At 45.3% G+C, this 553,042-nt stretch overlaps 12 protein-coding genes, 4 non-coding genes and 3 pseudogenes across 33 annotated transcripts; 13 read left to right on the plus strand and 6 right to left on the minus strand.

Annotated features, from left to right (window-relative positions):
• Positions 1-16,718: 16,718 nt before the first annotated feature.
• Enho (energy homeostasis associated) lies at positions 16,719-18,752 on the plus strand. Its single transcript, XM_021159680.2, has 2 exons — positions 16,719-17,022; positions 17,950-18,752. Exon 2 carries the CDS (start codon positions 18,109-18,111, stop codon positions 18,337-18,339), a length of 231 nt encoding a protein of 76 aa, XP_021015339.1. The 5' UTR covers positions 16,719-17,022; positions 17,950-18,108; the 3' UTR covers positions 18,340-18,752.
• A 37-nt stretch (positions 18,753-18,789) lies between these two features.
• Positions 18,790-85,461, minus strand: Dnai1 (dynein axonemal intermediate chain 1). Of its 2 annotated transcripts, XM_021159679.3 has the most exons (21): positions 85,373-85,392; positions 85,247-85,275; positions 61,280-61,312; positions 59,705-59,803; positions 59,454-59,534; positions 54,438-54,564; positions 54,089-54,225; positions 53,747-53,866; positions 52,744-52,803; positions 51,184-51,318; positions 46,739-46,823; positions 42,870-42,987; positions 42,526-42,569; positions 31,748-31,995; positions 27,186-27,275; positions 26,983-27,070; positions 26,361-26,440; positions 24,692-24,840; positions 24,492-24,591; positions 21,812-21,997; positions 18,790-19,087 (listed from the first exon to the last, which is right to left on the minus strand). In XM_021159679.3, exons 2-21 carry the CDS (start codon positions 85,271-85,273, stop codon positions 18,989-18,991), a joined length of 2,106 nt encoding a protein of 701 aa, XP_021015338.1. In that variant the 5' UTR covers positions 85,274-85,275; positions 85,373-85,392; the 3' UTR covers positions 18,790-18,988. The 2 variants fall into 2 exon arrangements, with proteins under 2 accessions (XP_021015338.1, XP_021015337.1); XM_021159678.2 differs by having other exon boundaries at positions 85,247-85,461.
• Positions 85,462-85,623: 162 nt separating this feature from the next.
• On the plus strand, positions 85,624-138,694 carry Fam219a (family with sequence similarity 219 member A). 6 transcript variants are annotated; one of them, XM_021160083.3, is made up of 6 exons: positions 85,624-86,098; positions 131,995-132,094; positions 134,440-134,542; positions 134,722-134,802; positions 135,444-135,498; positions 135,966-138,694. In XM_021160083.3, the coding sequence occupies exons 1-6, from the start codon at positions 86,039-86,041 to the stop codon at positions 136,119-136,121; spliced, it is 555 nt and encodes a 184-aa protein (XP_021015742.1). In that variant the 5' UTR covers positions 85,624-86,038; the 3' UTR covers positions 136,122-138,694. The 6 variants fall into 6 exon arrangements, with proteins under 6 accessions (XP_021015742.1, XP_021015744.1, XP_029332253.1 ...); XM_021160085.3 differs by having other exon boundaries at positions 85,629-86,098; positions 131,995-132,043; XM_029476393.2 differs by having other exon boundaries at positions 85,632-86,065; positions 135,963-138,694.
• Positions 138,695-139,045: 351 nt separating this feature from the next.
• On the plus strand, positions 139,046-151,438 carry Spmip6 (sperm microtubule inner protein 6). 3 transcript variants are annotated; one of them, XM_021160463.3, is made up of 7 exons: positions 139,046-139,356; positions 144,878-145,022; positions 147,826-147,938; positions 148,843-148,918; positions 149,111-149,345; positions 150,800-150,886; positions 151,289-151,438. In XM_021160463.3, the coding sequence occupies exons 1-7, from the start codon at positions 139,222-139,224 to the stop codon at positions 151,389-151,391; spliced, it is 894 nt and encodes a 297-aa protein (XP_021016122.1). In that variant the 5' UTR covers positions 139,046-139,221; the 3' UTR covers positions 151,392-151,438. The 3 variants fall into 3 exon arrangements, with proteins under 3 accessions (XP_021016122.1, XP_021016123.1, XP_021016124.1); XM_021160464.3 differs by having other exon boundaries at positions 149,111-149,340; positions 151,289-151,430; XM_021160465.3 differs by lacking the exon at positions 149,111-149,345 and having other exon boundaries at positions 151,289-151,434.
• Positions 151,439-153,165: 1,727 nt separating this feature from the next.
• Myorg (myogenesis regulating glycosidase) lies at positions 153,166-160,618 on the plus strand. 4 transcript variants are annotated; one of them, XM_021161291.2, is made up of 4 exons: positions 153,166-153,263; positions 153,970-154,043; positions 156,342-156,386; positions 156,522-160,618. In XM_021161291.2, exon 4 carries the CDS (start codon positions 156,584-156,586, stop codon positions 158,732-158,734), a length of 2,151 nt encoding a protein of 716 aa, XP_021016950.1. In that variant the 5' UTR covers positions 153,166-153,263; positions 153,970-154,043; positions 156,342-156,386; positions 156,522-156,583; the 3' UTR covers positions 158,735-160,618. The 4 variants fall into 4 exon arrangements, with proteins under 4 accessions (XP_021016950.1, XP_021016949.1, XP_021016952.1 ...); XM_021161290.2 differs by lacking the exon at positions 156,342-156,386; XM_085839415.1 differs by lacking the exons at positions 153,166-153,263; positions 153,970-154,043 and adding an exon at positions 155,978-156,043.
• A 14,005-nt stretch (positions 160,619-174,623) lies between these two features.
• On the minus strand, positions 174,624-190,874 carry Nudt2 (nudix hydrolase 2). The gene is made up of 3 exons (XM_021161107.3): positions 190,766-190,874; positions 177,906-178,039; positions 174,624-175,291 (listed from the first exon to the last, which is right to left on the minus strand). Exons 2-3 carry the CDS (start codon positions 178,030-178,032, stop codon positions 174,975-174,977), a joined length of 444 nt encoding a protein of 147 aa, XP_021016766.1. The 5' UTR covers positions 178,033-178,039; positions 190,766-190,874; the 3' UTR covers positions 174,624-174,974.
• A 190-nt stretch (positions 190,875-191,064) lies between these two features.
• Positions 191,065-262,450, plus strand: Kif24 (kinesin family member 24). Of its 2 annotated transcripts, none has more exons than XM_085839416.1 (13): positions 191,065-191,230; positions 225,294-225,931; positions 230,945-231,128; positions 239,347-239,456; positions 240,284-240,499; positions 244,728-244,815; positions 249,230-249,351; positions 250,130-250,235; positions 253,662-253,733; positions 256,507-256,616; positions 258,404-260,629; positions 261,101-261,194; positions 261,820-262,450. In XM_085839416.1, exons 2-13 carry the CDS (start codon positions 225,318-225,320, stop codon positions 261,958-261,960), a joined length of 4,083 nt encoding a protein of 1,360 aa, XP_085695542.1. In that variant the 5' UTR covers positions 191,065-191,230; positions 225,294-225,317; the 3' UTR covers positions 261,961-262,450. The 2 variants fall into 2 exon arrangements, with proteins under 2 accessions (XP_085695542.1, XP_021016024.1); XM_021160365.3 differs by having other exon boundaries at positions 239,359-239,456.
• A 1,851-nt stretch (positions 262,451-264,301) lies between these two features.
• Positions 264,302-306,509, minus strand: Ubap1 (ubiquitin associated protein 1). 3 transcript variants are annotated; one of them, XM_021160991.2, is made up of 7 exons: positions 306,294-306,509; positions 287,314-287,353; positions 281,968-282,092; positions 274,233-275,156; positions 266,783-266,965; positions 265,793-265,894; positions 264,302-265,299 (listed from the first exon to the last, which is right to left on the minus strand). In XM_021160991.2, the coding sequence occupies exons 2-7, from the start codon at positions 287,345-287,347 to the stop codon at positions 265,159-265,161; spliced, it is 1,509 nt and encodes a 502-aa protein (XP_021016650.1). In that variant the 5' UTR covers positions 287,348-287,353; positions 306,294-306,509; the 3' UTR covers positions 264,302-265,158. The 3 variants fall into 3 exon arrangements, with proteins under 3 accessions (XP_021016650.1, XP_029332151.1, XP_085695543.1); XM_029476291.2 differs by lacking the exon at positions 274,233-275,156; XM_085839417.1 differs by lacking the exons at positions 287,314-287,353; positions 306,294-306,509 and adding an exon at positions 282,510-282,578.
• A 3-nt stretch (positions 306,510-306,512) lies between these two features.
• LOC110292503 (large ribosomal subunit protein eL15 pseudogene) lies at positions 306,513-333,575 on the minus strand (annotated as a pseudogene).
• Positions 333,576-344,183: 10,608 nt separating this feature from the next.
• Positions 344,184-367,174, plus strand: Dcaf12 (DDB1 and CUL4 associated factor 12). Of its 2 annotated transcripts, none has more exons than XM_021159618.3 (9): positions 344,184-344,553; positions 345,591-345,845; positions 356,307-356,513; positions 357,719-357,779; positions 359,515-359,708; positions 360,775-360,840; positions 362,914-363,076; positions 364,364-364,542; positions 365,269-367,174. In XM_021159618.3, exons 1-9 carry the CDS (start codon positions 344,476-344,478, stop codon positions 365,425-365,427), a joined length of 1,362 nt encoding a protein of 453 aa, XP_021015277.1. In that variant the 5' UTR covers positions 344,184-344,475; the 3' UTR covers positions 365,428-367,174. The 2 variants fall into 2 exon arrangements, with proteins under 2 accessions (XP_021015277.1, XP_021015278.1); XM_021159619.3 differs by lacking the exon at positions 344,184-344,553 and adding an exon at positions 344,698-345,251.
• LOC115030924 (U6 spliceosomal RNA) lies at positions 346,993-347,100 on the plus strand. The gene has a single exon (XR_003836524.1). It is a non-coding gene; the product is annotated as a U6 spliceosomal RNA (small nuclear RNA).
• A 14,747-nt stretch (positions 367,175-381,921) lies between the features above and the next one.
• Ubap2 (ubiquitin associated protein 2) lies at positions 381,922-464,361 on the plus strand. 3 transcript variants are annotated; one of them, XM_029476251.2, is made up of 30 exons: positions 381,922-382,022; positions 404,207-404,343; positions 410,469-410,505; positions 421,800-421,877; positions 424,581-424,691; positions 428,819-428,972; positions 431,710-431,787; positions 432,671-432,725; positions 435,516-435,619; positions 437,343-437,408; positions 440,913-440,965; positions 442,700-442,767; positions 447,439-447,628; positions 449,778-449,994; positions 452,481-452,752; positions 453,275-453,447; positions 454,158-454,371; positions 456,356-456,392; positions 457,471-457,654; positions 458,392-458,461; positions 458,920-459,079; positions 459,210-459,301; positions 459,505-459,552; positions 461,876-461,954; positions 462,150-462,355; positions 462,652-462,751; positions 462,842-462,949; positions 463,023-463,087; positions 463,170-463,361; positions 463,448-464,361. In XM_029476251.2, exons 2-30 carry the CDS (start codon positions 404,264-404,266, stop codon positions 463,541-463,543), a joined length of 3,387 nt encoding a protein of 1,128 aa, XP_029332111.1. In that variant the 5' UTR covers positions 381,922-382,022; positions 404,207-404,263; the 3' UTR covers positions 463,544-464,361. The 3 variants fall into 3 exon arrangements, with proteins under 3 accessions (XP_029332111.1, XP_021015652.1, XP_021015653.1); XM_021159993.3 differs by lacking the exon at positions 410,469-410,505; XM_021159994.3 differs by lacking the exon at positions 410,469-410,505 and having other exon boundaries at positions 457,489-457,654.
• On the minus strand, positions 402,530-402,969 carry LOC110292501 (large ribosomal subunit protein eL43 pseudogene; annotated as a pseudogene).
• On the plus strand, positions 445,490-445,567 carry LOC115031046 (small nucleolar RNA SNORD121A). Its single transcript, XR_003836623.1, has one exon. It is a non-coding gene; the product is annotated as a small nucleolar RNA SNORD121A (small nucleolar RNA).
• On the plus strand, positions 447,756-447,836 carry LOC115031045 (small nucleolar RNA SNORD121A). The gene has a single exon (XR_003836622.1). It is a non-coding gene; the product is annotated as a small nucleolar RNA SNORD121A (small nucleolar RNA).
• On the plus strand, positions 456,793-456,869 carry LOC115031047 (small nucleolar RNA SNORD121A). Its single transcript, XR_003836624.1, has one exon. It is a non-coding gene; the product is annotated as a small nucleolar RNA SNORD121A (small nucleolar RNA).
• Positions 464,362-467,081: 2,720 nt separating the features above from the next.
• Positions 467,082-523,898, minus strand: Ube2r2 (ubiquitin conjugating enzyme E2 R2). The gene is made up of 5 exons (XM_021160361.3): positions 523,151-523,898; positions 485,450-485,536; positions 474,734-474,831; positions 469,353-469,487; positions 467,082-468,092 (listed from the first exon to the last, which is right to left on the minus strand). The coding sequence occupies exons 1-5, from the start codon at positions 523,325-523,327 to the stop codon at positions 467,873-467,875; spliced, it is 717 nt and encodes a 238-aa protein (XP_021016020.1). The 5' UTR covers positions 523,328-523,898; the 3' UTR covers positions 467,082-467,872.
• On the plus strand, positions 487,082-487,182 carry LOC147004387 (U6 spliceosomal RNA; annotated as a pseudogene).
• A 13,255-nt stretch (positions 523,899-537,153) lies between the features above and the next one.
• Positions 537,154-547,126, plus strand: Nol6 (nucleolar protein 6). Its single transcript, XM_021160723.3, has 26 exons — positions 537,154-537,301; positions 537,743-537,943; positions 538,027-538,143; positions 539,094-539,273; positions 539,453-539,621; positions 539,829-539,963; positions 540,050-540,204; positions 540,288-540,408; positions 540,632-540,690; positions 540,775-540,876; positions 541,025-541,140; positions 541,230-541,407; positions 541,557-541,679; positions 541,862-542,010; positions 542,111-542,186; positions 542,401-542,541; positions 542,661-542,778; positions 542,855-543,009; positions 543,163-543,326; positions 543,612-543,764; positions 543,942-544,039; positions 544,789-544,913; positions 545,046-545,135; positions 545,440-545,634; positions 545,744-545,845; positions 546,021-547,126. The coding sequence occupies exons 1-26, from the start codon at positions 537,248-537,250 to the stop codon at positions 546,168-546,170; spliced, it is 3,426 nt and encodes a 1,141-aa protein (XP_021016382.1). The 5' UTR covers positions 537,154-537,247; the 3' UTR covers positions 546,171-547,126.
• Positions 547,127-553,042: the final 5,916 nt, after the last annotated feature.

Consider the following 553,042-nt stretch of genomic DNA (forward strand, 5'->3'; position numbering starts at 1 on the left):
GTCCCTAAACTGGGGTCTAAGTTCTGACTTCTGGCTGCCCCGTACCTGTTCAGGATCCAATCGTAACCAGATGTGGTGGCACTTGCATTAATCCCAGTACCTGGGAGGCAGAGGCAGGAAGATCTGTGTGAGTTTGAGGCCAGCCTGGTCTCATAGTGAGTTCCAGGACAGCCAGGACTATGTAGAGAGACCCAGGTTTAAGGTCCAGTTTCTCTCACAGAAGTCACTGTAATAAAGCTCCTTTACTGAAAATGTCCAGAGCTGGAGTCAGGTCAACAGACTTCTGGTGTATAATGGGAAGAGGCCAGAGCCCTAACCTGGGTGGCATGCTTCAAGTGAGGTGTGGTCAAAGTCACACACACCAGTGTCTAGGCCACTCGCCCCATAGCAGGTGCTGGATGCCACCAAGAATCCCCCTGATGTCACCACAATGCCACCCTTCTCAGACCAGGTACTTTTCAGTAGCCTTGGCAGGCCCGCATGGAACTGTGTCCCAGGAGGGAGATCACAGCACCGGGAGCACATGCTAACATCTGCTAGGCATGACACAGACTAAGTCCCCAGCAAGGGTCTGAGGAGCGGAGATTGCCTGTTGTCCCTCAGGCTGGAGGAGAGACAATGTTCAATGTTGGACAGAAAAGGCCTGACACAGAGCAACCTGTAACCTGTTTGTTTGTTTGTTTGTTTGTTTGTTTTCAAGATAGGGCCTCACTATGCATCTCTGGCTACCCTGGAACTCACTGTGTAGCTCAGGGTGGCCTCAAACTCCCAGAGATTCGCTTATCTCTGCCTCCTAAGTGCCAGGATTAAAGGCATGTGCCACTGTGCCTGCCTAACCTGTGGCTTTTCAAACGATGGGAACCTGTGGCTCCTTGGACACAGAAAGAGACTCCCAGAATGGACATTCCCGAGAAGTAGCTGTGGACCTGCACCTGCACTCTAAACACCCCTTCCCTGCCCCCATGTTCTGCCTGTTGCTTTAGGGCCAATGAGGTGTGGCTCAGGCTAGGTCCAGCAAGGTTATAGAAAGATCAGGGGTTACCAACTCTCTTGCCAAGAATATTATATCCCTGCAATAGAACCTTACCCCTTGTCTATCTTAAAGGTGGGTGGGCCGAAGTTAGAGGGTGTCTAGCCTGTGTTGCCTTTCTGACTTGAGAGCCTTGGTCAGTCCTGACCCACCCACCGCCCACCCAAGGCTTGGGCATCAGCAATCTGGCCTCCATTAGCAACATGGGAAAGCAATTATGTTGGGCCTGGGAAGGAGGGGGGCAGAAAGAGGAAGGGGGGCCTGCTCAAGCCTGGGAGGCTGATGGAGGGAAGAACTGGGGTATCTCCCTGCCCCCAACTTCAAGGGATCACCCTTGTCCTAAGCCCTTCTGGTCAGTGTCATTGACTCTGAGAGTGGTTGTCCCTCTTTGCAAGTCCTCTCCCCTTAACCTCATAGACTATTCACTTCCGAGGGTTTTGACTACCGGCAGCCACTGCCTCCTGTGAGTACCGTCTCTCTGCAACCCTTTGCAAGGTGGTTCTGGGAAGCCTGAGATGAGTATAAGCTTCATTTCGTGGAGCTAAAACAGAACTCAGAGAATCAGAGCGCTTCTGAGGGGCCCGGGTCCTCGGCCTATGTAGCAGCGGCCCAGCCTTTCAGACATTAGTTCTATTTGCTCCCCAAGGTGCCCTGGGAATGGGACACCGCTCTATGTCTGGATCAGTCTATACTTGGCTACAGGACCTCTCCTCCCATGGTGGCTCTGTTGTATGCTTAGAACTCTAAACTCCTGCACCCCTCTCCTCTCTGACCCTATTCCTGTCTCTATATTTGTCTCTTTCCTATTCCTGTCTCTAAATAAGTACTCTTTGTCCTGGTCCCAGTTTCCCTTTTTTTCAAACTTATTTTGTTTTAATGCACACACACACACACACACACACACACACACACAGGGCTGTCTGTGGAGTCAGAACCCTTGGAACTGGAGTTGTGAGCTGCCTGATGTGGGTTCTGGGATTTGAACTCAGGTCCTCTGAAAGAGCAGTGCATACTCTTAACCACTGAGCCATCTCTCAGCCTCTGGTTCCAGTCTTGGCATCTCTGTATGTCTGTCTCATCTCTACCTCTCTCCTCCTCTACCTTTTGTCTCTTCTTGGTGTTCTTTTCCCTCTTTGTCTCTTGCCCTCTAACTCCTTCCCTTTCCTAGCATTTACCCCCCCCTTTCTCTCCTTCCCTCCCTCCCCCCCTTTCTCCTTAACTCCCTCTGTATTTCCATCTGCCTCTGTCTCTAAGTATTTCGTCCCTGTCTCTGTGTCTATGTGCCTTTCTCCCTGTCCAGCACAGCCTTGGTCCCTCTTCCCAGACTCAACCCCTCCTCTTTTGCCCCACTCTGAGTTCCTACCCCCACATTCAGACCCAGTCTGTGGCCTTTGCTCCTCTCCGGCCCAAGCCAGGGTCTGTCTGTTCTAGATTCTGCTGCCCCCTCTCGGCCACGTGCCTGCGCTTCATTTCTTTTCTGAGGCCAATGGCTATCAACATAAGAATCCTGTCTCTGCATCCCAGCAGCTAGGCTGGGCCTAGGTAACTATTTGGCAACATTCCTGGGCAGCCCCCAACCTGAGAGCTTCCAACAGTAGAGTGTTTACTATCTGTGTAGGATAAGATTCGAGATTCACTGGGATAGAACAGTGAATCCTGGTGCTGCCCTGAAGCCCTGTATATCCTTAGGCCTGCATGCCCACATATTCACAGCCAAGGGCGTCTAACCCTTAGAAGGCTCCACCTCTCTGACAGGGCTAGAGCCCTGTAGAAAGGAAGGATTGGGGTATAACTCCCTCCACTTTCACCTCTCCTGCGAGATGGAATAAGAGGTCTGAGCAGAGCAGCAGGAGAGACCTTATCTGGTAATGACACTGAGCGGGAGGGGGAACTGCCGCTGAACAGTGTGGCATGCTTGAGTAACGGGATCTGTTTGAAGGGAGGCTGGTCTGCACATGCCTTCCAGAAGGCGGCTTGGTGATTCCTGACTGAGGAGACCGATCTGAAGACATCCTGTATCGGAGGAATGAGATCTACAATTGGGCCTAGTTTGCCTGGGACTTTCCCAGTTTAGTACTAAATATTTCAAACCTTGGAAAATCCATTCCAGGCAAAATTAGCCACTCTATCTGCAACAGTTTAGCTGCCCACAACAGTCTTAGTGGATAAAATGGTCTGGGGGATATCTTAAGGGTCCTAACCTGATAAATTACTTTGAAAGAGATGCTGTTTTAGGCCAGAATCTTTGACTGAATAACAGGCCAAGGAGGGAGACAGAACACTTCCAGGACAGCGGCTTGGGGGAGTGGCCACCAGGGGGCAGAGCAGGTTCTCAGGAGACTCAGGCAATGGCCCCAGAGAGAAGGTGGGCTGTTTGGGACTGTGTGCAAAGGGCATAGGCACAGCAGCAAATGCTACTGTGGCACTGTGTGCAGCCACACAGTGTTCAGTGTGAGGTGATGGTGTACGGCGTACATTTGTGTGGTCTGTTTGTAGCTTGCCTCGTGTGGCCATAGATGAGGCCTTTGCTGTAGCCATAGAAAGACAACAGGAACACCAAAGGAATCTAGAGGAATCTCTTAAATAACAACAATTCCCTTCCCAAAAGTAGCACAAGATTTGAGTTTCCTCTCACAAAAGCAGCACTCAGAAACAATGAACTGACGAACGAGAATCCATACTAACGGTCCCTTGCTGTTAAGTGCATAGGCACAGAGAAGGTCAGAGCATGGCGGTCAGGGGACGGTTTAGAAGCCCCATGTCCCTCTTTGACACTTTAACAGAGGCTAGAAGAACATGGTATATCTTCCATGGTGTGGACCGCCATTTCAGGAGCTTAAACTAAAGCCATAAGATGTCAGCATGCTCTCCCTTCAGTTGGAGCAGATGTCTAATAGGATCCTGGAAGGACAAGTACCCAAGCATTAGCAAGGTTAACTGGAAGCCTCGGCCAGGCCACCCTGAGGTGGTATGGCAGACCAGGTGCCAACAGCTGTTTTCCAGGAGAGGATAAATTGGCTGGGGCAAGAGGAGAAAGCACAGGCCTGTTAAGCAGAAGCCATGGCAGGTAGCCGTAAAGAGAAAAAGAAACGTACATACAGCCTTTGGGCACAAAGACCACAGGCAGGAAGGAAAGAGAGAGCCAAAAGCTTGAGGGAGGGAGGGGAGAAAGGGAGCCTGGAACAGAACCTGCACACGCTCATACCAACCTAGGAGGAGATAGAACCAAAGGAAAAAACACAGATTCCCCACAAGTTCTTCCTGTCTTAGGTCTTATTAATAGTTTAAAATGGATAGGACAAAGGACCCAAGGACAAGATGCTAAAACACAATGAGGTGAGCAGGGAGAGAACAGAGAGTATACAGGACCAAAACAATAAGGTCACAGATGTAGCAAATAAGCCAGAAACAGCAGCACGCACAAAGCACATGGCGCAAAAGTGATGTGGAGGTAAGGCTGGGGGTGTGAGAGTCAGCTGGCAGGAAGAGGTGAGGCCAGAAAAGCACCAAGCAGGTAAGAGACTGGAAACCCCAGGAGCAAAGTGGCGAGCTTGCAAAGGTATGGCAGGCTTGCAACGGTGGTAAGTGGTGTCTCGGAGGCCTCGGGGTGACCACAAAGGATGGGTTACTCGAAAGTCTGGAGGGTGGGGTTGAGAACTCGTGGACCTTTCTAGAAAAATAAAAACCCTGAAAACTCAGGGCCAGGGATGTGGCTCAGTTGGTGAAGTGTTTGCCAAGCATGGGTGAGGCCCAAGGTTCAGTCCCCAGCATTGCTTAAACCAAGCCTGCAGTCCCAGCCCTCAGGAGGGTCTGGAGGTCAAGACCGTCCTTGGCTATACAGCGAGTCCGAGGCCAGTCTGGGATACATGAAACCTTGTGGGTTTTGTTTTTGTTTTTTAAAGACAAAATCCAGTCAGCCAAGAAATTAATCAGAACCACAACTGAGGGAAGGAAGAGCTATAGGAAAGGGCTGGCGGCGACGTTAATTCCATTTAGGTTAAGATTAAACTGTGGGAATTTTAGTTGCAGAACAAAATGTAAATATTATAAATCTTGATAAAATAAAAACAACATTGGCACTGTAATCTGGAGCAGAGAGGAGGGTGGAGGGACAAGGACACTAATCACATTTTCTTTCATAGTGCAGAGTCAATTAATAGTGTATAAAACTGAAACATGACGGCAAAATTCCTACTCCAGCTTCTTAATCGAAAGCATTTTTCTAAATTCAAGAGAGGTCTTTTAAGAATGACTGCTTTTGGAAGTGAAGAAATAATTCAACCTGAGTTCATTTATTGCATTTTTTTTTTTTTACTTATTTCTTTTCCTGGCTAAATCCAAGTAAAAGTACAGTTTCTACTTTTGGTTTAAAAAAATGTCTGACATAGCATGTGCAGTTAGTTACAACTATATAGACCAGCTCCAGCAGCTCCGCACGGTCCTGTGTCCCCGGTGCTTCTGTTTGTGGATATGCTGCCAAAGGCGACACCAACCACTTCTGGGTGCTGCTCACACTGCCTTGCAATTTTGAAATAAAATCACCTACAATTTTAATAACAACATTTTTGTTTGGTTTGGTTTGGTTTGGTTTGGTTTTTTTGAGACAGGGTTTCTCTGTGTAGCCCTGGCTGTCCTGGAACTCACTCTGTAGATCAGGCTGGCCTCGAACTCAGAAATCCGCCTGCCTCTGCCTCCCAAGTGCTGGGATTAAAGGTGTGCACCACCACTGCCCAGCATAACATTATTTTTTGATATATTTAAAAGTATCTACCTAAGGCCAGAAATGGTGGTATATGCCTTGATTTACTTTAGATTGATTGACTGATTTATTGATTGATTTATTATGTATATGGTATTCTACTTGCATGTATGCCTGCAAGGGGAGAAGAGGGTAACAGAACACATTACAGATGGTTGTGAGCCACCATGTGGTTGCTGGGAATTGAACTCAGGACCTCTGGAAGAGCAGTCAGTGCTCTTAACCTCTGAGCCATCTCTGCAGCTTGGGATATCCTTTTAATCCTAGAAATCAGGAAGCAGAGGCAGATGGATTTCTGTGAATTCAAGGCTAGACTGATCTACAACACCAGATTCAAGCCATCTAGTGCTACATAGTAAACCCTATCACAGCAAGAGAGAGAGAGAGAGAGAGAGAGAGAGAGAGAGAAGATAACTTCAGAGTCCCAGGCTTAAATGCTCATTAGAGGGCATCTTGAAGATTGTGGAATCATATGCCACCTCCTGTGGTAGGCTGAACAATGGTAAGTGTCCATGTCTGATGTCTCAGAACTGTGAACATCGTCTAGGGTATGTAAAGAACTTTGGAGGATTAAGACAAGGATTTTGAGGTGGGAAGACCGTTCTGATTATCCAGATGGGCCTGAGAATCCCAAGGGGTCTGAATGAAAGGAGCAAGGGGGAGGAGCTTGGAGAAGGTGCTGGGATGATGGAAGCCAACCAAGGCTGGAGGGGCAGACTCTGGACTCCCGGGTGTCAGGCCTGGAAGCAAGTGCCTTTACCCTCTGAGCCATCTCAGAGCCTCATAGACTTGGTTTTCATAAAACGGAAAAACTTGATTTTGCACACCTGAGCACACACAACATTAAGCTCAGTGTTAGTGGAAAAACACTAGTGGGACAAACATTGAGACGATGAAAAGGTAGAAGGCATCCCCTGCCTGCGAAGGGCATGGCATGAGGACAGACGGACAGAAGACAGTCCTCCGTGCTGCATGCCGGACCGGGTTGGAGTTGGGGCTGCAGAAGATGGAGGCCACGTGCCTTACGCTTTGAAAGTCAACCTGAGGGTCTGAACCTTTGGCTGAGAGTTTCAGGGTCTCGGGGCTGGAGACAGGTTGGCACTGAGCATAAGAACACAGGGAAGGAGAACAAGGTGGCCATCACGTGGCTGGGAACGATGAGAAATCCTGGGAGAAGCTGGCCTGTAAAGTCACGTGCAGTTTTGGACTGGGGGCATAGCTCAGTGGGTGGAAGGCTTGCCTAGCATGCACAGAGCCCTGGGGCTGGCAGAATATGCCTTTAATCCCAGCACTTGGGAGGCACAGGCAGGCAGATTTCTGAGTTCAAGGTCAGCCTGGTCTACAGAGTGAGTTCCAGGACAGCCAGGGCTATACAGAGAAACCCTGTCTCTAAAAACCAAAAAATAAAAAAATAAAAAATTGCCGTCATGAGAAGACAGGATTGGGCAAGCTGATAATAGCTACAGTTTGGACATGCTGTCACTTGCTATGGTCACCCAACTGGTGTAGGACAGACAGGTTGAAATTTAGGCATTTCAAATATGAGGTGCTAAAGGTACCTCCTGAAGAGTCTAATCAGCAGGTAAGACAATGACTAAGTCAAGTGTGGTGCTATACGCTTGTAATCCCAGAACTAGGGAGTCTGAGGCAGGAGGATGGTGAGTTCAAGGCCAACCAGAGCTACCTAACCAAGACTGTGTTTCAAACAAACAATGGCTTTAAAGTCAGAATATCAGCTTCTGCTGACCTGGAGGCAAGTGTATTAACCTCTCTAATACTAAGTCTCCTTAGAAAAACAGTGTAACAAACAATATCATATCGTCTGTTGTGAGGGTTTAATAAGGTAATACATAACGAATTTGGCACCACATCTACCGTACGGAAACATTGTAAATCTCAGGTCTTAGTAACAATAGTAACAACAGCAGCAACAGTGAGCAGCATCTGGGACTTAGGGAGTGAGAGCTGGGTTAGTGGTAAAGCACTGTCAAAACAAAACAAACAAACAAGCAAAACAAAAAAATGCAAAAAAAAATGGGCACTGAAGCTATGCAGAAAAGCTTGCCACAGACAGGAGAAGGGGTGGGGGGGGGAGGGAATGGGAAAATGAGGGTAGGGACAGAGAGCAGTGTCCATGAAGGAGAGGAGCTAAGGATGAGGGCCAGAAAGGTGGCGAGGCCAGCCAAGCTAGAGTCAGGGCAAAGCAGTAGATTTAGGTTCTTTATAAAGACCCTATCACTTGTTGCTATGGGGTCTTGGGAAAACTCCTTAGTTGCCTGGAGCCTTGGTTTCCTTATCTGTTCCTTCCACCTGTCTCGCACTGAGGAGAATATCTCCAAGGGATGGAAACTGCCAACAGAATACAGGTGCCTCATAAACACCCTGTTTTAGTAGGAAGGATAAATGTTCTCAGAGAAGGCGCCTGCCTGGAAGACAGGAACGGACAGTTTCAAAAAAGGTATATTCAGCTTCGATGCTGCCAAATAGTCAACAAGATAAGAATTGAAAATGATCACTGGAAATGACACAGAGATGACAGTGACTTTGCTGAGCCAGCCTCAGGGGGATGGTGAGAGGAGAAGGCTGAGGTGGGATTGGGGGCTGGCCCTGGCGAGCGCTGGGCATGGGAAAGCAGGTGACAGCATCACAGAGAGGGCCAGTGAGCTGGGCAGGGCTGAAGAGCAGGGCAGTAATAGGGTTTGGAGGAGGGAAGCCAGAGCACATAGCAAACTTGCCTGTTTCAGAATGAAGTGGCTCCATCCTACCCTGCCCCTACAAGGGAAGGACTGGCTCTGGCCTTGGGACTCTTTGTTCTCCACACAAAGATCCTCTGTCTGGGTACAATCCCAGGCCCTAGGTGCTCTCAGGGCAGCAACTTGGGTCATTCAACCGAGGCCAGGCACCTCCTCTCTCTGCCCTACTTTCTATTGTGACTTGGGAAAAATGGAAATGGCTGCTGTCTTCTGCCCCAGCTTCAACTTCTGACCTTGATCCTGCATGCCTGGATCTGCACAACCCGAGATAGGTGAATGATAGTATAAACGGCTACTGAGTATTTCCTTTCTCTTGGCTCCTTCCAGCCAGTGTTTAGCCACATAAGAAAAAAAATTAAAATATCACTTAAGAGTTATACGTATTGATAGACTGGTTGATTGTGGGTTAACAGCTTATCAGGACAAATCAAGTTGCTAATGAGGGACTGACTGAGCTGGTGGACAGAGGGACAGTGGGTATCTCCTAATCCCAGCTGGAAACAGGCCAGTGAGAGGGTTGAGTGGGTTAAGACACTTGCCCTCAAGTCTGATGATCTAAGTTTGATGCCCAGAACCTCAGGCTGAAGGAGAGAACCAACTCCCCCAAGTTATACATGTGTGTACGCTCTCTCTCTCCCTCCCTCCCTCCCTCTCTCTCTCTCTCTCTCTCTCTCTCTCTCTCTCTCTCACACACACACACACACTAAAAACATACATATGTACAAACATTCGTGCATAGTACGTACATACATACACATATACGTACATAAAAACACAGTGCTCCAGTGTGAGGATCTGGGAGTCTTTTTTTAGGTGCTAGCAATGCAGTCACTTAAGTACAGTCTGTTGTCTCATCTCAGACCTTGGGCCAGATATTAGCTGAAGCATTTGAAGATACGATGATAAAAAGGGTCCAGCATGGGTGGTCTGCAAGTGGCTAAGGGGGACGTAGATACTTTGAATTTGGAGAAGGCCGTTTGTTGTAGTCTTGACCTCAGATTGCTAGGAGTTAGACAATTATGTTTCCTTGCTGAGCTGCAGATGCTGTTATTTGCTTGTCTCTAATTACGACACTGCGTTACCAGCAATCAGGCCTGGGATACGCTGAGCCACCGGAGCACTGCGAACCCTTACTTGATGTCCCTAGACTGATGGCCAAATGGCATGGCACCTCTTTGTAAAGCCGTTGGTTAGAATGGGATAAAGCGAGTACATTATTCCGGGACACTATAAAAAGAACCATTGTTTACTTTTCCTGTAAGCCCAAAGACATGGAGAGGGTTTGAGAGAAACCACTTAGAAGCCTGAGACTTCTTGGGTCTTCTTGGGTCTTCTTGGTAGTTCAGGGCATGTGGCACCACGTATTTCTTGTGTTTCTGTAGAGTTCAGGAGTAGAGATACGTTGTGTTAATGACTGTCTTCCTTTAGACAGCTTTTCTATCTGGAAAAAATTTTAAATCCTACCTTTAGAAATAAAAATTAAGCTGGGCATGGTGGCGCACGCCTTTAATCCTAGCACTTGGGAGGTGGATTTCTGAGTTCGAGGCCAGCATGGTCTACAAAGTGAGTTCCAGGGCAGCCAGGGCTATACAGAGAAACCCTGTCTCGAAAAACCAAAAAAAAAAAAAAAAAAAAAAAAAAAAGAAGAAGAAGAAGAAAGAAAGAAAGAAAGGAAGGAAGGAAGGGAGGGAGGGAGGGAGGGAGAGAGAGAGAGAGAGAGAGAGAGAGAGAGAGAGAGAGAGAGAGAGAGAGAAAGAAAGAGAGAGAAATCAAAATTAGTTGTGCCCTGCCCCTCCATCCTCAAAATCTTGTCAGGCATGTGGATAAACTCTGGACAGGCAGATCTCTGGAGATCTCAGTCTGGGCCTCTTACCAGGTCCCAGGCCTGTCAAGACTGCATACTGATAGCCTGTTTAAAAAAAAAAAAAGAAAAAGAAAAAGGAAACGAAATCCTCCCTCCATGTGGGGGCGGGGAGAGATCAGAAATGGCATGTGTTTCCAGCATCTCTAGAAGCTGGTCTGCAAGCAGGCGTCTTCACCCATAAGAGACTTCCATGTCAAGGGGAACAACAGAAATAAATTGAAAATGACGAAAGTTGACTAATATTTCTGGTTCCCTTTCCTTCAGAGCAGCACCAGGAAGATTGATTTCCTGTGTTCTTTGATGTCAGGTTGGGCTATGAGATTTGATCAATACAATGACAGAGAACGGTGGCATATGCTTGCTTCTGTTGTTTGTTTGAGACAATGTCTCAGGTAGCCCAGGCTGGCCTTACACTTGATATGTAGCTGAAGCTGGCTTTGGAATCCAAATGCTCCTGCCTTTGCCTCCTGAAGCGCTGGGATTGAAGGCTCGGAGGGTGCTTTGCCTTGTTTGTCTAGGAGCAGCCAACCCACCCTGTTAGGAAGGTGATGCATATGGAGGTGGAATCTCTTACCCGTAATCCTAGCTCCTGGGAGGCTGAGACTGGGGGACTTCTGCAAGTTGTGACCACAGTAAAGGGGACTTCTCCATCCAAGCCTGGCCCTTGCTGGAGCTATAGTAGGAGGAAGAAATGTCTGTGTTGTTTGAAGTCAATGAAATAAGAGAGCTGTCTGTAACTGTTCTGCCTCCTCCCTAGTCTTGATTGAGAGAGGTAGGAAGCAGGCTGACATAGATAGGGCTTCACTTTCTGAGGTGGTTGGTAGAAACACAAGTGTCCAGCTTTGAGGCTGGTTGTGGCAACGGCCATGATTTCCCAGCGGTTGCAATAATGAGTTCCTACCACAGGAGTGCCATGGAGCTGTTAAGATTGGCAGGGAATTGAGCTCAGAGCAACAGTGGCTGAGGTCTCCTCCCTGGGCTGTGCGTTCAGTACGGCTTGGGTCTTGTTCCTAGAAGCTTAGACTCAAGACCATTTCCATGTCCCCCCGTAATTCTTAGCTAAATAATCTCTTTTAACAAGTCCCTTCTCTGCTCTAACTATCCAGTGTAGATTCTACTGTTTGTGAAAAGGAACTCTGAATGACAAAATTACTATGTATTTTTTTTAAAGTTCAAATCCCATCAATTACAAAAGGCAAGTTACCTTGTGAATTCCTACAGGGAAAAAAGGACTAAAAAGTTACTACATGCTGTTACCTGAGAAGTGCTTCCTGATTCCAAAGTGGTTTAACCTGGGGAGAGGGGCGCCAAAAAGCACCTGAGAATCAATGAAATACTTTAACAAATGGGATTCTCCCGATGAAATTGCTAAGTTGTTTATTGTTTAATTTATTGAGCTTTTACATTTATATAGTGGTGGTGATGGTGGTGGTGGTGGTGGTGGTGATGGTGGTGGTGGTGATGGTGGTGGTGGTGGTGGTGGTGGTGGTGGTGGTGGTGATGGTGGTGGTGGTGGTGGTGGTGGTGGTGGTTGTGATGACAGTGATGGTGTGTGTGTGTGCATGAGCATTCCAGAGCATGTGGAGATGAGAGGACGATCTGAAGGACTTGTGTTCTATCCTTCCATTTTGTGGGTCCCAGGGATCTAGTTCAGGTCATCAGACTTTTCAAATGCCTTTACATCACACACACACACACACACACACACATGCACACACAAACAGAGGGAGGGGGAGAGAGAGAGAGAGAGAGAGCGAGAGAGAGAGCGCACTGTATCTGTGTCTTGTATCATCTGGAAAAGGAGATCCACACCTAACCCTCATAAATGCAGAAATCTGTGCTTGCTCAATCCCAGAACAATCCTCTAAACGTCAGAAGAGCAGTGTCCATCGCAACAGGGAACTCCTCTACCGCAGTCCTCTCCGAACACTAAAGAAGAGATTTCTCCGTTGTGAACTAAAGCTAGACAGGCTCTAAATATTAGGACTCTTATTGCGTGGGGGGGGGGGGGGGCGGAGATTGGTTTAAAGGTAGCCAAAAGGTACTGAGCTTATTAGAAGTCATATTCACATTTCACGGGGTCCTAGTTAGATCATGAAGGGGTAATACCCAGAGAATCTATATCTGAACATAAAAATAAAATAAAATATAAAAATAAAGGTCCTATAAAAATAAAATATCTGAACATAAAAATAAGAGGTCCTATAAAATAACCTCTGGAGGTAGTAGCTGAGTTGCCCCTCATTGGAAAGAAGGTGAATTAATTGTCATATGTATGACAATATAATCTCAATTGTCAATTTGGTGAGACCTAAATCACCTGGGCGTGGCTGTGGGAATGACTTCGATTAGGTTAACTGAGGCCAGAAGACTTGCCCACTGTGGGTGGCACCATTCCCTAGGCTAATATTCTGGACTTTATAAAAAGAAGAGAGTAAGCAAGCTGAACACAACCATTCATTACTCACTGCTTCTTGACTGTGATACAATATGGTTAGCTGCCTGGAGTCCTTGCTGCTGTGACTTCTCCATTGTGATGGATTATAACCTCAAACTGAGAGCCACTCAAACTGAGAGCCAAAATAAACTCTTCTTTAATTTACTTTTCTCTGGTGATGTGCATACTTTTAGTCCCAGTGCTCAGGAGGCAGAGGCAAGCCCATCTCTGTGAGCTTGAGGCCAGCCTAGTCTACAGAGCAAGTTCCAGGGTAGTCAGGGCTACACAAAGAGAAACTCTGTCTTTTTTGGGTGGGGGTGGGTTCGAGACAGGGTTTCTCTGTATAGCCCTGGCTGTCCTGGAACTCACTCTGTAGACCAGGCTGGCCTCGAACTCAGAAATCTGCCTGCCTCTGCCTCTGCCTCTGCCTCCCGAGTGCTGGGTTTAAAGGCGTGTGCCAAACTCTGTCTTGAAAGACAACAACAAACAAAAGATTCCAGCGTTGAGTCGCCTTTGCCAGGGTACTTTATCATCCCAACAGGAAGTAACTAAGAAGGTGAGCTTTCTGTTGCTGTAACACTTGAGATAGTTAACATTTATTTGTTTATCTATTTTCTTAATTGTCTCTTGAGACAGGGTCTCATTATGTATCTTTGGCTGTCTTGGAATTCACTCTGTAGACCAGGCTGGCCTTGAACTCATAGAGATCTGCCTGCCTCTGCCTCTGCCTCTGCCTCCCAAGTGCTAGGTTTAAAACCCTGAGCCCCATGCCCTGCCAATACCCAACTTTTAAATAGGAGAGGGAAAAGGGGACTGGCAAGATGGCTCAGTGGGTAAATGTTTTTGCTACCATGCCTGATGATCTGACTTCCATCTCGAGCACCCAGCTATGGACCATGAGAACCAACTCCTGAAAGTTGTCTTCTAACCTCAACACCTGCACATGTGAATACATACATAGATACATACATACATCATACATACATTCATAAGTGTAATAAAAACTTTTAAAGTAAAAAGGTTTATCTGAGCTCACAGCTTTTTTGGTTGTCATGACTTCCTGACTTGTGGCAAGGTAGTGCTTCAAGACAGGAAGAGAGGAAAGCCAGCTTGCTTCTGCCAGACAAGAAAAAACAGAAGAAGAGATTTAAGCCCTCCAGCCCCCTCCAGCAGCACCCCCCACAGTGGCCCAACACTCCCCACTGGGCCCTGCCTCTTGAAGTTCCTACCACCTCTCAACAACGCCAAACTGGGGACCCAGCCCTTTGAGACACATTCTAGATCTAAACTCTAGCAGTTTGTGAGGATTTGTCTGGCAGACAACGGGCAGATAATTTTGACTACTCGCCATTCTGCTGCTCCTGCGCTGGACTTCTGGAAGTCCTGCATCCCACTCCATGGTGTTATCGTGTGGGTCCTGCTAACCGTTTGGTTCCCATGGCTTGAGCACTTGTTGAGTCGTCCAAAGTTAAACACATCTGAGTACTTTCTGAGGAATCTCCGACTGTATCCTAAAAGAAGTGGCAGCGACAGCAGGGGCCGCTCCACCAGTCTGTCCATGACCACCTGGAGTCTAGGTCCTAGACAATAAGATTTTAATGTCTGGAATTTGTTCGAAGTCTTCTTTTCACCATGTGGACCGGGCGAAGATTGTGGACCATATAAGAGTGAGGCGACCAGGGGATGTGGCAGCTCTAATGGGGGCAGTTTCAGCCAGTTCTGACTCCTTAAGTGAACTCACTTTTCTGACTTAACTCTCACCCTGTTGCAAAATCTCATCGAACCCGGACCTCATTCCTGAACCTTGGAGCTGCTTATCCGTGTCTGCTGAACAGCTCCACTAAAGCATTCTACCTCAAATTTGACATCTCCAAACATTACGGCCTTAGTGCTTTGCTGAAACTTATGTTTAAATTATATTTATCTAGTGGGGACAGCTGTGTGCTACAGGGTGTAGCGTGGAGGACAGGGAACAGTTTGGTGGAGTCGCTTCTCCCCTTCCTTCCACCATCATGATTCCAGGGATTGAACTCAGGTCATCAGGCATGGTGACAAGTGGTTCTCACGGTTGAAGCATCTCAGCTTCCCCTCTTCTGGGTTCTTTATCATGGGGCATTGCCTCACAGTGCTGCAGCTGGTAACCAGTTACCCCAGAATGTCCTCTTCTTACGCACTCTGCCTTCCTAGTTCTGCCTACTGATGTACCTCAATACCCCAGTGTGTTTCTGCTCTGTCAAGGACTTTTTTTTTACTCCCTCATCAATGTGAAAGATAGGAGTATCTTTCACTCTCAAATGCTTTTAAAACTCCTTTCCACCCAATGGCCCAAATCATCCTTCTAATTTCTGGCTATGATCACATCACTCCGATGATGCTCAAAATTCTTCAGTGACTCCCCACTGTTTCCAGGATGAAATCTGAACCCCTGCGGCTAGGTCACAAATTCACTGGCATTATACTCAGATGTGCAACCATATGTCTCTCTCTTTCCTATAACTGATCTGATCCTTCTCACAATACCCCCACCCTGCTGGCTAACAGGGGGGAACTAAAATTAATCCATCCTGACAAACTCCACGGGGTCCGTAGTTTATTTTAGACAGCCTCTAACACAGCAGTCTCAGATGATTCAGCCCTTGAGATGGCTTTACACTCCCCTTTCTCCTTTTCTTGGAAGGAGGAGCCCTGCCCCTTAGCCACCTGGTCTTGGCTTGTCGGCTGACATTTGCTGAGATGTGGTTGGTATGGTATAAATGAATTAGTGAGAACCTAAGAAGTAGCTATTACTATGACAGTTTTATGGACAAGAAAGCTTCGTTTAAGAGAGTTAGAAAGTGGAACCAGGAACCAACACCACTGTGACTCCAGTATGCATTTTGCTGTGAGTATAGTATTCTGGGGGAAGTTAAGGCTGTATGTGGGGCCATGGGTCTCTGACTGTCCATGGACAATATGTGATAGAAGCCACACGCAAGAACACTAAAGAATCAATGGAGGGCCAGCGTGTGAGAGCCCAATGCCCTAGGTCACATCACTGGCACTGCCACTTAAGGGTCTGGGAGGGGAAGGCCTGCTTGACTGCTCCTGTCCAAGCTACTTCGGTCTCTGAACTGTTAGGATGGAGAGTCAGGCCATCCATGACGACTGGATCTAGTTCAGCCAGAGCTGGGCCATTCTTCAGGTGTCTCAAGTTCCCTCCAGCAAGCCATGCACAAGCCTGTGACCGACACTGGGTGAGAAATCAGTAAAACGCAACAAAGGTCATGAATTCCCAGAGATCACACTGTTATTAGGACTAGGGGCAATCTACAGGCGCTGTAAAGTGGACACGTGGTACTCTACACTCTGCTGGGAGAGGGATATGTGGAAAGATGAGAGGTGAGGAGGGTCAGGTGTGGAGACACATGGACTTTCTCAGATAATAGAAACAGACTTCTCCCAGATATGGAGGGGTGGACGCTGCACATGTGGGGGTGGAAGGTGTGGAAGGTGCAAGAAATCCCTGCAAAAAGGTGGGCTGGCCCTTCACTTTCTCAAGGGATGGATCAAAACAAAGTGGCCCCTATATACCCCTCCTCTAACCCTTCCCAAGCCCCTCCCTCCTCTCCTGCACCAGGATGGTCATGTCCCACCCCAAAGCACAACCAATGGCGCGGGAACTTGGCCCGGACAGCCAATTGAACGGCGGCAGCGGCACAGAGATGGCTCCGCCCCCAAAGGGCCGCAGGCCGCTGGCCACTCACGAGGCGGGGCTCTCCGCTGTTTTTTGCAGCCCGCCGAGCTCAGCCGAGCTCAGCCGACTCCCTCCCGCCGTAGCCGAGCCCAGCCGAACGCAGCCGAGCCCAGCCGAACTCCTCGACGCTCCTGCCGCCGCCGCCCGAGTGCCGCCGAGCGAGAGAGCGAGCGAGCGAGCTAGCGGCCCCGGCCGCGGAGGAGGCGCCGCCCCAGGGGGAGGAGGTGCCCGCTCTCCGCAGACCGCCCGCGGCAGAGGCCGGCCCGGTCGCGCCCCGGCGGGAGCGGCCGGCAGAGGCTGCGTGGCCCAGGGGGAGGGCCCGGGGAGTGGACGTCTCCCCTGCCCGCCTCCCGCCGCCCCCCGCCCGCAGGCTCTGGAGCCTCAGTCGGCGCTGAGCATCCCGTTGTCCCGGACCCTCCCGCGGGCGCGCACCGGGCTCAACTCAGGTAAGGGGGGCTCCCCTACGGGCAGAGGGTCGAAAAACAGAGATCTTGAACGAGTATAAAGAGACAGTGACCCACACAGAGACTGAGAGACACACAGCTTGGAGGAGAGATAGACACAAAGGCAGAGACACATGCAAGACGCACAGAACCACCGATACCGACCCCATGGAGACCTGTCCCCGAGGGCAAAGGGACATGCAGTCGTGAAAAGAGACAGCAATACACAGAGAGACTGGTAGAGAAATGAGACACATAAATAAAACACTCAAGACACTCAGAGATAGGGACACAGAGAGACAGGCAGCCACACACCTTCAAAGAGGTGTGTTTGCAGAGGCAAGGATGCAGATCCAGCGAGGGAAAGAGGGACAGGAAGATGTTCGTTCAGACACACACCTGACCCAGAGAGGCAAAGTCCCAGGGAAAGGTACACCTAGGCACACAGCCTTGGGTATGCAGAACCCACACGTTCCTGCTAGAGCCTCCACAAAGTTCCCTCTGTGTGAGCTGGCACCTCTGCAGGTCTCCTGGACTGGCTAACTGCAGCCCTCAGAAGGGAGAGGATGCCCTAGCCACTACAATCATGGTCATAATCTTCCTCCTGGGCCTTAAGCCACCTCAGTCCCGCCCACCAACAGCACGTCTGAAGGGCTAGAAGCATGGTGGGCAGGGCTAGGCTGTACCCACCAGTTCCGAGGAGAACGAGAAAGAGGCTGCCTGCCTACTATAGCTTCCCCATTCTGGCTGCACCACAGCACCCAGGGGCTCAGAGCCAGGCCTGAGGGTGGAGGTGCTGGCTTTGTGGGGTACCTGAGCCTGCTGGGACTCACTGCTCTCTGCCTGAGGCCAAAGATGGAAGCTGTCCCACTAGGCTTCAGCCCACTTCTTCCTCCTCACCTCCGTCTACTTTCCTCTGTACTTCCTCAGGCCCAGGACTGCAGGTGGGCATCTTCCCTGCCCAGAAGTCGCTGTGTGTGGACAGGACAGCCACCTTGGATGATCGGCCACCCCAGAGTTGCGCCTCGGCATGGGCCTTGCCGCTGAGGCAGCTCCACTGTCTGCGCTGGCCTGAGGGTGCTGTCTGTCATGGGGGCAGCCATCTCCCAAGGGGCTCTCATCGCCATCGTCTGCAATGGCCTCGTAGGCTTCTTGCTGCTACTGCTCTGGGTCATTCTCTGCTGGGCCTGCCATTCTCGCTCTGCTGACGTCGATTCTCTCTCAGAATCCAGTCCCAACTCCAGCCCTGGCCCCTGTCCTGAGAAGGCGCCACCACCCCAGAAGCCCAGCCATGAAGGCAGCTACCTGCTGCAGCCCTGAAGGGCCCTGGCCTAGCCTGGAGTCCTGGACCTGAGTATACCTGAGTCAGAGTGTGGAATCGAATCCAAGAAGTCAGTCGGCCTGGGGTCCAGAATTTATAGAGTCCAGTTGATTTGACGCTGGATCCAGCAGCCTAGATTGTAGCCAGCCTGGCTCCAAGAGAGGCCTGAGTGGCCCTAGAGAGAAAGGCCTGGAGGGGGGTTAGGAGTTGGTGCTAGGGCCAGGGCCATCTGGACTCTGCTCCATCCCAAGGGCCAAGGGCTGAGTTCACGCCTTCCCTAGGCTCAGCACATCTGGGCTCCCTAGGTTGGGGAGCAAACGGGAACCCCATGGCAATAATGGGAGGGTGTCCAGGCTGGGCCCCTTCTCTGGTCCTCCCACTGTTTGTTGGATAATAAATGGAACTATGGCTTGCCCCGAGATTTCTTTTCTTAGGGGCTGTGTGGTAGAACAGAAAACAAAGGTAGGAGGTGAGCATCCAGCTGGCCTTTATTTGTGCAAAGAGGGTATAATGGAGGCTGAGGGTCACGGAGAAAGGTGGCGTGCCCTTAAGAGCCAGAATGAGAAAAGCAAATACTGGAATTGGTCAGGGTGAGGCACGTCCTTGCTTGTATTGGGTTCAGAACACGGAGCAGGGTCTGGGCCAGACTCAGGTTTTGGTTTTTACTTCCCTCACGAGGTTTAGCAGTTTGTCCAATTTTGCGATCTCCACAGCTGGCCCCTTCTGCACTTCCTGCCCCTTCTTCTCCTGAAAAGAGGGGGAACACCAGTGGGAACAGGTACAGACTACTGCTGCTTTGGGGGAGCTGCCACAGGCTCTCCTTCCCAACCTGCTGTTCCTGACCGTCCCCTGCCCAGTAAATATCAGAGCCCTACTGGGGGTTAGGTGACTCAGGCCCAGGTGAGGGTCTGTGAGGGGGCTCCAACTCCATCTCTGCAGCCTAGCAAGAATCAAGCACTACGTGCAGGAAGGAGTGGGGAAAGGCGTTTATCCCCAGTCCCTCAGAGGTCGCCGTCAGAACTAAAGGCTCTGGGGAGAGGCGGGAGCTGCACGTTAGGGTCACTCAGGATGGGTCTGGTGGGAGGGGATAGATGTGTGCTACTGGGAGAGAGAGAGTAGTGTGGACGAGGCCACAGGTGTCCTCACACCTTCAGGTTAGGGTTCGGGAGGGGTGCCAGACTTGATGTGTCATGTAACCAGAACAAACGGGGGAAGTGCACGGGATTGTCTATGTGACGCCATGTGCTGGGGACTGTCTTAGACCCTTGCTCCCACCTGCAAAGCATTCTAGTGTTTCCATTGGTAAGTTGGGCCCTGAGAAAATGGAATTTTGGACACAGGTACGTTTGGCCCACAGGCCTTACAATTCGGAGGCAGGCCACATCAGTCAAAGTCTAGCTACTGTCCAGCCAGTGAGATGTGGGCTGTGCTGAGACAGGCTGAGCAGCTGCCATCTGCTCCCTTTCCCCTGTTCTCTGCCACCTGTGCCCACTGCTTTCTGGCACCTGCCCCAGCTACACCTGCTGGGGTATAAGGTAAGGGGAGGGTGCAGAGCCAGTGGGCCCAGTCTAGCTGCTGCTACTCAGTGGAGCTCCAGTTTCCTCTGGCCTTGACACCTCCCCCTGCTCCCAGGTCTGCTCCACTCCTGCAGCCTTTGCCTCTACCCAGCTTACAGCTCCAGTCGGAGAGAGGCACAGGAGAGTCATCGTTTCCTCTCTTCCCATTTTCTCTCCATAATTAAGCCATTTCTCAGCTTTACCCTGTCCCTCGGAACTTAAAGAAACCTGATTTTTACTTCCACTGCTGTCATTAGCTTCCCATAAGGCTGGACAAGTCCCTTGGCTTTCTGAGCCTCATTTCCCCATCTGTACAGGAGGAAGGGAAAGATGGTTTTTGACTTCTGACGGTATCGGTATCGGGGGAAGTTCACTGGGAGAGAGGTCTGGGCGTCTGAGGTAAGTCCTCTTGGGAAGGGCAGGAAATCTGCAGCTCCCGGAGGGAGGACCGTAGGGATGCCCAGAGGACTTCCTTTGGTATGAATCACTTGACTGCTGACAGGGTCAGAGGCAGTCTCACAGGAACTTCTAATCCTCCCAAGAACTAGCCCCAAACTGTCCTTGCTCAGATCCTTGGCGATTTAGGTTTCCAGATTCCCAGAGTTCCACAGCTGACCCTTGCTGTGTGAGGAGATGGAACTGTGATAAATCTTGCCTCCCAGCATCGCGCTGCGTAGGACGTTCATATCTACCACGCTCATGGAGTCAGGGCTATGCCTCCCTCCCAAGAGTGGTCATCACCCTCCCAGGGGGGCTGTCCACTCTGCCATCTTAAGCCTGCCCCTCATTAAATTAAGAACAGATTTTATCTGTTCTACAAAATTTGCTGCTGCCTTTCTTCCTCCTGAGGCCAAGGAGCTGGGCTCAGCAAAGAGATTTAGACCATGCTTGACTCCCCCCAACCCCCAAAGCCCACCACAGCCTGTGGGCCACAGCTGCAGGCGCTTAGCAGCCTTCTGAGTATTTATAGCCAAGTCCACCCCCTCCCCCAGCTGGCTACAATTACAGGGCCATCCACACTTCTAGCCTGTGCCTCCCTGGCCATGGTGGAGAATAGTCTATGCCAGTGTCCCTGGCTGGGTAGGGACACTTGGGGAAAAGGAATGTAGCTGGACAAGACAAGCCCCAGGCCCTACCCCCAACTGCTGTATATCCTCAAATTGTATCCTGGAGGCTCAATGGTGAGGGTGACTTGGTTCACCCTGACCCTGGCCCAAAGCTGGCTAGAGAGCAAAGAGCCATTCCCACTTCATATACAGTTGGGTTCTGTATCTGGGAATTGAGTTCTGAGGCTCTGGATCCTAAGGCCTGTGCTGTGACGCTTGAGTCTGAAATCTGAATTTGGGCTCAGGTATAGATTCAAGGTCATTGATCTTGGCTTTGTGTCATACATTTGGGGTCCTTGGACTCTGGGCAGGGTCTTCTCACTATTAGAGACCCAAGAAACCGAAACCAGAACTCAGAAGGTGGTCTGCATAACTGCTGACCTAGTTACCCGGCTCATTTCCTCCCTCCCTGGGTCGACCCACGACTCCCAGTTGAGGAACCATTGGAGCTGAAACTCTGTATGCCCAGCAGCGATGCTCCAGCCGAGCTTTGAGTCCCTCTCCTGGTAGCCTGTCACACCTACAGCATCCTGCACTCCAGGACATCAATGATGCTTGCCTCCTCCATGTTCCAAGCCCCCTTACTCCTGAGAAATCACCCTCGGGACCCTACAGAGAACTCGGACGCAGTACCACAAAACTCATCTGTTACTTCACAGCCTGTTTTTCCCAGCCTCCCCATTCAGGCAGCGACACCATCCTTACCTTGAATCCTTCATGCCAGAAACTTGGCGTGGCCCCTGGCTCCTCCCTCTCATCCCCCCCCGCCCCCATCTCTTGATGGCAGCCTGGACTCCCAGAGCCCATACCTTTGGCATCTTTCGCAAGTTGGGAGAGAGCTTGAGACAGATGATGTGGCCACGGTCGTCGCCCACGATTATGATGGGGTGGATGGGATTGAACTGCACGTGGGTGATCTTGTTCTTCTTCTTGGCTACCACAGGCTGGTTGCAGATAGCTTCATACTTGTTGACCGCTAAGTCAAACACATGGGCCTACAGAGAGGTTCTTGTCACAGTCGGGTAAACCAGGCCCTGGTCTCCCATCTTGGGCTTTCTGAGAACCCGACAGAAGGCTAACAGCACAATAAAGCTGAAGGCCACAGAAGGGATTTCATGAGGGAGTGAGGTTAAAGAGGATTAAGGATCTTAAGTATATCCAGAAGCAATGGTAACAGCAGCTATGGGATGTATATGACAAAGAGGGGAGACTTAGAGGGACAAAGGGGACCGGTAACGGGATCAGAGGGAGGGCGATAGGGAAGGATGAGGGTGATCAGAATGAACTCTAATGATGCATGTATGAAAATACCGCAAAGAAACCCAACACTGGCAGCCACCATTTATCTAGTCTAATAGGTTTACTATGTTCCAGGCTCTGGGCAGGAGTGTTACAAGATTGGATCGTCTAATTATACCCTCACAACCACTCCACACTGTGGTTCTATTACTATCCCTATTTTATAAATGAGGACTTGGAAGCTAACTTGCTTGTAAGTGGCAGAGTCAGGGGTCTATCCCAGCTAATACATACAAAATGATCTCCGAGTTTGATGCCTAAGTGCCTAATAAATGTTGGACAGTATCCTTGCCTCACTCAGAGTCCAAATCACTATCGGCTGCCACTGCCACAGCTACCTAGTCTCCCTGCTTTTACTACCCAGACTTGCCTTAAACAGTTCGCCCAGTCTCTTTGGAGCCAGATTCCACGTGCTTGCCCGTGTCTTCATCCCATCCTAAGCCCTCCCCCTTGCTCACTATGCCGCAGGCATGCTGCCTCTGCCCCTAAGGCTGATGAGCTCATCCCATGTCAGAACACTGGTGTCCTATTGCCTCGGTGTGGACAGCTTCCCCACCGCATCCTCACAATGAGTCCTTCAAGGCTAGCAAAGGGCGCACACCTTTGATTCCAGCACGCAGGAGGCAGAGGCAGATGGATCTCTGTGAGATGGAGGCTAGCTTGTAAGAGAACAGGTACAGAGCTGTTGTAAGAGCTACATAATAGAGAGACTCTGTGTCCCCACCCCCCAAGAAAAAACAAGGCAAACAAAAAAGTCAAAGGTCAGTGCTTGTCATTCAGCTCTCAGTCTTTCTCGATTCTTCAAAGAAGCCTTTCCCAAGAAACACCAACACCCCCACCACCCACCCCACCCCACCCCACCCTCAGGTCTCCATATACAGTGCAATCAGGCCTGCCTGCACTTGCTATGTAATCCAGACTCCCTTCAAACGTTTAGTCCTCTGGTCTCGGCCTTCTGAATGCTGGGGTTATATAGGTAGGCCGAGGCATTTACCATCAAGCCCGGCCTTTTCTGTTTGCTATAACAGCTTTATGGAGATATAATTCACATGCTATAAGGTGCATCCATCTAGCAGGCTGCAAGTAGACACTTCTTGGTTTTAAGCATATTCACTTATCAGACCATTATTATCACAGCAAATTTAAGGTGTTTCCTTCACCCACAGGACAAGCTCTGCACTCGTTAACAGTCACTCCCATGTGTTTTTCTCACCCGTTCTGCGGCAGACACAGATCTACTCTGCACCTCTGAGGACTTGTCTCTGCACACGAAGCGCGCTGCTCAGATCTGTCTTGGACTTACCATACATTTGTTCTTTTGTGGCTGGACTGTTTTATTTAGCATACGCTCTCCATGTCATCTACGGTTGTCATATGTTCCTTGGCTACTGACTCTGTTCCTTCAGCATATACACTGCCTTCTATTTGCTGTTCATGATGTGATAGACACTGGCCTCCTTGTTGTTCCACCCTGACACTACCCGCTTCCTGTCCTCTGCTCTGATATGGTGGGAATTTGATGCCTGGGGCTTGTTATTGGTGTTGGTTTGGTTTTTTTTTTTTTTTTAAATATTCTTTCCCACTCTAATGTGAGCTCCATAACCAGCAGATTCTAGCCTGGAGCTGAGCACCGTGGTTGACCCTTAGCAATGTGTTCAGGAAACCGGTGGCTGGCAGGCATGACTGAATCGCTGCATTATTTTCTTGGGGCTGCAAGAGCTTTTCAAGTTATATCAGATTCCATGAAAAAAACAAGGCTGCACCTAAGAACATTCCCATTAAAAGGTGGCTTTGGGGCCTCTGTCTATCTCTACCCAAGCTCCTAGAACTAGCATGGACACTGCTGGAGGTGACAGCCTCACTACCTACTGACCAGTGACTGGCCCACAGGCTAGGCACCCTCTAATGCCCCGCCCCAGGAAGGTGTCAAGGAAGACACCTTCTGGGTGACACCTCATTTCCCCAGAGGGCCTGTTCCTCAAGGTGAACACTCCTGTCCCTTCCTTGAGGCCCCTGTGATGAAGGATTCCTCCACATTTCCCTGCAGAGCCTGGCCCTGCAGTACATAACCCCGCGGCCCATCATCCCCTACTGACCTGGGTGGCATGTGGTGGGCTCTCTAGGACAGAGACGCTGAGATTCCCCTTTGTCTCTGTGGGGGCTCAGCAGGGTGAGAACAAGACAACTCACCTTCCCGTCCGTAGTGACTGCTGCAAACACAGTGGAAGAGTACGGTGCCCAGGCCACGTCACCCACCGCTGAGTTCAGATCATAAATGAACATAGGGGTCCTGCAGTAGCAGAAGGGACAAGCCCATAACACAAAGGGAGTCACAGTGTCAGAGCTGAGGGGAGGGTGCGGGGCAGGCAGGGCCCAGACAGGCCCCTCACTTGATGGTGTGGTCCCAGATCTTCACTGTCCAGTCAGAGCTGCAGGACATGAAGACCTTGGTGTGGTATGGGTTCCATAGCACAGCGTCTACTGCCATGTTGTGAGCATCATAGGTGTCCAAGAACTGGCTGGAGTAGGATTTGGAGCACTGTGGCAGGGATAAAGAATGGCCGATTAAGGAGGGTCGGACTCGGCAGAGAAAAGCCAGCAGCAACCTTTTCCCTAGGGGCCCTGGAGGCTGTCCATCTGTTCCCCACCTCTGGAAGGGAGAGAAAGCACTTTAAGACTAGAGTCCAGGCTGGGCATGGAGCCCTCTTGGGGAGGTGAAGGGAAGGTGAGTTAGAAAGTGACTTCTCTCTCCAAGGCAGAGTGGGTCTCAAGCCCTGGGCAAAGATTCGGTACAGCCTACTTTGTCCACGCCAAAGCCTGTGGGTAGACAGTGCCAAGGGTTCGCTGCAGCTTGGATATCATCCACACTACAGTAAGTAGCAACCCACCTTGAACAGGTAAGGACAGATGCAGAGCCAGGAGCTGTCTCAGATCTCCAGATTTCCCATGCAGTATCTGCCCCGGCCAGCAAGCCTCTCTCCCTCCCTCCCTCCCTTCCGGGAGACAAAATGACCAGCCTTTTCTTCCCCCTGCCTCTCTCCTGCTGCCACCGGGAGGGGTGGAGAGGGGGTGGGGACCTCTTTTGCATTCAGACCAACTCTGGCTGGGCCTCTGGGGCTCCCGCGAGGCTGTCTGTAATTAACATTCTGATTCTCTGAGCCTAAGAAAAGCTCACAGCAAAGCTATTTCTGGACGATGGAGGTTCAGAGGGATATTCACCTACTAACACCGAGCCAGGCCCGAGAACTGGCTGTGCAGGCTGTGTCCTGCCGGCAGCCATGCACCTCGTATCCAGAGATCAAGCTGCTTGATAGCTGGCCTTCAGAGCCCAGTTCAAGTTCAGATCTCCTCCAGGAAGTCTGCCCAGAATGTTCCTAGCTCCCCCAACCCCCTAGCCCCATGCCTGCCTCTTAGGAAAGGGGAAAGAGACTGGTTGAAGTCACTCTAGATCCTCCATCACCTTTTCTGTTTGTTGTCTTTTCCTGACAGCCGAGCAGACCAAGATGTGAATTCCTGGGCTGGTGCCTGTCGCTAAGCCTGACGAGGAATTTAACTTGGAAAAGGCCTACAAGCTGTACCTGCTCATCTACATGCATGTGTTGTGGCATGGATGTACCACACACACACCATCATTTAATAAATAGATGTTTAAAAAAATGAATCAGGGAAGCCTCTCTGCACTTGTAGGATGGCACAGTGGCTAAAGGTGCTTGTCACCAAGCCTGAAGACCTGAGTTAGAGCCCCAGACCTCCCCATATACAGTGTGACATGAGTGTGCCCATACATCTAATACACACAACACACACACACACATACACACACACACCACACCACACCACAATTTTAAAACTTTTAAAAAATGCATTCTTCCTCTGCCCACCCCCCCCCAGAGGTGTCCAGAACAGCAAACACTAGATGATGACGTCAGAGTAGGGTGTGTTGAGGTGAGATGATGACGTCAGAGTGGGATGTGTTGAGGATGGCTGGTGAAGACCCTAGTAGGTGCTTAGGTCCAATGGCCCCATGAGGAGCTGACAGAGCGGGCAGTGCCACCTCACCTTGTAGATTTTTCCCTCTTCTGTGCCCACCAGGAACATGTAGTCGATCTCTTTGTGGAAGTCAAAGGCAGTGCCACAGCCTTGGAAGAAGAGGGGACAGACTTAGACTGGTTCTCAGAGGGAGCCTCCCACCCAGCTCACTGTTGGACAAATAGCTGCTCTGAGGGCTGGGCTCTGGCCAGAAAAACAGAAACTGGACCTCGGGCTTGCTTGCCCTAGGCTGTATGGACTCGGCAGACAGGAATGGAGGCCTGGGTAAACAAGGCAGGAATTGAGTTAAACAGGGTCAGGGTCATGGTAAACAGGGATGGGGGTCTGCAAACAGGGACATGGTCTGTGCAAACAGGGATAGAGTCTGCATAAACAGCGTAGGGATTGAGTAAACACGGACAGGATCTGGGTAAACAGGGCTTAGATCTGCATAAACAGGGATGGATCTGCATAGCAGCACCTGATTAGCATAAACTAGAGCAGGGTCTGCCTGGATCCCGTGTGCCAGTGGTCAAGGGCTCAGCCCATAGAGCTAGGCTTTCCAGCCTCCTGAATTGTCACAGCCACTGATCCTGGGTGCTGGGACTGGACGGTCTTGCCGGGCTAGGGGTGTGAAGGCTGGGGCTCCTACCTACAGTGTGCAACTGCAGCCCCTCGGGGATTTCTGTAGTGCTGCCTTCAGTCTTCAGCTTGATAACGTCGATGTGAACCAGCTCGCTCTGCAGGCAGAGGGATGGAGAGACGAAGGACTAGATTAGTTCGGTAGCTTTTTGCCATTTAGCTCCTCCCACTTCCCCACTCACCCCTCCATGACCCTTTCTGGGAAGCAGGCACCTTGACGAGGGTCCATGACACTATCCTGCCATCGGACGACACAGAAAAGAAGTTGAGGTTGTGGTCCATGTCATCCTTCTGCCACTTAACCTGAAACACCCCAAGCCACAGTTTTGGAACTCTGTTAGGGTGCGGAGTTACAGCTGTAGGTGGGGCTCACCAGGCACTCACCCGTGGCTCAGGTGCAAGTTCTAGGAGCCCATTTCCCAGAACTCCATGATGAGACCTTCTGATCTCATTTCACCCAACCTGGGACCACCATAGCAGTCTGAGCACTGCCTTAAGGTGCGGTTTTGGCAGGAGGTACTCAATTTCTCCCTGGGTCGGGTTCTAGCGGTCTAGTTGTGGGAAGAAGTTCTTGTTGTGGGTTTAATCTCCCCACACAGCCATGACCTGGAAAGGTCAGAGCCCCACAACTCGCCCTTTCACTTATAAAATGGAAGCCATGATAACGATAACATAGGCATACAGTGAGAAGTAAATGCTATGCCATATATAAACTGCACATTGTTAAGTGTTACAATAATAATCGCTAATGGGGGCCAGGCATGGTGGCAAATACTTCTGCTTGATGGCATCTGTGAGAAGTGACTTCGAGCTTTCAGAGGACAGGCAGGAGGATCATGAGTTCTAGAGCAGCTGGGCTACACAGCAAGCTCCTGTCTCAAAAAACGAGCAAACACTCTAGCTAGCTGACAGCCGCACTAGTAACATCATCCTAGGAAGGTGGGCTGCAAGCGGCTGTGGGGAGATATGTGGGGGAAGGAGGCCATCCCCTCTTCTAGGCTTGGCCTTTAACTTGAAAGTCTCCTTTGCTCCCACCTTCAAACCGGCACTAGCTCCTGCTCCCAGAATCTTGCTCCCAAATCCCAGATTTGAGCTGCGTTTCTCCATCTGCAAATCCGGGTTAATTACCCTGCCCCACCCGTCTTCTCGAGGCTGGAAGCAAACATATGGGAAAGTGTTTTGGAGACAGAGCTGTTGTCTTATGAAGATGACACGCTTGAGGCTCAAGTTTCTGTTGCCAGATGTGGAGGCTTGGCCAAGCCAAGTCCCCAAAAGCTGGGGTGGGGCTGGGTGCCCAGAGCTTTCCATCCTCTGACTCCCTCCAGACCCCCCATGCTGGGACCCCTGTCCAGTCTCCTCCCTCTGTCACAAGCTGAGGTTCAGAGAGGGAGGCCAAGAACCTAGGCCTGTTGCCTGTAACTGCTGTTGCCTGTAACCACAGCTGTCACCATGGCTGTTGGAAAGGAGGGTGGCTGGGGGGTGGGGGAAGAGAAGGGGTTGTCTCTCTCCATCCAGCCCCTAGGCCTGGTGAATCCGATTGGAGCCGCTGCGGGAGGCCAGGCTGAGTCCTGCCTGGGCTTGTCTGGGTAGCGGGTTCTTTTGTGCTTTCACTGGGAGGCCAGAATTTTGCAGAGGCTGTAAGGCACAATAAGGATGCATCTGGAGACTACTTCCCCTTCTGTGCAAACATGGTCCCTTTAAAGGGGGGAGGGGACAAAGGTGTCAAAGGCCAGGCTGTAAGAGGCGCAGGGGAGCTGCAAAGGGAAGTGTTTAATGAGCAGACGCCAGCACTCATGGAAATTGTATTTCACACCCCACTTAGCAGCCTCATGCCCGGGGTGTGTGTGTTTGTGTGTGTGTGTGTGTGTGTGATCCTAGACAGTGGAGGTGAGAGGGTAAGAATAAAGCCGAGAGGATCCAGAGAGCCAGTGAGGACCCGGGGAGCAGCAGGGGGCACTGCACCAATTCTTCCTCTTTTGCCGCATCTGATTAGGATCGAGCACCCAGTCTCTGCTTATACTTTCTTCCTGTTGCCTTTCTAGAATTGTGCTGTCACAGATTGCTGCTGGCTAAGGTTTCACAGGAGGGTCTGATCAGTGCTTAGGCACCCTTGTGGGCAACCTGGGGAAGGAGCCTGTGCTCTATGGGACATGAGCCATTTTAAAACCCTGGCACCACAGCCTTCCATAGTTAATGGCCAACACAACAGACTCTGCCCCAGCCTGGCGTCTGAAGTCCTGATACACAGGGCACAGTTCCTTTAAGGAGGGCTGAGGTTCTTGGGTCTTGGACATCTCATTCAACTAGCTTGTCTTGTCTTAAAGCTCCAGGCTCCTAAGAGCACACTGCTGGGCTACCCCTCTGCTTTCCCTATTAACCTCTGGCCAAACATGTTCCTCTCTGTCATTCCCCACATCTACGGATGCCCTACAGGGCACCCCAAACCCACGATGCTTCTCTTTCCCCATGTCTATTTGATGTTCCTGTCCCAACAACTCTCCATCCTGTGTCCACATGTCCATCTCCCCTGCCTCTGCCCTTCCTTAGCCTTCAACAATTCTCCTGCTGTAGCAGAGAATCTTTCCAAAACACTATAGTGACTGTTGCACCTCGCCCAAATCCTCACATGATTGGGCTGTGACTTTCAAACTGTGCTCATAGGATGTTTTAGGAACCCTGACAAGGTACCACAGGAGGCAGCAGAAGTGACAACAGGTGACCCTTTAGTAAGCAAGGCCCTAGTTTTACAGGAACAGCTCTGCTCTCATCTCTTTTGATATATTTACTTTTGTGTTAATCTCTGACGTGCAGTGGCCATGCTAAGCATACTCCCCATGAGTGCCTATCTTCTCCTCAGGTCTTCCCCCTCCCCCTTTCACACATGCTCTGAATGATGCATGGCTCCTCAGTGGGCCACTCTGCTTGAAGCCCTTTATTATTGCACAGTAACTCCTTTGGTCACAGTGACATCCTGTAAAATCCAGACCAGGAGCCAGGCACTGGTGGCACACACCAGGACTCAGGAGGCAGAGGCAGGCACGTCTCTGAATTTGAGGCCAGCCTGGTCTGCAGAGCAAACCCAGGGCATCCAGGGCTGTTCAGAGAGACCTTGTCTCAAAAATTAAAATGAAATGAAATCTAGGTCAGAGGTTACTTCCTCTGGACAGCAGTTCTCAGTCCTCCTAATGTAGTGGCCCTTATGTTGTGATCTCCCCAACCATAAAATTATTTTTCTTGTCACTTTATAACTGTAATTTTGCTACTGTTATGAATGGTAATGCCGATATTTTTGGAGATAGAGGTTTGTTAAAGGGATCTCGACCCACAGGTTGAGAAACACTGCTCTAGCAAGCCCTGGCTTTCTGCCTTTAGTCCCCACCCAGGCTAATGTTTCCCTTTATGCACACATACTTTACATACTTTAGCACTTAGCAGTGTGCCCTGCCATGGTCAGCCTGTGGCTGTGGGTGCCTTGCACCAAGAACTCCAGAGGTGAGGCCTTAACCCTGAACAGCAACCACATGAGCAGACAGAAGTTAATGAATGGATGTGTAATGGAGGCACTGAGGGGAAAAAGAGGAAACTGGAAGTGAGTGGATGAGCGGCAGATGGTTCCTTCCTAGGTTGTGTGCCTGACTGGACAGAGGACAACAGGTAAACTGCAGTACTCTGGCTCTCCACCCTGCCTGCCATTCATTCAGTACCACTCATAACAGTAGCAAAATTACAGTTAGAGAGCATGGCAGAGTAGGAAGAGGGCGCTTGCTCTGAACCTCTTCCACAACCCTGGGTCAACGAGGGGCATCTCTCTCACGGTTGGCCTTGGGCTGTTCAGGCTGGCGAAGCAGAGTCGGGCCTCTAAAGACAATGGTGACATTGCCTGTATATCTATTGAGTTCCATGTGCCTGAACGTAATGCGTTAGGAGGCAGACTCTTGGATGGACAGACGCTCTGGGACCATGTTGGAGAGAGTGAGATAGGAGGGCATGTAACCCAGCTGACACCATCTGCTCCAGGCTCTGGAGAAGAGCTGAGCCCGAGAGGTCACCATGTCCCCTGTGCCTGGGAAATCTACTCTCTGCTCAGTCTTCTCTGGAGCTCATATCCAGTGCATGGAGCAAAAGATTCAAGGCCAGAAGAGGTGGGCTCAAAAACTGCCTGAAGATTGTCAGGGCATGAGGACAGAGGACAAGAAAGCCTTAGGAGTTGCCTGATGAACCCAGAGCTTTGGGGCAATTTGGGGCAGAAATCCAACTTTAGATTCTCTTAGACCTGCCCGTGAGAGTAGCCCAGCTTACAGAGGCAGGGCATCTTTGGGACACAGAGGGGTGGTCTGAAGCCTGTCTAGAAAAGATGATGCTACAAGAGGCTCAAGGACAGACGGCCTCCCGGACTCTCCAGCCACATCCAGAGGGTATCTGGGAACAATCTTTCTCAGGTGACAGGGGAGGGTCCCTGTGGGATCCAGGAACCTTGTAGATAAGGATCTTCACCAAAGGTCCAGGAGGTGCCCAGCTAGGGCCACTGAAGTACTGGTGGCACTGGTGAGTCTTGGCAGACAGCTAAGGTCTCCCTGATAGAGCTTATGGGCAGCAGACTCCAGCTCGGAAAGAAAACTGTCGCCTCCTAAGTCTCCCTTTGCTCTTCTCATATCCAGCCCCTGGGCCTCTTATGTGCCTGCCACTTGCTTTCCCCAGCCCCTTGTGTGTCCTTGTCCTAGCCCTCCTCCATGGATCCTGAGCCCACGTGCCCTCCCCCCAGGTCCCGGGCTCACCTGCCATACAGGGTCCGTGTGCTTGCCAGACTTGGAGGTGCTGCGGAAGCAGGGCTGCGAGTGGGGCTTCTTGAGGTTGTAGATGGCCACGTTGCCATCATAGTAGCCCACGACCACCAGGTACGGGTGGTCCACATGCATGTCCAGACACATGATGCCACTCTCACTGCTGAACATGTACTCGGGAAAGCTAGGGTTCTTCATGCTGTAGAGTAGCAGCATGCCCCGGCTCTGTTTCATGAAGTCATCTACCCAGGAAAGACAGGAGGGCTATAGCTGAAGGTCTACCTGTCCTGCCAGGGGAGCCCCCTTGCTTGGGCCCCAGCAGATGGGTAGGGTCTCCTCCTCTGTAAGGTTCCTGGGCCCTACGGGGACCCTTGTCTGTCACCTGCCCAGGCCTGTGAGAGAGCATGGGATGCCTGACTGGCCCTTCATCCTCTGACTATGAAATGGAAATGTTTGAAGTTGACCCTCTCTTCTGATGGCCAGATCCAACATCTGGTAAAGGTGACTAGGCCAGTCTGAGCTGCAGTCACTCTCTGTTCTCTCTGGGGCACAGAACAAGGGGATGTAAGCTCAGACAGTTGTTATTTTAAGAATGTGAGTGGATTTGGGGAGGTGTAGTATCCTCCGAGGGGATTTGGATACGCAGGGTAGAGGCAGGCTGCTGTGCAGTGCACACCCAGATGCCTATGTTCCTCGCAAAATCCTCAGGCAAGCACAGGAACCAAGCTTGAATTAGTGAGCTATTGTCTAACCAGACATGGTGATGTAGGCCTGTAATCCCAACCTCTCAAGGGCTGAGACCGGAGGACTGCAGGTTCAAGACCAGTCTGGGAAGTTTAATTTAGACCCTGTCTCAAAATTTAAAGAAGAAAAAAGAAAGGGGAAGGAAGAGTAAAGAAGGAGAAAGAGGAGGGGCAAAGGAAGAGAGAGAAGGGAGGGAGGAAGAGAAGGAAGAAAGAGGATAAAAGGATGGGAGAAAGAGGGGATAGGAGAAAGGAAAAAAAGGAAGAGGAGGAGGAGGGGGAGGAAGAGAAATAGAGGGGAAGAGGGGGGAAGAGGAAGAGGAGGAGGGAGAGGAAAAGGAAGAGGGGGAGGAGGAGGAGAAGGAAGAGGGGGCGGGTAGGACACAAAGCCCAGGTTTCAGCCTCCAGCACAGCAAGCAAGACAAAACAACAAAGGCATGCTGTTGTCTGTGGTCAGCCCATGGCAGTCATCTGGAAGCATGTCCTCATAATTTTACCCCACAGTTCCCCCAAGCAGCTATGCCTGGGCTCTCAGCAGACCTCCGATGTCTGCAGGTCTCTAGCTAAACAGCCCCACACAGCCCACTCAGCCCAAATGCAGATCTCGGTGGTCAACAATGGAGTGCTCGGTACAGGTCCTCTTCCCTCCCGCCCCATGCCATTCCCTACATTCGTAGTGACTATCCAGATACACAACCATTGAGCAGCACATAGACCTGCCCCTCACATCCACACCTCTTGCTGCCAGTCCAGACCTCTCAGTCTTCTCAATCTAACATCTTGGAGCCAGAGCTGGAAATGCAGCAGGCAGTCCAGCGCATCTTGTGCATCCTCTCCCATCCCAGGGAAGTCTTTGCCCTTTCCACTCCCCCTGTTCCGGGGGTTCCTCCTCTAGCAGAATGGCTGCAGCCCCTGCTGTGTTCACAAAGCAGCCAGTTCTGAGATGTGCGGTGGTGTGGGGACAGCAAGGCCATCGTGACTAGTGTGGCTGAGCCACTTCTCCCTCTTAGTTCTGAGGTCTCCCATGTGGTCCCTGGACTCATGGCATGACCTCAGCTATTACCATGCACACCCCAGTTATTGCCACCCTATAGATTCTGTAAAGACCAGGCCTAGGGAAAGCCCACCTTCCTTTCCTGTGACTAGTCTTCACGAGCTCTGAGGCTCTGCTCAGGAACCCTCTCTGGGTCCCCTGCATGTACTGATGGTGGAAATGTCTAGGGTCCATCCTGAGCCATGAAGGAGGGTACTGTTGCTTGGTTGTTGTTTTGCTTTGCTTTTGTTTGTTTGTTTGTTTGTTTGTTTGTTTTTTCCAAGACAGGATTTCTCTGTGTAGCCCTGGTTTATCTGGAACTTGCCCTGTAGACTGGGATGGGCTTAAATTCAGAGATCCGCCTGTCTCTGCCTCCTGAGTACTGGGATTAAAAGTGTGCGCTGAGCTGGAGAGATGACTCAGTGGTTAAGAGCACTGACTGCTCTCTTGAAGGCCCTGAATTCAAATCCCAGCAACCACATGGTGGCTCACAACCATCCTCAATGAGATCTGATGCCCTCTTATGGTGTGTTTGAAGACAGCTACAGTGTACTTAGATATAATAATAAATAAATCTTAAAAAGAAAATGTGCACCACTACTGCCCAGCGGCACTTTGGTTTAGGAAAAAAAAGTGTTTCTGTCCAAAGATCCCCTTGTAACAGGGCCCCAGACCTTGGCACACCTGACTCCATGATGGAAGTGTCTTTCAGGTCATAAAGCACAGAGACAACTAAGTCAGCACAGAGACAGCACCACCAGCCAAAACGAAAGCAAAGGCCTAATCCATCAAAATCCACAGTTCTGGGAAAGTCTCTAATGTGCTTCTGCTTCTGGCTAACTGTTCTTGTTAACTGAAGTATGTCAGCCTAGAATATGGTTCTTGGGCTTAAAAATTCACCGCGAGAAAGGCTACACTGGGGTAATGAGCACCAGTACAGTCACGGGCTGGCTAAGAAAGTTTTTCTATTGGCTTAAACCCAAGTCTGAGCAGTCTTCTCTGGTAAATATCCCACAACACCCCGAGGTCAAAGCCACAGTAGGGGGTCTGCCTTAGAGTAGGTGGGGAGGGGCTGGCAGTACCTCCATTAGAGCTCCTAGGTGAGCCCCACGGGCTAATTCTCCTGGGGAAGAGATCTAGAGCTGGCCAAGGCTGTTGCTCTTCTCGAAGGGCAGGGACTGTTCACTCCATCTCCCTCTGTTCATCAAGCAGACCCCGAGACCCTACCTGCCTCTCCACCTCCCATCCTTTCACTCCTCGTTTATCCTGCAAGGTCAGAGACAGCCATCGCTGGGCCCTCCAGATGGCTACCGGCCAGAGTGAGCCACCGGGGCTTCTGATTCCAATCTGTCCTCTGCACTAGCCAAGACTGACAAAGGGTATGAGGAAGAATGAGAGACTGAAGCGATGGTTGGTGATGCTCAGTGCTATGCGTTGGGCTGTGCCCCATGATGGGCAGTGCTGATGACCGACTTTCTCTACGCAACCCCCCTGGCTCCTGTAGACATGCTCAGTACTCATGACAAGTGAAGTCAGGAAGGGAGGGTAGGGAGGTCTAGGCTGCTCAGTAACTGAATGGAGGACATTTCTGCTCTAATTGCTGAACCACTGGTACTAGAAGCCTGAATTGTGGCTCCAAAGTTTATAGATGGAGAAAGTGAGTCTCAGAGGGGAAACAGTCTATTTGCATGCATAATACACGTCACACAGTGTCCTTTCAATAGCTGAAATTCTCTTTCTCTGCTAATCTGGTCTCTTAAATTATTTTCATTTGTTTGTGCATGTGCATGTGCATGTGCGTGTGTGCGTGCATGCGTGTGTGTGTGTGTGTGTGTGTGTGTGGGTGGGTGGGTGTGTGTGTGTGTGTGCACTCACATGCATGTCATGCATTTGGCAGTCAGAGGACAATTTGTAGATGTCATTTCACTCCTTCTACTCTGGGCTCCAGGGATTAAGCTTAGTTTGTCAGGCTTAGCAGCAAGCACCTTTACCTGTTAAGCCATCTCTCCAGCCCCAGTAATTCGGTCTTTACATGGAAGTGGACAGAGGAAGGGATAGAGACACCCCTAACAGTATGGTGGTTACTGGCAAAGCCAATCCAAGCTTCCAGGCTCTAGACTGGACAGTGTGGAAGGCACAGGGCAGTCAAGCATGATAAAGGGAATGGCCGTGCAGAGAGAAGCAGGGGTCACAAATAAGGCTCACACAAGGCACACAACTATGATGGTCACATGCATGCTGGACTTCAGTCACACTTCATCCACTGGCTTTAGTGGTCTTTGTTACTTGCAAGGTAAGGAGTCTTCTGTAATATAGGGCATAGCTCCTAGTCCTGGTTAGAGTATGTTTGTGAATATGTGTTTCAATGCTCCCTTTGTCAAAATACACCAGGAGAGCAAAGAAAAATGTCATCGGACTGCGGTTTCCGCTTGACCTTTGTCTGTGAACTCCTCATTCCTGATCTTGGGGGCCCACGAAGATCTCATGATTCCACTTTAAAGGGATACCCAGTGTGACATCACAGCCTCAATCCCCAACACCACATGACATCAACATCTTATTTTCTACCCTTAAATGACAATATTATTAATCAAACCACCAATGGTCCTCTTGTGACATCATCTGTTAGTGTCATACTGCCTAACCATCCAAAAATCCTAGCATGAGATCACCAGCCAGAAGCCTGATGATGTCACTGCTCAGCCACCCAACATTCCCAGTACACCACTAACTGGGTCACCAGTAATCTCATATGACTTTAGGATCATAAAGTGCCTCTGTTACCATGGATCTTAGTCCCTGAGATACTTTGTTCTTAATGCCACGAGATTTCATAGTTCCGATGACCCAGACGGGAGCCCCCAGCTTTACCTCTGTATAAGAAGACTCTAGTTTGGGGCCAGTAAAGAGATTCTAGAGTCTTCCAGACTATAGGATTTCAGGAATTACATGTGGTTGAGTACAACAGAAAGAGAAACAGGGAGGGGGAAGGCCCAGGAGGAGTAAAGTCTACTGAGGTGATAACCTCTGGGAATCCTTCAGACCATTCAGCTACGAGTGCTCCATCTTCTGAGGAAGTGCTGCTCCCCACCATCAGCATAAAGATTGGGAAAAGAGTAAGGTCAGATGTGGGGCACACCTCAGCTTGTTCTTTCTGGTGATGGAGTTTGGTTCCTTCGAAGTCTGCTCTACTGCATAATCACTACGGCCTTCCTGACTCTCCCCTCAATCAGCCACAAGGTTTCAGGCAGGATAATCAGTTCCTCTTGACAGAGCCTTATGTGGTAGCTGTCCTAAAACCACCGTCTCAGGGAATGGGACAGTGGGAGGAAAGAAGGGAGGGACTGAGGGAAGGAGGGAGGGACTGAGGGAAGGAGGAAAGAATAGAAAGGGGGAGGGAGAGAGAGAGGGAGGGAAGGAGGGAGGGAGAGGGAAAAGGGGAGGGAGAGGAAGAGGAAGAGAGACTGACTCTTATTGGGAACTGAATCTAGGTAATTACTATACCATTGAATCTATCCTTCCTATTTTTTATTTTGAAGCAGGAATCTCACTAAATTGCCCTGGCTGGCCTTGAACTTATTCTGTAGCCCAGGCAAGCCATGCACCTGCAATCCTACTTCAGTCTCCTGAAGCGAGGTATGGCTTCATGTACGTCTTAATTCTACCATAGACCAAAGCTCTGACTGTCTTCAGCTTCTGCTAGGACAGACTGAATACTATCCAATGAGCAAGACAGATCAATGTCTTCTTAACTGGAATTTGTCACTGGGGGCCTCAGGGCCATAACTGCCAGCTCTGCCTGGTTCCGTTCTTGGTTATGAGGGGTGGGCACTGTAGGGCATTCTGGCTGCCCCAGGACTACTCAGGACTCAAGGAGAGCAAGGCAGTGGAGGGCATGTTGGGGCACAAGGCTAAAGCCAGGTCAGCGGTCAGTAGGAATAGATGCCAACTGAAGAGACAAAGATACCATGCCAGCCTTGGCTGGCAGGCTTCTCTGTACTGTGGCATCCTAAACGAGGCCAGCCTAGGCCTGGTTCCAAGGCAGCAGCTGTCTGATGACTCCCTTATTAAGTCATGCAAGAGGCACTTGGAGGGGGGTGTGGAGTAGGCAGACTAATGCCCCCCCACAAATGTCCACATCCTAATCCCTGGAGCCTATAAATATGTCACTTTGTATGGCAAAAGGGACTTTGCAGATGTGATTAAGTTAAAGACCTTGAGATGGGGAGATTATCTTGGATTACCCGGGTGGATTTGATGTAATCGTAAGAGTTCTTATAAGGGAAAGAAGGAGGCAAGCAAGTCAGAGACTCAGATGTGACGGCAGAAGCCAATGTCAGGATGATGCAGTTGCTGGCTGGAAGAGGGCCACAAGCCATGGGATGCAGGCAGCCACTAGGAGCTGGAAACAGAAAAAGAAACAGGTGCTCCCTGGGAGGCGTCCAGAGGGAACACAGCCCTGCTGATACCTGATTTTAACTCCGTGTAATCCATCTTGAGATTCTGGCCTCCAGAACTCAGAAGAAATGTGTTATTTAAGCCATTGTGTTTGTGGTCGCTTGCTGCTCCAGCAACAGGAAGCAAATGCCAGAGACATTCAGGGAACGGAGGCCCAAACTCTAATTTTAGGACTCAGAACGGTGGAGCTTTTTCTCCTGGGGTGATGCAGATGCAGCTCTGGAGTCAAGGGAATAGCCACACTAGCACAACAGAGAAACCCTCTCTCTCTTTCCTACCCCTGGCTCTGCCACCTTGGACTCCAGGAACAGAAATGCCCCCTTGTGTTGGGATTTCCACAGTTTCCATAGGCAGGGGACCAGCCCAAGGCTGGCTTGGAAAAGAGTCTTGATTCTGGAGGTTCCAAACCTCAGGCATGGTCAGAGACATCAGCGCCAGGCTGGCTCAGGCTCTCAGCGTGGTTTTCTTCGGCACCCCTGTCATGTTGGGAGCTGTATTTAAATAGTGTGGGAAGTAAGAGCGAGCGAGGCCTTGGAGACAGAACACATCAAGTAGGACATTTAATTTGATTTAGGGAAAATGAGGCAAACATTTGAGAACCTAAATAACTAACCAGTAATTAAACTAACAACGGAATGCCCTTGCATGCCACCCGGCAAGCAGAGTGGCCTTTATGGACTGTATTTACAAAGAGACTTGACAACATAATTAGTCCTGTAAATTTTACGCAGCCCGCAGCTACGGAGTGATGGATTTTGTGTGTGGAGGATGAACAGGGAGAAATGAGGTGGATGAATTTCCATTTTCAGTAAATGAAATTAACACTGCTTAATTAGTGAAGCCAACAAGTAAATGATGGGGAAAGATTTAAACTCTTACTAGTGCATCTCTGGCCTGGGCAAGTTCAAGGGACAGCGCAGAAATGAGTTTAGTGCGCAGAGGAGGGCTGCTGTTGGCCTAGCTTGAGGTGCTGCCCCAGAGAAAAGCAGGGCTGAAGGACAGCTGGCTCCCTTGCCCTTCCAACATGGGGCCTGCTAGGAAGCTTCCTGCCCCGTCTCCTGTGGGATAGCCTCTCGGAAGCACACAGGCTTTCTAGAGCCTGCTCTGCCATCCCTGCCTGACAGACCGTGAGAAGTCTCCATTTCTCTGCTCTGCGCTGGCTAATGAGCTGGAGCGGAGCCCTTCGTTATCACAGGCTGCCACGGTCACATCCCAGATGTTTCAAGACCATCTCTTCCTGAACGGAATCCTTTTGTCTCCCAATATCCCTCCACCTTCGTTCACCTGCACAGCCTCTTCCGCTCACGTCCTGGGAATATGTAGTCCAACCTATGGGGCACCCACGTCTCTGTGCTTTAAGCAGCTCGGACTGGAAGCGGTAGCGGGAAGGCAGGTCTAGATTTGTTGGTTATCCTTCCTTTTCGCTTCTTTTTTGGGGGGAGGGGAAGGAAGAATTGAGACTGGGTTTCTCTGTCTAGCCCTGGCTATCCTGGAACTCTTTCTCTGTAGACTAGGCTGGCCTTAAACTCACAGAGATCTGCCTGCTTCTGTCCCCCAAGTTCTGGCATTAAAGGTGTGCACCACCACCAGCTTCCTTTTCTGTTTTTGCTCTGTATCTAAAGCCAGGAAACTGTGTCTGAAGGATGTGACATGTCTCAAATATATATCCCTATCCTTCCTGTGCTGGATAGTTTTATGTCAATGTGACATAAGCTAAAGTCATCTGAGAGGAGAGAATCTCAATTTAGAAAATGTCTCCATATGATCAGGCTGTAGGCAGACCTGTAGGGTGTTTCCTTAATTAGTGATTGATGTGGGAGGGCTCAGCCCATTGTAGTGGTGTCATCCCTGGGCTGGTGGTCCTGGATTCCATAAGAAAGCAGGCTGAGCAAGCCATGATGAGAAAACCAGTAAGCAGCGCCCCTCCATGTCCTCTGCATCAGCTCCTGCCTCTGGGTTCCTGCCCTGCTTGAGTTCCTGTCCTGACTTCCTTCAGTGATGAACAGTGGTGTGGAAGCACAAGCCAGACAAACCCTTCCCTCCCCAAGCTGCTTTGGTTCTGGCTTCCGACAGCAATAGTAACCTAACTGAGACACTGCCTAATTTTTCTGTGCCTGAGTCTCAGAATAAAAATCTAAGAACTTCAGGGGAAAGGAAGCTGAAGAGGCCTGGCCTGTGCCTGCTGGGATCAAACTCAGCAGTGAAGCTGAGTTCTCATTCAGTGTTTCAAGTCAGGCAATTTTGTTTCTCCCTGTGGGTTTCTATTTGGGAATGTCCAGAGACTGTGATGGATGGAGGCTGGCGAGACCGGCTGTTCCCCCACCCCACCCCCCCGTGACCCTGTCTACAGCCAGGGTGCTGCTCCAGCTTGCACTTCTCCTTCCATGGAGCACTCGTCTAAGAACATAGGACATCCCAGGTGACCTCAGGAGCCAATGCCTCGGCTGGCCCTGCTTAGGCCTGAAGGAGGTACTGTAATCAATGGTCACCTGAAAGCTGGCTGAACTCCTGCGCTGGTGACACCAGCATAGAACCCTGCCCCAGCCACTGGCTTCTGTGGAGATTCTCCCCCCCCACCCCCCCCACCCCCCCCACCCCCGCTCTGCTCAGGCTTTCTGAGGGACCTGCAGGGAAGTTAGGAGACAGGACAAGAAGGTGGCAATGACTGGCCTGAGTGTGTAAACGCTCCTGCAGCACACAGGGCTCTTCTCATGCAGGCCTCCTGAGATGGAGGCCTGGCTGGCTGGGTGTCAGTCTTGCCATGTCACTAAGGAGGAGACAAGGGCACAGAGAAGTGATCCTCCAGAGGGAGCTCTCTAGCTGCCTGTGGGTACCACTGGCGCTGTGCCTCCAAAGACCAAGGAGGGACAAAGAAACCTTTCCTGGATGAGTGTTTGCCCAGAGGAGGCCGGGAACCTGCCAAGTTGAGGCATTCCCTCATGGAAGATATTACCTTTTTCTGACTAAGGATACTTCCCATGGATCGCCTCCAGAGGACGTTGCTTCTAACCCCTCCTAGAAGATGGGCTGCGATGTACCAGAGTGTCTCCTCCCGCCTGCAGAGGCTCCCACACTCTCACCTCAGCCTAAAACGGAGAGCCTGGGCCACACATGGGGGTCCACACCCACTCCTGGGAAGGCCTACCCAATTTTCAGGCTCTGTTCCAGGCCCAGTAGCTGCAGTGCGCGTTGGGGGTGGGGTGGGGGGTGTTTTAATTCCCTGCCAGAGGGGGAGGGTGCTCCCATTTGGCAGCAGCCCACCTTCAGGAGTAGGGACACAAAGCAGGCATTTAGGGCATCCTCAAAGGCGGCTCAGACCACAGAACTGGGAGCAGCTCCAAGGGTTCCTCCCTGAGAGGAATGACAAACACCAACTCCTCCAGACCCCCTCCCCCTGGAGCCCTACCCTGGTCAAAGAACTGATGGGCCATCTAAGAGGCAGTGACCAGGAGCTTGCGAGCCTGCCAGCCAGCAGCAGCTTGAAGAACGGAAGGGTTTTCCTGTTCACAGACATGAATCCTCCCAGCCAGAGAACAAGCTGTTAGCATTAGGGAGCTGTGCTTGGCTCGCTGTGTAGGGCCCTTCCCATTAGGAACAGAAACAGTCCAGCACAGTGGTGGGTGCTCCTGCTTGGCCCAAATAGCAGGAAGGAACAGTAAGTTGCATGCACAGTCAACAGCCGGCGCTGCCTCCTACCTCCAACATACCCCAGCAGGGCCAGAAACACAGGTAACTGTGGTCTCCAGTGGCTCAGCGACAGAAGGATAAACTTCAAACACTCACCTTTCCTCACCCCTACCCTGCCTCAGACCTGGTCAGGAAGGCCAGGTGAGGAAGCAGAGAGAGGGCCTCCATCCCACTCTCCATCTTTCCTTAGCACACCTGCACCAGGTCCCCCAGCCTCTAGCCTCAGGCCTGCAATCCCTTCCTGTATGAGACACGTCCCTGCCCTTCCAGAATTCCTTCAGTTGTTTCCTTCTTGAAATGACTTACCATGTCCTCTGAGGGATGACCCAGCCATATCATTCCTGCCTACAGGCTTGGCCTATGCTGGCCCCTCTGCTGCAAAGCTTGCCCCTTCGTTCTTTGAAGTTCAGTTAGCATATTCAGTTGTATTCTTTTAACCGACATTAATTCCCCATATGAAAGTGGGGGCTTCCCATTAGACCAGTGGTTCTCAACCTGTGGGTCGTGACCCCTTCTGAGTGTCCAATGACCCTTTTACAGGGGTCACCTAAGAGCATTGGTAAATACAACATTTATATTACAATTTGTAACAGTAGCAAAATTACAGTTATAACTTAGCAACAGAAATAATTTTATGGCTGGTGGTCACCACACATGAGGACCCGTAATAAGGCATCGTAGCATCAGGAAGGTTGGAAGCACAGCATTAGACTGGGGGCGGGCTCCAAGGGCCAGTGACTACATCGTGCTCCTCCTCGGATTTCTCACACCTGGCTGAAAGCTCCGACCAGACTAGGAACCTAGTGTCTGATATCTGCATGAGCAAACAAATGAACGGGAAGATCACTTACAGGAGCCATGTCCCACTGCAAAAAGATCCTTGTACTTCGGATTCCTGCAAAAGAAATGTGAACTCGTCAACACTGGAAACAGACATGGCCTTCCCATGGTCATGAGTTTTCCCATGGGCACTGGTGACTAACTGCTCTGCAGACATCCACTGTCTAGCTTAGACTCCTACCATGGTAGAAATTAGATGATCCTGCAACCCAAAAAAGGATCCAGGTCCTATTTCCCCCTACTGTGTCCCATGTCACACTCAAGATGTAAAGTGGAAGAAGAGTCTTATGGCTCAAGATCTGGCACGCAGCGGGTGCTCTGGGGGCACTAGTTTTGCTGCAATATCTGTACTCACCAGCAGAGGGCGGTGACTGCCAGGCGCTTGGCTTTGTCATTTTGAAACTTCCAGAGAGGCAGCAGCGTACCCTCCTGGTCCCTGTATTCATCAGCAGCATCCTCATAGTACTTAAAATCTTCAATGCAAATAGACACAGTCAGCCAGGGACTGCCACTTTGTAGCAAATCGATACCTCTTTGGGAAATACAATGAACCTCTTTGTGTTTGGGGCTGGGGATAACAGCAGTACCTATCTCAGAGGACCACTGTGAGACTACAGGTTGAGTTTAATACATGCAAAGTATCTAGAAAAATGCCAAACACATAATTCTCTCTGTATATTAGTTGTTGGGGCAGGGCCTACAGTAAAGCATCCCTATGTGCGTGCACAGAATCCCAGGCTGCATCCCTCATCCTTGTGAGCTTCCTCAGTGCCTCAGAAGCTCAGATCAGAACAACCAGATTTCAAGGGTTCAGCTGCCAGAGGCTGATTAATAGTTCTATTCATTCTGCATCCTAGATCCCTAAAGTACAGTCCGAGTTTATACTCACTGTCAGGCCTCACTGCAATGGATACCTGGACACACCTCCATGGGTTCCCAAAGCTCAGCTTCATCTGTGAAGCTGTGTCTGCCTTCCATCACTGCTAGGCTAGCCAGAAGCGTCTCCTTCCCATTCACCTAAGCTGTGGAGCTGGGGAATCCTTGGCTGACCTCTTTCTACCTTGTCTTATATTTTCCTCCTGTCTTTTAAAATCTTTTTTAAAAAAACCCATAGCTACTACCTACCTAGGTCAAGATCCCCAACTCCATCACCTGGCTATCATATTCTTCAACTGGTCTCCCTTCATCCTCCCAGAACTCTCTGTCAGTCCACACTTCAGGGAAAGGGGGAGGGGGAGGGGGAGAGATGAATTTGTGCCCGGTAGCCAGAGGGCCTGTAACCTAACATCACTATATCACCCATACTGGACTGGAACATCTGGGCTCAAGTGATCCTCCAGCCTCAGCCTTCTAAGTACGTACCTAGTGCTACAGGTATGTGCTAGTACACTTTTGTTTCTTTACTACATAGCTCAGGCTGGCCTGGAGCTCATGGCAATCCTCCTGTCTCAGCCACCTGAATATGGCTTTTTTGAGAAGACTTAATTTTTTTGTCTCTTCCAAGTCCTCCCTCTCCTCCACTGAGACACGTCATTCCTTTGCCACACGTGTCCTAGAGAGCAGGGCATACGTCATATCCGTCCCTCTGTCTCCAATGCATGGGACAGGAACAGCCACAGAGCAGAGACAAAGTTCTTTCCAAGAATTCAAGGAAATAAAGCAGCATTCAGGAAATGGTTCTGTCTTCTTTCAGGTAGGATGGCCAACTAGAAGAGACTCTCTAATTCTACACAGTCTGGGACACGCCCAATCATTGCCTGGTCCCTCCCACAGTGCCCCATACCTTGATGTAAAATCAAACCTCAAAACTGTTTTGGAACCAAAAATAAGTAAATAAATAAATAAATAAAAACAATTTAAAAATGAGTGGTCAGGAAGGTGTGAGCCTTGATCACATCAAGATTCCTAAGCTCGAGGGAACTTTGAAAATCCCTCATTTCAGTGTGGGGATTAATTGGTAACACTTCTCTATTTTTATTTCTTTTTTCATGATTACACTTTCCCAAAGGGAAAACACGGTGCAATTAAAAGAATCAAAGTTCAATGCATTTTTATGTGACTGTGTTCTTATGAATGAAAGTGGTTCACAAGGCCAATTTCTCCATGGATATTAATCAGGTTTGCAGCCCTGTGGTGGGCCACTTGCAGAGGCTGGGTCTCAGGGAGGGGAGTCGTGTGAGTGACAGATCCTTTCATGGCCGCTGTGCACTTTGACAGCTTTGAAAAGCACTCAAGGTCGTTCTCCAGCCTGAATGATAACGAGGGGGCTTGTTTAGGCTGCTGGTCTTGGCAGCCTTAGTTTTTGTGTCCCAGGAGTGTGCAATGAGCATCAAGTCACCAAGAAGGGCCTGAGGCTGTCAGCAAAGGAGCCCAGCCAGCAACATGGCATTGCCAACTCCTGGGAGGCAGCTGCTCACATAAATGCACAACCTCTTAGGGAAATACAAGCCACTTGGGAATCGGCTGCTCACACCATGGGAAGGGCGCCGTTTCCTTGGCACCGTCAGAGACACCAGAATTCCCAGGCCCCCAGCATTGAAGCATTGCTGAATCCGTCTCTATCTTCACCTCCTTGCTACCTAGTCGCTAGGGCAAATCTACTGTGTGTGTTCCTTTGAGAGGCCTCCTCCAGCCCAGCGGCTCTGTAGGCTCGAGGCGAAGTGCTTATCAACAGATCTGCCAAGGAGCCTGAGTTCCAGGCCCCACCCCTCGTACCTACCACTGGCTGTGATTTTGTTCAAGTAGCAATATAATTAGATTGGGTTTCTCATCTGTAAAATGGGGATGATAATGTTATTCATGTCAGAGTAGAGCTGTGTGGAAAACAGAGAATGCTATATCTAAATGTACAGCACAGAGCCTGGCACACAGGCCCTTCCCAGTGAGCTGTGGTGCCTGGTTTTCCACTATTACATCTCTCCCTTTGTTCTGTCCCTTGTGCAACTGTCTGCCCAGCACAGAGAAGCCTGTCCCACCCCATACCTTTACCTCTGTTCCTCAACTTTGCCCCACTCTACTCTCACTGGGCATTGCTCTACGTAGCGCCTAGCTTGTGTCAATGCCTCTCAACTGCCTATAGAGAAGGCCCCAGCTGCCTCTTTAGCTTGAATTCCCACTATTTCCCAACAGCTCCTGTTCACATCCTTGAGCCTCTGCTTCTTTCTCTGAAGAGTCAATTCCTACTCATTCTTGCCACCAAGTCACTGCTCCTGTCACCGTCTGCTCAGAAGACCCTTCCTCTGCACCCTCCTACAGATCCTGCTTATCCCCTGCTACCTAGTCCAGTACTCCCTAAGCCCTCCAAGGCCTCCCCCACACGTCCCATATTTATCCTCTTATCCTCCTCTAACTCCTCCTCTTATTCCTCCTTCTTCTCTTCCTCCTGCTTCTTTTTCTTGAGACAGGATTCTTTGTGTCACCCTCACTGTCCTGGAACTAGCTTTGTAAACCAGGCTGGCCTCAAACTCAGAGATCCATCTGCCTCTGCCTCCCAAGTGCTGGGACTGAAGGTATAGGCCACCAAGGCCTTGCTATTTTTCTCTTCTTCTGGGGGCCCCTGAGCAGTTCCTCTCCTGTGAATTCTAGTGTCAGCATCTCCAAGCCAATTGGATGGGGACTCGGGCACCAGCTAATTCTGGCTTCTCTTTGCTTCTCACTGGTCAGGCAGCTTTGGCCTCTGCTGCTCATATGTGAAGTCAGAGCAATTGTTTCTGCTCTGCTGCTCCCCAGGACTGCTGGGAAGGTGGCATCGGATTACTATTCTGCGGCTCATTCTGGCCACATGTCAGATCGGATCACTGCACCGGCTGTTTACACACCGCCATTCACTGTGAACTGGCAGAGGTCTTCAGTGACAGTCAGAGCAGGAAGGAAGGTGCTGGCTTTTGTTTTGTTTTTATTTCCCCTTTACTATAGGACTGATTATAGTGGAACACTCAAGCATTAGTCTTTGGTGAAGAATTTTAACTACTAGTTCCCAGACTGGCATGTTGGCTCAGCAGTTAAGAGCAGTTGCAAAGGATGTGGGTTTGGTTCCCAGTACCCCTAAGGCAGCTCACAGGTGTCTGCAGCTCCAGTCCCAGGAGATCTGTGCCCTCTTCTGGCCTGAGTGGGCATGGCACATATGCATGGGAGATTCAGACAAAAAGGTGTGCATGCGCTCGCGCGCGCACACACACACACACACCTAAAAATAATGAAAACTGCTATCCCCTCAAATCTTACCTTGAGCAACATCATCATACGTATTTTGGTTGACCATTCGCTCCACGATTTTAGCAGCTTGGGTCACTTTGGTGATATCATCACTCTATGGAATATAGAAGCCCTCGTTAGTGCCTGGTAAGGTCTGGCCCTGAGCCAGAACCCAGATTTGCAACTGGCTCAGCAATAGAACCATGTGGTTACCTATCCCAGATGGCTCAGAAATGGCTCACAGCTAAATCTACCAGGCACCAAACACACCACATAGGAGGAGCCCTTTCCTCAAAGGTGCACAAGGGTCAAAGCAGACATATCTGGTCCCTGGATAAAGTTGCCTCTTACTCTTTCATCTAGAGGTTGGGAAAAAGCATCTCTCTGAGCTCAAGAAAAGGCATTGAACAGAATCCAGGAATCTGGGGGTGGGGGTGGGGGACGGGGCAGAACACTCAAGGACTTGTTAGCGGCTTTTCAGTGGGAACGGGAGGGGGAATTAGGGAATGACAGATTCCCACATAAGGCCTCGGGGATCTTCCAGTCCCAACTCCTCTACTCTCCGGCTCACAGATGCCCAGATGGGGAGAGACGAGCTGTACCTGGAACTTAAGACAGAATTGAGCCTGCTAACCCAGGGCCCTTCTTAGACCACAGACAAAGCAGCAAGTTCTGCCCTGGAAAATGACCCCTGAGTTAAGAAGCAGCCTCCATAAATACGTAAAGCAGACCACTTGGCAGGTTCTCAGAGAAGCAAGAACTTTGGGGCTGGCAAGAAAAGCAGAGAGAGAGGCTGGAGAGATGGGTCCGAGGTTAAGAAAATTGACTGCTTCTGCAGAGGACTGGCGTTCCAACCCCAGAACACATTCTGGGTGGCTGACAACAGCCTCTAACTCCAGCTCCAGAGAAACCTGTGACCTCAGGACTCCAAGGGCAACACTCATGTGCACATAACCCTCTCCTCCCACCCCACAGACACATAACTAAAAATAATCAAAATAAACCTTTAAAAAGAAAAGTACGAAGAGTTTGGGGTGAGTGGTTGGAGAGAACAAGCTGAGTGGGCACCCAGAGGGTGATCAGGGGTTGGACATACGGCACCTGAAGATTCAAACTCCTGGGGGAGGCCATACTGGGCTGTGGTTAATAGTCTAGGTTCTAGAGCTGGCGAGGTTGCTCAGGGGGTAGAGCCCAAAGACCTGAGTTCATCCCTTGGACTCACATGGTGGAAGGAGAGAAACGAATCCCACAGATTGTCTTCTGACTTCCACACATGCTGTGGCTCAGGTGAGACATTCCTCCCACAAATTAAATAAATAAAATCCAATGTAAAAACATAAAAAGAGACCAGGTTCTAGACCACACAGACGTGTCGTCTGCATTTCTTTCCTAGTGCCCTGCACAGGAAGGAGCTGCCTTGACTCTGAGCCATTGCCACCGCCCTTGTGACAGAGTGAGCACGGATGGACAGCATCCCCTGAGAGGCCACTCTGGGGAGTGAGCATCAATGCACTGCTGTTCAACCCCGTTCCTGGGGGCAATGCAGTCAGAAGAAACACAGCAGAGTGGTGGAGGCTCACACGTTGGCATCTGGGAAATAGCTCTTTGAGAGCCCTTCAACACATTCCAGACTGACTCAATTTATCCTAAAAATCTGGGCAAGGGCAGACATTGGAGTTGTAATGCAGTGCTCAGATCCACCTGTTCCCAGATGCTTCCCCCACTTGTTGGCCCAAAGCACAATCCCCCATTTTGTGGGTCCCAGGAAAGCCCTATGTGAGGCAAGGCTTGCCGTGGACAGATAGCCAGTTAACTGACTCCACTTCCCTGGCAGTCTACCTACATTCTGACCTCTTTCCTCTGGCCTCAGGAACTACATACCTGAAGAAAGCCCCTCTGATGCACCTCATTTTGCCCACATCAATGTTTCCTTCTCTTCCAAGCTCCACCAGCTTTGGTGTGGCATATCACACCAAATGTGTACGCATTATTGTGGGTTTGTTCAACAACCTTGCAAAGTATGTCATTAAGGTGGCTTGGGGAGTGGAGGGCTTCAGTAAGCTGCAGCCCATATTATCAAAGCCAGGCTCAGTCTGACTACAGTGTCTTTCTCCTGTCTGCACAGGACCCTTGATGTGCTCAGAGGAGAGAGTATAGTGGGCTGTTGCCTCCATTATACTAGAAGCTGTGCTACTGATTCTGACTGAACTGTGGCTTCTGGTCCCATTTCCTCATACATGCCAAACCTTTAGACTACACAAGCTAGCATTCATCTTTGTGTATTCAGCCAAATCAGCAAGGAGCCTGAGACCCAGATCCATTCTTGGAGACCTTCTCGGAAGGTTCTGTGAACTCACTTCTTTTCTCCCTGCCTTCACCTGAGATTTTTATCAACCTGAATAGACAGGTCTTTGAGGAAACGACGCTTCTCTGCTCAGGTTCTAGGCTTGGGCAGAGGGGAAGGGCACTGCTGCTGCTCTCCTTCTGTTCTACAGACAGCCCAGCTCAGTACTGGGAATTCCCAGCTAGAACTGACCTCCGCTGGGGAGAGCGTTCTTACCAGGTGCTCACTGGGAAAGAGGGTCAGAACCTGCCTGTATCCCTGTTTTCTGTGTCAGCAAAACTGGAAGATACTGTGACAGGAGATGTTGTACATCAACTTTAGGGCCCAGATCACCTTTTGGTCTCAGCCACATAGTGCTTTCCTGGTTTCTGGGTTTTTTTGTTTGTTTTTTGTTTGTTTGTTTTGTTTTGTTTTGTTTTTTTCGAGACAGGGTTTCTCTGTGTAGCCCTGGCTGTCCTGGAACTCACTCTGTAGTCCAAGCTGGCCTCAAACTCAGAAATCCACCTGCCTCTGCCTCCCGAGTGCTGAGATTAAAGACGTGCGCCACCACATCCAGTAGTTTCTGGGCTTTAATGATTCTAGTTGGAGTTTCTGCCAAGAGCCCAAACCCTGACAGATTTTCTCATTGACCCTAGCCTAGGCCAGCGCCTCCTCTGAAGTCCCCATCATCTGAGGGTGTAAGGGACCCAAGGATCCTCGTATAGGCCTCAAGGCAGGGGCTCTATCCCACCCTGGGACTGAGGTTCTCACCACGGTCACTCAGTACTTGGTTAGTGATTCAAAACAAAGCAAACCAACTAAGAAACCTTGACTATTAAGCCAAAGCAAGTGACCCTCAGGCCTCCCCTCAAATGTGGCATCAGAACCATCGAACAGAACTAAAGGGAAGTGGGCATACCTAAGATAAAGAAAATAGAAGTTCTTTAACTGAGCTAGATTTCAGTAAGGTTGGAGAGGAGCAGAGCCACTTCCTGAGAGGCGCCCTGGGCGCTCTCCAAAGTGCTGAAACCATTCTCTAGTTTCTTGTGACCCTCTTCCAAGGCAGGCCACACCCACAAGCTCTCCACTTTGGGGCTCCATCTCCTGACCCAGATTTCTCTCTGCTGCTAGAACAGATGAGTTTCTCCAGCGTGGCGATCTCCCCCATGCCATCATCCTGTGGCTGTATCACTTTACTCCATGCTGACCCCCACACTCCTGCTGGCTGCACTGCTCTGTCCCTATCCATGGCCTTTCTAAAACTCCTACTTGGCTTCTTATGATCAGTACAACTCAAGGTGGCTGCATCCATTAGCCTGATGATGACGGTATCTAGGATCCGTCTTGGACTGGCTCGTGGCCCTGAAGACTCACTGACCTGGTTTCACTTCTGTTGCTGTGATAAAAATACCCTGACAAAAGAATTTATGGGGATAATGGTTTATTTTAGTGCAAAATTCCAGGTTATAATACATCACAGCAGGCAATTCAAGGCAGCAGGAACTTGAGGCAACTAGTCACATCAGTCAGGGGAGAGAGAATGCATGTGTTCTCCACTCTTATGCAACCTAGTACTCAAGCCCAGGGAATAGCGCCACCCACAGAGGGCTGGGTCTTCTATAATCAATTAATGCAATCAAGACAATCCCCCACAGACATGCCCAAAGGCCAATAAGATCTGCATAATCCCTCATTGAGACTTCTTCCTAGGTGGTTCTAGATTCGGTCAAGTTGATAACTAAAACTAACCATCACACTTGCTTTAACAGCCAGACACAATTAAACAGAGGACTGAAGGCACAAGAGATTATCATCTTCACCCTGAACCCAAGGGGGAGCACCTTATCCTTAGACTCCACCCCTACTGTGAGCAGATCCCTTAACTCTCCTGCAATTCAGATAACCAGTACTTTTTAAAAAGAAAACAGTCTGTCCTAGTGATGACCCTCAAAATGGCAACTAGAGGGAAGATGTAGACTCCCCGGTACAATTCCAGCTGCCGTCACTTCTTCTCCCAAGGAGTCACCCACACCTCAATATCAGCTTTCTCTTTTGAGTATCTGCAAAGCCCTTCTAAATCCCCAAGCTACTATTTACCTACATCCAGGACCCCACTCAGATTCTGTGACAAAGCTGAAGACACCTTACCAACCTGGGACTCCATGGATGTCAGTTTCCTCATGGCCATCTTCTCTGTTTTCTTAGCCACTGGGGTCTTTGCCTTCTCCTTCTCTTTGGTCTTTTCTTGTTTCTCGAGCTCATCTACATAGGCATCATAGATTTCCCACTAGTCAGGAGCAAGACGAGAGTCACCACAGGGCACAGCTTTCATGGGTCAGCTTGTCAGCATGCAGGAGTTGGTCATGTTAACCCGACAAGTGTTTCCATAACACCCTCTAGTTGGCTCATTATAATTACATATTAGAGTCTGTCTTCCCTGCTAATCACTCACTCTAGAACAGGAAGGAAGGGGTTTTCAGGGTTCCTCTGAGATAGGCTCATCCACCCTGAAGCACAGGGTCTGAATCGTAAGCCAGAGATCAATCAATATTTTTCTAAGGTTCAACCCTCACCCAGCAGAGAAAATGTTCAACCACAAGGACTAACTAACAATTCACTAGAGGCTTTAAAACTGAATTAAGAAATGTTTAAAAACATCTTTCTCAGGCTGGTGAGATAGCTCAGAGATAAAGGCCTTTTCCACCGAGCCTGATGACCTGAGTTTAATCCCTGGGACCCATATGGTGGGAAAAAAACACCTGACTCCTGCAAGCTGTCCTTTGACCTCCATTGCATGGCAAATGAGCACACACTCACGCGTGCACATTTTTAAAAAGTTAGTAGAAAAGCAGTCTGCCTCCATGGAAACAGGGTAAATATATTGGCTCAAGCTGGCTGTCTACTTCACTGCCCACTAAAAGGAAATAAATAGGTATTTTGCCAACTGGACCTGAAGGAAAGAAAGCCCAGGGGCTGTAGCAGAAGCAGCAGCAAGGATCCGGGGCTGGGCAAAGGCAGCAGATCACTGTGTGCTCCCCAGACTGGGCAGTCACTGCCACCTGGAGGCCAGACAGGCACACCTTCCATTTAGAGATTCACCCCCAGGCCAGAATGCCTCTCGGCCATGTACCTCAGCATTCGCTATCTCATTCAGAGCCCTCCAACACCTCTGAGAAATGCCTTATCATCCTTTATTGACAAAGGAAGAAGCTGAATGAAGTTATTAAAAAATAAGTGAAGCTACTGTGCCCAGGATCTCACAGTAGGAAGAGCAGAGCCTGCTAGCACCAGATCCTGTCCAAGTCAGCACAGCCAGGCAGGAGGGCTTAATGGGGAAGGAGGAGGGTCTGCAAGAATGCCAAAGGCTGCTGTGAAGGCAGTCGGAATTCTGGCACTTTAAAGACAATCACAGGATGCCACAGGCTTCCTAGAGCCCCTGGGAACAAGCACTCTCCCATGTTCTGGGGAGCTCCAGTCTTGCCCTGGGGAGCATGTGGCTGGCTCATGAACTCACTGGTGAGGACCTATATTGCCAGGTGCCCAGGGTTCAGAGACTGACTGCTCAGGAAAGTGTGCAGGAGATGGGTGGATAATCAAGGCAGACTGGCAGAGGAGTTCATAGCCAGGCCAGTCACCTCTGCTGCCAGATGTTTTAGGATGCACCAGAGTACAGATGGTGACAGCTCTCGGGCTCACCCAGGCAGGACCTTACCTGATTGGCTGTGGCTGAAAAGTTCGTCCTCGGTGGAGGTTCCATCTGACACTCTCGATCCTAGAGAACAATAACAATAGGAAACCCACAGATGCCCCCTCCCCCACATAACCCAACAGTGCATCTATCTATAGGAGCCTTTGGTTAGCACTGAGGAAGGGGCGTGACTGAGCTGGGGGAGCAAAGGAGATCTTGGTGAGAGTTTGAATGATTCAAATCCCACATTTGTTTTTCCATCCTGGCCTCCTTCCATAGCCTATGCTGGAGAGCAAGGACTGCAAAGATCAATTATGCCAGTTTTCAGTAAAGATCCAGGTAGAGGATGGACAGATTGCAAGAAACCAGCCTGTCACCAGCCTCCAGACACAGGGCAGAGAGGCCTGCTTCCCACAAGCACTGGGGCTAATGTTCCTTAAAGAGAAGGCTTCTCCCTAATAACAGGGTTTCTGCATCCAGCACTGTAAGTTGCTTCGTCCCTGTTATGCACCACCCCGATTATACAGCATAAGCCTGTGACCACACAAGGGGCTGAGGTGCTTCCCTCCATCACAGATACACTACCGTAGAAGACTCACATGAGCACACCTCACCTAAAATTGTGCCAGGCTCTCTCAGCCTGGTTCTCAGGGTCCTTTGTAGTCAGGAAATGTTCTAGCTTTTCCAAGTCAATCTACCACAGAGACCATGGACTTTGGTTGTATTGTTCCAATACTCCCCATGCCCCTGGCACACTTCAGTCCTGAGTTCTACTCCCTCTTCCAAGTCTAGCCAACTTACAGCTTCTCGGTGGAGTATGAGGGCTCTAGCCACCCTCTGGCTGCCTGGATGACTTACAGGGACTCCAGTTCACGTATGGCTACACATATTTCAGTTCTCGTTGGAGAGAGAAACTGTCGTCTGCTCTGTCACCCCTGCCAGGCTCAGGCCAGCAAGAACTGATCTCAGGCCCATGTCTACCTTCCCACTGTATAACACAGAGTTTCACAGTAAAAGTGGGAGTTACCCGGAGGGGGTTGTTGAAGGTCTGGGATGCTCTCTCACTGAAGTTAAACTGGTTCGTGAGTTTCCGTTCCTTGGGCTGCACAGGAGCCATCAGCTCTTCTTCAATCACCTTTTCAGTTGTCTGGAAAGAAAGTCAGGAGGGCCAAGGGCTTAACTGCGGAAGGGAGACAGTGTGCAGTCGGGACTGAGGGAGAGGAAGCCCTGACCTGGTGAAATGGGTAGGGTGTGAGGATGCTGCCAGAAGCAGGGCTGCTACTTCCCTTTGTCTTTCCCCAGTCTCATCTAAAGCCTCCACCCACAGCTTATCTGAATGGCGGGGGGGGGGGGGGCACACCATGTGCACCTCAGCTGCAGCAGGGATGTCCGTTTGGCTCCCGGCTTCTGCTTCTGCTTCCGCTTCTCCTTCTCCTTCTTTGGGTTCTTCCTCTTCTTCAAGGGTTTCTGCTTCTGGAGTCACCACCTTGATAGACTCCTGTGAACCTTGACAGGATATTGTTGATGAGTTCAGGGTCCAAGCCAGCTCAGTCACTGTCTTTCAGACTCTGTCCCTTGGGCTCTCCCTGACCTGGGTTAGCTCCCAGGCCTGTCCAGGACAGCAGCTCACTGTTGGACTCTGCAAAGCTCTGGAGGGACCGGCTCCTCCTCAGAGAGCCAGGCTTGGGCTGCAGCCTTAGACTGGCCCTCAGTCCTACCTGCCACCATCTCATCACGGTAGTGCTGGCGACGGCCTTCATCTGAGTCTTTGGGTATCAGGTTCCCCACCTGGCTGAAGTGAACCGCCATTTGGTTCACAAAACCAATAAGTTTATATGTGCCCTCCTGAAAAGAGAGTGCCTAAATCAGACCTGTGATCCCATCAAGGGCTGGTGTCAGAATGCTGCCTCCCTTAGTCCTCCAAAGCAGTGACCCCAACCTTCCTAGTGCTGCAACCTTTACTACAGTTAGTTCCTCATGTTGTGGGGAGCCTCAAAACATAAAGTTATTTTTGTTGCTACTTCTTAACTGTAACTATGCTACTGTTAGGAATCATAATGTAAATAGCTGTGTTGTTCAATGGTCTCAGACAATTCTATGGAAGGATCAATTGACCCCCAAAGGGGTCAAGACCCACAGGTTGAGAACTGTTGCTCTAAAGCCTCCAGTTCACCTTTTATTAAAGGAACTATAACTCCTAATCCTCGGTTAACAAGATTTTTTTCATTGCATTTTTGCTTTAAAAAGAAAAGACAAAAAAAATTAAGTTTTTTAAAAAGCTCTCATCAAAGACTTTTTAAAAAAATTAAAAAAAATTTTTTTTGAGAGCGAGTCTCACTACATAGCCCACACTGACCTGGAATGCCCTATGTGGGCCAAGCTGGCCTCAAACCCAGAGAGCTGCCTGGCTCTGCCTCTCAAGCACTGAGGTTAAAGGTCTGAACTACTATGCCTGGCCTCGAAGACTCGTTTTTAAATATCCTCGGCTTCCAGCCTGAAGCAGCCCACACTACAGATCGCCGCCAGTTTAGGTGCCGTGTCTCCTACATCCATGCCAAGGAATTCCAGTTCACCTGCCTCACCACAGACCTTGGGCAGGTCAGACATAATCATCCAACACACCTGGCATGACCTCGCCACCATGTCACTCTAGTGGATGTCAGGGGGAACAGAACATCAGAGACAACCAAATCTCTAATGCCCTGACCTCCGTCCGGGAGGCCCACAGAGGTGCCCCAACTTCCATCCGGGAGGCCCACAGAGGTCCAGACATGTTTAGGTTTGGCACTTGTCCAGGCCACGGAGCAGATGAGAAGCAGGGCTGGGCTTCAAGCCCAGGAAACCGTATTTGATCATTTAACAAATAATTTTTGAGCAGGTACCACGAGCCCACTATTTTCCAGGTGCCCAGGATATAAAGCTGAAGATGAACAGACAGTTCCTGCTTTTACGGAGCCTATGGTCTGGAGTTCCTGTGGACATCTCCTTGTTGATTAGCCTCCTAGCAACCATGAAAATGGTGTTGGAGTCTAGAGGCCCCCTCCCTTCTTTTAAAACAGTTCTGTTCAACCATTTTTGCATGTGGAAGATAATTATATCTGTATAGCATCCTAAGATTTAAAAAAATAAAAGTCATACCAGAGGAGACCAGCACAGGCTCTTTCTATAGCAGCCCCTCAGGGGATGGGAGGGCTGTGGAAGTTCACTGTCTCAATCCACAATCAGGGTTGGAAGGCCCTGCCTTAGAAGTCATTCTTCTTAGTTACTCAGATGGATGGGGGATGGGAAAGAGTGGTGGTCAGAGCGTGGTGTTTGGTGAGAGCAGAACTGGGCTCAGCTCCTTATTATTGTCATGACCTTATCATAACCCTCTGAGCTCTAGTTTCTTCTTCTATCAAATAAAATAATGGTATCCAAATGAAAGCAGCCCACTAACGTAACGCCTAACACGTCGTAATCAGTACTAACACTCAATAAGACTTCAATTTGGTGATGGAATTCAGATTCTTTAGCACATCGGTAAAAGCAGCAGCTTTTGGAACCTAAAACTGGACCTTCCAGGACCAACAAGATAGAGACAGGCTGTGTGGGAGAGTGCGACAGGCCAAAGAGACACTGGAAGCATAAGCGAGGTGAGGTTTCCCGGGAGGCAGCTGGCAGCTCACTCGAGAGCAAGAGGAGGACATGGAAACAGAGGGAACACCTGGCCTGCAGTGCTCCTGCCACAGCCTGCCCACTGAGTCCCAGAGAGCCCCTCTTCCTAATGCCAAGACAGGAAGTTGTGCCACGGTCCATCATGACCTCAAGGAGTGAAAGGCAGCTTTCCGCCAACCTTGGAAAGCTGCCCAAGGGAAGCCATTAGAAAGACTCTTGATTAGTATCTTTTGAGAAACACATCAGGGTTTGCTGCAGCATCTTTGTGAAGGGCTGACTACACAATCTGAATACAAAGCAGTATGGTCGTCAGATAGTTTCACAAAGACACACACAGATGTTCATGGCAGCATTATTGAGAATTGCCCAAAGAACAAACAATTCAAATGTTCATCAATTGATAGACAGATCAAGGAAATGCTCCATATTCATAGCATGAAGCATTATTTGGCAGTAAGAAGACATGGGGTATTGACATTTGCTATAACATGGGAGAATTGAAAATGTCATGGAGAATGAGAGAAGCCAGTCACACAAGACTGCAAAGTTAGGATCCATCACAAGACATGATCTGAATAGGCAAATCTAGATTAAAAAAAAATAAGGGTAAGAGCACCCGACTGCTCTTCCAAAGATCCAGAGTTCAAATCCCAGCAACCACATGGTGGCTCACAACCATCCGTAACGAGATCTGGCGCCCTCTTCTGGAGTGTGTGAAGACAGCTACAGTGTACTTACATATAATAAATAAATCTTTAAAAAAAAATCATATTGGTAATTCTTGCCGGGCGTGGTGGTGCACGCCTTTAATCCCAGCACTTGGGAGGCAGAGGCAGGCGGATTTCTGAGTTCGAGGCCAGCCTGGTCTACAGAGTAAGTTCCAGGACAGCTGGGCTACACAGAGAAACCCTGTCTCGAAAAACCAAAAATAAATAAATAAATAAATAAAATAAAAAATAACAGTGCTCCCAGGGCTGGAGGAGATGGAGGGTTGAGAGATAACAGTGTGAGGAATGGAGCTTCCTGTAGGGAAAATCAAGTGTCCTGAGCCTGGCATGGTGGTCCACACCTATAATCCTGGCACTCAGGAGCAAAGGCAGGAGGATTACAAGTTCAAGGCCATACTCAACTACACAGTAAAGTCAGGTCAGCTCAAGTTACAATGAGATTTTTCTCTATGAAGCCATGAGGCAGAGAGCCTGGAAATGAATTGTGTTGAGAGCTGAATCATCTGTGGATAGCTAAGAGCCATCGTTGTCAGTTTTAAATGGGTGATTTGGGGGTATGTACCCCCGACAAACCCATCTCTAAACAAAGGAGTCAAACATTGCAGGCATTGGCAACACACATGGGTAAGCCCAGAACACTCCGAGGATCATGGATTCAAGGTTAGCTTGGGTTGTATGGGGAGACCTTGTCTCAAAAACAAATAAAAACAAATAAAAAGCTATGTGTCCTCTCCCTGGGAAAAGGACAAAGGAGAGAGGAAGGTTACTCTCCACCATTTTTGAATATTTTGAAATGTGTACTATGTCTCTCTATTATATCTTCAAAACCCTCCCACTCCCCCCCCCCCGCTGTGTGTGTGTGTGTGTGTGTGTGTGTGTGTGTGTGTGTATGTAAATGTTGTTTTGTTTGTTTGTGGAGACGGGGTCTGCCGTGTGGATGTATCCTAGGTTAGCCTCAGGCTCTCAGTCATCTGCCTGCTTCTGTCTCCTATCCAGTGCTGTGATCGCAGGTGTGAGCCACTACGCCTGGCAGAAATTGTCTAAAGAAGCAATATGTCCTTGCTTAGGCATTAGACAAACTAGTTCAAATCTAGTTCTAACAGAGGTTGTGGGACATTTGCTGTTCATTTTATGTAATTTAATATCAGAATCTAACAAAGAATAGTTTCTTTTCAAATAGTTTCTATATCAAAGAAACATGAGGGTTGTCTATGATATTCTATGTAAAAATACCTCATATAGGATCTGACACCAGCACACAGTAGGAATGGAACCAAACAAAAGCCCCAAAGCAAAACAGGAAACAGAGACATGACTTCCACTTTAGCTCCCCGGTACTCTGGAATTCCTTTGGTCCTTACAGGAGCCAACCCTGCTGTGGCATGAGACAGTGTTATCTCTGATAGATTTGCTGCGGATGTGTCGACTAAGAACTTGCTCACATCGTGGTTACTAAAGGATGGCCCTGGGAGTCAACTCCCTGCCTGCCTGCCTGCCTGCCTATCATATCAAGAGACTCTTTGCCTAGAGCCTGCCGGAATTCCTCTCAGATGGGAAGATTCTGTGTGGGTGTGAGGCCGACGTCTCTTCTAGAGAGGATTCTGTACTCTGCCCACATGTTTGGCTGGAGAAAGCTAAGCTTCCGAAGACCTAACTGCTTGTGTTGGTGGAAATGTGCTCTATATATTGGAAAGGCATTTTTCCAATATATTCCCTCAAATGATTCAATATTATTGAAAACAAAAATATACTGGGAATGTGAAACAACAGAAGTTGGGGGTGTAGCTCAAGGTAGGGTGCTTGATCAGTGTGTGCAAAGCTCTAGGTTTAATGGATTCAGTCCCTAGCACTACAAGACAAGACTCCTCGTCAGGGTACTGAAGGCTTTGCAATCAGCAAGCTGTCTAGGGAGATTCACAAGGAAGTTTCAGAAGGGCTTGGGAGAGGGTTTGGGGGACAGGTGAGGGGGCACTTCAAGACTGACGACCTCAGCTTGGTCCCCTGGCTCGACAGGGTGGGAAGAGAGACAACTCTGCAAAGCTGTCCTCTGACCGCTGGCTTCCAGGCACCGCCTCCTCCTTGCCATCTTCTCCCTTTTTCATACAAGTGAGCCCCCCTCTCTCTCTCTACACACACACACACACATACACACACACACACCAAATAAAAGGTCCTAAAATTTTAAAAAGCCTCAAACATCTCTGGAACCCTCCTCGTAAAACCCCAGATTTCTGGCCAAGGATCTCAGTTTACAAGTGATCTCTTGTAAAGCGGCCAGGAGCTTTTACAATATGCTCAGTCAGTGTTGCTTCAAACAGATATCCAGGCCCTGCCCAGGAGGTGATGACTTACTTTGAAGCTGTACCTGACAATATTCTGGGGCGCATGTGGGTTGTTGGCTGTCAGGATCCGAGTGAACTCCTCCTTTAACTCCTGAGGGAGAGAAACACCACCAACATCATACGTAAAGGCTGCCCTCCCTCCCATCATCTGAGACTTAGGCCCAGGCACCTGTGAGCTCTGTGTAGGTTTCTAATTGGCACTAGGGAAGACCCCTCTGTGAATCAGGAGGAGACAAGAAGGGCAGGAGGCTGCTCACTCACCGCATCAGTCAGCTCCAGCTGGTCAGGGGGTCGCACGGTGGCTTTGGATTGGGACCATTCATCAGTTCCTTCTCCCACATCAGTCCCTGAATCTTCATCCTGAACAAAAACCACAATGGGGTCAGGAGTGCTAATCTGCTTGGACAAGCCCCTGATGCTGCAGCAATCCCTTCTTCACAAGTCTTTCATGAAATCAAGTTCTGTCTTTTGTGCACAGAATACAAAATGTCCAACAGACAGACCACTTATGGAAGGCTCTGAAGGACCTGTTGATGTCAGGGCTCTCAGTGCCTGGAAGATCATAGCCACCTCTATCCTTAAATACTGTGGTGGACCTTTGTCTGAAGCAAGGCATCACAAGGACCAGCTCCCTCCTATTGCCTATTTGCCTACTGAACAAAGCCTAGATGCTGAAGTCCATGATTAGCCGCCAAGGGCTTTATGCAAAGTGCTTAGACAGCCAGAGGCCAAGCTGTTCACCAACCACTGCTCTCCAAATTTGTATTTGGCCCCATCAAGATTAGCTTTTTAAAAAATGACTTGTGGGGCTGGTGAGATGGCTCAGTGGGTAAGAGCACCCGACTGCTCTTCCGAAGGTCCAGAGTTCAAATCCCAGCAACCACATGGTGGCTCACAACCATCCGTAACAAGATCTGGCGTCCTCTTCTGGAGTGTCTGAAGACAGCTACAGTGTACTTACGTATAATAAATAAATAAATCTTTAAAAAAAATGACTTGTAAAACAAATACTGTCATGTACTTTGCTCCTTTAAGCCAAAAAAAAGGTCAACGACTGAAGTTCTGCCTTGCTTGACAGTTAAATACCTTGCCAAAGTGGCCATGGGGTGTGTGATGGATTTATCTTTACTAACAAAGACATTCAGAACAAAGCAATACTGTTCTCTTCCACAATAAAACTAGAACACAACAAGACAGCTACAACTAAGCCTAGAACAACACGAACAGTGAGGAAGGTAGGCTTCCAGGAATGAGCATAGCCTTTCTAAAGAGTAACGTGGGGATATCTACCCAAGCCTAATAACTGTTTATATTCTTGGACTCAACTTTTATATGCAGAAATTTACAAGAAGAAAGTAACCAAAGACATGCCCAGAGAGGTACAGACATGTGACGGCCTGCCAGAAGGTTTGTCACAGTAGGGAAAAGAGCGAATGTCCACGTGTTTCCTCTGAAGGGAGGCCTGGTGGAGCACATTATGGTACAGCCTTAAGGGACATATGGTTAAATATTATGCAATAATTTCAAATGATATAATAAAGTGTATTTGCAATGAAAGCTACTCTAAATATTTATGTGAAAAACAGGTCATAAAATAAAACTGTTTTATTACATTTAAAAATAAATATATACTTTTGTATATATATATATATATATATATATATATGGGAAGATAAAACATTGTATGTTAAATGGAAGGCCATCCTGGGGTAGTAGCTTAAGTGTACGTTTAAGGTGCTTTTGTTCAAATCTTCTAAAAAATGCATATGTAATATTTTCTGTAGAAAAAAAATGCCATTAGCGTCTGGTGAGGTGACTGGAGGTCTCAGCACTTACTCGTCTCCTGGCTCCTCTGGTTACACTGACGCTCTAAAGGGAAAACAAAAGCAGAAGGTGAGTCACAGGAGAAACAATGAGGAACAGCATGAATTATGTCATCAGGAAGCGCCACCCAAGGACTTTGCAGCACAGGGGTTTGAGCTCTCCCAACTCTCAGAAACCATTGTGAGGCCACCACAACTAATCCATGAAGAGTCACCCAGGAAACTTAGCAGTGGGGATTTCTTCCTTGTAACTAGTTCAACAAGTATTTCAGAGTGGATGCTAAGACCTGGGGATGTAGCTTTGTTGGTCAGTGTTGAATGCTACGTAAGAAACCCTGATTCGCCTCCTATACCACATCAGTCCAGGACTGGTGGGCTGGAGTGATGGCTCAGTGGGTAATGGCACTTGTTTATAAGCCTTGTGACATGAGTTTAACCCCTGGAACCCACAAGATAGAAGGAGAGAAGAGTCTCCTGAAACTTGTGTTCTGACTCCCGTATAAGTGCTGTGGCATGAGTGTGTGTGTGTGTGTGTGTGTGTGTGTGTGTGTGTGTGCAAATGCATATGAACAGAGCATAGTAGAACCTTTGATCCCAGCATTCAAGAGGCAGAAAAAAAGGGGATTTTTGTGGCCTTGGTGTACACAGTGAGTTCCAGGCTAGCCAGGGCTACATAGTGAGATGTCAAAAAGAAAAAAAAAAAATCAAACAAACCAACAAATGCAAAACCAACAGGCATGGTGGTATACACTGTATGCTTAGCACCAGGGAGATAGAGGCAGGAAAAGGGTACATACGAAGTGCTCAGCACTGAGCTGCGTAATACGGTAATTTCAAAGCCACCTTATATTCATAAACACTTGTTTGGGGTAAATAAAAACCCCTACGAGCACATGTTTATTTGGTTGGAATGTTACTATATCCCCAGTACCTGGACTGCTCAAACACTGAATTTGAAAAGTTGAAGCAGACGATTTACAGAATCGATTAAGGATTGTCATCAGCGTCACTGGTGAGGACGACCCGGGGAAAACATTTTCCTCTCTAGGTTTCAGTCTCCTTGTTGAAGGTACAGAATGGAGCATGATAGCCTCCAATTCTAAATGCTAGCACGCTTGGGTGCTGGAGTGGCGGAGTGGAGAGATGAACACTGGTTAAGAGCACTGCTGCTCTTCTGGAGAACCTGAGTTTGATCCCCAGCACCCACCGTGGAGACTTACAGCCATCTGAAACTCTAGTTCCAAGGGGCCCAGCACCTCTTCTCACCTCCGAGGGCACCAGGCTCACACATGGTGCATAGATATGCATGCAGGCAAAATACCCATAGACAACTAAGTTAAAACAATGAAAGGTCCTATTCCCGAGAGCATATGTTTGGATGTCTTCCCAGAGTTCACATGTTACATGTTACAGTACCCAGGCTAGGTACTGGAGAGCAACAGGGTCTTTAAGAGATGGGTCCTAGTGGGAAGCCCTTGGGACACTGAGGACACGCCTTAGAAGGCACTAAAGTAGTGCTGTGACCTGGAACTTGGTAGTTCTCAGAGAGAATGCTTATAAAAGGGGCAAGTCCAGCACCTCCTTCTCCCTTTGCCTCTGACTCCTGATGTTTCTCTTTCCTCCTGTGCTAGCCCTGCCATGTGGTCCTCACATCAGCAGATCTGATGCAGGAGCAATGTTCCAAGTCTCTCCAGAACTGTGAGCTGAAATAAACCTCTTCTCTAGCCAGCCAGTGGTAGGGCATGCCTTTAACCACCTGGGAGGCAGAAGAGGCAGGCAGATCTCTGAGTAGAGGCCAGCCTGGTCTACACAGTGAGTTTCAGGACAGCCAGGGCTACACAGAGAAACCCTGTCTCGAAACAAAGCAAAACACCACCACCAACAACAACAACCACAACCACAACCATCACAACACCAACACCAGCACTATCTCTTTTCTTCAAATACTGCCTCCAGTATTTGTTACAGGACAGAAACTGTCTAATATAAGCAACATGCCCAACTCAACTTGAATAACATTTATGGAGCATTTATTTATTCACTGTGCGCTACCTTAAACAGTGGGACAATGACAAAAAAAATGATCTAACATGTAGGACAGAGGAGGTAGAGAGAGCAGCTGTCAGCTCTTTCCATGTCAGGGTCCTTGGGAAAAGCATGCATGGTGAGGAGAGAGGGGAAGGGGCTGTAGGGAAAACAGCACTTCTCAGCCTGGGCTCAGATTCAGGCTGGGAGGGAAGGCAGCAGGATTCAAACCCATCTCTGAAGCTAGGCCCTATGAGCCTTCCTTTGAAGAGCCTCGGATCTCTAAGGTAACGGGATGGAAGAACCACAAAAGAGCACTGAAGGGCCAGTCCCCATCCAAGCCACCAGCCTTAACTAGAAACAAGACCCAGGCACTGCCACCCTGTAGATGTGTCTAGTTACCACTGCCCTGTGGATGTGTCAGTCACCACTGCCCTGTGGATGTGTAGTTACCACTGCCCTGTGGATCTGTCTAGTTACCACTGCCTTGTGGATGTGTCTAGTTACCACTGCCCTGAAAGTGTCTGTAAAACATTTATCTGGCAATGAAAGAACTGACAAGGCACTTTGAGTGTGATTGCTTTTGGCAGTTGGAAATATTTCAATTAACACACTATAAAAGCCACACTATAATAAATGCAAAACAGGCCAATGAAATCAGCTACAGCCCTGACTTCCCAACCATGGCAAAGGAGATTGAATGTCAAGCTGCCACTCTGGGCCCTTGGTCTTTCAGAAGGAGACGCCTGAGACAGACAAGCCTGAATTCCTGAGAAGCTTTTGATGGTTGCTTCCAGAAGCCATCAAACCACAGAAGAAGAAAGTCCAGGCTCCTTCCCTGGGCCCTCAGCACTCCATCAGTCTGCCCCCACGTCTCCATCACAGCCTCCCCCATCTCCTACAGCAGGACTTTGAGGTGCAATGTCTCAAGGCTACTCCTAGCTGCCAGCCTGGCCAGGGCCTTCCTGCCTCTCCATGTTTGCTTTTACTGTTCCTTCTGCCAGGACCATCAGCTCCTCTTTCCTACCTGCTCTGATAGCTCTGCCTCATCCAAACCCACTCACCTAGCCTCTGTTCCAGCTAACTCCTCCTACTTTCCTCCTACCTCCCTCTACTCTTCACTCCTTCTCTCTGACCAGGCTCTCTTCTGCTTTCTATTACCACACAAGCACTGGCTGTTGCGAGATTAAGGACCCAATTAGGCTTTAATTAGACCCTCTATCCTCTATTGTTTCTTTTGGTTTACAAAAGGAGACAGCTCTATGAGAAGAATCATAGTACTGCAGTACATATGGGAGGTGGCTTAGAAAGTTCAGCACAAGAGGCCTACTATTCTTCCACTATTGATCAAAGGCCCCTCTTCCCGAGGGCAGGCTACCCTGTATGGTCAACTGAAGCTCTACAGAGTGAGACAGGAAGAAGCCTACCCAGCCTACTGTGGCAAGCAACAGAACTCTGGTGTTAGTGCTAATTCAGAGGTCCCAGCCCGAGGGTCTCCACAGTTGAACATTCTCCTATTCTTACTAACTACATTTGTTTTCCCTGTCTCCAGTTTCTCAATAACACCATATATTATTTCACATAACTCCAGTATGTATCATTAACACCATCTTAAGCTAATGGACATTTGCTTTGGGAATAGCCATTCACTAACCGACTTGTGTAGGTTACCGCATTTAATATTTATAATCAGCCTTTGGGGTCATTATCCCTCCTTTACAGATGAGGAAATGACGATTTAGAGAGACGGAGCAGCTGATCCCAAATGAACACAATCTGAGGCCATACTTGTAGTCACCATAGTCTTCCCAACATGTAAACCTGATCATGTCACTCTCTCAACTTAAAGTCTCCAAGAATTCCCCACAGTTTAGAAAATGCAGCTCAAGCCATCTGCCATGACCTTGTTCCCTTCCTTCCCATAGTCACACTCAGTCACTTAGAGGACTCTCAGGTGTAAGCAGAGAGAGCCACTTAAACAGGGATTCTGGACCTGTTTGTCTGATGGTCAGACACACTAAACCTTTGTGTCTGGAGTTTAGGTGTGTCCCCTGCAGCCTTCCCTAGGAGCCTTCTACATAAAATGACTTCTGGAGGTCCAGTGTCCTACAGGAGACTCTCCTGTAAAAAGGAAGGTGTTCCTTGCACTGAGGACAATGGTGACCCATGATTACATTCCTATCTAAACATCTTTTGTCATCAAAAAAGACAATGAAGTGTTGTCTTACATTTAATAATTAATTTCTGTAAAAAGTGTCTGGAGAGATGGCTCAGCAGTTAGGAACACTGACTGTTCTTCCAGAGGTCCTAAGTTCAATTCCCAGCAACCATATGGTGGCTCACAACCATCTGTAAAGTAATCAGATGACCTCTTCTGGGGTGTCTGAATATAGCTACAATGTACTTAGATACATAAAATAAATAAATAATTCTTTTTCTTTTCTTTTTTTTTTTTTTCCGAGACAGGGTTTCTCTGTGTAGCCCTGGCTGTCCTGGAACTCACTCTGTAGACCAGGCTGGCCTCAAACTCAGAAATCTGCCTGCCTCTGCTTCCCAAGTGCTGGGATTAAAGGCGTGCACCACCACTGCCCTGTACAATAATTCTTTTTTTTAAAAAAGGTCTTCTCTCCATGTTATGTGGCCCATTTCCTGAGTCACCTGACTTTTCCATTCTACACCAAACATTTTGCTCATTTACCTCAGCAGCACCAACCATGAAAGCTGGCCACAACTAACCCCCTTCTCTCGGGCCAGCCTCCCTGGTTAAGATGCTCCTTTCAGCAGGCAGGGTGGCCCATGCCTTTGATCTCAGCTCTTGGGAGGCAGAGGGAAGTGATTTTTGTGAGTTCAAGGCCAATCTGGTCTACACAGTGAGCTCCAGAATAGCCTAGTCTATGTAGAGACTCTGTCTCAAAACAAAGATGTTGTCTCTCCCTGTACACCACCAGCTTTCTCCTCAGGCACAATACTGGATCTCCTGAGCCAAAGGCTCAGCACGCATTTGCATGCTCTTTAGTTTAAGATCGTTCTAAGACAGGTCTACCTGCATCAGCATTAGGTAATTTACAAGTGTCTGAAACTCCAGATCCAGAGGTGTGCAATGCCTCCAGCCCCGTGTGTACCTTCATCCACATGCAAGTACACATATACATATAATTATTAATGATAAACCTTTAAAAATCTATTTCTTGGCTTCATCTAGCTTCCAGTACCGCGGCCTTCCAGTTCAGCCTTCAGTGTAGCCCCAGTGTGCCCTAGGATACTTGAGGAAGCCAGAGAAAGGAGAACAGTTTCCAGAGCTGTGGACAGGAGCTGGGAAAGAACAAGACAGCTAATGAGACCTCCTCATTATAGCAGCAATGAACCAGAAGATCTGTTCACTTGGCACAATGCACACATGGGAGAGGAGTGGGGAAGAGCAGGTGGAAGGCCACTGACCACATCCTCCTCCTTAGCTGGTTCTGAGAACGCACGGGGCAGCACTCTGCAAAACGCCAGGCTGTCACTGCATTGCTCCTCAGGGGCTCCGTACAAGGTGTGTAAAATGACTCATCTTTTTTTTTTTTTTTTAAAGATTTATTTATTGATTATATGTAAGTACACTGTAGCTGTCTTCAGACACTCCAGAAGAGGGCGCCAGATCTCGTTACGGATGGTTGTGAGCCACCATGTGGTTGCTGGGATTTGAACTCTGGACCTTCGGAAGAGCAGTCAGGTGCTCTTACCCACTGAGCCATCTCACCAGCCCCAAAACGACTCATCTTAAAGACAAGGCTCTTGCGAACAGTTCACATAAACGATGTTCACGACGCAAGGATACATTGAAAACAAACGTCCTAGTCGTTGTAAGTGATGATCATTATTAGCACCTACTGTGCGCTTATCAGCACTTAGAATTAACTTGTCTTCTGACCGTTTTGATACAGTATTAATACCCTAGGTGTCCCTGTGCATAATTTGGGGTAAAGAAGTTAATTTGTGGTAGTAGAGGACTGCATTCGCGCTCTCCCTAATAAAAGGGGAAAAAAGAAGTTAATTTAAAATGTTGCTGTTGTTGCTGTTTCACTTTTTGAGACAGGGTTCATCTGTATAGCCCTGGATGTCCTGGAACTGCTCTATAGACCAGGCTGGCCTCGAACTCAGAGGTTTGCCAGCTCCTGCCTCTCAAATGCTGGAATTAAAGGAGTGAGCCACCACTGCACACCCAGAACTTTAAAAATTCTTAAGTCTTCAGAAGCGAAAAATAAGTTAAAAATAAAGTAAAAATAAAGTAAAACAAAAATTAAAAGTAAAAAAGGAATAAAAGCACATGACCTTAATCTTCACACTCAGGAGACAGTGGCAGCCAGATCTCTCTCTCTCTCTCTGAGGCCCAGGCCAACTGGTCTATATGGTGAGTTCCAGGCTAGCCAGGGCTAGTAGAATCCTGACTCAAAAGAAGAAAAGAAAAAGGAGCAGAAGGAGGGGAAGGGGAAGGGAGGGAGAAGGAGATGACAAATATGAAGAAGAAGAAGAAGAAGAAGAAGAAGAAGAAGAAGAAGAAGAAGAAGAAGAAGAAGAAGAAGAAGAGGAGGAGGAGGAGGAGGAGGAGGAGGAGGAGGAGGAGGAGGAGGAGGAGGAGGAGGAGGAGGAGGAGAGGAGAGGAGGAGGAAAGGAGGAGGAGGAAGGGAGAGGAAGGAGGAGGAGGAGGAGGAGGAGGAGGAGAAGAAGAAGAAGAAGAAGAAGAAGAAGAAGAAGAAGAAGAAGAAGAAGAAGAAGAAGAAGAAAAAGAAAAAGAGGGGGAGGAGGAGGAGAGGAGGAGGAGGAAGGGAGAGGAAGGGGGAGGAAGGGAGAGGAAGGAGGAGGAGAAGGAGAAGGAGAAGGAGAAGGAGAAGGAGAAGGAGAAGGAGAAGGAGAAGGAGAAGAAAGCTATTCCTTATCATTTTTAAAATGGGGGTGCAATTAGATGGAGCCATGGAGACAAAGTGTGGGCTTTGAAGTCAGCCTTAGCTTGAGTGTCCACTGTGTTGCAGGCTAATTCCATGACTCTGATTCTAGGAAAAATATTTGTCTTCTCCAAACCTCAGGGTCTTTGTCTTTAAAACATGTCTCATAGCAATTCCCTTTCAGGCAATCAGGTTTGTGGTGAGGATTCAGTGAACGGATGCACAGACTGTGGAGCCTGTCTGATACGATGGCTGGCAGCAACACACTCCTGTGTGTGGAACCTGCTCTGCCTGGGGCCATGCCCGGTTGGGTCTGGATGGGCCTTTGCCTACTAGGAAGCACCCACTCTGGGAATGGCAAGCTTCAACAGCTCATGTGTCACTGCAGAAGTCAATGCTGCAACATGATTGTTCTTAGGAAGAGGGGCTCTTCATAGCATGCAAACCCCAGATACTGTTTCCTAGGGCCCAAGGAACTGTGTTTACCATTCCAGTTGTCTTGGTCCTTATTTTAAAACTCACTAACAGGTTTCCATTAAGCTAAATTGAAACTAAATACCTCACCAGCTTGCAGCTTCAGTTTCTAAAAAAGTAGAAGCTCTCAGTCCCAAAGGAATGGCAATTCACCAACACATCCTAATCCAGCTACAATGAGTGCATTTTAAATCCCAGAGCTGAGTGTGCACAGAAGGCACACAGTAAGTGTTTAATGAGAGGCCTTGAGTTTGGGAACAGTGCTATGCAGGGTAATGAGCACCATCACACACTGTTCTGAGCAAATGAATTGATGCCAATGTTCTGAGGGCAATTTGGTATCATACCCAAATGTAAAACTGCATCTATCCCAGGGCTGGAAAGACGGCTGAGAGCAGAAGAGCACGGCTGCTCTTCCAGAGGATTGGTGCTCAGTTCCCAGCACCCACATGATGCTCAAATCTGTCTGTAAACTCCATCTCAAGGTGGGGTCTATGCCCTCTTCTGGCCTCCACAGGCACCAGGCATGCAAGTATTGCATGTAAACAAAACCTCCATACACATAAAATTAAATTTAAAATGTTTAGAATTCATATACCTCTCAGTTCAGTAATCTCATGTGAGTCTTTCTCATAGAAACTTTACACATACATCTTATGCCTCCTACTTCCTGAGAACTGGGTACTTTGCAAGTCAAATGCACATGCAGCATTATTACAATACTGCTAAATATTCATCAAGAAGCACCCAGTGAAATATAATGAAGCAAGTTGGGGCTGGGGCTATAGTTCAACCCATAAAGTGTTTGGTGTGCAAAACTGTGGATTCAATTCAATCCCCAGAATGCACATTAAAAAACAGGGCACGGTAGTGCATGACTGTGGTCTTTTACTAGAGTGGAAGAGACAGCAGTGAGCCCTGGGTCCTAATGAGAGATTCTGAGAGATTATATATATATATATATATATATATATATATATATATAAAAACAAATATATATAATATATATAAATATATATGTATAAAATCTCTCAGATATATATAAATATATATAATATATATATGTATATATGTGTATATATATATATATATATATATATATATATATATATATATATATATATATAAAATCAGGGCAAGAAAGATGGCTCAGCCATTAAAGGCTGGATGCATAACCAAACAGAGGGGTTCAGTTCCTACTACCCACAGCTATCTCTCATGTCTGCAGTCAGGAGGCAAGGGAAGGCAGATCTCTTGTGTTCAAGGCCAGCCTGTTCTACAAAGAGAGTTTCAGAGCAGCCAGGGCTACACAGAGAGACTTTACTTCAAATTACAACTACAACAACAACAAACAAACAAAAACCAAAAACAGGTTGCCCCAAGAGCAACACCTAAGGTAGGCCACTAGCTTCCACTTGCATGCACACACCTACAAAACATACATACAGCAAAGTTTAGCAATTCAGTGGGATAGTGTGTATATATTAAGAAAGAATTATCATTTCAGAGCATGGTGAGGGTAGTTCACAAGGCACTGTTTTTTTTTTTTAACAATGTATTTCTTTGTATTTCTTACTTTTTTCATACATTTATGAGTTCTTTGGACATGCACTCGTGTGTGTATGTGTGTGTACTCTGTGCTTGTTGCTTGTGGAGGCCAGAACTGGAGTTATAGATGGTGGTAAAGTGTCACATGGTTGCTGGGAGCAGAGCCCAGGTCCTCTGCAAGAGTAGCCAGTGTTAACTCCAGCTCCAGCAATGTACTGCATTTAAGTGTTTGTCTTTTCTTATTTATTTTTTATTTTTTGGTGGTAAGAGGGAAGGTGTAGCCGGGCATGGTGGCACGCACCTTTAATCCCAGCACTCGGGAGGCAGAGGCAGGCAGATTTCTAAGTTCGAGGCCAGCCTGGTCTACAGAGTGAGTTCTAGGACAGTCAGAGCTATACAGAGAAACCCTGTCTCGGAAAACAAAACAAAACAAAACAGAATGGATGTAGACTATGAAACTAGATTGGACGTCAAGGGGAACAAGACATAAAAGGAGGCAGTCCTTGAAAGCTCATATGGGACTTGGAAGCAGAAGGGAGTGAAGGCAGGGGGGCAGGGAGGTATGGGAAGAAGGGGTAGGGGTGAGGGCACCAGAGAGGGCAAGAAGATGAGGAAAAAGAAGAGGAAGAGATACAACCAAGACAATTTTTGTTCGAAAAAATACTATAATAAAACCTAATTATTTGTACACTAATAAAATATAAAAATAAAATGAAACATTTAATTCTTAAGCAAACAAACAAAAAGCTACAGGGCTAAGTGTGAAGCTTAACAGGAGAAAGAAAGAGAGAATAGGTAAGAAAGAAAAAAAAGGATTGAAAGAGAGAAGGAAAAGGAAATAATAAAGAAAAAAGCGTTACAGGAGTGGAGGCATATCTTTTTAACTCAAGTGTTTGTGTCTGTGGGGCCAGTGAGATAGCTCAGAGGATAAAGGACTGCTGCCAGAACCCAGAGTGTAAGAGAGAGGGATAAAAACTCAGCCCAAGCCACCCTGGGAACCCCCAAGGGCAAAAGCCAACTCTACGTGCCTCTTCCCAGGTATGGGTGCAGAAAGCAAAGCAGTATCTAGTTTGAACAGTAAGAGCTCAAGGCTGAGCTGACGACTCAGTAGACAAAGACATTTGAGGACAAGCCGAAGACTCTGGGATCTCCATGATGGGAGGTAAAAAGTGATTTCCCAGAGTTACCCTCGGACGTCTTCGTGGACACTCACATGTATACACAATAAATAACGAATGAATGAGTGACTGACTGAATGAATGTGAATGACTGAGTGAGTGATGGAATGAATGAGTGAATGAATAAATGGAGAAAAGCAGACAGCTCTCCAGAGCGAACCATGCTGCCTTCCTGACTCTCTGCACACTGTATGCGGCCACTGGACATGATCCTGTCTAGTCCTCAGTCCCTTGTTTGTAGAGTGGAGATTAGTGCCTTCCTCATAGGACTGACGTAAGAACAAGACAGCACGGGTAGGATACCCATTCAGGGCCCAGCACCGGGAAGCCCTCGGCTATCAGCAGAGATGTAGCTTTACAGCTGCTATTATTACAGCACAGTGTGCTGTGCAAGGCACCAGGCTCCCTCTGAGGGCTCCTCGTGAATAAGTGAAGAGTGGGTTGTGCTGGCCCGGAAGCATCTGTCAGAAAATAGCCTGCAAATCTCAGGGTGTCACAGGGAGGAAAATGATTTGTATTACATAGCATCTTTCAATTTGCCACACATTTTTGAGTGCACATTCCAATTTGACCCTTATAACAATCTACAGTGGATGGATGCTGTATTTGTCAACATTTTTTCTGAACCTAGAGATGCCACCATATGAATTTTCTCCTTTATTCTGTTAATGTCAAGAAAGACTTTGATTTTTTTTTAACGTTGAGCTGGATTGAGTTCTTGAACATTCCGGAGACAAACCACACTTGGTCTAATATGCTATTCTTTTGATATATTGCTGGAACAGATCTAGTAATATTTTGTCAATTTTTTTGCACTGATGTTTCTGAAGGATCACTTTGTAATATTCTTCTTGTATAATAGCTTGGTTTTGCTACCAGGCTCATGCTACACCATATTCTGTTTTAAAAAGGATGCCATGTAAGACCAGGGTTTTGTCATGTTTTCTTAGTACTATTTTGTTCAGGACAGGATTGTACTACAGATTAGTACTACATTGTCCACGCTGGACCTGACCTTCGGTCCCCCTCCTCAGCTCTCTGGGTGGCTGGAGTTCATGTGCCAAGCCCAGAAAGCCTCGAGTTCTTTGTTTCTAAGCATTTACATCTCAAATTTCTTTAGGGGGAGGTTTTAAACTGTGAATTCAGTTTCTTTAATATATAGGGGTATTTTCCATTTCTCCTTATGTCAGTTGAGGTGAATTGTATTTTTCAAGATGTTTGTATATATATAAATATATATATTGATAAATTGATTGCATAAATTTGTTAATAATATCTCCTGCTCTCCATTTAATATCTATAGGACCTGATAATGGCTACTCTATCTTTTAAAAACCTTGATAAGTCTTGATAGTTTTTGTTTAAAAGATCAATGTTGTAGAGCCCAGTCACAATAGGTAGATACATCTACAAAACAACTTCTATAGCTAAGGCTCAGGTGACATTGTGGAATAGGGGAACAGAAAGATCCAGAAAATGAGGGAGTCCATTGTAGTTTCACAGTAACATGAGAAGCTCACAGTAACATAGGAACTACATACCTGAAGTCTCATTGACACGACTGTAAACGTGAGCTGAGCAAGGACACCAACAGACAAGCCAAAGACAGCAGTGGAAAAACCTCCAGGCCTCAGCTCCATACAAAGAACAGGCAACTAAGGAACGCTGAGCGTAGGAGAGAGAGTTTTCCCAGAGAAGAGCACGCCAGATGGTTATCCAACACCAAATCGTGTTGCATATACACAAGCAACATTATACAGACCGAGTAGGCTGCACTTAGGGACATATACGTATATGTGTATATGCGTGTAACAACAATAAATGAAAAAGCAGGTCATGAACTTGAAAGAAATCAAGGGGGTTACATGGGTGGGTTTAAGGCAGAGAATAGGGAAAGGGAAAATAATATAATTGGTTTTTTTTAAGATTTATTTATTTATTATATGTAAGTACACTGTAGCTATCTTCAGACACTCCAGAAGAGGGAGTCAGATCTTGTTACAGATGGTTGTGAGCCACCATGTGGTTGCTGGGATTTGAACTCCAAACCTTTGGAAGAGCAGTCGGGTGCTCTTACCCACTGAGCCATCTCACCAGCCCATATAATTGTATTATAATGTCAAAAATAAAAGCAATATTAAAAATCAACTTTATTACTCTTTTCAAAGAACCAACTTCTGACTTGACTAAACTCTTTTCTTTCTGAGTTTCTCTGAAACGGTAAAATAAATTAATTTGTCATAGAAACATGGGATGTCATATAAATACTGATCCAGCTACTTTAGGTTTGCTTTGCTTATCTTCTTCCTGTGTTCTTTAATACTGTTATATTTAACCTGTATTTACGGTCACAGCACACGTGGAGGTCAGGAGATGCCTCGTGGGTTCCAGGCATTGAACTCAGATCACCAGGCTTGACAAGTGCTTTAACCCACTGAGCTGTCTCCCTGGTCTCTTCCTTTTCTTAAAAATTAATTTTATTTTTATTTATGTGTCATGTGTGTTGTTGCATGAATTTAATTCCCCAGAGGTGGAGTTAGAAGCGGGGATATGAGCCGAGTGCTGATATGAACTGAGTGCAGTTGGTCCTTTGGATGGGCGGCCAGCAGGTACTCTGCAGTCCTGTGCATCATCTCTCCAGCCCGCCACGGCCCTCCTCTATGTTCTTAAGGTGGACACTTAGAAAACTGATCTTAAACCTTTCTCCCTTTCTAATAAAGCATTTTAAAAGCTATACATTTCTGGTTAGCCCCACTCCACAGCACCCCACAACTTTACATATTTTTATGCCTTCTGTTAAGGTAATTTCTCTTGTGGATTTTGTTTTTGTTTTCGTTCCATGGATCATTTAGAAGTATGTTCTTTAACGTTTAGAAATTCTGAACATATTGTTTAACTCGTTTTAAATGTATTGTTTAACTCTATTTTGCCTAACCTATGCTGAAATGTTTTGTCCTCGGTGGATATATTAAATTTCAATAGAATCTGTAGGAGCTCAATCTTTCAGAACATATTAAGGCTTATTTTCAATCTCAGCGTACAGTTGATCTCTGGGAACACTCTGCAGTTCTTAAGTGTAATGTTCTATAAATGTTAATTAGGTCAAGTTAGTTGACAGTGCTCTTCAGACTTTCTGTATCTCTCAGTCAGAGAAGAATGCTAAAAATCTCTGTCTCTGTACTTATTTCTCTAGATATCTTTATGACTGCCAACTGTTTTTTTCCTTTCTTTCTTCTTCTTTTAGATTTGTTTATTTATGTACATAAGTGCTCTGCCTTCATGAACACCAGAAGAAGGCATCAGATCCCATTACAGAAGGTTGTGAGTCATCATGTTGGTGCTGGGAATTGAACTCAGGACCTCTGCAAGAGCAGCTAATGCTCTTAATCCCTCAGTCATCTCTTCAGCCCCATGATTTGTCAATTCTTTTTTGGTTGTTTGGTTGGTTGGTTGGTTTTCGAGACAGGGTTTCTCTGTATAGCCCTGGCTGTCCTGAAACTCACTCTGTAGACCAGGCTGGCCTCGAACTCAGAAATCCGCCTACCTCTGCCTCCCAAGTGCTGGGATTAAAGGTGTGCTCCACCACCGCCTGGCTTTTTCCCCCTAGTCTGATAAACTCTACTTCTTGGATGAAGGTACTGATTGGCCTTTACTCTGTCCTCCTGTGTTGGGTGGGGAGGTGTTGGGGGGAGGGGAGGGGGGAAGGGGAGGTATGTTTGGGGATGGGGAGGTGTATGGTGGAGGGGGAGGTGGGATGCTCTTTTGTTTTATCTCCATTTGATTTTTATTGGTTCTTTCCTTTTGTGTGGTGTGTTAACTGAAAGTTTTCTTTAGTATTCTGTTTCAGGTTCTTAGTTGGTTTTCTCATCTGTGCTGCTTTGTAGTGTGTATATGCCTGTATTTGTTGGAAGGTCTACAACACACATCAACTGCCAAGAATAACACACTAAACCAGGTGTGGCAGTAGACTCCTGTAATCTCAGCCCATGAGATAGAGAGAATAGAGGATTAAGAGTTCAAGCCTGGCCTTGAGTACAGAACAATTTCTGGCCAGCCTTGGCTATATGAGATGGTCTCAACACAAAATAACAGGAAAGAACATCAGACCACTTTGCACTCTCCAGTGCGATAACTGTTCTACTAAGAAATAAATAGCATACCATTTCACAGTGCAACAATATTGAATTTTGCTTTGTTTTGTAGACAGAGTCTCAAGGCCTTCAACTTCCACCACCAATACAGGAATATATCACTGAACCCACTTCCAATAACTTTACGTTATAATCCTATCTATCACCACTGCCTTCCCCTATATTGTCACACATTTCATTTCCACATACATTGGGGGTACCACCTGACAACAATAATAGTAATTACTTTTGCATTAAACAGTCACATACCATTTAAAAATTAATAGAAGGGTTGGGGAAGCTATATTTTGCCTTTACCAATATGCGTCCTATTACCAGTGCACCTTGGTCTTGATGTGTAATGATAATAAATCCTCTCAGCTTTGAAAATGTATTTCATACTTTCTATGAGGGACCCTTTATTATCATTTTTGTTTATCAGTGTGTGTGTGTGTGTGTGTGTGTGTGTGTGTGTGTGTGTGTGAGTGCACACATATGGAGGCCATGGGATAATTCTTGGGAGTCAGTTCCCTGATTCCACTGTGGGCTCTGGGAACTGAACTCTGGTTATCAGCTCTGCATAGTGAGAGTTTTTCATGCTCAGCTGTCTCACTGGTCCTATTATTTTTTTTCTTGAGAGGTGCTGGATAGAGAGTTCTGGGTTAATAGTAATTTCTTTCAGTGCTTTAAATATATAATTGCATTGAGTCTGGAATCCATTGAGAAGTAATACATAATTTATATCACTGTTCTCTCTAAGCAATATGTCTTCCTCTCTCCCCACTCCCACATCTCAGAGTCTCTCTCTCTCTCTCTCTCTCTCTCTCTCTCTCTCTCTCCTAATAGGGATTTGAACCAGATATGCAAAAAACTACAAGACTGCTAGGATGAACATGAGTTGCACAGATTAAAAATGGCTTCCTGGGAGGTGTCAAATGTGTGGATTGAGGCAAAAGGGAAGGGTGCAGGGTGCCAAGGCCAAGAGCCAGCTCTTCACTCTATTCCCTCTGTGCTTTGGGCACGGGGCAGAGCAGGGTCCGGTTACCTTCAGAAGATTCTTGGGAACTAGCTCTCCTGACCCAGGAAGTGCTTCCAACTCAAGGCAACTAGAGGTGTAATACTCTACAGCAGCACAGGACCCCAAGGTGCTTGCCAGGCCCCTCTGAGGACAGTCCTCAGGGAACTGCTGAGCACAGTCCAGACTATGAATGCATTCATTTTCATCTTTGGTCTTCAAAGCCATGAGTATTAGGGAGCTAGACCTGACTCTACTGTACGTAACCTGCTTGGGCTCACTCAGTTCCCCATCAACCCAAAGGTTTCCCATCATTTGGGGAAACTTTGAAACTATCTCTTCAGATTTTTTTCTTCCTCTTTTATTTTTCCTTCTGGTATCCCAACAGCATACAAATTCCAATTATACACATGACATATTCCCACAGGTTACTACTATAGCTTCTTTTTTAAAAAATCTTGTTTCTTTCTGGTTCTGCAAATTGGATCATTTCCATTCATCCATGTACCCAGAATGCACCTCTATAGGCCTAGCAAACTGGAAGGTATGTTTGTATACAGATGTTCCTCTACTTCTACCAGGGTTACATCAGATAAACACATTGTGAGTCAAAACGCTTTTGATGCGCCTAAGATACCAAATGCATTGCTTAGCAACACAGTCCACTGTGATAGCTGTCAGGCCATCAAATGAAATTTTCATATCTGGTAGTGCATTTCCCTGTTGTTTCTATGCTTCTGCTAAGAGTTCCTGTCTGTCCATCCATTAAGACAGCGGCGTCTTTAATTCTGTGAATATGCTTACAAGCCTGCCTGAAAGCCTCTGCCTGCTCTCACCAATCGCCACAGCTTCTCCCTCACATGCTCGCGCTCTCCTCAAGCATCTGTCTTCTGCTCCACACAACCCATGCCATGATCAAGAAAGTATCAGGAGGGGGGAGTCAGGAATTAACTGCCTCATGGTAGGAAGAATGCAAGTTTCCTACAGTAACATCTTTACAAGTTACATAGAAAGTATATGGTATCTTAAAATTCACTACAGATATGTGCTATTTTTTTTAGGTTCTATAGTAAAGGCTTTTGCAAAGGACTTAACCGTTGTAATGTAAATATCAGCCCTGAATGAAGGCACTGGACTAGAAGAAATCTGAGGCTCCTTTGTGCACAATTCATGAGAAAGAAGAGATTTACCAGAAATAATGAAAAAGTTATTTTAGTGTAAACCAAGTTATATTTTACATTGAAAGAAAGAAAGAAACAAACAAAAAAATGACTAACTCTTTCTAGAGGAAACTGCCTGCTTCCAGCCTGGACTCCTCACAGAGCCTGATGCAGACTCCATGGATGAAAGTGACTAGGCTAAGGTCAGTCAGACCTCTTCCCTAAGAGTCTGAGCTGGTGCCACAGAGAGACTGAGATACTGATGGCATGCTCATGCGACAGAGGAAGCCAGAGCAGGCGTCATGAACTAGAAATACTAAGTTATGAGGGAGCAGAGACCATAGAAACACTGGCTGATTGGGAAAAAAAAGAGCAGTTACTAAAAGAAGTAGCGAGGCTCTGAGAGAAGGACAAAGCCACGGGCCTCTACATCTGCTGCAGAATGGTTTCCAGCTCCAGGCTGGGCCAGCTATACGCTTATGAGACCATACACGGCCCTACACATAAACACTCTGTGCATTTTCCTGCCTGTCTTATTTTGAGCCAACTTGGGAGATGCTCTGTTCTTTACAACTCAAAGAACTTGCCTACACTATGGACAGCCTCTGACTTATGATGCTCTGACTTGTCTTTGCAACCTAGGATGATGAAAGTGATATGCATTCAGCACAGGCAATACTTGAAAGTTTGTTCCCTTCCTATGCCAGTGCTATGTGGTATACTTTCTTGAAATGGTAGGCAGCAACCGTGAGACAAAGCTCCCTGTCAGCTAAGCGACCTTAAGGGTGAATAGCTCACACTCTACAATGGACTGTGTTGCTAAACTATGATGCTTGGTAAGCGATGTGTAGTAAATGCATTTGGCTTACAATATTTTCAGTTGACAGTGGGTTTATATGGCTGTAAACCTATTGGGAGAAAAAAAGCCACCTATACACATTCCTAAGAATTTACTAAGCCTATAATGGCAAAAGAAATGGCTTGGGGAGTCTGGGGAGAGAGGATAAAATCATTATTATGAAGGCAAGAGGTATACACATAAGTGTCTGTCTATTCAAGGACCCACAGATTACTTGGTCCATTTATATTCCAGGGATGGATCTTAATGCATGATACATGGAAAGAACAAGTAAATAAGAAAATGCATATAAGGTAAGTACTCATGGGAGGAGAGCCCAAGCTAAACACCCGAGTCAGGGTTCCTTCTGGTGCTCAGGATTGGCCTGCTTCTGTGAGGATAAGGGTGGCAGGAACAGCTTCTGTGGGCAGAAAGAACTTGTGTTCAGAGAATTGCCACACATACCTTTCCACCGTCTGCTAGCCACTCATGTCCTGATTCACTCGGCCACTAACCATTTCACCCAGTCTCCAGGATTCAGGGCCTTGGATGACAGCTAAGGGGACAAAGCTGAGCTGGTTCCTATTCCCAAGGGCTCGCAAAGCAGGGAGGCAAGAAAAATGAAGGACATTAAACCCCAGCAAATCCAAAGCACGGTGACAACTCAAAGGAGTGGAACTAAAGTTTGATCAACAGCTACATTCTTTGCTTCTCCCACACCACCCTGTCAGTGCTCGAGAACTGGGAAGATTGAGCACGCTATCCACATTCCTAACCAGCGGAAACAAGTTCATGCGGCTTGCTCACAGCTGGAGCCAAGGAGCCAACATTACTCTTCATCATCGGCTTGCAGGCTGCAAAGCCCAATGATAAGCCCGAGAGCCCCATGCCATTATTATTCAAGTACCTGGCATGTCCCAAATACTAACAATGTGCTCGGCTCCACAGCGAATGGGGGGTGGGGGGGGAGGGGACTGAGTTCTGGCCTCAAACACTCACAGCTGTTTTGTAATCTGATAATTGCGCATGACAAACCTCAGACCATAACTCTGAAAATAGCATGACTGTAATCATAACAAAATGGAACAGCCATTGGCAAAATTTGTTTTCTAGTTATCACTTCCAGAAGGAATTCCGTAACACTATTAGGGGAAGAGAAGAGAAAACCCTCTCAACTTCCTGCCACGAAACCTCAAAATTATCATCATTGGCATGCGCCCTTTTTTCTCCCTTGTTTCAAAGCATCCCTCCTTCTGTCTGTGCTGATCCCATCCCACCTTCTCGGAGTCTTGGATCAAGTCATAATTCAATTTTTCTCTCCTTTATCTTCAACTTCTCTCCATCCGGATCCTTTGCCACAGGGCTTAATATATTCAAGTTTTACTTTCATCTTTTTAAAAAAATATATCCTTGCCCATATGGTCTTCACTGCCTTCTAGTTCACAGTCTCGCTTTTACCTCTGAAGTTGTTCTCTGCAAAGTCCTTAATGAATTCCTAATCACTGCATCTGAAGGCCATGTCTCAGTGCTTTCACCACTGACTGTAGCAGCAGGCCACATGGCTGACAGCAGCTGATGAACTACCCTGACTTCACCATCCTCTCACTTCTTTGGTTATTTCTTATTCTCCATTTTGGATTCGTATGTGTCTGTTCATACCTTAAACGCTCACATTTTTCTCAGGTTTTGCTTTTTCCCCCAGAGTTGCTGTGAGGAAACATGGTAAGGTACCTACCTGCCCCCCCCCCCCACACACACACCATATTCCATCATTCTTTCAACACTCAGTCATTCATACAAAGTTTCTGACCTGATAGTCACTGTTAGGAGCTGAGAAACCCGCTGTAAACAAACAAACAAACAAACAAACAAACAAAAACACCCACAAGCCCTGCTCTAACAAGCATACTATGTCAGGAGAGACATACAACAATACACAAACAGGTGACTAATTACAAACCATGATGCATGATGCGTAGTGTGGAAGAAAGGAGCGCAGAGCACCGAGATAGATAGATAGATAGATAGATAGATAGATAGATAGATAGATAGATGATAGATAGATAGATAATGTGTGTATGTATGTATATGTTTACATACATACGTACACACATACACACATACAGATGAAGAAGGTGAACTTTAGCTCTGTCTTCTCCAACAACAGGGAAGGAGACAGCAGAATGGTATGTGGGGACTGTGCTCTGAGTTATAAATCCTAGGGAGCCACTGAAGACTTCTGATGGGGGACAGCCTCATTAGACTGGCAGTTTGAAAAGATTTGGGTTTTTTGTTTCAAATTACATTTATTTATTCATGTACTTGTGTGTGTGTTCTCGTCCAAGTATAAGTGTGTGTGTGTGTGTGTGTGTGTGTGTGTGTGCATCATGCACTCATGTTTATGGCACTATATGCTCATGGAGGTCAGAGGACAACCTCTGGAAATTGGTTTTCTCCTACCATGTGGGTTCTCATAGTAGAATTCAAGTCTTCGGACTTGATAGCAAGCTCCTTTCTCACATCTCATTGGCCCAGATTTTTGTTTTTTAAAGCAAGGTTTTGCTGTGTGCTAATGCTTGGTGAGGGGAAAAATGGTTTTTCGATTTTTGTGGTTTTTTGTTTTGTTTTGTTTTGTTTTGTTTTTTGATGCTCTGTAGAGAATGACTTTGCAAGGGCGTGAGCAGGTGGGGATGAGTTTTGCAGCATATTGGGTAGAGTAGCTTCACAGACTGGGCTTGGGAGTGGGAGTGGTTTAATTGAGAGATTTACAGGGATGAGGTGAAAAGCCTAAGAAGAGGATTCTTGGTTTCCTAATGCTCTCTTCTTGCCCTCCCCCTGCCTGGTCACCTTTCATCTAGATAACTATCTCTGAGAGTGTCACCCCAGGAGGGTTTCTTGTAAGGGCACAAAGTTGAAGTCCCTTTTCTTGGGCTTTTATAAGCAAATGGTGCAAACCCCAGACTTTTTTCCCTCCCTTTTAATGATAACCAACTGAGTTATAAAGGGTACTAAAATTTGTTAGTCATAAACTAAAATTAGCTCTTAACTGGAGTTCACAGAAGACTCTAATTTGGTTTTTCTACTAAGAAGTCTGGCTGCCAGGCAATGTTTGGCATCGCTGCAAAGCCCCTGCACATAACACACAGTTAGCTGGCATGCTCACCATTTTTAGGAAGGACGCTTTGTTACTGGGGCACTTACCAGTGATGTTTGGAGCTGGTCATGGTTTATGGTGCCTGGCAGTCATGCATTTTAATTACAAATTATGATTCATGGAGTTTTCATCATGACTGATTTAATATGGTGTGAGTTATTTGATTAACTCTGGGGGGGGGGTAAAGGCAAGACAGGCCAGAGGCACCTCCCCGACCTTATTGCCTACTACTTGTCTCCCTTCCTTGCCAATCCAGAACACAAGGAGTGGGCCCCAGCCTCTGGAGTTTACACTTGCTATGCCATCCTTCTGGAGGATTTCCCACCCTCCTCCCTCCTCCCTCCTCCCCCCATCCCAGCCAACCTCCTGCCTTTCCTGAAATCCCTTGCTCTGTTCTCACCTCTGTCAGGCTCTTTCTGAGTTCCTTATTTAATTTATAATCACCTGGCCCCCTAAATGCCCAACGACATCACCCTGGTTTGTCTTTCCTCTGGCACCTACCATCACCTAATGCACCATGCATTTTACTTACTTATTCCTCTCTTGACAAGTTACCTTCACGTGGAAGATAAGGTCCATGAGAGCAAGGATTTAATTTGTGTCACTTCTTTCTGTGTCACCAGTACCTAGGGCAGCACCTGGCACAGAGTAGACAGACCATCTGCAGTTATTGCATAAGCTGCAGTGGCTACCTCAGAAGGATCTAAGCCACAGATGCACATAGCCCTGCAGTGAGAGCAGCCACACACAGAGAAACCCAGAAGAACATGTTACACACACATCTCCTCTTTGCCAGGCCCCACTTAAGCTCCCTGCGATGACTCCCATTCCAGGCACACCCTCCTGCCTACCCATCAAACACACTCAGATGAAAACTCCCAAAGATGAGCTCATGCATTCAGATTAATATTCAACCAACTCCTTTTCATAATTAAATATATGCAAGGTTTTATCCAAGTTACAGAGATCAACAATGAGCAAGAATCCAGATTTGATCATTGCTACAACAAAGTTTGCGCAGTGGCAGGCATGTCACCCTGTTCTGTTTTCAGAAAGTGGGCTTAGTCTTTTATAGGAAAATATGAATGCTATGTTTAAACTCAACAGGCACACAAGAAAGAAAAAGGAAATTTAGGCAGGGCAAGGTGAAGCAGATGTGGGTAGACAGGAAAGGCCACGGAGCAGGAGCATTTTCAGGGCCTAGAGCAGAAAGCAGTTGTGGATATCACTCTAGAGGGAGAGAGCATGTCAGAGTGCTGGTCGGAGAGTTTTCACAAAGTTAATGGTAAGGTCTGAAGTAGACTGGGTAGTGATAACAGGACCATTCAGGGACATCTGGGCCCTATGAACCCAGTTAGACTTTTGAGACTTTGAGGGCACAAGAAAATATTACATAGCATACATAGCAGATCTGGGGAGGTGATTTGGCCATTAAGAGCACACACTGCTCTTGCAGGAGACCCGAGTTTGATCCCCAGGGTCTACTTTGGGTGGCTAACTACCATCTATAATTCTAGCTCCAGAAGTATCTGATGCCTCTGGCCTCAGCAGCCACCTCCTCTCTCTCTCTCTCTCTCTCTCTCTCTCTCTCTCTCTCTCTCTCTCTCTCACACACACACACACACACACACACACACACACACACACACACAAAGACAGAGAGAGACAGAGAGAGGAGAGAGAACTTCAAAAGCACTAAAAGACCCTGTTCATCGGTGTGACAGGAACAAATAGTTTAAGCTTCTCTCCATCCTGTCCCAATCCTGACCTTTCCTTTCCTTTCCTAACCAGGATGAGCTTCTAAGTCCTACTGTCCTCCTTCCTCCCTGACGCCTCTCTACTGCCCCCACCTGCATGCCTTTCTGCCCTTCAGCCCCAGGAGTAAGGCCTTCACACTTCTGCTCTCTGTTATAAAGGAAGACAGAGACAATGTCACAAGCATGCCCCGCTTATCCCACACTTTAGTGCTTAGTATTGATCTAAATTGAATCTCAGTGAGACAAGACCATGATAAGCACAACCTAGCCTTTCCTTACAACACACTAGTATTTATATTGTACTAAAATACCCCTTCCCTCCAGCAGACATGCAGGGCCCATTGGTCTAGGTTTTCTCGCCTCTCTCTGCTTTCAATGTAGCTAGCCACTGCTGTTTCACCTGAGGAGGCTGGAGAAACTCATTCTGTCTAAACTATAACAGGAAAACAAATCATCTGTGGTGAGAGAAAGCAGACCAGTGCTGAGGGGGCAGAAAGCAGACCAGTGCTGAGGGGGCAGAAAGCAGACCACTGCTGAGGGGGCAGGAGGGAGGGGAACTCAACTGGACTAAGGCACAGGGGATTTCTTGTAATTGAGGACATATTCTATGTTTTCATTGTATTCGTATAACAATTCTATCAAAACCTGAAGCATACAAAAGGGTCTGTTTTATTACATCTAACTAGCTTGACCTTGGTAATGTCAACTTAAAACAAACTGCCTATAAATTAAGGGTCGGCTCCCTTGAGCACAGAACAAGAGTTTCAAATCACAATTCCGCCTCAACATAAAACCAGGGCATGACCAATACAAGGAGAGACAGCCTCTCAATGCCTACAGAGCTCTAAGACTGATCGGTTCTTCAGCTGTAGATGACGCATGTCAAAGAAGCAGAAGGCTCAAGGTTGTTATACAAGAATCTCTACCAAAATATGTGAAGTCTTAGATATCATGGGCACAGATTTGCTCTCCAAGCCTCAATATACCTAGGCTTAAGTATAGAAAAGCATTTTTGTTTTTTGTTTGTTTTTTAAGTAGAAGCTCTGCTAGACATTAGAAAATAAAAGCAATTTCTGTAGGACAGAGTCATTCTTTTATATCGCAGAATGCTCCTTGAGAACCTGAGACTAGCTTATCATGCATGGTGATTCGGAGAGTAATTCAACTCTCCTGTGAGAAGGGATGACATCTTGCCAGGTGAGAGAAACATAACGTTCACAAGGCTAAGTGGATGAGGGTCTTATAAGGAGGAGACTTGTGTTGGAGGGCAGGGAACATGGTTAGAAAAAGGGTCTTTTTTTTTCTTCCTCTCTGACTTCTTGCTCCAAATTCCTGCACACGATCTGTTCTATTCCGTGTCTCCTGTGCAGTTCTCATGCCCCCCTCTCTGAGTTCCCACATGGCAAATGTCCCCGCTTACTTAGCTCTGCACTGACCATGCAGCAGTGTTGAATAAAAAAATCCATTGGGACAAGAATGAGAGGGGAATGAGGAAGGGACTCAGTGGAGTGTTAGGAGACTAGAGGCGAAGACAAGACAAGATGGGTCTGTGAAGAGATGGTAGTAATAAGAAAAAACCAGGTTCGGTTAAAAGTAAAATGACTGTGGGTTCAGGAAAATTGGGGAGAGGAGCGCAGGATTTGTGAGAGAACAGGAGAAATCATGTCAGTGGGAACACAAACCAGGAGTCACAAGAGAGGTTGGAGGTCAACAGGAAATAACTGGCGGTTAAGGTCAGAGGTCTTCAGAAGACAGCAGGCCACAGTAAGACATTACCTGCTTACGAATCTGTTTCGAGGGCATTGCTGAAAAAAAAAAAAAAAAAAAAAAGCACCTCACACCCTGAAAAACCTACAAAACGCTTCCTCTCCTGGGAGCAGTTTCTCCTTCTTGACCACACACAGGAAGTGCAGACTCTCTTCCACTTCAATTCCCAGTCACCAGGGTTCTTCGGGGACAGCTGACGTTGTGGGTCCTCGCGCCCTTGTAGAACAGCATCATCTCCTCCCTGACGCGGTTACCCAGCAACCGACAGGCACCGGGCGCGCAGGCGCACCTAGCGCCCCCTCCGGACACGGGGAGGAGGCGGAGCTTGGGCGCGCAGGGATCCTCTGGCTCCGCTAAGCCCCGCCTCCGCAGAGAAAGATAAGTCCGCCCTCCGCGCAAGGAGCTCCCGCAAGTGGGAAGGGCTGGGGGCGCCCAGACACCGCCTTCTCATGAATAATGCAGGATCCGGGAGGTGTCCCGGACCCGGAAGTGGAGTTGCAGAGTCACCGCAGTGGCTGAGCTGCTGACAGGAGGCGGCGGCGGAGGAGGAGGCGAGGCAAGACCTGCGGCTCCGCGGGGCTACTGCCGCGGTAGCTCTAGGCAACCCCACGGAGCTACGCCGGTCTCAGTCATCCCGCGAGCCTCTCACCGCCTATCCATCCTTCCATCCGCTTATCCGCCCGACCGGTCCAGGGCGGCCTAGTCTGCATAATCTGCCGGGCTTCTGGGGCCGCCGCCCCGCGCGGTCCCATCGGCGTCCCTGGCCGCGCCCGGCCCCTGGCCCGCTCGCCCGCCGGCACCATGATGGAGGAGATCGACCGGTTCCAGGTGCCCACCGCGCACTCGGAGATGCAGCCGCTGGTGAGGGGGCGGGCGGCGGAGAGGCCAGGGCCGGGAGGGGCGCCGCTGGAAGGGAGGGAAGGAACTAGGCCGTGGGGATTGTGCGAGGAGGCGCCATCTGATAAGGTAGAGGGAGTCCTGAAAACGCTTTGCCGGGGGAGGGAGATTTGCAGAGCGAGAAAACCGTGGGAGATTACCAGCGGTGCGAGCGAAGGACCTGAAAGGGCGGAGGGCACGGTCAGCAGATGCAGAACGCCGTCGGATAGGACCAAGGGAGGCACTCTAGTGCACACCTCTAGTGGAGGGCAATTTAGGAGGATGTCACAGAGCATCTTTGGCAGCAGGCCCAGGGGTCGGATGAGAAAGGCGTTTAGCTCCCCGAGGCCTGTGATGCTCAGGGCGAGGGAGGAGGCCAGCAGATCAGTCTAAGGAGGAAAGGAAATAGGCCTTTAGAAAAGGAGAGGCCTGCCCGCCGGTCCTTTAGATAAATATAGCAAAGCTGAGCAGGAATCAGGCCTTGATGGGGGCAGAGGTTCATTGCAGAACCTGGGAATTCCCTTCCTCTCGAGAGAGGAGCCCCATTTCGATCTGGGGGCATCGGGAAGGGGAAGAGTGTGCGGTGGCGAGATGGAGACTCAAGGATGTCCATGGGAAGGTATCTCCAGGATAAGAGGTGGAGCTGTGCTGAAGTGGGCCGTGCCGACCGGTTCGGAATTCGGAAGAGCCCTTATCATCTTAGGCCTACGTGTTTGGAGTCTTTGCTGGGCGGGGATCCTGCCTCCGGTCCGTGGTCCTGGAGTCAGGCAGGAATGATGTCATCGATGCCGGCGCCGAGGGGATGGAAGGGGGAGGGTGATGCCAGTTTATGGAGGCATGGCCTAAAGAAGAAGGTGCCTGCTGGCCATTGCCCTGAGGCTACCTGACTGTCACTGCTGTCAGCATATGGGTAGGAAAGTCAGAGGCCTAGCCAGCTGGCCTAGAGAAGAGAGAGGAAAGAATGTAGAGGCCATGTTCATTGCTTAACCCACCTTGGGGCCTGTGCTAGTAAGATCTAAAACGAGGCGTGATAGGCCAGGAACCAATAGGTAATGGATGCCTTGCTCTCTGCTGGAGCCGACCTGTGCTCTCCAACTCCTGAAGCTTGAGGGCTCCCCATGTCTCTTCCCTCTGTGTTAGTCAGGGTGGCCCAGAATAGCTTCTTCCCTTGGGCCTTCAGCTCCCAAACTGACAGGTAGGCTTTGTAGTTTCCTAGATAAGGAACCCGCCTGTCACAGTAGCCAAGGTGAACCACAGTGGCAAGGTGGGAAGTATGACAATCTCCGTTTGCTGGATAATCAATTGCCGTGCTGCTGGAGACAAGTGTCTTCTACGGTGTGTGACGCTGAAACAGATGGGCTTTGTACAGCGTTAAACTGAGAGATGCTGCAGGACTTTTCCCTACCTTGATGTCACTACCGAATTCTTTGGGAACCAGAAAATCTCCAGGGAAAAGTTGGTTCTGTGAATGTAAAAGAAGGACCTTGGGCTGAGTTAGAATTTAGTAGGTTCCCTGTTCCAGCTAACCTTGTTTTCAAACGAGGATGCCCTTCCAGTTCTAAGCTGATCATGTGTGGGTGGGTGGATGAAAGGGGTGGAGTCCTAGTAAGTCTAGGAGAGGAGGTAGTTCTTGTTTCTTATCTGAGGATTCCAAGATAATAGCTATCCAAGGGAAGAGAAGAAAGAATCAAGCCATCAGGATTGTGCAGTTGTTTTTGGTGGTTCTGTTATTTCCTGGTATTCTTTCTTAACCCTGGTTAGAAGACTCTTGGTCTGTTTAGAGACGTTTGTGGTGAGAAGATGCTCATTAGAATAGCTGTAACTGCCTGTGTCCCTTTCTGAAGGCTAAAGCAATCTACAAGAGAATGCTGTGCCAAGGCTGAGGGAATCTTAAAGAAATAACAATATAGTCTCTCACACTTAGGGGGTCAAAGACAGTACCCTGTTTCTTGACTCTGTTCCCATATTGGAGTTTAGAGACACGCCCACTCCCCAACCCCAAACTCCTTAAGTGTTATTTATTCTGTTGAGAACAGCAGAATCCAGTGTAGCATTTCCCCAAGGACATTCATGCGTGTCATAAGGAATCAAGATGCACACCACAGAGGTAGAAGGCAGAATGGCTCTGTAGGAGTGTTTGGGGAAAGACCATCAAAACTAGGGACCCAGACTCAGATTCACCTGCGATCTCTTCCACTTCTTGCTATTATTTATGGAGACCTCTAGGAAGTCTCTATTCATTCACTGTTTAAACAATAGTTCCTAGTTCTCCCTTCCAAAGAATAGCATGAAGCCTGATATATTGACTCAGAACATTGACTTACCAAATACTTACCATCTACTCTGTCCCAGATACTACACAAGATACCAGGGGCACAGCTGTTAGCAACGTAAGTTCAGATGGGGCCCTGACCTGCTGGAGCACAGGGTTCAGTCAAAGTTTACTTCTCTTGCTTACTCTATGAGTACGCAGCCCGAGAGCAGAGGGGGCAGCCTCCTTAGACCTCAAGAAAGGATAAGGCAGCTCTTGTATAGGCCCCAACGCTCCTTTCAGGACCTGGGTGTATGGACAGAGACCTGTGTCTTGGGCCCCATCATCAAAAGCCCTCCTCACCCACAGTAGTAAGAGACCGCAGAGGCTATTCCTCTCTTGGGAGAAGAGCTGTAGGAGAAGCATCGTTTTCTTTATTTTTACTTGAAAGAGAAACTCATCTTGAAAAGGAGGCTTGGGGGAGTGGCAGCCGCAGGGAGAGAGAAGGTGCAGCCAGTAGATCTGGGTGTTTCCAAGGTGCTAATTTAAGCATTAGCTCTCAGCTTGTGGGAGGCAGAGGAAGAAATCCCTGCCCTATTGTTGCTGCTGCTGCTGTTAGCACAGCTGCCTGGAGCCTCCTGTCTGGGGTGGGAGTTTGCCTGAAAGGCGTGGCTTGCCTTCTTTCCTCATCATAGCAATTATTTAATTGGCCTGGCTATATCTCAGCAGCTGAACCAGACCTCAGCCTGTCTCTGAGCTCCCCAGGGTCTCTTCTTGTCTCCTTAGGAAAGAAACGGGAGCTCCTCTTGGTGACCTAGTCCCTGGGCTCTGCTCCTGCTCTATCTGTCTTCCAGAAACACTGGAATGGCCCATTTCCTGTGCCAGCTGTGCCACACACCTCATGGGTCCAGGGGAGCTCCTCGATGCCCAGGGCTCTGCTGAGCAATTGAGTAACATTTGGGCTGTTGTTGGTTGGGCTGTTGTTGTTGTTGGGCTGTTGTCAGTATGAGTGGCAGGCACAGGCCCTCTGGCCTGTGGTCGGTTCAGCTGGTTGGTGCGGCCACACCATCTATGTCTTGGAAGAGATTTGTTGCAAGAAAAACAAATAGAGCTTTTGAGTATTTAACTTCATCAAGCAACACTCTGCCTCCTGTTCAGACAGAGCCATAAGATACTTTCAGAATGGCATATGGCAACAGACGTGGTTGCTGTACGCTTGAGAGAATGCTAGTCTAGCCTCACTGAAACCAGATTATCCATTAACTAATGTGCTTAGTTCATGAGTTAGTACACATCTGCTCCATTCCTGGTACTATAAGGATGCAGAGACAAGTAAGGGCTCGGCTTGTGGCTCTCCGGAAGGATGAACTGGAATGATAACAAGAAGATATTATATATGCCATATCTCCCTAAAATATGGCATAGATATATGTCAGAATGAACAGTGAGCATGGTGATCCTGAGAGCGTGAGGGGAGGCTCTCATCCTCACCTCTGACTGGACCTGGAAGAGGACTTTAAGACTTCCGTTGTCTGTTGACTCTAAGGGATTGCCAGGGTGTTAACTCAATGACTGGGCCACAGGAGCTCCTGAAAGAAGAAGAGAGCATTACAAAGATAGTCAGTCACAACTGTGGACAACACACACACACACACACACACACACACACACACACACACGCTCTGGTCTAAGTGCCTTTACTTTAAGATGTTCCTTGAGGTCAGCTGGTGCTTCAGTTTAAGGGTAGATCCTAGGGAGAAGTCATCTCTCATCTCTCTCTATCTTCCTCTGGTTCAGTTTGCCAGGGCCTTAGTCTTTACATTCACAGCTTCTTCTTTAAAAACCACCAAGAAAGAACTTAGATGCTGTGTTGGGATCAACAACAGAGACTCTCACTCACTGCAGGAGTACGCCCAGAGCAGGGTTGTCTGAGGCACCTCGGGCAGGATAATGAGTACCATGGGAGAACCAGGAAGGGCCCAGTGCCTTTGAAGATGGGCTCTGGTCCAGCGGTAAGGGAGGGCTTACCTGTCAGAGTCAACACTTCTCACCAGCTCTTAGAAGAGGAGTGGGAGCATCCGTCTGACAGTGGTGCAGGAAAGGCCAGGATTCCAGGCAGTGGGCGTGGAGAAAGAAACAAGAGGACATTTGGGATGAATTCAAGGCTGTAATTGTAGAAAACACATTTGGGCCTAGGTTTCCACTCTAGTGGTGATTGAGGTTGGAGAAGGTGAGGTGGGTGGCTGAGAAGGCAGTAGAGAGGTGTCCGAGTGACATGACATCTGAGCTAAAGCAAATATGGGGGGGGGCAGAATCTAGAGCTTCTTCAGAGGTGCTGTGGAGAGCAGGAAATCAGATGACCCCAAGGTTTCTGATATGGATTTGGACAGAGGAAGAGACTATCACCAACCATCTCAGGAAATGTGGAAGCTGCACCCTTGCTTTCGAGACATCTTATAACAGAAAAGGTGTCTCCCTTTTTGTTGTTGTTGTTGTTGGGTTTTTTTTTTTTTGCTTTGTTTTTTTGTTTGTTTGGGTTTTTGTTTTTGTTTTTGGTTTTTGAGACAGGGTTTCTCTGTATAGCTCTGGCTGTCCTGGAACTCACTTTGTAGACCAGACTGGCCTCAAACTCAGAAATCCGCCTGCCTCTACCTCCCGAGTGAGAAAAGGTGTCTCTTTACCTTTGCACCACTCCTGGGATTATGGGAGACTCGGGGGTTCTGAAAAACCATGCATGAGAATGGCAGTGACCCCTCAGCCTCAAGCAGTCACTGAGATAGGTGCTTCTCTGAATTTTCTCCCTTGCAGCCTGGTTCACTGACTGAAGAGAATTGGTAGCCTCAAGAAACCAGAGTGGGTTGGGTTTTATTTATTTATTTATTATTTTCTAGACAAAGTCTCGTGTAAGCTAGACTGGCCTCAAATGCAGTAAGTAGCTAAAGATGACCTTGAACTCCTGATCCTCCCACCTCTGCTTCTGTATGTGGGGAAGGCTTTAAGTCGCAGTATAAGCAAAGGTGACTTTGAACTTTGCATCTTGCCCCCTCCACCTTCCAAGTGCTGGGCTTCCAGTGCGATCTGCAGTCCTATGGCCTGTGATCTGCAGTCCTATGGCTTGTATGGTTGTATTTCTAGACCCTTTCACTGGTTTATTCTACAATGGGTATGTGCATGCTACAGCATTTTCTGCAAGAGCCACAACCAGGAAAGGACAACACCCCTTCTTCCTCTGAGAGCACTTCACATGCTCTGCAGGCTGTACTTGGAGTTGAAGCCTGGTGCTACTTCACTGCAGGCAAGAGTGCCAAAGAAACAGATTTCTCTTACAGGTGGCTTGGCTTCTCAGATGCCCCCAGTGTGGCTCTGCAGGCCAGTGATCCCATGATAGCTGATGTTCAGGCAGAGTCATTCATAGGCCCCAAGCAACCCACTGCCTTTAACTGCTGGGAGCCCAGACTGAACAGGAATTGAAAGTAGAGGCCTCTTTACTTGAACTTGATTAGCTTCTGGGCCCCACTCCCTTCTAGGAAAGAGCAAGTGGAGGGCTAGGGATGTACCTCAGTCTACAGAGAGCTTGAGCAGGGACCTTCCTTCCATTCCATCCTCACCACTGCACAGAGTGGATGTGGGAACGCTCACGCGTGATCCCAGCACTTGGAAAAGGGAGGTGGGAGGATCCGAAATCCAAGGTCATCCTTGGCTGCATAGTGAGTTCATGGACTACATGAGGTTCTGTCTCAAAGAGCAAAGAGAGGTGGGCTAGAAAGATAGCTCTGTGCCTGTGTGTTTGCAGCTCTTCACAGGATCCATATTTGCTTCTCATCACCCATGTTATGTAGTTCACAGCCACCTGTAACTCCAGGTCCAGAGCATCTCACATGTTCTGGCTTCCACAAGTATCCACATGCATTCACACATACACATACACATACACACACACACACACACACACACACACACACACACACACACACACAGAGACAGACAGACAGACAGACAGACAGACAGAGACAAGGGAGAGAGAGACAGAGAGAGAGAGCAGGTGGAGCCTTGTCCTGTTTTGTTGTTTGCTTGCTTGTTTTATCAGATGGACACAAGCTAGAGATATCAGAGAGTAGGGAACCACATTTAAGAAAATTCCTCCATAAGACTGGCCTGTAAGCAAGCCTGTGGAATATTTTCCTAACTAATGATCAATTGTGAGTGGTACATCCCCAGGACAGAAGGTTTAGGGGTGTATAAGAAAGTGGGTCGAACAAGCCATGAATAGCAGGCCAGTAAGCAGTACTCCTACATGACCTCTGCTTCAGTGCCTCTCTCAAGGTTCCTGCCTTGACTGCTCTCAGGGATGGAGAATGACCTGAGAACTGTAAGCTGAGATAGGCCTTTTTTTCTCTAAGTTGCATTTTGGTCATGGCGCTTTATCACAGCAATACAACCCTAAGACAAACCTTGTGCCTGGGAAGGGACATACAAACTACTTCTTGGGTTTGGCTGTACCGTGCCTTTTAGCTGACTGAGGAAACTGCACAAGGAACCTCAAGAGAGGTGGGAATCAGGTTAAGGTAGTTACCCCAAAGTTCTGGTTGAAGGAAGCAGAGGTGTGGCTCAGTAAATCTGGTGTCATTGTTTCCTAGGAAGACTGGTCAAGTGGGTCTGTGGTCCCAGCACTGGGGAGATAGACTGGTGGGTCCCTAGAGTTGAATGCCCGGCCAGCCTAGGCAGTCTGTGAACTCCAGGTTCAGTGAAAGAGCCTGTCTCAAAAAGTAAAGTGGAAGTGATAAGAGACGAGCCCAACATTGCTCTCTGACCCCAGATGTGCTCACACAAATGTGTATGCATACAAATGTGTATACACAGTGGCGTGCGCATGTGCATAGTCCACACGTACGTATGCCCACGGGGTTGGAGAGGTGGCTCACTGGTTAAGAGTGCTGGTTCTTCAACGGAACCCAAGTTCAGTTCCCAAAATTTACATCAGCTAGCTTAAAATTGTCTAGAACTCCAGATCCAGGGGGTCCAATACCCTCTTCTAGCCACTGTGGGCATCTTCACACACAGCGCACACACACACACACACACAAATAGATGGATAGATAAATTGTTAAAAAACAATAAATGAATCCTTAGAGTTTTCATTTAAAAAATTTACTGAGTTGCTGACAGTGAGCTATACACCTGTAATCCCAATAGCAGGGAGGTTGAGGCAGGATGCCCTTGAGTTTGAGTCCAGCTTGATATACACAGCCAACTCCAGCCCAGCATGGACTACATACTGACATTCTGTGGAAAAAGAAAAAAACCAAAAAACTGAGTAGCGGGAGCTGTGTATCTCACTATGTGGTTGATTTTAGTATAATTATGGTCAGGCTTTAAGTTATTTATGGTTCCATATTAATTGTATTCCTATAAAAGAATTAGCGAGTCATCAGCCAAAAATGACTCAGAGCCGCATCTCCTATAGTATGTTGTTAAGAATATTGATCCTTTGGGATGCTTATGATAAAAAGGGCTTCCTCCCAGTTCCTTGGGAAGACACTGGCTGCTCCTCCTGCTGCAGAGCTGACTGGCATTTAAAGGCTCTAGCAAGTTCTGTGGTAAAGCAGCAGCTTGGACTGTTGTTAAACTCCTGCTAAGCACAGTTCCCCCCAAGCTTTCTTCTAGAATAGGTTTTTGTTTCGTTTTGTTTGAAACAAGATCATACTATGTAGCCTTAGCCTGAAAAAAAAAAAAAAAAAAAAAAAAACAATTTGCCTACCTCTGCTCTCAAATGTTGGACTAAACAGGTACACCACACACCCAGCCCAGAATGTTATTTTTTAATGTTACACTACTGACATCTTATAGAGCCAGCATGTTTTATGGAATAGTCTCTAGCCTATGGCCTGGAAGAGTCTGTGTTCTGGTCCACTCTAGATATATATTCTTCTCTGTTTTTTAAAGATCTGATTATCGTATGTATATAAGTGTCTAGCTTGGGTACCATGTCTGTGCCTGTAGTCTTCAGGGAGCAGAAGAGGGCATCAAATCCCCTGGAACTGAAGTTGCAGGTGGTTGTGAGACATGATGTGTACTCTGGGACCAAACCCAGGTCCTCTACAAGTACCAGTGCTTTTACCCACTGAGCCATCTCTCCAACCTCTTTCAGAATCCAGACCATCTCACCCAGTGTTCGGCCTAGTGGGGATTTACTGACTTGAGTCAGGGGCTGCTGACAATCCCAAGTTCTTCACGATCTTTGACAGAGAAGCACACACACAGGCTTGTTTTTCTCATGTTTTGAGAAAAATAATTACCTTTATTGTGTTCAGTTTTTTTATTTTTATAAATTTATTGAGATATAATTCATATTCTGTATGGTTTAGCCATTTTAAAATTACCCTTTAGTTCAGGTTCAGCTGCCTGTGCTGTAGTTCTTTTTCTCTTTTGGCCTGTGGGCTATGCTTTGACTTTTATGTTTGGCCAGGCAGTATGGAAAATAAAGATTATAGTCCAAATATCTTGTCAGGAAGAATGCCATTAGGATTCAAAGCAAGAAATAGATTCCCAGTGTAGGAGATGTGCCAGACCTCATCTGAAGCCTCATTAAATGTCCCAGCTACTTGTGAGAGCTCAAAGGATGTTCCTGCATAACTACTGTACACACTCTTGGGTGTAAGTGACACAAAGTATGGATGATAAGTAAGAGTTGACCCTTGGGGCTGGAGAGATGGCTCAGTGGTTAAGAGCACTGACTTCCTGTTCCTCCAGAGGGCCTGGGTTCAATTCCCAGCACCCACATGACAGCTCACAACTGTCTATAATTTCAAGATCTGACACCCTCACACAGATATACGTGCAGACAAAACACCAATGCACATAAAAATAAGTACCAATGGCACACTGAACTGTAGTGGCTATCTGCGGCATTGTGTTGAGGTAGCTTCTGAGAAAGAATGCTGGTACTATGAGGAAAGTGACATAATTGTCCTTCCGTGTCTGCCTCTGTCTTCAGCTCAAGGATTGGCCCTTTGGTGCTCTGCCCTAGCATCCTGGCTTCCCTTAATCATCATTATCCTGAGCAGACAACACAGGGAAGGGAGACTCCATCTCACTGAGGGCTGCAGTCTTGTGGCAGCTACTGAAGAGCTGGAAAGTGATCATTCCCATCTAAGGCTTCCTGAGCAGATACTCAGCCCTGGGCCCTTGGGAAATGAACAAAGCTAATTGGTGCACTAGGTGAGAAGGTGGAACCTTCACTCTGCTGAACAGATAAAAAGGGGGAGTGAGGCAGAGCTCTTTTGACCATCACACAGTGATTGGCCATGCTTAAAATGAAAGCAAGGCCCTTCTTGCCTCAGCATCCTCTTCGCTCTACCCCAGGCTACAGGGACCCTGTTTTTCCTGCTAAGAAGTTTCTGAAGTATTCCCCCACCCCTGGCTGTCCTAGCCATGTAAATAGATAGTTTCAAGTTTTTCTCTACACAGACCTGTCCTGAGCAGCCCATATTACTGTGACTGCCACTATGTTTCATGATCATATTTGGTAGCTCTGCCATTTGTTCTGTTGAACTTGGGGCATATTTGAAATATGTAGCCCTTTTGTTAGCAGTGTAAAAATCAAGAGGCAAAGCTGGAACTGCATTGTAAGCCAGGCTGACTAGCAGTCAGGTAAGGAGCCACAGGGGCTGTGAAATGGGTAGCTTCACATTAACCAAGAACATCATGTGTATATGATGTAAATCTTTCTATTGTTACTTTGTTCTTTTGAGACAGGTTCTCACTGTGTAGCCTACAATGACCTGGAACTCATTATATAGCCCAGACTGACCTCAAACCCATAATTCACCTGCCTCAGCCTCCTAAGTGTTAGCTTATGGGCATGTGCCAACTCTTATTCTTAGAAAGACAGTTGTCTGAATTAATCAAGATACAATTTAAATAGAAATCTAGGTGAGGCTGTGAGCTAAGGTAGGTGAGGTAGACCTAGAGAGAGCTACTGCCTCAGTGGACAGAAGTTTAATAGGCCGGCAATATGAGCCAGCCACTAGGAAAGCTAATTTATTATTGGGTTCCACTGATAGAAGAATGGAGTTCAGATCTAAGGAGGTGATGATCCTTGTCCATCCCATTCTGCACTGGTCAGCATCGTCTGAAACCCTGCCTTTGTGTCATCATTCAAGAGAGTGACAAAAAGAATCGAAGTCATGTCATGTGAGAACATTTGGGGAAACTGCAGCTGTTCAGCCTGTGGACATTCTCAGAGAGCAGAGCTCATGGCTAAGGCTTCTGAGTCCTAAAGGGTTAGGGAAGGAGGGGAGGAAAGACTCCAAGCTTCGGCTTCACAGGGAAGAAGAAGAACAATTGGATGGGAGCATGAAGGGTGCCTACCCCTCTACTCCATGACGTAGCAGCTCTAAAGCTGTCCAGAGGCCCAGATACCTGGAGACACACTGCTCTTTGGAAAATGCCATGCTCTTTTTACAACAGGGCCCAGGAATTATGCTGAAGTGAAAATGCGGCTGAGTGAGGCAGTCAGGTCCCCACTATGAGCAGCACTTGCTTTCTGTGATGAGATTTTGCTAATCTCTATATTTTTAGGCTGGTCCTCCAGACACCATCTGTTACTGGCCTTGCCTTCTTTCTTTCAACAAGATGTAAGCATGCCATCTTTTGCTCCTGTGTATGACTTTTGTGTAAACTGTGAAGTGTGTAAAGTCTTAGGCCTATCTAGATTCCTTTTGAAGGGAGAAGGAATAGATTTCCCAAGCACTTGACCCACCTTGGGAAGTAGGTTGGGAGAGTTCTTGTTGCTCACTTGTATATCTGTATGCAGGGTCTGAAGACAGAGAGTGGCTTGGCTGTCACCTAGGGGCATTAGCATTAGCCAGGGCAGAACTAATGTCCTGGTCTCAGGCCCAGGGTATTCCCTTTACAACCTGAGACCTAGTTGAGTTTTCTACATCAAGCTTCATAGGCCTTCGAGGCCTCTAAGCCAGCTTCATCCCTCAGAGAGAGCTCTCCATTTGTACCATTCGGGCCAGCTTTCATGCAGGACCAGCCAATCCTTTCCTCCCTCTCTCCTGCTGGTGCCTGGAGATTATTCCCCTCTGAAGAATTCTTTGCCATCTCTGAGCACTCACTGAACGCATTCTTACCCATTCTTTATAAGCAGGACAACTCTGCTTTTCTGAGAAGCCTTCCCTGGCCATTCCTACGAGCCGCCGGCCAGTCTCACGACTCTAACCTCCGTCTAGTCTGCTATCTAACTTGGTATGTAACATTCTTGATCAGGGTGTCCACTTCAGTAAGCTGCCCTGAGCATCCACTTACCCAGGGCTTGACAGTCCAGGAAAGAAGAAACGCGGTCTTACGAAATGCAATTAAACAAGACAGCTGGCTCACTTGATGATGAGTAAGAGTAGACAGGAGTTGGGGGATTCTGAGGAACGAGTAGGTGGGAGCCAGGGAGCAGAAACATACATATTGAAGAATTGTGGGAGTTTCAGGGGGATACATGGATTGAAGAATTCATTCATTATTCAAAGAAACATTTTGAACATCTGCTGTATGCAAGACACTACACCAGAAGTAGGGAATAGAATAATCAAGAAAGCAAACATGGCAAGCCAGTGGGAGAAACAGATCCTAAACAAATGAAGCACACAACCAAAGTCACAGCGATAGGAACCCAGAAAATGCTGGTGTGGATGAGAGCGTAAGGTGGGGTGTCAGGGAGGGTGCCTGTGAGAAACCAGGGGATGAGAAGCCCTGGGGTGCTCTGACAGCCAGTAACTGCTTCTTGCTCCCCACTGAGTCCCTTCCAAACTAGCCCTTCTCCATTTCCCCCTTCACAGCACCCTGTAAGTTTTCAGAAGTCAGCACACAGGAGAGCCAGTGTAGCCCTGCTCCCGTTGGTAGCAAAACCTTTAACCACGCTGGCAGCTCTGTTGTGGGACTGCCTGCCAGAGCTATTAATAGTATAGTGATATTTAATATTTAATAAGCAAAGACAGACTCTGTGGATGAGTCCCCCAGCACTGTGTCCTCCTAGGGGTGGGGAGAGTCCCCAAGGTCTCGGAGGGAGGAGGGAAGGAAGAGTACCATCCTTTAAGCATGCCAGGTTCATGTTCTTAGCACAGAAGCTAAGTGTGACAGGGACTCTGTCTGGGGCAGCCTGCCTCCCGGTGGGAAAGGCAGCAGCTGCTGGCATGCAAATCGCAGAGTTGGTGAGGGGAGCCTCCACTGAAGAAGGACCCCCAGACCAGTCCCCTGAGGATACAAGCTTCCAGAAAACCTTCTCTGCTCTCGGCTGCCTTTCTGCTCCCAGGCTTGGCTTAGTTTCAGAAAGGCTAAGCAGGGGTCATGGCGTGTGGCTAGTGGTTTAGGGAGGAGGAGGAGGAGGAAGAGGAGGAGGAGGAGGAGGAGCAATAATTATGTGATGGCAGGGTGATGCGTGAGAGTCAGAAACATGAGTACAAGATTGGGCCTCTTACCAACCTTCCATCAACTTCAGATGGGATCAGGCAGATTGGAGAGTCTGAGATACAACAAAGGCAGCCGCAGGACCCTCTCTTGGGAGAAACTGGTTTGAGTATCTCTAATTATGGAGAGACCCTAAGGAGCTAGTGAGGAGTACTAGCCTTGGAGCAGGAGAAATGCCCAATAAAGCCAGGAAGTTGAATGGGTGGATCCTAGCTCTGTCTTCACTATGACCTCTGGCCTCTTTCAGGCTACTTGTAAAATGAATGAGATTGTGCACATGCAGATGAACTGTAAATCACTACCATTTCTGGCCCAGGATTAGTGATGACGAAGGAGTGGGTGATTTCCTTTTCCTATCAATGGTTCCTAGGGGACCTTTTGTAGGAGAGAGTCGAGAGATGTCTCTTCTTCTCTTCATCAAATGAGAAGGGCCTCCACCTCGTTGATGGGGCTGTGGCAAGGCCAGTAAGAGACAAAAGAGCTCTTCTCAGGGTGATCCCTTGAGAGGGCAGGTACAAGGAGAGCTATGAAGGGTCGCTGAGACCCTGTCCCTTCCCCTAGCCCATGTCTGTGATTCCTGTTGTCATAATGGGACCTTCTTGGAGAGCTCGCTGTTTAGAGAGGACAGGGCTTGTCTTGCTGCTAGTTCAGTTTACAAAGGTCAGTAGTCAAAGAACATTTAAAAAGACCCTCCCCAGTACACTAGAAAAGGAGGTGACCTAGCCTGCTGGCTTTGAGTTCTTTTCAGCATGTCGGTCGTCACAGTAACTTGTCGCATGTGTACACTAGAAAGTAAAGAGATCACTCAGGCACTCATCACACAACTTCGATACTTATTGACACAAGATCAATGTTTCATCCATGCCCCTCGCACTAGGTAACTCTAAATAGTATTTTATTTATTTATATGAGTACACTGTAGCTGTCTTCAGACACACCTGAAGAGGGCATCAGATCTCATTATAGATGTTTATGAGCCACCATGTAGTTGCTGGGATTTGAACTCAGGACCTTTGGAAGAGCAGTCAGTGCTCTTACTCTTACCCACTGAGCCATCTCTCCAGCTCCTTGACCTTTCTTTTTTAAATTTTATTTGGGGTGTGTGTGTGTGTGTGTGTGTGTGTGTTCAACATGGAGATCAGAAAATAACTTTGTAGGGTCAATTCTGTTCCTCCAGCTTTCCTTAGTTCCAGGGTCAGAACCAGGCTGTGAGGCTTGAGCAGCTTCTATGGGGTCCTGGCTGGCAAGTCTTTAACCTGTCGTCCCTCCCACCTTTTCTTTTCTTGCACTTACCTGCTTGACAGTCTTTTGTTATGTTTCCCACATTCTGGCTTTTGTGAGTCTCATCCCTGGGCTGTTGTTACCCCCATTCTTCTCTCCCACAGCTCTGTAAACCAGTAGTTAGATTTCCAGGTTCGATCAGAGGCAGAGTCGGCTTGTGAAGACCGCTTAGCGGATGTGCTGTGTAGGAACCCACTCCCCTCTGAGGTGCGACTGAATACATCACCCTCACCATCCAGTTGGCCTACTTCTTGTGGTGTTCAGACTGATTGATGGGATAGTTAGCCTGATTACAGCCCATTACAGAGGCTCCTCAACATTTGCCTACTGTTCTCAGCAGTCCCCGATGGTCATTACCTCGGTCCATTATCTCATTAGGAGTTTCCTGGTCCCTTTCAGTCCCTCTGGTGGCAGGCCCTCTCTCCTTGGCATCTATTTCCCCACACCATCCTTATGACAGGATGGTGTCATTTCCTCTGCATCAACCCACGAGGGCTCTAACAGGCCTTCAGACCTCGTGGACCCCATTCTGCTTCCTGGGTGACCTGGGCTTCTCTGAAGGGAGTCTCGTGACTTGGTTCTCTTCTCTCTGAGGCATCTCTGTGAAGCCTGCTCGGGCCATGCCTGACCCACAGGCCATGCTGAGGTGTGCAAGCAGCTAGAGCTCTGAGAAAGTTCTTCCCCTGCCCAGGGATTTCTCAGGAGCCACTTCTGTTCTGAGGATAGTCTTCCACACTTGTTTCCTCCGCTTCCTGCGGAGCCCAGGGTCTGGCGGGTGCCCAAGCCTGGCTTCCTGTTTACTGGCTGTGAGAGGTTGAGAGGGGGCATGGGAAGGGCAACTCGAGCAGGCGTGTCCTTTTCTCTCTCCTACCAAGTTTAACTGCCCTGGGGAGCAGATGGTACCATCCTCTGGATCTTTGGCATTCCTGCGCCGCCCCTGATCACCACTTCTGTGTGGTTCTTCTGTTCAGAGGAGAGACTGTGGATCTTGTGCTCTGTGTACTGTGCCCCAGACAAATAAAATGCACACCTCATTTTCTCTGTGGGCCAAGTGACCAGGAAGCCCAGAGTTGGAGCTGCTGCTTACAGACTAGAATCCACCCAGACCCCAACCCTGCCTATGTAAGTCCTGCACCTCTACCACCCAGCTTAGTCTTCTGGTCACAGTGGGGCTTTGGAGGTCGCAGGAAGCCTGAGAGGTGCAGGTTGGCTAGGGACTAGCTATAAGAAGCAGGAAACAGCAGGGACTATGTGTTGGTGTCCATTGCTCAGAACAATGGCTTCCCAACAACTGTGGGTAACTGGCTGTAGGACCAATGGCCCCATCCTCTGCCAACACCAAAACCCATGATTATTGAAGCTCCTTACTTATTTGATAGCCAAGCATGGTGGCACGTGCCTGGAGTCTCCACAATCTGGAGGCTGAGGCAAGAGGATTGCTTGAGTACATGGGTTCTGTGCTGGCCTGGAGGACATAAGCAGACCCTATCTCAAAGAAAAAGAAAACGGAAAGAAACTCAGAGTGGCATACAGGGCACACATACTTCTTTGCACTTGAAATCCTTGCCACGATGAATGTAGTGTACATACCATGTAAACAGTTATTTTGTTTGGTTGTCTTGATTTGGCTTGATTTTGAGATAATATCTTACTGTGTAAACCTGCTAACCTGAAACTCATAGAGATCTGCCTGCTTCTGCCTAAGTGATGGGATTAAAGGCATGTGCCACCATGCTGGGTATTTATGGTTATCATACTATCCTGCTTAAGGAATAATGAGAAAAAGTCCATACATGTTTAGTCCAGACATTTTCTGTCTAATATTTTCAACAGAAGTTTGGTTGAACCAGCATACACAGAAATCACAAATTCACAGGGTCAACTCTGCAGGGTTTCTGATGAGAGGAAACGAGGTTGCCCACCCTGGCTCCTCCTTAGGTCTGACTCTCCCTTGAACAGTGAGAACCTGAAGGGCCACATTCTGCTCCAAGAAAGGAGCTGCCACAAAGTACTGTCTTGCTCCCCTCTCCTGGATGGCCTCAGCAAGAATTATGTGAAAGCCAATCTCTGTCATCCCGTGAAGAGAGATTATCAGTGCTGTATGGTAATACACACATCTGTGATCCCAACACTTGGGAGGCTGAAGTAGGACTGTGAATTTGAGACCAGCCTAATCCATGCAGTGAGACCTTCTGTCACAAAATAATAAAACAGTCAACAGAAACCAGATGTGGCCGTGCACACTTGTAATCCCCACTACTCATGAGGCTGCAGCACGCATCAGCCCAGGTTACACAATGAGAGGTTCAAGGTGAACCTGGACACATAGCAAAACCCTATCTAAACTTCCCAAACTCCCTGAAAAGTAGAGACATAGAGGAAATCGTGTTGCTAGGTAACGGGAGTCCCTTATCCCTTACACTCCAACAACTACTCCTGCCTGTAAAGATGCAATCCTGAACAGGGTATGGAAGAAAGCACCTGTAATCCCAGCACTTGGAGAGAGAGGGAGGGGGAGCCAGATGTCAAGAGCATCTGCAGATGCATAGTAAATAAGTCTAAGGGCGGCCTGGGATGCATGAAATCCTGTCTGAAGAGAAAGAAAAAGAAAAACACTCAAATCCTTCTGCCAACCTGCAAGGCCTCAGATAGTCCGCCTGCAGCCTTCCCATCCAGCTCACCCCAAGCCCCGTTGCTTCCGCCTCTGGCCGCATGCCGCCTTGCCCGGCTTCCCCCAGGTTCTGCTTCCCTTGGCTTCAGGGCTTTTGCACATCCTTTTCTCTTGGAATGCTTTGTTCTGTACCTTCTGCCTTGTTTGGGTTAACTCCAACTCGTCTTGTAAGCTTGCTCAGGGATCTTCTCTTCTTGTGCTTCTCACACACATGATTGAGAAATGTATGGGTAATTGTTCTATTGCCATAAGGCCTTGTGAAGTCTAAGTTCCATGAAGACAGAGACCATAAGTACCTGTCATATAGTAGACTTTGACTGACTATCCATTGAATGAATGGATGCATGCATGAATGAATGAATACAAAATTCAATTCCTTATCTCCTTTACTTAGAAACCCATGTCATTCTGTCATAGTTAACATGCGCCCTGCTGCTAGGGAATATTTCCCAGATGTGCAGCATTCCACTTAACCTTTGCGACTCTGTGAAGGGGGTATCTGCTTAATCTAAAGAGAGGGTGGAGAGACCTCAGGTCACCCAGCCAAGTGCCAGAGCCATATCAAACCCAGGTGTGTGGCCTTAGAACCCGATCTCTTAACTGCAGTACCACACTGCCCCCTCTTGGCATGTCCCAGAGTTGCCACCGGCTTCTGGTTAATTTCAGCTGTGTAAATGAGTACTTGGCAGAGCCGGCTGTGGAGCCCAGCTGTGGAAGGACATGGGCGATGGATTTCAACCTGGGCTGCTGCTGTTCTAGGGTCATGCATTTTCAGGGCCTGCTGCCCCATATGTTTTCCACGGACCCTTTGCCACCTCCAGGCTGTAATAGAGCATCTTGTTTAGAGACAAGAAGGACCAGCTGTTTGAATGGCCTGTTCTGCAGTGTCCCGGGGAGTCAGCATGTGCTGACTAAGATCCTAATAAAGATAACTGAGAGGGAGAACAGGGTGTTTGTCTCTGTGATTTACTCACTAAAAACTGCACTCGGGAATTAGCTTTAAGGCATTGCTGGGAAGCACAGACCTAGTGAGGGGGGCAATACCTCTTGCTCTTGATTCCAGTAAAGCTCAGGTTATCCAACATGCTATGGCTTCTCTGGTGGCAGGGAAACCGGGGCTGACAAATACTTTAGACTAGAGGGGAGTGTGCAAATGGGAACTGAGTGGTGTAAAGATAACCCCAGCTTCTATTCGTTGACCATGGTGTAAAATATTTTACATGCATTACTCCCTCTCATTCTAACAGCAGCCTTGCACCCATAAAAGGAATGAAGCATTAGGAAAATAACTTCAAAAGTTTTAGGACAGCTGCTCTTCCTGACTTCAAAACCAGAGCACCCCTGAAGCCAAGTTGGTGATGACAGACAGCTGACAGTGGAGCACTGGTCCTGTTGTTAGAAATTTGATTAAACTAGAAAAATAGGCAAACTTATGCTTTTATTAATCATTAGGATCACAAGTTCAAGGCCAGAGTGGAATATGTGGTGATATACTGCCTTAAAAATGAACACAAATATGTATATAATTGTATAATGTATCATTAAAGTAGTTGCAATAAACATTACAATAGCTGCAATATTATCATAGTGAAAAAAAATTTAAAAGCAAAGAAGCTAAGCATGATGGTATATGCCTTTAATCCTAGCACTCAGGATACAGAGACAGGAGAATTTCTGTGACTTTGAGGCCAGTCTGGTCTACATATTGAGTTCCAGGGCTGCCAAGAATACACAGAGAAACTGTTTCAAGCCCCATTACCACCACCACTACAAAAACAAAACAAAACAAAACCAAAATAAAGAACAAAAAAACCAAAAAAACGAAGGGCCTAAGCCTTCAGTAGTGGAGACTGATTAAGTAAATCATGGAACATTCTTCCCACAGCATATATAGGAAGTCTTTTATAAGGAGAAGGTGAGGTATACTTGGTAGCTCATACCTATAGTTCCAGCATTTGGGAGGCCAAAGCAGGAAGATCAGGAGTTTGGGGCCAGCCTTAGCTACATAATGAATTCAATACTAGCCTGGGATCCATGGGACTCTGTTGGTTTTGGTTTTCGTTTTTTAAATCAGCCAGCTAGATGAGCTGACTCAACAGGTAAAGGCATGTGCTTCTGAGTGGTGTAATACATGAAGGCATGTATGTGAAGGCATGTGCTTCAGGATCCTGGTGATTGTAGTTTGATCCCCACAACGAAGATGAAAGGGAAGGACCAGTGCTTCAGAGTCATCCTCTGGCCGCCACACATGTTCTGGGTCATGTGTGTCCACACACATCACACATACTAATAATAAATGGTTTTTAGATGAAAAGATGCTTATAATCTATTTTCCCTGCCATAAAGAGCACGTAACATAAAAGTTGCCATCATAAGGTGCATATGAAGTGTGCATCGTCTGAGTTTGAAGCTATATCTGTAAGCATACATTGTAAAGTCTGGCAGTAGAAAGCAGCAGCAGTTCTAATCACATGAGAACCTGCACTTTCTTCATTTTTCACCTTTGCCTGAAATCTGTTACGATAAATCAATTTACCTTATATTTTATTATCCCTTTTTCTTTTTTTTAGTCAGTTCTTTTTTTTTTAAAGATTTTATTATTATACACAAGTAAACTGTAGCTGTTTTCAGATGCACCTGAAGAGGATATCAGATCTCATTATGAGTGGTTGTGAGCCACCATGTGGTTGCTGGGATTTGAACTCAGCACCTTTGGAAGAGCTGTCCGGGCTCTTACCCGCTGAGCCATCTCACCAGCCCTTATTCCTTTTTCTAATTGTGTAACAAATGCAAAAAATATATATATACTCTTTCCTTTTGCATATACCTACACAGGCAATATGGGTTTTGTTTCCTCACCCACATGTTTGGAATCAGGTATTGTGTGGACACGTTGGCTAGATGCATGGAGGATGGAAATGTCACCTCACATCTCCCTTCCTTCTCTAATTCTGCAGCGCTCTCTGGCTGTGAGGAGACCAGGCATTTCTTTGGAAATAAAAGGCTCATCATTGAACAGAAATATCCCTGCCTCTTAAGTCCCTGTTGGCAGGGCTCCCGAAGCCTCACCTTCACCAGCAAAGAGAAGTGAGGAGGAGATTCTGTTGTCACCCACCCCCAGCTTGTCACACCCATGGACACATGTGTTTGGGTGTTCTCCCTCCTGTTCGTGGTCTCAGAACAGCCTTTTCATGTGGCAAAGTAGGAAAGGGCCCAGGAAACTTGTTAACTAGTCTTGGCTCGTAGCCTACATGGGAGCTTCTCAGCCTTATTTTTTCTCTGCAAAATTGGAATAAATAATAGATGCTACTTCTGTGTCTTATGATTGTCAGAGATTAAATGAGAAAATAAGGGAAAAGCTTTGAAAACATAAGTTGCAATACAAACATAAGTGTGTATATTTTTTCTGAGTGTAATCTTTTCAGACTTGTATTATGCGCTTATGTCAACACACATACTTCTCATCTGCTTACTGTGGGATAACAGTTTAATAGGAAAATAAGGGAGATTGGAAATCTTGAAAGGCCACTTCTTAAAAACAACCTAAAGAGGGTTTGGAGAGATGGCTGACTCAACAGTTAAGAACCGACTGCTCTTCCAGAGGACCCAGGTTCAATTCCTAGCACTCACGTGGCAACTCACAACTGGCTGTCACTCCAGTTCCAGGGGTCCTACAACCTCTTTTGGTCTCTGAGGGCAGGCAGGCATGTATGCTGTGCCCAGAAATACACTCAGTCAAAACATCTATCCACAGAAAATAAAAGTGTAAGGGCCTGGGGAGGAAGGGTGGCTGTCTGCTTCATCTCCTGTGTCGTTTGTTTCCCCAGGGAGCATGTGTCACTTTTTTAAGTTAAGGAAGCCAATACACATTTTCTAATGGCTTAAAATAATTTAGTCAAACTAGAAATAGTCATCGGAAGTCACCCACACAGAGGGGTGACAGCTGGGGCAGAGAGAACAAAGGATTTAGAAAGATAAGCAATTGGGGAAACAGCTTGATGGGCAAATTGGCACCTCGTTGTTCAACTTTTGAATGTCAGGTCAGTGCATTTGTACATGGTGAAAGCCACCGAAGGGTCCTGGGAAAAGGGGTACTGTAATGAGTAATTTGATTCTCAGAACATTTTTAAGAGTAATGAATGTGGATGAGAAAGTTCAAGCCTTGCAAGCCTGGAGACTTGATTTCAATCCTGTGACTCCAAGTAAAGATGGAACCAACTCCATGGGGCTCCCCTCTGACTTCCAGAGGTGTGCTGTGACACACGTGCTCACACACACACACACACACACACACTCACACACACACACACACACACACACTCACACACACACACACACTCACACACATACACACACTCACACACACACACACTTTGTCTTATTTTAGTTTTAGCTTTATCCATTTTACACATACTTAAAAGAAAAAGAATAATACACAAGATGACTTGAAAGAAGAAAGACGAAAAATGTATATGTAGTCAGGCATGGTAGTGACCTCGGGAAGCAAAGGCAGGAAAAGTTTGAGTTCAAGGTCAGCCTGGGCTATACAGGAAGTGCTATGTTCCATTTCCAGTTGGTTTCCCAGAGGTCTAAAGGCAAAGAGGATGGGTCAGGCAGGATGACCCATAGTCAAGTCAAAGGGAGACACGCGCAACCTGTTAAGAAAATAGTGATGGTATTGGGTTATACCCCAAATAAAAATGCCAATCCATACTAATGTAGATAAATGTTAAAGAAAAAAGGAGAAGGGTCCAGTATTCCTTTCAGAAGATTTACAATTATACATATATATTTTATTAAAGTTTTAAATTTGTAGAAAAATGAGGAAAATAAAAATTATAGTAACAATAGCTGCTGTCAAGATTCAGTGATCACTAAATCTAGACGGTGACTCTTCAAGGGGAATCAAGACATTTGAATGGTTTACGAGACACTTTTACGTATTAATTACTGTGGTAGCTTTAAACGAGTATCCACACTTTCTTTGATATTATTCTCTCTGGGAAATGGAATTTAATTGTTCTCCCTTGAAGATGGACTGGACTGAGTGACTTGTTTCTGATGACTAGAAAACAATATGACAAAAATTGTCATTTTATGAAAAAAAGAGAGCTGGCAGACACCACCCTAAGTGACTAAGATTAGTCTCACTGGTAAGAGACATGAGCTTTCTGGTGTGCCATGAGGACATACTGCCTCCATTGTATGTTCTTCCAGAACTCTGTAACCTGAACTGGTTACAAGAAATAGCAGGCTGGGGCTGGGAGGGCTCAGCAGTTAAGAGCACTGGCTGCTCTACCAGAAGACCCAGGTTCAATTCCCAGCACCCACATGGCAGCTCACAACCATCCATAACTTCAGTTGAAGGGGATCTGACGCCCTCCTCTGGCCTCTTCAGGCACTGCATGAATGTTATGCACATACATACACTCAGACACAAATACTTTTTTAAAATCATATTTTTAAAAAGAAACATTAGGTAAATAAAAAAGACTTTCTATGAAATGCCTAACCCAGCATTTTCTTGACTTCTGTCCTCTGCAGGTACACTGTAATACACTCCCTATGCTCATAATAAATAAATATAATAAGAAACTTTCAAAATCATTTCCAAACAAAAAGGGCTAAAAATATCCCCACCAGCATTGTTTTAGTGTATTTGGCTGAAAAGGAAGCTTGCCATTAACAAGGTAATGATAGCTGAAAGGAAAAACGGCTGTATGCAGCAGGCTCTAGGCCAAACTGGGCTAGACTAATGCACACACATGCCTATAACAGAAAACTAAAACAGAAAAACTTAAAGATTAGAGAAGATGAGAAAGGTGGAGGTGGTGGGTCCTGGAGTCAAGGTGCCAGGACTCACAGGTGAGGAAGCTGGTTTGCCCAGACTTGGCAAATACAAGAACCTCCTAGGAAGTCAGCCATGGTAGCATGTTGCAGCACTCAGCAGGCAGAGGCAGGTGGACCCCTGTGGGCTTGAGGCCAGCCAGTGAGGCTACATAATGAGTTGTAGGACAGCCAAGGCTGTATGGAGAGCATTATCTCAGAAAAAAAGGAGGAATGTAAACCCCTAAACAGAGAGGCAAAGACTGTCACTATGCAAGTGAGCTGAAGGGCTGGGCGCCAAAGCTCAAGAAGAGGAGATGACCTTGACCAAAAGGACACCTCTGCCACCTCCTGGCTGTGGCCAAACTCAGGCCAAAAGCTACAGGCCTTGGATTAGGGACTGCTTTTTTCATTCCTCAGCTGGGAAACTCACCCATTACCCAAGTTCCAGGTCCCCCTGTGCACTGCAAAGTCAGACGCATCAGAAAATGAAATAAGCTCCATTTATCCATTCTGTGTGGCTTGTATTTGAGAGGCAGTGTAATCTGTTTTTGAAATGAGCCTTAAACAGCATTAGAGTATCGCCCCCACCTCTGTGTGTGTGTGTGTGTTTGTGTGTGTGTGTGTAAGAGAGAGAGAGAGAGATAAATACACACCTGCCGCACACATGCCCTGTTGACTGCTTACCATGTGGCAGAGACTGTGGTAAACTCGTTATGATGTCATCTCACTTAATCCTCCCACAGCCTTCTGAGACAGGTGCTATGACATCCCTCATGTTAAAGGTGAAAATGGCAAGCACAGAGGTTAGGGACTTGGTGAAACTCACATAGTAGAACTTGGGCGGCTGCATCTCAGTGTCAGAGAGCCTGCCTGGCATGGGCCAGGCCCTGGCTTCAGCTTTACCTGTGGAGGAGACCACACAGAGAAATAAATGGCAGAAATAGGACTTAATTCAAAATCATACCATTTGTTTTAAGCATTGCAGTACTGCCTGCTCCTGATGTGCATGAATGTGGGAACACACACACACACAGAATTATCTCCCTTTCTTATGACTTCCTTGTCCTCAAGTTTGTTTGGCCCTGAACTTCCAGATTGACTGAGGGACATTTCTTTTTCACATACATATCAAGATTCTGAATCTCACCCCTTATTGAAAATCTGGCCAGAGAGCCAAGCTTCTGGCGTGAAGCCCAGGCTGCAGCCATGAGTGATTGGAATCATACTGAAGCTACGTCAGGCATACAGGCCATGGACCCAAACAGGCAGCTGCTGTCAGCCACGGCAAAGATGAACTGGCATCATTTAAGGTCACCACTAACCAGCAGGCAGGCCGTGGTCAGATCCGCCCTCCCACGTGTTCAGGGGAGGTGGTTCAGGACGCTGGATAGCTCCCAAAGGCGCCCTGCCTGTCCTGGCTAAGTCTGCAGACCCTGGAGACCCACACTGTTCAGGCTTGAATAGCCTTCCTCAACACATCACTCACTGCAAAGGGCCTCTTCTCTTTCCAAGACTATCCCTGTGGGCGCAAAGTTTCTCTCTACCTCAGCACCTTTCCTACCTCCCTGAAACACTTATTAGCCTGACTGAACTCTCTTGAGGTCACCATCATTCTCAAACTAAAGTCTTGGAGATAATCAGGCCATCTCCTGAGCTGTCTGTGGCCGGAATCTGATACCCAAATACCTCAAGGCTGCAGGACTCTGTGGAGATGGGGAAACAAAGGTCCTTTGTCTCCTCTTTATTCAGAGCATGAGGAAGGAACCCAAAGAGAGGAGACACTGAGCACATTTCAGAGTCTGAAAAAAGAGCCATCCATGGCTACTCCCATAACCTCAGACTGGTGATGAGAACACATTTCTTTGAGTCTGTGCTTTTAGGGGACAGGCACTGACATAAAGGAGAGGAGCTTGTCTAGTAGAAGCAGAAAGCACTGGTGAGTCTGGAAGCAGCTCTACTGCCACCCCACCCTAGCCATGTGTGTGGCCCCGAGCCCATGGCTGGGACTTTGGTTGAGCACTGGCAGGGGAAAGGATCCCCGCTCATTCTTCCCGTGATACTGGGGGAAGTAGAGGGTGTGAAAGGGTAGAAGAGTCCAACCATTTACAGGGGTTGAATTTTCTAGTAGAAAGCTCCTCTTCTGCCTCCAGGTCTCCCCCATGGCTAGCAAATGAGGTAAGAACATAAACTACCTGGATTGAAGCCAAGCAGAAATGCTCAGGGGCCATTCCTCTGACTTTGTGCAGTGATCCTCCTCCTGAGATCTTGTTTTCTTTGACAGTCTCAGGTTCCTGGATCCTTTACTGAGGGATCTGTCATACCCCATGGTCACTGCCTGCCTTATACCTCAACGAATGTACCAGTCAAAGAAATTGCCCTAGTTATTGAAATAGTATACTCCACCCAACAGCCAAACATACATAGGCTGGTTCACTATTTTAGCACCAACCAGACACAGTGAGGCAGGAAGGGTAGGGAAAGAACATTTGTCATCTACTGAGACATGAGTGGACCTGATGAGTCTGGGCTGCAATAACTAAGGTTGCTGCCACCCAGTTTGAAGTGTTGTTAGGTAGCACTCCTGAAGATGGAGCTACTGGCAATGTAGTAACTGACTAATTGAAAAAAGAAGAAGAAAGAAGGAGGAGGAGGAGGAAGAGGAAGAAGAAAAGTTGTTGAAGTTCAATGACCCTGGACCTGGGCTGTCAGCCTAGCCCATCTTGCTTTTGGAAACAGCACATTCCATTTTCCAAGACGCTCTTACCTTGAGACTAAGCACGGGCTCTTTCAACAAGCATTTATAGAGAAGAAACAAGAGCAGCTGTGGACTTTGCCTGATCCCAAGAGATTTGTTTGTATTGGGTTTTGTTCAAGTAGAACAATTCTATCCTCAGCCGCAGCTCGCTCTCAGTCTGTTTGGGGGCAAAGGTGCCCCTGTGTTTTCCTTCCTCCTGGTGGATGCTCTGTACCCATTGTTTTATTTAGGAGCTGTGATTATGTGACCACAAGCCTTACTAAATTGAATACAACCCTGAGCATTTAGAAAGCACAGCGTAGGACTCAACGGAGGGAGCAGCTGGCTGGAAAGAAAAGCCAGTGAAGTTTAATCCCAAGGCTGCCATCTGACTCTGACCTGGGACAACTCATTTGCTCTCTGCCCTGGGGCCTCTGCAAAGCAGGTGTGGGCACGCAAAGGGTAAAGACACCTGTCTGGACCCTCAGTTGGTGCTGCTCACAGGACGACTGGAATCTACAGCCAAAGGATGTTTAATGTTTTTGGAAGTTTCTTGAATTTTTTTACATAGCCTCCCTGTCCTAATGATGAACTCCCAAGGGGGTCCCCTGCCTGAGTGAGTTCATTGCCTAACTGATAAGTATAATTGTAATCCTGGGTTGTCCAAAATCACCTTGAACAGACAGATCAAAGTAGCCCACCTGTTTGTCTCCAAGGGTTTTCGGTGGCTTTGATTTCAAGCTGGCTGTCCACTCCTCTAAAATTCAACAAGAACTGAGAATTAAGCCAGGTATGGCAGCATAATCTGTAATCTTAGCACTTGGAAGGTAGAGGCAGGAGGATTAGGAGGCTAGCCTGGGCTACATGAAAACCTGTCTCAAGCAAACAAGCAAAAAAGAGCCATAAGTGTTAGATTTTGAAAGTAAAACATTGTAAAGAAATAGCTGAGCCTGGACCTTAAGCACAGAGAAGTCTCTGTCTGTTCAGTTGGTGGCTGGTCACCATGAGAAGCAGACCTGAGGTGAATGGCTGCCTTGGCCATAGACCTTAGAAGGGTTTTTAATTTTATGAGTATGAATGTGTGTCTGCATGTATATCTGTACACCGAGGAAGCTAGAAAAGAGCATCAGACCCCAGGTTCTGGGGTAGCAGACGGTTGTGAGCTGCCATGTGGGTGCTGGGAATTGAACCCAGGTCTTAACTACTAAGCCATCTCTTCAGCCCCTCCTGAGAAGTGTTTAACTGTGCCAAACCTCCAGATTGAGCCAGTGTTTGGGGACTCCTGCTGTGACTGTTTTCCAACTTAAATCCCTGAAAGGCAGTTCTTCAGCTCTTAGCTAAAAGAAAGGCCCTGAAAGGATACACAGTTGCAACATGAGTCTAGGACACCACTAGTCAAGGCACAGTGTGGTAGGCCGCCAGTCTTTCCCACCTCTCTCTCAAATAGACCCTCGCCCTACCCTGCATTGTTTGTGTGCCCTCAGATTATAGCCCATAATTCTCAGTTTTAGAAACTGGGACAACTCCGTGGAGAAAGACACTGTCCTCACCTTCAAGAACATCTATCAAACAAACAATTATACAAATAATCACTTAATAAAATTTGTTAAGTACATGATAAAACTGAGGAGGAAGGGAATTGCGAATGTGTATTAGAGAAATGTCTAACCTAGCCTGGCTTTCATGGGAAACTTCTCCTTAGAGGTAATCTATCGGTGGAGGCCTGAGGATGAGAAAGATGTAACCAGAAGAGGGATGTGTGGTAGGAGCAGCCATGGTGCCTCTCTGAGGATAAGGCTAGTGACACAAAGCCAGAGAAGGGTGGGACAGGATGAAGCTGGGAGCCAGAAAGGAAAGTGAGCATTGCTCTGTAGTCCTCAGCCCTGTCTGAGCGATTCCCTCACTAAGAGAGGTGAGTTGAGACCCACTCAGACCGCCATGGTGATCCTGGGGCAGCTGAGTGCCTGTTCTGTTGGTAGCTAGCACAGCAGACGGTGGCAGAGCACCCTATCCTTCACTTGGGAAGCCGGCAAGTGGAGTGGGCCTCCAGAGCAGCACAGCTCTGAGGGAGGAAGGAGAGAAGGAAGGAAGACATGCACTTACTTTCCCAGCAAATCCTCTCTGCATGTGTTTCCATCCTTTGAACTGTTTATTAATACACAACAGAAGCCATTTTGCAATTTAGATGGCTCCTCTGGGAACTCCATGCCACGCCCACCCCCTCCTGAGGAGGATTGAAAAAACCATCAGCTTTCAAGATTTTATACTTGCATTTCAGAAACTAAATTACATTACTGCATACGGTGAGACGGCGCCGCCGTGGCCTGTTCCTATCTGTGTGCTCCAGGCACCGAGAGGCTGATAGCATCAGTGTGTCAGAGCAGCTCAATCCACACAATTTGCAGCTGGCTGGAACTGGGCCAGATAGGGATGAGGATGCAAAGCTCTCAGAATCAGGAGCACTCCCAGTCTACTGTAGGCAGGAACAGGATCAGGATCAGGGGCTCCTCCCCATCAATTATCATTTCTTCTGTCTGTAAAGAAAGAAGCTATCTTTTTTTTTTAAGATTTATTTATTATTATATCTAAGTACACTGTAGCTGTCTTCAGACACTCCAGAAGAGGGCATCAGATCTCATTATGGATGGTTGTGAGCCACCATGTAGTTGCTGGGATTTGAACTCAGGACCTTCAGAAGAACAGTCAGTGCTCTTAACCACTGAGCCATCTCTCCAGCCCCTGAAAGAAGTTAACACACCTAAATGGAACAAGAAGCTGAGAACTGCTCTCCAAAACACTGAATCACACAAAAGCCCAGTAACTGTGCTCAAAAGGGTTTGCTGGGGTTCAGATGGAGAGGGTACGGAAAGAGTAGACACCATAACATGCACAAGAAAGGCTTCTAATATCCTTTAAAAAATTTTTTAAAGATGTAATTTTTTAAAATGTTATGTATATAGGCGTTTTGCCTATATGTGTGTCTGTACCAAGTGAATGCAGTACCCATGAAGGCCAGAAAATGACATCAAACAGCTCTGAGTCACCATGTGGGTGCTGGGAATCAAACCCAGGTCCTCTGTTTAAAAGAAACAACAACAAAAACAAAACCCACCCAGTGCTTTAACCTCTGAGAAATCTCTCCAGCCCGTGTTTGTGGTCTTTTTGAGACAGGGTCTCACTCTGTAGCATAGGCTGTTATCCTCCTCTCCAATGCTGGGATTCCAGGTACAGAGTATCACAATACACAATTATATATGTGTGTTTTAAAGCCAAAGTACTCCTGGAAATAAATATTCTGTGCTTCCTTGAAGCCCCGCTGTGAAGGTCTCATAACCAGAGTTCTCACTGGCAGAAAGTTGTAGAGTGGACAGAGAGAAAGTAGTGTTTCTCTGCCAGGGGACATAGTAACTTTTTGAGTTCCCTTCCTAATTGTAACCAAGATTCAGTTCTACAGAACAAGCATTCCTCTCATAGCAGAAAGTCTTCCCATTATTGAGTTATTTCAAATGCATCAAATGTCATAATACATCCATTCAGCTCGGGAAGCATTTACAGGCCAATTTTTATAAATAGCAAATACAAGCTGTTCATGTGCAAAACATGATTATTTCTCCAAATGCATTTGCTCTCCGAAGTCAAGGTTTTGGGAAAAATTCCACTTCACGGAGGTTGCCAGTCCTCTGCTGTCCCTCAAGCCTGACTTCTCTCACCCCAGGGCCCTCCCACTCACTCAAGGAGTCTGTGTCCAGAGGAAGAGGTGAGAGGGTGAAACCAAGCTGCATGCCTAGCTTTACCTGTGTGTTCTCAGCGTCTCTGGCCATGGTGGGGGATGCTGCTCACTGACTCCATCACTGCCCCTAAAGACACGTTAATAAAGGTGTGATCAGTTCCACCTTTGTTTCTTGGTTGTAAGAAATTATGAGCACCACACACTAGAGCATGGATTCCCAGCCTGAGCCGCTATCTGGCTGGAACAGGTGTTCCAGGTTTTGGGAAAATTAAGTTACTGTTTCTGTGTCTGTCCTGGATTCCCAGGCTATTCCTGAAGTCTGTCCCGGCCCCCTGTCCCAAGAATTAGAAGTTCAAGGCCACTGCTGGCTGCTTTTTGCTATGGGCTGGGGAGCATAGCCCAAAGCTATCAGGAGACTCTGGTATATCCAGAATTGAGACCAATTCCCACACTGCTTGCTGCTTGCTCTCACCTGTAGCTGGGCCAGAGCCCACTCAGCCTCCCTTGCCTGTAGCCACACTGTGTAAGAAGCAGCAGACCTGCCATGGTTTAACTTGCCTCCTGGAGGGCTTCCCTCTATGGGAAGCCTCGGTCCTCACAGGGATCAGTTCCATAATTATCAAAAATAAAGCTTTTGTGAAAACGCCAGCAAGTGTGGGAATGGTATGTCGTCATTTCTCTCTCTGGACGTCTTCAAGTAACTGACCCTCCTCTCCTGTCATGTGGGAAAAGCCACCATGGCCATTCCAGGATTCTGTTGTCTCTGTCTGCCTTTATTCTTCTTAAAACCCAGCAGACATCCTTGTCGCCACCCTCCCCTGGTCCCTGCCTGTCACCCTGGCTCCAGACCTTCTTTTCTCCATCCCTTGTATGGTGATGTTCTTCAGGGGCTTTTGTTTTTTCCTCTCTATTCCTTCAAGCATCTAAACAAGCACACCCTCCTGCATAGAGGCATCAACAGTGACCCCTGTTTCTTTTTCTTATCCAATGGCATTGTAATTCTCTTACATCTCCCAAGTCAGCAGGGAAACTGATTATCCTTGCACAGTTCTTCACCCTCATCCTCATGTCTGTCAGCCATCCATCTGCAGCTTCCTCTCCAGCCTTTCTTAACCTGTGTGCATCCCTTGTCATGTGTCTCTTCCGATGGATGCCCCTTCTCTAGTCTGTCTGCCTCCGGCTCAACCATCCTCACTAGTCCCTCTCAGCACTCTTCCGGGTCAGCCTGACAGTGGGCCAAGGGTACCTCCAAGCTCCTCTCATCCTGTCCACCCTCACCTTGTGCTGCCTTGTTTTCCTCTCCCACCTCATCCCTCCCATTCCCTGTTCCTGCTTTCTGTCCCCTCTCCCTCTCACCCTCCTCCCCCACATCTTGAGCTATTAACCACTTTGGTAGTGACAACATTTTGTACCTATAGAGAATTTATTCAGCAGGAAGTTTAAAAGCATCAATGCTGTCTTCTAAAGAAGGGCTTCAAGTGTGCATTGAGCATAAAAGACCTGATTAGTCTTGTTGCCACCCTTCCAGGTGACTTTGGAAGACAAGTTCCACTGCCCTGTAAGTTCTACCATGGCATTAATCTTGTAATCTTATCTGATTTCTCTGGAGGCAAGGACTGAGGTATGAAAAATGAATAAATTAGGTTCAAATTACCTTCAAGGTATGACTGTGAGCACTCTATACAATCCAGTTCTTGACTTTTTCTTTTTTCTTTTTTTTTTAATTTTTAATATTTTTATTACATATTTTCCTCAATTACATTTCCAATGCTATCCCAAAAGTCCCCCATAGCGCCCCCCACTTCCCTACCCACCCATTCCCATTCTTTTGGCCTTGGCATTCCCCTATATTGGGGCATATAAAGTTTGCAATTTTTTGGCTTTTTGAGACAGGGTTTCTCTGTGTAATTGTGGCTGTCCTGGAACTCACTCTGTAGCCCAGGCTGGCCTCGAACTCAGAAATCCGCCTGCCTCTGCCTCCCGAGTGCTGGGATTAAAGGCGTGCGCCACCACGCCCGGCCAGTTCTTGACTTTTAAGATAAGAATTGGTAGGCCTTGCTTGGTTCAGGGGAGGATTAACTGAGCTAGTACAGTGGCCATACAATGGCCATACAGTGGCCATACAGTGGCCATACAGTGGCCATACAGTGGCCATACAGTGGCCATACAGTGGCCATACAGTGGCCATACAGTGGCCATACAGTGGCCATACAGTGGCCATACAGTGGCCATAAAGTAATAGTAACTAAGCAGGGCATTGACGTCTAGAAAAGCCGTGCCTGGGAGAAAGTGCTCTGAACAGCTCTGTGCACGGCCTGGCTAGAACATGTAAAGAGCTGCCTCCCCACTCCCACTTCAGTTGTCCCTCCCTGTGTGTGCTTTGTAAATAACTGTCCCCTCTTATCACTAAGGATGTAGCCGTATAGGACTACGACACAGGAATTTTCCTAAGACTGTCTGGGGATAATGTATGTATGGAAGGCCTGAGCTAACCCTGCCATTCAAGCACGGTCGCTGTCCTAACATGGCCGCCACCTGGAATCCGGGATGAGACTCGTCCCCCAGGCTGCAGCCTGCAGTTACTGAGTCAGGCTCTGTGCCCCTCACCGATCCCCAGATAACTTGGAAATGCTTATGTTGCTGGCCTAGGAGAAGAGGGGTTTGGGCTGCATTGTGAGGTGGGACTGTATAGAAGAGCAAGGCCAGGGGCAGAGGTATCCGCTGAGCTCTGGTTAACTGTACACAAGCTGAGGAACCACACACGCTGTATTTCTTCATAGTCCCTTCCTGTCAATGCCCTGGACATGGGATTGTGCCCCTGAGCTATTCAGTCAGAGAGTGATGGGTAAGTCTGGATAGGCTACAGTCCACCTTGAGCCTGGGGAGACCCTTTAGCAGAGGCCAAAGAACAATCAATGTAGAAGACACACAGCCTAACTTTGAAGAATGGGATTCTAACTCTTGAAATACACTGGCTGACTGAGGGGATGGCTCAGCTGGTAAGGTGCTTGCTCCACAAGCATGAGATCCAGAGTGTGCATCACCAGCACCCACATGAAGGGCAGGTAGGTCTGTAACGTCACCACTTGGGAGGTGGAAACAAGGAACACCTAGCAAAAACTGGCTGCCAAAGCTAGCTAAGTTGATGAGCTGTGGATTCAGCCAAAGACCCTCCCTCAGTGTGTAAGGTGGGAGGTAACATCTGATGTTGATACATTACATACATACATTTATGCATTGACAGCACACACACAAATAAATAGAAATAAGCCCCCTGGCCCCAGACTTTGCATTTGAGTATCCGCCCCATAGCTATTTCTAAAAATGTATTTTGAAAAACATGTAAAAGACCTGAACATGGTAGCAATGACTGTAACTGTAGCACTTGGTAGGTGAAGGCAAGAGTATCAGAAGTTCAAGGTCATTCTTAGCTGTGCAGTGAGTGTGAGGCCAGCATGGGCTACATGGGACCCTGTTTCAAAAAAAGGAAGAAAAGAAGAACGGGACTAGAGAGGTGGCTCGGTAGGTAAGAGCACTGCCTGCTCCTCCAGAGGTTCAGGGTTTGAGTCCCAGCCCCCATGTGGTGGCTCACAACCATCTGTTACTCTTGTTCCAGGAGATATGCTGCCCTCTTCTGGCCTCCCTTGGCTCCAGACACTCATGGAATGCAGACACACGCAGGCAAAATACCCATACACAAAAAATTCTTTTTCCTTTTGCTTCTCTCCCCAAGTCAGGGTTTCTCTGTATAACAGAGCCCTGGTCATCCTAGACTCATTTATGTAGACCAGGCTAGCCTCAAACAGAGATCACCTACCTCTGCCTCCCGAGTGCTAGGATTAAAGTTGTGCACCACCACTCCGAGCTGCACATAAAAAAAAAATTTTTTTAAAGAAAGGAAGGAAAAGGAAGAGCGTGGTAGGTAGGATGGCTCAGTGGGTAAAGGTGCTTGTGGGATGAGCCCCGTGACCCAGTGTGATCCTCAGAATCCACAGAAAGGTGAAGAGAACCAGTTCCAGAGTCATCTGCTGACCTCCACATGTGTGCACTCACACACCATATACACATGCAGCACGCACACGTGCACACACACACACATTTTTTAAATCTTAGCATAAAAACTGCCACACAAGCTTCAGTAACTTCCAGGACATTTTGCTTAGTTCTCCTGGCCCAAGTCCGAAAGCAAAGGAGTTGCTTTGTTGAGGTTTGCCTCCTGGCTCTACCAAGTCATGGTTACTACCGATGGTGTGCTGGTAGGAGCAAGGACCTAATGAGCATGCCAAATGTATAACCAGCTACCAGGCAGTACTGGTGATCACTAGAGCCTCCCCAAACCTCACTGTGGCAAACCTGTCCTTCCTTTTGTACCTCATTGATAACCTCAAGTCAGGAATATTTTGTCTAGCGGGTGATTCCCCAGGGGAAATTCAGTTCTTTAGAGAAGATTCCCCAGAGGGAGGCAGGAAATGAGGGCTGGAGCTGTCTCTGAAGATGATGGACGGGTTTGATGGCCTGAATTCCCTGGTATATAGTGTGAAATAAAATATTAAAAAACCAACCATATCCTCACTCATGACTGGGAACATTTTAAATTGGAAGAATCCTTTGGGAGAACAGTTTGTAATATGTATATCAAGAATGTTAAAAACATTCATGCTTTTGACTTTGTAATTTTACTTTATGAAATGGTTCTAAATGGATTTTAAGGTGGCATCATTTGCAACAGTGAAAAATTGCAAACATCCTGAATGTCAGCCTGAAGAATTGCTAAGTTATCATACCTCTCCCTGTGGATATTTATGCAGCCTCTAAACTGATAGCTACACAAGCTATTGGAGAGATTGGAGAGCTAACTACGTCCCAGAACTAATTGTGTGTGTTGTATGTGTATGTGTGCACATATGTATGCATGTGTACATGGCCATGCATGTGGACGCCAGAGCTTGATGCAGTGTCTTCTTGCCCTCTTCACCATATTTCTGAGGCAGGGTCACCTCACTGAGCCTGGCGCTCACTGTCTGAGCAGAAAGCATCTCTTCCCTTCCCAGTGCTGAGTTACAGGCATGTGCCCCTCATGCCTTGCTTTTCATGTGGGTATTGGGGTTCCAACCTCAGGCCCTCATACTTGCACAGCAAGAACCTCACTCATGGAACCAGCTCAATAGCCACCTAGATACTAACTGATAAAAAAAGTTACAGAACAGGCCAAATATGGTAGCAGGTGCCAATAATCCCAGCATGCTGTAGGTAGACACAGGAGGATTCTGGGTTTGAGGCCAGCCTGGGCTAGTCTAAACTAAACAGTGAGACCCTGTCTAAATAAAATAATATGTGGAATAGGCCTGACACAGTAGTGCTGCCAGAAACTGAGGTAGAAGGCCCACGTCTAGTGCTAACCTGTGCCCTCTCCATCAAGATCATGTCTCAATAAAACAATAGAAACGACAGCAATCAGAATAGACAATGCCACATGCTTTTCTTTTTAGTTTTTTTTTAAATGTGTATGTGTGTGGGCATGGATGTGCATCCATGTGTCTGTGAAGGCTAGAAGAGGGTGTTGAATCCCCAGGAGCTGGAGTTACAGGCATTAGTGAGTCACCAATAGGTGTGGGTACTAGAGACCAAACTCTGCAGAACGGCAAACACGCTTGATCACTAAGACATCCAGCTCACCCATGTTTCCCTTTAAATGTGCTGTACATGTGTAGTAGTTTGTGCTTTTTGGTTATAGGAACAAAAATTCACCTAAAGTTAGCTTACCTAAAACAAGAGACTGATCTGTCAGGACTCTAGAACTTCCTCTGGGGCCTTCCTTCCCCTTCCCTTCCACCGGTGGGGTTGGGATTGAACCCAGGGTTCTGTGCATGCTAAGTGTGCTACCGTAGCTACAGCCTCATTCCAACACTACAGCTTTGCAGTGAAGTGCTGAAGGATGAGGGGGCTCTGGAACCAGAGCCTGACTGAGGGAGTGCCTCCTCTGTCAGTCCCGCTTCCCAGTTCTCAGGGAAGCTGATCCAAGCATATGTCCAAAGAGCTGGGGCCACACAGAATCAGCACATCCCGTGCCACAAGGATGAGACATCTGTTTAGCTTGAAGAGAAGAGGACATTCCAGAGAGCTACCAGCTGTAGTATAAACAAAAGCCAGTGCACTAGACTGGACACAGACAGTGTCTCACACTGGTGAAATAAAGGTCATTTTAAAAACTGAATGTTAGGGCCAGAGAGATGCCTCAGTGGTTAAACGCGCTGGCTCCTCTTCCAGAAGACCTGGGTTTGATTTCCAGCACTCACATGGTGACTCAACAACTGTCTGTAACTAGGGAACTGGGTGTCCCCTTCTGGCCTCTGTGGGCTTCAGGCACAAACGTGGTGCACAGACTTGCATGCAGACCATACACATGAAAGAAAGAGAGAGAGGGAGGGAGAGAGAGAGAGAGAGGGAGGGAGGGAGGGAGGGAGGGAGGGAGGGAGGAAGGAAGGAAGGAAGGAAGGAAGGAAGGAAGGAAGGAAGGAAGGAAGGAAGGAGCGAGCTGGAGAGGAAGCATTTCATGCGCATGAACTGCTTTATAAGAGGAAACTGCATTGGAGTTGCCATAGCTACAGACGCATTAGGCTTGAGGGCAGCAGCACTCTCCTCCATTTTGTTCTTCAAATGGCGGATACTGTAAATACTGCAAAGGTCACTTGCAACCAAGCTGGATGCCCTGAGTTTAATTTCTGGGACCCATACAGTGGTTGTAAGAATTGACTCCTGCAAACTAACTTTTGATCTGGGCATATGCACACATGAGCACACAAAGTGTGATTTAAGATACCAAGATTGGCAGTGAACTAGGCAGTTGAAAGAGACAGTGGGCTGGGCGGTGGTGGCACACCCCTTTAATCCCAGCACTCAGGAGGCAGAGGCAGGTGGATTTCTGGGTTCAAGGCCAGCCTGGTCTACAGACTGAGTTCTAGGACAGCCAAGGCTACACAGAGAAACCCTATCTCAGGAGAGAAAAAAAAAAAAAAACAAAGAAAGAAAGAAACAAAGAAAGAAAGAGACAGCATAGTAGCACATGCCTGTAGTCTCAGTTCTTAGAAGGCTGAAACAAAAGGATTATTTAGTATTTGAGGCCAGGCTAGGATACATAGCAATACCAAGCCAGTCAGACCTATCTAGCAAGAATCTGTCTCCAAAAAAAAAAAAAAAAAAAAAAAAAAAAAAAAAAAAAACGGCTGGGCATGTGATACACACCTTTAATCCCAGTACTCAGGAGGCAGAGGCAAGAGGACATCATCATCTGTGAGTTTAAGACCAGCATGGTCTATACAGCAAGTTCTAGGACAGCCAGGGCTACGTTGGAGACCCTATCTCAAACACACACACACACCCTCTTACATGACCAACTTGAGTTCCTAGACCTCAGATCTAACATGAGAATCCTTGGTGCATGAACATGCACACATGCGTGCGTGTGTATGCGTGCATGCGTATGCGTGCCTTTACCCCCAAGTGCTCTGCACATGTGTGGTGTGATGAGTTCTTTCTTCTGCATTCTTACACTAGCATGTAGCCCAGAACTGGACAATGTAGACAATGTGTTGATTTTGTTTGAATTGAGTGTTTTATAGAGGAAAACCTCAGGAGACTGGAGATGTGGGCTATGCAGAGAAGCCTACCTGAGCCAGGGAGTCTCTGCCCTCACCCCAGACTTGGGCTTCCTGTTTTTCTGCAAGTGTCCCTGACATTGGAGATTATCTTCTTTATGTTTTCCTGATTCCCTTCCAGTTCTTTAGAGACCCTGCCCCATGAAAAGCCTTTGTCTTTCCCTATAGATAGGATTCCCTAAAGACCTTCCTATGTCCCAAAAGGATAGAAGTCCCAGCCATTTGCTTACCTCTGGGTGGAGGGTTGGGGGGGGGGAATATAGGGCACAAAAACAGGATATAAAGTTTCTCCCCAGTGGTGGGCACTTGGTGAACTTAAGGTGGTTTTGCTAGCTCTCTTTCCTAAATATATCTTACTATTTCTAATTCTACCTACTGCCAAGAGTTCTCTGGGTGGACAGGTGGAGACCTAAACAAGAGTATTAAAGTCAGAGGCAGTTATTGAGCTGCTTTCTGGACAAATTGTAATAAGGACAGTGCTTGCTGCCCCCATCAGTATTATACCTCCCTGTCAGAGAGTGGCCTGAGCCAAGGCTCCCTGATTTTCTACCATCAACATGATCGTTGCTGATCCAAGAATCCTGATATTCTGTCTCTCTTCCTTCCTGACTTCACCCAAGGATATATGAGTCTATTCCAGAAGAAGCCATTAGCATTCCCAAGCTTCTTCTCTGTGCCCTCTAAAACTGGAGGAAAATTCATTTTGTGCTCTGTAGAGAAAGGTACAATGTGGTTGCTGTGTGCGTCTCACGTCATCTGTCATTCGAAGTCCATCCCAGTTTTCCTCTTCCTGAGAATTTCTGCTTGAAAATGAAGACAGTGGTTATGTTCTCCTGTGGGGAAACTAAAATTGAGTGGTTTCTCCACTGGAACCAACCACACCAGTTCACAAAACACAAGCAGCCCTGTTCAGGACCTCGGAGAGCACCTTTCCTCCCTGTGGCCAAACACACCAAGGAAAGGTGAAGTGTCAGCCTGTGCCACCCTGTGATCCTCCACGTCCGCTCTGGCCAGCCAACCAGCATCCTCCCTCCTCTCCAATTCCTTAGTGCTTGCCTCCTTCCCTTCCCTGACAAGGTCTTTGGAATGTATGCCCCACTGACCTTCCTGGCCCATCTGAAAAGACCCTCTGTCCTACAGTCTAAGCTCTGGCTCAGTGCACTCTGAGTCCTCACTATGCCCCATACATTCTCTTTAGATAACCAACACTTTCCTTTCAGTGTGGGATGTTGGCTGTGTGTCCCTTGCTCTACAGAAATCCTATAACTTTGATGTTTCCTTGGCTGCCATCACTTCTTCCTTCCTCCTTCCCCCGTGCAGCTCCTTGATGCAGCATCTCCTTACCCTCAACTTCCCAATATCCTCTTTCCTCCAGATCCCTTGTAATCTGATTTCTATCCCACCCTTCAACTAAAACACTGTCCAGACACTGCCTACGGTGGATGTCCTTGTTTCCAGCTGTCATCTCTATCTTGGGGAGCTAGCTTCTCTTTGGGGCACTTGAGACACTTGCTCCAGCCCAGTCTCCTCCCAGGGCCCCCTGATATTGGATGTTCCTTCCGGCTTCATCCTTGTTCTTATTGTTTCCATTCTGTTCATTCTCTCCAGGAAGATTATCCGCCCTAAGCTTCAGTCTTGACCAGCACACACCTTCTTTCCAGGTTCTGAAACCTCAGATTGTACTGACAAGTAATTCCACCTGTTTCCCAAACGATACACCCAAACACAACACACCCACAAAACACAACATACCTCCAAATGACCTGGCCTGGTCCCCCCTCCCCTGTACTCTTGGAGTAATTAGTATTTTCCCTACATATTCCAGTCAGGTCACACGCTTGTGTCTTCTGGCTCTCCTTCTGTCCATTGTCTTCTGCTTCTACTTTGTTTAGGTCCCTGCTGTCTTTTCTTGGACAATTTATCTTCACCCCCACGTGTCTCCCACAAGGCTGCTATAAAAGGCCCTTTGTCTCAAATGCATTCATGTTACTGCTGGGCTTAGGTTTGGTTTCCCTCGTTATCTTCTAAGAAAAAAATCAAAATCAAGACCCACCTCCTGCCATGATCTGAGCCCACCAGTGTTATTTCTACCTTCTGGGCTTCTGCCCCTGCAAAATGGCAACTGCCCTGCTGTGCTCTTTACCAGCCACAGGCAGGAGGTCCTAACTCTTCCTAGGTCCCTCATTCTCCTTTGCCTTGTTCTTTCTGCCTGGGGCAGGGTCTCTTTCCGTAGTACAGCCAGCCTCTGCCTCCCTAGTGCTGGGATTAAAGGTGTGGGCCACCACACCCAGCTCCTACTTTTTATGGCTCATTTTTACCTTGATAATTATTCGACACTCTTTGGAGATGGGCCTATTTTCTGTTTATCTCTATGACATCTGGATCCAGAACTCGTGTTATGAATAAGGAGATCATAGCACAGTGGGGGAAAACAGAATGCCCTCTAGTCAGGCCCTTCCTCAACCCTGTGGAGAGAGAACCTTTCTCAGAGATAGCTCCACATATAAGCCACATAGCAACCTGAGTGCTGCCAGAGCTGCAGCCAGGGGCTGCTGGACACTCCCAGGGCACACTGAGTTTATACAGATAGCACCTTTAGAGGAAGTGCAGCATTTCCTATAGTAAGTGGCACACTGAGTCTGTGATATACATATTAATAGCCATCTTGCTTTATAGTTGAGGAAACCAGATCACAGCACTAGTAAAAGGTTGATCTGGGATCTGAGCCTGAGGGTGGGGAGTGGGGTGGGAGAAACAAACAGAGAGAGAGAGACAGACAGAGACAGAAGGGAGTGATTGGGTGAACCTCTCATCAGATTCCCGCTTAGCACTGAAGGCGAGGTCGTCCTTCCTCTCCCAGTGGAGGCGAGGTACAGTGTGAGCATTCAGGAGGCAGCCACACTGTTACTGGGCACTCGTGAGTTTCAGAGACTTGTGGATCTGCATGAGGAACTACAAAACAAGTCTCTTCTGTGCTTAATTTTTGCCATCCATTCTCCCCTGCCATCCATTCTCCCCTGCCATCCATTCTCCCCTGCCCTCCCAGGCCTTTCCCTCTTGAGACCTATGGTTCTTAAAGACGGTTCACTCCTTCATGCCCACTCTGCTCATCCAGTCTGTCCAACTCACCATTGGTTTCTTGGGCCCCGGGTTAGAGTTTTACTGTCCCAGAAGAATTAATCCAGCCCTGGGGAAGGGATAGGAACGTGAGGTTTGCATGCAGGCAAACAAACAGGAGGGGCCTCCCAGAGGGCTGTCTCTGTTCCAAGTCTCAATCTTTCCTTAGATTCTTCCCTTCGAGCAAAGCCATTGGTTCCATCAGTTCCTCCAAGGTTTCCTTTGGTTGTTCATTCATTGTGGGTCAGAGGAAGAAAAGGGCATGGACGCTTTGGGCCTGTTACAGTGGTTGTGAGCTGCCTGCTGTGGGTGCTGGCAGCTGAACTCGGATCCTCTAAAACAGTGTGTGCTCTTAACTACTGAACCCTCTCCCAGTACGAGGTTTTTTTCCCTCCCTCCCTCCCTTTCTTTTCTTTTCTTTGTTTTTCTGGGACAGCCCTGGCTTCTCCTGGAACTCTCTGTAAACTAGGCTGCCTGATCTTTTTGTTTTTTGTTTGTTTGTTTTTGTTTGTTTGTTTGTTTTTAGAGGCAGGGTTTCTCTGTGTAGCCATGGCTGTCCTGGAACTCTCTGTAGACCAGGTTGGCTTCAAACTCAGAAATTCGCCTGCCTCTGCCTCCCGAGTGCTGTGATTAAAGACGTGCACCACCACACCTGACTGTCAGTTTTCTTTTTTATTGTTTTATGAAAAACACATTTTTGTTTTATTGTGAAAGAATTGAAATACAAGTAAAATAAGGATGTTGGTAATCTGTTGTACACCATTCTTGCATTCTACTGTGAACATTTTATTATCTCCAGCTACAGCAGCCCACAGCATTTCTGGATGCCTCTCAAAGAACGCTATTGACACCTGTGTCCTTTTCTTGAAACAACACTGTTTTCCTTATTCATTTATTTTCAGCCAAGAGTTTAATATGTCAATGATTCTGTGGTGTGTATTTAGTTTTCTTTATTTAAAGAAAATTGGTGGAGGATGAGGAGAAGGTTCACGAGCCAAATGTTTGCTGTGCAGGCCTGTGTACCTGAGGTCAGATTCCCAGCACCCATGTAGAAGCTCGTCACTGCAGTGAGCACTTGTAACTGCAGTGCCCGGGGTGGGGGGGGGACAAGGGGGTAGAGTCGGGCAGATCTTCCTGGCCAGCCTGGCCTGCCTAATTACAAAGCTCCAAGTTCAGTGAGAAAGCAATAGAAACAGCATCTCAATGTGGACCCTTCTGCCTCTCTGCACACACAGGCATAGGTGGGTGCGCCCTCACACACACGTGCATAGATAAGTGCCCAGGACCTCATGACCATAGTTTTCTGACATTTCCCTAAAGTGTTTTACAAGACTAGAGTGGATTACATCAGTGACTTCTTAACATTTCATTTTTATTATACTGATTTGTTTGTGAGGGGTGGGGAGGGGCCCCGGTGCACATGTGGAGGTCAGAGAACAGCCTGCTGGGGTTGTTTCTCTCCTTCCACCATGTGGGTTCCAGGGGTTGTCAGGCTTGGTTGACAGCACCTTTTCCTACTGAGCCATCCGCCAGGAATGTATTTAGTAGTCTTTTTTATAATTAACAAAACCCTTTTACTAACCAGAATTTTACAGAAAGGCTAATGTAGGGATTGAAATAGCAGTGGATTTCTTTGATTGAAGGGACCCAGGACCCTGTAACTGCTATTCCTACACATACACTTACATTCCAGCCCCACCCAAAGCACAGGGTTCAGGGACAACAGGTGATCAAAACTTGCAGACCAGCAAAGGATGGCTCTTTGCTTCTGTCTCTTTGACTTTCCTCTGGATGCGTTGATGTTGTGCTGGCTATCAGCCGATAGCCCAAGCTATTAATCTTCTCTACAGCCTTTGGAGGATTTGTTTGAATGGTTGTAGAGACATGGATTGCTGTTAGAGATGTATTTCAAGGTCTGTCTCTGCTGAGTGTTTATTAATAATCTTGTTAATCCCCACTCTAGTTCCCGGATCTAGCTAACGCCTGTTGGAAGTCCTTGGGGGGCATTTTAAATCCTCTCTGATTCTTGGAGCCAGACGCTTCCTTCTGCCTCAACCCTCTCTGCTACTTTTGTTCATGAATATTTTACATTTAATCTCTACACAATGGCCATGGTGCACTGCCTGCATTCCTCAGAGAAGGCACTCAGGAAGTCCACAGTGTTGATGGCACTGGGCCAGAGACCTTTGTAGTTGCCGCTTAAATAGCCTTCTGCCATGGACAGTGACGGAGGAGTCGCTGAATGGGCAAGTTTGGCGTGGAGCCTCTCAGCCGAGGGCTTTGATCCTATGGTTTCACTCAGGATCAAATACCACCAGGACCTGCCAGTAGGGCTTGAGAGCTGTAATGGATCAGTGACCAGCATTGCTCAATAGCTCCCAGTCCTCATCCCAGGTTCTGTCCTTCCTGAGTTTTCTGCTTCACATGTTACCACTGACACCTCCAACCTCAGAGAAGAAACCCACGCACCTGTCTGCGCCGGGACACTGGCTTAGCTCCCAGGGATGTGTGTTACCTAAAACCAACCTCAGAGAAAAGACAATGAGACCAAACACTCTAGTGGAAAGTAGAGTAGAGAGGGCCGAGGAACAGGCTTGTTAATTAAAAGGCCACAATTTAGGAGTCATCAGTATAAACTGGGTATGAACAAATCCCTTAAAGAAGTGACAACACAAACAGTAGAAGGAAATGAGTAGAACCGCTTAAGACCTGAATATGCAAAGAGAATCATAAAGAAAACCCAGACAGAAAACCTGGGAAAGAACAATAGAAAACCCAATAAAAACCTCAGAGAAAGCCTCATCAAACAGTGCAAGGCGTGGAAGAGAAAATCTCAGGCTGAAGACAAGGTAGAAGAAATAGAATACCTCAGTCAAAGAAAACACTGAATCTAAACTATCCAGGCAGGAAGCCTCAGCTTTCTTTAAGGAGAAAATGGAGCGGGAAGAGTCTGAGGAGACAAAGAGATGTAGACAGAGACAGGAGTGGTCAGATGCAGAAGATGGAGCACGGGAGCACGGGAGCACGGCGTCCTGAGGAAGCCAGTCCCAAACGGAGGTGCTTTGTGCCCTGCTTGACAATCACAGAAACGAATGTGGATGAGGAGCCCAGACGCGGCGCCAGATCCTTTCCGGTGTGGTGCTGCCTGCATGCCTGCAGGACTTTCCATTTGAAAATCCCTCGGGAGCTCACCCTGTGGTCCAGCCACCGGGTTTCCGTCCCCCCGTGGGTAGCAACTGAGAGGTCACTTGGGCCTCGGCTTAGTTTAGGCCACTGGCGGCCTGCTTTTCCAGTGTGTGATTTGAAAGGAGCCCGCCAAGGAGCTGTGCAGAGCACGGGAGGATGAAGATTGGGAAGTGATCCGAGACGCAGACACTGCTATCTACCCCACTGCCACACAGGGTGCCCTTCTCACCTTACCCGTGGCTAAGGGGCGGAGACAGAGGCAGAGTGGTAGGCCCAGGTTCTTCCCTTAGGAATTTGAAAGTCACTATGGCAGCCCAGTCCACCCAGGGACAGACAGGGTCAGAATTTCCCTCCTAAACCTCCTGGCTGCTTCCTTCTCACCATGGTAACAAGCAGAACGGTAAAGCAGCTTATGCCGGCCGCCTCGTTTCGATTTTGCCTTCGTGTGTATGATGTGTGTACATCCTCGTTCATGTGAGCACACTTGTGAGAGATGGTCAGAGGACGACTTGGAACAGTGTCAGTCTTGGCAGCCGACTGCTTCTCGTTGTTCACCACTGCATAGACCAAGCTAGCTAGGCTGTGAGCTGCTGCAGAGTCCCGTGTTTCGGCCTCCACCTCACTCCAGAGACACTTGGGGATTACAGACACTCAGTGCTCCTGCCCTGATCTGAGCTCTGGTGATTTGAACTCTGGGATCCTCATGCACAGCAAGCACTTTAGTCACTGAGCCACTTCTCTAGGCCTTACTTCACTTTAAATGGGTCAGCAGGAGCTACACAGATCCCTGGACCTGATACTGCGGGCCAGCTCTGGAGCATCCTATCTGCCTGTCTGTCTGCTTTCTGTATCTTCAAGGACCAGGGTCCTCTGCAGTCTTCATACCTTAGATTGGCCACTCTGAAGTCCCCAGCTAAAGACGGCAGGACCTCTATTGCACTGGTCATCATGGTATTTAACTCAGAAACTCACAGTCAGAGTGCAGAAAATGAGTTTCAGGGACCAGCCAGCCACCATGGAGCCCCTTCATCACTACCCACAATGCCCGGAGACCGTGAGGAAGATAGGATTCTAAAGACTCCTGTGTCCTTGGGTTCTTTGGAGTCCTTTGGGTCAGGAAAGACCAGACCAAAATGTGTCCTCTGGACTCACAAACTCACACAGCTGTGCTTACCTGCAAAAGACCTATGTTGATCAAGTCAGTCACAATTCTAGCTTGAGGGGAGAGGGTCTCATGGTCCTGCGTCCCTCACTGAGGGGTTATGGGCGATTCATAGCTTCTGGGATGGGGAGAGTCAGTTTTCTTTAAAACTGTGCCTACTTGTGGGTCACACTCCAGTGGACAGTACCATACCCAGAAGTATAAGATTAGCACAAACTGAATTCTTGGGTTAGTTTTTTATTTTTTAAAAGAAAAAAAAAGTTAAAAAAAAAAAAGAAAGAGACAGAGAAAGAGAGAGAGAGGAAAAGGGACAGAAAGTTGAGGGTGTGGGGAGGAAAGGGAGGACCTGGGAGGAGTTAGGGGAGGAGTTAGGGGAGGACCTGGGAGGAGTTAGGGGAGGAAAGGGAGGACCTGGGAGGAGTTAGGGGAGGAGTTAGGGGAGGAAAGGGAGGACCTGGGAGGAGTTAGGGGAGGAAAGGGAGGACCTGGGAAGAGTTAGGGGAGGAAAGGGAGGACCTGGGAGGAGTTAGGAGAGGAGTAGGGATGAATAGGATCAAAATACTCTGTATGAAATTTGAGAATAAAAACCTTTCAAATTTTCTTTTACTTGTACGTGTATTCTGCCTGTATGCATGCATATGCACCACATGTGTGCCTGGGGCCACCGACATCAGATGGCTTTGGGTCCGCAGGTTCTGAACTTCCCTGTAGGTATTAGGAATCGAACCTAGGTCTTCTGCAAGAACTTAGCTACTAACCAAATCTGCTGGCCTGAGTATAAAAACATTGAAAATAAGAGTTTTTCATTCTAAGAAAAGCTCATCTTTAGCTCCCTTTATAATTGTGAATCTGACAATTATGAAAAATATTGAAAATATCTTTGTTTATGCCAGAAAAAGGATTGCAACTAAACTCATGTGCCTGCCTATAATAGAGAAGTGATTGTAAACCAGTTTCAAATGTAGATGCGAGTGGTGCGTAACCTGAATAAAATCTTTTGTCCCCCCATAAAAAAGGAGGTGCTTGTCACGGATGGCATAGACAGGGGCCCTGGATCTCGGACATCGAGGGCATTTTGGAGAGATAGCAGGGCTAGCTAAGGACTCTGGGAAGCACGGGGTCTGGCCCAGAGCTGGAGGCTTTGAGAGCTAGCGCAGGGGAGAGTGCAAAGGTTGCACACATAGAATGAAAGCCTGCCTGTCCTCCCTGTCACCTGCATCACGTGTCCTGCTTTCATGTGATGCAGCACAAAACCACGTGGTCTGCTGGTTTGTCAGGTCCGTCTTCTCTGGCACCATTCCCATCCACTGGGAGACGCTGCTTAGAGCTCATCTGGGAACTTCAGAAGTTCTCACTTGACTTTTTTCCCCTTCTTTTTAGTCTTGAGTCCTTGCTTAGATTGGCCAGTTGGTCGTCTACACCCTGCAAAGATGAAACAGAGAAAGAAGGGCTCTCTGGAGTACCTGCTCTGACCTCGATCCACCTGTAAGCTCAGAGGAACTTGACAGACTCTCTCTGAAACAGCCTTTGTAGAGGAAGCCCTGTGGGTTTCAGGCAAGGCTTTCTGGAGCAGCCTAGCTTACTTGGGACTCTTGTTGGTCGGGAGTAGGACATCATCTCCTCTCTTCTACGGCGCATAGTAGACTCTTCCTCTCCCTCCCTGAATGCTGACTGGCCTGCTGCTAGAGTAAATGCTCCCAGAAACCCAGAGGGCAGATGAGAAGGTTTGCTTCAGGGTTCAGAGCAACCCCTGGAGTCACATGCTAATGCTTCCCGGTCTTCTCTGCTTTCTCCCCAACAGGATCCAGCCGCAGCCTCTATCTCAGACCGAGACTGTGACGCCCGGGAGGGTGAGTCAGTAGCCATGAATTACAAACCATCCCCGCTCCAAGTGAAGCTGGGTGAGTGTGTCGGGGATGAGGGAGATGTGGGGAGTGAAGAAGGTGCTCTTGGATTGGGTTGACAGCAAGGTGCTACAGTTGAAGTAGCTCGGGCTGGATGATCCCAACCTCCAAGTAAGTCACCCACACTCCCAGGCACCGCATAGAACCCCAGGACAGCACTGGAAAGGGCCAGCCAAAAGGAACCTGCCTCCAAAGATAGGGCAGCTGCTGCTATGTTTGAGGGACAGATTCAGGGCCAGGGTGACTTCTGTCCAGGGAGACTGTCCCTTCATTAGAACCCCAGAACCCATTTCTTTTCCAAGTATTGCATTATCCTTGTCTTAGGGTGGGTCCCATGTCCACTGACTGCTGTGAGATCACCTGACCCCCCCGCAGCTACCCAGAGCTCCAGCGACTCCAGTTCTGACCCCACCCGCTGCTGAGCACCTCCCCTCTCCCTTCATGGGCCAAAATCTCACAGATCCAAGGCTGCTGAAGACAATAGCAGACTCCCACCAAAGAGTTGATTTCCTGAAGAGAAATTATAACATGCCACACACAAGACAGTTGACAGTCAGATACAGTCGTCACTGTCCTTAGCTCTTCTCAGAACTCAGACTCTATCTGCCCACCAAAAACCTCATTCCTCAGCTAAGATGGAGCCTCTTATCTCTTAGCAGGCTCCCCTGCATAGCGAGCTATCAGGATTCTTTCCCACAGAGCCTGTGCCTTTAGGGAATTCAAAAAAATAAAACAGGTCTTGCGGTTCTCCTTCTAGAGCACACCCAGGCAGCCCCCTGGTTGATTTTCTAAACACAACAGCAGCTCTCTTGATGGACCTGCTTGTCTTTCTAGGACATTCTATTCAAAGTACAGCCACTTTTGTTTATTGTTGTTTTAATGCAACAATAAAAGTATTTTAAATGCATATAAGTTCTGTACTCTCTCCACAGGCAACCATTCCAGGTTTCTGTAGCTTCATTTTGTACTTGAGCACAAGAGCGACATTACATTGTGCACATTTTGTGAGCCTTGCTCCCTCCCCTGGATGATGTCCTACAGAGAATGGCTTCATTCTTTTAAATGGTTGCATAGTAGTCCATAGTCTGAGCCTTGTCAGCTTATTGTCTCTGTTTGTTTTCATGATTTCAAACAAAGTTAGCATGCTGTTAAAATAGCATTTTTATTTCCTTCACCGTAGAATTGCCACCAAAACTCATGGACATTCACAACTTGTCTCACTTAAGATAAAGAAAATCACCAAGAAATGTAAGGCAAAGTGCACCCCCTAGAGGCTTGATATGGTAATGGCAGTTGCTGTCTGCTGAAGAGAGCCTGGAAAACTAAAATAGAGGCAGAGAGGTCAGAGGGTAGGAAACAGAGCTTCAAAGACTTGGAAATCAGAGATCATTTTCAAGTGACTCACAGGTGCTGTAATGGCTCTTCCCACCCTTACACTAAGAAATCACACACCCACACCTGCCACCATGTTTCTGCCACAGAACAAGCCTTTCTCCTTCATCATGGCTTTACTTGACATTAGTAAGAATGTGGCTGAGCCTCCTTCCAGTCAGCTCCCCAGAGTCGCACGTACCACGTAGTAAGTCAGCAGATGTCCAGCCCCACAAGTGCAGGGGCTCTGAGCCCCTGGAAAGACTGCAGACTGGGCTCCTCAGCCTCCTGCCCAATCCTGCCCAAGGCCCCTTTCTGCCCCTCCTGCTAAGGAAACCCTTAGTAGCTCCTTTTCCGTCCCCATTAATCCCAAAATGCCTCAGCCCCATGGCCAAGGCCTTCGCACTCTGAGGGGTTTGGTTGCTTTCTTTTGTTTCTTGAGATGGGGTCTCTGTGCGTGCTGTGAGTTTATAACTACTGGGAGCTTTCCATCCCTGTGGTATAGTACTTGATGCATAATTGCGATTCTAGTGTTTGTTGAGTGAATAATTAACTGATGAATGGCTCCTTTCCCAAGTTCACCTCTTTATTACCTCATCTCCCTCCGTTCCATTCACGCCCGCAGCTATGTCCTCTTGGGTTGCTTTTGTACATACTTTCCTCAGGGAAGGCCTCTCTGACTGCTCCAGCCTTCTGTGTTCATCTCTTCCTCTCTAGCCATTCCTTGACATCAAGCATGGGCGGACTGCCTGACATAGTAACTGTGGTTCCCACAGGGTAGGGTCAGCCTCCTCTTTTCGGCTGTCTGTCCACCTCAGTTATGCATGTCCACAGAGCGTCAGGTGCCTGGCGGTCCGTGGGATCACTACAGAAGTACGCGTCTGCAGGAAAGGCCCAGACCAGGCCACCCCAAGCAGCAGGGCCTGGCAGCCACTGGGCAGGACACAGCTTCTTTCCCATGTTCTCTGCAGAGAAGCAAAGGGAGCTGGCCCGGAAGGGTTCCCTGAAGAACGGCAGCATGGGCAGCCCTGTCAACCAGCAACCCAAGAAGAACAACGTCATGGCCCGGACGAGGTAGGTGTCCTCTCTGCCCCACTGGGACCTCACCAGTCCATTCCTCACCTACCATTGCTGGTCTCCACCCTCTCCCTCCTCAGGGGAATGGGGGAGATGACAGTGACGGGGAAGACCTAATGTCCTGTTTATATGCTCTGGCTGGCGGTTGGCACTCCAACTCCTCATTCTTTACCCAGGCTGGTCGTCCCTAATAAAGGCTACTCCTCGCTGGACCAGAGCCCTGATGAGAAGCCACTGGTAGCTCTTGACACAGACAGGTGTGTATGGGGTCTGGGGGCAGCTAGACACATGATGCTGTGCGAGTGCGGATGGCTTGTAACAGGTCACACCTGTCACACTGCCACAAGGGCTGTGTTCTTCAGCCACCAACTCTCCATGGGTGAAGTCTCCCAATGGGGTGGGTTTGGCTTCGTGTTGGTGGTGGTGGTTGTTTTAAAGGATTGTGCAGAGAGAGGCCTGGGGACAAGCACAGTTTGCTGCTGTGCTGAGACAGCTACTGCCCCACGATGGACTGATATCTCTAGACAGCCTAATGGAATGCCTGATGCCAGTCCCCTTCTCAGGGAAGAACCCTATGCCAGGGTAGCATCTGGCTAGCCATAGACTTTTGGAAACTCTGAACAGCCAGGGTGATTTGAACCTAGGGGGAGAAAAATTAAAACAGCCTGAGGACGAGCGGGAAGAGTGGTAGCAGTTCTCTCCAGAAGGAACTTAAGAAGCCACTCCATTTAAAGGTTGAGCTAGGAAACCTGCCTTAGCAAACATATATTTGCATACTAAGCACGGGTTATTTAAATTATACTGTTGGAAGGGGGCGGGTATAGCAAAGACGCAGAGGGCTTTCTATTTAATTTCTCTGAATTACTTATTCTTCTCTCTCCTCTCTTCTTACGGCCAGCGACGATGACTTTGACATGTCCAGATACTCTTCCTCTGGCTACTCCTCTGCCGAGGTGAGGCTCCACCCCTTGCCTCCACAAACCACGGGAGCCAGACTACCTTTACCGGGCAGCCACGCAGTGGGCGGGGGTGGGTGGGGGAGGGGCTCCGCGTTAGGCGGGGCCTGGGCTGGGAGAATTTGGTAAAAAGAAATCACTAACCTGAATTACAGCGAGCCCGGGGTTATTAAAGAGGGGCTCTAAAATAGAACAGGTGTGAAATGCGGGCGACACTTTACACGAATTGACCTGAAATCGGGCAAACCCTGAAAAGAATCAAGAGTAAAGATAAGAAGTTGACCTTGGACTAGGAAGGGGCCTGTATATGGCTGGGCCTTAGGAAAACCTGTCTGGAGGAAGAGAGACCAGAGCCAGGCTCAGACCTGGGATGAGATGGAGCTGTTCTGTGGTCTTGGAGTGACAGAGGCAGCTCCAGCCCAGGGTAATGCCCTTCCAGCTGACTCGAACCTTTTCTACAGCAGATCAACCAAGATTTGAACATCCAGCTGCTGAAAGATGGCTACCGGTTAGACGAGATCCCCGACGACGAGGACCTAGACCTCATCCCCCCCAAGTCTGTGAACCCCACCTGCATGTGTTGTCAGGCCACTTCCTCCACCGCCTGCCACATTCAGTAGTGGGCGGGGTCGCCGCGGTGCACGGGGCGCTGACCTGGGCCCAGTGGGATGCAGCAGGGGAGACCCCTACCCTGCTGGTCCGCTGGTCCCCAGCCCCGCGCCTCTTACAGCCGCCAACCTCGTAACAGTCATTGCTTCCTCCTATGGTAGGACGTGTACCTCTGTGTGTTCAAGGAGCCGGAGAAACCAAAACCGGGTCTGTCCCCAGCCCCGGGGCTGAGGAGGGGTAGGCACTGTTTGTTCGGTTACTTGGGGGGACTACACCCAAGCACCCTGCCACCTCTCCCATAGCTGCAGTCAGGGGGGCAGCACTGAAGGCCAGGAGGCCAAATGTAAGCGTCGGGTGAAGGGATCACAGGGCCGGAAGGTTGGCCCCAGCCAGTGAAGCCATGAATCCCCCCACGCCCAGCTTGGAAAGGAAGGAAAGGGGTTTGGAGAAGAAAAGGCTCCAAGCAATGGGGGCAGTTCTCACACCTCAGAGCCCCTCTCCCCAAACCCTGTGCCAGCCCATACACCTATTTGTGTTTTCCCCTCATCTCTAGATGGGAAGCCTGGCAACGCTGTCCAAAGGGATACTGTCTCTCCATTAGATAACTCCCTCCACTGTCTCCCTCCCCTGCTTTCTTACTTTCTGAGGGTTGGGAAGGTAAGATGGGCCTTAGAAAGAAGCCAGGTTTGGGGATGGTATGACCTGTTCTCACCGGTCTCTAACCAGTGCATCTGTCTCTCTGCCTCATCCCCACGCCACCCTGCCACCCCCAGTCTTCTGTCTATTGGTTCTAGGCTGGAAGCAAGAGATAAGGCTGGCCTCCTGTGCCCATTGCCATTTCACCCTAGCTCAAAGTCCAGGAGGCAGGCTTCCAGAAAGGCTCTTCAAGAGCAAGCTTAAGAAAATACAGTGAGCCAAGTGGCTGTATGCATATGGTATGGTATGGTATGGTATGGTATGGTATGGTATGGTATGGTATGCACATGTGTGTGCATGTGTGTGTGTGCATGTGTGTGTGCGCGCGCACGTGCACATGTGTGTGTGTGTGTGTGTGTGTGTGTGTGTGTGTGTGTGTGTGTGTGCGTGTGTGTTGTGCCCGAGTGTGTGTTGAGCCTATCTGTCCAGGGAACCAGATTGGTGTCCGAGATGGGGAAATGGCTGTGGTCTGGGAATTCAGTGAGAGGCTGCTTGGGAATGAGAATGCAGTGGACTGAAAGCACAGCCTGGCCATCTGGAACCTGGGTTCTGGTCCCAGCCTCGGCATTCTCCCTGAGCTCCTAAGCAATTCCCAGGCTTCTCCAGGGCTTCAGTTCTCACAACTAGAAAATAAAGAGTAGCTGACATCACCGACAGAGTCTTTTCATACCAGAAGGAATTTCTTCACAGGAGTTTCTGCAAAAGACTATGACATCTGTGTGTCTTTGATCTCAGGAGGTACCTGGAGGTGTATGTGCACGGACATGGGAAGTACATGAAGATTTATTTCGGGGAAAGTGGTGTGTGTGTGTATGTGTGTGTAACTGTACTGGGTGTCATATATACTGTTGCTTCTGCTGCTGGTCTGGTTTGAGGGAGGAAAGCTAAGGCTATAGCTCAGTGAGATGGTAGCTCTCCCATGGCTGAAGACAAATACAAGCAGAGAGAGCCTCAGGCTGCTGCGCCTCGGCCCCACGAGCCTCCCTCTTACTGAGCCAGTGCGACCAGAGTGTCTCTCCTCCAGGCGCCCCACATGCCAGCATTTCCACCCTCTGGATCCTACTCACATGTCACTCTCCAGGTGCCAGGGCCTAGAGTGGGGGTGGTGAGGAGGAGGAGGAGTGGGGCTGTTGGTTTAGGAAGGGAAGCACCTCTCTCTATACCACTTCCAGGAGCTGCCAACTCCCCGCACCTCCAGCCCAGCTCACCTCCCCCTAGTACAGAGATCCTAATTAGATAAGAAAATGCCAAAGGAGGCAAGCCAGAGAAAGCATCTGCAGGGGCCACAGGCCCATGGTGGCCCCATCTGAGCCCCCTCTCCCACCCCAGTTCGCATCCCTACCACTCATCATCTGGGCCCTAACGCTAGAACTCCCCCCACCGCATCCCCACTGGGCTCTTCGACTCACCCTTCTAGAACACGGGTGCCTCCTCTCTTTAGACTGCTGCCTTTGCCTCTGACTTCCTGTGGGATTCTAATTCAACGTGTGTGCCCCTGAGAGCCAAGGGCATTAGACTAAGGTGGTGTATACACAGCGGGTAGGGGTAGGAAGCTGGCAGCCTGCCGCTTCCAAGTCCAAGGAGAGCACACAGTTCCCTCCTTCCCTGCCTGGAAGTTGAAGGGGACGAGTCAGGGCCTCAGCTTGCCCCCCCACCCCCAGCTCCCCCCCCCCTTGTAGATACTGCCTTAACACTCCCCCACCCTTGGCTGCGGCTGCTACCCAGCCAGGTTTCTCCGAGCTCACTAATTTATTTCCAAGAAGGTGTGTGGAAGACATGAGCCGTGTATAATATTTTTTTTTAACATTTCCATCGCAGTATTGACCATCAGCCTTGGTTGTGTATCGTGTAACACAAAATAATGATATTAAAAGCATCAAACAAGCCAGACTCGGCTCCTTACCTGGGGTGTGGGCCACACAAGGGGGCTGAGGAAGGGCGAAAAACTGACCCCCTGGATACACATGTCCCTCCACCTCTGCTCACTACTGATGTGTGGCCCTAGGTGAGTCACAACGTCAGACTGTGAATCGGAACCTCTGCCTCTCTTCACCAGTGAGTCTGTCCTGCAAGTTTTCTGTGGCCTTCTGAACTCTTGGAACTTGGATATTTTGAGGAGCCCAAGGCAGAAAGGGGCTGGCATGGGGAGGAAATTAGGCCTTCTGTGCAGGGATGGGACCAAGGCAAGTGATATCATAATGGGCATTGCCTATCCTAAAAGGGAAGTTGGGTGGGGTAGGAAACAAGAAAGCTGAGGGGGAAGATACTGAGAGGTCCCCCAAAGGAAGGGGTCACAGCATCTAGGGGCACCTTCCAGGCCGGAGGTGTGGGCTATTTAGGGGAAGGGGTAGTCACCAATGTCCAGCAGGAGTCCTTGAGAGGCAAAGCCCACTACAGCATCCCTGAGACCCTACCATGTTCCTCTTCTCCCGGAAGACCAAGACCCCCATCAGCACCTACAGTGACTCCTACAGGGCTCCTACCTCCATCAAGGAGGTCTATAAGGACCCACCACTATGGGCCTGGGAAGCCAACAAGTTTGTGACCCCAGTAAGTAGAGGCTGCAAAAGGGATGGAAGGAGTATGGCCATGCGGCTGGGCGTCTGGCATTCGGACATCTCTGTGTTTGTAGTTATTTCCTGTTTCAGGTTTTGTTTTGTTTTAATTTCATTTATGTATTTATTTACTTATTTATCGAGACAAGGCCTCACTGTGTAGCCTAGCCTGACCTAAAACTTGTGACAATCCTACATCAGCCTCCCACGTACTGGCTGGAATTGCAGGTAGGAACCATGCCCAGACATTTTGAGGTCGCTTTGGATTTACTAAGATAAGCTTTAAATTGCCAGATGGTGGAGCACACCATTAATCCCAGCACTTGGGAGGCAGAGGCAGGCAGATCTTTGTAAATTCAAGGCCAGCCTAGTTTACAGAGCAAGTTCTAGGACAGCCAGGGCTACACAGAGAAATTCTGTCTCAAAAATAAATAAATAAATAAATAAAAGCAAAAAATAAAAAAAACAAGAGGTGAGAGTTCCATGTGACAGGGATATGCAAATGTTTTGGGGCTCCCTGTAGAGCAGGCCAACAAAGTCCCAAGGCCTGTCTGTGCATGGGTGTCAAGTTCCCCTCTGACTGGGGGGTAGAAGAGAAACAATGCATGTAGGGAATTAGAGCCTGTGGTGGTGACAAAAGGAATTCATGAGTAGATTTTTTTAAAAATTATGTCTAAATATGTTCTGTAGAACACAAGGAGAAGAAATTTGGAGGATGGTAAATTCAAGGACAGACTAGGCTGCATATGGATACCTGTCTCAAAGCCCTAAGTCTCACATAAAGTTAGTTTTTAGACAATCATGAGTGATAAATATACTTAAAAAGACACAATTGCCTGACAACAAATGCCACTACCAATACTACGAGAGACGTTCGTGTTAAACTAACTAAAAGTAAGGGAAATGAATCTGAATTCCAGAAGGTTCAATGTCTCTGACTCTTTACACACACACACACACGTACTCGTGCTTGCATGCCTGCAAACATACAGGCCTGCATACACGCACACACATACTAGCACACATGTGCACACATGCATGTACATACACACACTGTATAACTTCTATGGGAAAGCGTCCTCACTGAAAGTTTTCAGGTTTCCAAAGGGAGACCAAACCCACGAAGTTTATGCTAAGATAAAGGCATCAATGGAGGCTGATGGCATCCCGTGGTGGTATAGCACTTGCCCAGTGTGCGTGAGGTCCCAGATGTCACTCCCAACATTGCTTTTAAAAAAAGAAAGAAAAAAGAAAACACCATATTACAAAATTACCAGAAATAACAGACTTTACCTCTGAGAACTTCAGATACTGGAATTGACAATTTTTTTTTAAACTTTAACCAAGGGATGTAGGGCAAGAGTTGGTTTTTTTGCTAAAACTGAGACAAATCTCTAAAGAGACTAACCAATAAAGAGAAGACACAGACAAATAATCGAACGGAGGACCTAGAAGAAAATAGATAAAAGGAATAGTCTGAGCAACTTTAGTAAAATTGAAAACAAACCGACCACTGGGAGAAGCTGCACTTGTCTGCAGTGTCTGCCACTGGGAGATGGAGGTTGAGGGGGCAGTCTGGGTGACAGCCTGGAAGCAAAGGTGAGGTTTAGAGTCACCTAATTCTTCTTTAACTTTAGTGAACTAGAAAATAGGAAGCCTTAAGTCTGTACATTAAGCTTTATTTTTATTCTGTATACCTAAAAAAAAAAAAAAGCTGCCAAATGGCTCAATGAGTAAAGCCACTGCACTGGCTTGAGTTTAATCTCTGGGAGGAGAAGACAGACTCCTCCTACAAGTTGTTCTCCTGCTTCACAACACACACACACACACACACAAAATATGTTTTAGGCCAGGGTGCCCATCCCTTTAATCCCACCCAGCACTGGAAAGGCAGGGGCAGGTGGATCTCTGAGTTGAAGGCCAGTCAGGTCAATACAGCGACAGCCAAAGACAGCCAGAGGTACATAGTAAGACCCTTTCTCAAAAAATAAAAAAATAAATAAAAAATAAAATGCCGGGCGGTGGTGGCGCATGCCTTTAATCCCAGCACTTGGGAGGCAGAGGCAGGCAGATTTCTGAGTTCGAGGCCAGCCTCGTCTACAGAGTGAGTACCAGGACCACCAGGGCTACACAGAGAAACCCTGTCTCGGGAGAAAAAAAAATTTTTTTAATGAAGCTGGGAAGATGGCTCAGTTGGTAAGGTGATTGCTGAGCAAGCATAAGTATGTAAATTCAATTCCCAACACCCACTGTACAAATCCAGATGCAGTGATTAGCTCTTGCAAGTCCATGGCTGGAGAAGTAGAGACAGGCAGATCCCTGCAACTTTCTGAGTAATCAGACTAAACAACCAGTGAGCACTGGGTCCATCCATTGAGAGACCCTGTCTCAAAAGTAAGGCAGAGAGCAATAAAGGAAGACATTGGATATTGACCTGACCTTGGGCCTTTACACAAATGTCCATAAATGTACAGTTACACACATAAACATATATATATAGAGAGAGAGAGAGTCACACAGGATAAAGAATCTCCCAAACAGATATGAATTACATATATTAATTACAAAGTTATAAAAAGTCACAAATAGATGAATAAACAAAATAGCATATATCAAGAACAGACTCATACATATATGGAAACAATATTCAGCAAAAATGGTTGATAACAGAGCTATGGAAAAAGATTTATCAGGCTCACAGTGGCGTGACAAATCCACAGGAAAAAATAGACTCCTTAGTAAGAAAACTAGTTCTTCATATGGACAGAAATAAAATTAATACCTAATTCACACCACACCCAAAATGAAAGTCCTGGCAGATTAAATATGGAAAGTAATACCATATAGTTTTCAGAAGAGAATACAGGATGTTGTTCCCATTATCTGAGAGTACGGAGAGATTCCTTTAGTCATAAGAAGCATTAACCATCAAACATTAATAATTCAACTGGTTTAAATTAAGAACTTCTGTTCATCAAAGAAGCCATAAAGAAAATTAAAGAAAAAAAAAAGCCGCAAACCGAGAGATTTGCAGCATGTGACTGATTAGTGTATGGGATACATAAAGCAGCCATGTCCTCTGGGCTAAAATTGAACACACATGCATTCTGACCCCTGCCTGGAACAACAGTAACCAGATACTTGAGAGCTGGATTCACAAGGATGGTGAGAAAGGGCCAACCACAGGGAAACCCACCTGGCAAGAGGGAACTTGCTAAGCAGGAACTGACCTAGCACATCTGAGATGCGGGTGAGAAGCTAGCAGTGGGGAGCCCGGCATCATTCAGCTTAAGGATACAGGATTGCAAAAAGCTCAGAGATTGGCAGTTCTGGTTCTCTGAAACTGAAGGTAAGACAGAAGGACCAAGGCTAAAATAAGGATTATTCCTTATGAAGCAGTTAAACCTACTAATCCTTTCTAGTCTTTGCCTCGGGTTGACTTCCTGGCTCTGGCTCTGAAAAGGTCCCAAGGCTCCCCCGAGCCCCCTTGGCAAGAGTCCTGAAGGCAGCCGAGCATCCGAGCATCCGAGCATCCGTAGATTGTTAAAAAAGCTCCCGTAGTCCTCTTCCAGGCTGGCAGCTGGGCCATTACCCTAGGCTGAAGATTAAAGGGACCTTTCCAAAAAACCAGATCCCCACACGAGGAAAAGTATGGGGATACTGGTGTTAGGGTCTGCAAGCAACAGCCCAGCCAGACTAGCAGTGGGCATGTGCTGGCAGCTGGCAAAATCGCTCAAGGCCTCAGACACAAGCTCTTTTCGTTTTCTATTTATGAGCAGAAGCAAAGATCACAAACATCTTAGGGACACCTCTTAACACAAAGATGGATAGTTCCTATGTGTGCATGCATCTAAATAAATGCCTCTTTCTCTCTCTTTCCCTCTCCCCTCCCCTTCCTTCCCCTCCTCCTCCTTCTCTTCTCCTTCTTCTTCTTCTTCTTCTTCTTCTTCTTCTTCTTCTTCTTCTTCTTCTTCTTCTTCTTCTTCTTCTTCTTCTTCTTCTTCTCCTTCTTCTTCTTCTTCATCTTCTTCTCCCCCCCCCTCTCCCCCTCCCTCTGTGTGTCTGTCTGTCTGTCTGTCCTGGGGTTGATGTTGACAGTCTCCTTCCAGCGTTTTCCATTTTTTCTTTAGTGTTTTGCTTGCATATATGTCTGCACACCATGCACATGTGTGTGTATGTGTGTGTGTATTAGAGTGTTTGGTGTGTGTATATATGTATATGAATGCACATCTGAGTAGGTTTAAATGTAGCTAGGCCCTGTGTGTGAAGCTCGGGGAAGCCCTGAGCCTCGGCTCCCTTGCACACACTGCTCCCACACTGCTTTCCCACAAGGGACTGTCACCGTGCCACATAAGTCAGAACAACACCAGCTAGGCACACGTTATCCCAGAAGGTCCTGAACTAAGGACTGTTCTGGGAGCAGCCAGACATTAGCCATACACACAAAGCTCCCTTGCCCTTGATAATCATATGGCTGAGTGGGAGCGGTCTCAGCTAGCTTTGCCAACTGCCTGTCTATAGAGACCCATGAAACCTATGCCTTGTTTGGCATTCTTCCCTCAACTGAAAACAAGGGGGCCCCCAAAAGGTCTTCATCTGGGTTTCCACAGATATATTCAAACAAGGAGTGATGGGCTGGGGTGAGGTGAACTTCAATAAGTGGAGGGGCCCAGAGTCCAGATTAAGAATGGGGAAAATATCAGGGCTGGATAAGGACAGACTCTCAAGGTCGAGGGTCATATGGTGTCAGAGAAAGGACCACAGCAGAATCAGGGTCTTGTTAGAGACAGCCTAGCACATTTTATAGCAGACATCCCACCAAACCCATCCTTCCACTTTAAGGTCCCAGATGCCCTCCCTGTCCAAGAAATCTGCATAACACAGTCAGTTCCCAGGAAACCAGCCTGTCTCGAAGCTCTAGGTTGTATCCACTGGCCCTGCTAGAGGAGACTCCAGCTCTGTTCCTGGTGAGTGCACAGTCTAGAAGAGAGAACAAGAAGCACACATCTCTGGCCTTCTGGAAGCTACCTCTCAGCCAGGAAACAGCAGAAATGAAGTCACCCGGAGCCTAGTTTCATGTGTCAACTTTAGGCAAGAAAATAAACAAACAAGAAAAAAAGGGCAATAAATTATTTATAAACAGGTCTGGGAGCTAGGGAGGTGGCTCGGTGGTTAGAGCTTTGGCTGCTCTTGCAGGTCCAGTTCCCAACACCCATACGGAGCCTCACAAGTATCAGTAACTCTAGTACTTGTGGTTCTGGCCTCTTCAGGCATTGCATAGGTGTGGTGCACATAGATACACATGGGCAAAACACTTAACACACAGAAAAATAAAGCAAAAGTAGGCCTATGCAGAAGGCTCAGTGTGATGGGAGAACCCACCCCTCTTGTAGTGGGGGGTACATGGAGATCCAGCCAGGCTGGCCTTATAAGACAAACTAGATCTAACTCCACCAAGGTTCCAAGGCTTGGAATCTCCCTGAACCTGGACACTTTTCCTCTCTCCCTCCGCCTAGGGTCTGACTCAGACTATGCACCGCCACGTGGACCCTGAGGCCCTGCAGAAGATGACCAAATGTGCCGCACAGGACTACACTTATAAGAGTTCCATATCAGGTCACCCTTATTTGCCTGAGAAATACTGGCTCTCTCCAGATGAAGGTAGGGCCCCCATCTCACCCCAGCCCATCACTCCTTGTTTGAATATATCTGTGGAAACCCAGATGAAGACCTTTTGGGGGCCCCCTTGTTTTCAGTTGAGGGAAGAATGCCAAACAAGGCATAGGTTTCATGGGTCTCTATAGACAGGCAGTCGGCAAAGCTAGCTGAGACTGCTCATACTCGACCCTGTGATTATCAAGGGCAAAGAAAAAAAATTTTTGACCTTAGAATGAGCCCAGCAATGACCCTCAACTTGAACCCAATTTGGACCCTGATCTCCATCCTGTACTCGTGACTTGTTCCACTTCCCTAATCAAGCACCTCGACGACCTATCTCCTTAGCAACCCTTTCCCATTGGCTTTCTCTATATATATATTTCATCCCCTCTACAGCTGGGGACATTTTCTTTCTGCCTAAATATTTTGTCTTGTTCTTCTCAAATTGTTTGCTCTTCACAAATATATGTTGAAGGAATTGATAACCCTAAGTTAATGCTGGGAGCCGGGGACACTGACGCTGCACATGTATGTGCGATTACCCCACCCATGGGAGCCCTCAGCATTTGCCTTCTGAGACTAGGCTTGCGCTTCAGGCTCCAGACTGCTCTGTCAGAAGTAATATCCTTCCTCACCTTCCCTGAGTCCCTTGTACACTCACTGAGGATACGTGAACTTTCTCTGAGTGCTATCCAGAGCCATCTTCTCTTCCCCTGAAGCCATTTTACATAACCCATCCATAGCTTTACTTTTTTTGATCGGTTGGTTGGTTGGTCAGTCTGTAGGTAGGTTTTGGTTTTTCTAATCAGAGTTTCTGTGTTTTAGCCCTGTCTGTCCTTTGTGCTGGCGTTAAAGTCATGCACCACCATTCATCTTAATTACTTTTAAAAAGTGATTGTTTTTTTCCTGTGCATTGGTGTTTTGCCTGCGTGTGTGCGTGCGTGCGTGCGTGCGTGCGTGCGTGCGTGCGTGCGTGTGTGTGTGTGTGTGTGTGTGTGTGTGTGTGTGAGAGGCTGTCAGATCCCTTGGAACTGGAATTATAGACAGTTGTGAGCTGCCGTGTGGATGCTGGGGATTGAACTCAGGTCCTCTGAGAAAGCAAGCAGCGATCATAACCGTGGGTCTTCCAGCCCCGTGGCTTTATTCCCTTGACCCTCACGAGCATCCCATTCTCTCGAGCTTGAACCTGGATGCTCAAACACTTCACATTCAGTATGTCAAGCCCTCCAACTTAGAGTGGCAAATGTTAGTACTCTCCCCCTTCACCCCTCCTCACCACACAGCTATTTTTCTTTTGCTTCTTTTATGGTTTTGTAGGGGTTTTGGTTTATTTTTGTTCTGTTCTGTTTTGTTTTGTTTTGTTTGTTTTAAGACAGTGTCTCACTATATACCCTTGTCCAGCACAGAGCTTGATATGTAGACCAGGCTGGCCTGGAACTCATAGAGATCTGCCTGCCTCTGCCTCCTGAGTGCTGGGAGTAAGAGTTGTGTCAAGTTATTTTTATAACATTTATTTCTTTAGTATGTATGTGTATGGGGGAGGGGCACAAGCCAATGTCACAGCCCATATGCAGAGGTTAGAGGACAGCTTTCATAATCTACTATGTGGGTCCCGGGGATTGAACTTAGGTTGTCAGGTTTGGTAGCAAATGCCTTTATCCACTGGATCTTTCTGTAGCCCCGGATAGCCTAGAATACACAATGTCACCCAGGCTCTTAGTGAGCCTCCAACTTAAGCCCCCACAAATTCTGGGATTACAGGAGTGCACCACCAGGTAATCCTGTCATCTCTGTCTCCATCCTTCAGGTTTGGAGGAATGGACAAGAAGGGCCTTGTAGGACAGGGTTAAGAGATGGGGCAGTATTAAAATGTTTTTGAGCTAGAATCGTTATCTTGGCTAAATTTCACTTGTGGAAAACTATCATAGCTTCTGTGTTGATGCTGAATTGCAGAATTTCAAAGATGGAACAAGGAGGCCAGTAGGCTAATCAGAATAGCTTCCTATGCAGCAAGCATTCTTTTCCTCCTCCTCCTCCTCCTCCTCTTCGACTTGAACTTAACTTGCAGCCAAGGAGGTCCTTAAACTCATGGTGTGCCTGCCTCCACCTCCTCAGGACTGGGAGTATCAGGGGTTTTGGTTTGGTTTGGAATTTTTAATCAAGATATATAGTCCAGACTGGCCTTAAACTCAAAGCAATCCTCCTGCCTCAGCCTGCTGAGTTACAGGTATGAGCCACTGTGTTCAGCATTTTCCTAAAACTTTTGTATAGATTTCCTCATCTGGAGCTCACAACAACCTTACACTTTTTTCCCCTGCTGTGCTGAAATTTGAAGCCAGGCACTGTACTGCAGAGTCTATTCTGCTAACCATGACATTATTTTTGTCTCCTGGCGAAGGTATCACAGGGATAAAGGAATGAGATCATAAAGGAAGAGGGGAGAAATTCAAGTGCTTTCAAGGTTGAATAGGCAGACCTTGGGGCCTGGGATATGGTAGAGAGAGGGAGGCATCATTTCCAGGCTAGCAGATTCAAAGAGGGTGCAGCCAGGATGAAATCTTATAGCTCAAAGATTCCAAAGCTTGCTCAAAGGTGTCCCTTAGGTGAGACATGATCTCAACGGAATGAAAAACACGTGTGGTAGATAGGGCATGGTGCTTCCGGCCTTGTAGTCTCAGCACTTGGGAGCTGGGGTCAGTGAGGGTCAGCTTTGTGGTAGAGGTTAGGGAAGAAACATCTAGAAGGTCCCAGGCTCTGGATGGCCTGGGAAATAATCCTGTCTGACATCTCCACTCCTATGCTGAAGAGGACAAATGCTGTCCGAGCTACCTGGACAATGACCGGTACAACACGTTGAAGACGAGTCCTTGCAGCAACTACTGGAACAAGTATACCGGCTGTCTTCCTCGACTGTCCAAGGTACCTTACTGTGCCTGCCACAACTGTCTGAGGTCTGGGACACGTGTGCGCGCGCGCACACACACACACACACACACACACACAGCATCTCCGTTCTGCAGGGTCTCTTCCCCATCTGTAAACTACGGTTTTCTATTTTATAGCTGACAATGGAAGCCAGGAGTTGGGCTATGATAGACCCCTAGGTTCCATCCTCTGACCCAGCTTGGTGGTGACATGACCAGTGTGCGCTCCTCGACTAGTTTCACGTTTGCTAAGTAGTGCTGCCTCGTCTAATCTGGCTACTGTGACACCAGGGCTCCCCTTGAATCAGTAAGGAGCTAGAGTCTCCCTGCCAGGCCTTCCCCTCCTCTGTGATGGGAACAAGGGCAAAGAGAAGAATGAGATAAGGAGTCCCGGTGAGGCCCAAGCCTTTCTCAGGGAATGTGAGGTAGACCCAAACCCAGAGCAGCCGTGTTTAAATGTAGACTGATAGTTTACTGAACCCCTCGTTTCAGAGAACTTTTTCGTGAACTGAGTTCCCCTCCTAAGTTCCCTCAAGTGATTCTGAAAAAGCAATATTCATAGCTCCCTCCCCACATTAGAGACGTGACAAATGACATATAGGTAAATGCTAAAGTAGGATTGTCAAAGTCCCAGGCCTAAAAACACCTCTACCACCCTGCCACTGTTCTAGCATCCTCACCCTCACCTTCCCCGCGTAGGCGGAGTAAATGCGTTGCCCGGCAACAACTCGAAACAACCCAGGAGAACAGGGGAGCTGCTGAGGAGAGGGGACTGTTCCGCTTGAAAGACAGTCTGGATATTCTGGGAGGGCATTTCCCCCTCAGAGCACCCCCCCCCAAAAAGAGAGGTAGCAAATGTGTCGAGTTAGAGCTTAAGGTACCACGTGTGCCACTTCCAGGACACCGGGATGGAGTCAGTAGTTCGAGGAATGCCGTTGGAATATCCTCCTAAGCCGGAGCGCCTCAACGCCTACGGTAAACGGTGGAGGGACGGTGGAAAGATTACTGAGTGCGAACGAGGAAGGCAGAGGGCAGAATGGGGATCTGGAGGAACATAGGGTGTAATTGTAGCTCTGTCCCCATTTTTGTCGCTGCCTCTGGCTCTGACTCTGCTTTCCCCCATCCCTCTGACACTGGTTCTTTGGGTATCCTGGACACTGGGCTCAGAGCGCGAGGTAGTGGTGAACATGCTGAACTCGCTGTCTCGGAACCGGACTCTGCCGCAGATTGTACCCCGCTGTGGGTGCGTGGACCCTCTCCCGGGCCGATTGCCATACCAAGGATATGAAAGCCCTTGCTCCGGCCGCCACTACTGTCTGCGCGGGATGGACTACTGCACCTTCGGGGAGCCTAGCTCAGAACGCCGCCTGCGGCCCTTATGCTCGCAGCAGCCGACTGTAAGGTTCGCAGGGATCCGCCCGCCTTGTCCGGGCTCCACCCACAAACGAGCCCCGCCCCCTAAAGTCCCGCCCTGCTCGGCTGCAGGCACTCACTCTGCTTCATTCTAGCCTTGTTGGTTCCACGCCAGGGCCCCATCGGCTTCTGCCTGCTTTCAGGGCCCCCAGGGCACAAGCGAACAACTAAGGCAGAGAACCAGCACAAAGGTTACTCCCAAGTCCTCGATCCTGTCCTTTCCAGCCGTGCTCAAGGTCAACACGACAAGTGTTTGTGTTTTTGGAAATTCTGCAAAAATAGTTTCAGAGGATTCCAAACTCCCTCACAACAGTCGCATCCTTTCCTTACACTCATGTACTGGACCCCTGGGTCTGGAGACAGAGGTTCTAGTCTTCAGCATGTTCTCTCTGCCTGGTTCTAGGCGCACAATCAATCAGTAGTTGGCACGATGGTCGCTAGGGGCAAGGAAGAGGTTGCTGCTTTCCCACAGCGTCCTTGGCTTCCTTGAGTGTTAAAGCTAAGTGCACAGAGAACTCAGCATCCAGCCTGCATCCATTCACGGGAGACAATACCTCTGTAGTCTGAGAAAGGGTTTCGAGTCTGTGAGTGTGATAGACTGTTCAGATGCATCCACTTGCATGCTGGAGGCAGTTCCTTTAGCGACAGCGGGGGGGTGTGTGCCAGGAGACTACTTGGGGTGGGAAATGTTTGTTGCGGCGCAGAGACAGGAAATTAAAGCCAGAGGGCGCTAGCGCCATGGGACGTCAATGGTTGGTAGAGGCCAGAAAACCTCCAAGAGGCCAGGCTTGACGGATTGAGTTGACAGCTGACCTAGAGTCAACGGAATCGGGTCCACGGCTTTATACGAAGGGTAAGAGGTCAAGGTTGGGAAGCTGTGTCTTGGGTTTCAGAAACTCAACAGCAGAACTTGTATCCAGCCGTAGCTGACAATGCGGGTGTAGCCTGGGAGCGGGACTTCCAAGAGCGTGCAGAAGGGCCTTGAACCCAGCCCCTAATCCTATGATCATCGCCTGCCCCCTCCTCAAGCCTGATTCATTGTCAAAGATTGGTCCTTTCCCTCCGAAGGGGCGGGGAAAACTGAGAAAGTATCTGCAAGTATGGGAAAGTATCTGAGTCTCTAGATGGCCTGGAAACACTGCCTACCTCCTGGCATTGAAGAAATCGCTGTCTTAATGGGGGTGGAGGTGGGGATGTTGGATCCTAAAGACTATGTCTGATCATCCTCCCCAGAATTCTGGTGGCAGAAACCAGACCTTAATGGGAAGAGGACTTTTCTGGAGCCTTCCCAGAGGTCGTGCTGTAGTGAGAGTTTATGAAGGGCAAGGAAGGAACCGTAAGACTGATTCTGTATCCAGGTTCTTGGTCTGAGAGGTTGGAATGTGAGGATATAAAAACAAAAACAAAAACCTGACCTCTCCCTGCTGTTTTTTACTCCATTAGGAGTGTGTCGCCCTTCGGTCACCGGCCAGGAATGCAATGTGCTGTTACAACTCCCCCGCCATCATTTTACCCGTATCCCAACCTTAGGTAAGTTTGGCGCAGATGCATCCACTTGCATACTGGAGGAATTCCTTTAGTGACAGTGGGGGTGTGCCAGGAGACTACTTGGGGTGGGAAATGTTTGTTGCGGCGCAGAGACAGGAAATTAAAGCCAGGGGGCGCTAGCGCCATGGGACGTCAATGGTTGGTAGAGGCCAGAAAACCGCCAAGAGGCCAGGCTTGACGGATTGAGTTGACAGCTGACCTAGAGTCAACGGAATCGGGTCCCAGGGCTTTATACGAAGGGTAAGAGGTCAAGGTTGGGAAGCTGTGTCTTGGGTTTCAGAAACTCAACAGCAGAACTTGAGGTCAGTGATCGGTCAGTGTCAGAGATAAAACGCTGAGATAAGGTTAACGTTGAAAACTGGAGTGACTCATCTCTCCTTGCAGATGGGACACAAGTCACTTCAAGAAGACTGGTGGTTCCCAGAGAAACAACTATGTAGTCCATCCTGAGTTTGTGTCTGAGACCTGTCCTGTCTACCCTTCCTAGTAAAGCTTTGACCAGGCCAAGGGAGGAAGTGGCTCAATAAACTCTTCACCACAAAGACTGCTTGCTGTGTCCTTCCTTGGAAGGATCTGTATGAGATAAGGAAACCCACCCCCACCCATCTCAGACCGACCTCCTGATAGATATATCAGCAATCCAGCTGGTGTTCTCCCCGTCACCACAGAGACGAGTCCCTCTAACCATCCAGATCTTTCTACTTGAAGACCCTTTAGCGGTCATTATACCCACAAACTTAGATTCCTCTCACATCTCAGATCCCAGATCTCCATCACAGCCTCCCAAATGCTCCCTGTGCTCAGAAATGTTTGCTGCCCTCACCCTTCCAAGTCTAAGAGCTACCAAACATCATTTTGGAAGAATTCATGATCAAGAAACTTCACATTGTAACAGAAAGTTCTGCTCTGTCCTGCAAGGGAGGGAGTGGGGCTAGGAGGTGGAGGGGGGGGCGGGTATTCTAGAATCTCTAGGGGGTTAGTATTTCCCCATTGTCTTGCACCACTGCTCCCTCTAGGGGAAAGGGCATGGCATGGCACAATCATTTCTAACTAAAGGTTGTCACTAATAGAAGGAGCTACACCGTTATATTAGGGTGTAGTGGGCATTGCAAAATACCGAGCAGAAACTGGGGTACTGCTAGTCTGGTCCTGAGTGCTGCGAGCTGACAGTTCGGAACATAGGCTCTTTGGGTCTACAAGATCCCTCCAAGGCGTCCTTGACTGGGGTATTGCCAGTGGGAAATGGGAGCACAGGTCATCCCAGAGTTTTTAAAGCCGTTTTTACACTTATCCGTAACAGGTGGAGGTGAGAGGCCAACTTGAGGGAGTCTACCCTCTCCTTCCCAGCCTGCGGGTTCCTGAAATCCAACTTGGGTCAGTGAGCTTGCTTTATCTGCTTCCTATCTTCCCAGCCCTGTGTCAGTTCTTAAAAGAATACAGCTCCCCAGACCTTGAGGGAACAGATTCCTGAAGACTCCTGTCTTAGTCACTGTTCCATTGCATGGTGAAGAGATGCCATGACCATGGCAATTCTTATAAAATAATTTAATTGGGGTTTTACTTACAGTTCCAGAGGTTAGTCTGTGATCATAGCAGAGCATAGCAGCAGGAAGGTATGGTGGAGAAGCAGCTGAGAGTCCTCCCTCCTGATCTACAGGCAGAGGACTCTGAGCCTGGTATAGGCTTTTGAAACGTCAAAACTCACCCCCAGTGACATACTTCTTCCAACAAGGTCACACTTACTCGAACAAGACCATGACTCTTAATCCTTGTAATCCTTTCAAGGAGTGCCATGCCCAGGCCCTAAGCATTCAAATATATGAGTCTGTGGGAGCCATTCTTATTCAAACCATCACAGATACGTCTTCCCCCCTCGCCTTGCTGTGCTCTCATACACATAGCAAGCCTAGCCTGGCGTTGCAAGAACCCTGACATTCAGCAAGAACCCCAACAGTCAGCCACTCCTTCCTTCGGAACTACATCTCCCATAAGGCCTGGGGATAAGCCAGGCTAGCAATGGCCTGGCAAGGGCGGTGCCTGAGGCGGGAGGTGGAACCAAACTAGAGGCGGACCCAAAGGGCAGATTTAGGGCGGTGAGAAGAAAGTCTGTGCAAGGCACGCAGAGCTTCCAGAGGCGGTGGGGGAGGGGCTGGGCGCTAGGGGTGGGGCTGGAGTCCCAGGCCTCAAACCACATTGGACGGCTGGGCGTGGCCAAGTAGCCGGAGGGCGGGGCGCAGGAGGGGCTCCACGGTGCCCAGCCAGGCAGCAACCCGCAGGGCTGTGGCTGATCAACTCCTGCTAGCGTGGAGAGATCAGCCAGAGGACCCTTCTCCCTTTCTTCCGTGTGGCGGTCACTGAGGTAGGTGAACCTAGTTGAAGGCCTTTGGGTCCCAGTGAGGGTGGTGAGTTTTCTAAGGAGCACACAGTTCCTGAACTTGCTCTAGTTGGTGGAGCGTCCCTGGACACCTGAACCCCTCCTCAGGCCAGAGCTTCCCAGCGGGCTACGGGTTCCTTGACCTTCCCTCTGCCCCTTTGGATCGTGTGGGGTGTGGGGCCACCGGTGGGTGTGAAGTATTCCAGGCTGTGTTAGTGTAGTTACTTGATCCTTGTGGATCCCGTCCCTGAGCAGGGGAGGGAGATGGGCAGGATCGAATTGCCTTTGACATTTCCACTCCCCTCCCAACTGTGTCCCACAAAGGCCTCTGCCTCAAGTGGCTCAGTTATGCTGAGCTGGGCCCGCCCTTAAACTGTAGGCTTGGGACTTGCAGCCAAGACTGAGGTTGAGCCTGTGTTGGCCAGATGGCAGACTCGACAGATTATAGGGGTCTTGAACGCCACTAAGACTGGAGCCACCGAGTTCCTCCCCTCGGCTATAATACCAGATGCCATTAAATTGCCCCTTTCACACCCCTAAAACCGTCCTGATCTGCCCGAGGCAAGCTGGAGCTGCTGCAGCTTTTGAAAAGACAGACCTCACCCGTCCACACCCATCTCTCATGATGGAAGGTGGAGGCAGGAGGTTTGGATCCCAGTGGGTGAGTTCTGCGTTTTCCCATCTATAAAAGGGACAACAGCTCGCAGTGTTGCTGGTATTGGATGCTATGGGATCATTTGGAAGAACATGGTGAGGCCCAACGAGGTGGGTATTTAAGTCTGTGGGTGCCTGTCCTTCATCAAAAAAACCTAATGGGTTCTGCCTAAGTTTTGAAAGGGCTTTGGAAGACATCATGGTGAGGTTCTCAGGCTCCCAGGGGTCATAAGATAAGACCAATTTAATATGTAAGCATTGGGGCTTGGGGAGTCTTTCCTATTCAGACTCAAACCCTCTCCTCTTAACCCCTTGATGCCCAGGATGTAGCCTTGCTTGTGTTGAATGAACATAAGTGTACAGTAAGCCAACTTGGGGCCCCTGTAGTCTTCTTTGGGTTCCACTCAGCTTTGAGAGTATCAGTAAAAGACACTGCTACCCAAAGGAGGATAGGGGATCTCTAACTTGTGTTAGAGATCAAAGAGGAAGTAGAGGCTGTTCCAGACTGTACTTGGGGAGTGACCTGAGAGATTAGAGAGCTCTAGGGGGTGTGGGATTGGGGGAGAGGATAAGGAAGGGAAAAGAATGGGACTGAATCGTGTCTTCTAGAACCAAAACGCTCATCTGCACCTGACATTCTTTTTCCAATTATTTATTTTATTGTATATGCATTAGTGTTTTGTTGGCATATATGTCTACATGAGGGTTGTCAGATTCCCCTGCAGCTGGAGTTACAATTGTGAGCTGCCATATGGGTGCTGGGAGTTGAACCTGGGTCCATCTGGAAGAACAGCCAGTGCACTTAACCACTGAACCATCTCTCCAGCCCCCTTCACATTCTCCTTTGAAGATTCATTTATTTTTATGTGTATGAGTATTTGCCTGCATGTATGTGCACTCTGTGTGTGTGTGTGTGTGTGTGTGTGTGTGTGTGTGTGTGTGTGTTGCCTGCAGAAGCCAGAAAACAGCATTGGATTCCCTGAGACTGGAGTTACAGTTTGTGAGAAGCCATGTGGTGCTGGGATTCGAACCCCGGATCCTCTGGAAATTAAGTGTTCTTAACTGTTGAGTCATCTCTCCAGCTCCTGCACTTGGCATTCTTGACAGATTCAGCATGGGAGAGAAGGAAGAGTTCACAAAGAGCCTGAGCAGTTTATCATCTTGGAAGTCACTGGAGACAGACAGACAGACACTGGCATCTGGGAAGCGACTACTTACCATCTGCCAGTCTCTGTCTCTCCTTACTCTAGCTGGGGAGTTAGGCAACCACTGGAATGGCAGTGTCTCCCTGTGTGTGCACCTGGCAGCGCTGTTTCTTTGTTGGACTCTGCCCTGAGGGTTGAGACAGAAAGTGTCTGTGGCCTTCTCAGCAGGTTGAGACAAATCTGCCCCTGAGTCTGAGTTTTCCTGCAGACGTATTTCAATGTTTAGCGTACCTTGTGTGGACTTGTATATGGGTGGTGGGCATCTGTTGTCTGAAGAGCTGGTAGGCAGAGGGAAGGTTATCAGGCTAAATGAAATCTCCCAAAGCAGGAGACTTGAGGATTTATGAGGGAGGGAATGAGCTTGGTGGTCTCAGGATAGGCCTGGAAGCTCAGAAAAGTAGCTGAGCTCAGATGTGGTGGCCTATGCATGAAATCCCAGCTATCTAGAGATTAGGGCAGGAGGACCACAAAATCAGACCCACTTTTCTGGACTGTGTAAAAAAAGAAGCTGAATCCATATCATGCATGCCTTGAGCTTTGGTTGCAAAGGTTACAACCTCTCCCGTGGGAGCAGAGAAGAAAGATGGCAGAGAAATGGACTTTGATTAATAACTTAAAGCGGGATACAGTTTGCATGCTAAGAGGGGCAGATCAGAAAAGCAAGATCTTTCACCAAGCTCCTGACCCAGCCGTAATGTTGGACCCCAGTCCTACCTCTGACAAACCAGTCTCTGTGACTGGATGTGGCTTTGAGTGTCTTCTTTAATTTCCAGATATCCATCTGGCTGGTCTCAAGATCAAATTCCATGACTAAGCCGGGCATGGTGGTGCGCACGCCTTTAATCCCAGCACTTGGGAGGCAGGGGCAGGCAGATTTCTGAGTTCGAGGCTAGCCTGGTCTACAAAGTGAGTTCCAGGACAGCCAGGGCTATACAGAGAAACGCTGTTCCCTTTCCTCTGCCCTTGCCTCTTTAGAGGCAGGGGAGCCAGCCTACTGACTGCACTGTTAAAGGTCTCAAAGCACTGGCTGGACCATTCATTCGCCTTGTGTTATCAGGGCGTTAGAAGAGTAAGCCCTTCTTTAGCCAGGGCTCGATGCTTATGCTGGGATCCTGGACACAGCCTAGCTTCCCTGCCTTTAGTTTTCTACCGAGGAAGGACAGAAGCAAACTCTTTCAATTCACATGGGTCTCTCCATTCACAGAGTTCTCACCAATTTGGCAAGCATTGGGGCCTGAGAGAAACGAGAGTAAGTAGGACACCAGCTGTCCTGGACAAGAGTCCTCCCTTTGCCATTTGTCAAGCTCTTGGTCCCTCTACTAGGCTGCAGAAATGGGAATACTGTGGATCAGAAAACTCAGTTTCCTCTCTCTCCCTTCTGCAGACTTCAGCCCGACAGATTCAGATGGGCCCCGGTGTGGTGGTTCCTTCCTTCGCTAGGAACTGATGCCCCAGAACCTTCAGGAGACGAGCCAGGCCTATCCCCGACATCGACCTGGTAGCCACGCAGGCCCTAAAAGTCTCAAAGTTACCCCACGAGCAACCATGTACACTTTCCTGCCTGACAATTTTTCACCTGCCAAACCCAAGCCCACTAAAGAGCTGAGACCTCTGCTGTGCTCCGCAGTACTGGGACTGCTGCTGGTGCTCGCCGCAGTTGTGGCCTGGTGCTACTACAGCGCCTCGCTACGCAAAGCTGAACGCCTGCGCGCGGAGCTGCTGGACCTGAACCGTGGCGGCTTCTCCATCCGTAACCAGAAGGGTGAGCAAGTCTTCCGCCTGGCCTTCCGTTCCGGTGCTCTAGATCTTGACTCCTGCAGCCGGGATGGTGCGCTGCTTGGCTGCTCCCGAGCGGCCGACGGACGCCCGTTGCACTTCTTTATTCAGACAGTACGACCTAAGGACACTGTAATGTGCTACCGCGTGCGCTGGGAGGAAGTTGTGCCAGGGCGTGCTGTGGAGCACGCGATGTTTCTGGGAGATGCTGCGGCGCACTGGTATGGCGGCGCAGAGATGAGGACGCAACACTGGCCCATCCGCCTAGATGGCCAGCAAGAACCGCAGCCATTTGTCACGAGCGACGTCTACTCGTCTGACGCCGCATTCGGGGGCATCCTTGAGCGCTACTGGTTATCTTCACGCGCGGCTGCCATCAAAGTCAATGATTCAGTGCCCTTCCACCTGGGCTGGAACAGCACGGAGCGTTCGATGAGACTGCAGGCACGCTACCACGACACATCTTACAAGCCACCAGCTGGCCGTACTGCCGCGCCAGAGCTCAGCTACCGCGTGTGCGTGGGCTCAGACGTCACCTCCATCCACAAGTACATGGTTCGACGTTACTTCAACAAGCCATCCAGGGTACCAGCGTCAGAGGCCTTCCGAGACCCCATTTGGTCCACGTGGGCACTGTATGGGCGCGCTGTGGACCAGAACAAGGTGCTGCAATTCGCCCAGCAGATCCGCCAGTACCGCTTCAACAGCAGCCACCTGGAAATCGATGACATGTACACGCCCGCCTATGGCGACTTTAATTTCGACGAGGGCAAGTTTCCCAATGCCAGTGACATGTTCCGCCGCCTGCGAGATGCCGGCTTCCGCGTCACACTTTGGGTGCATCCGTTTGTCAACTATAACTCGTCCAGATTCGGCGAAGGTGTGGAGCGCGAGCTGTTCGTGCGCGAGCCCACGGGCCGGCTGCCCGCGCTGGTGCGCTGGTGGAACGGCATTGGCGCAGTGCTGGACTTCACGCACCCAGAGGCCCGAGAGTGGTTTCAGGGACACCTACGGCGCCTGCGCTTGCGCTACAACGTGACCTCCTTTAAGTTCGACGCGGGTGAGGTCAGCTACCTGCCCCGGGACTTCAGCACCTACAGGCCTCTGTCTGACCCCAGTGTGTGGAGCAGGCGGTACACCGAGATGGCGGAGCCCTTCTTCTCGCTAGCCGAGGTCCGCGTGGGGTACCAGTCACAGAACATCTCCTGCTTCTTCCGTCTAGTGGACCGCGACTCGGTATGGGGCTACGACCTGGGGCTGCGCTCTCTTATCCCTGCGGTGCTCACCGTCAGTATGCTGGGCTATCCGTTCATCTTGCCCGATATGATAGGTGGCAACGCGGTGCCGGAGCGCACAGCCGGCCGCCAAGATGGGCCGGGGCCAGAGCGCGAGCTCTACGTGCGCTGGCTGGAGGTGGCCGCCTTCATGCCTGCCATGCAGTTTTCAATCCCTCCTTGGCAGTACGACGCAGAAGTGGTAGCCATCGCACACAAATTCGCTGCTCTGCGCGCCTCCCTCGTGGCGCCACTGTTGCTCGAGCTTGCTGGTGAGATTACGGACACTGGCGACCCCATCGTGCGCCCCCTGTGGTGGATCGCACCGGGGGATGAAACGGCTCATCGCATTGACTCACAGTTTCTCATCGGGGACACGCTGTTGGTGGCGCCCGTACTAGAGCCTGGCAAGCAAGAGCGTGATGTCTACCTGCCTGCCGGCAAATGGCGAAGCTACAAGGGTGAGCTTTTTGACAAGACGCCGGTGCTGCTCACGGATTACCCTGTCGACTTGGATGAGGTCGCCTATTTCACCTGGGCTTCCTGACCCAGCTCAGAACCTAGGAATCCCACAGCCCTAACCCCAGCCTTCATACAGACTTTTAATCCTCTCCCACATGCGAATGGTGAACCCTCAGGAAGACCCACCTCTATACCATCTAGGAAGTGAGCACTGACTTTAAAGCGCTCCAGCCAACAGCTGTAAGTGAGACCCGGGAGGGGAGGAACTGCACCAGCGCACAATCCTAAGAGCCCCGGCTCCTTGCCCATTCACTTCAGTCTGCAGAAAGCCTCTGCCCTGGGTTGTCAGCCAGAGAAAGGAGAGGTCAAAGGTCTGTTCTTTCTGTTACACAGGGTCTGGTTTTAAAAGTAGAGGGAAACCTCTTCTCCCCTGGTCTTTGTAGCCATCTTTGTCCTCTGAAATGAGGAACCAATCCTCTTAAAAGTTCCCAGATAGTTTTCTACCATATTTAGAAAGTGTACCTTTAGCCCAGAAGTGGTGGCACACGCCTTTAATTCCAGCACTCAGGAGGCAGAGGCAGGTGGATCTTCGAGATCAAGGCCAGCCTGGTCTACAGAGTGAGTTCCAGGACAGCAGAGAAACCCTTCGCTCTACAAAAACGAAGGAAGGAAGGAAGGAAGGAAGAAAAAAAAAGGAAGAAGACAAAGTGTACCTCCTTGATGACAGCAGCTAGGCCATGAGTTCCCAACACACAGTGATTGACCTTGTCCCACTCCATTGGGGAAGAAAAGATACAGATGTTTGGTTTGGCCAGCTGACAAGGAAGCAGTCCATAGGAGAGTTGGGCTCAGCCTGAACTAGTTGTCTGTGAAAAGACTCCTAACGTTGCGTTAACATATTTGTATATATACTGGTCTCAACTTTGGATCTAGACCTGGGGCCAGATGTGTCTAGTGGATAGACTTGCAGGGCCATGCAGGCCGGACTCGTTGCCTTAATTCAAGAACCTGTGTCTATGTGTATGTACCCATACTTCTGTCAGAGAGGGAGAGAGACAGAGAGAGAGAGAGAAAGAGACCCACCATGGGTCTTTGATGCTAGATAAGCCTAGAGGGAAGATATAGGGGCAGGATCAAGGCTTTGTTTGATCATTGACCTAGCCCCTCCCCCCTCAGGTAGATTCCCTAGGACAATGCCAAACCCAGTTTAAGAGAGTCGGGCTGAGGAACTGACTCGGGGAAAGCAAGCCCAAGTTCAACCTAACTCCTGCTATAAATGGAGAGAACTGTAGCAAATGAACAGCCCTTTAAGATTACCCAGCTGCCTCGCTGCACACACACACACACACACTCGAGTGCTTGCACTCTGAGTGAAGCCTTAGTGGAAAAACCATGTTCTAATTCTGGGCCGAGATGTGCTTGGCACATGAATGACATTACACACTGATGCCTGCCAACACACGCATGGGGGTAAGGGCTTTCATCTCAGTAATTCTCTTGTTCTAAGGAGATCAGCTCCAACTATGGTGAGGTGAGTTTTTCCTGACTTGGAGGCTTGCCAGAGAAGGTGGAGAACGAAGTAGATAGAACTCAGCTTCCCTCTCAGAGCCTGTGCCCGAATCTTTAATGTTCTCTGGGTGAAAGGTCCTGGGGAGAGCTTTGGGGCTCCCCCGATGCCCATCTCCAATGCCAATTCTTTGGTTTCTTCTTCTTGGCAGTATTGAAGCTAGAACTCAGGGCCCCGAATACTAAGCAAGCATTCTTCTGGGGAGCCATATTCGCAGTCTTCGTTTGTCAGTCAGCTGGGTGACCTTGAATAAGCTGCTGCTTACCCCACTGAGCCTCAGTTTTTTTCTATGTGAGAGTGATGTAAAACCTACCTCTGAGGTCATATAATAATAAGCACAGACGTGTGGAAAGTGCCTGACACAAAGTAGGTGCTCAATAAAAGAGAGCTATTGGAGTAATATTTGTTGTCTTCTTGCTTAAAAACAAGGATTCTTGGGGGTTTAAAAAGACCGATTTTATGCATAAACGATGCCTGCATGTATGTATGTATGCATGCACCACATACATGCCTGGTGCTTGTGGAGGTCAGGAAAGGGCATCAGATGCCCTGGAACTAGTGTTATGGATGGTTGTGAGCCACCATGTGGATGCTGAGAACCGGACCCAGGTTCTCTGTAAAAGCAACAAATGCTCTTAACTGCTGAGCCATCTCTCCAGCCTCTTCTGGCCTTGCCCTGTCCTCTGTCTCTGCCAGTACTTCTTGTGTAGTCCAAACGTGTCTCTCTCCCTGTACATCGGATCTGGGAAGCCTAGCATTGCTCCAGATGGCCTCCATCAGCCTTGTAACCACAGCTTACTGGTCTTAGGCTCTCATATGTGTGTGTGTGTGTGTGTGTGTGTGTGTGTGTGTGTGTGTGTTGGTGAGTGTGACATAAAGCAGTCAGGACGTAGGGTCTAAATGGCCACTGAGGGGGCTTGGGAATGCGTTTGAATGGATTGAGCTTTAGCCAAGCGGGTTTTCTCAGCCACCATCTGGCCACCATCCCCTGACTTGGGAGCAAAGCATCTCTGGATCCAGAGCAAGCGTTCTTCTGGTCCTCCTCACGGAGCACCCAGGACCCTTCTCCTTCCCCAAACCCAGGGTGGGCACTGGCCTTTCCAATCCTCTGGCCGCTGTTGAACAAAGACACACAGGGTGCTCTTGCTAAAAGCATTGACTCTTCTCTTGGCCCTCCGGGTGCCTAATGGGTTAACTAAAAAACCAGAACAAAAGCTTGGTATGATGACTCCAGTTTGCACCTGTTTCCTTTGCACGGAGTCATTACAGTCTGGTGGATTCCAGGAACAACAGAGCCCCTGGATAAACATCTGTGACGAGGATCAAAACTACCCCCTAACCCCCGGCAACTGAACAAGGCCTGCCAGACCAATCCTAGGATAATGATCAACCAGACCACACTCTGACCAAGGCTGATCAGCACGTGCTTCTTGCTCCAGCCTCTGTCCCCAGTCCTGGGTAAGCTGGGAGCTCCTATGAGTGCCTCCAAGGCCAGGGCTGACAGCATCATCCCCCTTCTCTTCCTGGTATAGTTCTGCTGATTAAAGTTCTCTGTTTTGGAGTCAGGTTTGTTAGGATTCCTGGACTCTCACCTCTACTCTAAGACTCCAGCAACAGCCTCCACATGAAACCTCATCAGCCACATTCCACTGTTAGAATCTCTGAAAGATGACCCGCAGACTCAGGTGTCTGATCTTGTCCAACCCACACAGCAGTCTAGGAGAGATGTCCAGAGTTCAGTCATGTCCCTTGTGGGGTGGGGGATCCAGGCTCTGGTGGTGAAGCCTTCTAAGATCAACTCCTTCTCGTGCCTCTGTTTTGCCCAGATCCTCAGGTACATCTAAGTATATTTTGAAGAGCATTTGAAGAAACGCTGCCTTCTGTTCTGGGAACAACTGTACAACTATCCCCTGCCAAGGACAGGTGTGCTCAGACTTAGCCTTGAAGGAAAATGCAATGGCAGCTGGGCAGTTGCCTTTCCTTCCATTGTTTGGCTCCAAGGGCTTCTGCTGACAACCCCTACAGGTTACAGCCCAACTCCCAAGGCACAGCCTGGTTTGTTTTTTGTTTTTTTTGTTTTTTTTTTTTTTTTAATCTTAAAGGTAATCATTTACTTCAGCAAGCCCCAGGATCTCTCCAGCAGCTTGATAAGAGGGGAGCTATTTAACTTTAGGTGGCAAGCCCCAAGCTTGCTCCAAGCAGCATTGGAGGGGATATGAAAAGACTCAGAGGACAGCCCTGTTCCTGGGTGTTCCCAGTCTAGAGGTCGGGGACTGTGTGGTTTTGGACAGCTCTTTGGCTTTCCCACTCCAGGTTACACAATCCAGAGCACGAGAGAGTTATGGAGCGGTCTGAGCTCTGCCTGCCTACCTATACCATGGCCTCCTCAAGGAGGCAGCAGGAGGAAGCTGGCACCACCCTCCAGCCCCTCAGAGAATTAGGTCAGGCCAAAGGCTAGGATGACTGGAGAGTACGGTCTGTATGGTTGTGAGGGCTGCACCATAGGTACCAGCCCTGCATAGGAATGTCTATTCTAACCTCGTTACTTGAGGTCTTCAATAAATGGCTTCAGTGTAGAAATAAGTCATTGTTTTCAAGGTCAAGAGGACATTTTGATTTCCTAGGGCCTCTGAAAGGAAAACTTAGGCCTCCCCTGTAGGGGTAAGTCTGTCAGCCGCCTCCTCACCCTAAAAAGAGGAGGTAGCATAGAGCAAACGGGCAAATCCAGAAGGAGCTCCTCTGGGTCCTGGCAGGAAATAGGATGGATGGTTATTGGCGAGAGATGCTTTCCCACCTCTCGGCCCTTTGATAGGTAAAACCACGTTAGGAAACCAGGAAGCAAGGCGCCCTTCTCCACTGCCTCGGGCATTTACCCAGTCACCTAGCAGGTGTCTGCCTGCAGGCCAAGAGAAAAGGTGTGTCATTCCATGAATGTTCTTTGTGTGTGAGATATGGAAAGAGATTGTGGTCACTTTCTAAACTTTGGATCAGGCCCCAGTCCCGTTTGTTTGTGACCAGGGGGTTGAGTCTATCCCGCTTAGGGTACATACTCCCCCTTCCCTGGCCAGGGCCTGAGATTAGCTTTTCAATCCTGCCATGTTTAAACTCTGCTCTTTGATACTTTGTTGCGTTGTGCCCAGAGTCTGACCACCCATGGCTCTGCCTGGACTCTGCTTGTCCCTAAGCATGGTTTGGAAACTAGAACAGAATTTTATGGCCCCTGTGCAGTTGTGAGGCTTGGCGTGCCCACCTTAAAACATGATTTTATCAAATCATGCCTTTTTCTGTATACATTTCTCAGAAAAACAAAAGGCAAAACTCAACTTGCTTTCTATTAAAATTGCTATTCAAAGTTTTTGAGACAGAATCTCATGTGGCCCAGGCAGGCTTCAGATTCACTATATAACTGAGAATGGCCTTGAGTTAACTCGTGTGTGTGTGTGTGTGTGTGTGTGTGTGTGTGTGTGTGTGTGTTGCATTTTGCCTGGATGTGCACTGTGCACCAGGTGAGCACTACTGCCTTTAGAGGTCTGAAGGTCTGTTCCCCAGAACTGGAGTGTCAGATGCTTGTGAGCCACCATGTGGTCTCCACAAGCTGACTTCAAACACAATTCTCCCACTTCACATCCCAAGTGCTGATATTAGAGGAATGAGCTACTACTATCCCTGGCTTAAAGTATTTTTTAAAGGAATTAGCAAAAGAAATGTAAAGCTGTACATTGGAAAATATACACCTTGTGGAAAGACATTATAGATAACCTAGATAGAAGGGCAGACCTGGCAATAAATTAATATTTACAACTGTGAAGATGGCAATACTCCATTAACGTACAGATTCAGTATAGTACCTACCAGAATCCCAGCCAAATTCTTTGTGGAAATCAACAAGTTGATCTAAAATTCATAGGAGGCCTGGTGTGATAGCATTTACCTCTAATCAGCCCTGGCACTTGAGAGGCAGAGGCAGGTGGATCTCTGTGAGTCTGAGGCCATGCTGGTAAGTTCCAGGCCAGCCAGAACTACAAAGTGGGACCTTGTATCAAAAGCAAACAAGTAAGTAAACAGACAAAACCCACAGGGGAATTTAAAGGACCCAGAGTAGCCAAGGCAACCTTGAAAAGGAGCAAGGTTCGAAGGCTCATTCTTTTCATTTTTACACTGCAAATATATAATAATAAAGATAATGTGATACTAGCATAAAGTTAGACATATATTGTGGGGCGTAGTGACAATGCCTTTAATCCCAGCACTTGGGAAGCAGAGGTAAGTGGATCTCTGGTCTACCTGATGAGTTCCAGGATAGACAGAGCTACATAGCAAGACCCTGTCTCAAAAAAGAAAAAACAAACAAACAAACAAACAAACAAAAGACATATAATACAGTAATGATAAGCTGTCATCTCACTGGATAAAGTATGCGTATACTCTGCAGGCCGGACCTAGGCAATCACTAGAAACCACATGAAGGTGGAGGACAGAGCTGACCCCACCTAGTTGTCCTCTGACCTCCACACGTGCACTGTGGTACACGTGCAATGCCCCTCCCACCCTGAATACCCCCCCCCCACGAGAATCTTTTTAATTGAAAAACGAGGGGTTAGAGTGATGCTTCCATGACTGAGAGCCGCAGCTGCTCTTCCAGAAGACCTGGGTTCAGTTCCCAGCAGCCCCATGGTGGCTCACAAGCAACTCATGCTCCAGTTCCCGGGGACTGACCTTCTGACCTCTAAAGGCTGTAGTGCTCACTTGGTACACATACAGGCAAACCCAGTACAGGTACACACACACACACACACACACACACACACACACACCAACAGGATGAGCTCAGTGGAATGGGTTTGAGAATCCAGAAGTAAAACCCTCACGTGCATAATCAAATGATATTGCAAACAGTATTGTGTGTGTGTGTGGTACTGGGTCTCTTAGATGCTGATAGAACATTCCACTACTGAACTCCATGCACTATACTTCCAGCTCAGGAATCCTCTCTCTCTCTCTCTCTCTCTCTCTCATTTCAAAGAATAGTTTGGGTGGAGAGGGGTGTCTGGAGAGGTAGCTCTGCAGTTCCGAGCGCTTGCTGCTCCTCCAAAGGACAGGGGTTTGGCTCCCAGCACCCATGCCAGGTGGCTCATAACTTACTGCTGTCATTTCAGCCCCAAGGACTCTGATACCCCCCTGCAGATCTCTAGTAACACCTGCATACATAGAGCATTCATTCACACAGACACACATAAATTAAAAGAAATCTGGTTTTTTGTTTTGAGACAGGGTCTCACTGTGTAGCCCTACCTCACTTTGTAGGGTAGGGTGGCCTTAAACAGAGATCTGCCTGCCTGTGCCTCTCCTACACTGGGATTAAAGACATGTGCCACCACACCCTGAAGATCCATTATTTTCTGGTTTTAGAGAATATTTTAGTATCGTTGTTAGGGTCCAAGAATCGCCAAGAAGGAAGACCCACAGACTCAAATAGTGTGCAAAGACGGAGTGTTGATCTTGAAGAAATTACCAGCATTGCAGGGCTCAACCATTCACCAAAATGGTGATGACCCAAGGAGCTCTGAGGCCCCTTTTATGCAGGGCTGGTGGAACTTCCTAGGAGCATTAGTTGACCTCTGATGTGATTGGTAGGGGGCTAAGCAGTGACACTAGCACAGGTTTGCTTGGCTACTATGTTAGTTTCATCATATTTGGTGAGGCCTTGAAGAACTTCAGAGACCAGCTCAGTTCTGGCTTGCCCTCTCCCCTGGCCAAGTGTCCCAGGAGCTGACTCAGCTCCAGACTTATCCTCTCCAAGTCAGGGCTGTCCGTGTCTCCCTCTGAGGAGCCCAGCTTGGTTCCTGGGGAATTGAAATGTTTCCACTTTTTAAGGTTTTGATTCCTCAGTGGAGCGCTCAGTGTGAATCGGAGTAGTGGGCTGAGCCCAAGATTTTTTTTTTGGACAGTCTCTCTCTATTGGGTAGCCCTGGCCGTCCTGGAACTCGTTATGTTGACCAGGCTGGCTCAGTCTCACAGAGATCCACCTGCTTCTGTCTCCAGAGTGCTGAGATTAAAGGAGTGGATCACCACACCTGCCTGGCAAGATCGGGTGTCATCTTTTTAACAACTGGTGCCACAACAGCAGAATACTCACAGAGTGTGATCGGTGTTGGATCCTCTACTTCCTATCCCATAAAAAATTAATTCAAAATGCATCTCTGGCCTAAGTACAGCTAAGACGTTAAACTCCCAGAAGGCCTGGTTCTGGTGCTGAAGCTCTGTAATCCCAGCTACTCAGGAGAAGGCAGTAGGCTCACACAGCAAGGCCTGGGTTACAGTGAGTTCACGGCCAGTCTGGGCAATTTAGCAAAACCTCCTCTCCCACATAAGTCAGATGAGGGCTGGGAATGTATCTGAGTGGCAGAGTATTTTCCAGCATAGATGAGGACCTGGATTCAATCCCTAGTACCGAAAAAATTTATGTAAATCTCCATTACCTTAGATCACACACTTAAGACACTATGAATATACTCAACAAAAGAAGTACACCAATTTAGCTTCATTAAATTGGAACATTCCCTGCTTTAAAATACATTATCAAGAAAGCACAAAATAAAAAATAAAAATAAAATAAAGGGCAGGATGGCTCAGTGGGTAAAGACAGTTGCTACTAAGCCTGATGACCTGATCATTACTGATAAACATATGAAAAGATATTCAAAATGATATTCCACCAGAGCAATACGGATAAAGTCACCGATACCACTACATTCTCACTAGTGCCAATCATCATCACCACAACCACCACCACCACCATCATCATCATCAGATGTAACAGAGGTAGGAGAGAATGTATAGATAGCCCAGCCTTCAAACATCTCTGATTGACCTGTAAGAAGTACAGCCACTTTAAAACCAGGCTGGTGGCCAGGTGGTGGTGAGGTGATGCACACCTTTGATCCCAGCACTCAGGAGGTAGGAGCAGGTGGATCGATCGCTGTAAGTTCAAGGCCAATCTGGTCTAAAAAGTGAGTTCCAGGGCAGCCAGGGCCGTCTCCAAAACCAAAACCAACCAATCAACCAAAAAACAGTCTAATACCTCAAAGGCTAGACATGTAGCTACCACCTAACACTGGAATTCTACATTTAATTACATGCGAGGAAATGAAAATTCTTCCACAGAACTTGAAGCACTTTTAATAATTGCTAATAAAAAAAAGTAGGAACCACTCAAATTGGGTCAACCCAATATGGACAATTGAAACCATGGAATATGAAGTAGTAATGCATGCTACTGAATGAATTGTCCCTGAAAATGCTAGTTACAAAAGACCACATGTCGCATCAGTCCACTGCATGGCATGTCCAGAACAGGCAAGTCTGTAAGAGACTCACGGCAGAGTGTGGTTGCTAAGGTTTGGAGAAACAGCTTGATTGCAGATGGTTGTGGGTTTGGCTTTATTGGTTTGGCTGCTTTTATTCTTTTTTGTTTGGTTGGTTTTTTGAGGGGTGATTAAAAAGTTCTAAAAATTATAATTCCACAACTCCATTAATATACTAAAGCCCTTCAAGTGTACGCTTTAAAATGGGTGTTTCATATGACATACGAACTATATTTCTTTTCTTGGTTTTTTTGTTTTGTTTGTTTTTTTGTTCTTTTCTTTTGAAACAGGGTTGTTATATTTCAACAATGCTATCATCCTAACAGTGGAAGGAGAAATGACAGGAGTAAGCCTTGGGAACATGTTAAATGAAAGAAGCAAGACACAAAAGGTCACTAATTGTCTGGTTCAACACATATATTTACTGACTTTTGTTCGGAGATGGTGTTTCAAGTCGCCCAGGCTGACCTTGGACTTTCTAGCTGCTCAGGACGACCTTGAACCCTGTTCCTTTTGCCTGCCACCTCCCATGTCAGGTCGCAGGATTCCAGTTAAGTGAAATGCGGAGGATGGGGAGCTTATGCAGAAAGTCGGGTGGGTGGTGGCCGAGAGGACACCGGAAGGATCGCTAACAGGTATAAGATGGTTTCTTTTTTAACTGTTGAGAATCTTCTAAAATTAGGTTGTGGTGGTGATAATTACACAGCCTTGTGAATAAAGGAGAACTACTAAGTTATACCTTTTTAACGAAGTACTGCCGGGTGTGGTGGCACATGCCTTTGATGCCAACATTTGGAAGGTAGAGTGGATCTCTATGAGTTCAAGGCCACCCTGGTCTACAGAGTTTCAGGATAGCCACTGCTTTGTAATGAGATCTTCTCTGTCTCAGAAAAAAAAAATGTACTCTGCTATGTATAAATCATGTCTTAGTTGTTTTTATTTTTAAAACCTCCACCCCAGGTGTGGTGGCACATGCCATGAACCCCAGCACTCAGGAAACCGAGGCAGAAGGGTCCCTTCAAATCCAAGGTCCACCTGAGTACAGAGCAGGACTGTTTTTTAGAATAAGCAGAAACCAGGAATCTGGGGCCAGCCTTTTCCACCTGTTATTATTTTACCTTTATAGATAACACATCTGACTCATTGTTCCTGGATAAAGTTTGATTTGATGTCAAAGAAGGAAGAACTGTTCTCTCTCTCTCTCTCTCTCTCTCTCTCTCTCTCTCTCTTCCTTTCTTTATATTTTTTGTTTTTTTTTTCCTTTGTTTTGTTTTGTGTTTCAAGACAGGGTTTCTCTGTGTAGCCCTGGCTGTCCTGGAACTCCTTTGTAGACCAGGCTAGTTTAGAACTCACAGAGTTCTAAACTAGAACTCTGCCTGCCTCTAGTTTACCTGCCTCTGCCTCCTGAGTGCTGGGATCAAAGGTGTGTGCCACCACTGCCCAGCTAAATGTCCTTTGTAATTAAAAGACATCTTCCATTATCCTCAGTCCTTGCTTTCCTATTTCTCAGCCCTTTGAAATTCCATACTGTTAAAAACTACATCTGCTCACAAACAGTGTTTATAGTCTTTGAGAATTTTCTGCTCACACCCAAAACAGTTTTGTTCTGTTTTGTATTTTACAGGAACAAAAATCTCTTTTCAAAAATATGTCTTTTAAGCTGGATGTGGTGTTACAGGCCTGTATGTCCAGCACCAGGAAGCTGAGACAGGAGGATTGTGTATTTGAGGGCAAATTGGACTACATACTTAAGATTCTGCCCCCAAAAGCCAAAAGAACAAAGGCTGCAGAGATGCTCAGAGGTTAAGAGCACTGATTGATCTTCCAGAGGTCCTGAGTTCAAGTCCTACCACCCACATGCTGAATTCCACTTCCAGGGGATCCAATGCCCTCTTCTGGCCTTCTTGGGCACTGCACACAGTGGTGCACATACATTCAGACCAAACACACACATAAAAATTAAAAAATAGATAAATCTAAAAATTTTTTTTAAATTTAATTCTTACAAAAAGCCAAGATTCAAAACAAACATAAACAAAACATGCCTTCTATTAACAGGCACATTAAATAGAAATAAAATATTTTAAAAACGCAGCTGGGTGTGGTGGTGCACGCCTTTAATCCCACACTCGGGAGGCAGAGGCAGGCAGATCTCTGAGTTTGAGGCCAGCCTGGTCTACAGAGTGAGTTGCAGGACAGCCAGGGATACACAGAGAAACCCTGTCTCATAAAACCAAAAGAAAAAAAAAAGAAGAAATTAAAAACTATGATATTTTACAAAGGTAATATCATTTTAGAAAACTTGGAAAATTCATAAAATCGAAATAAAAGGACAATTGTCATTCTTTTTTTCTCCACCCAGAAACATTTTTTCCCCAAATCTTATTTTCTAAATTGCCAGATAAGCTTATGAACTGACAGAGACCTGCCTGCATCTGCCTTGAGTGCTGGGATTAAAGGGACCCTACCATACCCCATATATGTGTGGCTAGCACTCTATCAGTGGAGCTGCATCCCCATCCCTGTGGAGACTCTGTTAAGGGAATGAACAATGGCAGCAAAGTGAGTTATATGTTAATTAGCTAGAGTTAACCATTTCATAATGGAACTCACTCTATAGGTCAGGCTGGCCCAGAACTCACAAAGATCCAATCGCCTCCCCCTCCCCCCTCACGGCCCCTGACCCCTGCCACTGCCTCTGGCATGCAAAAGATCAGAGTCAAGCAACGTTGTCCAGGTGGACCTCCAACTCTTAGGCTAAGGTGACTGTCTTGCCTCACTTCTTCTGATGGGCTGGATCTATAATCCTGCAGCTTCCCAAGGTTTCTCCTGAGAAAATGTCAAACAGACTGAAAAGCTGAAAGTCTGTATAACACACCTACATCACCATCCCAAGTCAACAGTTATTCATGTGGGGTGTGTGTGTGTGTGTGTGTGTGTGTGTGTGCGTGTGCTAGTCTTCCTTGTCTATTTGATTGGATTGGAATCACCTAGGAGACACAGCTCTGGGCTTGTTTGTGAAGGCATTTTTAGAGAGGTTTTAAACTCAGAGAAGTCCTATGCTGAGAGTTGGCAGCAACATTCTGTGGGCTAGGGTCTCATTTGAATAAAAAGGAGCACCAGGGCAATCCGATTTCAGAAACAGCCATGCTGACTTTCGTCTCTCGGCCTTGTGTTTGTTCCAAGAGTCATTGTTATCATCTCCCTATCACACAAGGAGAATGAGGCTGGAGAGCCTGAGACTTCCAAAGATCACATAGCAAAACAGTGACAGAGCAGACATCTCTCTAGACGCCACTGAGCCACACTCCTTTCTCAGCCCCTACGCCTTGCCTCACAATGATGATGTTTTGAGTGTATGTCCCAGACACAGAATATATGGGAGAAGGAGGGAGGAGACAGCCAGGACCAGAGGCTAAGTCAACTGGTCATGTCGGGAGAAAGTCTGGGGCATCCTGAGTTAACAGTGGGACGACCTAACAAGGCAGAGATAAGAAAGAAGCAGCTTCCTAATAGGCAACATGAGTTTAAGGATGAGAAAGTAGCTTAAGAGGAATGGAAGGCAGAGCTCTCTGAGCATCTTAGGGAAGCTTTTGAAGGAGGCAGGACTTTCGGAGCCCTAGACTTAACAAAGATGATTAAGGATTTCTCAAAGAAAGGATGATCCCCCTTGAGGCTCTATTTCCCCAAACCAAGCTCTCTTGAGACATTAGGGAGGACTGTTCGCTTCTCTTCTTATCCATGTGGAAGATTTTGGAACTTTGGGCTAGAAAAGTCATTGTGTGATCAGAGCTGAATGAGCTGTTATGGTGTGCTGGCTACGTTTATGTCAACTTGACTCGCGCTAGAGTTATCTGAGAAGAGTGGACAAAGTCGGGGAAAGGCCCCTATAAGATGGAGCTGTAGGGTGTTTTCTTTTTGTTTGTTTTTATGTGCATTGGTGTTCTGCCTGCATGTATGTCTGTGCGAGGGTGTCAGTTCTTGGAGTTACAGACAGTTGTGAGCTGCCATGTGGGTGCTGGGAATTGAACCTGGACCCTTTGCAAGAGCGTCTAGTGCTTTTAACCACTGAGTCATCTCTCCAGCCCTAGGGTATTTTCTTAATTTATGATTGATGGGGGCAGGCTGTATTCTACAAGAAAGATGAGCAAGCCAGTAAGCAACACCCCTCCGTAGCCTCCACATCAGCCCCAGCCTTTAGGTTCCCATTGTTCGAGTTTGTCCTGGCTCCCTTCAGTGAGAGACTGCAGTAGTGATAGACTGCAGTAGTGAAAGACTGCAGTGTGGAAGTGTAAAGCCAGATAAACCATTTCCTCCACAACTGGTTTTTGGTCATGGTGTTTCATCGTCACAATAGTAATCCTAAGACCTATGGGAACTTAGAATATAAAGCTGAGAGCAGGGCAGATGGTGAAGGTCTGGCTCGTAAAGAAACAGAGGGAAGTTTGAGAGTTCCTAAAAGACTCCATGGGGACCGACCATTTGATCTTTAGAATTAGCAATCTGTGATTCTGGTCAGCTTGTGCTGAAGAACCAGTTGTGTGAAGAGACCGACATCGTTGAGACAATCTTCTTAGAATTGTTTCCTTGGGGTTCAACACACAGGCTTTAAGGGATGAAGGAGCCATGAAGAGCAGCTGAAACCTGGCACTGTAAGAAGCCCAGGAGAGGCCACTTGTGAGATTATAGATAAACGTTACCATGACTGATTTGTACCTGTGTTTAATTTTTATGTATGAGTGGTTGGCCTGTATGTATATATGTGCACCAAGTGCATACCACAGTGTGCCTGATGCCCATGGAAGTCAGACGAGGCATTGCACAACCCATGTAGGTGCTGAGAATGGAACTCAGGCCCTTTGCAAGAGCAAAAAGTGCTCTTACCCTCTAAGTCATCTCTCCAGCCCTCTGTATCTATGTTAATGGAGCACTCTGTAAGGACCAGAAGAATGTCTCCAGAACGGTACGATTGACAATGACAATGATGGGATGAATGAGTGTGGGTATGGGCATGCCACGGCATGTGTGCAGACATCAGAGGACCAGTTTTAGGGATCGGTTCTCTTCTTCCCCCTGGAATCTGGGGATCAAGCTCAAGTTGTTAGGCATGCACAGCAAGCGTTTTAAACGCTGAGGCATCTCGGCCACTCCATGTAAGATATTCTAAAGGGTTTTCCCTGTGGCACCTTAGGCTCAAAGCTTCCCACATATAGACAACTTCCATGACCAAGGGCCACTGACTGTCCTTCCTCCTCTCCACGTCCTCCTTACTCTGTGTCTGCTGCTTTTATTTTATTTTCCTTCTTCCTTCCTTCCTTCTTTCCTTCCTTCCTTCTTTCCTCCCTTCCTTCCTTCCTTAAAAATTAAAAAAATTGCCAGGCAATGGTGATCCCGTACCTTTAATCCCAGCTCTTGGGAGGCAGAGGCACAGGCAGATCTCTAAATTCAAGGCCAACCCAGTCTACAGAGTGAGTACCAGGACACCCAGGGTTACACAGAAAAATCATGTCTCAAAAAAAAAAATAATTTTATGTGTATGGGCATTTATTTATGAGTACACTGTAGCTGTCTTCAGACACACCAGAAGAGGGTGTCGGATCCCATTACAGATGGTTGTGAGCCATCATGTGGTTGTTGGGAATTGAACTCAGGACCTCTGGAAGAGCAGTCAGTGCTCTTAACCGCTGAGCCATCTCTCCAACCATTTTTGTTCTTTGTAGCTCAGACTGGTCTTGCACTCTCAGCAACGCTCCTGCCTCAGCCTCTAAAGTGCTGAGCCTCAACAGGCGTATGACACCCGTGTCACCCGTCATAAATTCTCCCATGCAAAAAAAAGTGAACAGCAAAATCAGGCCATTTTCAGTCCCTTGCAACTTTGATGTGTGAGGTTTTACACTTTTCAGATCCCAGCCTCCCGTTCTAAGCGCACAGGGCTGACTGGCCGGCCAGTCTTTGTTAGGAGGCAGCCTGCCTGTGGTTTGGCACTACTGCCCAGCAGGCATTTATTAAATCAGTGGGATGTGGTCCCTGCTGGCCTAGAAGGGAACATTAAGCTCCAAAAACTTCCTGCAGCAGGCCTCCTCTGGAGAGCGCTGCTCAAAGGGGTGAGGAACAAACCATTTAGGTCCCTGGCTGTGCGCCAAGATCTGTTCACGAGCACTGCCCTGTCTACGGAGGATCAGTGACTGGAAACATCTGGAAGCCTGCTTAGGACCAGGTGACTGGTCTCCCTTTGGGGTGGCTGCTCTTGACTCTGTAATCCAGGCTGACCTTTGCCAATGCCCCTTCCCCTCCAATCTTCTGCACTTCGTTGGGCAACAGCCCTCTAATAAAATCCACATGAACCTGGCTGCTAGCGGCTTCTGGAAGGGCTCTAAGATCTAACGCCTGCCTCAGCATTCCTTGAGCCCGAGTAGCAAAACAACAGAAGGCTGAGACCAGATTCTTGCACCTCGGGGTCTTACAGTGGTGCTGCGGGGAAAGCCAGTAGGTGGGGGTTAGGAAGAAACAGCAGTGCAAAGTCTGCTGAGCACGGGGAAGGTAGTTCTGGGGGAGGAGTATAGATCACTAGAGCCTGTGAACATGGGCATGCCTCATTCTCTACTTCAATCATGCTGACTGGGAGACAGCCCAGGATAAAAGGTGAGGGTGCAGTGCTAAGGGTTGGATCTGAAACACTCCCTAGGCCCCTATAAAAGGGTGCTGGAGAAAGATCTGAATAAAACGCTCAATTCCTGCACTTCAGTTCTACGGCTTGGAGATTCCAACTCTACGGGTCTGTATTCGGGGGAGGAGATGCACAGAGTTGCGGAAGCAGAGGGGTTACCCTCCATGTGCTGGGTTTCTTCCAGTCTCGTGCCCGAGCCCTTAGCTTTTTGGGGTATAGTATTTGGACATACAGTTTCCTATAGTTTACACAATCGGAATGGCCAAGTGGTCTAAGGATTCCCTTCGGTTACATCTAAAGCTCTGACTCATTTCAATTTTCTTTTCCCCAACCAATGGCGTGAGTCCAAGAAAGCATCACAGGTTGAAAGGGCATGTACGTTGCTTCCAGTTTATTTATAAATGACAAAAGACATACTTCGGGGCTGTCATTTAAAAAACCGTACCCCTCCTTTGCTTTTTAACTTAGCTAAAATTCTTGCTTTGAAAGTAATTATTTTAAAGTAAAATCCTTGCTTTACTTTTTAAAGTCACTATTTTCTATGCTAGGGATTGAATCCAGGGCTTCCTTGCTGTCACCTCAGAGTGCCGAGTTAATTTTAATTTCACTAACCTATCTGCTCTTGGTTGTTAACAAGCCATGACCTGTGCATCCTTCCCTGGATGGAAGGGTGGGTTCATCTTGAAAAACCCTTAAGGAGGCAATGGAAGCATTTGTTCTGGTCAGCTCAGGCCGGTGTGGAGCAGAGAAACTGGTGTCCTTCTTGGAGTGTTGCCTTCATCTCCTTGAACTGAGCCAACTGGCAGGCCTCCTCCAGCCCCAGCCAGCGGTAGGCTTGATGCTCCTGGGAGAGGCGGATCTCTACATTGTAGTCTTTCACTTCTGCCAGCCAGTAAATGACCGTTTTAGGCTTCTGCCTGGCCACATAATTGAGCTCCCTTCTGAACCCCTCAATGATGGTCAGTTGGCTTGCTTCTATGCCTGTTTCCTCCCGAGTCTCTCGCAGGGCTGTTTCTAAGTCATTCTCTCCTGGGTCCACATGGCCTGGTTAGAAGAAAATAAAGAAGAAATCTTCAATACTAACAGAAGCTGGAGTTTTCCAGGACAGATGATATAAAGATGGGGTCTTCAATGACTTTCCCCTGGAGATGGTTAATATCCTATCATGCCTAGGAGGAGCTACAAGGCAGACAGCGTTGGGTTCTCAAGGACTGAGAACTAAATCCCTTCCTCCTAATCTATCTTTGTGGAGTGAAACAAATGTGTCCAGAAGGTCAGATTTAGACGCTTCTTCCAGTTTTTGCTGTGCTAACGATGGGGCTGTGTGCTGGGGGCAAACGCTCTCCCGCTGAGCTACATCCTCATCCCAGGACACTTGCTGCCTTCAGGTGCTGAGATGGCTTTCCTTGGATCTGCTTTCCTAGTCTTTTAGCTTCCCCCCTCCATTTTTCACAGGGAATGCTTTTCCCTTGGAGATCTTAAGGTAATCTTTCCAAGGGGTGGGGGGAGTCTCTTGGCAGAGTGGGAGCTAGCTGAGAAACCCAGCGAGGGCTCAAGCCTCCACAGTTAGCAGGCACAGGCCCTGCACCACTGCACCAGCAGCTGTTTCCAAGTAGCCATCAAGGCCTTTCAAATTGTTTTCATCTTTCTAACTGAGCAAGGCCAGATTTCAGACTCACAGGGAAAGGCCTGATGGGAACTTAAGACTAAGGACAATCCAAGAGCCAGTTCTAAGAAAATTTGTTGGCAAGACCCAAATCCAAGCAGACAGCTGCCAAGAAACTGTTGCAGCAGAACTTGAAGCTCTGCAGACTGTAGTGGTCCCCAGCTTTACCCTTATGCCTTTCCCACAAATTCTTAGTGTCCCAGAAGGGCCCAGAAGCAACGAGAGGGTTCTAGTAACCTCTATCTACTCCTGGCTCTGGCAGGTTGTTGAGGGGGTCCTCCTGGTTCAGGAGCAGGAATGGCTAGCTGTTCCCTTCTTGGCCTGGAGGTGGAGCTAATACACTAGGTGGTCTACTTCCCAGGGGTCTACATAGCCCACCCTCCCAAATATCTATTCAGTTTGCTGCCTATGACTGCCAGCAGGAACTGATTAGGAGAGGTCCTCTGACATCTCCTCACGTGGTGTGACTCCGGTGGTCAGGAGATAAGTGTGAATATTCCTATTTACAGTATTTGGGACACCTCTCTTTTACCTTGTTCTTCCCTGTGCAGCTCAAATGTGTGAAAATTTCTTCTCTGGTTTCTTTTCTCCCAACCTCAGAGCTGGCTTTGCCTCCCCAGCTGTTTTTGTCTTAGCTGGGGCTGTTTACCCTGGGACCTCATCCCAGCAACTGCCAGAGCCAATCTGTTCTTGCTCACTGGGACCATCCCAATGGCCTCAATCAAGGGTGGCTTCATCACCCCACTCCACCCCTGTCTGAAGCAGAGTTGGATAAGGATAATTTTAATATAAGTATGAGATTTTTTTCTTCTTCTTTTGTTTGTTTGTTTTTGTTGTTGTTGTTTTAAGTTAGGGTTTCTCTGTATAGCCCTGGCTGTCCTGGTACTGGCTCTGAAGACCAAGCTGGCCTTGAACTCAAAGATGGATGAGCCTGCTTCTGCCTCCCAAGTGTTGTGACTAAAGGAATGTGTGGCTGCCACCACTGCCACTGCCACCACCACCTGGCAGCGTGAGGATTAACAGAACAAGAGCATTCAGAAAAAGTAAGACACACCCAGTGGCTTGGAAGTGGACTTTGGAAAAGACTTATGAAAACACATACTCAGTGGGTACAGGCTCCTCAAGGGATAGTCACTCAGGTCACTTCTGCCTATGTAGTCTGCCTTCTCTTTTAGGAAAGAAAGCTTCTGTACCCTTAAGACAGCATCCAAAATGCTGGTGGATGAAAACTAACCTGCTTACAAACATATCGTCGCCATGTCTAAGGCTCCAGGCCACTGGTCCTTACTGTTCTGCCTCCTGAAAATCTGACCAGCTCTGTCCTTGGTCCTAAGTGAGGCAGCCAGGGCAAAGGTGGCTGCTGAGTCTACAACCCCAAGGGCTCTATGATCTCTTGGGCTGAGAGGACCCTGTCACTGTCACTCTTCCATCCCTGCCAGAATATGCAGGTGACCTATGGGAGGCCCAGCTCCTCTGTGCTTCCGACACCTCCAGGAGCCATTCTCCCTGGACATGTGGTCCACGTAAGAAAACCCTAGAGAAGGGACAAAGCAGCAAAGGAGCGTGATCAAATGAAATCACTAAAAGGGGCAGGGGGAGAACTCGCGATTTTAAAGTCAACCTCTACTCTGACAGATGAAGCACTCAGCCCAGAAAGGTGGGCACACAGCCCAGTCATTACTCAACCTCAACATTCCCAATCCCCAGCCCAGTGGTTCTTCTCCTGTCGAGTCATTCATGGGCTAGAGCACAGGCGAGTGATATAAAACCACCAGATGCTATGTCTGCCCTGGGTCAGTTGCAGAGTCCTATTTCTAGCTCTGAGCTGGCCTGGAGGCCTTAAGAGAAAGGATTAAGTGCTCCTGCCTCTGCCACCTCCTCTTGCTGTACAGGCACTGAAAAACAAGCCTTGTAGGGGGCCTGGCAGGGTGGATTCCTGAGCCAAGCTTGGCATTTCCACCCCCCAAAAAACCCAACCATCTGTCCCCGCACCTTTGGGAGGAGTCCAGTGATGAATGCCGTCTGATGCCTGCAGCAGCAGAAATTCAATTGTACTGTTGTCCATCTTGGGAATAAGGTGTCTTCGGAAGATGATCAAGCCACATGCCCTCAGGGCCATGATCTATCTATGAAGTTAAAAAAAAGATGTGAGACACTAGGAAGTTATACACAACAGAAAAATTCACTCGTGGGGGGCCAGTAGCTGAAGAATAGCAAGGACAGGCTAATCATGATCTCACAACCCCCCAAAAGACATCACATCAAGGAATGGAAGTTAGTCATTGTCAGCTTGACACAAACTAGTCATCTTGAGAAGAGGATGCCTCAGTTAAGAAAACGCCAATGGTTTATGTGGGAAGGCCTGTAGCAGAATTTTTACTGTCCAATCACTTTAAATATTAATACAAGAAGAAGCCTGTGATTGGACAGGGAAAAGGGAGGCAGAGCAAAGAGTTTCAGAGACCAGGACAGAGGGAAGGACAGAGAGAAGAAAGGAAGATGGAAGGAGAGGAAGATGATCCAGATTCCACATGGTTTTAAATAGCCACAGGTAGATATGAATATCATAAGAATAGAATAATTGGGATAACTTGTCTAATCTAGGTGGGCAGCTTGTATCATTATCAACTGGCTCTGAAATTATTGTGTGAGCATCTTGTGAATTGAGAATTTATTGATATATAAATCTGACTGATTAATTATAAACGTCTAGAGTTTTGATTTACTGGGTTACTGGAATTTGGGACCACCAACCACAGGGGGTTTATGGCTGAGAAGGTACGTGTGGCACTGAGGCAGGTGAACTGGAAAAGGGAAGACTGCCGACTGTGGTGAGCTAGCTTTGTGAGACCGCTGGGCAGAGTAGCTGGGCATAGCTCAGGAACTTGACGCTCCTTTTAATATTTCCTGCAACAAAGGCCCAGCACAACACACTGGAGGTGGTGTCTTCCCTACAAAAGTAGAATTGGGTTGTATAAGAAGCAGGCTGACCATCCAGGGGTGGCAGTACATGCCTTTAATCCCAGCGGTCAGGAGGAGGAGGAGAGACATAAGCAGGTGGATTTCTCCGAGTTTGAGGTTTAGAGACAAATCTAAGACAGCCATGGCTACCCAGAGAAACCCTGTCTCCATAAACAAACACAAATAAAGCAGGCTGAGCAAGCCAGGAGGAGAAAGCCAGCAAGCAACATTCCTCTGTGGCCTCTGCTTTAGTTACTGCCTCCAGGTTTCTGCCTTGAGTTCCCTTCATGACGAAGCATGAGCTGAAATAAACTCTTTCATCCTCAAGTTGCTTTTGGCTATGGTGCTTTGTACGGTAACATAAATCTAACAGAGGGGAATCCAGGAATCAGGGACAAACCTTTGTGTGCAACTACAGGACCCTGGGAACCACCCTAGTCAAGAGGCCTCTACCCTAAGATCCCTATGAAACTCAGGGCTTGTGTATATTAGTTTTGAGACTATAAAGACTCAAAAACAAATTCACTGAAACAGAAAAGATGCTAGAAATCAGAGAATGCAATGAAAGTAGTATAATCAAACTCACAATCCCATTTCTCTCAGACTATATCCTGAGTCCTTAAAGCAGAGACTCTAAGGTGTTTTCTCATGACTCAGTGGGGTCACTTAGGTAGTCTGGTATACCAAGTCACTTTTGTTCATTTTCAGACTCATATCCATGTCTAGGAAGTCATATATGCATGCAGTCCAAATGAAAAGTAACAGAGGCAAATTATCACAAACATTCACAAGCATGAGTGTGAGCCTAGATCTGGGTTCAGCTCTGATGTTAATTGTAGAAGGAAACAGTTCTACTTGAAGCGGTAGCTAGAAGAACTACCAATAGTACAGAACAGAGTTTATTTGGGGTATGGGGTGGGAATTGAGAGGGTAGTAGAGGCAGAGAAAGGCAGAGAGAGAAGAGTAGAGGAGAAGAGGAGTAGAGGCCGGCCATGAGCACACGGAGAGAGGAGGGGGAGGGGAATGAGGAGAGAGGAGGGAAGAGACAGAGCAGAAACAAGAAGAGAAGAGTAAGAGGCCAAGTGACCAAGAGAGGAACAAGAGAGAGAGGAGGGGGCAAGCAGCCCCTTTTATAGTGGGTCAGGCCTACTTGGCTGTTGCCAGGTAACTGTGGGGAGAAGCATACCTGGCTATTGCCGGGTAAAATTTTCTTCTTTCTTTTTTCTCTTTATTTCTTGAGATGAGGGCAGTGTGTGTGTGTGTCTCATTAAAGTAGCCCTGGCTAGCCTCGAATTCACAGAGATCGACCTGCCTCTGTCTCCAGAGTTCTCAAAGTGTGTGCCTAACTGGTTTATTTCTATAGTGTGTTAGAACAGTGCCTGGCACAGATTAAAGCTCAGAAGATTTCTCTCTGTATGGAATAACATTTGGAAGAGGATGGCTAAAATGGCTCAAGGGGCAAAGTGCTTGTTCCAAAGCCTGACAACCCAAGTAAAGAATCAACAACAGAAAGGTTGCTTTCTGATGTCTAAACGTGTGCCATAGAACACCCACCCCATCCACATGCATGCACACATACATGTGAGACATTCACACACACACAGACACACACACACAGAGACACACAGACACAGAGACACACACACACACACACACAGACACACAGACACACACACACACACACACAGAGACACAGAGACACACAGACACACACACACAGACACACAGACAGACACACACACAGACACACACACACAGAGACACACAGACACAGACACACACACACAGAGACACAGAGACACACAGACACAGACACACACACACAGAGACACAGAGACACACAGACACAGACACACACACACAGACACACACACACAGACACACACACACACACACAGACACAGAGACACACACAGACACAAACACAGACAGACACACAGACACACACACAGACACACACACAGACACACAGACAGACACACACACAGAGACAGACAGACAGACACACACACGGTATAGGTCACAAAAGAAAAACATGTGATAGCCCAAGATCTGACCTCCTTTGAGGGATTATAGCAGGCTTACTGAAAGAAGGGACCTTGGAACAGAGAAAAGGGTGAAAAGGTTAACTCCACAGAGGAAAAGAGAATGTGGCCCAGGTGGAGGTTAACATCTGGGTAAAGGTCCTAAAGTGGGACCACAGAAGAGAAATAAGCCACCTCTATATGCTATGTTCCCTTGTTGGTGTTTAATCAAGATGGGCCGCCAAACACGATGGCATGCACCTGTTATCCCAGTGCTAGGGAGGCTGAAGCAGGAGGATCACTGCAAATTTGAGGCCTGCCTGGGCTACAGAGCAAAACCTTGTCTCACACAAAAGAATAAACCAACAAAAAGAGGCACTTTGAGCTGTCAAAGGCATAGAAGTCAGGCCCCAAACACCTCTTCCAGAGTAATTCTCAGGAAGGCTATCAAATGCTATTTTAGGGAACAGCAGCTTCTCAGGGGTAAACCAACACCTTCCCCACCGCACCCCACCCCATCCCACCCCACCCCTCCACACCCCACCCCTCCACACCCCACCCCTCCACACCCCACCCCTCCACACCCCACCCCTCCACACCCCACCCCTCTTGCTTCTCCTTTGGTTTTAGTTTTTTTGTTTTTTGTTTTTGTGGGTTTTTTTTTTTTTTTTTGGTGGCTGGGATTAAAATGAAGGCCTCATGCATATTAGACAAGTGTTTTATCACCACGTTACAAACTTAGACACTCAAATAATTCTAAACTGGTGGGTAGGACAGCCCTAAGGACTAGAAATGAACTCTGTTTTAAGAAACACACTGTGGAGCTGGGCGTGGTGGCACACGCCTTTAATTCCAGCACTCGGAAGGCAGAGGCAGGCAGATTTCTGAGTTCGAGGCCAGCCTGGTCTAAAGAGTGAGTTCTAGGACAGCCGAGGCTTTACAGAGAAACCCTGTCTTGAAAAACCAAAAAAAAAAAAAAAAAAAAACCCAAAAAAACAAACCCCACACTGTGTATGCGGGTATTTTAGTACACAACTTTCATCTCTGCACTCTGGAGCTCTGTGAGTTTGAGGCCAGCTTGGTATACACAGTGAATTCTAGGCCAGCCAGGAGACACTGCACCAAGCATGGTGATTCATATCTATAATCTCAGTACCTGAGAGGTGAGGGCCAGAGCACAAGGCCAAGGTCATCCAGGGCTGTATAGCTTGGGCTAATTGATGCCATTAAAAAAAGATGCACACAAGAGATACTCACAAAAACCTTGTAATATCAAAGAGACAGCCAGAGGGATGGACAGGTGGCTCAGCAGGTAAGAGGACATACTGCTCTTTCAGAGAACCCAAGTTTGTTCCCACATCAACACTGGACAGTTCACAAGCACCAGTAAAGCCACATTTTCAGGCAAATTCGTTGCCTCAGGACTCTGTGGGCACTGCACTTACACATACACACTGAAAATAATAAAAAACAAATCTATTTTTTTTTGGAGAGAGGGTCTCTATATGTGTACTTTTTTCAACCAGAAAAAAAAAATCCATTGATGTGGCAATGGTTAATTACATTTCAGTACATACGTCTATCTCTGTGGCGCATGCGCACACACACACACACACACACACATCATTAAAAATGGTGTAGAACCAAATGTTCTGGCTGTAAGAAAATATTTTTGGATATATTAATTGAGGAAAGAATGGTACAGAATATGTATAATGAGATCTTTTTTGAGTTAAAAAATTCCTATGTAAAGTAGTAGTGTGTAGGCTTTCCAAAACACCGTGTTCTATGTTCCTGACTCCTTACTAATGCTGAGAACATTCTCCATTCTGAAAGCACCTTGTCACTGCATAACTACTCAACAAGGATTTAAAATTCATATAGAAACAGGTAATTGGTCCTATGTCCTTCCTTCAAGGATGAGTAAAAAGTAATAGATGAGAGCTGGGGAGATTGCTGAGGGGTAAGAGCACTGGCTCTTCTTCCAAAGGACCTGGGCTCAATTCCCAGCACAGACATGGCAGCTCACAACTGACTGTAACTCCAGTTCCGGGGGTTATACCCTCCTCATATCAATGCACATAAAACTAAATAAATTATTTTAAAAAAAAAAAAGAAAGTACCTTCCTAAGTCGGGCGTAGTGGCGAAGGCCTTTAATCCCAGCACTCGGGAGGCAGAGGCAGGTGGATTTTGAGTTCGAGGCCAGCCTGGTCTACAGAGTGAGTTCTAGGACAGCCAGGGCTACACAGAGAAACCCTGTCTCAGGAAAAAAAAAAAAAGAAAGAAAGAAAGTACTTTCCTCTTGCCCCTTAAAGAGCCCCATATAGTGAATGTTGAAGCACAAGGTAAACTTAGAAGTCTAAGTCTAGAGAGGCTATTGCCCTTCCTAAGACAGGAAGCACCAGTATACTTCTCCTCACGACTACCACCACAAATAGAGCATGAGAAAAGAAAGATGTTTTCACGAAGGACAAGAAGATGGGCCTCGGGTGGCCATGTAAACCCCCAGAAGAGAGGACAGGCTAGTCTTTTCCTTTGAAGAGGAAAGGGAAGACAAGCTCAGTCTAGTAGACAAGGTACATTCTAGCAGTGTGTAAGGAGGCCACAGTGAAGACAGCGGGCCTCCAACTGTCAGAACAGGTGAGACCAGACGCTCACTCTGCGTATGCTGGACTCACGGAGAACGCAATGCTTCCAGAAAGGGAGGACTCCCCAGTGCCCTTTCAATTGCGTGGCTTAAAAAAGCTGTGAACTGGAAGCCTATCCCAAACGTCATACAAACAACCCTTCCCACTTATCCCTGTAAAAATGACTGTTTACCTACAGTTATCGTTGCGGGTATAGGTACAACATGGCACATGTGTGGAGTTCTCTCCCATTTCTGTATATTCAGTGACTGACTGCATTGTCAAACTTATACAAGTACTTTACCTACTAAGCCATGTTTCTGACTCCTAACCTTAATTGTTGAAGTAGCTCAGGCATCAGCTTTTCTATGGTGTCGTCTAGCTGGTAATAACTCCATAAATCTCTACTTTAAGACGCGATCAGAGACATCTAGTAAGGGTTCACTAGGAGGAATTATAAGGAATGTATGTGTGCTGCTGGGAATCTGTGCGTGCTAGGCAAGTACCCTAACCACTAGGCAACACTCCTAGACCTTGGCTTTTCCTGACAGGATATTAATACACAGATCATGCTTAGTCTTAAGCTCATTATGTAGTTCAAGCTAGCCTTAATTTTGAGATCGTCCTACCTCAGCACACACTATGTCCAGCTCAGGATTATATTTTGTGTATTTTGGGAACAAGTCAGTCACCTCCGCATATGCTGTTGGGCCTAAAGACTAATAACATTAGCAGTCCGGGGGCGGGATTGGATGTGAGACAGAAAAGAGAAGGACAAAACTAAAAGAGCAAATTGAGATCTGTGAGGATGACTGGAACTCACAATGACAAACTAGAACCCTAGACTTCCTCCTTTCAGAGCTTCTAGGCTTGGTGACACAGGTGACCAGCACGTAAAACCAGAGCCCTCTACAGATGAAGGTCATCTAACCTAGGATGCAAAAGGGCTGAAGGGGAGGATCTCAAATGCGCTGAGATTTCTGCAGGCCTGGATGATGCTGTCCTTTATCAGCAAGGTGAGCCAACGGACTGCTATTAAAGTATATGTACTGTAACCATGCCAGCTCTGTGCTTCACAACATGCTGGGGCTGTTGAGCTGGCTCTGTAGTTTCAAGAACACTTGCTCTTGGAAAGGACCCAGGTTTGATTCCCAACATCCACGTGGAGGCTCCCCACTTCTTTGGGCACTAGGTATGCATGTGGTACACAGACATATGTGTTGGCAAAACACTCAAACACAGAAAATAATAAAATATTTAAAGGGGGAATTCTGGGAAATGTAGTTTCAGTTTAATTAAAGTGACCCAGCACAAAGCCACGTTAGGTGTGCATCCCTTGTGAGGGAGGAGTCTCTGTTGGTACCTCTGGCAGGAAAGAAGCAGACCCAGAGTCTGTCTCCTTGGAACCCAGCTCAGCAGCTCTTAACAGATGTTCATTGACTCAACAGAACTCTTTCCCCACCTCCCACTCAAACAAATGTTTAAGTATGTTCTGGGGCCCTGGGAAACAGCCCAGTGTTTTCTTGAAGAGTGCCATTTGCATAAAAGTCAATGGAGCTATTGTTGGTTCTCTGTTTTTTTGGAGAAGAGGGAGCTGAAACTATCCAGGGGCTTGAAAGTATTCAGCTCTCATACATTCTCCAAGTGGATTGAAACCTCAGGGGGTTAAAGAACACAGCATCCAATATGCAAATATGCCTGCAGCCAGGATTGCGGAGGTGAGAACTCCAGGCTGACAGCAGGCAATTCACACTTCAGAAAAGTGGCAGAGTGCCTGAGGTGGTTAGAAAAAAACCTGAACCAAAAAACCCTCAATGTCATCAGAAGGTTCCAGAAGCTAAGGGAAAATGCTCTTGGCTTTCTTCACAGACAGACTTTCCTCACAGCCTAGGAGATTCAGGACCAACATTGGGGGCCGGGCAGAGGGTGGGGGAAGAATTCGCAGATAAATGATATGCTGCCATAGTTTACCGTATTCAACAAGAATGCTGCACAAACGGTTCCCTCCCCCAGGCTCCCAGAAACATATTTTTATTTGCTTGCTTATTTATATTTGTGGGGTTAGACTGGACTCAAACTTCACACATCTGAGGTGCACACTCTCCAACTGAGCTGTTCCTTCAGCCTTTACATAACAGATCCCTTAAATCCTCCTCACGCTTCTGATGGTCGGAATCCTCTTCAAGCCACCATGCTGTCAAGTACTAATACTGTGCCACCTATACTGTGCAAAGTTTCTGACAGCTAAGGTTTCTAATGTAATAGGAACCCTTTGAGGCTAGGCATGGTAGCATATGCCTATAATCCTGGCCCTCAGGATACTGACGCAGGAGAATCAGAGCTTGTCTCAAACAAACAAACAAACAAACAAGCTCGAAGGATGACCCTTTAAGATGTGTGTTAGTTTATGAGGAAACTGGGATTTTAAGACAGAGTCTTACGATATGTAGAACAGGCTGGTCTTGAACTCAGAGACCTACCTCCCTCTGCCTTCCAAATGAACACAAAAGCACATACTATGTCTTTCTCAAAGCTGAAATCTTAAGAATCGTTAAACCAGGCTCAGTGACATGCATCTTGCACCTGTAATCCCAGTCCTTGGAAGGCAGAGAGGCTAGACTTCACTACACATAGATCTGAGGTCTTTTGGAGCCACATGAGTCCATGAGTCCTGTCTCAAAAAAAAAAAAAAAAGGTTCCAATACTTGCCCAGTGGCATAATGGCTGATAATGTGAATTTGAATCCAAAGAAATCTAACTCCAAAGATTCCAAATTTTTTTTCACCTTCAACAGCTCTGCTTATCATGAAATAGGGTTAAGGTTACACATGGCTCTGAGAGCATGCACAAACGCTTAATAAAATCACCACCAGTTTTAATGCGCCTTAGTCTTTAATCTGTACTCATCTGGAGTCTGTTTAGGGTGTCTGGGTAAAAGCTTTTCCACTGAACAGGTCTTGGGCGGCTGTCTCGTAACCAGAGCCAGCTCAGGTGGGGAAAGTTTAGCCTGAGGCTCCTAAAAGTGCCTGTTTGACACGGGTGTCCGCGACCCCACTGCTGTTTCCTGACAAACAGGAACTGAAACCACATGTTTCTCCTAAACCCGGTGTCTAGAAATTTTGCACAGGCCAAAGCAGAGGAAGAGCGACTCTGCTCGCTCATAAGCAGGCTCCATGTGCCTACTGCTTCCTCAGCCCACTCCACCGTGGCCTTCTCTGCAACTCACTAGCTTCCTTGTTTTTGGAGGAACAATGAAGGATCCGTCCATGATAATGTTTTCTTGTAACAATACTAAAAGGAAGAAAAGAAGAAAGAAAGAAAGAAAGAAAACCTAAGCATATGAAAAAACTAGAATCCCCTTTCTCTGGGCATCTGCCCTCCGTCCCCTTCCCTGGGAGATCAAGCTACACAATCATTCTGCGGCTTTGCTATTCGGCAGAGGGAGAAGTCAGATTTTCTTTTACCTTTAATGACACAGTGGTTTCTAGGATCAGACCAAAGTCAGTCAAGGTTGGGACAAAAATACTGCTCAGGGAAAATTTGTTCTGTGGCCTTTTAGTGCCACCTGCTGTTCAGCTATGGAAAGCGAGCTTTAATACTGGAGTCCGCCGGTTTTCCTTCAGTAGTCCGCTGAGTACATCCTGTATGGCAGGACTGAAGGGTAAATGTGAAACTGAAGACTAAAAGCATCTCCCTTCCTAGAGGTTCACAGCCCAGTGAAAGCAAAAGGCAGCCAGGCAGACGTTACAAAGTGTTTCGCTCATCTTAAGGGGTACATGAGACAGGCAGTAAAGGAGGCTCTTTAGGGTAAGGGCACCCCATAAGAATGTGTGCGCCCACGTGCATGCACGTGTGTGGTCTTCACCTGAGTGCCAGGCTCACTGGGATCCTCATACTTGCTCAGCATATACGTTATGTCTAGACTGAGCCAAGTCTGGAGCTCCACTATAAAGATTCTGAAGGATAGCTGAATTCATATGAAGGTGAGGCAAGGAGGCCTTTCTAGACCAAGGGAGGAATGTGCAAAGTGCTCACACAAAACAGCATTCCATTGGTAAGCAGCTTACTTTATATTGCTTTTTATTTTAGACAGGGTCTCACTATGTAGCCCTTGCTGACCCAGAACTCTGTGCAAATCAGGCTGGCTTCAAACCCAGTGATTTATCTGCCTCTGGTGTGCTGGGATTAAAGGCATGCCACCATGCCTGGTTTAATTCCTACTCCGTAGACAATAAGGACTACTGGTTTTAGGTGGAGTGTATTTTGGTCAGACTGACATTTTACAAACTCATTTTTGGCAGTAAGTAAATTGGAGAACAAATTGGAAGAAAAGACTGCAGGCAAAAAGACATGTTACAAGCTTATTTCCATCTTTTTAAAAAACATGCATTGGTATGAGGAGTTGGGTTTCCTGGAACTGGAGTTACAGACAGTTGTGAGCTGCTGAAGAGGGGTCTGGTTTGGGTAACTTGGTGGAAGAGGAAGAAGTTACCTATTTCTTTTTGAACTGAGTTGAATTTGAAGTGCTATAGACTACCCACAAGGCAAATAAAAACTGGGTCTAAAGTTTAGTGATATCGCATTCTTCGTTTCCTAAATCCAACATTTTCTATTAGAGAAAGAGTTGCTTTGATCATAGATATTCCAACAACCCATGTGTTAAGTAGTTTTATGTCAACTTGACACAAGCTAGGCTCACTGGAGAGGAGGGGTGTCCTGACCAGCAGGACCTAGTTATTCGTGGGTACGAGGGGAACCACAAACCTGCAAGAGAAATGGGCAGGAAAAAGGAGAGAGACCAAGGAGGGTTCCTGTCAAGGTCTGTTTAATGAAGGCTAGGAGCCTGATTATAAAAACACAGTGAGAGAAAATAGGGAGGGGTCGAGGAGGAATTAACAAAGAACAAAGAAGTAGACATCTGGGGACATGAAGACTGAATTCTGACTGCAGGTGAGAGGCACCCTGAGTCTTATTTCAGGAATGTAGATTCCTCCTTAACAGCCCAGGGTGTCAAGCTGGGCTCAGCACATAACTCAGGTCCTTAGAAGTCTTGGGAGTCAGGAAGAGATAAGAAGAGGGGACTATAATTCAAACTTTTAGGGTCTTAGGTGCCAGGAAGGGATAGGGAGGAAGAGGTGACCGGCTCCTAACACAAGGCCGTTTGGCTTATTAGGGTGGGAAACTGCGAAAGGCTTACTTTCTCAGGGTAAGGTCTCCAACAGAGGGGGTCTCAAGTTTAGAAAATGCTTCTATGAGACTGGGCTGTAGGCAAACCTATAGGGCATTTTCTTAATTAGTGATTGATGTGGGTGGCCCACTGTAGGTGGAGCCATCCCTGCACTCAGGGTCCTGGGCTCTATAGGAAAGCAGGCAGAGCAGGCCACAAGGAGCAAGCCAGTAAGCAGCACTCCTTCACAGTCCCTGCATCAGCTCCTGTCTCCAGATTCCTTCTGACAATGAACAGTGATGAGGATGAGTAAGCCAAACAAACCCTTTCTTCCTCAAGTTGCTCTGGGTCAGTTTCCTCACAGATGTAAGGAATGTATGTGACTAAAACGAGCCACTTTCCCTGAATTTGGGTGCATTTACCTGTCTAATCACCCCCTTTCCAATCTGGTATTCCAAATTATTTTCACCCTCTTTCAGTTCAAAACAGTACAAGATAGGAAAGCATAGCTGACACTGCTGCGAAAGAAACAGCCACTCAGGTCAGGTTGTTACCTGAAAGACACGTCCTCATTTGTAAAGTGACTCTAACATGTATTTCTCATTGTTGAGAGTTTAAAGTATGAGTAGACAGACATATGAATACATGCCAGTCACTCTTATCTTGTAGTATAATAGGCCACCTGAATGCTTCTCTGTATTATACTGGCAGTCAACTCTTTCTAATAGTTGAATCAAGAATTTCCCCACCTCTGTGTCATAGCCCTGTCTCTCCTGGAACTCAGAGATCCTCCACCAGCCTCTGTTAGGAATAAAGACATGCACTATCATTTTTATATTTTTCAGGAAACAGCTGATAAACAGTGTTCACACTAAGTATTAGTAATTTTTAAAGATCAACAAGATTAATTCCTTTTAATATAGATATTGTCAATTTTCTCCTCTTTTGAATACTGTATTTCCTTATTAGTAAGAATTACATTAATTCTTTAACTGATTAGTGATTTACTTTTGTTTATGTCTTGTGTGTCTGCCAGTTGTGTGTGGTATGTGGGTTCCTGAAAGGTCCAGAAGAGGGTCATGGATGCCCTGGAGCAGGAGTTGGGAGGCAACTGTGAGCCACTTGACATGGATGCTGGGAAATGAACTCAAATTTCTCTGGAAGAGAGGTAAGGGCTCTTAACCACTGAACCATCTCTCCAGGCCCCAGAATAGCTCATTTTTGAGCAAAAAACAAGCACTCCATTAAAGTACATATGGAGCTGCACACATGCTGGCTACTGGATTTGTTCCTACTATGCTGGTTCCTTTTTGACCTGAGAAGCTAGGACTGGCCAAGCATTTTTTTCCCACTAGTCTTTGCAACCCGTTGAAGCTTTACTATTATTTTTTCACAAAAGGAAAAAAAAATAAAAACTAAGGTTCAGAAATATTTTTGGGTAGTTAATCAAATGCAGACATGTCCAATTTCTAACATCATTAAGCTTAATTGCCACTGGACATTAGAACATTTCTGAGTTGGCAACTTGACTCTTCTCGATTTAAGCTGTTTCGCCTTTTTTTCCCTTAAGATGGGAATCTTGTGACTCTATCTCTGGGGGCTGAAGAGCACCTGTCACTCTTCCAAAAGATTGGGGTTCGGTTCCCCGGAACCTATACCAGGTGGCCCACACAACGTTTAACTCCAGCTCCTGGGATCCGACGCCTTCTGGATTCTGAGAGCATCTGCTCGCACGTGGCGCGCATAGACATACATACAGACAGACAGACACACACAAGTAATAATTTTTACCAAACGTAAGATCTTTTGGAATGCAGGCAGGGTTTAATCAATAACTACAAAGCAAGCCTAGGGAGAAGATATGATTGGCCCGCTAAGTCCCAAAGGTGAATCTCTCTGCCTCTGGGATTCTTCCGACCCACGCCCTCACCACTGAACCTTGTCCTCTCTGGTGCACAGAGATAAACCGAGGTCCCGCGAGTGGATGAGGCCTGGCCTACACGCGCCTCAATGCCAGCAACGGGTCAGGAGCCCGCGACACTCCCCACGCCCCCCAGCCCCCCAGCACTCACCCGAAGCCCAGAGGCAGAAGGCGGTCCTCGAACGGAGACGTAGCGCGCCAGCCAATCAGAAGAGCCCGGCTGCACTTCAGGCGCGCCACCGAATTGGGCATCAGGCGCTTCCACCCGCCCCTGAGGCGTGGTTTTCTGGCTGGGAACGTCGCGAGATCTGCCTCAAGCGGAACCATTGGTGGAGAATGAACCGCCCCCTTCCCCTTCTGATTTCTGATTGGTCTTTTAGAGGCGAGGCGACAGGCTCTGTGAATGACCATTGGTCGGTGCTGCGGGACCGCGGGCGGGCGGGCGTCGGCGCGCGCGTTCGAACTGGCGCTTGTGGCGTTGCCATGGGGATGTGGCCTGGCGGACACCTAAGGCGGGTTGACCGGACGCTCTGCTAACCCGGCCTTAGGGCTTTCTCCTCACAGCACTATTTCTTCGGTCCTCCGAGAAAACTGACTGAGCCCGGATTGCCCTGAGGTGAGAAACGGTGGCTTTAGCTTGAGCCCAGGCTCTGCGCCTGCGCGGGAGCGGGTGCTCCTGTCTGCGAGCGGCGCGAGCCGAGACCCGTATTTGCTGGGTAACTAGAACTTGGCTTCTCGGGTTCTCGCGCTCTCTCCCGTTTCATCTCCCTGTCTACGGCCTCTTCAGCAATTACCTCGACCACCACCAGCTTTGAGGCCTTTCTGCGTCCCCAAAGGCCTCTTGCCTTTGCGACACGCTCTTCAGAGCGCTTCGATTGGACTTTCGGTTGTTTTGTGAACTTCCGCAAACCCCATTCTCCTTTTTTCTCATATAATTTTGACCTCTGAGATAAGACAAGCCTTTCCACAGCGTCTTACGCATAGTAGGTTTTTTTTGTTTTGTTTTATTTTTTGTTTTTTTTTAAGGAAATATTTGTTCAGTTGGCTTTAACTCACTACAAATAGATTCAATTATCTTTTGTGCCTTGCCCCATTCAAAGTCGATTTGGGGGCAGGTGGAAGAGAGAGGACACCCTAATCTCATATACAAAAGAGACAGAAAATTCAGCGTTGGCGTTCCCACGTTGGGGGCAGGATGACCTGCTCAGTGTGGGTGGCAAGATTCCCAAGGCAGGGAATTCTGGGCAGTTAATAGAGTGGAGGAAGCAAGCTGACCGCTAGCGTACATACATTACTTCATTATTTACTGCTTTTCTTTTTTTAAGTTTTTGTTTGTGTGGTTTTTGTTTGTGGGTTGGTTTTGAGACAAAGTTACATGTGACTATCCTGGAACTATATGTTTAGAGAGGTAAAACTGTGACTTGGTTGCTCCAACTCTCTCCACATTGTAGTCTGGCCTACAAGTACCTCTTCTCAAACCCCTAAATGTATTTGCTTATACCAGGCCATTCTGTCCTTATATGCCCGAGGATTTCCTCTTGTTGTTTAGTGACCACCAACTATCGTAACATTTTTATCTGTGCTTTGGAAATTGAAATCAATTATTTGACTTTGAGTTTTTTTCACTTAACAGTGTGTGTGTGTGTGTGTGTGTGTGTGTGTGTGTGTGTGAGCACTCAAGTGAAGATCAGAGGACAACTTTGAGGAACTGGTTCTCATTTTTCATGTTTTTAAGCAGCTTGTTTTTGCTGCTGCAGTGCATACTCCAGGATATTTCTGTCTTACACACACACACACACACACTTCTCCCTAGGAGTGCTAGGGTTACACATGTGCAGTTCCACATGTGACCTTTTATGTGGGTTCTAGGCATTGAACTTGAACCATTAGGCTTATTATAGGTTATGTGCATTTACCTACCAAGCCACTTCCTTGGCCTTTATTTCAGGTGGTTTGGTGGTTTGTTTGTTTAATTTTATGTGTGTACAGGCTGGTTTTGTGTGTCAACTTGACACAGGCAGGAGTTATCACAGAGAAAGGAGCTTCAGTTGAGGAAATGCCTCCATGAGATCCAGCTGTATTTCCTGAATACAGTTGTATTTCCGGCATTTCCTGAGTTAGTTATCAAGAGGGGAGGGCCCCTTGTGGGTGGGACCATCTCTCGGCTGGCAGTCTTGGTTCTATAAGAGAGCAAGCTGAGCAAGCCAGGGGAAGCAAGCCAGTAAAAAACATCCCTCCATGGCTCTGCATCAGCTCCTGCTTCCTGACCTGCTTGAGTTCTGGTCCTGACTTCCCTTGGTGATGAACAGCAGTGTGGAAAGTGTAAACTGAATAAACCCTTTCCTCCCCAACTTGCTTCTTGGTCATGATGTTTGTGCAGGAATAGAAACCCTGACTAAGACAGTGTGTATGAGTGTTTTGCCTGTATGTTTGTGTACCTTGTGTGTGTGCAGTATGAAGGAAACCAAAAGAGGGTGTTAGATTCTCTACAGCTGTAGTTATAGACAGTTGTGAGACTCCATGTGGGTGCTGGGAGTAGAACCCTGGTCCTTTGAAAGAACAGCTAGTGCTCTTAAGTGTTAAGCCATCTCTCCAGCTCCATTTTTTTTTAACTTTCTGGGGGCTAGCATTTTACACTGTAGTCCAGACTCTACTGGAACATGCAATAATCTTCCTGTTTCAGCTTTTTTTTTTTTTTTTTAAAGATTTATTTATTGATTATAAGCTGTCTTCAGACACTCCAGAAGAGGGCGCCAGATCTCGTTACAGATGGTTGTGAGCCACCATGTGGTTGCTGGGATTTGAACTCTGGACCTTCGGAAGAGCAGTCGGGTGCTCTTACCCACTGAGCCATCTCTCCAGCCCCCTGTTTCAGCTGGAATTATAAATATAAGCCAACACACTCACTTTGAGAAAATTTCTAAACCTTTTATTACTTGTTTTATTTGTTGTGTGTCTTTATGAACAGAGGATGGCTTCTGGGGCGTAGGGTCTTTTCTCCAGATTTACTCATGCCATCAGGCTTGGCAGAAAGTGCCTTTATGGGTCAAGCCCTCTTGCTTGCTTTTAAAACATTTTTTTTCCTTGCATTTATATTCTACCGAGAGAATTTTGTGATCACTCTCTTCAGAAAGTATTAACAATGCAGCCTCTGTCCATTCATCAGGTTTCCAGAATCCTGTTGCATTTCCAAGACTATTTCATTATTGACTAATGGCCTATGTAGTCACAGTGTTATTGCTGATTATTCTTTCTTATATGAAATTCATAGTTCAGAGTTAACTTTAGTGAAAAGATTCAAAACGGTGCCAGGCAGTGGTGGCTCATGCCTTTAATCCCAATGCTTGAGAGGCAGAATCAGGCAGATCTTGGAGATCAAGGCCAGCCTGGTCTACAGAGTGAGTTCTAGAACAGCCAGGGATACACAGAGAAACTTTGCCTCAAACAACAACAATAAAAATGACAAGTCTAGCAGCTGTTGTGGTTTGGATATTGTAATATTTAATGCTAATTGTCAACTTGACAAGACACAGAATCACCTGGGAGAAAGCGATGTCTATGGAAGATTGACTTGCATTAATTGAGGTGTGAAGACCTGCTCACTGTGGATGACATCATTTCCTAGACAGGGAATTCTGGACAGTATAAGAGTGGAGAAAGCAAGCTGACCACTAGTGTCTTAGTTAGGGTGTCATTGCTGTGAGCAGATACCATGACCAAGGCCACTCTTAAAAGCAAAACTCTTAATTGGGGCTGGCTTACAGGTTCAGAGATTCAGTCCAGCATCATCAAGGCAGGAGGAGCATTGCAGCATCCAGGCAGGCATGGTGCAACAAGAGCTGATAGGTTGCTGTTTTGTTATTTGTGTAATGAAGGGTTGAACTTTTCTCATATCTCGACCTCATCTAGTGTCTATGATCTGTTAACCTAGTCTCTCCATGTAGGCTTAGCAAATTTGTTCAAACTTTGTGTACTGTAGGTCCTTAACAAGTTTTGTTAAACGAGGCTAGGAATGTGGTAGTGTATACCTTTAATCCCAGCACTCCAGAGACAGAGGCAGATGGATCTCTGTGTGTTCAAAGCCAATTTGGTCTATATAGTGAGTTCCAGGCTATCAGGGCTACATAAGACCCTGTCTTAAAACTAACTCTGTCTCTCCCCCCTCTCCTGCACAATGTAGACTGGCCTTGACAGAGATCGGCCCACCTGTACCTCCTCCGCTGGGACTAAAGGTGTGCACTACCATTCCTGACTGAGGTTATTTTTAAGTCATTGCTTTCTCAACATCATTCCTTTGTGGGTAATGCCTGATTCCATAGAGACAACTGTTTCCAAAGTGGTATGACCCTGACTGAAATCATATGAGCTTGGAGATTTATTTGTTTGTTTATTTTTGACTTTTCAAGACAGGTTTTCTTTGTGTATCCCTGGCTGTCCTAGAACTCAAGTTGTAGACCAGGCTTGCCTCAAACTCAGAGATCCATTTGCCTCTGCCTCTTGAGTGCATGTGCCATCACTGCCCGGCCAGTTTGGAAATCTATAAAGACTGATCATAGCCATTATTGTCTAGGTAAACACATGAGAGATGGTTTGTTGGCATGGTTTTATGGCTGCAAACTGACAAAAAAATCTTTAACAACTTCCTGAGATTTAACTAGACTAAAATTTAAAAAATAAGCTACTGTATTTAAACCCAACATTGGTTATTACCTGTCCCAATACTAACCCTATTTAGAGAATAGTAGACCTGTGTTGACTTGAGATGACTGGGTTCAACAATTTTGTTACATCTGTTTTTAGGTGATTAAAGTGAATTAATTTATTTTTCAATTGCAAACAGAAATAACCTCAAAGGTTTTGTTTGTTTTTTGTTTTTTGTTTTTAAGTAATATGGCAGTAATAGTGTCCAGAATCCACCCCTGACTGCAGGCATTCCATTGAGTACCATCTGTTTTAGTTCTTGTGCAGCTGTTGTTTCAAGCAGTTGTCTCTTGTCCTTTGTCTTTTGTAAAGCTCAGTTACTATAGATAGGATAATCCCCGGGGTGTGAAATAACTGGATCTCTTGCAGAGAGAAGCATATACTGTATTATTCCCCTTTTATTTTGTTCCTTGGGATTTGGACATTCTTGTGTGCTCTTAAGGATCTAGTATCTAACCTGAGGTACAGAAACACTTTTATAAAAAGTGATTGAGAATGTTGGGGCTTGTATTGTATCTGTTTTTTTTTTTTTTTTTTTTTAAGATTTATTTATTTGTTATATGTAAGTACACTGTAGCTGTCTTCAGACACTCCAGAAGAGGGCGCCAGATCTCGTTACAGATGGTTGTGAGCCACCATGTGGTTGCTGGGATTTGAACTCTGGACCTTCAGAAGAGCAGTCGGGTGCTCTTACCCACTGAGCCATCTCACCAGCCCTGTATCTGTTTTTTATTTGTTTGTTTCTTTCTTTTTTGTTGTTGGGTTGTTTGTTTGTTTTTTTTTTTCCGAGACAGGGTTTCTCTTTATAGCCCTGGCTGTCCTGGAACTCACTTTGTAGACCAGGCTGGCCTCGAACTCAGAAATCCGCCTGCCTCTACCTCCCGAGTGCTGGGATCAAAGGTGTGCACCACCACGCCTTGTTTGTCTGTTTCTTAACTTGTCTCTGTATATTTGTGTGTGTGAGATGCATCTGAGTAGAGAGACCCATTCACATATGTGGAGGTCAGGGGACAATTTGAGGGAGTTGTTCTAGGGAGGGGCAGTTTTGGGAAATCAAACTCTGGTTGTCTCCTATGTATTTTTGACTATTCTAACCACAGCTCAGATTTCTATAAAAAATGTTAGTTATCTCAAATTTTCTCCCCATGGTTAATTTTTATTCTAATACTTATGGAGTTCAGTGTTTTAGTAGAGCTCTTCCCTTTTAGATGCATTTAAAATTTAATGGTAGGTGTGAGTGTGTGTGTGTGTGTGTGTGTGTGTGTGTGTGCTAAAAATGTTCTAAAATTGAATTGTGGTGATTGATGGTTGTATACCTCTTAATATAGTAAGAATTATTAAATTATATATTCTAAATGGGTGTTTTATAGTACGAGAATTCCATGTCAATAAAGTTGTTAAGATTTTTTGTTCGTTTGTTTGTTTGTTTGTTTGTTTTTTGAGACAGGGTTTCTCTGTGTAGCCCTGGCTGTCCTGGAATCCACTCTATAGACCAGACTGGTCTTGAACTCAGAAATCTGCCTGCCTCTTCTTCCCAAGTGCTGGGATCAAAGGCGCGTGGCACCACTGCCGGGCAAGTTGTTAAGATTTAATGCTGTCCTGGGCAGTGGTGGTGCACACCTTTAATCCCAGCACTTGGGAGGCAGGGACAGGCAGATTTCTGAGTTCAAGGCCAGCCTGGTCTACAGAGTGAGTTCCAGGACAGCCAGGGCTATACAGAGAAACCCTGTCTTGAAAAGCCAAAAAACAGGGGAATGCCAGGGCCAAAAGAATGGGAATGGGTGGGTAGGGAAGTGAGGGGGGGTATGGGGGACTTTTGGGATAGCATTGGAAATGTAATTGAGGAAAATACGTAATAAAAAATATTAAAAATTAAAAAAAGAAATACAATTATAATAAAGTATTTTAGAGTAAATCATTTCTGCTTACCTTAAAAAAAAAAAAAAAGAAAAGCCAAAAAAAAAAAAAAAAGATTTAATGCTATCCTTGCTATCCTTAAAGGCCTTTGATTGTGTTTCCTCTTGGATAACTGAAGTATTTGGGATGTTGCATGAATTAAAGAAACTAAAGAAGAATGTGAATGTCTTAGAACTGGCCTATTTTCACCCATTTTTCTGCCTGGCAAAGAATTATATAGACCTTAGATTTCTTTATAGTGATTAAAGAGTTCTATAAGAAACAACACATAATCTTGATACATACAACAAGATAACATTAGAGTCTGATACTTATATTTTTGAAATTTTGATACTTATTCTAGGGTTCATAATACTTACTGACTTGCCCCTACCTAAAGGCAGATAGAACTCTTAGCAAAAATCCATCTGCCCCTGGGATACCTTTGAGCAGATGATCTTACCTGAGTTATTAAGTGTATATGTATTTCTTTCACAAACTTGTTAAATTTGGTTTTTTTTTTTTAGATTGCCATAAGTTTCATGGATATAAATGCTCAGAAATTTCCTCATTTTCACTAGCAGCTGTCATTTAAGTTGAATATAAAAATGGATATGAAAAACAATATAATCATTTCAACTTGTTTCCAAAGTCCTAACAAAGAAAAGGTAAATTTTCCACAAAACAGAAAAATCTCTGTTTAGACTCCATGTTATATAATTGTAATGACTTTGGCTAGACCTGGTGGCACATATTTGTACTTGGGAGGTGTCTTAGTCAGGGTTTCTATACCTGGACAAAACATCATGACCAAGAAGCAGGTTGGGGAGGAAAGGGTTTATTCAGCTTACACTTTTCACATTGCTGTTGATCACCAAAGGATGCAGGACTGGAACTCAAGCAGGTCAGGAAGCAGGAGCTGATGCAGAGGCCATGGAGGGATGTTCCTTACTGGCTTGCTTCCACTGGCTTGCTCAACTTGCTCTCTTATAGAACCCAAGACTACCAGCCCAGAGATGGTCCCACCCACAAGGGGCCTTTCCCACTTGATCACTAATTGAGAAAATGCCTTACAGTTGGATCTCATGGAGGCATTTCCTCAACTGAAGCTCCTTTCTCTGTGATAACTCCAGCTGTGTCAAGTTGACACAAAACTAGCCAGTACAGGAGCATAAGAAACTTTAAATATTAGTCTCCCTGTTAAACACTGTAGGTTTTGTTGTGGATGATTTCAAACCTTTTGATCTCCTCTACCTTTTAAAACTTTATAATATTTTAAATCCTCCCTCACAACCTAGTTAACCTTTTGTTTACACAAAGGCCCTGTTACAGTTTTGGAATTTAAATGATTCAGGGGCCTTCCCCATTTCCTTTGTGCCAATTCTTTTAAAACTAGCCAATTGAGAAAGACTGTAAAGTCAGGCCCTAGCCAATGGGGAAAAGACCACTTATGTTAGAATAAAAACCAAGTGCACTCACTTCCTGCCCTGGTGTGCATGCTCTTCTTTTTGAGCTATGCACCCTCTTGATCAAGAGTAAGGTTTTGCTTTGTCTAGACACATCAGTTGCTTTTCTTTGTAACTCCAAACTTATTTCTAACAGAAGGTAGAAGGTTTTCTAGTTTGAGATCTTTCTGGACCACACAGTAAGTTTTTTTGTGTTTCTGTTTTGGGTTTTTTTTATGGTTTGTTTTGTTTTTTGGTAACTCAGTTTATTTTATGCATGAGTGTTTTGTTGGGCATGTATGCATATGTACCACGTGTGTGCTTGATGTCCATGGAGGTCAGAAGAGGGCATTGGATCCCCTGGGACTTGAGCCACAGATGTTTGTGAACCACCACAAAGGTGCTAGAAATGAACCTGGTTCTCTACAAGAACAAGTGCCAGGCATGGGGGTGCACGCCTTAATCCCTGCACCTGGGGGGCAGAGGCAGGCAGGTCTCCATGGGTTCCAGGCCAGCCTGGTTTGCACAGGCAGAGATGCATAATAAACCCTGTCTCAAACACACACACACACAAAACGTGCTTTTAATTGCAGAGCCATCTCTACACTCTTTTTTTTTTTTTAAGATTTATTGATTATATGTAAGTACACTGTAGCTGTCTTCAGACACTCCAGAAGAGGGAGTCAGATCTCGTTACGGATGGTTGTGAGTCACCATGTGGTTGCTGGGATTTGAACTCCGGACCTTCGGAAGAGCAGTCGGGTGCTTTTACCCACTGAACCATCTCACCAGCCCCATCTCTACACTCTTAGAAGCAAGTTTCAAATCAGCCTGAACTACATAGTGAGACTTGTCTCAGAATATCAAAATATTTTTTTAAAATTAAAGATATATACTTCAGCTATCTGATTTTATTTTATGCAAACTGCTAAAAAAATAGAAACCCATTTTTAATGACAGAAAATAGGTCAGTGATTGCCTAGAGACAGAATTGACTGTTGAGGTATTGGGCATTGGGGCAATGGAAACATGATTTAGCCCTTCAGAGCTCTTGCTCCTCTTGCAGAGAATTCCATTTGGTTCCCTCCACACATCTGGCAGCTTACAATAGCTCTGTTTTCTGGAAATCCGACACCTTCCTCTTGCCACTGAAGGCACCAGGTACACATGTAGTGCATGCAAGAAATACTCATATACATAAAATAAAAATATTTTAATTTTTTTAATTTTTTTTTAATTAGGTATTTTCCTCATTTACATTTTCAATGCTATCCCAAAAGTCCCCCATACCCACTCCCCCAATCCCCTACCCATCCACTCCCCCTTTTTGGCCCTGGGGTTTCCCTGTACTGGGGCATACAAAGTTTGCAAGTCCAATGGGCCTCTCTTTGCAGTGATGGCCGACTAGGCCATCTTTTGATACAAAAAATATTTTTAAAGGTATTAGGAGCTTTAAGGAATTATTGAGCTGGGTATAATAGCACACATCTTCTTTTTTTTTTAAAGATTTATTTATTTATTATATGTAAGTACACTGTAGCTGTCTTCAGACACTCCAGAAGAGGGAGTCAGATCTCGTTATGGATGGTTGTGAGCCACCATGTGGTTGCTGGGATTTGAACTCTGGACCTTTGGAAGAGCAGTCGGGTGCTCTTACCCACTGAGCCATCTCACCAGCCCAGCACACATCTTTAATCCTGGCAGGCAGAGGCAGGTGGATCTCTTGAGTTCAGGGTCAATCTAGTTTACAAAGTGAATTATAGAACAGGCAGAGCTGCACAGTGAGACCCTGCCCCCCCCAAAAAAAAAAAATCTGAGTAAATTACTTTTTAAAAAAGGAATGATTGATAAGTTTTGATTGCATTTGTGTGTGTGTGTGTGTGTGTGTGTGTACATGTGACTTGAGTTGAGGAGGTTGAACTAGATTGATTCCATGACAGGCTGTGAGATGACAGTTCAGGGGGGGACTAGGCCTAAGTTTCTGTTTCCCAGAACTGAACAAACTAGTTCCAAGAAAAACTACAGCGCACAATCCTACCATCTGGCCCGTGGTAAGAATAGTCAGCAATAGTTCTGGAAAGTCCCCAGAACCTTGGCCAATCCCAAAGATACCAGTACCCCTAGAGATAGAGCCAACCAATCAGGATAAAGATCACCTACCTACCCTTCCCTGGAATTCCCCTAATTAGCTTTAAATTGAGCCTGCAAGCTCACCTTGAAGTGGCCATTTTGATGAATGCTAGACCCCTGCATGCTGGATTTCTGCAGAATAAACTCTCTTAGCTTTTTCATACTATTTGAGCCTGGGATGTCATTCTTCAGAGATTCACAGACCCTTACATTTGGGGGCTCATATGGGATTGACAATCCAAATAGTCAGGCATTTTCCAGGACAGATTTACTCCCTGCCAATTGGTAAGTCCAGATGCCTGAATGTCTTTTGTCCCTTTGCTATTAATGACCTTTATATTTGGAATTTGAAGAACCCTAAATTCTCAGAAAAACAATCTGCCTTGATAGAACTCTTGGATTCAATAATGTTGATTCACCAGCTGACCTGGGATGATTGTCAACAACTGCTCCAGGGTCTCTTCTCTGGTAAAGAGGGAATGGATTGTTCGAGCCGCCTGAAAGTTCCTTCTGGGAGCAAATAGGCTGCCCACCCGGATCTGGGCCAATATTGATGTGGTCTTGACTCGGCCTGATTGGGACTATAACACTGATGCAGTTAAAGAGAAACTCATGGTGTACTACCAGGTTCTAATGGGGGAGGGGGGCTCTAAGAGGCTGCTAGATGGCCTACAAATTTGTCCAAAGTAATTCAGATGTGTAAGGAAAAGATGGGTCACTGAGAAATTTCCTGGAAAGATTGATGGAGGCCTACAGGACCTACACTCAGTGCGATCCAGAGGCCAGAGAGAACCAATCTGCCAAAAACATGGCATTTGTCAGTCAAGCTGCCCCTGGCATCTTTCAGAAACTTCAGTGCCTGGACAGCTTTTCGGGTAACCAGCTGAATTAGACGTTATAGCTGAGAAGGCTTTTTAACAATCAAGAGAGCCCTGATGATCAACAGACCAAGAACTGGCAAAAGTGCTGTTCGCCACCACAAACCAATGAAAGAGAGCTGAAAAACTTGCCCCATGGAAGGGGCAAAGGTAAGCCAGTACCCACTAAAGGAGAAACCAGCCCTCCATTACAAGGGTCCAGTGTGCCCATTGCAAAGAGAAGGGCCATTGCAAAAATGAGTGCCCTAAAAGAAACCCAAGAGAGGGCCCAAAGGTACTGGAGTTGGAAGAAGTAGATGACTCAGGAGTATTGGGGCTCAACTCCACACCATGAGCCCTGAGTAACCCGGAAAGTAGAGGGGAAGCCCATAGACTTTCTGGTGGATACCGGGGCACAACCACTGGGGCCACTGTCAGACCAGAAAACATGGGTACAAGGGCCAATGGACATCAAGCCCTATCCATGGACTAATCAAAGAAAGGTGGACAGGTAACAGACTCATTTATGGGCATCCCTGGTTGTCCATACCGCCTTCTGGGAAGAAACTTTCTTACCAAGATGGGAACCCAAATCCATTTTGGTCCAGAGGGAGTGAAAGTCCTGGATAAGAAATGGCCCCACCCATGTTATGACCTTGGTTCTAGAGGAGAAATATAAATTGTTCCCTTGGCCTGTTCCATCTCTGAGCCTGTTGCTCCAGAAGTTTCTGAGAGAAGTCCCGAGGTCTGGGCAGAAAAGAATTCAATAGGACTGACCTGTCATTGGACTTCAGTTCTAGTTCAGTTAAAGGCTGGGGCTGCCTGAGCCCAAACCAGGCAATATCCAAGGCCTAGAGAAGCCAGAATGGGATCACCCTGCACATCAGCTGGCTCTGGGAGGCAGGGATTCTGATTCCTTGCCAACTGACATGGAACACCTCTCTCCTTGCAGGCAAGAAGCCTCATTTCTATGACTATCAGCCTGTACAGGATTTGAGGGGAATAAACAAGCAGGTGGAAGATAGCCATCCTACAGTTCAAACCACTGCACCCTGCTCAGCAGCCTCCTTCCCAGGCACACCAGGTGCACTGTGCTCGACCTGAAGGATGGCTTCTTTAGCTTGCCTCTGGCAGCCAAAAGCCACCCTCTATTTGCCTTTGAATGGCAATATTTGGAGAGAGGCTTTAACAGACTAGGTATGTCTGCCTCAAGGATTCACGGACTTTCTGAACTTAAGGTGAGGACCAGCGGATCCACCCTCAAATAACCTTACTCCAGTTCATAGATAACCTCATAGTTGTGGCCCCCAACTTGGAGACTTGCCAAGAGACCACACAAGACCTACTACAGGAGCTGAGTCAATTGGGCTGATAAGTGTCTGTTAAGGAGGCCAACTTGAAGTCACCTATCTGGGGTACATACACAAGCTGGGGGGCCAATGCATGCTGTTGGACCCCCGGAAGCAAACTATCCTCAGCATCCCAGTTCCAACAACCCAAAGGCAAGTACAGGAATGTTTAGGTCCATGGTGTTTTGTAGACTCTGGGGGCCAGGGTTCACTGAGATAGCACAGCCATTATATGAGGCTACTAGGGGCAAAGAAGGTAAGATTGAATGGACACCTGAGATGGACATGCCTTTTAAGGGAAGCCTTATTGGAGGCACCAGCCCTGGCCTTCCTGGACATTCACAAACCTTTTCACCTGTATGTGGATGAGAGAAAGGCAATAGCAAAAGGGGTGCTCACCCAAACTTGGACCATGGAAAAGACCTGTGGCTTATTTATCTAAGAAGCTAGACCTGGTGGCTCAGGGATAGCCACCCTGTCTCTGGATTATAACTGCCCTGCTGGTCAAGGATGCTGACAAGATATCTGTGGGACAAGAATTTGTTATCATCACCACCACCCCCCCCATGCTATTGAGGGAACTCTCAAGAATTTAGATGCTAGACTGGTATACTTCCAGGCACTGCTTTTGAATCCCCCCTATCTTATAAGATATCTTATAACCTATCATCTGCCCTAACCTTAGCTACACTGCTGCCAGACCCATCCTCAGACAAATTGCTGTATTATTTTGGGCGAGGGGTGCTCAAAAACATTAGGCCAGACCTGACTGACATACCTGAGCCAGATGCTAAGTGCATTTATTTCACAGACGGGAGCAGCTTTATCCAGAATGGAACCAAATTTGATAGGGCAGCCATGGTTGACTTGGACTCTCTCATTTGGGCAACTGCTTTACCGCCAGGAACTTCAGCCCAGAAAGCTGAACTAAAAGCTCTAACCTAGGCTTTAAAGCTGGCAAAGGGGACCATAGCCAGCATTGACACTGACAGCAGATATGCCTTTGCCATGGCTCATGTGCATGGGTCCATATACCAAGGGGGGGGGGGGGACTGCTAACTGCTGAAGGAAAAAAAACATCAAAAATAAGGTTTTGTGGCTTACCCTCAAGGTGGCCATAATTCACTGCCCTGGGCATCAAAAAGGATCCCAGAAATAGCCCAAGGAAACAAGATAGCTGGTGAAGCTGCAAGGGAGGATGCCTAGGCCTCCACTGCCTACATCCTGATAGCCTTGCCAGCCCTGCACTCCTAGCCATCCCAGCATATACTACTGAGGACAAACAAGATCAGGCCAAATGCCAGGGAATCTGTAGAAGTGATGGATGGTTGCAGCTGCCAAGGGCTACACCATCCTATCTAAGGAGTTCACTAAACAACTCATCCATCACATCTATCAGGCCACCGAAAATTAAAGAAATTGTTGCAAGGGGCAAAGTACAAAATATTTGACTTGAGACACTTGGTTGATCAGATAATCTCAAATATCCCACCTATCAAGCTTTGAACCCCTCAGGCTTCAATCAAGGAACCCCAGGAACCAGAGTTAGAGGCCAGGGGCCAATTGGGGAAATAGATTATACAAAAGTAAAGCCAGGAATATATGGATATAAATAGCTGCTAGTTTTTATAATCTTTTCAGGATGAGTAGAAGCCTACCCTATGAAAGAAGAAAAGACTGGCAAAGAAGATTCTATAAAACATCATACCCAGGTATGGTCTACCTACCCTGTTTGAGTCTGACAATGGACCAGCATTTATCTCTTGGTTAACTCAATCTTTAATACATGTCTTGGGAACCAACTGGAAACTGCATTGTGTATACAGATCCCAGAGTTCAAGACAGGTAGAAAAGATGAATTGGACCCTGAAGGAGGCTTCGACCAAATTAACCCTTGAAACTGGCAGTAACTGGGTGTCTCTTCTACCTTATACTTTATGTAAGGCTAAATTCCTTATACCTTAGGTCTCATCCACTTTGAGATACTCTATGGGAGGCCTCCTCCCATGTTGCCTAACCTCCAGTCTGACATTCTAGCTGAGTAGAACCAATATAAGTTCTTGGAATCCTTGGAGGCCCTCCGCAGAATCCAGAAACAGCTGGTTTGCCATCTGCCAGGCATTTGAGTCTGCTCCTTCCCCTAGCCCCCATTGCTTTGAACCAGGTGACAAAGTCTGGATTAAAAGGCATAACCACAAGACTCTGGAACCCCACTAGGAAGGACCGCATACTGTGATCCTGATCACACCAAGGGCTGTGAAAGTGGATGGGATCCAGACATGGATACACTACTCCCACATTAAGCCTGTCAGGAGAGAGAAGACTCAGCAGTTAAGGTCTCATCGGGAATGATTTCCAGACCACCCATCTCAAGGGCAGTGGAGGGCATCCCCACATCCTGTTGACCCACTGAAGCTGCAACCTCGACACTCTTGCTCCTGCTTTCCTGTTGCTTACAGCTTGCTGCATCAGCCAATAGCCCCCCACTATCCCCTGAATCTGACTTGGCAGATAATATTGTAACAGGTAAGGTTGCCAACTCTACCACCCACTCTGCTACCCTGGGCACTTGGTTCCCTAATCTTCATGTAGACCTTTGTGACCTAGTGGATGAGGGATGGGACCTGTTAGATCAACAGCCCTTCCCTGGTTATGTTTGTTAACTTGCCTGGGGGCTAAAGGCACACATGGATTCATCTTTTACATCTGTCTGGGGCACTCCCGGGACCCCAACCAGTAGGCCAAATGCAGTGGTTGGGAGTCCTTTTCCTATGTGGCATAGGAGTGGAAATCTACCAGATGGATAAACTGGAAGCCCCTCAGTCCCCACCTCATTAAAGATGGTCTCATCACTGGGACACCTAGGACCAGACCCTGTATATGAAAGGACACCCAGCTCCCTAGGAGAGAAACTTGTGGACCTTGCTTTGAGCCCCCTTACTATCTGGTGGGGGTAATGCAACAAACTCAAGTTTACAAATGCTGGCGAGAATGCCAATTGGACTGCTGGTAAGATATGGGGATTAAGACTTTATATCTCTAGCTGTGATCTGGGACTCCTGTTTACCATTCAACTGCTCCATCGACGCCTCATGGGACCCACGGTCCCTTTAGATCCCAGCAAGGTATTAGCAAAGCCAAACCAACTGCCTCTCAAACCTCTGCCCCCACCCACTGTCACCCTTCGTCAGAACCCACCCCTGCAACTTCACGGTAGCCCCTATCACTTCAAGATACCTGCTGCCCCCAGAAGATGCTTGGTGATCCTTTGCCTCACTCCATGCATTCATGCCCTAATTTTAAATGTGACTGAGATTTTTGTGTTCTGGTACAACTTGTCCCCTGGGTGGCTTATCACATAGGAGAGGGTATACTAACCTAGTTGTCCCCTGGGTGGCTTATCACATAGGAGAGGGTATACTAACCTAGTTGGCTCCTCCAATTCGCTGGGTTAAAAAGAGTTGCCGTGGCTGCTGCCCTGCTACCCACCTTCTCGAGCATAGGGTGGGCTGGCACTCCTGCATAGGTGCCTCAGCCCTGATTTTCCAGAATAAAATTTATAAGGCCATGCGAATGGCCATAGATTCTGATCTGGAAAAGTTAGAAAAATCCATTACTCTCCTAAAGGAGTCTCTCTCTCTCCTTCCTGGCAGGAGTAGTCATACAAAATAGAAGGGAATTAGACTTGTTCCTTCAACAAGGAGGACTCTGTCTGGCCTTGGGGGAACAATGCTGTTTTAACACCAACTATACCAGGGTCTTTGAAGAACAATGGCCTTGCTGAGAAAAAGATTGCATAACAGAAAAATGGAAAAAGAACAGTCTCAAGGCTGGTGTGAATCCGTCTTTAACTGGTTCCCTTGGTTAACCACCCTTGTTTTAACCTTGGCCGAACCCATCATCCTTTTGCTATTAGCCTTAACTTGTTGACCCTATAATGAATGTTTTAGTTGGGTTTGTCAAGGAACAGATTTCCACTATCCAACTGATGATTCTCAAGCAACAATACCAACTCATGGAAATCTCAAGGATTTGAGATGAGCTATTACTTAAGGGGAGAATGAGAAGGTTGAGTAGCCTGACTGTATGGCAGGCTGTGAAATGCCAGTTCAGGAAACTAGACCTGAGTTTCTGTTTCCTAGAACTGAACAAACCAGTTCCAAGAAAAACTACAGCCCACAATCAGGAGCTGTCTTACCATCTTGCCTGAGGCAAGGATAGTTAGCATCAGTTCTAGAAAGTCCCCAGAGCCCTGGCCAATCCCTGAGATACCAGTACTCCTAGAAATTGTGCCAATCAAACAGGATAAAGGTTACCCACCCCTCTCTGGAATTCCCCTAATCAGCTTTAAATTGAGCCTGCAAGCTCACCTTGAGGTGACCATTTTGATGAATGCTACACCCCTGTATGTTGGATTTCTGCAGAATAAACGCTCTTTGATTTTGCATACTATTTGAGTCTTTGGCATTCTTTGGTAATTCTTGGACCCTTACAGTGTGTGGAGGTCAGAGGACAACTTTCTGAGGTTGGTTCTTGCCTTCAAGTTGTTGAAGCAGTGTCTCTCTTGTTTCTATTATGTACAAGTGCCCTCTGACTTCAGGTAACTCTCCTTATGTCTTGTAGTGGCAATGTTAGGTTACAGATGGACGGGCCCCACCACACTTGACTCTCCATGTTGGTTCTGCAGATGAAATTCAGATCATCAGTCAAGCACTTTTATCTAGTTGACCATCATTTGACCCTTACAATTAAAAAAAACAATTTATTTCATGTTGATAGTGTGTGTGTGTGTGTGTGTGTGTGTGTGTACATGCATATAGAAGTCAGAGGAGTGTACAAGGGTTCTTTTCATAAATATGGATCAGGCTGAATCAAACGCAGCTTCCTGACAGGGCACCTTTACCCGCTGGCCCATAGCACTTGTGTTTTGTCTTGTTTTGTTTTAAATATATATATATATATATATATATATATATATATATATATATATATATATATATATATTCCACCCTGTTACCTCAGTAGTTAATTTTGTCCTCTATCCTGGCCCCAGGCAATCACTGACCTGCTTTCTATCATTAGAATTTGATTTCTATTTTTTAGAAATTTGTATAAAAAAAATCAGATAGCCTATATATATGTTTGTTTGTGTATATGTGTGTGCTTGCTTGTCTGTATGTGAACCCAAGCCTTTATTATTTATTTTGATCACTTATTTTTCATTTGATGTATACGTGTGTGTACCTGCTTGTCTGTATGTACATACATGCCTTACTCTTTTTGCTTAAGACATCTTTGGCTATGTCTTGAATTTATTTGTTCTTCATATTAATTTTGTTTGTATTTAAAAGACAGAGCCATGTTATATAAATCTAGCTGGCTTGGTACTCATGTGTAGCCCAGGATGGCCTCAAACTTGTGGCCAGCTTCTTGCCTCTGCTTCCCAAGTGCTGGGATTACAGCCATGTGCCACTACAACTAGAGAATTTCAGGTTTTCTTTTTTCTATGTCTTTAAAAAAATGCCATAAGTGAGTTTGTAGTTGTTTTTGTGTGTTTTTTTTTTTAATGTTGCAGTTGAGATTTAATAAACATAGTACCTCATTCACGCTAAGTGCTTTACCACTTTTTCTCTTTTCGTTTTGAAACAGTCTCACTAAATTACCCAGACTGGCCTTGAACTTGCAGTCTTCCTGTCTCAGGCCTCCCAAGTACAGCCTACCTTCCTCTCCCCTCCCCTTCCCTCCCATTCCCTCCCCTGCCCTCCCACCCCACCTCCCTACCACACACACCTTTCTGTTTTTTGGGTTTTTTTTGTCATTCAAGACAGGTTTCTCTGTGTAGCCCTGACTGCACTGGAACTCTCTCTGTAGACTATGCTGGCCTTGGGTTTTCTTTTTAGAGCAGGTTCTCGTGTTCATGCTGGCCTCAAACTTGCTGTGTAGCTGAGGATGAGCTTAAACTTGTGATCCTCCTGCAAGCGCCTCCCAGGTGCTGAAGTTACGGGCATGCACTGGCACACTGGGTTTGTGTATTGCTAGGGACCAAGTCCTTTGGCTTTGTGTTTGCCAGGTAAGTACTGTACCACTGAGCTAAATAGATCTCTAAGGTCTTATATTTTATATTTTGGTGTTTATAAGGATTTATTTCTTTGGTTTTTTTTGGTTTTTTTGGTTTTTTTTTTTTGGTTTTTTGAGACAGGGTTTCTCTGTATAGCCCTGGCTGTCCTGGAACTCACTTTGTAGACCAGGCTGGCCTCGAACTCAGAAATCCGCCTGCCTCTGCCTCCCGAGTGCTGGGATTAAAGGCGTGCGCCACTACGCCCGGCTAAGGATTTATTTCTTTATCCTAGCATTGAATCTTTGTTTTGAGTTTTATGGACATTTTAACAGTGTTGATTCTTCTGAGAATCCATTACTATGTAGCCCTGGCTGTCCTGGAACTCACTCTGTAGACCAGGCTGGCCTCGAACTTAGAAATCCGCCTGCCCATCTGGCACTGTGGTTCCTGCATGAAAACAGTGGCCGGTGGGGCCTGGACCTACAACACCACCTCTGCAGTCACAGTGAAGTCTTCCATCAGAAGACTGAAGGAACTGAAAGACCAGTAGAAGCCCTGCTGTCTGAGACTTGCCTAGCCTGCAATAAACGGGTTATTTACGTAAAAAAAAAAAAAAAAAAGAAATCCGCCTGCCTCTGCCTCCCAAGTACTGGGATTAAAGGCGTGCGCCACCACGCCCGGCTTATCAGTGTTCTAATAGTTTTCAATGTGGAGAGTCTTCCTACCTGCCTGCCTGCCTTCCTTCCTTCTTTTTGTTTTGTTTTCTTTTTCCTTTTCTTTTGACAGTTCTCTAGCTGGGCACTGGTAGCACACACCTCTAATCCCAGCACCCAGGAGGCAGAAACAGGCAGATTTCTGAGTTTAAGGCCAGCCTGGCCTGCATAGAGAAATCCTATCTCCAAAGAAAAACAACAAGAAAGAAAGGAAGGAAGGAAGGAAGGAAGGTAGGTTGGTTTTTATATATGTCTTGATATGTAGACCAGGGACTGGTCTGGAACTCACTGCCTCTGTCCCTAGAGAATGCTGGGATTAAAGGTGTGTGGCAACATGCCTAGCAAGATCTTTGATTTGGGGGGCGGGGGGGGGGGTAGCTATAGTAAGTTGCTTACTTTCTTGCTTTCTTTTTAGGATAATTTGCTCTTGACATACTGAGTCTATTTCTAATTATTACCTCAACAGCTGGGAGCTAGCAGTCCCTAGGCTTGCCACAAAGGAGAGCTCTGCATATTTGTGGTATTAAATACCAGAACAGCCAGTATGTAAAAATCTTGCCCATCGTTCTCCCCCACACCCGGGGTTTCACTAATTTGCAGTTCATTTTTCTGGTGGTGACAGCTGTGAGCTACTCCATAAACCTAGGAGTCAGCTAAGGGGGAAGTGATTGGGCCTGTCAGAGGGAGTGGAGAGAACAAGAATCAGACATGAGAACAATTCAGTTCTGATCTTGGACGTCACTTGAGAGCTATGTTGCTCTTGCCAGCCCACAGGTTCATTATAGATCTTTCTCTTCTCCAATAAAAGGAAGAGGTAATGATAGCATTGCAGACAAATCTCAAAATCACTGTAGTAAATAAGACACTAGAGAGAAGAGAACATAATTTCACTTCAGTAAAATTTAGGAAATACAAGTAATTCATAAATCCAGAAAGTAGGCCAATGGTAGTCTTCATCCAAGAGCAGAAAACAGGTAGGCATGCGGACAGGCATGAGGAATGTTTTGAGGGTAGTGGGTCTGTATTGTTAATTGTGGTTCCACGGGTGCATAGAGCTGTCATTTAGCTTATGGAATTATATACTATCACATATACAAACAAGAAGAGGGGTTCTGGGGCAGTTTTATGCACAATAAGAAAGAATATAGAAATAGATTATTTAAAAATTTGCCCATGGTTTCAAGAAGGAAGCACAGCAGTACAAATAACTTGTCTTCTTTGCTCTAATGACCCAGTAAAATTATTGCTACTTGTATAGTGTGAATATCTAAACACTAAACAAAACAGCAGTTGTCAACTCTGATCCCCGACTTCCTTTACCTTGAAACCCTTTTTGTAAATGTGCATTGGTGCTTTGCCTGCATGTGTGTCTGTATGAGGGTGTCGGGCACCCTAGAACTGGAGCTACAGACAGTTGTGAACTGCCATGTGGGTGCTGGGAATTGAACCCAAGTCCTTTGGAAGAGCAGCCAGTGCTCTTAACCACTGAGCCATCTCTCAAACCCCTTGGAAACTTTTTGAACTACTTGTTGTGGAGGGTGTTTGAGATCAGACAAACCTTCAAAAATATTTTACTTATTTATCTAAAACAGGGTTTCACTATATAACTTTGGCTGGCCTAGAATCCTCAGAGATGCATTTTTCTGCCTGGTAGGTGTGCTACCATCTCTAGCTTCTAAAATATTTAACTTACTAAAAGGTTGTCCTATTAATTTTTTTAATTATTTATTTATTTTACATATTTGAGTACACTGCACTGTCACTCTCTTCAGGCACACCAGCAGAGGGCATCAGATCCCACTACAGATGGCTGTGAGCCACCATGTGGTTGGCTGGGAATTGAACTCAGGACCTCTGGAAGAGCAGTCAGTCTTCTTAACTGCAGAACCATCTCTCCAGCCTCTCTTGTATTATTCTTCACCACTTATTTTTTTTCTTATTGGTTGTTTTATTCCTTTACTTTTATGTTGAGGAATTCCATTTACATCCTTAGGGTTACAATGTAATTGTATTCATGGGCAATTATTTTAAATTTTTTTAACTTCTATTTTATTGCATGTGTGTTGTGTGCATGTGTGTTGTGTGTATGTGTGTGCATGAGGAGGCAGGTATACTTTCCACTTTGTTTATTGAGGCAGAGCCTCTCAACTGAACTGAGAGCTTGGTGATTTAGCTAGTCTGAGTTTACCGGCTTCCCTCAGAGAGTCTCTGTACTTGTCTCCTGAGTACTGAGACTACAGCCAGCCAACATACTTATCCAACTTTTAAATGGGTCCTGCGGATCTGAACTCTGGTCCTCAAGCTTATGGGGCAAGAGAGCTTTAGTCACTGAACCATCACCCCAGCTTTCACGATAAATTACTTTTGAAAAAATTTATTGGGGGCTGGAGAGATGGCTCAGAGGTTCAGAGCATTGGCTGCTCTTCCAGAGGCCCTGAATTCAATTCCCAGCAACCACATGGTGGCTCACAACCATCTGTAATGGGATCTGATGCCCTCTTCTGGTGTGCAGGTGCATATGCAGGGAGACTATTGTATACATAATAAATAAATACATCTTTAAAAACAAATTATTAGGCCATCCCAGCAGAGAAGGCCCAGACAGGAGGATCTCTGTAGGCTTGAGGCCAACCTGGTCTACATAGCAAGTTCCAGAAGTTAGGACTACACAGACCCTATCTCAAAATACATATGAGAGGTATCTGTTTCTATTAATGTGTAAGAAGAAGGTATTTAATGAGAGTTACATGTGGTCATGGACCATCATGTGGACACTGGATAATTGCAAGAGCAATAAATGCTCTTAGCCACTGTTCAGCCCCCTTAAAGGCGAATTCTTTGTTGTTGTTGTGTTGTTTTGTTTTATTTTGTTTTCTGAGACAGGGTTTGTCTGTGTAGCCCTGGCTGTCCTGGAATTCTGTAGACCAAACTGACCTTAAACTCACAGAGATCCACCTGCCTCTGCCTAGGATTAAAGGTATGTACCACCACCACCTGGCCTCATTCTGTATTCTTTTAATAGTTTAAACTCCTTCATAAAAAATTCTAGAAGTCACAGCTACTATTTTAGAGATAAGACTGATGGGAGAGATGGTTGAGCATATGACGTAAGTAGAGATGGCTCTGGTGTTTGGTGCTGTACAGGTCTCCAAAGAACAAGCGTGTCAGCTCTTACTCTTTCCTTTTTCCAGTCTCCATGCTTCTTTGCTTAGAACTTAACTGCAATGCATGACCTTCACCTGAATTTAGGACGGTGAGTGGCTAATTATAACAGTAATGTGGGGCTGGCAAGATGGCTCAGAGGTTCAGAGCACTGACTGCTTTTCCAAAGGTCCTGAGTTCAAATCCCAGCAACCACATTGTGGCTCACAACCATCCATCATGAGATCTGATGCCCTCACAGTGTACTCACATACATTAAAAAAAAAAAAAAAAACCAACAGTAATATGTTTATTGAAGAAAAGCTTATTTTTAGGTTAGACAGGGAATATGCATGATTATGCTCTCAAAAACTTAAGGCAATTGAATGGAAAACATGGAATATGTAAAAACACCACAATTAATAGAGCCTGATGAAATTTTTTTTAAAAAGTAAGTCCCACTAAAATCCTGAAATAAGTCATTTGATATTACTTAAAATAAGTTGGGCATTCTTCAAAAATTGAAAGTTGAAATGAAAAGTAAGTCATTTATTCTTGCCTTCATGTAAAATTTAAGTAGTGTTAGGGTCTAAGAATCGCTAAAGAATGATGCCCCACACTTAAGATAGTATGCAAAAGCAAAGAGTGAACATGCAGGGGTCTTCCCATTTGGGAATCTGGTGATCTCTGGTGGCCTCTCAGGCCCAACTCTTATTGTCAGAATACCAGGGTGGGATATGTGCCCTTTTACCTTGATTGGTTAGCTTTATCTCCAGGGTCTGACTGATTGTAAAATTGGTTAGGCTCTAGAGACTTTCCAGGAGGTTGCATACTCCTTCTAGCTATCTCTTCTTACTTCATGCCAGATGACAAGGTGTCCTCAGATTGGCTGCCTGAGGCTGTGGTTGACTGTTGCGCAGTCCACAACACGAACGGTTCAACTGAGAATGGCAGTTCAGGCTGAAAAGAGAGGAATCTAGACGGGGGGGGGGGGGGAAGAAAAGAATGGAGCCAAGACAACAAACATTCTGATCAAGGCTCAATTTTACTAATTCCAGACACTCAGTTATAAAGGAAGGGGGAGGGAACCCAATATCCCGCCAAGTAACTCAGGGTCCAGTAGCAGGACGAACACGTGTGTGCCTCCAGGCAGCAAAGGCAGGTTCCAGCAGTAGGTAGGCGTGACAGGACGAATGAGCCGGTAGCTCCACCTTTGAGCAAGCAGGTTCCAGGCTGGGGAAAGGGAGGCCACAGTTGACTGACCACAGGTTCCTGGGCCAGTGTTCTCATTTCTGGGAAGCAGAAACTTAGGCCTAGTCTCAGTTTGTAGCTTGTCATGGAGTCAGCCTGGCTCTGGCTAGCTCAGTCCTTGTAGTAGCTTTAGTTGTTGACAGAAAGTTTTTCTTTTTAGTATCTTTATGAGTATGTTTGAGTGCCTGCATGTATGTCTGTGTACCACTTATGTGCTTGGTGCTGTTGGAAGTCAGAACAGGGTGTTGGATCCCCTGGGACTAGAGTTACTGTCAGTTGTGGGCTACAGTGGGTGCCTAGGAACTGAACTCAAACTCCGTGCAAGAGCAAAAGTACATAGAGCTGCTGAGTCAGCTCTCTAGTCGCCAGAAAGGTTTCCTAAGGAAAATTCCGTAAAGAAACAGAATCAGATAATCACCAGTTTGTGACTCTGAAAGAAATAAGTGATGAGATATTGATCACTAATGAATAAAACTTCTGGATTAATTTAAAGAGAGAATCTCTCAGCAAGGGGATCAGGCTTCAGTTCCCACAGACATTTGTGTATATTCTGTGCGTGAAGTATGTGCTAAATAAATAACATGGACAGAACATTTTGCTAGAAATGCAGATTCTGCTTCTCATGTAGGGTTGCCAGATTTAGACCAAACAAAATTCAATTTGAATTTCAAATAAGCAGTGAATGATTTCTTTAGTATTAAGCTACATGCTTTGAAACACACTTATTTTTTTCTTTTTAAAAGAAGTCAGAGGAACAGAAAGAAAAACGGGGTAAAGTTTGTGTTGGGGGAGGGGACATGAGAGTGCCTTTCAAGAAAACTTAAGCATAATAATCAAGTGTATGGAACTCACTTAGATTCTGGTTTGAACAAAATTTATTTTTATAAAAAGATATTCTAGAGTCAGAAAGTTTATTGGGTAAAAACATTTGCCACAAAAGTCTGGCTACCTGATTTCAATCTGGAGCTCTTGTGGATAAAGAGAACTGACTCCCACACTTTGTCCTCTGACCTCCACACGCATACCATTGCATGTAGCTATCACACACACTTGTGCATGCGCACACGTGCACACAAATAGTAAATAACCGGGCGTGGTGGCACACGCCTTTAATCCCAGCACTTGGGAGGCAGAGGCAGGCGGATTTCTGAGTTCGAGACCAGCCTGGTCTACAGAGTGAGTTCCAGGACAGCCAAGGCTACTGAGAAACCCTGTCTCGAAAAAAAAAAAAAAAAAAACATAAAAAAATAGTAAATACAAATTTTAAAAGATACTTTTAAAATTTAAAAGTAAACATTCAAAAAAATATTTGAGCTGGGCATTGTGGTATATACCTTTAATCCCAGCATTCTGGATATAGAGCGAGGAGGATCTCCGTATGTTCAAGGCCGTTCTGGTCTGCATAGCAAGTTCCACAGGGCAGCCAAGGCTACAAAGAGAGACCCTGTCTCAAAACAAACAAAAATTGATAAAAATATTTATGGCTATGGACTGAGTATACGAAAACAGAATCATAAAGGCAGGCGGATTTCTGAGTTTGAAGTCAGTCTGGTCTACAGAGTTCCAGGACAGCCAGGGCTACAGAGAGAAACCCTGTCTCGAAAAACCAAAAAAAGAAAGAAAGAAAGAAAGAAAGAAAGAAAGAAAGAAAGAAAGAAAGAAAGGGAAAGAAGAGAGAATCATTTTAAATTTTATTAGCTATAATAAATCACATAATTATGTTTATTATACAAATATTTCCACTTAGAAAATGAATTTACAGATGAAATGACATATCTATAATTTACTTTAAAATATATTTCAGGAAAGAAAAAATGAATCAAGGAAGCAAGTGTGGCAGATTTTGATAACTGAAGAGCTATGGGGTGAATAATGTGTTATGGTATCATGCTATTATTATACTATGCTATTATACTATGTACTTTTGTGATACTTGAATTTTTATTACTTTTAAATGCTGTAGGTGCTCACTGTGCCTATTTTATACCAAGCACCTGGTAGATACTATAAAGAATCTATCACAAATACATTTGAACATGTTTGTAGAATATATTAGCATACCTAATTTCATGATGTACTGAAGTCTTAGGTTTTAAATGTAAAAAGAGGGCGGAGGTATAACTCTGTGTTGAGTGCTTGCCTAGCGTTTGTAAGGCCATATAAGGTTTTGGGTTGGTCTCTATCTTAGTTGGGGTGTCTGTGAAGAGACACCATGACCAAGGCTACTCTTATAAAGGGCAAGATTTAGTTGGGGCTGGCTTACAGTTTCAGAGGTTCAGTCTATTATCATCAAGGCAGGAAGCATGGCAGCATCCAGGCAGGCACTGGAGGAGTTGAGAATTCTGTATCTTGTTCCAAAAGCAAACAGGAGGAGACTGGCTTCTAAGCTGCTAGAAGAAAGGTCTCTGAAAGCCCACCCCCACAGTGACACACTTCCTTCAACAAGGCCACACCTAATAGTGCCACACCCTGGGCTAATCATATTCAGAATACCACAGTCTCTAACATTGCAGAAAACCCTAAAACAAGACATAACACAAGACTCAGTTGTTAACTAATTTGACTGTGTATGTCACCTCTGCTTCTTGGTTTCAATTTCTTTTTTCCTTTCCTAAGATTTATTTACGTATATGAGCACCCTATTTGCATGTATGCCTGCATGACAGAAGAAAGCATCAGACAGAAGAGGGCATGAGATCCCCTGTGAGCCATCACATGGTTACTGGGTATTGATCAGCACTTGTAGATGAGCGCCATCTCCCCAGCTCTGCTTCTCAGGGTCCTAGCAGAGCTGGACTGGATACTGGTTTATGCCTCCTAATCTAGTAATCTGTATTAGTACTCTTTGGTTTACTGAGTTATTTAAAATGAAGATCTATCTTATTTGACATCTTAAAATAAGAATACCCTCTGCCTTTACTTTTTTTTTCTTTTTTTTAAGTATTTATTTTTTTATTAGATATTTTCTTTATATACATTTCAAATTTCAAATGCTATCCCGAAAGTTCCCTATACCCTCCCCCCCCCCCGCCCTGCTCCCCTACCCACCCACTCCTGCTTCTTGGCCCTGGCATTCCCCTGATGCCTTTACATTTTTAGTATGATTTCTTATTGCATTTTAATTTATTTTGTGTGTAGACATGTGTTGCATATTGTATGTGTGGAGAGGACTGCTTATGGGAATTGATTCTCCTCTCACCACTGAACCATTGTTGCTAGCTCTCCACCTTATTTTTTTGAGACAGACTGGAGCTTACCTAGACTGGCTAGTCAGCAAGCATAGAGGGTCTTCCTGTCTTTGTTCCCCAAGGATTGCAGACATACTACACCTAGTTTTGCATGTGTGTGTGTGTGTGTTGTTTATTATTTATTTACAAACCCAAATGTTGTCCCCCATTCCCTCTCACAGAATTCTTTCCTCCATTCCCCTCTCCATTTCACTTCTGAGAGGGTGCCCCTCACCCTGTATCCCCCTACCCTAAGGCATCAAGTCTCTACAAGATTAGGCACATTTTCTCCCACTGAGGCCAGACAAGGCTACATATGTGCTGGGGGCCTCAGACCAGCCCATGTATGCTCTTTGGTTGGTGGTGAGACGGGGTTTCTTTTTTTTTTTTTTTTTTTTGTTTTTGTTTTTTCGAGACAGGGTTTCTCTGTGTAGCCCTGGCTGTCCTGGCACTCACTTTGTAGACCAGGCTGGCCTCGAACTCAGACATCCGCCTGCCTCTGCCTCCCGAGTGCTGGGATTAAAGGCGTGCGCCACCACAGCCGGCTGAGACAGGGTTTCTCTATGTATAGCTTTAGCTTACCTGGAATTCACTCTGTAGACCAGCTGGTCTCAAACCTACAGAAATTCACTTGCTTCTGCATCTTTGAGTGTTGGGATTAAAGATGTGTGCCACCACTGCCTGGCATAACCTTGTTTTTATGTGGGTGTTGGAGATCCAAACTTAAGTCTTCATGCTTATACATCAAAACTTTATCCACTGAGCTGTCTATCCAGCTGTGAAATATGCTTTTTAAAAAATTAATTATAGGGTCATGGAGCTGGAGAGATAGCTCTGCGATTAAAGAGCATTTGCTGCTCTTGGGAAGTCCCAGGTTCAATTCCCAGCACCCACATGGTATCTCAGTAACTCCTTGGTAGCACATGTAACTCCAGTTCTAGGGGATCCAATGACATTTTGTGACCTCTGAGAGCATCAGGCACACACACATGATGTACAGATGCACATATAGGTAAAATAGTAATATACATAAAAATTGTAAATGGTTGATCAGTTTCAAATTTAAACACAAGCATAACACTAGGTCTTGCTTCGATAATGGAGACATCAGTGAAATACAAGTCACAATAGGAAAGAAAGTAACTACCAGCATTATTGCCATGTAATAGTCTACTTCTTTTGCTTATCCACTAGTACTACCCATTCCCCTTCCTGTAAGAGACTACTGTCATTACTTGCGCAATCTACCAAGGATATCTTATGCCTGATAAGCAAAGATAGAGTTCCATTTTGGATCAGTTAACTTTCTCTTTAACAAATGATGCCTGTATGAACTAGACTGTACTTAGCAATATATTGAAAAGCTTTTTCTTTCTTCAATAATTATTGGAGAGTTAAGTTTTGTAATTGCTTCATAGTATTATTACACTTGAAAGACAACTGTAATTTAGCTAGTCTTCATTGCTTTGCTCTTACCAATAGTGTATAATGACTTTGTACTTCTGTAATTTTACATTTATACACAGTAGCTGTGGGATGCTTCTAGAGCTAGGTAGTGGGTAGTTGCTGGATAGTGAATTTGCCTACAAAATTTATCTATTTATGTATTTATTTTATCTTAGTTTTTAGAGACAGGGTTTCTCTATTGTAGCCCTGGCTGTCTTACTTTGTAAACCAGGCTGGACTTGAATTCACAGAGATCTGCCTGCTTCTGCCTCCTGAGAGCTGGGATTAAAGGTATGTACCACTAGTCCTGGCTTAAAACTTTATTTTTATATCTATTTATTCATTGTGTGAGTGATATGTACAAATCACAATAGGAAAGACAGCAGCTAACACTTCTTGCTATGTAATGGCCGACTTCTATGTACACATATTATATGTGTACTATTTGTATGTGTGCATATACTTGTGATGAGCAGACACCAGTAGAGGACATCAGATGCCTCAGAATTGAAAATATTGGCATTTGAAGGTTGCCCAGTTTGTTATGTGGGTCCTGGGATCTAAACCCCATTGCCTGAAGAGCAATCACTGCTAACCTCTGAACAGTAGCTCCAGAGCCTAGCGCCTTGCTCATACTAAGCATGCACTCCACCACTGATGTCCCTCCGCAGCCTTTACCTTGGACTGTTTGACAGAGATAGATCAGTAAGTAAAATTGTCATCTGAGTAAAACTTTCAATGCATCTATCCCCCAAATCTGGAAGGTTATTTTGTTTGTTTGTTTTTTATTTTGTTTTGTGGCTCAGTGGTAGAGTTCAAATGTTTTTGCTTAAAGTTGCAGGAGTAATTCTGATGTTTGTTTCAGGTGTTAAAGAAGGGATGAACTTTTGTAAAATGGAATACAATTACAGAGAAGCATGTTAAATTTGAAAACAACAGAACGTAGGCTAACTGTAATGCTCATAAAAGTGGGATGGCGCCGGGCGGTGGTGGCACACGCCTTTAATCCCAGCACTTGGGAGGCAGAGGCAGGCGGATTTCTGAGTTCAAGGCCAGCCTGGTTCTCAGAGTGAGTTCCAGGACAGCCAGGGCTATACAGAGAAACCCAGTCTCGGGGGGGAAAAAAAAAAGTGGGATGGCAAAAAAAAAAAAAGTGGGATGGCTGCAGCTGTGCTAGAAGAACTTCCATGGCTACTTTAATCTACATATTCAAATTACTGCTGTTTTAAAATTATTATATCTTTCTCTTCCCATGATATTATAGGTTATACAAGTGTTTCAAAATAAATGGTTTAGTCTCATTTACTTATTGGGAATGCAGTAGAGGCTGTGATTATCAGATTTGAACTGAGAAATGTTTGCTATGGCACCAAGGGAATTGATGTGCAAAATACAGAATCTTACGCCGCCTGGACATAGCACTAACAGTCTGTTCCCATGGATTAGCTGAGCCAAGTAGAGAGTGCAGCTGCTTAGTATTTACTTAAATCAAAACACTGAAGGTAGAATAAGTTCTATTCTATTCTTAAATGCTAGGTGGATAAAGTAGGAGAAATACAGAAGTAATAATAGCAATGGTAATAACTGCCAACACTTATTAAACATGGAACATTGAATGTGTCCTAGCCATTATGCTGGGTTTGTTTGTCTGTCACTCAGATGGGCCTCAGACTTGCTCACTAACCAAGAATATTTTGAACTTCTAATCTGCCTCTGTTTATCTCCCAAGTGTTAGGATTACAGGTCTAGTTACCAGGCCTAGAGTTTTGCAGTGCTTGGGAGCAAACCTAGGGGCTTTTTTTATGCATGTTAGTCAAGGATGATATAAACTGAGCCCCATCCCTCAACCTTTACTGGTATTTCTTTATTCAGTCAGAAGAATTTAGGGATTCTGTTGCCTTTTTTTCCTCTCCAGGGTCTTGAAGCAAGGTGTTATTTTATACTCCAAACCAACTTCAAACTTTGTATATAGCTCTGTTGCTAGGGCTGACCTCAAATTCATTGCAGCCCTCTCTCTGTTTAAGTGCTTGGACTACAGGTCTACACTACCAACCCACCCCACTTATCTTTGAGGGGTGGAGGGAGGTACACATACCCATGAAGGTGATAATGAGCGGATCTCTTAGTTGCTCTCCGCCTTTGTGTGTGTGTGTGTGTGTGTGTGTGTGTGTGTGTGTGTGTGTGAGAGAGAGAGAGAGAGAGAGAGAGAGGAAAGAGAGAGAGAGAGAGGAGAGAAGAGAGAGAGCGAGCGAGCTTTTCTTGAATCTGGCATAGGATCTTTCTGGAACTTTCAGACTCAGGCAGTCTGGCTGGCCAGAGCCTCCTATTTGCACCTGCCCAGCACCACAGTCACACACCACCATGCCTGCCTTTTCTTCATGTTTGTACGTGAGAAGATGCTTTACTGACTGAGCTGTCTTCCCCAGGCCCCAAATATCTTTAAACAAAGAAAAAACAGGGTCTCATAGCCCAGGCTGGCCTTGAGCTTGCAGTGATTCCCCTAGGCTCAGTGTTGGGATTTTAGATGCCCAGCTTCTGTGGCATCCTAATGCAAAGTGGAAAAACAGTGATCTTCTGGAAGCACACTAAGTGATTGTAGCTTGTTGCACACGTATGCCTCCTTTGTAGGGTTGTGTGATAATGAACAACTACACTGCCCAGAGCAGTGTCTGGGGTGTATTATACTAATGCTCAGGAAAGAAATACTAGATGTTGTTATGGTGTCAGAAGTTTTCAAATACACCATGTATTCCCTGGTAGGGGCCATCTCGTTCATGGTAGAAAAACACAGTGTCTTTCTAATAAAGACAGGTATTCTAGGTAAGGGAAAAGCCAGTAATAAAGGGATTGGTCATTTTAGTTTTGCTACTATGTAAGATGTTTGGAGGTAAAGTAATAGAAAAAAAAAAAAAAAAAAAAAGAAAACCAACCCCAAAACCCTACATCTAGAAATGAAAATCTCATTTTGGGGAAAAGCTCTTGATCTGTCTTGAAAAGATGGGTGTAGCACACACACAGCGACAAGTGATGAGAAGGACCTGGCATTCTTCATTGCTGGTAAGAATGAAAATAGTACAGCCAGCTTAAAAGGTAGCTTGGCAGTTTATTATAAAACTACACGTCTTATCATACAATCCAGTAATTATGCACCTTGACATTACATAACGGAGTTGAAAAGTATGTCCACATGAAAACTGCATTGGTATTTTTAGAAGCTTTATTCTTAATTACCCAAATAATAAGCATCCAAAATGTCCTTCATTAAGTGAACATAAATAAGCCAGGACACACTCACATGTGGAATGGGTTTTAGCAGTGAAAAGAAACAAGCTAACAAGCCATAAAAAGACTTGGAGGAAATCTAAATTATGATATGCAAAGGCCAGTCTAAAAGCTGACATGCCACATGCTTCCAGTGATATGATATTCTGGAGAAGGAGGATCTGTGGAGGCAGAACAAAGATACATGCCTTTAATTCCAACACCTGAGGAGGCCTTGGCAGGCAGATCTCTGTGAATTGGAGGTCAACTTAATCTACAATTGTGGGTTCCAGGACAGCCAGGGCTACACAGTGACCCCTGCCCCACTCTCCATCTGCCTCAGACAAAGAGATCATTAGTTACCATGAAGTCGGTGAGTGGGAAGGATGAGGAGACAGAGCACAGGAGTTTTGGGGCAATCAGACTTCCATGTGTTATTCACATAGAAAATACATGAATTGTTTATTCAAATTCACAAGTTCTCTAACACTAGATAAGAAATCTAACTATGCTGTAGGCTTTGGGTAATGATCTTTTATCAGTGTAGGTCCATTAGTGGAGAAAAGAGTACATGTGTGAGACTAGATATTTGGCAGATTTCTGTAACTTACTACTAAGTTTTTCTGTGAACCTAAAATAGCTCCAAAATCTTAACAAAGGACAAAGTTTCAGAAGTGAAATTGTAGTTACTGTTATGTAACAATCTAGCCCCAAACTTGGTAGCTCAAAACAATTGTCCTTTAATTTGCGCAAAGCTCTGAGTGTCAGTGATTTGGACCAAGCTTAGTAGTTCTTCACTTGATCTCACCCGTAGTCATTCCTATGGCTATAACTGTCCAGTGCAGTGGCTCTCAATCTCTGGGGTTCTCAGCCCCTTTCACATGGGTCACCTAAGATCATTGGAAAACACAGATATTTACATTACAATTCAGGACAGTAGCAAAATTAGTTATGTGGCAATAAAAATAATTTCATGGTCACCATTCCATAAGGAACTGTATTAAAGGGTGGCAGCATTAGGAAGGTTGGGAACCACAGCTCTTATGGCAGCCTTCCAGTTGGATAGTCTTAGGATGACTTCTCTTGCACATCTGGGTCTTTTGGCCATCAAAGTAGTAGTGGTAGTGCATGATCCTCCGGCTATTGGCTAGACTTCTTAACATGGCAGTAGAAGAATTCTCACAGCAGTAGAAGCTAAGGTGGCTCTCCAGCCTTTCATGGCAGTCTATTTCACTGTATTCTATTACCCAGAAGAAGTTAGAAGGAAGCCGAGCGTGGTGGTGCATGCCTTCAATCCCAGCACTCGGGAGGCAGAGGCAGGCGGATTTCTGAGTTCGAGGCCAGCCTGGTCTACAAAGTGAGTTCCAGGACAGCCAGGGCTACACAGAGAAACCCTGTCTCGAAAAACCAAAAAAAAAAAAAAAAAAAAAAAAAAAAAAGAAGAAGAAGAAGTTAGAAGGCCATTCTAGATGCTAAAGGAAGAGACTCTACCCTTGATGGAAGAACTGTAACAATTTTGCAGAGGGGAAACCTACTACTAACAGATGTCAGAGTCAGGATAGGGAGTGTTACTTGGACCCTTTGGTCTTTTGTTTTGCCTAATTATTCAAAGCTCCTTGGTTGTCCTTGTTTTCCTGTCGTTCACACACATACACACACACACAGAGTCTCTGTCTCTGTCTGTCTCTCTCTCAGAACAAAAATAAATTAAAATGAAAGCAATTTTTCAATAATTAATTGAGTTTTGAAAACTCTGAAGGATCAAACCATTTTGAAAAAGAGAATATAAGGGGCTAGAGCGATGACCCAGTGATTAAGAGCACTGGCTACTCTTCAAAAGAATCGGGGTTCAATTCTAAGCACCCACATGGCAGTTCACAACTCTAGTCTATAACTTCAGTAGAGATCCATTGCTCTTTTTTAGCCTCTGTGGGCATGTTAGAATACATGACGTGACATACATGCTGACAAAACACTCATCCACATAAAATAAGTAAACAATAATTTTGAAATTCTTTTTAAAAAGCTAGGCATGGTAGCTCATGCTTGTAATCCTAGTGATTGGGAAGTCAAGGCAGTAAGATTACACAAGCTTGAGGCCAATCTGAACTGCAGAGTCAATGCCAGACCAGGCTAGGCTATACAGGCTGTACAAACAAATAAGCAGAGGGCTGGGGAGACCACTCAGTGGTTAATAGTATGTACTGTTTTTCCAGAGGACTCATGTTTAGGTGCTAGCACCTCAGCTCCAGGGGGATAGAACACTGTTTTCTAGCCTCAGAGGGCACTACAGTCACACACTCACAAGAATAAAGATATTGATGAAATAGTTTAAAGTACAATTTAAGTTCTTTTTAATATCCTTAGGAACTTGAACTTGATTAATAGGAGTAATGGAGACCTACTCAGAATTCTGACTGTAATAGACAAAGATTTTGTATTAATTACCTCATCACCTGTTAGTGTTTAATTAAATTCCTAGTGTTTTAATGAAAGTCATTCAAATTTGCATCTGTAGTATTAATTTTCTAGGGAAATTATTTGATTGATATTTTGTTCGGGTAGACATCTGTGACCACCTTTTAGAATTATCTAAAATACTGAATGAGTTGATTCTGAATTGGTTGTTTTTACTTCTGTCTTACCAGGACACAGCAGATTAAAAAGGCATTTTTCTCTGAACTGTGTTCATTTATAATCTTTGAGGTTGCTATTTTATTCTGCTGTCTGTTCTGAAAGACTTCTTAGCCTTTGTTCATTAATCATAGGAAGCAGGTGTGCAACATGCCTTGCCCTTAAGTGGAACATCTAAAATTAGTCCTGCTACAATCAGTGGCTGGGAACAAAGTTTCCGCAGTGTATTACATGTGTTAAGCAGATACAATACTGCAAAGTTAGAAGAAACTGCCAAGCAGTAAGTAAGTGGTCTATGTTATGTCTGTGTGTCCATATATTTATTTAAATATATAATTAGGAAACCTTTTTATTAAACAGATGAATGAATCACAACTGTTAGTTCATATGCTCTATATAAAACCAGCTTTGCTTATAAACTATGCTGTTTATCCATTTCAGAAGAAAAATACCTAGGAAACTTGAGATTATAACAGTTTTTCTGCATATTTGTCTTGTTTAGCTTGTAAAGGAATTTGATCTGTTTCTATCTGTTTATGGATGACTCCTTTTTCTCTTTTTTTTCCTCAGGATTCATATAAACCTGGTCAGGAAATGGCATCCTGGTTATATGAGTGTCTTTGTGAGGCTGAGCTTGCACAGTATTATCCTCATTTTACTGCGCTTGGCCTTCAAAAAATCGATGAATTAGCCAAGGTTACAATGAAGGACTACTCCAGATTGGGAGTCCATGACATGAATGACCGCAAACGTCTTTTTCAGCTTATCAAAATCATTAAGATTATGCAGGAGGAAGATAAAGCCCTCAGTAGCCCAGAGCATCCTCTTCAGGCAAGCAGCCTGTACACCAAGCCTCGGGAGTTCAGATCTGGGCCCCGAAGACAACTGCATTTTGATTCTCCTTCTGCCAGCAAAGATACAATGGCCAACAATGAAACAGGCAGTTTATCCAACTTCTCTGTAGATGAGCAGAAGTCCACTTACCTGAAAGTGCTGGAACACATGCTACCAGATGATTCCCAGTACCAGACAAAAATAAGAGCCCCGGATGCCTCTGCTGCTGATGCTTACATGCAAACGGAAGCCAACACTCCGTTGTTTTCATCAAATTACTTTTCTCCACAACTGGGAAATTGTGATATTCCCGTGATTCAAAGAGTCTCTCATGTGTCAGGGTATAACTATGGAATTCCTCATTCTTGTGTCAGGTAATACTTTAATTTTATATTTTGGGAGAAATAGGGGAAGACAGCATAAGGCAAAGACAGATTGCTTCTTCGTGACCAGAGGAGTGCAAATACTCCAAATTCTTTTTTTAATTACGTATTTTCCTCATTTACATTTCCAATGCTATCCCAAAAGTCCCCATACCCTCCCCCCACCCCCCTACCCACCCACTCCCACTTTTTGGCCCTGGCGTTCCCCTGTACTGGGGCATATAAAGTTTGTACTGGGGCCTCTCTTTCCAGTGATGGCCGACTAGGCCATCTTTTGATACATATGCAGCTAGAGTCAAGAGCTCTGGGGTACTGGTTAGTTCATAATGTTGTTGCACCTATAGGAATACTCCAAATTCTTACTAAGTGGCTATAACATGTGGATGGTAGTTAGCAAGTTTTGCCTTAATCATCTCAATAAGTGGATAGAAGCAAATTTATAAGGAACTGGAATTTTCCAGATGACAAAAAGCCGATGTACATTGTTCATGTATATCAAACAGCTGCTACTTACCAGGGTCTACTGTAGTCCTCTAGCAGACCTGTTGCTATATTTCCTAGAGTGTAACTTGATAGCTTAGTGTACTCAAGAAAGCAGAGTAGTTAACCTGCTTTCTGCAGTGGAAAAAGAATCACACCATTTACGGGATTTTTTTTTTTAAAGCTTTCAAATTCATACCAGCCAGAAGATCTAGAGCTACTTAAGGCCAGAGAGCAGGTAGTTAAATTGAGTGGTTTTTCGAACAGTTAGGTCATCTGCATACATTGAAGCAGGAGCCTGATTCTGGCTGCAGGTTTGTTTTTTTTGTTTTTTGTTTTTTTTTTAAATCCAGCCCTGAAAAAACATATGACTTTTTTGGTGATTACAAAGAGTAAGACCTTTTGATGGCAATTAGAGGGTGTGAGTCAGAATGGCAGTAAGCTATTTTCACCTAGTGCTTCTAGATAGGATTTTAAATAAGATCCTTGAGAGGTGAAATACTGAATAATACCCAATGCTGAGTGATAGAGTAGAAAATATGTTCCTTTCAAATATATCACTTGTTACATTACTAAGAAAGACACACACACACACACCACACCACACCACACACACACACACACAGACACACCACACACACCACACACACACACACACACCCATACACACACACACATTTGGTTGGGGGTTTTTTTGTTGTTGTTTTTGTTTTTAGAGACAGAGTTCCTCTGAATAGCTTTGGCTGTTTTTTGTTTTATTGGTTTTTTAGTTTTTGGAGACAGGGTTTCTCTGTATAATCCTGGCTGTCCTGGAACTCACTTTGTAGACCAGGCTGGCCTTGAACTCAGAAATCCGCCTGCTTCTGCCTCCCGAGTGCTGTGATTAAAGGCATGCACTACCACGCCCGCTCAGCTTTGGCTGTCTTGAAACTCACTTTGTAGACTAGATGGGCTTTGAATGCACAGAGATCTGACTGCCTCTGCCTCCTCAGTGCTGGGATTAGGTGAAAGTACCAGTAGTCATGTGAAATACTTGTTCTAGCATAGAACAGAGAATTTAGAACTATTCTTCTTCTTTTAATTGTAGATTGTGGGGCTGGCGAGATGGCTCAGCAGGTAAGAGCACTGACTGCTCTTCCAAAGGTCCTGAGTTCAAATCCCAGTAACCACATGGTGGCTCACAACCACCTGTAAGGAGATCTGACACCCTCTTCTGGTGCATCTGAAGACAGCTGCAGTGTACTTATGTATAATAGTAAATAAATCTTTGGACCAGAGCAAGCAGGGACTGAGTTAGTGGAGTTGACCAGAGTGAGCAGGGCCAACCGGAGCAAGTGGGGTGGACTGGAGTGAGCAGAGCTCCTAAAAATTCAATTCCCAACAACCACATGAAGGCTCACAACCATCTGTACAGATACAGTGTAGTCACATACATAAAATAAATCTTGAATTGTAGATTGTAAATATGAACGGTAAAAGCAAACTTTCTTTTTTTCACTACTTTAGTTTTTTATTGAACAACACATAAAATATAAATTACAATTATTTATTAAAAATACTGCTTTTCAGTGCTTAACACATCATGACTTAGAATGAATATTTTAATTTAGACGTTGCCATTACATTTACTTTACAATATGAAGTAATAGCTATGACGTCTGACTCTAGGTATGAAGATAAGATATCTGGAGGCTTAGATGTTAGGGACAAGGTAAGAGATGACAGACAAACATAATCATTTGTGTCAGGCATGGCGGTACATGCAAACCCAGCATGCAGACAAGACAGACAAGAGGCTGATGAGCTCAAGCCACAGAGAACCACAGAGAAATGCCCTGTCTCAAAAACAGACGAACCAAAAAGTACCCACTAGGAAAAGAACACACTTTCCTCTTTGCCTTTTGAACTTAAAAATTCAAACCACAGGCCTTTTGTCCATGAGACTCATCCTGGAATCCCTGTACAACTCTAAAAATGACTGGCTGGGGATAGCAGTACAGGGGTATTCCTAGCACTGTGGATACTCAAGAAACAATGCAAAACCTCGTCTCAGAGCCTCACAAATAAAAATGAAAAGGACTAAGCATTTTCTGTCCTCTTTGAATAGCTTCCTATGGTTTGGTGTTAATACTAAACATCTGCGGGGAGGCTATCGGGACTTTCGGATAGCATTTGAAATGTAAGTAAAGAAAATATCTAATAAAAAATACTAAACATCTAAAGATTTTGACCCAACACCCTTGTTCAAATGAGAATAAAACATTAAAAAGTAGATTTTATAAAGGATCAGATAATAATATGAAATCAAAAGGTAGACTAGATTCCAAAATAATAAGTTAAAATACTCTATTTTTTTTCTTGTGAAAAATTAAGTGCATATGCAAAAGAAGGGAACACCAAATCCTCCCGGGCTTGTCACCGAGTGCCATGCCTCAGATGGGGCATTAGGTCGTGTGCTAACCGAAATAATCAGATGTGCTTCTAGATGCTTAAGACCATGCACTGTGAATATTGAAAAGTTTGTTTGTTTGTTATAAAAACTAATTTAGATCCTGGCAAAAAATAATTTTCCAGCCACTTAGAAGGCTCAGAAAATCAGAATTTATTTGAAACAGTTATATCAGTATTTAATTTTGTATTAAAGTTTTTGCAAATTTTGTATATCTGCTATTAAATTTTTAAGGGACTGTGAAATACATGTTCAAGTGTAAAGGAGAGGCGATTTATTGCTAATTTATTCTTTACACAGACCAGACTTAGTTAACCCTGAGCAAAGTAGCCTGCATTCAAAAGTCTTACTTTCAGTGTGAAATGGATGTTTTCTTTTAAACCTAATTTAGAGAAGTTTCTATGTAAGTGGTTGGTTCTTAGATATACCACACAAGTCTCAGCAGGTAAAGCTTGTGGAAGGCGATGGGGGTTGAATAACTCACTGAGACCAGTGAAAGACTGCACCGAATAGGAGACTGAGCCAGGAGTGGACAGGATCAGTCATAGAATGGCTCTGAGAAGAAATATATGGTTATATTCTAAGGAATGAATAAACTCATATCGGGGAGAAGCAATAAAGAAGTAAGTGGAGCTGGGGAGATAGTGCAGTCAATAAAATGTTTGCCGTGTAAACAAAAGGACGAATTCAATCCCCAGCATACACACACACACACACACACACACACACATACACACACAAGAAGCCAGTGCAGTAATGTGTGCTTGTAATTCCAGCACTGAGAAGGTAGACAGTGGATCTCTGATGCTTGCCCTAGATTCCAGTAAAAAATTCTGTCTCAGAAAACAAGGCAGTCCTGTCCTGAGGAGAACCACACCTAATGTCCCCTGGCCTCTGCACACATAAGTGCACATACACAAGAAAGAAGTAACAAGACTCAGGGAGGGGCTGAGCGTATCTGTGAGGTATAGGAGGTAAAGTACACTGAAACCTCCCACCTAATTTGAAACACTTAGTTTCAATCCAATAGGATTCAAAGAGAAAGGGATGTAGGGTCTGGGGATGTCATTCAGTTGGTAGAGTGCTTATTTAACATGCCCCAAACCTTGGATTTACTCCCTAGCATCAGATAAACTGGTCTGATGGAATATACCTGTGACCCCAGCCTGATTTACAAGAGACTCTGTCTCAAAACAGTCAAGCATTCTTCAAACAAGAATTTTGATTAATAATCAAGAAAAATGTTAAGTGTGCAAGAATTGAATTGAAAGGGAACAAAAGATATATGGATTTGAATTTTGGAAAGGCCTTGGTGTCTTAGTAGCAGAATATAGGTAGATTTTGGTGACCAAACAACTGGAGTTCAGGGGCCACAAAGAGCACTAGGAGCCAAACACACACATCTCAAAGCTAAAATAACTGAGATTTGGTTTCTAGCTGCCGCCTCCTTCCTTCTTTCCTTCTTTCCTTCCTTCCTTCCTTCCTTCCTTCCTTCCTTCCTTCCTTCCTTCCTTCCACCTTTCCATCCTCCTTTTTCTTCTCTTCTCCTCCTTCTCTACCTCTTCCTCTTCCTCCTCCTCCTCCCCCTCCTCTTTGATAGGGCAGAGGATAAGGTGGTGTAGGTCAGAGATGAAACCAGAGGTTAGCTAGTAAAAACTTTCTCATTGCTGACCGTTATTGTGGAATTATTTGCATGGCATATAGGTGGCATAGGCCTGTAATCCCAGCACATGGGAGGTAGAGCCAAGAGGCACTACAGTCTAGCCTTCACTACAATAGTGAGTCCTGTCCCAGAATTTGGGTTTGATGGTACATACCTATAGTCCCAGCACTCCGGAAGCTAGGGTAAAAAGTCAGGGCCAGCCTGAGCTACATAGCAAGTTCTATACCAGTTTGAGCTACAAAGTGAAACCCTATCTCAAAACAAAACCAACAAACCAAACAAACAAAAAACACAATTATATTAAAAAACCCCAAGTATATTAAAGATACTCAAAATGTACTGACACTTTGACCATTTAAGTAATTAAATCCTTTTTCTTAAAAATTAAAGTCTATTTGTAAACATATATCAGGCAGATCACCTCAGAGAATCCTTGGACTGAAATGGAGAAAATCAGAGTTTGTGTTCGAAAACGGCCTTTAGGTGTAAGGGAAGTACGTCGTGGAGAAGTTAATATTATCACTGTAGAAGATAAAGAAACCCTGCTCGTACATGAGAAAAAAGAAGCAGTTGACCTTACTCAGTATATTCTTCAGGTAGGACTGTTCACTTGCTGTCTCAAACTAATATTATCAGGTGTGTCAGTTTCTTACTTTATGTTTAAATTGTGGTTCTAAAATCCAGTTTCTGGTTCATATAATCATATTTTATGGTTCTTTGTTTGCTTGCTTGAATGATTATTTATTTTGAGATAGGATCTCACCCTTGCTAGAACTAAAAGAGATCCAACTATCTCTGCCCCCCGAATGCTGGGACTAATGGCATGTGCCACTGAGCCCAACTCTCGATTTTTATTCTAAGCTATTGATACCTCGCTCATTCATTCTTTAAAAGTGTAGTGGGATTATGATATACATTGTTAGAAAACCATAATTCCTGCTTTATGCAATGAAGCTCTACCATATATTCACTTAGCATGTTTATGTGAATTAGTAAAATCAAGGGTACAGATGAGAGAATAAAAAGAATTTGAGCAGTAGTTATTGGTGACCAGTTGTTGAGACTGATGGTTATATGCCTGGTCTCCTTTTCCCCCTGCATTTTGGAATATGAATGTTTTGGGGGTTTTGTTTGAGACAGAGTGTTCTCTCTGTGTAGCTCTGACTGTCCTGGAACTCGCTCTGTAAACCAGGTGGGCCTTAGGTTCAGAGGTCTGCCAGCCTCTGCCTCCTGAATTCTGTGATTAAAGGTGTGAGCTGCCTGTTTGCTTTTGAGTCAGAATATCACTATATAGCCTTGACTGGACTAGAACTTGCTGTTTAGCCCAGGCTGGCCTTAATGCACAAAAATCTACCTGCCTCTTCCTCCCCTAGAATTAAAGGCATATGTCAACTGAACTTTTTTTGTTTGTTTGTTTTTTTCAAGACAAGGTTTCTCTGTGTAGCCCTGGCTGTCCTGGAACTCACTCTGTAGACCAGGCTGGCCTCGAACTCAGAAATCCGCCTGCCTCTGCCTCCCGAGTGCTGGGATTAAAGGCGTGCACCACCACGCCCGGCTCTTTTTTTTTTTTTTTTAACTTCACTATGTAGCCCTGATTGTCCTGGAATTTGTTAGGCATACCAGGCTAGACTTGAACTTGCAGCTGTCCTCCTGCCTCTTTCTCCCAAGTACCGGGATCACAGACATGTGCTTTCCATGCTCAGCAGGGAATGCCAATTTATCACTCTGCTGAGTGTGAGTTTTAAGGCAAGGTATGACTGTAGTCCAGGCTGAACTGGAACTTGCTGTAGCTCAAACTGGCCTTGAATTCATGACTTTTCTGATTGAGCATCGTGAGTGCTGTCACAGGCATATACCAGTATGCCTAGGTCTTGGGTGAGTATGACTCTTCTATTTAATTATGGATAACATATTTTCACATTTAACTTAGAAGGGTTTAATTAAATACCGCTCAGATACATAAAAAATTTAAACTACAAAAAAAGTTTGGTGTTGAAAAGGACTTATTCCAAGTTAGCAAATACCCATGCACTACTTCTAATAGAGAAGCAACAAACTCCACAAATGAAAGGAAATCATATGATCATAGTATGTTCAGAGTTTGGAGTCTTAGGGGCTAGGGAACTGGCTACACAAGCATAAGGAGCTGAGTTCAAATTCCAGCCCCCACGTAACAAGCTGTGTGTTGTGGCAGATAGCTGTAACCCAGCCGCTGGAGATGGAAAGAGACAGACGGGCTTTTTGGCCAGTCTAGCCAATTGATGAACCTCGGGTCTAGTGAAAGATCCTGTTTCAAAAAGAATGAGATTCCGAGTGATACAGATGCCCAGTGTCAGTCTCTGGCCTTCACGTCTGCACGCACAGGTGTGTACTTACATGTTGTATGCGTACACACAGAGTTCGGAACCCAGAGTCTCCTTTACTTTGAATCTACCTTCTTAGTCTGCCTTAAAAACACTCATTGAACATTAACTCTTTCTCTTGTTCAGTTACAAAATGCAGTGACTGGGAACAAGAGAAATGTGGTGATCAATAGGCTGTGCTAGCAATTCACTTAGTCAGCTGCGATATTATTCTATTGCAGTAAATCTTTTCACACTGAAGTCAAATTGTTGAAACTTACCCCTTCTTTCAAACTTGCATTGTTCTTACAAAAATTGAGTTTCACAGTGGCATCTAGAGTAATCCAATAGTCTTCCTATGGGCAATATATTACTAGGGCACTGTACAGCCAACCCAATCATTTTAACAGCTTCATTGATTGTTGATCAATGCACAGTCTATTAGGTTTCAGTGGAAGATACTTACTTTGAAGATAGTCTAAATGATCAATTAGCTGTAAGGCTAGTTAGTTTCGTGGTTGCTATAGCCATCGTAATAGCTGTGTCCAATCATCATCTACCCAAAGCCTCCTTAATGATGCTTCAGTCACAGCAATTCCCTCCAGGACGCATCATACTATCTTTTGTATTTTTCCATTATCCCCAAACACAATAACCTTACTCCTTTGTCATTGCCATTGATCAATATTTATTGACTATCCATAGATTCCATGGCATTTTCTCTGCTGTTGAACTTTGGACCTCTGCTCTCATAGGTCAGAGTCCTTATTTGTCAATTCTACGATATAAAAATACCACTTTTTCCTTTCTTTAAAAGAAGTCTGTATTGAACTTGATGCTAAATAAAAGTGATCCCAGATCTTTAGTTTTTATTTTGAAACTTGCTCAGGGAGTAAAACTGAAAATTTGTCTATGTAGTTAAATAACCTATCTTTTTCCAATCAAGTATGTCCACCACATACCAGTTAAAAATTGTATGCGAACACAACAACTCAAAAAAACAAAATGAATTATTTTTTCTAAATTATTCTTTTTTGTTTTTCTTTCTTCTTTGTTTCATTTGATTGTTTTGTTTTACTTTTACATTCCATCCCTGCCAAATACTGGAAATTCAATCCAGAGCCTCATTTGTGCTAGGAAAATATTTTACCACTGAACTGCATCCCAAGCTCTACCCTACTTTCCAATTTAAAAAAGAGGTGCATTCATCCATTCCTTTGTTTATTGAGAGAACGCATCACTACTTAGTCTGCTGGCGTGGTATTTCCTCTGAAGCCCAGGTTATACACTTGTGATCCTCTTGCTTTGGCAACTCAAGTTCAAAGATTACAGGGGAGTACTACCATGCTTAGCTAGTCTTTTACATTTCTACAGGGCTCTAGAGTTGGCTCAGAGGTTAGGAGTACTTACTGTTCTTCCAGAGGATTTGAGTTGAGTCCTAACACCTATGTTAGGTACCTCACAACTATTTGTAAGGCCAGTTCCAGGGGATCCAACACCCTCTTCTGGCTTGGGTGAACATCTGGACATATGCGTACACATCATCATTGTAGCCGGGCGTGGTGTGGTGGCACATGCCTTTAATCCCAGCACTCGGAAGGCAGAGGTAGGCGGATTTCTGAGTTCAAGGCCAGCCTGATCTACAGAGTGAGTTCCAGGACAGCCAGGGCTACACAGAGAAACCCTGTCTCGAAAAACAAACAAACAAACAAACAAATAAATAAATAAATTTGAAAGGGAACTCCACGATTCACAGGATCAGCAGGATTATTTTGGTTTTGGTGTTAAGCCATGGTCTCACTATATAGCTCTGGCTGGCTTGGAACTTACCGTGTACATCAGGCTCACCTGGAACTCACAAGATCCACCTGTCTCTGCCCTCAGGTGCTGGGATTAAAGGTGTGTGCCACCATGCCTGACAGGGCTGTCTTTAATTTCGTGAGACAAAAAGGAATGCATGCTTTCCAGAAAGGCACTTCTTGTGGTTCATTGGTTAGGTCTTTACCAGAAGGTGGGTAGGGGACAAAATAGGATATTATCATGTAGCCCTGACTGGACTAGAGGTCATTATGTAGAACAAACTGACCTCACACTCACAGAGATCTGCTTGCCCCTCCCTCCCAAGTGCTGAGATTAAAAAATATGTGCTACCATGCCTGGCCCTGGTTGGTTGATTTTTAAGACAGCCAGTACTGATTTAAACTTGTGATTCTCTTGCCTCAGTGTCTCCAGTGCTGGAACTGGGTATGCGTACCCTGTTCCTGGCTTAGTTCCAATTATTTGAATTTATAAAAAATTGTACTGTATAACTCAAAAAGTTAACAGGGGCTGTCTCTAAGTGCAATAATTTACAGTTTAGTTTTCTTCCTGTTTTCTGTATTTTCAAATGTTATCAATAATTTGGTTGGGACAGAAACTCTACATAGTCCAGGCTGTCGAAGAACTCACCATGTAGACCAGGCTGGCCTTGACTTAAAGAGCTCCACCCAGGGGCTTAGCGATTAAGAGCACTGACTGCTCTTCCAGAGGTCCTGAGTTCAAATGTCAGCAACCACATGGTGGCTACAACTGTCCATAATGAGATCTGATGCCCTCTTCTGGTGTGTCTGAATACAGCTACAATGTACTTAGATATAATAAATAAATCTTTGGGCCAGAGCGAGCAGGGCCAACAAACAAAAACAAAAACAAACAAACAAAAGCTTCACCTGCCTCTGCCTCCCCAGCCATTCCTGGCTAAATTGTCTCATTTTTATATTGATATTTTTAAATATAAAGATAGGACAGATGTTGCATAGGTATATTTTGATCACTTTCTTTGGTCTCATATTTAACTGTAAAGCAGGGGAATGAATGGATCTGGAAAATATATTAATGTGGTAGCCCAGACTCAGAAAGACAAGCAGCATACATATATTCTCTCTCTGGTTTTAGTATGTGTGCTGTTGAAGCAAGAGGTGTATCTTGTCTCTCATATGTACATGTTAGTGTTTAATTTTTATATATGGGGTAGCTAGAACTAAAAGGGGAGAAGGCATGAAGACATAGATGCCTAGTAGAGATGAAAGCAGAGAGATGGGAAAGGAGAGAGGAAGGAGGATAATTAAAAATGATGTTGACAGACAGCTGAGGAGTGAGTCACTGAAGACAAGTGTTGGGGTTTCTTCTGGAGACGGTAAATCTGTTCTAGAAGTAGATCGTGCTGATCGTTGCATGGCCCTTTGTGTATACTAAAAATGTATATTTTGAATGAAAAGTGATATGGTTGACATTTCACATGATTCTGACTTCTCATACACCAGAAAAATTTACCTACAATGTGTTGTTTGCTCCTCTGCTGTGTAACAAACTGGTTTCACATGGAAGCAAATTCAGGTTTCTACTCCTGCATAAGAGTTTGTTTCAAAAAAAAAAAAAAAAAAAAAAAAAGAGTTTGTTTCTCTCTGGATTTAATTCATTCACAATCCTTTGTGTATTGTATAATTAAAGTATAACTTTTAATTTAAGGAAAATATGTTGAAAATGCCATAATAAAACTATTATTTTGTGTGCTGATTAAAAATTAACCAGCAAAAACATGAATGCTAAAAACACTTCCTATGGGAGCCAGGGAGATGACTCCGTGAGTGAGCATCTTGCTGGACGAGTATGAGGACCTGAGTCAAAAGCTGCCTGACTGTATACACTCAACCCTACTGGGGCTGTGACAGCCAGATCCCTGGAGTTCATTCCAGCCAACCTAGAAATGGCAGTGTGAAACTCGGACTCAAGGCAGTAAGGTCAAGAGTGGTAGAGGAACATAGCTGATGTCCTCCTCTGGCCTCTGTATAGGCACTTCCATGTATACAACTCTCACCATCCCCAACACACACACACACACACACACACACAGAGGGGCGGGGGTGTGTTGAACTGCTAGTGGTGTACCTAAGATGACCTTGAATTCCTGATCCTCTTGGTTCTACCTCCCAAGTGCTGGGATTATAGGCATGGGCAGCCAAACCACTCCTGCTTTTACTCCATGTTAGGGACTGAAGCCTTGTGGTTTATGCATGCAAAGCAAGCATTCTCCCAAAGGAACTACATATCCAGCCAGATTGTTTTATCATTCTTTAGATTCATTCTCTAACATTCCAATGTTTGGTGACTTTGTAAATGGTAAACTTGGCTCTGTGATCTCAGTTTCTTCTCAAATGACCTAATTTCCATTCCAATGTAATGTAATAGTACATAAAAGGCCATTGAACCCGGGAAAGAGTGAGCCAAATTAAATTTGCCAAAGTGCAGTTTTCTGGATCTATATATGCAGTTATCTAATTGAATAAATAGAGCAGGCTCAAAATGAGGGAGGAGATAGGTCCTTAATCTCACTCATTGTGTGATAACTGCCATTCTGCTATAGTCAGCTTTAACTTACTAAACTTTCTTACTCAGGTATAGGTAGTTATGTCACCATCATAGTAAACCTCTAAGTTATGCAAAAAAATACAGCTTTTGAGTTATTGCTTTGCAGATCCAGTGTAATGAGATCTTATCTCTTTCTCAGATTACCCTGATTTTTTTTGTTTGTAGCCCTTCTGTCATATCCAGTCATTTGCCTTTTTCTTTTTGTTTTGTTTTGTTTTGTTTTCCCATTGTTGTCACCTAATTTGACCCTTCCCATTTTACCAATGAGTGACTGGACTCTAGTCACAATCTAGTCTCATTGTGAACTCAGATTAGTCTTGCAGTGAAACAGCTTAGATCATCCTCTCCTTTGTAAAATTCTTTACTGTATCCTCATTGTTTCTGAATTGTTTCTTCTGACTCTTTCCAGGACTCCTAGCACTTAATCCTAGCTCTGTATTCTAGCACTGTATCTATCACTCCTCCGTTTACCAGAGTCCTGTATTTCAGTCATGCTGGATGTTTGCTGTTTTCCTACACAGAAACTAGTTAATTCCTTGTGCTTTATTTCTTTGACGTTTTGCTTATACTTTGTCTGTCTGTATCTTTCTCCCTCCTCCCATCTCTACCTCTCACACCACCACATCCAATCTCATATTTTCTTTCCCAAGAAGAAAAAAATGTGTTTCCATTGAATTATATCCTCCCTCCACTACTACACAAGACTTTACTAGAAGGGACTTGAGGAAAGGGGTATACAGAAACTCTACTTTCTGTTCAGTTTTTCTAAAATTGCTCAAAAACTTATTGTTAGAATAAAAACAGGGCTTGACGTACAGTTCTGTTGGTAGAGTGCTTTCATGAGACTCTGGGTTTAGTCCATAATACCACATAAACCAGGCAGGGCAGTACATTTATGTCATTCCAGCACTTAGGAGGCAGAGGCAGGAGAAGCAGAAGTTCAAGGTCATGCATCCTTGGTTGTATAACTTCCGAGTCAACTTAGGACACATAAGACCATGTCTCAAAATAATAACGATAATCAAACAGATCCATTAAAACAAAAAATGTGACTTTCCCTATAGCTAAACACTTAATAACTCCAACTCAAATTATCAGGAGACACTGAGGCGGCGCACAGTACCACAGCTGTTAGGGTGCATACTCATTTATTTCACCTTTCTCTTAAAGTTCTGCTCAGCACCTTCAGGAGTGGGGTGGGATAATTCTTTGCCTTTGGGCTCCTTCAAGCTCCTGTTACAGTGTACACACACCAGCTAACAGTGAATGTTTACGCAACTACAAGTTAAGCTATGGAACCTTCAGAATGAAAGTTGATCCCTAGAATTCAAAAGTTGATCCTTAGAATTCACCCAACTTTTCATATAAATTGATTGGCCTTGCCAAGTCTGTAAGATAATCCTTATAGAATTAATTTACTTTCCCAGACTGTACTGGCTAGTTTTGTGTCAACTTGACACAGCTGGAGTTATCACAGAGAAAGGAGCTTCAGTTGAGGAAATGCCTCCACAAGATCCAGCTGTAAGGCATTTTCTCAATTAGTGATCAAGGGGGAAAGGCCCCTTTGTGGGTGGAACCATCCTTGGGCTTGCAGTCTTAGGTTCTATAAGAGAGCAGGCTGAGCAAGCCAAATGAAGCAAGCCAGTAAAGAACATCCCTCCATGGCCTCTGCATCAGCTCCTGCTTCCTGACCTGCTTGAGTTCCAGTCCTGACTTCCTTCAGTGATGAACAGTAATGTGTAAATGTAAGCTGAATAAACCCCTTCCTCCCCAACTGCTTCTTGGTCATGATGTTTGTGCAGGAATAGAAACCCTGACTAAGACACCAGACCCAATTATATTGATCGGTTTACCTCCCTAAGAGAGAACAAAAGTTCTCAGTGGAAGAGCATGTGCTGTGGAGGTGGAAAGCAGAAGGGGACAGTCCTTTAACAGTTACTGGTTATTCGTTTCTCTGAGTTTGTCGGTCAGTTACTGCCTATTGCTTAGAAATGTGTTTAGCCTTTCCCATGTGTTAATAAAATAGTGATGGTGAAAATGCACATGTATTGCTATAAAAATCAAGTTTATTTTTCAGCATGTTTTTTATTTTGATGAAGTCTTTGGTGAGGCATGCAGCAATCAAGATGTATACCTGAAGACTGCTCACCCCCTCATTCAGCATATTTTCAACGGGTGAGCCAAATTGATTGCTTCTCTTACCTCTAGTTTTCTATTCTGTGAACTCCATTCATATATGAATGCCTTTGTAGCTCTTTTGAATTAAATAGGAATTTATGCTATAACCTAATAAACTTAAACTGTTCTAGATTCATTTGATTTACTAAACATTGAGAAATTTGCAACAAAATTTCCTTTTACCCTGGAAATAGTGTCTGTTTCCTGGCTAAATAAAAACTCTCAATAGCTTAATTTTATATCTTCAGAATAAAAGATGTAAGAGTTTGTATTTAGCTTGAACTTTGAAATTTCTAAGCATTTGGAAGACTGAGGTGGGAAAATAGACACAAGTTCAAGGTCAACTTGGTCTACATGGTGAGCTCCAAGGGCCTAGGCTAGCCTGTACTGCAGTGAGAGCTGTCACAAAATAACAAAAGTAAAACACAGATGCAAAGGAAAAAAGAGACAAAATCTCTAGAATACATCAAAGCATCTTATGTGGTAAGTGCTTGTTGGTGTGTGTGTGTGTGCGCGTGTGCGTGCGCACGTGCGCACGCATACTGGGAATTGAACTCACTGCTTCCTGCTACAGACAGCTATATATACTCTAGCTCAAGTGATCTTCAAAGTCCTTATTTTCTCATATTGTTGTATTATGTTGTATATCAGTTCTGTAAAATAATTCCTTTAAGAAAACATATTTTGGGTTGGGGATGTTTTTAAGTTTGAATAATAAGGATTCTTCCAGGATTCTTTTTTCTTCCTGACTTGTCATTAAACTTCTCTATGTAAATTATCGTTCTTTAAATATTTATAAATAATTCTAATTATTCTTCCCCTAGAGGAAGTGCCACTTGCTTTGCATATGGACAAACAGGTGCGGGGAAAACCTATACCATGATAGGAACTCATCAAAACCCAGGATTGTATGCTCTGGCTGCCAAAGATATCTTCAGGCAGCTGAAAGTATCCCAGTCAAGAAGGAATCTCTTTGTGTGGATCAGCTTCTATGAGATCTACTGTGGACAACTTTATGACCTCCTAAATAGAAGAAAACGGTACTAGATAAGAGTGAGAAAGAAGCCTTTGGTCTGTACATTACTGTTGGAGCCGGAGCTCCACAGAATCCCTTTGATCACATGACTTTAATGAGAGGCATGGAGTGATGTTTCTTCTCCCTCTTTCCCTTTTCTGTGTTGAGCTGTCTGGCTTATAGTCTTGTCTAGTATAAAAGTTGTTGTTTTGCCTGGGCAGCCTTGAACTTGTGATCATCCTGACTCAGCTTCCCAAGTGATGGAATTAAAGATTTTTGTCACTATGCCTAGCTTGGATACATAGTATTTAGAGTGTTAATTCAGCTAGAAAAAACTGTTAATTAGCCATCTACTAAGACCTTTCCAGTGCTGAGGGTTGAACCTAGAGCCTTATACACGCTTTGGAAGTCTTCTGCCTCAGAACTACATCTCCAGTTCTGCTAATTTTTTTTTTTTTTTAAAGAACAGTATTATAGCATCTATCAAGACTCCTCCTCTTTTTTTTTTTTTTTTTTTTTTTTTTTTGGTTTTCCGAGACAGGGTTTCTCTGTGTAGCCCTGGCTGTCCTGGAACGCACTTTGTAGACCAGGCTGGCCTCGAACTCAGAAATCCGCCTGCCTCTGCCTCCCGAGTGCTGGGATTAAAGGCGTGCGCCACCACGCCCGGCTCTCCTCCTCTTTTTTACCTGTGAAAAAGATAACTTTCAGAAAGTCAGGAAATCAACATGTATTTAAATATTTTCCCTTTAAATAATGTTAGCATAAACTTAATGACAGTTTTCTGAAACTGGCAAAAAATAAGTCTTTTTCTACACATTCAACCTTGTAAAAATATTTATTTTTATTTTATGTATGTGGGTCTTTTGCCTGCATGTATGTCTTTGTGTGCAACAGGAACTCCTAAGTAATACACTATGAAAGACCCACACTTACTCTGTAAGGTCTTATGCTGTGGGGCCTGTTTGTTTTTCTATCTGGTTAGACTTTCTGCGGTTTCTGTAAAATGCTGTCCCTGTTGATACTTTTTCATATATTTGCGTATATATATTTAAATATATTTATTTATTTATTTATTTATTTATTATGTCTAAGTACACTGTAGCTGTCTTCACACATACCAGAAGAGGGCGTCAGATCTCATTACAGATGGTTGTGCGCCACCATGTGGTTGCTGGGATTTGAACTCAGGACCTCTGGAAAATCAGTCAGTGCTCTTACCCACTGAGCCATCTCTCCAGCCCCCTATTATATTTTCCCTTATGCTTTTGAATAAGATATTTTGCAAGTGAGATATGGCAGCTCATACCTTTAATCTCAGCACTTGGAAGGCAGAGACACAAAGGCAAGTTTGAGGCTATCCTGATTTATATAGTGAGTTAGTTCCAAGCTAGTCTGGACTGTACACTAAAACTCTGTTTTGGGGTGTTTGTTTGTTTAAAAAAAAACTAAACTAAAAAGGACTGTAAGGTGCTTAGTTGGTGAAGGTGCCTGCCAGTCTGGGTTTCACCGCTAACCACATGGTATAATAGTGGGCTCCTCCTAAGTGCTGGGTGTCCTGTGTGCTAAGTTCCCTCCCCACTCCCTCCCCCCTCCCTGCCCCCCTGCCCCCCTCCCTCCCTCCCTCCCTCCCTATCCCCTCCCTCCCTCCTCCCTTCCTTCCTTCCTTCCTTCCTTCCTTCTTCCCTCCCTCTCTCCCTCCCTCCCTCCCTCCTCCCTTCCTTCCTTCCTTCCTTCCTTCCTTCCTTTCTTCCTTCCTTCTTCCCTCCCTCTCTCCCTCCCTTTCTCCCTTTCTCTCTCTTTTTAGTATAAAATGAAGTTTATTTGGGGCATGGCAAGAGGGTTGAGAAGGGAGTAGAGGCAGAGACAGAGAGGAGACAGAGAAGGACAAAGGCGGGGGAGAGGGGGCGAGTGAGCAGGGAGAGAAGAAGAGGGTACATTCACTTCTTTTTGAGGAGGGAGGGGTGTGTTTGAGGCAGTTTCTCTGTGTGGCCCTGGTTGTCCTGGAACTCACTTTGTAGACCAGCTTCAAACTCAGAGATCTGCCCACCTCTGCCTCCCAAATGCTGGGACTAAAGGGATGTGCCATTATGCCCAGCTTAAATTCACTTCTTAAACTAGGAAATAAAACCTAAAGCATTCTTAAGTAAATCCTAAATGCATAAAACAAGTTGTTTTCATAGGCTTACCTAAAAAAGGATAAAAATATAATTTTTAAAAAATATTTTTAGGTCTGAAGACATGGCTCAGCAGTTAAGAGCACTGACTGCTCTACCAGAGGTCCTGAGTTCAATTCCCAGCAACCACATGGTGGCTCACAACCATCTGTAATGGGATCTGATGCCCTCTTCTGGTGTGTCTGAAGACAGCTATAGTGTACTCATATACATAAAATAAATAAATCTTAAATATATAAAGTCGAAGAGGGTATTGGATCCTCTGGAGCTGAAGTTTGTATTTATGAGTCACCCGACAGGATTCTGGCATTCAAACTCTGGTCCTCTGGAAGATCAGTAAGTGTTCTTAACCATCGAGCCATCTCCAGAAATGCTATTTTTATGTGTCTACCTATGTGAATTTATGTGCACCATGTATGTGCCAGGTATCCACAGAGGCCAGAGGGAGTCAGATACCCTAGAACTGTAGGTACAGGTGGTTGTGAACTGCCTGATGTGGGTACTGGGAACTGAACCTGAGTCCTCAGCAAAACCAGTAAGTATTCTTAACCACTGAGCCATGTCTTCAGCCTCAGAAACCCGATCCTTCCTCAGAGGAGTTACAAATCAAGCAGTACATTCTGTACTGCCTCATAGGAGCCTTTCTGGGGTGAGGATCTCAGAGCCCACGTTGAGGTAGTGTATTCAAGAGTGATGTGGGGAGGTGGTTCCTTCTATTTTTTTTTTTTTTAAGATTTATTTCTTTTATTTACCCTGCCGCTGTCTTCAGACACACCAGAAGAGGGCATTGGATCCCATACAGATGGTTGTGAGCCACCATGTAGTTGCAGGAATTGAACTCAGGACCTCTGGAAGAGCAGTCAGTGCTCTTAACCACTGAGCCATCTCTCCAGCCCTGGTTTCTTCTTTTATTTAGAAGTGTATTTCTGTGCCTGTTTTCTGAGAGATCATTGGCACTGCCAAGACACTTTTCCTCTTACCATTCTGTAAAGTTCAGAAATTTAGATTGAGGAAAAAATATTTTTTATTTGTTTTTGTTTTCCAGAGAGTGTTTCACTGTGTAGCCCTGGCTAGCCTGGAATATACCACGTAGCCCAAGCAGGCCTTAAACTCACAGAGATATGTCTGGCTCACCACTACAAGCCCCCCTCCTTCCCCCTCTTTTTTAAGAAACTAATTTATTCTCTTTCAATATCTCTCTTTCTCTCTGCCACAGAATAGAATTTCATTCTTAGCCTTAATCAGTATCTTACTAAAGGGTAAAAGTAATTTTGGAATATTGAGAAGATTTAATGCTTGCTGTTGGTATACCTGATTTAATATCAATGGCAGTTCATAATCATGAGCCACCCTGTTTGCAGGCCTGGAGTGTTCAGATGCAGTATCCCCCACCCCTTGCCTTTTTACAAGAATCACATGGCTCGACTCTTAGTACTTAGGATCACAAGTTGCAGGCTAGCTTGAATTACATAGTGAAACCCTGTCTCAAAACAAAATAATACAAAACTATATATCAGGAATCCTTCTGTTACAAGTTTAAACCAAAACAAAGCCCCACTCCTACTGTCTATTTAGGGAAATCATTGGCTCAGCTAACTCGGAAGGCTTCAGGATATTCTAAGCCATCACTCCAGGATAATGGTGCAGTGACTCTGCATCTCTCTCTCCTTTTATCTGTTAGCTGTATCCTGAAGCTAGTTCTTTGTAGATACGAATGACTGCTGCTGCTGCTGCTTCTAGGGCCCACATGCTTTCTCTTCAAGAGAGAAAAGGAGAGCACCTAGCAAGCAAAGACCACAACTTTAGACCTTCCCTTAGCTACCACTGCACTAGTTACTAGCCGGGATTGTGCCATCCAGGCATTGGAATATGTCTGGGTTTTATGCTCATTCTTTTGGTTTTAATCAAAAATGCTGATTTGTTTACAAGGAAGGACCACCTTAGTGGTCCGCAGCTGGCAGTGGAGAAGTCAGGCTGGGGAGGGAAGCATATCCATCCCATCCAAATGGCAGAACCAGTGTATGGTGGGAAAGGCAGGACACACCCAGTGTCATACCAGCTACGCTTTTGCATCTGCAGGCTCTTTGCAAGAGAAGATAGCAAGCATGTGGTACAGATTGCTGGCCTTCGAGAGCTCCAAGTGGACAGTGTGGAGCTCCTCCTACAGGTAACTCCTTCCTCCTCCTCCTCCTCCTCCTCCTCCTCCTCCTCCTCACACTCAGAGCAGCCTCTGGCCAGGCAACAGTGATGGCTCAGTTGAAAGCAGATGGCAGTGGCACTGTTCACAGTTGTGCAGTGTGAGCCATCTTATGAAGAGAGCTTATTTCTCCACAGTGCCAGAGAGTGGGAGGTAGGGCATGTGACACAAAGAAATGCTCGGCAAAGATGCTCTTGAGCTGGCTTCAAAGGCTGTGATTGTATTTTCTGTGGCTATAGGCTTAGGAGAAAAGGTTCTTTGCTAAAGGCAAGGGTACTTGTTTTAAATAAATGTTTAATAACAATACTTTCACATGCTTTCAAAATCCAAAGAATTAGGAAATTCCCTTTCCATTCCCTTTTCCTGAGGCAACTAATTTTATTAGTTTTTATGTATGCTTCCAAAGGAATTTTGAAGTCGTCTTCTTTTTATTAGACATTATCTGTTTGTTATAACAAAAACACTATTTTCTCACTGTTATGCATTACAGAAATATATGAAAAGATAGAGCCCTTTTACTATCCCCAGCACACACAAAGACTGACTACGTGGTGTCCATTAATTGCTTGTTGTTTTTTTGCTTGTTCAGAGGTAATTTATTGATTTATGTACAAATATCTTTCTAGCGAACCTTCTTTTAATAATCCTTAGCCTGGCTTTTTTGGAGGAGGAGATGCTGGGGACCAAAGCCAGAGCCTGCAACCCTAAGCAAGCACTCTGCCACTGAGTTCTGGGCTCAATCCTGGCTTTACATTAGTTTGTTCATAGATCCTTTTCTTTAATTAAAAAATACCTTAACTTTTTTTTTTAAGATAAGGTCTTATGTAGCTCAAGCTGGCTTCTAACTTAGTGTGCAACCAAGAATGACCTTGAACTTCTTACTGGAGTGATTGCAGGAGTGAGCCGCTATACTTAGTTGGTTGTTTCATTTGTTTGGTTTTGTTACGACAAGGTTTCTGTAGAGCCCTGGCTTTTTGGGCACTCACTGTATAGACCAGGCTGGTCTCATGTCTGCCTGCCTCTGTCTGCCAACTGCTGGGATTAATATATGTACCACTACACCGACCTGGGTTATTAAGTTTACTTAACTAAAATATTTGTAGCCAGGCGTGGTGGTGCACGCCTTTAATCCCAGCACTCAGGCGGCAGAGGCAGGCGGATTTCTGAGTTCGAGGCCAGCCTGGTCTACAAAGTGAGTTCCAGGACAGCCAGGGCTATACAGAGAAACCCTGTCTCGAAAAACCCCCAAAAACAAAAACCAAAAACAAATATTTGGCTGGATAACCAGTTGGGGGACACATGCCTTTAATTCCAGCACTAAGGCAGAGGCAGGCAGATCTTTGTGAGTTCAAGGCCAGCCTGTTATACAAAACAAGTTCTAGGTCAGCTAGGGCCTAATAAATAGGAAATAATAAGTAAGTAGGAAAGACATTCTGATATCAATCTCTGACTTCCGTGCACACTTGAAGAAATAACTTAGAAGATTCTTTGAGCTCAGGGTTTCAGAGGGTTCAATTGTGGTCATTTGCCCCATAAACTTAGGCAAAACATGGCAAGAAGGTGTGGCAAAAATCAGCCGTTCATGACACTGAGAACAGAAACCAGAAGTAGAGACAGGAAGTGGCCAGGAATAATAGACTGAAAAGATACACTCCCAATGACCTGTTTCCCGTAGCCAGCCCTACTTCCTGAAGTTTCCTTAAGTACCCAAATGACTCCACCACCTGGACAAAGTATTCAGACCATAAGTTTATGGGGAACATTGCCTATTCAAACCATAACGTTCTATTCTAGTTCCGAAGGCTTGTGGCTGTTTCATAATACAAATGCTTTTATTTTATCTCCAGTTGACCCCAAATCTTAACAGTTGATTCCAGAACCAAAATGTATTCTGTCTTCTGAGACTAAAGATAAACTCTTACCCAAGTTTCTATAAAGGCAGAAGGAAGCATCTGAAGAGACAGCCAGCACCCACATGGCAGCCCACAACTACCTGAAACTCCACTTCCAGGAGGTGCAACGCCCTTCTCTGGTCTCGATGGGTACATATGTGCACATACATGCTTGTAGGCACACATACACATCAACTTTTTAACTAAAGAAGGACTATACTTGCAATATACAATTGTTACAGAACGAGCATTCCCATCCCAGAGGGAAAGAACAAGACAGTAGCAAGGAAGATGCAAACCAAAGTAAGACCGAGACCCAGCAAAGCAAAATATTAAATCCTGTAGTTCAATGCCCAGCTTGTGGTGCATGCGATGGCATGATACAGCGCTAACCGTCTGGACGGCTGATTCATGGTTTTGCTACTTGTAACCCACATGGCCTGTTTCCTGAGCTGGCTTTGCTCTTTGCCTGCAGCTTTCCCTAGTAATCAGACTCAAGCTTGCATGACAAATACTCTACCCACAGGGTTATCTTCCCAGATCTTGGTTCTTTGTAATGGCACTAATCTGTGTAATAACCCCATCCTCCAAGTCACCACTCCTTTTCCAGCCGGATTGTGTCTGCTTGAATTCCTAGGCTGCTTTTTGGTCCTGATCATTACTATAAATCTGGCTGAAAATTATAACCATGCTACAGCCCCAACACTGCTTTCTTGAATTTCCTGTCAACTTAGTCAATTACCTTAAAATTCTGCCTTCTGCAAAGTTTCTGGACATGTACAAAATATAGACAAATTCTTTGCCAAAATGTAACATAAATGGCTCTAGTCTTATCCAAGTAGTGTCTTTGTTCTCATCTGAAATTCATGGACAGTCTTCACTGCCTGCATTCCCGTCAGCATTGTTCCTCTGAACTCCCACCAGGATCCTCTGTAAACTCTGCTGACCGCATTCCAGGACTCCTATCATGGTCGCCTGCAAACTATTCACCTCCAAACTTTTTTTTTTTTTTTTTTGAGGTAGTCTCACTATGTAGACCAGGCTGGCCTTGAACTCACAGAGATCTGCCTGCCTTTGTATTCTAAACGCTGGGATTAGTGAGACATTCTTTTTGTTTTGGTTTTTGAGACAGGGCCCAAAGTAGTCACAAGGCTGGTTTTGATTGAGCTTGCCATGTAGCCTAGGATGGCCTTAAACGTCCTGATTCTCCTACCTTCACCTCCTAAGGGATAGGACTATAGTGTGTGCAGTATTAGAGTTCAAAACCAGGGTTCGTACATGTAGGGCAGGCACTCTACCAACTAACTGTATTTCCAGCCCAGAAATTTGGGAGGTTGTTTTGGTGTTTTGGTTGGTTTTGTTTTTTGATTTTTGGAGACAGAGTTTCTCTGTGTAACAGAGCCCTGGCTTTCCTGGATTTGATTTGTAGAGCACCTACCTCTGCTTCCTGAGTGGATTAAAGGCATGTACCACCACACTGGGCCAGAACTTATTTTTAATTAGTTTAAACAAACAAAAAACAAAACAAACAAACAAACAAACAAAAACAGGCATGGTGGCACACGCCTTTAATCCCAGCACTTGGGAGGATTTCTGAGTTCAAGGCCAGCCTGGTCTACAAAGTGAGTTCCAGGACAGCCAGGGCTACACAGAGAAACCCTGTCTCAAAAAAAGCAAAAAAATTTAAAAACCAAAAAAATAAAAGAGAAAGAAAGGAAGAAAGAAAGAAAGAAAAGAAAGAAAGAGTGAATCTGCTTCTACTTGATGAGGTATTTTGAAGCTTGTTGAGTTTGATTCTGTATTTGGACCTTTAATTTGGAAAACTTGACTGTGTTTAATATGATACAAATTAAAGTTCTGGGGGATGAGGCAGGTGGAGATATGTATGTATATGACTATTTTCATTGCTTGGAGGCTGAAGACTGAGACTTCTCACTCCTTTGTGGCCAAAAGGTCCCAATTAGTGTTGACTCTCACCCAGGGAGGGGTCAGGGAGTACTGGAGTCAAGGGACATTATAGGCACAGGGTATAACTCACTTGGAGTTCCTGAATGTCAGACTTGTCCTCCTTCATGCCTTTTTCTGGTAGAGCAGGTGGATGAGGTCGTTGTGCTGTGATGTGCATCTCTGACTTTTGATTCAGTCACTAAGATAGATGAATACCATGAGACCTTGCTTTGGAGCCAAGTTTTGCCCTGGGGATCTTAGTTAGGCTAGATTCATCAAAGATATTAAAAAGAGTGTATGAGATTAAGAAGTAAATTAGCTCTTGACTGTCCTCCCACAAGATTAGTATTCTCATGGTTCTCACTGCTGCTGGTACTTACTCTTTATGATTTAGTGTCTGGGCAGCCTTCCACCTGGCCATCAGATAGTGCAGGATTCTAACAAAATTACAGGCCAGGTCTCTACTGCTTACTTAGCTAACTTTTTGGAGCCAGAAGACTTTGTTTTCTCCCAGAGAAAATCATCCTATGGATTTTATTCTTCAGGTGATCTTAAAGGGCAGCAAGGAGCGAAGCACAGGGGCCACTGGCGTCAACGCAGACTCCTCCCGCTCCCATGCTATCATCCAAATTCAGATCAAAGATTCAGCCAAGAGGACATTTGGCAGGTGAGCTGGAACTATGTGGAGAATTGCATTGTCTGCCTCTCCATATGTGACTCTGAAATATATATGCTCACCCTGGGACACCCTGCCACCTTGGGTCTTCATTGCAGGCATAAAGAGTAGTGTTGTTAGCCCTGAAATAAATCATTGTATAAAGTGCCATCAGTTGATTAACCATGAAGTAATGACCTATTGTTGGTCAACCCAAAGTTATTAAAAGAGACATTGATTGCTTCTAATGTGAAACACAGTATCAGCAGGGAAACAGCAAGGAATGCATCACAGAGAGCTTGCAGGCTATAAATGGGGGTGGGGGAATCCATTCTTCTTGAAAGAAGACATAGGACAATTGGATGCATTCATTGCCTCTCTGGTGCTATCTTAGCAAACTCTGCCATGCTGATGGATGAGCCTGTCTCACCTCTGAGTAATGAGTCATTCTCTTCTTCTTCATCCTTTCTTGTTAGAAAACAGCCAATAAAACTTTCTATTTAATTATCTAAGTAGTCACCTAACTGATTTGTATTATGGTCACCAGGCCCTTTTGGGGAAATGCTTTATTAATTTCAGTCATACGTTCTCACAAATGGACCGGTTGAGTGAACAGTGCCAGCTCTAGCTGACACATGAGCATCTTGGGATGGTTTTGGAAGGCTAACAATAATGCCTTGTCTTTTCTGAGGATGAGCTCTGCTCCATTTCTTCCCGAGGTTACAAAATGTCAGCTAGTATGGAAATAAACCAAAGCCCAAAGAAGTCATTCCTGCTGTGTTTTTTTTAGGATCTCTTTCATTGACTTGGCTGGGAGTGAGAGAGCAGCAGATGCCAGGGACTCAGACAGACAGACAAAGATGGAAGGCGCGGAGATCAACCAGAGTCTTCTGGCTGTGAGTTGCTTAGACTCTAAAATTCCCTTTTTTGAGAGATTTTGCCCTAACGTGAAGCCAGTCAATGAGGCTGGGTAAATCAGAAGGACAGAAGCATGCTCTCATGTGACAGTGGAAGTCCTGAGCTGGACGGCAGGTCCAGGCAGCCTCTGCACAATGCTAGGCCGCTCTTCTTTCTCCCTGCCTCCTTTCCTCAATCCCTACCAGTTATAAAGAGAAATGTTTCTGCAATTGATGCATGGTTGAGAAAGGTTTTTCCTACTCCCTAAAACTTAAACTATATTTCAAGGATGCAAATGTAGAAAGTAGTATTATCTCAGACACTTGTCGCATAGTTTCAACAGTTATCAACACTTGAAGACTTAACCAGGGCCAGGAAGGTGGCTCAGTAGGGTAAAGGTACTTGCTGCCTAGCCTGACATCCAGGGGAAAGATAGCAACTCACATAAGCTGTCCTCTGACTGCCACTGTGTGCCATGGCACACATGCCACCACACACATGTTCACACAAAATAAATCAATAGACAAACTATGAAAATAAGCAGCCTCATCCTACCAATAGTTGGATGACTTTATTATCACTATATGTGCATGTGGGCACATACCTGCATGGCAGATGTGTGGAGATCAGAGGGCAACTTTTGGGAGTTGGTTTTCTCCTTCCATCATGGATTCCAGGGACCGACCTCAGGTGATCAGGCTTGTGTGGCAAGAGCTTTTGCCCAGTGAGCCATCTTACCAACTCCTGGTTGGATTAAAAGAAGCCCTATTCATCAAGCCATTTTTTAAATACTCCATAAATCTCAAAGGGATGCTTTATTTTTAATAGATCTGTAATAACATTTATCATACTTTTAATGTTACCTCTTAATAAATATTTAAAAACCTCTTGTTGACTCATAACTATTTTTCATAGTCACTTCCCCTGAGCCTGCTTTGTTTTTCTGTAGCAGCTCAATCAGCTGTAAATGTTCCCACATTCTAGACATGGATAACTGCATCCCATGGTGCTGAGTAGTGGGTAGGCTGTGTATATTTTTGCTGTCTAATATGGCTAGGTTTTATTTATTTATTTGTATATAGATGTTTTGCCTGCATGTATGTCTGTGTACTATGTGTGTGCCCAATACAGGCAGAGGCCAGAAGGCATCGAATCCTCTAGGACTGGAGTTACAGACAGTTGTAAGCTTCCCTGGGTCAGTTACCAAAAATAGCATACACAATATCATCTCTTCTGGAGGATCTTTTCAATGATAAAATGGTGGCTCCTGGACTGATTTATAATCAAGAAGACTATTGCTGAGCATGCTTGTGCACATCTATAATACCATCCCAGTGCTCTGAACAGCTGAGCCCTCTCTCCAGCCGCCACTGTAACTGCTCTGTCTTAAGATGTCTCTAAAGTAAAATACACACAGGATTTTGAAAATTTGTTATCAACAAAGCATATAAAATATATCGATGGATTGAATGAACAGGTCAGGTACACCCTCTGACCAAAACTGGGTGATTGTGATCATCATACATTATACTACATAAACTTACTACAGTCCCTCCTCTTTAAAGTGAGATGGTAAGGGCTATTGAGATGGCCCGCACTTACCACAAAAGCCTGGCAATGTCTGCTCAGTCTGTGAAACCCATGTAAGGTAAAGAAAAGAACTGACTCCACAGGGTTGTTCTCTGACCTTCACAGGAGCGCTACACGCACACGTCATGTGTACAAGCATATATGTATGTACACAAAAAGGAAGTTGGTAATGTGAAGTAATTGCTATTCCAAGCCAGGGACAAGGGACCGAGGTGCATATTTTACATATCAAACCAAACCTGGCCTCCAGGTTCTCCCAACATCCCTCAGTACCTACCTGGCATACCCTTCCTCCAACCCTGAACTTTCTAAGTCAAGAGCAGCTTCCCTGTCCTTAATCTAATCTAATGTGGTTTGAACTGGTTCCTTACACCTGCAGAGAAATAACCTATCACTCAGTACTTCCCTTAGGTTTTTTGTTTGTTTGTTTGTTTGTTTGTTTGTTTGTTTGTTTTTTTCGAGACAGGGTTTCTCTGTATAGCCTTGGCTGTCCTGGAACTCACTTTGTAGACCAGGCTGGCATCGAACTCAGAAATCCACCTGCCTCTGCCTCCCGAGTGCTGGGATTAAAGGCGTGCGCTACCACCGCCCGGCTTTCCCTTAGGTTTTAATTGCTGACTCTATAACCAGGAAGTGGACTAGGCCTATAGGTTACAGTCCATCTTTAGGGAAATCAAGACAGGAGCGCCTCAGGCAGGAAACTGGAGGCAAGAACTGAAGTAGAGACCTTAGAGAAACCCTGCTTCCTAGTTAGTTCCCCGCGGCTATCACATTCTCCTTCTTACACAGCCCAGGTCCGCCTGCACAGGGTGGCACCGCCCATAGTGGGCTGGGCCCTCCCACATGGTTCATCGATCAAGAAAATGCCCTATAGACCTGTCTGTAGGCCAGACTGTTAGAGATATTTTCCCAGTTGAGATTCCTCTTCCCAGATATCCCTAGCTGCTAGAGCTAGAGTCTAGCTCATGTCAGGTTGACAGAAACTAACAAGATAGTACCATTTTTCCTCTGGTGCTCTTGATTTCTCCTTCCCAAAACAGTTTATATCCAAATCTTGGATTTATACCTGTAGCTCTACAGTATGAGAGGGAGAGGGAAGTAGCTTAAGTATGGTATCTACTTGAGCACCTACATAGTTGTGACGAGAGAGAGAACAAGTAAGCCAGGGTCACCAGTGCATAAGCCCAGGGCTGGAGGGTGGGTTTCTGGATTCAGTAGTTTCACTATGGACTGACTCAGAGCTAATCTAGGATCGCAGTCTAAGTTTGGAGTCCTTAGCAAGACAGCACAGGATGATGTTTTCTCATTCTTGCTTGGTTTCACGTATTGAACAGGGCAGTTGACTTTCTTTTAGGAAAATTGCCTGTGTGTGGTTTGTTTGCCTGTTTGCTTTTACAAAATCTTGAGACTTATTTTTATTTTTCATTTATCTGTATGTGTGAATATGTATGCCACACATTTGGGTGTCTGAAGAAACCACAAGAGGATGTTAGATTCCCCCAGAGCTGGATAAAATTAACAGTATGGGAGCTTGAAACTAAACTCTGGTCTCTAGAACAGCAGCAGGCAATCTTGGCCTAGACAGAAAGCTCAAAGGTTAAGAGCACTGGCTGTTCTTAAAGATGATCAGAGTTCAAGTCCCAGCATCCCCATGGTGGCTCATAACCATCCGGGTCCAGGGGATCCTGTGCCTTCCTTCCTCATGGTGCAGTAGCATACATGTAGGCAAAGCACTCATACACATAAAATAAAGAGAAACCTCCTATGGATATAGCATCTGGCTGCCCCTTACTTCAGTATCTTATTGATAGGTCTTTTACTTTCCCACTTTACAGCTGAAAGAATGTATCCGAGCACTGGACCAGGAACACACCCACACGCCTTTCAGGCAGAGCAAACTGACTCAGGTAAAGTCAAACAAAACAGCCTTGAGTTTGTTCTGCTTTATTCCTTGCTCCTTCCTCCATTACTTTGTTAATTTAACCAAGCATCCACTACTAAGCAGCCATGAAGCTAAATGTACTGGGGAGAAAAGAAGGTGGGTGTCATTCTCCCTCCAGGAGCTCTCTGTGTACTCAGGCAGAGATGTCTGCAACACCAGGGCAGTTGCAGCCGCAAGAGGGTAGCCATGCTCTTCTTGTTACCACGGGTTGTAGTTCCATGCTGCTCGGTGATGAAGTACACTGGCCAGCATCCCAGCTCAGAGCTCATCCCTGAGGGCAGTCAGCGCAGGAACTTGAAGCAGAAACCATGGAGCAGTGTTACTTACTGGCTCTCTCCCAGACCTATGCTTAGGCAAGCTTTCTCTCTACAGCCCAGGTCTGCCTGCCAGGGAATGGTGCAGCTCATTTATCTGGGTCCTCCTATCTCAGTTAACAAGACAGTCACCCACAGGCTAATCTGATCTGAGAAATCCCTTAAGACTTCCTTCTCAGATAACTCCAGGCTGTGGCAAATTGACAAAACTAACTAGGATACCACCTTTCTATATTCTTCCACTGTAAAGAATCTTAATTGCAGATGTGGTACCATTTACCTGAAGCTGAGGCAGGAGGATTACTTAAGCCCAGGAATTCAAGACCAACGTGAATAACATAGCAAGACTGCATCTGTAAAAGCATAAATGGTGGTTTGTGTCTGTGTTCCCAGCAACTTAGGCTGAGGCAGAAAATTGAGCCCATACACTGAAGATCAGACTAGGCAATATAATGAGATCCTGTCTGTCTACCCCTGGCCAACAAAACAACGAGGAATAGGCACAAATGGTAGCACTTGTTTGGTGTACACCAGATCTTACATTTAATCCTCAACACTGGGACACACACACACACACACACACACACAGTATTTAGTAGAGTTACTAAGTCTTTGTAAATAAGATAACCACAGTGTACTTTCAGTTAAACAAGTTAATGACTTCAGTTTAAAAGACTACAACAGGCCGGGCAGTGGTGGGCACACCTTTAATCCCCGCACTTGGGAGGCAGAGGCAAGCGGATTTCTGAGTTCAAGGCCAGCCTGGTCTACAGAGTGAGTTCCAGGACAGCCAGGGCTACACAGAGAAACCTGTCTTGAAAAACCAAAAATTAAAAAAAAAAACAAAAAAAAACCCTACAACAGTTTATCTACATGTGAGGATGGAAAAGATGGCAGGAAGATGTTAAAAGCAAGATATGCTGCCTGGCTGTCCCGAAACATTGTTTCTACATGGGGAAGGTTTTAAAAGATAAATATTGTATCCAACTATGAATAACTATGAATACAAGTATAAGTTAACTGCCCATTTATAAGAGTATACACGAGGTGACCGCTAAGGGAATGTGGGGTGCACTCAGCATGGCGTGTGTGTCTGTCAGCCCAGCTACTCAGAAGAGCAATCCCCACACATCAACCCACCTCAGCAACAACAAAGCACTACATAGAAACAAATATTAGCTGTGATGGGTCTGGGGGCAGGGACTAAGGATTGAGCCTTCTCATTCTAGGCAACTGCTATACTACTGAGCTGCATCCCCAGTTTACATTTCATGTTGATATAAGAGTATTCTTGTTTTGTTTTGTTTTGTTTTGTTTTTTTACATGAACCAGTCAGTCACCTTTTATTGGACACTAGTTCTCTGTCAGGGTATGAAGGCTCAGCCCCAGTTGAATTCCTTCCTGAATTGGAGCAGGGCAGGAGGTTATGTTCAGCCATGCAGTGCCCTCCATAGTGACCCCTCTTCAGTGGTACTTGAGCCACCACTTCTGAGTTCCTTATAAGAAATGTAGTAGCTGAAAACTACATAGACTGCCAGCAGCATGTTAATCCTGGGGATGCCACCCTTCCAAATATTGATGCACTCGTTGTAATACTGGTCATAACCTCTCCGAAAGGCTTCTGCAATGCCTGGGAGTGAAATCCGTCATCAATACCCAGCTCAGCAGCTCTAAAAGTTTAACCTCCATGGCTTCTCCTACAGTGGCATGAGCAATGCCATCTTGCAGTCCTGGTGTCCCAAGGGTATTCTTGAGTTGTACAACTTGGCCTTGAATTCACTTTGTAATACAGACAGGTAATTGACTTGGGATCCTCCTGCCTAAGTCTTGTGAGCATCTAGGATGATAGGCCTGCACTACCAGGCCCAGCCATGTTTATTCTGAGTAATAAAAATATAGGACCTTTTTCTTTCTGTTGTCTGGAAAATGACCAATAGATATATAGTCAGGCCTCTATTGGCTGCAGAGTAGGTAAGGGAATTTGAACTCGTGTCCTCTGCTTGCTTATTAGCAAGCACTCTGACCCACTGAGCCGTCTCCTCAGCACCATGAATGTCAGCTGTTCTCTAGTCGATTGTGTTTCTCTGAAGACGAAGTACCTTTTGTTTTGCTTATCAGTTATTTGTGTTTCTTTTTTAAAAATTCATATATATGTCTTGCCTGCATGCCTAGGGCCCAGAGACCAGAGATTCCTTGGAACTGGAGTTACAGATGGTTGTCAACCTCCATGTGGTTGCTGGGAACTGAAATCCGGTCCTCTTCAAGAGCAGCCAGTGCTCTTAACCACTGAACCATCTCTCCAGGCTAATGAGTTTCTTCTTTTGTAAAATGTCTTTTGTGAATAAAGCAAGCTGTGGCCAGCATCTTCACACAGAAGTAGTGAATATGCCCTTTGTTCATTGCCCTGTCTCCTGTTTTGGATAGGTCCTGAAGGACTCTTTCATTGGCAATGCCAAAACTTGCATGATCGCCAACATCTCCCCAAGCCACATAGCCACAGAGCATACATTGAATACCTTGCGCTACGCTGACCGGTAAGTTGGCTATAGGATATCAGGTTGTTCTGGGCAGTGGTGGCAAAGACAAGTGGATCTCTGAGTTCAAGTCCAGCTTGGTCTACAGGGGAAGAAAGTGGGTGTCAGATTATGTCTAGGTACACATCCCTTTCAGATATAATGAGCTGACATTGAACTCCACCTCCACAGCCTTCTTGGAGATACTAAGATTTTGAAAAGTATGACCTAAAGAAGAACCCTCCTTGTGTGTGTGTGTGTGTGTGTGTGTGTGTGTGTGTGCCCAAAAAAAAAAGATGCCACATGTCACTGTTGAGGAATTGATGCCTCAGTAGGTTTTCAGTGTCTACTAGGACGTGGTAATATGGTAGACACAGGAAGCTTTTCTTTCTGCTGACCTCAGCACTGTGTATAGGAGCATGTTGGTCCAGAAGGACCAATCTGGACATATCAAAAAGAGGCCCAAAGAAAAATAGGGACTATCCAAGGACTTATTAAAGGTTGGTGGCAGGCCGAACAGTGGTGGCACACACCTTTAATCCCAGCACTTGGGAGACAGAGGCAGGCGAATTTGAGTTCAAGGCCAGCCTGGTTTACAGAGTGAGTTCCAGGACAGCCACGGCTATACAGAGAAACCCTGTCTCGAAGAAAAAAAAAAGTTGGTAGCAAAGATAGCACCCACCTCTTTAAGAAAAATTACAGTGGGTGTGGGGATGTGTGAATGTCAGATGACAACTTCTGTTAGTTAATGCCTTTATCATATGGGTCTCAGGGCAAACTCAGACCTTCATAATTGCCAGCAAGGGCCTTTACCCACTGAGCTATCTCACTGGTCTTAAAGCTAACACCCATTAATTAACTGCTTGGTCAGGCTTCTTTCTGAAGGGTATCTGTCAGGACTATTCCCATTTCTGCTTATAGTTAGTCTCTTACAGAATTAAAAACATTTAAAGATGTTTTAGATTTGCATGATGTATGTGTGTACCCTATGTGTGCCTGGAGTCAGAAGTCAGAAGGCACAACATTACCTGAAATTGGAGTTACAGAGGGTTGTGAGCCACCATGTGGTCCTGGGAACTGAACCTGGGGGTCTTCTGCAAAAGCAGCAGTGCTCTTAACCTCTGAGCCATCTTTCCAGCCCCCAGAAGTAAGAACATTTTTGATTATCATGCGGGGGGGGGGGGGCGGCGGGCTACTGGTATCTACTGCGTAAAAGTCACATATTATCCAATATCTCCAATAAATAGAGCCTCTACAATAAACAATTTTGCCCAAAACAGAATGCCAGTAATGCTAAGTTAGGCGATGGTGAAAACACACATCATCTTTCCCTGTGTGGGTCTAGCACAACCTGCGGCTTTTTGGAGGTTTTGCTTTCTGAACTGCAGATTAAGGGGAATTCACCTTCCCAGAGAAGTGCTACAGGGTATTGTTTGTAAGATTTGTGGGATTATAGGTGAAGGGTAGACATGAATTCCTGAGTTAGCCCATCTTCAGAAGCCATAGCAGGCTCTGCATGAGTACAGTACGGTTCTCAGTCCTAGCTTGTCCCTTACGTGGGGCTGTAGTGATTTGCAGACTCTTCAGTCGTGTATTGTTGTGTGCATGCTTATATTCTCAGGAGACACTTGTCTTAGTTCAAGTACAGCACTCATGTTAAAGGAGACTGCCTTTTCCTCTATTCTCTGCCAGAGTAAAAAAGAACTTAGAATCCTAGACCGACTCTTCCTTGTTTGTTGTGTTTAGCTGTAGGAAAGGAGCCACAGACACAGATAAATATACAGTTAACGTTAAATGGTCATTTACAGGGTGAAGGAACTAAAGAGAGGCGTTAAGTGTTGTGCTTCAGCTACCAGTCAGAATCAGACTTCTGCAAACGCCTCTCCAAAACGAATTCAGAGCTCCCCTGTCACCCTCCCCGGGGACAAGTGCTCCCCCAAAAAAGTTAAGTTGGGACTTCAGCAGTCACTTACTGTGGCCCCAGGCCCCACAAAAGTTAAAGCTCATCCTTTGGCCAGCCATGTTCCCAACGTCCCCTTTGCCTCTGGACCTAAAACCCCTGGTAAAAAGAGTAGTTCCCGAGGGAGTCCCACTCCCGAGTGGGACATGAAGGCTAGCCCTCGCAAAGGAACCACGAGATCTGGCAATTTGATTAAAAAGGGAGCAGGAACGGCACCACTGTGCTCTGAGAAAAGTCAAATTGGCAGCAAGATTGCTGTTGGGTGGGAGGGCAGGGCCTCAGACCCAAGAGAAGGTCTGCTGCGTGTCAGGCTGCCCACGAGAGGGAAGAAGGTGCAGCCGGTCCAGCCAGTGCAGAAGCAGCTTCTCTCCCGACCTCGGCTCCTTGCTAACAGCCACCACTTAGAAGCCACTCAGGACAGCAAGGTGGGCACACCTGCCGGGCTTGCCCCCGAAGCTTGGACACACCCCATTCTACAGCAAAAGGAAAGGGAGGAGCATTTGCGATTTTACCACCAGCAGTTCCAGCAGCCACCGCTCCTCAAGCAGAAGCTAAATTACCAACCCCTGCAGAGGCTTTTGTGCCAGCACAGGCCTTCAGAAGGCCGGCTCCAGAGTGAGACTGGCCTTCCCCTCCACTCCAATCCCGAGAACCAGGATGGAGCCCAGGCTGAGGACCCTGATGACAGTGACTTCAGTGAGGATTCCTTCTCGCACGTCTCCAGTCAGCCGACCATAAAACAGAGGAGCACGGCCTTGGAAAGGAGTGGAAGTTCCTTCTTCCTTCATCAGCACAGGGAGCACAGCCCTGAGGAGCAGGCAGCAGAAAGGCAGCAATGCTTGCTTTTCAGCTCTGAGACGGATGGTAGTAAGAAGGGGCCAGCTGACAGCTGGGTGTATTCCAGGGACCCCATCATCAGCCACAGAAGAGCAGCACCCAGTCAAAGCCACAGCCCAAGTGTGGTGTGCCCAGACTGGAGCGAGGAGGAGGGCTCTGCCTCCTCAGGACCTTCTCCTAAGGACAGCCGGGCTCAGAAACCTTCCTCTTCACAGGGAGATTCTGTGCATCACCAAAAACCGGGTGAAGCTCAAGTCTCTGACATCAGACTGGAGGCCTTCACAAGCGAGGTTCCTGAGCAAGCTGAGGGCAGCTTGTCATCCCCATCCCCGGAAAATGGGCTGTCTTTTCCACTGTCCCACGTGGCTGTTTCTGGATCCCCAGACCAAAGAGACAGAGTCTGCACACCATTAAGAGAAGTCAGTGAGAACAGAGTGACTCACACTCCAGGAAGAGTGAACAGTGGCACTCCTTTCCAAGAGGACTCTAGAGAGCAGATACAGATGTGTTCTGCAAATGCTTCTGGACTCATGGCCCCCCTCACTATGTCCCTCCTGGAGACCCCCAGTCATGACGACCTTTCTTCCTTGGAGCAAATTGCCCAGGATGGAGCTGGCTATGGTTTCATGGCTGAGATTGTAGGAGGGCCAGGAGCAGGACACACAGTCCCATCTTATGATCAAGAGGCTGCCTTGCCAGTGTCTTCAGCTACTGAGTGCCTATGGCTATCTTCATCTCCCCCTGACAATCGGCCTAGTGGTGATCTTCCAGCTCTGTCCCCGTCACCCATCCACCAGCATTCATCTGACAGATTGCCCAGTAGGGAGGCCTACCAGACCAGAAGGCCAATACGCTTGCCTGAGAATCATACGGGTGGTAAGCTGTATGGTGACAATGCTGAAGAGACTGAACTGGGGGGCTCCCTCACATTCCCCAGAAAGCCGTCCTCCAACATACATGCCGGAGTACCCTATTCTACACCTTTCCTCACCTCATGTACAGGAAGTAGTGATGGAGTTGGCCGTCCCTGGGCCCAGGAGAGAAAACATCCTACAGGGCTTAGCTGCCAGGAGCTTGTTTCCTCTACAGATTCCAACAAGCCTCATTACAACGAGGACATCGCATGGCTCAGGCACAGGCCAATCTCAAGGTGCTTAGATTCAGACTCTCCTGTGGTCCCCAGCTGTTCTTCCAAGGCCTTGGGGACATACTGTCCACTTACACCGGAGCAGGCACAGTAAGTTGGACTTTGTTCTTTAGACTTGAGCCCCTTCAGTACCCCATGCCCTTTCCTATTTGCATAGACTGGAGCTTGCCTCTTCACTGGGCGAGTTTACTGTTCTGTGTTGTGTTCTCTACTAGTCATTAGAGTTTGGTCCTGAACCCTCCACAAGCAAAAATAAGAGCAGACTTTGTACCAAACACACCAGTCGTCACTGTTTTACAGCCTTTGTGAAGGGAGCTGTGGGAAACAGGCAACCCTTGTGAAGCAGCAGGGGAGGCAGGGATAAGCTTGAGAAATCTGTCTGTCTGTCTCTCTCTCTCCCTATAACCTGTGGGCACTCCCTGACCCCTTGACTAGTTCTAAGAACAGAACAGAGAGAGCAAGGAGCTGCCAGCTGGTCTTACTACACCGGGAAGAGGCTGCAAGCTCCTAGTATAGAAATGAGGCTCAGTGTTCAAAGGCTGTTCTTTAACATGTTCCCAGGCAGGTGATCATCCGTGCACACAAAGAACAGCTGGATGAAATGGCTGAGCTGGACTTCAAGGAGGAGACCTTAATGACCCAGATGGATTCTAATGTAAGTAGTACTGGACAGATATGTAGGCTACTGACAACTAATTGTGGTTTGTTCGGTGGTCATCTGTTTGATATGGTGTAGATACAACAACAAAGTTTTGCTGTTGCACACTAACTATTGAGGCCTTGTGGCCCTCAGAGGACCTAGGTGGAGATGGGAGTGGGGTCCCTCCCTATGACTACTGTAGCAGTGAGCCACCTTGCCTCTTGCAACCCGAAGACCCAAAGCACTTGAAGCACCCTCTCTCCAGAATAGTCTTCACTTACAAAGTGTCTCCAAAGTGTCACCCAGCCCATAGAAACCTCTAAGGTCTTCCCCTGGGGAAGAGGGACTTGGGTTCTGAAATGTTCCTAGTTCAATGAACTAGGGAGCACTTTTTACTCTCGTGGAAGACTCAGGTTTGATTCCTAGCACCCACATGGTGACTCATAACCATCTAGAACTCCAGTCCCAGAAGATCTGATGTCCTCTTCTAAATTCTGTGGGTAGCACCAGACACACAAGTGATGTGTAGACAAAACATTCAGACACATGAAAATGTGAAAGACAAAAAGACAGACTAGAAAAGATGATCTGACAGACAGCCATCAAGTGAAAAGGCTCCAGTTGTGTTGTTTCTCCTCAGGATTTTGAAGATTTTGTGACCCAGCTGGATGAAATCATGGCTTTGAAGTCCAAGTGCATCCAAAGTCTGAGAAGCCAGCTACAGCTCTACCTCACCAGCCACAGGCCTGCTGCAGTCCCCGAAAGAACTGTGGTGTCTTAGAGCAGATCTCACCCTGGATGGACACTCCTGTGCTCTCTGGGGCTGGAAGAGGCTCTGCCAGGGCCTTCTTGAAAACGACCCCTCCCTGGCTTGCCCCTCAGGTCAACCTAGCCATACATGGCCTTGGATGACCCCACTACTCAGGGACAGACCTCATCTCAACTCCAACTACAGGGCCACCTGTAACAAAGTACTAGGCTGAAAGCCTTCATGTCCCCTTTTATTTGGGGCTCAGAGTAGTCACTTTGCCAACCTGCATCTGTAGGGACTTGGTCTATTAACTTTGTAGATGTCCTAAATTTGAGGATGAGACTAGGATGTTTAATGTTAACTTGAACATCGGAGGTCAGAGGTTAGGAAGCACAAGTTGAGCCAACAGCCTTATTGCTGACAGTGCCTTTGTGTCTTTTTCAAAGACACTGGTACCAGCCAGGCAGTCAGGTGAACTCCTTCCCAGCAGGGAGTGGAGATTTAGTTTTGGAAATTATAATATGAGCAACTCTTTTTTTTTTTTTTTTTTTTTTTTTTGGTTTTTTCGAGACAGGGTTTCTCTGTGTAGCCCTGGCTGTCCTGGAACTCACTCTGTAGACCAGGCTGGCCTCCAACTCAGAAATCCGCCTGCCTCTGCCTCCCGAGTGCTGGGATTAAAGGCGTGTGCCTCCACACCTGGCGAACAACTCTTGATATCTTTCTTAAGAGCACCTGAGGTCCAGGATATGCTTTTAGTTTCCTTCCCTGCCATCCAGCTTTGACGGTGCCCGACAGCAGCACGGTTTTCTCATTAATTTTTCTTTTTTCCTAAAACAGCAGGCCCATGTCAGTGTTTGCCAGCCCTCATGGTTCTTGTGGCAGGTCCTAGCTCCTGTCTATGACTCCTCATTCCCAGTGCCTCCGAATGATTAGACAGGCCGGGAGATCTCAGGCAAGTCTATTGCCAAGGCTTGAATTGTCCAAGGTACCCAGGCCAGCAACACTCAAGGGCCTTTGCTATGGGTGTCTTGGGACTCAGTCTACAGTCAGCAGTCTGAACCTTCTGACACAGCAACAAACACACATCTCTTCAAATGAGTTCTTGCTGTTATTACTGTGTGTGCGGGACAGATGTTACCAGGTACCCTCAAATCATTCTCTACCTTATATTCGAAGCAAGTGTCTCCCTGTTGATCTACCCAGACTGATTAGCCAACAAGTCCCAAATTCTTGTCTCTCCCTTCCCTCCTCACAGTCCTGGAGTTCTCTATGTAGACCAGCTCACAGAGTAGTCCTGCCTCCCACGTGCTGAGATTAAAGATGTAGCATACACCACTACAACCAGCTACTCCAGGCTTTCTACGCGGTTCTTATGCTTGTACCACATGCACTGGCTGAACCATCTTCCCATCTCTTGTATCGCCTTTTTAACAGAGAGAACCCCAACGGAAACAGCCTCCAAGAGTCTGTTAGTTTCATAGGTCTCCCTGAGTTAACCTGAGATGTGTCACAGCCTGGGCCCTGAAGCCATTACCACATACATTTAAGAACTCTCTATGGTTTTAGGATGATTCATTTAAAAAGCCATGATAAGCCAGGTGTGACACTGTTCATGTGTAATCCAAGCATCTGGGATGCTGAGGACTAAATTCAAAGGAATTAGCCGAGCAGCAGAGGATTATGGTCTAAACCTGGACTATAGTGAGGTCTGGCCCTGTAAAAGAGCTAAAAGGCTTGTCTGGCAGCCACAGGCAGTGCTTGAACTGACCACCAGATGGCAGCCTGTTCCTAGCTTAAGGCCTCTCACATAACCACTAAAATTCAGAGACCATTCCCAACCAAGAACACCAAAAGGATGTGGGATTCTACTAAAGATAAGGACTAGAAACTTTAGGGTGAGCTGTCAGCTATAGGAGCACTGAGAGCCGGGGAGGCACTTTAACCTCGCCTGTGACTGCTAGTAGTCACAAGCAAAGGGAGACTTGTCATACTTTAAAGGATACCTCGAAACCTGTATACCCTTCTCCACTTTAGCAAGAAAGCATAGACCCTTGTTCCACAGGCTGCACTAGACCAGGTTTAGAGAGTCTGTATTTATAAACCAAAAAAACAGATGAGACAGGATGGCCAGCTTCTGGGTCCCATAGGCCCTCAGTGGGAAAAGGATACTGATATGAAAGGGACAAGTAGGCTCTGTTCCAGGCCAGAAATAACTGTGCTACCCGTAATCTACCCACTTTCCTGAGTCAAACCATTTTTCAAAATAAAGAGGTTAAAGCAGCATGGCATACCTTTTAGATTTTTATTAGTAGTTCTCTGAAGAATCAAAATAGTTAGCAAATTACTTTAGATTCAAGACTGTATTATATCCTTTGTATTTAGATCTTTAATATTGTAGAACATAATACAAACAAACCAAAGAGACTGGTTTCTATGCCTAGGTGTTATTCATTGTGTCATCCTAAAGCAGGGCTGGAGGAGGCTGTTCAGAAACGGGGGTTAGTGCTGAGTGACAAGTCGTGGCCTGTTTTCTCACCCGTGTGCTGGAAAGGGCCAATGATACTCAAAACTGACAGCTTCCTAGCACAGGGGCTCCAATGCCCCGGGCAGCAGAGGATTATGGTCTAAGCCAAAAGAAACAGTCTGGACAGGGGCAAATGGGAACTGCCTGGCAAAAGAGGCAGACTTTGCCCCATGAGGAAAAGTGCATCTTTGTACCGCAGAGACACTCCAGAACCAGTGTAACACTAGGGCTGTCGGGGAAGGCGGGCCCCGGAAGACCCTCTCGGTTGCATTCCACTTGGGTTAGAGCCCAGTCTGACAGTGGTGCAGCAGAGAGGAGAGGAAAGGATCTAGCCCCAAAACAGCAGCAGTCTGCTCCTCCTGTCTTTCCACTCTTCTTGGTAGCCAGGCCAGGTTTTGGTGGAGAACATTAGAGACCCCAGAAAGAACCAAGGATTCCTTCTGAAAGCCCAAAGTGGGAAGGACACTTCTCAAAATGCAGGTATGTTTAATATAGAAGGAACCAATAGAGAGCATACATATGCCCAAATCTTCCTACTTTCCCCCAGCTCAGGCCTGGGCTCACAGAGACTAACAAGTGTCAACTCCACATCCGACCTTCCCAAAGAAAATCTGGAAGCATGTCCCGTCTTCCCCACAAGTGAGCTGTGCAGAGCCTCCTTGGGGAATGGTGGTGCTGTGGCAGGGCCGTAGCAGGGCCAGGTCTCAGCTGGCTCCAGCCCGGGCCATGAGGTCTTCCAGAGCATTGTCCTGGTCATTGTTGTGTAATAGCAAAACTTCCTTAATGTCTTTCAGTTCAAAGCCCATTTCCTTAAATTTGCTCATTAACTGAAGAAACTCCATCATCTATGGGATAAAGGAGAACAAATTTTTTTCAGAAAGAGTTCAGCCACGCAGAGCAGCTGGAATGTAGGTATATACTGCAGGTGAAGATTCTGCCTCCTTCAAGTAGTCCCATGGGTCTTTAAAGTTCCCTCACAAGTAACAACTCACTTGCTGACCCCTGGACGAGCTCCTGCCCACATGAATATTCCCACCAAGACAAAGTATTTAACCCCTAAAGTATACTTTCTAGATAGAAGGGAAGGCAAAAAGACTAGCAACGATCACTGTCTTCCAAAAGCCTGGCTTTTAGCGCAACTCTACTTCCCCTTCCTATCACTGGGATTCAACTCCATGTTTCCTCTATACTAAATGCAAGACTCCTCTTGTCTGGACACTGCAGAGTCTGTCTGTGACTGCTTCTGCCTACAGTGACTGCTAAGAAAAGGCAGTGCAGGGGCCACAGAGTACATCAGGACAGTCAACTCTGTACCTGTGAATGCACAAAGGTTCTTACCTTTTCTTCTGAACACTGGTGCATTTCCAGAGCCTCTTCTACTAAAAGAGGGTCAAAACCCTTCTCACAAAGCTGTCCGTGTGCAAAGAGATAGTCGAGAATCTAAGGAAAGAAACAAGGCTTGAGCTCCCCCTGTTACTCCTGTGTCGAGAGCTTTAGACCATCTGTGTGAAGCTGGCTCCCTGTCCCTCCCCAGTTATCAGGCCCAGACTGCCTAGCACAGCATAACCTCTATAATGACTTGGTAAACAAATCGGCACGCCCTTCTAGAAATGAGCAGCCACATCCCAAAGGAGGTACTGTCACAGCTGACTCAACCCAGAAGATCAGCTCAGCCAGAGTAGGATAATAGTCTTCTAGAAAAATACAGTGCATGTCAGAAAATGTCCCCAAGGCAGAGGACTATAGTATGCTATTCACAACGTCCTGCACAGCCATGACAAAAGTTTCTGGAGGTAAGTCGAGTAGTGGGATATACCTGTAATGCTAGCGGTCAGGACTATGAGTCCAATGCCAGCCTAGCCTACACAAGACCCTATCTCAAAAAGAAGTGTAGATGAAATGCCGGGCGTGATGGCGCACGCCTTTAATCCCAGCACTCGGGAGGCAGAGGCAGGTGGATTTCTGAGTTCGAGGCCAGCCTGGTCTACAAAGTGAGTTCCAGGACAGCCAGGGCTATACAGAGAAACCCTGTCTCGAAAAACCAAAAAAAAAAAAAAAAAGTGTAGATGAAGACATCTAACCATATGCTCAGTTTTGTACTCTCTAGAGGTACAAAGGGGTGGATAATGACAACAGCTCCAGTCCCGTTCCCCCCCCCCCAGGCTCTCTCAGACTCTCAAGGACTACTGTTCAACTTGTGGTCCCTGATGATACCCCAAGGCTCCACATACCCACACGGGAGGAGGCTGGAGTTGCAGGCACAAGATCACAACTCCAACTTGAGGTCATCATGCTCCCCCACCCACACCTTACAGACCAGCACCTCACCTGCTCAATATTCTCTCCTTTCTTTTTCATGGCTCTCAGGACACAATCGTATGAGTAGCCCATGTTGACCACTGTCTCTACACATTGCCGCTCACTCAGAGACAGTGCCTGCAGTTCCAAATAGGCCTGGGGACAGCTAGGCATGTTGGGCACTTGTGACACTGAGAAATTTAGAGGGGTTACCTGACAATAGAAAAACAAGATCACGGTAAGATGAGTTGAGGCCCAGGTTGCTGTCCGGGCATTGTGGGTTGGAAAGAAGAGAGGTACTGAGTACCAGCCAAGAAGAAAAGCTAGGAAATACCAGCAACCCTTGGAGCCCTCACCCGCAGTCCCTGCATGTTCAGACAGCACATGCTATTCCCTTTAACTTAAAAATCAGTTCTGAGTTTGAACCTATCTACAGAATGAATGTTTGAGGGCTGTGCAGATTTCTCCATGTCCTTTCATTAGCCCTTGACTCTATTTCCGTTCTTAAGACTCAGTCACTGCAGACATTGCTACTCTGTAACCGCCTATCCTAGTCTCACTCTTGCCTCTCACCTGTCATGGCTAGCTCAGGGCCTCAGGATTTTGAGGGCACTTACCTTTGCCTCACACCACATAACTTGGCTTCATTCCCTGCTAAAGCTGCTGTCCTTTGCAGTGAAGATGGAAGGAAGGAATATTAGCCATACTAGGCTGGACTCCTAGGTAGTCTACTGCATGGCTACAACCATGCTGCTCCCTGCCACTGGACCTCCCTAGTATCACCTGATTGGTTCACCTCTGATAATGAAGCCTAAGGCACAAAGGCAGCTCAGCTCACTCCCAGGCCACAGGAACAAAATTGCAGGCTTTCAGTATCTTCAGCTTCCAAGAACCAAAGAAAACATTTTATGATTTTCCTTGTTTCCTTTCTCTATTGGGTAAAGCAAGGCAGTAAGTAGTCAGTCCTCTGTCCTAAAGCAAGCTCTGCTATAACCACATGTTCTCAAACTGAAGAAAGCTAGGAGGATCACAGGCATGTAGGCTGACAGCGTCTACTGAACTGTGTCACCTGTAACATACTCTAAGCAGTCCATTCCCAGGGGCTTCAGCAGGCTACAGCAGCCATGGAAGAGCAGAAGCTAAAGCAGTCTAGCCACTTTGCAGACTCAAGATTATATGGCCCTTCTCAGGAGCAGACTCTGTGTGGACTCACGACACAGCTTCCTAAAAAAGCAAAGGCAGCTCTCACATGAGCCCAGCCAAAAAGCCAGAACTACTCTTCCACCATGTGTACTTCCCCCTTTAAAAGCCCCATGAACACCTGCTAGAATGTGGGCACGTTTCTAAATTACACACACTTTTAGAAAGTGCAGTTCCTAACAGCTGTGCTTTGGGAATATTTTGTCCTTCAAGTAAGTGTGGCAGAAGGAAGGCCTGATAAAATTCTTTGATCTAGTTGTATCTTTGTGAATATTAAAATGCAAACCTTTAGGCTAGAGAGAGAGCTCAGCAGTTAAGAGTGTTTATTTATTGCAGAGAAAACCTGGGTTTGGTTCCCAGCATCCACATGCTAGCTTAAAACTATCCATAACTTCAGATCCAGGGAATCTGACAGCTGCTGAACTCCCCAGGTACTAAGCATGCATGTGCTATATATAAAATATGTATGTAGGCAAAACATTCATATACATAAATTAAAAAAAAACATTTAAGCTTATCTCTATATCTAGTCATTTTAACATCATTTGTAATAAATATTAGAGATAATGTAATAGCCAATAAGGTATTATAATAAAGTTATATGACTATTAGGTAGTTTTTGTCTCACTATGTAGGCCTAGAATTCTCTTAAGTAGACTAATCTGGCTTCAAAAAGCAGAGATCTGCCTCCCTCTGCTTCCAGTGTGCTCACACCCAAAAGATTTTTATGGTTGTTTTGGTTTTTTTTTTTATGTATATGTTAGCCCATATCTATATATGTGTATACACCACACGCATGCCTGATGACTGTAGAGCTCAGAAGAGGTCATGAAATTTAGAACTGGAATTACATGTGGTTATTAGCCATAATATGTGCTGGCAACCAAATCTGGGTCCTCTGTAAGTTCTTTTAAGCACTGAGCCATCACTTCAGCTCAATGCATAGGATTTTAAATACTAGGGCTGAGCAAAGTATCCTTCCTTTTTGAAATATTACAACTGAAAATACTTTGCTTAATAGAGATAAATGACTCTTCCACATAATGTTTTATTAATCAAACAGGCACCACACTAATTAAGGAGATTCCAAAAGGACAATGTTTAAAAGGATCCCTTATCACTGGGGCTTTAGAAGGAGGAAGGTTGGGCTGGAGAGATGGCTCAGTGGTTAAGAGCACTGACTGCTCTTCCAGAGGTCCTGAGTTCAATTCCCAGCAACCACATGGTGGTGCACAGCCATCTGTAATGGGCATCCAATGCCCTCTTCTGGTGTGTCTGAAGACAGCGACAGTATACCCACATACATGAAATATATCTTTTTAAAAAAAAAAAAAAAGGAGGAGAAGGAAGGTCCTCAAGTTAAGGACAGCCTGGGTTATACAGCAAGACTAACTCCAAAAAAATGAAAAAGGATTCCTTGTCAAAATTACTAGTACTAGGGTGTTTCAAGTCATTTATCAAGGTTATAATCCATGATTATGATTAATGTGAGGGGGCAAGGTTGGTACACCCCTCAGACCCAGATACACCACCATTACTGCACTCTGACAGTCCTACCTCATTAGGAGTTTTGTCAATAAAAAGATAAAATGTAGTTATTGGCAAACATAAAATGGGTATTGGGTTAAGCCTCAGTTTGTAAAGACCCAAGGTGCTCAACACAATAACTAAGTAAAACATCACTAGTAAATTTCAAACTTTCCAGAGATTGAGGGTAGAGGACTTGAAAAGCTTCCATAGGTGGAAGTGGAGGTGGACAGAGCCAGCCTACGAATACCTCTGCAATGCTGGAATCACTGGGGTTTCTTTAGAGGCCGGAGATGGCACTGCAGTTAAGGGTACCTCTGCTCTTGCCAAGGAGTCAGGTCTGCTTCACAGCACCACATGGCAGCTCACAGCTGTAACTCTAGTTCCTGACTTCCTCAGGCACCAGGCATATACATGTGCACATATATATACATGCAGGCAAACACTCATAAAAATAAAGCAATCTTTTAAAAAGAAGAAGGACCCAGAGATGGCTCAGGTTAAGGTACTTGCCACAAAACCTGACCACTTTTTGAACCCTAGAAACCATATTGTAGAAGAACAAAACCAGCTCCCACAAGTTGTCTTCTGGCCTGTGTGCTATGGCCACATACACACAAAACAAATGTGATTTAAAAAAAAGTTTTAATGTATAAAAATGTAAAAAGATATACACGGTTGTGGCTAAGTTGACAAAGTACTTAGCATGCAGAGAACCCTGGGCTGGATCCTCAGCAGATCTGTAATCCTAGCACTCCGGATGCAGAAGCACTGGATCAAGTTCGAGGCCAACCTGGGTCATAGAAGACTTTGCCAAAAACAAAAGCAGAAAACTACAAAAATTTCAGCAGTGGTTTTAAAAGAAACGGGAAAACAAAACACATCTGCACATCTGCAATCCCAGCATTCAGAAGGCTGAGGCACGTCAAGGACAGGGCTGGGGAAATGACCATCGGTAAAGGCTTTCAACACAGGATGAGGAGCTGACTTAAATCCCTAGCATACATGGAGGTGCATGGCTGTAATCTCAGTGCCTAACCTCATCAAAAACCTTCAGCAATGTACAAAGTGACTACAGAAGATACGTCCGTCCTCCATGTGAGCGTATGTACACAAAGATAAGGGATAGCCTTGGCTACATAGTGAACAGACAAGCTACACAATGAGACCCTGCCTCAAACACATACATTCAGCTGTATGAGATGACAGGGATAAATCCCAGCAGATTATTGAAAAATCAGACACAATGGTATGGATACCTACAGTCCAGCAACTGGGGAAAAGAAGGTATGGATTACCAAAATCCAAGGGGAACCTAGGCAGCATAGTAAAACCAACTCCCTCCATTCCATCAGAGAGGAATAAATGAGGGAGAGTTTAATGACTTCAAAATACCTGACTGAAGAGCTGGAGAAAAGGAGATGTCAAGAGCTATTCTGTAACATAAACCTTTGCTTAGTGGGTTTGTTTTAATTCCTTGACATTTTGCCCAAGCTGGTCTCAAACTCATTCATGGTCTCACCAGTTTGGTAATACCATTCCAGAAGGCACAGGCAGGTTTCTGTAAGACCTAGGCCAGTATGGTCTACACTGTGAGTTTTAAGCTAGCCAGCATTACACAAAAATCCCTGTCTTAAAAAAAAAAAAAAAGAAAGAAAGAAAGGAATAAAAATAACAAAAGGAATGGAGATGACAACAAAAGCTTGTGGGCTCAACAATTGTCCTGCCTCTGCCTTCTGAGTAGAGGGACTACACACATTCCTGGCAAAGTGGCTCACCAGGTTAAAGGTACTTCTTTCTCATCCAAGCCTGATAACCTAAGCCAGAGTCGTAGAGGCCAAGTAAAGGTGGCAGGAGAGCCCAGGCTCCAGAGTTGTTCTCTGACATCTACACGTTAAAAAGTAATGGCAATATATAAAATCCTAAACACATTAGAAGGCTTAAAAACCAAAGGATTCTAAATGCTGGAAACAATTTAAAAGAGAAATTTATATAACTCTAGCACCTAGGAGTTTAAGCAGAACTCCCCTGCCCCCAAGTTCCAGGCAGCTAGGGCTGAGTTTCTAAAAACCAAGGGGAAAAGAAGAAAATATAAAGATCAATAAGTGCTATAGTTTGTTTAATGGCGTCCTGGATGGTTCTGCGTGTCAGCTTTCAACTTAACACAAGCTGGAGTTATCGCAGAAAAGGGAGCCTCCTTTGAGGAAATGCCTCCATGAGATCCAGCTATCAGGCATTTTCTCAATTAGTGATCAAGGGTGGGAGGGCCCATTGTTGGTGGTGCCATCCCTGGACTGGTAATCTTAGGTTCTGTAAGAGAGCAAGCTGAGCAAGCCATGAAAAGCAAGCCAGTAAGCAGCACCCTCCATGGCCTCTGCATCAGCTCCTGCCTCCAAGTTCCTACCCTGTGTGAGTTCTGGTCCTGACTTCCTTTGTTGATGAACAGCAATGTGGAAGTGTAAGCTAAATAAACCCTTTCCTCCCTAACTTGCTTCTTGGGCATGATGCTTTGTGCTAGAATAGAAACCCTAAAACAGCCGGGCATGGTGGCCCACGCCTTTAATCCCAGAATTTGGGAGGCAGAGGCAGGCGGATTTCTGAGTTTGAGGCCAGCATGGTCTACAAAGTGAGTTCCAGGACAGCCAAGGCTATACAGAGAAATCCTATCTCGAAAAACCAAAAAAAAAAAAAAAAAAAAAAAAAGAAGAAGAAAAGAAAAGAAAGAAACCCTAAGACAATAGCTACAATTAATAAATAGAGAGTCAGAGAAGTCTACATGGAAAGTGGTCTCCTGCAGAACCTGCAAGTGGAAGGAGCCTGACTGTGAGTGTATAGAATGGATAAGTGGCCCGGGGCATAAAGAGCCTCACTGAAGAGCAGAACAAAGACTCTGAAGGCCTGAGAGGCAGTTCCATACATACTACCTACGAATAAGGCCCATTTCGCCACTATTGTCAAAAGGACCTATGAGTTCCTTAACTTCTAATGTTATTTTATATAAGACAGTAAACCATGAAATCAAAACCTGAATAGTGAAACTGAATAGCCATCTAGCCTGGTAGTGGTGGTACACCCAAGAGGCAGAGGCAGAGGCAGAGGCAGGCAACTATCTGTGAGTTTGGTAGATGTAAAGAAAGATAAAGTTCTACAGCACAGCAGGGCTATCTAGAGAAACCCATCTCAAGAAAGGAAAGGAAAGAAAAGAGAAAATGGCCATCTAAGATAGTCAGAGCCTGGCTCCAGGCACAGTTCTGATAACGTTCCCATCTGGGGGGTGTGGGGGTGCACCACTCTGGGCCGTGGGCACCATGATCGTGGAGAAATGTGCTTCTCTCATTGAGGATCCCCAGGCCTCACGCTATGAAGACCTAGCTGGGAACCAGGCTTTGCCACAAGGGAGATAATCAAGACTCCCTTAAAGAACACCAGAGCTCCAGCTGTTCAGACCTATGAATGAAAGCAAGTTCACCAAGACACAGGCCTCTTCTGACCCTGAAGGTCAGGTCATCTGGCCAAACAATGGCTAATGGTAGGTGTTCTGGTTGAAAAAGAGCTCTACTGTTAGTTCATCTAAATGAGGCTGGGTCCTGGCTGAGCAACCCCTATCTTTCCAGGGTGCTTTTCACTTACCTAAAGCATCATTTACCCAAGGTCCTGAGTTCAATTCCCAGCAACCACGTGGGGTCTGATGCCCTTTCTGGTGTGTCTGAAGAGAGCAATGGTGAATATGTAAAAATTTTTAAAAGCTTTAAAAAAATTAAAAATAAAAACATCTATGAGCTAGTGTAGCATGAACGTCTGAGACTTCTAAGATTTAAGGCTCAGGATACAGAAACATGTTGTGGGGCTGCACCACCACATCAGGAACTAAGCTTATGCTACGTGACAAAGAAACTGCCCTGTTTTGCCCCCATTTTGTGTAGCAAAATAGATTTTCTATGGGGTTAGGAAAGTTGTAATCTTTTTATTACTCCATCCTAATATATTAAAAGTGTGAGTACTCAGTAGAGGTTTCCCTTAGCCCTCTTTTTTTCAAACTGACCAGTGCATACTGTTGACAGGAGAAAAAAAAAAATCACACAACTACATCTATCTATAGATTTAATAACAGATTTCTAACAGTTGCTAGGAACCATGTGGTCTGAAGAAATGTAATCCCAAAGAGCCACATTGTGATTTTTTTAAAAAGGGAGGGCGTAGAACCAGGAAGCTAGGAAAGGAGAGGGTGTACCGAGGAACAGCCATCCGCAAGTCTAGAAAGAAAATGGGTAACAGAGACAACTACATAGCCAGGCACTGGGATGCACACCTGCAATCCCAGCACGCAAGGGGTGGAGGCAGGAGATCTAGGCTGTATAGGAAGACCTTGTCTCAACTAAAACCACCAAGACAAAACCTATTAAGACAAAGCAGCACTAAAAGGAACCAAGATTAGACAGAGAAATACAATTCACAAGAGTTGTGTTGTCTCTTATATTTAAAAAGGAGAAGATCCTAAAGATGCAGGGAGGTAAACAGTAAGCAAGCTTTGGCTGGGGATGTAGTGTGGTGGCAGAGTGCCTGGATTTGATCCCTAGCACTGAAGAACCGAAAATAAATATACAAGCTGCCCTCAGGAAAATAAGCAGAATTCTATCAGAAAACAAAGCCATTCTCCACGCTCTATCAACCCTAAGGCTTGTGGGAAGCAGGTCTGCTGCTAAGTGGGCTCACTGAGCCGCCTTTGGAGTAAAGAGTAGGACTGACAACTTACTGTGGGACATGGATCTGGAGGTGATGATTCTTCTGTACACACAGACACGCTAGACAGGGAAGGCATCTGGGAGCATGTCAGTGTTGGCACCTCTGTGCCACTGTTCAAGTTCAAAGCTGAAAGCCCAAGAGTGTGGTCCCCATTGAGCTCACTGGCACTGCTTTGGGTGGAAGGCTTTAGGAGACTCCGGGATGCGCCACTTCGGAGGCAGGATGTGCTATGGAAAGTGCTAGCAAGCTTGACTGTCTTCTGATTGCTGTCATCAGAGTCAAGTTTAGGGAAGGACAGAGATTTGATATTGCTTACTGTAGGAATAGGGGGGAGGGACACTTTGGAAGACAGCGACATCTTTTCACAGTTGCCCAACTGTGGTAAGGTTATAAAGCCATTGGGTTTATGAAGAGGCTTGAAGTCTAAAGTTGCCTGCTCCAAGGATGCCAAGACCTCCTCATCCTGTAACACAGTCCCCGAGCTTCCCCGGGGTGTGTTACTGTCCAGTAACTGAGCCATTATGGGTCCAGTGGTTCCTACCAGAATGTTTCTCAGCTCTTCCTTCTCATCAATGGTTTTTAACTCCAGATTATCAAATGGGTCCTCTTCACACTCGAAGTCAGCAGGATTGAAGTCTGCCTTAGTGTGGGGTGGGCTGAGAACTTTCTGCTTTGTGGCACTACTGCTGACCCGAGTAGGAGTGAGGATGCTGTTGTGCTGTAAGCTGGCAAGGATGGGGTTAATAGGAGGCGGCATTGTGGCTGTATTGTGAGTCTTGGGGAAGCTCACTTTGCTGTCACCCTCTGGACCACTCTTGGAATTCACTTTAGCTTCTGCTTCCTCAGCTTTCCGCTCTGCTTCCCGCTGAGCTTCTTGGATTAGTTTAATATCTTCAGCCCACTCAATGGTTTTCTTTTCCAAGGAGAAGTCATACTGCAGAGACACAGCAGAGAGAGGAGGTGTGAGCCCAGGGGCTGCCCTCCCCTCCCCAGCTCAGTCCTGGGTGTGTGAAGTACAGCAGGCAGCACTTCAGCACACCGCTGAGCCTCACTGAGGAATACTGAGATTTCCAATGTCCAAACCCCGGGTTAGCTGTATAAATTAACTCTACACATCGGACCAAAGGGAATTTGCCACATCTTTTGCTTCTCTTCGGCCTATCCCCTCCCTAATTCTACATGGCTAGAGGAAAAGGTAAGCCACACACTCAAGGAAGCCATCCTGATGACCCATCTGTTCTAAAATGTATGGCACTCACCTCTATCAGTCATCTCTGGTGCATACCTGCAAGTACATGCACTTAGTGTGTAAACTCACACCATGTCCTGCTATTGGCAGCAGCCCCACAGGCCATCTTTGGATCTCTATTATGTAGCACAATATCCTTCAGAGATCCTATGCCCAATAATGACAGCACCTAACCCTGAAGGAACAAGTTCAGGGGCACCATGAAAGAACTTGCTGGTTTGCTTTGTTTGCTTGAGCAGAACCAAAGACCCGAACCCAGGGCCTTGTACATGGGAAGTGCTCTACCATGAGCCCATGAGCACCTTTCATGGGTTAACTCTACAGATTACCTAAAACCCCTTAGATCCCGCCCACAGTCACAAAGCCAGGAAGTACTGGATCTGAAGCTGGCCAGCTGTGTGCTGTCAATCCACTACTGGGCTGTAATGAATATACTGCAGTCAAAATTCAAGGAGACATATTACTTGGTGCCCAATTCAGCAACACAATTGTTACAATCAGGACAAGGTTAGCATGGCGGTGCACGCCTTTAATCCCAGCACTCGGGAGGCAGAGGCAGGTGGATTTCTGAGTTCAAGGCCAGCCTGGTCTACAGAGTGAGTTCCAGGACAGCCAGGGCTACACAGAGAAACCCTGTCTCAAAAAACCAAAAAAAAAAAAAAAAGAAAAAAGAAAAAAAGAAAGACACACTAAACCATGAAGCAGCAGTCTATACTTTGCAGATGAATAATGAAGTCAGCAGGCCCTTTGTCTGTTCTTCTTTCTAAGGTATACGCTCAATAAGTCTCCTTCCTCTACTTTCAACACAGAAAAGGGGAAGGGAAACAGAAAGCAAACATGATGGCTCATGTGGAAGACAGAGAGGCAGGAGGATCATAATTTGAGGAGAGAGAAACTATCCATGAGACTGGGGTAAGCACTCAGTAGCAGAAGCTATGAAGGCCCTGGGTCGATGACAATCTATACACTATTAACAGCACACTTTAAACAATATTCTAGTACTTGGGAGGGGGAAGCAGGAACATCAGAAGTTCAAGGGCAGCTGAGCTGTAGGAAACCCTACTTAAAATAAACAAACTTCATAGTTTCTTAATAAACCCTAAAAATGTAGCCCAACTTACAAAATTCTCATTGTCATACTTTAAAAATATCTACAGAATTATAGAGAAAGAAGAAAACCAAATCCCTTGCATTCACCCTAACTGGGCAGAGCTGAAGAATGTATGCCTGGGAGTTCAAGACGGAAGCATGGTAAAGACACAGAGTTTAAAATGCTGAGGGATCGTTCTAGAAAAGGAAGAAAGAAAACCTACCTAGACACACGGTCACTAAGAATTCCTGTCCCTACTCCTGCAGCTGTGCTCTGCAGAGGTGGAAGTGGGAGGTGGGGGAGGCACTATCTTTTCTGTGCACCATGAACAAAAGGGAGAGAACAGCCATAGGCAGTTAGAGCTACAGAGCTAAATGAAGAAACCTAATGTTGTCTGTTTAACCTTTTGACAGTACAGTATAATAGTTCCTTTTCTCATTGCTGTGAGAAATACAGAAGTAAGCAGGACGTGGTGGAACACGCCTTTAATCCCAGCACTTGGGAGGCAGAGGCAGGTGGATTTCTGAGTTCAAGGCCAACCTGGTCTACAGAGTGAGTTCCAGGACAGCCAGGGCTACACAGAGAAACCCTGTCTCGAAAAACAAACAAACAAAAAACCAACAACAAAAAAAGAAAAGAAAAGAAATATAAAAGTAAGTTAAGCAAGGGAGACTGTTTGGGGTCACAGTCTGAGGGCACAGGGGCAGGAGCTTTAGGAAGCTGGTCTCACGGCCTGCAGTGAGGAGGCAAAGACAAATGCCAGGATCGGTAAGCTGGACCTTTTCTGTTCAGTTCAGGACTGAGCCCATGGGATGGTACCACCCACACAACCGGGGCAGGTCTTCCACCTCAATTAATTTAGATAATCCCTCACAGACATCCACAGAGACTTGTCTCTTCATTGTCACTACATCCTGTGACAAATCACACAAGTGGTGGCGCACGCCTTTAACCCCAGCACTTGGAAGGCAGAGGCAGGTGGATTTCTGAGTTAGAGGCCAGCCTGGTCTAAAAAGTGAGTTCCAGGACAGCCAAGGCTATACAGAGAAACCCTGTCTCAAAAAAAACAAAAAACTAAAAAACAAAACAAAAACAAACAAACAAAAACCAAATCACACAGATCCTACTAAGTAGCCTAGACTATACAAACTTACTGTGTAGTTCTGTTGTAGAGAGGCAGAGAACCCAAGTACAATATGGAGTACAGAAAAGCATTATCAACCCTTAGCCACAGCTTCCTTCTCCATAGTTTTGTTTGTCTAAAATCAACTACAATGCAAGAACAGTTGCATTCTAGAGATAAACAAATCTTAACTTTTGGGCTGGAAGACGTCTCAGTAGTTAAGAGTATTCATTACTCTTGCAGAGAACCCAACCTCTGTTCACTACCCAGCAAATATCCTTAACTCCACTTCAAAGACAGCTGACACTCTCTGCTGACTTCTGTAGATCACAAGCAGATGTGTGGTACACATACATGAACACATGTATGCAGGCACATCACTCATATTTATACAATACAAACTAATCTAAATGAAAATGATAGAGTCTGGCATTTTCTCTAGATGATATGTAAGTTTAATGATGCATGCTGATGGACTCTTGTCTCTCTCTGTAGCTCTGGCTGTCCTGGAACTCCTTATGTGGACCACACTAGTTTGAACTCATAGAGATACATCTGCCTCCGCCTCCTGAGTGCTAGTATTAAAGGCCCATTGATTAGTTTTTATAATTTGAAAGCAACTCATTTAAAGCAGACGTAACGGCTCACTACTGCAATCTCAGTATTTGTGAAGCAGTGGCAGGCAGCTCTCCCGATCATCCTCAACTACATAGCTGAATTTGAGAACAGGATGAGATGTATGAGACACTGTCTCAAAGAATCTAAAGTAGCAGTCAGAAGGCAGAGAGAGATAGGAAGATCACTTTAGGTTCCAGGCCAACCAAGGTTACATAGTGGGTCTGGCTGGAGGAAGGAGGCCACTAGGGTAGGCTTTGAGGGGTAGAGCCCAACCCAGATTCCAGGCCATAAGCCCATGGCCCCAGGAGTCGAAAAAGAAGGTCTGAATGTAAACAATTAGTCCCCAGCTAATGTCCCTGATTTGGGAGGTTGTGATACTTTTAGGAGGTGGTGCTTGACTCAAAGAATGGGGCCAGGGTGCTGGGGGCTGAGATGAGCACTGACCCTATCTGACTTCTCAATGTGACTAGTTACCCCACACTCATGTTGCAGCACACAGAGGCCAGTCCACCGCCATGCCTTCATGCCATGGTGGATTATCTTCTCCAGATCGTGACCCAAATAAACTTCCTCCCTTAAGTTGTTTCCATCAGGAACTCTATCAGCAATTGAGAGGTAAATGATACCAAGGTTTCTGTGTTGCTAGGGTAGCCTCAAACTCTTACATGAAAGTGATCCTCCTGCCTCAGCTTCCCAAGCCTATGGGATCACAGCATGTGTGTCTGCTCCTAGCAAAAATCACAGTTCTTGGTGTTATTTTTTCAGGGAAAGGGGGCGGACGGGGCAGACAGGGGCGCACACGCACCTGCTCAGGAGTAGAGATAAATTCAGGGCTTCATGCATGCAGAGCACACATGCTACTACTGAGCTACATCTCTAGCTCTAGATGTGTTTTAGAAAATCATTTTATTACCAGAACTGAATACACAGAAAGGTGTTTAATGACTATTCATCATCACCTATAAAAAATTATCAGAAGGAGCAAGGAAAGCAAAATCAGCCATCTGGCCCAAAGAAGTGTCCACTGAAAACATATCAACCCAGTGTTCAAAACTACTTAAGGTGCTTAGCATCACTAGGGAGTTGAAATCAAAGCCATAGATACAACTTCTTACCCATAAAGAAATACAGAGTGAAAAAGACAGTTAATATCACAGGTTGACAAGATGTACAGAAACTGGGATACACCTGCAGTGCTAGTGGAAACATTAACGACAGAGCGAGCCACTTTAGACTATTGTCTGACGTTCCTCTAAATGTAGTTATGGGAAGCCCAGCAGTTCTACCTTTGTACATGCACCTGGAAGAATGAAAACTATGGGGAAAGCCTGCATACAAATCTTCACAGCAATACTGGTCGGAACAGTCAAAAGTAAAGTAAAAAACTACCAAAATATCAATCATTTGATCAATACATAAAATGTGGCATATCCACACAAGAGAAATACTGCTTGGCCCATAGTGATGGCCCACTAGTCTAACAGAGTAACACGGGGACTTAGAGGCTGGTTTTATTAGAAGTGCTGACTCTGTTTGGGTCAGTCAGTGCACAACAAGTAACGAAAGCAAGAACGTGTGAGCTGCCCTTTTCCAAAGCACCCTTCTCTCTTGCACTCACTTGGGTCCAGGAACAAGAAATCTAACGTAGAAACATCTTGTTCCAAAGGCTAAAACTGCCTGCCATTCCAGGAAGCAGCAACTTCTTTCCCCCTCCCTTCCCCTCCCTCCCTCCCTCTCTCATCCTCCCTCCCTCCCTTTTTTTCTCCTCTTTTCTCTCTCTCTCTCTCTCTCTCTCTCTCTGTTCCTTAGAGCAGAGCTGAGCACTCTATTGACTTAGACGAAAGAGCGGCACTCAGGAGAAGAGACATACCTTGTATGTCTAGCAGCAACTTTCTTATCAACAGGGCCTAATTCCGAACTAATGCTCAACCGACCAAGGCACAGCTCACACTACAGAGCAGGATAGCGGTGAGCATCTTGAGTGATAACAAGCTTTAGTAAGCAGCCTGCTGTACTCTCCCCAAGTGCCCTCACTACCATTCATCTCCTCAGCTGGGAGCCTCCAGAGTGAGGCCTCAGGCCTAGGATTCCAATTACAAAACCTTAAATTAACTACAACTGTCACAAAGGCCACAGCAGGTTTCTTTTCAGAATTGGGGAAATAAAATATTCTAGAATTACATAGCATGAAGTTTACAAAATATGAATATATTTAAAACTCAGGATGAGCAGTGGTGGCCACATCTTTAATCCCAGGACTCAGGAGGCAGAGGCAGACAGATCTTTGTGAATTTGAGGCCAGCCTGGTCTACATAGTGAGCTCCAAGACACAAAAAACCTGTCTCAAAAAACCAACCAAACAGGCTGAAGAGATGGCTCAGCAGGTAGGAGCACTGCCCTTCCAGAGATCCTGAGTTCAATTCCCAGCAACCACACAGTGGCTCACAACCATCTGTAATGGGGATCAATACCCTCTTCGGGTCGTCTGAAGACAGCAACAGTGTTCTCAAACAAACAAACAAATCTTCTCTCTCAAAAAGCAAACAAACAAACAAACACAAAATCCACTGAAGCATATAGCTTGAAAGGGTGACTTAAGCTACTAAAGCAAAGCATCTGAATGACGTTCAGAACTCAGACTGTAGAAGACAAGCTACTTCCAAAGTGACACACTGACGCCTTCCTTCCCTAGTGAGTGCTAGAGACAAGCCTCTGTGCACAGTGTAATTATACAGTCTCTGTCATCTCAGGAGGACGTGTGAACTCCCTGGGCTCTCTTCTTTTCCATCACTTTAAGATCTAAGCACCTTGAGGACACTGAGGGTGTCACTCTCCTCAGTCCGCAGAGAGCACCTCTCAAAAGCAGGCAATTGATTAAAGATAGATAGATAGATAGATAGATAGATAGATAGATAGATAAGCAAGCAAGCACACACTGAAGGAGCTAGCACTCAGCTTTTTGCTCCTTTCAAGATGTAATTTTGTTTATTTATGTATACCTGATCTCTACAGAGGAGAGGGTTAAGAAAGCTCTGGAAGGCGTTTAGGCACAGTCCTAGCAGACTGACAGCTTTCTGTACAGTCAGAAACTGTTCTTTATAGAGATAACTCACGGGGAAAGTCAAGTACAGGCAGAGAGGCAACCTATATTCAACAAACTAATGATGACTTGGAACATGGGCTAATGTGCTCTGCTAAAACCTCATGTCTCTATGCTTGATTTAATAATAGTTATTGAGTTATAAACTCTTTGAATAATTTTAAAACCTAGAAATGCTGTGGAAAACACTGCAAGCAAAGCCAACTAAAGAGGCTACCATGATAGCCTGGGGAGACTGAGGTAGTCGAGAATGAGGTGTGAGGCAGAGCTAAAGACAAACCCAGATTAACACTGCTGACTGAGACGACAATGAGGACATCAACAAAGCAAAGAGGGGCATGAGCAACATGGATAACTGGTATTTGTTTAGTACTAGGCACAGAAATGCAGAAAAGATAATAGAACATGTAAAACAAAACCCATGCATGTGGAAGACATATAAGTGGAGCTCTAGGTATCATCGTAAGCAGGCATTAACAGGGGCAACAAGATAAAACTAAGAGATGTAAAAAGAGCTTTATCAAGTCTTTAATGTACTGAATATTAACTATAATCCACCGCTTACCTGCATCTCTCTGACAACCTGTAAGCAGTCAGGCAAGGAGAAGCCAATAGGCAGACCCACTTTCGCTGGTGTTTTGAATTTGTCTCCTATCTTAAATGGGACATCATCAAGGTAACTGAAAGTCCCTATAATCAAAAAATAACAATAAAGCAGAGAACATCAGCAAATAACATTCATATGCTATAATCTTACGCTGAGTTGACACACACTCATTTATACCACCCTGACACTTGAGTCCCTCTCCAGTGGCTTACTGACATCTGACCATTAAAGAATCCTACTCAGTCTATTTCATATGAGGGTTTTTTTTCTTTTTTGTTTGTTTGGTTGGTTGGTTGGTTTTTCGAGACAGGGTTTCTCTGTATAGCCCGGGCTGTCCTGGAACTCACTCTGTAGACCAGGCTGGCCTCAAACTCAGAAATCCACCTGCCTCTGCCTCCCAAGTGCTGGGATTAAAGGCAGGCACCACCACCACCACCACCACCACCACCCGGCTAGGGTTTGTTTTCAATTACATTCAGTACAAAATCCAAAGTACTTACCAGGCAGTAGTGGTGCATGCCTTTAATCTCAGCACTCAGGAGACAGAGGCAGGTGGTTCTCTAAATTCCAGGCCAGCTCGGTCTACAGAGTAAGTTGCAGGACCGGGGCTACAGAGAGAAACCCTATCTAAAAAAAAAAAAAGGGGGGGGGTGGCACTATGTGTGTGTGTGTTTGTGTGTGTGTGTGTGTGTGTATACAACATAGTACTTAAGCTAACAATATTATATTGTATATTAAAAATACCTAAGAGAATAAATTTTTTGTCATTTTTGAAACAGGATCTTTGTTACATACAAACTGGCCATTAACCTGAAATTCTCTTGCCTCCATTCTGAGATCTGGGATTGTAAGCGTGCACCATGCCTGGCTCAGAACAAAGCTTAACTGCTTTTAGAAATTTCAAAAGCCAGTCAACATCCGAGGAGAATTCATGGAGGGAGAGGGGTTGGTGAACCCCCACCTTAGCAGAAGAGCTATGGACAATTGGTATCTTCTGGAGGGAGAAGAATCAGCTTTCTCTAAGAGATTCCTATAGGAGGAATAATAACAGGAACTAACCTGCCTGCTGGGCAGTGGTGGCGCACGCCTTTAATCCCAGCACTTGGGAGGCAGAGGCATGCGGATTTCTAAGTTTGAAGACAGCCTGGTCTACAGAGTGGGTTCCAGGACAGTCAGGGCTATACAGAGAAACCCTGTCTCAAGAAAACAAAAAAAGTAAATTAAAAAAAATAATAATAATATTATGAACTAACCAGTACCCCCAGAGCTCCCAGTGACTAAACCACCAACCAAAGAGTACACATGGTGGGACTCATGGCTCCAGTTGTATATGTATCAGAGGATGGCCTAGTCAATCATCAATGGGAGGAGAGGCCCTTGGTCCTGTGAAGGCTCTATGCGCCAGTGTAGGGGAATGCCAGGGCCAGGAAGCGGAATGGGTACGTTGGTGAGCAGGGGGAGGGGGTTTTTGGAGGGGAAGCCTGTAAAGGGGATAACATTTGAAATGTAAATAAAAAACATATTTAATGAGAGGGAGAGAGAGAAAAGAGAGAGAGAGAGAGAAAAGAGAGAGAGAGAAAGATTGAGATTCCTTAGCAGGTCAAGTGTATTCCATAGCCAGGAGTACATGAGCAGTACAAACTGGACTCAGCTATTTTAAAGACATAAAGTTGGAGGTCTCGGGTAGAGATGGATCTGGGCAGAGTTACGGCAAAGAGTGGGGGATGAATATGATAAACCGAAATTACATGAAATTCTCTAGGAATTAATGAAAATATTTGTAACACACACTCAGAGGCAGTCCTCAGTATCATGACCTCCTCATCCAGCATGTCAACCACTTAACAACAATATTGAGAAATTATTTTTAGAAAACTGTTTAAGGACTATGGTGACAGCTCGGTAAATAAAGCACTCTATGTGCAGGCTGAAAGCTTGTCTTAAATCTCTAGGACCCACTTAAAAATCAGGCACTGCTGGGTGTGGTGGTGCACACCTGTAATCCCAGCACTCGGGAGGCAGAGGCAGGCGGATTTCTGAGTTCGAGGCCACCTGGTCTACAGAGTGAGTTCCAGGACAGCCAGGGCTACACAGAGAAACCCTGTCTCGAAAAAACAAAAAAACAAAATAACCAGGCACAGTGGCACACACTAAAATAACAGTGCTTGGGGAGCAGGGACAGGAGGAGCCTGAGGTCTCACTGGCCAGAAACTCTAGCCAAATCCACTACTCTCAGTCTTAGTGAGAGACCCTGTGTAAAAAAAACAGTAGGCAGTAAGCAACAGAGGAGGACATCTGATGTTGACTGAACTACACACACACACACACACACACACACACACACACACACACACACGGGGGGGGGGGGGGGGAGCCGGTTTGAAAGAAACAGGCAAAGAGACAGACAGACAAACAGACTTAAAATGTTAGGTTAGGGCCAGAGAAAATGGCTCAGTGGATAAAAGTGTTTGCTACCACAATCCTTAACCCATGTGGTGAAAGAGAGAAGTTGTTCACTGACTTCCACTCATGCCATGTGCATGCACACACAGGCACATACATCATAACTAATATTATTAATAATAGTAATATTAATTATAGGGGCTGGCGAGATGACTCAATGGATAAGAGCACTGACTGGTCTTCCAGAGGTCCTGAGTTCAATTCGCAGCAACCACATGGTGGCTCACAACCACCTGTAATGTGATCTGACGCCCTCTTCTGATGTGCCTGAAGTCAGCTACAGTGTACTTATGTATAATAATAAATAAATCTTTGGGCCAGAGCAAGCAGGGACAGAGCGAGCAGAGTTGACCGGAGCGAGTGGGGTTGACCAGAGCTAAGCAGAGGTCCTAAAAATTAAGTCCCAACAACCAAATGAAGGTTTGCAACCATCTGTACAGCTACAGTGTACTCATATACATAAAATAATTTATAATAATAATAGGAGATGTAGTGGCACACAGCTTTAACCCAGCCCTTAGGAAGCTGGGGTAGGTAGCCTCTGTGAGTTCCAGGCCAGCCTGGTCTACACAGCAAACTCCAGGCTAGGCAAGGCTACATACTAAGACCTTGTCTCAACATCAATAACACCACCACCAATACAAAGAAAAAAGAGAACAAGTCACTTGTACACAAGTAAGCTGTGTACCAGTCACATGTGTCCATCTACAGTTACCGACGCTAGACGACACCCTCTCCTGATTACTCAGTAGGACAGGGTATCTGGAAGGTCTCCCCCCTGAGCTACTGACTGTGAACGGCAGAGTTTGAGTGATGTACCACCACAAGAACAAACACGGTATTATGCAACTTACATGTGGATGTGTGGCAATATACATTTTCAAAGATATTTCACAAAGTTTGTAAGCAACAACTGCTGCGTCATTCTGACACAGCTGAGTGACTCCAGCTCAGAAGAGCTCTCCACCACAAGCTGCCGTGCAGCCCAGTGGACCAGTGCCACAATGATGAGCAGTGTCTAAAACCATGTCTGTATGTGTATGCCATATTGGTGAGGTATCAAAGGAGACAGAGGCAATGGAGCCCCTGGAGATGGTGGAACTGGGGCAGTTGTGGCTGCTGGGAACCAAACTTAACTCCTCTGATCGACTAATTTATTATCTCAACTGCTGAGCCAGCTCTCCCAGCCCCCAATGCAGTTTTTAAAATGGAAAATCAGTTGTACAAAAATCTGAAGTCTCGGGCGGTGGTGGCGCACGCCTTTAGTCCCAGCACTTGGGAGGCAGAGGCAGGCGGATTTCTGAGTTCGAGGCCAGCCTGGTCTACAGAGTGAGTTCCAGGACAGCCAGGGCTACACAGAGAAACCCTGTCTTGGGGGGTGGGGGTGGGGGACAAACTGAAGTCTTGGATCCTTCTGGATAAGTGCCTACTAAAGGGCTGGAGAGATGGCTCAGCGGTTAAGAGCACTGACTGATCTGATGCCCTCTTCTGGAGTGTCTGAAGACAGCTACAGTGTACTTACATATATAATAAATAAATCTTTATAAAAAAAAAAGTGCCTACTAAAGGACAAAATGGTCTAATCTTAACTATTTAGGAGTCTAAATTCTCTACAAGTGCAAATAATAAAATTTAGTTCGGTGATGGGCACATACCTTTAATCCCAACACTCAGGAGCCAGAGGTGGGTATAAAGAGACCATGTGTCCAAAAATAATAGTTTGGGGGTAATCTTGATTTTTTTAAGACAGGATTTTGATAATATAGCAAAGTCTAAGCTGAAGCTCACTGTGTCTCATGCCCAAGCCTTCATCTGGAAGATGAAGAAAAGACAGAGAAGGACTAAGCTACAGCTTGGTGGTACAGCACTTGCCTAGATACAAAAGACCCTGGGGTCAGCAACCTGAGAAATGGCTCAGCAACTAAGAGCACTAGCAGCTCTTCCAAAGGATCCGGGTTCAATTTCAATTCCCAGCACCACATAGCCATTCACAAGTGTCTGTAACTCCCATACCAAGGAATCTGATACCCTTACACAGACACACATACATGCAGACAAAACACCAATGCACGTGATATACAGAAAACATTTTTTTAAAGATTTATTTTATTTATTTTATGTAAGTTCACTGTAGCTGTCTTCAGACACCAGAAGAGGGAATCAGGTCTTGTTACAGATGGTCGTGAGCCTCCATGTGGTTGCTGGGATTTGAACTCAGAACTTCCAAAAGAGCAGTCAGTGCTCTTAACCACTGAGTCATCTCTCCAGCCCCAATAAAACATTACAAAAAAAAAAAAAAATACCCTAGGTCCAATACCCAGAGAAACACACACACACACACATACACACACACACACACACACACACAGGAAGAAGGGGGAAGATGAGAGAAGCAAAACGATAAGCTCCTGTGTAACTCTAATTATTACTTGTACCTTCATAATGCTCCAGCTGACACAGCAAACTGCTTTTGGGGTATGGGGGGGCATGTGTGTGATGCAGGACCAAAACAGACATCATTAACTAAAGGCTTAGAACCTCCATCCAAACAGATGGAGAAAGCTACAACCATGAACAGAAAAAGGACTAACGCTGCAGAACAAGAGGCAGGCCCATGTGTAGCTCTAGATGCCACCCCAGAAAGCCTCTAAAGACCACAGTTTAAGTAGGCATTTGAAGCAATACTTTTAAATGACTGCAGGCCCTGAGATGCACATGCTGTTTTGTACAACTCTATATTACTCAGGCTGCTCAGTATAAAGAAACAACAACATAATACTAAATTAACTCAAATTCTCTGATCAAATCATGGCTTAAATCTTAACATTTAACACCACTCACCATGAAAATCTGTCCCCAACTTCTTAGAAGCCATTTAGACCTGAAAAAGAAGGAAAGGTTTCTTAGGCACTGTCTTGAAACAGTATAAAGAGACAAAAACAAACAAGCAACAGCAGAACACTAATGTTCCAGGACCCGCCTTCACGTTTCACTCCCCAAGTCCTCCAAAGGAGGCCTAATAGAGGAGAGGTTCACTATTTTTAAACTTGCATCATTTTACTACTGTGTTACATCCCCATGTGCTGCCTGCACAGTGCTTGTCTGTGGTCAGAGAACAACTCTGGAGCCCATGTTCTCCTCCATCCTGTGAGCCCCAGGGGTGACAGCAAGGCTTCCGGCCTGGCATCAGCACCTTTACCTGACAAGCCTCTGCAGCTCCTAGAGCTGAGGGTTCTGGAGGAGACATCAAGCTAGGTGGGTGCTCACACATGGGGACTGTAAATGGGGACAGGGCAGGGGACCACAGACAACGTGAGGCCAGCCTAGGCTACACACTGAGTTTAGGCTAGCCTAAACAGAACAGCTCTACCTCAAAACCAAAAAAATCTTTTTTTTTTTTTTTTTTTTTTTTTTTTTTGGTTTTTCGAGACAGGGTTTCTCTGTGTAGCCCTGGCTGTCCTGGAACTCACTTTGTAGACCAGGCTGGCCTCGAACTCAGAAATCCGCCTGCCTCTGCCTCCCGAGTGCTGGGATTAAAGGCGTGCGCCACCACACCCGGATGAAAACCAAAACATTTCTAAACGGAAATTTAAATACTTCTTAAACCCGAAGGCTGAGGAAATATTGGAGGAATAACATACTGGCAGCCAGCAATCAATGATTCTGTCATAAAAGAAAACTATCACTAAGCCGATCTTCCTGATGGAAATAGCAAAAGTCTAACACCTGAACAAGTTACTTATACAGTAACTGAGTAAGGAACTTGTTAGTGTAACACCTGAACAAGTTACTTATACAGTAACTGAGTAAGGAACTTGTTAGTGTAACACCTGAACAAGTTACTTATACAGTAACTGAGTAAGGAACTTGTTAGTGTAACACCTGAACAAGTTACTTATACAGTAACTGAGTAAGGAACTTGTTAGTGTAACACCTGAACAAGTTACTTATACAGTAACTGAGTAAGGAACTTGTTAGTGTAACACCTGAACAAGTTACTTATACAGTAACTGAGTAAGGAACTTGTTAGTGTAACACCTGAACAAGTTACTTATACAGTAACTGAGTAAGGAACTTGTTAGTGTAACACCTGAACAAGTTACTTATACAGTAACTGAGTAAGAAACTTGTTTTATTTAATTTAGGTAAGCCAGTGTAGATCTCTGACTAGCTCCTAACTGTGGAGACTGAAGAATCTCTGGAATAGGGTCTGCACACTTTATTGCCTTTTACAGCATGAGGCAGTAGCTCTGGCTGGCTCGAATTCACTATGTAGATCAGACTGGCCTCACACTCAGAGATTCACATGCCTCTGCCCCCAAGTGCTAGGATTAAAGGCATGTATCACCAAGCCCAGCCCAAAGCTTATTATAATTTGAAAAAATGTGTTTTTGAAATATAGTCTTGTATAGACCAAGCTAGCAAAAACTAACTATATAGCTGAGGATGGTCCTGAAATCCTGATGCCGCCGCCTCCACTTGAGTGCTGAGATGACGGACCTGTGACCACGCTGTTTTCGAGGTGATAGGTGAACCACACTTGCTAGACAAGCACTCTACCGATGAAGGTACATTCCCAGCCCTTAAAGAATTATTTCACAAGCTGCCTACCAAGAAAGCACAACTCACTAGAGGCTGAATTGAAGTTAACTTGCAAAAGAAAAAAAAATCATCTTTGAGCACTCTGCCTGACCACTAACCTGGTGTACCTCCCTCTACACACAAACTGTAAATTTTAGTTGAATGTGACGTATTAGAATCCTGATTTTGTAAGTTAAAAACATGTCTATGAAAACTAAGTTTATCAGTCCTGAATGTTATTAGTCTTTTTGAGTCTACTAAAACCAAACACTATTTTCAGCCTATCATTTGCTCACAAGCTGTGTTTGAAAACCAGACCTCACTGTTAAAGGCTGTGCACACCCAGCACATCTAGCTGAAGATGGAAAGCCAATCAGAAAGGTGCACACAGCACACTGACTCCCACTGTGCATGTCAGTGCCCAGCGAGCTCCTTATGTGTGTTCCTTCCTTCTCCCAGCTCACCCAGAACACTGCTTGCTCAGATCCTCCCAGCATTAATTTGCCAAAAAAGACATGACAAGCTCTGACATTTTCTAAAAGAGACCAATATGCTTTGGAAACAAAGAAAGACAGGACACCCTTACAATACTGGGAGCAAGGATTATAGTCAGGCTTCAGGCTTTTTCTTTTCTGTATGTTTTCTAAATTTTCCACATTGAGTGTGTATCACCACATGTAACAATCATTTAACCCTGGTAGAAAAACTAAAAAGAAAACAGGGATGTGAAAGTAATCAAAGACTTTCACCTCAAAACAAGAAAAATGAATGAAGAAGAACCCAGTGATAAGAACTCAGGGATAAGACGGAGCAGCTTAGAGGTGTAACCGTTATTTATTAACTTTACAGGGTACAACCCATGAAGAGCTAAGGTATGAACTGCCCCAGTACAGAACATGAATGACCACTCATAAACCTCCACACACAAGAACTATGAAGCTATTCCATAAGAATATACCTCTTCCAGGGGCTGGCAAGATGGCTCAGCGGTTAAGAGAATTGACTGCTCTTCCAGAGGTCCTGAGTTCAAATCCCAGCAACCACATGGTGGCTCACAACCATCCGCAATGAGATCTGACGCCCTCTTCTGTTGTGTCTGAAGACAGCTACAGTGTACTTATGTATAATAATAAATAAATTTAAAATATATATATATACCTCTTCCTGTGCTGGCAGCACGCTAATGGAGTGCTAGAGAACCGAACTCCATCCCCAGCCTTTCTTGTTGGGGTGGTTTGTTTGTTTCTGAGGTAAGATCTCTCGGAGCTAGTCTAGTGCTATGAACTCCAGGACAGCTTCAAAAGCTCACTCTTCCTGCCTCTGAATCTGCAGAAATTATAAGTGACCCTATCAGAATACTATTTTTTTGTTTGTATTTTAAACTCTTTGTGCCACTTGTGTACAGAGGCACATGGAGACCAGAAGAGCGCACCAGATCTCCTGCCGCTAGAATTTGAGAGTCTGAGAGAACCTGATGTGGACAATGGGAACTGAACTTGGATCCTCTGGAAGAGCAACAAATGTTCTAAGTAATGAGAGTCATCTCTCCAGCTAACAGATGCCCCTGTAGAATGCCTGAGTGAACACAACTGAACAAACTTCCCTGAATAGGAGACTCTCAGAACTCAGGAGAGCTGAGGCTGGGATCTGAGTTTCTCAGGAGGTAGAGGCGACAGGACTGAGTTCAAGGACAGTCTTGTCAACAAGACTAAAACTGTAGCAGAGTCGATACATCAGAAATAAAAAGTGCTTCTACGTAAATGTTTCCTTTCCTTTTTTTTTCCTTAGAAAGCAAGTCAGGAGGATCAGGTGCTAGAATATATATAACCCAGGGCCTTGCACATGCTAGGCAAGCGTTCTACCCTAGACCTACACCTAAAATTTTAAGCAGCCTCTTAAACCACAGGGCCAGAGTTAGGGAGATGGCATGGGGAAAAAGTGCTATGAAATCATGAGGACCTCAAGGGCTCACATACACAGCTAGTCACACACAGGCAAAACACTCATACTCATTTTTTGTTGTTGTTGTTCTGTTTTATTTTTCAAGACAAGGTTTCTCTGTGCCTGAGTCTATCCTGGATCTAGCTCTGCAGATGAAGTGGGCTTCTAAAAGAGATCCACCTGCCTGTGCCTCTTGAGTATGGGATTAAAGGTGTGTTTGGTCACCTTACCCCCTGCCACTGACAGGCCATACACACCTCACCCCCATTTCTTAAGACTCAGTGACCTAGCCAGGATACAGTATTTTTTTTTAATTTATTTATTTATTATATGTAAGTACACTGTAGCTGTCTTCAGACACTCCAGAAGAGGGCGCCAGATCTCGTTACGGATGGTTGTGAGCCACCATGTGGTTGCTGGGATTTGAACTCTGGACCTTCGGAAGAGCAGTCGGGTGCTCTTACCCACTGAGTCATCTCACCAGCCCTACAGTATTTTTAAAAAAGAGAACAAAAGGGGGCCAAGCAGAGCATGGTGATGCATGCCTTTAATCCCAGCACTCGGGAGGCAGGGGCAGGAGAAGCTGAGGGCTGAGGAGATGGCTATTACACTAGAAGTTATTAATCTCACCAGAAGACCCTAATGCCAAACATAACTTTACTGTTCTTCTAGCAGTTTTCAAACTCAGTGAATTACAGCTGAGCATGGAAGCACTCACCTTTAATTCCAACAGACAGAGGTCTCTGTGAGTTAAAATCCAGCTAGAACTACAAGGTAAGCCCAGATAGAAACAAAAATTAAATAAAAATTAAAATTAAAAAAATTGGGGTTAAGAGTACTGACTGCTCTTCCAAAGGTTTTGAGTTCAAATCCCAGCAACCACATGGTGGCTCACAACTATCCATAATGAGATCTGACACCCTCTTCTGGTGTGTCTGAAGACAGTTACAGTGTACTTACATATAACAATAAATAAATCTTTTTTTTTTAATTTTTTAATTGGGGGCTGGAGAGATGGCTCAGCAGTTAAGAGCACTGACTGCTCTTCTGAAGGCCCTGAGTTCAAATCCCAGCAACCACATGGTGGCTCACAATCATCTGTGAAGTCTGACACCCTTTCTGGGATATCTGAAGACATCTACAGTGTACTTACATATAATAATAAATAAATCTTTTTTTAAAATTTAAAATAAGGGGGCTGGTGAGATGGCTCAGTAGGTAAGAGCACCCGACTGCTCTTCCAAAGGTCCGAAGTTCAAATCTCAGCAACCACATGGTGGCTCACAACTACCCGTAATGAGATCTGATGCCCTCTTCTGGTGCATCTGAAGACAGCTACAGTGTACTTACATATAATAAATAAATAAATAAATAAATAAATAAATAAATAAATAAATAAATCTTAAAAAAAGAAAGTTTAAAAAGAAAATTAAAATAAAATATAAAATCTGAACACTACCATATAATGTCATGTCTCCTTGATTAATTTTTTAATTTTATTTAGTTTATGAATGTGAGTACACTGTAGCTGTCTTCAGACACATGAGAAGCTGGGCATGGTGGCAAACACCTTTAATTCCAGCACTTGGGAGGCAGAAGCAGGCAGATTTCTGAGTTCAAGGCCAGCCTGGACTACAGAGTGAGTGCCAGGACAGCAAAGGATACACAGAGAAACCCTGTCTCGAAAAACAAACAAAACAAACAGACACACGCATTGGATCCTATTACATATGGTTGGGAGCCACCATGTGGTTGCTGCGATTTATTGTTGTTGTTTTTGGGGTTTTTTTTTTTTTTTTGAGACAGGGTTTCTCTGTGTAGTCCTGGCTGTCCTGGAACTCACTTTGTAGACCAGGCTGGCCTCAAACTGAGAAATCCGCCTGCCTCTGCCTCCCGAGTGCTGGGATTAAAGGCGTGCGCCACCACGCCCAGCTGGTTGCTTCGATTTGAACTCAGGACCTCTGGAAGAGCAGCCTCATCTGTCCAGCCCTTAATTAATTTTTAATAGAACTTAAATACAAGAACCCTATATGTGACTAGCCAGAAAACTGTCAGGTCACTCTCCTCTTACAGAGCATTTGTTTACACAATTTGTTTTGTTTTGGTAACAAAAGCTACTTTGAAATAGGGAAAACAAGATCAACAAAAGCAGAACTTGAGGGGAAGCTTTTGTCTTATTTTGCCTTTCTGGGAATTTGTAATAAGACCTGATTCCCTCTTCTGGTGTCTGAAGACAGCTACAGTGTACTTACTTATAATAATAAATAAATCTTAAAAAAAAAAAAAACCAACTCTCAGAAGTTGTTCTCTAACTTCCACACATACACCTGGCACATGCACACACACACACATATATATCATACACACCCCCACGCACAATGATTGAAATAAATATAATGTGGGTGGTTTAACGTCTTCTTTTTCCCCTGGGAACTGGGTCTAGCTGTCCTTGCACCTGACTTTGCTTCCCAAATGCTGGGATTAAAGGTGTGCACTACTATGCCTGGTATATTTATAAACTCACAATTACGCCAAAATATGTAAGAGTCAGGTATGGTGGCACATGCCTTTAATACCAGTACTTAGGAGGCAGAGCAGGCTACTTATGATTTTGAAGGCAATCTGGTCTACCCAATAAAACCTTGTCTTCAAAAGCACTAGGCACACACATGGTACATACATACATTCAGGCAAAACAATGAAACACATAAAATAAAAAATATGGAGCGATGGCTTAGCAGGTAGAGTTCCTGATGCTCTCTTGCGAGAGGACCTGGGTTTGGTTCCCAGCACCTCATGGTCTCTTACAACTATCTGTAACTCTAGTTCCAGGGTATCCAAAACCCTCTCTGGCCTCCAAAGGGAACTGCATACAAGTGGTGCACAGACATACATGCAGTCGAACATTTGTATACATATAATTAATAAAGAAAGAAAATCTAAAAAAAACAACAAAAAAAACAAAAACAAAAACAAAAACAAGCGTTCTTTATTGGTCAAGCATATGCCTTTAGTTCCAAAAACAAAAACAAGCGTTCTTTATTGGTCAAGCATATGCCTTTAGTTCCAAAAACAAAAACAAGCGTTCTTTATTGGTCAAGCATATGCCTTTAGTTCCAGCACTCAGGAAGCAGAGAGGCAGATCTCTTGACTTTAAGGCCAGCCTAGTCTACAGAGCAAGTTCCAGGCAAGCCATGGCTACACAGAGAAACCCTGTCTCAAAAAGAAAAAAAAAAAATCATTACACACACATATTCATTCAGACAAAGACAAATAGGTGTGATGGTAGACGCCTGTAATCTGTAATCACAGCACTTAGAAGACTGTGGCAGGAGAACTGTTCAAGGCCAGCCTGGGCTACATACATATCAAGTAACAAGCCAGCCAAGATACACATGAACAAGATCAGGTCTGAAAGAAAAAACGAGCGTTAGGGTAATTAAGATGCTGTTGCCCCACAAGACAGGCAAAGCCATCTAGAAGATGACTATGCCACAGAAGCAGTAACAAACAAGGAGGGGTTAAAGGTAGCTGGAAACTCAGGTTAGCATTCAGATCACCAGCTTCTTGTTGTTGTTGTTACTCTCTGCTATTTACCCAGCCCTCCTGCTTGCTTTCTTTAGCATTTGCCTTTTTTTTTTTTTTTTTTTAGAATTTGCTTTTATTAGTTTTAATGTGTGTGTGCGAGTTTATTGTTGGATTCCTGGAGCTGAAGTTATAGGCAGTTATGAACTGCCTGGTGTGGTGCTGAAAACTACACTCGAATGCTCTGGAAGAACTGCTAAGCCTTCTCTCCAGCCCCAGCTTCTTCTTTCTTTTGAGATAGTCTCATGGCACAACCCTGACTGGCCTGGAGCTTGCTATGTAAGTTTGCAGTGTTCTCCTGACTCTCCACCTCCCAAGTGCTACAGGCTTGCGTCATCTCATCCAATGTGCTGGGGTTTGTCACTTTAATATAAACTAGAGTTACTTGGGAAAAGGAACCCTCAGTTGAGGAGTTAGTGCCATAAGATAATGGGCCTGGCCGGGCATGGTGGCGCACGCCTTTAATCCCAGCACTCGGGAGGCAGAGGCAGGCGGATTTCTGAGTTCGAGGCCAGCCTGGTATACAAAGTGAGTTCCAGGACAGCCAGAGATATACAGAGAAACCCTGTCTCGAAAAACCAAAAAAAAAAAAAAAAAAGATAATGGGCCTGTTGGCATGTCTGTGGAGCATTTTCTTGGTTTAACTATTGATGTGGCAGAGCCTACAGAACAGTACCAACCCTGGGCAGGGGTCCTGGTTTATATAAAAATGCTGAACTAGACATTAGGAGCAAGCCAGTAGCTACAGCATTCCTCTGTAGTCTCTGTTTCAGTTCCTGCCCTGGCTTCCATCAGTTATGCACTATGACTGGAGAGCTCTAAGATGAAAGAAACTCTTCCCTCCCCAAGGATCAGTTTTATCACAGCAACAGAAAAGTAACTGGAACACCCAGCCTTAATCATTTCCTTAGTTGGCTTTTTATTGCTATAATCTGAGATGTAGTGACATATATATATAGCTGGATGTGGTAATGAATACTTGCAGTACCAAGTACTAGGAATGCTGAAAAAGGAGAAGCATTTAAGCCCATGGGTTCAAGACCAGCCTAAGCTAGCTACATGACAAAGCACTTTCTTTTTTAAAAAAAAAGGAAGGTAGGTGAAATTCTGCTCAAATTAATGCTGAAAAGTCCCAATAGCAGGCTAGCTTTTGTGAGGACTTTGTTGTGATAGTAGCACCTGATAGAGAGGCCTCACTCCGTAAAACAGGAGAAAGCAGCAGAATGAAGAGACCAAATGTGCCCTTTTTTTTGTTCTTAATTATATGTAGATGACTGCACGTGAGAATGCGCACAGGGACTAGACGCCGATCACCTGCAACTGCAGTTACACACACTTGTGAGACTCCTGGTATGAATGAGTGCTGGGAACCACACTAGAAGAGCTTCTAGAGCTTTCTAGCTCTTTATGATCACAAACTGACATCCATGGGAAATATTTCATTCCTACCAAGGGTAACACCTTCAATGTCCCAGCATCCACTACTAAGCTCCATTTTTAGTTCTTGGTTTTGTTTCCCCACTTTCTTCCTCATTCCCCACCCCCAATCTTTGGAAAGAAATGGAGTCTGGCCTTAAATGAGCTATGTAACCACAGATGACCTTCTCATCCTGCCTCCACTTCCAAAGTGCTGGGATCACAGGTATATACCACCATGCCCAGTTTATTCCATGCTGAGGAACAAACCCTGGGCTCTGTGTGCACTAAAGAAAAGCACACTACCAACTGAACTACATCTCAGACTCAAAAAGCTGGGATGAGGATGCAGCTCAGTTAGCAAAGTGCTCACTTAGAGTGCCTGAAGCCAGCTGCATGGTCCTGGGCTCAATCCCAAAGACTCAGAAGCTTATGAACGTTCAAAAGAAGTTACAAGATATTCACAAGGCCCAAAGGCCTCTCCCCAAGGTTATATAAGCCTTGTATATATAACCACTAGGTAGAGGAGACTCTGGGTCCCTGCAAGTTGTGAAGAAAGGACCAGGGATGCAGCTTTCTGAATTGTCACCCAAACTGGGTTGGCCTCAGCTACCTTTCAGGCATCCATGCTCCTGTAAGTAACTAAAAACCCTCAGGCCTGATGACAACGATGCACACCTTTGATCCCAGCACTCAGAAGGCAGAGCAGGTGGATCTCCGAGTCCGAGGCCAGCCTGGTGTACAGAGCAAGTTCCAGGGCAGCCAGGCTACACAGAGAACCCTGTGTCTCAAAAAAACAAAACAAACAAAACAAAAAAAGCCCTCACGGATTCACTAAATTAGGTGTGAGTCCTACACTTGGGTGGAATCATTTCTAGTTCATGTCTTTCCCCCAAACAATAACAAAACAATGATCTTTGCCAAAACCAACATTCAACTCAACAGAAGAACAATTCCTAATTTCAAAGTAACAAGAATGGTTATTCTTCACTACACCCTAGGGAGAAGCACCCAGGGGTGTCAGTTGTTTTCCTGGTAAGGTGTAAGCTGCTCATTCACCCATGAATTCTATACCATGATTGACTGACTAACCCAAAGTAAAATCCTTCTTGCTTAGTTTATGTCAGGTGTCTGTGACAGTGATGAGATGCTAACTAGTTTACAGTCCTTGGTCTTTTGGAAAAAAAAGACTGGGTTTGTTGTTTTTTGGGAGCTTTAAAGAGTTTTGGTTTCTAAGACAGGAGCATATAATATACTACAGCCTTGGCCAGACTCAGCCTACCAAATGCCAGGATTATAGAAAACAAACTCTGAGGATGGAGATGGGGCAATATGTGCGAGAGGATGCTGCCTGCTAGAGACCACAGATCAACCTCCAGTATCATTCCTTAGGAAACAACCTCTTGTGTTTGGAGCCAGTTCTCTAATTGGGACTCTGGGTCCAGCAATTATGCTGACCAACAAATCCTAGGTATCTGTGTGTCTTCACCGTTCTAAGACTTCCTACGATCACAAGTGTGTACCACCACACCCAGAGTGCAAGCCACCATGCCCAGCCTTTTCCCTGGGTAATGGATGCGCAGCAAGTACTTGCCAAATGAGCAGTCTCTTTGCTGGAGAGATGGCTCAGCTACTAAGAGTGCTTGTCACTCTTGCAGAGTACGTGGGTTCAGTTCCCAGTCCCCACATGATGGCTCACACACAACATTCTGTAATTCCATTTGCAGGGAACCTAGAGTTGCCTTCTTCTAGTAGAACGGTAACAGTTTACACTGAGTAGTAATTCACTTTACCCATAAAGAAAAATCTCACTGTCAACTCACATTTAAAAGTACATGTCACTCATAAATTTATTGATGTCTCAGTCTTGTAAAATGTGTCTAAGGCATAATTGGGCTGTTTTTAAAACTGTCTGGTTTTGACTAGGAGTGTAGCTCAATTTGCAGAGTGCTTACACAGCAAATATGGAAGACCTCAATTCCAACCCCATCTTCTCATAAAACCAGGCATGGTAGCATACACCTGTAATCCCAGCACTCAGGAGGTGAAAGCAAGAGAATCAGAAATTCAAGGTTATCCTCTGTTATATAGAGAGAGGACCAAGCTAGCCTGGGATATATGAGATCCTGTATTAAAAACAAGCAGGGGGGCTGGAAAGATGGCTCAGCGGTTAAGAGCACTGACTGCTCTTCCGAAGGTCCTGAGTTCAATTCCCGGCAACCACATGATGGCTCACAACCATCCGTAATGAGATCTGGCGCCCTCTTCTGGAGTGTCTGAAGACAGCTACAGTGTACTTATATATATATATTAAAAAAAAAAAGTTAAAAAAAACAAGCAGGAAGTAGAGAGATGGTTAAGAGCACTGGCTGCTGATTCAATTCCCAGCATCCACATGTCAGTTCTCAACTGCCTATATAACTCCAGTACCAGGGACTCTGACAGACATACATGCAAGTAAAACACCATACACATAAAATAATCATTTCTTAATCTTCTAAAAAATAAGACTAGATTAAATGAACACATTCAGTTCCCATTACCCAAATGGTGGATGACAACTGTCTATAACGCCAGTTCCTGGGGACACGACTCGTCTCTGGCCTCCACAGGCAGCAGGCATACACATGGTGCATATACCATACACAGGCATTCATACAAAACTGTACATAAAAAAAAAAACCAGAAACAAAGGGGAACAGGAGAGATAGATGACAAGTTTAGAGCACTTGCTGTTCTTCCAGAGGACCAGAATTCAGTTTTCAGCACCCATGTCAGAGGCTCACACAGCTTACGATTCCTGCTTCAGAATATCCACCTTAGTTACTTAGTAAATATAAGTTACCAAGGCAATTTATATTTAAACAGTTTATTTGGGGCTTACAGTTTCAGAGCATTAGAATCCATAGCCATTGTTGGCATAGCAGCAGGCAAGCAGGCAGGCGGGCGGGCAGGCATATGGCAGTGAAAGGGTGGCTGAGAGCTTTATGTTTTGATCAATAAGCATGAGCTAGAAAAAGGTAACTGAGAATGACATGACCCACCCCAGTGACACACCTACTTTATTAAGGCCACACCCCCTAATCCTTCCCAAACAGTTCTACTAGCTGGAGACCATTTAAGTCAAATATGTGAGCCTAAGAAGGCTATTTTCATTTAAACCATGATAGAATCTGATATCCCCTTCTTGCCTCTACAGTCACCTGCACACACAAAGCATACATATATAAGACACAGAAATAAAATCAGTGGAAAAAAAAAAAACCTCTCTTGGGGAGCTGGTGAGATGGCTCAGTGGTTAAGAGCACCGACTGCTCTTCCGAAGGTCCAGAGTTCAAATCCCAGCAACCACATGGTGGCTCACAACCATCCGTAACGAAATCTGATGCCCTCTTCGGGAGTGTCTGAAGACAGCTACAGTGTACTTACATACAATAAATCTTAAAAAAAAAAAAAAAGCAAAAAACAAACCTCTCTGGTCTTGTGATGCCAAAATTCCTGAGAAGTTTGCCTTTCTTTTTTCTTTTGAAACAAAGATTCATATAGCCCAGGTTGACCTCAAATGCCAAATTGCATACTACACTGATGTGATATTGTATTTACTGAAATGGCATGATGGGAATAGAATGTAGGTTAGTGGTAGGGTGCTTACCTAGCATTTACAAGCCTTAAATCAAGCCCCAGTACCAACATTAAAAGAAAGTGTTTAAAACAGCATGCCTGGAAGCAAAGAACCTCCTAAATTTAATTTTTAAAAAAGGCTATAAAAGACTGAAAAGCTCTGATCATTAAAATGAATTTTTGCAGGATGTGATGGCACACACTTGTAGTTCCAGCTCTTGGGACACTGACTAAAAGTACTAAAAGTGACTAAACAAAAAGTACACTGACAAAAGTTCAGCCAAAGCTATGTAACCAGACCCTGTCTCAAAATCAACAAGGCCAGCAAGATGGCTCAACAGTTGCCACCAAGTCTGATGACTAGAGTTTATATCCCAGGATCCACAGGGTGGAAGAAAACTGACTCCCATGACTTGTCCTCTGACCACCAAATGTGTGCTGCCATGTGACTTTTAAGAGATCAACAACACAAAAAAGATCAGGGGCTACTCTCACCAAAACATATACACAGATAAAAAATGAAAAGTCAGCGGGGCGTGGTGGCGCACGCCTTTAATCCCAGCACTTGGGAGGCAGAGGCAGGCAGATTTCTGAGTTCGAGGCCAGCCTGGTCTACAAAGTGAGTTCCAGGACAGCCAGGGCTACTCAAGAGAAACCCTGTCTCGAAAAACCAAAAATTAAAAAAAAAGAAAAGAAAAGAAAAAAAAAGAAAAACCAAAAATAATAATAATAATTTAAGCTGAATGTGGTGATTTACATCTGTGATCCCAACACCTGGGAAGTGGAGGCAGAAGGATCAGGAGCTAAAGGCTAGCCTGGGCTACCTCAAGACCCTGTCTCAAAAGATAACCAGAATAAAGAAATCTTACTCAGCCGGGCGTGGTGGCGCACGCCTTTAATCCCAGCACTTGGGAGGCAGAGGCAGGCGGATTTCTGAGTTCGAGGCCAGCCTGGTCTACAAAGTGAGCTCCAGGACAGCCAGAGCTATAAAGAGAAACCCTGTCTCGAAAAACCAAAAAAAAAAAAAAAAAAAACCAAAAAAAAAAAAAAAAAGAAATCTTACTCAACCAGGAAGAGAAGCAATCCAAAATAATGACAACAAATAAAAAACACAAACTTCCCAGAAGCACAACTGCCAACAAATGCATGAAAACACGCTCAACTCTAGGAATGTCAATTTAAAAATCATACAACAGATAGCATTTTAAACTCTCCAGATTAAAAAAAAAAAATTAAGTCTCACAATATCAAGTTCTGAAGGGGAAAACGAAGCTACCAAAACACACATGGGTAGCCTCTTGACTCAGCATCACAAGATTTTACCATGAGCCAGTGCAGTGACTCAAACACTGGAAGTGTTTAGTAAGCATGAAGTAACTGATAATGAGCAAAGCCTGGTGGCCAAACCTGTAATCCCAGAGCAGAGGCAGAGGACAATACAGCCTGGTCTACACAGACCAGCCAGGGTCACACAGAAACTGGTTATAACCAATATAATTTCAGGGATACAAGCAAATTATTCCCAAATACAAATTCAGGTCCTTAGGAACAATTTAATACAACACTACAAGCAAGAAAGCTTTCAGTCCTTACCCAGTGTATCCCGTTTTGGTTTAGAGGTGTGGTACAAAGTATTCAGGCATTCATTTCCTCTTAGCACACTGATGATATCATAAGTGACTAAAATTCTAAACAACTGCTTTCATTCACTACTCTATTTCAATGTGAACAGATAGATAGTTTTTACATGCATGCCTTTATAAGGAAAAGTGAGATATGCTTGTGACGGCTCGATCTGTGTGTGAACCCATTTACTCCCTCAGGCAATGAGCAGCCACACTGAACAGATCTGAACTCAGGTTCAGATTCTCCATTTAAACTGTAATCTGGGAGGCCAGAGAATGACTCAGCAGTTACGAGCACTGGCTGATCTTCTACAGGACCCAGATTCAATTCCCAGAATGCACATGGCAGCTCACTAGTCTCTAACTCAAGTTCCAGTGGTCCAGACTCTCACACAGACACACAGGCAAAACACCAATGTACATAAAAATAAAACTTAAAAACAACTGTAATCTGAGCTGAATGTGATAGCACGTGCCACTAATCCCAGCACACGGGAGGCAGAGGCAGGCTGATCTCTGAATTCCAGGCCAGCCTAGTCTACAGAGTGAGTTCAAGACATAGGCCAGGGCTACACTTAGACCCTGTCTGTTTAAAAAAAAAAAAAAAAAAAAGGAAGGGGGGGGAGGATTGCTAGAGAGATTGCTCAGTGATTAAGAGCACTGACTGCTCTTCCAAAGGTCCTGAGTTCAAAACCCAGCAACCATATAATGGTGGCTCACAACCATCTATGAGATCTGATGCCTTTTTCTGGTGTATCTGAAGACAGCTGCAGTGTACTTACATATAACAAATAAATCTTTTAAAAAAAAAATTCAAGGCCAGCCTTGAATACATAATCAGTCAGACCTTCAATAAAAGCTTTTATATGTTTTAAGTAAGTATTTGGAGCCAGACAAGTTCCAGGGACAGCCAGGCTACACAGAGAAATCCCTGCTTCAAAAAAAAAAAAAAAAAAGCATTTAATACACAAATAGAGAAACATGTTTCTTAAAACTACCAGGACCCTGGACTAATGTCAGTCGAAACACTAGCTGTTCTGGGCAGATGGCTCGACAGTTTAAGGAACTGGCAGCTTCTCCAGAGAACCTGCGTTCAATTCCCAGCACCCACATGGCAGCACATACCTATCTGTATGTCTGTAGCTTCAATGCCAAGAGGTATGGCAGCTTCACAGACATACATGCAGGCACATAAAATAAAAATGAATAAATCTTTAAAAAAAAAAAAAAACAAATACACACTGGCTGCCTTTCTAGGAGACCCAGGCTCAATTCCTAGCACCCATTTGGGAGGCTAACAACTGTCTGTTCCAGAAAATCTGATGTCCTCTTCTGGCTTCTATAGGTACCAGGCATGACCATGATACACAGACCTATATACAGGTAAAACACCCATAAATATAAAATCAAACTACATCTTTAAAAAGGAAGACTAGACGGGCGTGGTGGCGCACACCTTTGATCCCAGCACTAGAGAGGCAGAGGCAGGGGGATTTCTGAGTTCGAGGCCAGCCTGGTCTACAGAGTGAGTTCCAGGACAGCCAGGGCTACACAGAGAAACCCTGTATAACCAAAAACCAAAACCAACAATAAAAAGGAAGACTATCAGACTTCAGGCACGGAATTCATGTGTACATGCACCTCAGACACACACATCTACATGTAATTAAAACCAAAAGGAAAAAAGAAAGGCCTACTATCAGTGCTACTATTGGCTCAGCAGGTAAAGGCACTTGCTGCCAAGCCAAGCACAATCCCCAAAAACCACATCACTGAAGGAAAGAGCAAACCCCTGCAAGTTGTCCACTGACCTCCACACACTTGCCCAACTCATACAAATAAATAAATGTAAAAAAAATTAAAGAAATGCTACCTAAAGACAGCACCTGATTCATGATAAACAAATGATTGTTGTTGGTTTGGGCTTTTTTTTTTCTGTTTACTGAAGGAAAAGTTTGTACTTAAAGGGAACTGCATTTAAGATAGGGTCTCTTACTGAACCAGGGGCTCAATGATTTGGCTGGACCAGTGAGGCCCAGATAGCCTCCTGTCTTCACCTCCCCAGTGCTGAAACTATAAGGGTATATACACCACTGCAATACCCAGCTTTTTAACATGGAGACCAAACTCAAGTCCTCGTGCTTGAGAGGCAAGCATTTCAGTGTGAGCCTTCTCTCCAGGCTCCACCTAAATCAACCATGCCAGACACTAGTGTCACAGGCTTCCCTTTAACCCCAGCATCAGGAGGCAGACGCATCTCGGAGTTTGAGTTCAGCCTGATTTTTAGAGTTCCCAGGACAGCCAGTACTATATAGAGAAACCTAATACACTAAACAATATAATAGGGGGGAAACCATCAGTGTCTATGCTCATGAATAATGCTATCTTTATAATGCTGAAATAGTCATAAGAATTTTCATCACCAATTAAACTTCAGGAACCCTCATCTTTTTTGGGTGGTAAGGGAGGTCAAGTCTGACTATGTAGTCCAGGTGGGTCTTGTCTACAGTTCTCCTGCTTCAGCCTCAGAAGGGCTGAGAGGACAGGAACGTGACATCACTCCTGACAGATGTTAAATACCACAGTCAAAAGGAGAAAAGAGGAACACAAACCTGACAACCTAAGTCTGATCCCAGGACACACATGGCTGGAGAAAAGAATGAACAACAGGCTGTTCTCATCTACACACACAAGTCATTTAATTTTAAAAATTACAAACAGGTGAACGACATCCAGAGTGACATCTGTCAAGAGTGTGCACTGGTAACCTCTGATGATACCTCTCTAACTGATCTTACTAGGGTGCTGCTACTGTTTTCTCAGAATCCAAGTGAAAAATAAAACCAGCCAGGTGTGAGAGTAAATGCCCGTAGTCCTCAAAGTCTTAAGGCAGAGGCAAGAGGATCTGAGTTTGAGGCCAGTCTGCTTTACAGTCTAGGTCAGCCAGGGTTACACATTGAGATGCTGTCTCAAGAGGAGAAGAGAAAAGAGAAGAGAAGAGAAGAGAAGAGAAGAGAAGAGAAGAGAAGAGAAGAGAAGAGAAGAGAAGAGAAGAGAAGAGAAGAGAAGAGAAGAGGAAGAAAGAAGGAAGGGAAGGAAAGGGTGCTAGAGAGATAGCTCAAAGTTTGAGAGTACTATCTCCTCTTCCAAGGACCCAAGTTCAAGTCCTAGCACCCACACATCAGCTTACAACTATGTTAGGTTCCGGGACACCCTCTTCTATGCACAGACATGCAGGCAAGACACTCATACACATGTAAGTAAATTAACTAAAAAAACAAAACTAAAGGAAAAAAAGGAAGCAAAAACACATAAAACATCTTGATAAAGTAGAGCTTTAAATACAAAGAAAAGTTTAAAGTAAAACTTCAGGAAGTTTTTATATTCAGATACTTTAACTTTTATAAATTAATACTTTTTTTTCCACAATGAGCAGGTTAGTTATCTACTAGGCAGTGACAAAGACATTTACTAGAGAAACACTAATTCTCCTGCTCCCATAATTATGTCTCAGTAAATGAAAGGCACAGTAGGCTTTCAATAAGTAGCAGAATAGACTGAACTAGAGACAAAAACTTATAAAATTTCACTTAAAATCTTAGGTAATTTTTGACTTACTTTTGTGTTCTTTGCATTAATACAGAAACGTTCAGTTTAACTAAGCTTGGATATTAACTAGAAAGAGCAATTTTTATAAGCCAGTGGGTAGTACATGCCTTTTGTCCCAGCACTTGGGAGGCAGAGACAGGCAGGTGATTCTCTGAGAGTTCAAAGCCAGCATAGTCTACAAAACAAACTCCAGGATTGCCAGAGCTACACAGAGAAACCTGTCTCCAAATTTACAAAAAAAAAAAAAAAAAAAAGGGGGGGCTGAGCTTACTGACCAAAAAAAGAAAAAGAAACACTTTTAGATGTATTTCATATATCTGAGTGTTTTGCCTGCGTGATGTATGTATATATACCACATCCCTGCCTTGTATAGCAGAGGAGCATCAGAAGGTGGCACTGGAGTTATGGATGACTGTGAGACATCATGTGGGAACTGAGAGTTGAACTTGGTTGGGTCCTCTGCAAGAATAAGTGCTCTGAATTGCTTAACCTTCTCTCCTCGCCCCTAGAAGACCTATTTATCAATGAAAACGAAATGCCTTGTTATACCATCAAATTTAAAAAAAAAAAATTCAGGTAACACACACCATGTTTATTCAAATTCCCAAATACTAACAATTACAACTGAGAAGACAAAACACTTTATCCATGAAAATGTGAACAGAATTTGAGTTTACAACACTCTATGATGTCTAAAAAAGTATCAAAATCTCACTCCAGTTCAATACAAAATTGTTTTAAATAATTATATTTCTAAGTCTCAACTCAGAAAACACGAGGCAACAACACAAAGGTGAGGGATCGCTGGTCAAGAGAAATGCTTAGCCTCAAAAGAAAGACACGGGGTTGTTTCTGAGACCCAGGGGTACAGTCCAGGTAATCGCCCAGAAAATTTAAAAAGGAAGAAAAATCTAGAGAAGACCACAGAGATGAGAAGACCAGACAATGCCAAAGATATCCCCCAAAGCAGCCACCCCCTGGTCTGATTTCTCTCCCTCATCTCTCGCTCAGATAACTAAATCCTCACATCCCAAGCTCGCCCTCAACTCCCCAGCGCGCTACCTTCTTTACTAAATCTGGGTTCCTCTCCTGGACCGGCTCTAGCTCCCACTGAGAGAAATCTTTCCCTCAAGTGCGAGATGTCCACTGAGCCTGTCTTCTGAGCGAATTAGTCCCCTTAATCCGAACTCATTTGCCCGCATCCCGTCCGCCCTCCGCCCCTTCAACTCCGGTCCCGTCACTCTGACCCTTCGCCCAGAATCCGCCCGGAGTCGTCGGTCGTCGTCCGGCTCTTCCTCCCTCCCGCTCCTTTACTCCAGATCCTTTCATCCCTCCAGGCCCCTGGGCGCCGGGTCCCCAGCTTCCATCCTCCCGGTCGCCCCGTACCGGCCCCTTCCCCCAACTCCGCCCCTCTCCCCCTCCCCCAGAGACAGGCCCCCTCACCTGAATGCCGCTGCTGTCCCGAAAGCTGAAAGGTGCTGGCGCCGCCCGGCCTCCCGGGCTCAGTCTCCGCTGGGCTCCCGCTGCCCCTAGGGAGAGCAAACACCACCTCTTCCAACTCTACCCGCCCCGACCCAGACCGTCACCGTAGCCACCACCAGTACCACAGCCGCCATGTTGAAGGCCTACTTCCCTCCTCCTTCCCCTCGACGCTCCGCCCCTTTAGGCGTCTGACATCATGGCGCCGCACCCCACCCGCCCCAACCAATGGGAGGAGCCGACAGTGACGTAACTAAATCTCTCTTCCAGAGCTGAAGGGTTCCTGCAACCCGGAGCTTCCTTACTGAAGAGACATCCCTGCGGACCCTAAGGGGAAGAAGAAAGGAGGGGTCACTGAGAGGGTAAGACTCGGGATAAGAGGCGCGGCCAAGGCGAGGACACGCCCAAAGCCTTAGCCGCGAATCCTCTTTGGAAATTAGAAAACCTCTCAGACTCCTGGACCAGTCTCACACTCTTTGGTCTCACTTTCTCCATTTATTTTGGGGTTTTGTTGTTTTTCAGACCAGGTCTCATATATCCTAGACCCAAGTTTATAAATAAATTGGTTAAACAGTAACTATAAATGTCTCTTCAATTTTAATATCCAGTGCATTCAAAGTCCAATCCAAGCCTTCACTGCTTTCTGTGTATTGGATATAGGCTCATGGAGAATTTATAATTTGATTAAATTAATATTTTTCTCTAAAATTTCGTGATCAATGGAAGAAATAAGATCAGAGAGAGTTGACTCTAGTAAAACTCTAGTAAAACTCAAGAGTATTACTGGTATGGAAAGTGCTTAGAGATCAAACCCAGGGCCTCCTAGACAAGCATCCTTAGCTGACATCAAGTGCTTTGGAGAAAACGGTTATACCTCTAAGCACAATGCACTGCCATGTCTGCTTTTCCAGCCTGTTTGTCTCCAGGTTTTAAGTAGCAGACAAGATGGCATTTGAGCTTTGAAAAATGAGGACGCTCTAACCCTGGGTGCAGCATTGTGGAGAGGGGGTCATGGTGAGCAAGGAACAGCAAACTGGCAATTTTTGGTTATCTGTATTTAGCTGACAGATCTGTGGAAAGGCCAGTGAGCAAAGCAGAACTCTTGAGAATGAAAGTGGCCATCTACACTAAAGTGAAAGCAGTGAACATTTAGGGAGTAGGAGTGAACTTGGGCAGCTTCAGGAGAGACTTCATTACAACACTGCAATACAAAAAGGAAATGGTCAGATTTTCCAGCTCTCTCTCTCTCTCTCTCTCTCTCATGTACACACACACACATGCATACCTGTGGGTGTCTGTGTGATTGTCTGTCTCTCCGTCTGTGTGTGTGTGTGTCTTTGACTCTCTTGTTTGAAGCAGGGTCTTGTGTAATTTAGACTGGCCCTAAACTTGCTGGCTGTCCTGGAACTCACAGAGATCGGCCCATCTCTGCCTCCAGAGTGCTGGGATAAAGAGTTACAGAACTACACCTGGTTTAAACTAGGCTCTTACCAATCTCTTATTAAGAGAAACTGCAATTTCCTGGAGCACAAGAGAAGAACAAATATCTATAATCCCAGCATTTGAGAGGCTAAGGCACGAGGCTCCAGTTATTCTCAGCTGCATTCTGAGATATCAAAGCCAGCCTGAGCTACCTGAAACCCTACTCCATAAAAATAAATAAAATAGGGCTGATAGTACAACTTGGTTGATAGAGCCCATGTTTGGCCAAAAGACATAAGTTCAGCTGGCCAAACTGACCTTAAAATGCTGGCAAAATAACTAATTAATTAATCGGGCAGTGGTGGCACATGCCTTTATTCCCAGCACTTGGGAGGCAGAGGCAGGCAGATTTCTGAGTTCCAGGCCAGCCTGGTCTACAGAGTGAGTTCCAGGACAGCCAGGGCTACACAGAGAAACCCTGTCTCGAAAAACAAAAACAACAACAACAAAAACTAATTAATTAAACGATAACTTTCTAGGCAGGTGTGGAGAGAATATTAGCTTGGGAATCAGAAACGAGGCAAGATGCACATATGTAATATATTGGTGCTCTTAAACACATAGACTTTAACTCACTCAACAAATACAGAACTTTTTGTAGACCCAATACTCTTAGTACTGGGATGCAGATGATACATGGGTGCAAAAGCACTCAGAAAGTTGAACCAAGACACAAGAGAACCAAGACAATGTCTTTAATCTCAGCACTTGGGGGTCAGAGGCAGGTGGACCTCTGTGAGGATGAGGCCAGCCTGATCCACACCATGAGCTCAGGGCCAGCCAAGGCCACAAAAGAAAGAAAGAAAAAAAGTAAAGTTGAGGCTAGAAGATTGATTGTTCCCGGCCAGCCTGCCTGGGCTATATAGTGAGACCCTGCCTTTACAAAGAAGTAAATAAGGGCTGGAGAGATGGTTCCCTGGTTAAGGAAGTTCTCTTGCAGAGAACCCAGGTTCACTTCTCAGTACCCAGGGTGGGTGGCTCACAACTGCCTGTAATCCAGCACCAGGGGCATCTGATACCTCTGGCCTCTACAGACACTCCACTGCTGGCCTCCACTAACGTGTACACACAGAAATGTTGCAGGATATTTGATCATACTGTGAACCCAGAGATTGTGTTATTTACTGGGGGGGAAAAACTGGTTCTGGTTCTGGTGTGACTCAGGCCTTAGCATACACCTTTAATTCCTCTGGCTGGAATACAGACACACCCCTAAATCCCAAGCAATGAAGGTAAAGTTTGTTTATAGAAGGAAGCACCCATGTTTGAAAGTGAAGTCTAATTGAGTGGCAGACAAAGGGACAAATCAGAGAAAGATCTAATCAAATAGGATCTCTCATAAGAGAGAGGAAAGAGAACGAAATAAGGGGAAGTGCAGAGAGAGAGGGAAGAAGGAGAGAGGAGCCGTTTTACCTGGAGAGTTTTGCAGGGACAGGATAAAGGGAGAATAAGCCAGTAACAGGTGAAGACAGAATGAGCCAGAGAAGAGCAAGGCACCATAAGATTAGAACATTCTGCCAAAGGTCCTGTGAGGCCAAGCAGAGAAATGTATTGAGAAGCCAGACTGAAAAACAGACAGCTTGGAGAGGAGTTTGAGCCAGAATCAGCCAGCCAGAGTTTGGAAAGAACTAGAAAGGGTGAGCTTGCTCAGCAGTAAGTCTCAGAGGCTAAAAACATTCTAGGTCTAGACTAGATTGTCCAGAGGCAGACAGAGACAGTAAGCCTCTGAGACAACAATTACATCAGGTGAGTCAAAGTTACCTTTACACACAGACATGCACATAATTAAAAACTAATAATAATAAATCTTTTTTTAAAAAACATTGCCCACTTTGGCAGGACATATACTGAAATTCCAATCATTCCAATGATACAGAAATTAGCATAGTTCTTGGGCAAGGATTTCAGGCAAATTTATAAAGCACTCATTCCAATAATTTTTCATTAATACAAATACTGTTCAGGGTCTGGAGAAATGACTGAACCATTAATAACAATGCTTGGCTGCTCTTCAGAAGACCCAAGTTAGGTTCCCAAAATCCACATCCACCTATGATCCAGATCCAGGGAATTTAACACCCTCTTCCTGTTTGTCTCCATGGGCAACGACACATGCATGGTGCACATACAGACAAGTAAACATGCATACATACACATAAATAAAAACAAGTTTTAAGCCGGGCGTGGTGGCGCACGCCTTTAATCCCAGCACTCGGGAGGCAGAGGCAGGCGGATTTCTGAGTTCGAGGCCAGCCTGGTCTACAAAGTGAGTTCCAGGACAGCCAGGGCTATACAGAGAAACCCTGTCTCGAAAAACCAAAAAAAAAAAAAAAAACAAAAAAAAAAAAAAACCAAGTTTTAAAAATGTAATTGTTGGGCTGGAGAGATGGCTCAGTGGTTAAGAGCACTGACTGCTCTTCCAGAGGTCCTGAGTTCAATTCCCAGCAACCACATGGTGGCTCACAACCATCTGTAATGGGATCTGATGCCCTCTTCTGGTGTGTCTGAAGACAATGACAGTGTACTCATAAATAAAATAAATCTTTTTTTTAAAAAAGAACTTTATTGCCGTGGTGGCATACGCCTTTAATCCCAGCACTCCGGAGGCAGAGACAAGTGGATTTCTGAGTTCGAAGCCAGCCTGGTCTACCAAGTGAGTTCCAGGACAGCCTGGGCTATACAGAGAAACCCTGTCTCGAAAAAACCAACAACAACAAAAAAACAAAAAACAAAAAAAGAACCTTATACATATATATACATATTTGTGTAAATATGTTATATATGTACACATACAGACACACATATACATACATATTTGTGATAGTTTTGCTCTATATTTAATGATACATAGTGTCTTTAAACTCACTAGGTAGCCTAGACTGGCTTTAAATTCTCAAATTCTGAGATGAAGGTGTGTACTTCTATACTCTACCAACAATCCATGCTGATCCTTAAGCCCAGACCTCCATAGGCTGGCTGACTTTGGAGCCTTTGGTGTGTACCACACTCTCCACAGGATTGACTCAATGTATGGGAAATTATATCAACTACAATTTCTAAGATGAGTGTGGTGGTGCACATATAATCCTGACATTCCAGAACAAATGTAAGGGTACCTGGACTATATAATGAGTTGAAGGTGCACACATTTGTGTGTGTGTGTGTTATACATACACACAATTTGGCATGTATGTGGGTCCATTGAAGGCTTATCCCAGGAATGCACTTGTCTCTGCTTTCTAAGAGAGTGCTAGGCAGTACAGGGAGATGTCATCTCTCCCTGACTTTCATGGCTCTTACATGGAGTCTGGGGATCCTCGTGTTTGTGCATCAAGGGTTTTACCCACTGTGCCACCTCCTCAACCCTTGAAATTAATAATCTTTTTTTTTAAAGATTTATTTACTTTATGTATATGAGTACACTGTAGCTATAATGATGGTTGTGAGCCATCATGTGGTTGCTGGGAATTTTGAATTCATGACCTCTGCTCACTCCAGTCAGCCCCGCTTGCCCCGGGTGTACACTGTAGCTGTCTTCAGACACTCCAGAAGAGGCTGTCAGATCTCATTACAGGTGGTTGTGAGGCACCATGTGGTTGCTGGAACTTGAACTCAAGACCTTCGGAAGAACAGTCAGTGCTCTTAACCGCTGAGCCATCTCTCCAGCCCGAAATTAATAATCTTTAGAGAGTTATGGTGACAAGCATACAGTGGGAGTAATCAATGCTAGATGGCTAAGTGATAGACTGTGGAGTCAGTGTGTTCACCTGTCCCTTTAAACATTTCATATGCCTCCTAAGAGTCTACGGCTGTGCAGGGCGATGACAGGCATCCTGTTCAATCTGCCTAGCCCTGTGTGAGTCACCACTGGAGTTTATACCTGGAAACTGACAAATGTGGATTACTTCCTGAAATGTAAAGAGGTATTTGTTTCTCTAGGAAAATGCCTCTAGTCCCGCATGCCCCCTATACTTTTGTTAGACAGGCTCTCACATAACCCAGGCTGGCTTCAGACTCACTCAGTAGCTGAAGATGCCCTTAAACTCATGATCTCCCAGAATTCCCTCCTAAGTACTGCATTACTGGTGTCTCTCGATAAAGATGTTTACCCATTCCAAAAGAATGGATACATTTAAAAAAAAAAAACTAAAATGTTAAAAAAGAAGTTAAGAGACTTGTGTTTGAATCATGAAATAGGAAGAACTTGTATATATTAGTCAAGGTTCTCCAGGAACACAGAATCTACAGAATATTTAAATAGATAGTTGAAAGGGCCCTCAACTATCTGTATAGAAAGAGAAATCAGTTTGTAGCATTATTGTAGCAGCTGTGAAGTCTTGTTACAAGCTGACTACAGACTAGTGATCCTGGGATGCCAGTGTAGCCCTGTCCAAATCCAAAGACCTCAGAACTAGGAGAAGCAATTCTCAATACAAGGCAGAAAGCCTTAGTACCAAAGGGAGGGGCCTAGCTTTTAAAACTGTTTATATTCTTGTAATTGGCAAGGTGGGTGCGCCAAAGCATGAATGTGGTATCAGAGGCCAACCAGGTAGAGTTGGTTCTCTCCTTCCTCCTTTCCGTGGGTTCCAGGAATCCCTGGCACTGAATAAACCAGGATGTGCTAGGCTCCAGAGATGGCTTGGTAGTCAGTACAAAGTCAAAAATAAAATAAAACACATTCAGCTCTTCTGAGCACTTGTCAGAAGAAAAGAAGTAAGAAACAAACATAACAAACAGATGCCTTGGTTACTCCTTAATCTAAGCCAGTTAACCCTTAAAATAATCCATCCTAGGCTAGGGATGTAGCTCAGTGGTGGGGCCCACTTCACTTGTTCAAATAGTCCTGGCTTGTACTGGGGGGAGGGAAGATATTGTCTAATGGTGACATGGAATTCAGAAGCCAGATTTGATGATGGGAAGATATTTAATACACAAAGTAAAAGATAAATTGTAGGAAGTGTAGTCTATTGGCATATGGCAATTGACATATTGGCATATGTTATGTTAGCATTAAGTAAGATAAAGCAGGAGGTTTGCCATGATCTCAAAAAAAGTATACATATACATATACATATATATATATATATATATATATATATATAGAGAGAGAGAGAGAGAGAGAGAGAGAGAGAGAGAGAGAGAGTGTCAGGAGAACTAAACCACTTTTGTTGAGTCCTTTTTTTTTTTTTGGTTTGGTTTGGTTTGGTTTTTCAAGACAGGATTTCTCTGTATAGCCCTGGCTGTCCTGGAACTCACTCTGTACACCAGACTGGCCTTGAACTCAGAAATCCACCTGCCTCTGCCTCCCAAATGCTGGGATTAAAGGCATGCACCACCATGCCCAGCCTTGTTGAATCTTTTATGGGGGAATGATGCTAAGCCTGTTAGCAGCAACTTAAAGTGTTGATGAGGAGCCCACACAAATCTTTGTGTGATACATCTATAAGTTCCATTATAAATTCCATATGTGTACTTGGCCCAGAGTTAAAATACAGTTGATGAAGGAATTTTTTTTTTATGTTACAAATTATTCCTACTTTGGAAAATGGAGAGACTTGGACCACACTGATCCTGACTAAAGATCTAACTGAGTTATTTTGAGGTAACTATTTTTTTAAATATTTATTTATTTATTATATGTAAGTACACTGTAGTGTGTCTTCAGACACTCCAGTAGAGAGCATCAGATTTCGTTATGGATGGTTGTGAGCCACCATGTGGTTGCTGGGATTTGAACTCAGGATCTTTGGAAGAGCAGTCAGTGCTCTTAACCACTGAGCCAGTTCACCAGCCAGAGATAACTATTTTTTATTTCCATAATTTGTAGGCTCTTATTTGTAAAATGTAAATAACATTAGTATACAAAAATGCTATGAAGGTTAAAATGGACATTGTTAACAAAGTATGTGACACATCTTCGAGAGATGTCATATATATATATATGCATATATATATATATATATATATATAGAGAGAGAGAGAGAGAGAGAGAAAGAGAGAAAAGGTACTACATGAGAACATAATTACAATTACAAGAACTAATCCAGTAGAAGGCCAGCCACAAGGCTACAGCGTACATATTGCTACATATTGCTAGAAGTTAAATATCTAAAGATCCTATAACCAACCTGGTGATAACTGTATTTAGTAGTGAAAAACCCCTATCATCTTTCAGAGAGGTCTACTACCTTTTGTTTGGGTAGCTAAACAAAGGAGAGAAGGCAGTACCACCTAAGCAATTCAAGGGTCTGTGTGTGTGTGTGTGTGTGTGTGTGTGTGTGTGTGTGTGTGTGTGCGCGCACGCGCGCGTGCATATGCACATGGGAAAGCCAGAGGGCATCTTGCAGGAGTTTGGTCTCTCCTTCCACCTTGGGTCCTGGGACTCAAACTTGGATTGTCTATCAAGCTTGGCAATACGTTCCTTTAACCACTGGGCCATCTCACCAGCCCTCATTTTATGATTTTCTGTTAATTTTAACCTTTATTTTTATTGTATGTGTTTTGGCTGCATGTCTGTGAACCATGTACATGCAATCCCTGTGGAAACCAATAGAGGGCGTTAGACCCCCCCCCCAGAACTAGTTGTCAGCCATCAATGTGGGTTCTGAGATTCAAACCCAGGTCCTCTGGAAGAGCAGTTGGTGCCCTTAACCGCTCAGCCATTGCTCCAGCCTCCTAGGTTTTTAGTTTATTTTGTTTGGCAGCAGAGGCAGCGTGTTCTGGTTTGGGGGATTTGGGAGGGGGGGGCAGGGTCAACTGATTGTGGTAGCTTGCATCATTAATCCCAACACTTCAGAGGCAAAGGTAGCCAGATCTCTGTGAGTTTGAGGCCAGCCTGGTCTACATAGTGAGTTCTAGGGCATGTCTGTCTCAAAAAAAAAAAAAAAAAAAAAAGTGTACCTTTTTTTTTTTGTTTTTTGTTTTTTGTTTTTTGTTTTTTGAGACAGGGTTTCTCTATGTAGTGTGTAGCTCTGGCTGTCCTGGAACTTACTCTGTAGACCAGGCTGGCCTCGAACTCAGAAATCCGCCTGCCTCTGCTTCCCAAGTACTGGAATTAAAGGTGTGTGCCACCACTCCCGGCTGCATTTTTTTTTTTTAAGTTAAAAGAGACAGAAAGAGAACAAAAATTTCATAGTTCCTAAAGTCAGAAGTCCAAAGTCAAGGTGTGTAGTTAGGTGTGGTTTCTTCTCTGGCCCCTGCTCCTTGGTTTCCGCTTTCCCATTGTGCCACCTCATAGCCTGCCTCCAGTACACTCATACCCATGATGTGTATCCAAGTTTCTCTTATAATAATAAAATGAATCAGATTGTGTTAGAGTTCACCAAGCAACCTCAATGCAATTTAATTATCTCTTTTAAAGCTGTGTCTATGGGCTGGAGAGATGGCTCAGCAGTTAAGAGCACTGGCTGCTCTTCCAGAGGTCCTGAGTTCAGTTCCCAGCAACCACATGGTGGCTCACAACCATCTGTAATGGGATCTGATGCCCTCTTCTGGTGTGTCTGAAGACAGCTACAGTGTTCTCACATACATAAAATAGTAAATCTTAAAAAATAAAAATAAAAAAATAAAAGCTATATCTACCAGGCAGTGGTGGCACACACCTTTAATTCCAGCACTCAGGAGACAGGGGCAGGCAGATCTCTGTAAATTCCAAGACAGCCTGGTTTATAGAGCAGGTTCCAGGACAGCCAAGGCTATACAAAGATACCCTGTCTCAGGAAAAAAAAAAAAAAAAAACCTGTGTCTTCAAATACAATCATTCATAGCTTGGTGTATTAGGGACAAGGCTACAACATTAAAATTCTGGGAGCGGACACAATCTAATTCATAGCAAAGTGTACATACCAGAGAGAGCCCAGCACAGAAGAGACACTAAATAGCCAAGTAAACAAAATAGCTCGGCCAGTTGATCCTAGTCAGGCTTGGTCAGGTATGCACACACACTTGCTTTTCTAGCACACAGAAGAGCGCCAATGCCACACTGCAAGGCCTCTCAGAGGGATTTCCTCAATTTTCCCTAGAACCATGAAGTTACCTGGCTTGCTGTATTCTTACTTCAACACTGTAAATTATCAAGCTTCATAACTTTACCAAGGAGTTCGTTTGGGAAGGTTTGTCTGCTAGTCCATCTCTGTCAACTACCTGCCTCCTTGGTGATAAAGCTCTCCTTTACAGGGAAATGGGTTCAAGGTCATCCTCGTGTCTCCAAACTCTCTTCCTTCAGTTGATGAAGGGAGCTCCAACAGGGATTCTTTCTGCATCTGTGAACTCTCATTTGGCTCCAGTTCAAAATAATCCATATATCAAAGAGGTAGATGGGAGCATGGCTACTCTGATCAGCTTCACAAGTACCTGATGCAGAATAATAATAAAAAAAAAGAGACCCATCAGCAGGACCTGGGGCGTGTCCAAAGTCTTAATAAACAGCTTGGCCTCCAGGCTATGGAAAATGGAAGCCTGGGCGTGGCTGTCTTAGGGTTTCTATTTCTCTGATAAGCACGATGACCAAAAGCAGCTTGAAGAGGAAGGGCTTTGTTTCACTTTATAGTTTATAAGTCCATCAGTGAGGGATGCCAGGGTGGGAATCTGAAGGCTGGAACTGATACAGAGTCCATGGAAGAGTGCTACTTCCTGGCTTGCTCTTCATGGCTTGTTCAGCCTGCTTGCCCTGTTGTTGGGTTAAGTTGGGTTTAAGACTGGGTTTCTCTGTGTTATAGCCTCGGCTATCTTGAAACTTGCTTTGTAGACCAGGCTGGCCTTGAAGTCGCAGAGATCAGTGTGCCTCTGCTTCCTGAGTGCTGGGATTAAGGTCATGTACCATCACGCCCAGCTCCTTGCTTTCTACTTTAAGATTTATTTATTTGTATTTGTGTGTGTGTGTTGTCTGCATGTAGGCCTATACCATGTATATACAATGCCAGTGAAGGCCAGAAGAGGGCATGAGATCCCAAGGAACTGGTGTTACACATGGTTACACGTGGTTGTTAGCCATCACGTGGGTACTGGGAATAGAACCTGAGTCCTGTGGAAGATCAGCCAATGCTCTTAACCACTGAGCATCTTTCCAGCCCCTCATCCTGCTTTTTTATAGCACCTAGGACCAGAACTGCCTACAGTGAGCTGGGCTCTCCCACATTAAGCATCAATCACAAAAATTACCACAGGTTTGGCCTCAGGCCAATCTAGTGGGAACATTTTCTCAGTGGACGTGAAATGTAATCCCAGAATTTGAAAGGTAAAGGCACAGAGATCAGAAATTCAAGGTTATCTTTGGCTATATGGATACATAGCAAGTTTGAAGCCAGCTTGGGCTACATGGAACACTGTGTCAAAAACAAGAAACAGGTTGGAGAGATGGTTCAGCAGTTAAAAGTGCTTGCTGCTCTTCTAGAGGACCCAAGTTCAGTTCCCTGAACCAATATCAGCCAATGTCATGCAGCTCACAACTGCCCGGAAATCTAGTTGAAGGGAATCTAACATCCTTTTCTGACCTTCATGGGCACCCCTACACACACACACACACACACACACACACACACACACACACACACACTCATAAAGGGAGTGCTAGGGATATAGCTCAGCTAGTAGAGTATTTACAAACCCTGGCTTTCGATTGCTAGCACTGTCATAAATTCAGTTCAGTGGCCACAAGCCTGTATTCTCAGCACTCTTGTGGTAGAGGCAGGAGGATCAGGAATTCCAGGTCATCTTCAGCTATGTAGCAAGTTTGAAGCCAACCTAAGCTATAAAATGCTCTGTTGGGAAGAAGGAAGGAAAAGAAGATAGAGCATCCTGATGCACCCGGTCTCTTGTTCAGCATGTACAAGTCCCTGCCCTGCAAGCCTGAGGACCTGAGTTTGTTCCCTGGGTCACATGGTGGAAGGAAAGTTAACTTTGAAAGCTGTCTTCTGGGCTGGTGAGATGGCTCAGTGGGTAAGAGCACCCGACTGCTCTTCTGAAGGTCCAGAGTTCTAATCCCAGCAACCACATGGTGGCTCACAACCATCCGTAATGAGATCTGGCGCCCTCTTCTGGAGTGTCTGAAGACAGCTACAGTGTACTTACATATAATAAATAAATCTTTAAAAAAAAAAAAAAAAGAAAGCTGTCTTCTAACCTTCACGTGTGGGTTGTTGCATGTTTGTGCCCATACACATACAATAATAATAACATTTTAAGAAGGACTGGACTAGGGCACTTGCTAGCACATATAAGGATGTAGGTTTCATCTCCAGCACTGCAAAATAAATAAAATAAAAAACAGCCAGCTGTGGTGACACTCAATCCTAGCACTCAGGAGGCAGAAGCAGGCAGAACTCTGTGAGTTCGAGGCCAGTCTGGTCTATACAGTGAGTTCCAGGACAGCCAGGGCTACAGAATAAGACTCTGTCTCAAAAACCAGAAATAAAATATCTTAAAATAGGGGGCTGGAGAGATGGGTCAGTGGTTAAGAGCACCAACTGCTCTTTCAGAGGTCCTGAGTTCAATTCCCAGCACCCACATGGTGGCTCACAACCATCTCTAATGGAATCTGATGCCCTTTCCTCATGTGTCTGAAGACAGCTACAGTGTACTCACATACAATAAAAATCTTTAAATAGGGAGCTGGTGAGATGGCTCAGTGGTTAAGAACACTGACTGTTCTTCGGGAGGTCCTGAGTTCAATTCCCAGCAACCACATGGTGGCTCACAACCATCTGTAATGAGATCTGACGCCCTCTTCTGGTGCATCTGAAGACAGCTACAGTGTACTTAGCTATAATAATAAATAAATCTTTTTTAAAAATCTTTAAATAAACCAAGAACTTTTAAGGTTAATACTTGGGATGAATCAATTCCAATCTTTTTTTGGTCACTATTTTACGCTGAAAGACACTTCCATAATTCCAGTGTTCAGAAGGAGAGCTGGATGTGCTAACACCTGCTTGGAATCCCAGTACTAGTGACTTTGAGGCTAGCCTGGGCTATATAGATAATGAGGTCAAGGCCAGCTTGGGCCACACAGATAGTGAGTTTGCAGAGTGCTCGGGCAATGGCTCAACAGTTAAAGGCACTGGCTGCTCTCCCAGAGTAACCAGCTTTGGTGTCCTACCATCCATCAGGCAGCTCACTGCTGTTCCAGATGATATACCACCCGCTTTTGGCCTCCATGGGCATCAGGCATGACCATGGTGCATATGCATCTATGCAGGTAAAAAAGACACGTGGTGAAACTTCACATTGTAACAATGCAGACACGGAAGGAGAGTTTCCTGGAAAGAAAAATCAGGACTGGACAATGTGGGTGCACACCTTTAGTCCCAGCACTTGGGAGGGAGAGGCAGGCAGATCTCTGAGTTTGGGACAGCCTGGTCTACAGAGTGAGTTCCAGGACAGGCAGAGAGTACAAGGAGACACCCTAGCTCAAAAAAACAAACAAACAAAAAAATCAAAGTATATTACTAGAAAAAAAAAAAAAGGAACTAAATACATTTTGAGAGCCAGGGGAAGAAAATCAGTCACTTTCATCATAACGTAGCATATGTGTGAAGTAACACACACAGAGATCTCCTCACACGCTCCTCACGATGGGCCCTGCAGTAGGGATTACTGTCCTTGAGAACAGCTCAGAGAGGTCATGTAACATTCCTGGCCACTAGGCAGCATGGATAGTAAAGGACGAAAAACAAAACCCAACCCTGAGATCAGAGCAGTGTCTCAGCAGGTAAGAGTATTGGCTGCTCCTCCAAAGGACCTACGTTCAATTCACAGCACCAACAAATGTGTATAACTTCAGTTCTAGGGGACCCTCTTCTGGCCTGGTAGACATTGCACACACACGGTGCATAGATATACAGGCAAAGCACTCATACTCACAAAATAATAAGTTAATTTTTGTTTGTTTTCAATACATTCCAACCACAATTCCCCTCTCTCCACTCCCCCCAGTTCCCACCCTCCACTTCTCCTCTCCCCCAGATCCATTCCTCCTCCTCCATTTCCCTTCAGAAAGAAGCAGGCCTCCCAGGGATGTCAACTGAACATGGTATAACAAACTACAATAAGGCTAGGCATGAACTCTCTTATCAAGGCTGGACAAGGCAACCCGGTAGGAGGAAAAGGGTCCCAAGAGCCATATGAGACTCTCAGCTTTCAAAGCCCATACTGTATCATGCAACATTATGTATCTGTTATTTAAAAAAAAAACTTGTTTGTATGCTTGTTATATTACAAGGGATTGAACCTATGACCTTGTGACTACTAGGTGAAATCAGCTGTTTCTCCTACACACCCTTGGGATTGAGGGAGGATTTACCGCTTAGGTATGATTGACGGCTAAGTGTCTCTCCAGCCCTTCAATCCTGTCTAGAAAGTGGGAGGCAGAGCTGAACATTCCACACATGTCATATGGCTTTGTCTTTCTGGGCTCCATCACGCCTTCTCCAACAGTCACCTCATTAAAATGAGACGCTCTCCTCCCTCCCAACTCTCCAGGAGTTCTGTGTCTAAAATCTTAAGTGTTCTGATGTGGCAGGATTTTCCCTGTCCAAGTACATTAAGATATTAATGCAGCAGGAGGCCTGTGATTGGACATGGAAAAGGGAGGTGGAGCTAAGAGTTGGGGGGAGAGAGAGAGAGAGAGAGAGAGAGAGAGAGAGAGAGAGAGAGAGAGAGAGAGAGATTCTATGTCAAGAGCTGAAAACAAGACCAATACTTGTAGTTCCTGACTTTTATTGGTATGGCTGGCATTATTCCTTTTCCCTTTTTCCTTTTTGGCTCTATGGTGGCATAAAAACAACAGCTGTTCACCAGAAACCCTCTTAGAACCAGGTGTGGTGGCACATTGTAATCCCAGGACTTGGGAGACTTGGGCAGGAATATACTGAGTTCAAGGGTAACCCGAGCTATATAGCAAAACCCTGACCCTCCTCCTCTTCCTCAAAAAAAAAAAAAAAACAAAAAACAAAAACAAAAAAACAAACAAAAAAAAAAACTTGTTGCTCTTCCAGAGAATGTGGGCTCAGTACCTACATGATGACTTACAACGTTCTGTAACTCACATGGTGTGCATTAATACATCTAACCCACACCTAGACTCTTTTAACTAAAAAAAGAGGAAGGGAAGGAGGTAGAGATAGGAAAAGCGAGGGAGGGCTAATACTTGGACTTTGGATTTTTTGCTGAGCTTGTGGTACTGAGTACAATCCTCTGTTGTAGCTCTGACACAGTGGCAGGGAGCTACAGTTCCCAGTCAGCCACATGATCAAGGGGCAAACAACTGAAACACTGTGCAGGGTAGCTACGCTCAGATTCAGTTCATGAGTCTTGGAGGAAAGTGCCTTTCCCTTCTGAGTCGTCTCTTACCAGACTGTTTTTCTTTGGTTTTGATAGTTTCATGTAGCACAGGCTGGCCTCAAATTAGATATATACAAAAGAATAACTTATAACTCTTTTTTTTTAAAGAACCAATTTCTATAGTTATTTTTAAGCTACTTTTAGATTCATTTATTATTTAGAGGGCATGAGTATCTTGCTTTCATGTAATGTGTGTGTACCATATAAATGTTTGGTGCCCAAATAAGAAGAGAGCATTAGATCCCCTGGGACTAAGGTTACATATGACTGTGAGGTTACATATGCTGGTGCTGTAAATCAAACCAGGGTACTCTGTAAGAGCAACAAGTGCTTTTAACCACTGAGCCATCTCTCTAGACTTGACCTGGTGCCCTTGAGCCTCCTGCTCCTATCTCCAAGTGCTAGGTGAGCCGTGGCACCGGATGCCAGTGTTGAGATGTATTTATTTATTTATTTATTTATTTATTTATTTATTTATTTATGGTTTTTTGAGACAGGGTTTCTCTGTGTATCCCTGGCTGTCCTGGAACTCACTCTGTAGACCAGGATGGCCTCAAACTCAGAGATGCACCTGCCTCTGCTTCCCAAGGACTGGGATTAAAGGTGTTCACCACCACTGCCCAGCCTCAGTGTTGAAATCCTTAAATGCACTTTTTTGTTTGTTTGGGGTTTTTTTGGGGGGGGGTGGGGTGGTTGTTTTCATTTCTTTATCTTTGTTTTTTATTTAATTATTTATTATATGTAAGTGCACTGTAGCTGTCTTCAGACACTTTTTTCTTCTCTCTCTGGCCCCATTTTCTCCAAAGATTTATTTATTTAATATATGTAAGTAACTGTAGCAGTCTTCAGACACCCCCAGAAGAGGGCATCAGATCTCATTACAGATGGCTGTGAACAGCCATGTGGCTGCTGGGATTTGAACTTAGGACCTTCAGAAGAGCAGTCAGTGCTCTTAACCACTGAGCCATCTCACCAGCCCTTGGTTTTTTTTTTTTTTTCAAAACAGGGCTTTCTCTGTGTAGATCTAGCTGTCCTGGAACTCACTCTGTAGACCAGGCTGGCCTTGAACTCAGAAATTTACCTCTCTTTGCCTCCCAAGTACTGGGATTAAAGGCATGTACCACCACTGCTCAGTTTAAATGTACTTTTGATCCTATATTTTTAATTTATAATGGGTATATCTGGTGTAACCTCGTCCTAAATAGAGGAGTATATGTATACCTATATGTATTTGTCTCATTCAGCATGTTAATTACAGAGGATAGAAGATTAAACTATTCCCCAGTTCCCAAATCTATAGAAAGAACTTAGGTTTGCAGAGTGGCTGAAGTCTCAAGGACCACTGGAAGTGAGTGGCTGTCTATGTCATTTGTCTTTTGTCTTTGATCAGGAAGAGAAGAAAAGATGGTGTGTTAAATAAAACATTTCATTTCAACAACTTTATCTTGCCTAGTAAGATATCACGGTGGTCGCAGCAGCTCTTCGGGAGGCCGAGGTGGGACGATTGTTTGAGCACAGCCTGGGAAACACGAGGAAAGCCTGTCCGTTATACTAAAAAACAAACCAAAACTGAGAGTCGGAAGGTCATGTCTGCTATCCCAGCCCCCAGGGAACAGAAGAAGGATGGTCAGAAGCTCATGGCTAGCCTGGGCTACATATGATTTCAAAACCAAAATGAAAACCAAAACTTACTGTGTTCAAGAAAAAAATAATTTTCTGAAGCAATCTCACTATGTGTTTCTGGAACCCTTGGGTCCAGGGAACCAGAGGTGCAATAGCTAGCTAGCTAGCTAATCTTTATAAATATATTTATTTTTTATAATATATTTACATAACAACAAACACCATATAAGTATACGAATATAAATAGATGTTATTTACGCATTACCTATTTTTATATGTGTGTGGTCGTGACCAGAGGACAACTTGTGGAGTTCACTTCTTCACTTTCACTGTATAAGTTGCAGGGATTGAGTTCAGGTCAGGGTTGGCTGTAAGTGGCCTTTGTCCACTGAGCCATTTTACCAGCCCTAGCAGTTTTCTTAATATTTCACAGGCATGGGCTACTACACCTGGCCAACAGCATTGGCTTTCTAACCCAAGTTGAACCCTAACTCTAAAACCCCATCAATGATACCCCACTATATCCATCTGGAACTCTCCTACCCCTGTCCCTGGGGTGAAAGGGCAGTCATCTTGGAAGAAGGACAGAGTCTCTTGCCTATAAATTAAAGTGTTAGATTTGCATATCTCTGGAGGTCCCTCTGTCTCTGATTTCTATGTGAAAGGCACAGAGCTGACTTCTGTGCAGCCTGAGAATGTAGTTCAGCCGTAGAGAGCTTGCCTAGCATGCACAAGGACCTAAGTTCAAGCCTCACCCTCTGAACTTTGCACCCAGCTAGCTGCAAGCTTTGAACTGAGATGTGTGCCTTATTCCAGTACATAGTGCACTCTGTGCCTGGAGGGGAGGAGGGTTAGGCTGCTGATCCACACTGAAATGGCTGGCTGGAGGGAACAGTAAGACAAGTGGAGGAAAGGTGACGAGAAAGACACTTTTCTTCCTTCCTCATATTCTAGAGAGGGTGGACAAGAGTAGAGGAAAGGTAGAGGAAATTCCTGCTCAAGGACAAAATAAAATAAAATAACATATATGCTCATTTAAATCAGTGTTCTTATCCTTCCCAACAGCCTCTAGTTCAGCACATTCTAACAAAGCTGAGAACTCAGTTCTCATGATTTTTCACCCCACAGAATGAATTTTGTTCGGATCAACACACTGAAAGTCTATCAGAGTTCGTTCATAACTTGTACCTAAACATAACAAAAATATCCCCAAGCCTACCCTAATGACTCAGCCTTGAGCCTCAGTCAGGCCTGAGGAGAGGAGATAAAACCGCACAAGTCTCCTTGGGAGGGGAAATGCCTCACCCATCAGCCATGGTAGCTTTCCACACAGATACAACTCTTGGCTGTTGGTTGCTAGCCAAGGATGGCTCATGTCACATGGTCCTCTGATGATTTCCTGTCCCTAGGGTGTCAGGGATACCACAGCAGGGGAGGAGGATTTCTGTCTAGAGTTCCCTCTCCACACCCAACTCTCTCTGACAGCACCGGAACCCATAGCCAGATGGGATGGGATGGTGATTTGTGACAGGAAGAAAGGCCTGGTAGGGCAGTATGCAGTTCCCTGGACAGAGTGGGACCCTGTGCATCAAAGCAGGGTACAGATGGCCTGTCAAGTAATTAGAGAAATTCAATCCACAGCAGTTTAATCCTCATATAGCCACACTGTGAGTGGAGAGACAGAAGGGAAAGAGCTTTGGAAGGAAAGAAGAAAAGAAAGAAAGAGAGAGAGAGAGAGAGAGAGAGAGAGAGAAAGAAAAGAAGAGAAGAGAGGGAGGGGGAGGGGAGGGGAGGGGAGGGGAGGGGAGGGGAGGGGAGGGGAGGGGAGGGGAGGAGAGGGGAGGAGAGGAGAGGAGAGGAGAGGAGAGGAGAGGAGAGGAGAGGAGAGGAGAGGAGAGGAGAGGAGAGGAGAGGAGAGGAGAGGAGAGGAGAGGAGAGGAGAGGAGAGGAGAGGAGAGGAGAAAGGGAGAAAGGAGTGAGGGAGAAAAAGAGAGCACACAGTTTGAATCCTGAATCACTCGGTCTGATTGCTTGGGCAAAGTGCTGCAGTTTGACACTCTTTCCCACAAATCCTGTAGTTTACCGTTGCCTTCTTCCACAGTTTTCTAAGTTAGTTTCATTTTTTGTCTCTTCCTGCAACTCCACTCTTGCTAAGCTGGCCTGTATATTGAGGATAATTGATTGAAGAATACATTCTCTCTCTCTCTCTCTCTCTCTGTGTGTGTGTGTGTCTGTGTCTCTCTCTGTCTCTCTGTCTCTGTCTCTTTGTGTGTGTGTGTGTGTGTGTGTGTGTGTGTGTGTGTGTGTGTGTGAGAGAGACTTTACTACACTTGAGACAGAGCCTTGCTGTAGAGCCTTGACTGGCCTGGAATTCTGTAATCCTCTTACCTCGGCCTCCCAAGTGCTGCGATTATAGGTGTTTACAACCATGATAAAATAGAAAATTTCTCTTATATGTTATTTCTACTTCAACTAAATTCTCATTAATAGTTAAAAAATTAGCCAGGGGGCAGTGGTGGCACACACTTTTAATCCCAGCGGATTTCTGAGTTTGAGGTCAGCCTGATCTACAGAGTGAGTTCCAGGACAGCCAGGGCTACACAGAGAAACCCTGCCTCGAAAACCAAAAAAAAAAAAAAAATATATATATATATATATATATATATATATATATATATATATTAGCCAGGTGTGGTGGTGCATGCCTTTAGTCTCAGCATTCAGAAGGTCAAGACAGACAGACAGATCTCTGAGTTGAAGGCTACACAGAGAAACCCTGGAAAAAAATACAAAAAAAAATTGTTTGTTGAAACTCGGCTTAGTGGTGAACACCTTAATTCCCAGGAGGTAGAAGCAGGCAGATCTCTGTGAGTTTGAGGCCAGCCTGGTCTGAATAGTGAGTTCCAGGACATCCATGACTATGTAGAGAGACCCTGTCTCAAAAAAACAAAAACAAAACAAAAAAAGAACAAAAAGTTGTTTAAAATTGCACATTGTTGTAGATTTGGTCTAATGCTGCTTATATTATGTTAATCTGGTCCCCCCAAATTAAATGGGAATCTGCACATCTGCACATAAGATGCTGAGGGACCCTGCCCACCTGTTGGTTTTGATGGTAAATAAAGTTGCCAGTGGCCAATGACTGAGCAGAGAGACAGAGGTGGGACTTTAGGATTCCTGGGCCAGGGACTAGAAGGAGCATGAAGGAGTAGCTGCCAGGCCTGAGAAGGCAGGACAGAGAGACAGCCAACATGTAAGAGCTGGGGAAGAGCAGCCCCAGCTGCCCCACCCCACCTGGGTCTAGGATCACAACGATGGAATATAGATTTTAGTAATAACTCAGGAATATCAGAGGAGAGGTGTTAACCACATTTAGGTGTGGAAGTGGCCCAGCCGTGTGTGTGTCTTTTATTAGGGAACCCAGAACACTGGGGCGGGTAGCAAGGAATTCGTACATGCTGCTGCTGTTGGGTTAGAGAAGAGCTTAATTGGCAACTACAGCAATCCATGGTTGAGAAACCATCACTTTGGAGGCTAAGTCAGAAAGTTTGTGAGCTTTAGGTCAACCTGGATTACATAGTAAGTTCAAAAACTGGAAAACTATTAGACAGCATACCCAATAGCAATAAGACTTGACCTAGAAACCCGGGATATGATTACTGTTGGAGTTTGATTCGATCAAGTTAGTTAAGAGTAGTAGAATGACGGGCAATGCTGGCTCACACATTTAATACCAGCACTTGGGAAGCAGAGGCAGGCCAATATTTTGAGTTCAAGGCCAGCCTGGTCTACAGAGTGAATTCCAGGTCAGCCATGTCTACACAGAGAAACCCTGTCTTAAAAAAAAAAAAAAAAAAAAACAATCCCCACCCCTCCACAGGTCTCCAATTAGCTCTAAAGAGATACTCGTATTGATAAATATAGATGGAGCATTTTGTGTGTGTTGAGGGCTGGGGGAGATTTCTTGGTATGTTTCTAGGTTAGCCTAGACCTCTTGTTTTTCCTCCAGAGTGACAGAGTGCAGGTGTGCCCCATAACCTCAGCTGTTCTGAAGTATCTAGGATCAGACCGACCTCTTGGCACTGGTTGTGGACAAAGAGGCTTTATAGTGGGTTGGCCTCATGCTGCTCATATTCCAATGCTAATTCTTGTTCCTCCAGAGCTGGTTGCCCTAGAGATGAGGGTGCACGAGAACCCAAGTGACCTTTGTGACCTTGCCCCTCCAGTTATTTCTGATTGGTGAAAAAAGATATCACAGCTAATAGCTGGGCAAAAGAGAGAGACATAGGCAGGTTTTTGGGTTCCCAGGCCTGGGGTGGGGGTCGGGTGGGTGGGGGGTTGGAGGAGAACCAGAGGGCAGGAAGAAGGTGAAGAGGAAGAAAAGGTCACCTTGGGTTAGCAGTCAGGAAAACAGGAGGGCTAGCCAGTTGGAGTTAAGAGCAACCCAGATGAAACAAAGTAATAACTTGGGGTTATCCAGAGGAAATAGATTTTAATAGTATAGACGGTAGATATCTGCCTAGTTCTACTAGTGTTGATTAAAGCTTATTGTAGATATAAAGGTTGTGCATGTCTTTTATCTGGAAACTAAATGGTCAAAGGCAGGGAACCTCCAGGTTGGGATTAAAAAACATCTACAAGGCGTTATGAAGACCCAGAGGGACATAAGGCCTTTATATAATGGCCTATGCCTGGGACAACTTCTTGCTTTGTGGTGGGCCATTTCTAGTATTGATCCCACCACAACAGACAGTGAACTGTGTCCCTGAACCAGGGTTTTGGGAGAAAGAAAAAATGGGTTGAGCAACTATTTGTTTTTTGTCCTGCCTCTGACATTTATTCACTGGCTTTTGTGTTGCCTGACCTCTACGGCTCAAGATCCCCCTTCGCTGAATGGCAATGATAATTTTTCTTTTTCTTTTTTTTTTTTTTAAAATATATATTTCCTGTATTTTCTTGATATGGTATTTTTTTAAAGATTTATTTATTTATTATATGTAAGTACACTGTAGCTGTCTTCAGACACTCCAGAAGAGGGAGTCAGATCTCATTATGGATGGTTGTAAGCCACCATGTGGTTGCTGGGATTTGAACTCCGGACCTTCAGAAGAACAGTTGGGTGCTCTTACCCACTGAGTCATCTCACCAGCCCCATAATTTTTCTTTCTAGGGATTTTTCAAAAGGCTCAAGCCAGATACCACTATGAGATGGTTTTTTTTGTTTTGTTTTGTTTTGTTTTGTTTTTTAATTTTCAAGACAGATAGCGGGAATAAATCAAAGTTTATTCCCAGTACTTGGGAGACAGAGGCAGGTGCAGTTTTATGAATTGGAGGCCAGCCTGGTCTACATAACAAGTTCCAGGCCAGCCAGGGCTACATAAAAACCACGTCTAGCCGGGCGTGGTGGCGCACGCCTTTAATCCCAGCACTTGGGAGGCAGAGGCAGGCGGATTTCTGAGTTCGAGGCCAGCCTGGTCTACAGAGTGAGTTCCAGGACAGCCAGGACTACACAGAGAAACCCTGTCTCGAAAAACTAAAAAAAAAAAAAAAAAAAAAAACCACGTCTATAAATAAATAAGAGAGAACTGAACACAATTTACCCATCTTCTCTCCAGTCACCTTTTTGCATTTTACCACAGAGCTGGTAATCTATCCCTTATCCTAGATTCCTACCCCAACAAAGAGAAATGTAACAGGGACATTAATTGACTTCAGAAGACCCCAAAAAGATCACAAACAGAAACAGATTTAAATCTGTTAAGGATCAGCCGGGTGTGGTGGCGCACGCCTTTAATCCCAGCACTCTGGCAGGGCGGCAGAGGCAGACGGATTTCTGAGTTTGAGGCTAGCCTGGCCATGGTCATGACATCTCTTCTCAGCAATACGTCTTGTAGGACAGAAGGTTTCCTTTTTTTTTCTTTTCTTTTTTTTTTTCCCCGATTTTATAAAGACCTCTGGCCAACTGAATCATCTATGATGCTGAGTTAGCAATCAACCTGTGCCAAGGCAGGAACAAAAAGAAAAGCTACTGCCCTAGTGTGTCCAGCAACTGTGAGGAGTCAGGCATCTCCTTCCCTTGTAGGTTCTAGTGACTCAATTCAAGTCGTCAGTCTTCACTGGCTAGTTTTTGTAATTGTCTGGTCACCATGACACAGCTAGAGCCGTCTGGGAAGAAGGCAGCTCAGTTGAGAAAATAACTAACTGATCCTGAGTGTCCTGTGGGCAAGCCTATAGGCCATTTTCTTGATTAGTGATTGATGTGAGAGGGCTTGGGGCTGGAGAGATGGCTCAGTGGTTAAGAGCACACACTATCCCTGCAAAGAACCGAGCTCAATCCCCAGCACCCACATCAGGCAGCTCACAACTGCCTTTAACCCCCAGCTCAGGGAATCTGATAGCCATCTGTAGCCCTGCTACACAAACACAAGTAAGTACTTTAAAAAGTTGTTTTTGTTTTTGTTTTCAGAGACAGGATTTCTCTGTAGCTCTGTCAATCCTGTAACTCACTCTGTAGACCAGGCTGGCCTCAGAGATCTGCCTGCCTCTGCCTCCTAATTGCTGGGATTAAAGGTGTGTGCCACCACTGCAGGGCTAAGTAACAAAATTTAAACAGAGGTGGGGGCTCAGACCACTGCCAGCAGTGTCTCCTCAGGATAGGTTGTCCTGGGTGGCATAAGAAATCAGGGTTAGCAAGCCATGGGGTGCAAGCCATAGGGCTGTGTTCCTCTGGGGTGCCTGTTTCTGTTCTGCTGAGTTCTTCTGGTGAGTGCCTGCCCCAGCTTCCTTGATGATGGCCTATGATTCAGACTTGTAACCACATAAACCCTTTCTACCCTGAGTTACTTTTGGTCCTGGTGTTTGTTTCCACAACAGAAACAAGGTAGAACATTTGGCAAGATGTGCCCTGTTCTCTTTGAGCAGACTTGAGGAGGAAGAAGCTGGTCTGGTAGTATCCTGACCTCTTCCCTCTCACCCTCACTCTTCGTCATAGGACTCCTGTAGCCTAGACTGACTCCAGACTCACCTTGTGTGACCTTGGATTCCTGGTCTTCTTCCTACCTTCTGAGTGCTGAGAGATTCTAGGCGTTCACCAGCACAACTGCTTTTTATTCTTTTTTTTTTTTGGGGGGGGGGGGTTCGAGACAGGGTTTCTCTGTGTATCCTTGGCTGTCCTGGAACTCACTTTGTAGACCAGGCTGGCCTCCAACTCAGAAGTCTGCCTGCCTCTGCCTCCCAAGTGCTGGGATTAAAGGCGTGTGCCACCATGCCTGGCTGTAGCTGTTTTCAGACACAGCAGAAGAGCCAGGGCTACACAGAGAAACCCTGTCTCAAAAAAACAAAAAACAAAACAAAACAAAAAACAAACAAACAAACAAAAAAAAAACCAAAACAAACAAACAAAAAAAGAGTTGCCTTGGTCGGGGGAGGGGATAGGGGGTTTTTGAAGGGGAATCCAGGAAAGGGGATAACATTTAAAATGTAAATAAAGAAAATATCTAATAAAAAGAAAAAAGAAAAGAAAAAAAAAAAAAGAGTTGCCTTAGTCATGATGTCTGTTCACAAACCCTAAAAGGTCATGTATCCCCTCATACCATGTATCCCCTACATACTGTATCCCTCCATACTATGTTATCTATCCATCCATACCATATATCCCCCCATACCATGTATCCCTCCATACTATGTATCCCCCATACTTTGTATCCCCTATACCATGTATCCCCCATACCTTGTATCCCCTATACCATGTATCCCCCATACCTTGTATCCCCCATACTATGTATCCCCCATACCATGTATCCCCGTATCCCCCATACTACTTATCCCAGGCTGACCTCAGACTCACTATGTAATCAAGGATGACCTTAAACTCCTGATTCTCCTGCCTCTACCTCAGAGTGGTGCTAGTCTACAGGCTGCACTACTATACACTTGTTTTATGTAGCTGGGAATTGAAGATAGCGCTTTGTAATGCTAGGCAAGCACTCCACCAACTGAGCCCAATTCCTAGCCCCTCAGTTACTCTTGATGTCATGGGGAAGGATTAGACATTTCAGATGAATACTTCATTGAGTGTGTGTGTGTGTGTGTGTGTTTGTATATGTGTGAAGCATGTGTGCCAGTGTTCATGTACCTGTATGTACATCTGGAGGTTAGAGGTAGATGTTCTGTATATTTCTCAATCACTCTCTGCCCTGTTTGTTTTGTTTGTTTATAGGCAGAGTCTTTCCCTGAACCTGGATCCCACTGATGCAAATAGGCTGATTGGCCAGCAAGCAAACCTTCCAAGTTCTATCTTTTCCTGCTCAGCTCTGAGAGTACAGACAGGCTAACATGTCTTGCCTTTTTTTTTTTTTTTAAGTCTGTGTAACAGCCCTGGCTGTTCTGGAACGTGCCACCATGCAGTTTCACACCTTGTATTTTATGTGGATGCTAGTGATCGATTCCAGGCCCTCCTGTTTGTAAAGCAAGCACTTTACCTACTGAGTCACCTCTTCAGCTTGCACAAACACTCCTTTTATTACTATTTTCTTCTTGCTGTTTTTAAGACAGGGTCACTATGTAGCTAGCCCTGGCTGGCTTGGAACTCAGCACATAGACAAGGCTGGTTTCAAACACACACAGAGATCCACCTGCCACTGCTACCTAGCACTAGCACTGCCTAGTGCTGTGTTAAAGGGATGTGACACTTTGCTTAGCTAATATTTATTTATGCATTTGTTTATTGAGTGACACAAGGTCTCTATATTCTGTAGCTCTGGGCTAGTGACAGGACAAGGTGGCCTGGTGGTGGCCTGAGCCTCGTGGTGACTGAGGACTGGCCCTCCTCAGCAGTCTTTCCACTGTGCACCCCTCTGTTCCACCATTTTTTTGTTTTTGTTTTTGTTTTTTGTTTTTTTGTCCCCCATCTAGTATTTTTTTAATTAAAAAAAAAAACTGTTTATGCAATATATTTTGATCATCTGGGCAGTGGTGGCACATGTCTTTGATCCTAGCACTTGGGAGGCAGAGGCAGGTGGATTTCTGAGTTCAAGGCCAGCCTGGTCTACAGAATAAGTTGCAGGTCAACCAGGGCTACACAGAGAAACCCTGTCTCAAAAAAAAAAAAAAAAAAAAAAGAGCACTACTGTTTTTGCAGAGGATCTGGGTTCCGTTCTTATATGGCAGCTCACACCTGTCTATATCTCCAGTCCAAGGATCCAATGCCCTCACACAGACATACCAGCAGGCAAAACACCAATGCACATAACATAAAAAAAAATAACAAAAACACACCAACAAAAGCACACACACATAGACGCATGCACACAGACACAGACAAACAAAACAACATGGAATCTGTATGTTGGCCAACTACTCCTCTGCCTTAGAGTGTGGTTCATATACCCAAAGTACTTCATAAAGAAAACTGACTTTCCTGTGTCCAGAAGGAATCAATTGCAAATAGCTTCATGGTTTTATGTCTGTCCACTTCGGCTGTCTGTGCTGAGATTGAGCAGGTCTCGAGCTTGCTGTCCCTATCTCTGTGAGTTCCTATGTGTCTCAGCCCTGTTGTGTCGGGAGAACACTTTTCTTGGAGTCTTCCACCACTTCTGTATACATCCCCGAGCCCATGAACACTTCTAAAATAGCATATCTAAATAAAAAGATGGACAAGAAAGAATCTTACCAAAGTCAGACACACACACACACACACACACACACACACACAAAGACAGACACAAAAGTAAAGGTAGCTACACCAGCTTTTGTCCCGCTTGCAGTTACCCCACTGGGCATGCGCAGGCCCAAGGGAAGTGCTTCTAACAACGGTGACATCTGATTCTGATATAGTACTCTCACTAATGGATATGTGTCTTGTAACGCTAGAACTTTGTACAGAGGCTTCTACAGGCAGCCCTACATGCTTTAAATCAACATCTATTACATGATGTGATTTCTTTTTTTTTTTTTTTTTTGACTGTCCTAAATCGTTCATTGGATATGAATTTTACAAATATCACGTATATTAGGTAACGGTGGAGCTGGAGAGTATTGCGCCTTCTCCAGGCCGCACAGCGGGAACCACCAATAGTGTGGTGGAACTTGTGGCCCTTTCCAAGGCCATGGCTCTTTCAGCCAGCAGATGTCAGCCCACGCATCTCTTTGTGTTTGTGGACGGGTTTGGTGATCCACTGGGTGTCAGGATTTCTTTTCTTTTCTTTTTTTTTTTTTTTTTTTTTTTTTGAGACAGGGTTTCTCTGTGTTCCCCTGTATGTCCTGGAACTCACTTTGTAGACCAGGCTGTCCTCGAACTCAGAAATCCGCCTGCCTCTGCCTCCCAAGGGCTGGGATTAAAGGCGTGCGCCACCACTGCCCGGCTTCCAGGATTTCTTCTGATAGCTTTATGGAACGGATCAATGAGGATAACCTCAAAAAATTTATATGTGGAATCTTCACCAACCCAGTAGGAATTCAGGACTCTCAAAGCCCCACAATGGCGCCCAGCTCTCTCCTCAGCAACAGACTGAAGGCTTCGGGAAAATTTCAGCTGGTTAACACCATGGTGGACAGGCTTGCGGTAAGTTGCACCCTTAGGAACTGGGCGTTTACGACCACCACGGCCAACACGAATCCTGTAAATGACATAGCCTTGCTTAGCCTTGTACCCCAGTCTTCGAGCTTTATCAGGCGAGGTGGGCGGGGAGCCCTGTGCAGTGCAGAGAGCTGGCGGTATTGCCAGCAGGGGACCCTCAGAGGTAAGCGCATCCCGTCGAACTGCTTCTTCCTCCATAGCTCCTGGATGTATTTGTAGGCACCCATCTTGGGTCACCTGATGGCTGCTGCCAGAGGAAAGGAAAGGATGATGTGATGTCTTAAATAGCCACCAGTCTAGGAATCAAAGAATAGAAATGACAGTGACCCATTAGTCACCCACCAGAAATGTATTTCTTTCTGTTCCCTACTGCTTACCCTGTCTAGAAGCAGGGTTTTTACAGGAGACACAACAATGATTCCATTGAACTGGAAGTTAAGACTGCCACTGAATCAAGAGGAAAATAAGGGAGTCACTGTGTTCACTAGGGTAACAGATCCTGATGACCAAGAAGAAATGTGCTTCTCCTACACAGTGGCAATTAACATGACCTTGTCTAGAATACAGAGATCCATTTACAGGTGATACAGATGTAGATGCAGATATAAACTAGATATAGAATAGATCTAAGCGGGGGCTAGAGAAATGATTCATTGGCTGACTTTGATTCCTGTTAGGTCCAAAGCAGACCCCAATATGGCAGTGCTAATGACAGAGTCTTGGACAGGACTCTGACCAGGTAAACAGAAGCCTAAACTCAGAACTCCTTGGTAATGTCGAAAGGTGAGTTTCTGTTTACTAGGAAAACCACTACCTCCCTCATTCACCCTCGAAGACTACCTCAGGCAAAGACATTCCCGATTAATCCTAACAGCCTACATTAGTTGAAAGACCCACATCTTTTTTGTTTGTTTGATTGTTTTTGTGACAAGTTTTCTTTGTGTTGCCCTGGATGTCCTAGAACTCACTCTGTAGGCCAGACTGGTCTTGAACTCACAGAGATCCTCCTGCCTCTGCCTCCTGGGTGTTGGAATTAAAGTCATGTGCCACCATCAGCCAGCAAAGACCCCTCATCTTGCTGACAGTCATGTAAAATCCCCTGTCTTTCCTCCCAAGCTGCTTTCCTCTCTTTGTGGAGGCAGACTGCCCGTTTGTTCTCCCAGTAAACTGTTCTACTTACCAAGGGAATGGCCCACATAGGTGATTCCAATGCACCCTCACAGTTCCCAGCATTCATGTCAGGCAGTGTACAACCACCAGGAACTCCAGCTCCAGGAGGGCCTAACTCCTCTGGCCATTAAGGGCACATACACTCATGGGCATATACACTCATGGGCACATACACTCATGGGCACATACACTCATGGGCATATACACTCATGGGCATATACACTCATGGGCACATACACTCATGGGCATATACACTCATGGGCACATACACTCATGGGCACATACACTCATGGGCATATACACTCATGGGCATATACACTCATGGGCACATACACTCATGGGCATATACACTCATGGGCACATACACTCATGGGCACATACACTCATGGGCACATACACTCATGGGCACATACACTCATGGGCATATACACTCATGGGCACATACACTCATGGGCACATACACTCATGGGCATATACACTCATGGGCATATACACTCATGGGCACATACACTCATGGGCATATACACTCATGGGCACATACACTCATGGGCATATACACTCATGGGCACATACACTCATGGGCACATACACTCATGGGCATATACACTCATGGGCACATACACTCATGGGCACATACACTCATGGGCATATACACTCATGGGCACATACACTCATGGGCATATACACTCATGGGCACATACACTCATGGGCACATACACTCATGGGCATATACACTCATGGGCATATACACTCATGGGCATATACACTCATGGGCATATACACTCATGGGCACATACACTCATGGGCATATACACTCATGGGCATATACACTCATGGGCATATACACTCATGGGCACATACACTCATGGGCACATACACTCATGGGCATATACTGCCACACAGATACAGACACGTGTGCATAATTTAAAACAATAAAAATTGGATGATAAAATAATTAGATGATAAAGATGCGTATCTCTACCCTCGCCCACCCCTGAAGTTGTGCTTCAGCAACAGAATTGGCTAAGAGCTCAGTGATTGAGAGCACTGACTGCTGTTTAGAGGACCAGGATTCCATTTCCAGTGTTGAGAGGGGGGAAAAAAAAAAAGTCATGTTTCAGAAGTCACATCCATGAGGAAATTATAATCTTAAACCATAGGGGAAATTGCTTTTATTATTTTATTTATTTTATGCATGTGGGTGTTTTGCCTGTATGTGTGTCTGTGCATCATGTGTGTGCATAGTGCCCACAGAAGTCAGAGGAGTGTGTGGGATGCCCTGAAACCTTAGTTACAGACAGTTGTGAGCTACCTGTGGATCTTGGGAATCAAACCCTGGAACTTCAGAAGAGCAGGCAGTGCTCTTAACTGCTGAGCCATCCCTCCAGCCCCAGAAAAAAAAAAATGTTTTAAATGATAGAAATAGAAGCAGTTTATTTAGGGTGTATTTAGCAGCATTCCTAGGGCTGGAAGTTTGCTAGTGTGCTGGAAAAGACAGATATTCAAAAGCCAACAATAGGGACTTTTGTTTGTCTGTTTGTTGTGTTATTTCCTGGAGATAAACACAGGCTCCAGGAGGCTAGGCCTGTGGTGGGCTACATCCCTGACCCTCACAGGTAAGCGCAGGTGACTACTGGGTGACCTGTCCCCATTGTGGGTAGGGACTCCTCAGAGCAATGCATGGTAGGCAGGAAAAGCAAAGCAGGGTGTGGATCCCCCGGCCATCACCAGTGGGTGTGGCTATAGCAATGGAAGACAGAAAAAAGGGGATCACGCTGTCTTCCACCCTGGTGCAGAATTCGGTGTTGTGGTTGGATAAGCTCCAGCTCTTTCGGGAGTTATGAATAAGCAAGGTTTAAAGACGCTAAGGAGAATAGACTCAAACTCAGAACTCATCTGCACACACTCACCATCTCTCTCTCTCTCTCTCTCTCTCTCTCTCTCTCTCTCTCTCTCTCTATCTATCTATCTATCTATCTATTTTATTCACATAGCCCTGGTCTCTAACTCCCTATGTAAGAGGCTGGCATTCAATATCTGAATCCTGTATCTCTCTGATACTGAGATTTCAGGACTGCTTTCCGCCAGCTTTCCTGGATATATCCCATTTTTTGTTTTTTGTTTTTGTCTTTTTGGGGGGGACAAAGTCTCATATAGCCCAGACTGGCCTCAGTCTCTTGTTGCTCCTTGCTTCCACTGATGCTGGAATTATAAGAGGAAAGACATGCCCATTTTTAAACTAAATTATTATTCTACCTATTTGTGAGTGCCACAGTGTGTATATGGAAACCTGGGGACAACTTGAAGGAGTCAGTAGACCCTTCTGCCATACTGGTCCCAGGGTTGAAACAAGGTCATTGGTCTTGGTGGCAAATGCCTTTACTCACTTCGCTGTCTTGCCCAAGCCTTTACACGCCCGTTTTCAGGAAATATATTTCTCCAGTAGCAAAGTATTTTGAAGATGGCTGCTGCTGTAGATCCACAGAGTCAACATGGCAGCTTTCACATCATAACAGTAAAGATGTCATAGCTGGTGGCATATGTGATTAAAACGAAAGGAAAAGACTGTCTTACAAAATATGAAACTCTCTCTGGCTGGAGAGATGGCTCAGTGGCTAAGAGCACTTCCAGAGGTCCTGAGTTTAATTCCCCTGCAACCACATGGTGGCTCACAACCATCTGTAATGGGATCCGATGCCCTCTTCTGGGGTCCATGAAGACAGCTACAGTGTACTTACATATAATAAATAAATAAAACTTTGAGCTGGAGTGAGCTGGGCTAGAGCGAGAAGAAAAAGTGTCTGAAGACAGCTACAGTGTACTTACATACAATAAATAAATAAATCTTAAAAAAAAAAACCCAAAATAAATATGAAACTCTTAGAATATTCCTCAACAATTGATTGTGTGTGTGTGTGTGTGTGTGTGTGTGTGTGTGTGAGAGAGAGAGAGAGAGAGAGAGAGTGTGTGTTCAAGAGCACATGTCAAAGTGTTTGTGTGGAGGTCATATTGAAAGGCAGTTCTATCCTCCCATGTAGGTCGCCAGGCTCCTGTGGCAAATGCCTTTACCTGCTGATGTGCCTTTTTTTTTTGTAGGCCAGCTGCACACAGTGCATAAAACCTGTGGTGGTGGTTCAGGGCAGAGATTGTCCTTAGCTCCCAGTTCCAGGCCATCCTGGGCTACATGGAGCCTTTCTCAAACAAACACAACAAATGAGCAAACAAAGAGTATGAAAGTTTTATCTTTTCATTTTCTCGAGTAACAGAGAGATTGGCAGGCAGGAGAGTAGGCAAACAAGGAACCTCAATAATTCACTCAGAAGCTCAGAGCTGGGGTTAGCTCAGTGGCAGAGTGTTTGCTTAGTGTGCATGGAGGCCCTGCACTGGGTCCCTCACGCTGAAAGAAAATAATAATCACCAACTCCAATTGTCTGTACTTATAAATCCTACCAGTGTGTGTTGTTCCAAGTCATATATAAATATAATCTGTACTTTCAAAGGAGTTGGTGTTGGGGATATTTCAGGTTCTGAATCAATAGAAAAACATGAAGAATACAAGGAAAATACTAAAAGAAAAAGAGTGTTGTTTTTTTCCAACTTCAATCCCACCTAGACATTCAATGCTGGAGACCTTACACTTCTGCAGACCAGAGGCCCAGGGTTCAGGTTCAGGCTCATTTGATGGGTCCCTGAAAGACTGAGCTCCGGTTGTCTGACAGGCACCTTTCCCTGTCAATCTGCTCTTTCTTGCTTTGGGTTTTGTTTTGCTTTGCTTCTCCAGTGTTGAGGACAGAACTCAGGGTTTGGGGTACTGGGCAAGCACTCCACAACTAAGTCACATCTTGAGCCCTTTCCATTTAATTAATTAATTTACAGTAAATAATTTTTCTTTTTTTAATTAAATTTATTCCCTTTGCAACCCAATATCAGCCCTTGCTCTCCTCCCAGTACCCCCTTATGCAGGTCCTTCCCCCATCCCCCTTCCCCCTTCTCAAAGAGAAGGGAAAGCCCCCCTCTTAAATGTCACTCCCCCACCCCTGTCCCCTGCACATCAAGTCCCTGCAGGAGGAGTAGGCACATCTTCTCCCACCGAAGCCAGACAAGACTGTCCATTTAGGGGTGCAGCATCCACAGGCAGGCAACAGACTTGGGGACAGCCCCAGCTCCAGTTGTTTGGGAGACCTGCATGAAGACCAAGTGGCTCATCTGCTATATATATGCAGGGGGCCTATGTCCAGCCCATGCTTGCTCTTTGGTGATTCAGTCTCTGAAATCACAAAGGGTCCAGGTTAGTTGATTCTGTTGGTCTTCCTGAGGAGTCCCTGTCTTCTTTGGGCCCCTTAATCTTTCTCTCAACTCTTGGATTCCCCAAGCCCTCAACACCCAGAGCTCCATCTAATGTTTGGGTGTGAGTCTCTGCATGTCTTTCCATTGCCTGCTGGGTGGAGCCTCTCAGAGGACAGTTATGCTAGGTTCCTGTCTGCAGGCATAACAGAGTATTCATTAATAGTGTTGTAAGACCCCTGATGCTGGGCCTCCACTCAAGTCCCGGGATAAGCTGGCCAACACCCCAACATCCCGAGAGAAAACCACACCTGATGCAAACTGCAAGAGGTTTTATTATCAGCTAGCTGAGGACGAAGTCCCTCTGCCATGCAGGGCAGGGGAGTTCGACCCCGAGCTAGGGGCCTTTTAGCAGCTAGCTGAGGAGTTGGGAGGAGTTGGGAAGAGTTCTTCTCTTCCGGGTGTCCTTGGTGAAATTTACAAGGCAGGAGTGGGGAGTGAGTTCTTTCTGAAATTTTATCTCCCTGTCCTCAGCACAGGAAGGCAGGCATCTCTGGTTGTACAGTATAGAAACAAAAAGGCTTTTTGCTGGCTATAGAGAACAAAGAGCTTCTTTCTAGCTGTATTTTTAGAGATCAGGGAAAACAAGATTGGGGAACATCCAGGGGCTTTATCTTCCAGGGAGAAACGCTCTAAGTCGGGGTCTCACAGTGTCAGGGATTGGTTCTTGCCCATGGGATGAGTCTCAATTTGCATCAGTCGTTGGTGGGTTATTCCCTCAGTCTCTGCTCTTTGTCCCTGCCTATCTTGTAGGCAGGACACATTTTGGGTCAAAGATTTGTGGCTGGGTTGCTGTCCTTATCCTTCCACTGGAAGTTCTGCCTGGCTGGCTACAGGAAGTGACCACTTCAGGACTCATATCCCCCCTGCTAGGAATCTCAGCTAGAGTTGCCCCCTTACACCTTCTGGGACCTCTTCCTCTCCCAGGTCTCTGGCATGTCCTGGTTCAGGGTGTGACTTAGCCCAAACTGGCTTCCAAGTTACCGTGTAGCCAAGGATGATCTTGAATTTCTAATCTTCCTGTCTTCGACTCCAGAATTCTGGGAGACAGACATTTGCCATAGTTTGTCTGTTTAGATTACTTTAAGACAGAATCTCCTTAGCTAGCCAAACTGGCCTCAAATGCTGACTTTGTGGAGATTACAGGAATGTACGATGATCCCTAACTACATTCACCTTATGTATGCTGTGCCCTTGGGTCTCAGAAGCATTCTCAAAGTGGGAAAAGTAATTACATTCCTGTGCTTCAAAGACCTCTAAAGTCTCTGAATCATGTAAGACATAATAAGAGTCTATCAAGTACTATAAACGTGTTTAGGACAAGGAATTAAGATCTTTTTACTTCCCTTGCCTTGTAAGACTTTTATACAAATGTTTTAATACTCCTCACCTAGTAAATCTTTGTTTCCATAAAGGCCCACTGCCTATTCTAGGAATGTGATGGCCCAGAACAGTAACCCCTCCCTCTTCTTCCTTCACTTCCTGTCTGTCAATCTTTTTCTGTTTAGCTAATGGAGTAAGGTTACAAAATCTGACCGAAGCAAGGGGGGAAAGACCCAGCTACTGTCTGAGTTAGAATAGAAACCAAATGCACTTTCTAAACCAAAAACCACCTAGAGAGTGCAGGGATTAAAGGCTGTGCCACCATGCCTAGCTCACAGGCATAGACCTCCTTTGATGGTGTTGCTTCTACATTCACGTTTCCATGAAATTTTCTGAGACAGACACCTTAGGGGTCAGGTTTTTCTTTTCCTCTTTTTGGAGAAAAGGAACAGGATGATGGTATTCATTCATTTATTTATTTCATTTTGTCAACAGAACTCTCTGCAGTAAACTAGTGACTTAGACTTTGTACACTGAAGATAGACTGTGATATTCCAGGTGTCTTGGTGTACATGGACCTGTATCTCTGACTCCTAACCCAGGACTTGGGACCTCTGTTGAGACTATGGGGTCAAAGAACATTTCATTGTTTGTTTTATTTGCTCGGCTTCCTTCCTTCCTGTTCATTGGACATGTCACCATTTTATTTATCCTTAATCTTATACGTGTGGGTGTTTCAACTGCATGGTGTTGTTGCGCATGTGTGTAGTACCGGAGAACCGAGTGTCAGGTATGTGGGAACTGGAGTCACAGGCAGCTGTCAGCTGCCATGTGGGTGCTGAATTGAAAGGGCATCAGAAGCCTGGCGTGGTGGCACACGCCTTTAATCCCAGCACTTGGGAGGCAGAGGCAGGCGAATTTCTGAGTTCGAGGCCAGCCTGGTCTACAAAGTGAGCTCCAGGACAGCCAGGGCTACACAGAGAAACCCTGTTTCTCTTAACACTTAACACTTAAGCCAAGCTTGGTGGTTCATGTCTGTAATCCTAGCTCACAGAAAACTGAAGCCAGAGCAGTATCAGAAGTCCAAGGCCAACCTGTCCCACAGTACAAGCCTGTCTAACAAGACAAAACAAACATAGGGAAGTTTAGCTCAGTTGGATGAGAGCTTGCCTCGCACACACAGCAGCAACAGAGTCACAAATAAAAGAGGATCAACAGTTTGAGATCATCATTGGCTCATCTGAGCGAGAGAGCTGGGGTTGGGGGAGAAAAAAAAAGAAAGGAGAAAAGATGAGAAGGAGGGTGGGAAGAAAAACAAAAGGTTAAAAAAAAAAAAAAAGAGGAGGGGCTGGAGAGATGGCTTAGTGGTTAAGAGCACTGACTGCTCTTCCAGAGGTTCTGAGTTCAATTCCCAGCAACCCAGTTCAATTCTGCACAACCATCTGTAATGTGATCTGGTGCCCTCTCCTAGTGTGTCTGAAGAGAGCAACAGTATACTCATACATAAAATAAATAAATCTTTAAAAAAAAAAAAAAAGAGTTGGGGCTATATATAGCTCAGTGCTAGCATTTTCCATGCAAGAAAACTTAGGTTTGACCAGTAGCACTTAAAATTATTGTACGGCTGAAGGCATAGCAGAGTGGTAAAGAACCTGCTTAGCAAAAGAAAGGCCTTGAAGCCAGGCAGTGGTGGCGCACGCCTTTAATCCCAGCACTTGGGAGGCAGAGGCAGGCGGATTTCTGAGTTTGAGGCCAGCCTGGTCTACAGAGTGAGTTCCAGGACAGCCGTGGCTACACAGAGAAACCCTGTCTCAAAAAAAAAAAAAAAAAAGGAAAGGCCTTGAGTTTGAGCCCCCAGCACACACACACACACACACACACACACACACAAAGCAATTGGAGGGTGAACTTTCAGTCCTCCAAGTGGACCTTTACCCCATTTCCACAGAGATGATCTGGAGCGTGGATCTGAGGATAATCCTGGGATGTCAGTGTGCAGGACAACTTACAGAATGAAGCTGCACCAGTGTCCTGTGTGTCCTGACATGGACTGAGGATGCCAGGAGTCCAGCCCCACTCAGCCTGAGCCTGGAGATCCTCAAAGGGTTCCAAACTCTTGTCCAGTGAAGGACTGGGTCATCTAGAGCATTGTGAGGCAAGACAGAACCAGAACAGACTCAGAAAGGGAGGGCTGCCACAGTCCTGCCCGCTCACAATGTGTTTATCTCCGAAGACACAAGCCTAATCAGGGAAGATGGGGCTGCCTCTCCCAAGGTAATATTAGCAGTTAGTTGCAGTGCTGATTTGGGGTGGTGGCACATCATTTCAACCTGGAAAACAAATCAAATCTTCTTGTAGGCAGAACTGCAGATGGGCCAACACAGTTCCCTGGAGGTATGAGGCCTGAAGCTAAAGGGACCAGCAGGTAACTGGGCACCACAGCCTGAGGCCAGTCAGTCTCAAGCAAGAACATCCTGCTTCCTCCAAGGGTTTCTTTGCCTGAGGAAAGTGGAAGCTGGCATTCACATTCCTTCAGGATCTTCGGAAAATGGAGGCAAGGGTGATCCCGCTTTGTTTGGTGACCGGTGCCAGTCCAAACCGGACGTGCCAAAAATGACCACTCTCTTTTCTGTGGTTCAAGATTTCACTCCTTAATGGAGATCAAGGCTGGGCTCCGAGAGAAAGGCAGGCAATGGCATGAATTACAGTGAGGGTCTATTTGCTGAAGCACAAGGACAGTGTGACTTTGACCTTGCAGATCTAAAAAGGGTGGCATTTTATGAAAGTGACTTATTAGACATGGTTGCACACACCTTTAACTCAGCTCTGGGGAGGCAGAGGCATGTGAAGCTCTATAACTTCTGAGGCCAGTTGATTTATATAACATGCTGCGTCCCAGACCAGCCAAGACTATACACTGAAACCCTGTCTCAAAAAAAAAAAAAAGGAAAGAAAGAAAGAAAAGGAATAAATAAAAGAAGGGAAAAGTGAGGTTTAGACAGGAGTCAAAATAGACAGGGAGCTGGAGCTGGAGAGTAAAGAAGTGGAAAGCGTTAGCTCTGGTACTTTGATGTGGCAAAAATCTGACCATACTGCTGCCTTCCTACCCTGAATCCATCTTGAAGGAGTGTGATGTGGGGTTCTCTGCCTTCCTTAAAGTGTCTAATCTTTTGTGCCCATTGACAGTTTGTGAGAATGTTGGGGGAAAGTGCTAAATGTGAGGCTACTAGTTGCAGGAGTAAGAAATGTCTTCTGAGGTATAAGGAAGGGTCAGAACCTGGGTCCTAGCCGCCTTAACTCATTCTCAACAGGCCAACTAAAAGACAAAGTGTAAGGGGAAACTTGAAGAAAGGTGTTAACTCGGTCTCGTTGGAAAGAACAAAGACATCTAGTGACATTCTCTTATCCTAGTCCATCTTAGGGGCTGACATGTGGTTTGTTTAGGCTTAAAGGTAACAGCTATGCTTAACTAAGCAGTCGTCGTCAAGGTGTGGTCGCATCCATCATCGGTTCGCCCAGTTTCTCTGGGAAGGTAGTCTGACAAGTTTCCCCAACTGTGAACTATCTTTCCTGGAGTCAAGTTCCTCTATTGGCTGGCATCTGTGCCCTTGTCCTTTCCTTCTCCCAGGAAAACTGCAATTTCTTAGAGTCCAGTGTTTTAATAGTCTGATTGCAATCTGGCAATCAGGGTGTCTAGAATATTTTTAATCCTACCATGATGATTACAGGTTCAAGATTGGTCCCGCAGCCAGGCAGCTCATGCTTACTTCCGCATGCCAGAGGATGAGCTGGCTGATGTCGGAAATGTCCCGACTGAAGGCTGGATTCCTTTGGCCACAGCTAAACCGCCATTGGCAAGAGGCAAGCGGAAGTTCTCCGAGGACATCAATTCTCCTTGCTGCGCTTAAGTCCCGCCCCGCTGGTCTGGGCGGTGTCTCCGTGGCGACGTGCTGCGATGTGCGGCTGCGCAGGAGTGACGGGGCGCGGGCGAGTGGGAGGGGGGTGTTTTGGTTCTCGTCGCTCGCCGTCCTTTCCAGACCCGGCGGTAGGAAAGCTGCTTGTTCCTGCTTTTCCTTCCCCTTCCCTTCCCTTCCCCTTTCCCAACCCGGATTTTCCCTTCTTCCATTCACGCGCCTCATTTTGATCGACTGCTGCCCGGGATCCGAGCCATTTTCCGGGCCGGGCGCTCGAAAGCGCGCGGCCCCAGGGCCCGGTTCATGACCCGCCGCCCTGCCGCCCCTTGCCTTCTCCGCCCCATGTGGCTGCGGGGCCACGGCGGCGCTGCCCACTATGGCCCGGAAAGCAGTTAGCAGGAAGCGGAAAGCGTCTGCCTCGCCAGGAGCCGGGAGCGACGCTCAGGGCCCGCAGGTGAGGGCTCACAGGCCTGGGTCATCACCTAGCAGGGGCTTAGGGCGTTCCAGCTGGGTTCAGGAACCTGGGGCCAGGGCGGGACGAGAACCGGAGCCGGGACTGTAGAGCAGTGACCGGTCCTTCTGCAGTGTACTGGCGAGCAGGCGGGCCGGAAGGGTGAGGAGCCAAAAGAAAACTACAAAATGACGCCTTCCGCTGGAAGTCTGCAGCTAGGGATAGAGAGCTTCAGGACCTCCTCGTTCCTGGAGGGAGGAGAAAACGAAGACAAGGGGAATCGGAAGTAAAACCGACCTTCCGAAGTTACTGGGAAGGAGATTGAAGTCGACCTTCCAGTGGCACTAGGAATATGGGCGGATGGTCTCTTATCAAGGAAACCATCTCCTAAACTGGGTGCAGGCCCCTTTGGCTCTTTAGACATCTAGAAGAAACACCAGGTGTCATCTCTATATTGCCCCCTTTGGAGAGGAAGGCCTCTTGGACTTGGGATTCCGACGCAGGTTACCCCGTTGGTATTTGATTTTTCGAATTCTAAAACTGCCCGCAGCGCAAGTCGCGCGGAGTCAGATGAGCGGCCATTGACTTTACATCCCTGGAAGATCGGAGACCCCAGTCTGGCTATTTGAGCTATACTCTTTATGCTCTACGGGGTGCACAGGCGGAGAGGGAGAAGGGGGCTGGGTAGAAATGCAGCCCAGGTGGGTTCGGTAGTATGGACTTCATTTCCTAACTATCAAGGACACCTGGGTATATGTGTATATGTTATTTCTGAGCTCTCCACTTTCCTCAAAGGTTTAGTTACCTTTTTTTTTTTTTTTTTGCTGTTTATCCATTTTCTAAGTAGTCTTCATTATGAGAGCCTTATTTCGGTGCTAGCCGGGTTAAACTGTACTTTCTGGATTACAAATCTTCTGTTAAAATTTTGATTATGTAAATCCTGAAGGACGAATTCGTGTTGGTTCTTTTATAAAACGGTCAGACTTCTTGTCTGAAGGAAAAGTGGCCAAACCCCTGATTTCTGATGTTGGCTTTCACAGTTTGGCTGGGATCATTCGCTGCACAAAAGGAAAAGGCTCCCCCCAGCGAAGAGATCCCTAGTGTACTACCTGAAGAACCGCGAAGTCAGGCTCCAGAACGAGACCAGCTACTCTCGCCTGTTACATGGTTATGCAGCACAACAGCTTCCCAGTCTCCTCAAGGAGAGAGAATTTCACCTCGGGACCCTTAATAAAGTGTTTGCTTCTCAGTGGTTGAATCATAGGCAAGTGGTGTGTGGCACGAAATGCAACACAGTAAGTATCAGGAGGGCTCTTTGTCTTCCTTTTGTTGCTGCTGCGGTTTGGTTTGGTTTGGTTTGGTTGAGACCGGGGGTTTTTCTGTGAAGACCTGGCTGTCCTGGAACTCACTCCGTAGACCAGGCTGGCCTCGAACTCAGAGATCTGCCTCCCAGAGCTCAGCGGTGTGGGCTGTGCTTCCTTTTTCTTAGATCTGAGATGTGGGATTTTTTTTTTTTTTTTTTTTTGTAAGCAGAGCTGGAGTTTATTAAGAGATTTTTATTTTATTTTATTTTATTTTTGGTTTTTAGTTTTTCAAGACAGGGTTTCTCTGTATAGTCATGGCTGTCCTGGAACTCACTTTGTAGACCAGGCTGGCCTGGAACTCAGAAATTCACCTGTCTCTGCCTCCCAAGTGCTAGGATTAAAGGCGTGTGCCACCACCACCCGGCTGAGATTTTTAATTAGAAGTGTTAGGACAAAGAAGTGCTCAAGGAAAGAGTAAACTGTAGGGTGGGTCTGGGCTCTTGAGGGAAACGTGCTCCCATCAGCTTCTCTGTCTTCCCTCCTCCTTCATTGGTGACCTTGTCCTCTTTTTCTGCTTCTTTTCTTACTTCTGAGTCTCCCGACCCCTTCAAATGAACATGTGTTTTAGGTCCCCTAACTCTGTATGTTGCTGCTTCTAGTGTTTTAGATAAGAGGCCTCAAAGACAGAAATTGATGTCAGCATCATTTAGGGTACACGGTAGTGACCGTAGTGACCACTTCATTGCTGTGTACCAGCTTTTGACATAGTTAGAAGTAGTAAGCACCTCTCTGAAGGTAGAAATGAGACAAATACTTTTTCGTATATTAGAATCCAAATGTAGCATTTTGGAGCCTGGGGCAATAGAATTGTTACAGTTCCAAGTCAGGCAGGGGTTTAGAGTTGAGACTTTGTCTCAGAACAAACAAAACTCAAAGATATCATTAGTTTCTGGGACAAATGTGTGTGTGTGCCTAGTGGCATATGGGCATTTGCAAAGAAGAGAGGAAAATTATGACATGAGAGTAAGGGAGCAGTTTTAAAGAGAGTAAGGGTTGTAAGTAATCGGAGTAGAAATCTTATCAGGAAACTATGTAACCAGTATGGTTACAAGCTAGAAGAGTCAAAAGAGTGGGTGTGGTGCTTGCTTTAGCATTGTACACATACTTAAATTGGGACGCTACAGAGATGATTAGCAGGGCTCCTGCACAAGGACACTTAAAAGTCTGTGCAGTGGTTTATCTTTTTAAGGAAGTGGATATGATTGGAATGGAAGTGTGCAGATGGCAAGACATCTCAGAAGTCGTAGATGCTAGGAGACTAGATGCTAGGAGACGTACGACTGGAGTTGGGGAAATGGTTCTGTCTAGCCCTCCCTCTGTTTTTAACTCACCTAGTGTGGATAATAACAGGTAATGTTAGAATGGCGAGTAAACTGACCCTCGACCAAAACGTATCTGGGGTTATTTACAAGAAAGGTTACTCTACATCAAGAACCTTGGGCCTGTGAGATTGTTCAGTGGAAAGATGCTGATCCCCAGAGCCCACAAAAAGGTGGAAGGGACTTCATAAAGTTGATTTCTCTGACCTCCACATGCCACACACTCTGAAACATACACCACACTTACAACACATAATAATAGTAGTCGTCGTGGTAGTAATAATAATAATATAAATTTTAAAAAGAAAAAATCCTTGGGTGCCCAGTGGGCAAAACTTGCCAAGCCTGCCAACCTGACTTTGACACTCAAAAATCCATGTAATGGGAAGAGAACTAACTCCCTCAAGCTGAGCTACACGTGCTTGCTGTGGCCTGCATGCCCACTACCAAATATAAATAAAAGTGTTTAAAAAAAAAAAAAAAAAAAAAGGACTAAAACTGCCAGAGACCGTAAGTACTGGTAGTGTCTTTATAAAGGTCATAGGCAAAATTCTAATCAGTTTTGAGGAAGGAAGTAATACTACGGTGGCTGGGGCCAAATTTTCACTTCTGTTAAATATTGTTTTACACATAACACTTGCAAAACTAGGTGCTACGAGCAAGCCTGCACAAAACTTCCTTTTTCTGATTTCAGTCTTGCCCTGTGGTTTAGGAAACTGTCATTGTTGATGCTTGGAGTAGAAAAGGTGTCTCCTGTTTCTTTTGATAGTCTGCTGACAGTATTTTGAAGATGAGTGTATTACTAATCATTGAATTTACTCTTAAAATTTTTTTTTAGCTTGGCACTGGAGAGATGGCTCAACAGTAAAGAGTGAGCATTCACTGCTTTTTGAGAGGACCTGGGTTTGATTCCCAGCCCTACATGGTGGCTCACAAGCATGAGCACCAGGCACATGTGTGCTACATAGACAGACATGCAGACAAAACACCATACACAGAACAAACGTAATACGTTTTGTAAACATTTACTCTTGGTGCCTACTTCTGTCTTCCTAAGTTAAAAGCCTATGTTAATTACTTTTTAGATTTCACATGTGTTAGTGGGTGCTGTGCTTGCCACAGAAGCATGTGAAGGTCAGGACAGGGGTTGGTCCTTCCTTCCACCGCGGGGGCTCTTGGGATGGAACTCATGTCCTCAGCCTTAGTGAGAAGCTAAGTGCCTCCTCACTTCATCATCTTTTGCTTGCCCTCTCCTCCCTTTCTCTCTTTGCCCTGGCTGTCCTGGAACTCCCTATATAGAGCAAGCTGGCCTTGAATTCACAAGAGATCTGCCTGCTTCTACCTCCCCAACCCTGGGATTAAAGTTGTGGTCAAATGCTCCTGTCCCCTAATTAACACTTGATACCTATTTCTGTCTTCTCTGTCTTTATGACGAATACTTGGAAATAGTGGAGGTTATCTTCTTTTGTTTTGAGGCAGAGTCTTATGTAGTTCATGTTGGCTGTACTATATACCCAAGCAACCTCAAAAACCTTGCTCCTCTCCCGCCATCTCATAATTGCTGGGATTATAGACAGGTACTACCACACTTGACTGTTTTCTGTTTTTTTTTTTTTTTTCATTTTTATGTGTATGGGTATTTTGTGTATATGGATGTGCACCACATGGGCAGAGTGCCTGAGAAGGTCAGAAGTGTGTATTGGATCTTCTAAAACTGTAGTTACAGGCAGTTGTTAGACATCATGTGGGTTTTGGGAATCAAACCTAGGTCCCCGGGAAGAGCAGCCAGTGCTCCAGCCCCAGCTGTTATGTTTTGTTTTGTTTTTTGTTTTTTGTTTTGTTTTGGTTTTTTTTTTTTTTTTGAGACAGGGTTTCTCTGTATAGCCCTGGCTGTCCTGGAGCTCACTTTGTAGACCAGGCTGGCCTCGGACTCAGAAATCCGCCTGCCTCTTCCTCCCAAGTGCTGGGCCCCAGCTGTTTTATTCTTCTTTGTTTTTAATTCTCTCATACATTATATCCAGACCTCAGTTTCCCCTCCCTTCACTCCTACTAGCCTCCACACACACACCTTCCCTCTCTTCCCAAATCACTGCTCCTCCATTTCCCTTGAGAAAGAGCAGGCCTCCCAGGGATATCTCCTGAAAAAGGCATAACAAGTTACAAGACCAGGCACAAACCTCATGTCAAGGCTGGACAAGGTAACCCGATAGCAGGAAAGGGGTCCCAAGAACAGGCAAGAGAGTCAGAGACACATCTCACATAACCAAGCTGGATTTTGTTATTTTCGTTTGTTTTTATTGAGACAGGATCTCTCAGTATAGTACTCACTGTTCTGGAACTCACTCTGTAGACCAGGTTGGCCTCAAACTCAGATCTATCTGCCTGCCTCTGCTTCCCAAGTGCTGGGATTAAAGGCGTGCGCCACCATGGCCCAGCACTGTTTGGTTTCTTTTTGGTTGGTTTTATTTTGTTTTGTTTTGTTTTTATAGTATTGTTTTCTCTTTGCTCAGCTTTTAGAACCAAAGCAGGGAACCAAGAATAGTGTGCCATGGCTTTTTGACATTTGGCAAATACTTCTTATTTTTACCATCTGTCTTTGGTTCTGTTGATGGGTTGCAATCTGATCTCATGTAGCCAAAGACTGCCTTGAACTCCTAAGCCTGTTGCCTCTCCACCTTCCAACTGCCATTGGTTGTTTCTGTAAAATAGTGATAGCATTATCTGGTATGCCAGTTCTCTGGAAAGTAGCAGGGTGAGACTGTAGCACTCGAGGCTGAGGCAGGTGGGTCTCCTGGTTTGTTGTCTGGTGTGCTGGTTGAAGGTTGGAAACTAGCTAGGAGGCCGAGGCAGGTAGATCTCGAGTTCAAGGCCAGCCATGGCTGTAAACAGAGGCCATGTCTCTGGTAGGTAGGTAGGTAGATAAGCAAGCAAGCAAGCACGCTGTGTGAGAGATTGAGATTCCCGTACAACAAGCTTCAGGTATCTAGAGTTGGAATAGGTTAGACTGTGGAAATTGATCATCTAAGATTACTTTATAGGGGAATGGAGAGATATGGGAACCATAAGGTTAGAGTACTGCTCTACGAGAAGAAAATGCAGGAGGAATACCCAGGGTTTTTACTGTGAGAGATAATGGGGTAAATCTAAATGACAGAAGGAGAGGATGAAGAGAAAGATGTGAGACAACTCAGGTAGGACCTGAGGTAATGATGTGCTTTTATCAATTGGCTGATACTTAGGAGAAGGTAAAATCTTCAGTATGGGGGTTACTAATTTACAAGAGTATTGAAATTGCTGTGGGTTTTTTGCTTTTGGTGTTTTTTTGTTTGTTTGTTTGTTTGTTTTTTGGTTTTTTTTTTTTGTTTTTGTTTTTTTTTTGGTTTTTTGAGACAGGGTTTCTCTGTGTAGCCCTGGCTATCCTGGAACTTACTTTGTAGACCAGGCTGGCTTCGAACTCAGAGATCTGCCTGCCTCTGCCTCCCAAGTGCTGGGATTAAAGGTATGCGCCACCACTGCCCATGAAATTGCTGTGTTACTATGAAAGAAAAGACACTTTGGCTTCTGTCACATAACCCTTCCTTTAAATTTTCAGACTTTTATTTTGTTTTGAGTGTTTTATGGGCAGGATATGGGGCAGTTCCTAGTTTTCCAGTGATTTTTTTTCAAAGGTGAGTACTATTGAGCCACAATGGCTAAGGGCCTCTAATCTTAAAGGGAAGCTATATTCATAACCTTGGGGGTTCACCTGTATTTACCAGGCGGGAACTACTACAGAGCAAATGGGGAGCCCAGAGGAAACCAAAAAAGTACAAAAAACAGTGAAGAAAAGGGGAGGGAGGGGCCGGTGCCTTAAAGAGAAATGCCTGATATTAGATATTTCTAATTAAATCCTAGAGGAGTTTTGTTTACTCAGAAGGGTTTGTTGGGCTTTTTGTTTGCTTAGGGTAGTCTGTGATCGCCTCGAACTCCTGGTGGTAGAGTTGCCCCTTGGTTCTAGCTCTTGAATACTGGAATTATGGGCATGAACCCCCCACCCCCTTGTGTGGAACTAGCTAGTGTTTTGAGATTGGATTTCCCAGTATAGCCCTTGCTGCCCTGGAACTTACTGTGTAGCTGAGGGTGACCTCTAACCCTCACTGGCCTCCTGCCTCTGCTTCCTGTGCAAGAAACCCCTCCTGGCAACGATATTTAAATTAGGAAAGGATTTGTTTCTCAGCATGATGCCCTCTAGCAAGAAACTCCCAGGGAGCATGCAGTAGAAAAAAGATAAAAATCATTTGCTCTAGCTAGTGAATTGGGGGGAGGGGGGGCGGGGGGCGGTGCTCCTCGGAGGATTTGGGAAGGATTTGTGTCAGGTGTTTGGGGAGAAGTCTTAAACAAATAGCTCTGCTCTCTGAAAGGGTCTAGAAGGACAGTAAAGCTGTGAGTAGCAATGGTGAAGCAGCTTTTCTATTCACCAGGTTAGTCTGCTGTGGCTTTGACAGGAGTCATGTTTGACCTCCATTTAGAGATGTTCTGTAAAATTAATATTTTTATCAGAACACCAAAGCCCAGCCAAAGCACCAGGTTAACTCTGTTCGGGCTGCTTTTTCTTCATCCCTCAGTCCTGTGCCTGGATGTGCTGCTGCGTTCACTGATGGACGTCATAGTAATGACTACAATTGGTTGTCAGATAGGAGGGAGACCTTTGGGGCAGCCTGACTTTGGAAGTAGAATGGTTAAGCATTAGTGCTGAGAAAGCAGCTGTAATGTTAATGGTTTCTGAGATGATCTGTTCAGATTACCAAAATCGTAATTATTTACTGCAGTTTTTCTCTTTGGGATATTAATAAAATCTTTATAGTTCAGGACTATGCCACACTGTAGGAAATGTCAGGCCTGACCTCTGCTGTGGGGACCAGACATGTCACTTTACTTCTCAGCATCTCCAGTCACCATAGTGAACTCACAGGAGCACTTCCATGCATTTGTACTTCCACTTGATAACATGTGCATAATTGAAATGTGTGATCCCTTTATTTCAGGAGTAGTTTATTTGAGGTTTGGGGCTGCTGGATATGTGTTGACTCTGTTGGTCCTCATGGCCTTCTATCCTGGCTGGATCTTTGATAGGCATTACAGTCAGTACCAGGATTACTGCTGGGTGCTACCATGCCAGCTGGGCGTTGTTCTGTTAAAATACCAGCACCTGGGAGAAGTTGGGGGTGGGGATGGGTATAGCTCCGTGTCCAAGAACATACTTATTGGTATTGGTGTGTGACACCAATACCAGAATGAAAAGCCAGACAGTAGTAGCACACTCGCACACTTGGGAGGCATGGACAGGTGGATCTCTGAGTTTGAGGCCAGGCTGGTCTACAGAGTGAGTTTCAGATCAGCCAAGGCTACACAAAGAAACCCCGTCGAAAAGAAAAGAAAAGAGAAGAGAAGAGGAAAGAAAAAGTTTCCTGTGACTTTAGAGAAGTTAAAGTTTGCCCTGGAAACATCCAGGACTATCCTGAAGTGTACACACCAGGCTAAATTTTCCTCTTCTATAAGAGAAGAGAAACTGGGCCTAGAATTTGGGCCCTGACTATCTTGATATCAGACTTTTTCACTGAAACAGCCCTAGACTGACAGTCCTGGGCCAGTGTGAAGATTTCCTGAAGTTCTGAGATAATATTACCGTGAGCCAGGCAGTGGTTTAGCATGCACGCCTTTAATCCCAGCACTCAGGAGGCCAAGGCAGGATAGCTGCTGTGAGACTGAGATTGTGGTGGACTGCATGATGAGGCTAGCTTAGTCCAGGCTGGAGGGGAACTGTTCTCAACTTTAAAATATATGCTAGTTATGCTGTTTATAAATACATATTCTATAAATGATTATTTGAGCTGGGTAGTGGTGGCACATGCACTCTGGAGGCAGAGGTACACATATGACTTTGAGGCCAGCCTGTTCTATAGAGCAAGTGCCAGGACAGCCAGGACCTCACCTTGAAACCCTGTCTTGAAAACAACGTTACCATTGTATTGTTACAAAAATATCTTGTTTCTGAGAAACAGATATGTATTTGAAGCTCAGGGTTCAATTCTCACACAATGAAATACTCTGTTGGGGTGTGAAAGTCTTCTCTCATCTACTGATTAAATAGCTGCTACCAGAAGATGAGGCTCTGGTTTCCTGTAGAAATCAAAGCACCAAATATATACATATGCCACCATGCCCAACTTTTGATCATCCACGTGTATTAAAATTATGGACAGAGCATAAATATTGAAGAATAAGGAATGTATTCATTAACTGCTAGTGAGCCTAAACAGTAAAGTACTTGTGGCCATGAGAAGCTGAAGAAAGCTGGGCAGAGTGGCTTGCATCTGTATCTCTAGCACTTGGGAGGTAGGATCAGGAGTTCAAGGTCATCTGCTGTGAGGCTGAGGCTATGTGAGACCCTGTATCAACAAAGAAACAGAAAGTAAGTAGGGAAGACCAGCACCTGGGAGCAAAGAAGAGAGCAAATCTCTGAGTTCAGAGGCCAATCCAATCTACATACTGAATTCTAGTACAGTCAGTCAGGGCTACATAATGAGACTGTCTTTAAAATAAAATCAGGGGGGCTGGTGAGATGGCTCAGTGGGTAAGAGCACCCAACTGCTCTTCCAAAGGTCCAGAGTTCAAATCCCAGCAACCACATGGTGGCTCACAACCATCTGTAACAAGATCTCTTCTGGAGTGTCTGAAGACAACTACAGTGTACATACATATAATAAATAAACAAATCTTTAAATAAATAAATAAATAAATAAAATAAAATCAGAAACTATCCTGGGACAAAGTAAGGTTAAGGACAGGCCCAGATAGTGTATAGAAATACCAGGAGACCCTGGTTCAGAACTGAACATACACAAAGTATGGTGCCCCTGTGTGATGGTTCAGCAGGGGAGGGCACTGGGTATCACGATTGACGGAGTGTAATCACTGGCACTCAGTGGTAGAAGGGGAAAGCTAACTCCTTTAGGTTGCCATCTGCCCTCCATAGGTATATCACACTATGGAACTGCGTGCTTGCATGCATAAACAAACACGCCCACAAATAAGTATGCAGTGTATGACCAGAAGGCATTATCTACGTTAGGTTAATTGAGGTGGAAAGGCCTACCCTAGTTCTGAGCTAGGATATAGGACAGAATAAAAAGAAGCTAGCCTTCATCTCTGCTTCCTGACCATGGCTGCCTCAAGCTCTTGCTGCCATGCTCTTCCTTCTTGATGAGCCAGAGCCTGGGAACACTGAGCTAACCCTGTAAGCTGCTGCTGAGGGCCAGTTTCTTAGAGCAGGAAGAAGACAGATGGCGAACACAGCCTGTTTTCCTTCCTGGCCTACTGTGCAACTGTGGTTTCCTTTTTGGTCTTGGCTCTCCCCTTTATTCCCTACTGTTTTGGTTTGACTTTTGTTGTTTTTTGTTTGTTTGTTTGTTTGTTTTTTGTATAGCCTTTGTTGTTCTGGAACTCACTCTGTAGAACCAGGCTGACTTCTAACTCAGATCTGCATGCCTTTGCCTTCCAAGTGCTAGGACTAAAAGCTTGGACCACTACCACCCACCTTTTTAATGTCAGTATCAAGATCTCTATCAACATGTGTGGGTGTGGAGATCAGAGGGAAACACCCGAGGGAATTGATTCTCTCCTTCCACCACGTGGTTCTCGGGGATCTCGGCAGTAGGTGGTTTCCCACTGAGCCATCCTGCTGGCCCAGAGTTGTTTATCTTCTTGTCTGGAAAACCAGTTTACATTTTGCTCTCCTTTCTGTGGTAGATTTCATTTTAGAAAGAGTATTGCGTTTTTAGTAACTGTAAGGTTCTCTTTCCTGAAAGCCTTTGTCCTGGGTGTGCATTTATACGTCATCACACCCTCACCTGCATCCATTGCTTTTAATCTTACGTTTTCCTCAGCAGCAGCCTCTGCGTGTCCCCCTGTCCTGGAAGGGGAGGCTCAGGGAGCCAGAGCCTGAGGCTTCCCTCTCTGTGCTGCCAGCTCCTGGCTCGGTCCCAGTAGGTTAGTGCGGAGTGTAGCCGGGATCTGCCTCAGAACCGCGCCCTTGTCCTGTGGAAAGCAACTCTGTGCCGGGTTCCCCGCGTCCCCAAGCCTGCTGTGACGAGGCAGAGTGTTCTGTCCCCCATGAGGCACAAGTACGGAAGTGAAGATGATGGTTTTGATTGCCTGAGTGAGCACTCTACCTTTCAGATCACTTAAGTGTTTAAATGCCCTGCAAAACCAACAATACAGGAACTGTACACTACTACTTTAAGGTTTCTTTTACTTAGTCATATATATAGGTATAAGCGTGTGTATGTTAATGAAGATGCCTATGTAGGCCCTCTAGAGCTGTACTTACAGATACTTTTGAGCCACCTTACATAGGTGCTTAGACTCGAGGTCTTGCAGTACATGTTCCTAACCACTGGGCTCTCTCTAGGTGTATGCCATTACATTTTGTGCCAAACCTTTGTAGTACCGATAAATATGAAGAGGCCATCGAGGCAGCTGAGTGGGCAAAGGCATTTGCCTCTGAGTTTGAAGACATCTGGAACCCACAGTGGAAGGAAGGGACTGACCCCATGTTAAGCCTGGCCAAAATTTAGTACAAGTCTACAGCACCTGGTATCCCAGGTGGTCTCCCATCCAAGTACTAACCAGGCCCGACCCTGCTTAGTTGATGAGATCAGGTGAGATTTGGCACATTGAGGGTGGTTGAGATTCCTGCTGGGTTTGGTAGCACATGGTTTACATAATGAATTCCAGGCCGGTCAGGGCTACAGTGAGACCCTGTCTCCAAAGTAAATAAATGCTATGCGTGGTGCTATATGTATGTACTTGTGAGGCAGAGGAAAGTGGATCTCTGTCAGTTGGAAGCCAGCTGTTCTACATAGTTCCTGGCTTGCTAAGGCTGCACGGTGAGACCCTGTTTCAAGAAAGAAAACAATGAAAATTCCCAGGGTCTGCTATATAATAGGCTCTAATGGAACTCTCCCAGATGATTTAACAGTGTTGACTGAATTAGATCGACACTATTGTTTTATGTGCCCCATCTCTCTTGCAGCTCTTTGTCGTGGATGTCCAGACAGGCCAGATCACCAAGATTCCCATTCTGAAAGACCGGGAACCTGCAGGGGTGACTCAGCAGGGCTGTGGTATCCATGCAATTGAACTGAATCCTTCTAGAACTCTCCTCGCCACTGGAGGAGACAACCCAAACAGTCTTGCCATCTACCGCCTGCCTACCTTAGATCCTGTGTGTGTGGGTGATGTAAGTGTTTCATTGGCTGTAGTTAGTTTCAGGGGATGAGGGGTGGAAGAGAGCAGAGTGGGTGGACATTGGGGTCCCATAGGAAAGAACCAGCACATATGTTTGATAGAAGGGACAAAATGACAGATCGCTGTGGCCAATAACAGGCTGTTTTTCAATTCAGAGGGTCCACATCTCTCTCATTGCTCTGTCAGAAAATAAACTTACCGATCCATCCATAGTCAGGTATTGTTTTGGCTCCAGAAGTATAGCATGAATGAAATTAATAAAGCCCTTGCCTGCAGTATAGTGTTGAGTGGTGTGTAAGTCAGTATGTGGATCATACAAGTTGGTCTCGGTGACATGCCATAGAGGAGGGGTACCCGCAGGCTAAGGGGATGGACTCTAAACAGCAGGGGAGCACTGTTTCAGAGAGCAAAGAAAGCTCAGTGAGAAGACATGTGACCAGGGCCACTTAAAACTGAGCACCAGCCATGGGAGTGTTCTAGGCAGGAGACGGGGCTCCAGGGTAGAAAGCTGGAAGCCCTGCTCTCTGGACATTTTGTTTTTGTTGTTGGTTTGGGGGTTTTTGTTTGTTTATTTTTGGGTTTTGGTTTTTTGAGACAGGGTATGTAGCCCTGGCTATCCTGGAGCTCCCTGTGTAGATCAGGTTGGCCTCAAACTCACTGAGCTCCTGCCTCCCCTGTGCTGGGATTAACAGTGTGTGCCCCTCTGGGCATTCTTACTGTCTGCAGGACTGCCAGGCTTATTGTACCTTTGATTGTCCCCAGATATTATGAGGTCTTACCTCACAAGATCATCAGAGACCCACGTTTTTCTTTGCCTGCTGTTGCTTTACATTTATCTGTGTGTGTACAGATGTACGTGTAGAGGTCAGAGGACATTGAGAAAGTCAGTCCTCTCCTTCTGTCTGGCCATGAGAGTTGGCATCAGTCAGTCCCCTTTACTTGCTGAGCTATCTTGCTGGCTCTGTTTGTTCAGCACCAGGGTCTCCATATATGGCTCATGCTGTCCTGGAACTTGGATCCTCTGCCTCAGCTTCCTGAATTACAGGATATGCAGCCATGCCCTTCCATACTTAAGATTTTTAAGATGCATTTTCAGTCAGACCGGCACGCTTTTTAGAAGACTTCACCGTGGCCCTTGTTTGACTAACCTCTGTTGTTGTTTGTGTTTTCTCCTCTCTGTACATGTCACTCTCTAAGGATGGACACAAGGATTGGATCTTTTCTATTGCGTGGATCAACGATACTATGGCAGTGTCTGGTAAAGTTGCCCTTCTTTAGGGAGATTTGGTGTAGCAAAGACAAGTATTACAAATGATCCTGTGCTAGAAAGTAACCACGAAAGCTCCTGGGCCGGGGTGCCCAGTCTCGTTACTTTAATTTACTCATTAGCTAGGTGGTACGAGGTTGAAATAGGGCATGCATACGCTGATGGTGTGCCCTTACCATTCAGTTTCATTTCCTAGACTCCCCTACCTCATGCACCTCATGCCCCTCACCACTACTGATTTTTGGGGGCAGAACAGGGTATCACTTTGTAACCAAAGCTGGACTAGAACTCATATGTGGTCTATACTGGTCTTGAACTTCAGCAGTCCCTCTGCCTAAGCTGTTTTTGTTTGTTTTTTGTTTTGTTTTGTTTGTTTGGTTGGTTGGTTTTTTTGAAACCGGGTTTCTCAGTTTCTTGGCCCTGGCTATCCTGGAATTGACTCTGTACACCAGGCAGGCCTGGAACTCATAAATCCACCTGCCTGTGCCTCCTGAGTGCTGGGATTAAAGGGCTCTGCCTAAGAATTTTAAGTGTTGATACTCTTAAGTGTACCCACTACACCAGCTTGGGAGATTTTGTGTGTTATTCCACCTTATATTTTTAATTGATTATTTTGTGTGTGGTATACTCATGCCGTGGCACATATATGGAGATCTTAGTGTTAGTTCTGTCTTTCTTTCCAACCGTTGGAAGGCAAAAGGAGGAAGATCAGGAGTTCATGGGCCAGCCGTGTGCTCTGCAGCAGCACTTTGTAGTACATCCAGAGAAAAGTTCAAAGGAAAGTTTACTTTGAATGCATGAGATCCTGGGAGTGGACTCAGCGCTGCGCAAGGCCTCTAGAAAAGAAAACTTGCTCCTTATTGCTTATTTGCTAAGGAAAATAATTTGAGTTTTGTTTGTCAATTGAACTCGGGAGCCAAAGATGGTGGGGCACACTTTCAATCAAGCACTCCTAGGGCAGAGACAGGCAGATCTCTGTGTTTGAAGCTAGCCTGTTCTACAGAGAGGTCCAGGATAACTAGGGGGTCAGTGATGTCAAAACAATAGCTCAAGTCCGTGTGCTCAGATGACTATTCTACTTCTGAATTATATTCCCAGCACCAAAATAGAGACACTTTTTTATATGGGATCTTCTCGCATAGCTCATGCTTACCTCAAATTGACTATCCAGCTAAGGATTGACATTGAACACCTCCCAAGGACTTGGATCATAGGTATAGACCATCATACCAGGTTTTACATGATAACTGGGGATTGCACCTAGGACTTCCATGCATGCTAGACAAATGCTTTATCGAGTCGTAGCCCCAACACTAAGAATTTATTCTTGACCAGGTATGGTGGTGCATGCCTTTAATCCTACACTCAGGAGGCAGAAGCAGGCAAATCTCTTTAAATTGGCTATGGACTTCCCTCGAATTGAATATAAAGAGATGTTTCTGGAGGAAAAAGTATAGGGAAGAAATCTGAACTAAGTACGATGGCTCATGCTTGTAAACCCAGCACTCAGGAAGCTGAGGCAGACCTACTGCTGCAGGTTTGAGGCCAGCCTAGGCTACAGAGGGAAGAAATCTGTCTTAAAGAATACTTGAGTGTTTGGGGTGGGCTGTGTAGCCACGCCTCAGTGTCAGGCTGGATGTTGAAATGAAAGGCCTCTAATGGTCTTCTGTATGGTTGACTGTGGAGGTCACTTACAGCTGACAGCTGTGAATGTCCTATACTGCAGGCTCACGGGATGGGTCTATGGGACTCTGGGAGGTGACAGATGATGTGTTGACCAAAAGTGATGCAAGACATAACGTGTCACCAGTCCCTGTGTATGCTCACATCACTCACAAGGCCTTAAAGGATATCCCCAAGGAGGATACAAACCCGGACAACTGCAAGGTGCGGGCTTTAGCCTTCAACAACAAGAACAAGGTATGAACTCACCAAGGGATTCCAGCAGCCTGTCCCTACTGACTTTCTCCTTGTCCCTCCAAGGCAGTGCTTGCTATGTAACTCGGTTTTAAATGCCCAGAGTGTGTCTTTAGAGGCCGAGGGATGCTGGTGAGCGGTTACAACTGAGGCCGTGAAGCCCAGCCTGTGTCTTGGCTGTATTTGTGTAGAGCATGTTTGTGGTCATAATTTCCCAGGACCACTCTAAACTGACCCTGCTTCATTTGCATGTGCCTTTTCAGGTGCTCTATTTTGGGTTTGATTTGCATACTGGCCTTGTTTCTAAGCTCCCCATCTTGACTGCCCTCTTTATCTCACACCTCCAACCGGTCACTGGGTGAGACCTCCTGACAAGTGAGGAGGGTGTAAGCAGAATTCAAGAGGGGACTCAGAGCCCAGAGAGGAGACAGGCTTTTGTGAAATCTAAAATGGACACAATTTGATTCATTTAAAAAAATATTTACGGGCTGGTGAGATGGCTCAGCGGGTAAGAGCACTTCCGAAGGTCCTATGTTCAAACCCCAACAACCACATGGTGGCTCACAACCACCCGTAATGAGATCTGATGCCCTCTTCTGGAATGTCTGAAGACAGCTACAGTGTACTTACATATAATAAAGAAATAAAATCTAAAAAAAAAAGTTTACGTGTCTGGGTGTCATGCGTCCATATTTGCATGGGTGTATGTGCACCACATACACAAGGGCCCCATTTGAAAGGTGGTTCACTAGAAGTAGGTTTCTCTTTGCACCTACAGAAAAGCAGTCTTTCACCTGAGCTGCGCTCTAACCTGCTTAAGGATGTCAGGAAGATGAGTAGCGCAGAAAGGACAGTTTTACCCACAGATGTGTGCTTGTGTGCTTGTGGAATCGCATATACTGTGTAGCTGCGGTGCATGGGTGTGTGAGCGCTTATCACTGGCATCCTTGGGGTAGGAGGGGGGGGGGGGCGGAAGAGGAGCCCCAGCTCTCAGCTTCTTCCCCTGCGTAGTCTGGTGCTTCAGTTTACTGCAGGTCATGTAGTAACTTCTTTTCTGTTGCTCTTGTAGGAATTGGGAGCAGTATCGCTAGATGGCTACTTTCATCTCTGGAAGGCTGAAAATACATTGTCTAAGGTGAGAACATGAGTTGGTAGTTTTATATAATTTACCATAGGGTTAGAATACTGTCTTTCTCCCAGAGTCCTAGTGGATTTGCCCAAAACACCTTTCGCCCAAGGTCTGGGGATAGAATTGTGAAGAACATGAAGTTATGAGTCTGGTGTTGCCTCTCTTGAGGCAAAGTCTGTTTGGGGATCTTTCTTTTTAATTTATTCCAGTCTGACCTTAAGCTTGTTGTCTTCTCGCCTCTAAAGAACCTCTCAAAGACTGGAAAATACTGACAGCCACCGCCATGCCTAAGCAAGCAAAGGCCTGCCTGCCTTTCTTTCTTTCTTTCTTTCTTTCTTTCTTTCTTTCTTTCTTTCTTCCTTCCTTCCTTCCTTCCTTCCTTCCTTCCTTTCTTTCTTTCTTTCTTTCTTTCTTTCTTTCTTTCTTTCTTTCAGACTGGCTCTCAGTACAGACAGACTCTGAATGCACTAACCCAGAACGCCTCCAACTCTACCTCCCCACTGTATCGTCAAGGAGGCCCTCAGAGAGGCCTCAGATTGCAGGGTGCCCAGGAAAGTTGCCCTTTGTACTAGTGGTCTAGTCCACAGCTTATTTAAGCACTGGTTTGTAGAGTGACTGTCTGGTAAGGTTGTCAAGGTGGAAAAACCTGAATGTTAGGAACTCCTGGCAACTGAAAACTAATCAAACTAAAATAGTTTCTTAATCTTGTTAGATGATGAGAAAATGGAGTGGATTTTTGTTTTTTTTGGGGGGGGTTTTTTTTTTTGTTTGTTTGTTTGTTTTTGGTTTTTTTGATATGCTGTTTCTCTGTATAGCTTAGGCTGTCCTGGAACTAGTTCAGGCTAGCCTGGAATTTGGAAATTCATCTGCCTCTGGCCCCTAAACACTGGGATCAAAAGCATGCACCACTATACTCAGTTTGGGTTTTTGTGTTGATGAGGTCATACTATGTTAGCAAAGCTAGACTGGAACTCTGTAATCCCAGCTGCCCTCAAACCAGTGATCTTCCTGCCTCAGCCTCCCAGATGCTCAGATTACAAATGTGAGGTGCCATCCCAATGGTTTTGGGGTTTGTTTTGTTTGTTTAAGATTTGTTTATTTTACATATATGAGTGCACTGTAGCTATCCTCAGACACACCAGAAGAGGGCATCAGATACCATGGTTGTGAGCCACCATGTGGTTGCTGGGAATTGAACTCAGGACCTCTGGAAGAACAGTCAGTGCTCTTAATCACTGAGCCATCTCTCCAGCCCTAGTTTTTATTTCTTAAAAGATTGGCTCACTGGGTAGCCCTGGCTTCTCTCAAGCTTGGGGTCCACCCTTGGCCTTACAGTGCTGGTATATTACAGGAAAGTCTTTTTTTTTTTTAATATTTATTTATTATTATACATAAGTACACTGTAGCTGTCTTCAGACACACCAGAAGAGGGCATCAGATTTCATTATGGGTGGTTGTGAGCCACCATGTGGTTGCTGGGATTTGAACTCAGGATCTTCGGAAGAGCAGTCAGTGCTCTTACCCGCTAAGCCATCTCACCAGCCCAGGAAAGTCTTTTAATGAGACCCGAGATTGCAACAGCACAGTTTAAAAAATAGATTTCTTTATAATACTTGCTAGCAATGTTTTTGTACAGTAAAGTATTCTTCACATCTTGCCTGTGCTACTTATAACATCTGTAATAAGCTTTTTGTCGGGAGGAGATAAGGCTCAAGGAATTGACAGTCCCCTGTGTCACAGCAGCTTTGCGCTCCAGTAGGCTTGCAGGCAGAGACTAGACTTTCTAGTCCTCAAGGATCAAAGATGAAGGCTGACTCAGTTTACCTGGGATGGAGTATACTCTCTCTGGCATACAGAGGGCTCAGTCCTAGAAATAAACTATAGTTCTTGGCTTTTCCTGGCATTCTGATTATTTGATTCCAGTTTTCCCTTTCCCCTAATCCAGAAGTTACTAGTTTACTAGGCTTTGTCTTGTCCCTGACTTAGGTAGTTTGTGTGTAAAGGAAGCCTACAGATGAAGGAACACAAGAGCAATGCTCATTTTATGTTATCATGAATGTGTGTATTTTCTCAATTCAGCTCCTTTCCACCAAATTGCCATATTGTCGAGAAAACGTGTGTCTGGCCTATGGTAGTGAGTGGTCAGTGTATGCAGTGGGCTCTCAAGCGCATGTCTCCTTCTTGGATCCACGGCAGCCATCGTACAACGTCAAGTCTGTCTGCTCCAGAGAACGAGGCAGTGGTAAGTCCCTGTGTGTCCCTGCAGGCTTATAGCTACATTGAAATGGGTTTTCACCTTTTTGTTTCTTCTTAGATTTGCAAACAAGATCAGGGATCCCTGTGTAACACTTAGAAGTATTTGGTAACAGAATAGAGGAACTTAGTTACCTGTAGAACAGAGTGTCCAGGCTGTAGAAACCTTTGGTACAAACCACTGTGAGGAGATAAGCAGTGAACACTAGTCCTCCAGAACTAGCCTGAGCTAACGTTCTTCCAAACTGAGTGACACTGGATTGGTGCGGGGTGGAGAATCAGAAGAGCATGAGATCACTTTTGGATGTGCTGATAACTATGTACAGCGTAAGGTTTGACAATTATACCTCGAGAAGCCAAAGAAAATGCTTGTTTTCGTTCTGATGAGTAAGTGGGGAGTCTGTGCTTGTGTGCAAATGGCCTGCCTCTGAGCTGCACCCGTTCCCAGCCTCTGCCCAGATTGTGAATTCTAAGGGCCATCGCTCACCTTCCTCAGTGGAAGACTTGTGCTGCTGTTGTCTCTAAGTTTCAGAGTCCTTTGTTCTGATGACTCGTTTGCTCCCTCCAAGAATCCTGTGTAAGAAAGCAGATGAGACGAGTGAGTGGTCAAGACTGCTGACTCCTGAGGCCCTGAGTTCAGGCTCCAGCACCCATATGAAATGCTCACAGCAGCACTGGGGAGGCAGAGGCAGGCAGATTTCTGAGTTCGAGGCCAGCCTGGTCTACAAAGTGAGTTCCAGGACAGCCAGGGCTATACAGAGAAACCCTGCGTCGAAAAACCAAAACAAAAAAGCATACACCATCATGCCTGGCTTTTAAAAGGTTTTGGTTACTGTTAATGGATGTAGTTTGTGTAAAGAAATACTGGTTCACAAAGGTCCCTAGCTCTACACAGATGTCAGGAGGCACCTGTACCCATTGTACTTAACCCACAGGTACAGCAGATGTATTTTCCCTTTCATCCAAAGAAGATGTAACTTGTTGTAAATAACATCTACCAGTAAGTCCTGTCATGCTGGTAATATGGAGAGAATAGTGGGCTACGGTGTACGAAATGTGATAGAGAAGAGCTAATAGTTGTGAAAGGTGATGCCCGTGCTGTTCAAGGCTGTGGGGCACAAAGAACCCAGACACACTTATATTCTTTGGCACAAAACAATGTAGATTTTCCCAGTAATCTAGCTCATTAGCAGAGAGTTCTGCTTAACCATTGGCACAGTGCCATCGGTCATTTCGGGTGTACACTCTGTAATTGCTCTGTGTTTTTCTTTCTCAGGGATTCGATCAGTGAGCTTCTATGAACACATTATCACTGTGGGCACAGGGCAGGGCTCCCTGCTGTTCTATGACATCCGAGCTCAGAGATTTTTGGAAGAGAGGCTCTCAGCTTGTTATGGGTCCAAGCCCAGACTCGCAGGGGAGAATCTGAAACTAACTACTGGCAGGGGCTGGCTGGTGAGTAAGCCCAGACCTGAGAGGATGGTTGTGTTTCAGCGAGGGATTGTCTACCCTCCAGTCTTCCCTCCTTGATTTTTTGCTTTTGGCATTCCGTAGAGCAGAGAAAGGCCCCTTCCCTGACTTTGCCTTTGTGTCTGCACACTGGCGCCAGGGGAGGAGGAAGGTGGTGGTGCAGATGCTTGTAATCTCGGCTCTCTGTAAACTGGAGGCGGAGGGTGGCAAAAAAGTGAAAGGCCTAGGAAAATATGCTGTGCCTCAGATTTTCTCCCGGTGACAGCAGAGCGGGAAGGCTAAGGAACCGTCTGCCATTGCTGCCAGTGAGTTATCATTAACAAGGCTGACTGGGAAAGTTGTCTTGGGAAGACTTGCTTTCATGTAACAATTCTTTTTTTTTTTTCTTTAAGTATAGAATAGAGTTTATTAAGGGCATGGGGAGGGGAGTTAAGAGAGTATAGAGGCAGAGAAAGAGAGAGGAGAGAAGTAGAGGAGTAGAGGCCGGCCATGAACATGTGAGGGGGGCGGGGGCAAGGGGACAGAGTGGGAGCAAGAAGGCAAGAGCTCATGTAACAATTCTTTATCTGGTAAAAATGAGGCCCGTTTCCTTGAGAGCCAGTTGTGTGATGGTGGGTGATAGAATCCCTGCCTTTGGCAGAGACCAGAAGGCCTCCCTGTCCCTTCTTACTCTCTCCTAGAGGTGCTAACCGTCTCCTCATCTTCCCACAGAATCATGATGAAACTTGGAGGAATTACTTTTCGGACATTGACTTCTTCCCCAATGCTGTTTACACCCACTGCTACGACTCGTCCGGAACGAAACTCTTTGTGGCAGGGGGCCCCCTCCCTTCTGGGCTCCACGGAAACTATGCTGGACTGTGGAGTTAATGACAACTAACTTTCTCCCAAAATGCAGATTTACACTAACTTCCACCCTCAGTTTCCTTGCTTGGTCTTTTGATTTCCCTAGCTGTGGAAGGCTCTCCTGTCTATGCAAACAGAGTTTGCTCCTGGGTCAGGCAGTTACTAGGAAGAGGCTCTATGCAGAAATCCAAAAGCTGGGACGTTCTACGTCAGTTGGTGGTTTGTTGTTCTGGGTTTTTTGTTTGTTTTCACTTTGCAGTAATTAGAATTTTACTTTTCCCCCTTCTGCTTTTTAAAGCAAACACTGTTACAAATCCCTTTTTATTTTTCCCTCTCCTTCCTCTGGCTTCTTTACACTGAAATGACAAAGTCATTCTCACCCTTACTTCACGGAGGTAGGGCCCCTTTATAATCGTGTGGTGGCTGTCCGACTTTCTGTGAAAGTGTGGGAGCCTTTGCGTGTGTGTCTCTGTGTGTGTGTCTGTGTGGTGTGTGTGTGTCTGTGTGCGTTTGTGTGTGTGAACTTGTGTGCCTGCTGGTACTGCATCACTGATACTACTTGGAATGAGGATTATCTGTAATTAAAGTATTTATAAAAGAAACAACTTTACTCAGAGTCCAGCTTTGGGACCGACATTGTAGGAAGAGAAACAGACACACCAGGAAAACCCTTGAGTTAGAGAAGCCGGATGGGAGGGGAGGCTGCATCCCAGGACTCCAAACTGTCCAGGCCTACCTGTCCTTCCACCCACGCAGGAATGCCCACATGTGTGTTACTTCCACTCCCGACCTCCTGTCTGCTCGCCCAGACTGGGGAATGCAGGCGACTTCACAGCCTAGATAAAGACAATCCTCTCCCCCGTCTCCTGCCTCTGATCTGACGGAGAGCAGGCAGTCTCAAGCCTGTGTGGTTACTGTTCATGACTTGCAGGAGAAACCTTCCATTCTTGGGGTTTTGCTGGTATTTTCTAATTTGTCTGTCCAGGAAGGTGTGGTTTGTAGCGAGTGCTTTGTGTGTGGGATCTGTTCTCAGTGCAGCGGGGCTTAGTGTTGGAAGTCACCGTCCTGCTCTGTTGGCTCATTCCTAGGGTAGTGACAGGTGGCTGTGCCAGCATCACTGCATGTGACAGTGTAGCTGTGACTGGTAATTTGCTTGTTTCTCTCAAACTATTTAGTGTGAAGGGTTTTTTGTTTTTGTTTTTAACTTGCAGGCAACCGACTGTCAAGCCAGTTGTTGTCTTCCGAACATCATGTGGAAAGGAAGCTCTCCCCACCCTAGTACCCTGAGACACACAGTGCTGCCTGAGAAATGCAGTCATACACCTGCACCCAGTTTCTCGGTTGCTCCCCAGTTCTTCCATGCTCTCTTTGTGTCAAATGAGTATTCTCATAATGGCTGGGGCTGCTGGGGAGGGAAGCGGCAGGCCCACCATAGGACACAGCATATGCCACAGGTTTTAGAATAATCATCCTATAATCTAGAGAAATAGGTGCTATCAACAGGAAATTAAGCAAAATGCTGGATGCTGTGAATCTTTTGTCTTAATTTTTTTCTATTCTTAAACTACAGGCTGTAGATGTCTTAGTTCTCACAGAACTTCTGTCTTTTTAAACTGACTTGTGTGTTTAAGAAAACAAAACTCTTGTAGGATGTTTTGTGCCATTGCCAGACCGTCTCCTGTGATGCTTTTGATTGTCTTGAGATTTTCTGTTTTTAAAAATGTAGCATTTGACTTTTTTGCCAAGGAAAAATAAATACTATCCCAGTGCAGAGCTGTTCTGAGTGACTATATATGGCAAAGACGCTGCAGGGAGCAGACCCGAAGGATTGGTGAGGGCGTGCTAAGACTTTTCAGAGTTACCTAGAACGGCTTGCTCCTGCTTCCCGGCTCTAGGCTATGGGGTGCAACTGAGGGCCCCCGTGCCTAGAGCAAGTAGTGTAGTGCCTGAAAGAAACAAGTGGTTCTGGGGCCGGTGGCTAAACTGACTATCTTCAACATAATTCAGTCAGTGATGGCCCCGTCTGCTTCACTGAGGGTGTCCTGAGAGTGACTAGAAGTGGCTGCAGAGTGGCCTTTCTTGCAATTAAGACCACACTGAATGGTCTTCCCAATGCTGGGGGTTGGGGGAAGACTGCTAAGTCACACGACCAAGGCTTTCCAGGGCAAGCAGGCTGTGCTGATCTTTGCATTTGCTCAGACCAAACTCACACTGGGACCTTGATAATCAAAGATTGCAAGACAGAAGAGGGTGGGTAAATTAGTTAAATCAATTTGAGAATATGTCCTACAAAGAGTGACATTTGGACAGGACCTGGAACTAGCCTTAACACAAGTTGGAGTACAAAATCTGAACATAATATTTCATTGTGTGGGGGAAATAAACAGATATCAGGAGACGGCTGTGCAGTAAGGAACATTTGGACTGGAATTTGGTTCCCAGCATTTACATGGTAGTTCACAACCATCTATAACTCTGGGGGATCCAACACCACCCTCTGAACTCCAAGGCCAGCGGGCATTCATACATGTTACATACACATGTATGCAGGTAAAACACTCACAAAATCACCTTTTTTAAATGACCACTGATGGCCCAGAGAGATGGCTTCAGCACTTAAGAGCACCTGGCTGCACTTCCAAAGAACTAGGGTTTAAGTCCAAGAACCCACATGACACAACTGCTATCTCCAGTCCCAGGGGAATCCGTACTTTGCTGTGTGTTGCATACATGTGATGCAGAAACATACATGCAGGCAAAACACTTGTACAGATAAAAATGGTAAAATGCTAAAAAAAATTTTAAAAATGACTTGTGAGGTGAACTTGGCATTGTGCTCACTGTCTAGGCAAGGATGACTTTGAAGGCCTGATTTTCCCGCCCTGGCCTCCTAGGTGCTGCGATTACCCCAAACACCGCGGCTATGTCACTGTAGGACACTATGGAACATGTTCAGAAAGCTGATGTAGCAGATGTGCCGTGGACTTGCCCTGGACCTCTGGCCTCCATGGAATCTTGGCCCTCTTCCCCTTTTCCAGTCAGATTTAGTAGCAAACTACATACCACAGAGGGGCTTTGTGGGTTTTATGGCGCCCTGGCCCTGCAGCAGCCCCTCCTGCCAGGCCATGAAAGAATCCCCTGTTCATTACTGAGCCACGCGCTGCCTGCTTCATTCCTCATGAGCTGCTGGCTCCTCCTGTCATCCCCTGGGTTCTTGGCTGAAGAGAATTACTAGCTCTTCAATGTTCATTAATGTTCCTGTTCCCCTATGATTTTTTTTTTGGGGGGGGGCGGGGGAATTAAGCCATATCCAGCCTGGTCAGAGCACAGGCTGGCCTTGAACTAATCTACCTCAGCCCCCTCAGAGCTGGCTTTCAGGCATGAACTACCACGTCTGACAGAGTTAAGGACTTCAGAGTCTAATACTCCTCACCTGAGCTCAGCACGTGTTTTCTGGACCGCTCATTAACTGTGTCTAGATCTGTAATTAACATCCTATGCTGCAGTCAGGAAGAAAACTCCTGCCTTCTGTGACCTCCCTCACAACCCCCCAGTCAGAGGACTGGAAATAGTGAATCTAGTGCTAAGATTTAGATCCTAAGTGGCCCCCCAGGTTCACTTGGTAGAGACTTGGTCCCCTGCTGATAGTACTCGGTTGAGTCTTCTAGGAGGTGACAGAAAATGGAGGGAAATTAGAGTACTGGGCTGTGTACTTGAAGATAGAGGACCCTCTCCTTTTTCTTTCTTGTACTCTCAAATCTCTCCCCAGCTGGGTTTCTTCAAAACACAGTCCCAGCTATGAAGTTCAGTTTTGCCACAGGCCCTAAAACAATGGGACCAGCTACCTATAGACAAATTACATACACACACACACACACAGAGGAAAACCTGGAGGGAAAAAATGAAATTAATAAATGAATAAACAAGTCATGGTGTTGCCGGTAGTGCTTGCTTGAGAGATGGCAGCAGAAGGATCAGGCGTTCAATGGAAGTCTCAGCTGCATAGTTGAAAGTCAGCCTAGCTACATGAGAGCTTGTCTACACCCCACACAAAGATACCAAGAAGGCTGGACACAAGAGCACACTCCTTTAATCTCAGCACTCAGGAGTCGGAAGTAGACTGTATTGGAGGCTAGCCCGGGCTACATAGCAAGACCCCGTCTAATACAACAAAACAAAAGGTGTCACACACAGGGCTGGTGAGATGGCTCAGTGGGTAAGAGCACCCAACTGCTCTTCCAAAGGTCCGGAGTTCAAATCCCAGCAACCACATGGTGGCTCACAGCCATCCGTAACGAGATATGATGCCCTCTTCTGGAGTGTCTGAGGATAGCTACAGTGTACTTACATATAATCAATAAATAAATCTAAAAAAAAAGGTGTCACACACAAATGATTTATCTCTGGTATTTTGAGGTTCAAGCATTTGCCAATAGCAAAGCTGATTGCCTTGGTGTGAGGTATGGTGCAGGTTTGGGTCCTCAGTGTGTTCCCTGAGTAACATCCTCATAATTTTTCTGCCCTCTAGTCTGCTACAGTAAAAGTGATCATGATGTAGAGTGTATCTTTGTTTGTTTAGGTATTTTTTTTGTTTGGTTTGGGTTTTTTGTTTGTTTGTTTGTTTGTTTGTTTGTTTTTTGGTTTTTCAGGACAGAGTTTCTCTGTGTAGCCCTGGCTGTCCTGGAATTTGGTCTACAAGCTGGCCTCAAACTCAAGAGATCCACCTGCCTCTGCCTCCCAAGTGCTGTGATTAAGGGTGTGCCCCAACAGCAGCACCCAGCTAGAGTGTATTTTAAGGTACTAACACAGATCCCTGAGAAAGGACACCTGCTCCTAGGTGCCATCTGCCAACACTGAGTATGAATGAGAGAGAAGGGGCTGTTCTAGCTGTACAGCTGCTTAGGGCTGTGGACTCAAAATGAGGCCCTGCACTGATGGGGTGTCTGTGGGGGGGATACTGTTGTGTGAGTGTCTGTGAATGAGTATGAGTGTGTGTGTGTGTGTGTTTGTGTGTAAGTGTGTGTGAGTGTGTTTGAATGTGTGTATGAGTGTGTGTGTATGTGTCTATGAGTGTGTGTGTGAGTGAATTAGTGAATGAGTAGAAAAAGCAAAATATAGAGAATTTTCCTTTGATTTCTGGGGATTAGCAGGTACTCTAGGCAGGCGTGCTGGTGCAGATGGATCTAAGGACAAGTGTCTAGTGTTAGCCAGACAACAACACTACACAATCCACAGTTCAAGGACAGATTGGGCAACAGAAAATAGCCTCAAAAAAAAAGTAGCTTTGTATGGTGGCATATACCTGCAATCCTGCACTGAGGAAGCGGGCAAGAGGATCCCAGAAGTTTTGAAACTAGCTTGATCTACATGGTGAGTGCTAAGCCATATAGCAATACTTTGTCTCAGAATCATACAAACAAACAAACAAACAAACAAACAAGGGCTAGAGATATAGCCCAATTGTAAAACACTTTTGTCTGGCATGTACAAGGTCCTGGGTTTAATCCCCAGTACAAACAACAGAAAACAAAGACCCCTCCCCACAAATAAGCCAGGACTATGGTGATTCTAGCATCAGAGAGGCTGAGGAGGGAGGACTGTGAGTTGAGTTCAAGTCTTAGTACCTCATACCAGGTAAGTGGCTGACACCAGCTTATAGCCTAGTGCACATAGGCAGGAGAATCAGAGGTTCAAGGTCAACTCTGGAGGCAGGGGCTTCGGAATCTTTTAAGTTTGTGGCCAGCCAGGTCTACAGAGTGAGTTCTAGGACAGCCCGGACTACACAGAGAAATCCTATCTGGGAATTAAAAAAAAAAAAATTCAATGTCATATTTGGCTCCCTCTGTCTGTCTCTGTCTCTCTGTCTCTGTCTCTCTCTTTCTCCTATTCCCTCTTCTCTCAGCCAGGCATGATAGCACATGCCATTAATCATCAGAACTTGGGAGGAAGAGGCAGGAAGATTTCTTTGAATTCCAAGCCAGCCTGGTCTACAAAGAGAATCCAAGGCTACAGAGAGAAACCCTGTCTCAAAAACAAACAAACACAAAAAATATAGTATATAGTCATACATATTTATACACATAGCAGAAACCTAAAATGTCATCTCCACATTTTTCCATAGTTGGTATCTGGGCAACACAGACACATTTGCCAGCCTTCAGTTGGGTGCACTGGCAAATGCCAGTAATCCCAGTATTATTTATTATTTGGAAGAGACAGGAAGATTGCCATTTGTTAGGTCAACGTAGACAAAATAGCCAGGTTCAAACTAATCATTAGCAAGACCCTAATTCTATATCACAGAATGTGGAGGAAGGAGAAGGAAAGGAGAAAGAAAGGAGAGTTTACTGTACTTCAAGGGTCTCTTTGAGAAGCTACATAGTCTGTTTAGCCTTGTGTGACCAGAGAATCCATCACATTCCCAGTAGGGGGAGCCAGAACTTAGCCAAATTCTAGAGGCATCACTCTTGACTCAATACCTAGTAAGAGTGCTAAAGAAATCCTGTCCCCAAAAATCCAGTATAAAACTTTGTTTCAAGGTGCACCTGAACTACCTCCCCAACCTTCCAAACCCCATTGTTAGGACTGTGGAGGGACGAGGCGAGCAGAGCTATAGTACCAGTTATTACTGAAGTTCTCAGCGCTGTAATCCCTAAACTAACCTTCCCTATGATTTCTGTATAGATTGATGTATAAAATCATGTATATGCACACAACTTCACAAAAATCTGTATTTAAAGCTGTCTGGGAAGCCTGGTAAGATGAGATATGCTTATAATCCCAGCACATAGGAGCCAGAAATGGAAGGTGTCTTAGGATTTTACTGCTGTGAACAGATACCATGACCAAGGCAACTCTTATAAGGACACCATTTAACTGGGGCTGGCTTACAGGTTCAGAGGTTAAGTCCATTATCATCAAAATGGGTACATGGCAGCATCCAGGCAGGCATGGCACAGGCAGAGCTGAGAATTCTACATCTTCATCTGAAGGCTGCTAGCACAATACTGGCTTCCAGGCAGCTAGGATGAGGGTCTAAAAGCCCACACCCACAGTGATACACCTACTCCAACAGGGCCACTCCTTGGGCCAAGCCTATACAAACTATCACAGAAGGGTAACCAAGACTTCGAAACCAATCTGTGCTATCTGTCTCAAAACAACAACAACAACAACAACAACAACACAACAGGCCAGCATAAAGAACACCCGAGCTCATGCAAAGGTGGAAGGAGACAACCACAGAGTTGTCTTGTGCTCTCTGCATGTGGACCAGGTCATGCATGAGCCTACATATCACACACACACACACAGACACACACATACACACACACACCACAACATGCCAGATGGGGACTAGGGATGTAGCTCAGAGCTAGAGTACAGTACTTCCCTAATGCCCAGCACTGTAAAATAATAATGACAATAAGAAAATAATCATATGTATCTTTCTATGTAAGAAATGGGCGGTTACCCACTTCCATGAATGAAGTTTTACAGAAGTTACATCAGCAGCATCTGTATATGTGGTTGATTCTCCTAGTTGTTGGAGTTTGGGTGATGTTCCTGTAATTCTGTTTGTTTGATTTGGGTTCTTGGTAGTTTTGTTTGTTTGTAAAGGATGATAAGTTTTCGATTTACTTAATTAACTGTACTTATTTATTGGGGGTGGGGGAAGGGTGTCTCTGCACGTGTTTAGGTCACAGGGCAAGCGGTGGGAGTCAGTTTTTTCCTTCCATTGTGTAGGTCTCAGGGAACAGACTCAGGAGGTCAGGCTCAGCCGTGGACGCCTTCTGAGCCCCTCCCCCTCTCTTTGGGGGTCTCGCTGTGTAATCCTGTCTGGCCTGAACTCACTATGTAGACCAGCCTGGGCTCTAATTCTCAGAGATCCTCCTGCCCCTGCTTCCCCTAGTGCTAGGATTAAAGGTGTGCACACTCTGCCTGGCTTTAATTCAGCTTTTTTGAAATAAGTTTGTGCTACAAATGGGCCTTGAAGTTGTCAATCTCCTGCCTCAGTCTCCCAGGTCAAGCATGCCTGGCTCTAGGCAGCTGGTCAACTCTAAGTAAGCGGTTCATTAACTCTCTCTGGACGGATTTGACCTTCTTTGATCCAAGAAAGGAGTAAGGCATTCTTCAGGCTTTGAAGGACCAGAGTCATTTACTGCGATTTTATACTGGATTTACAGTCCTGGGGAGATGGACGATCTCTTTCATCTGAACTCAGCCAGAATAACCACGAGCAACAAGGAAGAGAGGCACTGATTAGAGATAACTTCAACACACAGCTTCAGGCCCTCGAGGCTCCCACCAGGCCATTAGCCAAATGCTGACCTGGAGCCTCATAATTCCTTCCGGTTGGAGTCTACACTGTATAACCACAGTAAGGCCAGAGAGAGGCCAGCCATGAAAGGGACGTTAGTGGCTTTTCCATAGGACTCAGGGAACTCAGAGCAACCCGGAGGAAGAAACTGAAAACCCATTGTCTTAGTAACTCTGAGGAACGAAGCTGTCCCATAGGAATGAGGAGGCCCTAGGAATGGAGGAATAGAGGACTCAGCTACCACTGTGAGCTCCGCAGAACAGGGCAAAAAGGCAACCACAGTTTTGCCCCCCGGGGACTACAGCACTAAAAGATCCAATTGAGCTCCATTTGTTTTTTGAGATTTGTGCTAGTGTGTGTCTTTTCCCTGTCTAGGTCTCCTGGACCTCTGTAGTTGGCTGTGATTAAAGTTTTGAAAGGAGCATTCAGTAGGGCTCTTCTCTATCAAGGCAGGTCCAGGCCTGTAGAAACTGGTTTAACCTGCTTCCCAGAGTCTCATTGCCACCTAAGATTACTTAGGCCTGGAGAAGCAGAGGGGCTCTGGGTCAAGATATAGCCAAAGAGATCTGTTTTTGCTTGCTTGTTTGTTTTGAGACAGAGTTTCTCTGTGTAACGCTCTGTTGACTAAGCTGGTCTGGAACTGACAGGGATGCTCCTGCCTCTGCCTCCCTAGTGTTGGGAATAAAGGAGTACACCACCACTGCTTAGTCCCCATTTTGATTCTTAATCTCTCTCCCTCCCATTTTGAACTCCTGGGCTCAAAACAGCTTTCTGCCTCAGGCTTTAGAACGATAGCAGGCTAAAGTTAATTTTTCCTTGGAGATTCAAACCCAAGGCCTTATGCATGGTAGGAAAGTTCTCTACACAGCTCACACCATTTCAAATACTTATTTTCATTATTTTTAATGTATATGTATGTCTTTGTACTGTGCATTTGAATGGGTGGGTTCCTCCAGAGGCCAGAGATGTGGGACCCCCCTGTAGTTGGAGTTACATGGGTCCTGGGAATTGAACCAACCTTCTCCAGAACAGCAGTATATATGCTCTTAACTGCTGAGCCATCTCTCCAGCCCTACCTCCTCCAGTGCTGTTTTAAGGTTTAATTCCCTTGAAGGTCTCCTGTTTCCTCCACCAAGGTTTGAGGTGGGACTTGAACAGCCACAGAGGGTCAAGCTTGCCTACTGTAGATTTGGATATCCCTCCCTCCCTCCTCCTCCTCCTCTTCCTCTTCCTCCTCCTCCTCCTCCTCCTCCTCCTCCTCCTCCTCCTCCTCCTCCTCCTCCTCCTCCTCCTTCTTCTTCTTCTTCTTCTTCTTCTTCTTCTTCTCTCTCTCTCTCTCTCTCTCTCTCTCTCTCTCTCTCTCTCTCCCCTCCCTCCCTTTCTCCTTCCCTCCCTCCTTCTCCCTCCCTTTTTTTGTTGTTTTGTTTTGTTTTTTCCAGACAGGGTTTCTCTGTATAGCCCTGGCTGTCCTGGAACTCACTTTGTAGACCAGGCTGGCCTCAAACTCAGAAATCTGCCTGCCTCTGCCTCCCAAGTGCTGGAATTAAAGGCGTGTGCCACCACACCCGGCTTTGATTTAGGTTACTTGAAGGCAGGGTCTAAGCTGTTGTCTAAATATCTATCAATCTCTATATCGCATTTATCAACCTATATCATCTATCATCTACTTATTATCTATCTCTATCATCTATCAATCTCTATCTTCTAGCAAACTCTATTATCCAGCTAGGGAGCTGCTAGAAGCTCCCTGTGCAGCCCCTACTAGTCTGTAACTCAGCAATACTTTTGCCTCAGTTTCTCCAGTGCTGCAATTACAGGTTGTCACAGTCTGTGTTGGTCCAGGAAGGGTTGGCTCCCTACCCTGCATGTTTCTGAAGTCTTACTTTCCCAGAAGTTTACTGTGTTACACACTCTAAGCCCAAATTAGGGTGGTAAAGAGCAGAGGTTGAAATTCTGCATACAGAGGTGGGGATAAGCCTGGGACAGCAGCCTTGGGAGGTGGAGGCAAGGCCAGGTGAGGAGGAGGAATGAGAAGGCCAGGAAGGCTGGGCTTATTTATCTCCATTGAGTCCCTGCAGATGTGTCCCATTTCCATTGGCTCTCTGCTCCCTCTCTGCTGTCCCCTCTGGCCCAGTCTTTCTTCCTTGAAAAATGGCCCCGAGTACTGGGACAAATCCTGTAACTTTTTTTTTTTTTTTAAATCAAGCTCACCTCAGTTATCCCTTAGTGTCTAGATATTGGTAGGATGTCCTAGAGATCTGTGAGTGAGATTTTGGGCAAGCTACCCAACTTCTCAGTGCTTCGGTTCCCTCATATATAAATATCTCTGGGAGAAGACATAGCTGTAAGGTAATATTTGGTTCTAAGTTGGTAACAAAGTGATTTTGTTCGTTCATTTTTGTTGTTGTTTTTGTTTGTCTGGAGTACTGCTACCACCGCCTGGCCACAAGGTGAAGATTTAACTATTAGAAGATTCAACCATGAAGGTCTGGGTATGCAGCGCATCCCTGTGACCCCAGCACTCTGTGCAGAAGCAAGAAGATAGCAGCAAATTCAAGGCCTGCCTAATGACCTACCTACAAAATCATACTTAAACTGAGATACTGACAATCAGGAGAAGCTGAGCAGAAGGATAGAGACCTGTAGGCCACCATGTTCTGTCTAGCAAGTTTAAGGATAGGGTTACATAGGGGAACCCTGTCTCAATAATATAAAGTAAAATAAAATAAAATGAAGGGAGAAGCTTCCCTGAATACCTGTCATTGCCAACAACCGTCCCTAAATGGCATCCTGCACAGGTTGCTACCCCCCAGTCTCAATTGACTGCACAGAGGGTCCACAGTTGTGTGTCCTAGAGTAACAAGTGACCTATAGCTTTCCTTGCGTTAACAAGTTCAGCTGAGGTCTTTAAAATGTTTCAGGAATTTGTACTTGAGAAGAGACAACTTGACATAGCAAAAATCTTATTAAATTTTTATTTAGTTTTTGTTTGTTTGTTTGTTTGTTTAGGTTTTTTGGGACAGGGTTTCTCTGTGTAATAGCCCTGGCTGCCCTGGAACTCACTATGTAGACCAGGTTGGCCTTGAACTCCTACTCATAGAGATCTATCTGTCTGTGCCCCCAGAGTGCTGGGGTTAAATGCATGTGCCACCATGACTGGCTTTTTTTTTTTTAATTTTATGTGTATGTGTCCTTGAGTGTGTGTGTGCATTCTAGCATGCATGTGTCCATGTGTATATACACATTACATACATGTTTATCTACATTACATATACATGGTTCTGATTTTGAGATGGAGATGGAGTCATCTTTTAAAGTTTTGTATATGTGTGTGTGTGTATATATATATATATATATATTTTTTTTTTTTGAGACAAGGTCTCTCTACATAGGTCTAGCTGTCCCGGAATTCACTCTGTAGATCAGGCTGGCCTCACCTCATCAGGGGATTAGCTTGCCCCTGCCTCTTGAGTGCTGGGATTAAAGGTGTGTGCCACCACATCTAGCTAAAAGGGTTTTTTTGTTGTTGTTGTTTTTGGTTTTTTTTTTCGAGACTGGGTTTCTCTGTAGAGCCTTGACTGTCCTGGAACTCACTCTGTTGACCAGTCTGTCCTCGAACTCAGAAATCTGTCTGTCTCTGCCTTCCAAGTGCTGGGATTAAAGGCATGTGCCACCACTGCCCAGCTGCTAAAAGGTCTTATTTTAAACATTTTTTATTATTGCTTTTATGTGTGTGGGTGTTTTGCTTGCATGCATGTCTATGAGTTGCCTGGTGCCCATGGAGGCCAGAAAAGAGTATTGAATCCCCTAAAACTGAAGTTATAGACAGTTGTGAACTGTCACATGGTTGCTGGGAATTGAACGCAGCCCTCTGGAAGAACAGCCAGTGCTCATAACTGCTGGGCCATCCCTCTAATCCTTTTGATGGGGGTATTTTTTTTCTTTTTTCTTTTTTTAAGATTTATTTATTGATTATATGTAAGTACACTATAGCTGTCTTCAGACACTCCAGAAGAGTGAGTCAGATCTCGTTACGGATGGTTGTGAGCCACCATGTGGTTGCTGGGATTTGAACTCCGGACCTTCGGAAGAGCAGTCTGGAAGAGCAGTCGAGTGCTCTTACCCACTGAGCCATCTCACCAGCCCCCTTTTTTCTTTCTTTTTTTTTTTTTTTGTTTTTCGAGACAGGGTTTCTCAGTGTCCTGGCTGTCCTGGAACTCAACTCTGTAGATCAGGCTGGCCTTGAACTCAGAAATCTGCCTGCCTCTGCCTCCCAAGTGCTGTGATTAAAGGCGTGTGCCACCACTGTCCGGCTTATTTATTTATTTATTTTATGTATATGAGTACACTGTCATTGTCTTCAGACTCACCAGAAGAGGGCATCAGATGTAGCCTCCCCCAGCCTGAAGCGGGCTGGTACAAACCTTGTCGCCACTGAGGCGGGGCACCTGCGACTTGGCTGGCTTCTTTTGAAGTGACATCTGCCCTGAGATTCTACTACCTGCCAGAGGCTGAACCTGTCTTCCCAAGATGTTCCTGAGATAGTTGACTACCTGTAAAATTGGCGACTTACTGCTAAGGGCTCTGGCAGACTAAGTGCTAACAACTTGGCAACAAAACATCAAGAAGCCTGGCTGTGGCAGGGGATGGGCTTCCCCCATTATAAGCTCAGACTGCTAATAAACATTGAGCCTTGAACAGGGAATCTTCTTGGCTTCATTATCTCTCTTGCCATCTAAGTCTTTTTCAGACCCAGCCTGCCTCCTAGGGGTATCCGGTTCAAGTAGGCCGAGGGCCAGCATACAGCAATCAGATCCCATTACAGATGGTTGTGAGCCACCATGTGGTTGCTGGGAATTGAACTCAGGACCTCTGGAAGAGCAGTCGGTGCTCTTAACCACTGAGCCATCTCTCCAGCCCTCAATGAAGCTCTTTTTCTTTTCCTCAAGTAAGTGGTTCTAGTACATGGTTCACACCTGTAATCTCAGCATTTGCAAGACCAAGGCTAGAGGATTGCTGATGGTTCCAGGTCCACTCGGCCTGCCAAGTAAGACCCTGTCTTAAAACAGTACAAAGCTGGACATGGTGGCCCATGCCTTTAGCTCCAGCACTAGGCGTCAGAAGTAGGCAAAGACCAGCATGATTTAAATAGTGAGATCAAGGACTCAAAAAAAACCAAACCAAAAAAAAAAAAAAAAAAAAAGAAATCAAGAAATACACATACACACACATACACAGACACACACAAATAAAAAAAAAAGAATATTGTTAAGGGAGCTGGAGAAGAGTTCAGAGCTCATTCCTCACATGAACGACCCACTTCACACTCTTCCCAAGAGTAGAGCTCATTGTCAGACAAGATGAGAACATCGTGGCTTATCCTTAACTAACAGGCATTTGGTTTTGCAAATGCCTTAGGAGGAAAACATGTGTACTCACTTTGTTCTTTGGCCTGGGACAGGTCTCAAACTGCTGGGAGATTGCATTTGTCTGGAGAAAAGTCCAAGTCAGACTGAACAGGTTGGTGAACCCCTCTGTTCTTCCTCGAATACTGTTGTGCCCCGAATTACTCATTGTGATCACATTTCTTCCAGCAGTAACATCTGGAGAATCTTAGAAACCAAACAGGAAAGTTTTGCACAGATGACAAGTGAGTCCCAAAGCACTGTCCCTTCAGACAAACTGAACTCTTTTCTGCCGGAGGCTCACACAATTTCCCTGCCAAGAACGTCTGCCTGGAATATCTGCTAACCCATCGTCTCCCAGGCTCGCTTATTTTCATTTAGCACACAAGAGTTGTGAGGTATCATGTGGGTGCTGAGAATCAAACCTGGGTCCTCTGGAGAAGCAGCCAGTGCTCTTACTGCTAAGCCAACTCTCTGGCTCTACTCGCTGCTCTTGCAGAGGAGCCTAGTTCAATTCCCAGTACTCATGTCGGGTGTATCACAAGCACCTGCCACTCTAACTCCAGGGATCTGATGCCTGTGGTCCCCAGACACTTGTGAACATTCTTATACACATGCATAATTAAAAATAACAAAGTAATTGTGGCTGGAGAGATGGCTCAACATTTAAAAGCACTGGCTACTCTTCCAGAGAACCAGGATTATATTTTTTCTTTTTTTTTTTTTTAGTTTTTCCAGGCAGGGTTTCTCTGTGTAGCCCTGGCTGTCCTGCTGGAACTTGCTCTGTAAACTCGGCAGCCTGCATCTGCTTCCTGGGACCAAAGGCTTACACCACCACTCCTTAACCTCTTAATTCCAACGTTGTGGATGTATCTAACCTAATAAGCTACACATAGACAATAGCCACATAGTCACATTTTATTATGTGTGGGTTGGTTTTTGTTTTTTGTTTTGTTTTTTTTTTTTCAAGACAGGGTTTCTCTGTATAGCTCTGGCTGTCCTGGAACTCACTTTGTAGACCAGGCTGGCCTCGAACTCAGAAATCCGCCTGCCTCTGCCTCCTGAGTGCTGGTTTATTATGTTTAAATGTATAATTTTTAACAAGATATAGCTCAGCTGTTTAGAGCAATTGTCTTTCCAGAGGATGTTGGTTTGATTTCCAGCACCTAGAATATGGATCATAACTATCTCTAACTCCAATTTCAGGGGATCCAATCCCATGTTCTGACCAGGCATGTATGTGGTACATATATACATACAGGTAAAACATCTATATACATTATATACACACACACATATATATGAATGGTATGTATGTATATATTTGAAATACATATTAATCAGGCATGGTGGGTGGCTCTTGTGTATAATCCTTGAAATCCCACCATTTAGGAGACCAAGGCAGGATGACTGCTGAGAGTTAGCGGTCACCATGTACTGCACAATAAGGTTAGGTTAGTCTGGGCTGGAGATAAAGTGTTTTAAACATCTAAAAAAAAAAAAATATATATATATATATATATATATATATATATATATATTTATTTAATATATGTGAGTACACTGTGCTGTCTTCAGACACCTCAGAAGAGGGCATTGGATCCCATTACAGATGGTTGTGAGCCACCATGTGGTTGCTGGGAATTGAACTCAGGACCTGGAAGAGAAGTCAGTGCTCTTAACCACTGAGCCATCTCTCCAGCGCAACATCTATCTATCTATCTATTTATTTATTTAAAGATATGCTAGTGATTAATCTTTATTTGAGTTGGCCTGTGGTGTCACGGGCCTTTACTCCCAGCACTCTGTGAGTTTGAGGTCAGTATGGTCTACAGAGCAAGTTCCAAAACAGGGAAGTCCTGTCTCAAAAAACCAAAAAACAACAAAACTCCATTACTTTTGCTTAATCTCCTGAGGTTAACATCTTTACTAAGAGGTGGATCAGGTAACTTCTCAACAAGGAAAACCTGATTTAGGTTTCTTATGCCAGAAAGTAACTTTTCCTTTCCTATTTGCAAAACCGGTCCGATACTAGTAGCCTTTTGGGCTAGAACACGACTGTATAAACCTCTAACATCGCGTTGGCGTTCAAGGAATGGTAGTTGTTTCCTGCAGAAGAGAGTTGGGAAGCAGAAAGCAGTCCGCATTTGACTACACTGAAGTCTCGTGGCCTTCAGCGGAGGCCGTTCTGGGTGTCTGGCTCAGCAGCTGGCCGTTGGCGTTTTCCCGCGCAGAGGGCAGGGCGGAGCGCCAGTCCCGCAACGTGGGAGCTAGACCCACTTTCCACCAGAACTACACCTCCCAGCAGGAACCACGCTGGTTCGCTTGGCAGGTGGCACCCACTGGTACTAACTCGGAAGCTAGCCATAAGATGCTCGAAGGAGCCAGAGTCAGAAGTTGTACTTAGGAGCACGCTGAGAAAAGGCGGTCGTATACAGTGCTTTTGCCGCGCAGCACTCTGGGAGTTGTAGTTCACTCCCAAAACGTCTAGAAGCCAGGCTTGCTTTGAGTGGCTGCACCATGTCACGTGACGAAAGAGCCGCACGCATCGAGCATCTTGCAGTGTTTCTGAGGTCATCATAGCGCGACTGCACGCTTTAATAGTGGGTTCTCTATAGGCGGCGGATAATACGACCCTGAAATTCTGACCACAAGCAATGCCAGCATCCCCGCCGCCTCCACATAGTTCCTCTCGCTCAGCTTCCAGAGCTGTGTTAGCTAGCCGGGTAACCCGGTTCAAGCTTAAAGTACTGGCTCCACCCTCTCCCATGACGTAGGGATCACGTGACGGGCAGGGCCGCCTCTGCCGCCGCCGCCGCTTTGTAAGAGGCACATTGGCAGGTAACGAGCGGCGGCGGCGGCGGCGGGTCCCGAGTCCAACGAGAGCAGCAGCGGTAATTGTCACCCTGTCCCCTTCAGCCTGTTCCCCAGGACCCTGAAACCTGCAGTGTATGCTTTCTGGACCTGGGATAAGGTCTTCTGAACTCCCAGCCCCCTTTGGGATGCCCCAGCGTCTACTCGGGTGGATCGGGCCGAGCTTCCCTTGCTGGCTTCGTGTTTCCGTAGTGTGTCCAGGCCTGAGCACTCTCTTTCCTCTCCCGCTCAGGTTGCCCTGTGCTTCCTGCTCCACCCCCCAACCCCCATCCTAGTTGGCCGGCCCCACCCAGCCCCAGGGGGCGCCTTCCCCTCCCCCCCTTTGGGTTTTTATCCTGGAGGGTGTGGTTTTCTCTCCCACCTCGGTCCCTGCACGTTGGCAGGAGCTCGTCCGCCACGCTGTCGTCCCGTCCTGACCACCTTTCAGCTTTCTAGTCTGGCGCCTGTCCTGGGACTGGTCTTAGTGCCCAACTTCTGCGCTCTAGTCTCTTCCCCACTTAATCCGAAGGCATAGTTCAATTTTACTACTTTTCATTCCTGAGGTCTTTGGTGTTAGTTGAAACTCTGAGTTTTCTTCTTTATGCCCTATTGAAGTCTGGTGGTGTCATAGTTTATTTATTCTTTAAGGTGAGGTAAGAGTGCTTGTGAACTGTAAAGCGTTGTTAGAAATTTCAAACAAGTTCTTTAGCCTGGTGCGTCCCAGCTCAGTTTTCCTTAGCAGTTTATCACTTTACTAGTCAGATCTCCCACCTTCCCCCCTGCATTTTCAGGTTTAGTTGCCCAGGCATGTCAACTGTCACCACTTAGGATTCGTGTTTTCTGTTTGGGTTGGTCTTGGAAGTCTTCCTGCAGTTTTTTTGCTTTAACATAATCTCGTAGTTTACTACCACTAATACGCCTTTCTACTCTATTTCCAAGTGCATATTCTGCCTACTCTTTACTTTTCTTCAGCAATTGTGTACAGTAACAATTGGAGCTTTTAGGTGATTCCATGAGGTACCCAGAGATCATTTATTTGAAGAGCATGCCATTTTTGGGGAGGGCGTTTTGAGAGAGGGTTGCACTACTTAGCCAAGACTGGCTTTTAACTTGAGATCCTCTTGTCTCAGTCTCTCTAGCTCGCTCGCTTGATAGTTTTTACAGGGTTTCTTTATGTTACAACCCTGGCTGTCCTGGACTTGCTTTGTAGACCAGGCTGGCCTTGCACCCATAGAGATCCACCTGCATCAGCCTCCCAAGCACTGGGATTAAAGGCATGAGTCACCATGCACCTCTTGCCTCAGTCTTTCTATGCTGGGATTTCAGTTTGCATGGATTACAGCCAAACACTACTGTGCCTGGTTACAATGATCTCTCTCTCTCTCTGTGAATAGTGTTTATATTTATATCTTCTATTGTAAAGTTTTTTCTTTCTTTTCTGTCTTTTTTTTCTCTCCTACCAATGGGCATGCTAATACGCCCTCTGAATTTTTTTTTTTTAGATTTATTTATTTATTATATATAAGTACACTGTAGCTGTCTTCAGACACTCCAGAAGAGGGAGTCAGATCTTGTTGCAGATGGTTGTGAGCCACCATGTGGTTGCTGGGATTTGAACTCTGAACCTTCAGAAGAGCAGTCGGGTGCTCTTACCCACTGAGCCATCTCTCCAGCCCTGAATTTTTTGTTGTTGTTGTTGTTGTTTAGGTTTTTTTTTTTTTAACCTTCCTTAAGTTTTTCAAGAAAGGGTCTCTGTGTGTTCCTGACCGTCCTAGAACTTGCTCTGTAGTCCAGGCTGGCCTTGAACTCAAGAGATTGTCTCTGCCTCCCGAGTGCCAGGCTTAAGGGCATGAGGTACCACCATCTGGTGCCTGTTCTTTTAAGAGTTGTTTTTTTCAGCCGGGTGTGGTGGCGCATGCCTTTAATCCCAGCACTCGGGAGGCAGAGGCAGGCGGATTTCTGAGTTCGAGGCCAGCCTGGTCTACAAAGTGAGTGCCAGGACAGCCAGGGCTACACAGAGAAACCCTGTCTCGAAAAATCAAAAAAAAAAAATCAAAAAAAAAAAAAAAGAGTTGGTTTTTCGAATAACCAACACTAAAACAGTAAATAAACCAACAGAGGGGAGGCAGCTATCATGCCTAAGTTCTCCTGTAGTGTAGCTTAGACATCGGGCTGGTTCTTTGGTGTGCTCTTTACCTAGTTTAGGAGAGAAATTCTACTTTGGAGGTGGTCCAGTATATCTTGTCTGCCTTCAGGGCCTTTTGGCTAGGGCCCTTTTCCAGTTGCTATGAGATTTGTCTTAGTGGGCAAAGGTGTTTAGTTTCCCATTCTACACTTGATTGCTGTCATTATGTTCTTACCTGATTTTTCCTACTTAGGGTTCATTTAAGTTCTGTAGGAGATCCTCCCCTCACTCCCAATGGGTGACCTGTATGTTTCCCCACAATTCTGGCCCCTCCCCCATTTGTTTCCTTGCTGCCTCTGACCTTCAAAAACTAAACATTTCAGAGAAAGGGAGATTGTTTTGTTTGAAATATGGGTGGAAGTAGTAACAAGGCAGAGATGAGGCCATGAGGAAGGATTGTGGTAATTGCTCTCCGGGCAGCTTCCAGCTGCTCTGCTTTCCTCTGGGCTCTCTCTAAATGTGGATTGGCTAGCCAGGGTCGATTGTGGGGAACTTCGTTTAGAACTGCTTTGTTTACTTCCCTTTCCGGGTGACTCAAGTACTCATCAGGGGTCTCTCTTAGTATTAGTTTGAGTAAATTTTATTGTTTTGGGAGAAATGATGGAAGAACATGGCTACGAGAGTGAGTTTATTTAAATGAATGCACATTTGAGGTAGAGTTTTAGCCAAGGTACATAGCTAGGCTGACCTCAAAATCCGCCTGCCCTAGTCTCCTGAGGGCTGGGAGGACAGACACGTGGCACGCTCTTCTGGCCTCCTTTTAGGTATGGTGTTTTATTTACCCTTAATGATATAAATGCATCTAGAAAGTAGAATCCCGACTTGCAGTATATAGACTGGTCTAAAGTGATTTTACTTTCCATTGTTAGCCTTGAACTTGTTTTAGTTTAAAACAGGGTCAGCCTGGGAGTGAGGTTTTGATGTGTTACTTTGTAGCCAGGTTGGTTTCTAACTCATTGAGTAGCCTCAAACTTGTTGCAGTCCGGGTCTCTAGAAGTCCAAGTGCTGCCATGCTCATCTTCTGATAAGAGTTGTAGCTATTTTGTTTGTAAAATGGGGAGTGGAGATGAACTTGGAGTCAAAGGAAACTGTCACCAAAGAGCCTGAGGTAAAGTTTTACAAGTTTTGACCAAGAAATCCTTTCCTTTCCTTTCCTTTCCTTTCCTTTCCTTTCCTTTCCTTTCCTTTCCTTTCCTTTCCTTTTCTTTTTTTTCTTTCTCTTTCTTTTTTCTTTTTTAAAAAATGTATATGAGTACACTGTAGCTGTCTTCAGGCACATACTAGAAGAGTGCATCAGATCGGATCCCATTAAGCATAGTTGTGAGCCACCATGTGTTTGCTGGGAATTGAACTCAGGCCTGCGGAGCCATCTCTCTAGCCCCTGCTTTAAATTCTCTTTTAGGCCGGGCAGTGGTGGTGCACGCCTTTAATCCCAGCACTTGGGAGGCAGAGGCAGGCGGATTTCTGAGTTCAAGGCCAGCCTGGTCTACAGAGCGAGTTCCAGGACAGCCAGGGCTACACAGAGAAACACTGTCTCGAAAAACCAAAATCTCTTTTGGGCACGACTTCTTCCAGAGTTGCCTTTGCTTGCCTTCCTTGACTGGGGGTGGGGGTGGTGCTGGTGATTGAGTTGAGGATGTACCCTGTAACAGAGCTATAACCTCAGCTTCCTTCTAGTGGAAGGAAACTTGTTGAAAATACTGTTTTTTGTTTGTTTTTGTTTTTGTTTTTTTTTAAGATTTATTTATTTATTATATGTAAGTACACTATAGCTGTCTTCAGACACTCCAGAAGAGGGCGCCAGATCTCGTTGCGGATGGTTGTGAGCCACCATGTGGTTGCTGGAATTTGAACTCTGGATCTTCGGAAGAGCAGTCGGGTGCTCTTACCCACTGAGCCATCTCACCAGCCCTGTTTTTGTTTTTAAATTCAGCTTCTTGTCAGCCTTGAACTCGATGGGCCCACAGATGAGCTTAAACTACCTATTACACTTCCACCTCTACCTCTTTTTTTTTTTTAAGATTTATTTATTTTATGTATATGAGTATACTTTAGCTGTACAGATGGTTGTGAGCCTTCATGTGGTTGTTGGGAATTGAATTTTAGGTCCTCTGCTCACTCTGGCCCAAAGATTTATTTATTACTATAGATAAGTACACTGTAGCTGTCTTCAGATGGCCTGAGAAGAAGGCATCAGGTCTCATTACATGTGGTTGCTGGGATTTGAACTCAGGACCTTTGGAAGAGCAGTCAGTCCTCTTAACCGCTGAGCCATCTCTCCAGCCCCCACTTCTACCTTTTACAAGGTGTGATCCACACACACCTGTCTGGAAGTCTTTGATGAGGCATTGAAGACCAGGTTTTGTGACTTTTTGGCCGAGGGACATAGTTGCTTGTGGACGGAAGTCAGTTTGAGTTGGTACCTGGTTAAGGATTGGGAATTAAGGCACACACGGATTGGGACTTGTGATAAGCAGTGAATAACCTCCCTTTAAAAGTTGGTAGAGTATCAAAAGATGGCCTAGTAGGCCATCACTGGAAAGAGAGGCCCATTGGACATGCAAACTTTATATGCCCCAGTACAGGGGAACGCCAGGGCCCAAAAGTGGGAATGGGTGGGTAGAGAAGTGGGGGGCAGGGTATGGGGGACTTTTGGGATAGCATTTGAAATGTAATTGAGGAAAATATGTAATAAAAAAAAATAAAAGTTGGTAGAGCTGGGTGTGGTGGTGCACACCTTTAATTCTGGGGTTTGGGACATGGGAGGTAGAGGCAGGAGGAGCTCTGAGTTTGAGGCCAGCCTGGTGTGCAGAGCATTCCAGGACACAGAGCCAGGGCTACACAGAGAAACCCTATCTAGGGGTTATGGAAAGGTAGCTCAGTTTCAGTTGCTGCTCTTCAAGAGGACCCGACCCAACTCTCAGGACTGATGGTGGCTCACAGCTGTCTTTAACAAATCTGAGGCCCACTTTTGGCCTTCTTGGGCACCAGGCCTCTGTTGGGATGAATGGAGATACCTGCATGTATACCCATACACATTTAAAACAAAACGAACCCTTGTAGGCCAGTGAGATGGCTTAGTGGTTAAAGGCACATGCTTCCAACTCTGGTGCCAGAGTTTGATCCCTGGACTCCACATAGCAGAAAGAAAGACTAGACTTCTGCTAGTTGTATTCTGACCTCCATTTACACACTGTGGAACATGGCCACACACATAAAATATAAATAGTAATGTTTTAAAAAGTTGTGGGGAGGGGCTGGGAATGGAGAAATGACTCAATGGTTAATAGCACTGGCTGTTCTTGTAGAGGTCCTGAGTTCAGTTCTCAGAAACACAAGTCTGGCATGCAGATGGGGTACTCATGTACATTAAATAAATTTTTTTCTTTTTTAGATTTATTATATATGTAAGTACACTGTCGCTGTCTTCAGACACACCAGAAGAGGGTGTCCAAACACATTACAGATGGTTGTGAGCCACCATGTGATTGCTGGTATTTGAACTCAGGACCTCTGGAAGAGCAGTCAGTGCTCTTAACCACTGAGCCATCTCTGCAGCCCAAAGTAAATAAATGTTAAAAAATGAAAAAGTTGTTAGTAATATAGGGTCGTGGGTTAGGCTCAGTAATGGAGGGTTTCCTGCCAACGGGTGAGACCTCATCCTGGCTCTGAGAAAAAAGTTGCTTTTCTTTTTTTTTTTTTTTTAAAGATTTATTTATTTATTATATGTAAGTACACTGTAGCTGTCTTCAGACACTCCAGAAGAGGGCGCCAGATCTCATTACAGATGGTTGTGAGCCACCATGTGGTTGCTGGGATTTGAACTCTGGACCTTTGGATGAGCAGTCGGGTGCTCTTACCCACTGAGCCATCTCACCAGCCCCATGCTTTTCTTTATTTAGACATCTAAAACTTGTTTCTGAAACTTAAAAATTAATATGGGGGGGGGAGCTGGAGAAATGGCTGAGTGGGATAAGAGCAGTTGTTGGCCTTGCAAAGGTCCCAGATTCAATTCCCACCACTCACATAGTGATTTTCAACCATGTTCCAAGTTCCAAGAGATCCAATTCTCTCTTTTGACTGCCTCCGGTACCAAGCACACATGTAGTGCACATATGTACACACAGGAAAATTACACATAAAACAAAATCTGAAAATCTAATAAAAAATAAATAATTTTCTTTACCGGTACCTGGTGCCCATGGAAGTCAGAAGAGTCATCTGATCCAGTAGTACTGGAGTTATAGGTGGTTGTGAGCCACCATGCTAGTGCTGGGAATTGAACACAGGTCTTCTGCAAAAGTATCTGTGCTCTTTTTTTTTTTTTTATTTTTTTTTATTTATTTATTTTTTTTTTCGAGACAGGGTTTCTCTGTGTAGTCGTGGCTGTCCTGGAACTCACTCTGTAGCCCAGGCTGGCCTCGAACTCAGAAATCCACCTGCCTCTGCCTCCCGAGTGCTGGGATTAAAGGCGTGCGCCACCACGCCCGGCTGTATCTGTGCTCTTAATGCTGAGCAGTCTTGCCAGCCTCAAGAATATATGAATAGATATATTTTCTTTTTTTTTTTTTTAAAGATTTATTTATTGATTACATGTAAGTACACTGTAGCTGTCTTCAGATACACCAGAAGAGGGAGTCAGATCTCGTTACGGATGGTTGTGAGCCACCATGTGCTTGCTGGGATTTGATCTCTGGACCTTTGGAAGAGCAGCCGGGTGCTCTTACCCACTGAGCCATCTCACCAGCCCCGATATATTTTCTTAAACAGGGTTTCTCTGTATAGCTCTGGAATTCCTGGAACTCACTCTGTAGACCAGGCTGGCCTCAAACTCAGAAATTCGCCTGCCTCTGCCTCCCAAGTGCTGGGATTTTTAAAGATGTGCTCTACCACTGCCCAGCGAGAGTATTTTTTTATTTATTTTATTTATATGAGTACACTGTCACTCTCTTCAGACACACCAGAAGAGGGCGTCAGATCTTATTACAGATGGTTGTGAGCCACCATGTATGTGGTCAGTGAGAACTGAACCTCTGGAAGAGCAGCCAGTGTTCTTAACTACTGAGCCATCTCTCCAGCCCTGACAATTACAATCTTAACCATATTTCAGTTAGGCTGGGGTCGTCAGCATTCTCAGATTGGTTCAGTGACTGTTTGGAATGTCTTTGTATAGGAGGTAAAGGAAGAAAAGGAGGTGGGGGCTGCAAAGGAAATGGGGAAGAAAGTGGAATTAACAGAGGAAGTACTATCCAGCAATTCTGAGCTATCCAACTTCTCTCCTGTTTGTTTTTTTAAATGTGTTTATTTGTTTATGTGTGTATATGTATGTGGGTATGCGAATACATGTGTGCACCTGTGAGAAGAGCTAGGCGTTGGAGCTGGAGGCAGGTGTGAGCTGCCTGACAGAGGTGCAGATCCTCTCTCAACTGTTAAGCTAGGTCTCTGGCCAGAGATGTCTGTGTGTGGCCCTTGGATTTTTGGTTTTTGTATTTTGTAATGTTGTTGTTGTTGTTGAGACAGTTTCTTTATATAGTCCATGCTGTCCTAGAGCATATATAGACCAGGCTGGCCAGATCTTTTGCCTCCACCTCCTGAGTGCTGGGATCAAAGGTCATTCTTGGCTTTCATTCTTTTATTTATTTTGAGGCTGGATTTTAGTATATAACTCTGGCTGGCTTCAGAGTTTCTGTGGTCCTTCTACCTTCTACTTCCTAAATGCTTGGATTAAATTCCTGGGCCACTGTGTCTGTTTTTTTCCCCCTTCCAGATAGCTGTCAAGGATGAATGGCTCTGAACTATGTCTGTACTTCGACAAGAGCTGAAGGCAGGAGGTTCATTCAGGTCTGTTATTTGTGGTGCTCCTGCCCGTCTCATAAGTGTAGGAACACAGGAGTGCTCCCAATCCTGGGGATAGTGGATTTCGTCAGGATTTAGAGCAATTGTTCTCAACCTGGGAATTGTGTCCCCTTTGGGGGAGTTGTCAAAGACCCTTTCTCAGGGTTACCTCAGACCATTGGAAAAGAGAGATTTATATTACTATTCATAACAGTAGTGAAATTAGATATGAAATAGCAACAAAAATAGTTTTATGGTTAGTAGTCACTGCAACGTGAGGAACTGGATTAAGGGGTAGGCAGCATTAGGAAAGTTGAGAGCCAGGGCTCTGGACCTTTACTAAAGCTTAGTTTCCTACTTGGGTTATTTATTAACTTATTTCTAGAATCTTTCTAGATTACAGTTCTGTTGTATATACACAATTCAGTAATATCTTGTATTTCTGTTTGCACATTTTAAAAAAGTTTTAATTTTTTAATTTATGTGTACATGTTTGTGTGTCTGTGCGCACCAGAGACCTCATGTGTGGGTTACCTCTCGTGTTCATGTCTGAGGGCAGTGGAGTTATAGGCAGTTGTGAGCTACCTTATGTGGGTGCTGGAAACTGCAACACACACACACATACACACACACACATCATCACGCCAGTGTGTGTGCTCTCCTCCCCCCTCCCCCTAGAAAAACAATCGCGATGCACTCCTAGCTGGCCTGGGATTCTTGTATACCAGACTGGCCTTGATTTACAGAGGTTCCTCTTCTGAAGTGCTGAGAAAAGACATGCTCCACTCTGCCTGTTTTAGACAAGGTTGTTTTTGTTTTTAAATGTATTTTCATCTTAAATTTTGAGAGGCTGTAGAGGCATGAGATCACAAGGAGTTCCAGGACAGTCCGGGCTACACATACCTTTTCCTTTTTTTTTTTTTAAAGATTTATTTATTATATGTAAGTACACTGTAGCTGTCTTCAGACACTCCAGAAGAGGGCGCCAGATCTCATTACGGATGGTTGTGAGCCGCCATGTGGTTGCTGGGATTTGAACTCTGGACCTTCGGAAGAGCAGTCGGGTGCTCTTACCCACTGAGCCATTTCACCAGCCCCACATACCTTTTCTTAAAGAAAGTAACACGAGGCTGGAGGTGATGGAGCACTGTGGTAGTGTTTGCCTACATCTTCCTCCATTCTGTTCCTAGCACAGATCCCTCTTTAGAACAGTAGTGCTTGGAAAATATCCCTGCATACTAGGGTAACCCAGGTATCACGTGAGTCAAAAGCCTTGTCAGTTAAATGGCCATTTACTCTTTTATTACCGCAGAAGATGGTAATGTGATAGAGCTAGCAGAACAAGATGTGTCTAAACCAAGGTGGCTACTCTAATGGTCAGGCAGGGCGTGGGACAGGGAGGTTTTATTTGTTAAATTGTAGTGATAGTTGCAAAGCTTTTTAGCAAATACACTAAAAGTCATTTAATTACATACTTAAAGTGAACTTTATGTTTTGAACATACCCTAGTAAAATTATTCAAGTTTTTAAAATAAATTTTGTGAGATAAGCAAGTTGAACTGATAAGCATGCATTCTGTAATTATTACTAATTATAGTCAAACATTAAAAGTCCAGTTGCTTTTTTTAGGTTGCCCACAGGCTTGGGAAACAGTATTTGAACAAGGTTTCTTAATCTTAAAATGAGTACATTCCAGGTCTATCTGACTTCTGACTTGTACTCTTAATCATATTATGTTAGTACCTTGCCTGTCTGAAACGTGTGTATCTGGAAGTACAGCCAGGTGCTAGGTGATAAATCAAAGTAAGCAATGGAAAGGAAATTTAATCCCTTTGTAGTGTAAAAGGCTGTGTCTTGATTCTAGAAAAGGAATAGGGGTGGGGTATAGAGGTGGTGGTGTCTTTGTTCTGTTCCACTAGACTTTTCACATCTATTTTTGCTTTTGTATTTATTCTATATGGAGAGGAATTTAGAATTGGTTGCACTTGAGTTCTGAGATTAAATACAATAAGTTGCTTTTTCTTTTAACTTTTTTCATTCTAATTTTAGTAGCTTTTGAATCCACATGAAGCCTTCTGCCCTCTGAAGTAGTTAACCACATACATTGAGCATTTCATTTTCTCAAATGGGCTATCCCCCCAGCTTTTCAACTGCTGGTGCTCTGACCCTCCAGAGCCTTGCCATATTAAGCTCTCGATTTACCCTGAGCTGGCTGTCCCCCAGGTAACTGCAGGTGCTAGCAGAGCACACTTTGTGGCAAGGGGGATGGAGATACCAAAGGACTGACTCATGTATTTCAGGAATAAGAACTGAATAGTGCTGAGAACAAAGGGAAGCAAGGATGGGTTCTCTATCTGAAAAGACAAGGGAAGGATGTCTGAAGTTATATTGAGCAGTAGAGACAGATGAAAGAGAGCAAGAGGGAAGACTGCTGACAGAATCCTGACCTGGGGTAGCATTTCTTCTGTAGGCGTGATAAAGTGGTGGAAACCAGGTCAAAGGTGAAGCAGGTGGTTAGAGAAGAATGGTGACCATGAGTGTGTTCCTTAGGGAAAGAGCTTACGTAGTCATTGCTTAGGACATTGAACATTTTTCCAGTAGTGATTGAAGGAAAAACTTTACAGAGCTTTCTTTTTGAGGAGACCGCAGCTTAACAGGGATTAATTAATTTTTTAATTATTTATTTTATGTATGTGAGAACACTGTAGCTGTCTTCAGACACACCAGAAGAGGGCATCAGATCCATTAGAGATGGTTGTGAGCCACCATGTGGTTGCTGGGAATTGAACTCAGGACCTTCAGAAGAGCAGTCGGCTGCTCTTAACTGCTGAGCCATCTCTCCAGCCCCTGTTTGTTTGTTTTTAAAGATGTATGTATTTATTATAAGTAAGTACACTGTAGCTGTCTTCAGACACCCCAGAAGAGGGCATCAGATCTCATTAAGGATGGTTGTGAGCCACTATGTGGTTGCTGGGAATTGAACTCAGGACCTTTGGAAGAGCAGTCAGTGCCATCTCTCCAGTTCTTAACAGGTATTTATAATTACCACCAGGGGATACTTTTTTCAGTACACAGTGGGAGGTCCCTTATTTAAGGGATTCTGCGTTTTGGTGTTAAGTGAGAGCCCTCCCTGGTAGGTGTATAAGTAGCCAGTGTGTTAGTGTTTAAATGGATCATATCACTTGATTGGCACATTTTTTAGGTAATTGACATTTAAAAAAAAAAAAAGGTGATGGTCCTATGGTGGTTGTGGCCCACACCTTTAATCCATACACTCAGGAGACAGAGACAGGTGGAAACTGTGAGTTCCAGGCCAGCCTGGTATACAGATCAAGTTCCAGGACAGCCAGGGCTACACACAAAGAAACCCCATCTTGAAAAAACAAAAGACAAAAAGAGAAAATTGGTACAGTAAAATAGTAATAAAGATGCTAATAGAATGAAAGCAATATGCTTTTAAAAAAAATTGTAGCTTGGGTTGGAGAGATGGCTCAACAGTTAAGAGTACTGGGTCCTTTTCCAGAGGTCCTGAGTTCAATTCCCTGCAACCACTTGGTTCACTACCATCTGTAATGGAATCCAATGCCCTCTTCTGGTGTGTCTGAAGACAGCAACAGCATACTTATACATAAAGTAAATAGTAAATAAATACTTTTTTTTTTTTTTTTTTGGTTTTTTGAGACAGGGTTTCTCTGTGTAGCCCTGGCTGTCCTGGCACTCACTTTGTAGACCAGGCTGGCCTCGAACTCAGAAATCCGCCTGCCTCTGCCTCCCGAGTGCTGGGATTAAAGGCATGCGCCACCAGCCCACGTTTTGAGACAGGGTTTCTCTGTGTAGCCATGGCTGTCCTGGAACTCACTCTGTAGACCAGGCTTACCTGGAACTTAAAGATCTGCCTGCCTCTGGCCTCGTGAATGGTGGGATCAAAGGTGTGCACCACCACCGCTGGATCCCCCACTCCCCATGCAACTCTTCAATTGGTCTTCCTGTCATGCATTTATTTCTTAGACATCTTTACTGTTTTAAATCAATGATTCACAGACCTTTTTTTTAAAGTAAGAAGGGTATTTTTAACCCTATCATTACATTACAAGGCTCAGCGGACCCTTTTAAAAACAGGGTTTGTCACTGTACTTGGAATACTCAGATTTAGTTAGACTGGCAGGCTAGCATACAGACCCTGATTTTTTGTAAATGGGTTCTGAGGATTAAATATTGGTCATATATTACTTAGTCCAGACCATTACCTCAGTCTCTTGTACCCTTGCTATCCTGGAACTCACTGTGTACACTAGGATGGCCTTAAATGCAAATGCTGGGATTATGTGTGTAGCACAGTGCTCAGCAGGGCAAGCATATTTCTGCCTCTTCAGGTTAGGATTGAAGGTAGCATGTTTGGCAATACTGTATTTGAGAAAGAATTAATGGACTGGAGAGATGGCTCAGAGGTTAAGAGCACTGTCTGCTCTTCCGGAGGTCCTGAGTTCCCAGCAACCACATGGTGGCCCATAACCACCTATAATGAGATCTGGTGCCTTCTGGTGTGCAGGCATACACATAGGCGGAATACTGTATACATAATAAATATATCTTTTTTTAAAAAGGAAAGAATTTATATTGAAAAAGGATGGGACCAAAAATTTTATCTCCTTCTTTTACTCTTGTCTTTAGGGGAATGAGACAATGTATGCTTATGCTAGTGGATGCTTGCAGACAGGAAGATAGCTTCTTAATTATCAGGGGAATCCATTCTGGAACTTGGTGAAACTCAAACTAAGGTCTTTAGAGTGAAGGCTTGCTCTGTAATGATAGGGTTAAAAATACCCTTCGTACTTAAAAAAAAAGGTCTGTGAATCATTGATTTAAAACAGTAAAAATGTCTAAGAGATAAATGCGTGACAGGAAGACCATTTGAAGAGTTGCATTGCCCTTGGCTTTGGAATTTTGGTTTTGGAAAGTAGCCATCTTATGCTGCCCAGAAGTTATGCAGACATAACTTCTGCCACTTTGAGAATTCAGCCAAGGAAAAGAAAACAAAGATGTGATAAACTTATGTCAGGAAAGCAAGTCCTTAGATACGTCTTCAGACAGGCTTGGCAGTGTGTTCTTGGTTACTCACTACACAGTTAGAGGAACTGGTGAGTCAGGAGAGTTAGTGTGTGGTTGGTTTTTCAGACAGGGTTGCTCTGTAAACCAGGCTGGTCTCAAACTCAAAAGATTCACCTGCCTCTGCCTTCCAAGAGCTGGAATTAAAGGCATGTGCCACCATGCCCTGTTTAAAATTAGTGTTTGTAACATCCTATTGTTAAGGAAGGAAAATACTGCATCCATCCATCTGTCCATTTGAGACAAAATCTCAAATGGAGTTCTAGGGTCCTGGCTGTCCTGGAACTCAATATGTACACCAGGCTGGCCTTAAACTCTTGGAGGCCCCCTGCCTCTGTCTCTTCAGGCTAGGATAGAAGGTGGCATGTATCACCATGCTTGGCAATAGAAAAAGGATGTGACCAAAAATTTTGGGCCCAGCATGGTAGTACAGGCCTTTACATCACAGTACTTGGGAAGTAGAGGCCGGTGGATTTCTATGAACTAAAAAAGGTTAGCCTAGTTTACATTTGGAGTTCCAAACCAGCCAAGACTACATTATAAGACAAGCATTGATTGATGGATTGAAAAATTTAGTGCATTGGGGGGGGGGTATGCTTCCATGAGTGTGTGCTTCTATGAGTGAGTGCTTGCATGCACCGTGGCGTACTTGTAGAAATCAGAGAGAACCATGTGTGTCCCAGTGACTGGACTTGGTTGTCAGGCTTGGTGGCAAGTGCCTTTAGTCATTGAGCCATTTTGAGATAGGTCTAACTGTGTAGCCCAGGTGAGCCTGGAGCTTCTTATCTTCTTGCTTTCAAAGTAAGTCTCTTGAATGCTAGGATTCCTTTGAAGTTTGCTTTCATATCCATAATACTGATTACTCAGATTAACAGGGTGAATGATGTGCTATATATTTTAAGATTTGTTTTTGTGACGGGGTGTATCTTTGTATGCTGGTGCCTGCAGAGGTAATAAGAAGATGTCAGATCCCTTAGAGCAGGAGACACGGGTGGTTGTCAACTGTCTTTATTATGTACTGGGAACTGAACTTTGTCCTCTAGAAGAAAGAATAGTAAGTTCTTTTAACTACTGAGCTCTCACTCAAGCTCCAACATTCCTGTGATGCTACTTGGCCTTTAGTTTATTTATGTGCAGCCATCACTGTGATGCAAAGAGCCTTGGCTATGTAGTCACTAAGCTGTTTATTTGTTCTGAGAATGGATCTTTTGTGACTGTGATTGGCCTACATATAACAATCTGTCTTCACACTTGTGATCCTTTTGTCTCAAGGCCCCAAGACTTAGAGGCATGGGTTTATAGACAGTCACTACACCTGACTCGCTCTGCCTAGTTTGCTTGTTGAAGATAGGGTCTGAAGTAGAGGCTGGCCTGAAACTTAATGTGTAGCTCAGAGTGACTTCATATTCTATTGTTTGTTTTTTTAAGAGTTTCTCTGTATAACAACTGTTCTGGAACATGCTTTGTAGACCAGACTGGCTTCAAACTGCAGACTCCCTCTCCCCAAATGCTGGGATCAAAATGGTGGGATTTGCCATTGTTTTCTTGGCAATTATCCTATTTCATCTTCCCAAGGGAGGATGTGAATTTAAGCGCAGGCTGCTGTGCCCAGCATAGTATAATATATTCCTAATGACAGTATCATCTGGGTATTATTTGAGAAGTGCTTGTCTGAATGAATATAAAGCACAAGGTAATTTTGGGATTGGGTGTGTGCATGCTGGGACTTGAACCCAGGCTTCAGTGTCCTTCATGCATGCAGGAGGAACACTATATTATACTTGATGCATGCTGTGTGTAATGTGGGCTTTTTTGTTTGAGACAGGTCTGTGAGAAAAAATGGTAAAGATTAGTTATGAATAATGAGCAGCCTTTCAAGGGGGATTGGAGGTCAAAAAATTCTTGATAGCTGCTAGGTTAGAGAGGGTTTAAAGGCTGGGCTATGTGGCTCAGTGGTATAGAATGGTTGCCTAGCATATCTGATGTCCTGGATTTGATCCCTAGCACCATGAAAGACTGGAGCAATAAAATAATAATAATTAAAAACTGAGGTTCAGAGCTGAGAACTCTGGATAGGAGTGGGACGCATGTATGGAAGAAGTCACAGGCTTGCCATGCTTCTCCTGCTCTGACCTTTGGTAGCTGGAGAGAATGTGGACTGTACCAAGGAAAATCTGATATCTTCAAATGTTCAAGAGTTGACCAGAGCCGGGCGTGGTGGCGCACGCCTTTAATCCCAGCACTCGGGAGGCAGAGGCAGGCGGATTTCTGAGTTCGAGGCCAGCCTGGTCTACAAAGTGAGCTCCAGGACAGCCAGGACTACACAGAGAAACCCTGTCTCGGAAAGAAAAAAAAAAAAAAAAAAAAAAAAAAGAGTTGACCAGGACCATTCCTTTTCCATGGGCACTCAGCACAGCCCAACTGATAATACTGTGTGGGTGTAGGGAGGCCATCTTTGTCCACCAGCTGCTGGCGGCCTGACCCTGCCCTCTGCAGCTGTGGAGAATAAAAGTATCAGCTTGCTCAGCTCCTGGCATTCCAGCACTAGCTGTTGAGCCTCATAACTGAGTGTTTGGCACCCCCCTTGCCTTGTTCTCTCCCAGATTGGCAGTGGTGATTTCTTCTTGCTGTCTGTCCCAGACTTTATAAACCAGTAGAGAGTCTTTACTAAGTTGATCTCATCTGCAAGAAAAAGATTGAGAAGAGTGGATTCTGATAGAAAAAGCAAGAATGCAGATTGGAAATGAAATGAAAGTAATAAAACACAGCTAGTCACAAGAGTACAAAAATGTAGGAAGTCGTTGCTGGGTATTTGAAAGGCTGTGGAGGGCTGGAGAGATGGCTCAGAGGTTAAGAGCACTGACTCCTCTTCCAGAGGTTCTGAGTTCAGTTCCCAGCCACTACATGATGGCTCACAACCAACTGTAATGAGATCTGATGCCCTCTTCTGGAGTGTCTAAAGACAGCTATAGTGTAATTAGATATAATAATAAATCTTAAAAAAAAAAAAGAAAGAAAGAAAAAGAAAGGCTGTGGAGCGTAGTGGGTTTCTGGCCCAGACTAGATACTTTTGGTTAGGGATAAGGCATTCAGATGATGTCAACAGTAATTGCCTCGTAGAGGGAAGCCAAGTTGGAGACTATTGTATTTTTATAATTGAACGTTTGAATATGGTGTAGTGCTTAAGAACACGGACTAGGGACCAGATGGATTTGAATCCTTTATGTTGTCACTTAACAAACGGTGACTCTGTAAAATGGGAGCAATATGTACTTGTGAGTGCTGGAAAGTTTAATCCTCTAAAGCTCTTTGGTTTTTCAAGACAGGGTTTCTCTGTGTAGCCCTGACTGTCCTGGAACTCACTTTGTAGACCAGGCTGGCCTCGAACTCAGAAATCCGCCTGCCTCTGCCTCCGGAGTGCTGGGATTAAAGGCGTGCGCCACCACGCCCGGCCCTCTAAAGCTCTTAAAGGTCAGGCACTCTTGGTGTGCACTCTTGGTACTTTAGAGGCTGAGACTGGAGGACAGTCATTCCGTGAGGGTATCCTCTGCATAGCAAGTACCAGAGTATCTGAGATCTTAAAGTAGTATCTGTCACATAGTAAGACAGTAGATGTTTACTGGTCACCATTACTTATTTGTTTTAGAATTGTGGGGATGAATGTGTGCCTAGGATCATCCTTACCCAAAATGTCTCTATAGGCATTCTCCCTTGTTTGTGAGCTTACAGAGGCCAGAAGTTGATGCTGGGTTGCAACTCACTGGTTGAGAACCATTGTTATAGGATATATAATTACTATAGAACAGCTTTAAGCTATTTTTGCCTAAAATTTGGTGTCTCCATGATGAATTTGTTTGTATGAATTTGAGAGATGTTGGTGGCTGTTGAGAATTTTAGCTCATTCTAAACTGAGATATCCTATCTCCTTCCTCCCACCATGCCAAGCCGCGATTGAACCCAGAGCCTCTTAAATCCTAGGCAAGGAAAGCTTTACCTGGGGTCCCTTGGAAGTAGTTGCTCCATGCAAAGGAACACAGTAACAGTTTAAACTTTCTCTAGTGGGATGGTTTAGCAGGTGAAATCCCTTGTGTCAAAACTTGATGTCCTGAGTTTGACCTCTAAAACCCAGGTGGAGGAGAGAGCTCCTTGTCTCAGGCAGATCTGACTGCCAGCCATGTGCCAATGGCACTGTCCTATCACAAATACAGACCGTCTATACCTTAAGTAGTGGGAGAAAGTTCCCATTTTTGTTTTTATCAGCAATTCTAGGTTAAAATCTACCACTGAACCATATCTTATAGCTTATTATGAATATTAGAAATTTGATTGGGTTTTTGTTTGATTTTTTTTTTTTTTTCTATTTTGTTTTTCACTTATGTTTTGAAATTTCAGTTGATAGAGAGGAGTAACTGCATGCTTTCTGTAGCTCAAGAACCCGAGATATGGAAGAGTTTCTGACAGGTTATTTTTAGAAGTTTCTGCTCTTGTCTGTTTCTATTCTAAGAATTCTCTTGGAACCTGTTCCGGAGGAGTGGAGCTGATGGAAAACAAGTGTAAATGCAGTTCCTAGGGTCGAGCAGCTGGGTGCAAGCGCAGGCGCACATCTATTTACTACACAAGGTTCTGTTGACAAAAGAAGGTGGACTTTTGTTTTGCTGTGCTAGCTGAAGATACTTCCTCAGAATCTGGCTTCCATGCCCTTTATTTTCAGTTTAGAAGTGGTAAAGATTTTAAGGGTTCTGGTGATTACTTTGGGAAGTTCCTTTTGGGAAGTCTCTGCTCCTTTCCTCCCTCCCTGCCTCCCTTCTTAGTGAATCAGGGGGGAAAGGGTGAATGGTATGAGTGATGTGTGTGTGGGTGTGTGTGGGCATGTGTGTGTGTGTGTGGGGGGGGTGTCGCTGTGCTCAAGTGGATGTGTGTGCTCGAGTGCATGTACCATGGCATTTATGTGCAGAGCAGAGATTTGAAGTTGGTTTTATACTATAGGGATCTTTTACACTATATGGATCCTGGCGACTGAACTCAGAACTTCAAACTTGCTAAGCCACCTGACCAGTCCTTGAAGCTTATTTATTTTATTTTATTTTTTTTGAGACAGGGTTTCTCTGTATAGCCCTGGCTGTCCTGGAACTCACTCTATAGACCAGGCCGGCCTCAAACTCAGAAATCCGCCTGCCTCTGCCTCCCCAGTGCTGGGATTAAAGGTGTGGCTACCACGCTGGCTGAAGCTTAATTTTAAGCGATATAAAGAAAGTTAAGCATGGTGCTACATAGTACTTAGAAGGCTGAAGTAGAAAAATCTTAAGTTCACCTAGCCTGGGCTACACGGTGTCACTTTGTCTCAAAAAAACCTAGCTATAACAGAAAATACAAATGTTGGTGATGAAGTGGCTTATGAAAATAAGTAGAGGGCTAGAGCTATAGGTTAGAAGTAGAGTGCTTATTTTGTATGTATGAGGCCTTAGGTTTAATTCCCTGTACTGCCAAAATGAATTGCTTCATTTAAGCCATAGAAATTTTTTTATATTTTTACAATGCTTTGTGGTTTCAAAAACAATCATTTGTCTTATTCCTACTAATAGCTTTAAATTCAGAGAACAGGCTGGTGGGATTGTCAGTGGCGTGCTCCCCTCCATGATAAAAATGCACTAACAGCATAAAGCACTTGCTGTACAAGGCCAAAGGCTGCGTTCAGTCCCCAGATCCTCTGTACAAGGAAAAGAGCTGACTCTCAGATGTTTTTCTCTGACCTCCACATATTGACTGTGACATATGTGTTGGGTGTGAACACACAAAAATCATAAGTAAAATAAAAATTAAAAAATTTTTCAGAGGGTACTCTAAAAGTAATATAATTATGGTAAAAACAAAACTTATTCTGAGTAATGAAAAAGTTAAGAGTAGGAAAGTTGTTAACCTCAAAATAGAATACAGAGTGTGATTCATACAACTGAGAGGCAGTTTGAAATAAGATAAATGTTTAAACTAGCTTTTGGGGCTTGTGAGATGTTCTAGTTAGTTATTTGCTGTTATAATGTAAAAAGCAGTGCAGTGCCGGGCAGTGGTGACGAACGCCTTTAATCCCAGACCTGGATTTCTGAGTTCAAGGCCAGCCTGGTATACAGAGTGAGTTCCAGGACAGCCAGGGCTACACAGAGAAACCCTGTCTCAGAAAACAAAACAAAACAAAGCAGTGCAATTCTATTCCCTGGGGCCTTTAGCCTTAAGAATATCCAGTTAATACAGGACATCTCTGTAAGGAAAATCTTTTCTGGCAAAGTAGCTGAGAGCTCACATTTGATCCCAAGTTTCAGGAAGAGAGAGAAAGACTGGGCTTCTAAGCCCACCCCCAGTGACACACCTCCTCCAACAAGGCTACTTCTTTTTTGAGAGGAGTGTTTCAATACAGGGTTTCTCTGTGTAGCCTTGGTTGTCCTGGAACTCCCTCAGTGATCCACCTACTTCTGCCTCCAGAGTGCTAGGACTAAAGGCGTGCACCACCACCACCATCAGAGTTAGCTTCTTAACCAGTTCCATTAACCAGGGCCCGATACCTCGGTACATTAGGTGCAGTGCTGTGTCTCTAGCCGGAAACATGTAAACTCAGATGAGAGGGATAGCTTTTCTTTTTGAACACTCCATCCTGGTGAGCAGCACTCTGGATATTGTCCTCTGGAAGAGCAAGTGCTCTTAACCTCGGAGCTGCCTCTCTAGCTTCTCATTTATTTTTCTGAGGCAGGGTTTCATTTAGTCTGGCCTGGTACCTCCCAATCTAGCTGAGGGTGACCTTGAACTTCTGATCCTCTTAGAATTACAGGGATATGCCACCAATATCCAGTTCTACAGGGAGATGAGGATTGAACCTACGGTATATGCTAGACAGGCACTCTACCCACTGAGCTACATCGCCAACCGGCTGGTCTTATGAACACTTAAGAGTACAAAGACAAGTCAAAAAACAGAATAGGTAAAGTAAAATATGAGAATGTAGATTCTGAAAAGTCCAAAGGGGAGCAGTCCATAAAAGGAAGGCCTTTGGTAACAGGGGGCTAAAGCAAACCAGTTGGTTTTGATGTCAGCTTAGACAGCATAGTAGAATTTCATAGCGAAGACAAGAGAATAGAGGAACATGGGAGATGGGGTGGGGGGAGGGGGAGAAGCTGCTAGGAAAATAATGGTGGGTGCTGGCATCCTGTTGGATATTTCAATAGATGAACTTGTCATTGTGATGTGACCTATGTGGATTATTCCTCTTTATGCTTAGGGGTGGTTATGTAAAAGATTAAAATTATCCAGAAATTTGCATTTAATTTGTTTGAGGTAGAGTCTCATGTAGCCCAGGCTTCCCTCAAATTCTATGTAGCTGAGGATAACCTTGAACTTTGCCAGAAATATAGGCATGGGTTAATCACCATGCTTTAAATAGAACTAGGGGTGGCTTTTGGTTTTTCCAGACAGGGTTTCTCTGTGCAGCCCTGGCTGTCCTGGATTTCACTCTGTAGACCAGGCTGGCCTCAAACTCAGAAATCTGCCTGCCTCTTTTTTTGTTTTTTGTTGGTTGGTTTGTTTGTTTTCTTTTTTTAGTGCTAATTTACACATTTATTGCTTGCTAAGTCTCAGACTGTAACACTTCTCTGGTCTTTCAGTTCCCTGAGTCTTCTGATGGCAGGCAAGATGGTAGAAGTGTTGTTGCAGGTCCAGGCTTGCCATTGTTTTCATGCAGGAACCACAGTGCCACAGAAGGAGCAAATGTACTTGGCATGATGGCTAATTTCAATTTTCTTCACCATTTTCTGGAAGGAGGCACCATAGCAGATCCCATGTTTCTTGACAGTCCCAATCAACTTGGTGTATTTAACCATGTTGCTGTAACTGAAGCCCAAACCCAGAGAGCACCTAGGGATGGTTTTAAGATGTGCTGGGTTTAAGGCTTCTTCAGTCAGATCTTGGGTTAAAGGTATGCTAGGATAATAAAATCCAGTCCTCACAATTGCACAACAAATGTTTTTTTTTTTTTTTTTTTTTTTTTTTTAAGATTTATTTATTGATTATATGTAAGTACACTGTAGCTGTCCTCAGACACTCCAGAAGAGGGCACCAGATCTCGTTACGGATGGTTGTGAGCCACCATGTGGTTGCTGGGATTTGAACTCTGGACCTTTGGAAGAGCAGTCGGGTGCTCTTACCCACTGAGCCATCTCACCAGCCCACAACAAATGTTCTTAACTGATAAGCCAGCTCTGTGCCCCTGGAACTCTTCTTAATCATTTTGTCCAGTGTCTCAAGTACTGACACAGCAAGCATGTGCCTCTGTGTGTGTGTGTGTGTGTGTGTGTTTGTGGGCATTGAGTGTCAAAGTGAATGAATAGAGGTTAGAAGACAGCGTATATGAAAGTTGATTCTTTCCTTCTATAGGAGTTCTGGGAATTGAACTCAGGCTGTCAGGCCTGGTGGCAAGTGCCTTTACCTACTGAGCCATCTTGTCAGCCCCAGCCATAACATTTCTGATTGCAAGAGCAAAGTTAACTTTAAGATTCAAAAGTAGCTGATATAGCCAGCTATGTTGTATAGTATACATCTAGTATTTATGAGGGAGGCCCTGTCCTGTGCTCAATCCTTTCCCACCCCCCAAAATGATACAAGTATAATTTAGAATGCCACTGGGCTAGGGTTTTTGTTTTTTTGGGTGGGAGGTGGTTATTTATTTATTTATTTATTTTCATTGAGGCCACATCTCTATGTAATCCTGGCTAGTCCAGAACTTGTCATGTAGACCAATTTGGCCTCAATTCAGTTTTGCCTGCCTTTTTCTCCCGAGTTTTGCAATTAAAGGCATGTGCTGCCATACTTAGCTCTTTTTGAGAAAACATTCTGAAGCTTTTTTATTTTTATTATTATTATTATTATTATTATTTTTTTTTTTTTGGGTTTTTCGAGACAGGGTTTCTCTGTATAGTTCTGGCTGTCCTGGAACTCACTTTGAAGCATTTTTATGTTCTATTTTGTGTCTCCCCACTCCCCCAATTAGATGTTTGATTTTTTTTTTTTTTTTTTAACCATGATTTGGAAGTTTTGCTCACAATGCCTTCTTTCTTGCAGATTTTGTATTTTGTACATACATTTTGTATATTCTGTATATGATGACTTCTGTGAGCAATGATCGTTGCCGAGGTGCTCGGGAAAAACCACAGATGCCAACAGCACACGCAGCCCAGTCACAGAAACAAGTGGTGCAGGTAAGCTTCCGCGAAGCCTCTGTCTCCCTTAGACAGAAGTACACTTTCATATGCGCCTCTTCCTAGGAGACTCAGGATTTAACCTTGTCTTTATAGAGTGACTAGTAAGTGTAGGAAAGAGGCCATCATGGTAAAACTGAATGTTGTTCCAGGAGAATCATTGTGTAGTTCCAGTTGTCACCACCTCCTACAGCAATTCTACAGCAATTTTCTTCCTTCCTTCTCCTTTCCTTCCCTACTCCTTCCTTTTCCCTCTCCTGCTCGTCATTGTCTGGCATGTAATACTAGGAAGTGAACCAGAGCCTCCCTGTTCTAGACAAGCACTCTACTACTGACCTGTACCCCTAGCCTGTCTGTTATTCTTCTAAATGAGATGGTTGAGTAGAGCATGGAGCACAGGGTCTGGTACAAAGTTAATTTTGTACAACATTGACTCAGGTGACAGGTTTCTTAACAGAAACAGTATCTTTTTTCCCCCTTTATATGTTTTTTTAAAAATTTTTTTATATTTATTAACTGTTGATGTGTGTACCCGCATGCACATAAATCATTGTGGTTTTTGAGGTTAGACATCAGTTGGAAAGAGCTTCTACCATGTGAGTTCAGGGTTGGAGTTGGCAGTGAGGGCTCTTACTTATTGAACCATATTGCTGACCCTCAGAAGCAGAATCTTAGTGGATAATGAATCATTTTAATTTCAGATCCCTGGCTTGATACATTTTTATTGTTGGTTTTGTGATTTGAAACTGGGTCTTACTTAGGTCTGCCAACCAGGTCTTGAATTCCTTATTCCTCTGATTAAGTTTCTTGGATGCTGGAGTTCTAGAAGTGGACTACTCCAACTGACTTTGATAATTTATTGTATTAATGATATTGGGGTTGGTTTTACCAATGAGCTATATCCCTTGTCTTTGTCAGAAACTTTGTGTAATTCATACTGAAGTATTCTGTTAGGTTTTGGTACAGAGTAGATTTTTTTTAAATAAAATTTCTGTATTGGATCTAAAATTAGTTTTGTATCTTGCTGCTGTTAGCAGATAAATAGCTGCTGTTTGAGTGTTTACCCTAAGTCTTTTTACTCTTACATGTGGTCTTCACAGCTGATCAAGGACTGCTATGCCAAGAGTGGTGGCACAAGCAGAGAGGCAGCAGATTTCTGAGTTTGAGGCCAGCCAGAACATTTAATTGGAGCTGGCTTACAGTCATTCTCATCATGGAGGGAAGCATGGCAGTGTCCAGGCAGACATTGTGCTGGAGAAGGAGCTGAGAGTTCTGCATCTTGATCAGCAGGAGATTTCAGAGCACCCCACAGTGACACATTTCCTCCAGCAAGACCATACCTACTCCAAAAAGGCCATCCCTCCTAATAATGCCACTCCATGTGGGCTAACCATTCAAACACATAAGGCTGTGGGAGCCAAACCTGTTCAAACCAACAGAGAGACCCTGTTGTTGAACTGTGGGGCTAGGCTGTTCTTTACGTTTCTTTAAGGAATTGCCTTGTATTAAGGAAGAAGCATAAGTTAGTAATAATCACAAATCCTAGTAATAGTGTAATAATAATAATGATAATAATGTCAGTCTTTAGAAAGAAATTAAACCAAAACAAAGAGTATGAGCTTTTGAAGGTGGGCCAAATGAATGCCAGTGTTTATTTATGTTAGTGGTGCAAATGGTACCCCTGTGTGCTTTGCAAGCCGATTTGGGCTGATTGTCAATCAGATTGCAGGCTGGAGCAGGGAATTAATTCTTTTCCTTTTAAGAGGGCTTTATTTTTATTGTTTCCTTTTAGGGTTTGAGACAGGGTTTTTCTATGTAGCCGAGACTGTTCCAGAACTTTCTATGGAACCAGTGTTGGGCTCAAACTTGGATTTTCTTGCCCTAGCCTCCCTGGGATTGAGAGTACACTGAAATTCTCACTGATAGCGTTTTGTGAACCCTCTAGGGGATGGCTTAGCTTGTGCAAAGGAAAAGGCTGCTGACTGAACTGTGGGGAGCAGTTCTTGATCTTAGGTTTCTTTTCTTGGTGTTTTTATTTGCTTTGCTTTTTTTCTTTTCTTTTTTCTTTTTTCGAGACAGGATTTCTCTGTATAGCCCTGGCTGTCCTGGAGGTCACTTTGTAGACCAGGCTGGCCTTGAACTCTTGCTTTGCTTTTTAAAAATATCTTTAGGTTATACGCTTGGACATTTTGCCTGAGTATATGTCTGCACACCGTGGGAAGGCCAGAAGAGGCTCTCCTTCTGTCTGTCAGATCTCCTGGAATTGGAGTCCTGAATGGTTGTGAGCCACTGTGTGGGTGCTAGAAATTGAACCCAGGTCTTCTGGAAAAGCATCCAGTGCTCTTAACTGCTAAGCCAGCTCCAACTCACTTTTTGTTTTTTGAGGCAGGTTTCATAGTTGAGCTGGTTCAGCTTTCTGTGTCACCCAGGCTGTCTAATTGAAGATCTGCCTGCCTTTAGCCCTCCAGTGCTTGCTTTATAGATGTGTACCATCTTGTGTCTTGCTTTTCCTTTTTTCTTTTCTACATCTTATTTATTTTATGTGTATGCATGTCTTGCCCTGTGTAACACATGCACAGTTAACAGACAGTTGTGAACCACTGTATGTGTTTTGGGAATCAAACCTAGGTCCTTTGGAGGAGCAGTCAGTGCTCTTAACCACTAAGCCATCTCTATTGCTCTCTTTGCTTTTATTTTTAAGTTGGGCCTACAAGGTAGCCTAGTGGGTAAAGTCCCTGCCCTGCAAGCCTTTGGAACCCATGTAGAGGGTGGACTGTCCCCTCTGAACCCTACATGTGCACTATCATGCACATACACACCTTTAGAACCGAGAAGAAATGAGGTGTTGTCAGCTGCTCTGATTGCTTGGTTGATAAAAGCTCTTACCGTACAAACCTTGAGCCCTGAGTTTGAGCCCAGCAACTCACATGTTGGAAATTAAGAGAGCTAGTTCCTAAAAGCTGTTTTACTTCCACATGCATGCCTCACCATTCACAAGCCTGCATTCATACATATGTTTACAATAATAATATTAAAAATGGGGGGGAGCTTTTTAAAAACTTAAAAAATTTTACTATGTTACTCTAAGATGGCCTAAAGCATTTGGACTTAAGCTGCTATCCTGTCATGGCTTCACATATAGCTGAGATAACCAAGTTTCTTTTTTGTTTGTTTTTGAGGTAGATTCTCTATTAGGTAGCCCTGTCTGTTCTGGAGCTTGCTATATAGACCAGGCTAGCTTTTAAACTCACAGAAATTCACCTATCCCCACCTTCTGAATGTTGGGACTAAAGGTACTATGCCCTGACTGATAATTAATTCATAATATCTTAAACAGCTTTTTATAGAATTATTTTGAGAATCTTTTCAAAAATACTACTAGGGAAATTTTTATGTAGGGCTAAGGGCATTGCTTGCTTGGCAGTAAAACATTTGACATGAAGTCCTAGTCTCAAGCCCTAGCACAATACATGCACACAAGCATGTATGTGCGCACATACTGGGGGTATAACCTAATTACGGTAAAGTACTTACCCAGCCTGCACAGAGCCCTGGCTTCAGTCTTCAGTACCATTAAAACTGGGCATGGTGGAACAAGACTGTAATCCTAGCACTTCAGGAAGTGGCAGGAGGATCAGAAATTCAGTATTATCTTTGGCTGTAGTGTGTTTGAAGCTAGCCTGGGCTACATGAGAACCCAGAGAGAGAGAGAGAGAGAGAGACTATAAGTATAAAAAATGTTCCCTGGAGTTACCTTAAAGTAAGAATAAAGAGGCCTTTATTTGGTAGAATACTAAGAGAGCTGTTTTGAATTTGTGTAAACCTGAGTGTGGGTTTGGGTCTACATCTTACTAATTAGGTAGGATGCGGTTTTTGGAGTGCCGTGCCCCCCTCCCACTTGCAGTAATGTCTGTTCAACCAAGCATTGTTTAAGTATCAGATCTCCTCAGTCAGTGTGTCTCATCCTCTTCCTTTCCCTCACACCTGTCCCATTATGCCAAGTGCAGGCAGGCAGGCTGTCCCTAAGTCTGCACTGCCTCTCCTGTTGCTTTTTTTTCTTCCTGCCTTTGCCTCCTGAGTAGCTGGAATTTCACGTCTGTCAGTAGGACATGCTTGTGCTTTGGTTTCTTGTCGTTGACGTATTTGAAGAACATAGGGTAATTACATTCTACATCGCCTCCTAATCTGGTTGGTGTGCTTTATGATTTATAGAAGTAGATATCATCTATTCTTTTCAGTGCTAGGAATCACACACAGAATCTTACATATGTTGGGCAAATGTTTTGCTGTTGAACTAGATGGTAGTTTTTTTTTTTAATTTTTAATATTTTTTTATTACGTATTTTCCTCAATTACATTTCCAATGCTATCCTAAAAGTCCCCCAAACCCCCCCCCCCCCACTTCCCTACCCACCCATTCCCATTCTTTTGGCCCTGGCATTCCCCTATATTGGGGCATATAAAGTTTGCAAGTCCAATGGGCCTCTCTTTCCAGTGATGGCCGACTAGGCCATCTTTCGATACATATGCAGCTAGAGACAAGAGCTCCGGGGTACTGGTTAGTTCATCATGTTGTTCCCCCTATAGGGTTGCAGATCCCTTTAACTCCTTGGGTACTTTCTCTAGCTTCTCCATTGGGAGCCCTGTGATCCATCCAATAGCTGACTGTGAGCATCCACTTCTGTGTTTGCGGTAGTTTGTTTTTAATGTATCAAATTATCACATGAAATAATAGGGTCTAAGTTAGTTTTAAAATATAAAGTGGAGTATAATTTGTAGATTGTTATCAAGAAGTGGTAATTTTTATTGTATATTCCACATAAACTATAAAATAGCTTTTTTAAATTTGAGGTGGCTATAGGGTTCTATGCCTGCAATCCCAGTAAGAGGCCCGATACGGCAGAGGATTACCAGTTAGAAGCCAAGGTTGGTGACAGGCTCTGCTGTAAAGGCCCTTGCTACCAAGCCTGACAGCCTGAGGTTGCTCCTGGGTCTCACATGATGTGATGGAGGAAGGCGTCCACTCCTGCAGATTATTCTCTGCCTTCCACAGGAGTGCTGTAGGGGATGTGCATGTCCACATAGCACAACAAATACATTAATTAATTAATTGAAAACCCAAGGTGGTAGGTGTGGTGGTGCATGCCTTTAATTCTAGCACGTAGGAGACAGAAGCAGCCGGATGACTACACCAGGACTTAAAGGGCTACATAGACAGAAACCCTATCTCAAAAAACAAACAAAAAAAAGAAAAGAAAATAAAATTACATCAAACATATAGAAAACCCATGGCTTCTGTTTAAGAAGATATGCAAACAATAATATACCTACATAATTTTTTGTTTTACTGTTTTGTTTTGAGACAGTATAAACTGTTTAGAGAAGACTGCTCTTACTAACATCTTTCTGCCTTTGCCCACTGGATGCTCTATTACGGGCATGAATCACCATGCCTGTCTATAAGGATGCTTTAAAAAATAAAATAGGCACTCAGTGGATAAAGGCTTGCTGCCCAGCCTAATGACCTTAGCTGGGTTTTTAGTGCCCACATGGTAGATGTAGAGAGCAGTCTGTCTTCTAACACACACACACACACACACACACACACACACACACACAAAGAATAGATAACTGTGATTTTTAAAACATTTAAAATAATAAAAAGTAGGCCAACTGGATATGATAGCTGATGTAGGAAGATTGCTGTGAGTCCCAGGGTAGTCTGCTATTGAGTCTAATAATGAGTTTCTGGCTGCCGGGCTACAAAGACCTTGTCTTGACCTCTGCCCCCAGACAAAAACAAAAGCCTAATCCAAAATCAAAAAGATAGCCCTACTTCAATAACTTACCCAAAGATTTTCTGAAAAACAAGTCTATTAAAAAGAAAGAGGGGTGGGGGGCTCACTGGGGAATCTTCCAGGATAGTTTTCTTAGAAATAAAAAACTATATATGTATGTGATTGCTTTACCTGTGTGTGTTATTTATTATGCCTGGTACCCTTGGTGGCCAGAAGAGGGCACTGGAGTCCCTGGAACTGGAATTACAAACTGTTGGGGAGGGTGCGCTAAGGTTGTTAAAGTTGGAATTATTAGTTGACCCTGCTTTTTCCTTTTTTTTCCCTAAGCTGTACAGACCTCTTGACACTTCTTGAGCTCAGCCTGGTAACTTCCCTATTATACTCTTATGTTTGCTGCTTTGTTGATTGAATTGAATAATTGAATTGTGTATTGAATAAAGTAGTCTTTTATAAGGTTGGTAGAGTACTTTATAAAGGTAACAAGTTAGCATTTTGACTGAGACTTATTGATACATAGCATCACTGTTGTAATAATGTGCTTATTACAGTTGCTAAGTATATCAGCTGTGCTTCCAGAAGTTGACTAGTTTGTACTCTGTTCAGAATTAAAATAGATGATTCACAGAGATATGTAAAGAATGTTTGTCAAAGTTATAATTCTTTTTTTTTTTTGATGCATAATTCAGAAATTTATTTTGAGATTTTTTTTCTTTAAGTGGAAGGTGGGGTGGGCACATTTGTTTCTCGTTTCTCTGCACTTGCTGGCCATATGACCAGTGACAGCAAACCTAAAGCTAAAATCAAACAGAACAGAGGGAGTTAGGAAAGAATACCATCCGTCAAAAGGGGAGGACGGGCAACCATCAGGAAGGAGACTAAGAAAATGTGCAAATATTAGTTAAAAACAAGGAATGCCTTCAATTCACTAATGTTTCCCGTTGATGAATTGCCACGGTCTAGCAAATGTCAGTGACAAGGAGGGCCCCTTGCTGCAGAGAGGGTGGGGTCCTTACTCCAGAAGGTAACGGAGTCATTGGTGTTTTTGTGTGGCCCCACTTCTGCCTTAAAACCATGTTATCAATCAAGTCTTTGCTTCCAACCTGGGCAGCCAACACTGACACAATGCAGAAGACTGGTGTGTAGGATACGCACCCTCAAGTCCTCCTATAGTATGGATTCCTTAATGTGAATTGGAGGACTTGAGTTGAAGCTCTTATAAGGAGGAAGAGGGAAGAGGCAGTAAGCCTTGTGCCTTCTGAGACCACCCTACCACCCTTTGCAACTGCAGATTGCCAATGCAAAGTCATAATTCTTAAACTTAAAAGGCTGAGTCTGAATAGATCCGTAGTTGACATTTCCATGAGTAAGTCAAGGAATAGTGCCTTTATCGCCAGAAATGTAGGAATGACACTATCAAAATGAAAATGGCACCTAGGCACTGAGATGGTGCTTAGCTTGTGTGAGGCACTGGTAAGGAATCTGCTGAAAATCTTCCGCCATGCTCGTTTATGCAGATGCGTCTTAAGATTAATATTTTATATGATATTTTTATAGGGTCAAGGAATAAAATGTACTTATAACTTGTGTGTAAATACAGGCAGTGGACATCTATCAAGGAATTTTTAAGCTTAAATGTTGCTGCCTCAGGCTTGGAGGCATAGCTCAGTGGCTGGGTATTTGAGTAGCCTTTGGTTCAATCCTAGCATTGCAAAACAAAATAACATTCTTTATAGAGCTGACATTTGTTGCTCTTGTTTTCTCAGACATCTTTAGTTTTTCATACCCCTATTCAGAAAGATAATACACAGCTCCTGGCTTTGTTAATTATTTGCATTCTTGGACTCTCTGAGATTAAAAAATAGATTTATTTTTATAATTTTCAAATAAGGTTGTATGTGTGTCTGTGTGTGTGTGTCTCTGTGTCTGTCTGTCTCTGTGTCTGTCTGTCTGTGGATATGCACATGTTGAGTGTGAGAACACAATCTTGGTGGATGTCCAATCCTCTGATTATATCTCAAGTTACTTTGTGAGCTATCTGATGTGGTTGCTGAGACCTGAACTCTGGTCCTGAAAGGACAGCAAAGTGCTCTTTTAACTGTTGACACATCTCCAGCTCCTTTGTATTATGACATTTTGACATTATCCTATGAAGTATTTTCTCTTTGAAAACTCTCAAATACTCCTCCTTCCCCCAGTATATGTTTTTTTAATTATTATAAATTTTTTCTTTTGGTTTTTGGAGACAGGGTTTCTCTGTGTAGCCCTGACTGTCCTGGAACTCACTCTGTAGACCAGGCTGGCCTCGAACTCAGAAATCCGCTGCCTCTGCCTCCCGAGTGCTGGCATTAAAGGCGTGCGCCACCACTGTCCAGCCTTAAAAATGTATGTTTAAGACAGGGTTTCACCATGTAGCTTTGGCTGGCTTGGAATTGGTAGGGTAGGCCAGGTCGCCCTTGCCTTTGCCTCTGAAGGGCAAGTTCAGTCGTGCCTGTTCTGCCCTGCTGTGCCTAGTTTGTTTCCCTCGCCATCCTCACTCTCTCACTCTCACTTTGACTCCTGTTCTTTCTTCCTAAGATTGATTTATGTAAGCTTTGCTTGCATGTATGTAAGTATACAATTAATACCTGCCAGGGCTAGAAGAGGGTGTCCAGTCCTCCGGGCCTGGACTTAGAGACAGTCATGAGGTATCATGTGGATGCTTGGGATCTGACTGAACCTGGTTTCTTTTTTGCAAGAACAACAAGTGTTTTTTTGTTTTTTTTTTTTTTAAGATTTATTTATTTTATGTATATGAGTAAACACCAGAAGAGGGCGTCAGATTTCACTATAGATGGTTGAGTCACCATGTGGTTGCTGGGAATTGAACTCAGGACCTCTGGAAGAGCAGCCAGTTCTCTTAACCACTGATCCACCTCTCTAATCCACAACAAGTGTTCTTCACCACTGAGTCTTCTCTCCAGTCCCCATAAAATTATTTATTATCTGTCTTGTTTGTCTGTCTATCTAATTTGAAGCTATCTATATTTATTTTATGAGCTGTAGACTAGTCTTGAACTCTGTGTAACAGAGGCTGGCCTTGAGTTCCTGGTCGCACTTCATCTACCTTCTTTTTGCTGGGATTATGGGCATGTACCACCATGCTCATTCCTGGTTTTGTATGGGGCTGGGGATCAAACCCAGGGCTTCCTGTGAGTTAAATAGAGATATAGTAAACTATATTACCATTCTTGTATTTATTTTTTGTGATGCTGTGTGTCAGTATATAACCCAGGCTGTCCTATTAACTCTCTGTCCAGATATGTTCATGTAATAATATCACTATTAATTTTACACACTTAAATTGTTTCCTTTTCTCTATTTCTTCACTGTGAGACAATGAAGAGCTCATCTCTATTTAATACTTGCTGGACCCTTTTCTCTTGGCCTCTTTTAGGGATGTTTGCATATATGAAACTCCTGCCTCTAGCTGTTTTAGATTGTTCTTTAATAAAAATGTGCAAGCGCTGGGATTTGAACTCAGGTCTTCTTTATACTTGTGCAACACTGCACTTTACTGATTGAGGCATCTCCCCAGCCCTGTACCCGGTCAGCTCTCATTTCTGTTGCTGCATTTTCCTGTGAACTCCATAGACTTGTCGGTTTGCCTGTCACTGATGTGGATTGTGCTACCTCAGAAATGTGACATTGAGCACTGAGTACCAGAAGTAGTTGAGGGCATTGAGATGGCCTAGTAGGTAGAGATGCTTGATGCTAAGCCCAAGGATCTGAATTTTAATATCCTAACCTGAGTGGTGGAAGAAGAGACCCAAATCTCACAAGTTGTCCTGACTTGTACCGGTGGGCTGTGGGATTCTGACACTTAGACACACGATGAACTAATGAGTGAAAGAAAAACACAACTGCCTTTCCTGTCTTTCTTATCAAGGCTCTGTACTAATCCAGGTTCCTGTTGCTAAAACATTATTACATGTTAAAATTCCTGTGGAGGGGCATGATTAAAGTATTTTCTACTGTACCCAAAAACGAATAGTTTAAGGTTGTGTCAGTTGGGTTGGGCACAGTAGCATAGAGTTGAGTTTCAGAGTGAAATAGTTCTGTTTTGATTTTGTAATTTTTTTGTTTTTTGTTTTTTTGTTTTTCGAGACAGGGTTTCTCTGTAGCCCTGGCTGTCCTGGAACTCACTTTGTAGACCAGGCTGGCCTTGAACTCAGAGATCTGCCTGCCTCTGCCTCCTGAGTGCTGGGACTAAAGGTGTGTACCACCACGCCCGGCTGATTTTATAATTTTTAAAGAAAGGAACTTTTTCATTTTCTACAAAGACTGATAATTGTTTTCCAAATTATTGTTAACCTACCCTGTTTAACTGTTCTAATATTATTCTCAAGATGCCATACACTCGAAGGTATTTTCTGCTTACACAAACACAAGTTATATAGAATTCGATCATGTTGTACTGTTTTGTTTTCTTGCATAATTTCCTTGTCTGTTGACTTGACCCTTTGTTAGTATTTAACAAAGTTCTAAGGACAGGTATCCTTTGTTCTGTTGGGTTTGCTTCTCCTCCCTTCCCCTCTGCTTCCCCTTCCCCCTTTCTTCTCCCCACCCCACCCCCTCAACCAGGGTTTCTCTGTGTAGCCCTGGCTGTCCTGGAACTCACTTTGTAGACCAGGCTGGCCTTGAACTCAGAAATCTGCCTGCCTCTGCCTCCCAAGTGCTGGGATCAAAGGCGTGTGCCATCACTGCCCCGTCCTCTTCTCTTTTGACAGGATCTCTCTAGCTCTGCCTGTCCAGGAACTCACTCCATAGATGAGGCTAGCCTCAAACTCAGAGATCCACCTGCACCTGTTGAGGTTAAAGGCTTGTATCAGCTTATTTTGATCTTAGGGAAAATGTTTTAGTGTCTTTCATCGTTATGTATGACAATTGTCAATTTCTGTAGTTCCTTTTATCAGGATAAGGGTTTTCTCCTCCATGCTGAGATTGTTGAATAGTCTTTATAATAAAAAAAAGGTTGGATTTTATAGGCCAGGCTGTGGTGGTATATCCCAGCACTTAGGAGGCAGAGGCAGGCAGATCTCCGAGTTTGAGGACCGACTGGTCTACAGAGTGTGTTCCAGGACAGCCAAGGCTATCTAGAGAGACCTTTTCTTTCTTTTAAAAAAAAAAAGTTGAATTTGTCAAGTACATTCTGTGACTATGAGGATGCTTATAGGGTTTTGTTGCTGTTTTTATTGATAAAGTATCCTTTTTAATGTCTTTGCTTTTTTTGTATTACTACAATCTGGTTTGCATAGAGTTGAAAAGTGTCCCATGTTGGTTTTGAGAGTTTGTGAAGAATTGTTGTTGAAATAACTTCTCCCTCCCTCTCTTCCTTCCTCCATCCATCCATCCATCCATCCATCCATCCATCCATCCATCCATCCATCTATCTATCTATCTATCTATCTATCTATCTATCTATCTATCTATCTATCTGCCCCGGCGTGGTGGCACACACCTTTAGTCCCAGCATTTCGGAGGCAGAGGCAGGCAGATTTCTGAGTTTGAGGCCAGCCTGATCTACAAAGTGAGTTCCATGACAGCCAGGGCTACACAGAGAAATCTCATCTTGAACCCCCCCCCCCCAACCCAAAAAAATCTATCTAGATGGGGTCTTAAATCAGGCTGTAAGTGTAATCGGGGGTAAATCAGGCTTGCCTGAGACACACTGTGGACCAGGTAGCCCTCAAACACATGAGATCCTCCTGCCTCAGCCTCGTGAGTGCTAGGGGCTACAGATCTGAACCACCAAGCTCCACTTTTCTGGGAAGTTTTGGTGACTAGTTTAGTTACGAGTCTCCCTTTTTAGTAGTTGATGACCCCATTCCTCTTCTATTCATCTTTGTGGTTTTTTTATGATTGAAGTGTGAACAGTCACAAGCTACAGTGTGGTTTGTAGGTCAAAGGATAATCTTTGGGTGTCTGTTCCCTTGCTGAGGTGGGGTTTCTTTTGTTCCTGCTGTCAGCATATTGCAGGCTAGCTGGTCTTTGATCTTCTGGAACAATTCTCTAGTCACATCTTTTGGTAGGTTATAGATACATGCTACTGCATCCTGACAATTTACATACATCCCTAAGGTGTCAGGTGTCATGGTTGTATGGTTAGAGCTTTTACTAGCCGAGTCCCCTCCCTGGCCCTAGTTTGTGTCTTTTTCAGTATTGTATTTTATCTAGACTAATTTGGTGACACATACTTGTTCTTGATTTCCTTTCATAAACCCTGAAGTTTCATTTTTGTTGTTGGTTTGAGGCAAGGTCTTACTTTGTGCTCGGATGTCTCTGAACTCACTTTCTCCTCCCTCACCTTCAGTGACGGGATGTTAGGTATGTGTTAAGCTTCGCAGTCTCTCCAGTAACTGTGTCCCTTCTCTCTGACTCCTAATATTACTACTCTTGAATCTTGTGTCTTTGTAGCTGGGTATTTATTGACAACTCCTCAACTATGAGTCAACTCTTGAACATACCTGTTCAAAGAAGCTAGCTCAATAGAAGAGTGACTGCCTACCTTGCTAGAGCCCTGGGTTCTGTCTCTAGGACCACCAAAAACCAAAGCAAAGTGACCCCCCCCAAAACTTAAAGACTCACGTTTCCCCCTTTTTCTTTTCTTTTTCCTCCTCCTCCTCTTTTTGAGATGGGGGTTTCTCTGTATAGCTATGGCTGTCCTGGGACTCTCTCAGTAGACCAGGCTGCCTTTCACCCCTCTCCCCCCTTTTTTTTTTTTTTTTTGTTTTGTTTTTTTTTTTGTTTTTCGAGACAGGGTTTCTCTGTATAGCCCTGGCTGTCCTGGAACTCACTTTGTAGACCAGGCTGGCCTCGAACTCAGAAATCCGCCTGCCTCTGCCTCCCGAGTGCTGGGATTAAAGGCGTGCGCCACCACGCCCGGCCCTCTCCCCCTTTTAATATAGCATTTTAATCTTTAACACAGCTGATTTGGGATTCAGTACATAACCTGGGATGGATTTGAACTTGATCAGATCCATCTTCTCTGTCTCCGAAGTGCTGGGATTGAGTGTAAGTGACCACACCCAGCTGGGAGTTATGTTCTAATTTGTTGACGTCCCTCTTTTTAATCTTCATTTATTTTAGTTCCTCTGTCTTCTGTTCCTTCTTTTCTATTTGCTTAGGTATATTAGTTTGCTGTTCTTTCTTTAATTTCTTAAGGTATAAACATAAACATTTTTTTCTTCTTTCTGGTTTTGTTTAGTTTGAGACAGGGCCTTTGTAGCTTGGTTGGCTTCCACCTCATGATCCTCCCTCCCTGACTCTTGAGTGATGAGCACTGCTGTGATGGCAGATACGTGTTATGTTTAAACGTAAAGTGTGTGTGTGTGTCTATCAGTGCATGAAGGCACAAAAGCTTGCATGTGCTTGTATGTAAACTCGAGTGCACATGCAGGCACACGCACACACACACACACACACACACACACACACACACACATGAAGACAAGCATGTCATGGTTGCATATGCTGCTTGGAGGGCAATTTTGTAGAGTTGTCCCCTCTTTTCACCTTTATATGTGTTCTGAGGATTGAACTACATCACCAGGCTCATTTAACCTGCTGAGCCATATTGCCAGCCCATACGCCTTGGTAGTTTTTCAGTTGTTTGAGACAGGGTCTCACTGTGTATCCCCGACTAGTGTGGAACTCACTCTGTCGATCAAGCTGTTCTCATAAAGATCTGCCTACCTCCGCCTCCTCAGTCAGTGGAAGCATCATAAACTTTTGTTATGCTCATCCTTTTATGCTGGTTCTAAAATATATCTCTATTTTATATGTGTAGATGTTTTGCTTGCATTAATGGGTGTGCACCATGTGTGCCTAGTACCTGCAGAGACCAGAAAGGGTTTGGGTCTCTGAGTTATTTATAGGTGGTTGTTAGTTGTCATGTGGGTGTCGGGAGCTGATCCTGGGTTTTCTGCAAGATCTGCCATTATTAATCCCTGGCGCTATCATGCACTGATAGACACACACACACACACACACACACACAGACACTTTACTTTAAAAAATAACATGTAAAGGTAAAATGAAAATACATATTGACAATGAGTCATCACAGCAGTGCATAGGAATAGAGAGCTCCTATCTCCTACCCTTCCTCCAGACATGTTCAATCAAAAGTAATAGGCAATGTTTAGATGCTATGAAAGACAGTAGAAGGCACTGTATTAATATAGGACAAACTATCCTGGTGTGCTTCTAGCTCCAGGAGCATCCATGGTTTGCTATCATTCAGAAATGGCTCTCATCTAGACTCCAAATATAATGTGATCATTCCGTCAGGTTATTGTTCTCGTTGGTTGTCCCTGTCTCCTTGTTCATTGATCATGCTGTTGGGCTTTTTGTCTATAATACTGGGACTTCTCAGGTGATGGTGGGTCCAGGGAATGGTTATCTGGTGTGCGGTAGGAGTAATGAAAGTATATTTATGGTTTTTGAGTATACTGGGAAAGATTGCATTGACACTGTCAGGAAGTGTGGGTGCTGAATTTCTATACAGACATCTTTCTGGGTTTAATGCAGTAAGTAGTGTTTGGCAGTTAAGCTGAGGTAATAGCATGAAAAGATTGGGACGACAGGCTCGGCATTTAGATTGGGCAAAATAGGCCACAGCTGCTGGAATTTGCATAATACAATCACCCACCTACATGAAATAGAAAGGCCTTGTAAAAGGTGTTTTATGATTCAGAAACTGCCAGTACCCCCTTGTATCTTCAAGTTCCTTGAAATGAGTAAAATTTATAATAAAAGTTGAATGGAGCTAGGCTGTAGTTCAGTTGGTATAGTGTTTGGCCAGTGTTCACAAGACCCTGGTTCAATTCCTAGTTTCACATAAACTGGGAGTGATGGCACAAACCTATAGTCTAAGCACTTGGAAGGCAGAAGCAAAAGCTCAGAAGTTTAAGATCATCTTCTGTATATAGTGAGCTACAGCCTAGCTTAACCTATACATTCTTTCTTACCAAAACAAAAGTGAGAAAAGCTTTGAAGAAAAGCTTTGCTGTGTTGATTGAGACTGTGTCTTATTCTGTCATTCAGGCTGGCTCCTGAGTTTCTGATCATCTTGCTTCAGGTACATGCCATACTTGATCAGTTATTTAGAGTTTTGCAGACTTGAGCTATTTAAGCATCCTAGTTTGTCAAGCATCATGGTGCACACCTTTAATCCCAGTGCTGGGGAAATAGAGGCCTGTGGATCTGTGTGAGCTCCGAGGCCAGCATGGTGAGTTCCAGGCCGCTCTGGGATACACAGTGAAATCTGTCTCACAAAACAAAACAAAGAATGGGAGTGTAGGGCTAGTGGAGTGGCTCAGCATGTAATGATGCCTGTGATCAAGTCTGACCTGAATTCAGTTCCCAAGACTCACATGGCAGGAGGAGAATGATCTCAAAATGTGTACTATAGGATGCCCTTCCCTTAAATAACAAACAATAAATATATATTTAATTATAAAAGACTATAGTTTGGCATGGTACTTCATACCTACAGTTCTGTCATTCTAAAGGCTCAGACGTGAGAATTACCAAGGATTTGAGGCCAGTCTAGGTTAAAGAGTGACTTCCCGGCCAGACAGGGCTACGTAATAAGACTTTGTCCTAAAATCAACAGCAACCCAAATAATAGCAACAAAAATTCTCCCTCTAAATAGTATCCTGGGCTGGAGAGATGGCTCAGCAACTAAGAGTGTTAGCTGTGCAATCTGAGGACTTGAGTCTGGATTCCAGCACCCATGTGGCAAGCTGGGGTGCCACCCATGCTGATGAACCCAGCTCAGAGGGGTCAGAGACAAAGGCTGTATTGGGTTTTCTGGCTTCCATCTAGCCAAGGAAACATGAGCCCCAAGGCTGAGGAGAGACTAACTCCTGGCCCTGTTCATACTGTCCACACGTGCCCAAGTAGCAGTCAAATAGACTGTCAACTTGAGTAAACAAAATGGCTTTTTTAGAAAGAACAGTAACTGAAGAAATACTTTTGAAGTAATGTTAATTTTACTAGAAACTTGTACTGAGATGTGGCAGGAAGTTTATATATTTTACCTATTTATTTGTTGACCTAATCCTGGTATTTTTTCAAAATTAAGATACTGTATAGGAGCCAGAAATAATGGTGCATATGTCTCTAATCTCAGGACTTTGTAGATTGAGACTGGAGAAAGAGTTTAAGACTAGCTATCTAGTAAGACTCTTATCTCAAGAAAGAAAATAAAAGAAAATCCAGTCAGGCTGTGGTACAGTCTTATAATCCCAGGTACTCAGGGCTATAATTAGGACTTTAAGGCCTATCTGCATTATAGAATGAGTTCAAAGCCAACCTAGGCAATCTTACCTATTTTTGAGATAAGAAATCTCTATCAAATAGCTCTGTCTGTCCCAGATTTCCTTCTGTAGACCTGACATGTAGTTCACAGAGCTCTCCCTGCTTCGGCCTCTGGAGTGCTTATAGAAAAGCAAGGCATATGCTACCAGCCTGAGCAATCTAGAGAGACTTTGTCTCACAACAACAAAAATGTAAAACAGATTGGGGAGAAAAAGAAATAAATATTTATCACTGGTAAGTGCTTGCCTAGCATGTGGGAGGCTCTCGATTCAATTTCTATTACTATAAAAACTAAACAAAACCAGCAAAACATCAAACTACCACAAACCCCAAGTGAGCTTTTGTAGTTATGGCACTGCAGTAGTGCTACTAATATTTAACTGCTGTGTTACATAGAGAGAAACCTTAAACATTGAGGAGTCTGTTTTCTAAAAACAGGATTTAGAAAAAAGAATCGTATTTTCTGTGGAATTGACTGAAATCTCCACCCCCCACCCCCCATTTATACATTTGTAAGATTGTAAGAGAATTAACTTCAGAATTGCTCTCTTCAGCTAAATGCAGTTCTTTCCCTTCAGAACCAATCAGAGCCAGTTGGGTGTGGTTTGGTAGTGTCTTTTAAAGATTTATTTATTTATTATATGTAAGTACACTGTAGCTGTCTTCAGACACTCCAGAAGAGGGCATCAGATCTCGTTACAGATGGTTGTGAGCCACCATGTGGTTGCTGGGATTTGAACTCTGGACCTTCGGAAGAGCAGTCGGGTGCTCTTACCCACTGAGCCATCTCACTAGCCCCAGGTTTGGTAGTGTCTTATGTGCAGCACTGTGACTTGGTGTGTAGATTGGGCAGAAGGATGCTCCTGAGTACTGGGAGCACAGGCACATGGCATTGCCACAACTGGCATCTTGCTTTGCTTTCTTGCCTACCTTCTCAGTGGGAAGGCAATCCAAGCAAGCAGCATGACCATCATGTCATTGGGAGAGAACTGCTGTTTAGGTGGTTGGTAGTTTTCTTATGCGAGCAGGTCCCCAATTAACTACTTCCTTCCTCCCTCCCTGAGACAAGAACTCAACAAAGCCCTAGGTGTCATCCTATTCTCATGTAGTCAAGTGTGACCTTGAGCCTCCTGTCCTGGCTTCTCCGGTGCTGTGATGAACGTAGGCTACTGTAACTCCTGGTTCATCAGTATTTCTGAGTCATGCTTAGTGGTTGAGAGTTGTCTTTGACTGACATTCCAGCATCTGTTGTAATATTTTAGTTGCTAAAAATCTACCACTTTTTTGCTTCCTAGGCAACGGCTGAGCAGTTGCGGCTTGCTCAAGTGATCTTTGATAAGAATGATTCAGATTTTGAAGCTAAAGTTAAACAGGTATGTTTCTATCAAAGAATACTGTGACTTTTCCTTTATTCTTAGTGAAAAAAAAAAAGTATTTTCTAGGAGGCGGGAGAAATGGCTTAGTGGTTAAGAGCACTGACTACTCTTCCAGAGGACCTGGGTTCAATTCCCAGCACTCATGGCAGCTCACAACTGTCTGTAACTCCAGTTACAGGGGATTTGACACCCTGACACAGACATGCATGCAAAAAAAACATTGCATATAACGTAAAAATAATAAATTATTTAAAAGAATATTTTCTTTATGTATGTGAGGGTTTTGCCTACATCTATATATGTGTACCACATGCATTCTTATATCTCCTGGAATAGTAGTTATGGATGACTATGAACCACCGGGTGAGTGCTGGGAACTGAACCTGTGTTTTCTGTAGCAGCAACAAGTGAGCTTAACTGCCTGGTCATCTTTCTAGCCCCTGCACTAATTTTACTAGGAATTTTAAATTTTGAAACTTATTACTTAGTCTGAACTTGTATTCAATAATTACTTTTGGGCCTGTGATCAAGCGCTGGATACCGGTAGCCAGATGAGGAAGCACAGCGTGAGCGTCTTTGTCTTGACAGTGGGATCTCAGTAATTAGTGTGCTTGCATGTGACAAGTGGGCTAGACATTGCTGCAATCCCACTGACAGTTCTGTATACCTAGATTTAGAAAGTATAACTTTTGAGATGTGAGGAATATTATTTTAATTGTAGGAAAGAAAGAAACAAATTGCCTTTTTAAATGTCAGTGTGATTTCAAACTTCAGTTGACAAAGTATAGATTTTGTTGTTGTTGTTGTTGTTTTTGTTTTTCGAGACAGGGTTTCTCTGTGTAGTCCTGGCTGTCCTGGAACTCACTCTATAGACCAGGCTGGCCTCGAACTCCGAAATCCGATTGCCTCTGCCTCCCAAGTGCTGGGATTAAAGGCGTGCCCCAGCACTAGATTTTTTTTAGGATGGTGTTTTCACCTCAAATTTCAAGAATAAGTCTCTTTGATGAGTTAACCTTAATTCCTAACCTTTCTTTACAACTTTTGTCCTTGTAACTTAGAAAGCAGGCAGGGCGCTCGTCTCAGTGTCAGACACTCCGCTCCAAGTTGTGTTCTAATAATTGTTCTTGAGAGCAGCGTGCCTTTTTGGTATGTGAATTCCTTGTTCTTACAAGTGCTGACATCAGGCTCAGAGTCATTTTTCTGAAGTTCTTAAAAGTAATTGATTAAAAGTCATGTGACTCATGTGGTTGGTACCCTCTGTAGTCCTGGCTACTTGTAAGTCTGGCTAGACAGAAGCCCAAGGATTGTTTAGACCTAGGAGTTTGAGAGCCACCTGTGGGGCATATCCCATCTTTCTGCCTAATAGAAAAAGGTAAATGTATGCTACTCTCTATTTCTGATAGGGCATCTAGCTGTACAGAGTGAGGTTTTACTGTTAGTTCTGTCAGTAGGCTAAGTCTGATTCTTATTGTATGTCTTAATAATTGTGTGTCAGATAGTACAGATAGCTTATATCAATAGTGAAACACTAGGCAAGTGTGGTGTATCTACTTGAAGGGCTGAGGTAGGAAGACTGAAATTTAAACAGATTCTCACTAAATCTTCTAATTTAGAGAAAACTTGTCTCAGATAAAAATAAATGTAACAAGACTTACCTTACTATAGAGTACTTGTTTTTCACTCTCATAGTGAAGGGGAAATGTGAATCCATAGAGTGCCTAGAACTGGTGGTCCTGTGTGCTCATGTAAAGAGCTGTGCTTATGTTTATTAGACCAAGAGGTCTCCTTTCTGCACTTCAGTTTATTTACTTTTGTAGTGCTAAGGATCAAACCTCATACATCCTAGGCAAATGCTCTTACGGCTGAGCTACAGATGCAGCCCACAGGATGTGTGTTCTAGACAAGGGTTCCTGTGCTACCACAGACAGGAGTCTCATGAAATGTTGAAATCAAGCAGTTTTTGAACTTGAGTACATGTTAAAATAATTAAATCCTGTTAATACACAATACTTATGTCATAGATTTGTTCACTGATATTTTAGGATTGTTCTAATTAGGAAGATGCTAAGAAGTTTGTGGGGCTGGTTAAAGAGAAGGGGATGAGATTGACTTTGACTGCAGCTATAAGATGTGCTGAAGCTGTGACAGCTGTTGAATTCTGCTTGTGAGACTTTAGGCTGTTAGTAAGTTTGTAGATAATATGTTCCAGTGCAATTGGTGAATGCTGACTATGTTCAAATGAAGTCCCAGTTAACATTTTAGGAATCAAACCTTTGCAAATTCTATGCTATTCACTTAAGTTTGAGCATGACCTAGGAGTTCTGAGAATGCTGGTCTGTGCGTATGTTATGCTGTTTCATAAGCTGAGGGTTGTGATGAACACCTTTCATTCTAGATTGGAAGGCAGAGGTAGGCTGATCTATCGATCAGTAATGAGTTTGAGTTCAGCCTGGTCTGTATAGCAGGTTGTTCCAGGCCAGCAACCACTACTTAATTTAAGACTTTGCCTGGTTTTATTTGGGGACCCAAGAGACACAGGAATCTCAACCTGCTCTTTGAGCCTAAACATAATAGAGTCTAGAAAAGGCCATTGGGTGGAAGGACAGCATAATTGCTGTATTTGAATAGAAGAATCACAAAGTTAATATTGAATGCCTTCCCCCCCTCCCCCCTTTAACCATTTTCTGATTCTTTTACTAGCTTATGGAAGTGACGGGAAAAAATCAGGATGAATGCATCGTGGCCCTACATGACTGTAACGGTGATGTGAACAAAGCTATCAATATACTGTTGGAAGGGAATTCTGACACTGTGAGTATCACCCACTGGTCCAGCTCCAGTGTCAGTTTGACTGTGGATGGGAGCTGTGTTGGAGGGGTTGGGGCAGGCTGTATTTTTTTTTTTTTTTTTTTTTTTTTTTGGTTTTTCGAGACAGGGTTTCTCTGTGTAGCCCTGGCTGTCCTGGAACTCACTTTGTAGACCAGGCTGGCCTCGAACTCGGAAATCCGCCTGCCTCTGCCTCCCGAGTGCTGGGATTAAAGGCGTGCGCCACCACGCCCGGCTTTTTTTTTTTTTTTTTTTTTTTTTTTTTTTTTGGTTCAGGCTGTATTTTTGAGGGAGTGTTCTGGGAAACAACCCTGGGGTCATTCACATTATAGACAAGCACTAGAGGAAAGGTCCAACAGGAACTTGGCTGGGTATTTCTTCCAGCCCAACAGTTTCTAAAAGTGTCCAAGCTTGTGGACATTAACACCACCTGAAAAGCTTGTGGCTCCAGACTACTAATGGCTACTCAATCTTAGTCACCACCTCTGACTAACCCTTATTGGTCTCACTCTGTGCTTTAGCCCAGGCTAGTCTCAAACTTGCTCTGAGGATGACATTGAACTTGTGATGTGCCTGTCTCCTTTGTACTAAGATAACAGGATGCACCACCATACTGGATTTATGCAGGGCTGGAGATTGTGAATGCTAGGAGCACTCTCCTGACTTACATCCCCAGCCCTACTTTTTTTTTTTTTATGTTTTTTAAAGAAAAAATATGTATTTATTTTGCTTTATGTATGTGGCTATGTATGTAGTATGTGCATACATATATGAGGTAAGTGCCTGTTTCCCTAGGAGGTCAGAAGAAGGCATTACTGTCCTCTAGAACTGGAGTTCTGGGCAGTTGTAAACCACCATGTTGGTGCTGAGGACTGAATCCATGTCCTCCATAAAAACCAGCAAGCATCCTTTGTTGTTGTTGTTTTTCCACTCAGGGCTTCTCTGGGTAATCCTGGAACTCCCTCTTTAGCCCAGAGTACCTGCCTCTGAGTGCTGGATAACAAATGCTCTTAACTGTTGAACCATCTTTCCAGCCCTTTCTGCCCTAACTCTTACATCTTCAGGATTTGCTAGTTCCTTCTTGCTAATGAATTTTAATAAATATTCCATAAGCATGTTCTTTTTTTTGTTTGTTTGTTTGTTTGTTTTTCCAAGACAGGGTTTCTCTGTATAGCCCTGGCTGTCCTGGAACTCACTTTGTAGACCAGGCTGGCCTTGAACTCAGAAATCCACCTGCCTCTGCCTCCCAAGTGCTGGGATTAAAGGCGTGTGCTACCCCTGCCCAGCTAGCATGTTCTTTTGAAACTTAGTAATATAGACCCTTACAAAGCACAGACATAGAAAATAAGTTGCAGTGCTTAAAAATCATGTGAGAATGTTGTCTGCTCTGTTCCTTTGACCTCCTTATGGAAATTTGATTGTATTTGATTTATATTTCTAAACTGAGGAAACTGTTTCAGAGAAAATTTAAACAAATAATACATCACCTAAAAGAAAATACAGTGATGACTGCATCCAACATGGCTGTCTTGGGGCTGCAGAGATGGCCCGTTGGCTAGGAGCATAAACTGCTCTCTAGAGGACCTGAGTTCAGTTTCCAGAGTTCTTCTGTGGTAGTTCACAATGGCATATAATTCCAGCGCCAGGGATGGACTCACACACACACACACACACACACACACACACACACACACACCCCCAGAGGGGTGGGGAGGGAGGGAGAGAGAGACAGACTGTCTTTTTATTTATTTTTATTTTGGGGTTTTTTGTTTGTTTGTTTTCGAGACCGGGTTTCTCTCTGTAGCCCTCGCTGTCCTGGAACTCAGAAATCCTCCTGCCTCTGCCTCCCAAGTGCTGGGATTAAAGACGTGCGCCACCATGCTTGGCTCAGACTGTCTTTGTTTTAAAAGATTTTCGTATTTTATGTGTATAGATGCTTTCTTTTCTAAAGATTTGTTTATTTATTTTATGTATATGAGTATACTGTAGCTGTACAGATGGTTGTGAGCCTTCAGGTGGTTGTTAGGAATTGAATTTTAGGGTCTCTGCTTGATCCATTCAGCCCTGATTATTCAGTCCCTGTTGCTCCGGCCCAAAGATTTATTTATTATCATAAATAGGTACACTGTAGCTGTCTTCAGATAGCACCAGAAGATGGAGTCAGATCTCATTACGGGTGGTTATAAACCACCATGTGGTTGCTGGAATTTGAACTCAGGACCTTCGGAAGAGCAGTCAGTGCTCTTACCCGCTGAGCCATCTATCCAGCCCAGATGCTTTCTTTTCATGTATGTATGTGTAATACTTGCTAGCCTTGTACATGTTAAGGCCAGAAGAGGGTGTCAGGTCCCCGAGACTGGAGTTATATACTGTTGGGAACTACTATTTGGATACTGGAAATCAAACCTAGGTCTTCTGGAAGATCTGACAGTGAATGCCCTTAAATGCTGAGCCATCTCTCCAGACCGCATACACACATATTAAAGTAAGTGTGTGTGTGTGTGTGTGTGTGTGTGTGTATTTTTAATTTTATGTGTATGAGTGTTTGACTGCATGTGTGTCTGTGTATCATGTGCATGTAGTGCCTATGGAAGTCAGATGGGTTATCAGGTTCCCCAGAACTGGAGGTACAGATGGTTATGAACCATCCTGTGGATACTGAGAATCAAACCTGGATCCTTTCTTTGAAGAGCATCCAGTGTCCTTTTTCTAACTATATAGCCCTGACTGTCCTGGCACCCACTTTTAGCTTTGACTCCATGTTCAAGGCTGGCCTTACACCCTCAGAGATCTGCCTGCCTCTGCCTCCCCGGTGCTGGGATTAAAGGTGTGAGCCACTAAACCTGACAGGTGCCATTCTTTTCAATGTTTGGGTTTAGTCACATTCTTGCTTTGAGGGGAGGCTGTTACAGTTATTCACTGAGTAAAATTGGAGGGCTGTGAGGAAGCAAATACTGTAACTATACACTGCTTTCTAACATTTTCATGTTGAATAGAATGAAGTGTTTGGGCTGGAGACATGGCTAAGCAGTTAAGAGCACATGCAGTTCTTTCAGAGCACTACACATTAGCTCATGACTGTTCATAACTCCAGTCTCAGGAGATCTGGCACCCATTTCTGACCTTTGTGGGCTCTAGTCAAGCACATGGTACACAAGCTTACATGTAGACGTGTATTTGTGTGTGTGTGTGTGTGTGTGTGTGTGAGAGAGAGAGAGAGAGAGACACAAGTTTTTACTTTTTAGCCCAGGTTGGTCTGGAATTTACTCTATAGGGTAGATTGACCTCATACTCAAAGCATTCTTAAGTGCTGGGATTATAGTGTGAGCCACCATGCCTTTAATATTTAATTAATTAAAATTAAAAAACCATTTTTATTAATTTTATTCATTTTTCTGTGGGTGTTTTGCTTGCATGTATATGTATGTGCTGGGTGGCAGAGGATGTCAGAAGAGGGTGTTGGGTCCTCTGAAATTAGTGTTGTAAGTTACAGATGGTTGAAATCACAAATGTAGGTGACATGAACCAAGCTTTGGTTTTCTGCAAGAGCAGCAAATGCTCTTAACTGCTGAACCAATTCTCCAGCCCCATCACCAGCTCTGTCCTGAACATAGAAATTTCATAACTGGGAGCCAGAGCTGAATCTTTGTTTTTGTCAGAGAGCAGGTGATAGTAAGTTAGGGGCTGAACATATCATGAGTACTCTTGTTAACAGGTGAGTGGTCGTGAAGGAAATGGAGCAGAGCAAAGTTCTTTTGGACTTCTGACTCCTTCTAGGACATTGTGGAACATAGTTTCTTCCATGCTTCCTTGCCCCGGGTCTTACCTGACAGCGTCAGCAGCTTTGTGGCTAATGACTAACCAACAGCAATGACAGTCTTGGCATACTAACTGCAGTGGGGGTGACAGTGCAAACACTGTAGGGTGGTGGCCCGCAGCCAGAGTGTTTCACCTCAGTCTCAGCTGTGCCCACTGAGTCTCCAGGTCTCCACCCGCTCAACTTTACCTAACTTTCTGTCATAGTTTTACATCCCACAAATGGGGAAGAAATAAAATGTAAGTTTTCAAAGCTGTGTGACCACTTAGTGGTTATAGACTCTACTTTTTGACAGACTTCATGGGAGACTGTAGGAGGGAAGAAGAAGAATTTTGGAAGAGAAAGTTCAGAAAACAAAGAAAACAGAGAGAAGAGGATGGAGAGAGAAGCGAGTCGTGGACGGGGAACCAACAACCGCAAGGGAAGAGGTGGTAACCGAGGCCGAGAGTGTGAGTGTAGCTCTTCTCCTAGCTGTCCTCACACACCCGAAGACTGGGAGAGTAGCCCAGAGAGTGACCATAAACCTACTACCAATCACTCCCACTGACACTGGGTCACACAGGGCAGTCTGTAAGATCCTGTACCGACCTGAGCTGCAGGTCGTTCATTCTTGTCCTTTCAGACTGGCTAGAAACCAAGCAAGCTGGGAGTGTGGTAGGTATAGGCTTAATTTGTATGAAGCTTTTTTTTCTTCCCCTACAGATATTCATGCTATAGACATAGATTAAATTAATTAGAGATGTCTAGGTGTATCTTCAACCCCAGGTAGAGGCATGTGGGTTCCTGTGAGTTTTGAGGCCATACAGATTTACATTGAGTTCCAGGCCACCCAGGGTTGCATAGTGAGACCCTGTCACCCATCTCCCCCTCCCACCACAAAAAAAAAAAAAAAAAAATTAAAGGAGGAAGATTCAGAAGGCAGAATTGTTTGAACAGTTTCCTTTGATCCATATTTTGACACCATTTTACTTGGAAGAGCCCAGGAGACAACTTGTGCTGTGTAGGGAGTACTTGGCAACCTGTAGTAATGAACACACAGGTTTTCAAACAGCTCACAGTGAGCTCATGTCTATAATCCTAGAATTTGAGAGCTTTTAATAGAAAAATTGTGAGTTCCAAGCCAACCTGAGCTATATAGTAAAATCTTCTCTCAAAGAGCTCCCCTAGCCCTTATGAAACTGTTACACTTTCAATATATATCTTGAGCTGGCTTTAGCTAAGATTCCTTTTTGTCCAGCAGTGAAATTACAGTCACCCACTTCTGTCCCTCACTCTAAATTTAAAAAGTACACATATATTTTATTTTCATAATGGGTGTGGGTGCACATGTCATGGTGTACATGTGGGGGTCTGAGAAAAACTTTGGGGTTGACATTTTCCCTTCACCATTTGGGTCCTGGGATTGAATTCATGTCATCAGTCTTGGCAGGAGCCCTTACCCACTGAACCACCTCTCCAGCTCTATTTTTAAATGAAGGTTGATTGAACAATAATATCAAGAATGAGAAATGAGTATTTAAATAATAGAAATGTATAGTTTGTGCTGGGAACTCACTCAGGGGCCTTTGCTTGGGCTTATATTTGACCACACTTATATAATACTTGGTTTTTATTGTTTTTGAGACAGGATCTCACTATGTGGCCCATGCTGCCCTTGATCGACACCCAAGTGCTGGGATTAAAGGGTGGGCCACCACACCTGGTCTTAATAGTTTAGTAGTGTTTCTTAGAACTTGTTCTGGGGAGAAATAAAGTTCAGAAGCAGGCGAGGATGATGGGAAGGGATATGATAAATTTAAATTTGTACTGCAAAAGAAGCCTAGCTCATGTGAGCTAAGCAGCAACTAAAAAGTGGAGTAATGATATCAATATCTATTAACCAGTTTTTGTATGGATCTATTGGAACCAGTATGAATATGAGAAAGAGAAGTCTGTACTTGCCTTTTCTGGTAGTGTGCTAAAAAGCCTGTCCCTCATACTTTACCTTTTGTTAAGGAAGAAGTTCTGTGATGTATATAGATAGCATTGTTTTGTAGTAAGTGTTGGGTTTTAGTTCTTATTTAAAGAAAATTTATTTTACAGGAGGGTACATGTAGACAGAAAGTAAAATGACCATGCTGTATACTGTTTTAGACACGGTCTCTCTGCAGACTGACTGCCCTGGAGCTTGCCGTGCAGACCAGGCTGGCCTCAGAGCTCTGCCTCTGTTCTGAGTGTTGGGATTAAAGGCCTGTGCCACCATGCTCAGCACCGTGTGATTTTCATTTCAGTCTTCTATCTGGGATTGCATCTGGTGCCATTCAGGATTTTGTTCCACACCTTCCTGCCTCTCTCTCTTTTTCTTCTTTGTTTGTTTGTTTGTGTCTTTCTCTCTCGCTCGCTCTCTTTCTTTTTTTAATGGTTTTAGAGCTTTATTGTAGAAATGCAGAGAGAAAGTAAGAGAAAGAGAGAGGCCAGCCATGGCCATGTGGAGAGAGGGGGGAAGGGAGAGAGAGAGAAAGAGAGCTAGAGATGAGAATAAGAAAGGTGAGAGCTTAAGAGCTCTTTTTCGTTTTCTAAATACTAGGTCTGATTATGTGGTTCATCTGGCCTTGAACTTGAACTCACGATTCTCTTGGTTTTGTCATCCTAGTGTTGGATAAGCCTTTGGTCACGTGCTTCCAGATTTGTGCTACTTTTTATTCATCGTGATTTCTAAATGTTGTTTACTTATTTTTTTAAGATTTTTTTTTAAAAAGATTTTTATTTATTTATTATATGTAAGTACACTGTAGCAGTCTTCAGACACTCCAGAAGAGGGTGTCAGATCTTGTTAGGATGGTTGTGAGCCACCATGTGGTTGCTGGGATTTGAACTCAGGACCTTTGGAAGAGCAGTCGGTGCTCTTAACCGCTAAGCCATCTCTCCAGCCCAGTTGTTTACATTTTAACTTCTTTTTGACCTTTTTTTTTTTTTTTTTTTTTTCTTTTTGGCTTTTGAGACAGGTGCCCCCTCAATATGTAGCCCTTGTTAGAATTTAGACCAGGCTGGCTGTGAATATGTGGGATTGGAAAGAAGAGTGTTGGATTTTTGATTTTTTTTTTTTTTTTTTTTCTGTGCATTTTGTGCTTGGTTTTGTAAGCATCTCGTAAGTTTGGTAAGAGGCTTGAAGATGAAAAGTTGACATGTCTGCTTTTCCCTCTTTAGTCAAAGGTGAAGAGAATGGGATTGACTGCAGCCAAGGAGACAAGCCTGCAGAGCGGGGCAAGCGGGCCCGAGGCAGAGGTGAGAGGGGAGAGGACCAGGCCAGCTGCCGCCAGCCTGGCTATTAAGGATGATTGGAAATGCATTACGAAGGAATGTTCTCTAAGATGCCTGAGAAGGAACCCTTAGATTATGCCCGGTTCTTTTCTTTTTACATTTTGCTTTGGTTTTGTTATTTTTGGTGCTGAAGGTTGCCTGTCCTTGGTAAGAATGGCTCCATCCCTGAGCCATCCCTCAGATCCTGGATTATCTCTGTCACTTTGAAGAATCCTTTTGGTTATTTTCAGATGAATTGTGAAAGCCACTTTTATAATCAGTTATAGTGGTGTACAGATGTATTCCCAGCATTTAGGAAGCAGAGACAGAGGTATGAACAGCTCTGATATACATGGTTACACTACCAACAAAGCAAGGAGAGCTTATTATTTATTTGGGGGTTTGGGGTATTTTGTTTTGTTTTCCACACAGGGTTTTTCCATAGCCCTGACTGTCTTGGAACTTGCTCTGTAGACCAGGCTAGCATCCAATTCAGAGATCTGCTTGCCTCTGCCTCTGGTATTAAAGGCATGTGCCACCATTGGCAAGGCATTAATTATATTTTAAATTGTTTTATCTGTGAATGGTTTGCTTGCATGTACATGTGTGTGCCATGTGTATGCAATGCCTGTGGGGGCCAGAAGAGGGCATCAGATGCCCCTCAGAATGAGTTAGCTGCTTAGCTACTTTTTTTCTTCTTCGTCTTTTTTAAGAAAAAAAAAAAAAAAAGCTCATACTGTAGTATATGATTGACTACAGGTTGAGAAGTCACCCTGTAGCCCCAGATTGGCCTGAAACTCTGCTTTATTTAATCATTATATATACATGTACAAATACAATTATATTCTATAATTGTGTTTTGTTAAAGGATTTGGACGTGGCAGGGGCAGAGGGACAGGAAGGTTCTCCGCTCAAAGCATGGGGTAAGTCACAGCCATCCCACTGCAGTAGGTGCTTCCAAGTTGTTCTGTTTTATCTGCCTTTGACCTGTCTGTACTTTATCCCAGCTAGCGGTGGTTGCACTTCTGAAGGGCTTTCTAACCATAGTGAAAATAGTGTTGTTGTTGCTGTTGGCAGCACTGAAGCCTCTGCTCTGTGCAGTTTGCTTGGATAACTTCATCGGTGTGGTGCATGTGCTGCACGCTGATGCTACATCATCCTTCTCTCTAACGTGACACCCCTCTCCTTCCTCATGAAGTTACTAACATGTCTGCAGACACCAAATGTTCTCAAGGGAGTGGGCATATGTGCATAATGTCCTCAGCTGCCTAGTTGAAAGCCACTTACAGATGCTGCTAAATCTAGCTATTTAACATGAAGTGTTTCTGTGAATGATAGTTTTGTCCTCAGTGATGGTAGTGAAGCCTGAGCATTCTAGGTAGGCGTTAGAGTTAGCTACTGTTATGTCTAGTTTTTCTTTCTCTTACTGTTTCTTTTGTGCATGGCAAGACAACTTGAATATGGAACCCTAGCCTTAAACTCATAGCATTCTGTTTACTTATGCTCTTATGTGTGCATTGTAACACGGATGTAGCCTGTCAGTCCTGACAGCTAGTTCTTTTACTTCTGAACCATCTCACCCTTTAATGATAATACAAAGAAGTGAACAAAACCTTTCTTTAGCTATATCGATATATGAAGAATATAATTCTATTCAAATCACATTTGGGGGTGCTGGAGAGATGGTTCATCAGCTAATAGCACTTGCTGCTATTGGAGAAGTCTTGGGTTTGGTTCCAGCACCCAGGCCTTACATCATGTCTTACAGCCATTTGTAACCTCAGTTCCGGGGAGTCTGATGCCCTCTTCTGGACTCTGGGCAGGCAGCACGCACATGGTACATATATGTACATGTAGGGAAAACACAGAAAATATAAAGAGTCTTAAAGTTCTTTTGGTGTTATGACAGACCCTCCCTTAATCCCAACACTAAGGCAAGAGACCAGCACGTTTCTGAGTTCAAGGCTAGCTTAGTCTACAAGCAAGTTTCAAGACAGTCGAAGCTTCGATTCTGACACAAGAAGGAGACATGTTTATACTTGATGTGTTTGTTGTCATTGGGAATTTTTTTTAAATATGCAGTTTTATGTGTGGGCTTGAGTGTGTGTTTGTGTGCCATGGGCGTGAAGGTGCCTGTGAAGCCAGAAGAGGTTTCCTAGGAACTTTTGAGCTCCAGGCCATTTTGAGCTTTGGAGTGGGGACTGGGGATGGAACCTGTCTCCCAAGTCCTGCAAGAGCAGCAATGCTCTTAAACACTTTGAACCTTCTCTCTGGTCCTTTCATTGGACATTTTCAATGGTGTTCTTTCTAGACTGGGAAGGCTTCCAGGTCTTCATAACTTTTCAGGATGCCAAAGACCATATTGTAGAAACTTGAAGGCCATTTATACAAAAGTAGGTAGATGATCCTGAAGTAACGTCTATTGAAGATATGTACACTTGGCTGGAGATGTAGTTGATAGAGTGCCTCCCTAGCACAAAGAAAGTTCCGTCCCCAGCATACCATAAAACTGGGAATGGTGGTATAAACTTGTAATACCGGAAGTAATGTAATGAGGAATCCACTAGAGAAAGGCCACTGGGACACAGTTCAAGCCAATAGAAACTCTTATTAGTAACTACTCCAGGTGTTTGAGTCTGAGTTGTAGCCCTGAGCACTTCTCAGAACGGGCTTTTAATCACAAAACCTACATTCCTGGGTTGACACACTTCAGTTAGCCAGAAGTGGAACTATAGGAGCCAAAGAGCAAGGTCACTATATTTAGGGACTTTCCCCAAAGCAAGATGGAGAAGGTCTTCTTTGTTCTCCTTTTGACAGGTGGTGCTGCCTATGTGCTGAGGTACCCAAGGCCTGTGTTAAGGTCTGGGAATCCATTACAGTATCAGAAGTTCAAGGTCATCTTTAGTTACATAGTTCACAGACAACCTGGGATACATGAAACAGACCCCATCTTCAAGAATGATATGGCTCATGTCTTTAATCTTAGTACTTAGGAGGTAGAGGCAGGCATATTTATGTGAGTTAGGGGCTTGTCAGTGCTACATTGTAATAACCTGTCTAAAAAACAAAAATGAAAACATTCAAATCACTGGAACTAGAGGTTTTTAAAGGTCCTTGTTAACAACGTTTTAAAGTTCTGTCCCTGGGATTTTTAAGGGTAGAAGGAAAGAATGCTGTATTACATGTGAGTAACTAAATAAAACAGTTTTGTATGGGGCTGGTTGGGGTGTCACAGCCTTTAAACTCAGCATTTGGGGGTTGGGGGGACAGATCTCTGTACGTTTAAGGCCACTCCTGGTTTACGTATTCAGTTTGAATACTGCCGGGGTTACATTGAAAATACTGTGTCTGAAAACAAAACAAAACAGAATAACCCAAACAGAGATCTTTATTATAGGTGCAAAAAGTGTATAAAAAATACCTACATCACAATGGCTTAAAGAGTTAACCATTATTCAATATGAGGAGGGAGAAGTCTTTTATAGCACCCCTTTGAAGGGACTTGAGCTTATTTGGTTTTGAATATTTTCTTTTTTCTATTTTCTTGTTTTTAGAGTCTGTCTATGTAGCTTTGGCTGTCATGATGCTTGCTATATGGACCAGACTGGCCTTGACTTTCAGAGATCTGCCTCCCCAATGTTATTTTGTGATTTTGATGCTTGCTTTAGTTGTTTGTTTCTTTACTTCAAACCCCCTCCCCCTCCCCCCCCCAGGACATTCAATCCTGCAGACTATTCAGAGTCCATGTCTACAGATGGCTGTGGAACAAAGTTGGCAGTTTGGGAAGCTGCTCAGAATGGTACAGATGAGGGATCAGGTAAGGTTTTTTGTCTTGTTTTGTTTTTGTTAGAAGTCTTTGTTTTGTTCTGTGTCTGTTTTTGAGAAATAGTCTCATTGTACCTTAAGCTGGCCTTGAATTTTCAGTGATCCTCTTGTCTAATATTCTAGAAGTCTGGGATTTCAAGACTCATCACAACCATCTTCAGAGACTCTTTTAGGATTGATTAGGGGTGGGGTATGGGCGCAGTGTGTGTGTGTCTTATCTGTCTGTCTGTGTCTCTGTGGGGTAATGCATGGGAGTTTGGGTGCTTGTAAAGATGAGAATAGGGTGCCAAATTCCTAGAGCAATGGTTGCAGGTATTATAATCCACCTGAGATAGATGCTGGCAACTGAGTGGAGGGCCTCTGGAAGAGCAGCAAGCATCCATAACTGCCGAGCCAGCTCTTGAGTCCCTAGAGCTGGTTTTAAAATTGTTCTTATCTGAGTATGGTGGGTCATGTCTAATTCCCAGCACTGGGGAGTCTGTTAGTAGCTGCTGAGTTCACAGCCAATCTGGACTGTGGTGTCAGATCTTGTCTAATGTTTTATGTTCTTTTTTTTTTTTAAATATTTATTTAATTATTTATTTTATGTATATGAGTACACTGTAGCCGTACAGATGGTTGTAAGCCATCCTGTGGGTGTTGGGAATTGAACTCAGGACCCCTGCTCACTCTGGCCCCGCTCACTCCAGCACCACTCCCTCTGGCCCAAAGATTTATTTATTATATGTAAGTACACTGTAGCTGTATTTAGACACACCAGAAGAGGGCATCAGATCTCATTACGGATGGTAGTGAGCCACCATGTGGTTGCTGGGATTTGAACTCAGGACCCTCGGAATTGCAGTCAGTGCTCTTTACTGCTGAGCCATCTCACCAGCCTCTTATGTTCTTGTTATATAAGCATGCTGGATGGAGAATACTCCCAACTCCTTTTAATTGATTGTTACCTTCAAAGCCTCTCAATGAGAAATCTCATTGACAGCCAGGTGTAGTATCTTATATCTATAATCCCAACACTTGGGGGTTGACAGTTATTAGGCAGTGTGCAGCTAGCAGAAGTGTAAATGGACAGATTGACAATGTATTCTACTGCCAATCAAGAGTCTCCTGTCTAGCTGATTGGGGCAAAGATTTGCTATTTCAATGTTATTCATTACAGTGAATGCAGCCTCGCAATCCCACGTGAGAATATGGGCCCAGGTGAGGTCTATATACATTCACAAAGAAGACAGCAAATCTTAATAAGTCATCAAGAATTTGGATCTATGTTCTTGTACCCGTGAGTGTGGGTTCTTGTGCCTATGTGCACACCTGCAGAACCCAGAGCTTGGCCCATGTCTGACTTCCTGCTCTCTACCTTTTGATTTTCCCCCTTCATTCTGTGCAGGGTTGTGAGTGTGTACACACAAGCTGTGGAGGGCAGAAGACTTTCGGCTAGTGAATTACAAGAGTTACTCAGGACCTCAGGCCCTAATGGTTTGATGTACCAATCCAGCATAGTCAGACATTTAATACTTAGAACCAATTACATGAAATAAAATTTATCATAAGTATTATATGAGTGTTGTTGATGGTTTGTTTCTAGAATTTTCCATTTATTTTGGGCCTTGCTCCCTCTATGAGTGACTGCTGTAATACATTAACTTTATATCGTATACTGATCAACTTCTCTTGTTTTCATATACTAAAAGCTTACCTTTTATTTTGATTGACAGAAGGGCTGGCAAAGTCTCACAGTGTATCTCAGGAACCGCCAAGTAAAAGTTCTTATGGACTTAAAGGTATGAAGAATGTTATGTTTTGAAATTTTGCAGTTAAGTATCATACAGAACTGAGTGTATCATTAATTGGTAGGCTGTTCACGTAGACTTCCTAAGGCCTAGGTTTGAGTTTGACCCCAGAGCTACATAAGGAGGTGTGGTCCATTGATAGGTACAGGTTGAATAGGTTTGAGGCCAGCCTCAAAAGATAAGAAACAAACCCTCTTAAGCCTTCTGTGTAAGGGCACTGGTCCCAGTCCTGATGAGTTTGATCTTGGGCCCATAAGAAAGAGAAAACGAACCCTTACATTCATGCCATAGCACCTGTGACCTCCCCCACTTCCACCACAACATAAATAAAAATAACATTTTTTTAAAATGTAAAGTTGTGTGGTTCCTATATAATGGTTTTGGGCTGGATGCGGTGTTTGTGCACTGCAGGCAGAGGCAGGTGGGTCTCCTCAAGTGTAAAGCCAGCCTGGTCTGCATAGGGAGTTCTGGGATAGCCAAGATCCCATCTAAAAAACACAACAAAAAAGAAAGAGGGAGAGAGGTGGGGGAAGGGAGGAGGAAGGACAAGCATGTTTACTTTGGTCTTTGTACATACACACACACACACACACACACACACACACACACACACTCTCTCGTACAGCAGTCTAGCTTATGAATGAATGAGACTCACACTAGGGTTATATTATTTGGCTTTGACAATTACTGGGGGGATAACTGCTAATCTACTTTTCTAACTGCTGGCCTCGCTGCCTCCCCAGTGATGTGCCCAGACACTTACTGTTTCTCCTGGCTGTGCTCGTGGTCCATCTTCCCTCACGGCAGCTTCCTCCTCCCTCCCAAGTCCTCCTCCTCCCACTCTCTGCAGCCCCTAACCAGGTAACTCAAACCCACCTACCCCGATCCCTCCAGTAATTGTCTATACCATTTTTATTTATCCAATAATTTTAAATAAAGAATAAGGTTTGTACAACAAAATCTGGTAAGTGTGAGAGTTCACTCATAGGCAAGTAGATCTTTGGGTACAGATTTTTAGCATTGCAGTACATAACAACAAGATCAAATCCCAACAGTTCTTATCTTCCCCATGGTCCCCCTCTCACTTACTCCTCATGGGCTTCTAGTTTTTAAGTGCTTGGCCTAAACCCAGAGCATTGTATATACTGGGTAAATACTTAAGTAGCGAACTAAATTCTCAGCCAGCTCAACCCAAACATCTGTTGCAGGCTGCCAAGGATGTCTTCAAAGTTATCCCATATGTTTTGGGGTATAGGACAACAACATGTCTGAAATTTAGTCGTTTGCATTGAAATTCTTATTATAAAATTGTAGTGTTTTAGAATTGCTAAGAATTAGAGCTCTCACCTCTTGGCATTTTTTTTTGTTTTGTTTTGTTTTGTTTTGTTTTGTTTTGTTTTGTTTTTCGAGACAGGGTTTCTCTGTATAGCCCTGGCTGTCCTGGAACTCACTTTGTAGACCAGGCTGGCCTCGAACTCAGAAATCCGCCTGCTTCTGCCTCCCGAGTGCTGGGATTAAAGGCGTGCACCACCACGCCCGGCTCCTCTTGGCATTTTTATGCTGCTGGATATGTGACAAGCCACCGCAACACATGCTTCTGACTTCCCCTGCATTTCCTGATGCAGCAGTTATGGTGTTCAGCTCTCCTGCTTACAGTTGTTATTATGCATTATGTCTTTCTGCTTGGAAACCAACTCAAGTTTCTCGCCTGAGTATGCATGGCCTCGTTTGTGTTGATTCTGGACGTAGAACAGGATGACATTTAAAGCAATGAGATGTGAACTCTGAAGTAAACCATGTGTTATTGCTAATATTTTTTAAATCTTGTTCTCTAAATCTGATGGTCAGATTTAGATCTGACTTAATCTTCATATCAGGCCTAGGGCAGATTTACATTTTAATAGTGTTCCTTTAAATTTTTTTTTTAAGATTTATTTATTTATTATATATAAGTACACTGTAGTTGTCTTCAGACACTCCAGAAGAGGGCGCCAGATCTCGTTGTGGATGGTTGTGAGCCACCATGTGGTTGCTGGGATTTGAACTCTGGACCTTCGGAAGAGCAGTCGGGTGCTCTTACCCACTGAGCCATTTCACCAGCCCTCCTTTAAATTTTTAATTTTACTTTTGTGATACAGTTTTATATTCATGTGGATACACGTGTATGGATATACATGCATGTGTAAGCTGCCTCGGTGATGAGCCTATCATCACTTTTGAAGACCAACCATATGCCAGCACATTCAGCTGATTTGTATGTGTGTGATGTATGGAGGGGAACACACCCAAAATAAGCACTCAGAGAGCACATTAGGTATCTTCCTCTTCGCTTTCCACCCTCTTCCCTTGAGGCGGGGCTTCTTACTGAACCAGAAGCACACCACACCACGCTGGCAATCTGGTGTCTGCATGTCTCCATTCCCCAACACTGCCTGCCTGCCCGTGCTCTAGACTTGCGTGCTCTAGGCTTGCACAGCACAGCAAGGACTCTTATCCACTGAGCTGTCTGTTTAGCCCGAGTACTTCTTTTTATCTTAATCATGGATACTCAGTATGGATTTCAAATTCTCATACTTTTTGTTTTTTGTTTTTTGGACACAGGGTTCTCTGTTTAGCCCTAACTGTTTTGACTAATACTTAATACTTACTCAGTAGACCAGATTGACCTCAAAGTCACAGAGATCTATCTGCCTCTGCCACCTGAGTGCTGGGATTAAGGGAATGAGCCACCACTGCTCAGCAAATTCTCATACTTGTATAGTAAGCACCTAACTGGTTGTGCTAACTCTTCAGCCCTGTGTGTTTGTTTGTGTTGGCAGTGCCAGAAATTGAGCCATTTGGCAGGTAGTGTAATGTTAAGCTGGATCTTGCCCTGGTATATTTTATTTGTTTGTTTGAGACAAGCAGGGTCTCCTTTAAAAGTCCTTACTATCCCAGAAATATATATATATACCAGGTTGGCCTTGTATTTACAGAGCTCCCTCCTAACTGCTGGGATTGAATGTGTATCTCACCATATTATAGTATTTAATTTCTAATAATGTACATCAGACGGAGTAAATCATTGATTGTATTTATCTTTTTTTTGTTGTTTTTGTTGTTGTTGTTTTTCGAGACAGGGTTTCTCTGTGTAGCCCTGGCTGTCTTGGAACTCACTCTGTAGACCAGGCTGGCCTCGAACACAGAAATCCACCTGCCTCTGCCTCCCAAGTGCTGGGACTAAAGGCGTGCACCACACGCCCGGCGATTGTGTTTATCTTTAGCATGTTTGTATGTTTTCTTACAGCAGAATTGCTAAAATATTTTTTAAATTGCTGTTTGGGAAGTTTTCTTTAAGCATATAGTTAGGGATATTTTATATAGAAACGCTTGATTTTTGTCAGAAGTAGATATAAAGAAATTATGTTTCTTGGATTGTCAGGTAAATACACAGAATCATTAAGTCGTTAGCATTGTGGCTGGCTCTGTGCTGTACCATCTCTTGTTCCCTGTCAGGTGCCTGGAAGAATTCTGTGGAAGAGTGGACAACAGAAGACTGGACTGAAGATGTAAGTGTTTGGCATCAGCTTAGACCTTTCTTCCCCTTCTTGATGCGTCACAGCATCTCTGCTTCACAAAAGGCCCGACTACTTACTTCATCATCTTAGCTTTTAGTTCTTTTGGGTTCTGTCCCTTGCTTCTCAAGTAGTTGGGTTTTTGTTGTTGTTATTGTGTTTATTATTTTTTCTTTTCTTTTTTTTCCCTAGCACATGGATCTCAGAAAGAAATTGGTATTTTTAGGTTTTTGTTTGTTTGTTGAGACTCTGTCTATATATATGGCCCTGGCTGTCCTGGAACTCAAACCAAACTGGTTGAACTCAGAGATCCTCTGCTTCCAGGGTGCTGGGTTAAAGGCACATTCTGCCACACCCAGATTTTTTATATTTAAAGACAATGGCCTTGAACTCAAAGATCTGCTTGCCTGTTGCCTGGGATTAAAGGTGTTTGCCAGCATGTCTTGATCTAAACCTAACTGGGTAGGATCTTGCCCCTAAAATCTCTTAATCTGCTATCTCCTAGAACATAGGATTCAGTTCCATGTCACTTCCTGGCACCCCTTTAATACTTGAACCATATATTTTATATTTTTCCTTTCTACGCTTGTACCAACAGAGGCCAGAAAAGACATTAGATCCTCTGGAGGTGGAGTTGGTTAGCGATGAGTCTTAGCAACTGTGTGGGAATGAGAATGACTCTTTAAAATTAGAAAATAGTTTGTAGGCCTGAGCACCATAAATTGTGTGTTAGTGGGATCCGGTGTGTGGTTATGAGCTGTAACAAGTGTGACAGTCAAGGCTTCTGAGTACAAGGGACCCAAGACTAAATGTGTAACATACCTTGTGGCTGCTGTGCAGCCTTGGTTCTGAACACAGACCACAGACATTGCTGGCTCAGGTTAGGGGCTGTCAGGTGTCATGAATTGCAGTCTGTTCACTGTGAGTACAATTCTGTTGTCATACGAACAATAAAGGTTTACCATGAAAATAACGATGTCCTTCTCAGCATGGAAGCCTCCTTAGGATATAGCTCTCTCTGGGCTATATTCCTGTTTCAATTGCTCAGTAGTTCATAAAAATGGTTAATTTTGCCTTGGAATTACAACACAATTTCCAACAATTTCTAAAGTATCCCATCTGCCATTTTATTCTATATATTTAGGTGAGGTTTTTCCAATATTGATAATTATAAAAGAGTACCTATCCGTGAGCTCTGAAAAATGTTGACGATACTAAACCTTAGGTCAATATTTTTCAAAGTCAAGATTTAAACATTTTTTAAAATCATATTGGTGCAGAAAGAACTGAGTGTTCAAATGTAGGCCAAGGACCTACCTGGAAATTGATGCCTCAGGCATACATGTGCAGGCAATATTCACATAAAAAAAAAAAGCCTCTGACTTTAAAATGAAATAAAGATTACTAATCAATTAATGAAATAGAAGACACCAAAGCACCCACCTTCCCTAAATTCCCCGTTTTTCAGCTGCTCTCTGGTGTCGCCAAAAATGGCCGACTAAGGCTAGGAGTTGGAGGCTGGTCTCTGTCATGTGAGAACACTCCTGCAGGTGTGCTGAGCTGAGGCTCCATTGCCTGGGGAGATTCTGGGATGGTTTTGTATGTTTCAGTTCTTTAAACACCCTCTGGTGACCATAATGATGCCTAAAGGACCCCAGTCAAACATGCTTTGGGTTTGTATTGTGCAAACAGAGAGTAAAGGTTTTTTTCTCCTCACTTTCCATACAGCTCTCTGAAACAAAGGTATTCACTGCTTCATCTGTCCCAGCAGAGAATCATGTCGCACCTGGGCAGAGGTAAAGACTTTTGCTGGTTTTTCTTTTCTTTTTCTCATACAAAGCATAATTAGAACATAGGACAACTGTTTACCTTTTTGAGTCAAATCCTTCCATTTCTCCTTCACTTCTCTATTTTCCTTTATCTCTTCTCCCCACAGTGCTCGGAGGGAGCTTCATTTACATCTTATTAGTTGTGTCTAGTGGTGATTGGGTGACAACTCTTCTGGTGATTTGTTAGCAGTTTGGTAGAGATTATGCTAAACCTAGTTATAACTGGTTAACTATTTACATTGATAACTATTTGCTATAGTTATTAATTACTATAGTAATTAGTAATACTATATCATAGTTATCTATTTACATTAGTAAACTTATTTCCTGCTCTTCAAACAGGCTCTCAGCTTGGTTCTTAGAATTCTTCCTGCCTCTGCCTCCAGAGTTCTGGGTCTATATCATTATTCTTAGCTAAAGCAATTACTTATTACTGATTTAAAGAATAAGCCAGGTGGTTTCAGCACTCGCCTTTACTCCCAGCACTCAGGAGACAGAGGCAGGTGGATCTCTGTGAGGTCAGGAACTAGTCTAGAAACCTATAGGACAGCCAGGACTACACAGAGAGACCATGTCTCCAAAACAAAAGTAAGCTTGCTACATTAAATTCTTTGGTTTCATGCATTTGTTTAGATGATCTCTACCCTAGTTTAAGTGTCATTTTGAATAGGCATATTAGTTATAATATGCTTAAATTCCAGAAGAAGAGGGGCCTTAGAGGTTAGCATGCTTTGTGTGTCTGTGTGAAGATGCAGGTGTATGGAGATTACAGTACAGCCAGCCAGCCCTGTGTTGTTTTTCAGGAAGGCTGTCCACCCTGAAAAATACTGCTTTACGTTTGTCTGTTCATTTGTTTGTTGTTGTGTGCTTGTTCGTGCATACAAGTTCGTGTACATTGTGCCTATGTGTCAAACCACATTTGTGGAAGAAGTTAGACATGAGCAGGCATCTTGCGGGATTCAGTTTTCTGCATCATGTGGGTTTCATAGATCAAACTCAGGTTGTCTAGCTTAGCAGGACCTACCTTTATCCACTGAATCCTGCTACTGGTCCCTGGCCCACTTTTATATTCTTTCTTTGAGATAAGTTTCTCAGTGGCTGGGAACTATTAAGTAGACTAGGCTGGCGTGGCCAGCACAGTGCCACCATACCCTGCATTTTTTCATGCAGATTTTGGATATCAAACTGAGATCCTTAAACTTGCAAGGACATCTCTTTACTGACTGAACTATTTGCATATGTAGCCCTCAGGATAATAACACTCTTTTTTTTTTTTAAAGATTTATTTATTATATGTAAGTACACTGTAGCTGTCTTCAGACACTCCAGAAGAGGGCGCCAGATCTCGTCACGGATGGTTGTGAGCCACCATGTGGTTGTTGAGATTTGAACTCTGGACCTTCGGAAGAGCAGTCGGGTGCTCTTACCCACTGAGCCATCTCTCCAGCCGGATAATAACACTCTTAAAGGTGTATTGGATAGTCAGAATTGGTAGTGTGTGCTCACTTGCAACACCAGTGTTCTAATGGCTGGTGGAAATGCATCTTGAGTTTAAAGATAGTTGGTTGTATATAATGAGACTGAACACAAATGTATACATAGCTGAATTACTTAGTTTCCCCCTCATGATTTTGCTATGTAGTCCAGGCTGCTTTCCCAGCAGTCAGATTGTCTTAGGTCAATTGATTCAGAAGCCCGGGCTTCAGTGAGTGCTTACAGTATTATCATGTCCACAGTCATTTAAGCACCTTTGAAAATGGGTTTAAAGGTCTATGTGACTATCTGTTCTCTGTCCTTAATCCAATCATGCAGACACACATGCACACACATGCTCTAAAGGTCATTTTAAAATTAAAATTGTAATTGCTAGGCGGCCTGGGAAAATGTGTATGTATCTTAAAGTAGACAAATCTGAATCAAACATTTTAAAGCCAAACTAAGTGAGACAGTTAAGGACTTTATCATAGGAGAGGGAATGTGCATAGATCTCAATTGCATTTATGACTAAATGAATTTTCTTGTGGTACTTTAATTTTTTAAGAAGGTAGTTGAGAGGGCTGGAGATGGCTCAGTGGTTAAGAGCAATTGTTTTTGCACAAGATCAAGGTTGGATTCCCAGCACTTACATGGCAACTCACAACTGTCCATAACTCCAGTTCCAGGAGATCTGTTGTCCCCTTCTGATCTCTATGGATGTGAGCATGCATGCAAGCGAACAGTCACACATTAAATAAACAAACAAACAAATAAATAAGAAAACACATAGCGTCAGGTGTGTTGTTGACTACCGTTTAACCTCAGCACAACTAGTGCTTCTGACTGGTGTCTTCTACTCCAGGAGCTACAGACTCCGCTGATGTACAAGACTGTTGTCCTTAGAGTTTGGCAACTCACTCTTACTTCAGTATGGTGTGTGTTTTTGTTCATTTGCTTGTTTGAGATAGGATCTAATCTTGTAACGTTGGCTGTCCTAGAACCTGCGTAGACCTTGCTGGCCTTAAGCTCACAGAGATCCACTTGGACCCGCTTCCCCATGCTAGAATTAAAGGCTGTGCCATCCCTGCCTGGTTTAGTTCGTTCAGTATGGGGTTTTGAGGAATTCATCTCTTAGCAATAGTCATCAAGAGCTCATGGCTCTGATCTTACAGTTATTTTCTCATAAATACTAAAATGCTGACAGTAAATTTATTTCCCGGAAACAATGATGTGATTTCCAAGCACATAGCTGATGATTCCATGTGGAATTTAACTACTGAGTTTCCTGGGCCAAGGTAACAACGTCTTTACTTGTCAGTAACCACTAAACTGGAATGAAAGGGTTCCTCATACTAACGGTTTTTAAGGCCTTTCTCTCCCCACTCCCTCTGTGTGTGTGTGTCTGTGTGTGTGTCTGTGTCTGGGGTGTAAGGTGCGAATGTTCCCACATGTGAGTGTGAGTGGAGGTCAGAGGTCAGTTCCTTCACCATGGAGATCCCTGGGAGTGAACTCGGGTTGACAGGCTTACGTGACCAGTATCTTTATTCTCTTAGCTACCTCACTGCTCCAAACTCTGGTCTTCATTCATTCATTCATTCATTCATTCGTGAGATAGAGTCTCTCGTATAGAACACTGGCTGTGGTGGAAGTCACATTTGTTTGTTCATTCGCTTGTTGTTGGTTTGTGAGACAGTCTCGCTCAGTATATAGCACTGGGTGCTCTGGAAGTTACTGTGTAGAGGCTTCTGCCTCACGAGTGCTGAGATCAAAGGGCCCCACCAAGCCCAGCTCTAGCGCTTTTACAGGAGACCCTGCAGTACTGTTACTCACTTGAGTCTTGGAATAGAACTTGCTTTGGTTCTGGTAATGTTGCAAGGTTTATGGTCACCATGTATAATATACATAACTTGTTTGTGTCACTGGAATACATTAAAAGAGAAGCTGTTCACCAAAGCTTCTCTTTTAATGTGTGGAATAGAATACTGGGATATCACTGGGCAGTGGTGGCGCACACCTTTAATCCCAGCACTCGGGAGGCAGAGGCAGGCAGATTTCTGAGTTCGAGGCCAGCCTGGTCTACAAAGTGAGTTCCAGGACAGCCAGGGCTACACAGAAACCCTGTCTCGGAAAAAAAAAAAAAAAAAAAGAATGCTGGGCTATCATACATTAGAACATTAACTTAGGTTTTGGATTATTAGCCTCAGAATTGAAGTTGGTTTCAGAAGAGTAAAAATGGTTGTTTATATAAGAAAAAAGAACCCGGCTAGAGGCTTACTCAGTGTGGGAATAAAGCCTGACTGACTGACTGCCCAGGACCTGGCTCACTGGCATGGTGAGAGTTAGAGAGCTGTAGTGAGCAAAGCTTTGCAAGGCCTCCAGGAGCATCGTTCTGGCGACCCTTTTGCAGGGCCCGCTCTATGGGTGACATATTCCTTTGGCTGGCTATGTTTATTACTGCCTCATTCTTCTGACACCATGCTCTTAGATTGGAATATTAGGTGGTCTTTTAGGCAAGGTCATGGGGCGTTATAAGATACTCTGTTGCTAGAGTCTTTGCTAATTTGTAATTCCTTTATTCTTAAGTATTTTACGGAGAAAATCATATATGTATAAATATGTTATGGGATAGAATACAGAATATATGGATATTTCAAATAAATTTAAGATTTAAACCTCCACAATAGCTTAATGCTTTGGGTCTTAATGTTTGAAGCTGCAGAAATGGCACACCTTTTTAATCCTAGCACCAAGAAGGTAGAGACACGGGGGTGGGATGGGTGGGGGCGGGGAACTCTCAATTTTGGGGCTAGCCTGGTGTATGCATAGTGACACTGCCTCAAAACAAAAGCCAAAGGTTCAAGGGGATGGGGGGAGGAAATTGAAGAAATTTGAGATCATTAATGGTATCTGTAAGGTACTACAGTTCCCCTCTTTGAACTGGAATGCAATTCCAGGGCACCTTCCAAAGTGCAGGTCACTCTCTTGACTATAACCTGGCTTTGGTGACCAGCTTCTCTTTTCATCTCTCTGAAACTCCATTTTCCTGTGGTTTTGCTTATGATTCTGTATCTTAAGTTTTGTTTGTCCTGATGTTCTCTCCATTTGACTGGCTGGTACAACTTGCTCATGACAGCTGATTGTGTTTGTCTTTCATGTGCTTAGCATTGATCTGGTGGCCTTGCTCCACAAGCCTGCTCCTCCCACCCAAGCCGCCGAAGTCAACTCCTTTGAAACATCCCAGCAGCAGGGCTTTGGCCAAGCCCTTGTCTTCACAAATTCTCAGCACAACAATCAGATGGCACCAGGGACTGCAAACTCCACTTCTGCCAGCTCATATTCTCCTCAGAGTTTGGTAACTCACTTTTATTTCAAGTTGGGGTCTTAAGGAGTTGACCTATTGGCAACAGTCATCAAGACTTTGTGGCTCATACCTTGCCTTTAATTCCTCAAAAACAGTCAGATGTTGTCAGTAGATCTTCACCCAGGAAACAATGATGTAGTGACTTCCAAGCACATAGCTGATGATTCCATGTAGAATTTAACTGCTGAGTTTCCTGGCTGAGATAAATACTTCTTTATGAATTCTTGTTGGTGAATGGTTACTGGGGTGATGGCATCCTTTTTATTAGTGAGTTTTTAAAACTTTTCTCCCTTTTTTATTTCCTGTGGGTGTGCTTGTGTGTCTGATGTGTGCACACCATGTCCCACTTAGATTAGAGAACAGCATGTAGGAGCAGTTCTCACCCTTCTCTGTGTGTGCAGACTATCAAGGTAGCCTGAGAGATTGTTTTCCCCTTAGATTTTGTTTCAAAGTCTGTTTCTATTCTTAATGTTTTTCTTGTCTGTGTATTCCTAGTTTGCACTTTTCTTCTCTGTTGTATAAAACATGCCACTTAAATTGCAAAATAATTTGTTAGAGGCCCTTCCCTTGGAATGTTTTCCTTGATGGCGTCACCACAGGTCCATGTGACCTCTTAGTGCCTTCAGTTCATCAGAAAGAATGCTGGGATTGCTAGTGAAGAGGACAGGCAGATAGGGCTTAGAAGGTTGGAACGCAGTCTGTGAGGGACATCTGGAGCCTGTTCTAGTGCTGAGTAAATACAGAAGCAAGCCCTTGGTTTGTACTGACAGATCAATGGGCATTTCCTCTGCCTTTCCATTGCTGTTGGTGTGATGTTTTTCTGACTTCTGGAGCCTCTGTCTGGTTGCTGAGATGAGAGGAAGAGCTGGACCATCAAATCTGGTTTATGTATAATCAATGCAATTTAAGAACTATGACCTTAAACACTGTTACTATTTATAACCACTGGGGTAAATTAATAAATAACAATTTAATAATAATATTAAAAATAAGAAAGAGAATGTGTGTGATTAGGGCTGAAATACTGTGTAGGTATGTATTTCATACACATTCATGTTAATACATGCTTTCTTGTGTCTTACTAGTTCAGTGAAGTAACTGGAATTCAGAGACCCTGTACTGAGTGTTACTGAGAGCAGAGCAGTGAGCACAGTGAAAGTGTGTTTGATAACAGTAGATGCACCTGTGGGTACTGGGCCAGTGCGAAGAGTAACATTTGGGTAGACTTGAGCCAGATGGACTTGAGCAGGACCTTGATGCAGGCAGGAGCCGTGATTGATGGGCCTCAGCTGTTCATGACTTAGTTAGTGTCTGCTGTGGGAGACTCTAAATTTTCTAACTGGTATATTCCAGACTTAGAATATTGATAATAGCTAGGCATGGTGTTGCAAACCTTTAGTACTGGTGCTTGGGAGGCAGAAGCAAGTGGATCTCTTATAATTTGAGTCCAGCCTAGTCTACAGAGTGAGCGAGATCCAGGACAGCCAGGGTTATACAGAGAAACCCTGTCTTGGCAACCCAAAGGGGCAAAGAAGAATATTGATAATAGAAATAACAGTCTCCTCTTCTTTGACGGCACTTGCTCTGAGATACTCACTCTCTGGAGGACAGAGTTGTGCTCAGTTTCGGGATGGTTGGTGTTCCTAGTCATCTGAGCACGGGACTGCCTGCTGCTAGGATAGGGCAGGAACACTCAGCATGCCCTGCTCTTCCTACCTTAGAGATGCTCTCACGTCCAGAAAGGTTTGTGTTTGGCTTTGTCATGCACTTTTTTGGTCATTTACATGTTTGCTTTTTAAAAGTTTATTTTGGAGTTGGAGAGAAGGCCTAGCAGATGAGCGCAGTTACTGCTCTTGTAGTTTGGTCCCGAGCACTCATGAATTAAAAATGATAAATCAGTACTAATAGATAAAACAAATATTTGTTTTCTAAGTTTGTAGTAAATGTTTCACTTACCTTCACCTCACCTAGAATAGGGGAGGAAGACAGTTTTATTCAGTGGACTGTTATGGCATAGTGACATTTCTTCATGGACTGTTCTCTAAAGAACATCAGCTACAGTGTTCTTCCTTCTGAAGACAGGTGTATTTACAAGCCTGGGGTCAAAATTAAAGGCTTGTTCTCTTTATATCTCTTAAAGTCATCCGTCCTTGGCTCAGGATTTGGAGAGCTGCCTCAATCAAACATGGTGAACATCTCCAACTCCCAGATTTTGGACAAGTTGAAACCGCCAGGTTTGAGCCCATTTCCTGCTGCTTCAAGCGCACAGCAGAATGACAGTGCGAGCCCTCCAGCCACCACTGCTGCTTGGGACCTCAAGCCCTCGGCGCCCCAGCCCTCAGTCCTCAGTCGTTTGGGTAAGTGGCTGTTTTCTGAGCTGGTTTACTATATTTTCTTCATCAGAGCTTCTGTATGTGAACAGTATGGAGGGACTTGTCCAGAGTCTCTGAGAATATGTGCAGCTTGGGAGAATTAAGTCAATGGACTTACTGTATAGTGTCTGCATATAGTTAACAGGAATAGGCAGATGCCCAGCTAAAAGATAAGAGCAAAAAGACTGCATGGTGGCTCCTACCTGTAATCCCAGCACTCAGAAACAGAGGTGGGAAGATCTCCATACGCTTGAGACTAACCTAGGGTGTAGAGTGAGAGCCTGTTTCAGAAATCAAACCAAAGCCAGTGTGGATAGCTTATCTGCCTGTGATCTCAGCACTTGGTAGGCAAACTGATCTCCATCAGTTTGAGCCCAGACTGGTCTAGATACTAAGTTCCAGGTTCACCAGGACCATAAAGTAAAACCCTTTCAAAAAATACAAAAAAAGGAGCAAAGAACCATAAGCAGTGGGGGCAGAGCACTGAATTAGAAGTGAAAAGTCCCGGTTGATCTTCCAGAGGACCCATTGTGGAATCCCAGCTCCACAGCTGTTTGTAGCTCCTTTTTCAGGCAATCCTGTACCCTCTCCTGGCCTTGATGGACCCATACATAGGTACAATACACAGATCTGCTCGTAGGGTAATCACCTATACACATAAAAAGTAATGACTGTAGACCAGGCTGGCCTTGAACTCACAGAGATCCACCTACCTCTGCCTTGAAAGTGCTGAGATTAAAGTCATAGCTTTACTCTTTATTTGTAAAGGGATCATGTGTGAACTTGATGTTTTCTATACAAAACTTCTGTCAGCACACCACACACACACACACACACACACACACACACACACACACACACACACTCATACACACACACACACACACACACACACACACACACAGCACACCACACACACACACACACACACACACACACACACACACGCACACACACCATTAAGCTTTGCTTTCCAGATACACTTGTGTGAGGAAATGGTGGGGTGTTTCAGTCCTAGAGTTGATTACATACTTGGTTTTGCACTTATCATAAATGACAGGCAGATTTCTGTGCCTCGTGAAACGACTTGCTATACTCAAAGTAATGCACGCGAGGGCCACTCCTTCAGTTCTAGTGGAAGCTGGGTTCATTCATAGGCACCCATTTGCCTGACAGATAGCATAATTACAGATCTGATAAATGAAAACAGATGTTAAGCACAAACCATGTTTGTGTAGATATTCTAGACAGAGCAAACCAGTCTTATTAGTTAAAGTGTTGGCAGCTAACACACATGCTGGATCCAGCCAGCATTTAAACACACCATTAACAGCTTCTGCTGTTAGTTTTCCCACATAATTAATAAGAAGAGAAGGTTAAAGATAGAAGTATGTTGTTTCGGGGTTCCGTGTGAAGCCTTTTTGGCACAGGCCACATTCCAGGCTGAAATGAATTGATTGAGAGGGATGTGCTGCTTTTTAAACAGGGCATTGTTCCTAGGCTGACTTTTCACTTGGAATCATCCTGCCTCAGCCTTCTAAATTTCTAAGATTGCAGTCACACATCCAAACACCCAGTTTGCATTTCTTTTACAAAATGCATTTCTTTTTGCATTTGATATCCATTCAATACGACCAGAAGAAATTTTTTAAAAAAGCTGGGCGTGGTGGCGCACGCCTTTAATCCCAGCACTTGGGAGGCGGAGTCAGGAGGATTTCTGAGTTCGAGGCCAACCTGGTCTACAAAGTGAGTTCCAGGACAGCCAGGACTACACAGAGAAACCCTGTCTCGAAAAACCAAAAAAAAAAAAAAAAAAAAAAAAAGGTTGTAATTGGCATAGTCTAACAATTGATCTTGTTGTATTCAGAAATGGCTGGTATGTTCATTCATTACCACTTTGTTTTTCATAGCTCATTGATATAATTCCAATTGAAAAAAAAATAGACTGAACATCCTGAGTTCAGTGTCCTAAAAGTGAGGGAGGAAGCCAGTGTTGATGAGCATGTGTGGCCTCCAGAACTAAAGAGATGCTCATTGTAGGTATCTCTGACAGGAACCTTGGAATGGCTTTGCATTTCTACAGCAAGCAGGAGAAGAGCAGTGGAAAGGGTCGTGCTTGTCACACATACAATGTTTACAACATAAGGTAGAGAGCAACTCTGGAAACCATGTATTTAGTGTTGGCCTCTGGCTACACACTCTACAGCAAACTGATATATATCTAAGTCTCACCTAATAGACAGGTGTGTGTAATATGGATATCTCTATCTACATCACGTCCTCTCTGCATGGGAATGAAGAACAGATCATACAGGCGCCTCTCCAGTTACCAAGTGTGTGTGTGTGTGTGTTTTCTCTTCCCTCCTGTTGCCTGCTCTTTTCAAGTAGAGAATTCAGAAAGCCTGAGAGTCAGGATAAACGTGCTACAGGATTCTTACTCATTGCCGCTTGTTTTCCTTCTACATTTATAGACTTCAAATCTCAGCCTGAACCGTCTCCAGTTCTCAGCCAGTTGAGCCAGCGACAGCAACACCAGACCCAGGCTGTCAGTGTTCCTCCTCCTGGTTTGGAGTCCTTTTCTTCTCTGGCAAAACCCCGAGAATCCACAGCTGGCGATGGTCCTTCTACTGTTAGCAGACTTTTGCAGCTTCCTAACATGGCTGTTGAAAATATTGTATCTGCCCACCAACCACAACCCAAACATATTAAACTTCCTAAGCGCCGGGTACCTCCAGCGTCTAAGGTAAGCATTCCATCATGAATTGGGAAGTAGGTATAAAAACATTGTGAAGATGTCTTCTTCAAAACGTGAAATGTCTTCAGGCATACCATATTGCTTTGGGAGGATTTGGCCATCTTTTAGTGCTTGGGCTAATCTTAGAATGAACTCATGCTGAGAGCCAGTGCAGGCCTCTGAGTGTAATTGAGAGTTATCTTGTCCTTGTGGGGGTATCTCATGGTTGGCGGATGTATGATACCTGGGCAGACAATCACTCTGTCCCTGAAATCAGCAGAGTACCCTCACCTACCAGCTCTCCTGACACCTCCCCAACAGCCCAAAAGACATTTGTAATGTTAATGTGGACCATTCCTCCGTGACCAGTGACCCGCTCCCCTTCCTCACTGTTTAAAAGGTTCTTTTTCTCTTCCTTTTCTTGTTCTCTTTCGTTTTTGCCAGTGGAGCTCAAGGAAGTTACATGTCTTTTATAAGCCTGTGAGGGCTGAAGTCCCTGTCCTCTGTCGCTGACGAGCTCTGCTTTTGTAGGTTCCCGTGTCCGCAGTGGAAATGCCTGGGTCTGCAGACGTCACAGGGCTGAATGTTCAGTTTGGGGCCCTGGAATTTGGATCAGAGCCATCGCTCTCTGAGTTTGGATCAACAGCTTCAGCCAGTGAAAATAGTAATCAGATTCCTATCAGCTTGTACCCGAAGTCTTTAAGGTACAAACTCATTTCTTGGATTGTGACTGAACATAGTCCTTTCTTTGCAAATCAAGCCAAAATGGAGTCAAGAGCTCAGTGAGGACAACACGAGAAGCAGCTTGCAGTGAGCCCACGCTTGCGTGGTTCCCTCCATCCTTGCTGCCCTCTGACAAAGTATGTGTCAGAACTCTGAGCTGGGCATGTCACGTGACTAGGGTCATGTAAAATGTGGCGTTTGCCCCTCTTATCTTTTTTTTTTTTTTGGCCCTCTTATCTTTTACTTAACATTTTCAAAGGTCATCCATCCTGTGTGGGCTTCTGCTGCCAAGCCTTTCCCTGAGCAGACGGGGCACATGGTAGTTGATGGGCGTTTAGGTTCTTTTCTTTTTCCCTTGTGGTGATCTTTGCTGCTCTGTTGTGTTCCTTGTGTGATGACCACCTGGTGACCCCCAGGTCTGCAGCACTTATGCCCCCCGGGAGGGAAGGACGGAGGAGGGGCCTGGCCTCCCCAGCACTACTTTGCTTCAGTAGAATATTTTCCAAATAGAAAGAGTTGAGATTTTTATAGTTGTGTTTTTCTGTGACTACAGGCAGTACCTGATAAAGACTGTAGTCCACCTTTGTGGTTAATGTGTTTAGAATATGATAGTGCACTGATTTTTGTCATTTTGCTGAAGCTGTCAGATGGCAGTAGCATGTGTCTAATCCTGTGTGTGTCCTCTTCACAGTGAGCCCTTGAATGCCTCTTTCCCAATGACCAGTGCTGTACAGAGCTCTACCTACACAACCTCAGTCGTTACCTCCTCCACTCTGACCAGCTCGGCCTTGAACTCCACTAGCCCAGTAACAACTTCTTCCTCTTACGACCAGAGTTCTGTGCATACCAGGATTGCATACCAAAGCTCTGCAAGCTCACCAGACTCAGCTCCAGGCTCTGTTGCTGTAAGTGGGTCTTTGGAGTTTCTTTTCCTAGGCTATCCTCCTTCGAAGTTAGTATACAGTTTGGCAAATTATTCTTGAAATTGTAGTATATTTATTGGTGTATGTGTGTTGGGGGGTGTTTGTGTTTATGTCTGCATTGCACACAGGTAGAAGCAAGAGGACAACTTACAGGAGTTATTCTCTCTTTTTTGTGTGTCCCGGGTATCTAACTCAGAGCATTAGCCTTGCTTGGGAGTTGGTGCCTTTGCTCACAAAGCCATCTTGCTGGCCCAACTTAATATTTTAGGGAACAATTTGACAGAAACACAGTGCCATTTCTCAAAATAAAAGCAGTCCCTTCCTCCCCAGGCATGAACCGTCTGCTGTGGGACAGTCATCAAATGCTGTCAGAAAGCATTGCTTACCCCCGTAACTGGCTTGTCATTGTTAATCAGCAGGCTGAATTGTTGCAAACAAGGTTCACAGCTGAGTAAGACAGACAGTTGATGGTAGCTCTCTCCTAATATAGCCTTAAGGGCTAGCCAGTAGACAGACAAGAAGCTTTCTAGCCTGGTCTACTTGATGTTTGTCATGTGGAGCTGTAGCAGTAAGGTCTTAGAATTTGCTCTAATGAGATCCACTAGCAGTAATGAAGATTGCTTGTATTGTGTTGGGGACCTCAGGGACGTTCTTGGCTAAAGATTATAGAGCAGGGTATCCAGCTTCCAGTACTGGGATTTTTGTTTACTATCTTATTGCTTCTGAGAATAACTTGGTCCATGCATACTGGCTATGTCTATTCAAACAGTCTCAAGAACCATTTTGTTGGAGTTTGAGAGAAAATCAACAGGACAGACAGGTATAAATCCTGGCAGTTGCTGGGAGTAGGGAAAAGAAAGAGAGACGAGGCGTGGGTTTTGGGAGGTTGATAAGCAGCTGTGGACAGGAGCCTCTAGAGAAGTGGCATGAAGCCCACTCAGCACCTCAAGCTGGCTGTGGTGGGTCCCCCAAACCTGGAGCTGTAAACTGAGAGCCACCATGTGGGTGTTGGGAATCAAATTCAGATCCTCTGGAAGAGCAGCTACCGCTTTTCAGCTGGGCCACCTCTCCCTTGGACATTTTACTATATATAAGAGGTACGTCAGCTTCTTTCCCCGCTGCTGCCTCTTCCTGGGTGGTGTCTGAGTGCACTGCTGGCTGCACTCTCTGTGGGTCCTCTCCTGGCTGTGGATGCAGGTGCCAGTTTGTTTTAGTCCACCATGGTGTCTCCAGTATGTTCAAAGCAGTTGCTTTAGGTTCTTTATTTTGTGGACATCATAGTCAAAAGAAAGCTGTGTCTTAAGATCACATCTCATTTTTTCGAAGAAATATTTCTCAACATTTGGTTCCTGTTATGCAAGTTACTCTTTATATATGTATATATACTATCTAGAATTTGCATATATATTTTAGAATTATATGTTATTTGCATTACAGAATTTGCATGAGAAATGGAAAGTGTCTTACAGTTTGATTATATTGGGACTTCATCTTCCTTATGATGTAACAAGTTGATAATTGTTTTAGACATGCTTTTAGCCTCTTGTACTTTTTATTCCCTAAATTCTGATTCTGGTTTTCAAAATGCCTACTTCTTGTTATATACTAAAGCTAGTTGCATTGCCTCTTCTCATTTACTTCCATATTCTTTTTCTTGTAAAACAAAAGAATGAAAGAGGTCTAGGCTGGAGAGGTGGCACTGTGTTTAGAGCCCTTCCTGCATCCGCCTCAGGCAGCTCACAGCCACCTGTAACTCCAAGACTGTCTTCCAGCTTTGACTGGTACCCGAGTGACATGCATTCACCCAAATATACACATAAGATAAAGTAAAATCGTTGCAAAAGATGAGTTAATTGCTCCTTTGCTAACCTGCTGTGCATATGGTTGCTGCAGTCCTAATTGAGAGTCGCCCTGGTGTTTGTCTGGGCATGTCTACCTGTTAACTCTTTCTCTTTGTTCTTTGTAGAACGGACATGGTGGTCGAAGTCAGCACACAGTAGACAGTAAGTGTCTATTCTCTTTATGGCTGGTGGAGACCAGGCAGAGGAATGTGGCTAATGTAATTCGGAAAGCCCCAGTTGATTGGTGATTAATGCTCCAAAATCAGTACTTGCCTGTTTCCCCTGGAAACCAGCTGTTTGTTTTTGAGAAGGTCTCACTCTTAGCTGTGGCTGGCCTGGAGCTTGTGTGTAGACTATGCTGACCTAGAACCTTGTGCTAGCTGTGCCTGCCTCTGTCTCCTGAGTGCCAGGATCAAGGATTCATGCTACCACACCATGCCCCAAAACTGCTTGTTTTGATAAGTAATTATATCCACTCAACCACAGGCTCTCTCTTCCTGTTAAGAATAGAGTATGTCCTCACAGGGATGTCTACAAGAGGGAAAACAGGTCTCTCTCCTACCTGGAAAAGGCAGTGATGTTTCCAAGCACATATCTGATTTATATGTGTGGATGATAATAATGCTGAGTCTTTTCCAAAGGTTATTAATTGTGTCCATAGCACCCCTGAAACATAAAAACCTTATTATCTGTGCTCTTTGATTAATCTTTTGAAACAAAACCCAAGAAAGTTGCCACTGTGCCTTTGCAAGTTGGTGCTGGTGTGCATTCTTCCTGCAGTGCTGAGATGAGCAGACCTTTCACATCTGCCCTCAGGTGCCTATGCACTCTGGCAGCCTGGGCCTTCTTCGCTGGTGCCAAGTGGATGGAAATGCTCTGGGGCGGTCTCCCACATCTACCCTCACTCCCTCATGCCATGCTTTTGAAAGGAAAATTGTCTCACTGTGTACACATCAGATTTTGCCCAGCTTTTCTGGGTGCTTATGGCAAGCTTCTCGAAATGGGAGAAATATGTCCGAGTCAAGACAATTTAAAGGTGTCATTTTCTGTTCTTTGTCCAAACCTATCACATCTGGTTCTGTGGTCCTAGCTGCAAGAATTAGAGCTGTCTGATGACATGCTTGTACACAGTTCCAGGAAACATATCATGCGGTGCCCCTTAATTGCATGTGACCAGATACTGAATGTGTCCCCCCTACTGAAGAATGCTTCTGGAGCTAAAGTGATACATGTCTTACAGCTACTTCATCCGTTCCAGCTCCAAAGAAGACAGACCCTTCCACGCTCCCATCTGTGAACACCCTGCCCGGCCCCGCCTCCTGCACTGCACTTCTGCCCTCCTCAGCCCAGCACACTGCCACCTTGCCCTCCCTGACCCCGGCTGCTGCTGAACTGTCCAGCAGCCCTCTCTCTCAGCTCAGCAGGTATGTGCATCACAGTGAGAATGCATGGGGCGTGTCGGGTAGACCCAACCTTCATACGTGGCCTAGAGTTTGTCCTGGTGATATCCCAAAGTCACTAGGAATGAAAACCTTGACTACTTGTAATGTTTCTGCTGTCGCAATCCTGGGGAAGCAGAGGGAGGGACCGCAAGCACACACTTAGTGCCTGTCCTGTCCCCAGTTCTTAGCCCATCCACTTTAATGTGAGTAAGAATGAGTGATAAGTATCTGACTTAGGTTCACCCTGACTCCAAAGATACATTGTTGGAATAGGGTGCAAGACAAGGAGTTAGCTTGTCACCCAGACCTTCTGGTTAGAGTTCGTGATCCATTTAGTTCAGAGCATTGGTTGGAACTCAGAATCTGATGGAATTCCAGCTCTGCTCTTAGTTATGGTCACACATACATAGAACCTCTCTTGACTGGCAGTGTTCTGAGCTTTCCAGGTGCATTCCTGGTTTGACAATTATTATAACCCAAAAAAAGGTTATAATTTACTGAAGCCAGGCTGTATCAGATATGTCATAGTGAATTGCCCTGTAGGTCATTTCTGACCACCAGGACTTTGCCACAGGATTCTATGGCATAAAGTTTGATGTCGAGGCATCTTCAGAGATAGGGTTGATTGATTTTCATTATAACCTCTCAAACCAGGTAGGTATTGCTTCTGTGTATAAATGCACTTGGTTGGACATGTGATCCTCTGTTTTATCTCTTAGCTCCCTCTCTGGCCACCAGAATAGCATGACCTCTGCACATGCGACACGTTCCACAAGCACGCCACACACCGTAAGTGCCTACCCCTACTGCTCAGTATACCCAGGCCTTCCTTTCCATGGTTAACAGGAAACTGGTTAATTTTGATCTGAGATTGATCCAGAGTCTTGTGGCTCGCTGCCTTAGAACCCTGTGTTTCTTCTTAGGAGACCAGGCGTGTGTGCTTGATCTCAAGGGCTTGGAGAGTGCTTTTTTCATTCTAGGGCACATCTGGTCAGCAGGGACAGTTTGTTTCTTGGTCTTTTTTACTTGACACTTTGTTATCAATAGGTTTGTTTCTAATTCCTGCCTGTAGATATCTTTAATTGTTCTGCTCTTGGCCTAAAAGATATAATTAAGTTGCATCCTATTGTGTTAATGTTAACGAGAGTCACCAAATACTGGCCTTGGCCCCTGCCTGCCTGTCTGTTTACCATAGGCCCTTCGTTCTGACTGTTGTACCCCACACGCCTTGGCTTTTGTTTTGCCAGCATGCCAGCGCGGAGAGCACCGTATCCTCTGCCGCCTTCTCTGCAGCGGCGACCTCTGCCCCCAGTGCCCCGTCCTCAGGGGCTGTCCTACCTGGGAGCATGAGCACTGTGAGCAGCGTCCCGAGCAGCAGTACCAGGGCCACAGCCTTGGTGACCTCAGGTATGCACCCCAAGCCTCTTAAAACCTCCTCAGTAAGTGAACTTCCAGACCTGTGCCTCGACCCCCGAGCAGCCCAGGAACCTCATTGAGAAATGGGTGATCCATTTTGTTTGGGTTTTTCTCTTTGTAGGCAAGGCACCCCCAAACCTGCCTCAAGGGGTGCCTCCCCTGCTACACAATCAGTACCTCGTGGGCCCTGGAGGACTGCTTCCTGCTTACCCGGTGAGTAGGACTGAGGCTGAGGCTGGCACCTGGCAGACCCTCCTGGTAAGAGAGGTTGTGGGTTAGGCCAGGGCTGCGAGCAGTCTGTCCCTGTCTCTATCTCATACCTGATGTATCCTTCTTTTTCTAAAACATCTGACCCAAGTCCCATTCTTGCGTGTCTGTGTCTGTGGTCCCTAATGTACCCACTGATTCTCTTGCAGATTTACGGTTATGATGAGCTCCAGATGCTGCAGTCACGGCTGCCAATGGTGAGTGATAGATGCTTAGTGAGGACCTCGGCAGTAGAGGCTCTCCACTTGCTTGACAGCCACTATGCTTGTCCTTCAGAACCCTCAGCTATGGATCTCCCCCATACCACTAGGAGACGCTGTGTCTAGTGGTGCTATACTTTTTTGACCATTGTCTTGGCAGATACAGGTCATTGCTCATCCCTGGGGAATGAGGGACTCTGGGACCCTGAGCATTCACTGTAAGACATGCATGGCTCGTACCAAATGTATTATCTTATTTTCCTGCTCCATTAAAAAAATAAACAACACAACAACAAAAACAACCAAAGACAAAAAACAGCTGAACATGGAGATATGTTCCTGTGATCCTGGCCTTTGAGAGACTAAGCTTGAGTTCAAGACTAGCCTAGAGCCGGGCGTGTGGCCACGCCTTTAATCCCAGCACAGGGGAGGCAGAGGCAGGCAGATTTCTGAGTTGGAGGCCAGCCTGGTCTACAGAGTGAGTTCCAGGACAGCCAGGACTACACAGAGAAACCCTGTCTCGAAACACCAGGGTGTTGAGACTAGCCTAGGCTACATTCTGAGATCCTGTCTGAAAACAAACTTATCATACAATCTAAGACTTGTGAGTCGTGCCTGGAACTGTCATACTGTCTTCATCTCATGCTTGGGCACAGGGCTGTGTTCACTAGGAGAGCATTGCTGTTCTGCCCTAGGAGGAGGACCAGTGCACCCTGGCTGACTTTATAAAGTATCATCTAGGTCTAGCCTTCGCCTTTATTTACAAGAATGCTGGCCCTAGTGCTGCTACTACCTCGCCTCATCCAGGGTTGTCTGTATTCTGACCCTGGGTCTAGGAATAAAGTAATGCATATTGTGGGAAAGCCACCGTGAGAAGCAAGGAAGTAGGGGCAGGCCATCTCCACACAAGCAACAGTGCCCTCTAGGTAGACAGTCTCAGCCTTATACTTTGTAGGGAATCTGTTAGTCACAGACACAGAATGTGGTCTTTGATGTTCTCAGAGGAAGTGACTGCCCGGGCACGGGCTGCCTGTGCTTGCTGTCGTGCCTACTCCTTGCCTACACCCACTCCTGTTGCTGGGTTCCCTGACTGAGGGAGAGGCTGGCTGAGGGTCTGCTGAGTCTAACAGGACATAGAAGGACCCCTGGGTAGCATCCAAGATAGCCTGAAGTGACACTCACAGCTGCACTCATCCTGAGGGGCTTTTCTTGCCTTTCCACCCACACCATGAGTCTCCTTTTCCTTGGATTTTCTGGGTATACAAGTTGGGCTAGGATTTCTGCACATGCACCATTGTGTGCCTAATGACCACAGGACAGAAGTCATCATATCCCTGCAACTGAAGTGTCACAGTTGTAAGCCGCCATATAGGTTACTGGAAGAGCACCCAGCTTTTTAAACCACTGAGCCATTTCTCCAGCCTCTCCCTTTTCTGTTTTAAAAGTTATATCTTAGAGGACATCTCTAGTGAGTCTGCAGTGGAAACAAGCTTTAAATTTTTTTCTAGGGTCGTGTTTAGCCTTTCTTTGGGGCTAAACTGCTGCCTTTGGATTTCCTTATCTAAAGGGCCCCCTTGTGGGCCTCCTTCCTACTAGTCTCCTTTGTCTCCAACTAGTCCCTGCAAGTTCCTTGTCATTTGGCTAGTTTTTTGCCTCTTAGAATTCTGGCTGAGGATTCCATGTTTTCTTGGAGTTTGCCTAGGCCTGCAGCCTAAGGGATGTGAGAGCCATTCCCAGCTGTGTGTTCTTGGCTAGCGTGACTCAGCTTGGACGGCCCAGGGCCCTGGGTGGTGAGGACCAGGGCAGTGTTTCTTCCTCCAGAGTGCAGCTTTGGTGGCCTGTGTTTGCACTGTTTGACCTGCCATTCTCCCCTGCCATTTAGCTCTGTTGCCGCAGCTAAAGGAGTTCTAGACCCATGGTCTCTTGCCTGCCTAGCATTGCTTTCTGCCCCTCTTTAAGTCTCCTAGGCTTGGTCTCTTTTACCAATCCCATGGCTGTTCCTTTAGTCTCTCCCTCACTCAGTAAGGACCAGTACAGTTGGTGTGGCCTGTAGCCTTCACCAAGTTTCCGTCTGTGCTGTGAAGAGCTGTGAGATTGGGTGTGTCTGGTTCAGGCATTAGCGTTTGGCAGTCTGCCCACATACTCTCAGCTAAAGCAGAGGTTCTGAGCTGCACACACCCAGGGTACTGTCATACATGCAGCTCTCTGGACAGCTGCCTGTTCTGGGAGTGTGGCATCACCCAGAGTGTGCATACATGTTCTGCTCTCGGTGGGGATGGGGTGAGACCATTGCTCAGTGAGTCTCCTTGGTCTTTCCTAGGATTACTATGGAATTCCCTTTGCAGCACCCACAGCCCTTGCCAGCCGAGATGGGAATCTAGCTAATAATCCATATTCAGGTTAGTTGGCTCAGCGGGCAAGAGTTGGGGAGGTGATGGGCTGTCCTGTCTAGCCACAGGAGGCCAGAAGGTGGATGAGGAGGGCTGAGGCAGTCTTTGAAGGTGTGAGTACTTGAGCTGGCAGTCGAGCTATTCCTGTTTGTAACAGCTAGCTTGGCCTTTCCCCTGGTAATACAAGGGTCGTTGTTCTTCTAGGTGACGTCACAAAGTTTGGCCGAGGAGACTCTGCATCCCCTGCACCTCCAACAACCCCAGCTCAGGCCCAGCAGAGCCAGTCTCAGACCCACCACACGGCCCAGCAGCCCTTTTTGAATCCTGCTCTGCCACCTGGCTACAGCTATACTGGCCTCCCCTACTACACAGGCGTGCCCAGTGCCTTCCAATATGGGCCCACTATGTTTGTGAGTATTTCTGCAGATCATTTCCTGGGCTATGGGTTCTTCAAAAGTTGAAACTTTGGGCATGTTTTCCAGCATCTATCAGCAGCAGATGATGCAGCCACGAGCCCATTGAGTTGCAGGCAGCCTTTGGTTCAGGGGTCAGATTCTATTTCCCAGCTCCTTTAGATTCATCATGGATTGCACTTAGGAAACTAGTGGTTCTCTGGGTTCTGACTTCTTTTTGCCTTATGCTCAAGCCAAGGCTGATCTCCTCTGCCTTATTCTTACACTGAAACCTCACCTGTTTGTCCAACCAGGTCCCTCCAACCTCAGCGAAGCAGCACGGGGTGGCCCTCAGTACTCCCCCGACCCCTTTCCAGCAGGCCAGTGGCTATGGGCAGCACACTTACAGCACAGGTAAGGACCGCATCACTCCCAGTACTGAGTGGCACATGCTCAGAGAGACCTGCTTAGCCCACACGTGCCTCTTGTGCCTTGCCATCCTAGGTTATGACGATCTGACCCAGGGGACGGCAGCAGGAGACTACACCAAGGGTGGCTATGGTGGATCATCTCAGGCACCAAACAAGCCGACTGGTTCTGGGCCTGGCAAAGGTAATGTCAGCTCCTCTCCAGGACTGGAACCTGGAGTAGTAGTCTCCTGTGTGACAGTTGTCTTTCTTCCTAGGAGTGTCAGCATCTTCAGGCACTGGCTTACCTGATATGACTGCTTCTGTCTACAACAAGACACAGGTGAGGTTGCACAAAGGTGGGCACAGTGAGATCGGAGAAGAGTGCAGTTCAACCTGACCGCATTGCCATCTTTATCCTACAGACTTTTGACAAGCAGGGATTTCATGCAGGGACTCCTCCACCCTTCAGCCTGCCCTCTGCCTTGGGCTCCACTGGGCCCCTGGCCCCTGGAGCGGCCCCCGGTTACGCACCTGCCCCGTTCCTGCACATCATGCCGGCCCACCAGCAGCCCCACTCCCAGCTGTTGCACCACCACCTACCACAGGATGCCCCGGTGAGTGCAATGATGGAGGCAGCCTCCCCATGTGGGGCCTGGGGTTCTGTTCCAGCCTTTATAGCCTTTTTTCTCTTCCTCCTCAGAGCGGCTCTGGTCAGCGCAGCCAGCCCAGCTCCCTGCAGCCCAAGTCTCAAACCTCCAAACCCACCTACGGCAACTCTCCGTACTGGACAAACTAGACCCTGAAAAGGAGAGGGTGGGCTCTGGGCAGGAGGGGACACGTGGAGCACCTTACTGGAGCCTGGTGCCCTTGCTGGGATCCTGAGACAACTGTCAGCTGAGCCCTGTGGGAAGCCTGCCTCCCAGACCCACTGCTGTGTGTAATGTATTTATGTATGTACTTGTAAATGTGATACAAGCCTGGAGGAGCTGGGCTGTGGCCACGGGTAGCACACAAGTGTGTGCTCCCGGTCCGGACACCCTTACTATAGCCAAGTAGGCCCCACCCTGACCCCTCTGCCTTCAGATCTTCCATGTGGCCCCAGCTCAGTGGGCTGTTGGGTGTGCCAGTGGAAGGACTGGTGGTGTGGGGCCAGGTCAGTACCGATGAAGAATCACGACTTCTCTCATTCCCTGTGAACCATTATGTTTTCTCCTCTGTAATTACTTCATCCTTGTTTTTGAAAAACTGATCCTTTTGTCATTTGTCATGGTCCCTCTTCTAACAAATCTTAATCTGGAAATAGAAGAAATAACCCCTGTCCAGCATAAGCCTGGTGCCTGTATGTCTGGGCACAGCAGGGGCTTCTGCTTTGGGTCTGATCCTGCTCTGGGGACTTGTCTTTTCTAACCAACCATTAAAAAAAAAAATCTGAACTAGGTCTCAGAGATGTTCAGCCAGTCAGCTCCCTTATAAAGAAATCAAAGATCTGCTTCCATCTCAGTGAAAGCCTGTCTACAATCGAAGGCTCCTCTCTACCAGTTGTCCCGAGCCAGGTGGACAGCTGTTTCAGGGTTTTATCCCACCCAAACTCCACCTAATAAAATCCTGAGAGCATTCTTGGTCTTTGTGTTCTGGCTAAGGGGGTGGCTTGGGAGAGGCACTGCCTCACAGGGAGGGTCACTTGAATTGCTGTTCCCTTCCTTCTTCAGGGCCTAAGCTGGGCCTAATCAAGTTCATGGGCCCAGAGAACAGAGTGTCAGGATCGTGCTGTCCAAACCCCACCTGCCTAGTCTGGGAGGAAGCCGAGTGCCCAGACACAGAGCTGGAGAGCTGCCACTGACAGTCACCTGTCCTCCCACTGCCTGTGACTGTTGGTTAAGTCAGAGGTTAGGGCAGGCAATATTCAGTACCCTGAAGTGTTGGGGCTCTCCAGCTCCACTGTTTGAAACCAGGCTAATGAGGAAAGGCGAGTGAGTGTGCCTCAGTCAGGATGTTTTAGGTGGGCTCCTTAGGTAGGCAGTGGGGTTACTGAGTTTGAGACTGGACATATATATCTACATGTGGGACACTTTTTTTAAAAAGCAGTTCTTTAATGGTCTCAACGTTTTGGGGAGAATTGGGGATCATGGCATATATAGTTAGTGATCAAGCCATCAGACATTTGAAGCTTTTGACCCGTAGTTAAGGCAAGCATCTGACTGAAACAGGCCCCCATTTTCTCCTTGCTCCTTCCTCTGCCACCTGAGTGTGCAGACTGAGTCACGGTGCTGCTGCCCGCCGTGCTCTTACTGGACTATGAGCACAAGGTGAGCTCTGTTGGCACAGGGTGGGCAACACCCGTCAGGCAAATTAAACAAATGTCCTTGCCCGTAACCGTCTATCTTAAAGTATGGCTGAGGGTAGTTAGTTTCTAAGAAAAGGTCAGTGGAGCTCAAGGAGTGGCTTTAGCTTTCTAGCGGAGACCTGAGAATTATTAAGGTAACAAGATGTATTTTTTAATTAGCAAGGGGCTGGGGTCGATCCATTGGGAAATAGCAATACAGGTATTTTTTATTTCACAGTTTTATTAGACAGGTGGGCAGAAAGAGACAAACCACTAAAGGGGAAGCCAACAAAAAGCATCAGATAAACTTCTCATAGGTTAAACTGAAAAAGCATCTACAATGAAAACTAAGAAAACTAGTAAGGTCAGGATGTCCGCTGGTTTCAGTTGAAATTGCGTTTCAGTTGAAATCTGAATCTTTAAACTTGTAAATGTAAACCTGGTTGATGAGGGCTGGGGAGGAGACAATTCCCCTTCCAGTGGCCAGGATCAAACACGAGGGACCCAGCAAATGGTGGCCAGGACAGGAGGAAGAAGTGATTACAAACGTAGTGTGGTTAAGAGAGTTCTAGAATGGTCAGAGAAAGCCAGGCGACGGAGAGGGAGGAGCAACAGTGGGATCAGGATGAAGAGCACGCACTCAGCGAGGCCTGGATAGACCCAGAGGAGCCACGTTCTTCTCACACCAGGTAAACAGCACAACGCTGCTCAAACCTTCTACTTGCACCCAAAAGCTATCTACTCCCCAAGGGAAAACTGACGCACTCGAGGCTTTTCCCGCAGGACAGGCGTTCAGGGACCTAAGTGTGGGTGCATGTTAACTCAGTTTTGACTCCAGCATCTGGCCAAGTCCACACAACCTTGAAACTGGCCACCCCCACCACAGGCTGAGGCCCACTTCCTCTTGCCTCTCTGGCTCCGAGTCAACATGCACCACAGGCCAGCAGGGCCTCCCACCGGCCAGGGGCCTAGCCTGCCCTTGACTGGGGTGCTTTAGTATCAAAAGGGTTAGTTTTAGGGTGCCAAGAGAGTACGCCCAAACAACTGGCTATTGAACTTTTAGTGGTAGGCAGGCGGGCACTGGGGAAGGAAGATCAGAGAGGATTTGGCTGTACATCTGCAGGCTATCTGGGAGCAACAAACTCGAAGTGTCTCTTTACTGTGTTCCTGAATCAGGAGACTCAGGTACAGCCCTGGCTGTAAATTCACTAAATTTCACCGTTCAGCACTAAACATTCTCATAACAGACTGAACTTTTGAGACCAGGGAAATAGCATTCATTGAGGAGTGTGAAGAGAGAATGAAAACCCTGAGATCAGAAAGGAAAGGGAACCATGAGAGGAGGAAGCATGGTCTACTTAACAAGAGGGTCAGTCCTTCCCAGTTTCCCTCTGCCCTTTGGTTCTGAGCTGTGAGCTGAGGCTAGAGAACGACCCTGGCACACAAGAATCTTTAACCCCTATCCTTGAAGTCTGGCTTTATTTAGACAGTTTGCTAAACAAAACCCTCTCTCAAGTCTGGGATGAAGCTACTGGAGCCACGTGTGATTGACACTCGGGAAACAAGGCTGCCTGGAGTCAGCTGGGGCCCAAAGTAAGATGAGGCACCATTTCTGCTTGCATTCCTTGGCCAAAGTACAAGAAGTCCAGATCTCATCTCCAGTGAGGAAAAGGACCAGTCCCAAGCGGCACACATCCACAGTTATCACTATCAAGATAAGCAGCTCAATGACAGCACAATCTTAACACATGCATGTAGGACTAACACTGAGTAATTAAAGTGGCTACTTAAATAAACCCTCTTATGAGTACCTGGGCCGCATCCTCCTGCCCGCGGCCACCCCAGTCCTCACTCTTCCTTCCCCCGAGGGAGGGAGGCATCAGCCAACATTGGATAGGTCTTCACTTCTGTGGTTTCAGAACCAGGAATGCACACACACCAACCACCACCCCTCCCCCACTTTCTGGTGGAAAAAGTTATCCTACTTTTAAAATAAATAGCAACCAAGTGCTCGGTTCTATGTAAAGTATGAATATTTATTTCAGGCTTTAGATCCCAATCAATTCCAAAAAACAAAATCTGATAGCTCCTCAAAGTAGCTGCAGCCTCCATGTTGGGATGGTGTCACTGAGGCAGCACATTTCATCAGACTTAGCGAGAGTAAGTCCCTGATGCCCACCGCAGCCCAGCCTTAGGAAGGGAAAGAAACAAAACTCACCACCACGGGGCTGAACAGATGCACACGCGCTAATGGAAAGGAGCAGCTAACCCTTGGCAAATTGGCTTTTTTTTTTTTTTTTAAAGTTTGTTTTGTGGGCTTTTTTTATTTTTATTTTTTTATTTTTTTTTAGGTTTTGTTGTTTTTTTTTTTTCTTTTTTTCCCATTTTCTTTTGCTACCCAATATATGCAGCACTTGTGGACTCCCAGTGGGCTCCCAGCTTTAAACACAATGTCGTGAACCGACTAATTCTTCAAGAATCTAAAGACAGACAAAGGTGTTTTGCTGTGAACATTCTGCAGAGATGAGGTGAGGTGGGAGTTTGAAGGGTGGTGGCTGTTTTTAAAAAAGAATCAATACAGTGATGGAAGGGAGAGAATGCAAGACTTCAGACATTCTGTGGAGGGAACTCTCCAGTAAAGGTCCATAAAGGAGCACACTGAGATCCGCAAGGGCTCAGCAGGGGCTGCTTGCTTCCCCGCCCCGGGAGGAAGTTTTTGCTGAGTGGCCACTGTAGATCCCCACTTGCTCCCTCCCTTTGGCCTGAGACGTCAGGGCAGTACAGGGGCACTGAAGGAACATGTCACGACTCCTCATTTCCAGAGTCATCATCATCATAGCAGTCGGCATCTTCTTCCTCTTCATCTTCATCATCAATGTCGTCGTCATACAAGTCGTCATAAAGCAAATCTGAGCTGTTGTCATTGGAAGGCACTTTAGTTTTGATGCAGTATTCTGCCAGGGTTGTGGGGACCTTCACTCCATCCTTCTCTGCCTCAGCTTTAGTGGCTGAGACCTGTTTCCTGCAGAGGACAACACAGGAAAGGGTTATAGAGGTCTGTTTTGAGAGGGTCTCACACTAACCCACACGGCTCCACCTTCATTTCCTTAGTGCTGGGATTATTAGGAAAGCCATCACACTTGGGTTAAGGCGCTGTTTTGAAGACAGTCATAATCAGATTCCCTGTGACTCAAGGTTCACACTCCATACAGAACAGATATCCCGCATCACACCACGGCTCTCATCACATACCTTCCTGTAATGGAAGGGCTTTGCCCTAATACTTCAGCCTTGTTTGAGGTAAGATCTCTCTTGTTCGCTGCTGCAGAAATCAGGTTAACTAGTCCAAAAGCATTTGAAAGTTCTGTCTTATGCCTTCCATCTCTTGCTAAGGGTTGAGGGATTACAGAGGTTTTATATGTGGGGTCTGTTTTCTAAGTGCAGGTTCAGGTTTGCAGGGGTGCTGGGAAGCACACACTGCAGCTGAGCTATGGGCCCAGCATCTTCTTAGTGCCTGTCATCTGCTAGGTTCCCCCAGAGCACCAAATGTCATTGTTTTTGAGGTGGTAGGGGCAGAATGCCAGGCAGGAGCTTGCAGCAGAGCCACACCCTGCCTGCAATCCTACTCACACCTACTACTGCCTGGCTCCCATCACAATGTGCCCCGTCTTCCTCAGGCTTTTCCATTATCCTGTGCCGGCTTGGCAGGTAACAGCTCTGCAACAAAATGTTGCCTGTCTAAGTGTAAAACTTTCTTGCCAAAGTACAAAACCCAAAGCCATTGAGATTGGAGAAACTGGAACATAAGAGCAGCACTTTCCGGAAGCTTCAGTTTGTTGCCAGGCCTTACACACAGATGTTCTTGTAGCTTCTATAACACAAATCTGCACAGTTTACACTAACGATGCCTTTACTCCTTCATCTGATTCATTCACCTCAGCGCTGACCACTCAAAACCAAGCAGGGCACAGGGATGTACGCTGTAATTCTAGGACCTGGGAGGCAGAGGCTGGATCTCTGTGTCAAGGCTAGCCTGGTTTAAACTGCACCACACACACACCACACACACACACACACACACACACACACACACACGACAACCAAAACAAACCCAGAAGGTCTGCTATCCTGTCCAGTGAATTCTCTTTATTTTTTACTGTGTTTGGGTTCTCTTGCAATAGCTAAATTCATTAGGTTACTCCATAAATATAATTGAGAAACTGTTTTAAAGTAAACAGATTATTGAATCCCTTAGTTCCAGAATGTACATGGTCTGCCTTACCTAATGATCTCAGCATATTCCTTGTCTTTTCCTTTGCTGTCCCTCCATTTCCTGAACATGACTGAAGCATCCACATTGGCTGGAGAAAAGGTGTTGGGCTCATTAAGCAGTGAGATTACACTTAACAGGATAGTCCTGAGAAGGAGAGAAGATTCACTGTTAAAGTCAATTCCTACTGTCCAACAGCACAGGCTTTAAGAAATTAGTCAGTTTTACAGAAGTTTTTCCTCCCTTAAAATAGTTCTCATACAAATATGAATACAAATATAACCTATTATGGAAAATGGATTATACAATTTTGGTTTTAGAGGCCAGTGAGATGTCCCAGCAGGTAAAGGTGCCTGATGACCTGAGTTTGATCACGGAGATGAAAAGGACAGAGGAGAAGATCTCCCCACAAAGTGCTTTATACTTTATACCACTTACAGGACACGGCGCATAAATATACACACAGTAAATGTCTTAAAAAAAAAAAAAAGATTGACTGATTGATTGATGTGAGTGCACTGTTGCTCTCTTCAGACTTACCAGAAGATGGTTGTGAGCCACCATGTGGTTGCTGGGAATTGAACTCAAGACCTCAGGTAGAGCACTCAGTGCTCTTAACCTCTAAGCCATTTCTCCTGCCTCCTGCCCCGTAAATGTCTTTTTTTTTTTTTTTTTAAATTATTCTTTAGGACCAGAAGCCACTTCAGCCGCCAGAACCACCCATGCATGACCACTCTGTGTCTTCACACTGACTCCCCAGTCCCTCTCCTCCTCTCCTTTTCACTGTGTCTTAGGCCCAGTGAGGCAGAGCCTCTATGCTGGATCAGAGGCTTGGGAACTCCAGCCCTGAACTCAGGTGGAGACACTCCACCCCCACCCCTCGCAGCTCAACACAGGCCACAAATAACAGAAACCAAGAAACAAAATAACCATTCAACAAAGACACACTCAGATCAAATGTTTCTGCTTTAACTGCATGTCTACGTGTACAAGAATGCAAATAGACCCACATCTATCACATAGTACAAAACTCAAGTCTAAGCGGATCAAAGACCCAACATAAAGTCAGATACACATTGGCTCGGGAGACAACATCCTCAACAGAACATCAATAGAGCAGGCACTGAAATCAACAATTAATAAATGGGACCTCAGCCGGGCGTGGTGGCGCATGCCTTTAATCTCAGCAGAGGCAGGCAGATCTCTGAGTTCGAGGCCAGCCTGCTTTACAGAGTGAGTTCCAGGACAGCCAGGACTATACAGAGAAACCCTGTCTTGTAAAACCAAAGGGGGGGGGGCAATAAATGGGACCTCATGAAACTGAAAAGCTTCTATAAGATAAAGGACACTCTCAATAGGACAAAATGGCAGCCTACGGAATAGAAAAGATTTTCACTAACTCCACATCCAACACATATAGAGAACTCAAGAAACTAGGTATCAACAACCATATTATCCAATTGTGGGATACAGATGTAAACAGAACTCTCAATCCAAGAATCCCAAATGACTAAGAAGCACTTAAAGAAATGTCCCAATATCCTTAGCCATCAGGGAAACGCAAATCAAAAGATTCCATCTTTTACCTGTCAGAATGGCTAAGATCAAAAACACAAGTGACAGCTTATGCTGGCAAGGGTGTGGAGCAAGGAGACACTCTAGAAATCAATTTGGCAGTTCCTCAGAAAATTGGGAATAGATCTACCTCAAGACCCAACTATACCACTTTTGGGGCTCCATCTTGGTAACAAGGACACTTGCTCAACTATGTTCATAGCTGCTTTATTCATAATAGCCAGAAACTGGAAACCACCTAGATGTCCGTGGGCTGAGGGATAAAGAACACGTGATGCATTTATACAATGGAGTACTACTCAGCTGCTAAGAAAATGACATCATGAAATTTGCAGGCAAATGAATGGGACTAGAAAAGATCACCTTTCTACCTGAGTGAGGTAATGCAGACCCAGAAAGACAAACATGGAATGTACTCATCTGTAAGTGGCTATGAGCTGCAGGGTAAAGGGAACACGCTACAACCCACAGACCCAGAGAGGCTAAGTAACAAGCTGGGCTAGAGGGGATAAATGCATCTCCCTGGGAGGGAAAAACAGAACAGATTTTGCAGGCGAGGAAGGAAATAGAAAGATCAGGGTGGGCGGAGGTGTGCATAGAAGGAGAGAGTGAAAGGAGGGATTGTTGGAACTGGAGAGCATTTGGGGGTACTGTGGAAACTCCCTGGAATCTATGAGAGTGACCCCATGGAGGACTCCTAGTAATGGAGGATACGGAGCCTGAACTGTTCGTCTTCTGTAACCAAGGCTTCCAGTGGAGGGCCTGGGGCATCAACCCAGCCACAAAGCCTTCAACCTACAACTTATTCCTTCTGCAGATGTGCTGAGGTAAAGGTGGCACAGAACTTGTAGGAGTGGCCAATGACTGGTCTTCTTTGAGGCCCCACCCACAAGAGGAAGCCCATGCCCGACCCAGGCTAGGAGAACAAAACAAGAAGAAATGATTCCTAGTGACATCTTTATAGACTCGGAGATTGGCGCCTCGCCTGTCATCCAAGAGGCTCCTTGGCAGCTGATAGGAGTGATGCACAGACTCACAGACAAACATTAAGTGGAGAGAGCCCAGGATGGAGTTCTCCACAGGGTTCCTCCCCTCGGGAACCCCATGGAAGTGGGGGAGAAGAAACTATGGGAGCCAGAGGGGCCAAGGAGTCCAGGAGAACATGGCCCATAGAATCAACATTCTATAGGTCTACATAGTAAGTTCTAGGATAGCCAGAGCTACATAGGAAGACCCTGGTCTTACTGTGTAGTGCTGGCTACACATGTATTATGTAGACCAAGATGGCCTCAAACTCACCAAGATCCAGCTGACTCTGCCTCCAGAGCACTGAGGTTAAAGGTGTGCGCCACCACACTGTCCAACTAAGCAGGGCTTACAGAGGCACAAAGACTGACATGACAATCACAGCGCCTGAATGTGTCTGTCTAGGTTCTCTGTGTAGGTTATGGCTGTGTAGCTCGGTGCTCTTGTGGGTCTCCTGACAGAGGGAGTTAGCTAACTCGGATTCTTTTGCCTGCTCTTGGGACCATGCTCCTCCTACTGGTTTGGTAGGAGAGTTTGCCTAGTCTTCTTGTACCGGTTATTCAGCTAATGTCCTTGGGAGGCCTGGTCTTTTCTTAAGAGAGACAGAGAGGGGTGTAGGTAGGGGTGTGTGTGTGTGTGTGTGTGTGTGTGTGTGTGTGTGTGTGTGTGAATAAATTATAAAAAGAAATTCTTAAATATGTTTTGGGGCTAGAGAGATGACTCAGTGTTTGTTAAGGGCATGGACTGTTCTTCTAGAGTTTGGTATGTAGTCCCCACCACCCACACCTCCCATCAGGCTGCTCACAACAGCCCTCAGGATCTAAAGCCTCTGGCCTCTTTGCTCATGTGTGCATACCCACAGATAGATACACAAATGCAGAATTAAAATCAAATACATTTGTTTTAAAAACCGTTTTTTAGCAATCAGCTGGCTAAGCCACAAAGCAGGCACGGAGGGTGGCACAGGTGTCAAATCTCAGCACACTGCAGTGTCTAAGCTAGAGCAAAAGTCAGTCTCACACAGAGACACCAAGGAAAGTACAAGGGAGAAAGAGAAGCAAGGAAGAAGATGTTTGATTTGAGGCCAGCTTGGTCTACACAGCAAGTTCCAAGTCAGCTAAGATCACATAGTAAGACCTTGTTTCTAAATAAATAAATAAAATATAAATACATAAACAAATGAGTGAATTAAACAAACAAATAAATACAAAACAGCCTGGCCTTTTTGTCCCACTCCAATTTACATATAACCACACCCGAATGCCTTTGGAAAGCAGAAAGAGCTCTTTCTTTTTTCCCCCCACCCTTTCTCTTCTCCCTACTTCTTTGGCCCCCTAGCTCACTCTGGCCCATAGGTTTTGTTTGTTTGTTTCTCATTACAGATGGTTGTGAGCCACCATGTGGTTTCTGGGATTTGAACTCAGGACCTCTGGAAGAGCAGTCAGTGCTCTTAACCTCTGCCGCTGAACCATCTCACCAGTCAGAGCTTGTTCTTAAAAACCTGACTTAACACGGGAACTTGTAGCTGGGATTTATTTGTAGGTTTAGCATAACCTGGTTCTTTTGCCAGCAGTAAACACCACACACTGTTGCTATCACTGACATTAGTTTATATTCTACCCTGACTCTGCTAATTAGAAGGGATTCTTTGAAAAGGCCGACAATAATAGCAAAGATAGCCCAGTTAAACTGTCCTCATTATATGTTTCAACATGAAGAAGATATTTAAAGAGGACACCAGGGAAAGAATCTAGTTCTAACTGGTAGAACAAGGCAACACATGGCAAAATATAGTAGTTTAAATGGCTGACATATTACAGTTTCTCTGAATGCTACTAAAGCAACCGTGTCATTTTAACAGTTCCTGCCTAGCAGTGCTGCAACTGTTATTGATGTATTCCTAGCATAAAACGCAAAAACAAGGATTCCCTGGTTAAATGCACAAAAGTACAGAGTTTAAAAACTAAGACTGAAAGGCCAGCCTGGTCTACATAGTAAGTTCTAGGATAGCCAGAGCTACGTAGAAAAACCCTGGTCTCAAAAAGATGGCCTCAAACTCACCAAGATCCAGCTGCCTCTGCCTCCAGAGCACTGGGATTAAAGGTGTGTGCCACCACATTGTCCAAAAAGTATATTTGTTACTTCATCAAAACTATAACTAGTAGGGTGTGCCTAAGTTCCTCAAAACCACCCAGGTGGGGTTGGCAAGTTTGGTGAGCAAAAAAGGAGCTTGCATCCTGATGAACAAAACTGGGATCTTGGAATCCACATGATGGAAAAAGAGAACTGATTTCCATAGTTCTCACACACTCACAGAATAAAAATTAAACAATTTACACAAAAGCTAAGGGATCTAATGAGGAGTAAATTGTAACGTAAGAGGAAGAAGCAGATAGGGAAATCCGAGTCCCAACTACCACTGCTCAGGGAGCCCGCCCTTTCGAGTGATGCAGAGGCATGTGTCAGGCAGCCAAGGCCACCCACACACCAGAATCAGGTCCCATGCCAGGTGTCCACTGTCCACACTGGTGCATATTCTCCCTATGTCCATGTCCCTATACCCTGCTATAAACCCAAGCCATCACAGCCTGCCCTCTCTCTTATTCCCACTCATGCCCCAACCCTCTAATAATTCGGTTGTACGAGGTCTGTTGTGTGGTGTGAATTTTGTGGCATTCCTTAGCCCGCTGACCACCAGGATACACCTTCACCTCTAAACCTGCAACACACCCTCATGCTCTAGCCAGGGAGAAAGCTATCAAAGGAAAGCTTCTTCATATTGTACACCTTACCTAACGTTCTGAGTAGGGTTCCACCTTTCAGAGGGTAGCTCTCCACTCTGCGGGTCATCTACAGGCGGATGAAGAATTGAAATGCACACATCTCCATTCTACAAGACAATAATACAATATTCAGTAAATATGGAAGAAATTGATATGAGCAACTCGTGACCACACACAGCTGCGATCCCAGTACTCAGGCCGAGGCAAAAGCAACTCAAGTATGAGGCCGAGATGGGCTACATAGTCACACCAGGTCTCAAGACAAATGTAACTACGTGCGCGCATGTGCACATGCGTGCACACACACGCACACGCACGCACGCACGCACGCACTCAAAGCCAGGAATGATGATACATGCCTTTAATTCCAGCACTTGGTAGATAGATATATGTGAGTTTGAGGCTAGCCTGGTCTATACAGCAGATCCCAAATGAGCTAGGGCTACATAGTAAGAACCTGACTTTAATAAAACGGAAACAAAAATCAAAAATGTGATAAAATTAGACACATCATTTTTTTGTTTAAAAAATTTTAAACAATTTTTAGCAATAAATTTTTTAAATTAAAAAATGGCTTTGAGTGCGTGCGTGCGTGCGTCCCGGCGTGGTGGCACAAGCCTTTAATCCCAGCACTTGGGAGGCAGAGGCAGGCGGATTATTGAGTTCGAGGCTAGCCTGGTCTACAGAGTGAGTTCCAGGACAGCCAGGGCTATACAGAGAAACCCTGTCTCTAAAAAAACCAAAACAAACAAACAAACAAAAATTCTCGGGCTGGAGAGATGGCTCAGTGGTTAAGAGCATTGACTGCCCTTCCAGAGGTCCTGAGTTCAAATCCCAGCAACCACATGGTAGCTCACAATCATCTGTAATGAGATCTGATGCCCTCTTCTGGGGTGTCTGAAGACAGCTACAGTGTACTTACATATAATAAGTAAATAAACCTTTAACAAAAAAATTCTCTGCCTTTAATCCCAGCACTTGGGAGGCAGAAGCAGGTGGATTTCTGAGTTCGAAGCCAGCCTGGTCTACAGAGTGAGTTCCAGGACAGCCAGAGCTACACAGAGAAACCCTGTCTTGGGGAAAAAAAAAATTTTTTTTTTCCATGTTCAAATTCTAAGTTAAAGAAGAATTAAACATTATTAACTTTTATTTAGACCAGGTATGGCAGCCCATGTCAGCACTGGAGGAGACAAGAGACAGGAGGCCACTCCAAGTCTGAAACTGCCTCATCTATACACATACTGAGTTCCAGGCCACAAGACAGATGGGCTAGTCTCTGAGATGTATGTCCTGTCTGTAGCACCATCTTTCTCAAACAGAAAAAAACAAACAAGCACGATAACTCCTAAATATATGGTTACAAACTAATTGCTGTGGTCATTATAATTTGCATAATGCATAAACATTATAAGAGCTAATCTAACAAGTACATTCAGATTATTTAGAACACATAGGCCACAAGGAAGTATATAAATATACATATACACTATAGAAAATAATAGGCTAAGTAAAATAGAGTCATTTGTTTCTTTTCTCCCCCTACCTTCTTTTTTCCTGTTTTTTTTTTTTTTTTTTTTTCCTTAGACAGGGTTTCTCTGTGCAGCCCAGGCTGTCCTGGAGCTCACTCTGTAGCCCAGGCTGAGCTCAAGCTCAACAGAGATCCACCTGCCTCTGCCTCCTGAATGCTGCGATTATAGGTGTGCCCCACCACTGCCCAGCAGTTTTTTGTTTTTTAAGTATCAAGGATGGTAGATAAGAGTTAAAATGTTTGAACTGGTATCTATATATACATACACACACACACACATATATGTGTGTGTATGTATGTATATGTATGTGTTTGTATATGTGTATATATATATGTGTATATATATATATATATATATATATATATATATATATATATGAAGTATAAAATTGTTTTGTTTTTGTTTTTCGAGACAGGGTTTCTCTGAATTAGCCCTGGCTGTCCTGGAACTCACTTTGAAGACCAGGCTGACCTCGAACTCAGAAATCTGCCTGCCTCTGCCTCCCGAGTGCTGGGATCAAAGGTGTGCGCCACCACGCCTGGCTAAAATTATTATATATATAACTCAAATTTAAAACAAATACAGATGGTTAGGCGGTGGCAGCTTTTTATCCCAGCACTTGGGAAGCAGTGGTGTGGGGCCCACACAGTGGCAGGTGGAATCTCTGAGTCTGAGGCCAGCCTGGTCTACTGAGGGAGTTTCAGGACACCCAGGGCTACACAGAGAAACCGTGTCTGGAAAAATTAAACAAAACACTTGTTTGTACATGTGTGTGAATATATGAGTGAGCCTGTGTGAGGGAGTTGGTGGTCACCATCACGTCATTTCTTCAACTGCTCTCTACTTTATTTTGTGATCACTGAGATAGTCAACTACACTGCTTAGCTAAAAATCAACAGGGAACCTCCTGCCTCCACCTACACAGCACTGGAATTACAGATGTGCGCTGCACTGTCATACTTGGCTCTTTACAGGAGTCCTGGGGATAGGCACTCAAGTCCTCCTGTTTGCACAATTATCACTTTACTGAGGCATCTCCCCAGTGCAAGGCATCTTAAAATTGTGTTGTTTTGAATTTCTTTTTTTTAAGATTTATTTATTTAGTATATGTAAGTACACTGTAGCTGTCTTCAGACATCCCAGAAGAGGGCATCAGATCTTATTTCGGATAGTTGTGAGCCATCATGTGGTTGCTGGGATTTGAACTCACGACCTTCGGAAAAGCAGTCGGTGCTCTTAACTAACCACTGAGTCATCTCTCCAGCCCTGTTTTTAATTTCTTAAATTATATGTATGTTCCAGGAGGAACAACTGCAATGTATGAGAATAAAAAAAAATGTTTTTTTTTTAAAACATGGGCATGTCGGGCTGGAGAGATGGCTCAGTGGTTAAGAGCACTCACTGTTCTTCTAGAGGTCCTGAGTTCAAATCTCAGCAACCACATGGTGGCTCACAACCTTCTCTAATGGGATCCAATGCCCTCTTCTGGTGTGTCTGAAGACAGTGACAGTGTACTCAAATACATAAAATAAATAAGTAAATGTTTTTTAAAAGTATTTTTTAAAATGTACATGTCAGCTGGGCAGTGGTGGCGCACGCCTTTAATCCCAGCACTCGGGAGGCAGAGGCAGGCGGATTTCTGAGTCCGAGGCCAGCCTGGTCTACAGAGTGAGTTCCAGGACAGCCACGGCTATACAGAGAGACCCTGTCTCGAAAAAAAAAAAAAAAAAAGTACATGTCTATAAATCCTGGCCAGTGTTACTACTGCTGTGATAAAACACCATGGCCAAAAGCAACTTGGAAAGGGCTGATTTAGTTACACTTCCTTATCACTGTCGTCACTGGGGAAAGTCAGGACAGGAACCCAAAGGAGGCAGGAACTGGTACAGAGGCCATGGAGGGCTTCGACTTACCTGGTTTGTTCCTCATGGCTTGCTCAGCCTGCTTTCTTATAGAACCCAGGAGTACCAGACAAGGGCACCTCACACACAGCGGACTGAGCCTTCCCCATCAAGGGCACCACACACACCATGGACCCGCCTGGCCAACACTGACCTGACCCCATCCCCACCTCCCCACCTCCCCTCAGCTCTGGCAGAGCCGAGCTAAGCTGAGCCAAGACAGCAGCAGAGGGCTGGCTACTGAGTGAAGTGCAGGGGAGCTTCTACTGGCCAAAGCTTCGGGAGAGTTTTCTCTTCCCAGGCAGTAATACAGCTCTTGTGTGACAGTGCTCTCAGACAATGGAGGAATTCTCACACATCTTTATTCCTTCTGGATAGGATCTTACATACAGTTTGGGAGTGAGTTGGAGTCTGACAGTAGATGATTCCTAGTGTGTTGGTCTGAGATGTTAAGGATGTCTCATCTACATGTGGAAAGCTTTAGGGCACTGCCCTACGTGACTGATGGCCACAATTCTCTCTATGAGAGGCTGTGGCTGCATGACAGGGGCCTGGTGCTGGGAGTGGGTGAAGCACCTACCATCCCTTCTGGGTCCCTGGGGCTTCAAGCCCAGCTCGACTTTACCAGGCTTCCTCTCAACAGTCCACAATCCCCCAAAGCCCAACAATCAAATCTTTAAAAAGCAAAATAATACGAAGATAAGGTTTTGACCTAGGACCCAAGTTGAGTTCCTAGCACCTACGTCATGCAGCTTACAGCACCTGTGGCTCCAGTGGATCTGATACCACTGTCTTCTGTAGACACACATGTTCACACACACGTGTTCATACACACAAACTTACACACAGTTAAAACAATTTTACATTTCATTTTTATTTGTTCTGCCTTCACGAACGTCTGTCTACTATACGTGTGCAGTGCCCACAAAGGCTATCAAAGGGTGCAGTAGTTACATACAGCTGGCTGTGAGGTTCTGTGTGGGTACTGGGAATTGAATCCAGGTCACCTGGAAGAGCAGTACATGTTCTTAACCGCTGAAGGTCTCTCTAGCTCCAGAAATTATAAACAAGCAAGCAAGCAAGCAAATAGCCAGACCACCTTCTGTGCCTGGTCGAGAGCCTGAGGCTGAGGTAGTTCTACGTTCTCCTACGGAAGCTACGATGCTGCTTGATTAAGACGACATGCCGCCTGTCAAGCCACCTCCCAGGTAACTATAGTTACGCCCAGACTGATGCTGTGGGCAGCTTGGGTCAGCAAGCTCCTTGTGGCAGTGGACAATGGTTAACTTGCAAAGGCTCATACAAGTCAAAGTGCAGGGGACAAGTGACACCTCAGTAACAGACAGAGCACCTACAGCGCCCTCCTGAGGTGCACATCTCAGAAGGAAGGATCAGAGAGGCTGTAAGCAATCTCTAGGCGATTGGAACGCTGACTTCTATACGTGGCATAGCAGGTGCACTCTTGAACTCACAGCAGCTATGAATACTTCAAAAGCCCTACAGGAGATCACCTGTCACTCAAAGAGCAGAAGCTCAGTCACCCCACCCTTCCTTGAGGTTTTATAATTAATGGTTGCTAGGGAGGAAAAGACAGTTTCTCCAATGCTAAAGTGCAGGAACTGGTAGTAAGGTGCCCAGGCACTTGTAAGCAACCATATGCATCCCATTTACCACAACAAAAAAGCAACAGCAGCAGCAGCAGACAGGGTAGAACAAGGACTAGCTGGGCCGAGAAAAGGAATTTGAGAACAACAGTGGGACGGACAAGGGGGAGGAGGAAGGGAGTGTGGTAAAATTATGTCCATGTATGAAATGTATGAAACCCGCTGTGTACAGTTAACAAATACTTTTTTGTTGTTTTGTTTTGTTTTTTATTCAGGGTCTCTCTATATCCTCAAACTCACAAATCTACTCTTTGGTTGGTTCGTTGGTTTTTTTCCTGAGACAGGATTTCTTTGTGTAACAGAGCCCTGGCTTTCCTGGACTCACTTTGTTAGACTAGGCCAGCCTCAAACTCAGAGATCCACCTGCCTCTGCCTCTGCCTCTGCCTCCCTAGTGCCTAGTGATTAAAGGTGTGCATCTCCACCTCTAGCCACAAAACTACTTTTGTAGAAGGCAAGATCATATCCTTTTTAATAAATTGAGATGAATTTCACTTACTAAATTAAACTTTGGTCTTGTCTGTGCAGCCTGGGTTAGCCTGGAGTTCTATTGGCACTAGGCTGGACTTGAATTCATTCCACCCATCTCTCTGCCTGCTGAGTACTGGGATTAAAGGCCTAGGTAATCATGGCTGGCTGGAATAACTGGAATGGACATGGTGGCACTTGAAAGGCAGAAGCAGGCGAATGGCTGCACGTTCATGCTAGCCTAATTTACACAGTGAGAGACACACCTGTCTGTCATCACTACAATAAACTCAAGCAGGCAAACAGAATGTCAGCAAACGGGGAAGTCGCTGGGCTAGAAGGAGAGCTCAGTATGAATATGCCCAACACCACAGAAAAGCACACGCCAGTGGTTCTGTACACTCACAGTGCTACGCAATCAATGTGTCGACCACACCAGTTTGGAATACTCTGCTTGGTGGTTTCCCCCACTCCTTTGCCTTCCCAGGCTCCCATTGCTCCCATCTTGCTTTTCTGTTGACTACCTGGACCTTTAATAAGATGTAGTCATACACTATACCACCCTTCCTCTGACTTCTCTCACTTAAGTGCATGTTTCAGAGTTGTCTCTACTCTGTAGCCGGTGCTTGAAAATTACCCATTGCACGGATGTGCTAAGTCTGACCTGCGGGTCCTGATGGGGGACACTGGTGTGAGCAGTGCTGTGCTTGCCTACACTGAGTATTTGTTTCTCGCTCTTAGACGGGAAGTGTGGTTAGCTACGAGACCGGCACTTAGCTTTTCCTATAGCAGATGCGCTGCTCGGGACTTAGCAGCCTATGTGGCATTTCCCTTCTTCCCAGCCTTCCAGGTCTTGTTCTCTGTTGCTCAGACGCTGCTCCCGTATGCTGGTGTGAGGTCTCACCGTGGGTTTGATGAGCACATCAGTTCATTAACTGTCAGGGTCTCCTTTCCAACAGGTAGTTGTCCAGTCTGGCCTCAAACTCCGGGCTTTGGTAATCGTCCTCCCTCAGCCTGAGTATACATTTGGGGCTAACTTTGGCTATTTTTCAATTAGGTTAATCTTATTACTGAGTTTTGTTAAAATTCCCTAAAGGGCTTTACAGAGTGAGCTAGCCTCAAACACAGGGATCCTCTTGCCTCTCTCTGCCTCTAGAGTTTATTTCTGAGCAGTTTTTGAATGCTTTTTTATCACTGTTCATTTTTGTTCGTTTGTTCGTGGAAATGCAACTGTTAATGAGACTGTCACTTCTCACTGTGCTAACTGTTATGCCAGCTTGGCACAGGCGAGCCACACTGCTCTGTGGACAAGGTTTTCCAGCATCGCCTTGATTACTGATGGATGTGGATGTTGGGCTGGGGTATTATCACCCCTGGGCAGGTGGTCCTTAGCTGTATAAGAAAGCAAGCTGAGCAAGCCGTGGGATACAAGCCAGAAAGCAGACTTTCTCCATGGCCTCTGCCTTGGCTTCCCTCTATGGACACAGGATAATGAAAACAGCATTAAGGTTCTATAGTGAGTTCTTTCAACATCCAGTCTTAAAACAAAGTAGAGGTAGTACCTTAGCAATTTAGCAATGGCTGCTCTTCCAGGGAACCCTGGTTCAATTACCAGTACCCACATGGCAGCTTAAAGGATCCGACACCTTTCTTCTGGCCTCCACAGGCATTACACACAGCCACACACTCAGGCAAACATATATAAACATAGAAATATAAAAAGACCAAGATCCACAGCTGAGCCCAACGCTCTCACCTACAAATTCTCAGGATCTGGAAAGCAGAAAGAACAGGCAGAGGCAGGATTACAGTGACTTCAGACCAAACTGGGCTACTGAGACCCTATCTCAGTCTTACTCTCCCCAAACCCAAACCAGCAAACAAAAGGGACCTGTCAGGATGAGGAGTGGGGGACACACTGTACCTCCCACCACTGGGTAAGACGAAGCAGAGACTCGAGAGTCTGCTGTTACCCAGGGCAATGCAGTGAGACACTGCCTCAAAACATCCAAAGTATCAACTGTTTCTGTAAGCTTTCCTAAGCCTCTACATTTTACTTTATGTCTATGAGTGCTTTATTTCATGTGTCTGTGGACCGCATGTGTGCCTGGTGTCCACAGATGTCAGAACACAGTCCTGGCTGTGACGCTGCATCACGCTGGTGCTGAACACTAAAGCTGGATCCCCTGCAGGAACAACAACTGCTCTTAACCACTCAACTCTCTCTAGTCCCATGTAACTTTTTTTAAAATCTAAAGATGCTGCAAAAAATCATTTTTAAGAGTTTATCTAAATGGTTTTTAATGTGGCTAAAACATTTGGACAATGAAAACAAAGCTTATATAAATATTACACTAAATCTTAATTTTAAAAATATTTGTATTTAAATTTTCTATGAGTTTAATAACAATGAGATAGTAATAATTAGTTTAAAAGGTCATAAGACTGCAACAGTACAATCTGTGTAATAAATCCTAAGGTATTAGCTTTAGCTTTGTCAGTTGATTCCTAATGAAGAGAAATCATTAAAATTAGTATTTAGAGAAATTAGAAGTTCTATAAGATAATAGATAATCCTACTACATAGAGAATAACTCAATCTAGTAAAACCAATATAATGACCATAAACAATAAAGAGAAAGGAAGCAAAAATATGCTCTGTCTGTCTCACGCTCTAAGTTCTGCTGCTGTTGAAGTCACTACATAACAATGGTCTTATTACCCAACACCACCACAGCCAAGGCTGGGCACAGGGATGGGCCCCATGCTGCAGCAAGAGAATGTTCAAGTCCAACACTGGCAATGTAAGCAGATGGACAGAGGGGAGGGAAGGAAGGCAGTGAGAAAAGCAGAGGAAACAACAGTAAACACAAATTACAAATTATATATTACCACGATCAAGACAGCAAATGCCTGGTTTGTTTTGTCCACGCTGGCCTTTAGTTCCTGGGCTCAGCCTCTCATGATACGAGGCTCTACCATAAACTGTAAACTGAGGTTGCAGGGGGGTGGGGGGGTAGTGAGCAGTAATATTTTGAGTCATCCTATCTGTAAGATTTGTAATCATCTGTATGAACACAATAGTGTTTATAAGTTCAATAGGACTCCAACTGTATAATTTTGAGCACAACAAAACATAACCAGAAAACTACTTAATAAAAAAAAAAAAAAAAAGACAGGGTCTCACTGTCTAGCCCTACCTGGCTAAAAACTCTCTATGCAGACCAGGCTTACTTCAAACTCGCAGAGATCCACCTGCTTCTGCCTTCCAAGTGCTAGGGTTATAGTGCGCACCATCATATCCTGTCAGAGCTCTACTTCTTCGCAGTATGGAATAGTACGAAAGGAATCTTCTTTTTCCTCAAAAGATGTATTTATTTATTATGTATACAATAGTCTCCCTGCATGTGCACCTGCACACCAGAAGAGGCCTCGGATCCCGTTACAGATGGCTGTGAGCCACCATGTGGTTGCTGGGAATTGAACTCAGGACCTCTGGAAGAGCACACAGGGCTCTTAAGCACTGAGTCCTCTCTCCAGCCCCATGCAGAAAGGAATCTTACTGTACAGTATAATCACTGAAGGCATGTCCATGTTAAATTTATTTTGTTTTTAAAGATGCATCTTTAATTTTGAGTATGTAGGAATCAGTTATATGCATGAGAATGTAGGTGCCTGCAGACACTACGGTGTCAGATCCCTGGAGCTGGTGTTACAGTTCTGTGCACTTGACAACAACAGGAGCATAACCGGGACCCTCTGCGAAAGTGGTATGCACTCTTCACTGCTGACTCATCTCTATGGCTCAAAATAAATTTCTTTCTACATTTCTTCTTCATCTTTATTAATTTTACAAACATGGTATTTTTAAAATAAATAAATTCACAAATATTACAGTAAAGTTTACATCCTTTTGGGCCATCCCATACAGGGTTTTTCTGTGTCCCTGACTATCCCAGAACACTCTTTGTAGTCAAGATTGGCCTCCAACTGAGACTCACCTGCTTCTGTTGTGATCACAGGCATGAGCCACAATGCTGACCCCATCTGTTGTTTTTGACATGTATGTATTTACTGAGGGAGGGACGCCATGGTACGTGTGAGACCAGAGGACAACTCTCTAGAGCCAGTCCTCTCCATCCACAATGCACCATGCACGTTATAAACTCAAGCTGCAGTGCCTCTGCTCATTGAGCATGAGTTCCTTAGGGTTAGGATCATGTTAAATAGTAAAGGAGACTACCGCAGGAGGCTGCTTCTGGAGAGGTAACCACACATCACCATTTGTTAGGTTCTAGCTGGAAAAACAAAAACTGTGCATGCCCAGAACCCCATGTGGGAGGTTCCAAGGACAAAGGGAAAGACAGCCTAAAATACATTAGGAAAGCTGGTCTCAAATAAAAAAGGAAAGGCTATGAAGACCCCTCAGAGGAAAGGCTAACACGTTACTCAGTACTGTCATGACTTAGCCCAAAGCTAAGTGTGTTTCAACCAACAGTCCTAGCAGAAATGCTGTCTTCAGGCACACAGACGTGTCCACAGAAGAACCTTGCCTTGGATTTACTCCAGAAGAGGCTCATATGCTCAGCAGTAATTCCTGAAACGAAGCCAGTCCACATCAAGGAGGAGAAATCCCCCCACAAAACTGAGCAGAGCTCTGCCCACAGCAACAGGTGACCCTTGCTATGAAGTTAGAGGACAGGCACACAATACATTTATACTACGTTACTAAAGTTTTAAAATGTAATTGTTAACACATGTGCATTATAATCTTAGCAATGAGTTACAAAGACTCCATCTTTAACTGGATTATAATTACTACATATTATAAAACTACCCTTATTTTAAATTATTAAGCCAGATTCTACAAAGTAGAAGAGCAAAAATCATGAATATTTCTCTGTGATTACAACAAAACACAATTTACTAAGATATACAATTCACTTTAGAGGTGGGCAGGGGCTGTGGTGCTCTGACTGAATTCAGATCTTTGTGCATGCTAAGCAAATGCTCTACCACTAAGCCATGCCCTCTAGCCCAAATAACTTATTTTATGTGGTGCTGATGATCAAGCTCAGGGCCTTGACTGGTAAAACCCTCGCTCTTTTTAAACAACTAATCTAAAAACTAAAAGCACAGAGAAAGTTATGACAAATATCTCTTACCTCATAAATGTTGGGGTGCCACATTTTGGTCAAGAATCTGAAGGTAGGTGGTGAATATGGGTAGTCAATAGGAAATTTAATATGTGCCTGAAAGAAAAAGAAGATATGCTAATAAATAAGTTATTCATTTGCCTAATAATTCATTCCTTTATATCCCAAACAAAGTTCCTTTCTAATAATTTATGTCAGAGTTATCAGCATGTTCTTTTAGCATCTCATCAAAAAATGATGTCTATGTTAAATCCCCCAACTGAAAAGAATGAAAGGTAGGCTATGCCCAGTTCTGAGGTTGCTGTTCCCATGCAAACAGTAGGGCCAGACCACTGCACACAGAGGTGCACACTCTACTCCATGCTCAGCCTCATTCTCTGCTACTGTTACCGTTATGTCAAACAAAACAATACAGTTTTCTAATAAGAATACAGAATAAATACATGTTCTCTTTTTACCGACATTGGGCAAGCACTATCTCCCCACTCAGGAACAGCGAGGCTGACCGTTGGTGCAGCTTCCTTTAGTGGCTCCCACATGCTCTCTTTTCCTCTACCCACCAAACCCAAGTCATTCGGCCAACTCCCATGCATCTCTCCCAACACATAATCTTAAATTTATTTGTTATATTTGTACTGAAAGTCCGTCTGTATGTGCACCATGTGTGCTGGTTAACTGCAGAGGTCAGAAGACGGAGTGTGGCCCTGGAACTGGAGTTATGGATGGCTGTGAGCCACAACCTGGGAACTGAGAGTCAAACCTAGGTCCTCGGCAAGAGCAACAAGTGCTTTATCCATGGAGCCAACTGTGTAGCTACTCTTAACTAAACACGGTTTTAAGCAGGCTAGGAATGTATTCCCTAGCATTCAATCCCTAGCCCTAAATTCAATTCCAAGCACCCATAAAAAGAAAATTGACATGGGTGTAGTAAAGAGGCAAAAATGAACAAGATTTAACAAGGTATGTATATTAAAATGTCACAATAAGTACATTTATGTTAACAACAACAACAAAAAAAAGACTCAAAAGGAAATATTAACAAGTAGACATACAAGCCAGGCGTAGTGGCGCACGCCTTTTTTTTTTTTTTTTTTTTGTTTGTTTGGTTTTGGTTTTTGAGACAGGGTTTCTCTGTGTAGCCCTGGCTGTCCTGGAACTCACTCTGTAGACCAGGCTGGCCTCGAACTCAGAAATCTGCCTGCCTCTGCCTCCCGAGGACTGGGATTAAAGGCATGCGCCAGGCCGGGAGTGGTGGCGCACGCCTTTAGTCCCAGCACGCCTTTAATCCCAGCACTCGGGAGGCAGAGGCAGGCGGATTTCTGAGTTCGAGGCCAGCCTGAACTCACTACAGAGTGAATTCCAGGACTGCCAGGACTATACAGAGAAATCCTGTCTCAAAAAACAACAAAAAACAAACAAAAAAACAAACAAAAAAAACAAAAAACAAGTAGACATACAGAATTCTATATTCTGGTTTTGCCTATATTATATCATGAACTTTTTTATTATAAAATATTCTTATGCTGGGCCAGCCTAGGCCACTTAAGACTGTCTCAAAGCCACAAACAGCATGCCAGGGTGGGACACACCTTTAACTCCAGCGTTTGAAGCCAGCCTGGTGCTACGTTAGACACTAGAAAAGTGCTTGTTTGGCAGTACATATACTAACACTGGAATCCTACATAGATTAACATGGCCCCTACCCAAAAAAAGATACAGTTTATGAAGTAGTCCATATTTTTATAACAAATAAAATAATGTATTCTCTGAGTGTCGTTATTAGTGCTAACATAATATTTGATTATATACATACACACATGAAGCCTTTTTTGGAGACAGGCTATAGCTATGTAGCCAAGGCTAGCCTCAAGCTTGCAGTCCTCCTGCCCATCATGTACTAACTAGGATTATGGGTATGCACCACCACCATACACAAATTCTTTCTTTCAAAAGTGGCTTTCTTACCTTAGGACAATCAGGTTATTCCTTGCTCTTTTGATATGATAAATTTCTTACAATATATGTTCAAGAATTCATATTTAAAATATTATAAAATACAAAATACAGGCCTGGAGAGATGGCTCAGTGGTTCTAAGCACTGCCTGCTTTTGCAGAGGATCCAAGGTTCAGTTTTCAGCACTCACATGTGGCTCACACTGTCAGTAACTTCAGCTCCAGGGCATCTAACATTCTCTCCTGACTTCCTCACTGCATGTATGATTGCATGAATGTACTCAGACATACATGCAGGTAAAGCACTTACATGCATAAGATAAAATAAACTGAGCTGGAGAGATGGCTCAGTGGTTAAAGAGCACTAGCTGCTCTTCCAGAGGTCCTGAGTTCAATTCCCAGAAACCACCTGGTGGCTCACAGCCCTCTGTAAGGTTGCTCTCTTCTGCCTTGCAGGTGGTACATGTAGCAAAGCAAATAAACAAATAGGAAGTACTTTTTAAAAAATTTAAAATTAAAATCTTTTTTAAAAATCCAAAATAAGGACCCTTAGGAGTTCCATCATAAAAGCAATGAAATTGTTTTGTAAAGACCAACTACTTCACAATTTTAGAAAAATAATCAAAGCCAAGCATGGTAGCACACAAGCACTCAGGGGGAGTCAGAAGGACTAACAAACTCTATACAACGCCAGCTACACAGCAAGACACTGTCTAAAAACAAAAACTTCCCTCGTCCCAGAAGCTAGTCAGAAAGGGCAGGGCTCCCGAAAACCCACACCTTTATGGCTTCAGTCAGTCCAATCTGCTACTGCAAAAGCTTTAAGACAGATACTTTATAGATTCAATCTAGAAAATAAGGTGCCGTGGCATGTGGTGAGAGGGCATGCGCTGGAGAGAACCTGCTCAAACCGCATGGCACTTCCCTACCCCACCCTGGAGAACTTTCATTAGGTGACCCTTCCACGTGGTTTCTGAAAACTTCCATTTGCAGAGGTGTCCGTCTCACCTCATTTGAAGCAGGGCCACCATGTAAACACTTTCCCTTATGGCTTTCGATGAAAATTAGTGCCTAAAACTGATTGTGTTCAAATGTACCCTAGGCAGAGAGAAAGCACACACACACACACACACACACACACACTCCCACCCCACAAATCCCAAGTAAAGCTGTGTAACCATCAGCGTATGTTAAACTGAAATGTCTATAAAAACCATGATAAAGAAACAGACTTTAGGAAATTAGGTTAAAGTCACTAGGCAAGCTAACAATTACAATAAGCACATTAAATGTCAGATGGTTTGATGGGTAAAGGCAACTGCTACCACACCTGAGGACCTAAGTCTTCTCCAAGCCAGCAGAGCCCTCATGGTAGGAGGGAACCAACACTGGCCTTCATCCCTGCATTGTAATATGAATGTACACAAACACGAACATGAACAGTACCCGCTTCTGGTGTGTCTGTAACAAGTGTACTCATAAGCATAAAATTAAAAAAAAAAATGATAATGGATCATAGCTTGTGTTTGGGCCCTGACACAATTTAATTTACTAGTTCTAGTATTTAAATCCCTAGCCTTTTTTTTTTTTTTCCCTTTTTCCTTTTTAGACAAAGCCTCGTTATAGTAGCCCTGGCTAGCCCGGAACTTAAGAGATCTACCAGTCTCTGTCTAGTCCATGTCTGTAACTAGAGCAAGAGGGCAACAGATTGCCTCAAACTAGTTAACAATGTTGTAAGCCACCATGTGGATGCTGGGAATTAAACCTGGGTTCTCTAGATGAGGGGCAAATACCCTTAACCACTCTGCCAGTTCTCTAGCCCCTCAGTCCACAACCCTCGACTCTATCAGTAGGCTGCTTGGTGGAAAAATGTCCCTGTGACCAAGGCTGCTGACCTAATTGGGATGACCCTGTGAAATTGCATCACTGACTCCATAACTGTTCTGACCTACACTTGTGTACCATGGCCCATGCATACCCACACATATATACACATACAATATAAAAACTGGAGTAATTTTTCAAAATGCTTTGTTTATTAGTCTGTTTTTGTTTTGTTTTGATTTTTAAAACAGGGTCTTTCTATATAGCCCAGGCTGGCCTGGCACTCAGGTCCACCTGCATCTGACTTTTTGTTGCTGTTGGGGTTTTTTTGTTTTTTGTTTTTGTTTTGTTTTGAGAGTTAAATTTCTCTATGCCCAAGCTGTCCTAGAACTCACCAGGATTGCCTCCCCTCTGCTTCCTGAGTGCTGGCACTCACCTGGCCTGTATTTTTTTAAGTACTTAACAAACAGGCTTAGTGGAATATATGTAGTCCCAGTAATCAGGCAAACTGAGGAAGGTCAACCTTGAGTTCAAGACCAGCCTGGTTGCATAACAAGATTCAGGTTAGCCTGGGCTACAAAACCAGGGCCCTGAGAAAGGAGAGAGGTGGGGGACAAACAGTTCCATAAACTAAAATATGAAAAGAGCAGATTTTCTTTGGCATAGCCCTCAGGTAGAGTACACTGAGGACCAGAGGTAAGAGGACCAACAATTCAAGCCTAGGACTATTGAGATGGTTCAGGGGTAAGAACATTTTCTAGCCTGCCATGGCAGTGGTGGCGGCTGTGTACTCAGGAAGCAGAGGCAAACAGATCTCTGAGTTTGAGACCAGCCTGGTCTACGTGAGTTCTAGGACAGTTAGGGCTACATAGAGTATAACCCTATCTTGAAAACCCAAAAGAACATCTACTGCTTTTTTTGTGTGTGTGTGGGTGCAGCAAACTTTATTGATGGTATTCAAGAGAGTAGAGAGGGCACCCTAGGCCCCTCCTGTTATTATGGGAGTCTGGGGTGGAAATTGTGAGAGAGATGCTCAGTGTTGGGGGCCGAGTTGGGACAGGAACTCCTTGGCAACCAAGGGCCTCTCTCTTGCTCTCAGTGTCCTTGCTGGAGTGGGTGGTCCAGGGTTACTTACTCCTTGGAGGCCATGTAGGCCATGAGGTCCACCACCCTGTTGCTATAGCTATATTCATTGTCATACCAGGAAATGAGCTTCACAAAGTTGTCATTGAGAGCAATGCCAGCCCCGGAACAAAAGGTGTAAGAGTGGGAGTTGCTGTTGAAGTCACAGGAGACAACCTGGTCCTCAGTGTAGCCCAGGATGCTCTTCAGTGGGCTCTCAGATGCCTGCTTCACCACCTTCTTGATATCATCATACTTGGCAGGTTTCTCCAGGCGGCATGTCAGATCCACAACGGACACAGGGGGTAGGAACATGGAAGGCCATGCCAATGAGCTTCCCATTCAACTCTGGGATGACTTTGCCCACAGCCTTGGTAGCACCAGTGGATGCAGGGATGATGTTCTGGGCAGCCCTACAGCTATCACGCCACAGCTTTCCAGAGGGGCCATCCACAGCCTTATGAGTGGCAGTGATGACATGGACCATGGTCATGAGCCCTTCCACAATGCCAAAGTTGTCATGGATGAGCTTGGCTGGGAGGCTAAGCAGTTGGTGGTGCAGGATGCATTGCTGACAATCTTGAGTGAGTTGTTATACTTCTTGTGGTTCACACCCATCACAAACATGGAGGCATCGACAGAAGGGGCGGAGATGATGACCCTTTTGGCCCCACCCTTCAAGTGGCCCCTGGCCTTCTCCATGGTGGTAAAGATGCCAGTAGACTCCACGACATACTCAGCACCGGCTTCACCCCATTTGATGTTAGCAGAGTCTTGCTCCTGGAAGATGGTGATGGGTTTCCCGTTGATGACAAGCTTCCCATTCTCGGCCTTGACTGTGCCGTTGAATTTGCCATGGGTGGAGTCATACTGGAACATGTAGACCATGTAGTTGAGGTCAATGACGGGGTCGTTGATGGCAACAATCTCCACTTTGCCACATGGAGAGCAGATGGCAACCCTGGTAACCAGGCACCCAATATGGCCAAATCCTTTACCATTTTGTCTACAAGATGAGGCTGGCACTGCACAAGAAGATGCAGCTGTCTCTGGAACAGGGAGGAACAGAGAGCCACATCTACTGCTTTTATTGAGTTTGTTTCCCAGCACTGGCAGAAAGAGAACCTAACACCTTTAGCCTTCATGGGCACCTGCACTCATGCACACATATAAACCCACAAATCTGTGTGTGTGTGTGTGTGTGTGTGTGTATGTGTTCAGACAGGGATTTTGTGGTAGCCTTGCTGTCCTGAAACTAGGCCTTGGACTCAGATCTACCAGCCTATGCCTCCCCCGAATTAAAGCTGTGCACCACCACCACATGGCCACACATAAACAAATCAAAAAAAAATCAAGGCCAGTCTGGATAAGTTAGAGAGACCTTGTCTCAAAACACAGAGAGCAAAGGTGGCAGCGAAGAGCATTTACTGCTCTGCAAGAGAATTTGGTTCCTAACCAGGGTGGCTCAGATTCACCTGCAATTCAAGTTTCAAGACACCTAAGCTGCAGAGGCACGAGGATTTCTGAGTTCCAGGCCAGCCTGGTCTACAGAGTGAGTTCCAGGACAGCCAGGGCTACACAGAGAAACCCTGTCTCGAGAAACAAAACAAAACAACACCTAAAGCCCTGTTCTGGCCTCCATGAGCACCTGTACACACGTGACGCATATACACACACTCAGGCACACAGGTAAAATAAGTAATCTTAAAAAATAAAATGTTTTTTTGAGGCTGGAAGCATAACTCATTAGCACATTTGAGTGCGCTCTCTCTCTCTCTCTCTCTCTCTCTCTCTCTCTCTCTCATACACACACACACACACACACACACACACACACACACACTTGCATTGTGCACACACTGTATTTTTTTCCAAAGAACTAAGCTATGATGGTTAGCTTTGTCACCTCGACACATCCTAGAATCAACTAGAAAAGAGTCTCAGAGAAAGACTGTTTACAATGAGTGGCCTATACAGGCATGGCTGTGGAGTAGTTGGTATCTTACTGGGAAAGCAGAGCCCACTGTGGGTGGCAGTACAGAGGTCGGAACTGTATCCAGGAAGAAATCAAGCTGAGCCTAAGCAAGCAAGCAAATGAACAAGCACACACATATCCCTTCTTCTCTCTAGGCTCAACTGTGACTAAATGACTAGTTCTTTCAGGCTTTGCCTCGACTTTCCCAGTCTTAGATTGTAACTACAATTGTGAGCTGATGTAAAAACTTTTTGCCCTAAGCTGCTTTTTTTCCTCAAAGTATTTGATTGCAGCTATGGGTGCTTTATCTGAATTTATGTCTATGTACCACATGCACACAGAACCCAGAAGACCCAGAAGACAGAATCAGATCTCCTGGGAATGGAGTCACAGATGGTTGTAAGATGCCATGCAGATGCTAGGAATCACACTCAGGTCCTCTGAAAGACAAGTCAATGCTCTTTTTTTTTTTTTAAAGATTTATTTATTGTATGTATTTGAGTACTGTCACTGCCTTCAGACACACCAGAAGAGGACATCAGATTCCGTTACAGATGGTTGTGAGCCACCATGTGGTTGCTGGAAATTGAACTCAGGACCCCTGGAAGAGCAGTCAGTGCTCTTAACCCCTGAGCCATTATTTTATTTACTGATTGTCTTAGTCTTTAATTCCCTAATTTGCTATGGAGTCATGGCTGGTCTTGAACTCTTGTTCCTCTCACTCCCACATCAGAATTCTCAAACCATAGACAGATCACAAGTGTTTGCAACTACCACCAACTTGGAAGAGAGCATTTTAAAAACTGAAATATTTAGCTGCACAGGCATGTGTCTTCAGGCTTGTAATCTGTCTGAAGTTTGAACATTTGGTACATGTGAAACCCTGGGGTAGAGTCCCAGTGAGAGTGTGTGTGTGTGTGTGTGTGTGTATCCCCACCTCTCCTCCTTCTCTCACCCTCCCTCCTTCACTTGTTAATTTGAAGAAACATACGGAGTACTTTGGACATGGTTTTGGAGACTGACCCTATAGCCACAGACATGTCCGGCAAGTACTCTACCACTAAACTATATTCTCAGACACCACATACAAATTTAAACATTTTTTATCTTATTTAATGTGTATAAACATTTTTGTCTTGAATGGGTGTGTATGTGCACCAAATGCAAGCCTGATGCCCAGTGTGAAGCCAAAAGAGGATATCAGGATAGAGGATAGAGTTACATATGGTTATAAGATTCCATGTTGTGCTGGGGAATTGAACCCAGGTCCTTGGCAAGAGCCAAGGACTCTTAACCACTATGCTATCTCTCTCCAGGCCCCCAGCCTGCCAAGTTTTAAATACAAAGTAAAAATCACTGACTGAATAGTTAACACATCTACCCACCTTCACTCCAGTCCTCACAAAGTCAAGGCCTAGAAACAAAATCTGTCTTCGAAAGCAAGAGGTAGAGAAAGGCCTTTTGCGTCCTCAGTATTCTCCTGGACCAATCCTCCAGGATTTTGACAAAGAACCTGGCATCAACAAACCTCACATAAAAATGCTGCCAAAGCCTAGAAGTCTTAGCCAGCTACATCTGTCCCCATTACCATTTTTATAATAAGGTGGACCACGGCCACCAGGTGGCAGCAAACTCTCTCCAAGATCAGATCAGATTTAGATCGGAAGGATTTCCTGAAACTCCAAGACAAAAATATCTCATATTTTGTGTAAATTCTTTAACTCCACTTATCCCAGTCTGGTGGAGCATAGATACCACCCATCATATAACCATAAGTATAGAATGTGATGTTCTGGACTTAATACTTGTATACTATTATATATAAAATAAAATAAATCAAGATTATGACAGCTTAATATGCATGCAATAGACTCACATAGGTGCATTCTTGTAATCAGAGCAGTCAGAAGCTGAGTTGGGAACCCTGAGTTCAAAGCTATCCTTATTGCAGGGAGGATCTTATCTGGGGCCGGCAAAGGGGGCTCTGGCTGTAAAACAATGATAGACTAAGCACTTGCTGCAAAACCCTGGGAGCAGCACTGTAAAACAGAGAAAAACGCAGGGGAGGTTCTGATGCTAGCTAAGGTCCTGTTCCCCAATTGGTTCTTGATAGATCAGTAAAGATGCCAGGAGCCAGTTGCTGGGCAGAAAGAAAGAGGCCGGACTTCCAGGCAAGCTAATATATGCAGGAGGAGGAAGAGAGATTTTGCAATGGTTCTGAGGGAGAATAGGCCACCAGCCATGTGAGATCTAGGGTGGAGTGAAAAGTTGAGAACAGATTTAGGATGCTGAGCTAAGAGATTTGGGAAGGGCAAACTAGCTGTGGGAGATCAGAAGTGGCAATTGAGCCAATAATGCAGGCTGAAAATAAGTTTGAGAGTGTGTGTGTGTTTCATCCACAGATCCAGGGGAACTTTGGTGGGGCTGGTAGAGTAGTCCACTCGGAGCTTAAAGCCAAGTAGTAAAAGATACATGGAACAGATGGCACACAACGAGGAAGGCAAGAATCCACTATTAGTTTAGAAATTCTAGGATGGTATACCCACACGCAAATGATGTAAGTCTAGGAAGAGGGAAGAACTGGTTTCTCAACAGAGCAGAGCCCAGTTATGGCTCCAGCTAGGAAAACTGGAACAAAGGAATACAGCCACAGCCAGAGAGAGCTGAAGAGGAGAGGCTGGGAACTCCTGCTGTGCAGTCAGGCTGTGACCTGGAGGAAGGCAGTGAGGGACAAACAAAAAGAGCGGCCTGCTTCTTACAAACAGGTAATCAAAGGATAGACTTTTAACATTTGATTTACTTGTCTTTAAAGATAGAAGGGAATACAGATTTTGCCCAAGCCATGTGGGGATTTCTTCCTGCGGTTCAGAACTGATACAAAGAGCTTAAGATTTGAGGCAGAAAGCCAGATAGTAGATGCAGCAAATATTAAGCTCCACAGAACAGCAAAGGTAGAGAGAATGAGTGAATAAATGCTTCAGAGATGTGTAAACATCTTGCCAAGACAACTTCTAGGGATCTTGAATGTGGCTGACACAAGATTTCTATGATTGCTTTTGCCAGGTATGATATAAATAGAGCCTGGAAATAGGTGTATACAGTAAGCAGAAGGAAATTTAAAGTTAATTACAGAGAAATGTATGCCTCAATGTTTTTCATTGAGACATTTGATCTTAAAAAATTAGATCAGCTGGGCGTGGTGGTGTACACCTTTAATCCCAGCACGTGAGAGGCAGAGGCAGGCGAATTTCTGAGTTCGAGGCCAGCCTGGTGTACAGAGTGAGTTCCAGGACAGCCAGGGCTACATAAAGAAACCCTGTCTTGAAAAAAAAAATTATATCAAAGGCAGAGAATAGGTTGCTTAGCCTATCTTATGACAGTAGAAATTTAGGCCTTGAGAATTATATAGAAAGCCTGGAAATAGGCCCATACAGTAAGTGGACAGGAATATTAAATAATTTAGGCCTTGATCTCATGAAGACAGGAGACAGCAAAAACACTGACTCGTTTAATATTTGTTTAGATTGCTTTTATCTACTTTGAACTGTTTTATTTATCAAAATGAGTATGGTTTTTTTTTTTTGTTTTTTTTTTTTTTGGTTTTTCGAGACAGGGTTTCTCTGTGTAGCCTTGGCTGTCCTGGCACTCACTTTGTAGACCAGGCTGGCCTCGAACTCAGAAATCCGCCTGCCTCTGCCTCCCAAGTGCTGGGATTAAAGGCGTGCGCCACCGCGCCCGGCATGAGTATGGTTTTGAGTTTAGTATTTATATTAAAATCCCTCTAGGAGAGAGGTCAAGCTAAACATTTAAGGATTTCCAGTTACTGGACCAAGGACTTGTTAATCTGGAAGAAAGTCTCTGCATTTGTGTTGACAGGAAAGAAGAGGCTTCAGATTCCAGAATGATATGGATCAGATATGACAAGGGAGACCCCCTGAAGAACTAGAAAAATTCAAGAGAAACAAACAGGACAGGTAAAGGGTCATCGTGCCACCCTTCACAGGGCATGAATGAACACTTATAATTGGTTATTGATAAAATTAACTCATAAAAAAGACAGCTGTCCACCACCTGCTCAATCAAAGAACAAAACTTCATCCTTAACTGATGTGTGCACCCTGCACATTGCATGAGAAAACCTTAATGGTCCTAGCAAACGTTTTGGTTGTGAGTGTTACAGAATGCCCAGCTTTGCTGAGGTTTGTCCTCAGGTGCTGAGCTGACCTGCTTGCCCCTGCTTCCGGTTGCGCTACACAAAACAGCTCTGGGGCTTGCTGCTGATTCCAGGCCATCTCACCTCATCCAACCTTTCACACAGACCCAGTCAGAACTTCAGTCAAGCTCTGAGCCTTCCAAACATGCAGAGACTGGATAACAGATGCGAAAGGTAACTTTAAGTCTATCCAGTTTTTCTAATTTCCCTACCCCTCCCCACCCCTCTAGAGAATTTCTTTTCACCCCTATTCAGCAGGAAGAAGTTATGGAGAGTCGCCAGCCCAATTCCCTGGGTTTGGGTGTCTGGTAATGGTTATTTTACAAATTATAGACAGGCTGTCATTTTAAGAGATAATTTGGAAATGGTCATAATTTTAGGAGGAAATAGATGGGATGGATTACTAAATTTTATCCTTGAACAAAGCATTATGTAGCCATAATCTTAATTGATAGGAACCTTTATAGCTGATACAAATTGAAGTTATAATTTCTTACATTGGTACAGAATTTATAGTGATAAAGATTCAAGGCTTTTATTGGTGTGAATTTCCTATATTGATACAAAATTTGAGATTAATATCGTTACTCTTAGAGAAGCATTGTGCCAATGCATTTAAGAATATAAAGTTTAGACCCAGTCCTTCACAAACTGCTTTTGATGATTACGAAACACAAGTTAAGGGAAGGATAGCAAACTCATGACTATACCGATTTAATTATAAAAAGCTCCTTCAATTTACTCAAATAGAAATGGCTAAGAGGCCAGGCGGTGGTGGCGCACGCCTTTAATCCCAGCACTTGGGAGGCAGAGGCAGGAGGATTTCTGAGTTTGAGGCCAGCCTGGTCTACAGAGTGAGTTCCAGGACAGCCAGGGCTACACAGAGAAACCCTGTCTCGAAAAACAAAACAAAACAAAAAAAGAAAAAAGAAAAAAAAAGAAAGTCGGGGAGTGGTGGTGCACGCCTTTAATCCCAGCATTTGGGAGGCAGAGGCAGGAGGATTTCTGAGTTTGAGGCCAGCCTGGTCTACAGAGTGAGTTCCAGGACAGCCAGGGCTACACAGAGAAACCCTGTCTTGAAAAACCAAAAAAAAAAAAAAAAAAAAAAAGAAATGGCTAAGAGTAGCTAAGGTTTAAAAGCTCAAGATGCTTTACTCAGATGGTCTTCAAAAACATCAGAAATCTGCATAATGTGATATTTAATGTTATTTCACTACTAAGCTGACAATGAGACATGTCTGATACAGACAGGTTCCCCATTCTCCTTCAAAGAAACATTGAACACCTTTATCTCCAGGAGAGGTTGCCTATTGTGGCAAGATAGCCACAGAGCAGAAATTGCTTATATCATCTGCAGACAATATACTGTCCAAAAGGGACAAACATTTAACTGCCATCAACTACTAGCTCTGCCAAGACAAGCTGGTCCTTCATATTTCCTGCTCCATGAAAGGTCTGCCAGGTGGTTCTGGGCCAGAAGGCTGAAGATAGATGCCCTGATGCGATAACTAGAGGCTGTCCCGGTCATCAGCCGTCTCTATAACTGTTTAAGTTTGAGAAGCTGTGTTGGGTGCTTCTCAGATTTCTGACAGGGTTGAAGACTAGTTTAACATTGATATTGATAGAAAGGTTATAAAGTAGAAGACATGGCTTTCAGATGGTGTTACAGGCTAAAATCTAAACATAATCCAGGGATAGAATCATAATTCTTTAGGTTAGGGATGATGGTAGAGTATTTTATCTAGTTGACAAATATGAAGGACTAGAGGTTAATTGTATATCATACTTTGTAATGATTGTTATGGTTTTGTTCCATTTATGTCTGGGAGAAGAGGGGTGTTTTGTTTTGTTGTGTTGTGTTGTGTTGTGTTGTTTTATTGGACAGAAAAGGTGAGATGTAGGGGTGGTTCTGATGTTAAGATCCTGTTCCCCAATTGGTTCTTGACTGATGAATAAAGATGCCAGGGGCCAACTGCTGGGCAGAAGGAAAAAGGTCCCCACAGGCAGGCTAAGAGATGCAGGAGAAGAAAGATTTTGTGATGCTGCGGAGGGAGAAAAGGCCGCCAGCCGTGCGAGATCTAGGGTGGAGTGGCCATCAGCCACTTCCTCAACTAAGGCCTGGGGTAGCAACTAAAGCTGAGGGCAGGTTTAGGGTGTTGAGCTGGGACTAAATGTAACTGATCAACTCAAATTGTGGACATATTTAGGGTGCTGAGCTAAGTATTGGGAAGGGCATGCTAGCCACAGGAGATTAGAAGCGCCCAGCAATTGAGCCAATAAGGCAGGTTGAAAATAAGTTAATGTCTGTGTGTGTTTCATCCACAGATCTGAGGGAACCTGGGCGGGGCTGGTAGCACAGTCTGCCCAGAGCTTAAAGTAGGATACAAAAATTATATGCAACACAAAAATACAATATTATTCATTTAATTGATATTTACTAAACACCAATATTATTCATTTAATAGAATAATAAATATATAATCCAACTAAAACTGAGAGGCTGAGGCCGGACAGTGAGTGATTTCAGACCAGCCTGGACAGCATGAGACCCAGCTCCAAAATAATTGCTTACCTACTTGAAAAACAGGCAATGGAGCTAGAGAGATGGCTCACTGGTTGGCTTGGTTCCTGGCACCTACACGTAGTAGCTTACAACTGCCTTTAACTCCAGTTCTGGACACACACCACCTCTGACTGACCTCTGCCTTTAACTCCAGTCCTGGACACACACCACCTCTGACTGACCTCTGCAGGTACCAGTCACACACGTGGTGCATACATGCAGCAAACACTCATACACAAAATAGATTTTTTTAAAAAAACAGGAAATTAAATTTTAGAGAAATTAGTAAGTAAATAAAAAGTTAAGTGCTATAGTCTCAGCACTTAGAAGACTGAGAGAGCAGTGCGCCATGTTCAACCAGACGGGGCTACAAAACAATTTCCATGGCAAATGAGCCATAAAGTGAGACCCCTGTCTCAAAAATTAAAAACTAAAACATAGAAAGATGAATAAGAAATGTCTGGTTGTTCACATTTAGAATTCTAGAATTTGTTAGGTGGTGGCAGAAAGAATAAAGAATTTGAGGTTAGCCTGGGCTACATGAAGCCCAGTCCCAAAAAAGGGAGAAGGATAGGAGAGTGGAAGAGGAGACAAGAAGGAACAGAATTTTACACATTATGAATTACACAGAATAACCATAGTGAAGAAGCCTAGCCAACATCTACAATGACCACAGTAGATGTGTTGCCTTACAGGGTACAAAGAAAATGAAGGAATTCCACAAACTGACTGACAGACAGTCTAGCAATAAGTGAATCTTAATGACTGAGCATCAAGGTTTTGAGCATCTAGGACAAGACTAGGAATGCTGACATGCTCAAAGGATCTACAGGACAGGACAGCTACAAGCAGAAAAAGACCCAAGTGGATCCTTTTGTTACTATTACTTTAAGATAACTAGCTGGAAAGATAGCTCAGCGGTTAAGAGCACTGACTACTCTTCCAGAGGTCCTGAGTTCAATTCCCAGCAACCACATGATGGCTCACGACTATCTATAATGGGATATGATGCCCTCTTCTGGTGTGTCTGAAGACAGCTACAATGTACTCATATACATAAAATAAGAAAGAAAAAAAAACCCATAAGATAACTAGACAAATGTAATGAGATCTGGGGGTTAGATGGTACTTATGTCTCAACCCTGTTGTCTCTTTTGGGAAAAAGGTAGGAAAATAGGCCTTGCTCTGTATCCCAACCTAACCCCAAACTCACAACAACCCACCTGCCTCATCTCCTCAGTGGTGAGATTACAAATGTGGGAATCATCACAGTCAGCTTCATTTTAGTTTCTTTACTGATAATAATTCTGAGTGTGTAGAATACCACTATTTGTAGGGTATATACGAAATTATTCAGAGGAATAGTGAAACATCAGATACCTTCAAATGGTTCCCCCAAAACAATTCTTAAACTTGTCTTTTTTTTTTTTTTCCAAGACAGGGTTTCTCTATGTAGTCTTGGCTGTCCTGAAACTCACTTTGCAGACCAGGCTGGCCTCGAACTCAAAGAGATCCAGTCTGCCTCTGTCTCCCAAGTGCTGAAATTAAAGGCATTGGCCATCATGTTCCTGCTTCAGTTCTTTAAGAATTAAAGTACCTAAAAAATAATATATTAAAATTGTTGCCCTATAAAGTAGCAGGAGAAAGAAATGGATACATGGGAACCAACAAACAGAAGGTCTAAAATAAAATAGCCAGAGAAATGAACCATAAAACAGGTCTTGAGATGCAGCTTAAGTGATCTCAGGCTTCAGACCCTTGGTTCCTTCTCTAGTATCTTAGAAACGGGGTGGGGAATTATGAACTGAAAAGTATGATTATGATCTCAATGCTAGAAACAATCATTTTAAAAAAGATTTTAAGTACTGAACCATGACTGAATCTAGGACTGGAGCTCCCTTCAGGTGTGGATTTATGAAGAGGTAATCAAAGACTGCATCCTGAAGGAACTGAAAGATGCTGCTACTAGGCAGCTGGTGTGCTTCTTATGTGAAGACAATGAGTAATCTGGATTGACAGGATTTGGAGGAGAGGTCAAATTTTAAGAGGTTAAAACCAGAATTAAGGAATCCAGACAAGCAGGTCAGTTAAGTCATCAGCCACAAGCCACCAGGACATAAGTGACACTTAGTATTGCAAAGGACATCTGAGCCTGAGTCTAGTAGCTCAGGGGTCATCAAGGTAGGCTGGCTTCATCTCCAGATAAATGGTTACATATGAGGAAAAACTGAAGCAGCCAATGACATTTTGTAACAATTCTCTTTGTCCTGCTGCTACTTTAAAACACACCTACACTGGCGGACTCCTAATTCTGATGAACAATTCTGATTTCCTTTAATAGCTCAGATCCTCAGCTTTGGTGCAATCTTGAACAGCCTAATTAGTAGGTTATAACCTCATTCCTCCATCAGATACTAGAGTGCGCTCCAACTCTTGACTTTTCTTCTGAAAATATACTGAGCAAAGTGTAGGTATGTCAGCGGGAGAGCACTTGGCTAGCATTCACAGGTCCTTCAACTTAAAACCCAGCACTGTCTACTTGCCCCCCAAATGTTGTAATGTTTATTCAGTTTCTGACAGGCATGAACAGGAAGTATACTTCCTGAAGGCTACACTCTGTCTCCCAAACTACAATCCAACAGCAAGGATCTCTGTAGCCCTCTTTCCACACAATCATCTAACAGACCTCCACAGCTGAACATCCAAGTATGTGCTTGAGAAGGGCAAAATATAGTTAAGGCACACAAACTTAATAAGCTACGGAACCAGGAATGCAAACTACTATGTAAGCCTGGGTGTCTCTTAAACTCCCTACAAGCCTTAACTCTACTCCTTACCCCCATGTATAAAACTAATGTTGGTAGTGAAATCTCACCAAATTGCTGTCCAAGTTATATAATGGTGAAGAATGGGAAGATGGCTCGGTGAGTAAAGTGCTTGCTGTGCAAGCATGAGGAGCTGCATTTGGATCCCCAGCACAGCCCAGAAGCTAAGCATCTGTAATGCTTGTAGGGGCTTGGAAGAGAAGCCAGACCCAGGATGATTCTGGGGACTTCCTAGCTAGCTAACCAGCCTAGCTGAAATGGCCAACTCAAGTTTCAGTCCCAGAAAAGAATGTAGAGAGCAATGGAAGAGAACACCCAACTTCAACCTCTAGCCTCTATACAAGCATGCACAAGACAGCCTACCCAGAGACACATGCAGACCTACACCCACACTCAATACACATATAAAATAGAAGTGAGAAGCTATCATTCACTGAGCATTTCCTATGTGCTATATTACATATGGTAACTCATTTAATCCCTAAAATAACCCAGGGTTATCATCAAAGCCTTATTATAAAGAATATAAATACAAAGTTTTAGAAACTTGTATAGAAGCACATTTAAGTAACTGAGTCTGCATATTATTTACATAAATTTTTTTCTCTCTCTGTCCTTCCCTCCCTCTATATACAAATGCAAACAAATAACATATGTTCTACTCATGTTATTGCTGGGCAGGGCAAATGCTAGCAGTGCAATGAACAAGAGCTGTGTCTTTGTTGTCTATATTAAATAAGACAGTTTTCTTATATGGAGAAGCTTAGTTTGCTTCATTTTTTTCCCCCGAGACAGGGTTTCTCTGTGCAGCCCTGACTGTCCTGGAACTCACTCAGTGGGCCAGGCTGGCCTCCAACTCTGCCTGCCACTGCCTCTCAATGGCACTAAAGGTTCATCATTAGGTAGAGGGAGAGGCAGGCAGAGCTCTGTGATTTTTGAGGCCAGCCTCATCTACAAAGTGAATTCCAGGACATCCAGGGGTACACAGGGAAACCGTCTTGAAGCAGCAGGAGGTGTATCACTAAACAAGCTTATTTCTTTTCTTTCTTTCTTTCTTTCTTTCTTTTTTTTTTTTTTTTTTTTTTGGTTTTTCGAGACAGGGTTTCTCTGTGTAGCCCTGGCTGTCCTTGAACTCAGAAATCCTCCTGCCTCTGCCTCCCGAGTGCTGGGATTAAAGGCGTGCGCCACCATACCCGGCTACAAGCTTATTTCTTAATGAAGCTCCTCCCCAGGTTTTAAATAAGAGCTTCTCCTCCCTTTTTGGTATTAAGCCAATTTACTAGACCATACCGTTTACGCCTGGTCTTTCCAAGACAGGGTCTATCATGTAGCTCTGGGTGTCCTGGAACTCAATAGAGTCGGCTGGCCTTGACCTCCCAGAGAACCACCTGCTTCTTCTAGGATTAAGGCGTGCAATGCTATGCCCATGTGCCTCTGCTTTCTCATGCTTTCCCCTTGAGACCCTTTCTCCTAACCTTATTTCCTGAAAGATAATTCTGTGTTGGCTTCTGTGAACCTACACATTCTTTCCCTCTTTTAACTCCTTTTTTAAAGATTTATTTATTTTATGTATGTGAGTACACTGTAGCTGTACAGATGATTGTGAGCCTTCATATGGTTGTTGGGAATTGAATTTAGGACCTCTGCTTGCTCTGGTCAACCCTGCTTGCTCCAGTCGGCCCTGTTCACTCTGGCCCAAAGATTTTTTTATTATTATACATAAGTACACTATAGCTGTCTTCAGACACACCAGAAGAGGGTGTCAGATCTCATTATGGGTGGTTGTGAGCCATCATGTGGTTGCTGAGATTTGAACTCAGGACCTTTGGAAGAGCAATCAGTGCTCTTTGCTGCTGAGCCATCTTGCCAGCCCTTCTTTCCCTCTTATATCTAATAAAAAATAAATAAAATACATGGACAGCAACTGAGGAGCAACACTCAGGACTGTCATTACATTGCCACAGGTACTACAGCTAATTATATAAACAGCAGCAAAACAGGAGACTCTGACAACAGTAGAGCACATGAACGATAGAAATGTGTCCTCTGACCTCCACATGCCCTTCACGGCTCAAGCATATGACTGCCTGTCAAGCGTGCGCATGCTCAGGCTATCACACAAAGTACTTTTTAAAAAGTCTCAGCAAAATTTAATTTCCAATGCCATTTAAGTTTTATAATTCTTCAGAAAACTGTTTGGCACTGGGCTTTAGGAATAAAAATCACAAGCCAGGCAGCAGTGGTGCATGCCCCTACACAAACTAAATAAATCTCCAGGAGCTTCAGACTCTGTATCAACTAGTCAAATACACAACACATGAGAAGTATAAAATAGCATTAACATCTGCCCGTTCATCTACAGCTGGGGAAAACTACCTGAAACCACTTTCATTTCTTACCTGATTACTGACACTCTTGTCAATGCCCTCCACTTGCTCAGCAACTGTCCTCACCAAACGCTAACCATCCTTAAAATGTTTATTTTCCTACTGATTATAAGCATGACGCTGGGCAGTGGTGGTGCACGCCTTTAATCCCAGCACTTGGGAAGCAGAGGCAGGTGGATCTCTGAGTTCAAAGCCAGCCTGGTCTACAGAGTGAGTTCCAGGATAGCCAGGGCTATACAGAGAAACCCTGTCTCAAAAAAACAAAATAAATAAATAAATAAATAAATAAATAAATAAGCAAGCAAGCATGAAATACCAATGGGTTAAGGAATGATAATAAACAAAAGTTTAAAAGTACAGCAAATATACATGCCAGTCAATACCATCAACACAACTACATCAATATTGCTTTTCTTTTGTGTTTTGTTTTTGAGTCAGGGCTCTCACTACATAGCCCTGGTTAGTCTAGAACTCATTACATAGACCAAGTTGGCCCTGACTGTGGCTATCCCCCTGCCTCCACCTGACTCCGTTACTGGAATTTATGGTGTACCATGTGGAAGCGTGAATAGACAGACCACCGCATGGCTCCTGTGGAAACTACTCAATTTCGCCACACAAGTATTAATAAATGCAAGGTTCTAGCAAAAATTTTATGGACACTGAAATTTAAATTTCATATAATGCTCACGTATCAAGAATATTATTCTTTTGTTTGACCGCATTCTCTACTCTATGGGTCATTCCTTCCAACTGGAGTACTTTTGAAATGAGACATTCTCCTTTAGTCTAAAAAGAATTTCCTTTTCAATTTATTTCTGCATACACATGCAGGCATGCATGCACACACACACTCTCTCTCACGGGAAAGTAAGTGCCACAGCACACTTCAGAGTTAGAGGGCAATTTGGGGAGTCAGCTCTCCACCCACTCCCATGGCCATGGGTTCTAGGAATTGACTCCAGGCTGTCAGATACGGTGGTGATCACATTCCTGTGCTGAGTCTCACTGTCCCCATAGCTCCCTTTATACTAATTTTACATTGTTGCAGTATTTATTCCAATAGTACAAACCTGCTGTCAAAACTTGTCATATATTTTTAAGCCAGGCAGTGGGGGTGCATATCTTTAACCCCAGCACTTAGGAGGCAGAGGCTGGTGGATCTCTGAGTTCAAGGCCTGCCAGCCAGATCTACAAAGAGTTCCATATTTTCTTTGAAAATATGCTTATTGGAGCTGAAGAGACAGCTCATTGGTTAAGAGCATTTACTGCTCTTGCAAAGGACCCAAGTTTGGTTCCAAGTAGCTATAACTCACAACTGCCTGTAATTCCAGCTATAGGGGACAATACAGACGTAAGTGAAGGCTGTTTTCATTTATAATATTTGTAGTATATTACAAGTCTTTTTGAGCTGATGTAACAAAAGTATCAGAAACTAAATAGCTTTTTTTTTTTAATTATTTATTATATGTAAGTACACTTTAGCTGTCTTCAGACACTCCAGAAGAGGGCGCCAGATCTCATTACCGATGGTTGTGAGCCATCATGTGGTTGCCGGGAATTGAACTCAGGACCTTTGGAAGAGCAGTCAGTGCTCTTAACCGCTGAGTCATCTCTCCAGCCCCACTAAATAGCTTTTAAGGGAATATTTTTTCTATTCTGAAGGCTGAGAAAATCCATTCCAAAGTGTGTCTGTAAAGACAAAAAAAGAAAGGTATATATCCCAAGTGGTGGCAGCACACACCTTTAATCCCAGCACTTGGGAGGCAGAGGTAGCCAGATCTCTGTAGGCCAACCTGGTCTACAGAGTGAGTTCAAGAATTGCCAAAGCTACAGAGAAATACCCTGTCTTAAATAAATTTGAAATACAAAAATTTGGGAGCTGAGCATCATGGTGCATGCTTAAGCTTAGCACAAAAGGAAGGCCAGCCTGTTCTAAATGAGTTCACGACAGCCAGACCCTGTTTTCAAAAAAGGCAAAAGGAGATTGGAGGACAACTTTATATAAAAATATGTATGTGGGGTTTTATGTGGTTTTGTTTATATTTGATTTGGTTTTTTGAGGAAGTCTCACTCTACAGGCCAGACTGGCCTTAAACTCAAAGATGTGCCTGCCTCTGTCTCCACAGGACTGGGATTGAAAGACAAATTGACATTACCTTAAGAAAGTACTTTACTAGTTAAAACTGTAAATACATATTATTTTAGCTTAACAGCAGAGGGGATGAAAGCTAGCTCAGCCATTATAAATATATGCTCTTACAGAGGACACAAGTTTGTTTCCCAGACTTCTTACAACCACCTATAACTCCAGGGCTGGAGGATCTGACCTCTTTAGGCATCAAGTATACATGGGGTACACAGCAAACAAAATGCTCATACACATAAAAATAAACCTTTAAAATCAAACAGACAAGCTCTCTGTGCTGGCATGACAGTTTAGCACTGGCCACCAAGCCCAATGATCTGAGCTTAATCCCTAGCACGGACACATGGAGAGAACCTACTTCTGTAAACTGTACCCTGACCTCTACACACACACACACACACACACACACACACACACACACTCACTCTTTTTTAAAAAGCTCTCCGGGGCTGGACTTTAACATAACTCAGTGGTAGCTCTTGGTAGCTTATGGGCCCTGGGCTTCACCCCCAGCATTACAGCACACAGTTAGAAATGCGAAGGGAGTGAATGAAGGATGGCTCAGACAGTGCAAAGCACAAGGACTGGAGCACCAGCACTCACATAAAATGCCAGGAGCTGTGACTCACCAGTGCTTATACCCCTAGCACCAGGCAGGAAGGCCCCTGGGGCTCATGTACCCTAACTGGTGAGCTCTCAACCGAGAAGATGTGTCTCAATGAAGGCAGCTAGTTCCTTAAGATCCCACCAAATGTCCTGTAACCTACACAGGCACACTCATGCATGCACACACACATGCAAACATTTTTAAAAGAAAATTAAGTTTTTTAATGTAGAAGGGTAACATGCTTACGAGATGAGGAGACACCTGACTCCATGAAGCATCTGGCTCCACGTGTGCACCATGGCATGTGTGTACACGCCCACATCTTGCATATGCTCTTTTCAAAACATACACACAGCACACACTAATAAAGTTTTAAAAACCACATGAGGGGCTGGAGAGATGGCTCAGCGGTTAAGAGCACTCACTGACTGCTCTTCTGAAGGTCCTGAGTAACCACATGATGGCTCACAACCATCCGTAATGAGATCTGGCCCCCTCTTCTGGAGTGTCTGAAGACAGCTACAGTGTACTTACATATAATAAATAAATCTTTAAAAAAAAAAAAAAGATACACTGCATAATAATTGAAGTAGTCGGCATTCCATGATCGTCTCCACAACAAAAAGTTTGTTTTGTTTTTTTTTTTTGGGGGGGGGGCGTGGGGGTTCGAGACAGGGTTTCTCTGTATAGCCCTGGCTGTCCTGGAACTCACCCTGTAGACCAGGCTGGCCTCAAACTCAGAAATCCGCCTGCCTCTGCCTCTCAAGTGCTGGGATCAAAGGCGTGCGCCACCCAGCAACAAAAAGATTTTAATACAGACATAGAAGTAGAGATATGGGCTGGCAAGATGGCTCAGCTGGTAAGAGCACTGACTGCTTTTCTGAAGGTCTGAGTTCAAATCTCAGCAACCACATGGTGGCTCACAAACATCTGTAATGAGATCTGACTCCCTCTTCTGGTGTGTCTGAAGACAGCTACAGTGTACTTATGTATAATAATAAATGAAGCTTTGGGCCAGAGCAAGCAGGGACTGAGAAAGCAGAGTTGACCAGAGCAAGCAGATATCCTAAAAATTAAATCCCCAACAACCACATGAAGGCTGCTCACAATCATCTGTACAGCTACAGTGTACTCACATACATAAAATAAATAAATCTTAAAAAAAAAAAAGGGGGGGCTGGTGAGATGGCTCAGTGGGTAAGAGCACCTGACTGCTCTTTCGAAGGTCCAGAGTTCAAATCCCAGCAACCACATGGTGGCTCACAACCATCTGTACCGAGATCTGACTCCCTCTTCTGAGTGTCTGAAGACAGCTACAGTGTACTTACATATAATAAATAAATAAATCTTTAAAAAAAAAAAAGTAGAGCTATACCCCAAAATTATGATGGCACTCACCAGAAAAACAAGCCAATACCTAGAATAGACAAAAGCCTTTGAGAATCACATGACATGAATACATTTGTTAGTATGTTTTATTTGCAAGTGACAATAACAAAAACTGTCTACAGTGTGCTCATATACATTAAATAAATAAATAAATAAATAAATCTTTGAAACAAAAATTTAAAGAAATATTTTCATTGCTACATACTTAAACATGATAAATCATTCCACCAACCTATAACCCCCTTATCCTGTTAATTAAACTTAAGAATAAAGGGTTAGCACAATAAAATTCAAAGGATCAATAAAACACAGACTGCTTGGTCTTTAAGTCCAGTCAAAATATAAATCAACAGTTTTAAATGGCACTCTTGAGGCTTTTAAAAATCATCTCTTATAGTTGTTTGTAGACTCGAAAAAAAAAAATCAACCTATAAAAATTCAAGAAGTTACATGCAATAAATCTAACTTTTTAAAAAAAAATCCAAGGGCATAAGCAGAGAGGAGGTCTACATGGAGACAGAGAGTACTGAAGGTAATAAAGTGTGCTGTGAGGTGAGCGTAGGACGGTGCGACGAGCCTGAGGGCGGGCAGTGGGAGGAAAATAAATGAGAACAAAATATTATATATATATATATATATATGAATGAAGATACCATAATTCAACCCATTGCTTTGTATACTAACCTAAAAAATTGATTTAAAAAAAATGAAAAGGAGTTAAACATAATGATGCACATCTTTGAGCCTGGCACTCAGGAGAGAGAAGCAGGCAGGTCTCAGTGAGTTTGAAGCCAGCCTGGACACTACATGGCTAGTTCCAGGCAGCAGGGCCTACACAGACTTTTGTCTCAAAGAAAGAAAGGGGAGGGGAAGGAAGGACAGAGAAAGGGGGGGGGAGGAAAGGGGGCTAGAGAGATGATGGCTTAACAGTTAAAAGCATGACTGTTCTTGCAGGGAACCTGAGTTCAGTTCCCAGCACCCAGTTCAGGCTCACATCACCTGCAACTCCAGCTCTGGCCGTCATGAGCACACTAGCCAGACCACCCCAGTTCAGTGCCAGGGAGGGAGGGGATGGACTCCAGAAAGCAGGCTTCTAACCTCCACATGCACACCATGGCTCCCATACTAATAAATAAAAATCAGCATTACATGCAGATTTCCACCAGAGTCTCATTCTAGCACATAAGATTCTGATTCTGATATAAGTACAAGCTGGAGGCCAAAATCTGACAGGATGTCTATTGTGGCGATGGGGAACTAGCCTTCAATTCTAACCTCACTTAAAAACAGACTCAGGGGACAGAGAGAAACAGGCAAAATTTTACATCTCCTAGCTGGCATGCACCACCTACCCAGACCTATATTAATATTCCTTTTTCAACTATTATTTTCAAGTTTCCAGAATGAGTTAAGTTAGCATTTCATCTGATGCTCAATATTCTCTTAGAATACTGCCATAGGTCCCATCTAAAATGCATTTAATGAGCCTCATGGCAAAAATTTCATCATCTTCCCCCAATATTTGAATACTTGAATGATGAAAAGCACAAATTTGAAATCCTTAGTCAAACTTGAAACCCGATTTGTTCACCTGATCTAGTATCTATGTTAAAAGAGATTAAACTGAAAGATACTGGTATTCAATCCTTCCAAATTTAGATACTAGCTATCACGAAAAAAAATAAAAAAAATCTAAATATCCTTCAGGAACTTGCTACAATTTTATTTTTGTGAAATCATTAAATTTACTACCTAAATCTCCACATGTAAACATGTTCCCCTGTAAAAATCTAATTCTGCCAGGAAGTGGTGGCGCACACCTTTGATCCCAGCACTAGGGAGGCAGAGGCAGGTGGATCTCTGAGTTCGAGGCCAGCCTGGTCTACAGAGTGAGTTCCAGGATGCCAGGGCTACGCAGAGAAACCCTGTCTCGAAAAAAACAAACAAACAACAACAACAACAACAAAATCTAATTCTATTCATGCTAAAGCTAAAGCCAAACAGCATTTACAACATTTGGGGCCAGAGTTTGATGATGGTTATGAAGGCATTTATCACACTAAGCTGTTTATTTTCCTCTTTGAGATGGACTCTGTGTATGTTGCCTAGATTGGCTTGAACTCCTAAACCCATGGTTCTTCTTCCTCAATTCTCTCAGTATCTGGAATGACTGCACCTCTGTATTGGGCTATACTTCTAAAATCTACAATATTTCACTGCATAAAATATTCTCAGGATGTATGGAATAAAATTATTTGAAAAAAATATTAGGATAAAAGAAAAAAGAGTCCAACAACAACTATATATATATATATATATATATATATATATATATATATATATACATAATATATATATATACACACACACATACACATATACACACTACGAAATTATAGCATGTATACTAACTAGCAATTTAAACCCTGTAGTATCAACCATGGCGGCAAAACTGTCATCTCAGCGCTTAGGAGATGAAGGGAGGAAGACAAGAGTCCATGGTTTATCCCTAAGATGTTTCAAAACAAAAAGAAAAATAATTAAATGTGGGATAAAGATACAGGTCAGCAGTTAAGAACACCTGTTGCTCTTGCAGAGGACTGGGTTCAGCTCTCACTGCCCACATGGTAATGCTAGTCCCAGGCTGTCTGACATCATCTGACCTCCAGGGGCACCAAACAGATATATACATAAATATATACAAAACATTCATACACAAAAAAAATTAAGTCTAATAATAATAATGATGATAAATAGAAAAGCATAAAACTGTTGCAATAAAAGAGGCCCAGGGGCTGGAGAGACGGTTCAGCAGCTAAAAGCACTGTTTGCTCTTCCAGAGGTCCTGAGTTCAAATCTCAGCAATTACATGGTGGCTCACAACCATCTGTAACAAGATCTGATGCCTTCTGGCCTGCAGGCATACATGCAGATAGAGCACTCATATGTACTGAGTGGAATCTAAAGAAAGACAAGGAAGGCCCAGAGAAGTGTGGTATGTGTTACTTGTAGTGCTAGTATTCAACCAACTAAGGACGGAGACTAGTTTCTAGGTCAATCTGGGTTACATCCTTCACAATCAAAAAGAATAACAATCACATATAATGCAGCAAGTAGTTCACACATATTCACAACAGTGAGATCTCCATGAAAAAATAAAATAAAATGTAAAAGCAGAATTATCTGGTTAGCACTTTAATCTCACCTTGATGTGTGGACCACTGTGCTTCAGCCTGAGAGTTCAGGTGTGTACCATCATACCAGGCTGCAGCTGCTAACTTTAGAGAATACAGATATGTTTGCATATGCATAGACTTTCTGGAAGATTACATTCTGAACAGTTAAGTGGCTTTCAGGGGCAAAAAAAGACATTCAGATTGCTTGTTTTCCTTTAACACTCTTTCTAAAAAATATCAAGTGTTAGCAGTCACCGTTACAAACCTTGAATCTCTGTATCGTAACTACAGTGATGAAATTATATTCATCCTATCTTGTACTTGTTTCCTTACCAAATCGACAAACCTAAATTTTTTTAAAAAATATTTAAGTTGTTCTTTCTATAGTTTTAATGTTATGAGTCAAACCAAAGGCTCTGTGTATCTAAGCAAACACCCAACCACATGGCACTGACAGCTTTATTCTGAAGCGCAGATATACAAGGGTTAAAGGTTGAAATGGAGAAGAAAGAGGCAGGGAACTTTAACAGGGTTAGCACTCCAACTTTCCATGATCACCTTGCCACAAATGTCTGGTAACCACCAGCCTTAGTTTAGCAGCCTCATCATGCATTAGTGCTATAACAAATGTGAGTGTAGCCAATCTAATGGTGAACTCCATGACACTCAAGGTAGCATCACTGCTGTTAAATATATTCACTGTCACAAATTAACTTTAGAACTGGAAAGATGAGATGGCTCAGCTGTTGGAGGATAGTTTTGGGCACTGTGCATTTATATGCTGATTTCTATACCCAGAGATCTGGTTCAAGTCCTACTGTCATTATTATCTGATGTCTCAATATTGTGTAAAAATTGTTCTCCATCACCCCCGATTGGCTAATCGAGATCTATAGCAGGGCAGAGTTAAGACTCAACTACTCACCCCAGTGAGGGGTCCCAGGTGGGCAAGAGTTTTGGGACACATACACACATATCACAAAAGGCAATTGTATGATTTTACTTACATGAAATGTCAAACCTAAGTTAGATACGTGGGGCGATGATGGCAGGAACTCAAGATCACCCTGAGCTACACAGAGAGTCCAAGGCCAGCTGGGCTACCAGTCTCAAAAGATGAAGAGGTCCCTGTGATGTTGGCACAGCCTATAATCCCCAGCACTTCAGGGTGAGAGGTGGGGGTTGTGGAGTTCAAGGCCAGCCTGGTCTACAGAGCAAGTTCCAAAACAGCCAAGACTACACAGAACAAACCCTGTCAATAACCCTTTCTCAAAAAACAAAAACAAAAACAAAAAAGGGCTAGAGAGATGGCTCAGTGGTTAAGAGCACTGTCTGCTCTTCCAGAGGTCCTGAATTCAATTCACAACAACCACATGGTGGCTCACAACCATCTGTAATGGAATCTGGTGCCCTCTTCTGGTGTGTCTGAAGACAGCGACAGTGTACTCATACATAAAATAAATAAATAAACCTTTAAAAAAAAAGAAAAGATAGGAGCTGGAGAGATGGCTCGGTGGTTAAGAGCACTGACTGCTTTTCAGAGGTCCTGAGTTCAAATCCCAGCAACCACATGGTGGCTCACAAGCACCCATAATGAGATCTGACGCCCTCTTCTGGTGCTTCTGAAGACAGCTACAGTGTACTTATTTGTAATAAAAAAATCTTTGGGTCAGAGTGAGTAGGGACTGAGTGAGCAGGGCCGACTGGAGTAAGTGGGGTTGACCAGAGTGAGCAGAGGTCCTAAATTCAATTCCCAACAACCACATGAAGGCTCACAACCATCTGAACAGCTACAGTGTACTCATATGCAAAAAATAAATAAATCTTTTTAAAAAAAGAAAAGATAGCCTTAACTTGGTATGGGGACACACACCTTTAATCCCAGCAGGCCAATTCCACAACAGCCTGATCTATATAGTGTTCCAGGACAGCCAAGACTATACGGAAAGACCCAGTCTCAAAATTCCACATTTCAAAAACGGTCAGAAAGAAATGTAGGTTTCAAATTGTTCAGGCTAGCCGTGTGGTGGTGGGTGGTGAATGGTGGCAGGGTGGTGAATGGTGGCAGTCAGGAGGCAGAGGCATTCAGATTATCTTGAGTTCGAGGCCAGCCTAATCTACAGAGTTCAGGCTAGGGCCAGAAAGATGGCTCCAAGATGGCTCAGTAGGTAAAAATACTAACACAGAAGCTTGACAACCTGAGGTCGTCCCTTTAACCCACTTGGTGCTGAGAACCAACTTCCAACAAGGTGTCCCCTAACCTCTGTATGAAGGTTCTGGCATCCCCACACACACACACACACACACCTCGTGACATGCTCACACTCACATACACACACTAAATGAAATGTTTAAAAAAGGGACTACAAAAGTGAAAAAAAAAAAACTATTTGGTTACATTTTATCAAGATTCTTTAATGAAATGTATGCATGATAAATATTAACAAAATCAAGTTCCACTATTAAAATTATATATTCTTAGCCGGGCATGGTGGCGCACCTTTAATCCCAGCACTTGGGAGCCAGAGGCAGGCAGATTTCTGAGTTCGAGGCCAGCCTGGTCTACAAAGTGAGTTCCAGGGTAGCCAGGGCTACACAGAGAAACCCTGTCTCGAAAAACCAAAAAAACAAACAAAAAAAATTATATATTCTTAAGTAGCCAGACATGGTGGAGAAAACCTTTAATCCCAGCATTTCAGAAGCTGGGACAGGAGAATGACTACTTTAAATTTAGCTCCATTTGGGGGCTAGAGAGATTGCTAAGGGGTTAAAGCACTTGTTGCTCTTGCAGTGGACCAGGTTCAAGTCCATGAACTCCATGGTAGTTCACTACTCTCCACAACTCCATCTGATGCCCCCTGATGACCTCTTTGGGCAACAGGCACACATATAGTACATATGCATACATGCAGGCAAAACAACTCATACACATTGGAAATATATTAACTAAGTGATGGTGGCACACAGCTTCAATCCCAGCACTCTGGAGGCAGAGGCAGGGGGAGCTCTGCGATCCAGGCCAGTTTGGTCTACAGAGCTCCAGGGCTACACAGAAAAACTCTATCTCAAAAAACTAAAAACTAACTAACCAAATAACCAATTAATAAACAAATAATCCCAGTACTTGGGAGGCAAAGGCCAGCTACATAGGAAAAAAAGTCTCAAAAAAACTAAAATCTTTTAAAAATAAATAGCCGGGCAGTGATAGCGCATACCTTTAATCCCAGCACTTGGGAGGCAGAGGCGGGTGGAGTTCTGAGCTCAAGGCCAGCCTGGTCTACAGAGTGAGTTCCAGGACAGCCAGGGCTACACAGAGAAACCCTGTCTCGAAAAACCAAAACCAAAACCAAACCAAACCAAAACAAATAAGGCTAGCTCCATTTTGGTCGTTCTATGTATATGCCTTGAACAAGTCCTTGTTCTTTCTTAGTGATAAAAGTGACTGAACCTCAAACATGTTCAACTCCCACTCCACCAGAGCTCCACCTGCAGCACAGACAGAATTAACTAGGAATGTCTCTCGTTAGAGGCAACAGCTTTTTCTTGTCTTTTTTTTTTAAACTATTTTTTAATTTTATTCATTTATTTTTGTATGTATGTGCACCACACACCAACTTAGTGGCTGCCAGAGTCAGAAGGGGGCACCTGATCTCCTGGAACTGGAGTTTCAGATGGCTGTAAACCACCATGTGGGTGCTGGGAGTTGGACCATTCTTCAAAGCAGACTGGACTTAGACATCTCGCCAGCACACTGTTCTTTGGGTTTGGGGATTTCTTTGCTTGCTTGCTTTGAGACAGAGGTCTGAATTCAGGCTGGCTTCAATTCATTTTGCAGTTGAAGAGGATTCTGAACTCCTGATCTCTGCGCTTCCACCACCCACGTGCTGGAAATTATAGACAGGCAACATTCTGTCTAGGGTAATTAATTCTTTGAGAGTTTACTAGCTAGTAAATCTTTGCCTCAAAAATCAAAATAAAAGCAAAATCTACTTTTCTGCTAGCTCTTAACTTAGCTCTAATATTGTAAACTTTAAGGCAAAAACAGAATTAGGTCTGTTTTGTTCCTGGATTCTCCAAATGAAGTTAAGCAGTCTTTACTTTCATGGGACCACAGTAGTCATGGCTGCTACTGCTAGCAAGCTTTGCTAATGTCTCTCATTACCATTGTTGTGGAATTCTTAGCCTTCCCCCATGTACATTTAGTTATAGGAGGCCTTTACAAAGATGCTAATTTGCTATATTAACTATATTACCAAGATAACTATCATCTTTTTGTTGTATTTGCTGTTTAGCCAAACCTTCAGTCATTAGAGCCTAAGCTCTCAAAGAGGCAACCCAGCATAGATAGCAAACTCCAAAATAAAACCCAATTTCTTCCCAGAAGGAAAAATGTAACCAGAGGATCTCCATAGTCCAAATAAAGTCAAACCTTAAACCAACCACCTGAGCTCATTTCTCTAAAAGCTTCAGGGGATCACTGACTCCCGGCAGTCGGAATCAGATGGACGGAAGCTGCTGGATTCAAAAGACTAGACTCAGGCTGAGTGCTGCAGGCTGGGCACTGTGGCTGGCGCACACCTTTGATGTCAGCACTGGGGAAGCAGAGGCAGGAAAACCTCTTGAGTTTAAGGCCACCTTGGTATACAGAGTGAACACTGAGATAAGGTAGGAAGGACTATACAGAAACGCTGGGGAGGGAGGGAGAACACAAAGGTGGGCAAGCACTCAAAAACAGAGTACTTAAGTCTCATCAACGCGGGGCTCAGCTAACAGAGGGAACATTAAACCCATAAGCTTGAGGTCAGCAGAGACCACACAGTAAGACCCCTCTCAAAAAAAACAGAAAAATCTCAGGTGTGGTGACATGCTTTTAATTACAGAACTCCAGAGACAGAAGTAGAGACAGAAGTAGGCTAGTTTCTGAGTTCCAAGACAGCCTTTTTTACATAGTGAGTTCCAGGACAGTCAGTGCTACAGAGAGAATCCCTGTTTCATACAACAATAATAAACAAAGCTTTGCTGAGGTAGGAGCTCCCTGTAACAGCAGGGGAGGAGACTCAAAGATGAGGTTGCCCTAAAAAGCATTTTTCAAAGCTAGAAATAACAGATGTTCTTCAATTGGAATTTTGTAGTCTTCACCTAACGTCACTTCCAGTTTACCACTTACTATATTTTTTTCAGTGGCCTCTTTAACTTATGCCACAGGTTTACCCAGAGTAGCTTCAGTTGGAGTTGTTGTACCTCAGTGGCAGAGGACTTTGCCTAGCATACATAGGTCATCGGCCTTAGCAGCAAGCATCCTTACCCAGCTGAGCCATCTTGTCAGCCCCTGCGCCAACTTTTAAATGAAGCTGCAAAGAAACACACTTAAGCCTTGTTTTAAGACAAAAGTACTGGGGGAAAGATGATCATAAATCGGCCTTTTCCAAGGATGAACTAAGCAGATAACACAAGGGGGAAAAAAAAACTAGAAAAATGCCACTCAATTTTCTCACAAAGACTGAAACAACTTAAGAGTTCCCATGCTTGGCCAAAGAGCTAGGTCAACAGGTAAAGCAATCCTGCCAAGGCCATGACCTGAGATCAACCGCTGGTACCCACACTGCAAAAAACAGGGAACTCCCACAATTTGTCCTCTGACCTCCCCATGTGCACCACAGACCATACACACACTTAAATAAGATTCAGGAATAAAGAGATCGCTTGGCAGTTAAGAGCACTTGTTCTTGCAGAAGACCAAGGTTTGAGTCCAAGCACCCATGTGGTTGCTCACAGGCTGGACATCTTCAGATCTCTTAAGGCACCAGCCATACATGGTGTACACAGACACACATACAAGCCAAGAACTTATGGTTTTGTTTTGTTTTTTTAAAAAAGGTGTTGGCTGGCCGGGTATGGTAGCACACGCCTTTAATCCCAGCACTTGGCAGGCAGAGGCAGGCTGATTTCTGAGTTCCAGGCCAGTCTAGTCTACTGAGTTCCAGGTCAGCCTGGGCTACAGAGAAACCCTGTCTCAAAAAACCAAAAAGAGAAAAAAAAAAGGAGAAGAAAGAGGAAGAAAGTTCATGGCCAACGTAGATTCTATGAAGCATGTCTTTAAAAGGAAAAAAGCTCAGTGGTTAAGAGGTTCCAGAGGTCCTGAGTTCAATTCCCAGCAACCACATGGTGCCTCACACCCATCTGTAATGGGATCTGATGTCCTCTTCTGGTGTGTCTGAAGACAGCTACAGTGTACTCATATACATGAAATAAATAAAATCTTTTTTAAAAAAGGTGCAAGGTGGACTGGAGAGATGGCTCAGCTTTAAAGGTACTTGATTCTCTTGAAGAAGATCCAGATTCAGTTCCTAGCACTCACTTAGGGGCTCACAACCACCTGTGACTCTAGTCCCAGGAGATCAATGCCTTCTACTGGCCTCCTCAGAGAGCAGACAGACCACATGATACATACTTGCAAGCACTCACATATACACACACATAAAATATTTCTTTGTTGTTTTTTGAGAAGGGTTTCTCTACATAGCTCTAGTTTACCTAAAACTATGTAGGCCAAGCTAGTCTCAAACTCAATTAGAGACCTGTCTCTACCTCCAGAGTACTGAGATCAATAGATATGCATCCTAAACACTCAGGAAGCAGAAACAGATGGAAAGCTCTTCCAGGACAGCCAAAGCTACAGAGAATGCCTAGTTCAGAAAAACAAACTAAACAAAGAGTGTGTGTGTGTGTGTGTGTAAAATACAACCAAACATTTTTAATTTCTGAGTGCCAGACGTGGTGGTGTATATCTTTAATCTCATCATTCTGCAGGCGGATCTGTGAGATCCAGGACAGCTAGGACTTTAGAGATCCTGTTTCAATGCTTCCAGTTCAAAAAGAAAAAGAATTTCTGAGGGCTAGCGTGATGGACCACTTGCTGTTCAAGATAGGACCTAAGATCAGTTTCCAGCGACCACATTAGAGGGCTCATAACCCTCTTCAACTCCAGCTCTGATGTCCACCTCAGGCTTCTGAAAGCACCCCACCCCGATGGCAAACGCACACAGAAACACATGGACAAAGTGATTTTTAAAGGTTTTTCTCAATTTTGAGGTTGAGGATATAACTCAATTGGCAGAGTGCTGGTCTGGCACACACCCTGCCTTGGGTTCACTCTCCTGCATAGCATAATCCTGGCATGGTGACAAAAAACTGTAATGCCAGCACTGGGGAAGTGGGAAGCTGGAAGATCAGGAGTTTAAGGTCATCCCTGGCTACACAGTTCAAGGCTGCACAGTGGGAGTCCATACCTTTAACCCCAGCACTCAGAAGGAAGAGGCAGGTGGATCTCTGAGTTTGAGGCCTGCCTGCTCTACATAGTGAGTTCCAGAACAGTCAGGCTACACAGAGAAACCCTGTCTCAAAAAACCAAAAAGAGAAAGAAGAAAAAAAAGAAAAAAAAGAGGAAGAAAGTTCATGGCCAACCTAGATTCTATGAAGCATGTCTTTAAAAGGAAAAAAAGTATTTTCATACTTTACCAGACAGGGTGGCACAGACCTAGAACCCTGCCTGGGAAGGCTGGGCAGAGGGCTGGTTGGCCAGTACAAGCTCCATAGTGAGTTTCAGGTCATCATGAGCTACAGAACCAGATCCTCTCCAAAAATAATTTTTTGAGACCGGATCTCATCCTGTAGCACAGGATGGCACTGAGACTACCACAGGGGTCAGGGGTTTTGGATAGTGGCAGGGAATGGAGGTCATTTTTCCTCAACAGAATGCTGAGGGCACAGCTTCAATGGCAGACGTTGGGAAGCCCTGGGTTCAATACCCAGCATCAAAAAAATTAGTACAGGGGCAGGAAAGATGCCTCAGCAGGTAAAGCTCTTACCATACAAGCCTGTAAATCTTGATTTTAACCCTAGAATCAAAAATGGAAGGGAAAAACTACACACAAAAGCTGTCCTCTGATCTTCACCAACAAGCCATGGCTGCTTGTTCACATGAACATCTCGAATGCACACTTTTTTTTCAAATTAGGATGGGGGAAAAGTAGGGCAAACATATCCTAATATTTAAAAAATTATGCCAAGCAAGGTGGTGCACTCCTTTAATCCATACCAACTCGGGAAGCAGAGGCAGATGATCTCTGAACTCAAGGCTAGCCTGACCTACAGAGTTCCAGGACAGCCAAGGCTACAAAGAAACTCTGTCTCAAAACAAAAAAAAAAAAAAAAAAAAAAACAGAACACAAGGAAGGAAGGAAGGAAGGAAGGAAGGGAGGGGGAGGGGGAGGGGGAGGGGGAGGGGGAGGAAGGAAGGAAGGAAGGAAGGAAGAAAGGAAGGAAGGAAGGAAGGAAGGAAGGAAGGAAGGAAGGAAGGAAGAAAGAAAGAAAGAAAGAAAGAAAGAAAGAAAGAAAGAAAGAAAGAAAGAAAGAAAGAAAGGAAGAAAGGAAGAAAGGAAGGAAGAAAGAAAAGAGGGACTGAAGAGTTGGCTCAGTTGGCTAAGAGCACTTGCTGCTTTTGCAAAGGACCCAGGTTCAATTCCCAGCACCACATGGTAGGTGACAACCATCTGTACCTCTAGTTTCAGAGGCTCCAATGTCCTTCTGAACTTCAAAGGCACCAAGCAAGCACACATGTGGTCTACATACATGAATCTTTAAAGGGGGAACATGAATTTGAAAGAGAGAAAGGCATATGGGAGAGAATTAAATGAAGGAGAAGGGGGGTGTAAAATTATAGTCTCAAAACAATAAAAATATTTTTCTGAAAAGGAATTTAAACTAGATAGAGCCAGGGGTGAGGGTACATCTGTGCCTTTGACCGCAGCAACTCTGGAAGCAGAAGCAAGTCTCTCTCTGTAGTTCCAGAGCAGCTACACAGGGATAAACAGCAAGGCGCTCTCTTGGAAAAACAAAACAAACCATACTCAATAGGAAATAAAGACTTTTTCTCCCTTTCCCCCGTCTGGTTACACAGCCCTGGTTGGTCTAGAACTTACTGTATAGAGGAGGCTGACCTCAGATTTGCTTGCATAACCTGTCCTGCCTTTGCTTCCTGGCTGTTCCAGATTTCAGGAGCACCTCTGGGTCTGGGCAGTACTGGGTCTGGGCAGTACTGGGTCTGGGCAATAGTGGAGATGGAACCCAGGGCTTTCACTATGCTAGACAAGCTCTCTACAAATGAGGTACACCCCTGGTCCCCAAAGGCAATCTTTTCAAAAGGACTAAAGCTATGATTTGTATATTTTGTTGTAGGTGTGTTGCTGGAGTTTAAAAAAGAGAAAATCAGAGCTTTGGGCATGCTAGGCAAGTATTCTACCACTGCGCTACAGCCCTAGCACAAAGCCTTTATTCTATTATTATTTTTGTTGTTGTTGTTGTTTGAGACAGGGTTTCTCTGTGTAGCCTTGGCTGTCCTGGAACTGGCTCTGTAGACCAGGCTGGTCTCAAACTCAAAGATTCAAGTGCTTTTGCCTCCTGAGTGCTGGGTTAAAGGAGTGAGCCACCACTGCTCAGCTTTATTTTAAATTAGTATATGCTACAGGAAATATTTCCATTTTATCAATTCAAAATCATTAGTAAGCAAAAGTCTTACTTTCATAGCTTTTTAAAAACAATTTCAATAAGAGATTAACTACCATTTACCTTAACTATCAATTGTTCCAGAAATAATACTTTTTGGAAAACAGACTGTATCCTTAAGCTCAGCATGGTGCTACTTTAATCCCAGAACCTGGTAGGCAGAGGCAGAGGCAAAAGGCTATCTGTGAGTTCAAGGCCAGCCTGGTCACAGAGCAAGTTCCAGCACAGCCAGGGCTACAAAGAGAAACCCTGTCTCAAAACAAAAAAACAAAAACAAAAACAAATAAATAAAACAAAACCATCCTCTTTAAAATTAAGCAGTAGTCTGCTTTGAAAATGTTTTCTAGGAAATATATCATATGAACTCCACTTTGTGCAATACTCCCAATATCTACAAATTAAAAATTATATTTGACATATAACATACCTCAGCATAGAAACAATACCCTTTCCAATCTATTACTAATAAACTTGAACTTTTGCTTAAACTTTAAGCACCTGCATCTAAAAAGTATACTTGTATGCTGACCACAAAAGATGAAGCAAACAGTTGGTAAGGATGCCACACTCTTATATAACGTTCTAAAAATGTCCTTTTACTAAGTATTCAGCAACTATCACATGCATGAATGTTAAGCATTCCCTATCAATCCTATTTTCAAAAAAGTTGACCCAGTTTAAAGCCTGAAATTTGAGGCTTTTGGACGGTAGAAAATAAGAGGTAAGTAGTTGGGCAGTCCTAAAAATACACATCACAACTACATGACTAAGATATTCGTTTAAAACTTGTGCCAAGATAACCCCTCCCTTCAAAACAAACGAAAATTGACTCATTGGCCTATTTTACCTAATTTTGGAAATAAAATAATAAATGAATTCCTAAACACCCATTCCCTCTGTCTCTACCCCCCACTACATCTTCACTCAGGGATTCTACCCTCCAAATAAACTGCTTCAGTCAAATCAAGACAAAACAAAACAAAATAAAAACAGTATCTCCAAGTACTGAACTCAGGAATAATTCATGGAAAACAATGGAAACAATGTCTATATAGTGGCAACCTAAGGAACCACTCCACCATGAGAAACCCTATCACCTCGGATGCGGCTCATCTGTGGGACGACCCCATTTGTTGGAGCTAACCACCTAAGCAAAAGCTTTTAATCTTGTCTCCCGAAAGTGGGAAACTATCAATCGGCCTGACGCGTTCCACCCTTTGTGGATGTTTGTACATGGGGGGGGGGGGGGGTGCTAGTAAACTTGGTAGGAAAGGACAAAGGGCATTTTGGAAGCAGCAGAGACTGACTATAAAGTAAATGGAAAACGAGGACAGAAAGAGGACTAAATTAAAGTCCCCTCGAGTGGATGAACAGCAAGACAACGCCAGCACACCACCCTCCCTTTTTTGGCCACCCCCATGGTCATCTTCCTTATTATCACCTACTGTAATCAAAAGTTGGACTACCACTACCCAAGACCAACAAATCCTCCAACTGTCAGGGCACTAGCAACACAGGCAATGACAGGCTAATATTCCTCCCCCACACCCCCCTAAAAAAGAGAAAAGTCCAATCCAATAAGTGCAGGTCACCCTGCCCTCTGGGGCAGTTCCAGCCTGCGCAGAGAAGACTCAGATGGGTCGAGAAAGAGAAGCTAGACCATCCCTATTTCCACACACCCCTCAGCTGGAGAAACAAAACAAAGGCAGCCCTCCTTCCCGATAGCCACTACCCCAGCCAAAGAGGCTTTTCCTATTTCCCGGTGCAGTCTGGCCTCCCGCCCCCGCCCCATGACAAAGAAAAGGCACTTGGTGAGCAAGGCCTTCCTGCCTCTACGGATGGGGGAGGGGGCTACGAGGTGAGGAGCCCCCACCCCCCACCCCCGGCTCCCCCGAGCTCACGCTCCCGGCCAGCGGCGGAAAGCGGAGACCGGGGAAGCTGGGCCGAGGAAGGGTGGCGGTACCTTGAAGTAGCCGCCTTCGTAGAGGGTGTTAGGGGGTCCGAAGATGGCCACCTCCCAGTTGTAGAGGTCGGACTCATCCACCAGGGTGATCCGGAAGCCCTCCACCGGTTCCTCCTGCAGGGATTTCAGCTCAAGCATCAGGGCTTTCTGCGAGCTGGTCATCTGCTGCTGGGCCATCGCGGCGGCGGCGGCGGCCGTGCGGGGCCGCGGCCCCAGTCCTCGCGCACCGGCCGGGCCGGACCAGGCCCCTCCCCTCCGCTCGCCCTCGGGCCGGGCCGGGCCCCTGTCTGTCCTCACACGCCTGGCGGGGCCGGACCAGGCCCCAGACGGCCCGCGGGCCCGCCCGGGGTCCTCCTCACTCACGACTCGGGCCGGCCCGGGCCCTCCTCACACTCGGGCCGGGCGGGGGCGGGCCTAAGGGAGTTGGGGGAATCCGCTCCGGGCTCCGGGCCTCCCCCCCCCGGAGGGGGCCTCTACTTGTGGGGGGGGGAGTGGAGGTGGAAGCGAAGGAAGGCGGCGGAGGGCAGACGATGGTGAAGACGGGGAGGGGGACCGAGCCGGCCCGGGATCGCCGTGCTCGCTCGCCCTCTCGTTCTCCGCGGGGGCCGGAGGGGCGCACAAGGGAGGGTGCGCCGTGCGCTGGGGTCTCGGGACGGCGGCGGCGGCGGCGGCTGCGCGGGGGGAGGGGCGGAGGAGGAGGAGAGCGAGAGCGCCTCGCGCCGCGGGAGCAACAGAGCAGAGAAGGAGGGAGGGAGGGAGGGAGGGAGGGAGAGGAGGAGGGGCGCGCGCCAGGAGGGGGGCGGCTCGCGGCGACAGCGGCCCGGTGCGCGTGCGCGCGCCCCTCCCTCCCTCCCTCCTTCCCTCCCCCCCCCCGCCCTCCTCGCTGTGCTCTGCTCTACTCTGCTCCTGCTCCCGCCTGCTCGCTTCTCCACACCCCCCCCAACCCCCGCCCCCAACCCAGGCCAAGCCCCACGGTGGCTGCGCTTTGTGACGCTTGCGCGTGTCCCCCACCCTTAAAGAGCCAAGCGGAGGTGGGGATCAAGGGCGGGTCGCAGAGGATTGCTTTGGGCCCTAAGTGACGGTTGTGCGGCTGGACGCCGCGGTTCCAGAGGCGTGTCCCGGAAGGAACCTCAGCTCCTAAGGCTCTCAGCACTAGCTACCAGGGTGTCCCCTGGCCTCGGCAGCCTTCCTGTGAGGAGCCCAGGTCCTCCGCATGCACCCCTCGGTGACACCCAGGCTGTGGTCCTTACACTTAGTAGTGCTTCAGTAGGTTGGGACTCCTACCTCAGGGGAGGCAGTCTCCCAAAGGAAAGCTAGAGAAAAGCAGGCAAGCTCCCGCTTCCTTTTACCGAGAGTAGGTAGTAGGTTGTGTAGAAAGCGGAGAAAACTAATGTTGAACCCGATTACGGGGCCTCCATGAGATTTGGGGAAGAGCGCTGGCTATAACTTAGTCTACTTCTTTGCAAAATACTGATGTTGGCCTAGTGTGGCCTTGGAAGGGGACAAAAGCAAAATGATCAATGTGAGGCTAACCTGGTCTGCTTAAGTAGTTCCTTACCAGTCAGTACTACATAATGAGACCCTATCTCTAAAAACAGAAGGCTGCGGTGGAGCTTTTTACCTCTACGGATCGACCTGGCCATGGCATGGCTAGGGAGACACAGTCTTCAGTTCCTGGATTAGAATACTCTAGGGTTGTTTGCTACAATGGTGGCACATACTTTTGATTCCAGCTCTTGATAGGCAGAGAAACAGTCTGATTGTGAATTCAAGGATAGCCTGGTCTACATAGCAATTTCCTAGCAGCCAGAGCTACATAGAGACACTGTCTTTAAGAAAGAAAGAAACAAAGAAACAGAGAAAGAAACAAAGAAACAAAGACCTCAGAACACTGAGACAAGTTCCAAACAAACCATTTTGGGTTCAGAAAGCTTCATTCTAACTCCTTACTTGATCAAATTCCGTAAAAGAAGATTAAATACACCTAACCCAAGGAATGGTAATGGTTAAATTAAATCTACAGCTTATAAGACTTTTTTTTTTTTTTACAGAAGTTTTAGGTTTGCAGAAACAGTAAAGTTCTCCTGTTCTTAGCACCCAGTTTCCTGATTACAACATCTTCCACAGTTTAGAGCAATTACTATGATTTATAAATCTACTGACAGCTCAGCATGATGCTACATGCTCCCAAGGTTCTGGAGGCTGAAGCAGAAGGAGCCTGATTTACAAAAGAACCTGTCTTAAAATACAAGTGGGCGAGGTGTGGTGGAGCACATCTTCAGTCCGAGCACTCCGGAGGCAGAAGCTGGTGGAACTCTGTGAGTTCGAGGCCAGCATGGCCTACAAGTCGAGTCCAGGACAGCCAGGGTTGTTAGACAGGGAAACTCTGTCTTCAAAAGCAAAACAAAAAACAACCCAAGTGGTGCTGCTGCTCACCTGCAATCCCAGCGCTCTGGGATTAGAGACAAGAGGATCTAGGACAGCCTGGACTGAACAAGACCCTGTCTCAAAAACAAGGAGCCTGTGAGAAGTCTCAGCAGATAAAAGAAACTGCTGTTAAACCTGATAACAGAGGAGTCCCAGCATCATGGCAGGAGTAAAAAACTAACTCCCACAAGTTGTCCTCAGACCTACACCCAGTGCTTCCCGTGACACACTCTAAATAAATACGTACATAATGTAATTTTAAATTGTTTAAATATTTTAGATGTATTTTATTTTGTGTACACACACACACAGACACACCTGCATGTTTTTGCCTGATGTGTGTCTATGTTACACATTCAAGCCTAGGGGCTGGAGAGATGACCAGTGGTTAAGAGCATGTACCTCTCTTCATAAAGGATCTGAGTTCAAGTCCCAGCACCCACATCAGATCACAAGCACTTACAACTCTAGCTCTAGGGAATCTGATGTCCCTGGCCTCTGTGACACCTACACTCACGTGCACTAACCTATACAAAGATACACACTTATACTTATTTATTTATTTATTTATTTATTTATTATTTTTGGTTTTTTGAGACAGGGTTTCTCTGTATAGCCCTGGCTGTCCTGGAACTCATTTTGTAGACCAGGCTGGCCTTGAACTCAGAAATCCGCCTGCCTCTGCCTCCCGAGTGCTGGGATTAAAGGTGTGCGCCACCACGCCCGGCACTTTTTTTATTTTTAATATAAAAGAGGAGGACACTGGAGAAATGGTTCAGCGTTCCCGTTCTTGCAAAGGACCTGGATTCAGTTCCCAGCATTCACATGACGACTCCAAACCACTTGTAACTCCACCAACAAGGAAATCCAACACCCTTTTCTCACTTCCACGGGAACTGTATACACATGGTACACAAACATTCAAGTTTTACCAGGGTTTCTTCTCTCTGTAGCCCTAGCCATCCTGGAACTTGCTCTGTAGACCAGGTATCAAACTCAGGAATTTGCTTACCCTGCCTCCCCAGTGCTACAACTAAAGGCCTGTGGCAACATTGCCCTGCTTTGAAAGATTTAAATACAAAAAAAAAAACAAAACAAAACAAATATTTCCATTTCTGCTGCCCTCTTTTTCTTTAAGCAGTGAGCTAGTTAGTGGCAGATGCCAATATGCAGGTCTCCACAAAGACCCTGGAGGTTGAGCCCAATGCCACCATCATTAGGGTCACAATCCGAGATGAGGAATGCACCCAGTACCATCAGCAGCATCTGAGGTTCTCTACCAAGCAACTGGAGGGTAGACACATCTTGTCAGACTACCATATCCAGAAAGCGTTCCCCCTGTGCCTGTGGGGTGGCATCATAGAGCTGGCCCTTTGCCAGCTCACACAGAACAACATCTGGGACAGCATGATCTGAACAAATGCTACTCATTCCTGCACCCAGGTACAGGGCAGGCTACTGTCACCAGAAGTTGCACCCATAACAACCTGTACCCAAAAAAGGTGGTCAAATCAAACAGGGCCTGCTTGGCCGGGGACCCTGAACTTAGTGACGTTCCCCATCCATCTCCTGGAAACACACACGTGCTAATCTGCTGCATTACTGCGGCCTGAGATCCAGGTTTATTAATATTTTCTTTCTTTTTACCTATGTCATTTTTCTATTTTGCATCCTATCTTTTTTTGTTTGGTTGGGGTTTTTTCTTTGTTTTGTTTTGGGTTTTTGTTTTGTTTTGTTTTTCAAGACAGGGTTTCTCTGTGTAGTCCTGACTGTCTTGGCTGTAGACTAGGCTGGCCTCAAACTCACAAAGATCTATCTACCTCTGCCTCCCAAGTGCTGGGGTTAAAGGTTTGCACCATCCACTCTTTTTTACTCTATATGTGTGGTGTGTCCTGTATGTGACACTTAGAGACAACTTTCTGGGGTATCCACCATCCTCCATCATGTGAGTCTTGGGGATCAAACTCAGTCATGAGAGTTGGGTATTAAGCTATCTTTTGCTGGCCCTCTTCTTTACTTGGGGGGAGGGGCAGGATTTTACTACATAGCCAAGACTGACTTCAATTAGCCATCTCTGCCTCAGTCTCCACAATGTTTGGTTATTATAAGAGTAGGCCACTACACTTATCTAGACCAAGAATTTAGTAGAAAAAACTTCAGAATTGGGATTTGAAATGTTTTTCTCATAAGAAAGACTATTTGGGGTGTTTTATTTTATTTTATTTTATTGTTTTGTTTTGTTTTGTTTTTGTGAAAGGGAATGATCACAGAGGTAAAATGCCATGTACATCACATCATACCAAGGGCATAGAGCAGAGCATGATTAGCCTTGTTGATGTTGATCTTGGTCACCTGGCTAAAGTAGTATGTCAAGTCTTTCCACTGTAAAGTTGCTCTGCTTCCCCACCCCTTCTTTACTGTGTTGTTTGGAAGGAAGTCACTGTACAAAAATCCACTTAATGAGGCATTTATTTATTTATAGACAGGTTATGTTTTTGCCATATAGTCCAAGCTGGCTTATAACTCAGTATGTAACCCAATTGACTTAAGACTTATGAGCCTCCTGTCTCTGCCTGCCTAATTCTGGAATTACAGGCATGTACCAAGCCTAACCTTTTTCCTCCATAGCTGAGACCTCAGTACTTTAAAACATCATTCCCTCATCCCAAGGTCATTTTTAGTTCTATAGTTAAAACCAGCCAGGGTGACATAAGACCCTGTCTAAAACATTTTTTTTTAAAGGATAATTGACAGGATCCCAATTTTGTCTAGGTCATGAGACCAAGTTCTACCACTAGAATTAGAACTCCCCTCAAGGAAGGAGAATATTCTAATTACAGCATCCTCCCCTCCCAAAATGATGACGTGTGCCTAGTTCTAGCTTCCTCTCCTCCACTATTCAATTTAAGGACAGGAAGATTGTTGACCTAGAAACCTGGGAGATGATGTTGACACCTTTAATAGCACAGCTGTGAGTAGACAAATAGGCAGAAAGATCACCTTCAAAGCATTTCACCCACATACAGTCACCATAGCCCCACCCTGACCTATAGGACTATAGATCCCTAGACTAACCCATTGAAACATCTGCCTGCATTCCTGGGCTCAAGTCAATTCGCAAACTCATACAGTAGGTATCTGCTCTGGGCACGGCCCTAAATTGGAAAGCTGGCATCTTCCTGTCTTACTGGGTTTTATACACAGGTCTATCCATTGTAAGTATAGAGCTGCTGCCCCACCTAACTAGCTACTTGTTAGTGTAGCCAGTCAAAACATCCTTCAGGAAATTGCAACTGTTTCTTATTCACCTCTATCTCAATAAGAGCATGGCATCTGATACAAAGTAGATACTTGGGCATTTGGATATTTTGTTGCTTTTGTTTGTTTGTTCGTTTTTTCGAGACAGGGTTTCTCTGTGTAGCCCTGGCTGTCCTGGAACTCACTCTGTAGACCAGGCTGGCATCAAACTCAGAAATCCTCCTGCCTCTGCCTCCCATGTGCTGGGATTAAAGGCGTGCGCCACCACGCCCGGCTTATGTCATTTATTTATTTTGTGTAGAGAACTACATATAACACTAGAGTGGGGTGTGGAGGTCAGAGATCATCTTGCTGGAATAGATCTCCTTCCATGATGTGGATCTGCTAGAACTCCAGTGGGATTTGGGAATCAGTGCCTTTAACCCTTTGAGCCACTTAGCAGTCTCTGTTGTTTATTTGCTTGTTTTTCGAGGTGGGGTCTTCTCTTGTAGTTCATGTCACATAAATATTTGTTTTGAAAAGCAACCAAGATTGGTGGCATAGTCTGTAATTTTAGCAGTGCTGAACGGGAAGGCTGAAGCAGCAGGTCCAGAATGTGGGTAGCTACAGAAGCAAGAGAAACACCTTGAGTTAAGTTAGAGCTATCTAAGGAGGATCAGATCAACCACGGCTATACAGCAAGCTTCTGTCTCAAAACCACACACACACACACACACACACACACACACACACACACACACACACACACACACACAGAGAGAGCACCAGAGCCAAGAAGATAATCAGTATCACAAAATAACACATTGAACCCCCACCTTCCAGCTCCATGGCTAAGCTGTCTACATATCAGGTACTCAAGACCAAAAAAGCCATAATCATATTTTTTCTAATATTTTTCACTTATTAGGTTCTGAAATAAAAGTTGACAGACCTAGTGAGGCAGGGGATGGAGGAGATGGCAGCAGGTGAAGGCAGGAGTCCAAGTTCAAAGCCAGCTAGAGAGTTAAAAATTAGTCTGGGCAGGTTAGGTCCTATTTCAAAGTGAAAAAGTCTAGGAATACATAACTCAGTGGTAAAGCAAGAGTGCTACGTGTTCACAGCTACCAAGGTTCGAGGCCTGGTACTGAAACACAACTATCACAGCAAATAACTGGCAGAAACCGCAGCACTCTCTACTGTTCCTTAAGGGCAGGAAGAGACTGAGGTGATTGACTGGTGCCCTCTTGTGGTCAGGCAAACAAAATACTCTCAGTCCAAGGTCTCACCTGGAATGCACCAAGCCAGGAATCTCAGTAAAGTCCACTGACTTTATTTCAAATGAGAAAAGGCATACTCTAAACAGGAAGAAGTACTTCATTTAGGATGTTTAAAATTTTAAGACAGAGTCTCCAGTAGCCCAGGCTAGCCTTGATCCAACTATGTAACTGAGCATGACCTTGAATTTGTGATTCTCCTGCCTCCACACACTTGCTAGAATTAAAGCTGTGTACTGATGTGCCCATTTTAGGAAAAATTTTTTTAAAGATGTATTTATTTATTATATGTAAGTACACTGTAGCTGTCTTCAGACACTCCAGAAGAGGGAGTCAGACCCCATTACAGATGGTTGTGAGCCACCATGCGGTTGCTGGGATTTGAGCTCAGTCGGGTGCTCTTACCCACTGAGCCATCTCACCAGCCCCCATTTTAGGAAATTTAATTGTGTGGGTTTTTTTTTTCTTTGAGCAAAGTTTTCTTGTATCCCAGGCTGGCTTTGAGTTTGCTATGTAGTTGAGGCTGTCCTTGAACTCCTCCTTCTACCTACCAAGTTATGGGATTGCAGGTGTGCACTCCATATCCGAGCTCTCAGTTTTGAATTAAAAGGCTGAGTTAGAAATGTGACTGAGCCGGGCAGTGGTGGCGCACACTTTTAATCCTAGCACTCCGGAGGCAGAGGCAGGCGGATTTCTGAGTTCAAGTCCAGCCTGGTCTACAGAGTGAGTTCCAGGACAGCCAGAGCTACACAGAGAAACCCTGTCTCGAAAGAAAGAAAGAAAGAAAGAAAGAAAGAAAGAAAGAAAGAAAGAAAGAAAGAAAGAAAGAAAGAAAAGAAATGTGACTGAGTGCTTATAAAAATATGGAAGGCCTGCATTCAACCTCCAGGAACACCATGAAAATTTGTTTAAAAGTTTATTTTCTGAGGCTGGAGAGACGGCTCAGCAATCAAGAGTACTGGCTGCCCCCGTCCCTCAGGATTCTCAGCACCCACATGGTGGCTCATAATGCCCTGTGGCTCCATTTCCAGGTGATCTGACACCCTCACATGGGCATATATGTAGGCAAAACACCAATGCATATAAAAATTAAAAATACATTTAAAATATTTTTATTTAGTTTTCAGGCTTATTCATTTATTTTTCACTCACTATGTTAACCTAAAGCCAGGTGTGACAGTGCATGACTGTCCTCCTAAAACTCTGGAAGTGGAGGTAGGATACCAGGAGTTCAGGCCTAGTCTTGACTGCAAATTGTGTTCAGGAGTAACTTGTGATACACGAAACCCTGTCTCAAAAATATATGCAAGGGGCTGGGGAGCTAGCTCAGTGGTTCAGAGCAGACAATAGTTTTGCAGAGGACCTGAGCACAACTCCCAGCACTCACGTCAGGATGCTCAACTGCCACGAATCCAGCTCCACGATTCTGATGCCTCGAGCCTTGGCAGGTACCTGCACTCACAGCTTAGAAATAACCACCCCTGGGCTCGAGAGATGGCTCAGCGGCTAAGAGCACTGACTGTTCTTCCAAAGGTCCTGAGTTCAAATACCAGCAACCATATGGTGCCTCACAACCATCTGTAATGGGGTCTGATGCCCTCTTCTAGTGTGTCTGAAGACAGCTACAGTGTACTCACATAAATAAAATCTTTTTTTTTTTTAAAGTAAATTCCTAAAAAGGAAAGGAGAGCCCGGCTAATCTCAGCACTCAAGAGGCAGAGGCAGGCAGATCTCGAGGCCAGCCTGGTCTACTGATTGAGTTGCAGGACAGCCAGGGCTATATAGAGAAACCCTGTCTCATAAAAGCAAAACAAACAAACAAAGACAGTGCTATTAGAAGCCACAGTCATCTAATGAAAACTAACAATTGTTAAGAATCTACACATGTAGTAATTTCTTTACATATAACACCTCAGTTAAACATCACAAAATCTATTACGTAGTCATGCATTTTATTGAATTAAAGTAAGGTTGACAGAGGTTAGATAAGTCACCCAAGGTCACTCAATTAGCAAGTGGCAGAACCTTGAGTTAACCTTAGTCATCCCATCTCACGGATTTTTGGTGGAGGGAGAGGAGGAGTGTCTTTCTTGCAATGTAGCACAGGTTGGCCCTGAACTCCTGCTTCAGCCTCCACAATAGTAAGATCTCAGGTGTGCACCATTGCACGCACCGCCACCCCCGCCCTTCACTGAGGCATTTGTTAACCGCCTTGGTGTGATGGCCTTAGTCTAACACACTGACAGCTCTCTGTGTGCCTCACAGTACCACCCACGCCATGCCAAGCGAGCTTGTTTACTTCTTCCTCTCAGCCGTCAAGATGCTCTTGAGAAAGCCATTCATTCTTTCTTTCATTCAACAAACACACAGCGAGTGCTTCTTGTGTGTCAGGCCCTAGTCCCACTGCCTAGAATACAGCAGTGAATAAGGCCGCAGTGAGTAAGATTTCCTGGGCTCAGTGGCACATATCTATGACATCAGCACTTGGAAGATGGTGACAGGAAGATAAGATACTCAAGGCCAGTCTCAATGAGTTTAGGGCCATTCTAGCTTATGAAGGAAAGAAGGAAGGAAGGAAGGAAGGAAGGAAGGAAGGAAGGAAGGAAGGAAGGAAGGAAGAGGGAGGGAGGGAGGGAGGGAGGGAGGGAGGGAGGGAGGGAGGGAGGGAGGGAGGAAGAAGAAGCAAACAAGAGTCATTTCAAGGTACTTACCACCAAGCCTGATGGGAGGAGAGAACCAACTCTTGCAAGATGTCTTCCCCATGTACGTCATGACACAAAATAAATAGAAACATATAGACACAATAAAACAAATAATTGATGTGTCTTATTATCCGGCGGGTTTGTACTCTAATGACTGAAATAGAGACAAACAAGCAGTTAGAAAATCTCAGTGTGGTGGCGCTTGGAAGAGAGAGGCAAGAAGATCAGGAGTTCCAGGTCAGCCTCAGCACTGCAACAACTTTGAGGCCATCCTGGGCCATGTGAAACCTTGTCACAGAAAGAACAGCAAACACACAAAAACCTTAAACAAGGTGCTCGCCTACCATGCTAGAGGCCCTGAATTGTAAAAACAAATCAAGCAAGCAAACAAAAACCAGCAACAACAATAAACAACAACAACCAGGCATGGTGGCACGTGCCTTTATTGCCAGCATTCTGGAGGCACAGGCAGGCAGATCTCTGTGATTTCAAGGACAGAATGGTCTATGTAGCAAGTCTTAGACCAGTCAAGTATGACAGAGACAGAGAGACAGAAAGCATGAGAGAGCAAGAGAGAGAGAGAGAGAGAGAGAGAGAGAGAGAGAGAGAGAAATAGAAAAATATGTAAAGTGGTGAATTCCAGCTACCGCTCTTTTATTCCAGCTGCCTCTCTTATGTCTATAAGTTCAAGACCAGTTTAGACAATGTAGAAAGATCCTTTATTTCAAAAACAACAAGAAAGGAAAAATGTAATTACAATGAGAGCAGGAAGAGGAAGAAGGTGGGAAGAGACATGACAAAATTTTGTGAGTTTGTGAAGTTTTATATAACTAGATAAAAGAAGCTAACCCATGAAACAAAGGCAAGAACATTCTTCCAGGGTTCTGGTTTATGGTCAAGACTTATGAAACTCTCTATTCAAGGCACCAAGAGTGCCAGGTGTGGTGGCACACACCTTTAATCCCAGCACTTGGGAGGCAGAGGCAGGCGGATTTCTGAGTTTGAGGCCAGCCTGGTCTACAAAGTGAGTTCCAGGACAGCCAGAGCTACAGAGAAACCCTGTCTTGAAAAACAAACACAAACAAACAAACAAACAAAAAGATACCAAGTGTGCAGGGCTTGACATTTCTTATATACCTCTATGATTATTTTTGCAATAATTTTGACCCAGGGCCTCTCAAATGAAAAATACAAACTCTACCACAGAGTTCAGGTATATGCTTTTTTGAATTTATTCTATTTTATTTTTCAAGATTTATTTAACAGAGGCCTGGAAAGATGGATTAGTGGTTAAGAGAACTTACTACTTTTGCAGAGTGCCTGGGTTTGGTTCCCAGGACTCACATGGGCTCACAACTGCCTGTAACTCCACTTCCAGGAGTCTAATGCCCTCTTCCAAAGTTTCCTGAACACACATGGTGCATAGAAACTCTCCCAAGCGCAAACATATACATACTCTAAAATAAATGTTAAAGATTTACTTTCAAAGCCATGGTGTGTGTGTGTGTATGTGTGTGTGTTTAATTTTACGTGTATGAGTGTTTGGCTGCATGCACGTGTGTTGGGGGGTACACCTTTAGTCCTAGCATTCAAGAGGATAAGGCAAGTGGATCTTTGAATTTGTAGCCAGCTGGTCAACAGAATGAGTTCCAGGACATCCAGGACTATATAAAGACATCCTGTTTCAAAAAAAACAATAACAACAACAATAATAATCACACACACACACAGACACACAGACACACATACATACATGCTATACTTTCAAGAATGGAAAGATGGCTCATCAGCTAGGAGTTCTAGCTGCTCTTCCAGAGAACCTGGTTCAATTCCCAGCACCTACAGTTTGACTCACAACTATCCGTACCTCTAGTTTGAGAACATCCACTGAGCTCATCTGGCCTCCACCTGCACTGTACATACACGGTGCAGAGATATACTTGGAGGAATATGTATGTGCCCCACACATAAAATAATATTACTTGCATGGTCTCTGTCTATAATCCAGCAGTCAGGAGTCAGATGCAGATGAATCTCTGTGAGATCCAGGCCAGTCAGGGATGCATAGTGAGACTTTAAAACAAAATGATTGCATATAGGTGTGTGTACCACAGGAGTGCCTGGTGCCAAAGGATTTTCTTTTTTTTTTCTTTTTTTTTTTTTAATTTTTAGTATTTTTTTATTACGTATTTTCCTCAATTACATTTCCAATGCTATCCCAAAAGTCCCCCATACCCCCCCTCCTTCCCTACCCACCCATTCCCATTCTTTTGGCCCTGGCATTCCCCTGTATTGGGGCATATAAAGTTTGCAAGTCCAATGGGCCTCTCTTTCCAGTGATGGCCGACTAGGCCATCTTTCGATACATATGCAGCTAGAGACAAGAGCTCCGGGGTACTGGTTAGTTCATCATGTTGTTCCCCCTATAGGGTTGCATATCCCTTTAACTCCTTGGGTACTTTCTCTAGCTTCTCCATTGGGAGCCCTGTGATCCATCCAATAGCTGACTGTGAGCATCCACTTCTGTGTTTGCTAGGCCCCGGCATAGTCTCACAAGAGACAGCTATATCTGGGTCCTTTCAGCAAGATCTTGCTAGTGTATGCAATGGTGTCAGCGTTTGGAAGCTGATTATGGGATGGATCCCTGGATATGGCAGTCTCTAGATGGTCCATCCTTTCATCACAGCTCCAAACTTTGTCTGTGTAACTCCTTCCATGGGTGTTGCCAAAGGATTTTCTAGAACTGGCATTACAGGCAGCAGTTGTGAGTCTCAAAGCTGCATGGGTGCTGGGAAACCAAACCTAGGTCCTTTGCGTGAGCTGCAAATGCTTTTAAGCTCTTGGCCATGTCTCCAGGGTGGAATTTTTTTGTTGTTGTTACTTTGCAAAAACTCTTTTCCCCCATAATTATATTTTATGGGTGTGTGAAAGCACACAGGTATCACTTGAATGCACTGTGGCGGTCAGAGGACAACTCTCAGAAATCACTTCTCTCCTTCTACTAGTGTGGGTCTCAGGCCTCAGTGGCAGCCATTTTTACCCACTGTGTGGTCTCCTATGACCTCCTCTTCTTCCCGATACGATACTCCCCTCTGTTTTATTTTATTTATCCTACTGTGTAGTCCTTCCTAGCTTGAAACTTCCTGTGTAGGATGGCCTTGAACTCAGAGATCTGCCTGCCTCTGAGCTCCCCCCATTTATATTCCACTGGAGTTCTGGGATTAAAGATATGCATCCCCATGCCCAATTTAGTTTATTTATTGAGTCTGGGTATCATTAGATGGTTTGAAACTCCCTGCAAACTTGGTTGGCCTTTTCAAAGGGGTCTACTTGTCTTTCTCCTAAAGGCTAGGATTAAAGGGGTAAGCACCACCACACCATGGGCTAGATATGAGAAGTCTTTTTTTTTTAATAAGATTTATTTATTTATTTATTTATTATATGTAAGTACATTGTAGCTGTCAATTACGGATGGTTGTGAGCCACCATGTGATTGCTGGGATTTGAACTCAGGACCTTTAGAGGAACAGTCAGTGCTCTTAACCGCTGAGCCATCTCTCCCGCCCAGTATGAGAATCTTAAAAGGTAGATACTAAAGTGTCATTTGAGAGTGTCCCTCATAGTTCAGGCTCAGCATCGTGAATATTACTGGGATGAGCGTCCATGCCCAGTTCCAAGTAGTTTTCTAAAATAATATGCAAATAAAGGTAAATTGGCAAAGTTCTTTGAACTTCGCTATTGCGATGGTTCTGTGTTTAAAGTTTCGGCGTTTGAATTCGGCGTTGAAATAAAATATCTTATATTTTAAGAAGGAAAAGCTGGAGAGAAGCTATGCTATTATGCTAGACACTTGAACTTTCTGTTTGTGAAAACAGAAAAAAAAAATTCAAGATATATTTTGGAGGTAGAAATCACATAACTTGCTCATAGACACGGTAAGTTAGATGCTGTGAACCAGAAGCGAAAACAGACGGACGGACAGAGACAGGCAGAGACACACACACACACACACACACACACACACACACACACACACCACACACACACAACCGGACAGAGACAGACAAAGACACAAACACACACAAGGACGGACACACACATACACAAAACCGGACAGATACAGAGACACACACCGGAAACCACAGCAAGCTCCTCCCTTCCCGAAAGGGAAGTGAGGAAAAGAACGCGACGAGCTGCATTCCCAAGCGCTTCCGGTTTAGTGCCGCGTCGAGGCTGTAAATCGGCGGACCTTGTTTGGTTCCTCCCACAATGGGCGGGTTCCTTTGAACCACTGACCAATAGTGAGCGAGACGGCATGCACTAGCCCAATGGAACTGCAGTGGGTGGGGCCTGGGGCAAGGGTTTGAGCCCTGGAGTTGGCGTTTCAGCCCACGTGGGAAGCTACGGGGTAGATCCGACTTGGATCCCAAAGTGCTGGAGAGAGACCTGCTGTGAAGATGGGACCGGCCCCCGCCGGAGAGCAGCAGCGACGAGCAACTGAGGACACAGAGGTTGGTTGCTCAAAATGTGCTTTATTTTGGCGACAGAGCCTGAGATAGTCAGGCCTGATAACGTAGCCTGCAGGGCGGCCTAGGTTACTGGAAAAATGATTTTTAGGGAATCTAGCCTTGGAGAGATCTGGATAGAGCAGGAGTAGAGGTGATATTTGGGAAGGCCTAAGCCTGTCTCAGCAAAAGATTTGTGGTGTCCGGAAACAGGAGGGCATTGGAGCACTACCTCAGGCAGTGACTGGCAAACTCAGTCAGGTCTAAGCAGGACTGCATCCTCACGCTGTCAGATTTCTCTCAGTGATGGCTGTCCCGAGTTTTATAAAAATCTTAACGCTCACTGAAAGGGAAGAACTCGAGTAGATGAAGCCTTTACCCACAAACTTGAGTCAGCTGATGCAGATACCCCTGATTTCATGTTGATTTCTGTCTCTCTGGTCATAGGTGATGGAACTTGCCTTCGAAGGCATGGACAAAGAGAAGGCACCCTCAAGAAAGCGTGCAAGAACAGAGCCACCTGCAGAAGGCCTCCTGCAGCCAGTGAACCTCAGTCGGGAGGAGCTGTACAAGGAGCCTACAAATGAGGAGCTGAATCGCCTCCGCGAGACCGAGATTTTGTTCCACTCCACCTTGCTTCGTTTACAAGTACGTGGGTGGCCAGGGCATAGGTTAGAGGGGTTTATGTGGGGTCCCGAGGCTCACAGATTCCTCCCTTCCCTCTCCTAAAGGTGGAGGAGTTACTAAAGGAAGTCAGACTGTCAGAGAAGAAGAAAGAGAGAATTGATACTTTCCTGAAGGAGGTTACCAAGCGGATCCAGAAAGTGCCTCCAGTCCCTGAGGCTGAGGTAAGACAGATGGCCTTGGGACAGTGAGTCATGAGACCCTCTTTGCTGTTCTATGACATTTGGTTACTAAGGAGATCATTCTCATTGCAAGAAGACTCAACCAGGACACAGGTCATGCATTTACCTCTCAAATGTAGATCCATCTTGTACAAGTTTTGTAGGTGTTTTGTTTGAACAGGGTCTTACATGCCCCTGGCTGGCCTTGAACTCCTGATTGTTCTGCACAGTTCCCAAGGACTGAGATTGAGGGCCTGAGCCACTTTTGTTTTGTTTTGTTTTCTTGTTTCATTTCTAAGATTTATTGATTGATTTTATATATGTGAGAATCTTGTTGCTATCTTCAGACATACCAGAAGAAGGCATTGGATCCTCATTACAGATGGTTGCAAGGCACCATGTGGTTGCTAGGAATTGAACTCGGGACCTGTGGAAGTGCTCTTAACCACTGAGCCATCTCTCCAGCCCACATTTTTTTTTAACATAGGGTCTTAACTTTGTAACCTGTACTGTAACTCAAACTGGTGGTGGTCCTCCTGCTTCAGCCTCCTGAGTGCTAGGATTGTAGTTGTGAACCTTTACTTCCAACCAAAAATGGTTATTTTATTTTGTGTATTTTTTATTGGGACAGGGTCTCATATAGTCCAGGCTTGCCTTGAACTTGCTTGCTATGTAGTCAAGGGAGATCTTGAATTTCTGATCTTCCTGCCTTCCCAAATGCTGGAGTTGCAGGTGTGAGCCACCATTCCTAGCCTGAAAATGGGTAACAGTAGAAATAAGTCATGGCGGCTTAGCTGTCAATCAAGTTGTCTTCACAGAGGGAGAAGGCGTTTGTGGAATATTGTGAGTTATAGTTTCTGACGTACTGGCATGCTATCTACTACATATTAGATTCTACCACCTTTGTGAGGAAGGTGATAGAATCCATATGTTTCCTGCTTCTGTCCCCACAGCTCACTGACCAGTCATGGCTCCCAGCTGGGGTCCGAGTGCCCCTCCACCAAGTGCCCTATGCCGTCAAGGGCTCCTTCCGCTTCCGGCCTCCATCCCAGATCACTGTTGTGGGTAGCTACCTTCTGGATACTTGTATGCGACCAGATATCAATGTGGACGTGGCAGTGACCATGCCCAGGGTAAGGCCAATAGTTTGGGGGCTATTAGAGGTTCAACAAAGGGTCCCTTTGGGACTTTGTGCCCTTTGTCTGAAAATTGGGTGTGTTCCTCCTGGGACTTAAGCCTAGCTTTGACCTAGTCCCCAGTTGCATGAACACTTACGTGTCTGACCTTCTCTCTTCTTCCCTGACTCCTCCAGGAAATCTTACAGGACAAAGACGGGCTGAACCAGCGTTACTTCCGCAAGCGAGCCCTTTACCTGGCCCACTTAGCTTACCACCTGGCCCAGGATCCCCTCTTCAGCAGCGTACGCTTCTCTTACATGAGTGGATGCCACCTGAAGCCCTCACTGCTGCTGCGGCCACATGGTGGGAGTCACTCTCTGGGCTTAGTGCACAGTATGGGATGGTAAATCTGGAGGGGGCCATGAGGTCTTCAAGGTCTAGGGGAGTAGGTCTAGAAGCCTCAAGGCCAGGAGGTCAGAAGTCATGGGTGCCCAAGTATGAGGGGGTACTAAGGGGATCCCCTCAGATTTCAGGAGTTATAAAATATCACTACTCCATGTCTCTACCCAGGGAAGGATGAGCGCCTAGTTACTGTGCGCCTGCTTCCCTGCCCTCCCTTGGACTTCTTCCGTCCTTGCCGCTTGCTGCCGACTAAGAACAATGTGCGCTCTGCCTGGTACCGAGGGCAGAGCTGTCCGGATTATGGTGAGCAGGCACTGGTGCTGAAATGTGTTGGTGGACAGGGGTTTGGTGGAGCCTTCTCTTCTAATAGTCTCCATTTGTTTGCGTAGAGCCGCCTACCCCCCACTATAATACCTGGATCCTGCAGGATGTAGCTCTGGAGACCCACATGCACTTGCTGGCGAGTGTGCTGGGCTCTGCCCAGGGCCTGAAGGATGGCGTGGCGCTTCTGAAGGTTTGGCTGAGGCAACGGGAGCTGGACAAGGTGAGTTATGGGTGGCCTGGTTTTCTCGCCTCTTTGTAGGAAGGGTTGCTCCTGAGCTCAGTCCAGTCATGCTTCTCTTTCAGGGCCTGGGTGGATTTAATGGATTCATCATCTCCATGCTGGTTGCCTTCCTGGTATCTAAACGAAAGATCCATACCACCATGAGCGGCTACCAGGTCCTGAGAAGTGTCCTGCAGTTTCTGGGTATGGTAACTAGAGTGGACAGGCCAGGAGTTCCACTTGTCCCCGGGGGCTCTCTTATTCCACCAGAGCTCCGTTAGTTTCTTGTCACCAGACAGAGGAGAAAACTGAGTCTGAGACAGGCAGTTGTAGCCACCCAGGCTGAGGGAGGCAGGGAGGGTATCGCTGTGGCCAGGTCCCAAAAGGACCTTCTAATACAATACCTACCTTCTCTGGTTCACTCCAGCCACTACCGATCTGACGATCAATGGAATCAGTTTCTCTCTCAGCTCAGATCCCTCCTTGGTGAGTTAAGTAACGTGGGCAGGTATGTGCCAATGGGCCTGCAGGTAGACCTCAACCCTGATTGGCTTCTCTCTGCCTCTCCAGCCCACCCTGGCCGAATTCCACCAGCTTTTCGCGGTTGTGTTTGTGGACCCCTCAGGGCGCCTCAACCTCTGTGCCGATGTTACAGCTTCCACTTACAATCAGGTACCAACAGGTCCTCCTACTCCTGGATCCTCCATAGGTCTCCGCTCAGGCTGCCGTGCCTGTGCCAGAACCTCAGAAGTAGACCCGGATTGCGAGCCTTTCAGCCAGCGAGGGTTACAGTTGTGCTTCCTCCTCATCCTGTGGCCAGGTGCAGTATGAGGCAGAATTGTCTATGGCGTTGCTGGACAGCAAAGCTGACGATGGATTTCAGCTGCTGTTGATGACTCCCAAACCCATGATCCAGGCTTTTGACCACGTTGTCCAGTGAGTTTGGGGCGATGTAGGGTCACAAGGGAGGAGGAGTCACGGACCTAGTGGGTTCTCATTGGTCCCCTTTGCCCTGTACCCTCCAGTCTCCATCCATTGAGTCGCCTGCAGGCATCCTGTCACCAGCTAAAGCTTTGGCCAGAGCTGCAGGATAACGGAGGGGACTATGTTTCAGCCGCTCTGGGCCCACTAACCAACATTTTGGTGCAGGGTCTGGGGTGCCGGCTGCATCTGCTGGCTCACTCTCGGCCCCCAGTCCCAGAGGTGAGACCCTGTAGACTGGGAAGTTTGTAGGGTTCCAAACGGGGCTGGATATAGGGTGCAAAGGGACTCACAGCATGCTGCCCGGCTGGTTAGTCTCCAGAGAAGGCTTGGGACCTTTAGGTTGAAATCAACCTGTTTACATCCTACAGTGGAGTATCAACCAAGATCCCCCGAAGCACAAGGACGCTGGGACCTTGACCCTGGGATTTCTCTTCCGGCCCGAGGGACTGACCAGTGTTATTGATCTTGGCCCAGAGGCTGACAAGCCTGAGGTGTGAAACCCCAGCCTGCCCGTGGGGAGGAGTGGGAGGAGCTACCTAAGTTGAAGCCTGTCTGCGGGGCTTGAGGTTGAGCTCAGGGCTTTGGGCACGTTATTAGTCCATCCCTCTATCCCTGAGCTACGCCCCAGCTCATTCTTTCTCGGCCTCTCTTCCCATGCTTTGCTTCTCTCCAGGCTGCTGAATTCCGTCAGTTCTGGGGGACCCGCTCAGAGCTCAGGCGTTTCCAGGACGGAGCCATCCGGGAAGCTGTGGTGTGGGAGGCAGAATCTTTGTTTGAGAAGCGTCTTATTCCTCATCAGGTGGTCACCCACCTCTTGGCACTGTGAGTGTCAGCATCTTCACACCAGGAGGCTGCTGTGGTCAGGGCAGCCATTTTCGGTAGGCATAGCCCCTGATACCCTCATTGTATCTGTGTTTTTCAGCCATGCTGACATCCCAGACACCTGTATCCAGTATGTGGGTGGTTTCCTTGATGCATTGATCCAAAACCCCAAAGAGGTAAGAGCCTGGGGTCTAAGCCAGTGATTGTGGGGTAGTTAGTGCTTGTGGATAGACTGGATGGAGAACCCTTTCTACCCCAGCCAAGTTGCATCTCCTGGTGCCCAGCAGGGGGCGCCCCGGTCCTGCCATAGCCTGAATCATAGCAGCATCCTAGGTGGTGCTGGGGTTTCATAAGACGCAGACTTCCTCCTGAGTGTCTTCTCTTCATCAGATCTCCAGCACAGGTGAGGAGGCCTTGGCGTCGGCTGTGCGTTGCTATGATGACCTCAGCCGCCTGCTCTGGGGGCTGGAGGGTCTCCCACTTACCGTGTCTGCTGTTCAGGGGGCTCACCCAGTGCTGCGCTACACAGAGGTAAGGTGCAGGGCGGCAGGGAGTCCTTTATGGTTAGAGCCCCCACCCACACCTGCCCCATCCTCCCGTCTCTGGGCTGTCCCTCCCTCTCAAAGTCACTGTCCTCGTTTCTTCCACAGGTTTTCCCTCCAGCTCCAGTCCGACCTGCCTACTCCTTCTATAACCGCCTCCAAGATCTGGCCTCACTGTTGCCCCGGCCGGATAAGCCCTGCCCAGCCTATGTGGAGCCTATGACTGGTAAGAGGGTCCTTGGGAGAGAGTGGGGAAGGCAGCAGGCCGTGGAAACAGATCTCTCACCCCTTCTGTTCTTCAGTGGTTTGTCACCTGGAGGGCAGCGGGCAGTGGCCTCAGGATGCAGAAGCAGTGCAGCGGGTCCGAGCCGCCTTCCAGCTGCGCCTGGCGGAGGTGCTGACCCAGGAGCATAGACTACAGTGCCGCGCCACTGCCACACACACGGATGTCCTCAAGGTTAGGCTGCTACAGGGTGGGAGATCACCACAGATCAGGCTCCAGGGACATCAGGGGTTACTGTCGGATGTGGTCTGGGGGACCAGGGATCCAGGCAGCAGCGCACCCCCAAGTGCTCTTGCCATTCATTTCCTTTGCCACATCTCCCCACAGGATGGGTTCGTGTTTAGGATTCGAGTGGCCTATCAGCGGGAGCCACAGATCCTGAAGGAGGTGCGGAGCCCCGAGGGCATGGTCTCTCTGAGAGACACACCTGCCTCCCTCCGCCTTGAGAGAGACACCAAGCTGTTGCCTCTGCTCACCAGTGCCCTGCATGGGTAAGGTTACATTCGTGAGCTCTTCTTGGATGTAGGCCTTCTCCTGCCCCCATTCTGCTTACCTGGCTACCAGACTCTCTGGGAGGCCAGGCAGCATAACACCTCCCTGGTGAACTGGTAGTAATGTCAGTAATAGCTTCCTGGGCGTTTGCTAGGAGAGTATGGGAGAAGACGTATACCCCATGTGGGCAGCGCTGGGCAGAGGCTGAGTGACCGGCGGTGGATCCGTCCCTATGTGGGGCTCTCTGAGTTCCCAGGTCTCACTGCCAAGGCTTTCTCCCTCAGACTCCAGCAGCAGTACCCAGCCTACTCAGGCGTGGCTCGCCTGGCCAAGCGGTGGGTGCGTGCCCAGCTTCTGGGTGAGGGCTTCACTGACGAGAGCCTGGATCTATTGGCTGCTTCACTCTTCCTACACCCTGAGCCCTTCACCCCTCCCAGGTAATGACCTGTACGCTTCCCTTACTCCGGAAGTTGCTCTAAGTGATGCAGTCTTTATTCTAAATGGGGGAGGGTGGCGGAGTACACGGTAGAGGGTGTTTTCAGATACTTCTCACAAACGTCACTGAGGGATTGGGGACATCAAGTCTCAGATTCTTTCTTTTTCTATCTGCTCAGCGTCCCACAGGTTGGCTTTCTTCGGTTCCTTTACTTGGTATCTACCTTTGATTGGAAGAACAACCCTCTCATTGTCAACCTCAACGGTGAGCTGACTGGTAAGTGGTAGGACTCAGGTCAGACCACTGGAAGAACTTCCCTGTGTAGATGGCACAGTAAGCAGGTGAACACCCTGTGAGTTTGTCCAGGAAGCCTCCTAGATCCCAGATATCTAAGCCTAAAGGTCTGTCTTAGGGAAGAGAATTGTCAGATGGAAGAGGCAGAGGCTATATCAAGTCTGGCTTAGAGAGCTTTGCCTATGTGATCCATGATAAAATTACTACTCAGGGCTGTGGAACAAGGGGAGAGCAAAGGAAAGCTCCTTGAATTCTAGGTGAGAGTCTTGTGTGGGGAGCCAGGAAGTTAGACTGTGTGCCTGCACCTTGGAGGTGGGACTGTTGGTTTCCCATTGTAACCTTAGGAGCTCTTGGGTCCCAGCAGAGAGCACGGTGTCAGGTTCCTAATTCTCCACCAGGTGTGTGAGAGCCCAGGTGAGGGGCCTGGGGCAGGCCCCAGCAGGCCAGGGACTCGTCTGGGGGTGACCAGCAGTGGAAAACTCTGCCTCGGGGCTGAAGATAAACACTCCACCCCACCAACTCGAGTGTGGTGTCCCTTTTATAACCTTTGCTCTTTGGGAGAGGGTATTGGAAAATCCCTGTGATGGGCAGTTGCTGGGTTCACACTCACGGTGTGATGGGCAGTTGCTGGGTTCACACTCACGGTGTGATGGGCAGTTGCTGGGTTCACACTCACGGTGGGAAGGCCAAGGTCTTTTGGGGAGACTGACGTAGCCTCTCGTCATCTCCAGCTGAGGAACAGGTGGAGATTCGAAGGAGTTTCCTGGCAGCTCGAACACAACTCCCAGTCATGGTCATCATTACCCCCCAGGACCGCAGAAGCTCTGTGTGGACACAGGATGGACCCTCTGCCCAGGTTCAACCCCTTACCTGTCCCTAAATAATTTATTTGTTTACTTACTTACTTTTTTATTTTACTCAAAGAAGAAAGTAGGCCCAACCTAAGCCAGAAGCATGGTCAGTCTTGGTGTGATTTTCTGTGTCCCAGATCCTTCAGCAGCTCGTGAGCCTGGCGGCTGAAGCCCTCCCTATCCTCGAGAAGCAGCTGATGGATCCCCGGGGGCCTGGGGACATCAGGGTAAGGATCTGACTCAGTGACTCCTAGGGCCCGAAGTCTGCAGTTCAAGGGACCTTCTCACGATGCCTAGTCGCTCGCTCTGTTTGGTGAGACTGCATATGGAGAAGGCTTTGAAGCTGCCATAGTGCTTTACCAGTAGTAGTGAAGCCTGGTGGGAATCCTGGGCGTCCTTCTGGACTCAAGCTGGCCCTGGCTGTTCTCCCTGGGGTTTGCTGTTCTCGTGTTCCTGGGGCATATGGCCTATAATGGATGGCTGGATGCGTGGGAATGAGTACGTGGAAGGGTAACTTAAAGGCTTCCGTAGACCGTGTTCCGGCCACCCTTCGACATGTATGATGTGCTGATCCACCTGACTCCCCGCCACATTCCCCGGCACCGCCAAGCTGTAGACCCTCCAGTTGCTTCCTTCTGCCGTGGTCTGCTTGCTGAGCCAGGGCCTTCGTCTCTGATGCCTGTCCTGGGCTATGACCCCCCTCAGCTCTATCTGGCACAGCTCCGGGTAAGTTCTTACAGGATTGGCTGGCCTGGGGAGTGTTCTGTGGAGCTGCAGCCGTGGAGGAGGTCCTTGGGTACCTGTCCTAATCTTGATTCCATTCTGTCCTTTCTAGGAGGCCTTTGAAGATTTCGCTCTCTTCTTCTATGACCAGCATGGTGGAGAGGTGATTGGTGTCCTCTGGAAGCCCAGCAGCTTCCAGCCCCAGCCCTTTAAGGTATGCTGGCCAGTGACCCTGTCTTGTGCTGCCAGCTGTGTACATGTGGTTCTCTGGGTGGCTCTGGGTCAAGTGTATGTATGGAGCTCATATATCGATTGACACTGCCCTAACCTTGCAGCTCATGGTATGTCTTTGTGACACTTAAACTCAAATTTGTTCTCTGGTTCTTCAGGCCTCCAGCATAAAGGGACGCATGGTGGTGTCTCAAGGTGGGGAGCTTGTGATGTTGCCCAACATAGAAGCAATCTTGGAGGACTTTGCTGTGCTGGGTGAAGGCCTGGTACAGGCTGTAGAGGCCCGAAGTGAGAGGTGGACTGTGTGATTCTCGCCTTGGGACAAGCGTTGGATCTGTGCAGCAGCGGGGTAGCCACTCTCAGTGCAGATGGACGCCTGATGAACCACTGAATCCCCCATCCCCAGAGAAAGCCCTGTGAGATTCTTCTGATGTTTCAGCTCTGGGGCAGGGGCCATGGTGTCCTGTGTCCCCTACACCTGACCACCCCGATTCCCAGAGGAGGAGACAGAGCCAGCTCAGAGGGAACTGAATCCACGAGATCCATTTGCCTATCCATCTTGAGTCAGCCTGAACTGTTGTTCATTTTTGTTTTCTCTCCATCTTCATCTTCCCGCTGGCAGGACGGATGTGTCCAGATGTCAGTGTGCCTTTCCCTGTTGCTGCTTCTGGCCTTTAGATTGTGTTCCCTCCTGGGGGTCAGGGCACCAGCACTGAACAGTGGGAGGGAGCTGCGTGTGTATGAATGAAACCCATTCAGTAGGCACAGTGCCCTGAGGGTAGGAACAGTGGGAAAAGATACAGACCAGGTGGGGCTGGCTGGAGTTGAGGGGATCCCCGTCCGAGAGAGAGAGAGAGAGAGAGAGAGAGAGAGAGAGAGAGAGAGAGAGAGAGAGAGAGCTGCAGCCTGGCCTCTCTGGGTCCTACCCCTCCTTGCTGCTGCTTATCGTTGCCCATTATTGTGCCATACACCTGCTCTTGGAGCTCTGAGGTAGGCAGGATGCTTCCTCTCAGCCTGATCCACATCCCCTTCTGGCAGCCACTCCCTGCTTTTCTCCCCTAATCCTGACTGTTTTTTTTTTTAGACTCAGCTCAAATAGCACCCCACCTAGTCCCTGCCCTCACCCCCACCCCTCTTTCCCTTCTGTGAACTGTGAATGCAATTATTCCTTGTTGAGTTCACTTGGCAGGCATGCATACCAGTATGCACCTTCTATTGTCCTGAACTCTGATTTAAAATTAAATTGCTTAAGTCTTTCTGGGTACCTGACTTGTCTTTCCTCGTGATTTCAGCCTGGTCTATGAGAAAGCTCTGTGAGGACAGAGCATGCTGAGCGCAGGCACATAGATGACTTGGGGTTTCTCACAGCACCTAGAATGAGGCTCACAGAGCTGTGTGTAAGGGGAGCCCCAGCCCAAGCTGGGAGGCTGGGGTCACCACCACAAGGCCACAGAGAAGCAGAGTCAGAGCCTGTGGACTATGCTGTGAGCAGGCGAGGTGACGAAAGAAGGCCTAAGACTGATTGGGTGTAGTGGTGTCACGCCTTTAATCACAACACTCTGGAGGCAGGGACAGGAGCAGCTCTCTGAGTTCGAGGCTAGCCTCGTCCTCAGAGTGAATTCTGAATTGGAGGCCAGTCCAAGCTACTGAGACCAAAAGCAATGGAGACCCAGTTTGTATGAAAATGGAATCTTAAAAGCCTGATGGGTCTGGCAGTAAGGCTCATCAGGTAAAGGTGCCTGAGCCTGAGTCCCATCCTTGGATTCACATGGTGGAAGGAGTAGTTCCAGTACTTGGGAGGCAAAGGCAGGCAGATTCGTGAGTTCAAGGCTAGCCTGGTTTACAGAGTGAGTTCCAGAACAGTCAGGGCCACACAGAGAAAAATGCTGTTTCCAAAAACAAGGGCTGGAGAGATTGCTCAGTGGTCAAGAGCAGTTAGGAGCACTGACTGCTCTTCCAGAGGTTCTGAGTTCAATTCCTAGCAACCACATGGTAGCTCACAACCATCTGTAATGGGATCTGATGCCCTCTTCTGGTGTGTCTAAAGACAGCTACAATGTATTCACATACATAAAATAAATAATTCTTAAAAAAAAAACAAAAGCCGGGTTGGTGTGGTGGTACTTGCATTTGATCTCAGCAGTTAGAAGGCAAATTGGGTGTAGTGGTGTATGTATGGAGCTCATATATCGATTGACACTGCCCTAACCTTGCAGCTCATGGTATGCCTTTGTGACACTTAAATTTGTTCTCTGGTTCTTCAGGCCTCCAGCATAAAGGGACGCATGGTAGTGTCTCAAGGTGGGGAGCTTGTGATGTTGCCCAACATAGAAGCAATCTTGGAGGACTTTGCTGTGCTGGGTGAAGGCCTGGTACAGGCTGTAGAGGCCCGAAGTGAGAGGTGGACTGTGTGATTCTTGCCTTGGGACAAGCATTGGATCTGTGCAGCAGCGGGGTAGCCACTCTCAGTGCAGATGGACACCTGATGAACCACTGAATCCCCCATCCCCAGAGAAAGCCCTGTGAGATTTTTCTGATGTTTCAGCTCTGGGGCAGGGGTCATGGTGTCCTGTGTCCCCTACACCTGACCTGATCTGGACACATAGAAGGCAAAGGGGTGGATCTCTGTGAATTCCAGACCAGGCTGGCCTAAAAAAAAAAACAAAAAACAAAGAGAATCCACTCCTGTAAGTTGTCTATCTTCTGACCATTTTCTATCATACACTTGCCTAAACACAAATAACGACAACAACAAAAAACCCCTGAGATTTAAAAAGTGATTTGTTATGTGTTTAAATGCACACTAACACTGTTAACACTGTTAGGTGTTGGCTACCATACTAGGGACGTATATGCACACATCTACATGCCTGTGCCTGTGTGTGCATAGGGTTTGGTTTTGTATTCAACACAAGGAATTCAATGCCAGTGAGGAAATCAGGCTTTGGGGAGTGTCCGGAGCCAGCCAGCTTGGAATGGCTTGGAATGGGACATAGAGGTAGTTTTAAAGACTGATGGTCTCTGACCTTCTAGCTCTCTAACCATACTGAATGCTTGCTGATAACTTCTAAAAAAATCCTAAAAACTGTCTTGCTTATTTCATAGTTAAAAACTACTGGCTTGGGCCATTAACACCTGTTGCCTAGCATAAAAAAAAATATTGATATCACTCCCTTCTCTACCCAGGCAGCTAGGAGTTTCTCTGGCTAAGCTGCTTAATTCTTTGTGAACCAGAGAGGAGGAAAAGGAAAAGAATTAAGGTGCTTTATACAGGCAAATATGCATAGACACATCTACATCCATACATACATTTACATATTTACATACTCATTCACATTTACACATTAACACATTCACATTTTTGTTGGACACAACCACCTGTCTCATACACTCCACAAGTATTCATGCATGCTTACATTCATACACACATACCTACACACATATGTACAGACAAACAGACATATACATTTGGATGGATGGATGGATGGATGGATGGATGGATGGATGGATGGATGGATGGATGAAGCAGAGCTCCCTAAGCCAAACCAACTAACCAACCAACCAACCAACCAACAATTTTCTTTCTTTTCTCTGGCTTTTTATACCTTCTTAGACAAAAAGTTCTAGCCAGGTGTGGTGGCACATACCTTTAATCCCAGCACTTGGGAGGCAGAGGCAGGTGGATTTCTGAGTTCTAGGCCAGCCTGGTATACGAACAGCCGGGGCTACACAGAGAAACCCTGTCTTGAAAAACAAAACAAAACAAAAAAAAGACAAAAAATTCTTTAGAAAATTACCTCAGAGATAAAATATTACACAAAAAGGGAGTTACAGACGAATGCTGATATAAGTTCAAAGCAGTGCTTCATTCTATAAGTTAGCTATAGGAGCTATAAGTTCAAAACAACAGTTTCTACATGGCCTTGCCTTTTCAAGGTGCACACCTGTGACTTTATCCTTGGACCTAGATGTTTTTCCTTGAACACAAATTTTTCCCAAGGCTATTTCTCTCTTTAGTGTAATTATGACAACTCACTGTATTTCTTATTATTCAGCGTTTATTTACTACATGAGTGGGCACATTCTCATCTTGATTTCAACTTTATTACATCTAGCAAAACAACTAAGACCGTCTCTAAAAACTTCCCTCCTGGAGCCGGGCGTGGTGGTGCACGCCTTTAATCCCAGCACTCGGGAGGCAGAGGCAGGTGGATTTCTGAGTTCGAGGCCAGCCTGATCTACAGAGTGAGTTCCAGGACAGCCAGAGCTATACAGAGAAACCCTGTCTCAAAAAAACCAAAAAACCAAAACAAAACAAACTTTTCCTCCTGGACTGGAGAGATGGCTCAGAGGTTAAGAGCACTGACTGCTCTTCCAGAGGTCCTGAGTTCAATTACCAGCAACCACATGGTGGCTCACAACCATCTGTAATGGAATCTGATGCCCTCCTCTGGTGTGTCTGAGGAGAAATGGTGTGCTCATATACATAAAACAAATAAATATTTAAAATAAAAACCTTTCTTCCTAAAATTATTTGAATCAAATCAGGAATTCTATAGAATCATTAATTCATCTATACATCATTAATTCATGAAAGTTCATCTTTATGTTGATCTGCAGGAAATCTGGTCAATAGAGTGGGCTAAGGCCCAGGAATTATTATATTAATTTAATAATGACAGGAAAGGCATATCAGCTGTAAGAAGCAATCCTGAGATGAAGTCTCTTTGGAACCTTGCCATGGAGGTCACCCATTGTAGACCATGAGCCACCTCCAGGAAGGCCACCCACTAGCCTTCGCTTATCCTAGGTGGCTCCTGACAAGAGAGGATGTTCCTCCTGACAGGAGGAACCCTGGACTCCTTCCGTGGCTCTGAGAAAAGCTTTTCCCTTTGGGAGAGGGGTGTTTAGACTTCCAAAGTTCTGACCTTTGAATCTTCTTGTGTTCACTGTGATGAACTCTGAAACGGCCTTCCTTTCTGGCAGCAATGTGGTCAGCCTCCTCTCAATCTGAACCTTCTCAGCTGATGACCCTCTCTTCCTCACCCAGCTTCTTTCTTTGGAAGAAAAAGCACAAGTCCCCCTAAAATCTTGTCTGTCCACCAGGTTATACTCAATGAAGTCTTACTAAGTCAGACTCAGGCTAACTAGCCTCTCCCCAATATACATGACTCCCCCCCAACATCCGGTACTTATTTGTGAGTCATGTATTAATCCAGCTGAGTGATAAGGGAGAGGGGAAGCGTGGGGCACGTGAGTCACTCTCACCCTTCACGGGAAAGACTGCTCTGCCCATTCCCCTGCTTCAGAGCTGGAGGAGGCACCTCGAATTGCCCCAGGAAACTAAGCAAAACCAAGAAAAGGGGTGTTCCAGAGGAGACTTCCTCTTGCTCCTCAAGTTTTAAGAGGTGGGTGGGGAACATAGTTTTTCTGGTTTGTATGATGTTCAGCCATGTAGGAACTTGTCCGGGGACACAGGGAGTTGGGGGTAAAGCTACATTGGGTGTGCTGAGCTTGTCCTTTGGGCCAAGGGGTGAGGTGAGGTGAGGGAGAGAAAGGCCTTGAGGTCTGCTCAGAGGGCAGACTAGGAGGGAACCACTCAGACCACTTCTCTCTTCTGGCCTGATAGTTCCCTTCAGCTCTTTTCCAGGCCCTAAAATATAACAACAACCAAGACCTTGATGGTCAGGGTCAATGGTCAACATGTCCCCTCCCATCTCCAAATGTATCAGCCCACTGACCCTGAGATCTAGAGACCCTTTGGAAGAAACTTCTGGAGCTCTAACTGCCGAGTCTCCTGATGCATCCTGTCCCCAGCCCTGCAACCTCCCCCTGGGAGCCCTCTCCCTCTGCCATGCCTACAAGCTACCCTGTAATTAGCAGCCATTTCTGGGCTAGAAGAGGACCTGGGACTCAGGCAGCACATAGCCTTTGTGGCATGTCTCCTGTGGTGCCTCCTGCTGTGGAATGCCTAGGAATGCACCTTCTCTTGTGAGGTCCTTCCTAGAGCCATGGCCTGGCGGGCCCCTGGTTCAGACCTCACTTCCGCCCACCAGCCTCCTCCCTCCCTCTCCCTCCTCAATCCTCTCTTCCTCAGGCCATCTCTATGCCTCTGCTCTTTTTCTTCTTTATGGCTCCTCTTAGGCCCCCTGGTTTCAATCCCTCTCCTTCCTACCCATCCTCCACTGGACAGCTGTGGAGGTCCTTCCCAGTGCAAATGCTTAAACTCTTGGCAGCAACTGTTAGCCACTGCTCCTGGTGGGTGAGCATCTGCCAGAGGTTCTGGCTTTCCTACTCTTCACCTCCAGCTGCATGAGTCTCACATCCTCGGAGCCCTGGAGCTCAAATAAGCGCAACTTAAATACCCCCTGGATCCTGCGAGAGATCTAGGCTCTTAGCATAAAGTCCCAAACCCCCTATCTCCCTCTCTAGCCTCTCTATGGCTGCTCTCTCCCTGCTAGACAGATGGTCATCCAGCCATCTGGAATCTCTCACATAGAACCACCCCATTCATGCCTACCTCTGCAGGAAACCAATTAGGCTAGCCTTCTTTTCCTGGCACTGACCCAATTCTCATCAGCTCCAGTTTGGACCCAGGAAGCCTGTGAGCATTGCTATTGTCTTCACGTCTGGCCTTGTCCTCTCATCTTCTGGAAGAGCCCTCTTGGTCCCACAAGCTTTTTTGTCAGTGAAAAGGAAGCGGGGACATCAGAAAGCAGGGCTTCAGGGATCTGCTTCCTGAGAGGAGAGCTAGAGCCCTCCAGATATCCTAGGCCTGCTCACACCCAGGGGTGGCTTGGTTTGGGTCATCTCTGTATATTAACTCCGTTCCCCCGGCAGCTGGCACAGGCTAGGCCCAAATGTTCAGCAGTTTTTTGACAGAACCTTCAACAGATTCCCCTCCACTTATTCTTGGTTTTTCTAAATACCAGACCCAGACCAGGTCCTAGCAGGGTCATGCATAAATATGCCCACAGGTACACATATGCACACCTGAATCCTCATCAACACCCACACAGCATGCACACATGTCTAAGCATGCACCAGGATGTACATGGCTAGTCACACATGCACACATGTGGCTAAAAATCCAGCTTTTGGGCATGACCCTTGATGAGGGTGTGGTACACTAAGCCTGAGATAGTCCTAATACTGTCCCACTCTTATGGAGGCCCTAGAG

This window comes from Mus caroli, unplaced genomic scaffold (genome assembly GCF_978045245.1).
Source record: "Mus caroli unplaced genomic scaffold, Mus_caroli_1 scaffold_6, whole genome shotgun sequence".
In the NCBI taxonomy this organism is placed as follows: domain Eukaryota; kingdom Metazoa; phylum Chordata; class Mammalia; order Rodentia; family Muridae; genus Mus; species Mus caroli.

Coding starts and splice junctions, on each gene's coding strand:
- Fam219a (XM_021160082.3), top strand. CDS start 86,039: ATGATGGAGGAGATCGACCGGTTCCAGGTGCCCACCGCGCACTCGGAG. Junction 134,543..134,721: donor AACGTCATGGCCCGGACGAG/GTAGGTGTCCTC, acceptor TTCTTTACCCAG/GCTGGTCGTCCCTAATAAAG. Junction 134,803..135,443: donor GTAGCTCTTGACACAGACAG/GTGTGTATGGGG, acceptor TCTTACGGCCAG/CGACGATGACTTTGACATGT.
- Spmip6 (XM_021160463.3), top strand. CDS start 139,222: ATGTTCCTCTTCTCCCGGAAGACCAAGACCCCCATCAGCACCTACAGT. Junction 145,023..147,825: donor CTGGCTCTCTCCAGATGAAG/GTAGGGCCCCCA, acceptor CCTATGCTGAAG/AGGACAAATGCTGTCCGAGC. Junction 147,939..148,842: donor GTCTTCCTCGACTGTCCAAG/GTACCTTACTGT, acceptor TGCCACTTCCAG/GACACCGGGATGGAGTCAGT.
- Ube2r2 (XM_021160361.3), bottom strand. CDS start 523,327: ATGGCCCAGCAGCAGATGACCAGCTCGCAGAAAGCCCTGATGCTTGAG. Junction 485,537..523,150: donor ACGAAGGCGGCTACTTCAAG/GTACCGCCACCC, acceptor TTTTTCTTTCAG/GCACATATTAAATTTCCTAT. Junction 469,488..474,733: donor AACCCTACTCAGAACGTTAG/GTAAGGTGTACA, acceptor TCTCCTTCTCAG/GACTATCCTGTTAAGTGTAA.
- Nudt2 (XM_021161107.3), bottom strand. CDS start 178,032: ATGGCCCTGAGGGCATGTGGCTTGATCATCTTCCGAAGACACCTTATT. Junction 175,292..177,905: donor TCACTGGACTCCTCCCAAAG/GTGCGGGGACAG, acceptor TCTTCTAACCAG/GCCATGTGGACCCAGGAGAG.
- Dnai1 (XM_021159678.2), bottom strand. CDS start 85,273: ATGCCCTCGAAACAGATTCGTAAGCAG. Junction 27,276..31,747: donor ACACGGACCCTGTATGGCAG/GTGAGCCCGGGA, acceptor GGGGTGTTTCAG/GTTAAGTGGCAGAAGGATGA. Junction 27,071..27,185: donor TGTCATGGACCCTCGTCAAG/GTGCCTGCTTCC, acceptor CTCTGCCTGCAG/AGCGAGCTGGTTCACATCGA.
- Dcaf12 (XM_021159618.3), top strand. CDS start 344,476: ATGGCCCGGAAAGCAGTTAGCAGGAAGCGGAAAGCGTCTGCCTCGCCA. Junction 344,554..345,590: donor GCGACGCTCAGGGCCCGCAG/GTGAGGGCTCAC, acceptor TGGCTTTCACAG/TTTGGCTGGGATCATTCGCT. Junction 360,841..362,913: donor CTGAAAATACATTGTCTAAG/GTGAGAACATGA, acceptor TTCTCAATTCAG/CTCCTTTCCACCAAATTGCC.
- Nol6 (XM_021160723.3), top strand. CDS start 537,248: ATGGGACCGGCCCCCGCCGGAGAGCAGCAGCGACGAGCAACTGAGGAC. Junction 542,187..542,400: donor TGATCCAAAACCCCAAAGAG/GTAAGAGCCTGG, acceptor TCTCTTCATCAG/ATCTCCAGCACAGGTGAGGA. Junction 545,136..545,439: donor GGGGGCCTGGGGACATCAGG/GTAAGGATCTGA, acceptor AGGCTTCCGTAG/ACCGTGTTCCGGCCACCCTT.
- Kif24 (XM_085839416.1), top strand. CDS start 225,318: ATGGCATCCTGGTTATATGAGTGTCTTTGTGAGGCTGAGCTTGCACAG. Junction 253,734..256,506: donor GGCAGAGCAAACTGACTCAG/GTAAAGTCAAAC, acceptor TGTTTTGGATAG/GTCCTGAAGGACTCTTTCAT. Junction 260,630..261,100: donor CTTACACCGGAGCAGGCACA/GTAAGTTGGACT, acceptor ACATGTTCCCAG/GCAGGTGATCATCCGTGCAC.
- Myorg (XM_021161291.2), top strand. CDS start 156,584: ATGCCCCAGAACCTTCAGGAGACGAGCCAGGCCTATCCCCGACATCGA.
- Ubap1 (XM_021160991.2), bottom strand. CDS start 287,347: ATGGCTTCTAAGAAGTTGGGGACAGATTTTCATG. Junction 266,966..274,232: donor CTCCAGATCCATGTCCCACA/GTAAGTTGTCAG, acceptor TTCTATTGTCAG/GTAACCCCTCTAAATTTCTC. Junction 265,895..266,782: donor AAGGAGAGAATATTGAGCAG/GTGAGGTGCTGG, acceptor TTCTTTCCTTAG/ATTCTCGACTATCTCTTTGC.
- Ubap2 (XM_029476251.2), top strand. CDS start 404,264: ATGATCGTTGCCGAGGTGCTCGGGAAAAACCACAGATGCCAACAGCAC. Junction 424,692..428,818: donor TGGAAGGGAATTCTGACACT/GTGAGTATCACC, acceptor ACTTTTTGACAG/ACTTCATGGGAGACTGTAGG. Junction 462,752..462,841: donor GCAGCACACTTACAGCACAG/GTAAGGACCGCA, acceptor TTGCCATCCTAG/GTTATGACGATCTGACCCAG.
- Enho (XM_021159680.2), top strand. CDS start 18,109: ATGGGGGCAGCCATCTCCCAAGGGGCTCTCATCGCCATCGTCTGCAAT.